General features: G+C 46.8%; 1 protein-coding gene across 7 annotated transcripts; it reads left to right on the top strand.

Moving 5' to 3' along the window:
* Positions 1–76,471: 76,471 nt before the first annotated feature.
* Positions 76,472–504,112, top strand: ANGEL2 (angel homolog 2). Of its 7 annotated transcripts, XM_078649764.1 has the most exons (10): positions 76,558–76,622; positions 132,668–132,788; positions 202,304–202,783; positions 217,011–217,273; positions 252,752–252,821; positions 302,593–303,011; positions 350,104–350,224; positions 411,637–411,766; positions 475,553–475,716; positions 503,200–504,112. In XM_078649764.1, exons 3-10 carry the CDS (start codon positions 202,312–202,314, stop codon positions 503,346–503,348), a joined length of 1,788 nt encoding a protein of 595 aa, XP_078505890.1. In that variant the 5' UTR covers positions 76,558–76,622; positions 132,668–132,788; positions 202,304–202,311; the 3' UTR covers positions 503,349–504,112. The 7 variants fall into 7 exon arrangements, with proteins under 7 accessions (XP_078505886.1, XP_078505885.1, XP_078505890.1 ...); XM_078649760.1 differs by lacking the exon at positions 132,668–132,788 and having other exon boundaries at positions 76,472–76,622; positions 217,014–217,273; XM_078649759.1 differs by lacking the exon at positions 132,668–132,788 and having other exon boundaries at positions 76,473–76,622.
* Positions 504,113–563,627: the final 59,515 nt, after the last annotated feature.

The raw sequence follows: 563,627 nt of genomic DNA, 5'->3' as shown, positions 1-563,627 counted from the left end.
AAGTGAAGGTCCAGGGTTGACTTCTGGTGGTGTGGAATGGATCGGGAGATTGAAAGGTTAGTGCAAAATTGTGTTGCTTGTACATGTAGTGATAAGGCCCACATATATGTGGATACTCCTTTAGTGCTGACTGAATTTCCTAAGAGAACCTAGGAAAAAGCAGAGATTGACACCTGTGGCCCATTTGGGTGTCCAGGTATGGAGGTCAAGTATGCTATAGTAAGGATCAATTACTACTCTACGCGGCAAAAAGAGGCATTGTTGGTGGAAAATGAAGGCATCCAACGTGAGGAGATGTTCAGGAGAGAAGGAAGTCCAGGAGTTGTTGTTACTGAAAACATCCCACAGTTTGTGGCAGATACATTCAAGTCTTTCCTTACAAAGGAGGGAATCAAGCACAGCAGAACTGCTGTTTACTATCCCAGGGACAATGGTCTGGTTCAATGCTTTAATCAAGTGCTTAGTGAATGTGTGCAGTTAGCTGTTTGCAATGGTTTGGATTGGAAGCGTGAAATTCTGAATATGCTGTGGAGCTAGAGGACTACTCCACATTCGGTAACTGGGGAAACACCTTTGTTTCTTATTGAAAGGAAGAGTACCTTGCACTATGATCACACCTGCTTGGATTAAAAGGGTGAACTACGGTAAGGTTGAAAAGAGTAAAATCAAGTACAGGGTACGTTGCCATCAAGTAACGTATGGCAATAGACATAATGATTAGTTGAGGTAAGAAAATCCCAGTTTGAACAAGCAGATTTTGTGAGAGTGTGTCATGAATCTGGGAGCACAACAAGGTTTTTCACTAACGGTTTGATCACAAGCAAGTTAGTGATGTGAAAAGGTATTTGTTAATACTGAAGGATGGATAAAATGGAATTCAGAAAAGTTACGAAATGCAGTGAATCGGAATGACAGGCGTTGTTTGAGGGGTAATGTGAGTCAACAACTGGAGAAGCGAGGGTCAGTAGAAAGGTCTTAAAACAAGCCAAAGAAGTTTGATGAGTATCTGAGTAAATTATAAAGGGGTACAGCTTATTCACTTTCATGCTTGCAGTGTTTCCTACTTTGTCAATTAATTTTTATATCATCCATGTCTTATGTTAATGTATTGTTACCTGAACATGTTTTGTTCTTATTGTTTAGATTGTTTCCTGATGCCAATGTGTTTCTTATTGTTTATTGATTATATGAAAGGGGATATGTTATGTTGTGTAAGCACTAATGCATGTTGGCACCCCTTATGTTGTGTATTCTTCCTCCCGAACTCCTGGGGCAACCTTCGATTGCTCTGTTTCGCAAAGCATTGAAAACGTGGCTTTTTTCTGAAGCGTATTTGTAGAATACCTCTTTGGTCACCACATATTATTGGACCTGCTTAGGCGCCTTGATGCCGGTGGGCTAAGTTGCGCGATATAAGATTCCCATCATTCATTCATTCATTCATATTCTGGAATGAGAATGTTGCATGCATGCCATTAGACCCGATTCAGGCATGAGACTCACAATACCTCCATAGCCCGATTGAGTTTCCGTCTGGCCTTTTCCACAGAAGAGTGACTCCTTGCCCCTCTCCAATGTTTCCTATATACAAATTCTGTCCAAATTAAACATGTGCCCGCCCAATTGTTCTTTAAAATGGCGAGATCCAGCTTCATTTGCTTAATGAGAGACAAACCTGACAAAGGAACTAAATCGTTCTCGCCTAGATGTATAATTAGCATGTCAGGAAACCCTTGTGCAGAAGACTGTGCAGATAGAGAAGGGATGCCTTTTGTCTAAACGCAGTCGAGGGAGTACTGCAGAAGCCCTGAACTTTCAATCTTGGTGGAGCTTCCGTTTTGACCCCTACCCACCTCTCGCGGCCCCCGCTCCGCGGGAGCCGCTCGTGCCTTCATTGCCAAGGGAGTGCTGTCTCCACCTTGGGGAACCGGACTAGTGCTGAACCTTGCACCTGAACATCCATAGGCTGACGGCGGGACTGCGAGGACCAGCGTGCAGTGCGGTGTTGATCGGCCGCAGCTGGTCCTCTTCCCGCCCCCTCCTCGCAGGATAAAATCTTTGCTGGAATCTCACATGTTGGATGCCTTTTGTCTAAACGCAGTCGAGGGAGTACTGCAGAAGCCCTGAACTTTCAATCTTGGTGGAGCTTCCTTTTTGACCCCTACCCAACTCTCGCGGCCCCCGCTCCACGGGAGCCGCTCGTGCCTTTATTGCCAAGGGAGTGCTGTCTCCACCTTGGGGAACCGGACTAGTGCTGAACCTTGCACCTGAACATCCATAGGCTGACGGCGGGACTGCGAGGACCAGCGTGCAGTGCGGCGTTGATCGGCCGCATCTGGTCCTCTTCCCGCCCCCTCCTCGCAGGATAAAATCTTTGCTGGAATCTCACATGTTGGATGCCTTTTGTCTAAACGCAGTCGAGGGAGTACTGCAGAAACCCTGAACTTTCAATCTTGGTGGAGCTTCCTTTTTGACCCCTCCCCACCTCTCGCGGCCCCCGCTCCGCGGGAGCCGCTCGTGCCTTCATTGCCAAGGGAGTGCTGTCTCCACCTTGGGGAATCGGACTAGTGCTGAACCTTGCACCTGAACATCCATAGGCTGACGGCGGGACTGCGAGGACCAGCATGCAGTGCGGCGTTGATCGGCGGCAGCTGGTCCTCTTCCCGCCCCCTCCTACATCTTTCCCTATTTTGCTGTTGGCCATCCCGCGCTCGCAGGACGCGCGCGGGTGAAGCGCGGGCGAAGCCAGGGCCAAGGGCGGGCCCGTTGTAGCCCGTTAGAGCCCGATAGAGACTGGACTGGGCTCCCCCCCAACTCTTGGCATTCTGGCCTTGGATAATCATCGGCTCCGTGACACGGAAGTAAGTGGGAGTATCTGCTGAATATCGGACACAGAAATGCCTGTTCAAAACACACGGAATAAGACCTCGGAGGGGTCATTGCTTTTGGGCACATTAGACAATTTTATCACCAGAACTAATACAGTGATAGATCAGGGGATCATTTTAATGGAAAGGCGGGTGTCGCAGGACTTGGCACTGGCAAAGAGATCCTCTTTGGGGAACCTAGCAAATGCACGTACACCCGAACCTACTTATAGATCTAATACTCCCAACATCGAGGGGCTTTTACATAGTCCCCCCAGTTCGCATGTTCCTTCTGCTCCCTTCCTGCGCCAAATGATCATACATCTTCAGATGTGGCAGGAGATTTAGAGGTGTTGAAGGAGGTTGTAGAGGTAAGAGAGGATAGCCCTCAAAAGACATATAACACCAGACAGCTACGAGGGAGAAAGGAAGGTGCTATCCCAAAAAAGAAACAGCCGGTGCCGGTTGCTAATAGCAACAAATCCAAATTCACTAAAGGTCTGGGAAAAAACTGTTTAATACCTAAATTACAGCTGTTGCCAAAGCGTAATGTTCACCATCCCAGCGCGGACAGCGCTTGTTCTGCTGCCCTAAGCCGGGACGTGATCCCAGGAAATATTGGTGATAACAACTCAAACACCAACACACCTGGCAGAACATTTCCTGTTGGTATAGAAGAGGCCTCCCTCCTAAATAATTTGGAATCTCTTTTAAAGTCACTACTTGCTCCATTAGAACTAAGACTCACGGGGATAGAAAAACAGTTACATAAGCTAGAGACTGAGGTGAAGAATAATAAGGGTGGTGGGAAGGTCAAGAACCAGTTAACGAGTACTGATAAAGCCTCTGTGGCCTCTATTGCACAGTTGACCGTGCAACACAAGAGACCAGCGGCTCAAACTGGTTTAAAACCCCTTAATTCTCAGGTTGCAAATGGTGCTATAACCCCGCATCACAACCTCAGTACTGGTGGCAAGGATGCTGTACCATCTATACCACAACCGAAAACCATTGGTAATGCTGATATTAAAGAAATGTCAAGGCGGGTGAAACCGGTACTTCTTCCTCCACAATCAAGCCCGTGTGTCATAGTTCTTACGGGAGTACCTGAACTGAATAAATCTGCCCATGAGCCATATATCTGTTTAAAAAATAAAGTAGCACATTGGCTCAATGCAAATAGACCACTTCCTCCGCACATGAGTAGTAACATCATGATGGTGCGCAGGGTACCATGGGTGGGATATACACCAAAGACAGTCAATGGAGGTTGCATCTTGGTAAACTTCAGAGAACCTCGCACGGTGGAATACATTTGCTCTTGGAATCAAAACAATTTTAATCTAAACCAAGGGTCAACGATAGAAACTAGACCACTATCGTTCTTTTTTCCTCCACCCATCCATCAGGATAACGAGGAAACATGGTCATATGTGGGTTATGGACAGGGAAGGGTGGGTGGCTACAGGCAGGGCCCTCAATATCCGGAGAACCATCTACCTTTACAGAACAGGTTTAGTCCATTAGAAATGGTAGACTGACTGAACAAATCCACATCCCGCACTAACCATTTACAGGGGGCTGGGGAAATGGTGCAATACCCGACCCCGTTGAAGCAAGTAACTCCAATCCACAGATCTTGCCATCTAAATGGAACCCTTGCTTGTGCACCTGACATTGGGGACCATCTTTGTACTAATCCATCAGGTATAGCGCTGGGGGGGGGGGGTACAGTAGATGATACCCCTCAGCTAAATTTTCCTGTATCCCCTATTATTCAGCACTTAGAACGAGATGGGATTTGTAACTTACCACATCCAGAAGTGGGGCAAGAGAGAGGAGATAAGGCGAATCCCATAACCTTTCTATCATGGAACCTCGCGGGTCTGTCACATAAGTTAAACGATCCCACTTTTCTGAATTATGTAAGGGATTTTTGCATCATTTGTCTTCAGGAGATGTGGGAGAAGGAGGCAGTATATATAAACGGGTACCGCACTTTTCATACCCCAGCTGAGCAATCAGTAAGGGGCAGATACAAAGGGGGCCTGTGTTGCCTAATCTCAACCACTTCTTGTGTTGTGTTAAGATAGGAAAATTCATCTCTATATCCAAGTACTACCAGATGTTGGAGGTCACAATAGTGGGATATGAGACAATTAACATTGTAAACTTGTATAATAATATCCCACTGTGTGATCTACCCACTGTGTTTGAGGGTCTTACTCAGACCATGCTGAATTCAAATAGGGATGGCCCCTCAGAAAATAGGGTTATATGGATGGGAGATTTTAATTGTACGTTGTGTCCCTACAGCCAAACTGATATATGTGGATTATTAAATATTAAAGGTGAACCCTGTACTCATTTTATTCATACATCAATGGGCAACTTTTTAAACAACTTGATGTTTGAAATGGATCTGGGCTTTTGTAATGAAATGTGCGACCCACGGGTTATTTTTAAACCTACTTATAATGGTAGAGGTTGCAATTCTCTAATAGATTTTGCCATGGCTTCTAGCAGTCTTATACAGAATCTGCTAGATTTTAATACTGGCGAAATTGCAATCAGCGATCACTATCCAGTTAGTTTCTCATTACTATCAATGAAACATAAGAACGATTGTACTGGATTAACAAACAATCTTTACTCTCACAAGCTAAATCTTGCAAAAAGAACTGGCTACGTCCTGAAATGGAGCAAAATTGAACCCGCCCTTTTTCTTCAGAAACTAATAAGAAATAGAGCAGATGACTTTACAACATGCCTTACAGAAACTAGTAAGCCGGAAGCCGTGTTGTCGCCTTTCTCAAAAATTTGTGAGGACATTAGCCGTTCTCTGGAAGAAAGGAAAAAATCAAACGATAAATTGAAGGGCTGGTTTAATTCTGAATGTTCTAAAGCCCATGCAGTTCTAAAAACAGCTTTAAAAAGAATACCTAAAAACGCGGAAAATATACGAACTGCTAGAAATGTATATTATGCAGCGGTAAAAGAAAGAAAAAAGGCTATAAAGCAAGAGGCCTGGGACGCATTACATAAAGCAAGCCTGCGGAAAGATAACACCAGTTTCTGGAAGGCAGTAAATGCTCCCTTTTTTCAGGAGAGGAAAGTTGATTGTATTGATATAGCAATAGAGGAGGCAACCTGGGTTAATCATTTCACTGGCCTCTATGAAAGAGATCTGTTAACGGGGGGATAATGATCACGAGAGGCTGGGTGTGGCTGACAATACCACCCCAGGACTGTTTCCACTGAATTTGAATTTCGAGCTTTCAGAGATCAAAGTGGCAATAGCTGAGAGCTCTGGGGGGGAAAGCCCCGGGGCCTGACGGGGTACCTGTAGACATCTATAAATCAAATGATATGCTATGGGCCCCGCTCTTGACAAATGTGCTAAATTTCTCCAACAAAATAGGATTTCTAACAACCTGGCCGGAAGCCATAGTGGTGCCTTTTTTTAAAAAGGGTGATCGCCAAGACCCAAAATGTTACAGGCCCATGTCACTGCTAGACTCGCTAATGAAAGTGGCTGGCAGGGCGATATTAAATAGATTACAGATGTGGGCAGAGGATACAGGTGCCCTTTCTATATTCCAATATGGCTTCAAAGAAGGGTTAGGTACAGTCGAGCAAGGTTTGAATTTAGAAATTGTCATTAGTAAATACGTGGTTGCAAAAGGGGACACGCTTTTCCTGACTTTCTTCGACTTAAGCTCTGCTTTCGACTGCGTTAGTCGTGAAATACTATGGGAAACTCTTTTACATTTAGAAATTGATCCCACCATTATAAATTTTATTAAGGAACTCTACCGGGGGGCTGGCGCAAAGGTCCGTTTTGGCTTAAAGGGTGAATGTACCTCGAAATTCCCAATTGAAAAGGGGGTCCGCCAGGGATGCATACTGGCCCCGTTTTTATTTAACCTATATGTCAATAGTGTGGCATCCCACCTGACAGAAAATCGACAAGATTATCCACAGGTTAAAGGGAGACCGGCCCCAATTCTGTTATACGCGGACGACGCGGTCATCATGGCGCGCACGCAATTGGGACTTCAGAGATCACTAACCTCCTTCTCTGAATTTATGAGTGCACGGGGTCTAAAAATTAACACCAGCAAAAATTTTAGCATGTCCTGTCCAAAGAAAAGCAAGGTCAATTGTAATATTTTTATGTCAGAGAAAAAGATTGCTGCAACTAAAACCTTTTCCTATCTAGGCATAGTTTTTGACAATAATGGGAAATGGGCTGCGGCCGCAAGCCCTAGGAAATTAGCATTTACTCGTGCAATTGGTGCCTTGCGAAATTTTGCTATTAAGCTAGGGGGCAGACCAGTTAAAATTCTTATAGATATTTATAAGGCAAAGTGTGTGTCCACAGCAATTTACGGGGCAGGTATATGGGGCATAACGGATACTAGTGTGAAAACGCATTCTTACGATATCTATTGGCAGTACCAAAGTCAACCTCCACACACGTGTGTCATAAAGAACTGGGCATTGTCTATGTGTCGGACCTCATAAAAATGAGCCCAATCCTATTGTGGCATAGGGTCTTGGTTTCCAAAGAGACAGGGTTGAATAGGGATATTTTAAGGGACTGTCTGGCCCTTCAAGGATGTATGAAAATCGAGTGGCTAAGATACGTGAGATGCTTTTTAATAGCCATAGGTCACCAGGAATACTTTGATAATCCGCCTACCATGGCACTTGTGACCAGAAAGAAACTAAAGGATTTATGCCTCATACATCTGGAGGACTCCAGGTGGCAGCTGGAGGGTAAGAAGCCATCAGTTATGTACAACCACCTGTTGCTAGGTGGTCCGGGTCTGCAGAAATATCTATCACTCACCTGGAGTTGTTTTACCCGGATGTTACTTACTCGTTTCAGGGGGGGTAGCTTTTTCAGACTTGTGACCTTTCCTGAGGTGAACACATGGACAGAACCCTTGTCCCTTTGTCCGTGTGATGATATGTCCCAACAAACAACTGTATCATGTTCTGTAAATTTTATTCCACAATTAGGAGAAGGTACTTACTCAACTTACTCAGAAAGTGGGGTATTAGACAGTGCAGACCGGCCTTGCTAAGACTGCAAATGTTGGAGGATGAGTTTACCCTTTTCAGTGTCTCAGTGTTTTGAAAATGTTTGTTAACCCCTTCGCTGCTAGGCCTTTTCCCCTCCTGTGCTAAGCCTTTTTTTGGCGATTTGGGGTAGTGCGCGCTTAGGCCCCTGTAACTGTTTGACCACATAAGGTATCCACGCCAAATTTGCGTCCTTTTCTTCCAACATCATGTGGATTCTAAAGGTGCCCAGGGTTTGTGGATTCCCTTGGAGGGGTCCCAGAAATTAAGCAAAATACAGTGAAATTTTAGGTTTTTTCAGAAAAATTGGAAAAACGGGCTGCAAATGAAAGCCTCTGGGTTTTTCCCTGCAAATGTTATCAAAAAAGGGTTTGTGGGGCTGAAATCTCCATTTTCTCAGCTTTTAGGGAATGACAGTCTTTAGTCAGAGAACCAACATTTTTCACACACTTTTGGCATTTTTCTGGCACATAGCCTATTTTTGCTATTTTTAGAGCTTCCAACCTTCTTCCAGTTAATGGTAGAAATGAGTTTGAAAGCAATAATGGATCCTGGAAAGCTATACATTTTCGAAAAGTAGACAAAATTCTGAATTCAGAAAGGGATAGTTTGTCTAAATCCATGAAGATTTCTTTATAGAAACTAACATTTAAATATTGGAATAATTGAAAATTAGTTAAAAAAACAGCCTTTTGTCTCAACGTTTTCACCTATAACTTCTTGTAATTCTGACAGCTCTTTGAAAGCAATATACCGTTACATCCGTGTGACCTTCCTGGTTGTGGGGATATATAGGACTTGTAGTTTCACCAAGAATCCGACGAACCCAGAGCCAAAAACTGAGCAGCAACTTTCAATGGTATTTTATTATTTACTGGGTATAGAGCACTTATTCTTGGAAAATGTATACATGGAAAAATCGGTATGAAAGACACCTATGTATTTCTGAATTGGGTACAAATTATAGAGTTTAGAAACAGTATATATTTGTACATTTTCAAAATTGGGAATACTCATACTAGCATGAGAATCATTAGTCATTTTTCAAAAAGATTTTTTTTTTTACACAATGTCTTTCATTGGGAAGGGAGAAATGCATGAAAACTCAATAGGTAATAACGATTGATTTACAAATCTGAATTACCCTAAGTCTCCAGATAAGAACGGTACCTCACTTGTGTGGGTCGGCCTTGTGCCTGCGACAGGAAATGCCGCAAAATGCAACATGGTCACACCTCAATTTTGCAGTTACAAATTGACCCTTTTTTGGCAAAGTGCCTAGCTGTAGTTTTTGCACCCTAGCTCTGCCGGCACCTAGGGAAACCAAGCAAACCTATACATTTTTGAAAAGTAGACACCCAGTGGAATTCAGGATGGGGTGACTCGACTGCCTCCCACCAGGTTCTTTTACCCAGAATCCCTTGTAAAGCAAAACAATTGACAAAAAAAGGCATTTTCCTCACATTTCTGTGGTGGAAAGTTCTGGAATCTGCGTGGATCAACAAATTTTCACCCACCCAGCGTTCCCCCAGGTCTCCCGAGAAAAATGGTACCTCACTTGCCTGGGTCTGCCTAGTGCCTGCGACAGGAAACAGCGCAAAATGCAACGTGGTCGAACCTCAATTTCGCAGTCAATAATGGCCCTTTTTTGGCTAAAGGCCTACCTGTAGTTTTTGAACCCTAGCTCTGCCGGCACCTAGGGAGACCTAGCAAACCTATACATTTTTGAAAAGTAGACACCCAGGGGAGTTCAGAATGGGGTGACTCAACTGCCTCCCACCAGGTTCTGTTACCCAGAATCCCTTGCAAAGCTAAATAATTGACAAAAAACGCATTTTCCTCACATTTCTGTGGTGTAAAGTTGTGGAATCTGTGTGGATCAACAAATTTTCACGCACCCAGCGTTCCCCCAGGTCTCCCGAGAAAAATGGTACCTCACTTGCCTGGGTCTGCCTAGTGCCTGCGACAGGAAACAGCGCAAAACGCAACGTGGTCAAACCTCAATTTCGCAGTCAATAATGGCCCTTTTTTGGCTAAAGGCCTACCTGTAGTTTTTGAACCCTAGCTCTGCCGGCACCTAGGGAGACGTAGCAAACCTATACATTTTTGAAAGGTAGACACCCAGGGGAGTTCAGGATGGGGTGACTCAACTGCCTCCCACCAGGTTCTGTTACCCAGAATCCCTTGCAAAGCTAAAAAATTGACAAAAAAACGCATTTCCTCACATTTCTGTGGTGTAAAGTTGTGGAATCTGCGTGGATCAACAAATTTTCACCCACCCAGCATTCCCCCAGGTCTCCCGAGAAAAATGGTTTCTCACTTGCCTGGGTCTGCCTAGTGCCTGCGACAGGAAACAGCACAAAACGCAACGTGGTCGAACCTCAATTTCGCAGTCAATAATGGCCCTTTTTTGGCTAAAGGCCTACCTGTAGTTTTTGAACCCTAGCTCTGCCGGCACCTAGGGAGACGTAGCAAACCTATACATTTTTGAAAGGTAGACACCCAGGGGAGTTCAGGATGGGGTGACTCAACTGCCTCCCACCAGGTTCTGTTACCCAGAATCCCTTGCAAAGCTAAAAAAGTGACAAACAAAACGCATCTTCCTCACATTTCTGTGGTGTAAAGTTGTGGAATCTGCGTGGATCAACACATTTTCACCCACCCAGCATTCCCCCAGGTCTCCCGAGAAAAATGGTTTCTCACTTGCCTGGGTCTGCCTAGTGCCTGCGACAGGAAACAGCGCAAAACGCAACGTGGTCGCACCCAAATTACGCAGTGTAAACTGGCCCTTTTTTGGCAAAGTGCCTACCTTTAGTTTTTGAACCCTAGCTCTGCCGGCACCTAGGGAAACCTAGCAAACCTATACATTTTTGAAAACTAGACACCCAGGAGAATTCAGGATGGGGTGACTCGACTGCCTCCCACCAGGTTCTGTTACCCAGAATCCCTTGCAAACCAAAACAATTGACAAAAAAAACACATTTTCATCACATTTCTGTGGTGGAAAGTTCTGGAATCTGCGTGGATCAACACATTTCCACCCACCCCGTGTTCCCCCAGGTCTCCCGAAAAAAATGGTACCTCACTTGCCTGGGTCTGCCTAGTGCCTGCGACAGGAAACAGCGCAAAACGCAACGTGTTCGCACTTCAATTTCGCAGTGTAAACGGGCCCTTTTTTGGCAAAGTGCCTACCTTTCGTTTTTTAACCCTAGCTCTGCCGGCACCTATGGAAACCTAGCAAACCTATACATTTTTGAAAACTAGACACCCAGGGGAATTCAGGATGGGGTGACTCAACTGCCTCCCACCAGGTTCTGTTACCCAGAATCCCTTGCAAAGCTAATAAAATGACAAATAAAACACATTTTCCTCACATTTCTGTGGTGGAACGTTCTGGAATCTGCGTGGATCAACAAATTTTCACCCACCCAGCGTTACCCCAGGTCTCCCGAGAAAAATGGAACCTCACTTGCCTGGGTCTGCCTAGTGCCTGCGACAGGAAACAGCGCAAAACGCAACGTGGTCGAACCTCAATTTCGCAGTCAATAATGGCCCTTTTTTGGCTTAGTGCCTACCTGTAGTTTTTGAACCCTAGCTCTGCCGGCACCTAGGGAAACCTAGCAAACCTATACATTTTTGAAAAGTAGACACCCAGGGGAGTTCAGGATGGGGTGACTCAACTGCCTCCCACCAGGTTCTGTTACCCAGAATCCCTTGCAAAGCTAAAAAATTGACAAACAAAACGCTTCTTCCTCACATTTCTGTGGTGTAAAGTTGTGGAATCTGCGTGGATCAACAAATTTTCACCCACCCAGCATTCCCCCAGGTCTCCCGAGAAAAATGGTTTCTCACTTGCCTGGGTCTGCCTAGTGCCTGCGACAGGAAACAGCGCAAAACGCAACGTGGTCGCACCCAAATTTCGCAGTGTAAACGGGCCCTTTTTTGGCAAAGTGCCTACCTTTCGTTTTTGAACCCTAGCTCTGCCGGCACCTAGGGAAACCTAACAAACCTATACATTTCTGAAAACTAGACACCCAGGGGAATTCAGGATGGGGTAACTCAACTGCCTCCCACCAGGTTCTGTTACCCAGAATCCCTTGCAAAGCTAAAAAAATGACAAATAAAACGCATTTTTCTCACATTTCTGTGGTGGAAAGTTCTGGAATCTGCGTGAATCAACAAATTTCCACCCACCCCGTGTTCCCCCAGGTCTCCCGAAAAGAATGGTACCTCACTTGCCTGGGTCTGCCTATGCCTGCGACAGGAAACAGAGCAAAACGCAACATGTTCGCACCGCAATTTCGCAGTGAAAACGGGCCCTTGTTTGGCAAAGTGCCTACCTTTTGTTTTTGAAGCCTAGCTCTGCCGGCACCTAGGGAAACCTAGCAAACCTATACATTTCTGACAACTAGACACCCGGGGGAATTCAGGATGGGGTTACTCAACTGCCTCCCACCATGTTCTGTTACCCAGAATCCCTTGCAAAGGTAAAACATTGTAAAAAAAACGCATTTTCCTCACATTTCTGTGGTGGAAAGTTCTGGAATCTGTGTGGATCAACAAATTTCCACCCACCCCGTGTTCGCCCAGGTCTCCCGAAAAAAATGGTACCTCACTTGCCTGCGTCTGCCTAGTGCCACCGACAGGAAACAGCGCAAAACGCAACGTGTTCGGACCGCAATTTCGCAGTGAAAACGGGCCCTTTTTTGGCAAAGTGCCTACCTTTTGTTTTTGAACCCTAGCTCTGCCAGCACCTAGGGAAACCTAGCAAACCTATACATTTCTGAAAACTAGACACCCAGGGGAATTCAGGATGGGGTGACTCAACTGCCTCCCACCAGGTGCTGTTACCTAGAATCCCTTGCAAACCTAAAGAATTGTCAAAAAAACGCATTTTCCTCACATTTCTGTGGTGGAAAGTTCTGGAATCTGCGTGGATCAACAAATTTCCACCCAGCCGCGTTCCCCCAGGTCTCCTGAAAAAAATGGTACCTCACTTGCCTGGGTCTGCCTAGTGCCTGCGACAGGAAACTGCGCAAAACGCAACGTGTTCGCACCGCAATTTTGCAGTGAAACCTGGCCCTTTTTTGGCAAAGTGCCTACCTTTCGTTTTTGAACCCTAGCTCGGCCGGCCCCTAGGGAAACCGAGCAGACCTTTACATTTTTGAAAACTAGACACCCAGGGGAATTCAGGATGGGGTGACTCAACTGCCTCCCACCAGGTTCTGTTACCCAGAATCCCTTGCAAACCAAAACAATTGACAAAAAAACGCATTTTCATCACATTTCTGTGGTGGAAAGTTCTGGAATCTGCGTGAATCAACAAATTTCCACCCACCCCGTGTTCCCCCAGGTCTCCCGAAAACAATGGTACCTCACTTGCCTGGGTCTGCCTATGCCTGCGACAGGAAACAGAGCAAAACGCAACATGTTCGCACCGCAATTTCGCAGTGAAAACGGGCCCTTGTTTGGCAAAGTGCCTACCTTTTGTTTTTGAAGCCTAGCTCTGCCGGCACCTAGGGAAACCTAGCAAACCTATACATTTCTGACAACTAGACACCCGGGGGAATTCAGGATGGAGTTACTCAACTGCCTCCCACCATGTTCTGTTACCCAGAATCCCTTGCAAAGGTAAAACATTGTAAAAAAACGCATTTTCCTCACATTTCTGTGGTGGAAAGTTCTGGAATCTGTGTGGATCAACAAATTTCCACCCACCCCGTGTTCGCCCAGGTCTCCCGAAAAAAATGGTACCTCACTTGCCTGCGTCTGCCTAGTGCCACCGACAGGAAACAGCGCAAAACGCAACGTGTTCGGACCGCAATTTCGCAGTGAAAACGGGCCCTTTTTTGGCAAAGTGCCTACCTTTTGTTTTTGAACCCTAGCTCTGCCAGCACCTAGGGAAACCTAGCAAACCTATACATTTCTGAAAACTAGACACCCAGGGGAATTCAGGATGGGGTGACTCAACTGCCTCCCACCAGGTGCTGTTACCTAGAATCCCTTGCAAACCTAAAGAATTGTCAAAAAAACGCATTTTCCTCACATTTCTGTGGTGGAAAGTTCTGGAATCTGCGTGGATCAACAAATTTCCACCCAGCCGCGTTCCCCCAGGTCTCCTGAAAAAAATGGTACCTCACTTGCCTGGGTCTGCCTAGTGCCTGCGACAGGAAACTGCGCAAAACGCAACGTGTTCGCACCGCAATTTTGCAGTGAAACCTGGCCCTTTTTTGGCAAAGTGCCTACCTTTCGTTTTTGAACCCTAGCTCGGCCGGCCCCTAGGGAAACCGAGCAGACCTTTACATTTTTGAAAACTAGACACCCAGGGGAATTCAGGATGGGGTGACTCAACTGCCTCCCACCAGGTTCTGTTACCCAGAATCCCTTGCAAACCAAAACAATTGACAAAAAAACGCATTTTCATCACATTTCTGTGGTGGAAAGTTCTGGAATCTGCGTGGATCAACAAATTTCCACCCACCCCGTGTTCCTCCAGGTCTCCCGAAAAAAATGGTACCTCACTTGCCTGGGTCTGCCTAGTGCTTGCGACAGGAAACAGCGCAAAAAGCAACGTGTTCGCACTTCAATTTCGCAGTGTAAACGGGCCCTTTTTTGGCAAAGTGCCTACCTTTCGTTTTTGAACCCTAGCTCTGCCGGCACCTATGGAAACCTAGCAAACCTATACATTTTTGAAAACTAGACACCCAGGGGAATTCAGGATGGGGTGACTCAACTGCCTCCCACCAGGTTCTGTTACCCAGAATCCCTTGCAAACCTAAAAAAATGACAAATAAAACACATTTTCCTCACATTTCTGTGGTGGAACGTTCTGGAATCTGCGTGGATCAACAAATTTTCACCCACCCAGCGTTACCCCAGGTCTCCCGAGAAAAATGGAACCTCACTTGCCTGGGTCTGCCTAGTGCCTGCGACAGGAAACAGCGCAAAACGCAACATGGTCGAACCTCAATTTCGCAGTCAATAATGGCCCTTTTTTGGCTAAGTGCCTACCTGTAGTTTTTGAACCCTAGCTCTGCCGGCACCTAGGGAAACCTAGCAAACCTATACATTTTTGAAAAGTAGACACCCAGGGGAGTTCAGGATGGGGTGACTCAACTGCCTCCCACCAGGTTCTGTTACCCAGAATCCCTTGCAAAGCTAAAAAATTGACAAACAAAACGCATCTTCCTCACATTTCTGTGGTGTAAAGTTGTGGAATCTGCGTGGATCAACAAATTTTCACCCACCCAGCATTCCCCCAGGTCTCCCGAGAAAAATGGTTTCTCACTTGCCTGGGTCTGCCTAGTGCCTGCGACAGGAAACAGTGCAAAACGCAACGTGGTCGCACCCAAATTTCGCAGTGTAAACGGGCCCTTTTTTGGCAAAGTGCCTACCTTTCGTTTTTGAACCCTAGCTCTGCCGGCACCTAGGGAAACCTAACAAACCTATACATTTCTGAAAACTAGACACCCAGGGGAATTCAGGATGGGGTAACTCAACTGCCTCCCACCAGGTTCTGTTACCCAGAATCCCTTGCAAAGCTAAAAAAATGACAAATAAAACGCATTTTTCTCACATTTCTGTGGTGGAAAGTTCTGGAATCTGCGTGAATCAACAAATTTCCACCCACCCCGTGTTCCCCCAGGTCTCCCGAAAAGAATGGTACCTCACTTGCCTGGGTCTGCCTAGTGCCTGCGACAGGAAACAGCGCAAAACGCAACATGTTCGCACCGCAATTTCGCAGTGAAAACGGGCCCTTTTTTGGCAAAGTGCCTACCTTTTGTTTTTGAAGCCTAGCTCTGCCGGCACCTAGGGAAACCTAGCAAACCTATACATTTCTGACAACTAGACACCCGGGGGAATTCAGGATGGGGTTACTCAACTGCCTCCCAACATGTTCTGTTACCCAGAATCCCTTGCAAAGGTAAAACATTGTAAAAAAAACGCATTTTCCTCACATTTCTGTGGTGGAAAGTTCTGGAATCTGTGTGGATCAACAAATTTCCACCCACCCCGTGTTCGCCCAGGTCTCCCGAAAAAAATGGTACCTCACTTGCCTGCGTCTGCCTAGTGCCACCGACAGGAAACAGCGCAAAATGCAACGTGTTCGCACCGCAATTTCGCAGTGAAAACGGGCCCTTTTTTGGCAAAGTGCCTACCTTTTGTTTTTGAACCCTAGCTCTGCCGACACCTAGGGAAACCTAGCAAACCTATACATTTCTGAAAACTAGACACCCAGGGGAATTCAGGATGGGGTGACTCAACTGCCTCCCACCAGGTGCTGTTACCTAGAATCCCTTGCAAACCTAAAGAATTGTCGAAAAAACGCATTTTCCTCACATTTCTGTGGTGGAAAGTCCTGGAATCTGCATGGATCAACAAATTTCCACCCACCCCGTGTTCGCCCAGGTCTCCCGAAAAAAATGGTACCTCACATGAGTGTAGTGTAAAGATAAGATAAGAACTGCGTAATGCTAGACACTAAGGGTCATATTTTCAATTAACGGCGCATCCCTGCAAAGTAGCAGGGATGCGGCAGTAATTGTGTGCCATGCCACCACCACCACCCATTGGCCCAAAACGTCACAGAAGCCTTACGCATCTGTGCCGTAAAGGCGGCGCATTGCTGGAGTTGCGTGCCAACGATGGCGCAGCTCCAGCAATGCTCTGGGGTACCCTATCTCCCCAATGCTGCATCAAGCCGTACGTCGGCTTCAAGCGCGCAGGGTTTGACTCATGCATCATTGTCTTAAAAGTGACTGATTGACATCTTGTAGATTTCCCTCAGCCACTTTTAGGATTCGTCCCTGCGCAGGTACGCCCTCCCTTGCGCCGGAACGCCCCCTGATGGCGCAGGGCTTTACAACGTGATGCATCGCCCATAATTTCTTTTTTTTAAATATATACGCCGCACCAACACCATGGCGAGTCTTTTGTTCTGCCGCAGCGTCACAAAAGTCACGCAACAATGGAGGAAAATGAGCCGCAAGGGACTTCTAAATCAGCCCCAACAGACTGGAGTCCACTCCTTCCTTTAAACACATGGCTATAAGAAGAAATAGTGGTGGTGGTGGGTGGATTGATAGTTTGAGTATTCACTGATCTGCAAGCAGGATGGACTTTGTCTGTCACTTCGCGTGCTGCGGACTGCTGCCTGCAGTGCCAGGCCTAGGCAAACCTCTTTAGTAGTCTGTTTATTGAGTTACATAGGAACTTTCTAAGTCAACGTTCTGCAAATCAGGCAATACGAATAACGTAGTATACCACATGAGATAGATCCCGTGGAATAGTTGTCTATCTATTTGCTATTTCTCCAAAAAATTTTGTTATTGTTCTTTTGAAATGGTTGATTTGGTTGACAAATCTCATCCATGTTTTCTGGTCTTTCTTTCTTTCATGTTGTACATCAGCTCCCCCCAAGGGCAAGAGGACACAGGAGGAGGAGGGTGCTCAGGATGCAGGCCAGGATCGGGCAGGCGAAGGCTCCTTTGCTGGCCCCAGTAAGTTTTAATTGTAATAAAGAGTACCTATTTTTTCCTAGCGTTCCTCATTCGATTTTTTCTAAATCGTCTTTGATCTTCTTGTACACTGGATATAAATTCTTATCCTGGCTCTAATATGACTCCCTGTGGTATTACTAGATTATTCTTATTAGTCTGTCTGTGTAGCTAACTAAGATTGGACATTTGGCAATTCCATTGGACTCCCATTCTATTCAGCAATAGCTCTATGCACTGTCTCCTTACTGACTAGATAGTGTGGCAGAGTCATTCAGCTCTGTAGTCACCGATTATTGATCCCCAATGATCTCTAGATTATCGTACGCAGGACAAGAGAGTACGGAGTCACAGCACAGTCAAGAAGTGTCAGAGGCACTCATGCTTGCAAAAATTCCAAAACCTTTAGCTCATCCACTCTAGTCTGGAGGACCAAAAACCACAGAGTCTATTTAAGTTTAAAAGCTTTATTAAAAGTAAACACATTTATTAAAATCTACTTTGTCATAAAACTATTTAACTGAAAACGGAAAAGTGGTTAGTGCTGACGATTAATTGGACACATTTCTTGTGGTCGAGCCGAGCTCTCACCTGGTTTGAACTTGATCCTGGTCGTGTTCTTAGGAGTCAAGCTTCTGTCTGTTAGGAGAAAAAGTGGTGTGTGTTAAAAATAAAAAGCAAGCATTCATCAGTTGTGCATAAAAGTGCAGCAAGACAACAGCCTTCCCTGGAAAAATGGACATTTTTACTTTGGAGTAGACAGTCACAAATTATTACATTGTATTCAGTTTTTTTAACATTTCTCCTAGACCAAATATTATATAGTAGTGAGTGGTGTATTCTAACATTCTTAAATGTACTTTGTAGGTGTAACATCTGGTGACGGGGCCAGCGCGGAGGTGGCTGTGTTGGGCGAGGACTCGGAGGACTCTGGGGAGGAGGCGGTGCAAGAGCCGGCGGACGGTCCTGTGGGGGTTCAAACGGTGGTGGCGGAAACAGGTAAGCTATATATTCCTTACTTATTGAGATTGAAGACTGCATAGTGTGCTTTCTGCACGGGTGTATTACAAATCAACCAGGTAGTAGCCTCCTCGAAATGTACTTCGACTTAGCTGTGAAGTTTTTGGTGAGAAGAATCCCAATAAGTTCTTAGACGAACGTGATGGATGGGATGAACGAAAAGCGAAAGAAGGGTGTAAGTAAGTGGGACACGAAATTGTATGATGGCTGGCAAAGAAGAACGATATGTGTTTGCTTGGCCCCCGAGGTGGCTTGGAAGGAAAGAATATGGTATGGTGCATGGCTGGGTCAATGATGAAGCAAGGATGGGTGGAAGGACAGCAGCCTGGGTGGGTGAAACAGAAACTGTATGTGTGCGTATACTTTGACTGAATGGATGCCTGGAGCATGGTATTCTCTGACTCTTAGATAGCACATGTGTATCTAGAGAGAGTAGATGGTCGCCAGATGTACTAAGTGTTACCTTGAAGAGCATGTACCACCGCACCCGCACGTCCGTTCCAGTGCAGGGAAGGAAAGGAAAAGGAATTGTAAATGTGTCCAATACTACCATGAATAGTAGCAGTACTTTGTATTGCGTCTGCAATCACAGCATATATCTGGTTATTACGGTGGACACTCCGTACCTCTCTTAATAACTTTAGTTTGCTTGTAGTACGTCATTCATGTGTGGGTGTATCACTGTTCACTCAATATTAAGCAAAGCACCTAAAGTCATCCCATATGTCATCAAATACGTCCCATGTGAAGTGATAGATAATCAAATTAGTTAGCTTCTTCATTGTCCTTTTCTAGTACTCATTTGCACTGTAGGGTGAAAGGTAAATTAATTAAGCAGTAGCCCTTGTAACAGAGTATTCTCAGTGCCACCCGTAATAGAAAAGTAATAGCTTCACCACCTGCATGTACTGGACCGGTACAGTAACGCAAGTCTGTCTCACTCATCATGGTGTGCAACTTTTTTTCTCGGGTGCAAGTTCACTGTGCTGTCCATGTCATTCTGCCGGCTTGCCTAAGATAAAGTACCAATTTTCCTAAACAAGAGAGAAGAAGAAGAATAAGACTGGTGTACTGTCATAGTCGACTGTAATGGAAGTCCATAGTGGTCGTAGAATTTGTTCATTAAAGTACCACTAATGTTAGAGCAAGGATGCAGGAGTGGGAGGTTACATAGATACTGTCCTCAATAGTTATGTACTGTGCTTTCAATTTGCTACTTGTACTGTGACCCAACTTTCGGCTCAATCACTTTGTGTTATTAATGCTAAGGAGCATTGGTTACAGACTATGTCTTTCTTTCTTCATATAGTTGCTCCTTCCAAATCAACAACACGGAGGGAGCAGGCTAGAATGGCCCGGCAACGGAGGCTGGAGGCCACTGTCGCCGAATATCGGCGGCTGGTGGCCCTGGAGGAGGAGGAGGACACGCAGTCGAGCGGTGCAACAACAACATCCTCGGCTGGGACCGCTGCATCCTCCTCCAGGTCCCGCAGTGCTCCAGCGGGACCGAGCCGGGCTAACAAAGCCAACCGCCACCGCCAAGCAACAGAAAAACCAGCTGCCCCCCACAGGAGCTGCAAGGAACGCCAACGCCGCCTACGAGTCCGAATGTCCAACCTGGAGCAGGAGGTCCAGAAGTATAAGAACTTGGTGAAGGGCCTCCGCTCCGAGCTTGCCACCCTCCGCAAGGAGTATGATGCCCATGCGGCAAAATGCACCAGCACCAGCACCCTCCAGTAGTGGAGTGTCCCTTGCCCTTTTTTTATAGACTTTTGGGGGGTGGGATTTGGGAGTTGGGATCGTTTTGTGACGTTTCAAAGACAATCGTTGGGGTTAGGGTGGGTCTTGAGGGAGATTATTTTGTTAGGGCTACATAAATATACATTTTTAAACTTTATCTGACCATACCTGTTTTTTACTGCTTTTCAGTCTGGTGGGTGGGGGACGGGGGTGTAACAGTAACTTTGTTTTCCTGAACAGTCGTAGGACTTTAGTAGTACAACCGTCAATCTCTTGTCTACTCCGAAATAATACTCCATTATACTACCTCCCACCAAACGCTTATCTTACCTGTAATTAGTGTTAGAAATTAGGGCTAGGCCCAGGGCTGGCTCCACGTGAAATGGGGATTAACGTTGTCAATCCTGGGGGGGTGACTATTCCTCATTGCGGTGGTACTAGTGGTGTGACACAGTGGCAGTTGCATGCCTATGGAAAAAAAGAAAACAAAACCTTGTTTGTCCTTACTGTAGCATTACAACGGTTACGGTACGATCGAGAATATAGCAGGTGACAGTACACTAGAACAGTGCCATAATGTAGCCTAACAAATGGTAAAGTATTTGCTTGCAAGTATAACTAGTACTTGCGTTGAATTTATTTGACATTGGCTACTACTACTAGAAGATATAGTACTGAAGCTGAGTAAGTCTAGAAGATATCCTCGTATTCCTTCACCAGCCTGTTGCTATGACCTTATCCTCCCCAGCAAGTGTGTGGAATTATTGATGTCATTTTAGTCAGACATCAAGCAAAACAACACAGCCCGGGGGAAGAGGGTTAGGGTTTGTAAAATGGATGGGAATGGGGGTTTCTTTTTGGGTAGGTTTTGTTGAGAGAAGAAAAAAAAAGCAGAGCATGGACAAACAATAATTGAAGATAAAGACAATCTTTGGTTACAAACTAAAGCTAAGCACATGCAGTCACACTCATAGAATAAAACAATGGATACTGTATCTGTATTGCGTATGTTGTTGGAGTTGTCCTGTTGAATTTGGTAAGTAAGTTGCATGCAGCAAACAATTCCTCTTATTGGCGGCACTCCTCCATTCCAGCTGACGCTCGGTCCATCAATGTTGGTGACCACTGACAGAAGACACCCTGTCCACTGCCTGCCTGGCGGATGTTGACTGAAACCCGGCCTGTAATTATTGAACGGAAAACAGGAAGTGCTATTACAATACCACTGATAAATAAATAAAAGGTATGTACGCTGTGTGGTTCAAAAAGTGACACTTTGATTTCCCTAATAGACAGTACAATATTTTTGAAATTGCGTGCTCTGTCTGAGTCAACTTTACAATATCTCTCGGCCTTCGGTCCAAACGCGGCGCTGTGCAGCTAGGTCATCATCATCAATCATCATAACTCCTGTTTTCCACCACGGATTTCCTGAAAAGCAAATGCAATCAAGATTAGATTGTCGCAGCAGTGCTTCGACAGAGACCCCGGCCGCAACCCACCCACGAACAGCAGGAAGCCCCCCAAAACGCTACATTGAGCAAGATGACAGAAGAAATAGCAAAAAAAAGGCTGTTCCTTAAGGATTTTGTCCAAAACACTTCTATCCGGTATTAGACCTTCCCAGGAATGCCCCAGGCAAGACCCGCCAACCCACCCGGAAAAAACCACCCGACAACACCCCCAAACAGCGAAAAAGCTAAATCTCATTCTTACAATATCTCTCGGCCTTCGGTCCAAACGCGGCGCTGTGCAGCTAGGTCATCATCATCAATCATCATAACTCCTGTTTTCCACCACGGATTTCCTGAAAAGCAAATGCAATCAAGATTAGATTGTCGCAGCAGTGCTTCGACAGAGACCCCGGCCGCAACCCACCCACGAACAGCAGGAAGCCCCCCAAAACGCTACATTGAGCAAGATGACAGAAGAAATAGCAAAAAAAAGGCTGTTCCTTAAGGATTTTGTCCAAAACACTTCTATCCGGTATTAGACCTTCCCAGGAATGCCCCAGGCAAGACCCGCCAACCCACCCGGAAAAAACCACCCGACAACACCCCCAAACAGCGAAAAAGCTAAATCTCATACTTACAATATCTCTCGGCCTTCGGTCCAAACGCGGCGCTGTGCAGCTAGGTCATCATCATCAATCATCATAACTCCTGTTTTCCACCACGGATTTCCTGAAAAGCAAATGCAATCAAGATTAGATTGTCGCAGCAGTGCTTCGACAGAGACCCCGGCCGCAACCCACCCACGAACAGCAGGAAGCCCCCCAAAACGCTACATTGAGCAAGATGACAGAAGAAATAGCAAAAAAAAGGCTGTTCCTTAAGGATTTTGTCCAAAACACTTCTATCCGGTATTAGACCTTCCCAGGAATGCCCCAGGCAAGACCCGCCAACCCACCCGGAAAAAACCACCCGACAACACCCTGTGATGCGGCGTCCTCTCATACCCGTCATGGTCCACGTCAGTTCGGTCCTTCGCGTAAAACAGAGATCCCGGCCAGAGCGTCCATAGCAACGACTCGCCCCACCAAATGTCCAACCCTCTGTCCTCTGTTCCAGGACCCAATCCGGAACGACGAACACCCGGAAGCAATACCTCCCGACCCCGGAAGTACCTCCCCCTCACGTTACCTGGACACTGGAAAAGCTGGAACCAGGAAACAGTCCGACGTCGGATTGAGCTTGTGGCAGGAGACCCCGACCGGAGAGGCGAAGGAGACGGCGACCGAAGAGGAAGAAGACTGGTCCGAAGATTGGTGGAGTCCACCGGAGGTTGCTGGGGAGCGGCCGCAACTCAACTTGGAGAGTTGCGGCGGACCGGGTGAGTGACTCGGAAACCCCTTGTGGCACATTAGGTGCAGTGTAAATAACTCCCTTTGTATAGATAATCTTCCCTCCTTTTTAGGCTCACAACGCCACCCGTAGCACTGTGTATATATTGTGAAGCACTTGTCCACTTTGTGAATAAACCCCGACCCTTCACGCCCCACCACCCTACACTCCTACCGTTTCTCGCTACCCTGCTTGCCTTTGATACCAACCCCGACCCTACCGTCCCCTCCTCACTTTCGCCTTCATACCCCTCACAGTCCCAGGTGTTGGTAACAGGGATAAGACAAGAAAGTCCGGCAGGACTAACGGCTCCTTTCTTTGTTTCTTTGTTTCCCCTCCCGGTACCTCCGAGGATATCCCCAAAACCGGAACCCCAGGAGAACCCACTGGATACCGAACCCCGACCCTTCGTCCATCCGAGGAGCTGTGACTTTGTTTTGTGGAACATTTAAGCCTGATAAGAACCCTATTGTGACCAGATGCATTGAAATAATTAAAACATTGCCCACTATATACGGCCTCCGCGCTTGATATTCCGGTCCGCCACATCCCCACGTGGACAGTTGGTGTCAGAAGTGGGATCCGGAAGCATGGAGGCCGTCGTACAGAAGATGGCCGAGTCCCAAGAGATGTTAGGAAAGCTGATGGAGCGTTTCTTGAAAACGGCTGAGGAGGACAGGGGACAACTGCACGACGTCCTCAAGGGTCAGGGGGATGCTCACGACCAGGCCATGGGTAAATTGACGGACGTCATCGGTCAACAACAACAACGACCCATAACCTCACTACCGTCAGTAGTATTACAGAAGTACGTCCCAGGGGAAGATCCGGACTACTTTTTTACAAACTTCGAAAGGCTAGCCCAGGCCGCCTCATGGCCAGTAGACCGATGGGGACAATATTTGGGACCCCTACTGACCGGGGACCTCCAAGCCGCGTATCAGCAGGCCAATATACAGGGCAACACGCCCTACGCGGACATCAAGAAGTGTATATTGGAGAGACTGGGTATCGACGATGAGACCTACAGGGTGAAACTGCGCCAAGCCAAGGAAGGGCCACAGGAAACCCCTAGGGCCCTGTCCTTCCGCATTAAGGACCTCGCTAATCGTTGGTTACGCCCGGATACCTCCACAAAAGAAGATATCCTTGCTAAAGTGTATTTGGAACAATTCCTGGCCTCCCTACATCCGGCCACTCAAAGATGGGTACGGCAACATGCCCGTCTCACCCTGGACAGCGCGGTGGAGATCGCGAGTGCCTACAGTCGAGCCCAAGAAACACCCCGGGGCAGAGAAGACCATTCCCACCGAGCACCTATAAGCGCAGTCCGACCCCACCGACCCCCCCCTCCACGGAAAGCGGATCCACCTCCCCTGTTGCCAGCCCCGCTATTATACAGACCACCCAATCCGGGTCCACAGTGTTACAATTGCGGTGGCTATGGACACATAGCACGTGTCTGTCCACAGAAAGACGAGCCTATGGAGGTAGGCCTGGTACAGAACTATGTATGTGCAACACCTGGAAAGACGCCCCCCACGTTCCATTGTCCCGTATATGTGGACGGACATCCCCTCCTGGCTTTGGCTGACACGGGCTGTCGCCAGAGTGTTCTACGTCCTCAGGATTTACCAACTCCACCGAGACCACCCACAGGCATGGTAGCCATACAGTGCGTACACGGGGACACCAAAAAGTACCCAACCACCCAGATACGTGTACGGCACCCAGCTGATCCCGGAACTGATCTCACTGTGGGCCTGATACCGAATCTTCCTGAGCAGGTGATCCTAGGGAGTGACTATGCTGGACTTCCTAGACTAGTACAAGACACTACAGACTCCCTGAACCAATGGTGGGAAGAGGCGCCCTTTTCTAAGGAACAACCGGTTGTTGAAGATCTGGTCAGAACCCGGAAAACCCGTAACCAGAAAAGAAAAGAGAAGCGTAATCACACCACCGCCTATCCTGTGGTTCCTGAGGTACATCCCTGGCAAACAGACAGGGAATTCCGGGCGTCACAACAGGAAGATCCTGTCCTGCAGGAGGCCTGGGGAAAGGCCTTAGATCAGGAAGACCCCCTTCACGTAGGTCCCTATTTTTTTAAAAAGAATGGTCTTCTATATAGAAAAGGGAATCCTAACCAACCACCCCAACTATTGATTCCCGGACCCTTTAGAGAGAAAGTACTCTTCCTTGCCCACAGCCATCTCCTAGGGGGACACTTCAGTGATGAAAAAACCAGTCTATCCATCCTAGAGAAGTTTTACTGGCCGGGGGTACATCAACAGGTCAAACAATACTGTAGGGAGTGCCCGGTGTGTCAGAGGAACAGCAGATACCGACCTCCCAGGGCTCCATTACTCCCCTTGCCCCTCATTGACGTCCCCTTCACCCGGGTGGGAATGGACATTATAGGCCCCTTACTCCCCTCTCGCAGTGGCTGCCGATACGCCCTGGTTCTGGTGGACTACGCCACTCGATTCCCTGAGGCAGTGCCCTTACGTCAACCCACGACACAAACCATAGCCAAAGCCCTCATCTCCATATTCTCGAGAGTAGGGTTTCCCAGGGAGATCCTTACGGATCAAGGCACCCCATTCGTTTCGGCCCTGATGAAACAAGTGTGCTCAAACCTAGGAATAAAGCAGATTCGTACCTCCGCCTACCACCCCCAGACGGATGGGCTGGTAGAGCGCTACAACGCTACTCTTAAATTGACTCTGAAGAAAATGTTGGCCTTGGAGGCAAAGAGGTGGGAGGAGATGTTGCCGTTGGCCTTGTTTGCCATACGCTGCAAAACCCAGAGTAGCACAGGATATTCTCCATACGAATTGCTTTATGGACGGCCACCACGCACCCTCCTTGACATGGCACAAGAAGCGTGGGAGGCAGAACCTGACAGAACTCGACCCCTGCCGGAATATGTCGAAAACCTAAAGACCCATCTCTCACAACTGCGCGACATAGTCCGCCAGAACATGGAGAACGCCCAAGCCAGCCAGAAACGGCAATATGATAAGGGCACCAAACCCCGTTCTTTTAGCGATGGAGATCTTGTTCTACTGATGAGACCATCATCTGACCATAAATTATTGGGACAGTGGCAAGGGCCCTATGTGATCCTTCGCCAAGTAACTCCTGTCACCTATGAGTTGGAACTCGACCCCACTCGGGGAACCACGCAGGTATATCATGTCAACCTTCTTAAAAAATGGGAGGGACCCCGACCCGTCCTATCCGCCACCGATCCGCCTCCCTCTCTCTCTTTTGAACCCTGTTTTGACTCCGAAATGACAAAAGGGCAGAGACAGAGTCTACGAGAGGCGTTACAACCCATACAGAGAGTGTTTTCATCATCACCAGGTCACACGACCATCACTGAACACAGCATACAAACAGAACCCGGTAAGATTGTACGGCTACGACCCTACAGGGTCCCTGAAGCCCGTAGGAACGTGATCAGGCAAGAGACCGAACAAATGCTGGGTATGGGGATCATTGAACCATCCATCAGTGAATGGAATTCCCCCATTGTTTTAGTGCCTAAACCGGACGGGTCAGTCAGGTTCTGCATAGATTTCCGAGAGGTAAACAAAATATCAACCTTCGACACCTACCCCCTTCCGCGTGTCGATGAAATGGTCGAAAGTATAGGGAAAGCCCGATACATTTCCACATTAGACCTCTGCAAAGGGTATTGGCAGATTCCACTGAGAGCCCAGGACCGAAAGAAAACTGCCTTTTCCACCCCAGATGGCTTATTCCAATTTACAGTGTTACCCTTCGGGTTACACGGTGCACCAGCCACCTTCCAAAGGGCGATGAACCATGTATTACGACCACATGCAGGGTATGCAGGGGCCTACCTCGACGACATTGTTATTTATAGCAATAGCTGGGAGGAACACCTCGATCATCTAAACAAAGTTGTAGCATCATTGGGTGTTTTTGGGTTCACCATCAATCCCGCAAAGACCACTCTAGGAGCACAATCGGTGAAGTATCTGGGTTATCTCCTAGGCGAGGGTATGATACGTCCCCAGGCCAAGAAAGTTGAGGCCATTCAGTCCATTCCATTCCCCCAGTCACGAAAGGACCTCCGGGCATTCTTAGGTCTCCTTGGTTACTACCGTAGGTTTATACCCAACTTTTCCCAGACAGCCGCTCCCCTCACTGATCTCTTAAAGAAGTCGGCCAAAACAGAAGCCATCCTAAAGAATCCCTCTCCCGTTTTGCTCCTAGCCTTTTCTCGGCTCAAGACAGCCTTAACCTCCAAACCTGTGTTGGTAAGTCCGGATTATTCACGGACCTTCCTCTTACAGACAGACGCCTCAGAACAGGGCCTAGGGGCGGTTCTGTCCCAGAAAGACGACAAGGGAAACGAGAACCCTATACTGTTCTTGAGTCGTAAATTGTATCCCCGTGAAACCGGTTATGCTGTCGTAGAAAAGGAAGCATTGGCCATTAAGTGGGCGGTTGAAAGTCTAAGGTATTACCTGGAGGGGAGGGAGTTCATCATCTATACTGACCATGCCCCTCTGGAATGGATGGCCCGTAATAAAGGACATAATGACCGGGTCCTCCGCTGGTTCTTAGCCCTACAACCATACAGATTCCGGACAGTTCACCGTAAAGGAACCGAACAGGGCAACGCTGATTTCCTCTCCCGATACCCCATGACTCCAACCCGTACTAGTAGGACAGCTAGGGGAAGGGGATGTGATGCGGCGTCCTCTCATACCCGTCATGGTCCACGTCAGTTCGGTCCTTCGCGTAAAACAGAGATCCCGGCCAGAGCGTCCATAGCAACGACTCGCCCCACCAAATGTCCAACCCTCTGTCCTCTGTTCCAGGACCCAATCCGGAACGACGAACACCCGGAAGCAATACCTCCCGACCCCGGAAGTACCTCCCCCTCACGTTACCCGGACACTGGAAAAGCCGGAACCAGGAAACAGTCCGACGTCGGATTGAGCTTGTGGCAGGAGACCCCGACCGGAGAGGCGAAGGAGACGGCGACCGAAGAGGAAGAAGACTGGTCCGAAGATTGGTGGAGTCCACCAGAGGTTGCTGGGGAGCGGCCGCAACTCAACTTGGAGAGTTGCGGCGGACCGGGTGAGTGACTCGGAAACCCCTTGTGGCACATTAGGTGCAGTGTAAATAACTCCCTTTGTATAGATAATCTTCCCTCCTTTTTAGGCTCACAACGCCACCCGTAGCACTGTGTATATATTGTGAAGCACTTGTCCACTTTGTGAATAAACCCCGACCCTTCACGCCCCACCACCCTACACTCCTACCGTTTCTCGCTACCCTGCTTGCCTTTGATACCAACCCCGACCCTACCGTCCCCTCCTCACTTTCGCCTTCATACCCCTCACAGTCCCAGGTGTTGGTAACAGGGATAAGACAAGAAAGTCCGGCAGGACTAACGGCTCCTTTCTTTGTTTTTTTGTTTCCCCTCCCGGTACCTCCGAGGATATCCCCAAGACCGGAACCCCAGGAGAACCCACTGGATACCGAACCCCGACCCTTCGTCCATCCGAGGAGCTGTGACTTTGTTTTGTGGAACATTTAAGCCTGATAAGAACCCTATTGTGACCAGATGCATTGAAATAATTAAAACATTGCCCACTATATACGGCCTCCGCGCTTGATATTCCGGTCCGCCACATCCCCACGTGGACACACCCCCAAACAGCGAAAAAGCTAAATCTCATACTTACAATATCTCTCGGCCTTCGGTCCAATCGCGGCGCTGTGCAGCTAGGTCATCATCATCAATCATCATAACTCCTGTTTTCCACCACGGATTTCCTGAAAAGCAAATGCAATCAAGATTAGACTGTCGCAGCAGTGCTCCCAGACACCAAAAATCACCCACAAACGCCGGAACCCCGCCAAAGAGCACCCCAAAGGCAAGCAAGTCAGCAAAAACGGCAAGAAATTTCCACCTCATATTTGGTCCAAAACACTTTTGTCCATTATTAGAGCTTCACAGCAATGGGCCCAAATCCGTCAACTCACCCGCAAAGAAGTACAACACCCCCACAAGTGCTGAGTCTTTCTTCATTGGGCGTAATCCAGCACTCTGCTTTGAGGGAAATCGCAGTCTGGAGGAGGAGGATAGAGGAGCATGTTCTTCAGAACTTGTGAACCTGAGGAATGTAGACTGCGGCACCTTCAAATCAATAAGCAAACAAGTGAAGACAGTTCTGCTGATGGTCTTGTTTTTGGGATTAGGTGATTAAAGTTTGAATTAAATTAACTGTGCAAACCAAAGAAAGAGAGACAAACAGGAATAAAAGTGAATAAGGACGAAAAAGAAAGTTCTTGATTCATTGTCTCATTTTCAGGGCTCGGTGTCAGGGAATAAGAAGAAGATTTCGTCATCATACTCTGCGAATTCAGGCAGGATGAGGTCAGTGCCACCGAACAGAGAACAAATCCCCTCATCTACGTTGCCGTCCTCCTCGTCTTCATGCGGCGTGCTTTCTCGTACTTTGTAATCTGGTGGTATGAGGTGCTGATTCATCTTGATCATTGTCAGCCGCTCCACATTTTTGGGCGAGAGGCGGCTCCGTTTGGGAGTTACAATGCCACCAGCAGCACTGAAAACACGTTCAGAAGACACACTTGCGAGTGGGCAAGACAAATAGTTTATAGCCAGGTTGGAGAGCTGTGGCCACAATTGTTTTTTGCCATGCCAATACTGCAATGGCTCATCATTAAGAAAGACCTCTGTTGAGTCATTCATATAGTCCTGCACCATCGACTCAAGGTCATCAACGGTTCCTCCACTTTGCTTACTTTTTGCTGTGCCTTTGACATTTTTTCGAGAACCATACCCAAGCAAACTTAGCCAATCCTCTACAACAGCCACTGATACTGTTGTGTGTGGTGCAGATGATCCAGTTGCCTTTAACGGCTGAGAGGTCACTTGTGCCCCAGCCACAGGTGCAGAAGTGGATTCTTGTGACTGGGGATGGCCTGCTGATGCTGATGCTGATGTACTGTCTTCTCCTTCAATAACCTGCCGTTCTTTTTCAAACCTCTTGGCTGACAAGGCTAACCAATTTTTGTACTTTTGAACATCTGCATCAGCAATAGGAAAGAATGCTTCGCCTGCCAGTGCCTTTTTGTAGCGTGGATCCAGAATAGTAGCACAAATGTAATGCTGTTCTGACTTGATGTTTTTAAGACGTTCATCACCACGTAGGCGCTCTAATAATTTCTCAGACAAAATAAAATGGTCTTTTTTTTTTTCATCTTTTTCAAACTCAGAAGACACCGCCATCAGTTGGTGCTCCAGCATGCACAACAATGGGATAGCTTTTCCCAAATTACAGTCCTCCTGGCTGACTGCACGCGTGAAGAACTCAAAAGGACGAAGCATGTCTGTCAGGCTTTTAACTATGTCCCATTGCGCCGCACCCAACCACATGTCCTCCTTCTGAGATGTACCCTCTGTGAAGAAATAGTGATCGAGTACCGTATACTGCTCATACAGACGCTCAAGCATGTAGAAGGTTGAGTTCCAACGTGTTGCCACCTCCTGGATGAGTGCTTTCACTGGCATTTGACGTTCAAGTAGCAGTCTCCTCAGATGCTTCCGGGCCTTAAAAGAATGGCTGAAATGGTTGCACATTTTGCGGCAGGTGGCCATTACCTCGAACGCTGGACTGTGTTTATCACTCAAGAATTTTTGAACTACCAGGTTGATACAGTGCGCCAAACACGGCACTCTAAAATAGTCACCCTGCCACATGGCCTTAACTACATTGGCGCCATTATCCGTGGAAACATAACCAATCATGCGTTTTTGGGGGGATAGCATTTTCAAGACCTTTTTGTTAAACTCTTCCAAAAGGTTTTCTGCTGTGTGACTTTTCTCCAAGCCAAACATGGCTAGTGTTGCATGTTTCCGAGCAGCTTTAAAAACTTGGTCCGGGTCAACACCTGCGTTTAGCTTTGCTTTAACACCTGAAAAAGAGACCCAGTGTGCAGTGATGCACATGTAATCAGCGCCTGCGCCACTGGTCCACATGTCTGTTGTCAGATGTATTGTGTGAACAGCACTCTTCTGCAAAGCTGCCCCAATCGCCTCCAGCACATCTTCATGTAGTGCTGGAACCGCAACTCTGGCAAAATAGAACCGGCTAGGAACCTTCCATTTAGGGCAGAGCGTTGCCACTAATTCTAGAAAACCTACCGCTTCTACAAAAGAAAAAGGGAGAAGGTCCACAGCTAGCATTTTAGCCAGCTTAGTGTTATACAGACGCGTCAGTGGGTGGTTGCGTTCATATGGCACGTCTGAAGTAAGCATTGTTCTAATGTTGCCCTGGACCAAGCATTTACGGGCTGATAATGACTTCGTTGACCCAATTTTGCTCGCTGGTGAACTTTTGTGCGTTGGTGTCTCAGTCGCTCCAACACTCTTAGTGTGCCTCACATTGGGTGTGCTGCTGACAGGGGTACTGGGTGTAAGGGAAGTGTTTGACACGTCTTCTTCCTCCTCGTCATCATCAGATGAAACATCAACGTTTCCTTGAATTCGGCCTTTCTTGATCGCATCTAGGTGCGCAAACCATTTGACAGTGTGCTGTCTCCTAAGATGACCTCTCTGGCCTCCGGTACCATAGTTGGTACCTGGCTTACCACGACTAACTGCTTGCTTACAAATGGTACAAATGGCAAACTTTGGATTTTTTGGACAAACAGTAAAGAAGTCCCAAACTGGGGACTTGAAGTGTCTGTGGGACATGGAGGAGGCGGCGATACTGGTGGTGGTGGTCATGAAGCTAATGCCAGATGAAGTGGAGGATCTGGATTGCCCAACTTTTGTACGTTTTGCACTTTCACCGCCACTAATTAAGGTCGAGGTTGACGGAGGTCTCTTCTTGCCAGAAAGAAATATGGAAGCGGGACGAGTTGGTGTACTACTTAACTCCAATGATTGTGGTGTTTCCACTGCCTCCTCATCGACAACATCATCATCATCATCACGCTCAGCAGCTCTTCGGGCTAGGGTCAAAATGTCTGTTTGCTGCATGCCCGCTGGGGCTGCAGTGACCTTTATGATGACTGGGTCGTCGTTGGCAGAGTCTTCATCAGCAGCAGTATCCGCCACTTCTTGTTGAGCCTCATCACACTCCATAACTCTGAGACTTTGGACGAGCTTCCTTTTACGCTTAACTACCTTTGTCGGATCATGGTGTGCCTCACTCTCAGACGGCTGTGGTGCTGGTTCCCAAGTTTGATCCGTATCATCAGAAGGAGGTGTGCTTGAAGAAGATGTAGACACCACCCTTGATCTCTTCCTTGCTAGGGGTGTGGAAGACAATGAAGGATCATCAGGAGGAGTGGCTTCCTCAAATGATACCTCGCCTTGATTGTCGATTTCCTGATGTGCCCCTACTTCGGGAGGAACAACTATTGTGGCCAATTGTGACCCTCCATGCACCTCTGCTTGCGCATCTCCTTGCGCTGCCTCTCCTTCCACATGTACTTGGGCTTGTACTTGCACATGTGATTGTTGTTGCGGCTGTGGTTGTTCAACACTCGTCAGATGAGCTACAACAACCTGTGTTGATTGAGGGACATTGCTGCTGCTTTCTTGCGATGAGCCAACATCACTGGTCGATGGTGATTGAAGAACTATACTGGCTGCCTCTGCAGCACTCAAGGGCTTGGACTTAAGTTGGAGTGGTGGTGGTGGTGGCACTGAGCCCAATGGAGCGGGGGTGCTGCTGCCAGCTTGGTCCCCAGCAGATCCCGCTGCTGCTGCAGGCATACTTTTTTTTTTACTCCCAAAAAAAGGGGCGGGCGGCACACCAGTGTCCTTGGTAACTTGCTTCTTCTGCTCCTTACTGGCACCTTTCTTGCTAGAGGAGCTACGGGTTACTTTTTTTGGGGCCATCTTCTTCAGAGCAGGTCAGCAGGCAGCAGTTGCACGAGTTGCAGAGGGTTCTGTGTCCAGACGTGACGTCGCGTGACGTTATGCTGCACACACACACCGCTGCAGAACTTCTTCCTGGCACTGGTGGTTCTCTTGAGTCTTCTTGTGCACCTAAAAGCAATGGAAGACAGAGGAACATCAGTTCAGTTATACACCCCAAAAAATGGACAAAACACAGAAAAATGAGCACAATCACATGCCATCCATGATGTTTACATTGAAGACACCCCACAGAAAGACTAGGGACATGCAAGTATGCAACACTCACTACCCCTGGGCATAATGGATGAAAAGTAGGCAAAATAAGTGCATGCCTCAGACACTGCCTCTCTTCAAAATGGCCCCTTACACCCCAAGCACATGTTGCCTGTACCAGCCAGCACTCAAGATGGCCACCACCACCACCCACATGGCCAGTCCACATCAACAGTACACCCCCAAAAAACAGAAAAACAGCCAGAAATCACCACAATCCAATGCCATCCATGATGTTTACATTAAAGAGAGTGAGACCAGACCACACCACAGGCACACTCAGTCCATGCACCACCACCCCTGGGCAAAAGGCCACACCAGCAGCCCCCAAAAAACGACAAAAAACAATAAAATAAGCACAATCCCAGCCCATCCATGGCCTCAATTATGTTTACATTCAAGAAGACACCCCTCAGAAACACTAGGCCCATGCAACACTCACTACCCCTGGGCATAATGGATGAAAAGTAGGCAAAATAAGTGCAGGCCTCAGACACTGCCTCTCCTCAAAATGGCCCCTTACACCCCAAGCACATGTTGCCTGTACCAGCCAGCACTCAAGATGGCCACCACCACCACCCACATGGCCAGTCCACATCAACAGTACACCCCCAAAAAACAGAAAAACAGCCAGAAATCACCACAATCCAATGCCATCCATGATGTTTACATTAAAGAGAGTGAGACCACACCACAGGCACACTCAATCCATGCACCACCACCCCTGGGCAAAAGGCCACACCAGCAGCCCCCAAAAAACGACAAAAAACAATAAAATAAGCACAATCCCAGCCCATCCATGGCCTCAATTATGTTTACATTCAAGAAGACACCCCACAGAAAGACTAGGCCCATGCAACACTCACCACCCCTGGGCAAAGGGCCCTAGCAGCAGGCCCAAAAAACGACAAAAAACAATAAACTAAGCACAAGCCCAGCCCATCCATGGCCTCAATTATGTTTAAATTCAAGAAGACACCCCACAGAAAGACTAGGCCCATGCAACACTCACCACCCCTGGGCAAAGGGCCCCACCAGCAGGCCCAAAAAAACGACAAAAAACAATCAAATCAGCACAATCCCAGCCCATCCATGGCCTCAATGGTGTTTAAATTCAAGAAGACACCCCTCAGAAACACTAGGCCCATGCAACACTCACTACCCCTGGGCATAAAGGATGAAAAGTAGGCAAAATAAGTGCAGGCCTCAGACACTGCCTCTCCTCAAAATGGCCCCTTACACCCCAAGCACATGTTGCCTGTACCAGCCAGCATTCAAGATGGCCACCACCACCACCCACATGGCCAGTCCACATCAACAGTACACCCCCAAAAAACAGAAAAACAGCCAGAAATCACCACAATCCAATGCCATCCATGATGTTTACATTAAAGAGAGTGAGACCACACCACAGGCACACTCAGTCCATGCACCACCACCCCTGGGCAAAAGGCCACACCAGCAGCCCCCAAAAAACGACAAAAAACAATAAAATAAGCACAATCCCAGCCCATCCATGGCCTCAATTATGTTTAAATTCAAGAAGACACCCCACAGAAAGACTAGGCCCATGCAACACTCACCACCCCTGGGCAAAGGGCCCCACCAGCAGGCCCAAAAAAACGACAAAAAACAATCAAATCAGCACAATCCCAGCCCATCCATGGCCTCAATGGTGTTTAAATTCAAGAAGACACCCCTCAGAAACACTAGGCCCATGCAACACTCACTACCCCTGGGCATAAAGGATGAAAAGTAGGCAAAATAAGTGCAGGCCTCAGACACTGCCTCTCCTCAAAATGGCCCCTTACACCCCAAGCACATGTTGCCTGTACCAGCCAGCACTCATGATGGCCACCACCACCACCCACATGGCCAGTCCACATCAACAGTACACCCCCAAAAAACAGAAAAACAGCCAGAAATCACCACAATCCAATGCCATCCATGATGTTTACATTAAAGAGAGTGAGACCACACCACAGGCACACTCAGTCCATGCACCACCACTCCTGGGCAAAAGGCCACACCAGCAGCCCCCAAAAAACGACAAAAAACAATAAAATAAGCACAATCCCAGCCCATCCATGGCCTCAATTATGTTTAAATTCAAGAAGACACCCCACAGAAAGACTAGGCCCATGCAACACTCACCACCCCTGGGCAAAGGGCCCCACCAGCAGGCCCAAAAAAACGACAAAAATCAGCACAATCCCAGCCCATCCATGGCCTCAATGGTGTTTAAATTCAACAAAACAGTTGTATCATGCACCCCTAACCAACCCTGGTCCTACTGGATACTGTGGCTACCCACAATATAATTTATTTAATGTTCTGAAAAAGTTCAAAAATTTTACTTGCAGCAACTGTAATGCCCCAAACAAACTTACTTGTGAAAGTTGATTTCTAATCCAAAAGTGATCCAAAGACAGTCAAAAAGGCCTCAAATCCAAATATCCAGCAGCACCCACAAAAAGTAATCCTTCCAGCTCCAGATCCAAATGAAAGTGACCAGGAGATGGACAAAGCACTGGGAGGAGCCTGCTGGACAGGAACAGGAAGTTGGAGACTGTGGGGCACTTCCTTCCTCCCCCCCCCCCAAAATGGACTCCTTGCAAAAAAAACTGGCCATGCAAATGTCAATCTGAGGAGTGATTCTGATAAAAATCATAATTTTCTGAAGGTTTATCCTGTTTGCTGGTGATTTTCTTGTGCAGAATAGCAAAAGCTCTATTTCGCGAGTGCGAGATTGTTCCTTTCCGCCGCAACTACGTGTTCGCAATTGCGAACTCTCGCGAGGTGTGCTGTGCAAGGTGGCAAGCCGCGATTACGTATTCGCGGGCGCCAAACTCCCGCGGGATCACGCAGCAAGATCCAAAATGGCGCGTCACTCGCAAAGAAAAACAACTCGGCAAACGCTAAATGACGGAAAGTGAACGCCGTGCACCACGCCGCGCGCCGCAACCAAGCAAAAAATCCGCCGCGAGCGGATTCACGGATTTTCGACAAATTCGCGAGAGTTCGCGGACTGCGAATTTGCCGAAAATCCGAAAAATCCGCGATCGGAGCGGATTTTACGCCCATGCTTAGGGGTGACTCAACTGCCTCCCACCAGGTTCTGTTACCCAGAATCCCTTGCAAAGCTAAAAAAATGACAAATAAAACACATTTTCCTCACATTTCTGTGGTGGAACGTTCTGGAATCTGCGTGGATCAACAAATTTTCACCCACCCAGCGTTACCCCAGGTCTCCCGAGAAAAATGGAACCTCACTTGCCTGGGTCTGCCTAGTGCCTGCGATAGGAAACAGCGCAAAACGCAACGTGGTCGAACCTCAATTTCGCAGTCAATAATGGCCCTTTTTTGGCTAAGTGCCTACCTGTAGTTTTTGAACCCTAGCTCTGCCGGCACCTAGGGAAACCTAGCAAACCTATACATTTTTTAAAAGTAGACACCTAGGGGAGTTCAGGATGGGGTGACTCAACTGCCTCCCACCAGGTTCTGTTACCCAGAATCCCTTGCAAAGCTAAAAAATTGACAAACAAAACGCATCTTCCTCACATTTCTGTGGTGTAAAGTTGTGGAATCTGCGTGGATCAACAAATGTTCACCCACCCAGCATTCCCCCAGGTCTCCCGAGAAAAATGGTTTCTTACTTGCCTGGGTCTGCCTAGTGCCTGCGACAGGAAACAGCGCAAAACGCAACGTGGTCGCACCCAAATTTCGCAGTGTAAACGGGCCCTTTTTTGGCAAAGTGCCTACCTTTCGTTTTTGAACCCTAGCTCTGCCAGCACCGAGGGAAACCTAACAAACCTATACCATTCTGAAAACTAGACACCCAGGGGAATTCAGGATGGGGTAACTCAACTGCCTCCCACCAGGTTCTGTTACCCAGAATCCCTTGCAAAGCTAAAAAATTGACAAAAAAACGCATTTCCTCACATTTCTGTGGTGTAAAGTTGTGGAATCTGCGTGGATCAACAAATTTTCACCACTCAGCATTCCCCCAGGTCTCCCGAGAAAAATGGTTTCTCACTTGCCTGGGTCTGCCTAGTGCCTGCGACAGGAAACAGCGCAAAACGCAACGTGGTCACACCCAAATTTCGCAGTGTAAACGGGCCCTTTTTTGGCAAAGTGCCTACCTTTCGTTTTTGAACCCAAGCTCTGCCGGCACCTATGGAAACCTAGCAAACCTATACATTTTTGAAAACTAGACACCCAGGGGAATTCAGGATGGGGTGACTCAACTGCCTCCCACCAGGTTCTGTTACCCAGAATCCCTTGCAAAGCTAAAAAAAAATGACAAATAAAACACATTTTCCTCAAATTTCTGTGGTGGAAAGTTCTGGAATCTGCGTGGATCAACAAATTTTCACCCACCCAGCGTTCCCCCAGGTCTCCCGAGAAAAATGGAACCTCACTTGCCTGGGTCTGCCTAGTGCCTGCGACAGGAAACAGCGCAAAACGCAACGTGGTCGAACCTCAATTTCGCAGTCAATAATGGCCCTTTTTTGGCTAAGTGCCTACCTGTAGTTTTTGAACCCTAGCTCTGCCGGCACCTAAGGAAACCTAGCAAACCTATACATTTTTGAAAAGTAGACACCCAGGGGAGTTCAGGATGGGGTGACTCAACTGCCTCCCACCAGGTTCTGTTACCCAGAATCCCTTGCAAAGCTAAAAAAGTGACAAACAAAACGCATCTTCCTCACATTTCTGTGGTGGAAAGTTCTGGAATCTGCGTGGACCAACAAATTTCCACCCACCCCGTGTTCCCCCAGGTCTCCCGAAAAAAATGGTACCTCACTTGCCTGGGTCTGCCTAGTGCCTGCGACAGGAAACAGCGCAAAACGCAACGTGGTCGCACCCAAATTTCGCAGTGTAAACGGGCCCTTTTTTGGCAAAGTGCCTACCTTTCGTTTTTTAACCCTAGCTCTGCCGGCACCTAGGGAAACCTAGCAAACCTATACATTTTTGAAAACTAGACACCCAGGAGAATTCAGGATGGGGTGACTCGACTGCCTCCCACCAGGTTCTGTTACCCAGAATCCCTTGCAAACCAAGACAATTGACAAAAAAAACGCATTTTCATCACATTTCTGTGGTGGAAAGTTCTGGAATCTGCGTGGACCAACAAATTTCCACCCACCCCGTGTTCCCCCAGGTCTCCCGAAAAAAATGGTACCTCACTTGCCTGGGTCTGCCTAGTGCCTGCGACAGGAAACAGCGCAAAACGCAACGTGTTCGCACTTCAATTTCGCAGTGTAAACGGGCCCTTTTTTGGCAAAGTGCCTACCTTTCGTTTTTTAACCCTAGCTCTGCCGGCACATATGGAAACCTAGCAAACCTATAAATTTTTGAAAACTAGACACCCAGGGGAATTCAGGATGGGGTGACTCAACTGCCTCCCACCAGGTTCTGTTACCCAGAATCCCTTGCAAAGCTAAAAAAATGACAAATAAAACACATTTTCCTCACATTTCTGTGGTGGAACGTTCTGGAATCTGCGTGGATCAACACATTTTCACCCACCCAGCGTTACCCCAGGTCTCCCGAGAAAAATGGAACCTCACTTGCCTGGGTCTGCCTAGTGCCTGCGACAGGAAACAGCGCAAAACGCAACGTGGTCGAACCTCAATTTCGCAGTCAATAATGGCCCATTTTTGGCTAAGTGCCTACCTGTAGTTTTTTAACCCTAGCTCTGCCGGCACCTAGGGAAACCTAGCAAACCTATACATTTTTGAAAAGTAGACACCCAGGGGAGTTCAGGATGGGATGACTCAACTGCCTCCCACCAGGTTCTGTTACCCAGAATCCCTTGCAAAGCTACAAAATTGACAAACAAAACGCATCTTCCTCACATTTCTGTGGTGTAAAGTTGTGGAATCTGCGTGGATCAACAAATTTTCACCCACCCAGCATTCCCCCAGGTCTCCCGAGAAAAATGGTTTCTCACTTGCCTGGGTCTGCCTAGTGCCTGCGACAGGAAACAGCGCAAAACGCAACGTGGTCGCACCCAAATTTCGCAGTGTAAACGGGCCCTTTTTTGGCAAAGTGCCTACCTTTCGTTTTTGAACCCTAGCTCTGCCGGCACCTAGGGAAACCTAACAAACCTATACATTTCTGAAAACTAGACACCCAGGGGAATTCAGGATGGGGTAACTCAACTGCCTCCCTCCAGGTTCTGTTACCCAGAATCCCTTGCAAAGCTAAAAAAATGACAAATAAAACGCATTTTTCTCACATTTCTGTGGTGGAAAGTTCTGGAATCTGCGTGAATCAACAAATTTCCACCCACCCCGTGTTCCCCCAGGTCTCCCGAAAAGAATGGTACCTCACTTGCCTGGGTCTGCCTAGTGCCTGCGACAGGAAACAGCGCAAAACGCAACATGTTCGCACCGCAATTTCGCAGTGAAAACGGGCCCTTTTTTGGCAAAGTGCCTACCTTTTGTTTTTGAAGCCTAGCTCTGCCGGCACCTAGGGAAACCTAGCAAACCTATACATTTCTGACAACTAGACACCCGGGGGAATTCAGGATGGGGTTACTCAACTGCCTCCCACCATGTTCTGTTACCCAGAATCCCTTGCAAAGGTAAAACATCGTAAAAAAAACGCATTTTCCTCACATTTCTGTGGTGGAAAGTTCTGGAATCTGTGTGGATCAACAAATTTCCACCCACCCCGTGTTCGCCCAGGTCTCCCGAAAAAAATGGTACCTCACTTGCCTGCGTCTGCCTAGTGCCACCGACAGGAAACAGCGCAAAACGCAACGTGTTCGCACCGCAATTTCGCAGTGAAAACTGACCCTTTTTTGGCAAAGTGCCTACCTTTCGTTTTTGAACCCTAGCTCTGCCGGCACCTAGGGAAACCTAGCAAACCTATACATTTCTGAAAACTAGACACCCAGGGGAATTCAGGATGGGGTGACTCAACTGCCTCCCACCAGGTGCTGTTACCTAGAATCCCTTGCAAACCTAAAGAATTGTCAAAAAAACGCATTTTCCTCACATTTCTGTGGTGGAAAGTTCTGGAATCTGCGTGGATCAATAAATTTCCACCCAGCCGCGTTCCCCCAGGTCTCCTGAAAAAAATGGTACCTCACTTGCCTGGGTCTGCCTAGTGCCTGCGACAGGAAACTGCGCAAAACGCAACGTGTTCGCACCGCAATTTTGCAGTGAAACCTGGCCCTTTTTTGGCAAAGTGCCTACCTTTCGTTTTTGAACCCTAGCTCGGCCGGCCCCTAGGGAAACCGAGCAGACCTATACATTTTTTAAAACTAGACACCCAGGGGAATTCAGGATGGGGTGACTCAACTGCCTCCCACCAGGTTCTGTTACCCAGAATCCCTTGCAAACCAAAACAATTGACAAAAAAAACGCATTTTCATCACATTTCTGTGGTGGAAAGTTCTGGAATCTGCGTGGATCAACAAATTTCCACCCACCCCGTGTTCCCCCAGGTCTCCCGAAAAAAATGGTACCTCACTTGCCTGGGTCTGCCTAGTGCCTGCGACAGGAAACAGCGCAAAACGCAACGTGTTCGCACTTCAATTTCGCAGTGTAAACGGGCCCTTTTTTGGCAAAGTGCCTACCTTTCGTTTTTGAACCCTAGCTCTGCCGGCACCTATGGAAACCTAGCAAACCTATACATTTTTGAAAACTAGACACCCAGGGGAATTCAGGATGGGGTGACTCAACTGCCTCCCACCAGGTTCTGTTACCCAGAATCCCTTGCAAAGCTAAAAAAATGACAAATAAAACACATTTTCCTCACATTTCTGTGGTGGAACGTTCTGGAATCTGCGTGGATCAACACATTTTCACCCACCCAGCGTTACCCCAGGTCTCCCGAGAAAAATGGAACCTCACTTGCCTGGGTCTGCCTAGTGCCTGCGACAGGAAACAGCGCAAAACGCAACGTGGTCGAACCTCAATTTCGCAGTCAATAATGGCCCTTTTTTGGCTAAGTGCCTACCTGTAGTTTTTGAACCCTAGCTCTGCCGGCACCTAGGGAAACCTAGCAAACCTATAAATTTTTGAAAAGTAGACACCTAGGGGAGTTCAGGATGGGGTGACTCAACTGCCTCCCACCAGGTTCTGTTACCCAGAATCCCTTGCAAAGCTAAAAAATTGACAAATAAAACGCATCTTCCTCACATTTCTGTGGTGTAAAGTTGTGGAATCTGCGTGGATCAACACATTTTCACCCACCCAGCATTCCCCCAGGTCTCCCGAGAAAAATGGTTTCTTACTTGCCTGGGTCTGCCTAGTGCCTGCGACAGGAAACAGCGCAAAACGCAACGTGGTCGCACCCAAATTTCGCAGTGTAAACGGGCCCTTTTTTGGCAAAGTGCCTACCTTTCGTTTTTGAACCCTAGCTCTGCCGGCACCTAGGGAAACCTAACAAACCTATACATTTCTGAAAACTAGACACCCAGGGGAATTCAGGATGGGGTAACTCAGCTGCCTCCCACCAGGTTCTGTTACCCAGAATCCCTTGCAAAGCTAAAAAAATGACAAATAAAACGCATTTTTCTCACATTTCTGTGGTGGAAAGTTCTGGAATCTGCGTGAATCAACAAATTTCCACCCATCCCGTGTTCCCCCAGGTCTCCCGAAAAGAATGGTACCTCACTTGCCTGGGTCTGCCTAGTGCCTGCGACAGGAAACAGCGCAAAAGGCAACATGTTCGCACCGCAATTTCGCAGTGAAAACGGGCCCTTTTTTGGCAAAGTGCCTACCTTTTGTTTTTGAAGCCTAGCTCTGCCGGCACCTAGGGAAACCTAGCAAACTATACATTTCTGACAACTAGACACCCGGGGGAATTCAGGATGGGGTTACTCAACTGCCTCCCACCATGTTCTGTTACCCAGAATCCCTTGCAAAGGTAAAACATTGTAAAAAAAACGCATTTTCCTCACATTTCTGTGGTGGAAAGTTCTGGAATCTGTGTAGATCAACAAATTTCCACCCACCCCGTGTTCGCCCAGGTCTCCCGAAAAAAATGGTACCTCACTTGCCTGCGTCTGCCTAGAGCCACCGACAGGAAACAGCGCAAAACGCAACGTGTTCGCACCGCAATTTCGCAGTGAAAACTGGCCCTTTTTTGGCAAAGTGCCTACCTTTCGTTTTTGAACCCTAGCTCTGCCGGCACCTAGGGAAACCTAGCAAACCTATACATTTCTGAAAACTAGACACCCAGGGGAATTCAGGATGGGGTGACTCAACTGCCTCCCACCAGGTGCTGTTACCTAGTATCCCTTGCAAACCTAAAGAATTGTCAAAAAAATGCATTTTCCTCACATTTCTGTGGTGGAAAGTTCTGGAATCTGCGTGGATCAACAAATTTCCATCCAGCCGCGTTCCCCCAGGTCTCCTGAAAAAAATGGTACCTCACTTGCCTGGGTCTGCCTAGTGCCTGCGACAGGAAACTGCGCAAAACGCAACGTGTTCGCACCGCAATTTTGCAGTGAAACCTGGCCCTTTTTTGGCAAAGTGCCTACCTTTCATTTTTGAACCCTAGCTCGGCCGGCCCCTAGGGAAACCGTGCAGACCTATACATTTTTTAAAACTAGACACCCAGGGGAATTCAGGATGAGGTGACTCAACTGCCTCCCACCAGGTTCTGTTACCCAGAATCCCTTGCAAACCAAAACAATTGACAAAAAAAACGCATTTTCATCACATTTCTGTGGTGGAAAGTTCTGGAATCTGCGTGGATCAACAAATTTCCACCCACCCCGTGTTCCCCCAGGTCTCCCGAAAAAAATGGTACCTCACTTGCCTGGGTCTGCCTAGTGCCTGCGACAGGAAACAGCGCAAAACGCAACGTGTTCGCACTTCAATTTCGCAGTGTAAACGGTCCCTTTTTTGGCAAAGTGCCTACCTTTCGTTTTTGAACCCTAGCTCTGCCGGCACCTATGGAAACCTAGCAAACCTATAAATTTTTGAAAACTAGACACCCAGGGGAATTCAGGATGGGGTGACTCAACTGCCTCCCACCAGGTTCTGTTACCCAGAATCCCTTGCAAAGCTAAAAAAATGACAAATAAAACACATTTTCCTCACATTTCTGTGGTGGAACGTTCTGGAATCTGCGTGGATCAACAAATTTTCACCCACCCAGCGTTACCCCAGGTCTCCCGAGAAAAATGGAACCTCATTTGCCTGGGTCTGCCTAGTGCCTGCGACAGGAAACAGCGCAAAACGCAACGTGGTCGAACCTCAATTTCGCAGTCAATAATGGCCCTTTTTTGGCTAAGTGCCTACCTGTAGTTTTTGAACCCTAGCTCTGCCGGCACCTAAGGAAACCTAGCAAACCTATACATTTTTGAAAAGTAGACACCCAGGGGAGTTCAGGATGGGGTGACTCAACTGCCTCCCACCAGGTTCTGTTACCCAGAATCCCTTGCAAAGCTAAAAAATTGACAAACAAAACGCATCTTCCTCACATTTCTGTGGTGTAAAGTTGTGGAATCTGCGTGGATCAACAAATTTTCACCCACCCAGCATTCCCCCAGGTCTCCCGAGAAAAATGGTTTCTCACTTGCCTGGGTCTGCCTAGTGCCTGCGACAGGAAACAGCCCAAAACGCAACGTGGTCGCACCCAAATTTCGCAGTGTAAACGGGCCCTTTTTTGGCAAAGTGCCTACCTTTCGTTTTTGAACCCTAGCTCTGCCGGCACCTAGGGAAACCTAACAAACCTATACATTTCTGAAAACTAGACACCCAGGGGAATTCAGGATGGGGTAACTCAACTGCCTCCCACCAGGTTCTGTTACCCAGAATCCCTTGCAAAGCTAAAAAAATGACAAATAAAACGCATTTTTCTCACATTTCTGTGGTGGAAAGTTCTGGAATCTGCGTGAATCAACAAATTTCCACCCACCCCGTGTTCCCCCAGGTCTCCCGAAAAGAATGGTACCTCACTTGCCTGGGTCTGCCTAGTGCCTGCGACAGGAAACAGCGCAAAACGCAACATGTTCGCACTTCAATTTCGCAGTGTAAACGGTCCCTTTTTTGGCAAAGTGCCTACCTTTCGTTTTTGAACCCTAGCTCTGCCGGCACCTATGGAAACCTAGCAAACCTATACATTTTTGAAAACTAGACACCCAGGGGAATTCAGGATGGGGTGACTCAACTGCCTCCCACCAGGTTCTGTTACCCAGAATCCCTTGCAAAGCTAAAAAAATGACAAATAAAACACATTTTCCTCACATTTCTGTGGTGGAACGTTCTGGAATCTGCGTGGATCAACAAATTTTCACCCACCCAGCGTTACCCCAGGTCTCCCGAGAAAAATGGAACCTCATTTGCCTGGGTCTGCCTAGTGCCTGCGACAGGAAACAGCGCAAAACGCAACGTGGTCGAACCTCAATTTCGCAGTCAATAATGGCCCTTTTTTGGCTAAGTGCCTACCTGTAGTTTTTGAACCCTAGCTCTGCCGGCACCTAGGGAAACCTAGCAAACCTATACATTTTTGAAAAGTAGACACCCAGGGCAGTTCAGGATGGGGTGACTCAACTGCCTCCCACCAGGTTCTGTTACCCAGAATCCCTTGCAAAGCTAAAAAATTGACAAACAAAACGCATCTTCCTCACATTTCTGTGGTGTAAAGTTGTGGAATCTGCGTGGATCAACAAATTTTCACCCACCCAGCATTCCCCCAGGTCTCCCGAGAAAAATGGTTTCTCACTTGCCTGGGTCTGCCTAGTGCCTGCGACAGGAAACAGCCCAAAACGCAACGTGGTCGCACCCAAATTTCGCAGTGTAAACGGGCCCTTTTTTGGCAAAGTGCCTACCTTTCGTTTTTGAACCCTAGCTCTGCCGGCACCTAGGGAAACCTAACAAACCTATACATTTCTGAAAACTAGACACCCAGGGGAATTCAGGATGGGATAACTCAACTGCCTCCCACCAGGTTCTGTTACCCAGAATCCCTTGCAAAGCTAAAAGAATGACAAATAAAACGCATTTTTCTCACATTTCTGTGGTGGAAAGTTCTGGAATCTGCGTGAATCAACAAATTTCCACCCACCCCGTGTTCCCCCAGGTCTCCCGAAAAGAATGGTACCTCACTTGCCTGGGTCTGCCTAGTGCCTGCGACAGGAAACAGCGCAAAACGCAACATGTTCGCACCGCAATTTCGCAGTGAAAACGGGCCCTTTTTTGGCAAAGTGCCTACCTTTTGTTTTTGAAGCCTAGCTCTGCCGGCACCTAGGGAAACCTAGCAAACCTATACATTTCTGACAACTAGACACCCGGGGGAATTCAGGATGGGGTTACTCAACTGCCTCCCACCATGTTCTGTTACCCAGAATCCCTTGCAAAGTTAAAACATCGTAAAAAAAACGCATTTTCCTCACATTTCTGTGGTGGAAAGTTCTGGAATCTGTGTGGATCAACAAATTTCCACCCACCCCGTGTTCGCCCAGGTCTCCCGAAAAAAATGGTACCTCACTTGCCTGCGTCTGCCTAGTGCCACCGACAGGAAACAGCGCAAAACGCAACGTGTTCGCACCGCAATTTCGCAGTGAAAACGGACCCTTTTTTGGCAAAGTGCCTACCTTTCGTTTTTGAAGCCTAGCTCTGCCGGCACCTAGGGAAACCTAGCAAACTATACATTTCTGACAACTAGACACCCGGGGGAATTCAGGATGGGGTTACTCAACTGCCTCCCACCATGTTCTGTTACCCAGAATCCCTTGCAAAGGTAAAACATTGTAAAAAAAAACGCATTTTCCTCACATTTCTGTGGTGGAAAGTTCTGGAATCTGTGTAGATCAACAAATTTCCACTCACCCCGTGTTCGCCCAGGTCTCCCGAAAAAAATGGTACCTCACTTGCCTGCGTCTGCCTAGAGCCACCGACAGGAAACAGCGCAAAACGCAACGTGTTCGCACCGCAATTTCGCAGTGAAAACTGGCCCTTTTTTGGCAAAGTGCCTACCTTTCGTTTTTGAACCCTAGCTCTGCCGGCACCTAGGGAAACCTAGCAAACCTATACATTTCTGAAAACTAGACACCCAGGGGAATTCAGGATGGGGTAACTCAACTGCCTCCCACCAGGTTCTGTTACCCAGAATCCCTTGCAAAGCTAAAAAAATGACAAATAAAACGCATTTTTCTCACATTTCTGTGGTGGAAAGTTCTGGAATCTGCGTGAATCAACAAATTTCCACCCACCCCGTGTTCCCCCAGGTCTCCCGAAAAGAATGGTACCTCACTTGCCTGGGTCTGCCTAGTGCCTGCGACAGGAAACAGCGCAAAACGCAACATGTTCGCACCGCAATTTCGCAGTGAAAACGGGCCCTTTTTTGGCAAAGTGCCTACCTTTTGTTTTTGAAGCCTAGCTCTGCCGGCACCTAGGGAAACCTAGCAAACCTATACATTTCTGACAACTAGACACCCGGGGGAATTCAGGATGGGGTTACTCAACTGCCTCCCACCATGTTCTGTTACCCAGAATCCCTTGCAAAGTTAAAACATCGTAAAAAAAACGCATTTTCCTCACATTTCTGTGGTGGAAAGTTCTGGAATCTGTGTGGATCAACAAATTTCCACCCACCCCGTGTTCGCCCAGGTCTCCCGAAAAAAATGGTACCTCACTTGCCTGCGTCTGCCTAGTGCCACCGACAGGAAACAGCGCAAAACGCAATGTGTTCGCACCGCAATTTCGCAGTGAAAACGGACCCTTTTTTGGCAAAGTGCCTACCTTTCGTTTTTGAACCCTAGCTCTGCCGGCACCTAGGGAAACCTAGCAAACCTATACATTTCTGAAAACTAGACACCCAGGGGAATTCAGGATGGGGTGACTCAACTTCCTCCCACCAGGTGCTGTTACCTAGAATCCCTTGCAAACCTAAAGAATTGTCAAAAAAATGCATTTTCCTCACATTTCTGTGGTGGAAAGTTCTGGAATCTGCGTGGATCAATAAATTTCCACCCAGCCGCGTTCCCCCAGGTCTCCTGAAAAAAATGGTACCTCACTTGCCTGGGTCTGCCTAGTGCCTGCGACAGGAAACTGCGCAAAACGCAACGTGTTCGCACCGCAATTTTGCAGTGAAACCTGGCCCTTTTTTGGCAAAGTGCCTACCTTTCGTTTTTGAACCCTAGCTCGGCCGGCCCCTAGGGAAACCGAGCAGACCTATACATTTGTTAAAACTAGACACCCAGGGGAATTCAGGATGGGGTGACTCAACTGCCTCCCACCAGGTTCTGTTACCCAGAATCCCTTGCAAACCAAAACAATTGACAAAAAAAACGCATTTTCATCACATTTCTGTGGTGGAAAGTTCTGGAATCTGCGTGGATCAACAAATTTCCACCCACCCCGTGTTCCCCCAGGTCTCCCGAAAAAAATGGTACCTCACTTGCCTGGGTCTGCCTAGTGCCTGCGACAGGAAACAGCGCAAAACGCAACGTGTTCGCACTTCAATTTCGCAGTGTAAACGGGCCCTTTTTTGGCAAAGTGCCTACCTTTCGTTTTTGAACCCTAGCTCTGCCGGCACCTATGGAAACCTAGCAAACCTATACATTTTTGAAAACTAGACACCCAGGGGAATTCAGGATGGGGTGACTCAACTGCCTCCCACCAGGTTCTGTTACCCAGAATCCCTTGCAAAGCTAAAAAAATGACAAATAAAACACATTTTCCTCACATTTCTGTGGTGGAACGTTCTGGAATCTGCGTGGATCAACACATTTTCACCCACCCAGCGTTACCCCAGGTCTCCCGAGAAAAATGGAACCTCACTTGCCTGGGTCTGCCTAGTGCCTGCGACAGGAAACAGCGCAAAACGCAACGTGGTCGAACCTCAATTTCGCAGTCAATAATGGCCCTTTTTTGGCTAAGTGCCTACCTGTAGTTTTTGAACCCTAGCTCTGCCGGCACCTAGGGAAACCTAGCAAACCTATACATTTTTGAAAAGTAGACACCTAGGGGAGTTCAGGATGGGGTGACTCAACTGCCTCCCACCAGGTTCTGTTACCCAGAATCCCTTGCAAAGCTAAAAAATTGACAAATAAAACGCATCTTCCTCACATTTCTGTGGTGTAAAGTTGTGGAATCTGCGTGGATCAACACATTTTCACCCACCCAGCATTCCCCCAGGTCTCCCGAGAAAAATGGTTTCTTACTTGCCTGGGTCTGCCTAGTGCCTGCGACAGGAAACAGCGCAAAACGCAACGTGGTCGCACCCAAATTTCGCAGTGTAAACGGGCCCTTTTTTGGCAAAGTGCCTACCTTTCGTTTTTGAACCCTAGCTCTGCCGGCACCTAGGGAAACCTAACAAACCTATACATTTCTGAAAACTAGACACCCAGGGGAATTCAGGATGGGGTAACTCAGCTGCCTCCCACCAGGTTCTGTTACCCAGAATCCCTTGCAAAGCTAAAAAAATGACAAATAAAACGCATTTTTCTCACATTTCTGTGTTGGAAAGTTCTGGAATCTGCGTGAATCAACAAATTTCCACCCATCCCCTGTTCCCCCAGGTCTCCCGAAAAGAATGGTACCTCACTTGCCTGGGTCTGCCTAGTGCCTGCGACAGGAAACAGCGCAAAAGGCAACATGTTCGCACCGCAATTTCGCAGTGAAAACGGGCCCTTTTTTGGCAAAGTGCCTACCTTTTGTTTTTGAAGCCTAGCTCTGCCGGCACCTAGGGAAACCTAGCAAACTATACATTTCTGACAACTAGACACCCGGGGGAATTCAGGATGGGGTTACTCAACTGCCTCCCACCATGTTCTGTTACCCAGAATCCCTTGCAAAGGTAAAACATTGTAAAAAAAACGCATTTTCCTCACATTTCTGTGGTGGAAAGTTCTGGAATCTGTGTAGATCAACAAATTTCCACTCACCCCGTGTTCGCCCAGGTCTCCCGAAAAAAATGGTACCTCACTTGCCTGCGTCTGCCTAGAGCCACCGACAGGAAACAGCGCAAAACGCAACGTGTTCGCACCGCAATTTCGCAGTGAAAACTGGCCCTTTTTTGGCAAAGTGCCTACCTTTCGTTTTTGAACCCTAGCTCTGCCGGCACCTAGGGAAACCTAGCAAACCTATACATTTCTGAAAACTAGACACCCAGGGGAATTCAGGATGGGGTGACTCAACTGCCTCCCACCAGGTGCTGTTACCTAGTATCCCTTGCAAACCTAAAGAATTGTCAAAAAAATGCATTTTCCTCACATTTCTGTGGTGGAAAGTTCTGGAATCTGCGTGGATCTCCAAATTTCCATCCAGCCGCGTTCCCCCAGGTCTCCTGAAAAAAATGGTACCTCACTTGCCTGGGTCTGCCTAGTGCCTGCGACAGGAAACTGCGCAAAACGCAACGTGTTCGCACCGCAATTTTGCAGTGAAACCTGGCCCTTTTTTGGCAAAGTGCCTACCTTTCATTTTTGAACCCTAGCTCGGCCGGCCCCTAGGGAAACCGTGCAGACCTATACATTTTTTAAAACTAGACACCCAGGGGAATTCAGGATGAGGTGACTCAACTGCCTCCCACCAGGTTCTGTTACCCAGAATCCCTTGCAAACCAAAACAATTGACAAAAAAAACGCATTTTCATCACATTTCTGTGGTGGAAAGTTCTGGAATCTGCGTGGATCAACAAATTTCCACCCACCCCGTGTTCCCCCAGGTCTCCCGAAAAAAATGGTACCTCACTTGCCTGGGTCTGCCTAGTGCCTGCGACAGGAAACAGCGCAAAACGCAACGTGTTCGCACTTCAATTTCGCAGTGTAAACGGTCCCTTTTTTGGCAAAGTGCCTACCTTTCGTTTTTGAACCCTAGCTCTGCCGGCACCTATGGAAACCTAGCAAACCTATAAATTTTTGAAAACTAGACACCCAGGGGAATTCAGGATGGGGTGACTCAACTGCCTCCCACCAGGTTCTGTTACCCAGAATCCCTTGCAAAGCTAAAAAAATGACAAATAAAACACATTTTCCTCACATTTCTGTGGTGGAACGTTCTGGAATCTGCGTGGATCAACAAATTTTCACCCACCCAGCGTTACCCCAGGTCTCCCGAGAAAAATGGAACCTCATTTGCCTGGGTCTGCCTAGTGCCTGCGACTGGAAACAGCGCAAAACGCAACGTGGTCGAACCTCAATTTCGCAGTCAATAATGGCCCTTTTTTGGCTAAGTGCCTACCTGTAGTTTTTGAACCCTAGCTCTGCCGGCACCTAAGGAAACCTAGCAAACCTATACATTTTTGAAAAGTAGACACCCAGGGGAGTTCAGGATGGGGTGACTCAACTGCCTCCCACCAGGTTCTGTTACCCAGAATCCCTTGCAAAGCTAAAAAATTGACAAACAAAATGCATCTTCCTCACATTTCTGTGGTGTAAAGTTGTGGAATCTGCGTGGATCAACAAATTTTCACCCACCCAGCATTCCCCCAGGTCTCCCGAGAAAAATGGTTTCTCACTTGCCTGGGTCTGCCTAGTGCCTGCGACAGGAAACAGCCCAAAACGCAACGTGGTCGCACCCAAATTTCGCAGTGTAAACGGGCCCTTTTTTGGCAAAGTGCCTACCTTTCGTTTTTGAACCCTAGCTCTGCCGGCACCTAGGGAAACCTAACAAACCTATACATTTCTGAAAACTAGACACCCAGGGGAATTCAGGATGGGGTAACTCAACTGCCTCCCACCAGGTTCTGTTACCCAGAATCCCTTGCAAAGCTAAAAAAATGACAAATAAAACGCATTTTTCTCACATTTCTGTGGTGGAAAGTTCTGGAATCTGCGTGAATCAACAAATTTCCACCCACCCCGTGTTCCCCCAGGTCTCCCGAAAAGAATGGTACCTCACTTGCCTGGGTCTGCCTAGTGCCTGCGACAGGAAACAGCGCAAAACGCAACATGTTCGCACTTCAATTTCGCAGTGTAAACGGTCCCTTTTTTGGCAAAGTGCCTACCTTTCGTTTTTGAACCCTAGCTCTGCCGGCACCTATGGAAACCTAGCAAACCTATACATTTTTGAAAACTAGACACCCAGGGGAATTCAGGATGGGGTGACTCAACTGCCTCCCACCAGGTTCTGTTACCCAGAATCCCTTGCAAAGCTAAAAAAATGACAAATAAAACACATTTTCCTCACATTTCTGTGGTGGAACGTTCTGGAATCTGCGTGGATCAACAAATTTTCACCCACCCAGCGTTACCCCAGGTCTCCCGAGAAAAATGGAACCTCATTTGCCTGGGTCTGCCTAGTGCCTGCGACAGGAAACAGCGCAAAACGCAACGTGGTCGAACCTCAATTTCGCAGTCAATAATGGCCCTTTTTTGGCTAAGTGCCTACCTGTAGTTTTTGAACCCTAGCTCTGCCGGCACCTAAGGAAACCTAGCAAACCTATACATTTTTGAAAAGTAGACACCCAGGGGAGTTCAGGATGGGGTGACTCAACTGCCTCCCACCAGGTTCTGTTACCCAGAATCCCTTGCAAAGCTAAAAAATTGACAAACAAAACGCATCTTCCTCACATTTCTGTGGTGTAAAGTTGTGGAATCTGCGTGGATCAACAAATTTTCACCCACCCAGCATTCCCCCAGGTCTCCCGAGAAAAATGGTTTCTCACTTGCCTGGGTCTGCCTAGTGCCTGCGACAGGAAACAGCCCAAAACGCAACGTGGTCGCACCCAAATTTCGCAGTGTAAACGGGCCCTTTTTTGGCAAAGTGCCTACCTTTCGTTTTTGAACCCTAGCTCTGCCGGCACCTAGGGAAACCTAACAAACCTATACATTTCTGAAAACTAGACACCCAGGGGAATTCAGGATGGGGTAACTCAACTGCCTCCCACCAGGTTCTGTTACCCAGAATCCCTTGCAAAGCTAAAAAAATGACAAATAAAACGCATTTTTCTCACATTTCTGTGGTGGAAAGTTCTGGAATCTGCGTGAATCAACAAATTTCCACCCACCCCGTGTTCCCCCAGGTCTCCCGAAAAGAATGGTACCTCACTTGCCTGGGTCTGCCTAGTGCCTGCGACAGGAAACAGCGCAAAACGCAACATGTTCGCACCGCAATTTCGCAGTGAAAACAGGCCCTTTTTTGGCAAAGTGCCTACCTTTCGTTTTTGAACCCTAGCTCGGCCGGCCCCTAGGGAAACCGAGCAGACCTATACATTTTTTAAAACTAGACACCCAGGGGAATTCAGGATGGGGTGACTCAACTGCCTCCCACCAGGTTCTGTTACCCAGAATCCCTTGCAAACCAAAACAATTGACAAAAAAAACGCATTTTCATCACATTTCTGTGGTGGAAAGTTCTGGAATCTGCGTGGATCAACAAATTTCCACCCACCCCGTGTTCCCCCAGGTCTCCCGAAAAAAATGGTACCTCACTTGCCTGGGTCTGCCTAGTGCCTGCGACAGGAAACAGCGCAAAACGCAACGTGTTCGCACTTCAATTTCGCAGTGTAAACGGGCCCTTTTTTGGCAAAGTGCCTACCTTTCGTTTTTGAACCCTAGCTCTGCCGGCACCTATGGAAACCTAGCAAACCTATACATTTTTGAAAACTAGACACCCAGGGGAATTCAGGATGGGGTGACTCAACTGCCTCCCACCAGGTTCTGTTACCCAGAATCCCTTGCAAAGCTAAAAAAATGACAAATAAAACACATTTTCCTCACATTTCTGTGGTGGAACGTTCTGGAATCTGCGTGGATCAACACATTTTCACCCACCCAGCGTTACCCCAGGTCTCCCGAGAAAAATGGAACCTCACTTGCCTGGGTCTGCCTAGTGCCTGCGACAGGAAACAGCGCAAAACGCAACGTGGTCGAACCTCAATTTCGCAGTCAATAATGGCCCTTTTTTGGCTAAGTGCCTACCTGTAGTTTTTGAACCCTAGCTCTGCAGGCACCTAGGGAAACCTAGCAAACCTATACATTTTTGAAAAGTAGACACCTAGGGGAGTTCAGGATGGGGTGACTCAACTGCCTCCCACCAGGTTCTGTTACCCAGAATCCCTTGCAAAGCTAAAAAATTGACAAATAAAACGCATCTTCCTCACATTTCTGTGGTGTAAAGTTGTGGAATCTGCGTGGATCAACACATTTTCACCCACCCAGCATTCCCCCAGGTCTCCCGAGAAAAATGGTTTCTTACTTGCCTGGGTCTGCCTAGTGCCTGCGACAGGAAACAGCGCAAAACGCAACGTGGTCGCACCCAAATTTCGCAGTGTAAACGGGCCCTTTTTTGGCAAAGTGCCTACCTTTCGTTTTTGAACCCTAGCTCTGCCGGCACCTAGGGAAACCTAACAAACCTATACATTTCTGAAAACTAGACACCCAGGGGAATTCAGGATGGGGTAACTCAGCTGCCTCCCACCAGGTTCTGTTACCCAGAATCCCTTGCAAAGCTAAAAAAATGACAAATAAAACGCATTTTTCTCACATTTCTGTGGTGGAAAGTTCTGGAATCTGCGTGAATCAACAAATTTCCACCCATCCCCTGTTCCCCCAGGTCTCCCGAAAAGAATGGTACCTCACTTGCCTGGGTCTGCCTAGTGCCTGCGACAGGAAACAGCGCAAAAGGCAACATGTTCGCACCGCAATTTCGCAGTGAAAACGGGCCCTTTTTTGGCAAAGTGCCTACCTTTTGTTTTTGAAGCCTAGCTCTGCCGGCACCTAGGGAAACCTAGCAAACTATACATTTCTGACAACTAGACACCCGGGGGAATTCAGGATGGGGTTACTCAACTGCCTCCCACCATGTTCTGTTACCCAGAATCCCTTGCAAAGGTAAAACATTGTAAAAAAAACGCATTTTCCTCACATTTCTGTGGTGGAAAGTTCTGGAATCTGTGTAGATCAACAAATTTCCACTCACCCCGTGTTCGCCCAGGTCTCCCGAAAAAAATGGTACCTCACTTGCCTGCGTCTGCCTAGAGCCACCGACAGGAAACAGCGCAAAACGCAACGTGTTTGCACCGCAATTTCGCAGTGAAAACTGGCCCTTTTTTGGCAAAGTGCCTACCTTTCGTTTTTGAACCCTAGCTCTGCCGGCACCTAGGGAAACCTAGCAAACCTATACATTTCTGAAAACTAGACACCCAGGGGAATTCAGGATGGGGTGACTCAACTGCCTCCCACCAGGTGCTGTTACCTAGTATCCCTTGCAAACCTAAAGAATTGTCAAAAAAATGCATTTTCCTCACATTTCTGTGGTGGAAAGTTCTGGAATCTGCGTGGATCTCCAAATTTCCATCCAGCCGCGTTCCCCCAGGTCTCCTGAAAAAAATGGTACCTCACTTGCCTGGGTCTGCCTAGTGCCTGCGACAGGAAACTGCGCAAAACGCAACGTGTTCGCACCGCAATTTTGCAGTGAAACCTGGCCCTTTTTTGGCAAAGTGCCTACCTTTCATTTTTGAACCCTAGCTCGGCCGGCCCCTAGGGAAACCGTGCAGACCTATACATTTTTTAAAACTAGACACCCAGGGGAATTCAGGATGAGGTGACTCAACTGCCTCCCACCAGGTTCTGTTACCCAGAATCCCTTGCAAACCAAAACAATTGACAAAAAAAACGCATTTTCATCACATTTCTGTGGTGGAAAGTTCTGGAATCTGCGTGGATCAACAAATTTCCACCCACCCCGTGTTCCCCCAGGTCTCCCGAAAAAAATGGTACCTCACTTGCCTGGGTCTGCCTAGTGCCTGCGACAGGAAACATCGCAAAACGCAACGTGTTCGCACTTCAATTTCGCAGTGTAAACGGTCCCTTTTTTGGCAAAGTGCCTACCTTTCGTTTTTGAACCCTAGCTCTGCCGGCACCTATGGAAACCTAGCAAACCTATAAATTTTTGAAAACTAGACACCCAGGGGAATTCAGGATGGGGTGACTCAACTGCCTCCCACCAGGTTCTGTTACCCAGAATCCCTTGCAAAGCTAAAAAAATGACAAATAAAACACATTTTCCTCACATTTCTGTGGTGGAACGTTCTGGAATCTGCGTGGATCAACAAATTTTCACCCACCCAGCGTTACCCCAGGTCTCCCGAGAAAAATGGAACCTCATTTGCCTGGGTCTGCCTAGTGCCTGCGACTGGAAACAGCGCAAAACGCAACGTGGTCGAACCTCAATTTCGCAGTCAATAATGGCCCTTTTTTGGCTAAGTGCCTACCTGTAGTTTTTGAACCCTAGCTCTGCCGGCACCTAAGGAAACCTAGCAAACCTATACATTTTTGAAAAGTAGACACCCAGGGGAGTTCAGGATGGGGTGACTCAACTGCCTCCCACCAGGTTCTGTTACCCAGAATCCCTTGCAAAGCTAAAAAATTGACAAACAAAACGCATCTTCCTCACATTTCTGTGGTGTAAAGTTGTGGAATCTGCGTGGATCAACAAATTTTCACCCACCCAGCATTCCCCCAGGTCTCCCGAGAAAAATGGTTTCTCACTTGCCTGGGTCTGCCTAGTGCCTGCGACAGGAAACAGCCCAAAACGCAACGTGGTCGCACCCAAATTTCGCAGTGTAAACGGGCCCTTTTTTGGCAAAGTGCCTACCTTTCGTTTTTGAACCCTAGCTCTGCCGGCACCTAGGGAAACCTAACAAACCTATACATTTCTGAAAACTAGACACCCAGGGGAATTCAGGATGGGGTAACTCAACTGCCTCCCACCAGGTTCTGTTACCCAGAATCCCTTGCAAAGCTAAAAAAATGACAAATAAAACGCATTTTTCTCACATTTCTGTGGTGGAAAGCTCTGGAATCTGCGTGAATCAACAAATTTCCACCCACCCCGTGTTCCCCCAGGTCTCCCGAAAAGAATGGTACCTCACTTGCCTGGGTCTGCCTAGTGCCTGCGACAGGAAACAGCGCAAAACGCAACATGTTCGCACTTCAATTTCGCAGTGTAAACGGTCCCTTTTTTGGCAAAGTGCCTACCTTTCGTTTTTGAACCCTAGCTCTGCCGGCACCTATGGAAACCTAGCAAACCTATACATTTTTGAAAACTAGACACCCAGGGGAATTCAGGATGGGGTGACTCAACTGCCTCCCACCAGGTTCTGTTACCCAGAATCCCTTGCAAAGCTAAAAAAATGACAAATAAAACACATTTTCCTCACATTTCTGTGGTGGAACGTTCTGGAATCTGCGTGGATCAACAAATTTTCACCCACCCAGCGTTACCCCAGGTCTCCCGAGAAAAATGGAACCTCATTTGCCTGGGTCTGCCTAGTGCCTGCGACAGGAAACAGCGCAAAACGCAACGTGGTCGAACCTCAATTTCGCAGTCAATAATGGCCCTTTTTTGGCTAAGTGCCTACCTGTAGTTTTTGAACCCTAGCTCTGCCGGCACCTAAGGAAACCTAGCAAACCTATACATTTTTGAAAAGTAGACACCCAGGGGAGTTCAGGATGGGGTGACTCAACTGCCTCCCACCAGGTTCTGTTACCCAGAATCCCTTGCAAAGCTAAAAAATTGACAAACAAAACGCATCTTCCTCACATTTCTGTGGTGTAAAGTTGTGGAATCTGCGTGGATCAACAAATTTTCACCCACCCAGCGTTACCCCAGGTCTCCCGAAAAGAATGGTACCTCACTTGCCTGGGTCTGCCTAGTGCCTGCGACAGGAAACAGCGCAAAACGCAACATGTTCGCACCGCAATTTCGCAGTGAAAACAGGCCCTTTTTTGGCAAAGTGCCTACCTTTTGTTTTTGAAGCCTAGCTCTGCCGGCACCTAGGGAAACCTAGCAAACCTATACATTTCTGACAACTAGACACCCGGGGGAATTCAGGATGGGGTTACTCAACTGCCTCCCACCATGTTCTGTTACCCAGAATCCCTTGCAAAGGTAAAACATTGTAAAAAAAACGCATTTTCCTCACATTTCTGTGGTGGAAAGTTCTGGAATCTGTGTGAATCAACAAATTCACCCACCCCGTGTTCGCCCAGGTCTCCCGAAAAAAATGGTACCTCACTTGCCTGCGTCTGCCTAGTGCCTGCGACAGGAAACAGCGCAAAACGCAACGTGTTCGCACCGCAATTTCGCAGTGAAAACGGGCCCTTTTTTGGCAAAGTGCCTACCTTTCGTTTTTGAACCCTAGCTCTGCCGGCACCTAGGGAAACCTAGCAAACCTATACATTTCTGAAAACTAGACACTCAGGGGAATTCAGGATGGGGTGACTCAACTGCCTCCCACCAGGTGCTGTTACCTAGAATCCCTTGCAAACCTAAAGAATTGTCAAAAAAACGCATTTTCCTCACATTTCTGTGGTGGAAAGTTCTGTAATCTGCATGGATCAACAAATTTCCACCCACCCCGTGTTCCCCCAGGTCTCCCGAAAAAAATGGTACCTCACTTGCCTGGGTCTGCCTAGTGCCTGCGACAGGAAACAGCGCAAAACGCAACGTGTTCGCACTTCAATTTCGCAGTGAAAACGGGCCCTTTTTTGGCAAAGTGCCTACCTTTCGTTTTTGAACCCTAGCTCTGCCGGCACCTAGGGAAACCTAGCAAACCTATACATTTCTGAAAACTAGACACCCAGGGAAATTCAGGATGGGGTGACTCAACTGCCTCCCACCAGGTTCTGTTACCCAGAATCCCTTGCAAAGCTTAAAAATTGTCAAAAAATACACATTTTCCTCACATTTCTGTGGTGGAAAGTTCTGGAATCAGCAAGGATCAACAAATTTCCACCCACCCCACGTTCCCCCAGGTCTCCTGAAAAAAATGGTACCTCACTTGCCTGGGTCTGCCTAGTGCCTTCGACAGGAAACAGCGCAAAACGCAACGTGTTCGCACCGCAATTTCGCAGTGAAAACGGGCCCTTTTTTGGCAAAGTGCCTACCTTTAGTTTTTGAACCCTAGCTCTGCCGGCACTTAGGGAAACCTAGCAAACCTATACATTTTTGAAAACTAGACACCCAGGGGAATTCAGGATAGGGTGACACGACTGCCTCCCACCAGGTTCTGTTACCCAGAATCCCTTGCAAACCTAAAAATTTGACAAAAAAACTAATTTTCCTCACATTTCTGTGGTGGAAAGTTCTGGAATCTGCGTGGATCAACAAATTTCCACCAACACCGTGTTCATCCAGGTCTCTCGAAAAAAATGGTACCTCACTTGCCTGGGTCTGCCTAGTGCCTGCGACAGGAAACAGTGCAAAAGGCAACGAGTTCGCACCGCTATTTTGCAGTGAAAACGGGCCCTTTTTTGGCAAAGTACCTACCTTTCGTTTTTGAACCCTAGCTCTGCCGGCAGCTAGGGAAACCTAGCAAACCTATACATTTTTAAAAACTAGACACCCAGGGGAATTCAGGATGGGGTGACACGTCTGCCTCCCACCAGGTTCTGTTACCCAGAATCCCTTGCAAACCTAAACAATTGACAAAAAAAAGCATTTTCCTCACATTTCTGTGGTGGAAAGTTCTGGAATCTGCGTGGATCAACAAATTTCCACCCACCCTGTGTTCCTCCAGGTCTCCTGAAAAAAATGGTACCTCACTTGCATGGGTAGGCATAGTGGCTGCAACAGGAAAAGGCCCAAATCGTACGGTGGAGAATTTAAAATAACCTGTAGCAAAATTACCTTCTTTTTGGGGGGGGGGCACCTGAGCTTTTGGCCCGGGGCTCGGCGGCAAACTTGTGAAACTACCAAACCCAAACAGTTCTGAAAACTAGACACCCGGGGGAGTCCAGGGAGGTATGGCATGCGTGGGTCCCCCAATGTTTTCCTACCCAGAATTCCTTGCAAACCTTAAATTTGCCCCAATTTGCCTATGTGAAAACCAGCAGCTTTTGCAAGGGGGGTTACCTGGATTTTTGGCCCCTTGCTAGACGGCCATCTAGGTAAACCTACCAAACCCACACATTTCTTAAAAAGCAGACACCCGGGGGCTTCCAAGGAGGTATGGCTTGCGTGGATCCTCCAACGTTCCTTTACCCAGAATCCCTTGCAAACCTCAATTTTAGCTGAAAAAAATCCGTTTTTTGGCATCACAGGGCTCACACAAATTTCCTCCCACCCAGCGTTCCCTCAGGTCTCCCGATAAAAATGGTACCTCACTTGCGTGGGTAGGCATAGCCAGCAAAGCACCAGTCCATGCACACCACCAGCCAAGCACCAGACCACACACACCGCCAGTCAAGCATCAGACGACACACACCGCCAGCCAAGTACCAGTCCACACACACACCGCCAGGAAAGCACCAGTCCACAGACACCACCAGCCAAGCACCAGTCCAGGCACACCACCAGCCAAGCACCAATCCAAACACAACACCAGGCAAGCGCAAGAGCACGCACACCGCCAACCAAACACCAGACCACGCACACCGCCAGGCAAGCACCAGTCCACACACACCGCCAGGACAGCACCACTCCACACACACAGCCAGCCAAGCACCAGTCCAGGCACACCACCAGCCAAGCACCAATCCAAACACACCAACAGGCAAGCGCAAGACCATGCACACCGCCAACCAAACACCAGACGACACACACCACCAGCCAAACACCAGTCCACACACACCACCAGGCAAGCGCCACTCCACACACACCGTCAGCCAAGCTGCAGCCCAGGCACACCACCAGCCAAGCACCAATCCCAACACACCACCAGGCAAGCGCAAGACCACGCACACCGCCAACCAAACAACAGACCACGCACACTGCCAGGCAAGCACCAGTCCACAGAGACCTCCAGACAAGCACCAGTCCACAGACACCACCAGCCAAGCGCCAAACCATGCACACCGTCAGACAATGGACACTACACGCAAACCAACATCATACTTTAGTTTTTTTTAAAAATAAAAAAATAAACAAATTGCAAATTGATACAAAACTACTAACACAACAACTAAATCTAAAAACACTACACAAATGCCAACATTGAAACTGAACAATAAGTTTTAAAGATTAAAGACCAACCAGTTCACTTTAACACTCATGGATGCTCCCAAAAATTATTTTGCGTGTGGTACAATCTAAAACAAGCAGGTACACACAGCCCAGGGTTTGAAGGGCAGTCGGGGCAGAACATACGAACCTCCTTCCGCAAACCTCTTCGCCAACAGACTCTACATCTCCGACTGGGAAAGTCTTTTGAGGTTGTAGGAGGAATTTGATCAGGAAAGTGGCGATCTTTCAATCTGGCAACATCCTCCACCACTCCAACTCTAGGAACACTTGCCTGTTCCACTAAAATAAGGCTGCCTATTACAGACTCCTGAAACTTTACAAAAGTCATCGTTGACTGGGGACAAGATTTCTGGAACACAACAAAAGCATTAAAGATTGCCAAGTGGAAAAGATGGATAGCCAACTTCTTGTACCAAATGTAAGCCTTACGAAGAGCAGCATACGGTTCCAACCTCTGATCTACTCTGTCAACACCACCCATGTGCCTATTATAGTCCATTATGCACACAGGTTTGCGCACTTCTGCAACCTGACCCCAAATAGTCACCGGTTCAGTGCTTTCATCATGTATGGAAGTCAACATGTAGACATCTCTCCTGTCTGAAAACTTCACAGCTAGAAGCTCCTCACAACGCAATGCACTGCACTGTCCCCGTGCAAGCTTTTGACAAACAAGTTCTTTTGGGAAACCTTTACGGTTTGAGCGGATTGTGCCACAAGCAACAGTGTCCACTTTGGCCAATTCCCTGAACAACCGCACACCAGTTTAGAAGTTATCTACATATAAAGGATGGCCTTTGTTAAAAAATCCACGACCAAGTTCCCACACAGTCACTCCAAACGTCGACGGACAACCAGGGGGGTTAATCCTGGATTCCTTACCGGTGTACACCCTGAAATTAGAGACATATCCAGTCAGACTGTCACACAGCATATAAAGCTTAATTCCATAGCATGCCCTCTTACTAGGAATGTATTGCTAAAATACCAAGCGGCCCTTGAACAACAGCAAAGACTCATCCACTGCAATTTCCTTCCCAGGATAAAAGATCTCAGGAAATCGATCAACGAAATGATCAATGACAGGTCGAATCTTGAAAAGACGGTCACAATCAGGGTGATCTCGTGCCAAAGCAGAACTATTGTCAACAAAATGCATCATCCAAAGCAGAAGCAAATACCTATCACGACTCATGACTGCCGGAAAAATAGCTGTTGCCATCAAGGGACTAGTAGACCAATATGAAGCCATTGATGGTTTCCTAAGCAAGCCCATCAAAAAAGTTAAACCCAAAAACTTTTTCATCTCCTCCAAATTTGTGGGAGTCCACCGGGTAGCTCTAGCATGGGGCTTAAGGCGGGCACTGGTCACCCTCAAAAATATTTCTGCATACAAATTAGTCTGCTCTACAATCTCAGCCAAAAACACATCATCCATAAACAACTTGAAAAAATCAATTGGCAAAAAGTTTTCAGTGTTCACCCTACACCCTGGAACACCAGTAAATTCAGGCAATGCCGGCTGCACCATGCCTGGTGCAACCCAGAGGTCAGAACTTTCAATGTCAAGTCTTGCAGCCGCAGGCTGCCGACCAGCTGCCTCTTGTCTCACTACACCAACTGGAAGTCTAGCAGCCCCAGGCTGCAGCCCAGATGCCTCTTGCCGCACTATTGGCACAGCAATGTCCTCCGCAACCACAGGCACTTCATCCACACCAAAAGTAGCTTCATTAGCACTCAGAGTATCTTCATCATCAGATGAAGCCATGTGTAGAGAAAACTCACTACCTGAATCTTCACCTCCCACCTCTGGCTCAGAATCAGAGTCAGTCTCTGGACCATGGTCAGAGGAAGAATCAAAAAGCATTCCAACAACTTTCTGAGCAGTAATCCGGCGGCTAGCCATTATCCTTACAAATAAAGGAGTCTGCACAAACAACTCAACAACCCCAACACTGGGCAAAGTAAGTAAAAAAATGTAAGCCTTTATCACAAATATCTATATATTGAAAAAATATACAATTCGCATACAAGAGACAGCTACACTCACCAGTACCTACTCTGCAAAGACACAGCAAATAGGCAACGATATCCCACTAGAAAGAAGAAAAAAAAAACTTACATCTACAGAAGTACACATCAAGAACAAATGCAAAACATGTTTTACAATCACAAAAAACAGAAACCAAACATACTCGTATTATTACACACTTTGCAAAAAAAAGAATTACATTACAATTGAACAAAAAAAGGTCTCTTACCAAACACATGCAACTACACAAACAGCAGAACAACAGAACCACCAGTAACGGAAACCGCACACTGCAACAATCTAAAGAGAAAATAAAACAATACACATTAGAAGAAACAAAAACAACACACATTACAACAGGCTATGTCACAGGGTATGTCACAAATGGGGTGTCTGTCCCCATGGGGGGCAGAATATAAATCATAATAAAAATGTGGGCCCCCTGGATGCAACCCTACGGAGGGCAGAGAGGCCAAATAAAGACACTAATCTGCCCCCAGAAGGGGGCAGAACATATTTTTGAAAACGAATGGGCCCAAGGAAGCGACCCTTGGCCAAGGGGTCACTTCCTAAAAAAAAAAAAAAAAAATCCCTGGTGTCTAGTGGGCTTTTCTACCCCCCCCCCCCCTTGGGTCTAGATTCGGACCAAAAAGCGGCCGATCTGCCCCCAGTGGGGGCAGAAAGGTCTAAAAAAAATATTTAGCCCCCTGGAAGCGACCCTTGCCAAGGAGTCGCTTCCTTTATAAAAAAAGAACAGTCCCTGGTGTCTAGTGGGCTTTTCTACCCCCCCCCGGGTCCAGATTAGGCCCAAAAAACGGCCAAACTGCCCCCAGGGGGGGGGGGGCAGAAAATGCTAAAAAAAATTGTTGGCCCCTAGGCAGCGACCCTTACCCAAGGGGTCGCTTCCTTCATAAATAAAATACTATCCCTGGTGTCTAGTGGGCTTTTCTGCCCCCACCCCTGGGTCCAGATTTGGCCCAAAAAACAGCCGTTCTGCCCCCAGGGGGGCGTGGGGGGGCAGACAAGTCTAAAGAAATTTGTGGGCCCCTAGGAAGCGACCCTTACCCAAGGGGTCGCTTCCTTTATAAATTAAATATAATCCCTGGTGTCTAGTGGGCTTTTCTGCCCCCCCCCCTGGGTGCAGATCGGCCAAAAAAACGGCCGATCTGCCCCCAGGGGGGGGCAGAAAAGTCTAAAAAAAAATTGTGGGCCCCTAGGAAGCTGGAGGTTAAGAACATGGTCAATGAAATTCTCACCCAAATATTTGATGGGGAAAAGCCTCACCTCGCCTGGCACTCGCTCAGGTTGAGAGGCCTGCTCTGTCCGTCGGTGCCTCGGGCTGTAAATGAGCCTCTCAACCTGAGCGAGTGCCAGACGAGGTGATGCTATTCCCCATCAAATATTTGGGTGAGAATTTCATTGACCATGTTTTTAACCTGCAGTGCTAAAAGTGGGTAGGCTATTTGGTTTTACATGGCACAAAATGTTTCTTTGTTTAACGGACAGATATCTCCTACTCTGTCCTCACAGTTTGCAGTAGTGTTTTTACATCAATAGGTCCTGAAGAAAGCCATTGTCTTGGCTGAAACATGTCGACCACCATTAGATAGTAGTATTTGTTGACACTATCAACACTCTGTTTCTTAACCTTACCAGTGTGGTGGCCCCCTTATTAAAGTAATTTTTTGGCACCACATTAGTCAATTTTAATCCTCACAAATTCTTTTTTGATCTTTACACACCTTTTGAGCACTGCAACTTTTTCCCAATTTCAGCACCTGTACTACATCTGTTTGGCTTCCATCACTGGTGGATTATATACTAGGATTTCTCACGATATCCCAAGTGAGTAACCTAGTAGATACCAGTTTCTCAACAAATCCCAGATGATGAGTCTCCGCCATTGGGTGGGCTGATTGGTATTTTCTTTCTTCTTTAAGACACCATTTTCTGTCTCACCTTTCAGCATTCCTCATGCATTACACTTTAAATTAGTAGGCTACAATTTTTGAGCCTATTTTTCCAAGCCACATTTAGACCTTTAGCCTCCCTTGCGTATTTGTTGTCACTTAGATTGGGGGATAGGATGTTATTAGGTCTTTAAATATTTCTCCCCTATAGACCCTCCTCCACATTGTTGTTTTTTATGCCTCTAGGAAGCGACCCTTACCCAAGGGGTCGCTTCCTTTATAAATTAAATACAATCCCTGGTGTCTAGTGGGCTTTTCTGCCCCCACTCCTGGGTGCAGATCGGCCAAAAAAAAGGCCGATCTGCCCCAGGTGGGGGGGCAGAAAAGTCTGTAAATATATATGCCACCCACAGGAAGCGACCCTTACCCAATGGGTCGCTTCCTACACACAATTTAGGTAAAAAAAACAATCCCTGGTGTCTAGTGGGGCATTCCTGGTGCACGATCGCGACGCTGTGCGCGATCGTGCACCAGGAATGCCCAGCATTGGGGCATCAGGGGAGAGGAAACACTGTTTCCTCCCCCCCGATGCCTCAAGGCACCAAGAAACGGGCCCCCCACCCCACCGGAGCAAAAAAACTCACCCTTCCCGCTGGACGCGCTGGAAACTAATGGCTTCCAGCGCTTCCTGAAGACGTCGGCGCGCGCTGTGCGCGCTGACGTCACCAGGACGCGTGGGGGGCCAGGGGGTGGCAGCGGAAAGTCTTCGCTGCCACCCCTGCTAAAATGAGGAAAATCGATGCCCATGTGGGGGAGCGCCAGCACTCCCCCCGAGGGCTGTGCAGATGACGGAGCGGTTCCGTCATCAGCACAGCCCAACCGATGCTGATGACGGAACCGCTCCGTCATCAGCGTCGAAGGGGTTAAGATCTAGATTATCAATGATCTAAAGTTTTTTATCTTAGTACTAAAATTGGCGTTATTTCGGTTCTTAACAAATGAATTGTGATATTTACATATGAATTTTTTATGATAGGGATGAAACGATGTATTTGTACTTTGTATGCGCTTTTATGGATTTCTGAAACTGAAACCGAATAAAGCTATCTTCTGATTCTGATTCTGAGAGGGGAACAAACCCGCCCACTGCATACCATCTTTACCCTTTCAATATACTTTATGCCAAACGCTTGGAAGTCTGAGGGATCTGCCATAAATCTGCTGCTGTGTAAAAATCACTGCCAATTTAATGACAGTATGTCCCACTATCCAGGTGTGCATTTTTGCTGACAATAGACCCTGCTGGCAACCTAGACAGAAAAACAAATATTAGGAAAGAAGCATACTGAAAAAAGACAACATCTCATTTTCTGACATAGCGAGTACAACATGACAATTTCCACCTCCCAATCCTCCTTATATCATCCCAGGCCCAACCCAACCTGGAGGCCTCAGTGGCTGCCCCAATACGAAAAGAATGTGTGCCAAACAGGAGAGGATCTTTGCCCAGCCTGACCAGGGCCTTTCTTTAAACAGCTAAGAAGTGGGCGCTATAAATCGTATTCCCTTTTATGTGACAAAATATCGAATCAGGCCTGGACAAAAGGGCTTTGGTGAAGGAATCCCACTCCATCAAAGAACAACATCCCACCACCCCGCTGCTGTTTAAGTGAACCCACATGCCTTTGCTTAGCTGATCTGTTTTTGACATTCTCAACCAGATCCTCAGCCTGCACCCTTGCAATTCAACCTCAGTGCTGTGAATGCCAGCCTCATCCCGCAGGCCCAATAATTCAGAAACCCTGAAAGCACCGAAAAATAACCAAATCATGCATAACCTGAAACAGGTAACCTCCCATTCATCATAACAACAAAACGGTAACTGTAGCAACAACTGCTGCAATATGTCAAAAGTCACTGGTTCACGTAAAGGCAATGTATGAGTCCTCTCTCTGCTGAGACCTTTCAACATTTTCCTTAACAAAACATCCTCAACCGGGTCGTGACCCCACCATAATTGGCCATAGAAGGAAATCCCTGCCAATTTCCCCGTAATTGTAGTGTGAGATAGGCCCTTGTTTATTAAATGCAACACAAACTGCAGAATTAATTGGTTGATACCATTTAACTTCCCAAAATAGCCTTGAGATTTTCCATAACTTAAAAAGTGTTTCCAAGCGTGCTGATAGCTTCTTCTGGTGGAGGGAGCTACAGATTTCTCAACTAGTTCAACGATCCTCAATCCCCCAACACCCAGATGCTATGTGGAATAGTAGTTTTGAAGACGTCCGCCGCTGGCGCCAAATCGTGAAATTTCTGCCAATGGAAGCGTGATAGAGCGTCTGCTATAGAGTTGTTGGTGCCAGGAATGTGCCTAGCTCTGAAAACAATGTTCAACTTTAGACTGTAACATGAAAATCCGCAAAAGGCGTAACACTCTTAAATCTTTCGCTCTCTGTTTATTAATTAAATCTACCACAGACATATTGTCAACGTGGAAAAGAACAGATCTATAACGAAATTCTTCCCCCAAACAAGCACAGCCACAATCGGAGGGAAAAGATCCAGGAAGGCAATGCTTAGCCCTTGTTGAAGCCAATGAGAAGGCCATCTTTCCACATACCAGCGACCTTCCCAGAACAAGCCAAAACCATGTGCCCCTAACGCATCTGAAAAAAGTTGGATCTGCCATATGGTATTGTCCTCAACAAAATATAAGGACACTCCATTAAAATCTTCAAGGAACTGTAGCCAAGTATACAGATCTTCCCTCATGGCTTTAGAAATCCTGATCCTATGATGGGGGAGATGAGCCCCAGACATTGCCATTCCCAAATGCCTGCAGAAAGTCCTGCCTGCCCTGAACACTCTAGACGCAAAATTTAAGTAACCCAACAAACGCTGGACTTGCCTGAGTTCAAGTTTTGACTGATCAATGACACTGAACAAAAAGGACCTGATTTCCAGAACTTTCTTGGGCGGCAATCGGGCTGTCATATCCAGTGTATTAATTTCAATTCCCAGAAAGGTTAGCTTGGTGCTGGAACATTCTGTCTTCTCTGGAGCCAACGGAACACCCAATTTGTGGGCCATATCCTGAAAATTGCACAAAGCCATCCTACACTGATCAGAATGAGCAGCTCCAATGAACATGAAGTCATCCAAATAATGGCAAACAGAAACATGACCGCTCCTCTTGGTAAAGCACCATTGCACAAAAGTGCTAAACGTCTCAAATAGGACACAGGAAACAGACCAACCCATGGGGATAACTTTGTCTACATAGAAAGTCCTGTTAAAAAACATGCCCAAGAGCTCAAAATCCGATGGATGTATCGGCAATAGGCGAAAAGCTGATTAAATATCACTCTTTGCCAATTCAGCCCTGGCCCCAACCGCCCTTACCAACTTTAAGGCGTTATCCACTGAAGCATAAGACACAATAGTATCAGAAGGGGAAATAAAATCATTGATGGACTGACCCTCCGGCCAAGATAAATGGTGGATCAATCGAAGTTCCCCTGCCGCTTTCTTGGGCACTAAACCCAGAGGTGACACAACCACGTTCTCAAAAGGACACTGTCAAAATCGGCCCGCTATTCTGCCGGCTTGTAATTCCGCATCTAATTTCCTTTGCACAATATGCAGAGATTCTTTTGCGGATTTGAGATTGTCTGCCCATCTATTCTGTCCTGGCCCTTGATATCCAATCCTGAAACCGTCTCTGAAACCCCAATACAGTTTATTGGCAGCCTCAACATCTGGATAATCACTCAACCATTGTTCCAAAACCGGCAGTCTAATTGGGGTATGCACCCTTTAGTATAGGCTGAAAAGCTGTATCCCTCCCTCTTTGAAATCTCCCTTGGTCACCGAACCTTCGACCAGCAAAACATTGGGTGATAGCATGTTTACCCCCACATTGCGAGCGTTCATGTTTGAATCTACAAAACTGCCTGTTACAAAAACCCTGGTTGAAGTTCCAACATGCTCCCGACACTGGTGACTGTCCTCTTCCAAACCAACCCATCCCTGTTTGGGAGGGGCGAGGCTGTAAGGGCTGATATGTAATTGGCAAACCACTTGCTGTATGTGTCGTTGCGAACGCTGAGTAGAGGACATCCATTAAAGATATAGCTCAGCGTCGACGTCACCCCATGGTGTGCCATGAAATATGCTAACCCTGGCACTCAATTCTTCGTCGTAGCTGAGCCACGCATAGCCACCGGAGTGCATTTGGGCCTTGCGAATTATATCCATGTATTTGAACATGGCTACCGCCCTGTCTTGGTGTCTTTCGCAATAGATAATCGCATATATCAAGAAGGCTGACATCCAATTTTCAATGGTTTTGGGAACCCTGGGGCGTTTTGCGAGCTCTCACTCTTCCTCTTTGGACCCCTCTTTAGCCTGTATGTCCCTGTGTATTAATTTAAAAACATCTACAAATTTGTGCTTCCAAATTCTATTATTTGTCTTATCAGAAATATGAGTCCCCAAAGGCATCGCTATACCCATATAAGGGAGCTTCTTGTGAATATTCTGGTCTTCATTCTCTTTCACAGTACCAGATATATTTGCCTCGTCAACCTTCTTAGCCTGACTACAAGAAGTCATGTCAACTAAACCACTGCCCACTGTTTTGTTCTGAGTATTCCTATTCCCCATGCCCTCCCCAAGATGGACACACAAATCAGAAGACAACGATTCTTCCCCAACACCAATAGAACGTTTGGTGCGCTTGTTATTAGATGATTGAGACCAAGAAACCCACCATTGTTGCTTACCTGTCGGCAACTGAGCGGAGCGTTTCTGAAATTCCTTAGGATCATCACGTTGACGATGACCGCGTCGCTGCTCTTGACCTGTTGCGTTGTCCGCTCCTGACTTCTGCAACACACTAAGAACATTTGTTGCCCCCAACAAAGCCCTTGAAACCACATTCTTGTGAATTTGAATCTGTGCAGTATCATCACAGGGCTCTTCCCTAATTTTCCCCTTTTCCAAATCATTATAATTTCCCCCATAATCCAATTGATCATCATACAGATCCAAACCAATGTTGCTTACTCCAGGCATTTCCCCATCACCCACACCCCCATCATACAACCTCCAATTGGACACAGACATTTGCTCCAGATGCCCGGCCGCCAGAGGAAAATCTGATCGCGATCCGCCTTGCTTGTCTCGCTTTTGACTCAAAACCGCAAAGTGCCCCACCATGCTGCCGACCAGGAAAGAAACCAACCACCTCAGTTGCATCCTTCTCAACACCAGCTCCGCCTGCAAACACGCTGTTGAACTCTGGGACCTACTCGACTCAACCTCCCCAGACAACGCCTTCCTGACGGAGAATTGGCTGAACCCTGCCTCGGCACCTGACAGAGCCATAGCCGTCCCGGAAGGCTACAAGATCACCCGCAGGGACCGCACCAATGGAGCAGGAAGAGGAATCGCCATCATCCATAGGAACACTCTCAGAGTCTCGACCAACACCGACGACACCCTCAGCACTGCCGAACACCTGCACTTCCAGATCCACACCGACCCCAACACCACCCTCAGAGGAACCCTCATCTATAAACCCCCCAGACCCTGACCACAGTTCAGCGACTCCATCGCCGGCTTCGTCAGCACACACGCCCTCGCCTCCACGGACTACATCCTACTCGGGGACCTGAACTTCCACCTCGAGAACAACAACAACACCAACTCCACCGCCCTGATCGACAACCTAGCTAACCTCGGACTAAGACGACTCGTCACAACACCCACCCACTCTGCCGGTCACATGCTTGACCCCATCTTCTCCGTAAGCCCCGACGTCTCCTTCAACCACACCACCGAACTCCACTGGGCCGACCATCGCTGTATCCACTTCCGCTTCAAGAAACCCACCACGCACCCCCGCACCGAACAGATGCCTTGCCGCTGCTGGAGCAAAGTCACCGAAGACCAGCTAACCACCACCCTTGCCCTGAGCCCACCCGCCGACCCCACCGACCCCGACACTGCCGCCCGCAACCTCAGACAGTGGATCAACGACTGCACCAACACCCTTGCCCCGATCACGAAACCCTCCAACAGTCACACCAACAAGAAAGCCAGCTGGTTCACTGAAGACCTCCGGGCCTCTGAGCAAACCTGCCGAAAGCTGGAGAAGATCTGGCTCCGTGAACGAACACCGGACAGCCACGCAGCCCACAAGAATGCCACCTGCAGACACCATCACCTCATCAGATCCGCCAAAAGGTCCTCGTTCAAAGACCGCCTAGACAACAACGTGCACAACAGCAAAGAGCTCTTCAACATCGTGAAGGAACTCTCCAACCCCAGCTTCAACACCAACGACGTCCCACCCTTGCAAGACCTGTGCAACTCGCTGGCCACCTTCTTCCACTGCAAGATCGCAGACATCCATGACTGCTTCAACGCCATGACCGCCCCGACAACCACTGAGACCTCCGCCCCCACGACCACCATCCGCACCAACCGCCTGCTCTCCTGGACCAACATCAACGATGACGACACCATGAAGATCATGAACACCATCCACTCCGGATCTCCCTGAGACCCATGCCCACACCACATCTTCAACAAAGCCAGCAAATCCATAGCACCCCATCTCCGGAAAGTCATCAACACCTCCTTCGAGACAGCAACCTTCCCGGAGAGCTGGAAGCATGCCGAGATCAACGCCTTACTCAAGAAACCCAAGGCGAACCCCAAGGACCTCAAGAACTTCTGGCCCATCTCCCTGCTCCTGTTCCCGGCAAAGGTCATCGAGAAGACCGTCAATGAACAACTGACCCACTACCTCGAGGAGAACAACATCCTGGACCCTTCCCAGTCTGGGTTCCGCAGCAACCACAGCACTGAGACTGCCCTCATCGCCGCCACCGATGACATCAAGTCCCTGCTGGACAACGGAGAAACAGCGGCCCTCATCCTCCTGGACCTGTCAGCCGTCTTCGACACGGTCTGCCACCACACACTACGAACACACCTCCACAACGCCAGGATCCAAGAGAAGGCCCTGGACTGGACCACCTCCTTCCTCTCCGGCAGACCACAGAGCGTCCGCCTTCCCACCTTCCGCTCCGAAGCCACCGAGATCATCCGCGGCGTACCCCAGGGCTCATCCCTCAGCCCACCTCTGTTTAACATCTACATGGCCCCTGTCGCCCGTCGGCACCACCTCAACATCATCTCCTACGCTGATGACACCCAGCTGATCCTCTCCCTCACCAAGGACCCCCCACACTGCCAAAACCAACCTTCACGAAGGAATGAAGGCCGTCGCTGAATGGATGAGGAACAGCCGACTGAAGCTGAACTCGGACAAGACGGAGGTCCTCATCCTCGGATCCACCCCTTTGGCCTGGGACAACTCCTGGTGGCCGACCACACTGGGAACCACTCCAACACCCACCGACCACGCACGCAACCTAGGGGTCATCCGCGACTAAACAGGTCAACGCCGTCTCCTCCTCCTGCTTCAACACCCTCCGCATGCTCGGCAGGATCTACAAGTGGATCCCCACTGAAACAAGAAGAACGGTCACCCAGGCCCTCGTCAGCAGCAGGTTGGACTACGGAAACGCTCTCTACGCAGGAGCCTCGGCCAAACTCCTGAGACGGCTCCAACGCATCCAGAACGCCTCTGCACGCCTGATCCTCGACATCCCTCGCCGCAGCCACATCACACCCCACCTGAGAGACCTGCACTGGCTCCCGGTCAACAAGAGGATAACCTACCCACGCACACAAGGGACTCCACAACACTGGACCAACGTACCTCAACAGACGACTCAGCTTCTATACCTCCACCCGTAAGTTCCGCTCTGCCGCCCTCGCCACAGTCCCCCACTTCTGAAGAGCGACTTCCGGCGGCAGATCGTTCTCCCACCTCACCACCAAGACCGGGAACACCCTCCCCATCCACCTACGGTAGACCCAAGACCTGCTGACCTTCAGAAAACTCCTCCAAACCTGACTTTTCGAGCAGTAGCAGCATTCTCCACCCCAGCGCCTTGAGACCACCACTGGTAAGTAGTGCTCTTTACAAATGATATGATTGATTGATTGATTGATTGATTGATTGTCTCTGCCTGATTCCGGCAAACAAGATGCAACTGCCTCTGCCACCCCCCGAGCCGCCTTACGACTAGGGCGCACAGTACCCGCCCCAGCTGCGGCAGACACACCGGGCCTCAACAGGTCCTCCCGCCCCGCCTCACAGAGAACGTGCAATGCGTCTCTCACCGCCGCATTCTCAGCCATGTCACAAAAAATTACACTATGAAAAAACCCCAGCCAACATACTCCCTGACCAGAGAAAATACCTCAACGAAGACTTGAAACACTACCCAAGCTCAAAAGCACTCCTACATATAACCTACCTAAGTCGCGCCCCTTCTACCTATCAAAACCTATCACGGCGCGTGGTTTGCTCCACTACGCGAACAACACCAGGGGGATACAGGCTCACGTCATGCTCCCCCTGGGTCCCCATTGAAATGTTGGCATATTTAATGTGGGAGGAGTGGTTGTACAATACTACTTATTAATTAAAACCTTCTTAATCACTTATTAATTAAAGTCTTCTTAATCACCTATTGTCATGTCAGCTCAATCAATCAATCACAGAACTTGTAAAGCGCACTACTCACCCGTGAGAGTCTCAAGGCGCTGAGTGGGTGGGGGGGGCTTGGCTGCTGCTACTGCTCGAAGAGCCAGGTCTTGAGGAGCTTCCTGAAGGTGAGCAGGTCTTGGGTCTGCCGCAGGTGGGTGGGGAGGGTGTTCCAGGTCTTGGCAGGGACGAAGGAGAAGGATCTGCCTCCGGAGGTGGTATGCTGGATTCGTGGGATGGCGGCGAGGGCGAGGCTGGCGGAGCGGAGCTGGCGGGCGGGGGTGTAGAAGTTGAGTCTGCTGTTCAGGTAGGCTGGTCCGGAGTTGTGGAGTGCTTTTGTGTGCGTGGGTGAGGAGCTTGAAGGTGATCCTCTTGTTGATGGGGAGCCAGTGAAGGTCTCTGAGGTGGGGGGTGATGTGGCTACGTCGGGGAAGGTGGAGGATCAGGCGGTCCGAGGCGTTCTGGATTCGTTGTAGTCGCTGTAGGTGTTTGGTTGGGATTCCTGCGTGGAGTACGTTGCCGTAGTCCAGCCGGCTGCTGACGAGGGCTTGGGTCACCGTTCTTCTGGTTTCGATTGGGATCCACTTGTAGATCCTGCGAAGCATGCGGAGGGTGTTGTAGCAGGAGGAGGAGAGGGCGCTGACCTGCTTAGACATGGAGATGGAGGAGTCGAGGATGAATCCCAAGTTGCGTGCGTGGTCCGCGGGCATCGGTGCTGTTCCTAGTGTTGTCGGCCACCAGGAGTCGTCCCAGGCAGACGGGGTAGGGCCGAGGATGAGGACTTCCATCTTGTCCGAGTTCAGCTTCAGGCGGCTGCTCCTCATCCACTCGGCGACGGCCTTTGTACCCTCGTGGAGGTTGGTTTTGGCAGTATGCGGGTCCTTGGTAAGGGAGAGGATGAGCTGGGTGTTGTCGGAGTAGGAGTTGATGTTCAGGTCGTGTTGGCGGGCCACTTGTGCGAGGGGGGCCATGTAGATGTTGAACAGCATCGGGCTGAGGGATGAACCCTGGGGGACGCCACAGATGAGGTTGGTTGCTTTGGATCGGTAGGGTGGGAGGCGGACACTCTGGGTTCTGCCAGAGAGGAAGGAAGTGGTCCAGTCCAGGGCTTTCTCCTGAATTCCGGCTTCTTGGAGGCGTGTTCTTAGTGTGTTCTGGCAGACCGTGTCGAAGGCGGCTGACAGGTCCAGGAGGATGAGGGCTGAGGTTTCGCCGTTGTCTAGCTGGCGTCGGATGTCGTCTGTGGCGGCAATGAGGGCTGTCTCGGTGCTGTGGTTTCGTCTGAATCCGGATTGAGATGGGTCTAGTATGTTGTTGTCCTCGAGGTGGCGGGTCAGCTGTATGTTGGCGATTTTCTCAATGACCTTCGCCGGGAAGGGGAGCAGGGAGATGGGGCGGAAGTTCTTGAGGTCCTTGGGGTCCGCCTTGGGCTTCTTTAGGAGGGCGTTGATTTCGGCGTGCTTCCAGCTTTCCGGGAATGTCACTGAGTCGAAGGAGATGTTGATGACCTTTCGTAGTTGGGGTGCGATGGTGGCGTCTGCTTTGTTGAACACGTGGTGTGGGCAGGGGTCTGCTGGCGATCCAGAGTGGATGGAGTTCATGATCTTTCGTGTCTCGTCGTCGTTGACGTGGGCCCAGGAGGTCAGCTGGTTGGTGCAGGTGGCGTTCGGGTGGGGTCTGTCGTGGTCGGGACTGGCGGTCCGTTGAAACTGTCATGGATGTCGATGATCTTGCGGTGGAAGAAGGTGGCCAGTGAGTCACACAGTCCTTGCGAGGGCGGGATGTCGTTGGTGTTGACGCTGGGGTTGGAGAGTTCCTTCACGATGCTGAAGAGCTCTTTGCAATCGTGTGCGTTGTTGTCCAGGCGGGCTTTGAAGGAGGATCTCTTGGTTGTTCTGATGAGTTGGTGGTGTCTGCGAATGGCGTCTCTGTGGGCAGCGTGGTTGTCTGACGTGCGGTCTTGGAGCCATTTCTTTTCTAGCATCCGGCATGTGTGTTTGGAGGTCTGGAGTTCTTCGGTGAACCTGGCGGCTTTCTTGCTGGAGTGGTTGATGGAGGGCTTCTTTAGCAGGGCGAGAGTGTTGGCGCAGTTTTCGATCCACTGTCTGAGGTTTCGGGCGGCAGTGTCTGGGCCGGTGGGGTCGGTTGGAGGGTCCAGGGCGAGGGCGGTGGTCAGTTGGTTCTCGGTGATTTTGCCCCAGCAGCGGCGAGGTAGCTGTTGGGTGTGGTGGTGCGTGGTTGCTTTCTTGAATGTGAAGTGGATGCAGCGGTGGTCGGTCCAGTGGAGTTCGGTGGTGTGATTGAAGGCGACGTGGGTGCTCGTGGAGAAGATGGGGTCGAGCATGTGGCCGGTGGCGTGGGTGGGTTCGGTGACGAGTTGTCTGAGGCCGAGGTTGGCGAGGTTGGCGATCAGGGTGGCGGAGTTGGTGTTGTTGTTGTTCTCGAGGTGGTAGTTCAGGTCCCCAAGGAGGATGTAGTCCATGGAGGCGAGTGCATGGGTGCTGGCGAGGTCGGCGATGGAGTCGCTGAACAGGGCCCGTGGTCCGGGAGGTCTGTAGACGAGTGTTCCTCTGAGAGTGGTGTTGGGGTCGGTGTGGATCCAGAAGTGACGGTGTTCGGCGGAGTTGAGTGATTCGTCTGCGAGGGTGTGGACCTGGAGTGTGGACTTGTGGACGATGGCTATTCCTTCTCCGATTCCATTGCCGCGATCCCTGTGGGTGATCTTGTAGCCGTCTGGGATGGCTATGGCGATGTCCGGTGCCAAGGATTCGTTCCACCAGGTCTCGGTCAGGAATGCTACGTCTGGGGCTGTTGTATAGAGTAGTTCCCAAAGCTCGACGGCGTGTTTGCGTACGGAGCGGGTGTTGAGGAGCATGCAGCGGAGGTGGTTGGGTCTGGTCCTTGGAGGCTTGGTGGTTCTGTCACAGCAGTAGCTGCAGGTGTGGCAGGAGAAGGGTCCGTGGGTGCGTTTCGGGGCAGCCTGGAAGCAGCGGCGGTCCCGGCCGGTGTTAAGAGCGAGGAGGGTGTTGGCGTCGTATTGGAGTCTGGCATTGTGGGGGCCGCGGGGTCCAGGGGATCTGGCGCTTGGCGCGGTCCTGGCGCGAACGGGCGCAGACGGGCTTGCCTTTGGCACGCCTTCGCCATGCGGTATCCTGTGTGTTTCCATCCTCTGCATGTCTGCCCTGGTGTCTGGAATGCTGAGTGTGAATGATGTAATAGAATGTTGGTTTGTTGTGGAAACTAGGAGACTGGGACAGATGAACTGAGGATGGGGCCCTGACAAGACCTACCAGCTGATGCTGCAGCCTACGGGCCTAACATGTAATAAAGAACTCATCTCCTGCTTGAGTGACTCAAGGCTAAGTTGTGTAAACTATGTATGCCCTTCAACCTCAGCATTGTCTCATGTTAGAAACGGAGTACTTCTTCCTACGTATAAAGGGTGGCTAGCGGAATGACAGCGGAGCGGGAGAGCCGGACAACGTGAACTGACATTTAGTGTGGTGCGGTGTTCTTCTACGATATATTTGCCCACGTTATATCTCTGCATACGACTTTCATTCCAACCAGGCTACACAAAATCCCACTCCAACATGGCCACCGTTAAACGTCCATGAAGGTGAAAAGAAAATAAATGCATTCGTTGATTGGGAAGACATTCTGGGATGAGATGGGCAGCAGGCCACGCCCCCAGCTCCAATCAGCGCTGGGTGCCGATTATTTTGCTGATTGGACGCTGAGCCACGCGTCTGACAGCCACAGCGCCCACCCCGCGCTGTGATTGGTGGAGATCACACATTGTCCATCCTGCAGCAGCTACCGAGTACGAGCTGCATGGCAGGCTCCAGGCAGCGTCCAGAGGGAGAAAGACATAGACATAAGCCACCGGATACAGGTCAGTTAGGAATGTACCTGTACCAAACAGTGTGATGCTGGGGGTGGCACGAGGCGGCATTAGAAGCATGATGTAATGTGTGCTAATTTTGTGCTCTACGATTTTATTTAAACTTGGATGCTCGCTGATTAATGACGTAACGAAATGTGACCCCGCCCCCTGCAGAGTACATGGAGGGGACCCCCATGCTCAGAACTAGTCGAGAGTCCATGAACAGTGCCATAGGGGGCCCAGGAGCTCGCCCCCCCCTCCCTCACAGCGAGGGCTATTGTTATGCAACTGACGCTGATCATAACGTTTCTAGTATGAAAAAAGTAGTTTGGGTCAGTGAGACCAGCCCCTGTCGGGGGACACGCTGGCATATGCTACAGATAGTGAAACAGCTTAGTACTAAAAGAATTGTGACCGGCCTCTGAACACAATCTCAGTACCTCCATTGCTAACCTTAATCACTCACAGATTATCTCCTCACACTACTGCCAAGTTGTTTTTGGTGAGGGGTTAATGGTGTGTGGCAGCATGGGGTGGGGGAGATGGGGTGTTAAAAGCGCGCTTGCAGCACTGGAGCCAGGTGACAGAGACTCGAGTACCAGCATAACCTTCATGCAGACCGTTCATTACACCCCTCTGACAATTGGGCCCAGGTCGCTCATTAAAGTAATTAACCTCGCCAATCATTTTGGAACTGTAAGGTGGTGGTGGGCCGGAAGTTTGCAATCATGTGAGCTCAAATGTGGGCTATTTCCTGAGACTTGTCGATCCTGTCAAAAGGAGTTGGCGTCAAGACTTTCCGCATAAAAAACTGGATGAGAGGTTTGAGATGAGAGTGAAGAGGTTGAAGTGTCAATCGTGCAGCCAGGAGCTGTCTTGGAATGGATACTTCGAGTCGCTGGTTAAGCTTCAAGCGCGCAAACTGAAGTACGACCGTTGGAGGTGTTTTATTATGAGTAGAAAATGTGATTATAAAGAACAAATGGAGAATGTTTGAAATGAGGCCACTTAAATCTGCATTGTATGCTTCTTTCCTGTTAGTATATCGTTTTGTAGACTCTACGGTTGACAATCCCTTGCACAGTGTCTGTGAAACAATCTGCAGCTCATTCTTAGTCCCAGGCAAATCCAATATTTTTGTCTTGGGCAAGAAACACATGCAGCATGTTTCTTGGTTAGATGATGCATATTTATGGTATGTTGTTTTAAAACCGAATACTAAACCTAGGTGGGTTGTATGGGAACCACCTTGTTACGTATTACTTTTAAAGATCAGTGCCTTTTGCTTCCATAACGGGCCTTTGACAGTACTAACTGCTAGTGGTTGCTGGCTTCAGACCTGTTTTGCTGAATCAGAGTGGGGGGTCAGGCTTCTGTATGTCCCTGGTAAAATCCACAGCTTACGTCATAAATAGGTCCCTTCATTTCCCTCATTCCTTATCAAATGTGTTCGAGAGTATTTGGGACATATGTGCTGTTGTATCCCAGTTGTAGTCCCTTTCCATAGGTAAGCGACTCCTAAAGACTGAGATTGTGTTCCATAGGGTTAGTGTATGCTGGAATATGCTTTCTCCCTTATCTCGGCTTGCTCCTCCCCATGTACTGCTATTCACTGTGCCTCTCTTCTTATACAATGTTTAGTAAAGATAGGTACAGTTGTCTGGCCTCAAATCCTCATCCTGAATGAGGGAGAGGCGAGAGGTTTTGTTGTTGCTTGACTAAGCTTAATCAGTTCTAACTAGCCTCTCACCTTGGTTAAGCTACACCTTTTTGTAATCTACTTTCTGATACAATGCGTACTCCCCCATTGTTCTCTGCCGTGCTGCTCAGCTAGTGGTGGGGTTATCAGAATACTGGGAGTGTTTGGCTTGGACAAGAGTCGGTAGGAGTGTATGGTCTGAGCAGGAAGGAGGCTACGCCCGGTGGGGCATTACATGGAACTTATCATATTCCTGTAACTGAAGATATAACTTGAAGTATAAACTTCTATCCTTTGCCTACATGACCTGACTTTATGGCATAGTTCTTTGTCATACACTGGCGACGAGCGCAGAAGACCGAAGCGTGAAGGGAAGTTTAGTGCTGGATCAGAAAAGATGAGCAGTATATAGAGGAATAACACAAGAAAAAATTAAATTTACAGAACAAAAGAGATTGAAGCCTGTAAAGAGGATTTGTGCCATGTAGCCCCCACCGGTGTCTATTTCATAAGAAAGCCTACAGTCCAGGGCAATTTTCTATTCTTTTTTCTCACAGGCCAGTGCAGTGTGCAGCAGAAGCAGTGGGCCACTGGTAGCCTGCAGACCGAGAGGGTAGTCTACTTAATCAACTGTTCATAGATTTGATGTACCAGCTTAAATAGACTATTAATACTGAGGAAATAGTCTGTTGAACAGTGTGTGCAGAGTTAAAAAATAATTAAAAAGTGCGGCGACAATGAACATTTGGCAACCCAAAGTAAAGTCAGTTTGATGAAGAACTGGTGTCGGCGTTTGAACTACAGCTTGTAGTGCGTCAAGGATCCAAAGTTACAGCACCATCAAGACATTTGATCTGCAGTGTGTTTGATTCGTGACACTACTGGATTTGACTTTTTATGTTTGAAACCTCTGAATCTGGAACCTGCTTTGAGCAAACAGCAGTGTGAGGCACGTACCGAGGAGGGTTAATTGCCGGCAATGAAGCACGGTGGTAAGTGTATTTTGCGCTGACTGTTGTTAGCGTGTGGTGCGGCATTTAAAACTAGGCCGCATGGGCTAGCGTGCGTTTTCCCCCAAGTGCATGGGGAGTGCATCTGAAGTTGGATGAGCGCATGCCCCCTTACCATCACTGGTAACGAGTTAGTGAGGCATTTGAATGACTGAGATGCGATGAGGTTTTAGAATTGCAGCGTGGACTGCTGTGCGTCATTAGAAGCCATACTCCCAAGTGAGCGTGAGTTGTTGCATGTGCATGTTAAGCACCACAGTGATATGTCACAGTCTCCCTTGTGACGTGTGGCTGAAGACTGAAATGCTGATCAATCAATTAATCAATACTTTTGTAAAGTGCACTACATACCTGTGAGGGTCTCAAGGTGCTGGGGGGGGGGGGGGAAGCTGCTACTGTTCGAAGAGCCAGGTCTTGAGGAGTCTTCTGAAGGTCAGTAGGTCTTAAGTCTGCCATAGGCGGATGGGGAGGGTGTTCCATGTCTTGGCGGTGAGGTGGGAGAATAATCCGCCGGTGGTCACTCTTCGGATGCGGGGGACAGTGGCGAGGGCGTGGTCTGCGGAGCGGAGCTGGCGGGTGGGGGTGTAGAAGCTGAGTCGGCTGATAGATCTATCTAAGTCAGGTTTCTGTTTTGGAATGCGCATCGTAGCCATGCAACTGTGCGATGAGCGAGGTGGTTAAGCATTCCAGGCACGAGAATGTACGTGTGCAGGCATTTTGCTGACGGAACAGCTTGGAGTCTGGAATATGCACTGCTGCAACTAAGGAAACCGGAAGCAGTTTCCAATGCGTGTCGAAAGCATGACCGGTTTGCAACGTGCATCGGAAATAAGAGGAAGAGTAAATCTTTCTTGTTCTGTGGCCTTCGTTTTATCTACAAGCGTGTGAATAATTTAAAACTTAAACATGTGCCTCTGTTCTCGACCCATTGAGAGGTACAAACTGAAGCAGGGAAGAGGAGAAAAGGTAACACTGACAGAACTATACACTACTGACGTGCTGCAACTGAAATTCGATATACAAAAGGGTGAATATTGCTTGGGTGAGATGTCGCTCACCAGAGAAGGGAATATTGTGTTACTTGCTTTGGTTATGTTTTATGCAGTGTCATGCTGTTTGGGCTGCCGGTGTATATTTTTATTGATACTATGATGAATTTGCTGCCTGGCTGTATGTTTGTATTGAATACTGAGTTTGTTACATGAGTGTATTTGCCATGCTAAATTAAAAAAAAGAATGGAATGAGAGGTGCATCATCCTTCGTGTACTAAGAGGAGGTTCGGGTGAGAGGTCGCTCACCGGTGATTTTGGGTGTTGCTGGGGGTTACTGTGTTATGTTATGCCATGCCACTGTATGTCTGTGTGCTAGTATTAATGTGATGTGTTAACCAAATTGGTCCATTAACCCCTTCTGCGCTCATGACGAGCTGAGCTCGTCATGAGTTGCACCGCTCTCACGCTCATGACGAGCTCAGCTCGTCATGTAACGCGGTATTTTAAAAAAGTCAGTGCACAGCGGGAAAACCGCTCGTGCTGATGCGGTTAAGGGTGGTTCTGTCCTGATGTGAGGATCCTGACGTCCTTAGGTGTGAGTGAGATTTTACCACCTTTAACTTTAGAGATGCATTTATGCCTTGAGTGTGAGGACAGAGACCCGTTAACCGCGGCCGTTTTTTTCACGGCAGTGCGGCCGTTTTAAAGAGCGGGCGGGGCTGCGTTGGCCGTTGAACGTGCGCAGCACCAGCCAGGTAGTGCTCCGAACGTTCAACGGCCGACGGCAGCACTTAAGGGGTTAAGGGTTGAAAGATACCCTTTCAACCCTTAACCCTGTGTGTGAGGTGAGGTGGGTTGCAAGATATTCATTGTGAAGATTACTAAAAGAATGTGCATTGCTCCCTATTGTTATTGTCCTTCCTGGTTGGTTATTGGCTTAAGGTATGGACGTGTTGCTCTCTTTGGGGGTTCCTGTTCAATCTTGTCTGTTTTCTGTTTGTGGTGGTACCCATACATTTGTTGGACGTGTTGTTCGGGTGCTTTATTGTCTTACGTCTGTAAGACTTCTTTTTGTCTCTATAAGGGGAAATATGTGTTGTAATCTACTTTCTTATATAATTCATCCTCCCCATTGTTGTTCTTGGCCTTTCCGCTCAGCCAGTGGTGAGGTCACCAGAATGCTGGGAGTGTTTGTGCTTGAACAAGGGTCCGTTGGAGTATATGGGCTGATCAGCAAGGAGGCTGCTCCTGATTGGGCATTACATGGAACTTATCATCTACCTGTAACTGAAGATATAACTTGAAGAATACTGAACTTGAAGGAATTTGTTTAGCGTACAAATTATACAAATTAGGAACCAACAAATGCTTGGACTTGGGAGTTCATGGAGAGGGAACTGTTGATTAAAAAGCCTGGATTTATAACCCTCGTTTGCGCTGAAAGGGGGGGGTAGATAACTCCTCCAGCCAACATAAACTCCAATAGCCAACTACAGGCTGGCCGAAAAAGAAAATATCAGATTTATCTGGATTGCATTTCAACGGTTTCACTTTGAGCCAGTTGAACACCTTTGAGAGGCAGGATCTAATGTAGTCTCCATCAAAGTCGTCTCCTTTTTCACAGCTGAAAATCAGTTGTGCATCATCTGCGTAGGAAATAATCTTGGTGCCGTATTCCTCTGCTAAGGGTGCAAGGGGGGACACATATAGATTGAAGAGGGTAGGGCTAAGAACGGAGCCCTGGGGTACTCCTACATCCATGCTCGGCATGGGTGCTGAAAAAGGGGGGGTATCCAAATGTCCTGGGAGTTCAGTAGACACAACAGATGACAAGTGCTTCCCGGGGATATGGATGCCATGACGTTCTGGCATATTAAATGTAATTAACTGAGTTAATTTATTTTCCCTCCGTCTCACACCATTTTGAGGCCATTTATTATTACAGAATAGAAAATAAGCTCACCCCTGCAACATAGCAAGGATTCATGTTTTTCACCTTGGAGCTCTGCACTATAGTATCTAACGAAGTGAGAATCCGAGAGAATCTTGGAAGTCTCCATCTAAGGATAAAGACCATACTTTAAGGACGAGGAAGAAACACTTAGTTGCTATTTCTACAGGATACAGGAGATGGACTGCCCAAATGAGGATAAGACCTGCCTTGATTATCAAGAGCCCATGCTCAGCAAATTGTTGTACGGAGGTCAGAAGTGCAAAGCATGCGAAGACCAGGAGCCTGCAACTGCTGCCTAAACCAACTGACACATCTCATCAGAAGGTTCTCTTGCTTCCCTGTTGCTGCTGTTGTGAAAGAACAAGTTTTTGTGGTGTGAATAATTACAGGTGTGGTATGTGCTTACTCCTTGCATTTGCTGCACAACTTTCTTGAGGCAAGTTAAGGACCTGATGAAGTCCTGGATTGTCAGCCTGCGTTGCCACACATCATTTCTTCAATCAATGTGAGGATCTTGAGCAACCATAGTGCCCCCATATTGCATCTACACTGCAGTCCATTGACTCCTGCTGCACCTTGAGATTGATTTTCCCGGTGAACAGACAGCTGTCCCCCGTGAACAGACAGCTGTCCCAGACAGCAGAACTTTTTTTGAACAGGAAACCTGGAGAAGTGAGGCCTACCTTCCTGGCTTATGTGTAGCAACAGTAAGGCTATCAACATTGAATGAACCCAGGTACTAAACTTGAATTGTAAGATTGCTCCCAGAGTAGAGTTTCGTGCTTTGCTATTTAAACACATTTCCACTGCTGATGTAACCATTTGATAATTGTACATAAAACATGGGCACAGAAAAGTAACAGTTTAACAGAGATACTGTTTCAGAAGATTGATTAATGTCATGGAACGTATTCACGCTTCTTAGCATATTTCCGGAATATTCTGAGTGATACATGTGATGCGCATACCAGATTTCTTTTACCCCACACCCTCCATCAAGAGTAATCCTTTACATTTTGACACTGCTGCCCACTGAAGGTCAATGCCTGAAAGTGAGCTCACAGGAGTATCTTATGTTTGCATTTCCAGGAGTAGCAGCAATATTGTTACAAAAAGGGCATATATGCAACAGGATTTGGAGGCCTTTGAGAACTGGCCGGACATATACTATTTATTACATGTACACTAGAGAGATGAAAAATGCAAGGGAGTCCTATATCGCACCCACTTCAGCCTTCTGTGTTCTTATGACTTGAATACATTTCATGATTATGTGATGTGGACAATGCAGCGTGTCAATAAAGTATTGGGGTATGTTTCATTTGTAGGTTGTGTATGTAGAGGCCAAACCCTTTATTGAAACTAAATCTTCTATTGATCTGCCAGTCCCCTTACCAGAACAAAGAACTGAGTCCGATGAAGGGGACATAACATTAGCAGACATAGGAAACCTTCTTAAATCAATTCTAAATCCCCTGGAAGCCCGCTTGATAAAAATGGAAGCGAGATTAATCAAAATAGAGAAAACTGCATTACAGTTCATGGACTCCTGTAAACCTGGGGTTCCTTGCCCCACAGCCCTCAACACCGACCCGAAACCCAAAAACAACTCTAACCCTTTGAGACCGGTCAATGGTATTGATGCCCTAACAACAACAATCGGCACCAAAAATTCTAAACCACTTAACAACCATCGACTAAACCAGAAAGCCAATCCAGTTATCCCAGCGACCCCTGCAGTAACTCACGATAATCAATCATCTAGTGCACAACAAACACACCCAGTCACTGATACTACAAATTCCCATTTACATCATAAAAGTCCACCTAAAACGTCACTAACTAATAAACAAAATTCTCAGGACTCTAATAAAACAAAGCAAAAGATAGTTACCGTTAATCTTCCACCTGAGGTAGCTCCATACACTGCTATTTTAGCTGGGGTGCCCGAATTAAAATCGGATACATACGAGACAGGAGTCTCTTTAAAAAACAAAGTGACAAACTGGTTATCTATACATAGACCACTTCCTAGAGGCATGACAAGCGAAATTCGCATGGTTAGAAGAGTCTCGTGGGTAGGAAAGAGTCCCAAAACAATTCGTGGTGACTGTATACTGGTGAGCTTTAAAGAACCAGGAACAGTCTCCTATATTTGTGGTTCCTTTCTGGAGGATGAGGGAAATAACATCCATCCACTCCCCCTATCTTTCTTCTATCCAGTAAATACCCACACAACTAACAACCAGAGACGAGGGTACCTAGAGAACCGACAGGGAAACTGGGGGGGTAATCAGGGAGGGAATAGAATCCCCTACAACCAAATGCGAACATCGCCTGAATACCCGCCAATTTATGATGATCCTCAAGGGTGGGAGACTGTAAATGCTAGAGGAGTGGGTAATGGAGGATTCAGAAGAGAAGCACCTTGGCCCCCCAGACAATTTCAGCAACCGCCTCTACCACTCTATAATCGATACGAATGTCTCGATATGGTTGACTGACAATTGACCCCCGAAAGGGGACACAGGCGATTATCAGGTTATGCTGAAGGCACCCACATAAATGCCAACTCCACCGATGGGGAGGAGATCTCTGCCGCTAGTACTTCGGGGCTAGGCTTACAGAGAGAAGAAAGGGGAACTAACCTGGAGGGCCCATTCACGGGCCATGAGCAGACACAGAGGCCGTCTCAATCAGTATACATAACACAAATGACTAACCAAATAATGCTGCGGGCTGGGCCCCAGGATTCTCGACCATTAAAATTGCTCTCTTGGAACTTGGCAGGCCTGGCCAATAAAATAGACTCGGATTCGTGGGGTGAGCTAATAAACCCAAAAAGCATCTGTCTCTTCCAAGAGACTTGGGCAAGGGAAGAGACTACGTATAGGGGTTTCAAGACCTTCTCGATACAAGCTAGTTGGGGTGGGAGAGGCCGACCGTCTGGAGGTCTGGCGACCTGGGTGGCAACTGACTTAGGTTGCTCAGCTTCACGATATACCGTGGACTCGGAGGACATACTGGCAGTTCTACTTGAATGGCCGGAACTCCATAAATTACTTGTAATAAACATCTACTCCAGGCCAGTTCCAATAGCCGCCACCTCTAAAACCATTGAGGCACTGTCCCGGCTCCTTGAAACTATTCAAGAGGGTGTACCATATCTAGTAGGGGGGGATTTTAATTCCCATTTTGAACCGTTACCTGGGCTACTTGATGGACCCTCCCTAGAGGAGGATTCAAGTTGGCAGGTTCCTCCAACAGAAGCCCCCCCTCCCAGAGCATGGACACCGCTGGCTGTTCAAATAAACACACTCAATCTAACCTACGGCTTAAGAGCCTGTAATGGCCGCACTAGGTCCGACATCCCGAGTAATTGCACGTTCAACAGGGCGGGTAGAGAATCCAGATTGGATTATTTCCTAGTTCAGTTGCACGCATGGAAAAGGGTCCTGGACTTTAGAGTATTGCCCAGACATGATAGCGACCATAATGCTTTAGAACTAGGTTTTGCTACCTCCTGTCTGGAAGAGAGTCCCTCAAGTGAGCAAAAGCATGGTGAGGGATATCTCCTGGACAATAATAGGAAGAGGATTAAATGGGAAAACCTTGCCTCTAGCGAAGACAAGATGGCCACCCTATATGCTGGAATCATTCCAATCTTGGAAGAGGCCTTTAAGTTATGGAACACAGGTTCTACAAGGGAGACTAGAGAGGACTTAGCACAGGTTCATGAACATTTAATTAGAGAGCTTGAAGCCGACCTCTTTAGTACCAGAGCACCTAGATCCCAGGGCCCGATTAAATGCACTTGGTTTAATAGAGCTTGCCGAGATGCAAAACGCAACCTACTATCTAGTATAAAAGCAGGAAGCCCGAGGGAAGAGATCACCGTCAGAAGGAAGGCCTACAAAACACTTATAGCTAACGCTAAGATGGAGTGGGATGTACTGCATTGGGAGAATCTATCGGAGTCTTTAGCAGCGGGAGACTCCCGTAGATTCTGGAGAATAATCAACCAAGGCTGTGGGGATTTACCTACCGCAATCGAACCCAACATTGCTGCAAATGTCTGGCAAAAACAGTTTCAGCAGCTATACTCCATAGAGAACAAGGACACAGAAGTAGAAATGCCAATCGCCCCTCTTAGACAGACTTCTGATCATTTTACCATAAATGACATCAAGAAGGCGATAGCAGGACTTACCGCTGGAAAGGCACCTGGTTTGGATGGGGTGCCGGGCGACTTATTTAAACAAGAACCTGGAATATGGGCACCCTACCTCATGGTCTTATCTAATGCAGTGCTGGGGGGAATGAAAATACCGGAAACTTGGCTGGGAGCAGAGGTGGTCCCGATATTTAAAAAGGGGTCGCCTCTGCTTCCAGCCAACTATCGCCCAATCAGCCTCATTGATGTGTCCCAAAAACTGTTTGGTAGACTGGTTCTTGATAGGTTGTTAGGCTGGATGGAGGAGACGGACATTTTGAGCCCTCTCCAGGCGGGTTTTAGAAAAGGAGTTTCAACAGTCGACCAAATATTAAGACTGAATATCATATATTGGAAGACAGTGTTCTCAGAAGGTGGGACTTTGTATGCGGTTTTTGTGGACCTTCGCGCCGCCTTCGATTTAGTTCCTAGGGCTAAATTGTGGGCGGTGCTGGCCGAACTGGGTATTCCAGGAGATATTCTCCATGTGTTAGTCAGGCTGCATACCGACAATTACGCCCGTGTGAGATATGGAAAGGGCGGCAGATTGACAGACAAATTCCCCGTTCGCAGGGGGGTAAGGCAGGGCTGCGTCTTGGCGCCGACCCTGTTTTGCTTATTTGTGAACGGGGTGATAGAGTATCTGAATGGGATCCCTAACATCGATGCGCCACAATTGAACAGCAGCAGGGTGCCAGCGATCATGTTCGCGGATGACACCCTGCTGCTGTCAAAAACACCAATGGGGCTGCAGAGGATTCTGAACGGGTTTCTGGGGTTTTGTAATGAAAGGGGCTTAGAAATAAACCCTTCGAAGACCAAGTTTATGATCCTTAATCCCAGACCCAAAAGCTGCCCAAATCCCCGTCTAGGATCCATAACCCTAGAAAGAGTACACGTAATAGAATATCTAGGCATAACCCTCAACCACAACCTGACTTGGTTGCCACACAAAATAAAAGCAACCACAAAACTAGCCCAGAGGGCAGGTGCCATCACAAGAATCGCCAAAAAATCACCTCTCCGTCCACTGGCACCCGCCATTCACATTTATAAAGCCCAAGCCCGGGGGGGGGGGGGGGGCTATCATTTACGGAGGCGAGCTATGGGGACACATACCATTGCACACTGTACAGGTTGCAGAAAACAATTTCATAAGACAATTGGCTGCACTTCCCCCGAGCACTCCATTATTCCCCCTAAGAATGGACCTGGCATTGCGACCAATTACAGAGGAATTGGGTCTAAAACCACTGACTTACTGGAGGCGTCTGTGGAGTAGTCAAGAACTAGTACACTACAGAAATGAACTCCAGGAATTATTGAGATCAACCTACGCCACCAAAATCCCGTGGATAAAGTACATTAGGGACATGTGTACGTTTCTTGGAGTTCCAGAGCTATGGTCCAACCCGGAAGTAGCGGCTGCAGGGCTTTCCAGAAAGGAACTTTCAAATCTGTTTTATAGCACTATGCTCCAGAAAACCATTAACTCTACACGGGATGGATCCCTAACGGACAAATTTACTAAAATGAAAGACTCCTACAGTCCCGAATATGTACTAGACACCATGATGCCTGTGTCTGTTCGGAAGATTTTCATGCAATGGAGATATGGTTCTCTCCCCCTGAGGTCTATTACTAAATCCTGGGCTGGTAATCTGGAAACAGGGGAGTGCCCAGCATGCAAGTATAAACTGGAAAGCGATCTCCACGTGGTCCTGTTCTGCAGAGCTTATAGCAGAATCAGAAGATACTGGTTGGTCCCTTATTTGAGGAATTTGGGCTTTCGCACCTATGCCCCGGCCTACAGGGTCCTAAAGTCAGACTTATCGGCACCAACTGTGTTCGCAATGGCGAAATTCCTGACGGCAATGTGGCGTTTACGTGCAATAATTCTCAGGAACTCTAAAGCTTTATGAATATCCCACCCTTTTATTTATTAATCAAAATGCATTTCCTAGTAATCTGATTGTAATTATGAGTCGGGGGTATCTTTCTTATAATATTTTTATAATGTTTTTAATGATGAAAATCGTTTGTATATCTTTTATGATCTTTTTACGATCGAAATAAAGATTATTTGAAATTGAAAAAAAAAAAAATTTAAATTGAAACTAAATCCCATGAAGGGATTAATTCCCGAAACCTGTTGTAAGGTGTAACAGCTAGTATGGTTGAGGTGTCCATTCCCTGTGAGAGGTTGTTTTTGTAAAACACTCTAAACAAGACCTTTTTGGAAGGTGCATTAAAGATAGTTTTCTGTCAAAAACTCCATTGATCGTTATATGCTCTGAATAGTGCCCAGGCATGTACCATTTTGATACAAAAAAATATCAATCTAATATTTGTCTTTAGAAAAGCCACATTTTAAAATTCAAAATATGTTCGTGAATGCCTGTCTTTGGGCTCTGTTGCCCAACTGTTGTGTATTTGAAAAAAGGCTGGTTTAAAAATGGTGCTAGTTTAATAAAAAGTACCATTAAAATGAAGCATAAAGGCATGGCAATGTAGCTAAATGGGCTGCAGCCTTACGAGGCTGAAAATGGACTCTGCCCCTTTAAGGAAATGTGCACCACCAATATCCCACTTTGCCCTGTTAGTGGCAGTAGTTCATTGAGGAACTTCTTGTAAGTAGTGCATACATAGTGTGGTTGTTTTTCTTTTTCTTTCCACCACTCTGTTAAGGGATGGATTTGCTACTCAGTTCAGTGCTTAAGACTAGACCATCAACGGAGTTCCATTAAAAAAGAGTGAGCATTTAGACCTGTAATCCTAGTTCTAGATCGGCGAATCAGCATTGATGTCTCCTTAAGAATGGAGAGGACTACATTTTGTATATCTTAAATGACAGTACAGTCTGATAAATGGAAATGACACGTTTCTCCTACAGAGTTCAGTAGGCAGGCAAAAGAGAATGTGCCTTGCTTTCCCTGTTTTGTGGGGTATGAAACATTACATTTATGTATTTTAATTAATTACTAGTGCTTACTTAGGAAGTTTGTGTATCCTGGACCTGTTTGTATCCCTTGATCTGTTACATTTTCCACTGCCTTTCTACCTACCTAGAACCTTCATTTCGTGAGAATGGTGTTCTAATCACTGGAATCACATGTAAATTCGTAGACGGTCGCTATAGTTCTGCCTCGTATATTCGTGAGGCAAGTATAATTTTGTGACCCTCTTTGAATGGCTGCGAACGCAGAGATGGAGGCCTGTGAGGGACCACAAACCTCAATCTCTGTGTTTGCACTTCCAGCATGTCAGCTTTTTCTTTTAATAGCAGCCCATGCACATTAAAGGGGCAGATGGTGTGAAAAAATGTTGAAATGCTGGGAAGTCGTCGGAGAAAGCATGCAGTGGCCACCTGACCATTCATTGTCTGATCACCCTGGAGCCTTCTGGCAGGATTTGCAAATAGAATGGGGCGTCCCTTTCATGCCTCTTCCTATTTGAAATTTGCAATCGGTTGCAAAACCCTTTCTGCGAATGAGAAATACTTTTATCTCTCATAAAAGTGGTTTTGTTTGTAGCAAAAACCTCTTTTGTGGTCACAAATCCTCTCTTTTTGTAACTCGGTTTCTTTGTGACTGAAAAAGTGTTTTGTGCATGTATCTTGCTTTTCCAGTAGAGGCACATCTTTTACTTCACCACACAGGAGCACTGTAAACTTGTAGGCCGGTACGACAGAAAAAAACTACCAGTCTATATGTATAGTGAACAAAATAGACGTGTAGATTGGTAGTCAGGAATTCCACACCCGTGACTGGCACGCTAAATTAACAGCCTCACTGCCGAATAGTTTAACCACTGCCACCTCAGTCTGTGTGTGTTCCCAAATGGTGCAGCTAATACTTTTTAGCATTCAGCGTGTCTTACGCCTGATCATGCCAAGCAAAAGCATCTTTTGATGACACCCCCTATCCCCGCCGCCCCCGGCATTAACGCTATTACATTCAGCAACAAGTTGCCCAGTGTCACTATTCATAATGCCTCTAAATTTCGAGTTCTCCTTAATCAGCCCTAGTTTTGGGTATTCACCTTACAGCTAGATTTTCATGCAAGTTATTGTCAATTGCTTGAACTGACTCGATTTTTGTTTTATAAACTTCTCCATGCTCCACTCCTGTTAAAATGGGAATAACATTGTTTTAAAAATATAGTCTTACTAATGTTTACATAGCAGAAGTAAAACCATGTTGAGAAAGTTATTGAAAAATCTTGTTGCTTTAATATATTACCTGAATAAATTTGTGTCCCTTTGCTTTTGGTTATTCCGGCCGTTAATAACAAAATGGATTAACAGCAATTTACAAGGATTGTTGCTGTGTAAATGGGATTTTTGGAGGCACCCCTTTACCCTCGTCCTTGCACTGACACCCTCTGAGCCTTGCTTTCAAAGTTTTTCCATCTTCCAACTAATTCTGTTAACAACCCCTACAATGTTTCATCACTTTTGTTTTTATTGTACTGTGTTTTGGTCTACTTTTATTTTTGTTGGTATTTTGTTTCCCACAATGTTATTTGTGCTTTTATTTTTAATGTATGTCTGGTCTTCCTACACTGACAGCCCGTGTTACGGCATCCTTTCCTGGTCTGGCACTCGTAGAAATGAAACATTTACTTTGTTATAGTCTACTGCATGCTGAACTGTGTCTTGTAGCTCTCAGTACTGACAAATGAGGGACCTATGAGAGTTAGTGAGCAGCTAAGCTGCGGCGGTTCCTCCACAATGGCAGAGGAGCGTCGCCCCTCTCACTGCAGAAGAAAAATAAAACGACAAGCGTTTGCAATGCAATAGGTATAAAATTTGCCAGAATTTAAGCTATTGGCATTGTAAATTGTAATTGCATTTGTATAGTGCTTACTACCCCAGACGAGGCGTTTGAGCGTTTTTTTCGGCGATTAGCACGCTACTCCGGGACCCATAGAGGATTAGTGTTGAATTAGTATAGTGGAACATGCAAGTACATTTTAAGCGGTGGATAGGTTAGTCAGTTATTTGGATTCGGAAGGATAGCAGAAGGACAGAGGAGGAAAAAAGGTTTGTATTTATATAGCGCTTGTTACCTCTGATGGGGTGTTGAAGCACGCTACTCCGGAAACCCATAAAGTATTAGTGGTGAATTAGTATGGTGAAATATGAAAGTAATTTGAGTGGTGGATATTAGTCCGTTCTTTGGAGTGAGAAGGATAGCGGAGGGATAGAAGGGGAAGAACGGTTTGCATTCATATAGCACCTGTTACCCCTGATTGGTGTTGAAGCGCTTTTCTGGTGAGTAGCACGCTACTCCGTAACCCATAAAGGATTAGTGTTTAAAATTAGTAAAGTGAAATATGAAGTAATTTGAATGGTGGATATGTTATTCAGTTATTTTGATACAGATGGGTAGGTTGGCAGGATAGAAGAGGGAAAGAGGTTTGTATTTATATAGCTGTTGCTACCCCTGATGAGGTTTTGAAGCGCTTTTTTGTTGAGTAGCACGCTACTCTGGAACCCATAAGGATCAGTTGTTGAATTAGTATCGTGAAATATGAAATTAATTTGAGTGGTGGATATGTTAGTCAGTTATTTGGATTGAGAAGGGTTGGGGAGGGGTAGAAAAGGGGAAACAAGGTTTGCATTTATATAGCGTTGTAACCCTGATGGGGTGTTGAAACGCTTTATTGGCGAGTGGCATGCTACTCTGGAACCCATAAAGGATTAGTGGTAAATTAGTATAGTGGAATATGGAATTTGAGAAGTAAACATGTTAGTCTGTTAGTTTGATTGAAAAGGATAGTGGAGGAATAGAAGAGTGAAGGACTTTTTTCCCTTACTTTTTTTTAGGTCGTAGCAGTAGGAATAGGCTTATGGATGAATAAAAAGGTTTTTTGGAGGGGAAGAGTCAGAGGGAAGAGCTTAGAGAGGTTTGTTTTGGGGGGTCGGTATAGTAAAAGAGGTGTCAGATGATGCAAGGAGGGGTAGTGTAGGAGAGCGTCTAGAAAGGGTTATTTTAGGGATCATAGTAGTGGTATGAGGTTTGGGATAAATGAGAGAGTGGATGTAGAGGATATATTGATAGATGTATAGTGTGAGAGATAGGGTAGTGCATTGGAAAGAGTAGTAGAAAGTAGTTTGAGATGAGTCTGAAAGGTGTGCTAAAAGATATATTGAGAGAAGTATAGGCAGTGAAATAGGGTAGTGCATTGGAAATGCCAAATTAGAAGAAAGTGATAAATATATAGATCCATAAGTACATTGAAAGTACATAGATGCATAAAGGAGGTAAGTATATGTAGATTAAAGATATTGATAGAGGTACAGGATGAGAAATAGGGTAGTGGATTGGATATGATTTTTTCAGAAGAAAAGTAACAGACAGACAGATCTAAGTACATGTAGGTCCATAGATGCATTTTTTTCTAAATTGAAAAATTTGCAACGCCTGTACAGATATGAACGAACATGAATTTGGTGGCTAAAATTTAAGTTGGTATCCTTAGCTTCATTAGTGGGAGCAGCACAAGTACAGCAAGCAAAGTCCTGCTCGTATGGGTGGTCTCAACTGAAGCATTGGGATGCATCAACAAAAAGGACAACATGCATTATGAGCAAGAAAACAGTGATATGTGGCAGGTATTGTCCCAACACACACTGCTCAACCTGTTTCTTTGGCAGCAGCTGCCCCCGCAGCTAATGTCACACTATATGGTTAAGTACGAAAGGTGGGCTTTAATAATAAGCCCAGATCTTCAGAATCATAATGACCAACTATCGCATTTCTTAGCCTTGTAATCATTCTGATTCATTTTAATGAACAGCTTTTCAAGTGTCTTTGTGCCTATGCTGTTTGGGAGTGGTGAGGATGTAGTCCTCTTCATTTTTTTGGTAGGATCAGCCATTTAGGCTATTTTTCTCTTCTTTCATCATTGTTGTGGTTTTCTCTCAGGACTCTCCCCACGCACCCATTATTTTTCATCAGGCATCATTGGTTATTCATTTGGTGGGGGCATCCATATCCTGTCACAGCTAGATGTAGACCCGGTGAATACTGACTGTGTTTGCACCTCTGCTTCTGTACTGTCTGCGGGTGCAGGATCAATATTTTATCCAGTTAATTGTTTTTAAAACAAAGGTGCTTGTGATGGGGGTCAGGATTGATGCCTGTGTTCCTGACTGCAGTCTCTAATTGCTAAGCTGTGCCTGATACCAGTACCCCACTTAGATATCTTGTGAGTATTCTTCAATTGCAATTTATCTTTGTGTGTTCAAGTGAATAAACTTTCTCAAGCTTGCATTTCAATCTTAAGATGCTATAAATAATCTTCTTACACTGATTTAACTGTTGTTACTGCTGCCCACATAGCGTCTCAAGATGTCTATTCCATTGTATGCATCTTGTATAGACCCACTATGTACTTGTCCATTCTGATATAGCCACAATGTGTTTGTTAGACTCTGGTCTATTGGAAGGTCACCAATCCCATTACCCTCTCTTTTTACTCCAGATCCATTGAGTCCTGATTGATGGGAGAGCTGAGTTCAAGACTCATACATCCACCCCAACAACTATGACAACATTTTTCTTCTTGTCAGACATAAGTTTCACTATGGTCTCTTCCACTTGCTTAAATTAAGTCCAGATAGACTTCTACTGGTCTCACAAGTAAAGAGAGCCTGTTTAAAGGATTTTTTTCTCTTTTGGCATAAGTGCAGCAAACATCTCCCAGTACTTGCACTTCAGCTGTTTCCATTGGGCTATACTACACATCACAATACAACTTGGCTGTTAAAACAGGGCATGACCCCAAGACTGCACTTGTTGGTCTTGGTGTGTTTACAAAATCCTAACCTATTTTCACCTGTAAAGCAGTCGTGTCTGTGGTTGGATTAACCAGAGGCTACAAATCAATCAGATGGTCTTAAAAAGCGCATAGCTGCTCTGAAGAGTATCTTGGCATTGAGGATTATTAGGATTGAAGAAACTATTATGGCTGCACAAAAAGCCAAGTATTAAGCTTTTTCCTGAAGGATGACTCTGAAACAAGTGATCGGCGCTCAAATGGAAGCTTTTTCCTTGCACAAGCCGCTAACCGGGAGAAGGAGCGACTGCCCCTTCTGACCTACCTTACACTTGGTACTACCGCAATTGAAGCCCGAGCAGAGTGCAGTGCTCTACGACAGGGGTCTGCAACCTTTTCTGTAGTGAGAGTTGCTTCTGATCAGTGAAAATCATTGTGAGATACTGAAGGCCAAGCCACACGTGCAATGTTAGCAGCCACCAGATTCCATAAAACTCCTCATTTAAATTTTCTCCGATTTCAAAGTGTTGCATTTGCAAACAGCAGGCATCTTGCACACTGTGCCTTGTAGACATGGTGTCATATTTATAACCGTAAAATACAGCCATTTGTTTAAATAGGCGGAATTTAAAGTGAAAGAATATGCTTCATAAAATATTAAGACGTTATTTGCTTAATTTAAAGTGGAGATAAACATTAACTCAATGTTTCAAAGAAGTATTTTTATACTCCTAATTTCTCCCATTTGAAAAAAATCACAGTATTTTTCTGTAATAAATATGGCACGGTGTCTACTGGCAATGGGGAGCAAGAGGTCTGCTGTTTGTAACTGTAACACTTTAGGATGGGCAAAAATTAAGATGAAGAGTTAACTTAATCATTTAGTTAACTTTTATTTTTTCCATTTAAAAGCATTTAGAAACATCATTTTCTTCTCATGCTCCAATACTGAGTTGACCACTTTTATTTAAGATTTAAATGCCTCAGTGCTTCAGTTCTTCACCTCTGTGCCCTGGACCATAAATCTAATTCCAGCACTGCTCATTATTAGGCCTTGCCATCTGCAGCCTGAAGATAATAATGCAAAATAACACAGCCTTCCCTTAATTGTTTTTTAAAAATGTGACCTGTGCTTATTTAAAAATGAACTCGTGGCTGTGAGCTACTGGTTGCTCGCAATCCACTTGTTGGAGACACCTGCTCTAGTAGGGACATTGTGTTGCACTCTGATCACCAATAATTGAGGCCCAGCCATGAAAAAGGCCCTATGGGCTAGCACCAGGGGTTTAACAGAATGCGCTTGTTCATTGGAAACTAGTGCAAAGAACGTTAAAATGTTGAAACCGATTTACCAAAAGGTGAGTTCAAGAATCAGCCGAGCCGCTACCTTATGAACTGACCGGACTCTATTCGTCACGTAATCTGCACGCCCAGATATAGAATATTAGTGTAGTCGGACACTTTGAGAAGGGCAATTTGGAAGAGGTGTGGCACAGCTGCCAGGGTACCTGACTCCGGACCACGGGGTTGACAGTTCGATCCCCGGTGCCAGCGGCAGATTAGCCTAGCACCATGTGACTCTGGACAATAGCTTGCTTAATCTTCCCGACGGCCCCCGGCGCCTTGACATCCTTGGGTAATTGTGTGCTTTACAAATACTGGTTTCATTTTTCATTGGTTTCAGTTCAATTTCTGAGCTAAATCTAGGACAAAAAAACAGACTATTTGGTGTTCAGCAACATAATGTTTTCCAGATACTTAAAAAACTGCTTGCTAATTAATTAACTTCTCCAGAATCTTAGTGTAAGCTTGAAGCAGAGATATGGGTTTAAAATTCACCTAGATACTAGGGGCTGCGGTGGCTCTCTTAAGGAGAGGGACCAGCATAGCATCCTTCCAATCTGCTGGAACTACAGCTGGAGCACGCATTTAGCAGGTTGTTCAAAATAGGATTCACTACCTTCAGCGCATTAGTATGTAGATTCATAGGACAGGGGGTCGCTAGGGGAACAGGACTTCAATTAACAAACAGCAGATCCGAATTCAGCAAAAGAAATAGGTCCAAACTCAAGTAGCAAGCCCTGCCTCAAGACAGTCAGGAGCAATAGGGGGCACATCTCCTAACACTAGGGCGAAGCCAAGTTTATTTGGATGTTGAAGATTTTATCTTAGAAAAAACACAGAAAGCATCTCTCACATGTTTGGGGAAGGGGGTGAGGGGTGATCGCACTACAAGCCACAGGAGCTCAAATATTCTTAACACTTTTAAAAATCTCACATGACCTGTTATCCACTGCAGCCGTTTTTGTCATTTTAGCTGCCTTGACTGCTGAGTGATATCTCCTCAAACCAACGCTGTAAGCCTCTTTATCCTCCAAACAAGAGTTTCTACACCATTTTCTTTTGTCCTTTTGCATACTTTTCTTTCAACTGTCACGTTCTTTGTGAACCAGAGCTCACAGGAACCCTATGATTGTGACTTATGACAGATAACGGGGGTGTTAACATCTTAACTGGATGTTGTTAGAAAGAGCAGGTAAATGAGAAAGTGAGTGAATTAAGCAACTCGTAAGATTTAATACGGGTATAAGCATGAGAGGAAATAGGGATATTCCTCTTAATGAGGCCAGTTTTAGAGCTCTTTTACAACCGACATTCAATAAGTGATCAGACCAGAGCATAAGGCAAGGATCCTCCATCTCAATAGGAGAGTTAGAAAAAACAAATTCAATAATATGCCCAGTGTTGGAAATGGCACGTTATGGTTGGCTGAAGCAAGGCCATAGCCAGGCAGAACCTATTCTCACCCTTGGGTAGCTTGGTACTGAGCAGTCCGGCTTATCACAGATGCCACGTGTAAAGCATTGGCACAGTACTCTCACACAATAAATACTCTGAGCTTCGCAAAGAGACTTCACATGTGGTGTATGTAAATAAAGTATGCATTCAACACACATTAACTAACACAACACGAACATCATGTATTTTTGGGCATAAAATCACATTCGGAAATATCACTAGTAGTACTAGGCCTAACCTTGTTAAAATGACATCCGTAATATGCACATTTGGGAAAGATCCTTTTTACCCTTCCAGCACCCTTATGTGGTGCGAAACATTGTCAGAAAGAGGCCCTCCGTGGCAATTCAATACCACACAGTTATAGGGTGCACCCAGATCACAATATCAGAAATGTGTACACACAGAAAATTACAACACTTTTAACCAGCACCCTGGGCCAAGGCCACATGGGTAAAACCTATGTCAAACGTAGTATTCTTTTGGCAAACGACTCACCGCCGTGCCGTGTAATTGATCACAGGCAGTCTCTCCCTTACATTCACTGAGCACTGATACGCGGTGCCACAAATATCAGGCAGGTCCATTTAGAGCGCACACACACAGCACCGTAATGCAGTGCAACTGGTATCCGGCAGATCAGTTGATATTGCATATGCAGACCCAGTGTCCCAAGCGCTCCTCCACCATTCAGCTAACCCAGATTACCCTACAACCACAAGCTAGAGCTAGAGAAAACCTTCCCCCTGATCCTAGGCCGCTTGCGGCCGGAATCGCTCTTAATCAGGGTCCCAGGGAAGAAGGTGTGTGGTAGGTAAAGAGCTAATTAGGTGGCAGTTGACAAATGAAGTTTTGGCCACTACCCTGGAAGTTCACCCACGGTATGCGGAGCAGAAAGGGCTGAGGGAGATAGTCGTTCAGTCGAAGGCTTCCACATTGTGCCTTCCGGAACCAGACCCGTTCTGCGAAGAACAAGGTGGGGGTGGGGGTCATGCAGTCTCTTGACCCGTTTCTAATCGCTCTAGGAAGCGTTCCTTAGCCCAGTTAATTACTCTCACCGCCCCGGCCAATACTACCTGGCAACTTGAAGTTGTCGGCTGGGTGAGGAGAGGAAATTTGGTATGCTGCACTGAGGCACAAAAAGAACAATGGATGAATGGGCGATGAAGCAGGGAAGCCACTCAGAAGAAGACAATCTGTCAAACACTTCGAGGAAAGCAGCACCCAGGCAATCCGGGCACCCTGGAATATGACTCCATTCCCCCGCACCTCCCCTGGAAATGAGGCACAGCGTCTGGTGCGGTTTGATACGAGCTGCACCAGACAGTTCCGGTCACACACAACAAAGAGTTGCAAATTCAGCACCTCCCTGGAAATGTGGCACAGTGTATGGTGCGCGTTGTTACGGGGTCACACCAGATCATTCCGGTCACACACATGGGCCCAAGTTCAGCAGTGCCGCACGAGGTAGAATGAGGCACTACTACAGGAACGCCCTCACTTCCGAGGGTTGCAACCTGTGAATCTGACACTGCATGCAACGAGTATGCTATCGGCATGTCGGATGAGAAAGATGCGGAACAATCTAAGTGGGCCACACGTTGTCCTGCAACCAGTGAACCTGCTCACCACCAGCAAGACGCTTTAAGCGTGTTGAGGCCCCATGATGCAGGGGCCACACTCCTTAGATGGGAGCAGTACATTTGGGGCTCCGCATAAGGCAATCCGGTCTCCAGGCATAATATATAGTTCCATGCTCACACTGCGCCACTAGTTGGGATCCAGCAGACGATGAGGGCACTGCTCTCCAGGTGTCACAAGTAGACGGTGTGGGTTCCTCGCGGGGGGTGTTTGATGGCCCTGAGACCTCTACAAGAGAACAGGGGGCAAGCCAACAATACCTTGGAGAGCACACTTCAGGTTTCCACACAGCCGCAGGTAGTCGGCCCTGGCCAGCCTTTTCAAGAAACGTGCACAGTCCATTCTAATGGCAGTAATCCACCTTGAAATTAACAGAATTTAAATGGTTGGATGCACAGCGATGAATTTCCCAATTTTTGGCAATATTTAATCGGTTCGACTCAGGTGGCGTCCTCACCTGGAATACGCCTTAATGTAACTCAAATACGTGGTACCAGTGGGTCACTGGGACCATCCCTGAGGGAACTCGCCTATCTCCCCTTGAAAAGGATTTCACACAAAGTTCATGAAAGTTCGGAATACAATTTATTCTTGTTCCGTCTTCAAATCAAATTCACTTTTCGTGTTTAAACATATCATTCATGTTTCAATGAAGCATCATATCTGCTTATTAAATCCAATGCATTTCGGGCTTGAAAAATAGCCCTTCATCAGGGAATAGCATAGCTGTAGAAATAAAGGTATAGCTGTTTTATACTTGTGGTCTCCAAAAGTTATCTACAATGTTAACATTTCAAACTGTTGTTATGGCCAAGGGTACTGTACTAGTAGACACCAAAGTTCAAACGTGCAAAAAGATAATCATTGTCACCAGACTATCTGTCATATAATACATATTTAAACATTTAAATGAGTAAAAAATCATAACTTACATGCCTGTCTTGATTCATGTGAGTTTTATATGCTGGAGGAAAAACGAGAGAAAATCGGCAATGTGACATCCTGCTATTTAGTGCCCTGCGTGTAGGCGCTCCGCATTATGACTTAAGCATAACTGACCTGATTCTTGTGCTGTGTGGGCTAATTCACTTCCATGGGTTAGTTAGCTCGAAAAAATGCCACTCTAGCTACTGCGCGCCATTACGGTGGTTTATTTATGTCCGAGTTGCGGTCATGTGATTCAATGGGCATTGAAGACAGACTATCGTCATCTTGCATAATTTACGGGGATCCACATCCATAATGCCCTGTAAGAGGCTGGTTATTAATATATTTCAAACGATGTGTGACTATGATGGTGGGGTAAAAAGGATTGGTAGCGGATTTACATTGAAAAATAAAAAAGAGAAAATAAGAATAAAAAGGGGGTTTAACAGAAAGAGGGTGGGTTCGAACTCTGTTGTTACTATACGGGATATCGGTGCATTAAACCCTTGCGCTATCATAGTGCTTGGCTAACACAGAGGTGTAAATAACTATGGGTGTGCTGTTCTCATTTGCAACTCGCACAGTGATGTCGTGTGGCACGTATAGGGCAATTTATAGGTAACATGCAAATTCGATACGGTCATTAAGTCCATTTGGCTTCTGTGTGCCGAGTCTGTATATCCAGAAGTTTTCCCTTTGTAGGAGATATTTGGAATTGTCTCTGCCTTCAATTTTCTTGACAGTTTCCAGGATAAGAAACTTGAGCTGGGCTATATTGTGTTTAGCTTCGTTGAAATGGACTGCTACCGATGACTTGGTGTTGTTCAGTCGAATATTAGACTTGTGTTCAGTTATTCTCACTTTTATTCGACGCTCGGTCTTACCAATATATACCTTCCCGCAGGGGCATTTTAAGGCATATATAACATTTGATGTGTCGCATGTCCCATTCACCTTAAGTTTGACGCTGTGGCCTTTCATCGGATGGTTAATTTGGTTTCCTTTCTGTATGTTATTGCAATGTCCGCAATTTAGACAGGGCTTTGTCCCTTTGTATATTTCCATGGTTTTGGCTTGAGGTTTGATAATTTCTCCCAGATTTCTCGCTCTGGTGTAAGCAAACAACGGAGGGTCTTTGAAGCAATTGTTAAAATCTGGTTCCAACGTCCGTATTCTCCAGTGTTTCCGTATGATCTTTTTGAATTTATCACTGACTGTTGAGTATTTTGATACTGCTACTATCCGAGTTTGTTCCTTTCTGGTGCTTGGTTCTAGTAGTTTGTCTCTGTTTATCTGATTGACTTTACTTTGTGCTTCCTCTATGATTTGTGTTGGATACCCTCTCTGTTTGAATTTCATACCCATTTCCACAGTCTTTTGTTCTGTTTTGTGTGGGGTAGATGTGATCCTTTTTATTCTAGCCATTTGGGAGAACGGTAGGTACATAAAGGACACCACGGTGAGGAAAATCGAATTTTGCCCTGTCGTGTGTCCCTACGTGTTCCCCATTATATGTTATATGTGCATGATCGATATGCATATTTACCCCCTTGACTGAATAAAGATGCAGTTATAGTTGTGTCCAACGTTAATATGTCAGTTATCCAGTTCCTCGTGAAAGCAACGAGTATTAGGCCTATGTTGCCAACGTTTTACATTATGCACGTTAATTCATCGAGTTGTCCCCGTTTCTAGGCCTCACATGGCCCGGACACCAGATTCGAGTCTCAAGTCTCCTGTAACCACTCCGAGGAGCGATGCAGCCCCTCCCGCATCCCTGACCCTTCATTTACTTTCTGCCAAGCAATGCAGTGCCCGGCCTGGCCTGCCTGCCTGTCTGCCAAGAATATGTTATGCCTCTAGTTATCAGTTCAGCTCCCCGGCTTCACATTCCTAAGCTAACGAACCGCATAAACATCTTCAGTTATAGTCCAGTCTTTCCGTCTCCATGCAAGAGAATTATTGAATTAATGTCCATAAGAAGATTCATAGCACACGCAACACATGTAGAATATAAGCATGCACTAGCCTTAGTGACAAGTAGCCTTTGCCCTGATGACTTTTAGATTCTATCAACATGTTCTCCAAACACGAGATATCAGATATGCTATAGGTACATGTCGTCCTGACATCCCAGACTTTAGTCTCCTCTTCTAGTGCCAGAAGTCAGAGCCCCCAGCTCTCCCCAGTTACACGTCATGGCCCGTTTGCGCGCACCAGTAGGTTAAAGGTTCCAGCTGCCCAGGTAGCCCCCTCCATGTATCCACCCATTTATGACACTTCTGTGACGTTCACATCACATGTCTCCGTGCACGCCCTGTTCACGCCCATGTGTTCTTATCTTTCGTTTGTCACTTGTTACGCCTACTGTATTCAATGCAATTGTACTGTTTTACTATATATACTGTATAATGTTAATATGGCTTTAGGTTTTACTTCCCTTCCCTTGTGTCTGTCCCTTCCTGAACCTTTGCAGGTGATGGAACCCGATGGTCCATTGGCTCGAGCCATCTGATTAAAGCCTGTTCGACTCAGATACCACGGATCCTGCCTCTTATTTATTGAGCTATCGGTTTCAGTTAATGCATAGAAAAATAGTACCGGTAATTAATTATTTATTTACCACATAATGGCGCCCGAACAGGCACTAGCCCCTTCCTCACGCGCCGGCGATGTAACGCAGGCCCCCTGACCCTTCTATAGCCGTGACGGAACCCTACGTGCACGTGCAGATATTTCTGCTTCAAGTCTCCCTCAGGCCCACGGAGGAGACGGAGACTGCGGTCCGGCATCCAGACGAGGCGGTGAGGAAGGCGGTTCGTCCCGACCAGAGCCCAAGCCGAGAGAGCAAGGTCCGAGGTATCCGGAGGCCCACCTGTAACCGAAGCCCGAAGCCCGAGGCGCATGCGTAGTGCGTAGCAGTAACCAGACGTCGTAGCAGTCCAGTCCAGTCCGAGGCCTTCAGTTTTGCTTCCCGGTGAGTACCGTTGCTGGGGGTATCTAGACGGGTTCCTTAATTTGTGCCCGGTCCGACGGGTTTGGGTACACAGATCCGGTCCGACGTGTTCACTTAGGTGGATACGGTATGACGTGTCTCTTTAGGAGACCGGTATGTTCTGTACTGTTTTAGCAGTGCATCCAGTAATTCTAGTAAGTCTGTTCCTCTCGAGAAATTCCAGTATTATGTTTTCGAAGATACTACCTATTCCGTTCGAACTGTTATTAATGTGTTCTTGATGTCGTGGTATGAATGATTGTTTTGCTATTCATTATTGTGATCATTGTGTATTGTGTGTTCGAGTTCAAGTACGGTTCAAATATGCCGCTGTTTTCGAAGTTACGTCAGATAAAAACCAGAAAAGGGTTACTCGAAGAATCAGTTCCTGTCCCTCCCAGGGACAGTCCTGGACATTTCATGTATCATAAGCATGGCTTAGATGCCATACTGTATCTAGATTTATGGGTTGATTACACGAAACATCTCGAAGAGAAATATAGATGGCCTGTTTCAGGAACATGGGATGCCGAGTGCATCATGAGAGTGGAAGAAGCATTATGGAAAAAGAAAGCCAGACAATCCCAGAAAGATGCCATAGAATTATGGCATAAAGAATCGCATAAAAGAACAGAGAAAGAATTCAGAAAAGCAGAATTAAGTAGGGAATCCGCCGAAAAAGCCCAAGAAAGGGAATTACTAGAAGAAGGTGAACGAGTTAGAGCAGAACAGTCAGACCGACAGAGAAATGCCCTTATTAAAGGTATGTATCCCCTTCTCGCCGAGGGTTTGCCTAAAGCGACCCCGGAAACACTCTGTAATTTACCGCCACCTTTGGTCCCGACTAAGCTACGTCATAAACCGACCGCAGCTGAAATTTTTCTTTCTTCCTATTTAGATGACACTGTCCCCGAATATGCTAATACGAATCCTACTCCGCCTGTTCAACTTCCACCTCCTGTTAATAACGTAATTACTGTGCCTCCAGCCGTTGGTCCCGGGAATCCTGTCCATGTGCCAGTACCCCAGGACCAACCCACATTACGTATTCCTACTTTACCAGTCACGTTACCAACAGCCGCACATTCAGTATTAATTGACGATTCTAGTTCCGGAGGAGCAGGGGGAGGTATTCCTATCACCCCGCCTCAAACAAAACGCCTGACGCTGAGAGATGCAGCGTTGCAGCATACGCCAAAAGTGGCTACGTACGAAGCCCTCAAAAGGTACCTTACTGATTGTAGATATGACCCAGTGCCAGGCGAAGATCACATGATAATATATTCCGTACGTTTACGACGAGTTGCAAACTTCTTGATCACCATATCAAATATGGAACAACATCTAGACAGAATATATCATTTCATCCGAACAGGGGAGAAACCAGAAAGTATTCACGAAGCCATGGCACATAGGAAAGTCGAGACTCAAGGCATGATTTTGCAATTTCTAATAAATTGTTTGATAAGAGAACAGGATCGTCCTGATAAAAATCCAGAAGAGATGAAAGTCCTGATAAGATAGAGTGACAATATAGCAGACGGAAAACACAAGACACAGAATAGTATAGAAACCATGTACAGAAAGATCCGTAAAGAAATTATAGGCATACACGAGAGGGAGAAAGCAAGAATAACAACAGAGAAAGAGAATGACTCTTCCGACGAAGAGACAGACAACGAGAATCCCACCAGAATAGCGTATGTAGGTAGGACGAGACCTTCTGATAGACACACACGCCTAGACTACAAGAAAGTTTTTCCTCCTCCCGTACCAGAACAGTGTTCTCTTGAACAATTATTCCAGGCCACCGATAAAGTTCTGAAATTACGAATAGGTTACAGTGAGCTTAGTACCATGCATGAACAAGAACTAGCCCGATCAGCAGTCCGATGGACTAGTGATTCTACCACGTTTTCAGACGAAGTAGTGGCTCCGATGTTTCTGAAACTGCCCCCGGCCGAGCAGCGACTGGTGGGTATGTACATGATCCAGCACCTCATTACACAGTACGAGAGTCAGCATTCTGATCCAGGTCCTTTATATAATGTACTGAACGAGTTACTCCTAAACAGATGGAAAGGTCTAGGTACCGATTTAATTAGCGTCATTTTAGAACAACGCCACAAATACAGAACGTTCCTGACTCCGCATTTTGTTCCTATTTCACCCCCATTCTACATAGACAGACAGAATCCGTTGAGAGAAGTGCATCCTGTTAAGGGAACGGGGGGTGAGCTCGAACGAGTATTTGTTTACACCCCTATAACGAAAATAGAACTACTAGAAATGAAAAAGTTAGTGCCCTGTCACGATAAAGATCCAGCAGGGTTCCACCGAGAGTTAAAAGACATGCTCCGTATGGGAGAATACACGTATCCTGATATCATCTAAATGTTAAAGGTCCTGTTGCCTGCGGGCATATATGAAAAACTTAAAGAAAAAGAATGGGAGGTGGGAGAGAAAAAGATAGATTGGACCGCATTAGAGAACGAAGATAACACACGAGTTCCAGGTACTGGTCTTGGGGATAAAGCCAAAGCATTGCCCGAGTTGTTAATACAAGTCTTGCCAAGATTACTAGCCACGAAAAAGGAAGATTGGGATGCCATCTCAGCCTGTAAACAGAAACAAGACGAAGACACTAGTGATTTTTATTCCAGATTTGAGAAATGTTTCATTATTAATAGCGGTTTGAAAACAAGTAGTGAGTCATATCCACATCTTTTTGTTACCAAACTAGTTGAGAATTCTATACCACAAGTTAAAAATAGAGTATTGAAAGTCGAGAGTACCTGGCAAGCTAACACCCCGTCCCAAATGCTCCAGATGTTACAGTATCACCAGAACCGAATCAGGGAAGAGCAAGAACACGAAAGGAGACGTATGAAAGATACGAAAATGAAAGTTCTAGTTGCACAGTCTGTTCTACCAGATAGTCAGAAGAGGGGTACGAATCAGACTACTCATTCTGCAGCTCCCGTTAAAGGGACATGCAATTACTGTAAACAGCCAGGTCACTACATAAACGAATGTGCAGTTCTGAAACACAACATAGCTACAGGTAAGACGAAAGAGAGACCGCGTCCTCCTAGACAAGAACTGTTCCGCAGAATTCACAGCAACCACCGCAGAACGCACAACAGACAGTTACAGTACCGCAGCCTATAGCTGCCACACAACAGGTTACACAACAGATGTACCAGTACGCACAGTCAGATTATCCAGAAGATCAGCAGTATTCATGAAACAGCCTAGAGAGGGAGGTTGGCTTGCCTCTCATCGAGGTTCCTGTAGATCAAGAGGGTCCCTATGTACACAGTCAAGTATTAGGGAAAGACAGAAAGTTTCTGATCGATACAGGGGCAAGTGGGACTACCATCAGTCATGACGAGGTTCCAGGGGCTCCACTCTCAGGCTCAAGAAATGTTTCCCTGGGATTTTCAGGAAAGCCTATTGTTAATGAAATATCGAAACCAGTTTCCCTATAAGTAGGTCCATTGTCCCGAACCACAGACTTGTTACTTACGAAATCATGTCCAGAAAATTTACTTGGTATTAAAACCTTGAAAGAATTAGGAGCAGTTATCTGCTGCTCTCCGGAAGGAGTGAGATTGTTTTTACGTGATTTTAAAGGTCATTATGTGTTACGTGATTTTGATCCAAGATTATTGAATGTACCACAGCATTTATGGGCGCAAGGTCCGACTGATGTAGGTTGTATGCATATTACACCATATCGTGTCACTCTGAAACAAGGTGTTGTATTACCACGAATCCGACAATACAAATTGCCACCTGAGGCTGTAGCAGCCTTATCGAAAATTATTGACGAGCTCATTGCTCAAGGAGTAGTTGTAGAAACTGACTCCAATGTATGTAATTCTCCTATCATTCCGATTCTTAAACGTACTGATCCAAATGCACCTCAATAGCAGTAGCAGTATCAAAATACTCAACAGTCAGTGATAAATTCAAAAAGATCATACGGAAACACTTGAGAATACTGACGTTGGAACCAGATTTTAACAATTGCTTCAAAGACCCTCCGTTATTTGCTTACACCAGAGCGAGAAATCTGGGAGAAATGATCAAACCTCAAGCCAAAACCATGGAAATATACAAAGGGACAAAGCCCTGTCTAAATTGCGGACATTGCAATAACATACAGAAAGGAAACCAAATTAACCATCCGATGAAAGGCCACAGCGTCAAACTTAAGGTGAATGGGACATGCGACACATCAAATGTTATATATGCCTTAAAATGCCCCTGCGGGAAGGTATATATTGGTAAGACCGAGCGTCGAATAAAAGTGAGAATAACTGAACACAAGTCTAATATTCGACTGAACAACACCAAGTCATCGGTAGCAGTCCATTTCAACGAAGCTAAACACAATATAGCCCAGCTCAAGTTTCTTATCCTGGAAACTGTCAAGAAAATTGAAGGCAGAGACAATTCCAAATATCTCCTACAAAGGGAAAACTTCTGGATATACAGACTCGGCACACAGAAGCCAAATGGACTTAATGACCGTATCGAATTTGCATGTTACCTATAAATTGCCCTATACGTGCCACACGACATCACTGTGCGAGTTGCAAATGAGAACAGCACACCCATAGTTATTTACACCTCTGTGTTAGCCAAGCACTATGATAGCGCAAGGGTTTAATGCACCGATATCCCGTATAGTAACAACAGAGTTCGAACCCACCCTCTTTCTGTTAAACCCCCTTTTTATTCTTATTTTCCCTTTTTTATTTTTCAATGTAAATCCGCTACCAATCCTTTTTACCCCACCATCATAGTCACACATCGTTTGAAATATATTAATAACCAGCCTCTTACAGGGCATTATGGATGTGGATCCCCGTAAATTATGCAAGATGACGATAGTCTGTCTTCAATGCCCATTGAATCACATGACCGCAACTTGGACATAATGCGGAGCGCCTACACGCAGGGCACTAAATAGCAGGATGTCACATTTCCGATTTTCTCTCGTTTTTCCTCTAGCATATAAAACTCACATGAATCAAGACAGGCATGTAAGTTATGATTTTTTACTCATTTAAATGTTTAAATATGTATTATATGACAGATAGTCTGGTGACAATGATTATCTTTTTGCACGTTTGAACTTTGGTGTCTACTAGTACAGTACCCTTGGCCATAACAACAGTTTGAAATGTTAACATTGTAGATAACTTTTGGAGACCACAAGTATAAAACAGCTATACCTTTATTACTACAGCTATGCTATTCCCTGATGAAGGGCTATTTTTCAAGCCCGAAATGCATTGGATTTAATAAGCAGATATGATGCTTCATTGAAACATGAATGATATGTTTAAACACGAAAAGTGAATTTGATTTGAAGACGGAACAAGAATAAATTGTATTCCGAACTTTCATGAACTTTGTGTGAAATCCTTTTCAAGGGGAGATAGGCGAGTTCCCTCAGGGATGGTCCCAGTGACCCACTGGTACCACGTATTTGAGTAATCCACCTAGTGCACAACAGATCCCTCTGGCAGTGTACACCACACAGTTCCAGGGTCTCCGGTCCCACGTCTCCACAAGTGTATCTCTACCCTGCTGAAGTATGGCACCAGTAGTTACACTGTAGTGTGCCTTTTAAAGTGTGGGTGGTTCAGAGGATTTCATTTTGGACCACAGATGTCTCCTCTAAATTTAAGTCCTGTCTGCCTTAGGGCTGTAAAATGCAGATCTTAATCTTTAGTGGGACCATGATCTGGCTCCCATAGGCCAAGTGTCAAAACCTCTTCCTCAAGTCTATCTAGCAAGGCCCTCAATGGCAGAGGTCTGTGTTTATAGCTGTCTCTGAGAAATGCACATATGTGCTCCCCCAGACTCCAATGTGGACTAGAGTCAAACTAAAAGTCACACAAAGTTTTAGAGCAGAGAAATTCCTTTTTTCTAGAAATTGTATTTCTAAGCTATTAATGACAAACCCCTCTTTACCAGAGGAGAGGGGTTGTCTTTGTGAATCCAATTACAAGAAACATTATGAGGCTGCTCGACTGTAAGCCACTATTACAGTTTGAAGTAACTTCAGACATTCTCCTATGCTAACCTATGGGAAGAGCAAACCTCATAGGTAGTGAAGCCACATGGGTATTCTTCAGAATACCCTGGGCAGGGAACACACATACATGTGTACCTGCCCTGCCTTTTACATACCACATGCTTCACCCCTTAAGACTTATCCCCAGGTGTGCCCCAGTGGGAGTGATAGGTCCCCTCAGGATTGGCCAGCCTGAGTTTAACTGCAATTGCGCACAGACAGGCCTAAAATGGCAGTCTTGAGTCAAAAATATCCGGTAAGCACCACTTCCTAATGTGTGTAGGAAGGGCGTGCACATTTACAGTGGGAAAGTGCCCAGAGCCCTAAGGCCACTAAACAAGAATTGGCAAAACCCTGGTGTAGTCCCATCGGTAGCGCCAACCTCATAGGTAGGGGAAACCCACATGGGGTTTCTTTTACTACCTGGGCAGGGTACACCCATGTGTATTTGCCCAGCATTTCGCCTACCACTTGCTACACCCCTAAGGGCTTACCCTAGGGGTGCTCTAGTGGTAGTTGAAGGTCCACTCAGGGTTGGCTAATGAGTTAGAAATGCCAACCTGAGCATAGGCGCAACTACACACCCACAGGCCTGAAATGGCAGGCTTGATACAGGTTTGAAAGGCTATTCTGGTGAGTGGCACAATCAGTGCTGCGCCCCACTATTAGACAGTGCAGTACCTGCCCTGGGTATGTGGTGTACCTTTTTACCAAGCACTCACAGGTAAAAAACCTAACCCAATCAAGTAGCACCACTTCCTAGCATGGGTTGGAAGGGTGCACGTGCTTTCACATTGCTTTACAGTAGGAAAGCTCCCAGAGTCCTAAGGCCATGAAAAGAGTCAGCCAAAACCAAGAGGAGAAAAAGCTAAATTTTTAAGGAAATCCCCTAAGAAGGGCCATGTCCAACACACAGCTTGATGGGTCGGGAACAGAATAGTTTAGAAAGGTTAAAAGAATAAAAAGCCATATCGTATTTAATCAATTTGTTGCTCTTGGCACAAGAGGTCTGTGGTGCAGGGCCACCAAATGTATTTTGTAACCTGCTGATGAATGTACACTCAGTATGGCTGTGCCTGTAAGTCAGAGAATTGGTATGTGATGAGTGTGTTGAAATGCTGGCAATAGCAATCTGGGGGTTGGGTAGAGTAGATCTAATGATCCCTGCTCTTTTGACTAGGCAATGGGTTTCGTTGTTTTAGGCTTTGGCCCAGGGTGGTATGCTATTTGGTTAAATGGCTATGGGTGAGGGGTCGGAGTAGGAATACTTTGTTAGTACAGCACATGGCCTTATGCCGGTGTGCCCTTCACTGGATGGTTTTGGATGGAGTCTGTAGCTGCCGCTGTTTATGCCATGCCAAGTAGTGACTTCCAGAACCATGTGGAGGCCGTGATGTCTCAATGGGTGCCAGCCTACATTGTGATCATATACCACGCCCAAAGATCTTTAGACAAAGTCTCTAAATGTGGTTAGAGGCAGATTCCAAGAGGCGTGGGTAAAAGTAGTTATGTCGGCTCCTGGCAAGACATTCCACCTGGAATACAGTACCAGGCCTGGCCTCCCACCAGTGGTTTTGGGAGTGGGGGGGGCGTGGGGGGTATATTTATGTAAAACTCAATAGTGATCCCCCTGAATGAAATACAGTCCGTTTCCAGAGGTTGTCCAGTTAAAGTCCATTGTTAATAAGTACATTGTTGATTTGTATCGCCTAAATGCCTAAACTCCAATATGTATTTACTTCTGCTACTTTGGACATTAAAGAAGATGGATAAGTAAGATTATAGACTTTACGGTTTAAATTAGAAAATGTCCTAAAATGGGTCTTTATTGATTTCTAGATATTAGCTTCGTCATGCTTTTATTTTGAATGGAAAATATTGGTGGAAGAGAGAGAGACATGGTTTTAGTGCTTTGCTCCCAGTATTTTTGAATTTAAACGCTTTAGTTAATAATAATAATTATTGGAATACAAGTGTACTGTAAAAGGTTACTTACCGGTTTGAGTGCTTTCAGATAGGGTGGTATACGGTTAGACTGCACAAGGTGTTCTGTTTGTGTTCTGGTCAAGCTAAGGCAAGCTGCCAAGAGACGAAAACACGACCCGGAAACCGTGCAATTTTAACCTTTCACCCTGGGGCCGCTGCTGGTGTAGATGTTTTAGATAATTATTAAGAGGTTGTTTGAGTCTGTCGGTGTCCGATGCCCGGACTGGGGGTGGGACAGAGCTGCGGGAGGATGTGCAGAGTGGACAGGACGCTGCCTCTGGAGAGGGAAGGCTCTGTCTCTGGAGAGGAGCTCTTGAAAGGCGCGCTCCCCGCCGGGGAATGCTGTGTAAGTGCTCTCCTTACTTGTTTCTTCTCAGAAAGAGGCTAATTGCTGCTGCTGTAGATCCTTGTGTTTCTGTTTTCTTTCTTTCGAATAATATGTGTTTGTTTTGTTTCTGATTCTGCTTGTTGTGGTGCGCCCACATGGGATTGGTTTAAAACTTTTACCTTGGTTTGATATTTCGCGGGCGGCTGTTGCTGCCACCCAGTATGGCGTACTCTGATTTTCAGCCTCTGCTGACTTCAGCTCCACAGAAGCGAAGCCGCAGGCGCAGAGGGCATTAAAGGTGGGGCTAAAAGTATTGAAATTAAAACGAAAAAAAAAAGGTGGATGGGGCCTTTTTCATACTGATAGATTATTAAGCCTGAGCTCGGCGCCTCGGCCGGCCAGTGTAGCGGTAACCGAGGTGGCATCTCTCACTGCAGGCCTGGTCCCTGAACCTCGTAGACATAATGTGTGCGTGCTTCAGAGGCGCAGAGATGTGCAGTAGGTGCAGTGTCACCTGGATTCAGGTGTGTGAGGGGCCACTGCACATCTACCATCACAACCATTAACAACACAGCCGTAGGCCGGGTCGTTCTCTTCCTTTTATCAGACACGTCAGTGCTTTAAAATGCAAAAAATAAGTGCAGGTACTCTCCCAGTAAGGCTGAGGTCTAGCCTGGGGGCGTGTGGCCTGGGGGCGGGGCTAGACGGAAAACATTTAACGGGATCCAGATTTTCTTGGTGCGCCTAATAGAGACATTTCTGTTATCTTTAGTGAATTTTTGTGGCCCTTGCATGTACAAAAGGATGTTCACAAAAAGAGGACAAAGTTCCTATACCAGGGTGCAAAAGTCACCCACGTATCTGAGTGCAAATAGTGACCCATACATTAAAAACAGGGAAGAATGGGGAAAAGTAATCCTAGGTAAAAAATACCCTGATGGGAGAGGGAAAGACATACTACATCCTCTGCTGCCCTCACACACCCCGGAGGATGTCATGCTTCATCATCGGGCAATTTTGCTCCTCGTAGGGCCGGCGCTGCAATTCCCTACGGGTCCCCGAAGGGTCACTTTATCGGAGATCTTTTAGAGGATTAGCCGGATGTTGCATGCAGGTGTGTGGGGAAGGGTAAGGGAGGGTAAATCAATTACGTGCAAACATGATAGTGTGATAAAATCAAGGGTATGGAAGCAGCGACAAGATTGTCTAGGTAACCCTTGGCAGCTAAAAGTACTGCTTAAAAATGACTGACCCCACAAGGCCCACTATGCCTGGGTGTCACTAGTCAAGGTCAACATGTTTCGCGCCTCTATCGCCCGTAGGTCATTGGCGCTTCGTCAGGACCAAAAACAAAGTGAAGTGCACATGAGTAAAATACATAAAAGTTAAAATGAGAACCCTCTTATCTCATCCAGGGCGGATCAGGAGACCTGTGTCCCCACTATGTGGTTGTAGCTGTTACATAGAAGCTGCTCCTGGATGATACCTAGAAAGAGAAAAAGCAAAGTAAGCCGCATGTGAGCGTCAGTAACAACTTGATGCATCACAAAGTGTCACTTATGTGTACACAGCGCTTCAAATAGAAAGATTACGCGGGCACACAAGACTGGTCCACAGTAGATCGGGGGCTGCTAGTTCAAGGAGCCCTTAGGCTCAAAATAACGCATATAATGGTGTTAAAAGGCAACTAACCTTGGCTGTATAAGGTTGATTAAACGTATAACAACTATAGGGCAGAAATCTGCCAATGTTGAAAAGTACCAAACCGTGAGGTGGGTAGTTCACATCACAGTGCTTACCAAATATTAATTAAAGCTCTCCTCCAGTGGTCAAGGGAATGGACGCCCGCGAAAAGTCGGGCTGTGGAAGCAATAGACACAAACCAGGTACATAAGCACAACGGAAAAAGTACCGGTGAAGTAAGATGGAATTAATTGAAATGGCACTTACTAAGTAATGCGGGTGTAGCCTCTAGTACACCTACCCCTGTCCAAACGCTCGCCGAGAATGAAATAAAGGCGGCGAAATGCAGAGTTTAAATAGATGGATCGGGTGGGGGGTGGAAAAAAGAGAGGCGGTAACTCTTTACGGTGAAGCCTCACAAGGAAGTGTTACACTGCGCATGTGCGAAACAACGCAGCAGCGGCACATGCGTATTAGCCGTGCACACTGCTCCCTCGCTTCTGCGCACTGGCTTCATAGTCAAGGAAAATAACAATGCCGGTAATGATTAAGAGTTCATGAAAATCTACAAAATTAATCCGGTTTAAGTTACTCCTCACTAGTTCAGGCCTTCCCGTATGGGACAGGTCCTAGTATCATGATTGGACCACACCTCGAAAAATAACTTAAATCTATGTAGGAATTTCCCGTTTGTGACATGTCCTGATGTCGTGACTGGACCACCCCTTGAAAATTAACTTAAATCTATATGGATGTTTCAAAAATTCACAACCATCAACATATAGTTGACGCTTAGGCCATAAAATGGGGACTAAGAGAATACAGCCAAATTGCCTAACACCAAGGACAGTAATGTAAGTCCTCACGTATTTTAATGCAAAGAATGAATCCCCCGGAATTATCCGAAGTTACCAATTCAAGGCTTAACATAAAGTCAGCACCCAACGACCCCATGGACCCGTCTCGTGTGCCCACTTGAAAAGGGAAGGAAATAGGGTAGGTCCCGCGGCCGTACAGCTGTGCATAATCAATTCAACAAAAGAGAGGGGGGACCAAGGAGCCAATAAAGGTCCAGTGTCCATGCTCCTAAACCAAATCTGTTCACAAAAAGAGGACAAAGTTCCTATACCAGGGTGCAAAAGTCACCCACGTATCTGAGTGCAAATAGTGACCCATGCATTAAAAACAGGGAAGAATGGGGAAAAGTAATCCTAGGTAAAAAATACCCTGATGGGAGAGGGAAAGACATACTACATCCTCTGCTGCCCTCACACACCCCGGAGGATGTCATGCTTCATCATCGGGCAATTTTGCTCCTCGTAGGGCCAGCGCTGCAATTCCCTACGGGTCCCCGAAGGGTCACTTTATCGGAGATCTTTTAGAGGATTAGCCGGATGTTGCATGCAGGTGTGTGGGGAAGGGTAAGGTACTCAGATACGTGGGTGACTTTTGCACCCTGGTATAGGAACTTTGTCCTCTTTTTGTGAACAGATTTGGTTTAGGAGCATGGACACTGGACCTTTATTGGCTCCTTGGTCCCCACTCTCTTTTGTTGAATTGATTATGCACGGCTGTACGCCGCGGGACCTACCCTATTTCCTTCCCTTTTCAAGTGGGCACACGAGACGGGTCCATGGGGTCGTTGGGTGCTGACTTTATGTTAAGCCTTGAATTGGTAACTTCAGATAATTCCGGGGGATTAATTCTTTGCATTAAAATACGTGAGGACTTGCATTACTGTCCTTGGTGTTAGGCAATTTGGCTGTATTCTCTTAGTCCCCATTTTATGGCCTAAGCGTCAACTATATGTTGATGGTTGTGAATTTGGAAACATCCATATAGATTTAAGTTAATTTTCAAGGGGTGGTCCAGTCACGACATCAGGACATGTCACAAACGGGAAATTCCTACATAGATTTAAGTTATTTTTCGAGGTGTGGTCCAATCATGATACTAGGACCTGTCCCATACGGGAAGGCCTGAACTAGTGAGGAGTAACTTAAACCGGATTAATTTTGTAGATTTTTGTGAACTCTTAATCATTACCGGCATTGTTATTTTCCTGGACTATGAAGCCAGTGCGCAGAAGCGAGGGAGCAGTGTGCACGGCTAATACGCATGTGCCGCTGCTGCGTTGTTTCGCACATGCGCAGTGTAACACTTCCTTGTGAGGCTTCACCGTAAAGAGTTACCGCCTCTCTTTTTTCCACCCCCCACCCGATCCATCTATTTAAACTCTGCATTTCGCCGCCTTTATTTCATTCTCGGCGAGCGTTTGGACAGGGGTAGGTGTACTAGAGGCTACACCCGCATTACTTAGTAAGTGCCATTTCAATTAATTCCATCTTACTTCACCGGTACTTTTTCCGTTGTGCTTATGTACCTGGTTTGTGTCTATTGCTTCCACAGCCCGACTTTTCGCGGGCGTCCATTCCCTTGACCACTGGAGGAGAGCTTTAATTAATATTTGGTAAGCACTGTGATGTGAACTACCCACCTCACGGTTTGGTACTTTTCACCAATTTTCAACATTGGCAGATTTCTGCCCTATAGTTGTTATACGTTTAATCAACCTTATACAGCCAAGGTTAGTTGCCTTTTAACACCATTATATGCGTTAATTTGAGCCTAAGGGCTCCTTGAACTAGCAGCCCCCGATCTACTGTGGACCAGTCTTGTGTGCCCACGTAATCTTTCTATTTGAAGCGCTGTGTACACATAAGTGACACTTTGTGATGCATCAAGTTGTTACTGACGCTCACATGCGGCTTACTTTGCTTTTTCTCTTTCTAGGTATCATCCAGGAGCAGCTTCTATGTAACAGCTACAACCACATAGTGGGGACACAGGTCTCCTGATCCGCCCTGGATGAGATAAGAGGGTTCTCATTTTAACTTTTATGTATTTTACTCATGTGCACTTCACTTTGTTTTTGGTCCTGACGAAGCGCCAATGACCTACGGGCGATAGAGGCGCGAAACATGTTGACCTTGACTAGTGACACCCAGGCATAGTGGGCCTTGTGGGGTCAGTCATTTTTAAGCAGTACTTTTAGCTGCCAAGGGTTACCTAGACAATCTTGTCGCTGCTTCCATACCCTTGATTTTATCACACTATCATGTTTGCACGTAATTGATTTACCCTCCCTTACCCTTCCCCACACACCTGCATGCAACATCCGGCTAATCCTCTAAAAGATCTCCGATAAAGTGACCCTTCGGGGACCCGTAGGGAATTGCAGCGCCGGCCCTACGAGGAGCAAAATTGCCCGATGATGAAGCATGACATCCTCCGGGGTGTGTGAGGGCAGCAGAGGATGTAGTATGTCTTTCCTTCTCCCATCAGGGTATTTTTTACCTAGGATTACTTTTCCCCATTCTTCCCTGTTTTTAATGTATGGGTCACTATTTGCACTCAGATACGTGGGTGACTTTTGCACCCTGGTATAGGAACTTTGTCCTCTTTTTTGTGAACAGATTTGGTTTAGGAGCATGGACACTGGACCTTTATTGGCTCCTTGGTCCCCCCTCTCTTTTGTTGAATTAAATGTACAAAAGGATACCTTTAACATTTGTGCAGATTAGTTCTGCACAAATGGTGCAAACAAATGTAAAATGTTGATGCTATATACAAGTTTGACTAATGTGGACAGTTCATTATTTTTTTTGTAGCGAATAATTAAAATTGAAAATATTTGAAATCTGAAAACGTGAGACTGAATTAGTAAGGTCTGGAAGGAGTAGTGGTCTTTGGAATGTCAATCAACCCCATTTTGCCATTTTTACGGGTAGACTTTTGCACCTTTTTTTTTTTCTTTCTAAAAATCCTCACAGCAGCTCTGTCTTCTCGAATGTTTTTACTCTGTTCTTTTGCATCCTTTCTTCGCGTCACCTTCACTGTGTTCTTTTACACCCACAAACGTGCTCATTCACTCTAGTTTCACCTCTAAACACACCATTTTCCTTTGTCAATATTTCATCAGCTGCCTACCTCCTTCGCACACTTACATAACTAAAATTGGCAAATATGGAACTATTGTTCTGTGCACTTTGCTGAGAAGACCAGGATTGGATGTGCACCTTTTGTGTCCCACTGGTAGGCACAACGAGAAGCTCACACTGACTTCATCCTAAAGTCCAAAGTTATTAAATTTCACCCCACCATGAACACTAATACACCCTCTCAACCCACCCAGATCACAAAGCCTCATTTGTAAGACTACATATATTACACCACCTACTGATGAAGACGGACCCTGGGCCAAGAAGCAATTAGAGGCAACTCCGACATATCTCAAGAGACCCAAATATGCTAGTAGAGGATATGGATGGGTAGGGACTGTCACACAGGGAATTAGCATAAATAGGGTGTTTACTGCCTAATAAACAATGCTTAATTGTGCATGTTATAGGGAGAGTATTTGTCAAACACAGAGTTCCCCTGGATACTTTAAAAAAGGCCCGAGGTACCATGATTACATACCATACAGTAGGTGCAGCAGACATTGCTACGTGTGGTGTAGTGTAATAGTGCGCTATGTAATGCATGTGAAATGCCAATGTTCTCTATCGTGAAGTTGTATGTTAAATGGGTTAGAACCTGGGACTCACGTTGGACCACTTTACCTATTGATCTTGGCAGAAACTTGACATGTTCCTGGACGGTGACAAATAGCTGAAAAAACATCAAAGCACATAGAGCAAAAAACAATACACAGGTGAATCTTTTTAGTTGGGGTATGAAATAATTGTTGTAAAGTCCATGGGAGCCCTTATGGACACTTCCTATCTGCAAAGTCTGTGGAAGCTCTACGGGCACGTCTGTCCCCAAATTGTTCATAGTTCATATTGGAAAAGTCTGTAATGGTGACTCCTTTGATGCTGGTGGTAATGATGGATTAGAGCGAATATCTGACAAATGGTACCATGAACCTTTTTCCTTCAACCTTGACAGCTGTAGGACTTGAAAGGACTACTTTGAAGGCCCTTCAAACGTGCTGTCTCTCCACTTCTTAGCATCCCTCAAATCTTAGGTCTGCTGTGCTAAAGAGAGTGGTACCACCTAAACTTTATCCAAAGTATTCCAACCTCCCCACTACACCACATGGCACACTCCTGCACAAGAAAATGCTGTCAATCAAGTTGATGAAGATCAAGCGATTTCATCATTTTAAGCAGTCTGGAATCTGCTCAGAAAGAAAATAAAACAAAAAAACCCACATACAAATGTGGGTCTACAGAGCAGGGCCGACTTTAGGCGTGGGCAAACTGGAGTAAGTCCCAAAAAAGCTTACTTCAGATGGGTGTACTGAGCTTACCTACCAAATAGCTTTTTAAAAAAAAATATTTCTTTTTATTAAACATTCATCGACATAAAATATGCCGTACAGAGGAAACAAATTACACCTTCTGGGTAGCAGAAACCTTGTCAAATAACATTGCATAATAGTACATTGTGAAGGTATTTTATGGGGTAGGGGGCTCGTCTAGATCAATACTATGCGGTGGGTTGCAAATATTCCCTCGGCAGATATTCCAGGAGCTCCATACCCGTAAACACTTTCTAGGGCAGCCTCGTGCCACATATACTCTCTTTTCTCTATACATACACCAATCTAGGTCTGCCTCCCATGCCTCTACTCTAGGTGGCTGCGGGGCTCCCCACAGTTGCGCAATATTCCTTTTTGCTAGTATTAACCCCAGTGTGACCCATTGTTTTGCATAGTTGTTAAGGTCTGTAGGTTCCCACACGTTGAGAAGGCACCTCCTGACGGAGGGCAGACGTGAGTACTTTGCTGCGAATTTGTGTATTTTACGCCAGTATTTGTATGTTATCGCATTCCCATATTATGTGCATGAATGTGCCCACTTGACCGCATTGTCGTCTAGAGTCGCCTGTGTCAGCTCTACCCATGCGCACCAAACAGGGTCCCATGATACATACTCTGGGGAGAATTTTGAGTTGTACTAATCTGAGTGTAACGGAGTTCGCCACCACCCTCGGGGAGGACACTGCCTCTTGCCACTCCTCATCATAAAGTTCGATGCCATCCTCCACCCATTTTTCCCGGAGTGGCCGGAGAGGGTCAGCCATATTGTTGATTAATTTCTTCTATGTTAAAGATATTTTTTTTCCGGGCAGGTGACCGTCTAGCAGTCGATCCTCAAGTGGAGAGGATTCCGGGGGGAGGAGCCTGTCGGGGAAATGTGATCGTAGGTGCTTATCTAAAGCATTCTGAGTCTGCTAGGTCACGTTGTTGCAAGGTGGCGAACGTTATCACATCACCTTTCACCCAGACATATTTGATCTGTGAAATCCCAATGAGGTCCCATTTATTGAACCCTTTTGTCCTCTACAAGTTGCCCAACTTCTCAGAGTCCCATAGAGGGGTTGCCAGCGTCAGCGTTTGATCCCATCCCAACAATTTGTTTGCAGTATGCCACACTTGGACCTAGTTTTTGGGCGGCCGGTTAGGGAGTTATGCTTGGGTATCTAGTAGCGGTAATTGCAAACACAACAGTGATGGACAGAATGTGGATCAATGTCACACATTCACCCCAGTCCAAAGATCTGGGCCCAAATCCATCGTTTTTCCACTCCACACCACCCTGGGTTAGACAATGGCGATATGCAAATCAGCGCTGACCCTGTGCCCCATGGGAACAGTCCAGTCCGAACTACAAAAGCCATGTCCTTCCCAGAACGGAAACAAGCATCCGAGGACCGGCCCGGTTTCGAGGTAACACCTCTCATCAGCCCGGCTAGCTTGATTCCAGTGGTGTGGAGTGCCTGGGACTCACGTCTGAGCATCCCCAGTACACTTAGAGCGGTAATTGCAAACACAACAGTGATGGACAGAATGTGGATCAATGTCACACATTCACCCCAGTCCAAAGATCTGGGCCCAAATCCATCGTTTTTCCACTCCACACCACCCTGGGTTAGACAATGGCGATATGCAAATCAGCGCTGACCCTGTGCCCCATGGGAACAGTCCAGTCCGAACTACAAAAGCCATGTCCTTCCCAGAACGGAAACAAGCATCCGAGGACCGGCCCGGTTTCGAGGTAACACCTCTCATCAGCCCGGCTAGCTTGATTCCAGTGGTGTGGAGTGCCTGGGACTCACGTCTGAGCATCCCCAGTACACTTAGAGCGGTAATTGCAAACACATTCTGTCCATCATTGTTGTGTTTGCAGGTACCGCTCTAAGTGTACTGGGGATGCTCAGACATGAGTCCCAGGCACTCCACACCACTGGAATCCAGCTAGCCGGGCTGATGAGAGGTGTTACCTCGAAACCGGGCCGGTCCTCGGATGCTTGTTTCCGTTCTGGGAAGGACATGGCTTTTGTAGTTCGGACTGGACTGTTCCCATGGGGCACAGGGTCCGCGCTGATTTGCATATCGCCATTGTCTAACCCAGGGTGGTGTGGAGTGGAAAAACGATGGATTTGGGCCCAGATCTTTGGACTGGGGTGAATGTGTGACATTGATCCACATTCTGTCCATCATTGTTGTGTTTGCAGGTACCGCTCTAAGTGTACTGGGGATGCTCAGACGTGAGTCCCAGGCACTCCACACCACTGGAATCAAGCTAGCCGGGCTGATGAGAGGTGTTACCTCGAAACCGGGCCGGTCCTCGGATGCTTGTTTCCGTTCTTAGAAGGACATGGCTTTTGTAGTTCGGACTGGACTGTTCCCATGGGGCACAGGGTCAGCGCTGATTTGCATATCGCCATTTTCTAATCCAGGGTGGTGTGGAGTGGAAAAACGATGGATTTGGGCCCAGATCTTTGGACTGGGGTGAATGTGTGACATTGATCCACATTCTGTCCATCATTGTTGTGTTTGTGGGTATCTAGTAGATCACCCTATTGTAGTACCCTCCCCGTAGGAGCCACCTATCCATGGCATATCCCGGATCGTCCGGGCGGCCATAAGTGCCGTGGTTAATAGCTGCAAGGTGAGCTGCCCAGAGGTATTTTTTTATGTCAAGGAGACTAATTCCCCCGTCGTACCAGTTCAGTGTGAGTTCGGCTAAAGCTATCCGGGACTTCCAGTCCCATAATAAGTCCAGTTGCAGTATGATGCTGGAACGGGGTCCAGGGAGTTCTGTAATGCATATGGAAAGCGTGGCAGGGGCATACTTTTAAAGAGGGCTGCTTTACCCAGAAGTGAGAGCTGGAGTGTTTTCCCAAATTGCTTTTTAAAAATAATTTTTGGAGAGGCCCAAGTACTGGGACACACATATTTTCCACAAACGCACAGAACATGCTTGCCTCTATGAGAATGTAAAACCTGAGATCCGAGGCCCCAGTCCCTGTTCATTTTTCCTGATTTGAAGGCAGTGCTTTTTACTATTTTTAATGTATATGTTTAAGATTTACACCCACCAAGATGAGATACCTTTACATCTATTTTTGGAACGTGGAGGCCTAGCAAATATTGCAGATATTCAGTAGATTCTAGCTATGTGCATGCTGTGCCATGTTAAGCAGGTAGCTGAGGGGTTGGCCAAAACAAGTGCCGAGCCCACACTCCCTGAATTTTTCACGGCATTCAACATTTTGGCTCTCTGCTTAAGCCACAGCACCTGTGTTACTCTGAAACAGTATTGTCAGCTAGGGAACTCTGTCACTGTACCACCTAAAATATCACCCATACAGAAATCGATTGCCCACCTCAAACGTCCATTAACCAGATGGTAATATACTAGACATTTTAGAACACAAAAGATGAGAGGCAATTGTAAGTTACGGAGTTTGTATCCACAATAATTTTTTGCTGAAATATGCAATAAGTCCATTTATTCTTGCAATTTCTTACAACTTCTTTTTCTTTTTTCTCGACAATAGAAAAACAGCCAACACGTTTCGCCCAACACCTGGGCTTCTTCAGGGCAATGTGAGTCTACTAACTATAGTTGTACATTTGAAGAAGGGTTGCATCTCACCAAAGATTGGATATTGTGTATTAAGCTATTCGCACACCCTTAGGGAACACCAGATATCAACAACAAATAAATAGTACAACAATTGTGATATCTTCACAAAGTTCTTTGTCCCATAATGTTACGGTGAATTTAAAATGGATATTCAGTGCTTGGCAACTAGACCGTCCCAGCAATGTCTGTGTTTCCAATTTGCCTCACTTCCAGTTTGAGGCAAAGGCTGGCCTTGCTGCAAAGTGGTGAACCAATGAAGGTAGTGGATCCTACAACTAACCAGCCCGGATCTCAACAATTGAAAGGCTGGCCTTGCTGCAAAGTGGCGGCCACCTGCAGGGGATATTATGGCCTCCTTGATAGTCCTATTCAGTATTCTTCCCCGGGTCTTGACTGGAAATTTCTGGTCCTCTCTGTGCTGGGAAAGTGGGCGCGAACATGTACAGTTGGCAAAGAAGGAAGGGAAAGCCTTTTCGAGCGGTTCCCTTTACAGTGATTCCACAGTGCAGCGCCATGGGTGACATCATGCGTCACATTTAAAGCAGTGGCTACTCACTGGAAAATGGGCATGAGTGTTTGTGTGCACGCTCGTGTGACTGTTTGGGCATGATAGCGTTTGGGTGCACACTCACATGACCGTTTTACTCCAAACCGGACAGGCCCAAGTGAGTATGGTACTCTTCCGAGACTTGGAGAAATTCCAGTACTCAGAAGGGAAAAAATCTAAAGTGCCGATACACAGTATCTGTGAGTACTGCCCCATTTAAAGCACTGAGGCACATGACAGATTTGCTATGCCTCTGGGTCTGCTGCTTCTCCTCAGTTTGCTCTGTTGCCATAACTCAGTCGAGATCTAACCTGCATTAGGAGATTCACCTTCCAGACTACTATTTACTTGCCAGTCCGTCTTTAACCCCTCTTTTTAGGTCTCGCGACCTGTCAATGCGCATTGAGTGGGAGCAAGACTATAGGGGCTTAAACAGACTTTAACTAACTGGCGATTTGATGCTGTGCCCGTGCGCTTTTAGGTCAATGCGCAAGCGCATTGACCTAAAATGCGCAGCCATCTGTTCCCCAGCAGCTCCCACACCTTTGAAGTGAAGCTTAGCTTCACTTCAAATGCCCCTGCTTTACACCCTCATGCCGCTCTCCCCGCTCCGCCCCCTCCCCTGCCCGCCGTGTCGCATTTCTCCTCCCCCCCCCCCCTCCCCACAGCAATGCCCCCGTCTTATTTCTCTTCTCTTTGGCATCTTGCATGATCATGTACTGCATCTATGGCTGTGCACGCTCAGCACTTCCCAGCCAGAGGTTTGTCTTTGTGATCTAGCTCATGATTATAGTTTTAGTTTAGTTGTATAGATCTTTAAGTATAAATGTTTAAGTTAAAGGAAGAAGGTTCTTTACTGGCGTACTGGAAAAAATTCTTCATTTGTTGTGTTGAATCGGGCTTGTTTCAGTAATGACTTTACATCTAAATCATACTTGCTCTGTGATAGTGAAGGGCTGTTTAAAAACGCGGTAAATGCGAATGGGTTTTGATGGTGCCATTTTCACCTCATTCCAGGGCTCATTGCAACATTGTTCACTCTCTCTGTAATGGTGAACTTCATCTTGATTGATCTGTGCTGTCCCTCCACCCCTGCCTGCGTCATTTTTCCTCCATTCCCACATTGTGTCCCCCTGCCACGTTGCTCCCAGTGCTACTTTGCTTCGTCCTTCCATGCCCTCTCTGAATATGCCCCAGGGGCCACAACCCTGTCTCCTATTCTTCTTTCCACTATGTCTTCCTTGTCACTCTGTATCTCCCTACTGCTGCCCTGCTGTTCCTTTTGACATGTTTCCTCTGTCTCCTTTACCCATCCATTCACCCCCTTACCAGAGATTCCTATGTCCCTCCCGAATCTGACTATGACCACTCGCCTTTATGACTCTCATCCACGCCTTTCTACCATGGGGGTGTTCGTTGTGCCCCCGCCTCAAATCCTCATCTCTGCTTCTTCCTGCTCACCCTGATCTTCCTCTTCTAATCACATGCGCCCTTTTAAACTTTGTCCTTCCTTCCCTCCCCCTCTCAACATGTCTTCCTTCCCTCGCCCGCCCCAACTTCCCCACCCCCTGCTCGTTAACCCTTCTAAAATACCACGGGCTGCCCTGACCAGCCAGGCAGGGCTCATTTGCCACGCTCATTTTCGGGTGACAGTTAGCAATTAGAATTTCACTTTTGAAAAGTGCTGGTCACGCAGGGAGCGTGCATATTTCCCACATAAAATTGAGATGAATGAGTTGCTCACAGGGTTTAACTCTATTACAGGGTTAGTTTTAAAGTTTATTTTATGTCAACAAATATTTCCGCACTAAACTACAAACTACGGTTAGTTTTGACCAATGGATGGAGGGTATTCATTTCTAAGGGGAGACCCAGAGCGATTGGTCACCAAGGACGCTGTGTTGCAATCCTGTGCATTCTGGGAGTAATAGTCCAAAGGCATTACGGTTAATATACCTGACCTAAAGCACAGGAAAACATGATTTATGAAAGAACATAGTTGTCAAGTTCTCAGTTTGCTTATGTGACATTTCCCTGTTCACAGGGCTGTAAGTGGGATAAAAAAAGTGGGTGGGGTCTCTCAAAGGGGCGTGGTCAATATTAAGGGCGTGGCTTAAAAACACCTAAGCTCAAAATCTGTGCTTAGCATAGTGTGCCGCCCCACTGGTATTTTGCTGCTTCTATCATTGCATCCAGATATATAATACAAGTAACATTACACCTACAGCAATCCAGGACTATTTGCTTTCTCAGTGGGTATTAGTTGCATAAGATAAACAAGCATTAACGATGCAATAGGTCTCGCCTTTCATTAAGTTAAAGCCATTTGCTTTGCTATACAATACCATCAGCAAAGCAAATGGATTTAATTTAATCAAAGGCGAGACCTATTGCATTTTCAATGCTTGTTTACCACACTTTCATAACACAACTGTATTGTTTTCTCGCTCTTATCCTGCACTCTAACGCTATCTAGTATTGAACTATTTTCCTCTTTAGCCACTATTTTGCCTTAAATATGGCCCCTGTTTCTTGAATTTTTTCCATAAAAAATAGTGCTCTATATTTGTACTTTCTGAGCATTATCGCAGAATCCATTTGGTATCTGCCACGTTTGTGCATCCTGTCATTTAAAACTGTGTGCCAATCTGAAGACTATTCAAGAAAGACTGTCCATTATTATGACCCACACTGCAGCCACTTTTCCTTCCAACACTTTGGCCGCTGCCCCATCTATTTTGACAATTTAACCTTATCTATTGTTTTTTGTCAATGGAAATGGACGTCTGCTGAGCCCATTTTTCTCACTGCATGCACCATGAGCTAGCTCATTTCCCAGTATTCCTATGTGGGATAGCTTATAGCAAGCTCAATGCATCCTTGAATCCTCTTTACTTTCACTTTTTTCCAGGCTTTCTATTGGCCGTCGACTTCCCTGTACATATACAAACTGACCAATTATATGATCTCTGGTCTATTCTGTACAATATCCCTGTCCCACACACTTTCCCTCTGTTTCTTCATGTCTGTGAGTCAATTAATATTCTGTCTCCCATCAACCCAGCCTAATAAATGAATGGCTAGTAGTCTATTTTTAGGGAAATTCTTTGAAAGTCCAGCCAAATATCGACAGTCCTAGAACAAAATTAATTCCTTTTTGGTTATTAACCTAAGGTCCGTCCTGTGTGCTGCTAACTGACATTTCAGGAGCTTTTGATATGGTCCCCCATTTTACAGTGCTACAGCCTTACCAACGTGACTCCAAGCATCTGTCCTCAATCGGATCGCCTACTACCTCTAGCTCATTGTGGGGAGAGGAATGTCCACTGTGTTCCACCCCTTCCTGGAGTGCCTGGCTGCTTATGAAACTGTTAGCTTGACCTTTTGTTTGGAGCTGGTATCACACTAATCTAGCATATGCACAGAGGTCTAGGTCTGTCCCTTGTAATGTGGGATCCAGAACTTGTTTTGTGACCTTAAGGCGCGTAACAAGAGTGCTCACATAGTGGGCAAAAAAGAACTGTTCATGCCTTGAGTAGTCTCATAAAGTAGTGCTGGCAGTGTGCCGAGTTTTTGTGAATCATTAGTGTGACCAGACCTTTTTCTCTGTGTCAAGGAAAGGTTGGTCTAAGGACCTCTTTCATCTAAAGTTCTGTTATGTGAACCCCAGACCCATGTGCTGACTTTCTGTGTGTATGTCGAGTGCATGTATGTGCCCTCACAGGTTGTCATCCTGTCTCTCTCACAGTGAGTGACTCCACTTTACAGATGTGCAGAGAGACATGGCAGAAAGACCATCCCCAATTAATTATGAATAAGGCTCCCTGTTTTCCGTTTTTACTGATTTTTACAGATAAATACAGACAGAAAACTATTTATTTTTCTGTCTGTATTTATTTTTAAATGTGGATAAAAATGGAAATTGGGTTGTTTTTGAGTGAATCTAAATGTTGTCAATCATGACTTCCAGGCGAATAGCTGTGCAGATTGACAGGCAAGGGGGCCCAAACAAATAGGGATTTTAGTTAAGAGCCTTAAACAGCTGTAAATGTGCACAACCTTGATACTAAAATTTACATATTTTCTTACAAGTACATAGTTTACCATCTCAGTGTGTATATATCATTAAAACCTGTCAGGCGTTCAGGGACGAGTGCACATTAACTGGTTAAATAAATGCAGAAATATACACATTTCAGCTTCATTTTTTTGCAAAACCTAAAATAAATATGGGTAAATACTGGTAAAACTAGCAAAAAATAAATATGGATAAATACAGACGGAAATGCCAAAAATATAAATACCATAAAACCGGGAGCCCTAATTATGAATTAGTGATGCATGAGTTCTGGGTGCCACTTGTACCTCCCGCAGAACTGGCTCTGAAACTTTGTTTTTCATGCGTCGTTGAATGCCGAACGCAGCCTAAGATGTAAACCTATCAGTTTTACACAAAGGGGTGTATACTGCAGCTAGTGTATTTCCTCAGCCTCAAGTGGGTGAGTGCTTTCACGCTGAGCGGGCAGATTGCTGCACACTCTCAAATCCAGCTCGTAGGGCTCTCGCCGTTCAGGACTAGGAGACCAAAAAAAACTTGCTATTAAATAAAACCCTCTCAACAATGCTGGTGCAAGAGTAGATTTTTGATGTTATGCCCATAAATAAATACATGGTGTAAAACCCTTGGGAAGTGTAACTGCGAATCAGTAAAGTTAACCACTTCTGTTGTAATTAGGGCTGAGTCTAAATAAAGCTAAACGATTAAGAAGCGTATCAGCATTACTTCTGCTGAAACAGTCATTCCTATGTATTTACAAGCATTGTCTTCAAAGGTGCTATAGGAGGTTCAAAGATCTGCTTCAAACGTGGCAAAGCATAGTTCTTGTGCATGAGCACACGGTGTTGCGAAGCGTGAAAATAGCTGTATTTCTCCATGCCTTCTTCCCATTCCCTATCCTTTTTATATATTTTTTCTTTTGTACTTTCACTATATAATCGGTCATCTGCGTCATGTGATTATGTGCTGGACGAGGCATGTTTTTAGTGTCCTTTGTAATTCCAAGTGATTGTCAATTCGTATTATTGTTGTGGAAATTGAGTTCCAGGGCTTGGCTGCTTGGACGGAATATAAACCTCTGGCATTTCAACAGTTTTTGAAGGGAGGCACGGTCACAAGTGACCCCATCCTAGACCTAATAGACTTGTTTATATACAAGAAAAAATTGGTATGAAGGAAATGATACAAGGGAATTATTATGAGAATAGCACATTTAATCACCCTATCCAAAGGTTTTTTAGGGCGAGGACCGTAGGCTGCGCTTGCGCAGTCTCGGTCGGAGATTTAATGTTTTCTAGTAGGGGCTTGAACCCACCTCTCTTTTCCATTGGCTGGCTTCCTAAACGGAGGAGAGGGGCGTCACTCGGTTCAAGCCCTGTCTTTTTCGGATTCGGGGGCGTGTTTTTTGCGTTCTTTCTATCTGTGACGTCATCCGTCACTCAGCAAAAAACACGCACCCGATTCCGAAAATTTCGGAGCTTTGCGGCAGCCATTTTTTTTTGTTTGTTGTTGTTGTCAGGAACAGCCCCGCTGTCACTCCAGGTAAGTTGATGCCCCCTCCGGTTTCAGTTTTGCTGCCTCCCGTTCTCTGGACACACGTCTGCGTTCCATGTACCCCCTCCCTTTTCTTTTTACTGTGTTACTCCTGATCGTCTGTCTTCCTTATTATGTTTTTTTTCATCGCCTCTTTCTTTCCTGCGTGTCTCTTTTTCTTTACTTGGTTCTCCTCTTCCCCTATGCTCTCGCCACGCCTCTGATCCCTCCTTCCCTCTCCAGTTTCAGTGGTTCTCCACTTACCCTCGAGTTCGTCCTTGGGGATGTCGACGGGCTGGTGGTCGGTGAACAGGTCGGGGATGGTGTATATTCCTCGCTACATCAAGGCGGCGGTCACCGGGTGGAACGGCATCTCTGCGGGTGTGGGGGTCCCAGTCTAGGCGCTCTGCTCTCATGAAGTGTGGACACCCAAGCAGGGGACGGAAACGGGACCAAACGAGGGGTCCGGGCCCTTCTGCTATGTGCCCGAGCCCCGCCACAGAAGCCCCTATTTCATGTGCTGGTCTTTGGAGACGGTAGTGTCACCCCCATAAAAAGTGGCTTCTGGTGGACCTTTGTAAAGAGGTGATTTCAACCTGCTCTCGAGCTGCAGACTTTGTGTACCTTCTCCTCTCCCAGCCTGGCAGTCAGTCACGTACCCAGTGGTGGTGACCTCTATGACCCGGTGTCTTGCAGATCCTTTTTACCGAGGGGCTTTCTACCTGATTTATATCTATTCACTTTATGTGGTGTTGACTCCCCCTCCAGTCTTGTGGTACATCGGTTCTTTGTTTTTTAGGGTTTCCTGGCGGTAAATCACTCCATGCTGACCAACCCTTTTATCTTGTTTCTCGCTGTGTTACCCGGCTGGTTCCACCTGATCTGTAACAGTTGAGTGTTGTGTTTTCCACCCTTTCACAGCCGTGTTCTCATCAAGTGCCAAAATATAGCCAATCCTTTGACCTGGCCTGATCTGCATCTGTTGTCTTAAGTATCTTCCACTATAACCCTGGTTTGGTACTCAAGCAAGCATTACAATTTGACACTACCTTTGACCTGATTGCTTCTGATTATTTTTACTGAGCTAATGGAGTCCTACAACTGACTGAATTGAATGGGAAAAGCTAGACTGGCTCAGTTATTCGTGGCTGTCTGTGTGTGTGCGTGGCTCTGTGTCTGTGTGTGTGGCTCTGTCTGTGTGTGTGCGTGGCCCTTGTGTGCGGGTGGCCCTTGTGTGCGGGTGGCCCTTGTGTGCGGGTGGCTCTGTGTGCGGGTGGCTCTGTGTGCGGGTGGCTCTGTGTGCGGGTGGCTCTGTGTGCGGGTGGCTCTGTCTGTGTGTGTGTCTCTGTCTGTGTGTGTGTGTGCGTGTCTCTGTGTGTGTGCGTGGCTGTGTGTGTGTGCGTGGCTCTGTGTGTGTGTGTGGCTCTGTGTGTGTGTGGCTCTGTGTGTATGTGGCTCTGTGTGTGTGCGTGGCTCTGTGTGTGCGTGCGTGGCTCTGTGTGTGCGTGCGTGGCTCTGTCTGTGTGTGTGTGTGTGTGGCTCTGTGTGTGTGTATGGCTCTGTGTGTGGCTCTGTGTGTGTATGTGTGTGGGTGGCTTTGTGTGTGTGGCTCTGTGTGGGTGTAAATGCAATAGGTCATGCATTTGCGAGCGATTAAGCTATTGGCATTGTAAATGACAATACCATGTATTTAACGATTAAGCTATTGGCAATTTAAATGAAAATGCCATTTATTTATGATTTTTTTTTAAAAACGTCATGAGCAATGCCAATAGCTCTACCTATAATAATGCCGAGACCATTGCATTGTAAATGCTTGTGTTATCCTTACTCTGTGAAGAATTTTGAGTTGTACTAATCGGAGTCTAGCCGAGATCGCCACCACCCTCGGGGAGGACACTGCCTCTTTCCACTCCTCATCATCAAGAGCACATTTAATTACCCTCTCCAAAGTTTTTTATTATCCTTAACGTATATATTACTATATATTTACAACACACATAAACAATGGCACCTAATCAATGAAGCAGACAAACAATGACATACACAAACAATTATATACATCAACATAAACACAGTTACACATTACAAAAACCCAGCTACAATTTTATTCTCACTAGTGTCCACTCAAAAATTCTGGGTGATCCGCTCAGAGGTAGTCAAAGTGAAACACCTTGGGTAATTAAATGTAATGCGCTCTTGTCATAAAAATGTTCTTGTATCATTTCCTTCATACTAATTTTTTCTTGTATATAAGTACGTCCCATACCCAGGTATAGACAGTTGATTTGGGTATACCCCTTTTTTTGTTTACATCTAGTAGCCTAGTTTGGCAATCGATGTGAAGTTCTGCTGAAGAAAGAGTGTTGCATTTGCAAGGACTGTTCATTCAGTAATGCATGTTGCTTTTAATCTGATGCGTCTAACCACAGTGTAAGGCAATGATGCTTGGTGTGATGTTCTCTCAAAGGGGAGGTTAACCGCATGGGCGCTGCGGCGATTTTCGCGCTACGCGGCTTTTTTCAAAAAGCCGCGTTAGATGACGAGCTCAGCGCGTCATCAGCGTGCGAGCGGCGCAACTGATGACGAGCTGAGCTCGTCATCAGCGCCGAAGGGGTTAAGGAGTTGCCTGGCAGCAGCAGTCTGAATCCTCTGTTATGTTATGTTATGTTATGTTATGTTAAAGGTTTGTTGAGCGCGTCAGCTGCCCCAGCAACGGGGCGTCCCGGCGCTAAGAACCATAGCGCAACCTACTGGGGTACGGGTAGAGGGAAAAAGAGACCTACAGACGTGCAAAGAGGTGAGTTTTAATTGATTTACGGAAAGTGAATAGGTTGTCGATGCAGCGGATGTGGAGGGGCAGAGAGTATTTATTACTGTACTAGGAGTGGCTCATGTTTGTCTGCATAAACCTTTGTTCGAGTCGGAGAGGTTACCTGACCCACAGGAGCTTCATGTCTGTTTCAGATGTAAAGAAAGTAGGTTCCCAGACCTTTTACTGGAACCCAGGGATTCCAGCTGAATCATTATTGGAATTTAGAGACCCCCACAATTCATTACTGGAAGCCAAGGACCACAGCCTAAGCATTGTCGATGATTTCAACCTCTAAACAATACCCAAAAAGTACAGAAAAGAGCATTCATCAAACAAATACACAAATGATGACATATTTTATTTAGTTTGCAAACACATATATAAAGCAAATCTACATTTTCATAGAAAGGTTGGAGCTTTTCTAAATTCAATTGAGGCCACTCATCGTCCATACTTATTCTGTTTCATGCACCTGCACTGCTCGCACAAATCAACCGGAGGATACTAATTTCATTTTTTAGCCTTCTGTTTAAAAATCCTTCACACTTGCAGTACGTTTTAAAATTTTCAATTGTACATTTAGCTTCTCTATTTATATACACTTTATGAATTTGTTAATATTATTTAATTTTCTAAGTATTCGCGGACCCCCAGGGGTCCCCGGACCACTGTTTGGAAACCACTGCAGTATAGCACTATTTGGGGTGACAGCCCCAGTGGACTGATACTTTTGCTTTCGTACATTATACGCGTATTTAGAAGCCTTGTACACTTCTAGATCACTGAAGTCTTTTATTGCAGGACTATTGCTCTTATATGGTGGATTTTTCCCAAAGCATGGGTTTCTTCAGAAGTCTTGCAACCTCACTTTTGTCACTAGTTAGATAAATGTGTGGTTTGTTAGAGGGGAAGAACGTATGGTAGAGGGTAACAAGGGAGTGTGTGTGTTTGTGCTCTCCTTCAAAGCGGTCAAAGTGGAATATGGTTATAAAGGGATGTGATATGGAAATATAAGTATGGAGATTCTTGATCTTAGCCGAAGCCAAAGACTGGGAATGCTGTTGCAGCTGGCGTGGTGCTGTAAACTGGATGTTTAGTTTATCTTGGCACCTGCATTTGTCTTGGGTCATTATAGGGGCAACGAGTCCCCAGTTGTGCCAATCGAATCTCCTCTGTCAATGTGGGTGATTCTTGCTACTCCTGTTTGTGTACTGATTCTTCCCGGTGGTGAGCTATTATTTGTGTTTTACTCCTGCAGTTATTTGGTGTTGGGTGCAAATGACTTCTGTTAAGGACACTTTTCTGTGTTTACTAGGTCGAGGCTTGTGGCACTGTCAAGTTACAGGGGTGGGCTATGTGGCATACGCATCTCTGCCTTGCACATTCGTAGAGACTTGTGTGCATTAGAGTATGTTGAGGAAATTGGTTGGTGCTGTGTGGTAGTGGCTTGCTGTTTTGTTGTAAAGATAAGGCTGTGAGGGTGTTACTGCACTCATGATTTGAACATCAGCCAATGTTGTATGTAACATACAATCTTCAGATGTGATTGTGAACCTGTGTAATACTGGGACCAGTGTGCAACATGTTTACAGCGATCTTCATGAGTCAGAAATCAAAGTCTTGTGACACAGCGGAGGACAAAAACTGGTAACCATGAGGAAACAATTGTTCACAGTGAGGATAAAAGGCATAAATAGGTGGAGTTCTCAGAAACAAGCAGGCAGGTCAGCGTTTTTATGATTTGTTTCTTTTTTTGTGTGTAAATTGATCCACTAAAACTGTTGTCATTTCTATCAGACTGTTGCCATGGACAGAGAAGGGCTCAGTGCGCAAAAGCACAAAGGTGAGGAAGTGGGGACCTCTGGTGCAGATTGAGTTAATGGGTTGAGTAGTTACAAGATTGTGCTTGAGGCTTGGGTGCACATTTTCTTTGCATGTTTTTCTGTGTGAATACTTACAAATTTGTGTCTGGTGCTGCATATTTGATGTGGTGGTTGCACACTTGAGATCACTTTGGACTTCTGTTTATGATGTGTGTGTTTTTATACAGTGAAGAAGATGCAAGTCTAGAGCAAGAACAAAGACCCCAGCGGCACCGCTGTCATAGTAGTTGTCAAAACGGAAGCATAAGAAAAGATTTCACGACTCTACGCAACATTACTCTTCTACAAGTAAGTCTCTGAGACCCGCTGCCTCTACGAAAGCATCCAGATCATAACTGGTACGAGTGGAGGACACCACAAAGGATCCGGTGCCTGTGGCACCCTCGAATCCGGCGCTGATGCTGAACACGCCTGCGGCTCTGAACCGGAGGCCCCGGTCCAGTCAACTTTACTCAAACTTCCCGGCTCCTGGAACAGACCTGGCACTGTTTCTGAATGCCATGTTTAGTGTATTTCTAAGATCCATGGTCCCATATGGAGCACCTGCCAGCCCCACTAGTCTAATGGGATATGCTTCTAGAGCACTCTTAATGCCGATACAGTTTGCTCCCTTCCTTCCATTGACGCCGGCTACCTGGGCCCCACCTCTGCCGAAGACTCCGGTTCCACCCGCACATTCAGTGACATGACAGATGCCTCCTCCACTTACTATTTCTGTTGGATGTTCTCCTTCTGTGCCAGACTCGCTTAACTCTCCGCTCCATCAGACCCGCAGTCTATGCTACCAGCATCCCTACCCACATATGTCTCCACAACTGACGTGACTAGCTCCACAGCCTGCTAGACCAGATCCCCTACAGTGTTCGTGTTCCGAGGCTGAACACCTCATAGTGAAGGTATGGAAGCCATCGCCAAATGAATGAAAAACAGCTACCTACAACTAAACACCAACAAAACGGAGTACTCATCATGGGCCCAAACCCCGATGTCTGGAACAACACCTGGTGGCCCCCACCCTCTGAAGCCCGCCCACCCCCACGGACAATGCACACAGCCTGGGAATCATCCTGGACTCAGAGCTCAAAATGGACCGCCAGATCAACTCCGGCTTATCCTTCTGCTTCCACACCGTCCGCCTCCTACGTAAGACCTTCAAATGGATCCCCCTGGAACACAGAAAGACCGTCACTCATGCCCTAGTCCCCAGCAGACTCCACTACGGCAACGCACTCTATGCAGGAATAAACAAAAACCTCACTAGCAAGCTACAGAACATCCAAAACACCATGGCAAGACTGGTCCTCAACCTACCAAGACACTGCCACATCTCCCAGCACATGCGCACACTCCACTGGCTCCCCATCGAGACTAGAGTCACCTTCAAGATGCTCACCCATGCTCACAAGGCCCTCCACGACACAGGACCAGCATACCTGAACAGCTGGTTCATATTCCACGCACCCCAAAGGACCCTACGATCAGCCCAGCTCTCCTATGCCGTGGTCCCCCACACCAGAAAGACCAGACCGGGAGGACGCTCCTGCTCCTTCCTCGCGGCCAAAGCCTGGAACGACCTTCCGCTCCAACTCAGACAACATTGCTCCCCATCTTCGCAAGAAACCTCAAAACCTGGCTCTTTGACAGACCCCCTCCTTGATGGACTGGAACCTGCGACACCCCCCCCCCCCCCCCCCCCCCAAATCGCCTTGAGACCCTTACGGGTGAGTAGTTGCGCTTAACAAACACCTGATTGATTGATTGATTGATAGAGGAGGGGAGATTCTATTTTGGGGACTCTGATTTTCACGACCACCCTCGTCAGGACACAGATGACAATGACGAGCAATCAATGACCCTGGACCCACATTTTGCAGGTCTAAACGATGCTAATGGCCTGGATGCCTCTCTGGAATGGGAGTTGTACTCCCAAACTGTGTTGCCTCTGCCTGAAAATCAAACTATCACTCTGTTCTAAAGAAGGCAACAGAAATGTTGGACCTCCACCTCCCAACTACTGAAACTAAGGCCAACATTCTCATAGACGTTATTCATGCTACATCGCATCCTACATAGAGCCCCTGCTTTCCTTTAAGGAGAACTCATTCTCACTGTGTGGGCGAAACGTAAATTCTCCATGGTGGTTAACAGAGATATAGAACTGCAATACAGACTAGCCCTGGGCTTTCCAACCTTAATGTCATCTCACCCATCGTCAAAAAGGCTTGTGGTCAAGCATCTTGCTTGTCAAAATTATCACCAGGAGTGCTACCTACCACCCCTTTGAAACGCCAGCAACTGTCTCTTTGTATCGTCGTACCCTAAGGTGTCCCAGGTTTCATCCAACTCATCCTTTAACCTGTGTCGCACTTCCCAAATTGCATTAGTGTGCCTGTCTATGTCCTCTATCTGTTATTCCAGGCGGGTAACCGTGTACCCTAGTGATCTCAGCTACCTATACGGGATTGTGCTCAGAGGTTCCATTTATAAGTTGAAGAGAATTGGGCAAATTAATGAATCTTTAAAGGAGCATTAGTTGCCTGTTAAATCATCGGCATGGAAATATTATAAGCCATGATGTTTTTGGGAGTGAGTCATCAAAGTAGCTTGAGAGGACAGACTCGTCTTTGACGAGCAAGGAGTTTTGATGTGTTTATCCGATTTATATATTTTTTTATTATTATTTTTTTTTATTTGTTTTTATTGGCATTTGTAACATAAAAACGTTAACATTTCCATTCAGGAAGACAATCTGCACGAAATATTCGGTCTATAGGCCATTGGTATCCTGGCCTACCATGTTACATACAGCTTATATCAGATAAGAACAACAGCAGTACATTACAGTATGACAGCAGTGGTTAATCAACATTGCCCCCCATCCAGACTATGCTTTAGTAATGTATTGTGGGATCTTGGACCCTAATTTCAGGGAGGGAATGAATATCTGGTATACACGTTAAAGGTCGTCTAAGATCAGTATTTAGCCAGTCTACGAATGGCTCCCAGAAACCCCGGGTGCGGGATCGCACTGGCAGCTGTTCCCAAAATGTCTTCAGTTGCGTTTTACCGTGTGTGATACTAATGATCCAATTTTTTGTGGTCGGCGACAGTGTCGCTCTCCAATGAATGGCGACTTGGCGGTTTTCCAAAATTAACAGCTTCGCAATTAAGCTTCTACGTTTGGGTGGAAAATCAGTGTTGTCACCCAGCGGCGTGCAGGGCAGTGTGTATCCAATAATGGTCTGTATGTGTTGCAATACGCGTATCCAAAAGTTAGCCACCGGCCAGCAATGCCATCCCACCTGCAGGAAGTTGGCCTGTATCTTCCCACATTTACAGCAGCGATCATCAGAGCGCAGGCCCATTTGGTGCAGTTGCGTCGGAGTGCGATATAGGTGGTGTATATATGTTTATCTGATTCTTGAGGCAACTGGTTTTCCGAATAACCTTACTAATTCACATATCAGAGCTGAGTAATCACTTGTGTCATCTAGAATTATGAGAAATGGCTTTAGCGCCTTGCTGGTGGTAGTGCATTTTATAAATACACATATCCCCATAACCAATGAGCACAGTATAAAAGAAAAACAAACGTTATGAAAAATGTGAGAGGCAACCTCTTGAAAAAATCAGAGGGACGACAGAGGTGTGTGTGTTTCGGGGAGACAACCTAGTGGTAAAATGAGAAGCAGATTATGGGTGTACATGTCTGCGGATTTACCCGGTGAAGAGATGTGACACTCCACGGTGACTGGTTCTCAAATCTGATCACCCTCTGACGATGTTTGCCATATTTCATGAAAATGTATGAAACTGATCCTGATACATTGTTGTCTTGGAAAAATATAAATAGCCTTGAGAAAGCCCTGGCAAAACACACGGCGAAACACGTGTCGGCTGTTCTCTTTTGCTCTTTTTAAACAATATCTTCAATTAATAAAATAAAAACTGATAAATGAGTGAAAATGGACGAAATAAAGTGAAAAATACAAATAAAAAGAACTACTTTCACTCCAACCAATTCGTACTGTGCTATCTTCACAAAGACAAAAAAGAAAAATATACCCATTGATGGGGGTGAACACAAACATTTGGAAAGGAGGATCACGTGCTCACAACTTTCTTTTTACTCGTTTCTCTTGAGGCTGGGGAGGTCCAGAGCCTTGAGCAATAATCCTCCAAGACGCTTAGGGATTCATATCCAGACTCCGGATTCCTGGATCCTTTCTCTTTTTCTCACTGATTAGATGCAAGACAGATATGCTAAAAGGTGAGGGCTAGGATCCTCCAGCATTGTAGCAGACTACGATGTGGGCTTAGGGAGCCCCCTCAGTTGAACACTTTCAGACTATGGGGCACCGTGCAGAAAATCTGAGTTGGCGGGTGTTGGAGAAAGTAATCGGCACCCCGAGAGGTGATGATATCGCATCCATTTTGACTTGGAGGGAATGGAAATGGATTCACACTTTAGACACAGTAACCCATGGTCTCGGCGAGTTTGAAGAAACCAACAGGCAGGCAGGGCTACTTGGCAATGGTTGATCTGAATAGGCAAATTATGATCTGCATTTTTTGTAACCTTCAGTGAAAATTGTACCTCTAGAGCCTGGGTAGCTGGGATGTGGCATATGAATAAATGGCACTCACTATAAAGAGCATTGTTTACATTTTTTATGTGTGTCAAAGATTCATAGTACCCACTGCGAAGAACAGTAACGCAATTATACCCTGTCAGCTTTGTATGCATTTTATATGAACCCCTTCGTACCTTCTTGTCCGCTTGCACCGCAATGGGATAGGCTCTGTTAGGATATGTTAAACGCACAGAATGTCAACTTCATATTGCACTTGTACTGGATATTTCCATGGCACCTGCGTGTCATACTGATGTTTCCTTGAGATGTTTCCCATTACCTACACTAAGGTTTGCTCACTTGTTAACTTTGTAACAACTTTGCTTATACCCGAGCCTCACCCTAATCCTTACTATTGTTTTTCGCTAACTAAATTCGGAGGTCTCTGAACATGACTTGTGTAACTTGCAGTAATTATCCAACCACCTGGCCAATTCGGACTTTTTACCAGGCTGAATGTGGCCTTTTAATATTTTTACGACTCAAGTTACATTTTCACACGCCATGGTATACGCATGCTACACGCTGGCAAGTGGGCATGTTTACCTTGCAACATCAGTGAATTCCCCCGACCTTCTAAACAGGGCTGGTTGTAGTATTTTTATTAATTGTTGCTTTGATTTAGACACATCATGGTATGCCTAATGCATGATCCACACTGTTGGTTTTTCGCTCGCATGTATCTGAATTCTCCGAACATGTCCTTTCTACTTTGCAGCAATTATTCAACCTTCTAGCCTACTTTGGACCTTTTATCAGGCTGAATGTGACCTTAAAGTGCCACTCGTATTACATTTTTACATGCCTCGGTATACTTATTACCTTTGAACATCGGTGATTTTTTGTGTACTTTTCAACGAGGCTGTATGTGTTATTTTACACATTAGACTTTTGTTGGCTTTCACTTAATGGATATCAAGGCATTCCTCGCATTCCTTTTTTCCTTCACATGATGAGGTTGACGGCCTCTGACCGTCACTTGACTACCAACGGAAGTTGTTGAGCAGGCTTGCACGCTTGCTCGGTGGCCGCCACACTCGCTCTATATATTTTCCACAGAGTATATTTGACGGGTTTCCCCGGTACCATTTGCTCTCCATGCGCCGCGGGAAGAAAATTGCAAAAATTAGCTGATCTAGTTGAGTCTAGGGCTGCCCTTTTAAAATAATTTTTCACCCAACTGATTTGAGGTAACTCTCTAAATAAATCACATTTTTGTACTTTCTAGAATCCTGTGGGGATTGGGAAGATATGTTGCACTTCTCGCACACTCTATACCTTATTCTGCACTTAACGCAGACTCTGTATTTAACCTAACCTTTTTGGCAACTGAAAACTGATGAGCTATTGAAGCCCCTTTGGCTTCTGTCTTATGTATATGTATTCAGACAGCCCATTTGTACAAATGAGTGCTGTTTTAACTATGGAATCATTCTCCCCTTTGGGAGTCCCCCCTCCCCCTTTTTTCAGATACTGGACATACATCCATGGATACGTTTTGATCCATTTTCTGGGCTCCATCCTGAGCTGGAGGGGCTTTTCTTTCCCTAATGACCAATTTAAGGCCACCTTACATCTAGGTGAGTCGCTTATGGCACCCTCCTTGATATTCCCTTTTTAACTTACACACAATTCTGATGTGAGCATCTGTTTCCCCACTCATGCTGTTAAAGTTTATTTAGTCCTGAGGAAGACCCGCCATGATGTCTAACCAAAAGCACATACCCACAGGGTCGACACGTCGACGATCACACTATTGATCCATGTTTTCAGTCAAGCAGCCTAGAAAAAGTGCCGCTGATAATATTGGTTGTATTTTGAACTGTTTTCAAATGCCAGAAAGGACATTTTGTTTATTAAATTATTCCTCTGTCTTATGTTTAGGCCATTTTGTATTGTCAGACTTCTTGTCCACATTGTGTCACTTTATCACAAAGTCACTTTATTGGTTGTACATTGTGTGTCTAACAGCCATATATGAAACAGAAAAGTATTTCTGCAACTTAGGTACATAATTTAAGAGTATACCAAGTAATTACAGGTATTGGTGTGTGTTTTCTAATTCATGAAGTGATTTTGGGCGTGCCTGATGTTGTTTGACACAAGCCCATACTTGCAAAAAACTTTCACTGATCTTTCATTGGCCTTTATACATAGGTGTATTATTTAAACACATGTTTTTACGCAAAGCAATAGCATCTCCCAACCAAACTCACCGAAGCTCTTTAACATAAAAAACTGTCTTAGGATGGAGGCTGCAAGGCCATGGATAAGTGGTCACTCACAGTTGAGGTTATCAATGGTGCAGCAAGTGCAGTGTCACCTGGGCCCTGAAGTGTTAGTGACCCATTGCACTCAAATTATTACTGTGTTGTAGTGTTCAGCCATTGTTTGCACCATGGTCAATGGCACCTTTGCTATGCCACTGGGCCATTTTCCATGGGCCTTGCTGCCAAGATCCAGTGTTAGGAGGCCCGGGGGGGGACGGGGACGTTCCCCTTGTTTTCACAGCCATGATATTGTACTGCAAAGGCTTGAGGGGGGGCTACTGTGGACCCCACAGTCATGGTTCAGTGTTGTGAGGTGCAGCAGAATAGGGTTGCAGGCTCAAGGATTGGCCCATATTTTAGATATTTCTCTGGCTTCTTGAAGTGAGCTGTTGTGGGATGCCAAAAGTCCCGCTTTTTTGCTCACGAAGGGGAATTCAGCGGGCTAATCAATAGGAGATGTAAAACAAACAGCCCAACCGGAAAGCATTAAGCTTCCCATCTCAGTTGGATGCCCCAGCACTCACACTGCGATCAGTCACTGTGCAGAAGTTGAGTGGCCAGCTTTTGTTTACATGGTACCTGGGAGGCTGAACTTGTAGCACCGTAGGTGGCCAGTAAGGACACTTTAGCAGACTGTTTACCTTGAGAGGCGACTAAAAAGGAGGAATGTAAAAAGTAAGAATAAAGCAGCCTTTTCTCATTCTTAAACCTTTACATTCAGATTTAGTTCTGTCAGCTTATGAGCTAAAGGTAGATCAGGGACAAAGGTCCAGCAAGACTATAATTTGCCCAATGTCAAACAATTTGGTCAAAGAGGAGAATAGAAAATGCAACACAGGACTGCGTGTTTCAACCACATAACTTTCCTACTATACCACATTTTTTTATCTCTTAAAGAAAATAGGGGCCTGATTTAGGTTAGGGTATTATGGAATGAAAACCTAAAAAATAACTCTTTGACTTTTGCTAACCGCCATAGAAGTGTCTTATTGTTGAGACCATAAACGCACAGTATCCTGTGAAGTGATAATGTCATGCTGGCTACCATACAGGGTAGAGGATTGTAAGGATGAGACTGATGAGGTGTGGATTCTGTTTTACACTTTTAGAACTCCATGACAGAAGGACCAGTGGTTGATTCTTGCCATTGAGGCCAAGCCAGAAGGGCTCATGTACGTGTTGAAGAGGGTGGAGCTGAATAGTGAACAGCAGAACTATCAATCTTCCAGTTTTCCACTTTCTTGATATTTTTATTATTTAATTTATAAATCTTATTTTGGGGTTTTCAAGAGTACCGTACAGCACTAGGCATCATCCTCAAGAAACAGTAGCATTTAAGACTTTCTTGATACCAAGCTGACATGCGCTTTAATGTTACCCTTGTTTCTCATTTTCATTGCACCCAGTTCTCTTTTTATATCCCAAAAAGTACTGTTGAGAATTTTGATCTGTTTAGAAAAAAATCGCAAAGGGAGGAGTTCTTGAAGTGATCTTAGACACTGGCCATTACTTAGGCAGAATTCCAGTCAGTTTTTTTTTATTCACTGTATCACAATTGTCAGGGACCAACCTTATGCAAACAGTCTTGGCTTTGCTTGGATAGGATTAATTGAATATACCCTTGCACACCAATGTTGGTAGCCGTTTTAGTATTTGTTGCGTGCTCCTGGGTGTGCACTCCGTTGTGCACAAATTTAGTATGAAAATGCGTGCCCCTAGAATTGAGGAACGTCCCCTGGTCACAGCCTACTTCCCGTCAGGGCTATGGATAGGAACAGTCCAACTATGTCAGGTCATAATGGAAACAAAAGGAATTCTAGATACGTTTCAGTATTGCCATGTCTCCTATGTGAGCTGCAGATTATCTTTTTTCACATTGAGCTTTTGGACCCACATGTGGCCATACCCATCACACTTAAGGGGTTTCACTGAGAAGAACAAGTTGAAAGGTGGAATGCTTGAATTAATGTCAGTCCCTTGTAATTCTTATTATAAGCATCCTGCCCATAGTGGTGTTATAGACTAGGAATAACCATATGCAAATATGCCATACTCCTCGGATAGAAAATGTAGAAAAATATTGGCTCTAGCTCCATTTTTCATTTGTTGTCCTGATTCAGATATATTCATACAAGGCGTACTTGGTAAATACTGGCCTGGTGGCAACCTTAGAGAGGTGGCCTTCGTTCTTTGGGCTTCACAGCTATGATCCAGCATTGTGACATCCATGGAAGAGTGATTGCTGTGAGACATGCCTACTGCATACTTTATTTGCCTATGGACATGCCCTTCCCAGGTGTGCTTCAACATTGAGAAAAATATAACAACGTCCCATCCTGATGGAAAACCACTGGCTGCCTGTTCTAGTTAGCACCATCTTCGAAACCAGCTGTTTCATTTACAAAGCTATCATGGCCAGCATCCCTGCCTTTTTAGATGACAAGCTCTCCATCTCCCCTGGCTCTCATTAACCCTTTGCGTGCTTGTGACGGAACCGTTCCGTCACGAGCCTTGGGTGGGCTTTGCTGGTGACGGAACGGGTCCGTCACGTGCCTGCTCGGCGCGAATCCCACGCCTGCGTGGGGCCGTGACGGAACCGTTCCGTCACAAGCACAGCTCACCCGAGGGCCGTGACGGACCGGTTCCGTCATGAGTATGAGAGCGCCGCGCGGCCCCGCCTCCCCCTTAGCGCTGCGGCGGAATAGCCGCCGCAGCTAAGGGGTTAAACCCGCAGGTAAGACACATTCAGAATGGATACGAAGTGCAAAAAAAAAGGAAAAACAATGTAACTGACTTTCTCCTTGTGAGCACTTGGGATATCTTACCATTTCCTATTATTCATCAGGACTGCCACACCCTGCTCCAAATTAGGAAAGAGCTGAAGGCTGCCTGTTTAAAGAACTCTACATCACAATGAATTACCCGTCCATGAACAACCTCATATCACGTTACCTTTGTTCCCATACAGTGCTAGGCTGCCATTCGGATATGTTTGCACTACATAAACGCCACATGCTTACATACGCAATATTACACTAATTTGAAAACGGTTTATAACACTTGAAGCAAAGATATCCGTTTTGAAGTCGCCTGAGCCAAGCTTTTCTACCCAGTGTATTTCCACCAAATTGACCTTTAAAATATATGTACATATTATACTAGCTCTAATGAAATGTGAGACAGCGGGTTGCAAATGAAGACCAAAGTAATTGGGTGGCTATAATTAGGGTGACCAGACGTCCGGGATTTCCCCGGACAGTCCCGGTTTTCATAGAACTGTCCCGGGGTTCCAACGCTTTTTAAAAGATTAAATACATATCCCGGAATTTGGGACAAAGGTCAAGTCATCCAGGAAAGCAGTACTCTGAAACGTATGTCTTGTTTCCACGAGCGCCTCTAAATTCATTTATCTGCTTCTTTCAAGCAACGCAGGAATCTGTTGGCTACAAATTTCCAGCACAGGGGAGATAGAGTGGGTAGGACATGGGGACTTAGGTTGGAGGTCCAGTCAGACTTAATGTTCTGAAACTGTAGCCAGGGCCGGTCCTAGGATTTTCGGGGCCTTGGGCAAAAGGGAATGTGGGAGGCCCCTGAAATCTACGTAAGTGACACCTTCTGATCTCGGGGAAGCTGCTTTGTGCAGACTCCACTTGGGCCACTGCTCCTCTTCCCAGCCACCCCAAGCAACTCTTGCACAGCCCATTTCGAACTGAAGGTGTGAGAATTGCTTGGGGGCTGAGTTAAACCTGTGTGGGCTGAAGTGCTTACAATGGGCGCCCTGCCGAGTCTCTGAACTGGCTGCCTGAGAGGTGTACCCTCCCCTAGGCCTTTCCACACCATCCCTTAGAGGCCCCAGGAGGGGGGGAGGGCCCTCCCATGAGCCTGTTTGTGAAGTGTTTCTTTCACTCTGATCGGCAGACATACACGAGGACTAGTGGGGTGTTAATGGCCATTGTGGGGGGCCCCATCCTGGCAGGCAGAGTGCCAGGCCCTGGGCAGCTGCCCACACTGCCCATGCATAGCGCCGGCCCTGACTGTAGCCTTGTATATGTGTCTATACAGAGACACGTTTAGGGGCTGCATGTATGTGCAACAAAACAGGCGGGCAACTAGAGCCAAAATTCGGGGGGGGGGGGCTAAAAAAGATTTCAGGGGGGGTTTATTCTTCAAGGGCAGAGTGGCTCTCAGAAGGGGTGTAAACACATGAGCCTCTTTAACAAGTAAATGGTCTTTTAAAGACCTGTCAAGTACTCGGTGCGGCTGCAATAAGACTGGAGGGTCGCCAGCCCGCGAAGCTGTCTCAGCCGGGCTGACAAACACGAGGGAGGGGGAGAGGGGGGACTGAATCCCGGTGAGCCCAATGGGTACTGTTGCGCGCCTGGGCCAGGCATAGATGTACAGACTAATGGCTTTAGTCCTACTCTTATGTCTGGCTGTCCCAGTTTTTCCCCCCAAAATCTGGTCACCCTAGATATAAAGCCGAAATATTTCAAACTGCTTTATTTATAAACAATCAGCAACACGGAGCTTATGTTTTGTTTTGCGTTCTGTTGAGGGATCTTTATGCAGATTGTTTTTATTTAGTGCAGCTTTATATAGCGTGGACTTTATTTACCCACGGGTCAGAGCGATTTACAATTATTATTATAATTTTTTTTTGCAGAGTTTTATATAGCGCGAACTAGACCCGAACCGAATCGGGTATCTGAGTGCTTTACATAGCACCAGTTACGTTACACGAGGACACACTTTTTAGGTTTTGCTGGCAATGCGTACGAAGTACGCATGCGCTAGCAAAATCCTTATGTTTCTCTGTTGGGTCGGGTATCCCGCCCCCTCCTCGCCCCCTCCTCCCATTGGCTAGCTCCATAAATGGAGGCTAGCCATTGGGAGCCGGATCTGTCCGTCAAAGGCCTTCCTTTTTTCACAGGATGTGCCAGGCACGCTCCTACCCCCCTCCCGAGACCCATGGTGCAAGTAGCGCCCTGTTTTAAAGTGAGATATTTTCGTATTACCATCATAAGGGGTCACAGTTTTGTCCATTGATCCCTCCCGTTCCTTTCCCGCTCCTCCCGCTGGCCGTTCCTTTCCCAACCCCCCCTCCCGCTGGCCGTTTATTTTCAAGGCAAACATAATTTTCCAGATCTGTTAAGGCAGTGTTTGTTTGACTTCGAGAGTGGAAGGTTGACCGCAACAACATGCGAGCGACATACATTGAGACGATAAAACACCGTGAATATGCAGCGTCCACTATATAAATGTGAATTATTCAATCAGAAGTCTCCGTCCAGGGGGAAGAGGCGGGGGCGAGGGGAGGACCCAGGCATGCGGACAATGCTGCACTCTGGGGGCTGCTCCCGCCCTCCAGGCCTATTATCAGATCTGCGGCGGAGCTGCTGCTTGACTGCCCTCCTCACACGTCCACACCCCGCCCCCCCGGCTGATGGATCACTTGGGACCCGCCCAATACTTAAACCCAGCTGGTGCATGCGGTCGGCTTGGAAGACTTTCCCAGACTCCAGAGTGGATTGTTCCGAGCTCCCTGCGCGTCGGACGAGGGCCCCCCGAGCTCAGAAGCAGGGCGTGCTGCTCCTCAACTGACCCCCAACCGAGGGCTGCCCTCCCATCTACAGCAGGCCTCACCAAGACCCACGGGCCCCCTAGACGTCTACTGCAGAGCCGGGACCCCTGCTCGACTCGAGGGCTGCTGCTTCTTAAGCCAGAGGCCACATCTGGCGTCACATCCGCCCTAGCCAGCTAGGGTCAACCCAACGGCCTTCCGCCAGTCCTAGCTGGGCTCACTATCCCAGCCAAGGCCCCGTCCATCGAGGCTGACTGCACCCATCTAAAGGCCGCCACCTCTGCAGCCAGGGCTCGCAGCCCACCCACCAGGGGTCACTGCGGTCGGACTGACCTCTGGCAGGCAGCTGCGCACCGGTCTGCGGAGTCAGGTTTCCCCAGATATCGAGCCGCGAAGCGTGACGATGATGATGAGGAGGCAGAGGAAGTTCAACCTCCAGAGACTGTGGAGCAAAGGTATGTTGCTGCCCCCCCCCCCCGACTCCCAAACAGATAAGCTAGGACCGGGGTCTCCCACCTGCAGCCCCTAGTTACACCAATGTATTTAACAGCTTTTGCTTAGTGTATGTGTATATGTGTATATATATGTGTGTGTGTATATATATATATATATATATATATATATATATATATATATATATATATATATATATATATATATATATATACATATATATGTATATGTGTGTGTGTGTGTGTGTATATATATATATATATATATATATATATATATATATATATATATATATATATACACACAAGTGCCAAGCATGTGTTCGAGACAAACTTATATTTTCAGAACTGCTTAAGCTGATGTTTAGAGAAAGGACTGAATTTCCAAAATTATATTACGGTTGATACTGGAGTGCTAAATCATGCAGCGTTGGGAATACTTCTTATTATTTCCTTGATGCTAGTGACATTGCTGCTATGACTTTTATAGATCACTCACATAGAGACATTGCACTTTTGAGAACTTTTTAACATCACTGCTGGCAGCCGTTCCGGAGGGGCTGGGCTGCTAATGTTGCATATGGTGGCCACTGAGGTAATGTCACCAGCTCAGTCTGCTTTTCGTTAAACATCAGTAGCTCTTTTTACAGAAAAGATTGGAGACACCGTTGGTCTGTTAGGTAGGTATCTTCCTTGGCTCCGGGCAACAATCGTCAGTTTTAAGAGTTTTCAACGAGTCTAAAAAGGGGGTACGTTGGAGAGCTTTCCGACACCTCAGATTTCCTGGTATCAAACATCCTGATGTCTGTAAAACTGATATCTGTATGCCCAGTTTGTCAGTGTTCATAATAGTTGCTATTGTTATTGCTGGCAAAGTTCTGTAAAACTTGCCCCAATCCCGCTTCCGTGTTTCCCCCCCCCCCCCCCCCCCCCCCGCTTTCGTGTCCCCCCCCCCCCCCCCGCTTTCGTGTCTTTGATCTTTGGGTGTCCCAGTAGAAGACTCTTCCCTCTGCTATTTACGGGTGCATGGTTTTTTACTTGCTTGCAAATTCTGATGTGGGTGTTTGTGTGTGTCATTTGCGAGAGATAAAGCTAGTGGCATTGTAAATGACAATGCCATTTATTTATGTTGAAAAACATAAATAAAAATGTCAAGAGCAATGCCAATAGCTCTAACTTTAACAAAAGCAAAACCATTGCATTGTAAATGCTTTTTTTTTTTTTTTGGGCACGGGGAGATTAAGTGATTTGCCCAGAATCACAGGATGTTTGGCGTCGTTACCGAGACTCGAACCCAGTTCCTCCAAGTCCGAGGTCGAGCGCCCAAGTACGTTATATAAGGATCGTTACATAGTTTCACGTTAGAAATAAAATCAAAAAATTAGGTTAGTACAGGTATATTGTCACCTTCATTTCTGCAGACATATATTTCAGGATATTTCCACTGATTTACAGCCCTGTACCATGTAGCCGCGACATGGAAACTGTTTTGATCTCGACGTTGTGTGACTTTTATATAGATCTTATCTAAAATAAAGGAGATACTAATACTCCGGTGTGAAGCTGGAGGCGACCTGGTTAGTCAGCTGTGATATGACACAAGGCGAAGTGGTTTCGGATAAGAGTGTGCGTAGTACTGATAGGTCGAACGTGTTATGACTGTTCAAGAACGGAACCAATCGAAAAGAAGAGTGGAAGGACCAATCGAAGGCACCGCAGTGTAGTCCCTCTTCCACAGGGTGCCAATCAGTGGGTAGGACACAACAACAGCAGCAATGGCGGACAGAGTGTAAAGTGTGCTCTATGGCAGTATTGGGTCGTTGCTGGTTGCCGGACTGATAGGTGCTGGAGGTAAGTGAGCAAAAAAAGCTGTATTTGCGCCGCGAAAGCCTGTTATGTTGCACAAGGTAATTGTATGCACGGGGCTCGCCTGTCCTATGAACGCCTGGAGGGAAGGGGCAGCGCAGCTTACTCTTGCGATGTGTGCTGGCGCTGAGCATTGACGTCAAAGTGCGCTTTTCACATGAATGAGCTTCGTGTTGTATTTCTCTCTAGGACCGATCTTGACAGCTGGGGAGCGCTTAAAAAACATAACTATCTTATATTTTAGCGCTCCGGTCGTATATTAAACCTTGATAGCTTTTTGATCAATAAAGAATACTGTTTAAAAGCCTATTTGCTGATTACATTTTACCAACATGTTTACTGATCTCGCGTGGCACCAAAGCTCTACGATTTCAAAGTTTTTACATATGATTTGTAAATCTGTTCAATTTTCTTTGCGTTTTGGAAATAAAGTTAAACGTTGGTCTATACTTCTCAGATTGCAAAGAAAAAAGTAGATGAACATGTATGTATTCACATATTGTCTTAGATAATAACTTGGAATACACGGAGTCTCTAGGTGGGCGTTCTGCCGATTACCGAACGCATTTTGCGACAAATTGTATTTTTCTTCACATGCCGAAGTGCCCGCTCTTCGGTATTCCAATTCTTTCCCCCAGAGCTGTGCCCTCGGGCAGCACTTATTACAATTCAAATAACTACTTTTCATCCCTTCCTAAAAATACGTAGGCAATTTATAACTTTCCCCAAAATAGATCAGCACTGGCGTCTTTTGCATGTGCCATCCACAATTTCCATCTTATACTTATTAATGTGTCCTCTGTTACAATATATTTTTGATAATGCAGTCCTGTGTTCTTTGTCATACAGTATGCAAGTGTCGCTTGTGATGGATTTTGCGGTAAATCGTAATGCATTTGTTTTTTAGGTCTCACCTGAGATGGCACATGCGATATCGCATGCAAGATCTTCTTCTTTTTTTTCTTTCTTTTTTTCTCAAAAAAAAAAAATAAAACGGTCATGCAGTCTGCCCATTACTCTTATTCCGTGTTTCTCAATGGTTATCGCAGTCCGGTTTCACTTTGTTTTTACCTTCAAAGGAGCATGGACCCAAGTACTGATTGACTTCTTTTTAGGTGTCCTCCCACTGGTAGTGCTCTGATTGAGCCTTTTTTTTCTGACTCCCACCACCCTCCCGCTCTGTTGCTTGTTCTTGCATGTAGTGCTATAGTTAAACAATGTGACCAACGCGCTGAATAATTATATAAACATCACATCTAGGTATGATCCTATTGCGGTGCCACCCTGCTCTCCCTTGCGTACAGAGAAAACAGCCATTGGCGAAGCAGAATGTGCAGTGACCCACCCAAGGTGTTCAAGGCTGCTTTTAAAGTTTTTTTTTTTTTAATTAGAAGTACGGGCCATAAAAAAAAACAAAAAAAAACCAACCTGTCACTCATACATGACTCTGGGCAGCACTCCAAACCCCAGGCGTGAAGGTCTACATAGCAGCAGGGCAATAGGCCTGACTATTAACATTGATCACATTTGTCTCCCGTGGTTCCTTCTTGGCACTTAGACGTGATGAGTGTCATTTCATGGGTGTCTTTGAAGTCAAACAGTTAAAGCAGCATTTTATAATACTTAGAGGGCCTGCTCAGGGGTCTTATTGATTGAAAACATGGCATTACATACTTTTGAAATGCTACTTATCCTTAATTGCTATCAGTCAGTCAATCGGGGATTTGAGAAACGTGCTACTCACCTGTGAGGGTCTCATGGTGCTGTGGGGGATAGGTGTGGTGGGCGGGACGTGAATCTATGATTCAGCCGAAGAGCCAGGTCTTGAGACTGTTCCTGAAGGTGTGCAGAGTGGGGGTACATCTGATGTTGAGTGGGAGCTCGTTCCAGGTCAATGACGCAATGTAGGAGTAGACTCTTCCACCCGCTCTGCGAATGCACAGTATTTCGGCGAGGTCAGCAGAGCGGAGGTTTCTCTTGGTTACGTGGAAGGAGACTCTTTCTTTGAGGTATTGGGGTCCGGTGTTGTGGAGGGATTAATAGGCGTGAGTGAGTAGCTTGAAGGTTACTCTTTTCTTGACGGGGAGCCAGTGGAGGTCTCGTAGGTGCTGAGTGATGTGTTCATGCTGTGGGATTCTGAGGACGAGTCTGGCCGCTGTGTTATGGATGGTCTGGAGGTTACGGAGCAGGGGATTGTTGATGCTATGCTATGCCATTTGCTATGCAGAGCGCTTTAGCTCTCTCGCATATTAAACAAAGACAATGAACCATAAAAGTATGTAAATCAAAGTATAGGAAATATTAAATAAGACCTTTTGAGGGTTAGAGTTGTAAGTTGTCTCATTCATACTGGTAGTCATTATATGTTGCGTTGTTGGTGGTGTGGAGCACAAGCTCATGATTTAAAACATAACATACTGGTTGGGTTTGACTCTACAATGAGATTTTATCATCATCCATATCAACCCTTTTTTAGGAACCTTAGAATTAGAAAAGATTGAGGTAAAAATAATATGGTTCTAAACCTATTCCATGCAGTTCTTTGATGCTCGTTCATATTTCAATTTGCTAAATTAGAAGGACTAAAATGTATAAGTGGCAAGTATCTAGCATTGGCAAAACCAGTAGATCTCGCCTGTGTGAGATCTATTGGCTTTGTCAATGCTTTTTTTTTGTTTTTTTGCCACATTGTACAGCAACACAGCTGCTGTGCAGCATAGCTAAAAATAAAAAAAGAAAGTGCTATAACTCGGTCAATGCTGGCCACTTCATAGCACTTTTTTGCCTTTACTTTCAACCATGTTGCATAGCAGGCGCGCTGCTGTACAACATGGCTAAAACATGAACAAAGTCAATAGATCTTGCATAGGTAAGTAAGACCTAGCCAATAGATTTCGCACAGACGAGACCTGTTGACTTTGCAAATGTTTGTTTTTTATAGGAACTTTTTTTTTGGGGGGCTGCATATTCTTCCTTATATGAGAGTAACAAAGTGACAGACATTGGTTTAAGATGAGAGATTAAAAACTGTTACAACTTTCTTTGTTACAATTCATTTTAGCACTTAATATGTGCCATTGTGATCTTGATAGCGGGGGGATGATGTATGTATGTATATATGTGTGTGCTTTTATCAATTCGATGTTAACTGAAATTGGACGCATCATTATATGTGGTTGGCAGTTTGTATCTGTAATCTGAATGCTAGGTATGCATGGGCATCTTAACTTTGCAGTGGAACATATTAACTACATGTTTTCTGAATGAGAAATCATTTGTTGGTCTTATTTGGAGATGGACTGAGATAGGGTGAACATCATTGCTGCTGGTGCAGAATGGAGAATTAGACATAAGAAGCAGTGAGTAGATGCAGTTGGTGCCCCTCGCCCCCCTTCCTTCAAACACGTCTACCTTTGCGGTAACCAGCCCTATTATGCTGGCGAGAATCCCATTGAGGAGGGTAGCCTTATTTCAGTGTCTGGTATAGTTTTAAATTCAGTGTCCTGATTCATATGCTGCTTCCTTTGTATATTTTGTGTTGAACGTGGTACTAATTATCAATTTCTGTCATGAGGAGTTGGGTGCAACCTGCAAATTGTTTTCCTGACATAGGGTTTCTTGTGAGCTGATTTCCATACTATTTACAGATGTCAGCACCCTGATACTAATGTTTACTTTTGGGAACCTCCTATAATCTACATCCTCTGCTTCTAAAGCCAGTGTAACTGCTACTTTTGTCACTCCTTTGGCCTATCAAAGTTATTATAAAGTTCTTAGCAGTTCAGTCTGCTGTGCCTGTTTGGCATAAAACCAGACTGGCCTGAGGCAACAAAAACCCTCAGTTAATCCAAATAATCTATTGGCCAGAATCATGGTACATTTACCACATTCACCCTAAAGGAGGCCCTGTTTGTGGATGAGGTTTATGATGGCTTCTTTTTCATGCCTTCTGCCACCTAATACATGCCAACTTTGTGAGGTCCACTTGTGCCTTTTTTATTTTAGAAAAATCCCCCCAGTAAATAGTTTGAACTCAGTTATGTACCTGTTTGTGTGATTGCAAGATATCAGGGACTTCTTTCTTCGTAATATTGGTGTCCTTTGCCAGCCTACTTTCACCATATAGTCTAGCTCTCCATTCACAAAGCTCCTCCCTCCTTGCATCAATCAGTCTCTTGGTCGCTTCTTTATGTATTTCGTTGTTTGATGAATCCATCAAAATAAGTGTGGGAACTAACAGGTCGGCCTTCTGAAGGGCACGGAGGGTGGCTTGTAGTTTAGCTATTTGTGCAGTGAAATCAACGTAATTTCTAGTGTGTGTATTTAGTGCTATGTAGTTACAATCTTAAAACACTCCCTACGGTACAGAATATTTTTGCTTAGTCCCAATTGCCAACCTGTTGCGCAGAGCCATCTGTAAAGTTCTTACTCTTACACTCGTGTATGGGAAATATATCTAGTTTGCACAATACATTTTTGATGCTGTGTAAATTTGTATGAAAGCTGTTACTTTGATTCAAGCACTATATATATTTTTTTTGAGTGTTTTTATTGTATACATTCAACTTATAGGTAATAATGACAGCATACAGAGAAGCACATAGTGAAGTTAGGTGACATACATCTGAATACTTTGCCGTTATGGAATCAATAGCAATCCGCATTTCCTGCGGTATCCCCTTCGGTAGTACAGTCCTTACCCGTCCCACCCTTCCACCCCTACTCATCGTCTGAGCTATCTTGCTCCGAGTCTGGTATTGGGTCACAGATTTCCCCCCTGTATGTATTCCAGGCTGCCCAGATTTTAGTCCATTTTCGGGGGCTCCCAGGATTGCCATATACTGTCCGTTCTGTTACCATAATCAGATCCATGTCTCTGCACCAGGTCGCCAATGAAGGTATTTCCACTGCACCCCATTTCTGCGCAATATTCCATTTTGCCACCACGAGTCCCAACGTGACCCATGTTTGTCCATGGCGTGTGAGGTCATTGGGCTCCCATATGTTGAGTAGGCAGCTACGCGGTTCTGGTAAAAATGACACCCCCATCGTCTGTGATATTGTACGCAGTACCTTTCGCCAGTAGTCTGCTATTGCTGCACAGTCCCACAGTGTGTGTATAAACAATCCCTCCTCCCCGCACCCTCTAAGGCAATATGGATGTTGTGCCCTTTGTATTTTATGTAATGTGGTCCTAGTGAAATATACTCTGTGCAGGATCTTAAGGTGTACTAACCGAAGCCTTGCAGAGATTCCCACCTCTCTAGGCGACGCCAGTGCTTCCTGCCACTCTGAGTCGTCTATGTCCCCCACCTCTGTCACCCATTTGCCCCGCAGTGAGACCGTTGGATCTGGCAGGTTGTTTATGAGTTTTCTGTATGTGAAGGACGTGGCACGTTCTTGTATGTGGTCAGTAAGCAGTCGTCTTCCAACGGGCCAGCCTCTGGGACATAGGTATCCTGCGGGATCACCGCTAGCAATGCGTGTCTTATTTGCGTGTATCTGTAAGTCTCGGTTGGGCCCAAGTCGTATTGTAACTGTCGTTGGTTAAATGGTATTACTGACCCTCCGTCCCACAGATCACCCACCGTGGAGATGTCGATATTATCCCACTGGTCAAATCCCTTGCTGTTGCGCAGCTGTCCCAGTTTTTTAGTGTCCCAAAGTGGGGTAAGTTTAGTGATAATCCCTCTCCATCCCAGCCGTGTCTGCGCTGTGTACCACAATGTGACCGTATGTTTTGCAGGGCCCTCTAGTTTCAGCGTTAGCCCTCTATTATACAAAACCGCCAGCATGTTATTTGTGCCCAGTTGGGCTCTATCTGCCCTATATGCTGGATCATCCGGAGGTGCATGGATCCACTGGTTGATGACCTTAAGGTGTGTTGCCCAATAATACGACTGTATGTCAGGGAGTGCTATCCCGCCTTCATACCAACTTTTATGCAGTTTTGCCTGTGCTATGCGCGCCGGTCGGTGGCCCCAAAGGAGTGCAGATACCTGTGCCGTCACCTGTTTAAAGTACCGGGGTGGTACTAGGAATGGCGTATTTTCTAGGCCATAAAGAAACCTGGGTAGGGCCATCATCTTGTATAATGCAGCTTTACCTGGTAGCCTGAGGGGTAGGGATGCCCAATGTGACGCATCACTTTGCAATCGCTCCAGAGGGGGCGCCAGATTTCTGTAGAAAAACTCCGCTGGATCTTTCGTGATATATATACCCAGGTATTTAAAGAAGTCACTTGTAACTACCAGCGGACAGTTTGGAGGGAGGCGTGGCGCGGGTTCCTTTAAGATATATATAGGCTGTCCGGAATTCGGTTAAAACCGACTCTCCCCGACAGTACACCTCCAGATGAAAATCAGGTGACCCGGTTTAAACCGAGTGTCACTGATTTTCATAGCTGACGTGGGGGGAGAGGAGCTGTTGTGGTCTGCGTCTCTTTTACTGCAGCCGCACCGAGTACTTCACACGTCTTTAAAAAGACCATTCTCTTAATGAGGCTTTGTTGTTCTGTCGCCCCTTCTCAGAGTCCCTGGGGGTGGGTCTGAGTGCAGAAACCATCTTTATTGCTTGAGGTTTTGTCACGTCTGGCAGCCGGCCCTGCACCAAGGAACTTGGAAGCAGAAACCTATTGGGCTCAAACAGGCTTCAGTCCCGTCCCCCCCTCCCACCTCCTCCCCCCGTAGTGTGTCAGCCCGGGCTGAGCAGCCTCCAGTCTTTACCCTCTCTGCATCCGTCACTGGCAGTCCAGAGCACCCTTCTGGTGTGGGGCGGCCTGGGGTCATGTCTGCGCAGGGTCACCGGTGCGCCATTGTATAGTCGGGTCAAATTTATAGACCAGAAAACAAAAAATGTTAAAATACTAGAAAAGCCAGTCTAAGAAAAGGGGGTAAAGAAGCGTCGCACATGACTTATCAAGTCCCCTGCGCGCGACCACAAATTCAATTTGGATGAAAATGTCTAAATTGCTGAAGAAATAGAAAACCAGGGCAAGACCTTGATACTGATTTACACGAACACTAAATTGGATCGTGGGAATTAAGAGAATTATCAGACTGAGGGTGGACGTTTTATAATTATCTAGGGATCTTAAAAAAAAGAAAGTTGTAGGGGAGAGGGGTTGGCCTAACGGCTAAGGCGCTCGACCTCGGACCTGGGGATCTGGGTTCGAGTCTCCGTAACGACGCCAAAAACCCCCTGTGATTCTGGGCAAATCACTTAATCTCCCCGTGCCTAATATGAGTGTGTCCTCATGTAACGTAACTGGTGCTATGTAAAGCGCTCTGATAACTGATTCGGTTCGGTTCTAGTTCGCGCTATATAAAACTCTGCAAAAAAAATAAAAAATCTGTATCTTCTACCCAAATTCAAGAAGCCCAGGGCAACTTGATGACGTCATTTGCATGGTCTATTTCTGAAAATGAATCCAGCACATCTGAATAGAGCTGGCTTTACGGGTGGTGCATTTTTCATTTCCATATACAAAAGTCTACACTCTTGGCCTTGTCAGTTCTTTTGCTGGTTGTCTGTACTCTATCCAGTATCTTTCACTTCTTCCATCTCCCTGGGGGTAGTTATTAGTGACCTGAGAACTCGTGTTTTCTCAAAGCTGATGTTACAGCGACTAAAAACATTAACATTGTGGTTTTAGGCACTGCAAAGAACAAGTTGCTTTAATTCCTATTATGCCGGCACAGGTGACTCTCTACAAACCCCCCACCCGGCCCACCGCACTGCAGTGCCACCCCATAGCAGGTGCCGCCTGTGCACTGACTGCCCCAGAGCGCTGGTCCTGTCCGAACACCGTACTTTCACCCCCCCCCCCCTCCCCAATCATCAGCCCCGCCCTTGTCAGCGGGCTCTCTCATGGCTGGCAGCGCGTGCCTCGGCTCTCGTAGACCGAGGTCTGTGCCCAGGTAATTAGAGAGGCGGGGACTCAACTGGATAGAGACACTGGCCCTGGGAACAGGGAGAGGGCCGGGGTGAGGGGTACAGGTCTTTCTGCGGCCGCACCTTGTGAAATCTAAGGTCGGGGACAATCGATATTTGCCCGGCGGTATTGCCTCTGTAACCCACGAATTATTAATCAATGAAGAGGCAGGCGCTGGAGACTGGAAAGCAGGAAACAAGGTTTTATTCTCTCCGGAGGAGAACACAACAAAACAGACAGCAGGTATCGTCATGAGGTGCTCTAACTAATTTATTACAGTTTACATACTCATGGCAATGCTTTGATGTACGGAAAGACATTCCCGGAATCCCCCCTTCGGGCCCGTTCCCACACACATTTACAGTAGAAGTCCCCACCCTGGTCACAACAGCTGGACATTCCGCCGATTCATGGAATGCGGGGTTCGATCGGATCTCATGGGGTGGGGGCTTTGATCAACTCGGGGGTCCTTTGATGAGGGAAGCTTTCTATTGTACGGGGAGGGGCAAGGAATAGTATCGGCAGAGCTGGGTGTCGGCCTGGGAACGAGGAAGACAAACGGGAACACGGGGAAAAAGGGGTTTGCATCAAAGGGCCGGGGACCATGAAAGGAAAGAAGGGAGGTGTTGCGCTGGGAACAGGATGAGGTTCTGAGGCAGAGCCGCGCTGAAGAGGGGTTTATGATTCAAGGCAGGTGCGAGCAGGGGGGTTGGTCAGCGTGCAGGCTTGGTGAGGGCGAAGGGCTATGTCGGGGGCCAGTGGCATGTAAAAAAGGCTGTTCTGATCAAGGCACCTAAAATGGCGGGCGCGCACGACAAAAAGTGTGGCATCAGGGGGAAAGGCAAGATGGCGCAGATAATGTTTACCAAACCGTACTAATTTTCCACAACCTGAGTACTTCACAGGTCTTTAAAAAGACCATTTACTTAACGAGGCTACTTTTGAAATCGCTTGGAAGCACAGGCTAATTGTTGTAGGCGCTGCATAGTGGTTAGATGGCCAGTCGTAGGTTTAAGGTAGCTGAATTCTAATCCTGGCTCCTCTGCAATGTGTGATCCTGACCTTTGCCTCCTTCGTGTACTGAAACAATAGTCGCCTAGGAGCACGCATGCACTCGACATCATAAGGCAGAGAAGTGCTGTACAAGTGATATCAAAACAGTTATTAATAGGGCGTATCTGAATGCGGGAGATGCAGGCTCCCCTTGCTGTCCCAGCAGAGAGGCCTCCTCCTGCCCCATACCGCCCACCATGCTTGTGTCCATCAGTACAATCCTCAGTGAGGGATGGCTTCGGGGAGCTCAGTGCACATTGGCAGCCCTGGGCATCTCCCACTGCTCCCAGCATTGCCCTCTCTGCACGCATCTCTGCTCCCCCTCCCACCAAGGACTGCCCCCAAAACACGGCGAGCAGCTGCTCGGTCTAGGGGGTGTCCCATTGTCGATGGAGTCACCCCAGGAGCGCGCGCAGGCGGGAGGTGTCAGCAAGCTCACAGAGGCCGAGTCTGGGAGTCAAAGATGCCTTCACCACCGCGAGGGTAATGGTGAAAAGTACAATAATGTGCTCTCCTTCCCCCCCACCCCGATCACGGGGGCCACGCACAAGCACGTGGCTATGAGTTAGTGAATGAATGAAGAATGAATGAATGAAGAACATGACAGACCAACGCTACAAACATGGTCTACCGTGCGCTACTAGGAGGAATGAGGGGCATCTGGGAGACAGAGGGACGTAACACCAGTAGGGAGGGAGCGTTACTAGAGGAAGGAAGACAGTGCACGTGTGGATGAGAGGGCTGTGGTGGAAACAGGAATGTCACGAGGAAACGGAGTGTCACTTAAAGCAGGGGGTGGGGGTATCACTAGGGGACCGAGTGACAAATGTTACCAGGGGAGTTTGTGACACAAGGGACAAGAGGGCGCTATTAGGGAGAGACTGATATCACTCAAGGAAAAAGGGAATGTCACAGAAGAGATTGTGTTATAAAGATGCAGGAAGGGAGGGAGGGAATGTCGCTAGAAAGAGGGATGTCACCCAAGGAGGTGATTGTACAGCAAACAATGTATGGAGCAGAAGGGGTTAACCCCTTCGCAGCGCCGAAGGGGTTAAACAAACTTTTGTTGGACAGACATTTCCGCCAGCTGTTGAAAGTTTGCAAAGTTTACAAAAGTAACACATTTTGCAAATATGTGAGATTTCAAAGTTTATCATTTTCATAAAACGCCTTTCAGTTTCAGGCTGTATTTACGTCCTAATGCCCTACGGATTGGATTTTAAAATACTCTCTGTATGTTGAGCACTTTGAAACAAAACACACTCACAACACGCCCCTTAGGCAGCAAATGTAGTAGTCTCGAACATTTTGCTGATATGTACGAATTTGAGTGTTTAAAATAACATTTTAATTTGTTTTTAGAATGCCAACTCTTCCTCGGATAACTGGTCTCATTAAAAAAGTTCAACGCTTTTTCAATGGCTTTTTTCATACAATTTGGGACGACCAGTCACAAACCATTGCATTTCAGCGGAAGTGCTCTCGCCGCTCATTTGGAATGCGGATTAGTTGACAAGGTCTTGAGCAAGGGTTGTTCCTTTTCTAGTAGTTCACAAAAGTCCAAGAGAAAAACTTTTGATGGCGCCCCCAGCCACTGGGGCAGCACCAAATAAACACAATGAGGGGCAGGCGGTCCTAAACAAAGGGCTTATATGTCCACTGAGTGTCCCGAGAGCTGTGGACCGGAGGGCCACAAATCGGAGCTTTTGGCCCTTCAATTTATGGCCTTTCTAGCATTACTCAGAAACCTGAAACCTATGGGGTAGGTTCAAGACACGAAAACAAATAAACAATCCGAATTTCTGGCTCGGTGAATCTGAGGCGGTAGCAAGAGGGCAAGGCAAAGTGCGCCCCAACCACGCCACTCTGTCTGACCCACCTCCCCAGTCCCAGTGGGCATAACAGGAAAATGGCATTCAGTTAAGAGTTGTGGGCATGTAATTAAATCGGAGAAAAAAAAGACCTTGTGTGTGGAATGTGTCTCCAGATTTCGGTTTGCGACAGTGATTAGAACGGCCCCTTGCCCGGCCCGAAAGTCGCACATGGGTGTCCATTATGAATGTATTTATGTTTAACAGGCCTACGACCCTCTCCCCACTTGTGCCAATAAACAGCAGCGTATCTGCCTTTTGTCCCAGCCACCCGCTATGCATGCACACATGCCATGTTCATACTTCTGCCACCTGCTTTCGGCGTTCAGGTGGTAAATGTAGCCAGGACACATCTCCTAGGCGTCACAATCAAGACTTTTGTTAAAAACTTATTTGAAGTTCGTTATCTCCGTCTTCTTCATTTTTGCAATTTATTTATATAAAAATAAAACACATGCTCAGGGCTCGCACTGCAACCAAAATGTCTGTCCACAGAGACGTTGCACACAACCTTTTCGCTAACTCGTCCATTATACAGCTGAAAATCTGCCTTCCTCAAAACTTGGGACATTTAAGTCCCCAGACTTCAAATTTATGCTCTGGCTTCCCACTCTGAACATTAGAACCATCCATCTGGATCCGGTGCTGAAGACTAATAGCGGGTGGCTGGGACAAAAGGCAGACACCAGCAAAAACCACCTTGGTTGTCTAGGGAACAACTTTTGCTATTTTTTTTATTGAGTGTCATCTATTAACTTTTATATTACTGAATTCCGTGATCTTCCACTTACGTTTTTTAATATTTTTTAAATACAACAAAATTCATTAAAAAATGTTTTCCTTATACAGGGTGCAAATCCAGTATAACTACTTTGTACAAAAATCAAATTGCAACTTTCAGTTCTAACTTTGAAAAGCCAAGACACTTCTGTTATTTATTTTATTGCAATGATTTTAAGTAATCATGCAAATAAAATTATCTTACATACTCAGGGGGACAATGCAGTGACAAACTTATGTACAGAAAATGTGTGTGTGTCTATATATAGGGAAAGGAGTTGGCCTAACGGCTAGAGCTGTTGACCTCGAATCTGGGAAATCGGGTTCGAGTCTCGGCAATGATGCTGAACATCCTGCGATTCTGGGCAAATGAATGTGTCGTCATGTAACGCAACTGGTGCTATGTAAAGCGCTCTGATACCCGATTCTGGGTCAAGTTTGTGCTATATAAAACTCTGTTTAAAAAAAAAAAAAAAAAAACACCCGCACCCAGTCCCATCACAAGACAAAGACCGGCTGCAAAGTGCCCCCATTACTAACGACGCCACTTTGATATTTTATTTGCAGGTGGCGCCAGGGTCTGGGTGGTGAAGCAAAGCGGAAACGCCAACACAAGCCGCTCACACCTTGACCAGTCTGCGCGATCCTTATCTCAGACCTCCACTGCTTCTGAGCTCAGGAAACAGAGGCTGAGGGAGGGGTCAGCAGGCTGATGATTTCTCTTTAAAAATACAAAAATGGACAAAGAACCTGCACAAAATTAACCGGTGCATCCTCAGATTTCAGACCGATAGCTTGTTGGCCTGGGTATGCAGGGAAAATGTTGACCGTAGAAATGACAGCGGCATTCATACCGACCAGCACTTGCACCAAACTACCACCCCACCTACTCTCATACCCGCAGCATTCCCGCACTCCAACACAGACCACCACATCCACCGCTTCACAAGCAACTCTGTGGCAGTCATTTATTTATACATGTCTAAGGGAGGAACGTGTGGCAGCACAGTAGGCATCATACCAATGCTTTTACCCTTAGAATTGGTAGTTAAGCACCTTCTGTAGGGCTTCTGTTGAGGGATTCCTTGACTAGGTGTAGCATAGATGGTTGCACTAAATGTCTTCCAGGCAATAATAAAAGCAAAGTGTTCCATAAACACCGGTAAAACACTGTTTCAGTTGTTTTTTTACGGCGCGAAAACGAGTAACCACTGAAAAGCACTGTTTTTTTGAGGTATTCAAATCACTGGAAAACACTGAAAAAACAACACCAGAGTTTACCAAAAATAGAAACTGAAAACAGGAAAGCCTAGATATATAGAACCGATTTAGACCAATTTATCTCATATCCTGACATCTTCCCGAAGTTATCGCATATGTTAAGGAGCCTGGTATAGAGCGTTCTGGGTCCGTGAGGTACACTAGAACGTCGTCTACATAAAGCTTCCTTCCACCGAATTCATTTTAGTAATGGAGTCTCTCTGACCAGCGCTGCCAGGGGTTCTAAGACCAACGCGAATAGGAGCGGCGACAGAGGGCATCCCTGGCGCGTCCCTCTCGCCAACGGTATCTCGCCTGATATGTGTCCATTCGCCGTCACTTGAGCCAGGGGTTCCGTATAGAGGAGCCGTATCCACGCACCAAATATAGGGTCAAACCCTAGACGTGGTAGGATCGCAAAGAGATACCTCCACTCTACCATATTGAAGGCAATCTTCGCATCTAGCGACAGTATCACTGCCGGTTCCGATAGTGCTGGAGCCTTCGCTAGCGCCCCATGCAGTCGTCGGAGGTTGAGTGCCTGTTCCTATTAGGCATAACGCCCGATTGGTCTGGGTGTATTAAGCGCGGTAGGTGCGTCATCAATCTGTTAGCCAACAGTTTAGCTAAAATCTTTGCTTCCGCATTCAGCAGAGATATAGGGCGGTAGGAGGTACATTCAGACGGGGGCTTGCCAGGTTTCGGGATTGCTACTATCGTTGCCATTCGCTGGACTAGCGGCAGTTTGCCCTTCTCCAACTTTCATTGTACATCGCCAATAAAGGCGAGCTCACAGTTTCCGCCATTTGTTTATACCATTCTATCGGGATCCCGTTGGTTCCCAGTGCTTTGCCCGTTGTATCGAGCTAATTGCAACTCTTCGATCGTAAAATCTGTGTCTTATTCCTGGGTTCCTCCTGCGTTAGCGCCGGCAGTTCTATGTTCCGTAAGAACTCTACTACCTCCGCCTCCGTCACCTCTAATGTCGGTGTGTAAACTTCCCTGAAATGGTCTGCCAGTGTGTTTACTATGTCTTCTGGGTTTGTCGTGAGGTGTCACTCTGTCTTCCTTTGTGTCATATTTCCTTAGTGCCAGTCTCTCGCTTGTCTAACCACGCCAGTAGTTTCCCCGCTTTGTCTCTTATGTCATATATTTTGTGTTTAGTCGCTGCTATGCCAGCTTCTGTCTTTTCTCGTAGGTGCGCTCTGTGTTGTTGTTGTTGTCTGAGGTGCAGGACATGGGCTGTATCTGGTGTGAGATCTGCCGACTGGTCCGTGTCTGCTGCCTTGTAGTGCTATTTCTAGCTCTGAGAGTTCCCTCTGTTGCTTTCGCTTATGCCCCGTGATAGAAGCTATTGCTTGCACCCTAAGGACGCCTTTATACGCTTCCCACACTATCGATGGCGAGCTAACTGATGCTACATTTTCCTCAAAGAAATGCTTGGTGGCTGCACGGAGTTTTTTTTTATTTGGGGAACGTGGAGGTAACCGAGGTAGATGGGGAATAACCTCCTGTGTGATTTCTGGCGATAGGAGAAAGTCAATACTACTGGGGAGTGGTCAGAGATGGGTTTAATGTCCACCTCTGTAACGTTTTGCAGGTTTGCGTCTGATAACAGAAAGTAGTCTATCCTGGACAGACTATTATGTACCGCTGAGTGATACGTGTATTTGTATGCCGTGGGGTGTGTGTACCTCCAAGCGTCTTTTAGTCCCATTGCCTCTGTGAAGCCCTGGAAGCGAGAGGTACCAAGCGGTGGGTTTTTGGGCAGGTATTTGTCAATGGTGGCGTCCATTGTCGCATTGAAGCCCCCCCCCCCCCCCCCATGATAAGGTCACCCTCCGGCAAAGCAAGAAGGACGTCACTGAATGCCGGAAGTGCCGCAGCGTGAAGCGCCGGTGGGATGTATACTGATACCACATTGAGTCTGCCTCCCCATTGACCCTGTATCGCTGCAAACCGCCCTGATCCTCTGTTTTAGTCTGGAGCACTAGGAAGGGAGATTTTTTCTTCACCAGGATGAAAACTCGGAGTGTACTGCCATTTTATACCCCCATCTGTCCAGTGCCTTACACGCCGTCCCTGTGAGGTGTGTCTCCTGCAGCAAGGCTAATGTGGGGCCTTGGCGTTTCAGAGCCTGCAGTACCAACCCCCTCTTTATTTTATCACCTAGGCTGCGGATGTTCCATGTCACTACCTTCAGTGTGGTTACCCGGGTGTCTTGAACTGTAATCTGGGTACCGTCCGGTTGTGAACCCCCTGCCATGAGTGTGGTGTGTAAATATCAGGAATTGCTGCCCAAACTTCACAATTAGAGATATGCCGACCATTCGATTCTCTGCCCTACTGTCAGTGTCATTACAACTCAAAACTAAACAAAGTCCAAAGGTGTCCCCCATTGTCCCTCCCCCCCCCCCCCCAACCTGCCTCCCTGCTTAACGGACTTAGAACCGCCCATCACCCCAACTCAGCAGAGCGCTTATTCCCAAACGCAACCATAGTACTTGCTTGACCGGGGTAAAGAGTCCAAGGGAAGCAACAGTCCTTCTTGCCCTCCATGGCCTGCTTCAGTCCAGTGTCCAAGGCGACAAGGCCACGGCTGTGCTGGAAAGAAATGTCATCTCTGGTCCAATCGGGAGATCTAGGTTATTCTTGAACTGCCTCTTCTGCATCCGACTGTGGTGAGTGATTTGGATCCGGACGTCGTATGTCTTGGCTGCTTGTATCTTTCCCTTCTTCACGGCGTTGTTGGTTTTTATTCGCGCTACTCTGCTTTTCCACTCGCCGCCAACCTTCCAACCAGTCATATGCCGCCTCCGGCGTCTCAAAGAACCACGTCTTGTTCTCCGCCACCACCCTGAGCCTTGCGGGGAATATCATGGAGTAGGGCAATTCTTGCGCGCGCAGAGATTTTTTTTACCTTCAGGAAACTTCGCCGGCGCCGGGAGACTGCCACCGTGTAATCTGGGAAGAAGGCCACAGTCGAGTTGTGGATCTGAATTGGTGGGGAGACTCTCGCTGTTTGTAGGATGGCGTCCCGATCCCGGAAGTTGAATAGTCTGGCGAGCACTGGCCTGGGGGAGCTCCCGGCTTAGGCCTTCCGCCCAGGACTCTATGGGCTCTTTCCACCGAGAAGAAACTGAAGAGACCCTTTGGTTGCAGTCTCGTTTTCACCAGGTCTTCCACATATAGGTCCATAGCTTGAGTTCCTTCGCTTTCCGGAATACCTAGAATGCGGACCTTGTTCTGGCGTGAGCGCCCTTCTTGGTCGTCGAGCTTCTCCGCTAGTTGCTTGTTTTCCGCTTCGAGCCGGGATAGGGCGGTCTGCAACTCCATTGTATCTGCCACCAGGGATTTTGTGACGATCTCCACCTCCTTGACTCAGTCCGCCATTTTCTGTAAGTCCGCTCGGAGTAGGGTGACATCCGTAGAAATAGTTCCCACTGTGGTTTGGACACTCGAGAGGGCTGCCATAATGTCCTCCAGCGTCACTTTTTTGCCCCCTCGCCATCTGACCCTTTGCCCGACGAGGCGCGCCCTACTGGGAGTGGCGGGAGTCCTTTGTCGTAGGCAAATTCATCCAACTTGGCCTGCGTGGTTTGATTCCGTGGGCCCCTGCTCGACATGGTGTCTTTGTTGGTGGGTTATGCGTTGCCCTGTGTGGTGGCCTTGCCTCCCCGGTGTATCGGCCCAGCCGGTCTCCAAGTGTGATGTCCTATACCGGCCGGATACGTTGAGCGATGTTTGAACGGGCTGGCGCGCCACTGCGGTCTAACACCTGGATCTCAGGGGTCTGCGTTCGCGTTCGGCCCCAATCTAGTCTCCGGGCCTGTGCCTACCGCCTCTTTGTTGTTGTGGTTTTAACCCGCCTTGCTGTAATTATGCCCTGGGGCTCCTGGGGTTATGTATGGGCCCCCGGCCTGCTGTGTCTTCTTAGCCCCCTTCCCCAGCCGTGGAGGGGGAGGAGGGGTGAGCCGGTATCAAATGAGCGCTACCTAATGCAAGGAGCGCCGTCACAGCTGCTGCCAGGTTTGAGCCCTCATTCCCCTCAGGCCGATCAGTCACTGCCTACCGCCACTCGAGCTCCCGGCAGCTGTGCAGATTACAGGCATCGCCGCGTACTCGCTGCTGCCTCCGTTACGTCTCCCGCGTAGCAGTGAACTGCTGGGTCCCCCGGGGGTGCCTTGGCCACAGCCCGTTGCGTTGTTGCTGGATGTGTCGTCCGCTGTTGGATATACTGCCGCCTCACTCTGCTGCGTCCCCGTCTCGCTCTCGGGCCCTCAGGATTCATCTAGGCCCTGGTCTCAGCACTGTTTGTAGGCCGCCTCCGGGCTCACACGATTTCCGCCGTTCCCCGATGTCGGAGTTGCCGCAGATTTACACCGATCGCTGCCGCCCGGTCCCGAACCTCCGCTCAGGCCCCTGGAGCACCGTAATGTGTCTGATATCTGTCCGCATTAATGTAAAGGACTACGCCGTCCTCGGAGCTCTTAGACTACGCACCCATCTTGCTCGGCTGGTAGCCACGCCCCGAAGCACTATATTTTGAAACCATTAGCAATGTCAAAGGTCCTTTTAAATTTTCCTGAGTAAATTTGTCCCTAGCCAAGTACTATGAGCATTTTTTAACTCTATATGTGTGTGTGTTATATTATGATCTAAAAGCAATTCTATGTGTATTATCTGGGTTTAACATTAGGAGCATTTATTACAGAGTTTAGATGTCCATCTAGTGTTTCTACCGGAATGTATTCTTGATTTGAAATCGTGATGTATACTCTTTGAGAGTCTGGTAAACTTCAGGTGCTTCCACTGCACTATCCAGAAGTGCTACGGCCCTAATCTTGTTCTACAGAAATGCTTGCATTTTCTGAGCATGTTTTTTTCTTTGTCAAACCTGCCACTTTCTTTCTTTTAAAATGAACTTTTGAATCTCAATTTTTCTCTTCCTTTCACATTTTTGTTCTTTACTCTTCGGTCTAATGTATTCATCCATCCAGCGATATTCAGTTTGTCCGCCTCTTTCTGTTCTCCTACAGAGACCTGCGAAGAACAAAATGAATAGCTATTGGTATATTGCTCGCAATCTGGCTTTCAGGGTTGTTTTTTTTTTCATGGTCCCTAAAATTGTAACCACCCCCTGTTGCATTCCTGCTGTGGAGGAGATGCCGTCTTTGTTTTCTGTTTTGCTTTCTGCTTCTCTTCACCTTTCAGAGATTTTTCCTTACCCGAACCCTCTGTGTCATTTTTAGGCCTAAGCAGCTGTTATGAAAAACTGGTACCTAGCATATCTCAGTTTACAGAGGTATATATTTCTGACATAACTTGAGGTAGTTCCCTATCTTGCATAGGAATAGCAGCGAAGTGCTGTCTCATAGCCCGTAGTGCCGCTTCCCTTAGATGTTACTAAGAACTATTCAAAGACCCTGTCAAAATTACCAATCAACCACCACAGCGGCTCAGTGTTGTGTGTGTTTTAATATGTCTGGTAATACTACCAAAGAGCCTGTGCCATTGATGGTAGAAAATACACTAGCAAATACTGTTCCCCATGCAGTACAGTCGCCTGCATATGGTACCATGCCAAAAGGAACACACACAGTTAATATCCTATGTTTATCTTGAGTGTTGTGCAGATATTGACCACTTTCAGTTGATAAGTTTGTGAGCAATCCAAAATGCAATGTCTTTGTACTTGATGGACATTTTACCCATTATTGCATTGATTATATTTGGAATAATTGCATTGACACGGGCACCTGCAGGAGCTAAAAACATACTACAGACGATAGGAGCTAGTGTAAGTTACCTACAGATGAATGCTTATTCTGTTAACAAACATCTTAATTCTGGAATCGCAAACAGCTGTGTGTCAGGATGTGGTGTATAACCAGCTAGCAGTGGCCATGTAGTGCCTTTGTAATGTGTTACACTGTATTTGGTAATTCCCCCTCAAACCATGCTTTATGTTCTTGGAAACCTGTGAGGACTTGTAATGTAGCATATGGTTCATAATTTGCAGATTTAGTAGCAATTCTCTATGTTGTGAAATGTCTAGTTGTAGGAAGTGCAGGAACAAAATCCACCCATGATTAAAATATTTCAGAGGGGTATTCAAAGTGTGCTAAGATTACAATCATTACTATGCCCCCTGCCTCACTACCTTTTTTTTGTATTTCGGAATACGATTCAAAATGATAAAAACGAAATGGGGGAGGGAACTTTTATTAGTTAAGCTCATAACAAGCTCTTCATCTCATAGGAAGACTCTAACCTGAGAGGAAGGTAACCAACATTTCAACAAACGTCTCTGTTAGAAGATTTGACCAATTATTACAGTGTGTTCCCCAACGGTACTCAAACTTTATTCCTACGTTGGGCACCAATGATACGTTTTTGAATCTCTAAGGCAAAGAGGGCCCAAACATGGCTAATGTAACCTTGCTAAAATGCAAGCTTTGCCAACATTATAGTTATGAGACTTCTGTTTGGGAAAGATATATGTTGTGAGCAGTGATCAGTCCTTTGAGACTACAGGATTGTTTATATGTGTGCTCGAGAGCCCTTTACCCACATGGATGAGAACACACAAATATTCCACATTGCATAATTTAAGTCTGTACTAACAATGTATGCCCCAGTCTAGTGCAGATTCTGTGGTTTCATGTTATCAGCAAAATAAGCAGAATTGTTAAGGCAATAACTGAAATAAATGATAAAATCAAATAGTTTGCCATTTTTTCTTGTTTTATTTGTTGAAATCGATGTTGAAAATCCCTCCCAGGTTTTTAGCACCAAGCTAAACCTGCATTGCACCAAGATTCTATGCTGAAAGTTTATTACAATGGAAAAACCTACCATATAAACCTTTTTGGTTTTCAATTCGCCTGTCCAGACAAAGCCTACCAGTGTCTTTGTTTTCCTTTCTGTGCTCAGAAAGAAGCAGGTAAAGAGACCTGCGGACTGCCAGCATAGGGCCTTGGATCTAGAGTGCAGCGTTTCAAAACTTGCTTCTCTCAAGCTGCTCGGAGATTCCTCTTGAATGTTATAACTGTGAATTCAGTTTAAATACATTTCCAGACACTATCATAAAGTATCAAATCTTGTGGTGAGTGATGCAGACTATTTGCAACCATTAGCATTTTCTGGCTTATTCTGTTAGACGCCTGTTTCAAACCTCCATTTAATAGTTTAGTTAATGTTAAACGGTAATGATAAAACACTGTAAATGAATATCTAATGTACCATGCCTGTAATATTTAATAAATGAAAACATGCGCTTACATATCCATGAATAAATGAATGCCATGAAAACAGTGGGGAGCGCACAAACGTCAGGCAAACATGAAATACATAACTGCTTCTTTAAGGAAACTAGAATCCTGTAACAATAACTTGTAGGCTTTATTATGTAACATTCCAGCACTCTGACTTGAGCCTTACTCTGTTCGTGCCACCCATGTGAGTTGATTTCATCCTGCCTCCAGAAGGATTTAATTCCACATAAAAAATAGCAAAGGGAATGCAGACGATCATCAAGCCTGGCGCTTCAAAACTGCAAGATTCCTCAACTCATCCCTGGGGATGATCTCCTAGTTGCAGAACTTGCCATAATATTAATACATGGGAACAACTGAAAGAAAAACAGACAGCGAGCAAAGTGTTGCAAAACAGGTAGAGGGTATAATAATCAATCTCGTATTGTTCCTGAATGGCATAAATTACCAAATAGACCATGTCAGAGACCAGGAAAATATTGCAATTTGATGTCACGACTGCAGTGTTCCTATTCGGCATGTTCTTACCAGATTTTCTCAAAGCAGTGTTGATTCCAGTAGTTTGAAGTACAATGTTTAAATATGTGTAAATATATCCATCAGTTTATCATCAAATTGTTCTGTTTGTAGCATTTGTGGTAGTATATCTCATACAACTCTTTAATGTCTTGCCGCCGAAAGACTTTCTAATCCTGTGCATGCGTTATTTTATGCGTTTCTAACCTTTTGCGATGTGATTACCCTTATTTTTATATCTGCATATATTGTCTGTTTTGACTGTGTCCTAACCTCTCGGCCAGAGTAGTAGCATATTGCTATTTAAATATTTCCAATACGTGTAGTTTTAATTTCTGTAATTATTTTTCATTGTGTGAGTCTGTTACTGGTGTATTTTTCTATTCCACTGTTATGCATGTGCCTAATTTTAAGGCTCTGTAATAGAATGTATCTAGTTCATGACAGCCTCCTTTCATTCCGAATATATCATTCTACTGCTCTTCGAACGTCTGTAAGGACTAACTGATATTACTGGTGCTTTGATCATTAAAATGAAGCAATATAAGCTCTTGGCCGAAAGGCATGGATTGGCTTGATAGTCATGCTCATGTCTGGGGGGATGAGGGCTGGGGAATAAGAAAATCATGGAGCGTGATGTACTTCCCCACCATTCCAGTTCATCAACTACACCTCTGTGTCCATCTATTTTTAGGGCTCGTGGCGTTAACCGCGCGAAAGCGCGGTCTCGCCAGAGACCTATTGTCACTAAGTCAGCTTTCCAGGAGACAGGACCTGGCCACGCGCATCTCCCAAAAGTCGATCGGAGCGGGTCGCGTGCGAGAACGCGCATGCTGTGGGCATCTCCTGTCTCCTGGGGAAGCTCTAACACACACGCAGCCACACCTCCTCCTGCACGCATGCGCTCACACAGAGACACACACGAGTGCACATACATGCACGCACACATAGACACCCCCTCCCCCTCCCCCCTGGCGTCGCACACACACAAGCGCACTGACACCCCCCCGGCCCACTTACCGCCACTCCGGACTTCTTCAGCCTCGGCGGGGCTCTGGGAGCCCCGCGTCACCACCGCTCCTCTGGCCAGGCACTCCGTGGGCGCGGGCTTCAAAAGACGGAAGTCCCGCCCCACAATAGGTTTCGTTTTCTCTGATGTTGAAGTTCCGCCCCACGATAGGTTTCGAATGCTGAAAGGCTGTTAATATGCAGATGGTGCAGAGGTGAAGGGGCTGATTGTTTCCGGTAAGGCTCTCCCATATCTGGAGTTAAAATTCATCTTAAATTCACTGGCAATTGTGGAACTTAAAATGAAGTATGGCATGCGGGATCACGTGTGTAGGCTGTGAAAGTACACAAAAAGCAAAGAACTTCACAGCGTACGGTAGGTGTGTTGTGTTAAAGAGAATTATATTTCATTTGAGTTTATGGGCAACCCATTGCAGCTGGATGTCTTCTCCCCGCATACACTTTGTGTTATACCGTAGAGTGCAGGTGCTGTAGGTGCAATGTGGAACCGCAGAAATACAATCAAAACAAGGTTTTCATTCATTATGTGGGATTTCCCACTCTTCAATCTCATTGTTACTTTTGGAGTCGAAGCTGCCTCAAACTTTTCATCACTCACTTTTGTCAAACTTTTGATGGTTCGATTTCCTTCAGCAAGTTTACCAAGCACCTGCTACACTTGAATATGCAGAGTAGTGAGTGCGCAGAGTAGTGAGTGCGCATCATCAGAGCTGTGTGAATAATAACTGCATCAGCCCCTTGCGTGAGGTGCATCATCCACATTGCTCAGGTCACCCAAATTCCTGCACTCTCTACCACACTGCTTTCAAGAACAGCATACTCTTGCACACACTCTCACTGCTCACCAATTCAAAGTTTGCTAAACATTTTATGCAACGCATTGTCCTACACAATGCCAATAACTCAAACTTAAATGCTGCAAGCCCTATTGCATTGTAAATGCTTGTTATAGTTACTGGCAGCTTCTTTGGGTGCAATCGTTACCTTTTCCCCACACAGCATCTGCCAGCATGTAATTTTGTTCATCAAATGGTCTGAAACAGTCTTGGGGAATATGAAAGAGTTTCTGGAAATTTGACCTTCCAAGATTTGCCCCATATTTCATATTTGCACTTCTAACCTGTCGAGCCGGGTTGCTTTCTACTTTCCTCTTTATTTAGGTGAATGGGAATCTGAGAGCCATTTTAGAACGCCTAAAAGAAGAGGCAGTCTTTCAGCCAGTTCTACTCTTCCTCTATTTCGGACTCCCTTTAAATAAGTGCACCCATGTCTTTGAGGGAAACAATGACCACATGCTATGTCCAGTTCTTTACTCTTGCAGTTTCGAAGTGAGAGAATTAAGATTGCCTTTTGTATTGTCTGCATACTGTTTTTATAGAGTTGCGGATGGTGTGATTGTATATGCAACAGGCAAAGGCATGATATAAAAAGTGGGATCTATTAAACCTTTGATTTTTATACACATTTTAGGTTGAGCCATCCAGACAGCGTAAGCTGTGTGGTTGTAAAGCATCTGTTGTGGGCTTATCAAGAACTTTATGACCCCCCTCTACATTGCCCACACTGGGTTGGCTTTATTCTCACTCATTTTCCTACTGCTTATTCGATGGCTTTCCTTGCCCCCAGCTTGTCTATTTTGTGTTTTCCCCTCTCCTGGACTATAGCTTCTTTAACATCGCAGAGATTGGCTGGCTTCTCTCCTTCTACTGCTTACTTTTAGGGAACGTCTTTTTTGTCAACACTCCATAAGAGTGCACGTTTTTCTTCTCTCTCTTTTGTGTGCGTCTCTTCCATGCCAAATTCCCCTGTGCTCCATTTTGCTGTCTTGTGTTGCAAGCTCTCTTGAGTGCTTCTCCCCACCAACCGTCTTGCTTCACCTGCGTTCCATGTTGCTCTCCCCTGTGTGCTGCTCTACTCATACCCCACCAAGATGTAATGACCAACATCAAATTGTTTCCTTCCCCTGCTTTAAAAAGCACATTTGTGCCGCTTCTTTTTATTTTGTATTTACTGCTTAATTTCAGATTGAGTAATTATAAAATGGATTCATTTATTTATTTATCTTTTGGCTGTACTGCACAGCAATGTGCTTATGCTGTGCATCATCACTAGAAGGCATTGGTAAAGTCAATGGGTCCACATTATCATGACCAATGTACTTTATGCCCTACCTTCTAATTTCGAAGATCAAGAAATTTGGATTTTCCACAGACTGGTAGGCAGAAAACCTGCATGTTATTTAACGATGGGTGCTAAGATTATGCAGTATCCTTTATTGCCACAGCAGCTCCTTTAACCCGTGGCGTGCCTAGGACGGAACCATGCCGTCATGAGACACGGGCGGCGTGTGCTCATGACGGCGTGGTTCCATCATGCGGCTGCAGCTTCGCCCATGCGCCATTAATTCCCCGCCTGTGCAATATAGGGTGGGAAACTCACAGGGTGAGATAATATCAGACTCCATTTCTTTAACAAAGTCATGATTTTCTACCCACCCTAGCTGTGGAAAATCTGAATTTTATGGCAAAACAGGGAGCCAACATTATGCATCTTTAAAGCCTTGTCATAATATTCCTCACTGCGCACTCTACAGGTTTAAAATAAAATCTCTTAAACACGGACTCTGTTGACCAATCTGCTGCTGCTAAAATACTAGTTAAACCACATCCTAACGAAAAAGCCTTGGCCGTTATGGGTGCCTTGGCTCCCGTATCAGAATGCGCCCAAAAATGTAGTCAGATCTGCTCCTGCTTTCTTCATGACCTTTCTTATCCAATAAGCTATTGGGTGTTGGCACTGCTTTATAAGAATTTTTGAAAGAAATTATTAATTGCGTATCTATGCTGCTTCTCAAATTTTCTATTCTTTCATACTCGCGCAAACTCTTTACTACCCATAACTTTCTAAATTTTTCCAGATTTGGATAAAAAATATTATGAGAGTCTTTGTTAAAAACAAAAAAAACCTTCTGGTATGTACCTGTGACCTGAAATCTCTAACGCCATAACATCTGAAACCCTCCTAAACGAAATCAGACTAAGTAACATCACTAACTTCAAAGAAAGATTTCTCAAATCCCAAAATTCATTCTCTGACCAACTTGTCAATTCTTGAAGGATAAAATCCACATGGGATGAATACCTAGGCTCTGGCGGTGCTTTTAACTGCACGCTTCTTAACAATCTTTTAACCACATCTTGTTGCCCCACTGGTAAACTATTTGTCAACTCATGTCCTGCAGAAATTGCAGATCTACTAATATTCACTAAACTGTAAGATTTCCCTTCGAAGAACACCTCTGTTAAGTAATTCACTACATCCACCAAAGGAGCTGATAAGAGATCCATACCCAGCCAAACAAACCAACAAACCCATTTTTTCCAAGCCAGCCTGTATACCTTTGAAGTCCCTGGAGCCCACGATTCCTTGATGCGCTTTGAAGCTTCCAACGATAACCTTGACACCTGCCATGCTTCCCAAAATCAACCAAGCCATCAAATGTAACTGTCCTTGCAGTACCAACTCGTGCCTGTCTCCCATTGTATTCAGTAACAGGTTGAGAAAGATTGGTAAAAGTACTTGATTGCTCCCAACATCTCCATGACGTCTCAATACCAAACCTGTGATGGCCAAAACTGTGCTATCAACACCAACTTTGCCTCTTCTCTTTTCACTTTAAACAACAACCTCTAAATCAAATCAAATGGTGGGAATGCATTCCCCAAACTGGACTCCAATCCTGCAGAAAAGCATGCACAACAATTACCTCTGAATGTGGTCTTCAACTGAAAAACCTGTCAACTTGAGCATTTGCCCTGTTCGCACAGAAGTCCACTAAAAAAGGACCCCACCTGTCGCTGATCAACCTGAACACCTCCCTGTTCAACTTCCAATTGCTGAAATCCTGTGACTCCCTTGAATTCCAACCTGCAGTAGAGTTCCTCATTCCTGGTATCTATTCTACCTGAACCATAATATCTTTTCTGAGGCAAAATGGTAACACTCCTTTGCTAAATCTTCTAACGCTTTGGACCAAAGGCCCTCCCAGCTTGTTGATGTAACGTACTGCAGAGACGTTGTCCATTTTCAATAGAGCACAACATTTCACTTGGTCCCTGACAAAACATTTTATTGCAAAGGAACCTGCCCCGGTCGATTTAAAGAACCACATCTTTCTCCCCAGCCCTGAAGACTGGCATCCATTTCTATCACTATATCCGGAACAGGTCTGAAAATGGCACTTCCATTCCACGCTTCCTGAATTTCCAGCTACCTTCTCAATTCTCCTCTCTCCTCTCGCCTCTGCATCTACCTCACCCCTTTGCGCAGATAGTCTACCTTTAACCTCAGAAGTAGTGTAAAGGAGCCATAAAAACCACCTGGATGGAAGCTGACAACTGGCCTCAAACCCTGGCTATTTGCCTCAACATTATCCACTCGCACATCAACATCCTCCGAATCTCCTTGCAAATATTTTTCACTTAATCCAACGTCCAAATCGGAAAACCCCAAAATACTGTCGCCTTTGCTGGAACCAAACACAACTTCTTCCCTACAGAACCTAGATCCTCAAACTCAAACAGCAAGCATTGTGTGCTTGTGAGCTAATTTCCCTGCTCTGTCACATAATCAGGATGTCGTTCAAATACACTATCAATCGTACTCCTCTTGTCCGTAACCATGCCACTATTGGCTTCATCATCTTTGTGAAACACTAAGGAACCAATGTCAAACCAAATGGTAGGCTTTTGAATCTCCACATTGTCCCTTATCACAGAAACATCAAATAATCTCTCTGCTCACAACACATCAGGACCATCAGATAGGCATCCTGTAGAGCTAATCTGGTCAACCAATCCCCTTTCCTTGAAAGATCTCTCAACATATGAATCCCTTCCAATTTGAAATGGTTGTATTTGATCCATTTGTTTAACTCTTTCATATTTATGACCGGCCTCATTCCCATGTCAGTTTTCTCTACAAGGAAAAAGATTGCTTATGAATTCGGCTGAAGTTTCTCTTGCCCTCGCTATTGCCCCCTTTCCGGCTAATTCCTGTACCGCCTGATCCACCAGTCTCTTCCTTTTTTGAAAAAAGCAAAGTTCTTGGATGCCTTTCCTGAACTGGTTCTTGCACAAAATCTATCCCCTAACTGTCTGTAACACCCAAGGGTCTGATGTTATCTCTTTCTGTCTAAAAGATGGGCAAGTCTGCCACCCATTTTTTCTGGAATACTCAAAAGGTCTTTTGCCAAACATACCTTTTGCCTTGCCCTTCTGTCTCCTCTAAATCTACCTCGTCCCCCCTGCCTTTGGGTAAAGAAGCCGGACATCTGGTAGCCAGATGATTGCAATCCACAGGGCCTATTGCCTCGTGCAATGGAACTTTGCATGATTCAAAACCATGGTCAGGGAATCGACCTTGTATTCTCCCGGCCCCACTAAAAAACTGCTAATGTCCTTTTGCACCTTTTTGAATATAATTGAATGCTCCGGCATACCGAGCCATCTCCTTCACAAACTCCCTTCCAAAAAGAAGACCCGTAGCCTCCTGACCCGACTCCTTGCCTGCTAGCTCTGCTAACTTCGGGTCTCTGATCAAGAGGCCTTCCCTGCGCTCTGCGCACAACACTGAGTTGGAATTTCCTTAGGGGATCCTTTACCTGAATCAACTCATTTTTCTCACCCTTTTCCTTTCCACTTCTTCCTCTTCAGAGGAATCAAAATCTGATGAGCATGAAATTACAATATTCCCACTTCTGGAGGACTCATCACAGATGATAGCTCTGTGATCTCCCACTGTGTCCTTTATAGCCTTGTGACTCAACTCTGTCCAAGTAGCCTTCTGTCCAATTTTCTGTGAAATGCCCCTTTTTCCTTACGACTATGCTTTAGTTTCTGATTTGCTTTCTGACCACTTCCTCCTGCGACCTCCTCAACCGACTAAAACTGATCATCCTCCATCCTATTTCCAACCCTTCCCTCCATTTAATCCATACAATCCTTTATTCTTTTTCCTAACTGTGTTGCCAACACAGATACTATGCCTTACTGCCTGCACCCTGTCCTCTGCATTTTTTTCTACCACATCAGAATTCTCCATGATGTCTCTGTTCGTTTCAATTCACTCAAAATAACCTCTCCAAAATACCTGCCAATTCCTAAATGTCAACTATCAAAACGATTCTCAATCCAAATCGCAGGACCATATTATATACCAGCACACTTTGTTTCACCTCAACGACAAACTGAAAGGAAAAAATAATCTTTTCCTTTCCTAAAAATGGCCGATATGACCTAAACCTCTAACTCCTTCTCAATTCAATATGGCCGCCTGTGTCCCCAACATCCCTACGCTGGCCTAAAAGATAGATTGCATCAACTCCGCTCTCAACAGAGTATTCCGTATAGCGCAGAGTCAACCTGACAGGACAGGTTATTAACCCTAATCCCAAAATTTTGAATTTAATGCTCTAAAATGAACTCCTCCCTCTCCGATCCGGCTCTGCAATGTCTGAATCGACAGCAGGAGAAGAATACTATGCTTGAAGCATCTCGCACCCGCACCGGACATCAGCCCGGCGCGAGCTCATCCGACTCACTACTCGTGCCTGCCTCGAGTTAAGTGGCACTTCAAATTGTCTCTCAGCTCCCGGTCGCCACAATGGAGAATGTCTCGTGCCTGCGCCGTTGAACAAGACGCGGCGCATCGAGCACTCCTTTCTTAGCAAAATACATAACCAATCAAACATCTGCCGGCCATCTCCAAAATGTATATAAATAAAACTAGTTCCCAGCTGTGAACACCAGAAAATACTTGCTCTGCGACATTATTCAAATTACACTTTCATGCATCTAACTGCTTTATTTGCCATACAATATTATTACTCAAACGTCAAACTTTTTTTTTTTGGTAACTTTTTTATTATAATAAAGAAACATAGAAAAAACAGACAAGGCAATATAACAGTAGTACATCAATCGGGCGAGTGCTCAAGGAGGACGGGAGATACACAATAGTATGACACAGGAGTTGTTGTGCACAGATGAGGGGGCTGGAAGCAGGAAACACAAAATCAAGAACAAGATACGCAATACTACATCAGGAATGTCTGGTCAGGGAGACGGGAGGACTAGAGATCTCCGTGAGAGGGGGCGTACATATATCTCCCCGGTACGAGTTCGATTGATTCCAAATTTTCCCCCATTTTCTGGGTCTGCCTCTCGCCACATATACAGTCTTCTCTCTAAACATGCACCACTTCATGTTCTCTTTCCAGGCCGTCACTGTGGGGGCCCTTTGGGACCCCCAAAGCTGTGCAATGTCTCTCTTAGCAATCATATTACCAAGGGTAGTCCATCGTAGCTGCAACACATCATAGTCATTTGGCCCCATACATTCAGCAAACATAGTCTGGCCTCTGGCAACATCACAACACCTGTTACTTCATTCATCACCTCATGTATACGGTTCCAGTAAAGCACCATCTCAGGACATTCCCAAATTATGTGGAGAAAGGTACCAAGCAGACCACAACCACGCCTACACAAGCCATCCGTCGAATAGCCCATACGGATCAGGTGGGGGCCGGTAACATAAATCGGATCAAGGATTTTAAGCTGGACCAGGCGGAGACGAGCCGGGATTGCGACCTCCTTGGGAGAGGAGATCGCAGATTGCCAGTCCTCGTCGTCTAATTCAATACCATCCGCAATCCAGGTTGCCCTAAGGTGCTCGAGCAAGCTCGAGCGATCATTGATCATCTTTTTGTAGATCAAGGAAATAGTGCTATCCGGCACATGACCATCTAATATACGATCTTCGAGGGGGGAGGATTCCGGAACGTCGCTACCCACGGGGAAAACCGAATTCAACGCGTGGTGAACTTGAGCATAGCGAAAGAATTCCCTATCGCCTAGCTCATATTCCGCCTGTAGTTTTGCGAAAGTCTTTATCCTGCCCTTAACCCAGAGATCACGTACTTTACTGATGCCAATCATATCCCACCTCTCGAATCCTTTCGTTTGCCACAGGCAACCCAGTCCCGCCGAAGCGTAAAGCAGAGTCGCGCGGGTCACTCGATCCCTCCAGCCCATAGCCGCAGTCGCACTATGCCACACTCGTACAGCTATCCCCGTAGGACCCGAAAGCTGTAAGCGAGAGGATCCAGAATAGAGCGCCCTGTTATAGTCTCCCCCGGTAACAGCGATCTATCCATTTCAAACGCTGGATTCAACGCCGGGCCATACATCCCGTGGTTAATTGCAGCAAGCTGGGAAGCCCAATAATACCGCCTGATATCCGGAAGTGCTATACCGCCGTCATACCAGGGAAGCTTTAACTTTGGAAGAGCGATACGCGACTGCCCGCCCCATATCAATTGCCTCTGTAAGGATTCTATCGCTCGGAAGTACCTCGACGGAATCACATCAAATGTATTCTGGAGTGCATATAAAAACCTCGGTAAGGACATCATTTTAAAAAGAGCCGCTCGCCCTAGTGGAGACAACAGTAATTTACGCCAACTCACCACGTCCAATCGTAAACGTTGAAGCGGGGGAAGTAGATTACGCTCGTAGCGTAATCCAATGATATAAACACTCCCAGATATTTAGGTTTAAAGCATTTTATTATCGTTTCCACAACAAAGAAAAACAATACATACAAGGAATACGGTAATCACGATAATGCAAAGCAAAGACTCTCATCAGAGACGCCATCAGCAATAAAATATGACCAACTATACCCCCCCAGAGCCCCATCAGGAGCAAAAGTGACATGATGTACCCATCCCAAACCTAAAGTAGAAAACACCCCCCCAACTCCCTTCCCCCCCTGCCCAAACTCCCCCCACCCTCCCCGTGCCTGTGCTAGTGTCCAATAGCCCTTCATATCCTCCAAGAAGCCCCGCCCTCATCCCATCCTCCCCCCCTCACCAATCACGGGATCGGGGCAGTCAATCGCATCAGCCTGAGATATCGTGGACAAGTGATCTCCTTGAACTCTGATTGTAACAGGACTCTAAAAGGTTGCCACAGGTCGTCAAATTTGTCCACCTCCCCCGCCACCGTGAGGGACATCTTTTCCATCCCCAAAACATGCCACAACCTGTGCAGCCAGCCCGTGATAGTGGGAAGAGTGGTGGTGCGCCAGAATATCAGTATGTTTTGGATCGCGGAGCCTAAAGCGATCGCAATGTGTCTCCCCCTTCTAGATCGCAGTGGGTACATCAAACCATTGGGTAACCCCAGTAGAACATAGGCAGGAAGGCGTGGCAGTTCGATGTCAAAGCACTGGTCCAGCTCATCTAGGACCTCCTGCCAGTACGGACCCAGCAACGGGCAATCCCATAAAATGTGCGTGAGTGTACCTGTTTGCCCACATTCGCGCCAGCACGTGTCTTGGATGTTATGGTTCATGTCATGCAATCTCTGAGGCGTGTAATACCAGTACGTGGATACCTTCGTAAAGGTCTCCGTGAGACCAGTGTGGTATGCCGAGTGCCGTGCTCTATAGGAGATGTCGTCCCATTCCTTGTGACTCAACGCCCTCCCCAGCTCACGTTCCCAGCGAGCCCTCCCGGGGTTATGAAAGTGGTGTGCGGGGGGTTGTAGGAGCCGATAAATGTCCGAGATGAGCTTGGCGTCCGAAGAACGTGTCGCAAGCCACATCTCATATGGAGTGAGTTTGCGATCGGCCAGCTCCCGCACCTGCGGCTGTAGCGCCCAATGGCGGACCTGCATGTAACGCATACGTTCCGTCTCGGGCAAATGGTATTCCCTGCGCAGATCATCAAACGGCACAGCGCCCTCCGAGCCATAAATATGAACCAATGCACAGCACCTGGCCGCTTGCCAGAGCGAAAACGCTCCAGGTTCCGTCCCGGGTCGGAAGTCGGGGTTCCCTGCCAACGGCGTGAGCGGCGACGGGAAGGTGGTGAGCTCATTCCTAACACTCACGACATCCCAAACCCGAAGCGTGGTCTGCGTGACTAAGGACGCATAGAGATTAGGGGGCCGATGAGTCTGGCGCAGGAAGGGTATCTCCTGTAGAGTCCTACCCGCCACCGCCTGATCTTGAAACAGCCAGTGTCTGTCCGATTCCCATTTACTCCACTCTACCAAGTATCTCAGCTGCGCCGCCTGGAAGTATTTGTGCAAGTCCGGGATGCCAAGGCCACCAGACTCAGGCGCCAGCGTGGAAAGGGCTCTCCGGAGTCTGGGCTTACGACCCTGCCAAACAAATCTTGCGATGTCGGCCTGGGTCTGCCGTATCCACCCTTTCGGCGGTTGCAGCGGTAAGGCCCGAAATAGGTACAGCACCTGCGGTAGGAGAGTCATTTTTACAGCAGCGATGCGCCCCAACAGCGAGAGCGTACCTTTGCTCCAACGGAGCAACTCCTCCTTTAGCTTCTTCCCTAGGGCCGCATAGTTAGCGGTGACCATGGCAGGTAGGGATGGCGCCAGCAGTACCCCCAGATACGGGATCAGGTCTCTAGACCACTGCATGGGGAATCTTTCTTGTAGTTCCAGCCTGGTAGCGGAGGCCAGCGAGACGTCAAGGGCCATAGACTTGCTCATGTTCATTTTAAACCCCGCCACTGCCGCAAAAACGTCCAGCTCAGTAAGACAAGCAGGGAGCGCGTCTTTCGGGTTGTCCAACATGAAGATCACGTCATCCGCATACAGGCTGATGGTGTGAGTGTAACCCCCCATCCGGACACCCGTCACTGCCAGGTTCCGCCTAATCCTCTGAGCAAACGGCTCCATGTACAGAGCAAAGAGCAGTGGGGATAGAGGGCACCCCTGTCTGGTTCCCCGTTCTATTGCGAATCGGGCGGAGTTGCAACCGTTGACCCTCACGGTCGCAGTAGGAGATTTGTAACAGTTGAAGATGAGGGTACGGAACTTCTCACCCATCCCCAGTTTGCCAAGCACCTTCTCAAGGTAGGGCCAGTGCACGCGGTCGAACGCCTTTTCCGCGTCCACCGAAAGCAGCATACGTTCCCCAGGGACCCGGGAGGCCTTCTCCAAAACGTGGATCACCCTCTTGGTGTTGTCCACCGTCTGCCGACCCGGGACAAACCCGGCCTGATCCGGGTCCACCAATCCCGGGAGATGAGGCGCTAAACGCGCCGCCAGAATTCCCGTGTAGAGCTTGAGGTCCACATTGAGCAGCGAGATCGGTCGATAGGACGCGCATTCAGTACGGTCCTTCCCCGGTTTAGGGATAACCGAAACCGTCGCCCCCAGTAGGTCCGGAGGGATAGCCCCGGGTTCTGCAAAGGAGTTAAAAAGGCGCGTCAGTAGAGGGGATAGTTCCTGGCAAAATGTTTTGTAGAAGAGTGGAGTATAACCGTCGGGTCCCGGGGCCTTCCCATGTTTGAGTCGGGAAATAGCCCCGATCACCTCCTCCGGGCGGATATCCCGTTCCAGGTGGTCCGCCTGTTCCGGCGTGAGTATAGGAAGGTCGACCGATGCGAGGTATTCGGTCTCGGCCTGGGCCGAGGGAGGCTCACCGGCGTATAGTTCCTCATAGTATCTGCGGAAGCCGTCTGCAATCTGGCTGTCCTCAGAGGCCAACCCTCCCCCGGGCACTGACAGTTCCTTGACCTTCTGGAGCTGGTGTCGCACTCGAAGTTTATTCGCCAGCAACCGGCCGCAGCGGTCTCCACCAGTATAATATGCGTGTTTCAGGCGTAGCGCAGCATATTCCGCCCTGTCCAAGTCCAGGGCAGAGAGAAGCTTCCGCGCCGCCTTGAGTTGCCTCCAGACTCTGGGGGCCCCCGTCCTCTGGTGCACCAGTTCTAGCTCCCGAACCGAGTTAGTAAGCTCGTCCCTCTTCCGCTGTCTGTCCCTATTCTCAGCCGAGGAGATAGAGATGAACTCACCCCGGAGCACCGCCTTCAGGGCTGCCCACTGCGTCGCCAGGGAGGTATCATCGTTCTCGTTGTGTTCCCGGTACCCAGTAATCGCAGTCCGAATCTTAGCCAGTACGTCTCGCCTATGTAACAGGGTATCTCGGAGGCGCCAGACCCCGCGCGAAGGAGCTACCGGCGGCAGCTGGAAGCAGCCCGACACCGGAGCATGGTCCGACAGCGTGAGAACCCCTATGTCAGAAGCAGTTGCCAGCGCAGCCAGCGGTCCCGACACTAGGAGGTAGTCCAGTCTGGCGTAAGTCCTATGTGCGTGAGAGTAGTAGGAGTAGGCTCTAGAAGTGGGGTGTAGGTGTCTCCATAAATCGTGCATGTCCAGGTCCCCCAAGTGTGAGGCGCTAAGCTGCGAGAATTCCCCAGTTTGGGGGTGACGCTGCGCGGACCTATCTAAAGATGAATTAAAGACCATATTCAAGTCGCCGCCAATAAGTATGTGCCTGTCTGGGGTAGTCGCGATGTCAGCTAAGGCAGACTGCAAAAACAAATCCTGGCGATCATTAGTGCTATATGCTGAGCCCACCGTGAAAAAGAAACCCCCTATCTTAACCCTATAAGCCAGGAGCCTCCCCTTCTGCTCCGCCACTTTGTGCAGTACCTCCCCTTTGAACTTCCCAGACACCAAGATGGCGACCCCCGCTGTTTTAGACGCCCCAGAGGAAAAAAGCTGAACCGGGAACTTCGGAGACCTCAACCTGGGACAGTCACGGGCCAAGAGGTGAGTCTCCTGCAAAAGGCAGATATCCGCCTGGGTGCTCTCAAGGAGGGACAGTATCGCCCTGCGTTTGACCGGGTTATTCAACCCCTTTACATTAAGGGTCACAATCCTCAGGGCCATGAACAAATAGTGGAGTCACAGCGGTAAATGGGCCCGAATGCATTATCACCTCACAAGGCGGGAAAGCAGGTCGAAACAAGCGCCCCAGAGGACCAATCAAGGGCAGCAACAGGTCGGTGACAGGTGGGCCAGAAGCAACAGAAGGTCCCAGCCAGCTAGGCAGCACGTGATGGAACCAAAGCCCTGCAGAGCCAGCCCGACAACTCCCCCATCGGCCCAGCGTGGAAAGGACAAGACAGTAACAGCTACATGGAACCTCAGCGGGCACCCAGCCTCCAAACCGAATCCCCACCCGAGTGGACCCCCCCCCACCCCTGTGAAGCGGCAGAAGAGCACAAGTAGCACAAAATGAGACAAATGAAGCACAACCCGAACCCCGAACCCCCCCCATCCCCACACCCCAAACCATCCCCAAACACCCCAACTCCCCACTTCTCACCCCCTCAGACCTACCCAGTTCCCCCCCCACTCCCCACAACAACAACCCCAACTTCACGGAAATCCCCAGTGTCCCAGTCCAGCCCCTAACGGGCAAGTCTGTGGTAAAGTGTCCGAGTGGACGTCCAGCCACCTTCAATGCTCCCCCGGAGCCCCCCCCCCCCCGGAACCCTCAAACCTGCAGCGCCGGTGACGCCAAGATGATCTCCCCCCGGATGATGCTCAGGCCGTCAAGGCCACCCCGCTAGGCGATGTGGAGCCGGATACCTCCCTGATGGCGCTGTCCATGTCCGCCCTGATCGTAGGAGAGTCCGGCCTAGATGGTTGAGGTGTGGTCCGGCGCCGACGAACTGTCTGCCAGCCCTCCCTAGAAGTGCGTCGGCGAGGCGCTGGTGTGTCTTCATCCGTAGCGGTGATACCCAGCACTCCACACGTGTCCTGGAGGGATCTCATTTGATGCAGCGCTCCGTTCCACCGGAAAATAAGCCTGAAGGGGTGCCCCCAGGAGTACTGCGTGCCATGCTCCCTCAGGAAATCCGTTGCGATTTTGAAGGATTTGCGTTTCTGCAACGTTATGGTGGACAGATCGTGATATAAAGCAATTTGGTGACCTCCGAAGCTCACTGGTTGTTTCTGACGTGCTTCACGGAGGATCCTCTCCTTCAGAGGAAAGTCCGGCAGAAAGGCCAAGATATCCGGAGGCGGCGCCGCAGCTCGGCGCGGCGGCCCAACCCTATGCGCTCTGTCAATCCTCACCGGAAAGTCCTCCGCTTCTCCAAGGATATCCCGAAACAGACCCCGCAGGTAGGCCGCGACGTCCTCCCCTTCTTCGTTGGACGGGACGCCTCTGACCCTGATGTTGTTGCGCCTGGACCGGTTCTCAAGATCCTCGGCATGGGCCTGCAGGTCGATCTGTTGATCCCTGAGCCGTAGTACTTCCTGTTGCAGCTGCGTGATCTCCTCGTCCCTGGCCTGATGAGCGTCTTCAATGGTGGCGACCCGTTCTCCAAGCGAATCGACTTCCCTCCGCACCTCTCGGACCTCGCCAGCAACCTCCTGTTTCAGCGCCTGAAAGTCCTCCCTGAGCGTGCTAAACAGTGACTCCAGAAAGGACCTGGTGACCGGGGGCTCTCCTCCCTCTGCTCCACGAGAGCCGGTCGAGGGGCTCGGTACTGGTTGGGATCTGTCCTGCCTCGGGGCGCCCCTGTTCAGCATCTCGGGCAAGGTGCGGTCTCCTTTCTTTCCCCCTCTGTTGCCCGCCATCGCGGAGGGGGGGTGCTTGCCGCAACAGGGAGGGCACCTATAGAATTCCGAACGGCTGGGCGCTGTATGGCCGAGAGTCACGCAAAGGCTCCTTCCGCTGCGGCTCGTGACGGTCAACTCCTAGTCAGAGAGCGACCTGTGTCTCAGGAGTGTCGTCTCTAGGATGGGCGCAGCAGTCCCTCTCCAGCCGCAGGGCACCCCCCCTTCTCCGTAAAGCAAAAGGAAAAGTCCACAGGGGAAGACTGTGTGATGTGCCCCTTCCTAGCAGAACCAATGCACCACGTTGTCAGGGCACCCTCCTCACCTCAGGGCCAGCGTCCGCCGCACAGCACGTCTGTAGGGGTCGAGATCGCCACCACCGTACCACAGTAAAAGGCGTCGCGGGCCTGATCCCCACGAGGTCAGCGGACCTCACCACCGTCTAAAGGCACACGATGCAGGGGCTAGGCGGGTCCTGCTTCTCCAAGGGTGCCACCCCTGGGGGCGCCCAGTGCAGCAGTCGGCCCCCGTGCCCGTGTAGAGAAGGACGAGGAGGCAGGGGCTCCCCCCCGGCCAGGTCCACAGGCCGCTCGTCACCTCCACGCTACAGGCCCAGCAAGGATCTCTTCGGAATTTTGCCAGGGGTGGGGGTCACTTGTCGCCTGCAGAAACAGCGAGGCTCTTCCGAGCGTCTCTCCACCTCCTCTCTTCACCCCCAGTCACGTGGGGCCCTGGGGGGAGGCACCGAGGTCGGCGCGTAGGTACAGGCCCTCCGGCCCAATCAATCCCCGGACTGGCGTAGGAGCTTCCCTCCGGCCCAGCCCCCTGGGTTGTCGGTCAGCGCGATGCTGTCCCGCCGGGTCTCTGGTCTCACAGCCGCGTTGGCAGCGTGTGCCGAGTGCACACCAAGTCTGTCTGCCCTCCTTAGCGTCGCCGGGGCCCCACCTCCGACCACCGGTGGGCCCCGGTCCGCGGCCGCCCTCGATCTCTGCTGGCTCGGCGGCCTACCCCAGCCCCAGGGGCCGCTCCTGTGCAACCTCGCTGCGCCCAGGGGGTCACCGGGGATTCCGCTGGACCGCCGGACTGCGGCTCGCCTACCTCCGATCTTGCGGGGCTCCAGAAAGAAGGCACTAAGGGCGGTGCACAGGCCCAGGCCTCCCGCTCCGCCCGGTCCCCAGGCTGTCGTAGCTGTTCCTCGCTGGACCCGCCTCCTCCGTCCGGGAGCCGGCGCGTCGCCGACCGGCTGGTGAACTCCGTCCGACCGTCTCACCGGCCGCTGGCAAAGGGTGCGTCTCCGATGCGCCTGGCCTCGTGTCGTCACCGAAGCTCCACGTCGGACCCCCGACTGGATCCGGACACCGACTCCACAGCCCTCCGCCGCGTGGTAGGCCAACCCAGCTCCGGGGGCCGCTCCGGCACAGCGCCGCTATGAACAAGGAGACACCGGGGCTCAAAGTTGGGCTGTCGCTCGTCTGTTTGCTCCGGCCGTGTTCGCCGCTCGATCTGGGGGAGATCAGCGGTGCCAGGCGGCACAGGGGCTCCGGGGTCCACTCCCAGATATTTAAAACCAGATTGCGACACCTGGATAGGACATCCACGCGGCAGGAGGGGGACGCCACCAGCGAGCACGTGTATATATGGGACTTGGTCCAGTTAATGACGAGGCCAGAATTTTCCCGGAACGAGTTAAGCACGTCGAACAATACATTTAGAGATTTTTGAGGCGACGTGAGGTACAGCAAAATATCGTCCGTATATAGCGATATGCGGTCCTCAAAGTTCGGAATCCAGTGTATACCTCTCATCGAGGGCTCCCACCGTAGCCAGGCAGCGAGAGGTTCCAAAGCGAGGGCAAAGAGAAGCGGAGACAGAGGGCAACCCTGCCGCGTGCCTCTCCCAAGAACAAAGGGCCCGGAGACCCGGCCATTTACCACAACCTGTGCCAGTGGTGTCTCATACAGAAGTTTTACCCAACTAATAAACCCAGCGCCAAAATCAAACTTTGCAAGTGTAGCCCAAAGATACGGCCATTCGATTGTATCAAAGGCCATCGTGACATCCAGGGACGCCAAGATGGCCGGTTCACGCAGTGACGTCGCCCTCGCGAGAACACCATGCAAGCGCTGCAAATTAAAGGCTGTGTTACGATTTGGGATGAAGCCCGACTGATCCGGATGGATCAGTTCACTGACTACTTTATCAGGCGGTTTGCGAGCAGCTTGGCAAGAATCTTAGGCTCAGCATTTAGGAGTGAGATAGGCCTGTAGGACGCACAGCGGTCCCGTGGCTTCCCCTCCTTATGGATCACCACAATGGTCGCAAGGCGCTGATCACGAGGAAGGGAGCCAGCTTCCTGCGCTGCCAAAAACATATCTCGGAGATATGGCGCTAGCGTGTCAGGGCGCAGCTTATACAGTTCGATGGTAAGACCATTCGGGCCCAGAGCCTTTCCGGAGCGAATAGAGCGCACTGCAAGAGCTACCTCGTCAATTGAGGGTGCAGCATCCAACCAGTCCCTATCGGACTCAGACAAACAAGGCAATGCGATATCCCTTAGCAAAAAATGAGAATCCTCCTCGGGCCTGTCAGATACCGGAAAATAAACTTCTCGGAAATAAGCAGCAAAGCATTCAACAATGTCAACCGAGTCGGTCACACGCATACCATCAGATCTCTCAATCACTGGAATCACACGGCTTGCTCTCTCCCTTCTATCCAACCAAGCAATCAATTTCCCTGCCTTATTGCCCACATCATACAATCGTCCCTGCTGTTCCCTACTCATCATCTTAGCTGCGTCGGTAACCAAATTCTTATATTCGAGTTGCTTGAGACTGAGGATGTGAAGCTTGTCTCTGGTAACATTCCGCTCCAAGGCACTCTCCAACTCAGTAACTTCAGTCTCAAGACGGACAACTGCCTCATTTCTACTTTTCTTAGCACACCCAATTAACGACAATGCTTGTCCCCGGATGACCGTCTTAAACGCTTCCCACAGAGTGACCGGCGAAGACACAGACCCCACATTTTCTGCGAAGTACAGATCCAATGACTTAATCAGTTCAGTACGGGTTTTGGGGTTGTGAAGATACCACAGATTAATCGGGGCCACTCTCCCTTCAGCGCCTATATTCATATTTATCTGAAACCATAGAGGGGAGTGGTCCGATATACCTCGAGCTAGATGTCTAATCTCCCCAATTGACGAAGACTGGGCAGCCAATATCAGGATATAATCCAATCTAGAAAGACTACCATGTGCGCCTGAGTGGAAAGTGTAATGCATCAACCTCCAACAATCCACGAGACCCAACGCTTCTAAAAATTCACCCAACCAAGATTGTGCACTGTTGAGGTCTCTGGGGGGATAGCGATCCTCCCTCCCGGAGACAACTGAATTAAAATCACCACCAAGTATCAGGACACCATCTGGGAGACCCAAAACAACTTGTCCCAAGTCTGCAAATGTAGTGGTTTGTAAGCCAGGTGGGACGTACACCGATATCAGTGAGATAGTTTTCCCCTCCCACCTGCCTGTGAGTGCAACATATCGCCTCCTAGCGTCCAGAACTATGTCATCGATTTCCAGGGGAAGAGAAGTCCTGACCAAGATACCCACCCCTCTAGAACTAGAGGTGAACCCAGAGTGAGCAGCGAGACAATATCCCCGCCTGTTCAGAGCGTAGCAAGCATTTCCAATGAAATGAGTCTCTTGCAGTAGCACAACATCAGGGGAAAGGCGTCGTAACATCTGCAAGACCACCCCCCTCTTTATCCGGTCTCCCAACCCATTCACATTCCAGCACAGCAGTTTCAACCCCCTACCCCCATCCGAACCCACGATTATCTCCCACCTCATAACGAGCTTCACACCAAAGTCCAAAGTCGTAACAGTTTGTTGCCTTGAAGAAGTAAGAAAATGAAACACTCCCAACATACTTACCCCCCTCCCCCCAACAATACCGCAGCGCAACTCCCCCCACCCTGCCCCCCTGCGTACCCCTCAAAAGCCACCCCAACTTGCAGTGTGCCTGTCGCCCTAGCAAAAAACGAATCTACACAAAGAAACCCAGAGGAGGAAAGGGTCCCTCATTCCCCGCCGCCTCCGGGGATGCACTTAAAGGCAGACGATCACAGAAGTCAGCAAGCCACAGCTGTCCATTGTCAAAATCCTCCAGTCGACTAGCAAAGGAATCATTGGCGGATCTCAAGTTGCGCACCTCCGTTTGCATGTCGGACATGTCCGTCGTGAGGCTGGAGGTCTTCAAATCTAGAGATTTGACCTTTTCATTTGTCTTCGCCAAACCTGTTGTGATAAGATTAACGTCGATGGCCACCGTGTCTAGCTTCAGGGCCAGGGCCTCGTATTGCTGGCCAATAGATGTCTTGATGCCAGCAATGGCGCTCATGACGTCTTGTAACGTTAGATCCGCCGACACAGTAGGGTCATCAGTCGCCTCCTCCCGGACCTTCGGTGTGCCACCGGGGGATCCTTTAGGATGAGTGTAACGGTCCATAACATTCGTTTGGGTTGCACCTCCTCGGAAGGTGGTCTTGACTTTCCGTTTGTCACCCTCGGGCCTGCCTGTCATGGCGGGCGGGGTGCCTCAGAGGGGCGCTTCAGATCTGGTCCAAATGGCTACTCAGAGTTCACCCACGGGATAACCAAAGGCAGATAAAAGCCAAAGTAATTCCACAGCCAAGCACTCGCCGGCCCCAGGCCCAGGTAATGAGCACGGGAGCCAGCTGCGCCCAGTGTCTGTCTCGGTGAGGAGGAACGCCGGGCAGCAAAAACGAAACCGAAAGTTAATTCGGGCCGTGATCTGGACCCCTTCAGCCGGTGTTGTTGAATTACGGCCCGGGTACAGCCGCGACTCAAGACCCAGGTAGCTCCACGGGGGTAGGCCTCAAAAGTGCAGGATGGTGTAGCTTAGGAACCTGAAGTCCAAATCAATTCCTGAAAGCAGCTAGTACATCAGCTGGGCTGCGCCTTCAGTAACCCATCTTCGGAATCAGGATATTATTCAGGATAGATGCAGGAGGCGGCGAGGGTCTCGGGAGCCCTGTGCTCACGCGGCCATCTCGGATGCGCGCGAAGCTCCTCCACCTCAAATGTCGAACTTAACAAACCGTACATTCAAATCATATCAATCTGTTCCCAAAAAGGTCTCTCCAATGAAGGAACTGAATACATGTACTTATCTTAGCAGTGAGCAGCAAAGAAGCAAGATGGCTACCAGACAATTGGTTATATGGAGAATGGAATGTTCTTGCATTCCTATTCAAAGTTCTTTTTAATTGTTCACTTTACAGAATCCTCTAACTTCAGTCCCAGAAAGAAAAATAAATGTAAGAAGACTAACTGACTTTTGACCTCTCCATAAAAACCAGCAAATGTGACAAGATAACAAGATTTAAAGGCATCTTTATTGCTCTTTCAATTTGTGAGCAAGCAGAACACCTGTTGTCAGCTCACCAGAACAGACTCGTAGTCCCTAAAAATAGCTGGTTCTGATTAAATCTTGCTCGACGTTGCAAGTGGATTTTTCGAGCCTTGTATAATCTTTCCTTATTCCTGGAGCCCAGGACTCTTCAATAAATCACAAAGCTTCCCTAGTTTTCTCACTAATTTCCTGAAAATGTCCTTGCCATTAGGCTTGAGTGCCCCAAACTGACAAGATCATGTACCTCTCCTAGAATCTCCTTAAACACTGGGAGTAACCCTGGAAGATCCGCAGTCCTGTCTAGCTTAATTGGACACCATGCTTGTTATCTCCAAAGAGGAGTCTCTATTATAAGTGTTTATTTCCATGTGTGTACCATCAGAGCCACTCTAGCAATCATTGCAAAGGGTGGGAATGCATATGGATGGGGTTCCCCCTCCAATCCTGAAGGGAAGCGCCCACCCATGACGAATCTAGGTCTGGGCGCAGACTGGAAAAACGTCCTTGCACGTGTTTTCTACCTGCTTGCGAAAAGATCCACTTTAAATGGACCACACATCCTTTCTAGCTCCGGAAACACTTCCCTCTGTAATCTCCAGTCGCTTGTGTCAACCAAGTTCCTTGAAATCCAAGCTACAACACACATTTGTTCCACTTCTATGTATACATCCATCTTAAGACAATACTCCCAAAATACCATGACCAAGTATGCAAGACATTCGATTCTGGAGCCCTGTCTCCCCATCCCTCCCCCGTCCCGAATTGTTCACATCTCACTACTGGGGCATTGTCCATCCTCAATAACACAGCACTTGGCTGTCATGTCTGTGAAACATTTTATGGCACAAGATAATGCGAACAGCTCAAAACAATTAATATGCAGCCTGCTTACCTGTTCTGTCCAATGCCCCACTGTTTTCATAAAGCAACATCTTGCACTTCAACCATCCAATTTTTATGTCTGATGCATTATAAAATCTCCATTTGCTCTAAAAATTGCATGCCTATACCAAGCCTCTAGAGATGCAAGAGAGGAATTATCGTGGTGATTAATATAAAGTCAGTGAAATATCCTGAGAGTATTTCAAACCATTTCTTAAACCCTGCTTTCAGTCTTTGTAAAGCAAAATAATGTAGGAAGCCTCTAAATATTGCTTGAATAGTTGAAGACTATAAACCCCCAATAAGTGCCAACATTCTTTAAAAATGTTTTTAATTGCATTCCCTCGTTTTCAGTAACCCTCCGGTATTCTCTTCAGTTTGTCCCTTGGAAGTTTAAAAATGTTGTCCGCCATGACCACCACAAAACCCTAAGAGCAGAGTCTCTTGAAGTGGAATCATACTTTACTTTTTCCTGTTCACTACAAAACCCAGACTCCCCAATAATTTCACTGCCATCTCCTGATCCATAGTCAGTATATCGTCCATGTTAATTATCAACCTTCTTCTCTTTCTGAGAGAAGCTACTACTGGATGAAGAATCTTTTTGAAGCACCAGTGTTCAGAAGAAATGCTGAAGGGAAGGCAAACGCATTTCTACAATTTCTCATCCCAATAAAAGCTAAAAATCTTTAATAATGTTCCCAAATTGGAATAGTTAGATGAGCCTTTCTGCAAGATCTTTCAACAAATGCATGTTTTCCATCTTGAAATGATGGTATACTACCCAATTGTTTAAGTCTCTTCAGTTTCTAAGACACATGGCTTTGTCGTTCTTTTCCACCAGAAAAATATTGCTCATGAAACCTCTTGACTGCCCCGCCTCCCCTCCCAACTCTGACCTATACAATAGCTCCCTTGTAATTAGCTCCTTGACCTCTCCCTCCTTTAGATTTGGTTGTTCTGTATTGAAACTTAACCTCTTTTGTAATTATACTTGAACTGGTTCTGCCACAAACTATATTTGAAATCCATGAACTGTTTCTAGTACCCAAGGATCTTTTGTTAGTTGAACCCAGTTCCAATAAAATTGAGCAATTGGACTAGTCTGCCACCCAACTTTAGGGGGAAAGCACAGGGGTCTACAAATATTTGTGGAACCTCTCTCCACTGGTGCCTCTACTCCATGCCCACTGCCTTTCAGAGAATATACTCCCACATTGGTATACTTGTTGTCCCTGATAGGGTCTGTATAAACTTGAAAATGAGCTTCTCGTGGTGCCTTGTCCATGGCTGGGGAACTGACCCCTTGTTCTACCAGCCATTCCAAAATTACTGACGTTTAAGACCTTTTAATATTTAGCTTAGTTTCTTGTAGAGAACAAAAGCCCTGCCCCAAACCTAGACCCAGCCTTTATACAAGAATCACCAAAAAGAATACCCTTTGTTGCCAGGCCCTCTTTCTAGCGTCATTTATCAGCTTAGTGTATATTTTTAATAGAATACTCTTACAGTGTTCAATGGACAAGACCTTGTTTGCCTTCCCTAAAAAGCACCCGCAGGTTGAGCCGATTGCCTTAATTCCTTGACATCCAGTTATTTATTATAAACATAGGCCTCCCGCCATCTAACATCTTGTCCTTTTGTTTATTTCTGGGCCTTTTTCTTGCACGTCTTGTGTGCCCTCTGCACTATCAATGTCTGTGAGGTCACAGTATTCTTGTTCTGCCCGTGCAAATTTCATTTTCTTAACCCGACAAAGACCATACTCAGTGTGATTTATTTTACGGGTAACTTTAGCCCCTTTTTATGTCTCGTGACCTATCAATGCGCGCAAGCGCATTGAGGGAGCGAGAATTCAAGTGCTGAAAACAATCGTGAAACCAAGGGTTTCGTTCGTGCGGTTTTCTTTAAGTCACGTGAGCAAACAAGCACGCGCATTCACGGCCGCACAGCACATCAAAGGGCTTCGCCCAGCGTGCGCTCTGCGGCTTCTCCTCCCCTAACACGCTATCTCAGCTCTCCTGCCCCCATCCGGCTGCCCTCCGGCCACTCTCTAATTACCAACAGCCACCCAATCGCCCTACTACAGCAAGAAGGATGCACTGCATTCTACGAGACCTACTGGCAACGCCAGTGCTTGTTAGGTTGGAGTCTGCCAGATAACACAGCTGTCTGGTTGCGAAAGACTTTATTGGGACATGCTAAAGCTGGCCCAGGAATACATTTCGCCCATTGCTTACTTTTGGCTTTGCATTTTGTCATTTACATTTCCTTCCATTCTATTGGCTAGATTCATTTGTATTAGCCTGTCTAGCTTGAATTTGTCCATCCCGTGGAGCATAGCCAGTTTACAGCTCTTTTGTATTCTTCCATGTGTGCTTCCTTTAACTATTTTTTTCTCTTTTCATGAAGCATTTCATTAGTGCATACTTCCAGCTATCTTTTATTCTTCCCTCCCCATCCCCACCCAGCGCTAACTCTCTTACACTGTGCTACTTTGCACCGCTGCTCTCCACATTGCTGTCTTGCCACCCCTATTCCTTTCATTCATGTGTGCGTATATACCTCTCCGCCCCACCTTTATTGCTCTCTTTCACATCTGTGTACTCTGCCTGCCTTCTTATTTATGTGTGCCAGCTTTGCTCACGCCTCATGCTTTCCACCCCTAAAGCAGCCGCCCTGCGAGGTAGGTACAGGTTTTGAGCGAGCTGCTGGTGCAGACATTTCATTACCAGATGGTGTGTTCCTGTGCCTGCGGTAGAACAATGTCCCTTATTCCCTGCACCCCGTGCTCCCAGTGAGCAGGGAGGCACACATGGTTTCATGCTTTGGAATGGACAATGTGGACGCTGCAGGCGAATGCCATACAGTGCCTGAGAAATGACAATCTGGCACAGCGTGTGGAGCCTGAGTGTATTGTATTTATTGAAAACCGCATATAGCTGTTACTGTGTTGTGTTCGCGCTGTCTTAAGTACTAGCAGAACCTTTGCGTGTCAGCAGGAAGGTTGCCGCGCTGATAGTAGTGATCATGGCTGCAATGGGTCCGGGTTGGTTATGGATGCCAAGTGTGTTTACTCCTGGCTATTATGTTAAAGACAGTGTGAGCGCATAATCTGGGTGTGCATTACTATACGCGCACAAGCATGACTGCAGTCTGGTTCTCCAGGGAGCAGGCCTGTGGCCCCAAGGTTAATGGGGACGTGCCTCTTCTCCATCGGAGGATCCTAGGGCTGGAGGTGATTCCTCTTCTCACCGCTGACTCCTGTGTCTCATAAGAGTATTCATCTTCTCCGGTGGTATTCGGGGCCCTCACTTGTTGATTAGATGAAAGCAGACATCATCCCCAGTGGTGTTCAGGGAGTGCATTCCTGTAATTTGTTTTGTTTATGACCCGAGGAGTGGCTGCTGTGAGGCCTGAGCCTATCATTGCTCTGTGATTCCAGGGTATAGTCCATATTATGACTTAATTAAAGGAAGTTTCTTCGATTCTGCGCCACCCTGTGCTCCAGCTCAAGTATCCACGAGAACTCGACCAAAATGTATGTAAAATCTGGTTTACCCAGTTAACATCTTTCTGTTATTTTCTGCCAGGTTTATTCCGCCTCGTCACCTGGCAGCATGTACTAACCTTTGTCTCCCTTCTTTAGATCCTAGATCGTTAATTCTTCAAAGGCATTGTGAAAGTGTAGAAGGTGACCGCTCAGTTGGTGTGGTAATCAAAAAATGGGGGTTGATTTATTGCCCCAACATCAGTCCTTTAGTGATCGGTCACTGGCCATAGGGGCAGTGTTTGGACTGGAAGCATCCATAGCTGCAACGTTTCCCAGGGCCTGCATAATATATTGGCCCAGTCCACATTTTTTTCCTCTCAATTTTGGGACTTGTAGTCCTATTTTCATAATGAAATAAATTCTAATGGTTAAAAAATGTGTTTTGGTGCTGCACATCACACATGGGCCTGGGAAGCTTGGCAGAGCTGAGCACCTTTTCTCCCCAGGGAACTGGGAAAATTGTTTGCTGGCAGGAGCTGTCTCTCTGGAATATGAACAGTTAAGGGGTTACATTCCATCTAAATCCTTTTCTCTTGCAAGAGTGAGCTGCTAAATTGGCAGATCCCATCAGTACCCCAGCCATCCCCTTGGCTTTATAGCAACACAAATGCTTACTTAATTTCTGGGTAAGGGATGCACGAACCCCAGACCCCTCCTCTGACCTGTTAGCCTTCATCAGAATACATTCTAAAACGTATTTTATCAATCTCGAGAAAGATAAGTCAGGCACATACATCCTGGGATTCATACCTCTGTATGACATAGTTATACTCCGATTTCTGCAGATGGGGCATTAACCCACTGAAATGACATAGAGCTATTAGAATCTGTGATTTGCTTGTTATATAAAGATAAATGCAATTTACTCTATATCCTATTGAGCTGCCTCAGTGAGATTAGAACATGCAACCTGCAGGTTGCGTACATGTTGCAGCAGCGGTTGTATTATGCCACTAAGAGAACTTACTGAGATATGAACCTGTGGCTCACGCTGTACAAAGGTCTCTGCAGCAGGTGCACTGCCCCGCAGAGATCTCCATGACACTGGAACTTGTGACTTTCAAATTACATGCAGCTGGTTACATATGCAGACCTCTTCAGAAAACCTTGAACTGTTGGCCTGTTCACCGTCACATTGGGATTCTCGTGAATGCACATTTTGAGGTAAAGTAATATAATGCAATAATATATTTATTATGTAAGTAAGTAAGAATCCTATCAAGTACTATGCAATGAGTAGAAGCAACTAAAACAGATAGTCCTAGGCTTGTATACACATTGAAAGGAGAAATATATATCAAATAGAAATTTGTTTAATTTTAAACAATATCAAACATTGAAATAGCTTTAATTCTCAAAACCTATATGGAGAACAGTTTAACAAGGTTAAACCAGCTATGTTTTACAGAATATATAAAAATAGTCACAATTACCATGTACAGCAGCGAGTGTCTCCATGGTACCAACATCCCTCTTTGGCCTCACCAAGATGATCTTTAAGGATGAGTTTCAGACCTCTTGCAATATTCTATTACCAGCCTACTGGTAACATATCTGGTCTTGCCTGAGATAGCACATGTGCTGTTGATTGCAAGACATTGTATTAGCTTACAGTGGGCCTAGAGCCCTCCCCCATTGCCTACCATTGATCGGTATCATTGTCACTCTTTTCCTTGTTTCTCTTTGGTCTGTGCATGCCAGCTTCACCCCCTCCTCATGTGTTTGTCCCTCACCTGGAGCTTAGCCCAAGTACTGGTACCTTGTTCCACTCCCCTCCTGTGTTGTGATGCTATTCCCATCACTTCTGCCCTCCTCCCGCTTTACTTGATATTGCCTTCCCTCTACCGCCGTCTGTCATGTTGCTTGCTCCCTCCTGCCTTTCATCTGCTGTACTTGTTGGCCGACCATAGCAGAAAAGTGCTACAATGGTGCAAGTGCTAACCGTGTCGTAGCACTTTTTTTCTATTACTTATTCTGCTGCATCCTGTTGCGTGGCTGTTTGCCCCCCTGTCCTGCCATTGAAAACACATTGACAAAGCCAAATAACTCTTGTACATGCAAGAGCTATTTGGCTTTGTCAGTGTTTTTTTTGTTTAGGCATCTTGTACAGCAGGGCAGTGGCTGTGCAGTATGGTTGAAAATATTAGAAGAATCATGCGACACCGACCGTGTTTCCTGCATCATATCTTTCAGCCATGCTGCACAGTAGTCGCGCTGCTGTACGACATAGTTAAAGACAAAAATAGATCTCACATACGCAAGCCCTATTGGCTTTGCCAATCCCTGTTTCCCATCTGTCTGCTTCAGCTGCAGACCAAAAGCTCTCTTCAGCATTAGTACTCTTATTTATTTGATCATCCCTGAAGAATTCTACTTGATCGCTTTATTAAATCTCACTTCTAAATCTACCTATTGTGACCTACCAGCTTCTGCCTCCATAGCTTATTTTCTCAAAGCACTAAATACTCAACTGTATTTAATTCATTATGTGAGAGATGAAGATCGCGTTCTGACTGGAAAGCGTCTAACCCAAAAGTCCAAACTGTCAAAATGCAGTTGTCAACAATAAAGCCTAAGCCTCCAAACTTCTTAAAATGGCTGCTGTTTGACATAGGGGAAAACACCTACAGTAAGGCAAGTGACCAAAAATTAAATATGCACCTCCATGCGCGCATGAAAATGATTTCCCACACTTGAAGTGACTGCTACTTGAAGTAAAAATATGTCTACGACAAGACCAATCAAGTCAAAAGCATTGTGTGTCTCCAAAGAAACAGCCACAAAGTCCACTAACTGTTCGCTGGCAAAAGCCTTTGTCAATCAGTGAGTGGAGCAGCAGTTGTTTGGACAAACCGACTCTCCAAATAATATTGTCAATGGTAAGCTGCCTGAGAAAGCACTATCCCCTTGATATTACTCCACAGTTCAACATGTTAAAAACAATCCATATATAATCAAATCTAGGAAATTGGTATTTTTTTATTCCAAGTATAAATTTATACAACAGTATTATAAAAACATGCAATAATGTGCATCCTATAATAAAACAATTTATGTGAAATGCACAAAAATCACTAATTAAAATAAAGTTAATACATACACAATTATGACCCGCATAATCTGAAAACAGACAGACATGTAAGACATGAAAATTGTTCAATACAAATTTTACATTCTATTTTCTATGGTATCACTCTGTCATATACATAGATATAATCTGTATTTCAACAAAAGTGTTGGAATCCTGAATTGTACTTGGAAAGTGCGTCGGCGCGTTTCGATGGATTTCATCAATTTACACCATCTTATCAATACTTTGTATATTATTTATGTCATGTGAGAGGGGTCAAAAATAAATTCTCTCCTTGCCACAAGTTAACTCCTACTAGGATAAGGGTAGTTCTTCAGATAGACTGCCGGCTGTAGTTTGCATATGAATATGGCCGTCAGACTGGTTCCTAATCACGGATGGGATGCTTCATGGGCAGACTTATAGTGGAATCACCAGTATTTAGTACTTCAGGTTTCAATAAAAACGAATTATGTCCCTTCTGTTATATTCTGATGTACGGATTTGTATGCATAAGGATCTCAAAGGCGTCAGTTCGTTAGTTGTGCCACCAATAATTTAAAACTAGAGTGGGGTCCTGTGCTTGACAACTCTCCGTAGGTTACTTCGTACTTCCCTCTCGTAGCGACTCTCATGGATTTCTGCGATACAACGCACTTCCAAGTACAATTCAGGATTCCAACACTTTTGTTGAAATACAGATTATATCTATGTATATGACAGAGTGATACCATAGGAAATAGAATGTACAATTTGTATTGAACAATTTTAATGTCTTACATGTTTCTGTCTGTTTTCAGATTATGCGGGTCATAATTGTGTATGTATCAACTTTATTTTAATTGGTGATTTTTGTGTATTTCACATAAATTGTTTTATTATAGGATGTACATTATTTCGTGTTTTTTATAATACTGTTGTATAAATTTATCCTTGGAATAAAAAAAATACCAATTCCCTAGATTTGGTTATATATGGATTGTTTTTAACATGTTGAACTGTTGAGTAATATCAAGGGGATAGTGCTTTCTCAGGTGGTTGAACCTCAATTCCCTTGATTAATTAAGGGCTACCTCTCTTTCTTTAATACAATGGTAAGCTGCTCCATGCTCGCTAATATCCTCCTTAAGAGGCGCATGTAAAACAAAATGCCACAAAATAAGAATGACAACAAATTTAATTTTTAAGTCTCGGCTAGACCGCTCATGCGATGTCTCGAAGAGACGTGTTTAATCTGTTGGCTTCAGTTCGCCCACAAGCGTCTCATTTATTCGCTGCCTCGTCTGTCTCATATTCTTTGTCTCTGGCATGCATGGTCAAGCCTCTTCACGTGTTGAGATCTCCCCCAGAGCATGGACCAAGTACTTGTAAACATCGACTGCACCCGTTTTTACAACCATTTTAGGACTTACTTTTTTCTTTTTTTTCTGCATTCTGCATTCTGTATAGTGCTAGTGCTTTTACCAGCTTTGTCTCCTTCAACCGGCCTTCATGCCCCGTCCACGTATCACCCCCTCCCCCGTCAGTGCTTTTCCTACCGTTGCTGCTTTTTGTTTCCCCCACCTACTCCCTTCTGTTGCTGATTGTTCCCTTGCACCTCCCGGTGCTTGCCCTGTCCACAGATCGCCTCTTTTGCCTCCCCACATCACTGCTTTTCCCTACATTGCTGCTTTCTGTTTCCCCCACTTCCTTCCTCCCATCTCTGCTTGACCTATTCACATATCATCACTGGTCCGTCACTGCTTTAAACCCCCATTGTGATCTATTTCGTTCTTCCTTTTAATGTCCCGTTAGGGTATGGCTGATGTGCTGATTGAAGCATGTGTGCACGGCTGCTATTACATGGCACAAGTGTGTGTGTTTCTTTGTTCGTTTTTGTTTGTGTGTGTGTGTGTTTACACCATGTGGTCGTTCAGCAATGGTGTTTATAGCTGGAAAATCAGACCTCAAGTGAATCATTTATGTGTTATGACTGGGCATGCTGGAGATTCTAAAGTACCTGTGTCTTCTGCTGTAATGGCATAGCCACGTTTCTCCCCTGCGAAATGATTGAACTGTTCATGTCACACCTTGTTGCTTCTCATTTCATAGGGTGGGACTCTATTTCTTCAAATTTCTCCCATCGGGACACTTTCTTACTTTTTCCACATTCACCAGTGAAGTTTCTGTGCACTATTGTTACATAACTTGAATTCTCTTCAAAGGAGTCAGGCTGAGTCTTGATGTTATCAAGGTCTGCCTGCCCTTCAGTGTCCATTTAATGTGGTTGCCGATGCAATGTATTTCCCCATGTTCAATACTGTAAACCAGCCTAACACTGTGATTCTTTCTGTTTCTTTTGTGTTATTTTATATAGCGCCAACACCACCCGAAGGTATTGGAGTGCTTTACAACAGCACCAGTTCCTTTACACAAGGACACATGAATTTTTGTACGCACGGGGAGATGAATTGATTTGCCAAGAATCAAGGATGTTAAGCAGACGCCGAAACTCAAACCTGGTTTCGTAGCTCCATAGTCGGAAGTTGTGGCCCTTACGCCACATCCTCTCCCTAACCTCACCCTCACTTCCACATTTTTCTAATTGCGGCCAAATCACTTAATATCCCTGTGGCAGCCCGCATTTGCTGTTGGTTGCTCATCAACCTCTCCGCCCGTCGCTGCTTGTCCCACTGAACTCTGTTGCACAGCTCCCCGTCTCCGACTCTGCTTTTCAGTTATTTTGTGTGCAGTTTTATATAGCGCCAACACCACCCGAAGTCGTTAGAGCGCTTTACATTAACACCAGGTACTTTTCACAAAGACACAGTAAACTTAGGCAAATCACTTCATCTTTCCGTGGCAGCCAACATTTGCTGTTGGTTGCTCATCAACCTTCCGCCCGTCGCTGCTTGCCCACGCTGAACTCCCGTTGCACGGATCACCTCTTCCTCCAAATCCCATCCTCCCCTGACTCTGCTTTTCAGATTTTTTGTGTGCAGTTTTATGCAGTGCCAACACCACCCAAAGGTGTTGGAGCACTTTGCATTAGTACCAGTTATTTTGCACAAGGACAAATTCATTTTTGTAGGCATGGGGAAATTAAATGATTTGTCCAGAATCAAGGATGTTGAGCCGGCGCCAAAATATAAACCCGGTTTCTCAGCTCCAAAGTCGGCAGCTCTGGCCCTTGCACCACATCCTCTTTAAAGAGGATGCCACATTGTCTCCCTAGTCTCGCCCTCCGTTCCACATTTAGTGATTACTGGCAAATCATGTAATCTCTCAGTGGTTGCCTGCATTTTCTTGTTGGTTGTCCGTCCATCTCCTGCCTGTCGCTGCTTGCTCCCGATGAACTCCGTTGCACAGCTCCCCTCCTCTGACTCTGTTTTTCACATTCTTTTTCTTCATTTTTATGTAGCGCTAACACCACCCAAAGCTATTTTGCTCCATTATTGCATAACTTGACTTCTCTTCAAAGGAGCTAGGCGGATTCTTGATGCCATCAAGGTCTGCCTGCCCCTCAGACTCCATGACAAAGGTAGTCCGTTTAATTTGGTTGCCAATGCGATGTATTTTCTCATGTTCACTACTGTAAACCAGCCCAACACGGTGATTCTTTCTGGATTTTTCTGTGCAGTTTTATATAGCGCCAATACCACCTGAAGGTATTGGGGCGCTTTACATATTTATATAGCTGTTAAAACACAAACAGAACTTATTTATTATTCTATATATATATTTTTTGCACAATCCAATGGTATTAGAGCTCTTGCTGCATCCTCAGTCTTGCCATAGCGTGCACAGGAGCCAGTGGTATTGCAGCTCTTTAACCACATTAGTGCTAAGGCAATTCCCCCTGAGCGCTGTTACTCCAGATTTCCCATTGTTCACGACGAGCTCAGCTCGTCATGAGCACACGAGCAGTGTACTGCATGACGAGCTGAGCTCGTCATGAGCATGAAAGGGGTTAAGAGCTCACCAGTTACATTCCACAATGACACATTCATTTTTGTCCCTGATCCTGCTGTGATGATTTTCTTTTGTATTGCCCCTTCATTTGTGCTCTCTCCCATTGTTGCTTGCTCATCTGCACATCCCCTCCTGCTTCCTTGCTTAACCCGTCCCTTCACTACGTCCCTCGTCGCTGCTGCTTTAATTTTATTTTGGTATGATCCGATGGTATTGGAGCGCTCGTTCCATCCTCCGTCTTACCATAGTCTCTCTTGTACACCTACCATTTAAATGCCTGCGTGTGTACATAAACTAATGCATTTCTTAAAAAGTTGTTAAAACATGAACCGCACTGGCTTCTTTTTTTTGTATGATCCGATGGTATTGGAGCACTTGTTCCGTCCTCCATCTTTCCATAGTGATAACACCTGCTGATGGCATTGGAGTGCTTTAAGTGCTCACCAGTTACAATACACAATGATACATTCATTATCGTAAGCAGGGCGGAGCATAATTGATTTACACAGAATCATAAACTGTTCTGCCAACCCGAGATTCAAACCTGGTTCCTCAATTCCCCTATCAGCAGCTCTGACTGTTAGCGTGGCATCTTCACTTAACTTCAAAGGTCATCAACTGTTTCTCACTATCACGTCCACATTTGTTCAGCAAGGTCCAGTCCACACCGTACAAGCATTGACAAAGCCAGTAGATCTCGGCAGTGCCTGAGCTATTGACCTTGTCAATATGAATATTTGTTTTTAGCCATGTTGTCCAGCATCACATCTGCTGTTCAGCATGGCTGAAAGGAACTGAACAATGTACTATGATGCGGCCAGCGCAGGCCACCTCTTAGAGCTTTTTGTGTTAGGAGGATCCAGACAATAAACTCAACATGGGGGAGAAGAGACTTGCTGCCGGCTCAACATCCTGTAAGTCTAGGCTTTCAGTGACATTTAGCCATACTGAACAGCAGATGTGCTGCTAGACAACATGCCTAAAAGCCATTCACATTGATTAGGCCAATAGCTCTGGCATTGCCGAGACCTATTTGCTTTGTCAGTGCCTGTTAAATTATGGTAGTCACAGCAGATAACACAAACTAAATCACCAGTGAAACCAGGCCTGACCAAAATGATTAATATGTTGTTTATACCTTGCAAATATATTCCAAACCCTCTATCCCTCAACACTCGTCAGATGACAACCAAGTTGCTAAAAAAAAGCCACACATTCAAATCGTAACCTAAAGCACAACTGCAGAAATAGAATAACGTGACTTATCTGTTTGAGCAGCAGCAATAAAAGAAGGTAGAGGTCTGGTTGTGGAGTTCTGTGTTCTTTAAAGGAGCTGCTGTGTGTTATGTCAGTAAAAGATATTGTCTGATATTGAACTCCGGGTCTTTTGTTTAATTGAGGGACTGCTCTTAAATGGAGAGAAGAGGAGACCACTTTAGTTTTACCACTGCCTCACCGTCTCAAGCTTTACTATATCTTTAGAACAGGCCATTTATACAGAGATGGCAAAATGTTGGAGAGGTTTTGGTGATTAGACAATACTCCAGTCAAGGGCCCTGCTGAGATTATTTCAAATACATTCATGGAGTAACAGCTGGCCAACATTGAAATTAAACCTTTAAGGGATACGTTTTTAATTTGTTTACCGTGATCGGGCAATGACTATTAAAATCCACTTTGAAAAACCTCTCATTTGCTGAGAGGAGTACTTAAAAATTTTTTGATGTAAATTGTATTTTTTTTTCTTCTGGTGAAAAACAAATTGAATCATTTAATGATTTTAGAGATCATTGGTGTGTTTTTATTGTATACTTTGAATAATCGTGTTGTTTGACGTACATAAAATACACAACTCTATTGGCAAATTACTTGAATTTCTCTGATTTTAAATGCATGCTTTGACACAGATTTTTTTTTTCTGTTAATTGAAGGTCACTCCATGCTACCTCGTCATTTGCAAAGTGTGGGCAGGAACTGGTTAGCCCACTTGGAGTTCCCTCAGACATCTTGTTGGAATTGGAACTTGTTTGCTTATCCATGGTGGGTGGGAAACCCCTTTTGGGCCCCATTTCCACATGTCAACAGTTGGCCTCTTCCAGTGGATTGGAAACCTAACGTTTTGGGACCTGTCGGGAGCAGATTTCCGTTCCAGAACTTTAGGCCTATTAACACAGTCCAGAACTCTTGGCTTCATCTCTCTCATTCCAACATGGATTCTCAAGGCGAAGAGCCTCAATATAAGCGGAGAAAGATCACAGATGAAGAAAATCTTAAAGGCAACAGCAGGTCTTCCTCACCAAATAGGGAAGACGCTAGGATGCCCTCTCCACTTGAAGCATCCAATTCTCAGGCCGCTGGGGAATTTGAAGAAGTGAATCAAGTTCAAGAGGGAGATCGTGCCCGTTCTAGAGGTGATGTGCCCTGTTATTTGCTGCCTGTATAAAATGTTCAATTTCCGAAACAACTTAAATGTCATAATGTGTATAGCTATCGCATGGTTTTCTTTGCCAGCCTTGTAATATGAAATATACATACATTTTGTTGTAGGGTCAATGAGTTTTTTATGTTCCAGACACTTTAGAATTTCAGTTGGAAAACCTATTTAAAGAAAATCTGCACTGCAGGAACAGTTGAATCTTGTTGTTTGATTAAGGTATGTTACATATGCTTGCTTTTCCTCTACATTGCTAGCAGACAGCAAACATGAATTCATCACTAAGTACCTCCCTGAGAAATGAGCCCTGTATATCGCTGAATACGTATGCTTGTGTGGATGGCTTTAAATAGTGGAGGTAGGCCAGCCAAACGAGGGTTGAGCCTGGTATGGTGGAAGGGACTGCTGAACAAAAATAGAAACTAACTAAGCATGTCAGACACTAAGGATTCTCTAACGTTTGCAATTTTAAAAGGAAAAAAATAGAATAACTTCGGCTTATCTCACAGAATTGAAGAGGCTTTGGGCTGAGCTGCCGTTGGTGTGCATATTACTGAGTACCTGCTGGAAGTCTGAGTCCTCTTTGTTGAGCTCATTCCATGTAATTGAGTTTCTAGTCCTTTCCCGCTTTACTGTGTATTAGCATAAGGCAGTGGTATTAACATAAAAATTAGTTTCCTACCTTCCCCTATGCTTTGTTAATTAGGAAAGAAATGTATTTTTATGCATACTTTGAGTGGGAATGAATTGATATGTGATACTTCTATTTATTGAACATATGATTCTTATTTAGGTCAAGAAATAACTGAACACAAGGCATTGTTCTTTAAAGCAAAGGGGTAGAGATCATTTTATTCGAGCAGCTGAACAGCCAGAGTATTGGAAACCTAAAGTATTGGAGCCTGTCAGGTGTAGACTTCTGTTTGAATCCCAGGCTTCCCACTTGACCCAACTCTGTGAGCATATGTAAATAACTAATTTTATTGGTCCTCATTTTAATTGAGCATCAAATCTGAGATCACCTTTAAGAAACTCTATTCAGGATATGTGTAAAACCTCATATATGGTTTAATAGGCAATGATGATGCTCCCTATATAAAATGATTTCATGTCACAAATTGACATACATGGACAGATAAGGACTTTATTCAGTTTGAAACTAACCATAAAAGCACAATTTAATACGGAGACAGTTTAATTTTTTTTAAATATAAACAATTACAAAGTCCTTCTGATAAACAAGATCAGGTAGGCAAACTACATATCATTAAAGTAAAATCCAAAGTGCATACATTTAAAAGACTAGCTAGCACAGTTCATTAATATCCAATTAGAGTAATTATACAAACAATGGAACCGGCGAGTTGGTTACCTCTATTTGCCGGTAATCCAAAATTTTACAGCAGAGGCAATACATCTATATACCATGACACATACTTCCCCCTGTTTGAAGCAACTCCAAATAGTCCTAGCTTCCTTACATCTTCTTACATGAAGATACCGCAATAGGGTTTTAAGTATTCAAAGTCGTTGGGTTTTAGACATATCACAAAATGCAATTGAGATTGAGGTACTGTTGAGTTGCAAGGACATGGTATTAAATATTTTTCAGTGTATACATTCAAAGAATAAGAGACCAAAAATTAAGCCAGACAAAGCCTTAATATTAAAAGATAGGAAGTTATGATACCACCAGCCTCTTCCTTGATTCATTCTCATGTCTTAATGCCACTATGATCCTTAGGAGCTCGTGTTTTGATGGTGAGATTACCATCATGCAGGATGAGTTCTCAAATAGTTCCAATATATTAATATCTTGCAGCTCATTTCTGATGTATAATAGCCATTTGATGTTATGTGCTCCTGCAAGTTTCATGAAGTCAGATACGATTTCTCTAGTCAGTCCCGCTTCAGACCTAGACCATACAGAAAGCCACAACAGGATGGGTGCTATCCTCATAGCATCTCCCAAATACCGCAATCCCAATTCCTCATGAGCTGTTATGGTTGGAACACTACATAGGAGTGATAATCTACGCAGAAAAATATTTTCACTGATTTAAAGTTAGGAGTAAACAGTATATCCACACACATCTGCGCCATAGGTGGCAATCGCAATAGATCTAGCTTTATAAATAGTAGTAGCTGCATCTAACGGCATGGAGCAGCCTACAGCTTGTTCAAACTGAGCCACCCTCACCGTCCTCAGGTGCTTCCATGTGCTCAAGCTATCTAATGGAACCCCCAGGTAGGAAAACGTAGATGCATAGTAAAGGCAGTACCACCAATATGGAATGGAGTTATCCTGCTCTGGACTCTGCCGCAGATCATAGCAAAAATTGTTGTTTTATTGGTGGAGAGATCTAAATCTCATACAAAAGCTAGAAATGCTTCTAAAAGCTTCTGAAGACCCATCCACGTTCTTGGCATGAGCACAGCGTCATCTGCGTAGATGAGAGAGTAGATAAACAATTTTTGGATTGGGACCTTTGGCTGTTAACATGTTCCATAACTTCCTCCCAGAGACATTATCAAAAGCTGCCAAAAAAAGGCATCCTTCTTTGGCAGCCACATATTTACTAATAATTTAATGCAAATTCAAGCACTGCTCAATGATCCCTAAGCCCCGTCTGAAGCCACACTGTGCAGTTAGAATGCACTTCTCGTTCGCCTATATTTCAAGCTGATTCACCAACACTACCCAATCCACCTTGGCTGTAGAGTCAATGAAAGATCTAGGGCATTGGGGGTCTCTCCTGTCCCACTTTTTAAATATTGGCACTATAATAGCCCTAGACCAGCATTTAAGGGGGACCAACCTGAAGCACACTATAAAGCACATTCACCAGTACTAGGACCTATAGTGCTAAGTTACCCTTAAAAAGATCAACTGGCGTCTGTCCGGTCCTGTAGCTCTGTTACTAGGGCAACCTTTTTAAAGCCGGGCTGACGTCCCCAAGGGAAATGATCAGTTCTTCAGTCTCTGGATTTAACACATCTCCTGTGGGATTATTCTCGGCGTATTCCTGTTCATTAGAATCCTGCAGTTTTTTAAAATGCTTAGCCCAAAGATACTCTGGAATAGTCCCATCTAGGCCCATCATTCATGCACAGGCAGCTGCTAGCTGTTTCTGAGCCTTCCCCCTGACCTCTACTTTCCTTGATTTGACGGTTTCTTTGTAGAAGTTCCTACACTTACTAAATTCAGCTGGGACCCTCTAGAGACTTTTAAGGGCTTGTTTGAGGGTACTAAGTGTCCTAGTGCATGTCTTGTCAAACCATCTGTTACATCTTGGTGCATATTGTTGCGTAAATGAAGATTATAATTGTGCCGAAAGCCCTTTTGCAAATTTCATCACGGGCCCCCAATACCCGTCGCGGATTCGGTTTGGCACTGAGCTAATGCTCTGGGTACTCCATCTGGTTCTCCACAAGCGAAGTTAGGAAAGCCTGTGGTTCTCTATTCCTCCACTTACAGCATATGCCCCTGTTTCTTGTGTATTCGATTGGGCAAGTCATCTTATTAGTTAAGACTGAAGAGAACCCCAGGGTGAAGCTTAGAACAAGTGGGTTATGATCGCTCCGGTGGGTCCCTAAGACCTGGACACCTTCCCCACCCATAATTTGGATAATGCAATAATATTAACCAGGAAACCCTTTCCTCTACTAGTAAATGATACCTGATTCTGAGTTTCCTCAGCAGCTAGGTCACAGCTGAGTATAGGGTTTTGGATTTTTAACAACCTATTCAGACTATCACAAAATAAATTGTTGTCAAAGTGTGAAGTTATAAGAATCCGCTAGTCCACAAGCCTTGGGGCACAACTGTAAATTAAAATTCCCTCCCCATAATATAATTTAGCCCCCCTGTATATCCGATAGCATTTTGTCAGCAACAGTGACAAGGGACCAATAATTTGGGTGTTACTAGGCACAAAGTTATTATGATAAAATTAATAAGTATCATCTGTCCAAGTCAAACAAATTATTTGAAAGGGGGGGGGGGTGGGAGTCCACATATGTCTTCATTATCTTGGTTGCTAGAGTAACACCTATAAGAGTTAAAAGACTTTGATACCCAGACAGTTATTTGGTTGCAGGTGTAAATATTGAATGCAATCTGTATACATGCAAAGTAGATGACAACCAAGTCTCCTGGAGACACAAAATCTGTTGCTTAGAGATTATAGATGTCACGCTGTTATCAGACAGTTTACTACTCAGTCCCGCAATGTTCCAACAATGGAAGGACATGTCACATACAGTACAGTCCATTGCAGTTGGGTCGTTCGAAGATGTGCCTTATTCTAAAGCTCGCTCAGTCTTGAGATTATGGTGCAGATAGGAACAGTGTCAGCTGGTGAAACGGTTGGGAAATAAATAGAAGTTGGCTCGATACGAATGCCTATAGCCTGTGATCTAGCATCCGTAACTGTGTGATTGGAAGAATTTCCATACATCTTATTACTAGAGTTGAAACAAAGAGTGTGGGTGACGTAAGTATCTTTAGTGGTTGACGTGTCCCTGGTACCAGCATTTGTCAAAGATAATCCTCCAGTAGCTGTGGCAATCGACCCACCAACCAGCCAATTGACTTCTTCAAGAGCAGCAAAATGAGTAAAAGTAGCAACAGTGAAGATCCTATTGTTTTCTGAGTTAGGAATTGAGTAAGTAGCGAGATCATGACATCCTGGTTTGTGGAAAAAGCCTAGCAGGACCGGGTATATCCTTAGAGATAGTCCCTGCAAGCCACCTAATTTGTATGAAATGAACCCAACCAATTTCATGTCCTGAAAATGAATTTAAAATAGTCTCCTGTTTCCATTTTAGGGGATTTTCCCACCCAGTGTACCTTTCGCACTCCAATAATTTCACTTGCAAATGTGTTCTCTCTAATACATTTAAGGGTGGTGCTAAGCCAATGGACCATCTAGTTCTTTAGCTGGTCAGTTGTTTCAGATTGGGCTGAGCATAAAGGGGGTACTTTGTTCAAGACTATAGCATACAGAGTACGCTCTGGAGAAAGCTGTAGAGTAGGAAGTTCACAGCTTCTGAACATGTCCACTGAGGTAGTAATGGGAACAGAAGACCGGGAGGTATTGCCCTTGTGGCATTGGGAAAGCTCTTCAGCAGTGGTCTGTGCCTGCGACAGCGGTGTTCGCCTGCATCAAGCCTCCCCCATAGTTTCTCGTCTCCTTGGCAGATTGGGTCATGATATCAGGCTCTAAAAGGCAGGAAAGAGATCACATCTCCACGGCGGACCAGATGGCTTAGTTTGTGTATGAACCAGCAGATCGTTCAATGTCTTATCGATGCTCTGTAGTGCTATCATTGTAGCCGTCAATCTTGTAAGGGCACTTGGTGACTTAAATTTAAGTCACTGTGTGACTTAAATTCCACCCCTCCCACTCCCCACCTGTAGAGCTTGTCTGCATCACACCCTCACCCCACATGCTCATGTGTTTGACCATTGTCAGCAGAAGGCCCACCCTTGCAGCCAGAGGAATCCAACGCAGAGCCTTTTTCCCATTAGGCTGGAGTGCCCTCGTTACACGCAAATTGCCCTTCTTCCTCTTAGTTGGCAGGGAATTTATGGTGTCTAGGGGAGTTGAGAGTGGCGGATATGTTTTCCCCATTGAGAGGTTGCTGTTCCTGTGAAATTAGTATGATTACCGAGTCCCCTGAAGGAACACAGCAATTGAGATTAGTGGTCTATGTAAACCCTCTGTTGGGAGGGTTTACATGAAAATTGAAAATTTGAGCGAAGCCTGCCTATTGTGGGCATAAGTATTTAGTGGAAGGATTAGGAAGATCCGGATATAAATATGCCATTTGCAGGCGGAGTTAAGGATGCCGAGACCTCTACCTTTGTTCTCAAGTAAGTTTAAATCTGGGTTAGGGACACAAGTGTGCAGCAATGGTTGAAGAAGTGTCCTGAGGATGACACTACACCATTGTTAGCACACTTCTGAAGGGGTCACCAGTACTTAACCCCTTCCGTGTGTATGTCGGCCAACGGCTGTTGTGAGCACTACCTCGGTAGTGCTGCGCACGTCCGATGGCCGTTGCGGGCCCCACCCACTCTGCTAAACTGCCGCACAGCAGTGGAATTGCCGCTGTGGTTAATAGAAAGGTTAGCTAGCTCAGACTCTGGGAGGTTACAACAGGGAGCCCCAGGGTAACTATGACCGGCCCAACGAGCCCCAGAGGAACAATGACCGGCCAATGAGCCCCAGAAGAGCAGTGACCAGCCCCAGAAGAACAGTGACCGGCCCTGTGAGCCCCAGAGGAACAGTGACCAGCCCAGCGAGCCCCAGAGGAACAGTGACCGGCCCAATGAGCCCAAGAGGAACAGTGACCGGCCCAATGAACCCCAGAGGAAAAATGGCCGGCCCAACGAGCCCCAGAGGAAAAACGACCATCCCAACGAGCCCCAGAGGACAATGACCGGTCCAACGAGCCCCGGAGGAACAATGACCGGCCAACGATCCTTTCACACTTGCCAGTTGCATCACCAGCACTGGACAGTGAACTGGCTCAATAAAATCCATACGAAGCAGTTTATTGACAACAGCGAAAAATAGTTTTTGGTCACAGGGACTGTTGCGTTTAGCTTGAAGATGTGTGATGTGCACATGCTAGTAATAGAAGCCTTTGGGGATTTACTGAGAAAATGTGTGCTTGGGGTGTGGTCCCTTGTGGCAGGGAATCCCACATAGGTGGTGGTGCCCAACTAATGAACTTAGTAGCGGTCTTTGCAGAGTGGTTGTGGTCTGTTTGTCAACTGGTAACACCAAAGAGTAGCTCATAGGTGGTAATGTAAGATCCACCCTAACTTAGAGGGCGGGCACCAGATCCAGATAAGGGAGTAATGGCTGCTTACCAGCATTGATACTCTCTGCATGACATTGGAGGCACTGTTATGTCTGCTGGGTCCAACAACTTAGCCCCACTATATGAAGCAAGACACACCTCCCAGGGACATACGCTTCGTAAATAACTTGGCTTATGCATTTCAAGCTACTAACCAGACAGAAACGCTAACTTCTCTCTAGCCGTAGTTCTGCAGTGGGACTTCAACAGGTTGAAGGTGTACAGTTTACATTTTACTACCGTTCGCTGGATTCCGCTGATCAATGCATGTTGCAAATGCATGATGCTGGGTTCCAAGTTCTCTGATGGTGGGGAGCCAAGAAACGCCAGTTTTTCATCTTACTGCATACGGGTAGCTGTTTGTGACATGTAACATTCAATAACCAGGAATATCTGATAATAATGCCATAAAATATTTAACAAGTCCCACTCTCGACACACCAAAGGAAACCCAATACAAAATTAAGTAAGTAGTCTGCATTGTGTGTGGGGCCCTGGCTACATTGGGCAAACCCTAACATATAGCGAAGGCTGCCAAAACAATCGCCACCTTAAGTTTTAGCTGCTCGCGAGGTTCCTGAAATTAATTATTAAACCAATTTTTTTTTTGTTGTTGTTGCAGAGTTTTATATAGCGCGAACTAGACCCTAACCGAATTGGGTATCAGAGCGTTTTACATAGCACCAGTTACGTTACATGAGGACACACATTCATTTTATTGTAACAACAATGGTCCCATGCATCACGGAATCAAGCATCAAGATAAACACAAGCAGAATCGGTTCTGTATTAAGTGACTTGTCCAGCCGGACAGAGGTCTGAATTTTTACTTTAAGCAGGAATACACAGGAAATTTCCTTCAACAATTTCACGTTGTGGGGCACAAGCCTGTACCCCAATTAAGCACAAACACCTTAGTACACTAAAAGTGAACAGGAAAGGGCTTTTAGGCAAAAAGCTTAAGTGTTCTCAAAATTGCAGTTGGAACAAGAATTACAAGATGCACCTTTACATCAAGATAGTGCATGATATAAACATAGTATAAGGCACATAAATTGGTTGACGGCGTTTCGATCCCACTTTTAAATCAAAGGGATCATCATCAGGACATTTGGTCAGTGCCTAATTGATTTCAAGCCTCTAAAACCATATTATTTACATGGCTAGGGGTCGGGCATAAGGCGTATGGGTGGTCATCAAAATCGTGAACCACCGCGTGGCGTCGGGAGTCCAATCGCATAAGTGGCTGGGAGTACCGGTTTAGTCAGTATCTGGTCCAGCTCGACAGTGCGATGGAGCGGGACCAGATAATATATTACTATAATGCTTATAATACACATGTTGTAAGCTACCCTGTGATTGACCGATTGTAGCATAGTCCCTGCAGCCCATTTGTGTACTGTAATTGACCAGTCGTAATACCTTTTATTCGCTGGCCCTGAAGCCATTTGCATACCAGTTCATTGCACCACCAGTGTGGGGATTTAGGTATCTCAGATTCCCTCACCAGACAGAGCCAGTAGGCTCAAACTCGTTTGCCCTGAAAAATATGACCAGCTTAATTTTTGAGGCCTGAATGTCCATATTCAATCAAACAAAGCAGGTTGGAGCATATGCAAAGGTAATTTTTCAGTAGTTACCAAAGTAGGCAAAAGTTTGCCCTCGGCTTGTCTTTTAAGTCCATTAACTGCATTTATTGTTCTTCCGAGGATGTCCCGATTATACAGATGTTGATAATGATGTTCTACATGTGAAAGTTGAACAGCCATGTAGAAAACAGCCAACACATCTTTCATCTTAATTGAACTTTATCACGGCTGAATAAACTTGTTTGTTTATTGTCAGCAGGAAAGTCCCGCAATGTTGTGTTTACAATTGGCAAAATAACGAATTATTGATGCTAGAATCAGATATAGCAAATATGCCTTGTATGTGCACTCTTGAAGTTGAGATACAAGTTCCATAGAGTGCATCTTAGCTCCTTTGAGTTGGTGTAGTGTAGGTGTAAAGCTTGATTATTTTTTACATGCAGGCTTGATGAGCTTTGGGTATATGTGAGTCCGTCATCTAATCTTGCTCCATCTTTTGTGAAAAGGGTTCACGAGGGATGCAGCACAATTTCTTTTTATTTTGACAGGTTGAAATGCAGTTTTTACACTACTACGGTTAAACCACAATGTTACGCCTTAAGCCATGTTTGTACTGCAACTATAGTTGATGGTACAATAGGTGCTGCAGCCTACTAGTAGCATTTAACTTCAAGTCCCTGGGTACATTTTGTACAATATACTAATGACTTTTAGGAAAGTTAAATATACTGTTTAAGAGTATGCCAAGTATGCAATGCCTCAATGTTTAAAGGTGGAGCGCAGGCACTTTACTACTGGTCAGCAGGGGTAGAGTACACCGATTTCTAAAGCCAGCACAAATATAGGGTCCTGCAACAGGTGGGGAAAATCAGAGGGGACCAAGCAGAAAAGGTGGTTTTCCTACAGTATAATTTTTACAAAATGCAGACATAATTTGCTGGCATACTCTTGATTCTGGTGGCCGAAAGATATGTCTCCTCCCACTAGCTCGTCTGTGAAAGCCAAAAATTTGGGAGTGGTGATTGACAACAAGCTATCTTTCGGCCCACATATCTCATCTCTCACTGGGAAATGTTTCGGCATCCTGCGGATGCTTCGCAAATTTCTCCTCCTAGTCTCTATCCAGCACAGAAAAATTATTGTCCAGGCACTGATCTGCTCCAGGTTGGATTATGCAAACATTTTGTTTCTGGGACTTCCCAAATACCTGGTCAGGCGTCTGCAAATCGCCCAGAATTCTGCAGCCCGAGCCATCTTTGGTCTTCCAAGGAAAGCCAGAGCCACGGATCTTCTCGCCACACTGCATTGGCTCCCAGTTGCAAAAAGGATTCTATTTAAAACATTGACCACGACTTTCAAGGCCTTGCATGGCATAGGCCCCAAATATATCTCCAAACGACTGTCTTGGTATACCCCTCCCAGATCTCTTAGATCCTCGTCCTTATCAAAAATGAGTGTTCCCATTATCAAACGGGCAAGAGCAGGAGGATGGTCTTTTCGCTACTTAGCTCCTCATGCCTGGAACGATCTTCCAATCTCTTTAAGACAGACCTCTAGTCTTTTGTCTTTCCGCAAGGCCCTTAAGACTTGGCTCTTCCCGTAAATCTTGATGCTGTTTTTGTGTTTGTACGCCCTTTTGGTGTTATGTTTTTCCCCATCTTCGGCTGGGAGTCTTCGTTAAAGCGCCGGGATACTCCAGTGGAGTGGCCGTGCGCTATAGAAGTGTACAAATAACATAACATAACATAACATTCTTCAATATGTGAGACGTCAAATTACAATTGTTGTAATCTACCCTGGAATGTAGTTTGTAGGTACCAATTAATGATAGCTTATAAGCAACTAGAGTAGCTACATCATCATTTTCTAAGCAGGTTGCATTAAGATTCTTGCCCTCTGTGATCAGCTTCTGAGGTATTCCTGTATTGGAAGAGTTTACCTCTTCTTCAGTAACACATACTACTATTAAGGTGGTTACAACAGCTTTTTCCCTCCACCCAGATGGTCGAAAATTGAGACAGTCAAGCTAACTAGTTGCGTTTGAATTCTATTAATGTTTCTATCTGGTTTATTTATGCTTCTGTTCTCATCTTTGCACTCTTGTGATGTCACCAGGGTACTACAGCAACATCTCATTTAGCCTGTATTGTATTGCATTCGCCGATACAAAAGTAAACGCATTTTGCCAACCTGTGAATCTGTCCAGCTGAGTATATCCACAAAACTTCATCTGGAATGAAAGTAAGGAAAACAAATAAGTGAATAAAATACAATATGTAGCAATCACCATAAAAACAGCAGTATACTCATGTCGTTCAAATACGTATCTCAGTCAGTTCAAAGGCATATTTTCAAATGAAAGTGTCAGCATGCATTTCAGCACAGAGAAAAGAGTGTAAGACCGAAAGAGAATTACTAACTGAAATTAAACTTCAAAATGACAAAAAGTCAAGGACCAAATGTCCAAAAGTTTAAAACACAATTTTTTTTTTTTAAACCTTTATTGATACTTCAACCAGTTACAAGTATGGGCCTACAGCCACCAGGGCTGGCCGCTAATCAAAATCAGTTCAATCAAGCAATTAGAGCCAGACTCGGCCCTACGGGAGGCGAATACAACACGACTTCAATTAAAACTGGCCGCATAGCATACTATACGAATAGCAGGATAATGAAGGTTCCATTTTATAATATAAAGATAGAAGGATCAGGTGCCATACAATATCACAAAGGTGCATAAAGGGCGGGCATAACGGTAGGAGGTCCACAGTAGGTCGATATCATTCAAAACAGTGGCGCCGAGGCATACGATTCAGGATCAACAAACATACAATTAATTGTCGCACCAATGGGGTGCCCGCCCGATGGTACTGAAGTACCGTGAAAGTATAGGCACAGATAAAAAGTTGACTATTGACAAAAGAATAGACCCACTACGCTGACCCGAAAAAGAGGAAACAAAAGAAAAAGCGAAGAAAGATAAGAAAAAAAGAAGAAAAAAGGCCATAGAAACAAATAGTAAAAACAAAATTCCCCCCCTCCAACCCCCCACCCTGCACCCCTGCAGATGACTACGGCCCACCCCCCTAGCAGCGTGCCTGTCGCCCCAAAAATGAACCCGAAATATAGAAGAACAGAGGGAAAAAAGAAAAGGGAAAGAAAGAAGGGACTAAAACCCTGCCCAAAAAGGAGAAATGGAGGAGGGTTATGACATACACATTCCCGGACTCTCCCCCCCGACTTAACGAAGAATCCCCCGCAATGTGAACACAATCAAGCAGAGCACAATAAAACAGTACATCAGAGGAAACCAGAAATCCCGCCCCGGACTCCGGTAACCAAATGAAGCAGTCCCGTTACCGATAAATCAATATTGTGAGACCTCAAACGAAAGTCTCAGCCTTGGCCCCGTCGATCAAATTTGCCGATCCCCTCCGATAAAGAGCGCCCCACCGTAAAATCGTCAAAGGTCAAACAGAAGTTGTCGAAACATAGTCTATTAGCCGAAGAGAGGATGGCAAGTCCCAAAGTAGACGCTCGAGTCCGACGATGCCCCTTCCCGACACTAAGACCAGCCACAATCCCATCCGCCATCTTGATGGACCAGCTGGGAAGGGGGTGCGACACAGTCCCACACAGATCACAATTACGAGCAAACGTCTCCAAATCGGGAAAAGCAGTAAAATGTTCCGCCAATTGCAGTTCCAAAGATTCCGACTTTATAGGTGGATCGCCAATCACCACATGTTCGAACTGCTCCACTTATGCAGGGGCATGGAAAGCTCCAGGCACCGGGTCAAATGGCATCGCTGGGGTAGCAATAGGGAAAGGAACAGGCCACCGGGTCTCGGGCAGCAAATCAGAGTCCGGTCCCGATCCTCTAATTCCGTCCGCTGCCAACATCAGATTCCAGGCCTGGGTCTTCATAGTCGCCCGAAGTGCCTCAAGGGCCGCCACCACTGACCGCAATGACGGGCCGCACTGGACCCGCTCCGCCGAGTTTCTCATAGCATCAAGCATATTGACCCCCACGGAGAGGCGCCGTCCCCGGGGTAAAATTAGGCGGAGCAGGAGTAAGCCGTGGGGGACCGATCGTTAGTAGGCGTTAGTGCGCACCAAGTCTCCGATCCAACGGCCCCGGCGCTACGAACGCCAGGCCCCCGGGTCTCGGACCCCCACACACACCACCTCGGGCATCGCTCGTCTCCGCACCTCCGGTACAGTTCCAGGCGACAGATCGGCAGCAAGTCAATCATGAAGATGTCGGAAGTTCCGTGGACCGGACCCTGCCGCTCTCCCCGGTCCGTTGATGTTCAACTAGGACCCGGCCAGACCAACACTTGAGACCCCGGCTTCCAGACTGGGCTAGGCCTCAAATTAAACCTCGACATAACCCCACTCCCCCATGTCGGAAAATCCTCGGGATTGCACCATCAGTTCGCAGAGTAGTTCATGCACCCGGATATGGGGCGAGAAATCAGGATATACGACAGGATCTTCGAGCGAGAGACGGGGGTCAGCGGAGCCGGGAAGCTATGCGGCCATCTTGTTTGCTATCGTAGCTCCTCCCACAATTTGTTTTTAATAGGTGATCAGTATGAAGTATGAAAACGTAATGGAATATCTTGTAAGAAAATTTCTCATTCACCATGTCTGTCTTCCCTGCGCCACATTGCTATATTGCACTGGTTTGATTTCCTACTAACCTAAACAGAGTATGGTACGCACGTCCAGTGTCCCCAAACCTTACAGAGTGGCCAAATCATGTCTGTAGGTCAGTTTTATCTCCTGACATAAGTCCTCTAAACCCCGAAAAAAGAGCGATGAATAACACAAGTGGGAAAAATCGAATATCTGTTAAGTCATGCATCCTTCTTATTAAATATCCATAGATGATGCTTCTTTTGCGCTCAATTTAGCGAGCGTTTTTTTTTAATATATGAATTTTTCTATTTATTTTAATATTCCTTGATACTTTTTCTGGTACTGTTTTTGCTGGGTGATGCAATAAATATTTCATGCATGATCATTGGTATGGTGTATCCATATGGCATATTTTTATACTGGCGAATATGCTGTGCTTGAACAAAGCTATACAATCTTGCGTATGAATTGGAAATGCCTTGAGTATAGGATGTGAAACTTATGTGCAGGAATTACTTTTATTTCAGGATTCAGGTGGAAAGTACTGACTTGTGGATATTGGAGTTAGTGTGCAGACTGACCAAACAGCTTCCCAGAATCTGCACTCGCTCAGTTCACAGAAGCTGCTGTGCATCAGGCTGCACTGAACTTAGGCAGCACAGACCTTTCCGCATGCAGCAACGGTGGCACATTCTATCCAGCTTATTGGCCCCCAAGTCCCCACATATTTGCCATCCACTGCACAAGATGTGGTGATTCGCGCTGTAGAAAGAGCAACACTCTAATGTCTTTCTAGATCCTGCCTGCGTCCCCAGCGATTTTTGCTATAGATGGTGGCTATCAATGTTGACAAAAGATCAGGGATAAAACCCTGCATGCTGCTCTTACATTCCATGAACACTGTGCTTGTTTGGTGTGGGTAGAAAAAAAGGTAATATAAATGCAGGTGTGCATAAGTTATTTATCTGCCATCTTTGGTCCTTCCTTTCTATGTGTGTTTAACATTCAGCTATGCAAATCTGTGGAGAATCGTAGTCTGTTTGGTCTGCCTTCCATAACAATGTGTTATCTAAATTTTTATGTTTTATTATTTTACAGCAGTGATTGTACAGCGGCATTGGGAAGACTTTTGCCACCATTATTACAAAGATAGCACAAATAATCTTGGAAGTAAATACCTGCACCAAGAACAGCCAGCGGATACTGAAAAGTTTGATTTTTCAGTAATGTCTTACAATATCCTTTCCCAAGATTTGTTGGAAGATAATTCTCATCTCTATAGACACTGCCGGCAACCAGTGCTGTTCTGGAGCTACAGATTACCAAATTTACTTCGGGAGTTCAGAGAATTCAATGCTGATGTAAGTGGCAACCAGTACAATTGATCAAAATGTGTTTTTGTTGTTGTTTTTTTAATTATTTACACTGCTCTAGCACCTTTAGTAGATTGCTCGGACACTTCTTTGTGGGTAACAATTGAGTAGCTATTTTATTAGGTCTCACCTACAGATAGTTTCTGGTGGTTTGTTTTTGAAAAACATCTTGTTGACAATGCCAACACTTGCGTTGTGCTTGGGCCCAATCCATTGTTTACCATTTGTTTTCTTTTTTTGTCACTCTCCTTTCTAGCCTCTTATTTGAAGCAATTTCTTCCTCTCCTTGTGTTTGCCCCTCGCCTGCAGCACAGCTTCTTCACCATCTGTTTGATTGGATGGGGTCCTGTGCCAAGAGGATACTTGAGCATACAAGCATTTTCCTCATTATGAATAACCTGGCTGGATATTTTTTATGGCCATGTCTGATCTGGGGTGGCGGAGTGAGCTAAAGAACGGTGATGGATTAAACCCAGATCAGTTGACTGGGGGTGAGTGTTTGTATTGTCAACGCTCCGTCCATCACCACCTTTGGTTTTTCTTTGTTCGCCCTAAGTTGGCAGGGTATGCTCAGACGTGAGTCCCTTGCTCACTTTGCCACTAGAGTCAAGCAAGCCCATCTGAAGACGGCTGTAATGCCAGAAACCGGTCCTGGGAAGCTTGATTCCGGTCCAGGGAAGACATGGCTTGGCAGTTCGGGCTGGACTGTTCCCATGAGGCACAGGGTCAGACTGATTTGCATATGGCCATGTCTGAACTGGGGCGGCGGAGTGAGCTAAAGAACGGTGATGGATTAAACCCAGATCAGTTGACTGGGGGTGAGTGTTTGTATTGTCAACGCTCCGTCCATCACCACCTTTGGATATTTTTAACGCCAGGGCGGAGGTACTCGGACAGTGGCACATGGTTATGCTCACAAATAACAGGAGGATTGCGAGGTGGCACAGGGCATGTTACAGCGATGGGGAGTATCCTGGCTATATTTGTAGGCCACTGTTAAATGCACAGTGACAAATCCTTTGCATGCTGGAGTTTTTAAGAAGGCTTCCTCGCGGAGTCTCATTCTTATGTAAATGTAATGTAAATGTAGTATACTTGTAAAGCGCACAGCTGCCCCAGTAACGGGGCGTCCCGGCGCTGTATAACTCTGGGGAACCCGTCCTGGCTTTCCCTGTGGGATGGTCCCTTGCTGGGAGTCCCCAAGGTGGAGCCAGGCATCCCCGGAATTGGTGGGGCCGTTGTGGAGATTAGGCAAGCTAATGCCCAGAGTTGCCGAGTGGAACCCCTGATTAGAGTAAGCACCGAAGCGAGAATTATCGAGTCCGCTGACCAAGGTCCACGACCCTGCCGCGTCGGGAATTGAACCCTGGTCCCGGGCTGACTTCTGATCTCAGGCCTGCCGCCTCTAACCAGTGAGCCACACTACTCCACTACTACTCTTAGAGTGTAGCAAAGGACTTCTGTGCATCTTTCAGCCGCGCTCTCTCTTGCCCTTAGTTCTGAAGAAGCTCAGGTATGACCAGGCCCGAGTTACATTGTGGCTCCGTATTTGGCAAGGAGAGTGAGAGGAAACATGGTTTTTGCAGGTTTCACCGCCACCTTTTACCACCAGTTTGACTACAATGACTCTGAAATGCCCTTAGCCCTGCTAATTAGGACTCATGCATGTTCTCTGAACCTTAAAAGAGTATACGTTTGATTGGCTTGCACCCATTTGGCATAGCTCAACTTATTTGTAAGTCCCTAGTATATGGTACCAGGAGTACCTAGGGTCTACAAGTTGCAGTCTCTCTTATAGACTGCAGCACTAGTTGTGCCACCACAAACGCCTAGTAGTCCCTTTTTAATATACATAGTCATTCCTTAGGCAGACCTGTCTAACCCTAAGGCAGGGTGCTGTATATTAAAAGGTTGAACATGTATTGTAACATGTTCTATCAGTAAAAACCCCAAATTGTCGTTTTTGCTGTGGAAAAGGCTAGAAGCCCCAATGGCAGGTACACAGTTACAGGCTGACACCTCTGCCCTGCTAACCTCTGACTAGGACTACTAAAGTTGGTACTGTAAGGTATAAAAAGACTCTGTGCATTACATCGATTTATTGGTTACTCTAATTTAATGTCACTGATAGGCTAAGTGTAACTTTAGAAGTTGCCACTTAAGTTGTCTAAGGTATCTAGTGCCAGTTTACGGTTGCACATAAGGACTGCCCTTACATACAGCCCTCTGCCCACATGTGAATGACTCCCAGGAAAGGCACAATAGAAGCCTGCATGAGGGTAGGTGTGTTACCTCTCCCAGTCAGGAAGATATATAGGTGTTAGCCCAAAAGGCGAGCTTTAAAGGAAATGCTGCCTTTCATGGGCAAATGGGAAACACTTGGGAGAGGGGCTTCTCTATTGTTTAGGCAGACAGGCTGGCTCTCGGGGTAGAGTGGGGAACCCAGTTTTCAAACCGGTTTTCCAGGAGCATGTAGCCCCCTTTGTAGCCTCATAATTCACAAGAAGTAGTCATCCGGAGGGAGAGACCCCCGTTTGCCGATTGCTTAGTAACAGCGACCTACCCTGAGAGATTTTTCTGGGCATAAAAAGGGCTGGCCCAGAACTCAGATATTGTTGAACTGGAGAAGAGGACTTAAGAACGACTGCCCTGCTGTACCAAGGACCTGGCAAAGGTAGGATGCACTGACATGGGCTGCACCTGCTGCACGGGATGGCTAGCAAAGGATCGGGACTGTGCCTTCTGTGTCCAGTGTGCCTGTTTGTGGTGAAGTAGACTCCCGAGCTCCCCCGAAGCAAGAGACTGCAAGGGTCAGTTGGCTGACCTGTTTGCAATGTAGGGTACCCAACAGCTAAATTTGCCTTCTGGAACAAGTTGGTAACACAGATAACTGGATCACCGCTCCTCATCGCCCGCAGGACCAGGGACCAAGACCCGATGCTCAAAAGATGCCCCTGAGTCTGCTAGACGTGGGAGAGTCATTGGAGTATAGCTCAGTCTACCAGAAGGAAAGTTGCCACCAAGAGAAAGGAATCGCTGAAATGTTGTACCGGGCGACTGATCGTCCAGTGGCGACTGGGCTTCTTCCAAGCTTGAGAGGACTTTGAGGGACATTGACTCCTGTGACCAGGTTCACCTCACTAAGCCCGTGGACCAAGGGGTAGCCAGAGGGAGGACCTCCATCGACTGTACAGCATCTTGAGCATCCTCGGCTTCTGTATCCCCTGCATCAGGATCACTCCATAGAAGGCAATGGCATTGAGACACTAAGACTGGAACTGGACTACACACTGCTTATTTCATTGCGTTAACTGTTTCTGTGAAATTTCTGCCCTCCCTGAATGGCTTCCTGCTGGAGCTGGTTGCCTAAAGTAACTGTAAGTACCCTCATTGATACTTACACACATTTTTCTAGGAACATTTTGTGTCACATTCATTGAATTTGCCAGTGCTTGTTTGCAGTTAAGTAAAAAGTGTTGTCTTACTATACCTTGTAACTCCTGTATCTCTGGAACCCTCCGGTGGATCTTTTTCGTTCTACTGTCCAAAATTATATAGAAATCTCAACTGTTTATATAAATTGGTGCCAGATTCTTGAGTGGCTTATGCATTTCTTTGTTTTGGTGCGGTTTAAATACTTTAAACTTGTTCCTTTGTGTTAGCCTGGCTGCTCAGGGCCACAGCTACCCAGGGTTGATCTAAAGTTTTAGCAAACTAAACCTACTCGCCCTAAAAGGTTGAGTGTATTACACTGTGAGGTTTCACAGCTGCACCATATAATACACCCCATTTCCTCACATGAGTGTCGCATCTGGAACTTCTGGGCATAAGCGTTTGTCCTGTGATCAGACTACGACTTCAGAAGGCTCGCCTATCACAGCAGCATGGCAGGGTCCAGCACTAGGGCTTTAGCAATCTGCACCTCCATGGGGTAAATTGATCGGGGGCGGCTGACTGCATTTGATTTTGCTATCAAAATTGTTGTTTCAAAATTGCAGTAGGAATCAGTAAAGGTTATTAGTCAGCCCTTTTGGCTTTTTTTCCGTTTGCCGGACAAACCATCCTTCTTCAAATAACCTCCTTCAAAGAACCTGTTGTGATGAGGTTTATTAAAGGTTAGACACGAGTCCCTCACTCCCCCAATCTCATTGTGATACCACAGTAGGATCTCCATTTAGTTCTAATTTTCCTCATGTGTACTCCCTACGAACTGATGCACAGCTGTCCAGTATATCTCTTGACTCTAACATCTGTGTTCCTGCTCGCTGTATTTTCTACTCGTCGCATGAGTGAACTCTTAAGTTCTCTCAGTGCAGCCTCCTTACACCACCTTATTCTCCCAGATAAAGTGATATTGAGGACCAAGATGGTAGTTGTGCCAAAGGTTATGATTCCTTTTCCTGTTCGGCAATCCAGCACTCTCCTAACGTTCTTTGCTCAGTATCATCCCTCAAAAGAGTTGGAGAGACTCCCATTATCTGGACCCTTTGAGAACCATGAGCTTTTACGTTGCTTGCACCAAAGACCATCAGGTGGGTGATCAGCTTTTTGTGGGGTTCTCTGGGGGCAAAGAAAGACCAGGCGGTGCAGCAAAATACTTTTTTAATATGGCTAGTACTTTGTATTAGGTCCTGTTAAAGAAGGAGCTTTCTCTAGGATGTGAGAAAGTGGGATTATTAATTGAGGTGGATGTTGGATCCAATAAAGGTTTCAGTCATTTAAACCGGAGCTAAACCCCTGGTAGCTTTGTCTCTGAGCATACAGGCTTAATTTAAGAGAAAGTGTAAAACATTTAGGAGTAGTAAAACAGTTAAGACGTCGAGAATACAACACAAACCCCCCCCCCCCCCACTGCAAATGATAAAAATAGAGAGTAATTTAATGAACAATATGACCTAAAATGAGACTGAATCCATTGAGCGGATCTTGGAGATATGCAAATAAAAATAGCCGCAAAAATTGTTAAAACGCCAACCGCTGTCATCTGCTTGCACTTGACCATTACAGAGATGTGATTTAAGGCTGACTGCGATGGAGCGCAGGTCGGATAAAAAAGAACAAGCACTGGCGTTGCCAATAGGTTTTGCATTAATGCGTTAATGCTTGTTTCAGTTGTTTCAGCTCTCTCCAAGAGTGCATGTTGTCTCCCTTCCTCCGCCTAGCGCCATGTTCCTCTCTCCCATATATGCCTTTACCGAGGGCAATGTACGCACGAAGGTCTGTAAATTTACAAAAATGAAACACTATCAGTTTTGAAAATTTCTCCCCTACTGTGATTGGTGTGCCAAGGATGTCTCCGTGTTACATAAACAGCCCCTCTCTGCTAACCCTTCACAGACTGCGGTGCCCCCTGGGCCCACCTCCATGTAATGAAGAAATACCCTCCCCCTCTTTCAAATGAGCCAGGGTGAGGCTGTAAGCCGGTCACTGTAGGCTGCAGAAGTGGCACTACCAGAAGCCCCCCGCCACACACGAGAGCACCCTGGTATTCTCACAGTGGGATGTTATTTGTCACAGAGAACACGGCTCCATGCTGGCGCCGCTCGGATAACAATCCGCAGTGACAGCACTAAAAGCGTTGTGTGTGTTTGTGCTGGGAGGCGGCGGGCTGGGGGCGGGGGGGAGTGTTTCACCAGTGGATGGCTGCGGAAGCTTTAGTAAGCACAGTAAATGGGAGGCATGTCGCAGAGAGCGCACACCAGCCATCTCAAAATGAAGTCACGACCAGGAGGAAGCAGCTTTAATGAAACTTTAAACTGGCAGCAGCAAATGCGTCTCAAAGCACACAAAACACGCTGCATTCTAAACAAATAATTAAATAAAAAAAACATATTGCCAACCGATGAAATAAAGGAAGCAAAAAAAAAGATGAAGCACTGTGTCCGGAGGAGTGTTTCACCAGTGTACGGCTGGGGAAGCTTCAGTAAGCGCGAAAGTGAAAGCATTTTGCTCGCGCTTGGAGATGAATGCCAAAGAAAAACAAGCCGAGCCACAGAAATGAAAGGAGCCTCAGCCATTGTTAAAGATAAACGCGTGGCAGGCGGATTAGGGAGATGCGCGGAGGGAAGCCGGATGGTGGCGGGAGAGCCTGGTGGGGGGGCGGGAATGCGAGCGAGGGGAGGAGAAGTGTGGCAGGCGGATTAGAGAGATGCGCGTGCTTGTGTGGTCACGTGACCCGCTTTTGTGGTCACGTGACTCACATGCACTGTGGAAAAACCGCGGTGGTTTGACGAGTCGATCGAGCACTTGAATTTTCGCCTATTACATTCGCAAGCGAATGATAATAGGCGAAACCTAAAAACTGGTGCAATCCGGTCGGAAATGTTAACTTTCTGAAATGGAAGCGACAAGTTCTTAGCAGGGCAATGCAGGAGCATGTAGTGGAGAAGGGCTCCATGAGGCCGTATAGCTGTCTGATAAGGTCCTAATGAAGCCATTAACTTTTAGCGGGAAAGGTCAGCTCAATAGAAATTCAAAATTCACATCCAAATAATGTACCACGCCGGCCAGATAATTTTGGCACCTTTGCCAGGGGAAGATATCTATTTTCGCACGTATTCATTTTTTAGGGATTGTATTCATCCAGCGGGTCAAGGCTGGAAGCTGTAGCTGAACAGGGTTCCGCGTGGCCCGATATCCTCTTGGTGGCATTCCACTGACATGGATTTATTGCTGCTTTGAAGCTCTGAGCGGGAAAAACCGGAGTCTTTTGGCCTGGAGCAATCCCGAGATTCACTTGGCAGGTTTGTACCAGTTCTCCAGAGGTCTTTGAAGCCAAAATGTTTCTACGTCCCAGGTTTTTCAGGATGTGAAGAGGAGTACACTTTGACACAGCCAACATTGTCTGAAGTACAGGAGGGGAGGGATCCAGCTTTTCAGAGCTCATCACAGGTCTCAATAGCTGAACAAGTAGTGTTTTGAATAGGGCACCCAAGGGTGCCACATTTATGCCTGGCACTAACCTGTAGGTAGAGGTTACTACTAGCACATCCCTAACCAATAAGGAAAAAGTTCCCAGGGGGTAACCCTACACTAATTTGCAACAGTACCTCTGTGCCCTACAGCAAGCCATCCCACAGTGCCCTGTTCTTCCCAAAACCAAGACGGCTGAACCTTTTTTCTCCCACGCATAGCTCCTGTGCCTACTGTAAAGGTGTGGCCATGGAAATGAGCAACTCCTCCTCTGTAGTCACTCCAAACCAGTTTTGGGGGAAGTTCCTCATCCACTGGGAAAGGGTAGGCCTCTTTGAAGTTAATAAAGTTCTGGGGCACAGTCCAGATGGGTATCCTGCCAGGGGAACAAAACACCTCCCCACACCCAAGGCCTTCTTTCACCTCTGGGAGCAAGTTCATGCCTCATCAAGGGGGATATTCAGCTGCCAGGCATCAGTTCAAGTTCATGCAATTTAGCTTTTAAAGGATTTAGGCCCGGAAAAGAAGTGTTTCTAAAAGTACCTTTTCCAGAATGTTAATTACAAATCCAACTTCACAAGTGAATTGAACTTGTAGTAAATATTCCAAAAGTCCCTAAATTACATTTGTAGCTGTTCCTAGCCAGAGATAACATTATGAACCATAATATTGTAACCCTGCTGGGATTGGTTTTAGTGCAAACACTTTAAAAAAAACAATGAACACCTTCTAGTGTTGTGCGCCTTATACTTTTCCCAAGTAAAACTGTTGCATTTGTTGGACAACATAACCATCAGAATTGTGCAAGACTAATTCCATGCACACCGTCCGTATATGTTGGCCGAAGTCCTGCTAGGCCACAGTGCACAATCTGTACCCCTAACCTTACAAGGTACCAAATGGATGTGCAACCTCAGAACATGACGACCATGACTTCCCAAGAAAATCGTGGTAACCGATCTAGAACCCTTTTGCTTAGTTCCTTATGCACACCCAATGAGAGATACACAAGAACTCTACACAGTGAAGCGATTGAATATTTATTGAAGCATTGTGATTCTTGAGTAAAGTACTTGCGCTGTAATAATCAATAGAAGGAAACCGAATAATGTGATTAGCATTACTAGAATGGTAAAGATAAACAGCTCATTTTTTGCAAACAAAAAGGGGTACCCCTGACTAAATTTTCTAAATCGGGGAAAAATTACAAGTGAAAAAATCATTTAGGAAATGCAATATAACATAGTGGACCTATAAGTTTACAGAACAAATATGTAATCAACCAGGTAAATATAAAAAATATGTTTATTTATAGAACAATGTTTTTTATAAAGATCTATTTTGTTCCCATGTAAGAAAAATAGAGAAAAAGAGAATATTATAAAAGCAAATAGCACAATGTAATTGATGAAACTGAGCAACTATTAATCAGAGTGCAAGTCCATTATTACTCGTAAACTTCGCAGGCACACTCATTCATTCATGTATATTGTGAATATTTATGCACAATTGATTTAGATGGTACAAGAATAAAGAACATGAGTGATATATACTTTTCAGATAGAACATGGACTGTATACAAAAGTAACTACGCCTCATTGTAGAAATACATTGTCATAATTAAAAACATTTGTAACTGTCATGGCTGGCGAAATTCGTATATATGCGCGTTATGCCTTCATTAGGTAGCCATGTAAATAAACAGACCTAGTGGACATTATGGAAAGAAAAAAAACTGAGTAAATTACTTAACCCTTTAAGTGCTGCCAACGGTCGTCACGGGCACTACCTCCCCAGTGCTGCGTGCGACCGCTGGACGTCCATTTCAGCACTGGATAATGGACAGCGCAGCACTGGGGAGGTCTATTTACGAAGCTCCCAAGGTGATATAGGAGGTCCTACTAAAAATATCTGCTCACATAAGAGTCAGGACTCATTTATTTAAAAGAACAAAAAATCTAATGCTGGAGAGTCTCGGGTGGGGCAAAATGAAGGATTGTCCAAGACTGGGCAGAAATGGTGACAATCACCGGATATGGTGCTTACGTAGAAAAAAATTAGAGGACCTCCTTTCAGATCAAGAAGGTAATTATGTTTATCATTACAATCTACACTTTTCTTGGCAGAAGACTCGGTGGACACCTTTTGATCTCAATTGCATGTCCTTATGGTCACTATTCCGTCCTCGAGTAGGACCCATCATTTGCACAATCTTTTCATTCACGGGTCTTTTCTCGTTTTTTTTTCTTCTCTTATCAGTCCGTTTTACCACATTTCTTTCTACGTAACTACAATAACAGATAACAGATTCTTGCTTGATGAACTTAGCCCTTGTACAGAATGTTCAAGGTGTTTTGATAGGGTGCCTACAAAGTGGCATTGTAAGCAAAGTGAGTTCGAAGAATATTATCCTGTACGTGCACACAAATGAATGTGTGTCGTATTTAGGAAGAGAAGGCAACTTAAGAACGTGAGCATGTAAAATGGTGTTTCTACCCAGGCCTAATGTAACCTTGTGACCCTAGTGCCTCTCGGTAAAAGATACTTGAATTGTAAACAAAGAGCAAATCTGGAAAGGCTCCAGTGCTCTCAATATGTTAGGAGCATTGGGGTCTTTCAGAAGCTCAAAGTTCATACAGATTTGTAAATGGAGGCTTTAGTCAACTAAGCCTTTTCTCTGGCACAAGGTATGTGCCAGCATTCAGCTTGTATGTCCCAGATGTCATAGTAATAAATGAATGGCTGCATGTGATATGGACTTGTCCCAGGCTTAACGACTTTAGGTTAGAAATGTTTGTTATGTTAGCCAAGCAGTCCACACAACAATTATCCTCCTGATCCAGTAATGAGACTACTAGGTTGTTTATGGCATACAGCGGACCTAATCAGTGTTCAAGCAAAGTTTATATTTATTACGATGTTAGTAGCTAGCTCAGCTATTACTGCACATTGGAAACCAGTCATCCCACCCATGTTTGAGTGGTACAAAAAAATGCTCAAATTAGATTTCCCTTATTTTTATTCTGCAGTAGGCACTGGAGAAACCACAATGTTCCCCATTTTTAGGATCGAGCCTGCGAGAGCATACGCTAGCTCATGCGTCTCTTTTGCGATAGACTATTTTATGCAAAAAGGGCTTGGAGCCCGCCCATTGATAATCATTTGGTAGGCTTCATGTCGCTCTTATCTGCAGCCTTCTCAATTGACCACTCCAGGTGAAATGTGATTTCTGGTCATTTCTGTGGAGCACGGAGGCCATATTGTGCAAATTCTCCTTTATTACCACTGCTCAGTAGCAACAATTGAAGAAAATGGAACTTCAATCAACATTCTAAATAGCTATAAAGTCCCTTGGAGACCATCCATCATCCTTCTTTGTTGCTGCTGCTCAGAAAGATAAGTATCTCTACAGCTCCTTATATAAACTTGAATGTGATGCCTGTATGTATGTCTTTCCTTTAATGGAAGCTTAGTGAGCTTGGTATAATAACTTAATTTTTACTTGGTAATGGGCTTATTATTAATATCTTATCGTGTTTTTTTGTTTAATAATACCTTTGGCTCTTACTGGCCTTTTTTCCTTTACACCTCGGATCTATTAATCGCCTTTCGCGTCCTCACCGCCTTTACCATTCACTTTCTCCACCCCTTAACCTCCGGTTCTATTCTGGACCGGTATTCCTGTTCTTTATGACTCTTTTAACCTGCACGCGAGCAGCATTATTTAAATTCAGCAGCACATTTAGTTTTTTCATCGATCACCAGCAGCGCATTTACCCGATGTGAACACTTGCCTCCAGATGAGTTTTTGATTCACTTCACGGAACCACCGTAATCGAGTCGGGGGGACTTCCCCGGCCCCCTCGACGCGTACAACAGCGTCAAAGGAGGGCCGGGTTAGAGAAATCGCCTCGGCAATGGCCGATGCACGTCGTCTACGTGCATGGCAGCCATTTTAGGTAGTTGGGAAATCCACATTCACTTAACATTGAACTGCCATTTTATAGCATTGGGATCGCGCTAATGCCACAAGAGAGATGACAGTTGGCTGATCTCTCCTCGGGAATAGCGCGAAACGGTAGCGTTTTGTGGTGACTTGATTCTGAGAGCATTTTAATAATTAAAAATCGATCTTGGCATTATCAAAAAAAACGATCCTGCCACTATACATAGTGCCTGTTGAAATTTCTCACCAAGCATCTTAACTGAGTGCTATTCACAAGGCAACCTTCTTCTACCCCTTAATATCTTTGGAATAAGCCTAAAATTTCCGAACCTCAAGCTAACATTGAGGGACATCTAGAAGAACTAGTCAGCAAGGCCTTTCAGAAAGTCATGGGATCAATCGATGACACTATTAATATAAAACTTGAATTATTGGTATCCCCGCGCCCTTCTACAAGCGGCTATCAATCAGGAGCAGCTAAGGCTCCAAAGAAACGGGCACATGGAGGTAAGGAACGACAGGATTTTAAGAAAAACAAACCTTCCTCCGCCCTTCACGCCCTTGTGGCGGTGATGGAAATGGTGCCTCGGGCACCCCATGTGGGCAAGAAAAGGGCACAGAGCTCCCTATTGACATTGCTAGTGATACTAGCTCGGAGCCAGAAATAGATCTGTCATGCTCCTCTGACTTTAATACCGACGAAGAGGCGCAAGAAAGGGGAACGGCGAGCTCGGAAGGGGCATCCAAGGCCCCAGATAAAGACATGCGCCTATTGGACCCATTTGGAAATCCTATGTTTGACCCCACAATGATTAAACAGCCTTTGTCCCCGGAATGGACTCCCTCCCAACATGTGGGAGACTACCTTTCTTTCTGGTTACGAAGGGAGATACCCCAAGAGGTCAGAGCTAGACTTCTCTCTGAATGTCCAAGACCTTCACTCCCTAACAAGATAGCGGCTACACCTGAACTAGATCCCAAAGTAGTGTCCTTTATATCCAAAACTTCACGTGACCCAAGAAAGGGCATAGACCAGGGCTTGAGGTCCTGTCCAGACCCCCTCCTTGACGTGGTGGGTCCTATAACAAAGATGTTTGAGATGGCGGAATCAGCCTATCTGGAGGACCGCCAGGTCGACCCAAAATAACTCAGGGAGTGGATACAAAGGGCTATATGCCTTATTGGAAATACTAACACAGCCTTGTCCATAGAAAGAAGGAAGGGGATGCTTTTTAAAATCGATCCAAAACTGATCGAACTGGCAAAAAATGATGGTGGTCAGAGCACTCAAGGCTTCCTCTTTGGCGAGGAATTTATTAAAGATATGGCCAGGTATGTCGGCGCGTTTAGCTCAATACAGAAATCCCAGAAGGATATTAAAAAGGTGTTTCAAGATCGTGTTTTTACACGGGCCGGGAGAATGCGGGGTCGTTTCCCCGGCCGTGGAAACTCAAATACAAGACTCTATATATCCTGTGGAGGTGGGAGATTCAACAGCAACTCGAGCGACTTCAGTCAATTCTACCCCGAGAGGCAAAGGACCCGTGGTTGTCCCTTCCGAGGCGAGTGGAGGCAGTGTTTCTTCTCTGCAGGTAAGAACCTCTCTAGACCTTTCAGATATCCCTCCAAGGGTGGGGGGGGAGATTGCTGCAATTCGCTGGAAACTGGAATCTGGTAACCAAAGACCCTTGGGTTCTCACCACAGTGAAGGGCTACCGGATAGACTTTATCGACACCCCAAACGACATTCCCTCGGGAGATCACCTTTTCCGCCAAAGACAGGGCACTGGTATCTGTGGAGGTTCAGGAACTTCTAAAAAAAAAAGGTGCGAATATAATAGAGAGTACTCATGTAGGCTTCTTAAGCAATATTTTCCTTGTAGAAAAGAAAAACAAGGAACAAAGACCAGTCATATACCTAAAAGCATTAAACCAATTGGTAGTCAACATTTCAAAATGGAGGGGATACATCTCTTAAGAGATCTTTTAAGGAAAGGGGACTGGTTGACGAGACTAGATCTAAAGGCACCTATCTAACTATACCAATCTGGGAACCCCATCAAAGATTCCTTCAATTCACATGATAAAACCATCTGTACCAATTTTGCAGTCTTCCTTTTGGTCTGTCCTCCGCCCCCTGGTGTTTCACCAAGGTACTCCGACCCGTTGTCACATGGCTAAGAGAGAGGGGAGTGAGACTGATCATTTACCTTGACGATATCCTCCTAATGGCTCAGTCGAGGGAGACTGTCTTACTTCATACGGACCTCACAGTACACCTCTTACAACATTTGGGCTTCATTATAAATATGAAAAAAATCATACATAGTTCCATCCCAACAAACAGTTTTTGGGTTTCCTAGTAGATACTGTGCAAACTGAACTATGTCTCCCCTCCGACAAAGTAAGGAAAGTGAGGAAAGAACTCGGGAAACTTTTGACCCTGAAGGTTTTTCCCCTGAGATCACTACCCAAAATTCTGGGCCTCCTTTCATCCACGATTCAAGCGATCTTTCCGGGCCCGTTACATTACCGGGCACTTCAAAGACTGAAAGGAAGATCCTTGAGATCCAACCTCTCCTATTCCCAATCGATTTCCCTAGACCAGGAGTCGAGAGTCGAAGTTCTTTGGTGGCTAAAGAACATAGAGGCATGGAATGGGAGAGCCATTTTTGGGGAGGAACCGGATCTGATAATAGAATCAGATGCGAGTTTAGAAGGATGGGGAGCGAGATGTGGGGACTCCTCAACCGGAGGACGTTGGACTCGTCAAGAGAAAGAATTGCATATCAACTGCTTGGAATTACTAGCAGGTTCGTTTGCAATTCGGTGTTTCACTCAGGATTCAATGAAATGCTGTGTGACTTTACAGATGGACAACGTCTCCGCAGTTTATGTCAGCAAACTGGGTGGTCCACATTCCAAAGATCTAACAGACTTAGCGAAGGGCCTCTGGGGCTATTGTTTGAACAAAGGTATTTCAGTTGTTGCGGAACACATTCCTGGGTTGAAGAACGAGGTAGCAGATTGGTACTCGAGGAATTTCAGAGACTCCAGCAACTGGAGACTGAACAGACATGTATTCCTAGCCATCCAGTCCAGATGGGGACCCTTCAAACAGACTTGTTTGCAGACCGTCTGAATACTCACCTGAAGCACTTCTTCAGTTGGAGACCAGATCCTCAAGCTCTGAAGGTAGATGCCTTTCTTCAAGACTGGAGGGGACTAGCGCCTTATGCGTTCCCTCCTTTTGCAATGCTACCTCGCCTTCTTCTCCATGCTCGACGATACAAACAGAGCATGGTCGTAATAACGCCACTTTAGAGATCTCAAGCTTGGCTCCCAACCATCTTGGAAATGAGCGTGGATTTCCCAATTTTGATCCCTTCTTTCGAGGAAATTCTTCTAGATCCAGAGGGTCACATACACCCCCTTGTAGAGCAGGGCCTTCTAACTCTGACGGCATGGAAGATTTCAGGGGACAATGGAGAATCCCTGGGCTTTCGTCAAATGCTTTCAAACTCATTTGTGAGTCCTGGGCATCTGGCACAATGAAAGCTTATAGACTGGAATGGAAAAAATGGGTTCGCTGGTGCATTCAACAATGTTACGATCCCATTTCAACTGATCTAGTCAATGTCATTAATTACCTTTCGGATCTTTTTACTTCAGGTTTGTCTTACAAAACTGTTAACGTTTACAGGTCTGTGATCTCTGCTGGCCATTCTTTAATTAACGGGATCTCAGTCGGACAGAGTCTTCTAACTAAAAAGATTATGAGAAGCATGAGGTTTTAAAATCCCCCTTGTCCCAAATATACCACCTTGTGGGATGTTACTCTCGTTCTTCGGACTTTAACATCTTTGGGAGATAATTCTTCTCTTTCTCTTAAACGCATTTCTTTTAAACTTACTGTGTTATTGTGTCTAATATCCTTTAGGAGAACTTCAGACGTTAGAGCTTTGGATATTTCGAGTAGGGCTTTTCAACCCGAAGGGGTTTGCTTTTATCTCAAAAAAAGAACGAAAACACTATCCTCCTCTATCTTTTACCCCTTCTTTCCTGGAAATGAAAGACTTTGTGTGGTTAAGTGTTTAAAAGAATACGAAAAAAGAACCAAATATTTAAGATCGAATGAGTCCCAACTTCTAATCTCTTATAGATCCCCTCACAGAGGATCTCTTCTCCAACTTTAGCTAGATGGGTAAGGTATGTCATGCACGATAGTGGTGTGGATGTATCTATTTTTGGTGCTCATTCCGTCAGAGGTGCTGCGGCATCAAAAGCATTCTGCATGGCAGGGGGAGTACAAGATATCCTTAAAGCTGCAGATTGGTCTAATGATAGTATGTTTAAATCTTGTTATTTCAGACCAATCCCTAATGTGATTGATAATGTTCTTAATGCACTTTAAACTTGCATAATATGGCCTCCGTGTCTTGCCATAAAAATTAGATTTTTCACAGCCTGCTGGGCAGAAAATCTGGATTTTATTAAGGACACGGAGGCTAATATTATCCCTCCTCTTTACCCTCCCTTTATAAGTATTGATTTTATGACATTTTATTCTTCTCTTTCAGAATAAAATAGATTTTTCTCCTTCGGAGTACTTTGGAGAGGTTTATCTTCAGTTTTTTCTCATACCTGACTTCTTTACGAGGATCTTTCTTCGCAGCTTAACAAGAAGGATGATGGATGGTCTCCAAGGGACTTTATAGCTATTTAGAATGTTGACTGAAGTTCCATGTTCTTCAATTGTTGCTACTGAGCAGTGGTAATAAAGGAGAATTTGCATAATATTAGCCTCCGTGTCCTTAATAAAATCCAGATTTTCTGCCCAGCAGGCTGTGAAAAATCAAAATTTCTGGTAATTTCTGTGGAGCAGGTACCAAGGATAGATTATTTAAAGTTAATCCATGCCTGTCCGCTACTCAAGATTTCTCTCCTACTGCTCCCTCCGTAGCGCTTGAATTGATTTGTTACTTCACCTGCTGAAGTTGTCCCTGCACCTCCTAAAAAGCAGAAAAAACATTTTGACAGCCCAGCGCTGGCTGCGTCATAACCCTTTTATATAGTGACCATTGAGTCTCAACACGTTTGGCATTAACATCAGGATATTGTCCTGTAAGAGCTTTAGTACAGTTTTATTTTTTCAAATTAATCTATTCCCCGTTATAGCTTACAACATGCCAGTAGCACAGTTTGAAGACACACACTGGCCTCCTTCCTGATCTATTGAACTCTCTCAAAAGCATTGTGTGGACCTGAGCACCGATGTCTGTGTCTTCCGTGATAATGTTTGCACATTAGAAGATAAGTGTGAGAGTCTGCCCTTTTCAGAAAACAGTTGCTCACTAACAATCTCCATTGAGTCCTGGGCCTCAGTGGACCATCTCATAAGTGGCTCAAGGCCTTTATTGTCTTAAGCCACAGTATTAGAGGATTGCCAGTGAAGACACAGTGCAGTCCTATAGGCCTCAATGTGCTTTCAAGGCAAATTGAGGAAACACCACTCTGCTGCTCCTGTTGGTGGCCAGTGAAAGTTTTACAATACAATGATGGTTCAAGTAAGGGAAACATATAGTCAGGGTTTTCATAAGCTTTCATAGTTATCAAGATAACTAAAAGATTCCTATGGCGTGCATAATGCCCTTCATTGTTGGCTTGCTGCCCCAGCCCTTTCCACCTGCCATCAGTTATCTGTGTTTACCCATGCCCTCCCACCTGCAGTTGTCTGTGCACTTCGCCATCCACTTACTTTCACCCTTGTTTGTCCGTGTGCTTCCTCAGTACCACACTCCATTGTCAGCTTGCTGCCTCAGCCCCTCACACTCACACCCCATTGTCAGCTTACTGCCACAGCCGCTCCTGGCCCCCTCCGTAGCTAGCTTGATGCCCCAGCCCCTCTAAATGCCAGCATTTGTAAAGCGCACAGCTACCTCCAATGGAGGTGTCCCGGCGCTGGGGGCCGTCTGGAATATTAAGCAAGCTATTGCCCAGAGTTACATGGTGCTGGGCTAACCTCCGCCAGAGCCGGGAAACGAACCGTGAACCCTGTGGTCCAGAGTCAGGCACCCTGGCCGCTGCACCACACCTCTTCTACTCACCCTCCATTGTCCTCTTACAGCCCCTTCCCGGCCACCCTCTGTTTGTGTCCCTCCCCAGCCACTAACACCCACCCTCTGTTGTCTGTGCTTTCCTATTGTCTCACATCTCCTCTCCCTTTGAGTCCTTCTCTCCCACTCTCCCTTACTCCATGTTGCTTCGCACTCTAGCCCACTCCCTTGTTTTTATTTAAAAAAAAAAGCAAATTTAAGCACATTGATGATGGCTGCGTCAGAGTTTTTTTGAAAATTATTCTTAGGCATACTGCACAGCAGACGCGCTAAGTTGTTTGTTGTTTCCACTGATGGCATTTTTCTTAAAAACAGAACGTTTCTGCCCGGTGATTCAATGTTCTTGTCTTGCAATTTCTTATGGCTGTCAAAGAAGATGGTGGAGGAAGAGCCTCTACTATGGGTTCATGAAGGCTCGAAACTAGAGTGATTGACATTCTTGCCGAGAGCTTCAGCTGAATGGGCTCAAATGCCAGCTCAGATGACATTGAATTATGTAGCTAATATTTCGGAACAAAACTATATCTGCTACCAGTGAGATCTTGATGGGACACATTGGTATGTAATCAGTGCCTTGTTCAGTTTGTTATTGCTTGGAACGTGAGTATCAGGACAGTATCTTCCTTTCCACTATCATGTTTGTGCCAGTGTCTGTCTCTAGAGGCAGTGCTTTTTTTCCGGAGCCCATTCTTATTGAGGCTGCTCCATTCTGAGATGTTTTTGAGGAAGAGAACAAGGCAGAGGTGGTTATTTTGGTGCTGGAGGCAGTAAAGACAGCAATGTTGAAAAGTACAATCTTGGATGTCCACAATGAGAGGCTCCTACAGGTCTGTAGCTCACTTGCGCAATCTCAATATTATGGCAGCTTTCAACACAAGGAATTGTTTTGAGTGTAATTGCCATTCGATATAAAAGTTCAAACTGCATCGAGACACTCTCCAGTTACATGTGTTCCCAGTTTAGACCTGCAGTAAACTCCATGTCTGTCTTTTACCCTCTTGAAAAACATCTCTTGACACATGACTCACTCCTCAATGATATGAGGATCTCATGGGCAGGCCACATAATCTGTATACAACTCATCCCGGAATTGTATTACATCACAGGAAATACATTTATCAGAATGATCTGGAATTCGGAGACTTTCTCCTTGGTAGAAAGGGAAAAAATATTGTTATGGAAAAAATGAAAATCACAAAAAATCCACATTTAATGGCTGATTGCCTACGGTGTTGTAAAGCTAACTTTATTTAAAGTAAGATGACCACACCCACACTTTTCGATACCGGTATGCACCCTCTGGGCCGGCTTCTGGAACAAGTGAACCTCCAAATGTATGCCGATGATGAAAAACACTTTCTGCTGTAAAACAGGCCAGTACACCACTTACTTGGGTCGCATGTTCAACTTTTTGATTAAAAAACTTCCTATCCTTGAATGTGGAATGGCTTTTCAGTTAAGGAGTACTGTTACCTGCCTCAATAAAAGTACAGAATTGTGGTTCATGCCAAGTAGTGAGCAACTGCGCTAGATTCAAGATTCCCTGCTTGGAAAAAAAATGCCTGCTCCTGTGAGTAGACTTGCAGCTGGAAATCATAAGTCTTGGAAATGGCACAATGTTTACATGAAGCTTCCAGATGTCTAGTTGTCACAGTTTAGAAATAAATAGATTTGTGCATTAGTTAGTCCTATGAGACCGCTAACAGGAATTCACCAAAAGGAATAATTGCACATTTCTCCCAGAGGGAGTGTGCCAACTTCTACAGTTTTAAGGATCCCCATTTGAAGAAGATATGCATCGTGGCCACTTACCTCCTTTCCTTGTTTTCACAAAATATCATTGCCTGACTCATCCTTTGAATGAAGCCTTTTCTGATGGCTACATCTGCATGTAGATTCCCCACTATTTGAATACCCCATGAGTCCGCGTTCCACTGAAGCTTTCTCAATAGCTCTCCCACGACAACAGGGGCATTAGTATCCACATGGCTCCGCATGCAGCACCGCGTGACGTCACTGGAGCCATAAGAATGCTGTGTTGGCGTGCTGACATCTGTTCCCTTTTTCTCACGTCGACGCGTAGCGGTTTTTAATAGGCTCTCTGTTAGGGAGTTTTTCGATTTTTTTACAAAATTGGTAAATCTCTTCACCTCAAAAATCAGGGTTCAAGCGCTGTTGGGACTGTGAGGGTCAGATGTTTAACACTGACCAGCAAGATGTTTGCCTTTGGTGTTTCGGGTTTGATCATGATGACCCCGGTTTCTTGTGTCAAAAGACTAATCCGAAGGCCCTGAAAGAAAGAGGCTAAGTTGTTCATGGCCAGAGTGAGGCATGAGAAGAGGGGTAGTCAAAAGTCTGGCCCCAGATCAAAGTCGTAGTATCCTCATTCATCGAAGTCAACGAGGAAGTAGCGTAAGAAGAAGCGGAGTCCTGGTTCTCTACACCACTCTTCGAAAGATGTGTCGTTGAGATCATGGTCTTGGCATCTGGCTTCGGAACAGGGCCAACTAGATGTCACATTGGTGCCATATCCGGTGGCTTTCTTCTCGTCTTCTTCAGCACCAGTGCCGCAGCCGACTTTACCTGGGCGTGCAGATACGACGCCGGCCTTGGATCCAGCTCCTCTGCAAAAGCCAATGTATCCAGCCTTCCCAGCATCAGGTGGGGACCCTTCCAACGTTTTGAGTGCTATGTTTAGCATCTTCAATAGAGTGATGACTCCATTTGGTGCACCTGTGGGCCCCCTGGGAGGCGTTCCAGCGCCTTACCAACAGACTCCTTTCATGCCGATAGGCCAGGTTTCCTGGCCGACTCCAGCGCTGGTTGATGTTCCAAGGAAAAAGACTCCCATATCCTTTACCCATCCCATTTGTTGAGGTATCACAGACGCCGCTGTGCTGTCTGCCTCCGTTCCGACCCTTTCCGCCCAAAATAATTTCCTTTCTACGGACAATCTTCAGCTCCTCTATCAGGAGGTCCAGTCATTACTTCAAAAGGGGCAGTGGATTTGGTCCCAGAGCAGGAACGGGGTCAGGGATGCTGTAATCCTGGTATTTCCTGATCTCCAGAAAGGACAGTCGTTTTTGGTCAGATCCTATACCTTTCGGTTTTTTAACTGGTTTCTCAAGTTGGAAAAGTTAAAGATGCTTACCCTAGCTCTGGCGCTTCTTGGCTGGCGAAAAAAGAATAGATGTTTTTAATCGACTTGCAGGATGCTTACTTTTACATTCCTACTCTGAAGTCGCCCAGGAAGTATCTCTGCTTTAGGGTAGGGTCTCAACACTATCCATTCACGCTCCTTCAGTTTGGTCTTACTTCTGCACCTTGAGTCTTCACGAATGTGGTGGCAATGGTCGCAGCTCATCTCAGAAGATTGGTAATATCCGTATTCCTTTACGTGGCCGATTGGCTCTGGAGTTGGTGTTGCATCACTTGCAGTTGACGACTCCGTGATCAACCTACGTTTTTCCAACAACCAGCCCTCTCAACGTATGCTGTTTATATGGGCTGTACTGAACACTACAGTGAGTTGAGCCTTTCCTCCTCTGAGGATTCTGGACATTCAGGCTATGATTCCAATGTGTCAGAATGGAGCAATGGTTCCAGTCCTGAACATCTTGCCTCTGTCAACCTCCTGAATCGTACTGGTCATCCATGCACCCTGGCACATGAGGGCCCTCCAGTGGTGCCTCCACAGGCAGTGGTTTCAACACAACAGTATCTTCAGGCATCTGTCAAGATCTCCTGAGACCCTGCAGTAGATCTTCAGTAGTGGGGTGCGCAAGGCAGTCTTTCTCGAGGGAAGCCACCTCACCCTCTTCCGGTGGCCACAGTTATAATGGATGACTCCACCCTAGTGTGGGGAGCCCCTATGAGGGATCTGAAGATCAGATGACTTTGGTCTTCAGAGGAACAGCTGTTTCATATCAGTCTGTTAGGAATGAAGGTGATACATCTGGCTTGCAAGGCTTTTCTCCCTTCCATTCGCGGTCAGTCAGTACAATTCTTGATAGACAATCCTACAGCGATGTGGTACATAAACAAGCAAGAAGAGTAGGATCATACCCTCTGCATAGAAGCTCTGCGACTCTGGCCCTGGGCTCAGAATCCTCAGATTTGTGTGATTGCAAATCACATGACCAGAGTTCTCAATGTGCATGCAGAAAGTTTTAGCTGGAATTTTTCAGCTGACCACGAGCTGCATCAACATCCGGAAGTGGTTCTGCACATTTTCCGGTTATGGGGTTCTCCTCATATAGACCTTTTTGCCACTCTATAGAACACACACGGCCCTTCATTCTGCCCCCTCTAGTGTCCAGTGCAGGCAGAACATGTTTGAATTAATCTGTAGCTCCCAGCAGTTTTACGCGTCCCATATCCCCCACCACCCACAATACTCATGATTTCTCTGGTTCTGAGGAAGAGTTGCTCCGACTGGGCCCAAGTTCTCTTAATAACCCTGGGTTGGCTGTGTAGGGTGAGATACACATTTCCCTGTGCCCCCTGCTCCGTCTCAGGGTAGCTCTCCTCTCGGAGTCGCTGGTTTTACACCGCCACCTCCAGAGCCTGCACCTACATGCCTGGAGATTCAGCTGGGAAACCAGAGTTCCTTTTCATCCACCCATCCCCCCTCCCGATGTGGTAGATGTTATTTTATCACCCAGAAGACACTCCTAAGTCTTTTTATGCTGGCAGATGTTCTAAATGTGTTAAGTGGTGTAGTGACAATTCTTTAGACCCTTTAAAGGTTTGTTAATCGGTTATTTTAAATTTTGCCATGTTTGTTTTGGTGCAGCAAGGCTTGCAGTTGCGACAGTAAAGGGTTATTTGTTTGTCCTTTCAGCTTTTCTGTGTTTACCAGATCAACCTTCTCTGTTTAAGTCTCCCATAGTTTTAAGGTTCATTAAAGGTCTTACAAATAAATACCCTCCCACTCCTGTCATCATGCTTCATTTAGTTCTAAATTATCGAATGTGTTTTCCATTTGAACTTTTACATAGTTGTCCCTTGAGATTTCTTAGGATTAAAATTTTTTTTTCTTGTTGCCGTAACATTTGCAAGACAGTTTATTGCGTTACAGGCTTTAAGTGGTAAGCTCTCTGTGGAAAAGTGAATTTTGCCTTGCCATATGTGCCTACGTGTTCCCCATCCTATGTTATATGTGCATGATCGATATGCATGTATCCCCCTCTGATCGATTAAAGATGCAATTATAGTTGTGTCCAACTCTAGTATGCCAGTATCCAGTTCTCGTGAAAGCAACGAGTATTGGGCCTATGTTGCCACGTTTTACAGTGTGCACGTTATTTCATTGAATTGTCCCCGTTTCTAGGCCTCAAAAGGGCCCGGACACCAGATTCAAGCTCCAGTCTCCTGAACCCACTCCGAGGAGCGATGCAGCCCCCACCTGCATCCCTGACCCTTCACTTACTTCCTGCCGCGCAGCGCGGTGCCCGGCCTGGCTCTGCCTGCCTGTCTGCCAAGAGTATGTTATGCTTCCAGTTATCAGTCCAGCTTTCCCTTGTTGCATTCCTAAGCTACTGAACCGCATAAACAGTTTCAGCCATGGTCTAGTCTTTCTGTCTCCATGTAAGAGAAATACTGTATTAATATTCATAGAATAATTCCTAGTTCACGCAATACATGTAGAATAGATGCATGCACCAGCCTTAGTGTCAAGTAGCCTTTGCCCTGATAACTTTTAGATTCTATCAACATGTACTCCAAACACCAGATACCCGATATGCTATAGGAACATGTCGTCCTGACACCGCAGACTTTTAGTCTCCTCTTCTAGTGCAGAAGTCATAGCCCCAGTTCTCCCTGGTAACACGTCATTGCCCGTTTGCGCGCACCACTAGGTTAAAGGTCCCAGCTACTCTCAGGTAGCCCCCTCCATGTTTCCGCCCACTCATGACACTTCTATGACGTTTCACATCACATGTCTCAGTGCACGCCCTGTGCACGCCGCCTTCTTCCACCCATGTGTTCTTATCTTACGTTTTGTCACAAGTTACGCCTACTGTATGTAATGTAATGTTGTACTATATATATGCTGCACTGTCGATGAAATGGTGCAGCTGCCTTCCTTTTAATTTTATTTCAGGCTGTCCCGTTCCAGTCCCTTCCCTTTTGCCTGAATAAATCCTTCTGACTCGGACACATCGGATCCTGCCTCTTATTTATTGAGCTATCTGTTATTGTTAATGTAATTCAAAAATAGTCCCGGTATTATTTATTTATATACCACATAATGGCGCCCGAATAGGGACGAGCCCCTTCCTCACGCGCTGGCGATGCTACGCAGGCCCCCTGACCCTCTGCAGCCGTGACGGAACTCTACTGCGCACCGGCAGATATTTCTGCTTCAAGTCTCCCTCAGGCCCACGGAGGAGACGGAGACTGCGGTCCGACATCCAGACGAAGCGGTGTGGAATGCGGTTCGTCCCGACCAGAGCCCAAGCCGAGAGAGCAAGGTCCGAAGTATCCGGAGGCCCACCTGTAACCGAAGTTTCCGAAGTTCGTAGTCCGACGTCGTAGCAGTCCAGTCCAGTCCGAGGCCTTCCAGTTTCTGCTTCCCGGTGAGTACCGTCGCGGGGGAAGTATCTAGACAGGATCATTAGTTTGTTCCTGGTCCGTTGGGTTTGGGTACACAGATCCAGTCCGAAGTATTCACCTAGGTGGATACGGGTCCGACGTGTCTCTTTATGGGACCGGTATGTTCTGTACTGTTTTAGCAGTGCATCCAGTAATTCTAGTAAGTTTCGTTCTCGAGAAATTCATGTGTTCTGTTTTCAGTGTATCAGGTAGTATTCTGTTCGAACTGTTATTTATGTATTTTTATGTCGTGGTATGAGTGCTTTGTTAGCTATTTTATTACTGTGATTATTGTGTATTGTGTTGCAAGTATATAACCGAAATGCCTCTGTTCTCGAAATTACGTCAGTTAAAGACCAGAAAAGGGTTACTCGAAGAAGCAGTTCCTGTCCCTCCTAGGGACAGTCCAGGACATTTTATGTATCACAAGCATGGCTTAGATGCCATAATATATCTAGACTTATGGGCGGACTATACTAAGGAACTAGAAGAGAAATATAGATGGCCCGTATCAGGTACATGGGATGCCGAGTGCATCATGCGAGTAGAAGAAGCATTATGGAAAAAGAAAGCCAGACAGTCCCAGAAAGATGCCATCGAGTTATGGCGCAAAGAATCTCATAAAAGAACCGAAAGAATTCAGAAAAACAGAATTAAATAGGGAATCTGCAGAAAAAGCCCAAGAAAGGGAATTAATTGAAGAAGGTGAACGAGTTAGAGCAGAGCAGAACAGTCAGACAGACAGAGAAATGCCCTTATTAAAGGTATGTATCCTCTTCTTGCCGGGGGCTTGCCAAAAGCAACCCCGGAAGCACCCTGTAATTTTCCGCCGCCATTGGTCCCGACTAAGCTACGTCATAAACCGACCGCAGCTGATATTTTTCTTTCGTCCTATCTGGACGACACAGTACCAGCCTATGCAAATCCTGTTCCGCCTGCTCCCGTTAATAATGTAATTCCTGTTCCTCCAGCCGCTGGTCCCGTGGGTCCAGTTAATATTACAGTACCTGTTACAGCACCCCCGGCCCAGCCCACAGTACATGTACCCGCTTTGCCAGTCACTCTACCAGCACGTACAGTATTCACCGACGATTCTAGTTTAGGAGCCGCGGGGGGAGGTTGTCCTCGTACCCCGCCTCAACCGAAACGTCTGACGCTGCATGAACTAGCGTTACAGCGTACGCCAAAAGTGTCTACATACGTAGATATCAAGCGAGCACTTACTGAATGTCGTTATGATCCAGTTCCAGGCGAGGATCACATGGTCATATATTCATTACGTTTAAGACGGGTTGTCGGCTATTTGGACACCCTGCCCGATATGGGAGAACATCTAGACAGAATATATCGTTTTATCCGTATAGGAGTGAATCCAGGAAGTATTCACGAAGCCATGGTTCAAAGAAAAGTCGAGACTCAGCTCATGATTTTAAAGTTCCTGATTAACTGTTTAATAAGAGAGCAAGATTGTCCAGAAAAAGATCAAGAAGAACTGAAAGTCCTGACTAGGTGGAGTGACAATATAGCCGATGGAAAACACAAGACACAAGGTTGTATAGAGTATGTACAAGAAAATTCGTAAGGAAATAATACGTATACACCAGAAAGAGGAAGAAAAAAGAGCAACCGAGAAAGAGAATGACTCTTCTAGTGAAGAGGTAGACAACGAGAATCCCGACAGAATAGCGTATGTAGGTAGAACTAGACTTTCCGACCGACATTCACGCCTAGATTACAAGAAAGCTTTTCCTCCTCCAGCACCAGAACCGTGTTCTCTTGAGCAAGTATTTCAAGCTACCGATCACATTCTGAAATCACGAATAGGGTATAGCGAGCTTAGTACAATGCATGAACAAGAACTAGCCCGATCAGCAGTCCGATGGACTAGTGATTCTACCACGTTTCCAGACGAAATAGTGGCTCAAACGTTTCTGAAACTGCCCCCAGCCGAGCAACGTCTGGTGGGTATGTATATGATCCAGCACCTCATTACACTGTATGAGGAACAGCATTCTGATCCAGGTCCTTTACATGATGTATTAAACGAGTTACTACAGTACAGACGGAAAGGTCTAGGTACCGATTTAATTAGTGTCATTCTAGAACAGCGCCACAAATACCGAACGTTTCTGAATCCACATTTTGTTCACGTCTCACCCCCAGGAAGTAAATCATTCTACATAGACAGACAGAATCCGTTACGAGAAGTACACCCAGTTAAGAGAGAGGGGGGTGGTCTAGAACGAGTATTTGTTTACACCCCTATCACAAAAATAGAACTCTTAGAGATGAAAAAGTTAATTCCCTGTCATGATAAAGATCCAGCATGGTTCCACCGTGAATTAAAGGACATGCTCCGTATGGGAGAATACACGTATCCTGATATCATTAAAATGCTAAAGGTCCTGTTGCCTGCGGGCATATATGAAAAACTCAAGGAAAAAGAATGGGAGGTGGGAGAGAAAAAGATAGATTGGACAGAATTAGAAGCTGAAGATAATACACGAGTACCAGGTACCGGTCTTGGGGATAAAGCTAAAGCTTTGCCCGAATTATTAATACAAGTTTTGCCAAGATTACTAGCCACGAAAAAGGAAGATTGGGATGCCATCTCAGCCTGTAAACAGAAACAAGACGAAGATACTAGTGATTTTTATTCTAGATTTGAGAAATATTTTATTATTAATAGTGGTCTGAAAACAAGTAGTGAGTCGTACCCTCATCTTTTTGTCACTAAACTAGTCGAGAATTCAAGTCCACAAGTTAAAAATCGAGTACTGAAAGTCGAAAGTACATGGCAAGCTAATACTCCGTCACAGATGCTCCAGATGCTCCAGTATCACCAGAACAGAATCGGGGAAGAGCAGGAACATGAAAGGAGACGTATGAAAGACACGAAAATGAAAGTATTAGTTGCACAGTCTGTTCCACAAGACAGTCAGAAGAGAAATCCGAATCAAGCCAGTCATCCAGCAGTTCCCGTTAAAGGGACATGCAATTACTGTAAACAGCCAGGTCATTTTATAAATGAATGTGCAGTTCTGAAACACAACATAGCTACTGGTAAGACTAAAGAAAGACCACGTCCGCCTAGACAAGAACAAGTTTCACAGATTTCCCAGCCACCACAGAATGCACAACAGACAGTTACAGCACCGCAGCCTATAGCTGCAACACAGCACGTTACACAGCAGATGTATCAGTATGCACAGTCAGAGTATCCAGATTATCAGCCATATTCATGAAACAGCCTAGAGAGGGAGGTAGGCTTGCCTCTCATCGAGATTCCTGTAGATCAAGAGGGTCCCTATGTACACAGTCAAGTATTAGGGAAAGACAGAAAGTTTCTGATTGATACAGGGGCAAGTAGGACTACCATCAGTCATGACGAGGTTCCAGGGGCTCCGCTCTCAGGCTCTAGAAATGTTTCCCTTGGATTTTCAGGAAAGCCTATTGTTAATGAAATATCGAAACCAGTTACTCTAGAAGTTGGTCCATTGTCCCGAACTACAGATTTGTTACTCACGAAATCTTGCCCAGAAAATTTGTTAGGCATTAAGACACTGAAAGAATTAGGAGCAGTCATATGCTGCTCCCCAGAAGGGGTCCGTTTGTTTCTCCGTGACTTTAAAGGTCATTATGTATTACGTGATTTTGATCCAAGATTATTGAATGTACCACCGCATTTATGGGCGCAAGGTCCAACTGATGTAGGTTGTATGCATATCACACCCCATCGTGTGACTCTAAAGCAAGGTGTTGTTTTACCACGAATCAGACAGTACAAATTGCCACCTGAGGCTGTAGCAGCCTTATCCAAAATTATTGACGAGCTTATTGTTCAAGGAGTGGTTGTAGAAACTGACTCCAATATATGTAATTCTCCTATCATTCCAGTCCTGAAACGTACTGATCCAAATGCACCTCCAGTTTATCGATTAGTGATTGACCTTCGAGAACTTAATAAATGTATTATACCACAGTACCCAGTGGTTCCTGATATTCCCTCACTCTTGACAGCCATTGATTCTGAAGCCACGTTCTTTACAGTTATCGATCTCAAGAACGCATTTTTCAGTGTCCCCATTCATCCAGACAGCCAGTTCCTTTTCGGATTCTGTTTAAATGGAAGAAGCTATAAATTCACACGAGCTCCTCAAGGTTTTACAGAAAGTCCTAGCATCTATAGTCAAGCGCTGAAAAGACAACTAGACAATATTCACATGCCAACTGACACTGCCCTGCTCCAGTATGTCGATGATCTACTGAACGTGACTGCGAGCGTGCGTCACTTACAGTTCTGTATTTTCTGGCCGAGATGGGGCACAAGGTGTCCCCTTCCAAATTGCAATTCTGTGTCCAGCAAGTGGTCTACTTAGGACACTTACTGTCCAAGAGGGGTAGGCAGTTGACACCTGACCGTATCCAGTTAATAGCACGTCTTCCACAGCCCAAGACACAGAAGGAGGTACGAGCTTTTATCGGCCTCACTTCTTACTGCAGACAATGGATTCCTCAGTATGCATTTCTAGCCAAGCCACTGATACAGTTAACGACACAGGAGGCAGCCGTATCGACTGTCCTCCCTTGGACCCAGGAACATACACTTGTTTTTAATGAGTTAAAGAAAGCTTTATGTAATGCACCTGTTCTAGCAACACCGAACTACAGTAAGCCTTTTACACTTTTTGTCACTGAACGTGATGGTATTGCATTATCTGTTCTTACACAAGACCAAGCAGGACAATACAAGCCCTGTGCTTATTTTTCTAGCACATTAGATCCAGTGGCCCAGGCTCTGCCTGCGTGCCTCAAGTCAGTTGCAGCCACAGCTCTAGCTATCAGACAAAGTGATTCCATAGTGTTAGGACACTCCCTGACAGTACAAGTTCCACACTCCGTGGAAGTTCTTTTAAACCGAACACAGACTCAGCACTTGACAATTGCACGTTTAACAGGTTATGAACTGACACTGTTTCAGCCACACATAGAAATCAGACGCTGCAACATTTTAAATCCAGCTACACTGTTACCGTCAGTTACTTCAAATCCTGCCACACATGACTGTGTGGAAGTTGTTAACACCATGACAAAGCCAAGACGAGACTTGACAGACATTGCATTACCTGATCCAGACCTGACACTTTATGTGGATGGTTCATGTATGAGAACAAGTACAGGAGAACTAGTAGCCGCGTATGCAGTGACTACTGAAACTGAAGTTATAGAAACACATCGTATTGACACCCTGTCTGCTCAAGCAGCAGAGCTAGTCGCTCTGACCCAAGCCTGCATACGTGCCAAGAACCTGAAAGTAAACATATACACAGATTCACGTTATGCATTCGGAGTCGTACACGACTTTGGAGTGCTCTGGCAGGAAAGAGGTTTTATGACTTCTCATGGAACCAAGATTCAGCATGGTCTCCTCATTCAAGCTCTGTTAGATGCAATACATTTACCGACCGCTATCGCTATCATGAAGTGCAAGGCACATACGAAAGTCACTGACATCATTTCCCAGGGTAACGATCTAGCAGATCGAACGGCCAAGCTCACAGCTCAGACTCCAGACATTCCAGTTAACACGACACAGACACTCACTCCAGATCAGAATACTTGTATGACAGTTAAGGACCCTACACAAGATGTCATAGACATACAGTTACATGCTACTCCCGATGAAATAAAGAAATGGTCCGAACAAGGAGGGGTCCAGACAGATCAAGGATGGTTGACGAAGGGAAAAGCCACATGGTTTCTCCCCGACTCTATGGTTCAAGTCATTATTAACACCGCACATAGTCCAGCACATCTAGGAGAAAAAGCCATGTTAGACAGTATCCAGAACTTTTGGTTCAACAAGCATTTACGAGCAGCAGCCAAGCAGAAAGTACGTACCTGTATGATATGTTGTCAGTTCAATCCAGGTAAAAGTGTCCCGGTGGATTCCATCCTCCTGACCACCCTTTTGAAGTCCTCCAGATGGATTATATTCAAATGGAGCGATGTCGAGGTTTCAAGTATGTCCTCGTAGTCGTATGCGCTTTGTCCAGGTGGACAGAGGCATATCCAGTTCCAGATTACACAGCTGCGACCACTGCCAGGCAGTTGGTTCGTGAGTATTTTCCCCGCTATGGATTACCTAGGGTCGTGTATTCGGATAACGGCCAGCCATTCTCATCCGAGCTCATGAAACAAGTTTCCCTTCTGTTAGGGTACCAGTGGAAGTTCCATTGTGTACGCCATCCTGAAGCAGCCGGTCTCGTAGAGAGACATAACCAGACTTTGAAAATCCGAATCGCAAAAGTGTGTGCAGAGAAAGGTGTAGATTGGATAATAGCACTGCCAGTTGCCCTTTTTTATATGAGAATGGTCGCTCACTCCCGTTCAGGTCTATCTCCCTATGAGATAGTGTTTGGTCGTCCCCCCAACATGTGGGGTACACCTAGACCCCGTACCATAACCGATGTTGACAGTAATATGCTGACAGATTACCTTGCCTCCTTGATGTCTGCACTACAATCTTGTCGTTCACAGGTTGCCGCTGCATTTCCAGACAACACCGAAGTGAAACCGCATGAGGTCGTTCCAGGTGACCTGGTTCTTATAAGGAACTTTGATCGTTCAAGTCCGCTGGAGCCTCGCTGGAAGGAGCCCCGTCTCGTCCTCCTCACCACCCGGACTGCGGTGAAGGTCGAGAACCGAAAAGGGTGGCTACACGCGAGCCACGTCAAGAAATTCCATGGACTTAAAACTAAAACTTTTCTCAAGGACTGCCCCGTTCTCAAGGACTACCCAGACAATGAATCTAAAATTCCCCTGTTAGAGAAAACTCCGCAGCAGGAGTATAAATCCAAGTTGAGGTCTAGTAAGTCAGCCAGTTTAATTGTCTAAGTCCCTCTCGGGTGAAACGGTTAGACAGGTTCCTGACATGTATGAGATAGACCCACACAGTGAGAGAGTTAGTCAAAACTCTAAGAGATGTATCGTTACTCTGTTCTTTTCATTGTTCCTAAGTTTTATGGTTACATGCATAAGTTATGCTTTACATTTATGTTTTCCTATTTCACATGTACATATGTTTTCTAATGTTACAGTAGAGCACACATTTAGTGATCTGCCTCCTCACGAGTTATCCTATCGTCTTGCTATGCGTAATAATACTTTTATCCGAATGCTGCATTATTCACACCAGACCAGCAATGCCACTAATTGTTGGGTGTGTGGTCGACTCCCCCCTTTCCAGACACCGAAGGGAGTTCTGCCACTCTTTCCTTATCCGTTTTCACATAATGGTTCGTGTGGAGCATGGTCCACGTTAACGTCATCCTCAACTGATATATCCCTTCTGAACCGAACATGTTTCCCAGACAAGGAAGGTCTGTCCCATAGAACAGGATTAGATCTAGAAAATGAAGTATATGATTTAGGTAATTATTCCTCGAATTTTATGGTTTTGAATGTTCAGTCCGATACTACTCCAGATTTGCCTGCTATTTCAGTTCTACCAGTCAAAGGCGAATTATGCGTCAGAAAGAATGGTTCCGCACATGTAGGTCATAGTGATTGTACTACTATGGTCGAGTATAGTGACAGTGGGAAATCTATTTTCAAAGCCTCGCGTCATTCTTATTTTGTTTGTGGTCAGACCGCATATGTTCGTCTGCCCCTCGATTGGGATGGAACATGTTACATTGCCTTCCTACTGCCACCAGTTTTTCTAGCCCCATCCGATTATCACAGAAACACACATCTAGTACACGTTAGACATAGAAGGGAGACTGAGTCCCCAATTGTCGATCAAACTGAAACTGCTCTAGAACAATATCAAGACTTCAATAAAGGTTTCTTTTCCTTTATAGGCCCTGTCCAGAATAGTAAGTTAATACGTAGGCTAACCAGAACTCTTGAAGCAGTAGTGAATGAGACTACTTCCGCTCTAGGTAACTTAACCGAAGAGCAATCTGCTATTAGATTTGTCGTGCTCCAAAATCGTCTCGTTCTTGACGTCATACTGGCCGATAGAGGAGGAGCATGTAGAGTCATCGGATCTAGTTGCTGCATTTTCATTCCTAATAACACGCCGTCTGTTTATTCAGCTATAACCAGACTTCATAAAATTGCCCATCAGTTACACCAGAATCCAGGCACCTGGACATGGTCCGGTTGGCTCTGGAGTATTATATCTGCCTGGGGATGGAAAGTATTGTCATTCCTAGGTATAGCAGTAATGATCATATTCAGTTGCTGCCTCTGTTTACAATGTGGCCCTGCGATTTGCGGCATGTGTGCTACCTCTTGTATTCCTAGTCCTAAATCCCGCTCCAAGACAATTCGAGACGAGCAAATGATGCTATATGAACAGATAGATGGTATCATGAATATTGATGTTTCCTGATGGAAACGTAGGGCACAAGGAGGGAATGTGGAAAAGTGAATTTTGCCTTGCCATATGTGCCTACGTGTTCCCCATCCTATGTTATATGTGCATGATCGATATGCATGTATCCCCCTCTGATCGATTAAAGATGCAATTATAGTTGTGTCCAACTCTAGTATGCCAGTATCCAGTTCTCGTGAAAGCAACGAGTATTGGGCCTATGTTGCCACGTTTTACAGTGTGCACGTTATTTCATTGAATTGTCCCCGTTTCTAGGCCTCAAAAGGGCCCGGACACCAGATTCAAGCTCCAGTCTCCTGAACCCACTCCGAGGAGCGATGCAGCCCCCACCTGCATCTCTGACCCTTCACTTACTTCCTGCCGCGCAGCGCGGTGCCCGGCCTGGCTCTGCCTGCCTGTCTGCCAAGAGTATGTTATGCTTCCAGTTATCAGTCCAGCTTTCCTTTGTTGCATTCCTAAGCTACTGAACCGCATAAACAGTTTCAGCCATGGTCTAGTCTTTCTGTCTCCATGTAAGAGAAATACTGTATTAATATTCATAGAATAATTCCTAGTTCACGCAATACATGTAGAATAGATGCATGCACCAGCCTTAGTGTCAAGTAGCCTTTGCCCTGATAACTTTTAGATTCTATCAACATGTACTCCAAACACCAGATACCCGATATGCTATAGGAACATGTCGTCCTGACACCGCAGACTTTTAGTCTCCTCTTCTAGTGCAGAAGTCATAGCCCCAGTTCTCCCTGGTAACACGTCATTGCCCGTTTGCGCGCACCACTAGGTTAAAGGTTCCAGCTACTCTCAGGTAGCCCCCTCCATGTTTCCGCCCACTCATGACACTTCTATGACGTTTCACATCACATGTCTCAGTGCACGCCCTGTGCACGCCTTCTTCTTCCACCCATGTGTTCTTATCTTACGTTTTGTCACAAGTTACGCCTACTGTATGTAATGTAATGTAATGTTGTACTATATATATGCTGCACTGTCGATGAAATGGTGCAGCTGCCTTCCTTTTCATTTTATTTCAGGCTGTCCCGTTCCAGTCCCTTCCCTTTTGCCTGAATAAATCCTTCTGACTCGGACACATCGGATCCTGCCTCTTATTTATTGAGCTATCTGTTATTGTTAATGTAATTCAAAAATAGTCCCGGTATTATTTATTTATATACCACATCTCCCTTCACAACCTTCTTTCCTGAGAAGTTGGTTCTGAGAATTCGGGTGGCTTTCCTGCCGAAAGTGGTTACTGCTTTCCATTTGGGTCAGTCCATCACCCTTCCTATTTTCTATCCTCCTCCAACTAAAGAAAAGGAGAGACTTTATCGATTGTACCCCAAAAGGGCTGTTATTTTCCACGTGGACAGGACACGTGAATTCAGACTGGATGATCCGCTTTTTGTGGGGTATGTTGGCAAAATGAAAGGGAAGGCGGTTCACAAAAGGACTCTGTCAAGATGGATTATCCTTTGTATTAAGATCATTTACGCCATAGCACACAAGGAACCTCCAGAAGGTATTCATGCTCAAATCTACCAGAGCTAAATCTTCTTTTTCTGCTTTAGCTTAAGGAGTCCCTGTGGCAGATATTTGTGAGGCAGCAATTTGGGCCTCCCGTCACTTTTTTGTGAATCATTTTTTAAAATTCTTTAGTGAGGACTGACAGTCACTTAGCTCGTTCTGTTTTGTAGGATTTGTGGGTATAGGTAGACATCCACCTTACTCTGAGTGTGAGACTGCTTTGGTACTCTATTCAAAATGTGAGGAATCTGCAGGTAGATGTATCTATTAGAAGAACAAGTCAATTACTTTTGGTATTACTTTTTCTGGTGGATATAGTGTCTACCTTGCGGATTCCTCACCGATCCTCCCCCCTTCCAGTTGCTTGTCTGCATATGCCAAAGAAGAGTGTGTATTTAGTATGTATATGGGTTTCATATACAGATCTTTGATTTAGAGTTTAGAAACTGTAATTGCATTTGCCATGTTAGTTCCATCCGCTCGCCTTGAAGGTACCTGAAACAAAATGGGTGGAAACTAATGTCAGCACGCTGACGGAGGCTTCTTATCGCTCCAGTGACAACCAGCAGTGCTGCATACGGAGCCATGTGGAGACAGACTCCCCTGTTGACGTGGGAGAGCTATCGAGAAATTGTCAGTGGAATGCTGGCACATGGGATATTAAAAAAAGGAGGAGTCTGCAGGTAGACACTGAATCCACCGAAGGTAAGTAATTTGTTTGTTTGGAAGATCAGTGATTAAATATGTTTTCTAGTAGTCTTGCTTCTGGTTTTCCATACCTCTGTCACCTTCATCCAAATTTGTTAGGTATTGAGGAGTATTCTTTAGAAGAACAGGTTACTTTCTAAAGTTATGCTTTGTATCAATAGCTATAGATGTAATATCTGTTAGAGGAATCATTACCAACAGTATGCAATTTATTCTCCTTTCAATCCAAAATCGAGATTGCACTCCCAGTTTTTCCTGTTGTTGCCTACCGGCTACAGCAAGGTGAGCATCCATGTGAAGATCTGAAGGTGAAGGGTCATATATTGGCATTTCTTTGCTGCTTGTGCTACAAAGTAGTCATTATTATTGGTATATTTTGCAAGTTCTTATACTTTCCTTCATTTGCACAGGGGGGCTTCAGACTTCCTGCTCCTTCCTTTATTTGTTGTAATGTGATCTAAGGGTCAACCGTCCAGCGGCTGCATGTGCTTGATTGAGCACAGCAAAATCCTTATTTGTGACATTCCAGAGGCCTGACTGACCCCCAACAAACAGATAATTAAGGCAGTCATATGGGCTTGTCTTATACTTTGCTCAAAAAGTACTCCGTGCCCATTCCAGAGATATTTATTTCATCAAACTTTTTACACAGCCTGTTTAATGCTTTACCCTGCTTTTCTTACTTAATTATCTGTTACAAGAATGTTAATATGAATTGCAGGGCAATTGTGATACTGTTTCCTGCCCTACAATTCAGACACTACTTCAGCTGTTAATATTTTCTGGTTACCTTATTGGTACTTGCTGCGTCCCGTTTTGATGTGCAGTGTTGGACATTTGGATAGGGATGCTGTGGGGCTTTGCCTCAGGAAAGGGGACATGAATGCTTCCTTCCCCTGATCTGGACACTTTAAATCGCAGGGCAAGATTTGTTATGTCGCCAAGTAGTAGCATTTTGTGAAAATGATTTAGTTGAGGAACTTGTGCTAGGGTTCTAATAATAGGGTTGAGTACATTTTTGTTTTTCCAGTCTTAGCTTCTTGTCATTTATCTTCATATTATTTTTATAGAAATAGTAATTTGTCTGAAAAGCATTTGTCTGTTAGTCTCCAAGTGCAAAATAAAATTCCATCAAAACTGTGTAAAATGTATTTCTGCTGTGGTCTTAGTTTTCAGTGTTAAGCTGCTTTAAACAAAAATAAAACAATCATTGTTTTTCAAGTTCAGTTGTTAATTTGCTAAACCTTCGTTATTTTTAGGTACTTTGTTTACAAGAAGTGCAAGAAGACCATTACCTAGCACAGATAAAGCCAAGTTTGGAAGCCCTGGGTAGGCATGATGCTTATTTCAACAGTTTTTAAATGTATTTCCCACAATGCTTAAAAGGTATTCTAAAGTGCACAAAATCTGATTGGAAATTCGTGAAAATCTGAATAATGGAAAAAGTATTTAAAGGTTGGAAAAAAATAGGTCCTTAAACGTAACAAGTAAAATGTACCATTTAACTAGCCCACAGGTAGACTGCTTATGTTTAGCCATTCCGGTTCTGGCCAGAGGTTTACAATTGCCTCTATCCAATGAGAAAAAAAACATTCTTTACTTGGACTCGCTATGCCAGTAACATTGCATAGGAAACCTGTTTATGGCGGTGACCCAAAGAGATGTTTCCCTCTTCCTTGCATCTTGTTCTGTGAAGCTTGCCCTTTTTGTGCCAAGTAGTTTTGCTATTGCCATGCAATGTATTGTTACACGGCATAATGATTAACTTAGTGACAATGAAGTGTCATGCTGGAACAGGATGCACTCTCCTCAGGTGCTTCTCAATCCTCATCAACATGAGGAAGGAGGAAAAGGGCTGTCTTGTTTTTGCCTGCAGTATATCTGCCCTGAATAATATGAACAATGTAAGGTACTGAAGGCTGGTAACAGATTTGGTCATCACCGTTCCACCATATTAGACAACTAAATTTCCCCACTGACCAGGGCTGAATCATGTTCTAATACGCCTACTAAAAAGACGTTGAACCCTCACCCACTAAGGTGGCATGTTTAATCAGTGGGCTCACCTCTTACCACAGTGCAGATATTTTTTTTACTGTGATGGGCCTTTCTTCTTCATGTAGTTATTACTGGGGTCTCCTCGATGTTGCCAGAATAGCTCTGTAATTTGAGTATGTATTGACTGGATAGTACTCCTCCCTGAAAAACACTTACTTTAAACCTCAGGCTTATGACGGGAGTAATCAATTACTTCACAGTAGACTAATGGATTTATATTGGTGTCTCTTTGTGCCACATCTAAAATCTGAAAGGTTTTTGCAGTCAACATGTTGTCTTTGGTATGTCCCTTTTCTATAAAGAGGCCTGTCGGCGTAGTGGTGAAATCCTTGGACCTAATATTGCTTCTGTATTCTAAAATGTGTCTTGTAACTACCCTTGTTATCTTCCCTATGTTTTGAAGATTACATGGGTAAGTATTACATTATACCAGATGGTCAATTTTACAGTTGGTATGTTTCCTTAATTCTCAAGGGGTTTGAAACCATGTCTTTTTTTTGCTAGATTTTGTGTTATTATATACCTTGTAACTGCTGAATAGGAAATGGACATCCTCTGTTGCCAAATCCCATAATGTAGGGTTTACAGTTTTCAGTCTTGTCCTTTTTGCCATTCTGGACCAGAACGTACCTGTTGCAGTTGCTTTTTTTTTTTATTAAACAGAACAAATGGGACAGTTATACGCAAATACAGAATTATGTTCATTGTGTGGATCAATCGAGTAAAGCAACCCTGGTCATCGTACATGTTACATATGCTTTTTTTTTAAGAGTAAATAAGATTTTCATATTGCATGTTTCTAGTTCTAAGAATAGACCACTGTTTATTCATTATTGTTTTTTTCCCCTACTTATTTAGGGATGAAAGTGAAGGAAGTTACATACTTAATTCGAGTAGATATTCCTTTATACTTGGTTTCCAGCAAAGGAACCTCTGTTGTTGTTCTGCCCTCTTAGCCTGGCAAAATCTTCTCTTGGAGTATGTTGTAGTAACTAATTGTTTGTTAGTACTCCGTCTCGTCCTCCTGCTTCCACACCCTCCGCCTCCTACGTTAGACCTTCAAATGGATCCCCCTCGAATACAGAAAGACCGCCACTCACGCCCTGGTCACCAACAGACTCGACTAAGGCAATGCACTCTACGCCAGAATAAACAAAAACCTCACCCGCAAGCTAGAGAACATCCAAAACGCCGCCGCAAGACTGGTCCTCAACCAGCCAAGACACTGCCACATCTCCCAGCACCTGCGCACACTCCACTGGCTCCCCAGTGAAGCTAGAGTCCCCTTCAAGATGCTCACCCACACGGCCCTCCACGACACCGAACCAGCATACCTGAACAGCTGACTCAAATTTCACGCACCCCAAAGGACCCCCCGATCTTCCCTGCTCTCCTACGCTGTGGTCCCCCGCACCAGAAAGACCGCTCCTTCTCCTTCCTCGCGGCCCGAGCCTGGAACGCCCTGCGGCTCCACCTCGGACAGACCACATTGCTTCCCATCTTCGCAATAAACCTCAAAACCTGGCTCTTCAATAGTATTGGTCGAAAACCAAGTTCTTTAGGTCTTGGAGATTCTTTTTTGTACCTTTCTTTGCTGCGTCTAACCACCATGATCTTGGCCTTCCTCTTCTCCCTTTTCCTTTGATTCCCAGCATAATGTTATTTTCCAAGGAGTCTTTTCTTCTCATTATGAGGCAAAATATTCTGCGCTTAATTTTGATCATAAACAATTCTAGTGAAAGTTCCAGCTTGACCTGGTCAATCATTGATTTATTTGTTCTTCTAGCAGTCCATAGACTACGCAAAAGCCTTCACCAGTACCAGAGTTCAAAGGAGTCCATTCTTCGACTGTCATTTTTATTGGTGGTCTAGCTTTCAAACCCATACATTATTACATGAAACAATATTAGCGGAGATTGTCATTTAGATATGGCAGCAGATGCAGACACTGCTGTTCTCTCAGATACGCTTAATGCACTTGGCTTCTCTCACCTTGTCAGTTTTTCTCACTCATTGTGCGGGGCACAAGTTGGGTGTGATCTACATTAATCATGATCTACTAAAACTAAATAATGCTTTTCTTTAACATGGTCTATCTGATTGCTTTAGTGTTTAAGGTTAAATTGAACATCCCACCAAATATGTATGAGAATTATTGACCAGGTGGTTGCTCTCACACACTTTATGCAAAGTAAAATGATGTCGTTTTACTGCAGTATTGGAAGCCAGCTTGCCCACAATACAGGATAATGTAGAAAGTGCTGCCACAGATTTCAATAAATAGATTACTACAGCAGTGATGGGGATCACTTCTCTCCATATGGTGAAGCAGAAAATGTCTTAACTGCCCCTTGGTACACTAATAGTCTACGATCACACAAGAAGAATTGTAGAAGGCTGGAACAGAGATGGAAGGAACACAACTAAGCTGACAAAAAAAGATCACTTACAGATCGCTGTAAGAGAATATAAAACAGTGGTTTGTATGGAAAAATCACGGCATTTTACTTAAAAATTAGAAAACAAAAAAATCCCATTAAGAACCTGTTTGCTGTGATCAATAAGTTGTCCTCTTCTAATAGCGAGTCTTCGAATCCCCAGTCACAAACTGTGTGTAATCAGCTGGCAGACTGCTTCCAGCGTAAATGGAAGATATTTATCAAGAGTTATTTCTTGGCACTTTGCCATAGCCTTAGGTTGGTTTTGAATAAATGTGCTGGTGACACCCAAATCACTGTACTTGAAGTTCTCTAATATGTCGGAATCGCAAATCAAGGATTTGCTATTGACCTCCAAATAAGGTGCCCAATCTGTCCCTTGTCTGATGCACGTCCTACACTTGTTTCTCAATATCATCGCCAAGTCTTGCGGCACTCTTTAACCAATTGGTAAAAAGTGTGATTTTCCCCTTAGTTTGAAAAGAAGCGAGAATAATTTCCTCAACTTAAAAAATATATTTGTATACTATTACAAATCCTATAGCATTGAAAATAATGTACGCCTGTTTAATTATTGTTGTTACCTAACAAAATGTTGCAGAGAGCCCTGAATCAAGAACTTAACAGTCCCAGAACGTCACAACTTGCTAGATAGTCCCAGTACGACTTTAGATCAGGCACAGCACAGATTCTGTACTGGTGTCAGTTGCTTATGACATCAGAGGCATTTTGGATCAAGGAAGGACAGTCGCTCTGATCCTGTTACACCTCTTTGCAGCATTCCACACAGTGGCACACTACTTGTTAATGGCCTAACTATTCCTGCTGGTGGAAATCAAAAGCAACACCCTTAAACACTCTCTTCAATCCTGACAGAGTGAACACAAACGGTACAGTGCAAACCTTTCAGGTCTGAATCCTTCATTCTACCCTATGGAGTCCCCATTAGCCGAGTTGGTGCAAACCATGGTTTTATGGTAGCAACATATGGACACTGTCCAACGCCGTTAAGTCCTTAGACATCACCCTGGACAGAAAAATGTAATTGAAAGACCACATCAACAACTCGGCCAAAGGAGCACTTTACACACTAAAACGCCTCAAGAAAATCCTACCTTTCATTCCCCCTGAAGATTTTAGGACGGTAGTGCAATCACTAGTACTTTCAAAACTGGATTATGGTAACACCATCATCACAGGAACTCAGAAATCTCACCTTGCCCCCTTAAGTTCAGTTCTCAACATGGCAGCCCGCCTAATAACAGGTTGCAAACGGTTTGAGCACATCACACCGGCCCTCTGTGAAAGCATATGAGAAAGAAAAGAGAAAAAGGAGGAAACCACAGTAAATGAAAAATAAACTGTGATGAGAAATTACATACTTTATCATGCATTAGACATGAATCCTGGGTCACACAACCACACATTTTGATAGAACCAAATTGGTATATTGTAATGCACACCAGTTTAAATAGACCGCAGTCATCTTTGTCGAGTATATTAAAAACACAGAAAGGTAAGTTAATAGAGTGATGGCTAAAGGACAGGGCAGTCCGATCCGGTTTTAGGGGAAGGGGTTGTGTGTGTTGTCTGGGCACTGTGACACATCAAGGAAGGTTGTCAGTGGTGATGAAGCATTAGTGTCCTTGGACATTAAATAAGCAAGCAAAGGTTCCCAAATATCTGTAGGACGCGCCCGTAGTGGCGTCAATTCGCACAAATGTGACAGTTGTTCGGAGCAATATGCAGTATTCCGCACCAGTCCTCCACCTTCGGTCCTGAGCATCTTCCCCAGTTCTTGGCTATCCTATGATTGACTAAAAGAAGCAACATAGCAGTGAGCCTGCGATTACCAGCCGGAACGTCCTTGACATAGACCAGTAACCCCACCAGTGGGGTGCGATCAATTTGCAAATCTGTTGCCAACTGTATGGTCAAGAGCACTTCCTTCCAAAAATTGGCTACCCTTGTGCATTCCCATGCTAGGTGGAGAAAAGGTGCCTGCAGTGCTGTACACCGAAGACGACTAGGATCACAGGCCAGACCCAGCTTATGCACCTGTGTTGGGGTATGATATATACAGTGTAAGAATTTGAAGTGTATCAGCTGTAATATATAATTACGTGATTGGAGCTCCAGTTGCCCGCAGCAGAATGTCTAGTGGGAGTCTATCAAGGCAAGCCGATGTCAATGTCCCATAGCGCCCTAGCGTGGGGGTGGTCACTGGAGAATATTGCTAAACAATGATGATTAGTTGCCTTATCAGTTTACGAGGAGAGGGCGTGGTGAGGATCTTTCTGAGTGCTTGAAGTGTCGGAGGCTGTGCTCAAAAGGTTTCGTGAGTGGTGAGACAGGTGGCCCTGATTTGATAATATAAGATGTCTAGCGTGATGAGTGGGATCAGTGGCCATTGACTGCTGGAACGTGTCCCTACGGTATAGAGCTTAAAAAGTAAGGATGTTGAGGCGGTAAGCCCTTTGCTTGGCACCCTTATCCTGTAGTGGTGGCATCAAGGGGTTATCACACAGGAGAATTGACAGAGCATATATCTGAGTGAGCCCTACCCTCTTCCTATGCCATCCCACGCCCAACAGACACTTTCTACTGTATCTATTTCCGCTCTGGGTGTCTTGTATGGAGCATACAATGCTGAGGTCAAAGACCAGGGATCCGCACAGTCTCTTTCCACTACAACGTGGGGTTAGGATTTGGGTGGATTCAGAAGTGTAGAAATTGCACCTTGGCTCATAATGCATAGAGGGTCCTGCCTGGTGCCCCATCCCTCCTTGAGCGAGAGGCAGTGCATTTCCCAAGAAATGCGTGGTTGGCTACTTGCCTGTGCCAAAGTGAATGTTAGATATAAGAAACCTCAGGAAGGTGCCCATGAGTGGTAAGGGGACGTTGAGAAATAAATATAGAAATGTAGGGAGTACCACCATCTTGGCAATGGGGATTCGACCGGCCAGCGAGAGAGGAGATTTAGAACCTATGGGAATCCCGGCTTCCGGCCATTCAGTCGTACAGGCAAAATTCTGTCCACAGTTCTGTGTGTCGCGGCTGAGCCAAATGCCCAGATATCGTTCTGGACCTTCTGCCCACTTCAAAGGGTAATAGGTGCTGAATGTATGTGTTTGATCTGTGAGTGGAAATAGTGTGGATTTTCCTCAGTTTATGTATTCCGGAGAGGCCCTCAAAGTGAATCACTTCCCATGATATTGGCACCAAGTTTGCACATGGATATCACACGCACACCTCCCCGTGTGAAACCAATATCGCAATACATATAATGTTGCCTGCGCCTGGCAGCTAAGGGCTCCATCGCTAAGCCGAATAGTAATGGCGAAAGTAGGCAACCCTGTTGAGCGTCTCTGGTGATCGGAATGGGAGTAGAGATTAGTCCATTCAGGCGCACTTGCGCTTTTGGATGTATGTATAAGAGTCTGATGCTACAGATAGAGGTAGGGTGGAGTCCTAATTGTTGGAGTAGAGGAAAGAGATAGTCCCATGCCAGCGAGTCGAACGTCTTAGTAGCGTCGAGTAGGGCTGCCATTGCCTGTATTTGTGGATCGAGGTGGTGCATGACCGCAAATAGGGTGCCCGAATTGTGCGAGGTTGAGCGACCAGGGATGAAGCTGGATTGATTTGGTCTCACAATGTTAGGCAATGGGGGCAGCAGTCGATTCACCAGCTTTTTGCAAATATATTTTGCAATAGTGGCCTATAAGAGTCGTACCTGGATGCAGGTTTGTCGGGTTTGAGGAGTGAAATAATTACGGCCTCTCTGCGGGATGGAAGTAGACTGCCTACCCTCAAGGAGTCCTCAAACATGGCCAAAAGATGCGGGGCTAAAAGGGCTGCATGTCCTTGATGAAAGTAGGTGGTGAAGCTAGCAAGTCCTTATCACCTGGGAGTAAACTTATGGTCTGAGTGATTTCTTCTATTGTAATGGGGGGATTGATATATTCTCTATGTGCACTTTCGAGCCAGAGGAGCTGAAACGTGTCAAAGTATGCAGTCAACTCAGTCCTGTCTTAGGTCAGGGTTGCAGTATACAATTGAGCATAGAAGGTGGACATTGTTTTTAGAATTCCTGAAGAAGTGTCTTGGAAGATTTCATAATCATTTAGTAGTTCAACTACATATGTGGAGGCATGTGGTTTACGGAGGAGGCTCAGTAGTGTTTTCCAGGGGCGGTCCCCTTCCCCCTAGCAGCTCCCATGGGCATCTCAAACTAAATACTTAACTTCCCGCTCAGCTTCAGTGGAGCGCTCCGATATTTTCTCCCATATAGCCACTAGTGTGTTTGGATCATTGTTATGGTGGTAGTCTAACTCTAGTTCTCGAATGTCTCGCTCAAGTCTAGCCAGTTGTGTGCATAGCGCCCTCAGCACGCTTGCCTGCATAGAGATGCACGCTCCCCGCAGCACCACCTTGGACCCCTCCCATAGCTTTGATGGAGATGCCACTATGCCTACATTATGTTCAAAATATGCAGCTAACTCCGCTCTGATTTCCTCCCGAAACGCTGCATTGACCAGTGCCCCCGGAGGGAGGCACCGTGAAAATGCACTGGGGGGGGCAGAGAGGGTCTGAGGAATCGACCACTCCAACAGCACTGGGCCGTGGTCTGACAACGTGTGGGCAAGGTGGGTTGTTTCGACATCCCTTAACGCCAGCCAATGGTCTATTCTCGACCAGGTATTATGATAGGAGGAAAAGCAGATACCCTCCTGCTGTTCCCCATTTGACCATTTCCATATGTCAAGTAAATGATGGTCTTTTATGAGGGCCGTGAGCACAGAAGCCGTACCAGGATGTGGGTGGCGCGACACACCGAATTGATCATATCTGTCATCCAGTATCGCATTGAAGCCTCCTTCCCAGAATATTGCCCCAGGGCCCACCCCCGCCACCAATCTCCACAGCTCAGAGAAAAACTGCACAGCATCTGTGTTAGGCCCATAGACTGCTACTAGGATTATTGGCTGTATGTGTAGCATACCTGTTACTATGATATATCGACCATCTCTGTCTATAATACTGTCTTTAGGGCGCCATGCTAATCCTTTGCGGATAAGAATGGCCACTCCTTTCGCATTATTGGAGAATAGCGATGTATATGTTTTGCCTCACCATCTAGCTTTCAACCCTGGAGCGGTGGGCGAGGTGAGCTGTAGCTCTTGGAGAAAACAAATGTCTACACAATGGCGTACAATGTATGCATGGGCGAGGTTTACGATGATCATTAAGGCCTCGAATATTCCAGGTGAGGCATTTTATTGTCATCTAGGGTGATTTTGTGTGGTGCATGTTGCGCTAGTTAGCAGTGGTTGTGTGGTGAGATGGGTGCATTGAGCAGCATGTATTTAAAAACATTTCCTGGGACTACAAGGGGATCTAAGGACTGAAAAAAGGTAAAAAAATAGTTAGGAAACCCTTACCCACCCACTCCAACCCCTGAACATGGTTCGAAATCAAAAAGCCTCCCCGATTACCCATTATATCAACAACCACTACAGTGGGAAACCTCCCTTGAGGCAGAACAAGAACGAACTTACTTCCATGCCATATAGGCTGGGTGACTGGATGGGATAAGAACCCAATTATACGACACACTAAAGTTAAAGGATCATCAGTTCAATAATCAGTTTGGGGCCTCAGCTAGTGGCGCGAGAACCATGGCACCACTCGCCTGGCGCAAGTCAGAGCTAGTAGTTTCAGTGACTAACTTGCGAGGTGATCCCTTCACCTAGGATAGATCAGTCATTTTTATTGAGAGGGTCTTCAGAGGAACGCGCGGCGATCTTGTTGGGGAATCCCATCGCTTTGAGATATGCTTTGCGAATTTGAGGACCAACTTGGCATCAGTAAAGAAGTTTGGTTTACTATCTTGCATGATGCATAGTTTAGCAGGGTATAGGAGCGCATATTGAATTTCAGCTTTCTGGAGGATTCTCTTTGCAGGGATGAATTCTCCTCTGCGTTTTGAACAGTGATTATGAAGTCCGGATAAGAGTAAATTGAGTTACCCTGATGGCTTATGGATTGATGCTCTGGGTAGGCGTAGGATTGTATCTCTATCTTTATAATTCCTTAGGCGCACCACTATGGCCCGCGCCGGAGTGCTTGGTGGGGTGTTGTGAGTGTGCAGGCTTAGGGCTCGGTGAACCTAGCGTGCATCTATTTGATCTGATAGTTGTCCCCTGAGGCTATTTGAAGTGCAGTGTTGTAGGCGGCTGGCTTAGTATATGGTGCACACCTAATTAAGTGAAGCACCTTGCACTAATCCAGACAACAGTAATGGTGACTTTAGTGGTCTTAGACAACCATAGAAAGCTCTCCAAGTGGTAGCTGTGCAGAGCAGGCTTCAGGCTTAGTCCAGATGGAGTGTTAAGCAGCTTGTTAATACTTCAATTGTAAACATATAAGTAAGCACATTACACAGTGGTCTCCAGGGAGAGACCAAACCATATACTAAGAAAGTGGAATGTGAACTGTGACCAAAGAAGGGACTTGGACCAAGAGACTCAGAAGAGCTAGAGGCTCAAGGGACTCCATGGAGGCTGTGTGCAGATTGGGAACACAGCTGAATACTCAATAGAAGTCAACAGGAAAGTCACTGTTGCAGTTTTGAAGAAGGACCTTGAAGAAACCCCTTGGAAGACAGAAGGTTGGCGAGTCACCCCATCGGTGGATACCCCAGGAACCAGGATACCTACTCCGGGGAAGCCAGGTGCATAGGTGCAAAATGACGTCAGAAACCACTGTAGACCACAATGGAGGACTTCAGTAAAGTTGCCGCTGGCGAAGACTGTGCAAGAATCCGGTGGAGTCCTAGGGTGGGCTCTTGAAGAGAAGAACCTGCAAGCAGAGGGGACAGAGTCTATGCCACTCTGAGGTGACCTGGAGGCACGGAAGAGCAATGACCACCCATGATGGAAGATGCAGGAGTGTAGACAGTGACCTAGTTGCTGTGGTTGTGAATACCAGACAATGCTGAGGAAGACCAGGAGCCATTCACAAGCTATCCCACGTCAGAAGTCGAGAACCAGGGGTCGGTGTCTGGCGGGAGCAACAACAAATCTTGGCAGCTGCTCCTGACCGAAACCTGGTATTGTGATTCTTCCCTCCCTGTTCTCCTGGCCACCCTACCCTCTTCTTATGTGGCCCTGCGGGCCGATCGGCCGACAGGCAAGGCTGGTGGTGGGGTCGCCCTAATTGCTCGGTCGGAGCTGAACTTTCAACAACTTCCTTTTCCCCTTATTCCCCCTGCTGATTTCCTGGTAGTTCGCTCTCTTTCATTTTCTCCCCCCATCACTTGTCTCCTTATGTACCGCCCACCTCAGTCCTCACTCTCATTTTTGCCGGCATTTCAAGATCTGTTGGCTAACCTGGTGGTCAACTTTGCCTCGGTCTTGGTCCTAGGGGACTTCAATTACTGGCCCTCAGACCCACATGAGTGCTTAGCCTCTAAAGAATTCACGGACTATCTTTCATCCCTCAACTTTGTGTCACACATATCCGTTCCCACTCACTCCCATGGGCACACACTGGACCAGGTCTGGTCCCTTAACCTCCCTGTGGCCTCGGCTGCGGTTTCGCTGTGCCCATGGTCCGACCACACCCTCATTTCCTTTTCCATTCTCCGAAACCTGATGCCTAAAACTCCGCATGCCAAAAACACCTGGGCGCGGAACTGGAACAGACTGGATTATCCCTCCTTGACCTCCTCACTTCGCAACTCCATTCCCATTCTTGAGGGCTTATCATCTGCCTCTCAAGCTAAGGCCATTAACGTCTGGCTGGCTGGAGGTTGCGACTCAGTGGCGCCTTTACGCCGCATCTCCATCCGCCGTCCCAAGGACTCCAATAGATGGTTTAATGACCACCTAAAGGATCTCAAACTGAGTGCCCGACGGGCGGAGAGGCAATGGAGGATAAATTACAGCCCCTCATTAAAAATCCATTTTCTATCAGCATTGGCCAAATATAAATCTGCAATCCTGGATGCAAAAACTTCCTATTTTTCTTTAAAAATAACCTCTGCAGAAAATAAAACCAGGGAAATCTTCAGCATAGTGAATGACCTGGCATTCTCAGACCGAACCTCGTCCCAAATTCCTCCTTCCCAGCTCCTCTGTGACCAACTGAACACCTATTTCGTAGAGAAAATTGTTACCATTAAGACCAACATTCCACCACCCTCGTCTGCCTTCGTCGATTCCTCCCCTCCGTCCGTTCTAGTCCCATTTACATCCTTTCCCCCTCTCACCCAGGACTCCTTTCTGGAGATACTTCCCAAAGTGAAGTCAGGGTCTCCTGTGGACGTTTGCCCGGCGCGAGTCCTGCAGCAAATTTACTCCAGCTGCCCTGACCTCCCCATCGCTTTCCTCAACAGCTCCTTGGCACAGGGTGTTGTGCCCTCTGCGCTAAAGGCTGCAACAATAGTGCCCATATTGAAAAAACCTGGTGCGGAACCTTCCATCTCGGCCAACTATCGCCCCATCTCCTTGTTACCCTTTCTGGGCAAGGTGATGGAACGCCACGTCACTGCGGCACTTAGCGCCCATGTTGAGGCAAGCGGAGGATTGGCATCCCGCCAAGCCGGGTTCCGTCCTAGGCACTCGACCGAATCAGTCGTGGTCGCAGTCTTAGACAATCTCAGAAAGGGCATGGATGAGCACAAGCACCAGGCACTGGTCCTCCTCGATCTCTCCGCCGCCTTTGACACGGTGGACCACACCATCTTACTTACCCGTGTCAAGGCGGCCGGTATCGGGGGATCAGCCCTCGTCTGGCTCTCCTCCTTTCTGAGGGACCGCACTCAGGCGGTTCGGTTAGGTAACTTCACGGCCACTCCTCTCCCCGTCACGTGCGGTGTTCCCCAGGGCTCCTCTCTTTCCCCCTTGCTTTTCAATCTCTATATCTTTCCTCTCATTTTCGCACTTCAGCAGCTGGAGGTCACCGTCTATAACTACGCGGATGACCTCCAGCTCATCTTTGATCTATCCTCTTCTCCTCTCTCTGTCTCTAATTTCCAGTCAACTATGACTTTCATCAGGGACTGGATGAACCACAACCACCTTAAGTTGAACCCGGATAAAACCGAGCTGGTTCTCACGGGTGGTTCATCCAGCCCCTGGAACTCTTTTTTTCTGGCCCCCCTCTTTCGGTCCCTCACCCACTCCTTCCACCACAGTCAAAACTCTTGGTGTAAAAATAAATAATCAGCTCACTCTCCATTCACATATCAGTTCTGTGGTTTCCTCTTGCTTTCTCACTCTTCGTACTATCCGCTCTATTTCCTGTTTCTTTTCCCCCCAGGCACTTAAGATCATCGTGGCTGCACTTGTGATATCGCGACTGGACTACGCAAACGCCCTCTATCATGGTATTCCCGCATACAGCTTGCGTAGACTCCAGACTATCCAAAACCAGGCTGCGCGACTGGTGTACGGCCTTCCTCGTTATCACCATTCCACCCCCTTCTCAGGGAGCTTCACTGGCTCCCTGTAAAAGAACGTTCCCTTTTTAAGATCGGCTGCATGGCCTATCAGGCCCGCCAGGGCACTGCCCCCGCGTTTATCACTTCACTTATCCATCCCTATGTACCTGCAAGAGAACTCCGGTCTTCCTCCATGTCCCTTCTTCAGACTCCTCGCTTCACACGTAAAAAGTGGGGCGGGGCCAGCTTTTCCACCCTGGCTCCAACCTTTTGGAACTCACTCCCTGATCACCTCCGCTCTGCTACTCAGTACCTCCCTTTTCGTAGAGATCTCAAAACATTCCTCTTCAGCCAGGCTTTTTCCTCTTAAATTCTTCTAATACCTCCTTTATCCTTCCTTTTGGTCTTTTTTTCTGCAGTAGTCAATCCCCCCAGCGCCAAGAAACCGCAAGGTGTAGGTTGCGCTCTAGAAATATTTTAAATTAGAAATTAGAATTATGTGTAAAGGTTGCAAACCACCCAGCAGTAATCCAATGCAATATCACTCAAAAATGACGCTACACCAATGTTTGGGAAAAATACGAGCTTGTTTATAAAAATATTCTTTGCTCTCTTGTCCTCAGAAATCACAGTTCAGTCTATTACATTTATCCATGAAACTATTATGATTTTCAAAGTTGCCAAATCATGTCATTAAGCAGTTTTTCAACTTAACAGCACATTACATTTAGTCATGAGTTTAGTAAATTCCTCAGAATTGCCAAAACAATCACACTACTTGGCTTTCTAACATTGCATCACATTACAGTAGTTCACAAGAAGCAGTGTCTGCACTTCCCTAGAAAAGGTTTGCACATTTACTCCCTCTCCACCACTAACATCCAGAAGAATTGGTGAGCCTTACTCACTTTAGTTGCCCTATAAAAGCTCCTCACCAGATCTAACAAAAGTAAGGGGGAGGGATTGGTATAAAGTAGTCTAATCACACAGGAGGAACATCCTGCATTGAAAATTATGTCTCAGTAGTTTCTTACAAGAAGCTTGATGGCATTCCCCAGTACCAGCCCAATCCTTGTTTGGCCAACTGGAAGTCTTTGTTCCTTTGAAGGAGACTCTATGGCCTCCAACGTTCCCCTCAAAACCTCCTTACTTCATTTGTGTTGGGCCCCCCGTGGGCCTGTGTCTCTGTCTGGCAGGGGTGGACGGAACCAATCTTCCCCGGCACTCGATGCGGTCCTTTGCCCCTCCTCCCCTGCTCAAGTCCGCTCCTTCTCGTTGGAGCTTAGGCAGAGAAAGGGGTTTCACAAGCGGAGAAGCGCCAGTGCTCGCTTCCTGCCCGCTTCCTCGGGGATCTCCCGTCAGCCGATCCGCGACGTATCCCCCGCAGCGGTACTACCGCGCATGTGCGGGAGACTAGCGGACCAAGACCGGAGTCTACCCCGGCCGCCTGCCGCTGGTAGTGGCTCTCCCGCGGGCCTGCTCGCTCCTAGGCCCCTCCTGACAGGGAGAACTGAATCCGCCTGGGGCATGCGCAAAGGCGACTGACTTCCGCACAGCCAGTCCCCTTTTCCCCAGGTCAGTGGCGCCGCCTCACCAACGCGGCCGGTGCCCCAGGGGTCCTGATCACGGCTGAATCGGCGCTGCCACTAGGAATCCGACACCCCTCTCCTTCTTCTGACTCATGAGTGGAAAAGGTGATTCGCCGGCTGCACGACCGGTAAGGGACCTCAGGGTCACAAGGGCAGTAACCTACTTTAACCCCCAAGGAGATGGGTAATAGAGATGGATCTCCTCACGTATAAGCTCCCAGTTCTCTATCCTTATCAGGGACCTACTATCTCTCTGTACTGGACAGGGGCTGGTGAAAGGGGGGCACTCAGTTCCGTTCTCACAGCAGGGACCTTCGCAGTTCCACAGTCCACTGGCATTAACCCCTTCACCTAACTGTCCAGGGTCAGCAGGACGAAACTAACTCGGCTAGGACAACAGGAATGGGGGGTTGGTGAACCCAGACAGAGCGCAACCCTTGTAGAGCAGTCCACCCTTCAGGACCCTACCCCTTCCAGACCTCAGCCTTCACTCTAGCTGTTCCTCACTAGCAAGACAAAATGGCTGTCCAACATTCCGCCTTATATAGGCTGACCCTCAGAGTTCCAGAAGGGACCAGAAGGTTCTGGAATGCCCTATTCTATCCTATGGGACAGGTTCCAGGTATGTCAGTTATGACAGTTGGAAGCCACCATTTTGTGACTCCCAGGAAATTCCTGTCAGGAAAGGCCTCTAGGCCTGAGGTGAAAAATTATGAGGGCAAAAGAGCACCTATCCCCTAGACCCACACCTTGAAAAATCTAGTGGACACAAAAATAAATAAAGGCATGAAGGGCAAAAAGGGGACAAAATAAATAATAAATTGGAGGGACTACGCAAAAGGTCAGACAGGTCTAACACGCGTCCCCCCCAGCTGAAAGTGGGGAGAGCTACCCAACCCCTTGGGAGTCCTCATCACTAAGGCGGAAATACCTAGAGAGACCGTCTGCATTGGCGTGGTCCACTCCAGGTCGGTGTTCCACCCGGAAGTCCATTCCCTGTAGGGAGATGGACCATCTCAGCAACTTGGGATTCTCCCCCTTCATCTGCATCAGCCAACGAAGGGGTCGGTGGTCAGTCTGAACCAGGAAGTGCGAGCCACACAAGTATGGCCGCAGCTTCTTCAGTGCCCACACCACCGCGAAAGCTTCCCTCTCGATTGCACTCCACTTCTGTTCCCAGGGAAGCAGTCTCCTGGATAGGAAGACTACAGGCTGATCCAGGCCCTCTTCATTCAGTTGTGATAACACTGCCCCAATGCCATGTTCTGATGCATCTGTCTGGACAATGAACTCCTTGGAGAAGTCTGGGGCCCTCAGGACCGGTGCTGCACACATTGCCTGCTTCAGTTTTTCAAACGCTTGCTGACAAGCTTTCGTCCAAACTACCCGTCGAGGTTGTTTCTTTGAGGTGAGCTCTGTGAGGGGCGCTACAATAGTGCCATACCCCTTCACCAAGCGACGGTAGTAGCCTGTGAGGCCCAGGAAAGCTCGGACCTCAGTCTGTGTCTTGGGGGGTTCCCAGGCCATGATTGCCTCAATCTTGGGCTGCACTGTCCCCCCTACCCACCAAGTGTCCAAGGTACACAACCGACCCCTGCCCAATCTGGCATTTGCTGGCCTTGATTGTCAATCCAGCCTGTTTCAGGGCCTGGGGAACTGCTTGCAAATGTTGCAAATGGTCCTCCCAACTGCTACTGAAGACAGCAATGTCATCCAGGTAAGCAGCGGAGAAAGCCTCCATTCCGGAGATGACCTGATTCACCAGCCGCTGAAAAGTGGCAGGGGCATTTTTGAGCCCAAAGGGCATCACGCAAAATTGGAAGTGTCCCTCAGGCGTGGAGAAGGCTGACCTTTCCTTTGCAGCATCTGTCAAGGAGATCTGCCAGTACCCTGAAGTGAGGTCAAAGGTACTTAGGTATTGGGCAGCTCCTAGCCGGTCAATTAACTCATCCGCCCTAGGGATCGGATGGGCATCAGTTTTTGTAACTGAGTTCAGTCCCCGGTAATCCACACAGAACCTCAGTTCTGGCGTGGTGCCCGGTGGAGCGGCTTTTGGCACTAGCACCACCGGACTAGACCAAGGGCTGTTGGAAGGTTCTATAACTCCTAGCTCTAGCATCTTGGCAACCTCTCCATGGATGCTAGCCTTCACCTTGTCGGACAGCCGGTAGGTCTTTGACTTCACTGGTGGGCTGTCCCCTGTGTCCACATCATGGGTACACAGGTGAGTCCTTCCCGGGACAAGGGAGAACAACGTAGAGTACTGCTCCAGTATCTGGCGGCAGTCCTCCCGCTGTTCAGGAGTTAGAGTGGGAGAGAGAATCACTCCCTCCACTGATCCATCCTTTTCCTGAGACGAGAACAAGTCCGGGAGAGGTTCGCTTTCCGCTTCCTCTCCCCCATCAGTCACCATCATTAAGATGACCTCGGGCCTCTCATGGTGGGGTTTGAGCCGGTTGGCATGCAGCACCCGTAGGGGCTGTCGAGGGGTCTTAAGGTCCACCAGGTATGTGGCCTTACCCTTCTTTCCCAACACTTCAAATGGGCCTGTCCAGCGATCCTGGAGGGCACTAAGCTCTCCAGGCTCCATCACCCACACTTTCTGGCCAGGCTCCAGTTCCACCTGGTGAGCATTGTGGTCATACCACTCTTTCATGACTGCCTGGCTGGCCTCCAAGTTGTCAGAAGCTTGCTTCCACAACTTCGCCATTTGGCTCCTGAAGGCCAGCATGTAGCTCACCACATCCTGGGGGGGGTTTCCTGGGAGACTTTTCCCAACCATCCTTCACCAGGCTGAGAGGACTGCGTACAGGGTGCCCATACAGAAGTTCAAAGGGGCTGAAGCCCACTCCCTTCTGTGGCACTTCCCTGTAGGAGAATAGCAAACAGGGTAGGAGGACGTCCCATTTCCTCCGCAGGCTTTCAGGCAGACTTCTGATCATGCCCTTCAAGGTCTTGTTGAACCTCTCGACCAGTCCATTTGACTGGGGGTGATAAGGAGTGGTGAACCGGTAAGTCACTCCACACTCCTTCCACATTGCCCGCATGTAAGCTGACATAAAGTTGGTCCCCCTGTCAGACACAACTTCTTTGGGGAAACCCACTCGGGTAAAGATCCCCATTAGGGCCCTAGCCACCACAGGTGCAGTGACAGTCCTCAGAGGGATTGCCTCTGGGTACCGTGTGGCATGATCCACCAGAACCAGGATAAACCTGTGACCAGCTGTTGTCGGTGGATCCAATGGCCCTACAATGTCGATGCACACCCTTTCAAAGGGGGTGCTAACGACTGGAAGTGGTTCCAGGGGAGCTTTCAGCTTCACCCCTGTTTTCCCACTGGCCTGGCAGGATACACATGTCCGACAGTAGGTGTTGGACGCCACTTTCATCAGAGGCCAGTAAAAGTGGAGGACAAGCCGAGCAAAGGTCTTGTCCTGCCCTAAGTGTCCTGTCAAGGGTATAGCATGAGCCAATTCCAGCAGAAAGGCTCGGTATTGTTGCGGGACTACCAAGGCCCTTGATGAACCAGGTAAGGGTACCTTGGGTTCACTGTAGAGGAGTCTACCCTCCCAGTAAATATGGTAGTGTCCCGTAACATCACCTGCTGCCTGGGCTTCAGCCTGTCGCCTCAGTCCCTCAAGGGTAGGGCACTCCCTCTGCCCCTTACAGAATTCCTCTCTGGTAGGCCCTCCCTCCACATGCCACTCAGCAGGGATGGGTAGGTCCTCTAGAGAGACTACTTCCCCCTCCACGGACTCCTGGTCCACCACCGCAGGTGGCCGATCTGTCACATGGGGTGTGGAAGCCGAAGCAGGCTCTTCCTGTCTTCGGGTCTGTCCCTTTTTGGCAGCGGGTTGGGCCATTGTTCCAGGCTCCAACCCAGGCGAACTCCCTCTCCGGGCAGTCGCAGACCTTGTGCTCACACAGGCCCAGTCAGGTGTACCCAGCATCGCAGAGTGCGTCCGGTATTCCACCTCCCTCCAAGCGTTGTGCTCCATATCATTCCCCAGCAGACAATCAACTGGCACGGCAGGGCTTACGGCAACTCGAAGTGAACCTGCAACCCCTTCCCACTCAAAGGGAACCTCAGCCACGGGATAGTGGCCCATTCTGCCGTCAGCCATCGCGGCGGGGTGGAGTACATTGGGAACCACCTGCTCTGGAGACACCAGTTGACTTCTCACCGTAGTCATACTGGCTCCTGTATCTCTCAGAGCCTCCCCTCTCTGGCCATTGATGGTGATCCATTGCCCATACTTAACAGTATTTGGGGGCACCTGGATCTTAGGAACCATCTCCCGTTCTCCCAGGGACCCTAAGGCGACACCCGCCCACTCACCCCCCTTATCTAAGGGCAACTCCTCCCCGAGCGCTACACTAGCTACTCCCGGTGGTTTTCCTCCGGTGGGAGGGGGTGGTCTCTCTGGGCATCTGACATCTCCCTTATAATGTCCAACACCACCACACTCAAAGCAGTGGAGAACCCTTGGCTGCTGGCTTTGGCCAGGATGAGGGTTTCTGGGCGGGTTAGCCTTAGGGGAGGAACCTGTTCCCTTTCCCTGGAAACTGTTTTGGGGACCTTTTGAGAACTCCCTCTTTTTATCTCCCCCCTCCTTCTTCTGAGGGGCGCCCTGTCCGGCCTTTTGGGAATCCCCTCCAGTCCCCTTTGAGGACACCCGGGTACTTGCCCAGATGTCCGCCTCCTCTGCAAGCTTCCGGGGATTGGTCAGCTTGCTGTCCACCAGGTGTTGGCGCAGCTCGGGAAAGCATTTCTTGAGGAGGTGCTCTTTCAAAAATAGATCATACAACCCCTCATAATCCTTCACCTCACTGCCCTTTACCCAGCCCTCTAATGCCTTTCTTGCATAATCAAGGAAGTCCACCCAGTTCTGGGTGCTTAATTTGTGGCTCCCCCTGAACTTCTGGCGATACCTTTCTGGGGTTAGCCCAAACTTCCTGATCAATGCTAGCTTCATTGTGGGGTAGTTGGTCTGCTCCTCTGGCTCTAAAGCTAACAATGTGTCCCGACCAGTAGGAGGCATGTACTTGTACAACCCCCCCCCCCCCCCAGTGCTTCTCCTGCACCCCATGGGCTCTTAAGGAGACCTCATAGGCACCCAACCACTTGGCTATATCATCCCCTTGACTATAGCTAGCAATTAGGTCCTTAGGCAAATAAGGTCTGGACTCCCTGGCTGGTTCTCTAGATTCGCTGCCACCATTTGGAGTTGGAAAGGGTCCCCGTTGCAGGGCCTGGAGTTCTAACTCTTTTAGTTTGAATTCATGAGCCATTCTCCGCTCTTCCTTCTCCTGTTCTAATCTGGCTAACTCCCACTTCAGCTTCCTTTTTTCCCTCCTGTCTGTGAGCTCTGCTTCGGTCAAGCTTCCCCCGGAGACACTACTGCCCCTCCTAGAAGAGGTCATTGGTTCGGGGAGTAGATTTCCCACCTCTGGTTGGAACAATCCCTCTACCCCTATGACCGTGACCCGGTCGGTTTCCTCATCCTCCTCCTTCTCTTCTCTGCGCGCTTCCACCCAAGCCCTCAAACTGGTCTGGAGTTCCCCCTTCTTGGCACCACGCTTAAAAAAAAAAAAACCTTTTGTTGGCAGAAATCTTTTTGCTGGGCCACAGAGTAAGTGTCCAGTTCTTCCAGCGCAAATTCCATTTTTGCAAAAGGCAGTTCAAGGTTACACACACAAGAAGAATAGAATTACAAGGGCGACCTGAAGCTACCTCCACCCCACCACCAGGAATAAATTTGGAAAAAGCAAAAGTAAAAATTAAGAAGGCTGCCAGGAGAAAACTCCTGGTGTAGGTTAGTGGATTACACTTAGTTACTGCAGAGTAGTCGCAACCACAGTCAATATCCCACCGCTGGACACCAATTTGTTGGAACCTAATGATGTCAGGTCACCTAGGGTAGCCTGGCCTAGGGTGAGGCAAAAATCAAAGGAGGCACATGTTTAAAGGTTGCAAACCACCCAGCAGTAATCCAATGCAATATCATTAAAAAATGACGCTACACCAATGTTTGGAAAAATACGAGCTTGTTTATAAAAATATTCTTTGTTCTCTTGTCCTCAGAAATCACAGTTCAGTCTATTACATTTATCCATGAAACTATTATGATTTTCAAAGTTGCCAAATCATGTCATTAAGCAGTTTTTCAACTTAACAGCACATTACATTTAGTCATGAGTTTAGTAAATTCCTCAGAATTGCCAAAACAATCACACTACTTGGCTTTCTAACATTGCATCACATTACAGTAGTTCACAAGAAGCAGTGTCTGCACTTCCCTAGAAAAGGTTTGCACATTTACTCCCTCTCCACCACTAACATCCAGAAGAATTGGTGAGCCTTACTCACTTTAGTTGCCCTATAAAAGCTCCTCACCAGATCTAACAAAAGTAAGGGGGAGGGATTGGTATAAAGTAGTCTAATCACAGAGGAGGAACATCCTGCATTGAAAATTATGTCTCAGTAGTTTCTTACAAGAAGCTTGATGGCATTCCCCAGTACCAGCCCAATCCTTGTTTGGCCAACTGGAAGTCTTTGTTCCTTGGAAGGAGACTCTATGGCCTCGACGTTCCCCTCAAAACCTCCTTACTTAATTTGTGTTGGCCCCCCCCCCGTGGGCCTGTGTCTGTCTGGCAGGGGTGGAAGGAACCAATCTTCCCCGGCACTCGATGCGGTCCTTCGCCCCTCCTCCCCTGCTCAAGTCCGCTCCTTCTCGTTGGAGCTTAGGCAGAGAAAGGGGTTTCACAAGCGGAGAAGCGCCAGTGCTCGCTTCCCGCCCGCTTCCTTGGGGATCTCCCGTCAGCCGATCCGCGACGTATCCCCCGCAGCGGTACTACCGCGCATGTGCGGGAGACTAGCGGACCAAGACCGGAGTCTGCCCCGGCCGCCTGCCGCTGGTAGTGGCTCTCGCGCGGGCCTGCTCGCTCCTAGGCCCCTCCTGACAGGGAGAACTGAATCGGCCTGGGGCATGCGCAAAGGCGCCCGACTTCCGCACAGCCAGTCCCCTTTTCCCCAGGTCAGTGGCGCCGCCTCACCAACGCGGCCGGTGCCCCAGGGGTCCTGATCACGGCTGAATCTGCGCTGCCACTAGGAATCCGACACCCCTCTCCTTCCTCTGACTCACGAGTGGAAAAGGTGATTCGCCGGCTGCACGACCGGTAAGGGACCTCAGGGTCACAAGGGCAGTAACCTACTTTAACCCCCAAGGAGATGGGTAATAGAGATGGATCTCCTCACGTATAAGCTCCCAGTTCTCTATCCTTATCAGGGACCTACTATCTCTCTGTACTGGACAGGGGCTGGTGAAAGGGGGGCACTCAGTTCCCTTCGCAGTTCCACAGTCCACTGGCATTAACCCCTTCACCTAACTGTCCAGGGTCAGCAGGACGAAACTAACTCGGCTAGGACAACAGGAATGGGGGGTTGGTGAACCCAGACAGAGGGCAACCCTTGTAGAGCAGTCCACCCTTCAGGACCCTACCCCTTCCAGACCTCAGCCTTCACTCTAGCTGTTCCTCACTAGCAAGACAAAATGGCTGTCCAGCATTCCGCCTTATATAGGCTGACCCTCAGAGTTCCAGAAGGGACCAGAAGGTTCTGGAATGCCCTATTCTATCCTATGGGACAGGTTCCAGGTATGTCAGTTATGACAGTTGGTAGCCACCATTTTGTGACTCCCAGGAAATTCCTGTCAGGAAAGGCCTCTAGGCCTGAGGTGAAAAATTATGAGGGCAAAAGAGCACCCATTCCCTAGACCAACACCTTGAAAAATCTAGTGGACACAAAAATAAATAAAGGCATGAGCGGCAAAAAGTGAACAAAATAAATAATAAATTGGAGGGACTACGCAAAAGGTCAGGTCTAACAGGAGCTATATGTAGCTAGAAGATGTCTGGAGTGCAGAGCCAACAAGCCGTGGCAACGGCTAGTCCACGCGGTGCTCAGGGGTTCGGTCCCAGCGTTTCCAATGAGGGATACTGGCCTCGCATTTGCAGAGAGGACAGGTTAGGCTTCGACGGAGTTGCATAACCACCACCTGTGTTGCTGAACTTTTCGAATTCCATGGGACGTCAGGAGCAGCAGACCAGTCAGCTTTCTTGCGGTGCCTGCAAATGCAGGAGAGTGACTCCTTCACTCTAAGGGAGATTGCTTTGGGTGTCCTGGTTGCCCACAGGTATGTTGAAGATCCTGGATGAAGCACCGAAGGCACAAACGACAAAGAAAACTTGCAGAACAGTGAGACCAGGAGCAGCAGGAGTCTTTCCGTGATGCAATCTCGGTTCCAGGCGAAGTCCAAGTGTCCAGACGGTTGAAGAGCGGCACGATTTCAGGCTTGAGTCTTGTCCCACGACGAATCTGAGGACCCACCCACAAGTAAGCCCTTTTATACCTCAAGAAAGGGGTTAGGACTATTCGGGGGTCGCTCCCAGAGGAGGGGCTGGACAGAGGGGAGGATACTCCCATGCCCTTTGTCCAGTTTTGCACCAGAGCGGGAACATAGGGCTCCCAGAACTGCTTTTACTAGAGTATGCAAGGAGGGCACCAAACGTGCCCTCCAAAGCAGTCTGGTCACGCTGGCAAGCACCCCCTACCCCAGTCCAATACACTGTGTCCTGTCTGGTAGCTGATCACACTTCCCTGTTACAGGAAACCTATTGTTCTACCATCCCCTACTCGAGCTGAGCTGAGCTCCGCAGCAGGAGGGCAGAATCATGTCTGGGGTCGGCAGCAGCACTAGCTTCATGGCAAACCCTGGAAGACTGTAACTGGAAGTACTGGGGACTTCCCGGAGAAGCCCCCCAGTGCATGGAATCATACCTTCGACACCGATTGGAAATCTGGTTCTTGCAGCAAGACTTGTTTTGTCTAGCAAATGTTAATTTCCGTATTGTCATAAGCCACCCTCTCTTCTTCCTGGTGGAATGGACAGAGGCATTCATATAAGCTATATCTGTTCACACATCTTCAAAATGAGCTAAAGCAACTTCCACCTGCTGTGCATGATGGGATACTGGTGGTCTCTGGGTTCCTAAAGGCACGGTCTCTTTTTTTAACCATATAATGACAGCCTAGGAGACTACTCTGTCCTGTTGTCCTTCATCTCTATCATAACAAGCATTTGCAATGCAATAGTCTCGCAGTTACGCAAGTTTAAGCTATTGGCATTTTAAGTACAACGCCTTTTATTTATGTTTTTAAAAAGAAAACAAAAATAAAAGGCATTGTTATTTGCAATGCCAATAGCTCAAACTCGCGTCAATGCGAGACCTTTTGCATTGTAAATGCTTGTTTCCTTTTGTTTACAGACGCAACTTGGATCACTAAACAAAGCGAAAAAAGCACTTGCTTCATTTAGTTGGCGCGTACATGCAAAATGACCCTTTAATCCTCAGTGAAATATAAAAATGTAGTTCTACTATCACAGTTGTCTTTTCTTGCCGATTAATTTAGTCAACCATGCCACATAATTTAGTTGTCTCCTACTGCAAAATTCTAGTGGCCCTACTCCTATTTAATCAAACCGCCAAAACAACATTTTTAGTGGTACTTGAAATGCAGTACACTACACAAAGCGAGTACCTATCTGGCCAAAGCCAACAGAGTAAAACATAACTCGAGACGAACCCAAACGTGTTGTTCCATGAAGTGTTTGCCTCTGTAACTAACAGATGTTTGTCTAAACTGCAGCATCATTAGTATCCACATTATATTACCTGTACGCAAGTTATCCTACCACTCCTGACATGCTGATAAATTAAAGTTCTCCCCAACAGCCAAAACGGAGAACATGAGTGCCATCGCCATGGTCAGTCCTTCTCCTAGACCATGTGGCCGCCACGTCTCATCCATTCTCTCATGGTTTTTAGGCTGCCAGTGCACCGACCCCGCGATTCTTTCACAGGTTGTAATTGCCTGTTAACTCTGCTGACCATGTGTTTTATATGGGATATGGCTCCAGTTAAGGGGCTGCCAAGAGCTAATCGCAACCGGGGGAGGAAAATAAGCACAGTGGGCGGAGTTTATGATCCTTGCGTCCTCGAGTGAAAACATCGCTCTGGGGCACTCGATCCAGCCACGCCCCAGTAGGCCGCAGAGACGCCGGGGTCTTGCGTGCTGCCATGTCCACCCAGGTGTTACAGGGGGGGCGGGCAAGTGAGGAAGCTTCTGCTGATGTCTGGTGGTGCACTGGATGTGCGGGAGCTGCGCTGCCTGCTGCAGTAGGACTCACGGGTGCTGACCGGCGTGCAGGAGCAGGGACAGCAGCGGGGCCAGGTGCTGCTGGTCACCCGCGAACTCTCCGGGCCTCGACTCTTGGAGGGCCTTGGAAAGCAGCCGGCACCCGCCGGGGAGCAAGTGGCACTGGCCCGGAGTGCTGTCCGTCTGTGGCGGGAGAGGCCCGGAAGTTGTGATGGAGTGTGTGGAAACCGTCATTTTTGTAGGTTTTTCGTCTTCGGCAACTGCAGGAACACTGTGAGCAGGTATGTTACTGATGGGGATATACTGACGGAAAATGGTGCTACGTCGCATGGGTTGCGGTGGTGTACGTGGCAAGGGTGGAACAAGTGGAGAGCAGGCGGCTAGCCGTAAGTGATCTCTCTGGGAATATGCACGGCCAAAGATGGTAGTGATACAAAGCTCTGATTGGGAATAATGCATTGGGGGGACTGTCTTGCGGATATTAAAGTCCGGTATCGAGTACTTGATTGTCCAGTTGATTCAGTTGCAATTAATATGGATCATAACTGTCCTGGCGTAGTCCGCTCTGATGCACGTCTCTAGCTTTGCCCCCTTCCCCAAGCTCCTTAAAAAAAAAAAAAGCATTGATCTCTTGTGTTTGTGGGGTTTTTTGTTTCTAATTATAAACACATGGCAGTGATGGCACCATAAAGATAATCCAGTATTTGTAAAGCGCACAGCTACCCGAAGGCATCCCGGTGCTGGGGACCGTCGGGAAGATTAAGCGCGTTATTGCCCCGAGTCGCATGGCGCTGGGCTGAACTGCCGGTGTCTGGGATCGAACCGTGCGCCTCAGTCGCACTGGCCGCAGCGCCACACCTCTTCCAGGGCAGGTAGCACTGGAATGACTCCAGTTTGAAATACCCACAACATAGGCACAGTGAAGTGTGAGATCCTACATCTGGCTGCCATTCAGCCTTCCTGTAGCAGTATTCGGACACACAAAAGGATAGGCCCTTCCTAGAAAAGGGCTCACCTAAACAGTAGCAACTGCAACCTTGTCCCTTATACTTCCCATCTCCCAAACCTGCAGTGCTCCGGAAGAACAAGTAATTGGCAATTCCACCCCAACGAGACCCTCTCTGAATGTCAAAGGGGCGCACAGTCACTACTTCTTCTGAACCCACCGTCTGGTAGGCCACAGGAATGGAGGCAAATGCTACATTTACACTTGTGTTTTAGCTTTGTTCAGGGCTCCCTCAGCAGTTGGCTAGGATTGCGCTTTATAAATGTAAAAATGAAAATGCGCTTTGAGTCCTCACCTTTAAAGCCTTAGAGATGTGTTTATTTGTTGTTCAGCAAACTATTGCAAAGCATTGTATGTGGAACCAGGCCTAAGTTACATGAGCATAAAAGGCCACAGTCGAAAGAAGGTTGTTGAAAGTCTACGCGTGCCATTAAAAATATAGGCACTAGTTAAAAAGGGAATCTAAAAAAAAAAAAAAAAGATTTTACTTAACGCAAAACAAGAAAGGTATCTGCACTTTAAACCTGCACTACATTAAAATACTTCTATAATATCAGTAGCTCTGCATAGATGCATTGAAAATACACTGTTTTATATTTGTCATGTATTTATAAATTCTGTTGTAAGTAACCTTTAAACATTTAGGGAAACACACATGTGTGCGTCAGTAGACTTTTTCAGTTTTATGCTGCAACTCCCGTAGATGAAGTTGTTGTAATGCATGCCGGTGTGCAACTTATGACACTGACCACAGTGGGGTGGACAGTACATCTGTGGTGCATATTCAGCTACCGGAAAGGCATATCTCCTGAGATGGGAGGGGATACATCCGTTTAATACCGCCTGAAATTCCCCACAGTGCCCTAGGTTCCTTTTAAAGGCAAAGCTCACCTCCATTGAGTCAAGCATGTCATCCTTTCATAATACCAGGTGTGCTGTCACTCGAACTGTACTTGGTAAGCATTCCCCTTGTGTGAACACCATCCATACAAACCATATACCCTCCTGAGATACCACATATGTACAGCATACTCCCTCAAGGACACCATATACACATTGCATGTACTGCAACAGCCCTCTTGAGACATGTCATGTACACCATGCACCCCTGTGAAGTGACTAAAAAACACAACTCCAGGGCATACGGTCTCTTAACTCTTGCATCTAAACACCAGCAGCAAAACATGTCCCCAAAACTGAACTTAAATATCAGCCCTTCAACTAAACATGCATCTGCATGTCTCAGTTCGCTCTCCTAAGTGCTCCCCCTGACTTCCGCATCAGTTTTTTTTCATTTTTGAATTTTAAAACCACCTATCACAGCTACTTAGTTGCTTCTCATCCTCCCGCCCCGCTGCTGCCACTGCTCACTCCATCACCTCTCAGTAGTCTTAGATTTAGCAGAAAAGTGCTATATAAAGGTTAAATACTACTATGCAATCGTTCAGCATGACATTGTGGTTTTTCAGCAGTCAGTACCTTTTCTAGTGTGTGCCTTAGTTCAACCAAGTGACGGTTAAAAGGTTTGTAATGTAAGTATGGTTAAAAAATATCTATTTTTCTCCATAAACAAAACTACATAATCTGACGGATGCTTCTACCCGCAGATTCCACCTGTAGATTCCTCACCTGCAGAACGACCCCAGGCGTCCGGCTGGATGCGGAAACTTCAAAGTTTGGAAGTAGTCAGTACAGGGTGCTGGATTTGGTAGGTACTGGAAGTGACGTCAGATAATGTCCCGGAGCCCATATAGAGTCCGCCCTGGCTTACTGATGAATATTCTCTTTGGTGCATCTTTCCTGAGGGAAATTTTTCCTCCATACTTTTTCTGTCAAAAGTAACACAGTACCTTTTTAGGATGTCTTCCCCCGAAGAAGTCGGAGTTTAAACCTTCAGGGACTGTGAAGGGCAAATGTCTATCACAGATCCCCATGCCATTCATTTATGATGTCTCGATCTGACCGCAATACCAAGACGTGTTCATTATGCCTTAGCATGAATCCTAAGGCGATTAAAGAACACAAAGCCAAACTCTTTATTGCTCGAGCCAGGGACGATTGCCGGCACAAAAAACTGTCTCACTGATCCCGATCTCTATCGACGTTGTCCAGGAGGAGGCTGTACAAACACAAGGTGAAGGACAAGAAGCAACTTAGAGGTAGGTCTCCTCGCCGTTGTCTAGCTTCAACAGGACCTGCGTCCTCTGACCCAGAGCTTGTCTCTATTCTTTCAGAGGATCCTCCGTGCATCCCTGCTTCCACCGCGGAATAGGCTCCCGACGCCAGCAACTCATTCAGTGCTGGTGCTGACCCCTGGCACTCCCCGACTTCCCAGTGCCGAGTGTGGACCACGCAGCTTTCCTAAAGGCTATGTATACCATATGTGCCAAGGCATCAGTGCCCTCCGGTGCCTCTTTGGGACCAACGGATCCACAACGTTTACCACTCGTCGTGCACTTCCTGCCATCCCTGCAGAGCTGGCTTTGGCACCATACTGCTTCAATCCAGCACTTCGTTTCATGATGCTGCAACTGGCACTATGGAGGGCACCGATTCCACCCCCACTGCTGCCACCTCCTCTGGCCGTGACGTCAAAGCACAACTCCACTCACATTGGGAGGCCCAGAGGATTCTGGAAGAGGAGGGCTCAAGGCCCACCTCCATGAATATTTTGGCCCAGACTCCGACCCATTGGAGCAGTATCCTGAAGATCCTACTTTTCAAGAACCCCTGGAATTTCAAGGACTGTCCTCTGCCAGTAGGCTGGACACCGCCCCAGAGCATGCTATGGAGTACCCATTAGGTCTCCTAAGCCATAAGTGGTCTCACTCCTCAAAGTAATGTTAAAGGCTGATGAGGTGCTGGACCTGAAACTGCCTACCACAGAGGCGCAATCTACTGTCCTTGCAGAGGTTATACCGGCGGAACCACTTCTCCCATTCACTGAGGCTCTGCTAGACCCTGTGCTGTCTGCCTGGGAGAAAACTTCCCGTACTCCAGCAGTGAATCCCCTGGTGGCCCGCAGGTATCGTTCCGCTTTTGGCATCGCACCCTTTTTTGACATCCCACCCTTATTGGACGTCTCACCCTTCCAACGCAAAGCATAGTTTTTCAGGCTACTTGTTTAGGGACACAATCTGGAGGACTTTCCTGACGTTCGCCTCTGAGAGGGTACCGCAGCAGGGTATAAAAACGAGCATTAAAAATGCAATAGGTCTTGCCTTTCATTAAGTTAAAGCCATTTGCTTGCTATACAATACCATTAGCAAAGTAAATGGCTTTAACTTAATCAAAGGCGAGACCTATTGCATTTTTAATGCTTGTTTTTCGTGCTCCTGCAACATGCTCTCACACACAGCCCACCTGCCAACAGCAAAGAGCGTCATGCAGGAACACATGGCGGGGGTGCTATGCATTGAAAGACGGATACCGTGTTGCCTTTTTTAATTAATTACCATGGCTTCACGGGCTGCCATGGACATAACATTTACGTGCCCCGGTGATGTGCTTTATATTTCAGCATGGTGGCTGATTTTCTATTAACAAAGCCAATAGCTGTAAGTCTTGCAATTGCGAGACTTATTGAAATGAAATGAAAATAAATTTGTATAGCGCTACTAAGCCCAATGGGCGTCAAGGCGCCTAACCAAAAAGAAGTCTTAACTCCAGCAGATATGCTCTTATTGTGGGTAGGCCTTGCTAAAGTACCAGGTTTTGAGCGCTTTTTTAAAAAGGGACAGGGAAGGTTGAGCCTTGATTTCAAGTGGAAGCAAGTTCCAGAGCCTGGGAGCAATGATGGAAAATGCTCTACTGCCCCAGCGGACCTTCTTCACACGGGGAACCACCAACAGGTTCTTCTCCGCTGATCTAAGGGTTCTAATGGGCACATGGCGGGTTAGCGGGGCACCCAGAGGGTCGAGAAGACCGTCTGTAAGGGCTCTGTAGGCCAGACACAGGATCTTAAAAGAGATCCTCAGATGTATAGGGAGCCAGTGCAGGCTCTTTCTGGCCATAGTGGCAGAGGATGCATAGGGAAGGACCAAAACAAATCGAGCAGCCGCGTTCTGCACGACCTGTTGTCGTTGAATGAGTCCCTTGTTGGAGTCTGCATAGAGTGCATTACAGTAGTCCAACCTGGAACCCACTAATGCAACCATTGTCTGCTGACGTGCTAGGGGAGAAAGATAATGCACGATTCTTTTAAGAATTTTAATGACCCCCCCAACAAGTGGCCACTGTTCGGTTAACCTGAAGAGTCATGGAAAGTGAGGTGTCAAATATTACGCCGAGGTTTCTGGCTGATTGGGAGGGAGAAGGACAGGTTCCCAAAGATGAAGGCCACCACTCACTGGACCAGACATCATGGTCCTTGCCAAAGACCAGAATTTCCGTTTTTTTCGCCGTTCAACTTTAGGGAATTCTGAATCATCCAGTCAGAGACAGTCTGCATACAGGTCCTAAAGTTGGCGGCGGAGGTGGTACCAGAGTGGGCCAGAGACACCATGATTTGAGTGTCATCGGCGTATGACACAACCTCCATCCCCTGAGATTTTACTAACCTAGCGAGGGGCGCCACATAAATGTTAAACAGGGTCGGACTCAAGGCCGACCCTTGTGGCACCCCATACTGCAAGGATTTAGCAGGGGAGAGGAACTCTCCAAGCATTACTCTCTGCTCTCTTAGGTGTAAAAAAGAGTGCAGAAGGTTCAGGGCCGGACCCGCAATCCCTGCCTCCCTCAAACGTGATGTTAAAGTAGAGGGAGACAGGGTATCAAACGCAGCTGTGAGGTCAAGTAAGACCAACACAGTGGTTTGACCCGCATCTACCTTAAGGCGGATATTATTTACCACCATAGTAAGTGCTGACTCAGTACTATGGGCCTTTCTAAATCCATGTTGGGAGCTATCCAAGAACCCAGAGGATTCCAGAAAGGTAGAAAGATGTAAGTTAAGGTAAGATTCAAGCATTTTTGCGGGAGCCGGTAACAGGGATATAGGTCTAAAATTCTTAAGCTGTTCAGGGTCCAAGGTGGACTTCTTCAGAAGAGGCTTCACTATCGCCCTTTTCCAAGCTGAAGGGAAGGTGCCTTGAATTATGGCACCATTCATTACCTCAAGGAGGGGCGGAAGAAGCGTAAGCCTACACTCCTTCAGAATCTTCAGAGGACAAGGGTCCCCAGGCGACGACGATTTAGTCCTGTCCAACAAGAGCTCAAGCCCATTTAAAGAAAGGGGTGGAAAGTGGGTAAGACTCTTGGTGGGGTCTCTTAGCCAAAATTCTAGCTTAGATGTAGTTTGGAAGGAGAGATCTCCCAGGGTATTCCTCTGAGTTTCCAAAGAAAGATATATATATCGTCAATTTTGTTATGAAAAAACTCAGATAGATTGTTACAGAGCTCCTGTGAACCCACAAAAGGATCCGGCATTTGTAGGGAACAGAGGGAATCCACGATCTTGAAAAGTTCCCTATAAGAGGTAAGTGAGGAAGTGAGATTTGAGAAGAACTCCTGCTTTTCTCTGATAACACTCGCTTTGTAATCTCTTAACAAACCCTTATGTGCCTCTCTTTCAATAGGGTCCCAGGACTTCCTCCATCTTCTCTCCTGTCTTCGACAGCCATGTCTCAGGAGTCTTAATGATTCGGTAAACCAAGGAGCAGAGGGTTTAAGGCGTGCCGAGTAACGATAGGATATGGGGGCTAACTCATCAACAGCCTTGGTGATAGTCAGCCAGCCCATCAGCTGCCTCGTCAATGTCTTTTAAAGACGTGGAGCTACAGGTCTCTATATAAGGAGCGAGGGTTTCATTCGTGATATTCCTATAGCTCCTCTTCGGACCTCTAGTACTAATGGTCACAACAGGTATCTCTGCCAGGCCAGATTCAAATTGAATCGGTATGGCCAAATGATCGGACCAAACTAAGGGGACAGGTGTGCCGATTGAGAGTCTGGAGTCATTGGTGAATACGCCATCTAAAATGTGCCCCGCCCGATGAGTCGGGCTATTCACTAATTGGATACATTCACAGGCTCTAAGTGAGTCCACCAACGTAACAGTATCAGTATCTCTCAGGTTGTCCAAGTGGAAATTAAAATCCCCCAATATAGAGAGATGGGGCTTTCCAAAATAGGGTTCAAGAATTCTCAGAAGATCTCCACTAAAGGCAGCTCTAGGGCCCGGAGGTCTGTAAACAAGAATGCCAGTAAATGAGACCGAGGGGGCAGCTAGAATAGAAAAATACAGTGCCTCAAACGAATCCGAGGCCACGGACAGAGATTTTATCGAGCAGGGCAGAGAGGATTTACAGAGGACAGCAATCCCCCCCCCCCTCTACGTTTAAGTCTATCCTGTCTGAGCAATTTAAAGCCATCAGGAATAGCCAGTAATAGGTCATGACCCGAGGCCTCAGACGCCCACGTTTCAGTCACAAACATCCAGTCAGGTTGTCTGACCGACACGAACTCATGAAACGCTATATTATTTTTAATAAGGGACCTAGCGTTAACGAGGAAACCATTGTTAGTCAGGGTTGCCCCGGATGGTATTAAGGAATCCAAATAGCTAGTCTCAGAGGGGGCAAGTGGCAAAAATGTAGATTTGCAGGTATGACAGAGAGGGGAGTGTGTTAGACCCTCCGGAGAGAATCTATGTGTGCAAGGCAGATGCGACGGTTTAAAAGCTAATATCTCCTGGAAGGAGTAGGAATAGCTTACCTGCGGGACCGTACGAGAGAGTCCAGCGTCCAGCCCGTCCTCATCGCGGACGGGCGCAGACGGGCTGAACTCTGGCGTAACTCCGGCGGAAATCCGGCGACCCCGCTGCGCGGACCCGCTGCGCGTCAGCATGACCTCCTTAAGTGCAGGTCAAACCTCCTGCAGGCGAGCAACTAGCCCGACAACAAAGATGGCGCCGCCAGGCGTCCTACCTTTCCCCCAAGAGGTCCGCCGAGATAAGGGCGAAGGGACCGGACCCGCCAAAGCAGCGGTGAGTTAAATAGTTTTACAGTGCAAGTGTGGGGCGATTAAAACAGGGGAAACAGTATGCCAAATTAATTTAAAGGAAAACCAAAAAACAGGATATATTTAAAAATGCGCCACTAAAACGCGCCACTCCGTGCACAACTGCTCCACCAAGCGCTGCGCGCTTAACACTATGATGCGGGAGTCGAAATAGAGGGCGCCGCCTAGTATACCCTCCTTAAGTGCAGGTCAAACCTCCTGCACGCGAGCAACTAGCCCGACAACAAAGATGGCGCCGCCAGGCGTCCTACCTTTCCCCCAAGAGGTCCGCCGAGATACGGGTGAAGGGACCGGACCCGCCAAAGCAGCGGTGAGTTAAATAATTTTACAGTGCAAGTGTGGGGCGATTAAAACAGGGGAAACAGTATGCCAAATTAATTTAAAGGAAAACCAAAAAACAGGATATATTTAAAAATGCGCCGCTAAAACGCGCCACTCCGTGCACAACTGCTCCACCAAGCGCTGCGCTGCATTGTAAATGCTTGTTTGTTTTTCCTTCTATTGACGCTGTATTCCTTCAGTGTTATTTATTTATGCGAGTTACGATCAGAAGAGGCCCCACCCTCACTGTAACTACCAAAGCAAGGGGGTTCACCACAACAGTGGTATGACCGGAGGTTCCCTGGTTTGTATGCTTGGCCTGTTGCAAGAGGTAATCATGGCAGCAGGGTGTCATCTGGTCCATCTCTGGAGAGATAGATCAGGGGCGGCCATGGTCTATAATGTCTGAGGCAGTGATCAGGTGCAGCGGGGTAGAGGAAAAAGACTTGCGTACTCTTCTTTTGTCTGTTTCAAGAGACTCCCCCTACATTTTTTAAAGGGTGGCAATTTGAGTTACACAATCCCCCCCCAAAAACAAATTTAAGTATTTCACACCTCCCTTTCCAGAGGAGGGGGTGGGCTTGGTGAGGCAGAGTGAGAGCAGGCTGGTGTTAATTTTATTGTGCAAAGGCTGGTTGTAGAACATTTCCTATCCCCATTGTCTGTGTTTATAACCACTGCCCTTGCCAACGGGGTCCCTAAGTGACGAACAAGCCCCACCAACATTCTGAGCTGCAATGGCAGCTGTCAAGCGAAGCCAATGTAAATACATGTCTACTGACGCAGCCATCTTGGGGAGTCTGCATCAGCACATGCAAAATCTACTCCAAACACTACAGGATAAACAACTGCTGATGCACAAAAGAGGTCATAAATAAAATATTTATTGGCAATAGAAAAATAACCCATTCCCCCTTAAAATATACATACATGATTCTAAGAGTGGAAGAAAGACAAGCCCTGAGTAAACATATGCACATTTTATGTTTCATACTTAAAACCACAAATTGAACATCCGCATTAATTGGTCACAGCTTAAGGTAGAAGGCCAGAGCTTTGTGAATCAGCCCCGCAGCAGGGAAGAGTAGTAGGGTCCTTACCAGTCCAGCCGGGGCATGGCGTAGTGGATCTGGGAATGCTGGAAGCCGTGGAAGGTGGGGACGGCTGCTACCGTGTAGGTGTCCATGTTGTCGAAGATGAGCCAGTCTCCGACCTGCAGCTCCAGGCGCTCTGCGATCAGATCCAGGCCGTCGCAGGTGGGGCCCCAGAGGCTGCTGCTGTGCAGGGGATGGTCCGGGATGGGCTTCTGCAGGGAGGGAAACAGGATCAGAGCCAGGCCAGACCAACAAGCATTGGAACAGGATATGGAAGCAGGCAGTAGAGTGGCTCCATCATTACACACACTATTGTAGGTTACGTCACAAAATGTCACTCGCCAGAGCGGAGGCATTGGGATCAACTCCCACGTCTGAATATCTAGCATCTTGAATGACGAAGGGGTGGGGGACATAGGGCACGGGGGAGGGCATGAACATGAAAGACTGGATATGACACTAATATTGCCGTTGGCTGTCCAATCTACACGTATGCAGCGCCCACTGCAACAAGCGCTCGCCAGGCAGCCGCAGCACCCGCGCTTTACTTACAACATATTAAAAGTAAAGCGTGGTCTAATCGCGGCACCCGCGCTGTCCAAGTGGGCCGTCAAAAAAAGAGAAAAGTGTACGTCAGAGAATGCTCTTTCCCAATGGCTGGCCACCGTTTAGCATAAACTGTGACGCCGGCCAATGGGAAAGAGGGACGCGGCTTAAAGCCCGCTAGTGTAAGCTGCCAAACAACATAAAATCTCGCGAGTCCACGCCAGCAAGACCTAAAAAAGGAGGCTTGGGGGAAGAAAACCTTCACTGCAGGAATCCTGGCACGTAATCCCTTAATACCAGTTTCCTGCTTGCATTATATAATATTTTCCGGGATATGGTGCAAATGCTTTTACCTCCTGTTCCACCCGACATGAGCTAACACTTTCAAGAGGTCGTAGAAGATGGACAGAATGCTTTGCGGCACATCATCAAATCCTGCTTGGATACCACAGATTCAGTTGCCAGGGCGTTGGACACCTCCATCTCAGTCAGGCATCATTGTCTTCGTTCCAATTTTTCGTCTGATGTCTAAGCCAATCTCATGGACCTCCCTTGTGACGGTGTGTGCCTTTTTGGAGATAATGATTCAGAAAAGGGGGTGGTGATGAACAGAGTGTCTGAATTAAGCAGAGCACTCTTACCCAGTCCAAAGATCAGGGCTTGATCCATCACCGTTTTTTAGCTCACTGCACCATCCCAGCTCAGAACCTGGCTACATGCAAATTAGTCTGTTCCTGTCCCAGTGCATGATGGGAACAGGGCAAACCAAACTACCAAGCCAATTCTTATACTGGGAAGGAAACAAGCTACCGGGGACCGGTTTCTGGCATTTCAGCCGTCGTTGGCCCGGCTTGCTTGAATCCTGATGGTGCAATGAGCAAGGGACTCACATCTGAGTATACCCTTCCACGCTTATGGTGGACAAAATGATTCAGAAAAGGGGGTGGTGATGAACAGAGTGTCTGAATTAAGCAGAGCACTCTTACCCAGTCCAAAGATCAGGGCTTGATCCATCACCGTTTTTTAGCTCACTGCACCATCCCAGCTCAGAACCTGGCTACATGCAAATTAGTCTGTTCCTGTCCCAGTGCATGATGGGAACAGGGCAAACCAAACTACCAAGCCAATTCTTATACTGGGAAGGAAACCAGCTACCGGGGACCGGTTTCTGGCATTTCAGCCGTCGTCGGCCCGGCTTGCTTGAATCCTGATGGTGCAATGAGCAAGGGACTCACATCTGAGTATACCCTTCCACGCTTATGGTGGACAAAATGATTCAGAAAAGGGGGTGGTGATGAACAGAGTGTCTGAATTAAGCAGAGCACTCTTACCCAGTCCAAAGATCAGGGCTTGATCCATCACCGTTTTTTAGCTCACTGCACCATCCCAGCTCAGAACCTGGCTACATGCAAATTAGTCTGTTCCTGTCCCAGTGCATGATGGGAACAGGGCAAACCAAACTACCAAGCCAATTCTTATACTGGGAAGGAAACAAGCTACCGGGGACCGGTTTCTGGCATTTCAGCCGTCGTCGGCCCGGCTTGCTTGAATCCTGATGGTGCAATGAGCAAGGGACTCACATCAGAGTATACCCTTCCACGCTTATGGTGGACAAAATGATTCAGAAAAGGGGGTGGTGATGAACAGAGTGTCTGAATTAAGCAGAGCACTCTTACCCAGTCCAAAGATCAGGGCTTGATCCATCACCGTTTTTTAGCTCACTGCACCATCCCAGCTCAGAACCTGGCTACATGCAAATTAGTCTGTTCCTGTCCCAGTGCATGATGGGAACAGGGCAAACCAAACTACCAAGCCAATTCTTATACTGGGAAGGAAACAAGCTACCGTGGACCGGTTTCTGGCATTTCAGCCGTCGTCGGCCCGGCTTGCTTGAATCCTGATGGTGCAATGAGCAAGGGACTCACATCTGAGTATACCCTTCCACGCTTATGGTGGACAAAATGATTCAGAAAAGGGGGTGGAGATAAGGCAGACTGCATTGGAAAGGTTAACAACCTGTAAACCCACTCTGCGTTCATTAGGCTAACAACCTCCGCCGACTATGATCTATAGGAGTTTTAATTTCTTACGGGGTTTCGGTCGAAGTTTCTCCTTCCGCCAGTACCCATCGTCACTCCTGCAACAACAGCAGCAAAACCCGCTTGTCAAGCAGTACAGAGGCCGCAGCAGCTCCAGGGGTCGAGCATCTACTGTAAAACCCTCATCACCTTCCCCAGCTGCCCCAGGAAAGCAGGCCTAGTTCTCTTCCTCAATCCTACACGAGGCCTGTTGGTGGAAGGGTGTTCTATAAGAGCTACTCCTTCCCCTTCCCACAGGTGCTGCCTCCCATCCTGCCTCTCCCTTCTTGTCCCCCTCCCAGCTATCTGTCCATTCTGCAGCATGAGGTTGCAGCTCTCCTCCTCAAACGGGCAGTGGATTTAGTGCCCGACAAGGAAAGGGGCCAAGGTTGCTATGCATGTTACTTCCTGGTGCCCAAGAAGGTCCTTTCCTGGATCTTAGGGGCCTGAACTTCTTCCTCAAACAGGATAGTTCGAGATGCTGACCCTAGCTCAAATTCTACTGGTGTTGGAGCTTGGAGACTGGATGGAGTCCCTGATTTTGCAGGATGCGTACTTCCACATTCCTATCTTGCACTCTCATCAGAAGTACTTGCTGTTTTTGGTGGGCTCTGTACATTACCAATTTGTGGTACTTCACTTTAGATTGACTTCAACAACTCGAGTCTTCACAAAGGTGATGGCAGTGGTGGAGGCCCATCTCAGACTGTCTAGAATACCCATCTTTCTGTACCTGAACAACTGGCTCTTCACAGCTAGTTTGACAAAGCGCTTGTCATGCCAACTGAAGTCGACGGCAGCACTGCTGTTCGACCTGAGTTTTTCGATCAACAAGCCCAAATCTCGCCTGTGGGTCCCCCCGCTACGAATCCAGTTCAAAGGATCGGTTTTAGACACTAATCTTCTGCACGTTTTCCAGACCTCACAGAGAGTCCAAGACATCCTGGATATTACTTCCTTCTTCCAACCAGGTGTCAAAATTCTAGTTCTCAGAGTCCTGCAGTTCCTAGGTCTTCCTGCCTTCTCCTAGTCACGCATGCACTTGAGGACCCTGCAGTGGTGCCTTCGCAGGCAGTGGTTACAGTACGGTGGAGATCTGGCAGATTCCATCATGATCTCCTCCAGCAATGCGTCAGAAGTGGCTTGATGGGGAAACCAGGCAAACCTGACGTTCGGGATTTCCTTTGCTCCTGTAAAAGCGGTGGCCATGGTAGCGATGGAGGCCTTCACCTTGTGGTGGGATGAGGATCTGGAGATCAAAGGCCCCAGATCTTCGAAAGAGAAGATGCTGAATTCAATCTCCTGGAATTTCAGGCGATTCCGTCAGCGCTCAGGGCTTTCCTCCCCTCTGATTCCGGTCGGTCTGCCCAGATCTTAACAGACAATACAACGACAAAGTGGTATATCGACAAGCAACGAGGAGTACGGTCTCCCCTTTGTCTGGAAGCGTTGCAAGACTGGACTTGGGCACACTGTCAAGGGATCTGGCTCACAGCCAACCACCTAGCGAGGTCTATGATTGTCAGAATCGACGTAGTGAGCTGGCATCATCTTGCCGATCACAAGTGGTGTCTTCTGCTGGAGATAATCCAGGACATCTTCGCCCAGTGGGGCACCCCTCTGGTGGACTTTTTTGTTTACTCAGAAACTGCTCAATGCTTGCAGTTCTTTGCCCTCCAATATCAGTTGAGGGGAGTCATGGGGGTTGATTTTCAGTTGAACTATGCATGGATTCCTAGGGTTCTTTGGAAGATTTGCCAAGACCTGGCATGAGTCATTCTTATTGCCCCGGATTGGCCCAGAAGGCTGTGGTATGTAGACCTCCTGCTCTACCATTGAGGCCGCAATTTCTCTCCCTTACATGTATGGAGATTGAGCGGGGACAACTGAGCTCCTTTCAGCTGCAACCGAAATATCATCTTATCTGTGCGTCGCCCCTCCACTAAGATGGTCTGTGCAGATGGTGCAACTTTGTTGCATGGTGTGGACACAACGGCGTGGATCCCTTGCAGGCCAAGTTATCCATTGTGTTGCAGTTGCACTTTCCTTGGCTCGGAGGGGATATGCCATTGGCACTGTGAAGAGTTATGTGGCTGCCTTGTTTGCCTGCCTCTGCCTGCTAGATCAGCCATCCCAGTTTAAGTCCCCAGTGGTAATGAATTTTCTCTGACTAACCTTTTTCCTCCCACTACTTTTGTGGTTCATCAATGGGACTTGAACCTGGTTCTTACTTTTTTGATGGGAGCACCATTTGAGCCCCTTCACAGTTGTACCATTCGGTTGTTAACTATCAAAACTGTATTTTGTTACAATAATTTCTTCTAGGAGAGTCTGAGTTACAAGCCCTTAGTTGTCGTTCAGACCAGTTGGTGTGGAGAATCAGTGCTGCTTTCTTTCCCAAAGTGGTCACCCCTTTTCATCTTGCCCAATCCATCACTCTTCCCAATTTTTACCCTCCTTGTCACCCCACAAAGGAGGAGGAACGGTTGCATCAGCTAAATCCCAGGAGAGCAGGCAATTACTACCATGATCGCACCAAGGGGCACAGTTGAATGATCAACTATTCATCTGCTACTGTGGTGCAAAAAGTGAAAGGCGGTCCAGAAGAGAACGCTACCTTATGGATAATTCTGTGCATTAAGGCATGCTATGCCAAAAAAGAACCACCTGACTGGATCCGTGCTCATTCCACCAGAGCCAAATCTACCACTTCTTCTCGTGCTCGAGGAGTTTTGATCATATTTGCAAAGCAGGTACCTCTGCCTCCCTGCACATATTTGCTAAACACTATTGTCTCGACTCTGAAGTGAAAAAGGGATGGTCATTTCAGCAGATCGGTCCTATTGGACTACCTGGTGTAATCAACCCTCCTCCTAGGCGGGGTATTGCTATGGAATATGTTCTGCAGGTAGATGTATCCATCAGAAGAAAGTTACCTACTGTAATGGTCTTTCTGGTGGATACTCTGTTTGTACATTCCTCACTGCCCCACCCACTACCCTGTTTGTTGCATGATTTCTTCACACTTAATAAGATTCCCTTATGGATTCTTCTGGTATTATGAAGACTTTTTTGTTATCATTCTACCCCCTCACCTTGGAAGCTTAAAGGAAAAAAAAAAAGAATAGGGTAACTGACGTTGGTATGCAGGGCAGGTGCTATATGGGCTCGGTGGCGTCATCTGACCTCAGTTCCAGCGCCCTCTTCTGGCGACCTCAACTTTGAAGCTTGAAAAATCGTGAAGCATCAAACAGCATGTGGATCTGCTGCACTGTCTTAAAAAAAAAATACTGAACTGCTTTCTAGCACACAAGAAACTAAACACTTTGTGTAGGCCTGCTTTTATGTTATGTGCGCCAGACTTTTTTTCTATAGCTCATCCAAAAGCTTTCTATGGGACTTAAACATTTCACATAACTTGGCTAACTAGGATTTTTTTTCATGTTAAGGACTGAATAATAGTGAGTTGCATATTTTGAGTAATGCAAATTTGCGAAGTGGTGCTGTCGATATTGGTTAGGGAAATGTTCTTGTTCGAGGCATGTGGGCTGCTGATTTTATATCTATGCATAGATCGCCGCCTAGTGTTGGGTCCGGATGATTGCACATTGTTGTCCTGGAAGAGTCTTCGAAGTATCACGAGATAGGTGGCTCCTCCCCTGGACTACAGTGCGCATGGGCATCCCCTCCATGCTCGATTGTTTTTTTCCGCCATTGGGTTCGGATGTACTACTCACGTTCGGAATTTATATTTAAAGTTACTCTTTTCGAGGCCAAAAGGCCTTAGGGTCGTCGGTATGGTCTTTCGTTCGGTGCCTTTTACCTTTCCAGTTCTTTGAACTCGACTTCGGAAGGCTTTTTGCCTTTCGAAGCCAAAGGCCCCTCGACGATCGACCGGAGTCCGTTCAAGCGCTGCCCCGTCTGCAACTCAAAATATCCCCACATCGACGTGCACCCGGTGTGCAACAAATGTCTCTCACCGGACCACGACGAGGCCAGCTGCATGGCCTGTTCGAAATTCAGGTCGAAGAAAACTCTCCGTCTTCGACGTGCTGCATGACAGTCGGCGCGAGAATTGGCACCAGACCCAGAAAACATCTTCGGGGGTGACGACGAAGAACATGTACAAGAAGAGGATCCGGAGCACTCGGATCCTGCATCGGAGCCAGACGCCACCTACAACGAGGACGGGGGAGAACTCTACGTCCATGATGAAGACATCGTCGAGGTAGGAGACGACGTACAACCTATCTGAGCCGTCGACGACGACTCCAGCGAGGAGCTAGGCCTAACCGCAGTAGCGGGGCCCAATAAAGACTCTCCCGTGGCTCAGGTCGAGGCATCGCCAGAAGGCCTTAGCCAAGATCTTCAACACCGTTCTATAGTCCCGCTTCAAGGCCCGACTACGAACATTTCCAAAGAGCCCTCGGTCGATCGCCCACGCTGAGTGGAGAAATCGAAACCGAAAGCAACAGACACGAAATCGAAACCGACACTGGTTAAGACAACCATCGGCTCGACGACTTCGGAAACTTCCAAGTCCAAACATGCGATCGACCCCTCGGGGTCGAAAGGGGGCGTCGAACCGAAGATCGGATCGACTACGCCTGTGTCTACAGTAAAGCACGTCACGCTCCCGTCGGCGTCGACTTCCGGCTCCAAAGATGGCGGCTCTTCCGAAGGACTCGAAGCCCGGAAAACCATCGATCCGACGTTGAAGAAGCCGCTGCTGGTCAAGGCCTTCGACCCGAAGCCAAAACTCTGATCGAAAGACCCTACCACGTCGAAGCACAAGGGCATTCCTGCAGCGCAACAACAGCTCAACTCGACGCAAGGCCTCAAACGCACTAAACCATCGAAGTCGGTCGAGTCGAAGGCAGTCAGTCCGTCGCCAATGCTTACGGCGCCGATGTTCGGACTGCCCCCGACAGCACGGCCTAAACCTGTTCAACATGCACAGGCTACCGGATCTGCCAAGTCGACGTCAGTTGCTGCATCCGCTCAGCCTCGGACGGAAGACGTTGTGTTACAGCCACCGTCCCACGTCAACCAGTCGAAATTATACATCGACTCAGAATCAGGTCGACTCACAGTTTACAAGCGTAAGATCTGGCCTGAAGCACCTATGGAACATTATAGGATACCGCTGAAGAAAAAGAGACTCTACCACCTCTCCTATACTTTTTGAGCCCGTGCAATCATATGGTCAGGACTATGCCTACTCTCCCACATATGAGAAGAAAGGAGGGGTTTGGCCCTGTGGGAAAGAGGGTAGGTAGGGCCTATTGTAATGCCAAGAAAAAGGGGATTTACCTATGCCTCTTGTGAGCACAATTGTGCAAACGTTAATGTACAACAAAGAGAAAATTAGTTAACTCTGACATTTAATTTATGTAATTTGCTTTTTGAACTTTTGTAAATTTTGATTTTTTTAGAAAACAAAGAAAGATACATAGTCAACTAAACATTGAGCAAACATAAGTTTTGCCAGGGAAAAGCAAGAAAAACAATGTATACAATCAATGAATTGAAACAAGTGAAATAGTGCAAACAAATTACCAGTGATAAGCAGCTATTTACAAAGCAGTGAGGGTAACAGTATCATCAAGTCATATCAAACAATCAAGTCGGCACACTGTACCAGTTTTGCCTTCCATCTTGACGCTGCACACACCGCACCGAGGGTCCAAAACAATGGACTCTTGACGGAAATTATTCCTTCCCAAATCGCGCACAAAGTAAGCAATTCCAATTTTTTACCATGGCCATCCTAAATTGAGACATAAGTAGTCTTTTGCTAAGAACAGACATCTATTTTTGTTTGTAGAATATGTAAAGGGACAGAATATTGGAACCAAAACCATTCCCCTTTCACCTCGAGTCCTGAACGCATCAGATTCGAAGGTAATTACTGTTTAAATACAATCCATGTTCTTGGAGTTGTGCAAGCCCTCAGCTACATGTCATTTACTGATTACAGCTACGTTGCTCCCTTGCAGGTTGACATCCACGGTGCTTGATGACTATTTTTTATAAAATGATTGAGTGACCAAAAACCACTGGTCGCATGAGGTATGTTGCACCCTCGGGTGCATTCATTGGGATAAAGCTTTTTACACTATTTATGTAAGGCTCAGCCTCCTAAACTCGCTCCCCCTTTCTTTTCTCTAAACAGTCTCGGCGGATACATTTCCACGCCCTGATGAGAATCCGATGATTTGTACATTGGGATTCGAAACGCGTCGGCAAAAAGTCATTTTTGGCAACAAGTCATTGTATTTGTCCAAATTGAGTTTTGGGTTCCCACTCCTGCGCTCACATAAAATGTTCTCTTGGTGACCACATAGCGACAGGAATCTGGGTTGTTAATGAATAAGACTTAACCTCTTCACGTATATTGTTTGATATGACATGATGATACTGTTACCCTCACTGCTTTGTAAATAGCTGCTTATCACTGGTAATTTGTTTGCACTATTTCACTTGTTTCAATTCATTGATTGTATACATTGTTTTTCTTGCTTTTCCCTGGCAAAACTTATGTTTGCTCAATGTTTAGTTGACTATGTATCTTTCTTTGTTTTCTAAAAAATCAAAATTTACAAAAGTTCAAAAGCAAATGACATAAATTAAATGTCAGAGTTAACTAATTGATGTGGTTTTCTCTTTGTTGTACATTAACGTTTGCACAATTGTGCTCACAAGAGGCATAGGTAAATCCCCTTTTTCTTGGCATTACTCTCCCACATATATCACTGAGGATGTGGAAGGAGGGGACAATGAGGACCAGTTCAACTATCCCATTGATACTGATCAGGATGAGTACCAGCCGTGGGCTGACAACGTGGACCCTGCTGACCCTCACACCACCCCTGATACTCTTTCATATGCTATCAAGCCTTCGCCTACTGAAGACACTGCTGCGTTCAACGCACTGATTGAGAGGGCGGCACAAAACCATGACGTGGATATGCACGCTGACCCCGTGGAAGAAGACTTTCTTTTTGATACATTCTCCACATCAGAAAGATCTATCAAAACTTTGCCTATGCTTAGGCTGTCCTGTTTTCAGTTTCTATTTTTGGTAAATTCTGGTGGGGTTTTTTCAGTGTTTTCAATATCTTAAAAAACAGTTGTTATCAGTGGTTACACATTTTCACGCCACTAAAAACAACAGAAAAAGTGTTTTTTCGGTGTTTATAGAACATCATTGTTCGCTTTCTGCACTGAAAGAACATGGTATAGAGACAGTGTACGTATAGTGTATATGAGGTCCAAAGAGATTTTTGCAAATTAATCTTATATTACTACAGCATACAAATAAAATACTTCTTCAGTGAGTCTTTGGTCATGTGCACTTTCCTTCCCATGTAAACTTTTGTGAAAAGGCCCTCTCAGCATTCATAGCCCCTTGGGCTGAGAATCGTCAGCTAAGGGACACAGTTGGGATGACTCTTTCTTTGATGCCACATAAAGCACGAAATGATAAATATTTGCGTTTTAGTTCCTGGGCATTAGAAAACAGTGCACCAGAATGAACTAAAAAGTCAATTGCATCCCTCATTAACTCTGAAGATTGTAAAGATGCTTCCAGCATACCATCTAACAAGTGGCAATGATCTCCTACAAGGAATCACTTCAGCTCGGGTATCAATTTTGACAGGTCATCACACACATTTTTTATATACGTAGCTGAATCACTACAAATACAAACAATATCACTCCAATCTTTGTTGAACTTGGAAAGAACCAGAGCATAACAAGTGACACTGCGTTCCGTGTTTTCCAAAAGTCTGGTGTCACGTTTTCACCACTATCCCAGATGCTTGGCGAAATATATACTTGTCACTATACCTTGCATTTAATGTTTAAAGCCTGAGGCGTTGGCCATTCACCTACTATCAATACTGACCCACTAGAAACTATGGTCTGATGTATTAATGGTTTTTACCCATTCTCTGTGGGTAAATGTGATGACACATATTAGGAAAGATTTTTTTGAAACTAGCCATTTTACCTATCAGTGAAAGAATCAAATGCAGCCAAAATATCAAATGTGAGTTTGATATGTCCTGATTCTCTACAGTTTATAAAATAATTAAACTAAACTTAAAACGTGAAACTAAACCCTGCATCTTTAGACCAAAGGCCATAAAACTGAAAAAAGTAAAAGGAAGAAGAAACAATATATTAGTGGCATCCCTAAAGAACAAAGCTCAAGCAGAATAATGTTAGCCAGTCTTTCTTACTGCTAGCTTGTATAACAAAGTTACATTTTATTGACCCCTTCAGTAAGAACAAAATTACTCTTTCACTTTCTTTTTCCTTTCTTTGCATGGCATTTAGTTTGTGGTTGTGCAGGTGTTTTTTCAGTGTTTATATGTTTTCACCGGTGAGGGCTATTTTTCTTTCAGTTGGGTTTTATCAGTTATTATAGGTTTAAACCTAAAACCCCACAGCCTACCTATGCTCAAAGGTGTGCTCAAACATGCAAGTGACATTTTTAAAGAGCCCACTAAAGCACGGGTGGTGAACCCAAGAATTGAGAGGAAGTACCGGCCTGCGCCCGTAGACCCTACCTACATCAAGGGCCAACTTCCACTGGACTCCTTAGTGGTGGCTAATGCTCGCAAGAGAGCGAACTCTCAGACAACGGGTGATGCTCCTCCTCCGGACAAAGAATCCAAGATCTTAGAGGCCTCTGGAAAATGTGTAGCAGCTCAAGCTGCTAATATTTGGAGAATCTCCAATACCCAAGCCCTGTTAGCAAGATATGACAGGGCACACTATGACACGTTAGAGCAGTTACTGCAACACCTGCCAGACACTTATAAGGAGGGAGCAGAAATGCTTATACAAGAAGGGAAGTTAATCTCCAACGCGTCCATTAAGTGCGCGTTGGATGCAGCCGACACAGCAGCTAGGGCCATAAACACTAGCGTTATGCTCAGAAGGCATGCCTGGCTCCGCATCTCTGGATTTAAGTCGGAGATCCAAACTACCCTGCTCAATCAACCAGTAAACCCGGACTTCCTGTTTGGTCCGGAGGTAGACACCACTCTTGAGAAGATTAAGGAGACAAACTGCGAAATCCATGGGAGGTCTGCAGTCTCAGCAGTTCAGGGGCGGTTCCTTTCGTCGCTCCGGTAACAGGGGAGCTTCAAAAGGGACAAGCGTCGCAACAAGCTCAATACACCAAGGGAGGCACACAAACCACCTATAACAAGAACAATAGGGGTGGATACCATGGGAACAGCAGCAAGGGCAGAGGACGTGGAAATAATAATACCAGATCCTCCGCCACTAACAAACAGTGACGCCTTGTCACTGCCCCCGACCATATAACACCGGTCGGGGGGAGACTCAAGGCAGTTCCTGCCAGTCTGGGAAAGCATTACCACGGACAGGTGGGTGAGACAACTTATACAACACGGTTATTGTCTAGAACTGACCTCCACTCCACCCAACATACCCCCAAGGCACCGTCCTATGTCCGCCGAGCATATGCAGTTATTGCAGCAAGAAGTCATCTCCATGCTGCAAAAAGGCGCCATAGAACTCGTGCCTTTGGACAACAGGGTACAGGGGTGTACTCACTGTACTTCTTAATCCCAAAGAAGGACGGGTCTCTCCGGCCCAATCTAGACCTCAGACCTCTAAACCAATACATCCTCTCAGAACACTTTCACATGCTCACGCTGCAGCAAGTTCTGCCGTTGCTCAGTCAAGTGTGTCCTCATGTAACGTAACTGGAAAAATATGTAAAGCGCTCTGATACCTGATTCGGTTTGGGTCTAGTTCGCGCTATATAAAACTCTGCAAAAAAAAAAGAGATTTTCTAGCAACATTGGATCTAAAGGATGCCTATTTCCACATTCCCATTCACCCCAGTCACAGGAAATATCTCAGGTTCACCATCAACAACCAGCATGACCAGTTCAAGGTCCTGCCTTTCGGGGTCACTACAGCCCCCAGAGTGTTTACGAAGTGCTTAGCAACAGTAGCCGCGCATCTTCGGAGACAACACGTCCATGTCTATCCGTATCTGGACGACTGGCTGGTACAGGCAAAGTCAGCCCAGCAGTGTGCCGACCACATGTCCCGCACAATTCACCTCCTACACAGTCTGGGTTTTTCGCTCAATTACCAGAAATCCCATCTTCACCCCCCACACGTACAGCAGTACCTCGGGGTGGAAATCAACACGCTCGCTGCCACAGCGCAACCAAGACGCAGCAAGAGTCAACAGCATGCATGTTTTGATTAAAAAATTCAGGCCACAACACTCACTCCCAGCGCCGGTGTTCATGCAACTCATAGGCATGTGGGCCTCCTGCATCTTCATAGTCCCCCACGCGAGGCTACACATGCGTCCGCTTCAGGAATGCCTGGCGCGCCAGTGGAACCAGGCTCAAGGACAGCTAAAAGACCTAGTGTTGGTGACCGGTCGTGCATACAACTCTCTGCATTGGTTGAACACACACAACCTTTGTAGGGGACGACCGTTCCAAGAGCCTGTGCCACAGATCGTGCTGACAACGGACGCATCTCTCCAGGGCTGGGGAGCGTATGTCCTCCACTATACAGTGCAGGGACTATGGACACCGCAGCAGCGGAAGATGCACATCAACCTACTGGAACTGATGGCAATCTTCATGGCGATGAAGGCATTCAAGTTGCATCTCTGCAACAAAGTCGTGCTGATCCGGACGGACAACAGGACTGCAATGTATTACATCCAAAAGCAGGGAGGGACACACTCTCCACAGCTGTCCCATCTAGCCCAGAGCATGTGGAAGTGGGCCATTCAAAGGAACATGTTCCTCATGGCGGAACATCTCCCAGGCAAGGACAACCAGATGGCGGACCTGCTCAGCAGGCACAGCCATCAGATGCACGAGTGAGAGATACACCCCTCAGTGCTCCAACCATATTTCCACCAGTGGGGTCATCCAGAGATAGACCTCTTCGCCACCCACGAAAACGCAAAATGCAGCACCTCCGCTGCCAGGATCCCACACCCGCAGCCTCAGGGCAATGCGATATGGATGAACTGGTCGAACAAATTTGCGTACGCCTTTCCTCCAGCACCACTCATACCGCTGGTAGCACGCAAACTGAGGCAACACTCCGTGACGCTCATCCTGGTTGCTCCAACGTGGGCAAGGCAGGCGTGGTACACCACGTTCCTAGAACTTTCCGTGGTTCCCCACCAGCGCCTAAAACTCACGCCCAGTCTCCTCACTCAGAGCCATAGAGACATTCAGCCCCCAGATCCGCAGCAGTTGAGCCTAGCAATATGGCTCCTGAGGTCATAGAGTTTGGCTACCTGGACCTGCCTCCTGACTGTATGGACATCATTAAGGAGGCTAGGCGACCTACCACCAGGGCCTGCTACGCAGCAAAGTGGAAGCGTTTTGTTATCTATTGCTCCCATAATAACATAAATCCGCTTGATGCTTCCACGCAAAACATCATATGTTACTTGCTGCACCTATACAGGTGTAATCTAGCGTATAGTTCCATCAGGATACATTTAGCTGCAATAGCGGCTTATCTTCAAAATAGACAGCACCTATCCCTTTTCAGAGTTCCAGCCATTAAAGCTTTCATGGAGAGCCTGAAAAGGGTCATTCCTCCAAGACACCCGCCTTCGCTGGTCTGGAACCTCAACATAGTCCTCACCAGGCTCATGGGCCCGCCATTTGAACCTCTTCACTCTTGTGAGATACAATTTCTCACATGGAAAGTGGCTTTTCTGGTCGCAATTACGTCGCTACGACGAGTTAGCGAGCTGCAAGCCCTCACTATTCAGGAGCCTTTCATTCAAATTAATGCTAATAGGGTTGTGCTCCGCACCAACCCCAAGTTTATGCCCAAGGTAGTGTCACAGTTCCACATTAACCAAACTATCGAACTACCTGTATTCTTCCCCAATCCTGATTCAGTGGCAGACAGAGCACTACACACACTTGATGTTAAAAGGGCTCTCCTGTATTACATAGACAGGACTAAAGACTTCAGGAAAACTAAACAACTGTTCGTTGCCTTCTCTCCACAGCACAAAGGCAACCCAATTTCTAAATCAGGTACAGCCAGATGGATTGTTAAGTGCATCCAGATCGGTTATCAAAAGGCTAAACGCACGTTAACAGTTCCCCCAAGAGCGCATTCCACACGCAAATTAGGGGCATCCATGGCTTTCCTAGGTAACATTCCTCTAGAGGACATATGTAGAGCAGCTACATGGACCTCCATACACACATTCACCAAACACTACTGCGTGGATGTACACTCAAAACAGCAAGCTGCTGTAGGTCAGGCTGTTCTTAGAACTCTCTTTCAGACTGCTGCAGCTGGCACGGGCAACCGCCAATAAGGAGGGTACTACTATTTATTCTATGCATAGATATAAAATCAGCAGCCCACATGCCTCGAACGGAATATGCTACTTACCAGTATGCATCTGTTCTTGGCATGTAGGGCTGCTGATATTTATATCGGCCGCCCTCCTCCCCGGTGCCTGTCGCAGCTGTAGCACTCACACTTATTCTAACGCATGGTCATCACTTACTATATCACACTCCATCTCTGCCACAATGGCGAAAAACAATCTGAGCATGGAGGGGATGCCCATGCGCACTGTAGTCCAGGGGAGGAGCCACCTATCTCGTGATACTTCGAAGACTCTTCCAGGACAACAATGTGCAATCATCCGGACCCAACACTAGGCAGCGATCTATGCATAGATATAAATATCAGCAGCCCTACATGCCAAGAACAGATGCATACTGGTAAGTACCATATTCCTTTCTATTGACTAATCAATCTATCGTGTTTCTGTACAAGATATATAGATTTAATTCTCCTGGGTACGCTTGTAGTACTAGATAAACACTGTGTGAGGCACTGTTTGGAACCCTCGGATTAGTCTATCACTGCATTGTACCCCGCATTTCTGTTGTAGGAAAGCTACCTTTGTGTGTATAAATGTGTTTCCTTTATATGCCAATTAGGAGCTTGGGCTATGCTGAGGCCTTTAAAAGAGTACAGTGTACTGCCTTGTGATATAAAGCTTTGAACGGAGAACCTTGTTTTTGGTGAAAAAAACGGAAACTAGATTTTGTCCCGCCTTTTAATATTGTTTGGCTTATTTAGCACTATAAAGAAATTACCTTCTCTTAAAAATTTTATGTACTACTTGTTTTTCATAAATTCTCTTTCATGTCTACTGTAAATATGATGCCTCTCTGTTGTCACATTATTTAGCTGAATATGTTTTGCAGGCTATCACTGCGAGTACAAGATGCGAACTGGAAGCAAACCGGATGGCTGTGCGATCTGCTTTAAAACATCCAAATTTGTCCTCGTCTCATCAAACCCTGTGGAGTTTTACCGCTCTGATATCCCCCTGCTGGACAGAGACAATGTCGGACTTGTACTGCTTCTGCAACCAAATTTGGAGCCTAACACTCCTGTGATTTGCGTTGCGAACACACATCTTTTATATAATCCACGGAGAGGGGACATAAAACTGACTCAGCTTGCAATTCTGCTGGCAGAGATTGCAGGTGTGGCCCTCCAGGCAGACGGTGACTTCTGTCCGATCGTCCTTTGTGGTGACTTCAACTCTGTGCCCGGCTCTCCATTGCATAGCTTTATAAAAGAAGGCAAATTGAACTATGAGGGGCTTACCATTGGAAAGGTAGGATTATTTAATCCTCTAAAGAAAGAAACCACTGTTTACAGGGAATATATAAAAGTCTACTATGTTGACTGGATGACAAAAGTTTCACTTACTCTTATTTAAGAGCTTGTATTTTGTCCTTCATTTAAACACTTAATGACATTTTTTTTACATATAATTGTCTTAACTGTACACTTAGAACCTGTGTCTCATTTTGTATAGAGGAAAACTTGTAACCAGTTTCTGAATTGTGCATAGCTGTTGACTTTGAAAAACATAGTGAGTAATGCAGGCGAAGTACCTAATACATAATGGTGCTTTTTTTTAATTAAAACATTTCATAAATGAAGGTCAATTAATAGCATGCCAATAACGCAAAGAAAGAGAATCGAATCATCAACTGAAACCGAACGTGTACAACTAACTATATTCATTTTGTAAGAAAAAGTTCCGAAACTCACATGTAGAAACTGCTATTCTGTGAATCTCTGTGCCCCAGCAGGGGAGCCAATATGGGGGAAAGTGGAGTTAGGGAAACTTAAGACACCTCAAAGTCAAATGAAACTCATCAACATAAGCCTCTGTCCCACCTGTCCGGTTTTCCAGGCAAGGCATCTTTCACATAAATCCAAGAACTCCTCTTGAACTCCTTTACTCCAGTTCAACCACTGGCATTCTGCTATATTTTCTTCAGGAATGTCTGAGCAGCTGCCAACAGTGTGAAGATGCTTTCTGCTCGCAAACTATTTTAAGCCTTGTTGAGAATCATTTTTTCAGACTTAAGACTAATATCCCACATTCCTTCATAAAGTTCTGCTAGTTAGACCATTTGTCTTGACTCTCCCAACTAATGCCTGGGTTTATCTGGCTGGTTCTGCACAAGATGTTCCTCCTAATAACTGCTTTGACAACATTTTCAGCCTTGTATCCACCGCTCTAGATCGATGTCTTGCTGTGATCATCTTCGAGCGCTTTCGGATTCTCCATTCCATCAGTGAAAACAATCATTGCTTGCAGTACCTTTCGGCGTCATCACTACCTTTGTCTTACTCTGTGCCTGGGTTAAATGCACCCTTTGGGGCCCTTGCCCATCTCAGGGCCTACTCCATCTTTGGTTCCCTGAAAATCATGACTGCGTGATGGAAAGGACTCCATTCCAAAATTGTCCACAGTGTCGTGCAAAGTATCCCTGGAATGACCTCCACCAGGTTTGCAACCTCTGTCCGTCCCCAGAGGGTGGCAAGGTCTCCTACCACGCCTTCCGCAGCAAAAAGACGTTGCAGTACCAATGTGAGCCTCGCTTGATGACCCATGGTGCAGCAGCAGGGAGAAGACACCCTGGACCTCATCAGGGACCGTGACATTGTGGAGTCCATAGGGCTGAGATCCTCCGGCAGACAGCCTCTTCATTTCAGCCTGAGCCATGTTCTCATTCTGAGTTTGAGCGAAGAATCAGTGGTATTTCAGGCTAAAACTACGGAAGACATTGACCATCTGTGTGCCATGCTTCCTTCCGCCATCGAACCGAGGCCAAGCACCGTCCTCGAGGGGGTTGGGCGTCAAGCCCTAAAGCCCAGCATCATGCCCCCAGTCAGCCACTTCCTGAGGGCACCAAAACATAACTTGGATCCTACTCCGAGCCAGCCTCTGGCACCGAAACATCCTCCGAAGACTCGACTCCTGGCGCCGAGAACTCCCTCAGAGACCTGGTAGACTCCCGCGGATCCAAGAACTTCATCGACGCCTAAACATCCCTCGGCACCAGCGAGTCTGAAACCAGCCTCGACTCTGAAACGCTCTTTTTCCAATGCACTGTCCTCCACTGCATCGGAGTTCCAGGAGCAGCCCATCCTGTAGCGTTTACATGAGGAACTCAGTGCCAAGCAGAAAAGTATTGTCATCCACCCACAAACCAGCAGGATCTTCGCCCATCCTCCTCCTAATGCTCAGGTACCTACCCCTCACAAGAGGTAATTGACTTTTCAGGGGGCTCTTGCACCAAATCCTGAACCACCGTCCAAGATCAGAAAACACTAGGCTCGGGGCACTAATACTCTACCTCCTGGACACTGTCCTCCTCCCACTTCTTCCCCCTCTATCTCTCCAGTCCTTTCTGCCCTCTCCTATCCCTACTTCAATTCAAAAACTTGGAGCACCTCCTCCTGAATCCCCAAATGGCTCCCAACACTCATACATGAGGGGGTCATCCAATTTATCCACTAGATCCTTATGTGACCCATTTGACCCTCAGCCCCATGATTATCCATGGGACGACTATGATGTCGACCCACCTGCTAACCACGACCCAAACCTTTACCCTACCAAACTGTCCCCGCCAGAGGATGCGGCCTCTTACCATGCGTTTCTGCATCGGGCACCACTTTTCTTAAGGTGGAGATGCATAAGGTCCAGTCTGATTAGGATTTCCTCGTTGAGGCGCTTTCCTCTGTCCAGCATTATCTACAATCCCTCCCTATGCTCAAGGGAATGCTATAAACTACTGCTAAAGTATTCTAGGAGTCTGTTAATGCCAGGGTGGTCATCCCCAGGGTGTATAAAAACTGCAAGCCCTCCCCCTCAGGCTCCCCATACATTAGAAGACAACTCCCTCCAGACTTCTTCGTTGTCCATACGCCCCTTAAGCATGTCAGCGCCCAGTGATATGCCTCCACCAGACCAGGAGAGCAGGGAGATCGATGCGGTTGCTTAACTTGGTTGCCGCTCAATGAGCGACCCATTAGCGCATCGCCAATTCTATCAGCTTGCTCTCCATGTTTTGAAAGGGCACACTGGGCCAAAATAGACGAGCTCCTCCAACACCTCCCAGAACAGTATAGGAAATGGGCCAAGGGGTAGTTTCTGAGGGAAAGATCATCTCCAATACAACCATTCAGTGTGTCCTGGAAACTACTGACATAGCAGTGCAGTTTATCAACTCAAGCGTCCATATTCACCGACATGTAAACTGCGTCTCTGGCTTCACCCCAGATGTACAGCAGCATCTGCTTAACCTGCCCTTTAATGGGGAGCACCTTTTCAAACCCCAGGTTGACCATAAGCTCGAGAAGATAAAGGAGGGCACCAATATCTGAAGGCTATGGGAGCTCTCTAGAAGTCTTTGCCCCAGGGATCCTTTCAGAGATTCTAGAACAGAGGGGGTGTCATGACCACCTCACCTTAAGCCACTACCTCCTTTCAAACGCCGCAGAACCAGTAGACCTTTTCACATGGCTATTCAAACGGAGGCTACACTTTGTTACAACTCCTGGTGCAGAGGAAAAGGTGGCGAGGATAAAGAAGCCACCTCTGCCTAACTGTGACTCACTGTCCCTTCCCTTCGATTGCACTACACCTGTTGGATTTCTGTCATGGTGGCAAGAGATCACCTCAAATTATTGGGTTCGCCCCATCATAGGGCAGGGTTACTGCTTAGAACTCACTGCAACCCCACCAAACATCCATCCCTCCATGCAGACACACCCTTGCCACAGAACATCAGCGCCTCCGTCATGAGAAATTTGAAGCACTCATTTGGAAAGGGGCCGAGCTGCCACACCAACACAACAAAGGAGTGTACTTTCTGTTCTTCCTTATCCCAAAGGAGCACAGGTCACTCCGGCCTATACTCTACCTCAGGCCCCTCAGCGCATATATCCTCTCAGAGCACTTCCTCCCAGGTGTCACCCCTCTACTACAGCAAGATGACTTCAGGACCGCACTTGACCTGAGGCGGCTTACTTGCTCATCCTGATCCACCCTGCACATTGCCTTTGCCTCCGGTTTGTGGTGAGCGGCCAGCATTTTCAGTTCAAAGTATTGACTGTTGAGGTCACCACAGCCCCCTTCTGTTTAAAAAGTGTCTTGCCATAGTCTTCGATCATCTCGGGAGAACTTGCATCCACGTGTTCCCTTACCTGAATGACTGGCTAATCAAGAGCTCAAACGAACAGTGCTTAGCTCATATCTAGACCTCCATAGACGTCTTGCACAACCTAAGGTGCACCGTGAATACACTAAAGTCCCACCTCCAGCCCCTTAAGGTTCAGCCCTTCTTAGGGGCAGTCCTCAACTCTGTCTCCGGGAAAACTTAACCCGACCAAACACAAATCAAAGCTTTCCATTTGCTACTGGCCCCTATTCAGCGAGATAGCCAAATAACCGTCAGGACGATCATGATCCTCCGCATGGCGGCTACCTGTAATGTCGTAGGTTCCCATGCTAGGTTACACATGTATCTGTTGCCAGAGTCCACTGGCAAAGCACTATGGATGAACTGGTCAGGGATATTCGCCTACGCTTTTCCGCCTCTCCCACCTCTCCCATCCCCGGTTTGGAGGCTTCGGCAAACATTTCACTCTCATCCTGGTGGCTCTCGGGTGGGCCAGAAAACCCTGGTTCACCAGCCTGCTGGACCTATACCTAGTGCCCCAAGAGAAGCAGCTCAACCGGCCTGACCTTCTTACCTAGAAACGGGGAAGTTGGGTACCCGAACCTCAGACAGCTCAGTCTTGCAATGTGACTCCTGATGTCCTAGAATCTGGTTACCTCAATCTGCCTCCTGAGTGTATAAACATCTTCAAGGATGCCTGCATACTGACACGCGGTCCTGCTGTGCAGCCAAATGAGAAAGATTTCCATTACTGCTGTCCCTTACTGTCTCCCCAAACACTTCGACCCTCTCAAGCCAACTGTCCACAACATAGTCGGCTACCTGCTTCATTTGAAACATCAGGTTTCGCCTACTTGTCTATGCAACTGCACTTAGCTGCAATTGCAGCCAACCGTCAGGATAGGGAATTTCCCTCACTCTTTGGGATCCCTGTCATTAATGCCTTTTACAGAAGGACATAAATGGGTCATTAACATTGTTCTCACACAACTCTGGCCCTCGTTTTGTTCCCCTTCATGCATGTCCATTAAAGTTTCTATCTTGCAAGGAGGACTTCCTAGTGACCATAACCTCTCTCAGGCATGTCAGTGAGCTTCAAGCTGTCACCCTAGAGAAAACCTTTTTTCAAGTACACAGTGATAGTTATCCTTAGGACAAATCCAAAATTAGTCCCTAAGCTAGTATCTCCCACCTTAATCAAACTATTGACCTTGCAGGTTTCTTTCCTCATCCAAATTCTGTAGTGGAGAGGGCGCTTCACATGCTAGACATTAAGAGAGCCCTTATGGATTAGATAAACACGACAAAACCCTTCCACAAAGCACAACAGCCTTTTGTCTTTTTCAAAACCATTCAAAGGACATTTTGTCTCCAAATCAGAGATAGCCTGTTGGTTAGTGAAACGCATTCAAACCTGTTACTCTAAAGCTAGAAAGCAATTGCTTGCCCCACCTAGACCTCGCTCTACACGCATAAAGGGGCATCCATGTCATTCCTAGTTAACCCTAAAGTTGACATTTGTGAGGCATCTACTTGGTCCACCCCACACGCTTTCAATAGGCATTACTGTGTGGATATGTTGGCTTGCCAACAAGCTAATGTTGGTTAAGCAGGTCTAACTACACTTTTCCTGTCCTCTGCAATTTTCCCTGGCTAGCCACCGCTTTCAGGAGAACTACTTTACAGTTTATGCACAGCATGTTCATCTGCAGCTACACATGCCACAATCTGAAAATATTACACACTCTGTAAGCACCTGTTTGTGACATGTAGTGTTGTAGATTCACATGCACCTACCCTGTCTCCCCAAAAGTCTCATGTTGTTGAAGATGCCTTTCCGTTTTACTTTTTTGCAGGCTTCATTTCTTCCTTTTCTCTCTGCTTCATTTCTACCTCATCCACTGTGTGGAACAAACAATCTAACAATGGAGCCAGCGCCCATGTGCATTACCATTATAACTCTGACTCAAACAACTTCTTCGAAGAAAAACAAGTTGCACATGTCCGAGACCAACACTAGATGGCAGGAATATGCACAGCATGTGAATCTATAGCACTGCATGTCACTGACAGATGCTTACAGGGTAAGTAACATTTTACTTTCATCATATTAGAATCTTGCCCTGACAATCCTCTCTATAGAAGCATCTGGATCAGGTCAACCAATTTTTCACTTTTTTTAGGTGGCGGAAATCCCTGGATATATAGATGTTCAGAACATGCATTATTCTCCAGTGTTTTGCCATCGCCTTGAGCTACATAATGGAGAGCACTGCATACTCGCAGTACACTTCCATCATCTCATATGTCCTAGTTTGACCAGCCACGTCTGCTTCATTCTCCCCTGTCTTCCTTGAATTATTACCTGGGCTCTACTTCCTCCTGACTGTATCTACTGAGGGGGTGCCTAAATTTACTTTGTCACCATCATCAACCGTGCTTCCCCTGGAGAAAGTCCACCATCATACATACCTAGTTCCATCCTCCAGATCTATCATTATTCTTCTCTGAGAGTAGACGACAGGAGATGAAGAAATATTTTTTCTTCTCCTACCATTGTTCTCGTTGTGCACTTTGATGACTTAAACAAACAAAAATAGTGGCACACCAAAACTTTGTTGCGTACACTTCATTCTTCAAGTTTCACTCTTTAAGCATGAGGGACCGTCAGCCATCAAGGTGAAATCTGTTTCCAAGTTATATAATGTGCCACCTCATCTGCAAGAGTGCTGTTCATTGATGCCCCCTCCTTCCATGCATTTCCACTACAACCACGACATCAAGTGTAGCTTGGGATGAGGTTTGAAGTACACACCAGCAGACAGAAGTACATGGTGCTTCCAGTTCCTGAGCAGCCCCCCACAGTGCAACACCATTTCTTCCCTGGCCACCCTCAGTTCTAGCTATTAGGGTCTGGAGAGACGGGGCAGAAATCTACCCCACCAGGTCACAAAAAAGCCAGGAATGCATCTAAAGGGCTAAAGAATAAGGCATCAGGAGTGCTATTGTTCCAGTTCTGCAACACAGGCCCCAGATTTTAGAAACCGATTATTCATGGCCATGTAATGTTTCCCCTTAGAATGGTTCTTCCAAGATAAATTTGTTTAGGCTTTTCTCCATCATCTGTTTGGGGATGACTGCTACAGCTACATGCATATCTGGTACATTGTTTAGGTCTTTAACATCATTCATGTGTGGTCCCTATATCAATGCAAAGTTGAGTTTCCATGTGTCTGTGACAGAGAGAGAGAGAGATACGGATGTCCCATGGTGGGAGGTGTTGTAATCCAGTGTGTTTTGATCAGTCCCATTAGGTATTAGTATTTTCACCTTGCTTGATGCTTTAACCTTTCCCAAGGTGTGTTTTGCTGCTGTTGTCCCAGTGTGTGTGTCCTGTACTATACTAGCTTAAAAGATACCAATAATTGTTTTCCAAACCTGATGAACTCCAGCTATTATATATATTAGGACCATCTACCCATGTTGGTACCACAGCTGTAGTGTCCTACTTTTGAGTAAATTCATATTTCTGATAGATCCTTCTAACCACAGATGCCTTACCATGTGAATTTCCCCAGGGGCCAGACTGGATACGGAAACTTTGGTAACAATTCCCTCGTGCATGGCAACATGTCCTGCTCTGGGGCTACAATACCTCCTCCACCTCTGTACCCTGACATTAGTTCCTTTCTTTCTGTGCCTTCCGACACAGGTCTGGAGGTTTACGAATCCTGTCACTTCTGACAGATATTTTTCCCTTAAATTCTCTACTAGTGTGCAGACAATACCGCCATAAAATGAAAGGTTTAAACAGTGTTGTGACTATAATTAGGCATATGACGGTTACGGACCCCCGCAACGTCTGTTTTTAGTGCCTCCGCTCCAATCACAACTCTGCTGTATGTCTGTGTTGCACCAAGACGAACAAGAAGTCCATCCACAACCTTGAGGCAAAACTCAGTCGCTAAACACTGTAGGTCGAAAAAGCTCTCATAGTCTAAGTCGAAGGCACGGCTGTCCCAGTTGAAGTCTAGGGTACAGATGCGCTCCCTTAACCCATTATCAAGGTCACGGGGCTCGGGTACATCAAAGAAGTCCCCAGAGAAATATAAGACCCGATTCCAGCACAAGTGCAGTTTCTGCTCCACCCTGAACAGAGACAATGCAACAGCTCCAGCAGCTGAAGATATCCATGAATCGGATTTTCTGTGCTACAACGGATACCTCTGGAGTGCGTTTGGGCCCCATTGATCTGAAAGGGACTCCAGTGTCAGATTTCTGTAGGTGAAACAGTCTTTGATGGCAACTGTGCCCCTCAAACTCTCTCTGAGGCTGACCGCTTCCCTGGTTTGTCCTCTGACTAAACCTCCGGTGCCATCCACGACTTCACACCACTGGCTCCAGTATTGATACCAATACTGATGTGACTGACTCCAGAAATGGAGCCGATAATTTTCTCAGACTCTGAGATACGCGCCCAACCAGCTAGCCCTAGACATTATGCCCAATCTGAACCAGACTGTGCCCCACAGTATAATTCTTGGGAAAATGACAGACTGTGATGAAAAATATGGTGCTCCATATGATGATGGCTATATCTTTGCTTTAATACTACCAAAAGAATCCCGCTTGAGGTTACAGGGGACGTAGTATCAACTACGTAAGACACGGGTGGGTGAACTATCTGTTACACCACTAGTGGGTAAGCTTGTCCGCATGACTAGTGCAGAGAAGGAAACCATTCCTTTTTTATATATAACCCTCACAAACACTATAATAGTGTCATGCTTCATCATCGGGTTCACCCTGACTACGAAAGGTGAGGGTGCGCTCGACCTGTATTTCAGGGAGCACTTAAGAAAAAGGGTGACCAGGGGGCTTAACTAGAGATTAAAAAACCCTCACCTTCTCCTAGGTATCCCTTTTATTAGTGGAGATGGTGGGGAAAGCTAAAACATTTGAAAGGGATAATTTGGACGTTTATGGTCCTAGGACCCTATGTTTTGTTGACCGACGTGTTTCAGCCCTACTCTAAGGCCTAACAAAGTCCGGGGCTTTCATCAGGGTTTTAAGACGCCTCCCTGATGAGTTTAATGCAGAACAGGTCTAACAACGGAGTTTACACAATCTGTACCTTAGTATGTAGAGATTAAACAGCAACAGCTGCTAGCTTTCGATCTTCCTATTGAAGGAATCTGTGTCATTCTAGCAGCCAGGTGTCCATCCACCAAATCAGTTTAAACTGGATGATTGGAGAAGTTTCTTCTGGTGTTCCTCTTGAAATATCAAAGCCCTGAAGGCACAATTGCCAAATGTTATTTTGTTCTGTTTGTAATGGGCCCTGAAAAGCCTTGCTGTGGCAATGGTCAAAGGTTACATTTCAACCTTGCGTTACCTCATCAGCCATCCTTTTTTAAGTGACCTGTTGTGATGCATTTTGTGAAGTGTCTAGTCGGCATGTTTATCCAATACAGTTTATGATGCGGCAGTCTGACCTTAATTTGGTACTCGCTTACCTAGTGTAGACTCCCTTCAAAGAAATGCGCAGTTGTCCTGTTCGCCAGCTAACCATTAAGGCTGTATTCCTCATCGCCAGAACATCGGCCAATTGAGCAGGCTCTAGGCATTGTCTGTGATACCACAATAATCCTCTCTTCTTTAACAAATTAGTTCTGCAGACAAAAGCAGCATTCCTACCCAAGATAGTCATGCCCTTCCACATAGGGCAATCCTTGATGACTTTCTATGTACCTCATCATTCCTTGAAAGAGAGACCGATCCTGTTGTCTCGAAGAGGACCCTCGTTTCTGTATTGAACAAAAAAACGATTACTGACAAGATGACCAACTTTTCGTATGTTTCTCTGAGGCTAAGAAAGCTAAAGTGGTGCAAAAGAGAACCCTCTCATTATGGATTGTGTTATCCTGGATAGCCAGGTCTGGAAAGATGAGCATTTTGCCCAATCTGTCCTGCTGGATATTCTGGTCTGATCATTCCACTGACACCACTAGAGGTGAGTTACTGCTTTGAGATCCATTCACAGGTGAGGAACTGTGGTTAGAAGTCCTAATCAGAAGAACAGTGTATTTAACGTCGGTAATCTCTTTTCTGGTAGAGACTACCTTCAAATTCCCCACTGACCCACCCTCCTCCCCTTTGTATGGATTCACACAGTCCATTAATAAGATCCCAGTCTGGAAGGCTCTACACTGCAATATTCTGATTTCTAGTGGCTCTGCATCCATTGACTGGGACAGGGATCAGAAAGAAACAGATGTCAGTGCACGCAGGTGGTGCAGATATGATGGCCTCAACTTTACATCAGGGACTGACGCAAAGCCACATGGCACCACCTACCAATGCACAAGGTTATTTCGATTAACGTTTTCAGATCCAGTCTGGCGCCTGGGGAAAGTCATAAGGTGTGGAATCTGCAGTTAGATTATCTCTCCCAGAAAAAGTGTTATAGAAGATAAGTAATATGGGGCTAGATGTGCTAAGCATTTTTGAGGTCGCAAATGACCTGATGAGCAGAGTTTTACCAACTGCAAAATGCTTTTTTAAAGTTAATGTTAAAACACAAAAGAGCGATTCAACAGAATTGCTATTTGGAAGAAGCGTCTTTAAAGAGTCCCGTCCAAAAGCAGAATCGTAGTGATATGTTTTGCGACTGAAATGCGGTCTCAAAACATTAATATTTTACTGACACCTCAAAGGAGGCGGTAACCCATTTTCAAACGTGACGGGACAATGAGGGACCTCTTTCCCTTTACGAATATTTAAAAAATGTAAGTTAAATGTTATATTTAATTTTTTTTTAATGCATCCCGTTTTTCTTTAGGAAAAAATAAGATTGCTTTTAAATAAACCAATCACATACGTGGTGGTCTGCTGACCCCAGCATGCCACCATCCCTGTGATTGCAAACACAACAGTGATGGACAGAATGTGGATCAATGTCACACATTCACCCCAGTCCAAAGATCTGGGCCCAAATCCATCGTTTTTCCACTCCAAGCATCCGAGGACCGGCCCGGTTTCGAGGTAACACCTCTCATCAGCCCGGCTAGCTTGACTCCAGTGGGCTGATGAGAGGTGTTACCTCGAAACCGGGCCGGTCCTCTGATGCTTGATTCCGTTCTGGGAAGGACATGGCTTTTGTAGTTCGGACTGGACTGTTCCCATGGGGCACAGGGTCAGCGCTGATTTGCATATCGCCATTGTCTAACCCAGGGTGGTGTGGAGTGGAAAAACGATGGATTTGGGCCCACATCTTTGGACTGGGGTGAATGTGTGACATTGATCCACATTCTGTCCATCACTGTTGTGTTTGCAATTACCGCTCTAAGTGTACTGGGGATGCTCAGACGTGAGTCCCAGGCACTCCACACCACTGGAGTCAAGCTAGCCGGGCTGATGAGAGGTGTTACCTCGAAACCGGGCCGGTCCTCGGATGCTTGATTCCGTTCTGGGAAGGACATGGTTTTTGTAGTTCGGACTGGACTGTTCCCATGGGGCACAGGGTCAGCGCTGATTTGCATATCGCCATTGTCTAACCCAGGGTGGTGTGGAGTGGAAAAACGATGGATTTGGGCCCAGATCTTTGGACTGGGGTGAATGTGTGACATTGATCCACATTCTGTCCATCACTGTTGTGTTTGCAATTACCATCCCTGTGATGGCATTCCTAATAGGTCTCAAACTGCAACCTACCTCATTAATATTTAAAAAATAAGCTGACTTTTGATGCACTATGTATGAATCACCACTTTAAAACAAAAACTTTAATACTTTAGGAATAGTGATTTCCTTATTGTGATTTGCAGAAAATTGCAACCTGGAAATCACTATTCCCAATGTTAGTACATAGGGCCCTTGTTCTTTTCGCCCACGAAATGCAGTTAAGAAAGTCCCAAAAAGGTCAATATTCAATATCTTTAGTGGGACAAAAGTGAAGTTAACGTTTTCCGCTATTGAAGCATGCATTGTACGACAGGTTTGCCTCAGTGGTAAAAAAAAGTCTTGTCGCACTTAGCTGTAAGAAAGCTTAATAAACAGCACGCTTTTTTGCACAGTGGAAGTGCCCAATGCTCCATTCTTTTGGGGTTTTTGTCATGTATACCCACACCTTAGCGCTTCTGTCTTAACTAGTAAAACAGATAGCAAAAAACATAAATAAGACAACTGATCTGGAGCCTGGCTAAAGTATGCCAACCTAGGTTTGTAGATATCATAAACCTCCCTGCTTATCTGTGCACTGCAAAGTTCTTATGCCATGTGGCCCAATAGTGCCTATATATCTCGAAGCTTTCAGAATAGGGTCATTTACTGGACCTTTGGTGTGCTAAAATGTATGTATATTGTCACTGGTCCCTTTGCTTACTAACTTTGTACCGTTTAATATGCTTGTGCTTTTAATAAATAGTTATAGTTCTATTTGATTAAAGTGGGGTGGGGGGTTTCTTCTTTATTTTTTAAAGTCCTAGAGCTAGTCTTGGTCACTGATATGGTGAAGTACCTACAGCAAGAACATTTTTGCCACAAGTCTGTTTGAATCAAATCAATATTTTTCTTTGGTTTCTCACTTTAGGCTGATCAGATGGCTATGTATTTTTCTCCCGCACAGCTATTTCTGATGCTTGAATCATTCCCTGTTGTGTAGGTGGGAGTTCCGTGGCAACTTTACAATAGCAGTGTGAAATCATAATAGGCCTGAAACTCCTTAATCAGTGCCACTTTATTAGCATAGTCATCAATGAAGAATACCCGAAGTCCAGCAAATGAGATGATGGCACTGAACTCCACTCCTTCTGAAACTCATCTCACATCTGATGTTATATTGAATGTCATGTGGCAAAGGAATCCCACAGCCTTGCTCTTTTCAGTCAGGGAAATCAATACTTTACTTCATAAATCTTTCTTCAATCTTTGTGTGGGTATTGAGTCCTCTACCGCTGCCCCTGGATTAGGTGGGGAATTTGTTTTTTTCGATGAGGAAGGCTCTTCAATAAGAAGTGTCCTGAAAGCACACGAAGCATGTGGCAAAGTGAAGGTCTGTACTGATGAACTTAACCAGAAATGCATGTTTTGCCTTTACCATGGTCACAAACTGGAAGACTAATATATGCAGAGAGCTTTCTGCCAAAACCCATAATAATTTTGAGGCTCTGGCAACGTGGCGTTAAAAACGAATTTTGTTGATGCTACCTTTTCAGAGTGTAGGATTCACTCAAAAGGATCTAGGATGAGGTACCGCACTTATCTATTTACTGGGAAATATGTTTACATTTGGTGCGTCCACCAACAGAGAACCAGACCCTTTTGATTCTCTTTGTTGTGAAAGAACCTTCCCCAACAGACAATTAACAAAATATATATGTGGTCCGCACCCACATATTCAATAATCATTTAATGATGAATCAGACTGATGTATATTCTTTCAAGCTTTATTTTCGCAGTAGCCAATGTGTTTCGTCCTTTTAAAGGACTTCTTCAGGGCTCATCACTCCATGTATCTGTTCCACTGAGTGTCCTTTCCTCTTACGACAACAGTGAAATCAAATCACCCTTCTGTAATACTATGTATGTGGATCTATTTCTGTATTCTATGAAGGAAGTTCTCGCTGGGGGTTGCGTAACGTTTTCCGAGTATGTCTGTGTAAAGTGCTCCACCTGATCACGAGAAAAAAGCTCACAAGCATCAGCTGGAGATTTCTCAAACTCCATAAAAAGTTATCTTTGATGTATGAGTTAGCCTCCACCTCTTACAAGTCAAAGGAAATGATCCTCAGCGAGAATCTCCAACAAATCACATAGACTTGCTTTTCCTACATCTGAGCGCCATTTGAAGAAAAAAAACACCTTCTCTTCAACAGTGCCACCACCAACCTCTCTTCTTGCAAAAAAGATAGTTATTGTTGTGGATTCCCTTGTTAACTATCTCACAGTAGATAGTTTAAAAACAAGTTCTCGTCGGCCAGCCTGGCACTTCCATTAAACAATGCAGTTTGTTTACTGGACTGCTAATCGCATGTCTTTTGGCACATTGCTTGCAAGATCTTGCCAGCAGTTCCACCTTAGGGCCTCTCCGGCCCAAACAATACAGTATGGCAGGACACAGCTAAGTACGTGATTCGTGCTGGCCTAGACACCACTGCCATTGAGTGTGTTCCAGACTCGGAAAGAGGAGGGGATTTTACTCATGTTAATGGCTCTCACAGAGTGACAACTAGGCCTCTGGCCTATGTAGGACCTTTGAATGCCTTCCTGTGGAAGGACAAATTCAAAATGCTCATGTTGTGGCAGATCCTGGCTGCCTTGGACATAACAGATGAATGGTGTCCGTGACCTGTAGGACACAAATCTTTTTTTAAAACACCCTGCGGTACCATTAGTATTACCTGTGACTCAAGGTCAGCCAGGAGCATTTCCAGTTTGCAGTGCTACCCCCTTGTCCTCAACAGTGTCCCTCAAGTAGTCACGAAGCGTTAGCCGTGGCACTCCTCCGGAGATTAAGGATACAAGTCATCCCCTAATTCAACGACTGGCTGATCATGGAACTTGTGGCATGAGGCTCTGCACCTTTTGGAGCTGGCTGGAGCATCCGGGCATGTTCATGATCCCAAACCATCTGGCAGTATCCTTAAATGCCATAGCAGACAAGCTCTATAAGCGGTGTCTGGCAGATCACGAATGGCAGCTACCTCTTGAGGTGGTTCAAGGACTTTTGGAACAATAGAGAGAACCCTGGCTAGACCTTTTCACCATTGTCAAGAATGCCTAGTGTCAAGGGTTTTGCGCATTGGAGTTTCCACAAAAACACGCATTAGGAGATGCATTCGGCTGGAATGGAACACAGAAGCCCAGTACTCCTTCCTGCCCTTCCTGAGTTATGAAAATGTACAGGATTGACCGGGCCCGAGTCATCCTAGTTTCCCTTGGGCCAGGAGTGTGGTAAGCAGAACTTCTGGGCATGAGCATCTGTCCGATTAGGCTCCCACTCAAGAGCATCTCCTGTCATAGCAGCATGGCAGGTCTTTCACTTGTATCTGCGCCTCCCTGCGTGGAGATTGAGCTGTGGCAGTTAACTGCATTTGATCTGCTGCCTGTAGTGGTGGATGTCATTCTTGATGTCAGGAAGTGCATTTATGCCGGGTGCTGGTACAACTTTGTTGCCTGTTGAGTCGGCAAGTCGGACCCCTTGCAAGCAGCAATTGGATATATTGTTGGTTTAATTTTTAGTCCAGCAAGCCCTTGCATTGGGCACTGCTAAAGATTCTTTGTCAGCCCTTTTGACCTTTTTATATTTACCAGACCAACCGTCCTAGTTTAAATCACCTGTAGTCATGCAGTTGATTATAGGTTTGACTCGTATGTTTCTTCCCAAACGGTTTGTGATGCCACTTAACTTGGTCTTGACGTTTCTCACGTATAAGCCCTTGGAGCCAACGCATAGCTGCTTGGTGCGGCTTCTGGCCTTAAAGACTGTCTTTCTCATTGCAATCACTTCAATTTGTTGTATAAGTAAACTTTAAGTGCTATCAGTGCAACAGCAGTACACCACCTTTTTTTTGGACAAACTGGTGACGAAGACCCTGGCAGCTTTTTTTCACTCTTTTCCTCAGTGGGCAATCCAACACTCGCGTGCGTTCTTTGCCCGTCCTTGCCTCTCGAAATAGGAGTAGAAGCTTCATCGATAGATCCTGAAAGAGCTTGAATCTTTTACATTGATGTTACCAAAGGTCATCAGGTGCACAGTCAACATTTTGTGGGGTTCTTCAGGGTAAAGAAAGAGAAGGCTATGCAGAAGAGGACCCTATTGAGGTAAAAAGTAGTCTGCATTAAGATCGCCTACCCACTTGCCAAAAAAGCAGGCTCAGCAAGGACAGATCCCATTCCACCAGGGCTAAGGCTGCTACAATGTGTTGGCACTTGGCGTACTGGCCCTTGACAGCTGCCTGGCTGTATTATGGGTGTGTGTATGCGTGTTCATGAAGCATTACTGCCCTAACCAGGTCTAGCGACCATGACATTTCCCCCATTACAGGGGTTTTTGTTCTGAGCCCTCTACACAGACCCTCCACCTGGGGAGGTACAGCTTTAGTGTCTATTCTAGAGGTGTCGTTATTCAAATAGAAGTATCCATCAGAAGAACAAGTTTTTGCCTTCGGTAATGGTCTTTCTGATGAATACTCTTATCTAACTGGAGATTCCTCACGACCCTCCTACCTCCTCATTCTGTGGAGTGGCGTCTTTTTAATGCTTAAAAAAGGTCCCAAGTTACAGATCTTTCAACCAGTGCCAACAGTTGGTTAATTCTCTGCGTCTTAGTGCACCAGAAAGAGTTGAGCAAGAAATTGACGTCAACATGTAGGGGTGATATTTACATGCGGCTCTGTTATTTCTAGTGCAAAAGAAACAATTGATGGACGGAATGCTGGGCAATGAAAACATTCACCCCCAGTCACAAGGATCTGTGTTAAATCCATCATTCTTTTGCTCACCACTGGGTCCAAACTGGGGTGGTGTGGTGAGCAAAAGAACAATGGATAAAACCCAGATCCTTGTGACTGGGGGGTGAATCCATCAATTGTTTCTTTTGCATATACCACCCTAAGTGCTCACTACACCACTGAATTCAAGCTAGCCTGGCTGATGAAGGGTGATGCTCTGAAACCGGTCCCAGGATACTTGTGTCCGGTACAGGGAGGACCTGGCTTGGCTGGACTGTTCCCACAAGGAACAGGGTGAAGACTGATTTGCATATGGCTGGATCTAAACTGGGGTAATGTGGTGAGGAAAAGAAGTTTGGATTTAACCCAGATCCTTGTGACTGTGGGTGAATGTTTGCATTGTCCAGCATTCCATCCACCAGTTGTTTGTTTTGCATCTGTTATTTCTAGGGCGGCACAGAGCCAGCACAGGGACACCGAGTGGAGTGTAGGAGCATTGCTGAAAAGTTTTCAGATCCATTCTGATGCCTGGGAAATATTGTAAAGTTCAGGAATCTGCGATTAGAAAAAATATCTGCCAAAAAGTGTTAAGTAAGGTAAGTAACTTGTTCATTTGTTGTGATGGGCACACCCTATTATGTTTTTAAGCCAATTCAAGGGTCTGTGATTTTGGTGATACAGTCTAGTTCATGTAGCAAGGGTCTATTATGCAGTAGCAGGCCTATAATGCTCTCCGCAGTGCATTCTAAGCCTTTCCGGACTACACTAGAATGACTTCCAGTCCTGTGATGGCTCAACAACATTATGGTAGTACTGCAAAGAGGCCTCTGCTGGCACCACCGCCACACCATCCTAGTTTAAGTTGCAGGTTGCTTCAGCTGGGTCTTCGGAAGGGTTCAGGAGAGCATTGTATATGGGCTGGAGTTTTTTGTAATCATTTTCTTCCTCATTATGCCAGGAGAGTACAGAAGTAGAAGATCGCAACACGGAAAATATATGCCATCTAACCATCATTACCTATTACTTGTAATTACAATCCAAACTGGCATTGGCACAACCAGTAGATCTGGCTAAGGCAAGCATTGTGATTGTGAAATGGAAAAAAACATTGCAAGTATATGCCACAAAAATAGGAGGACAGGAAGAATTTTCTGTCAACTAAACATATTCATTTTCTGCTTGCAATAAATTACATTTACGAAACCTTCACCGATGAGCAGTTTTTGCTAGTAACAAGCCTTTTGGTTGTGCCCTGCATTTTATTGTTTATGAAGTAGTCCAGAATATTTTGCCACCTAGCAAAGGACTCCATGCAAGCAGATGCAATGTTAAAATTTCACTGGACCACTTTAAAATAAACTTTATAACGGAGTGCAGGCCCAATAAATAGCTGATATTTAAAGTTAATATAAAAGCAAATAAAAAGCACACTTTGTGCCAGCTTTGCAACTGATGAAAAGTAAACTATATGTTCGAGGCATATGAGCTGCAGATCTTACACTGTGCATTAGATCGCCACCTGGTGTTGGGCTCGGAAGATTACATGTTGTTTTCGTCATGGAAGTCTTTTGTAGGCACGAGATAGGTGACTCCTCCCTTTGACGATAGTGCGCATGGGCATCGGCTCCATCCTTCGATTGTTTTTTTCCGCCACTGGGTTCGGATGAAACTTTTCCGCTCCGGTTCGAAATCTACTTTTCAAGTACTTCGACGCATAAAAACTTATTCAAACTTCACCAAACTTCTTTCGATATCGACAAACATCGTCTTGACTCCATCAGCTCGATTCCGGTAGTCGACACGGGCCGTTGGGCCTATCCACGCCGTGAGGCCTACACCTCATGGAAAGGACGCCATTTAAAAGATGCCCCAACTGAGGAGCAAAGTTCCCACACAGTGACCATCACTAGGTGTGTAACCTGTGCTTCTCGCCAGAACACGACGAATCCAGATGCACAGCCTGTGCGTCCTTTCGATCCAAGAAAACCATTCGAGATCGGAGGGCCCGTCGACACGACATGCAGAGATCGGAACTGGTGGATATCTTCGACGAAGAAGTTCCGCTTGTTCCCGAAGAAGATTCAGACGATCTCCAAATCGTATCAGAGGCAGACGACTCCATACCATCGGGTCAGCGCGTGAGTACTACTGCTCCGGTCCCATACCCACCTCCCAAATCGAAAGCAAAGGTCAACACTCCGCCTCCGGGACCCAGTCGCGACCGGAAACACACTTCGAAAGCCCCGCCATCGAGCCCGGCTCCGAAGAAAATACTCAAGCCTTCCGGGAGCTCCTTACTGAGCAAGCCGAACGTACAGAAACCTACAAGGCCCGATTCCGATGCGCTCAAGCCCTCGAAACAGCCTACGCCTCCGAAAACAACACCTTCGGTGCCGAAATCTATGTCAAAGGACACAGTTACAACTCCTAAGGCTAAAGACAAGCAGCAACCACGCCCGGAACCAAAAAAAATCGGCACAGGTTCCGCAAGGAGAAGAACTTTTCCAACCTGATCCTCTACAAAAGAAGATCTACATTGACCAAAAGACAGGTCATGTATCCACTACACCACACAGGAAGAGGAAGTCAGACACAGCACCTACACCTGCAGTGCTTGTCAAGAAGAAGGACTCTGCCACATCTCCTATGCACCCTTCTTCTCCTATACTTCCTTCTTTCATCTCCTGTTCCTCCTAACAATTCACCTCAGAAGTCTCCTGAACACTCCTCCTCATTCTTCACCACACACACCTCAAAATGATGATGATTATAGCATAGGGGGAGGGGTAGACCCACATGAGCCTTTTCCCTACCCTGTTGATGATCGAGATTGGGAGCACCCAAACCCACAAGATGTGCCAGATATTCCTGACCCACAGTCATATCCATCAAAACCTTCTCCCCCAGAAGACAATATTGGTTTTGGGCACTTACTGAATAGGGCTGCCATTTATCATGGCGTCACCATGCATTCAGATGAGGCAGAGGAAGATTTTTTATTAGATACGTTTGAACAATCACAAAGGTCTGTTCAAATTTTTCCTATGATTAAAGGGCTCATCAAACATGCTCCAGAGGTATTTAAAGATCCTGTACGTGCTAGGATCCTAAACCCTAGAATTGAGAAAAAGTACAGGCCTGCTCCTGGTGATTCAGCCTACATTAAAGGACAGGTACCCTTTGATTCCCTAGTTGTCTCAAATGCTAGAAAAAGAGCAAACTCGCAGACATCAGGTGAAGCACCACCCCCTGATAAAGAATCTAAGGTGATAGATGCTTCAGGCAAAAGAATAGCTGCACAAGCTACTAATACAAGGCGTATAGCTAACACGCAAGCCCTCCTTGCAAGATAGGACAGGGCTCATTATGATCAGTTAGAAAAATTAATGCAACAACTACCTGACCAATATAAGGCACAGTTAACGACCTTATACAAGATGGCAAGTTAATTTCAAATGCCTCAATCAAGTGTGCACTTGATGTAGCAGAAACTGCATCTAGAGCTGTAAACACTAGTGTCCTACTTAGACGTCCTGCTTGGCTATGCATTTCAGGATTTGAGCAGGAAGTGCAAACTACCATCTTAAATCAGCCATTCAACCAACATCAATTGTTTGGATCAGAGGTAGACACAGTACTTGAGAAATGAAAAAAGATACAGATACAGCCAAATCTATGGGAGCTTTGCAATCCACACAGGCTAGAGGCTCCTTTCGTCGCTCCTTCTATAGAGGAAGCTCCAAACAAACTGGAGCAGACAATACAGCTTCCTTCAAATCCAATACACAAACATCCTCCAGTAAAGGATATTTTAGAGGAGGCTATAGAGGCAACAACAATAAAGAAAGAGGTCGAGGTATCCACAATAATCAAACCTCTTCCACCACAAAACAGTGACTTCCCTCTGCTCCCCCAACAGCACTCCACTCCTGTGGGGTGCAGACTAACACAGTTCCTACCTGTCTGGAATTCCATCACAACAGGCAGGTAGATAAGGCAAATTATCCAGTATGGCTACTGCCTCGAACTTACAGATACCCCTCCACACATACCACCCAGGCAGCGTCCAATGTCTGCAGAACATCTTATGCTGCTCACACATGAAGTTCTATCACTTCTTCAAAAGAACGCAATAGAAATAGTTCCTTTACAACATCAAGGAACAGGGGTTTACTCGCTGTATTTTCTAATACCCAAAAAGGACAGGACACTAAGACCAATTCTCGTTCTCAGGCCCCGCAATCACTATATACACTCAGATCATTTTCATATGATCACTTTACAACAAGTGCTTCCATTGCTGCAACAAGGCGAGATCTAACAGACGCCTACTTCCACATTCCTATACATCCTTCTCACAGGAAGTATCTAAGGTTTGTACTGGAAGGACAGCATTATCAATTCAAAATCATTCCATTCGGGGTAACAACTGCACCAAGAGTGTTCAGAAAGTGCCTAGCAGTAGTAGCAGCACATCTCAGAAGACAACAGATGCATGTCTTCACTTATCTAGACGATTGGCTCATAAAAGCCAAGTCATTCAATTAGTGTGTCCAACACACAAATCAAACAATTCAAACATTGCACGACTTAGGGTTCACAATCAACTACATCAAGTCGCACCTACAACCCTCACATGTACATCAATATTTAGGGGCTACAATAAACACGTCTACAGCTCTAGCGTATCCCAGTCCAGCAAGGATACAGAGCATTCAAGCCTTAGTCACAAAGTTCCAACATCAACACTCTCTCCCTGCCAGAGTGTTCATGAGACTAATAGGCATGATGGCATCTTGCATCTTCATTGTACCATATGCAAGACTGCAAATGCGTCCGTTACAGGAATGTCTAGCACAACAGTGGAATCAGGCTCAAGGACAACTAACAGACCCGGTGTTGGTAGACCGCTGCACACATCGCTCACTTCAACAAGGAACCATCCCAGACTCCCTCAAAGTTGGACAAGTCACACCTTTACTAAAGAAACCAACAGCCGACCCCACTGATCTAAACAATTACCGTCCTATTACCAACATTCCCACTCTCGCCAAACTGTTGGAAAAATGCGTTCAACTGCAATTGACAAAGCACATAGAACAGTTTGATCTCCTCAACCCTCATCAATCAGGCTTCCGAGCAGGGCACAGTACCGAAACTGCTATGACTCACATTATTGACGACGCCCTCCAAATTTTAGATCAAAACGATACCTGCCTCCTCATCCTTCTTGATCTCTCTTCAGCATTCGACACTGTTAAACATGAAAACTTACTCGAACTCTTAAACACAAGAATGGGTCTTCCTGGGACTGTGCTACAGTGGTTCACTTCCTTTCTACACAACCGGTCTCAGAAATTCAAGAGCAACAACTTGATGTCCTCTCCAGTACCTGTATCGTTGGGTGTCCCCCAAGGATCCTCCCTATCCCCTACTTTGTTCAACCTAGTTATGGAACCTCTCACCACCTTGCTACAAGCATCCAATGTACACTTTCACATGTACGCCAATGACACCCAACTATATCTCAAACTTCAATCCCCCAAAGACATTATGCTTCTTAACTCTACAATCAGAAGCACCCAATCCTGGCTTGCCAATAACCACCTCAAACTCAATGCTCTGAAAACTGAGTTCCTCCTGATCTCACCTCCCGCGAAAATCTCTACCACTCAAACTTGGCTTAAGCACCTAACTGCACTCAATGTCCAACCGACCATCGTGGATTCAGCAAAATCTTTAGGGATAACACTTGACGCCAATCTCAGCATGCAGCAGCATATCAGCAAGGCAACTAAGGGAGCGAACTTCCAAATAAATACCTTGAGGAAAATTAAACCCTTCCTCCCTGCCAAAGACTTCCAAACTGCAGTACAAGCACTAGTCATTCCTCACGTAGACTACGGCAGCATCGCCCTCTGCGGTCTCCCCCTAACTACAACTGCACCCCTAAGAGCTTCGCTAAACGCGGCAGCGAGACTCATCACTGGATCTAAAAAACACTCACATATTTCCCCTGACTTTAAATCCCTAAACTGGCTGCCGTTTGAAGCCAGAATACATCTGAAAATTGCCTGCATGACGCACAAGGCTGTACACCTGAACGCACCCGGCTACCTCACTCAGAAGCTGACTATTTCTGGCGGCTCCAGAACCACCAGAAGCACAAACAATCTTCTGCTGAAGCCTCGAAGATTCCGGAAGGAAAAAACTTACAAACGCTCCTTCTCAGGAATGGCGCCTAGGATCTGGAACTCACTCCCTCCTGAAACCAGGCTCATCTCCTCCACTTCTCTTTTTAAGAAAGAAGTTAAAGCTATCCTCATGGCTAAATACACTTGAACTACTACTTTGGACCTTTTAAGACCCTGCGTCGATCTGTACTACTTGTTTGATCTTTTTGCCCATTTGTATTACTTGTATTATCGACTTACCTGATTGTCCATGCTCCCTCTTATTTGCACTATTTGTATTAATGACTTACCTACCTAACTATGCTCCCTCGTGTACCTACCCTACCACTCACTTATTACCTACAATTACGTTATACCCAAATGTTTGATCTCTTTGCCCATTTGTATTACTTGTATTATCGACTTACCTGATTGTTCATGCTCCCTCTTATTTGTACTATTTGTATTACACCCTGACTTACCGACCTAACTATGCTCCCTCGTGTACCTACCCTACCACTCACTTATTACCTACAATTACGTTCTGACCGAATGCCTGTAGGCACTCTCCTGTTTTTAACCCTTGCCTTTGTAAAGCGCTCTGATATCTGCAAAGATCTTGTTCGCGCTATATAAAACTTTCAAAATAAAATAAATCGCTCTCTGCAGTTCCACAAATAGTACTTACAGCAGACTCATCTCTCACAGGATGGGGAGCCCATCTCCTACATCATACAACTCAAGGGCAATGGACCAATCAACAAAAAACGTTCCATATCAATAACCTAGAGCTGCAAGCAATATTCTTCGCACTCATAACATTTCAAGTACAAAACAAAGCTGTGTTAAACCGGACGGACAACATGACCGCTATGTACTGTATACAAAAACAGGGGGGGGGGGCACTCTACAGCTGTCCCAGCTTGCACAGAACATTTGGAGATGGGCCATTCCACAAAACCTATATCTGTTAGCAGAACACCTTCCAGGAGTTCACAATCAGATAGCAGATCTGTGAAGTCGACAGACACAACAAATTCACGAATGGGAACTACATCCGCAAGTTCTTGAACCATTCTTTCACAAGTGGGGTCATCCAGACATAGATCTGTTCGCCACACACGAAAACGCAAAATGCCAAACCTTCGCCGCCAGGTTTCCACACCCGCTGTCCAAGGGCAATGCGATATGGATAAACTGGTCAGGCAGATTTGCGTACGCTTTTCCGCCACTTCCACTAATAGTGCACAAGCTACGACAACAGTCGCTCAAACTGATTTTAGTAGCTCCCACATGGGCACGCCAACCGTGGTATACAACTCTGCTAGAACTATCCCTAGTTCCACACCAAAAGCTACGTCTGACACCATCCCTGCTAACGCAGAACCATGGAGATATCAGACATCCAGACCCAAATCAACTGAATCTGACGATCTGGCTCCTGAGGTCTTAGAGTTTGGTTATCTTAACCTACCACCAGACTGTATGAATATCATTAAAGAAGCCAGGAGACCTACTACTAGAGCTTGCTATGCTGCTAGATGGAAAAGATTTGCCATTTACTGCAACAATAACCAAATATATTCCCTAGATGCTTCCATCCAAAATATCATTTGTTACCTTCTACATTTACAAAGATGTAATTTGGCATATTCATCTATACGCCTACTTCTGGCAGCAATTGCAGCATATTTACAAAATAGACATCTGTCTCTATTTAGAGTGCCTGCTAATAAGAAATTTATGGAAGGATTAAAAAGAATCATTTCTCCCAGGTTACCACCCTCTCCCTTGTGCAACCTAAACATTGTTCTTACAAGTCTCATGGAACCACCTTTTGAACCTCTACACAAGTGAACTGCAATTCCTCACATGAAAAACATCTTTTCTAGTAGCTATAACCTCTTACGAGAGTAAGTGAGTCAAGCTTTCACTATACAAGAACCATTTTTACAATTACACTGTGTTAGACCTGTCAGCCCTAGGGTGGTCTTTCCCTATTTTTTTCGCCCTTGCCTCATTTTTCCCACCTTCTTTTTTGTTGGCCCTTAGGTCTCCGGGCACCTTTCCATGGCCAATCCATGTTAAGGTGCAGGTGCTCTCTACTCCAAACATGGCTGCCACTGGCCCCTGCTACTGCAGCGTGGTCTTTTTCTAGTAGCACCCTAGTTGCAAGGAGCTGCCTGGGACCCCAAACATTGTTTCAATGCCAGCCTTCCATCGCCTGCTCATAGAGTGGGGAAGCTCTTGGAACCTTCCAGAAGAAAGGCGGGGCCTATTTTTGCCGCCTTAGAGAGTGGTCATCCGACCTGGGCATATATAAGGAAGGGAGGGAAACTTTTTATTCAGTTGGGGCATCACTGACCTGGGAGACCCACTCAGGAGATTTAGGCGGTAGGGCCTAGTCAGGGACTTATGCCACCGGGAGTGACAGGGCTTAGGTGCTGCCTTCCAAGTAGGGTGAGGTACCCTGAACTAGCCCACTGATCTGGCCCGGCGGGAGGGGAACCCAGGGACCATCTTCAGTGACCTTTTGAGGAAACCTGACAAGCCTTCAACTCAAACCCCCCCCCCCCTTCTTAAGAAACAACCCATCAAGGGCGCAGGACCCATCTAGCGCCGAGAAGACTACTTGCCTGTACTACAAAGGACTGCTGAAAAACCCACCAGGTACAGAACTGTGTTCACTTTCCCCCAACCTGGGCTCCTGTGCTGTCCTCCCTGTCCTGCTGACTGAGCTGCCTGAATTGGGAACCTGCCTGCTAAGCGCTCCCCTTTCTCTGCGCCAGTATCCCGAACTGCTGCACTACTGGTGTGAATGCCCTACCTACCCAGCGCCATCCTACTGTGCCCCTGAGTAGCGCTGGAGACTGCCGATAAAGCGCTGTGGTAATTGCCCCCTCAAGCGCTCACCTGCCACGTTCTGTGAAGCGCTGTGTTTTGCCCCCAGGCGGCCCCCGGTGCCAGGAGAGGACCGCTGCTACGTCCGGAGGAGTGGGCGGAGAAGACGCCGTTTTTCGGCGTACCCAGGGGCCGCTATCACCGCCGCAGCCCGGCCAGAGAGTGAAGAATTCCCGCCCCCGGAGCCTGAGGTAGGCCACCGCGTCTGGAAGAAGGCTGCGCTAGGTCCTGAAGCTGCAGTCTTGCCTCACGTGACGGGGGCTGCCCGGCCGCGTCATAGGCCACGCCCCCCCCGCCATCAGTGCCCCGTGAGTGGAGGAGAGGCTGCCTCGCCTCGCAGGCCGCGCTGTCATTGGCGGCCGCAGGTGCTCCTCCCCTCCGCCTGCTGCGATTGGACCGGGGAAGCCTGAGAGAAGCCCGGGCCCGTCCTGCTGCCGCCGCGATCGCTGCTGATCCCCGACTGGCTCCGAGGCCCGGGACTGGTCCTACAAGCAGCCAGGAGACCACGGGGGGGCCACAACCTCCCCACCAGCCTCTGGAACCACCGCAAGGGGCCCGGAGGAGGCCCGAAGAGTCCAGGTAAAGCCCGAGGGAGGGCGGAAGATCCTGGTAAATGCGGGGCCTCCCAGGAGTTTGCAGGAGGCCCCGGAACCGCCCCTCCCCTCGGGGAAAGCTGTTGCTAGGCCTGGTGGCCTTAATTAACTGCCGCAGATTAAGGAGAATTGGTGACTGGGCCCCGTTGGCCCTAATCTAGCCAAGGAAGGCCTCTGAACTGGGCCAAGACGTTAGTTAACCCCTGCCTGGGAACTAGTGGAATGCTAGCTAGTGTAGTCCCTGATGCTTGGATTATTGTGGCATAAAGAAGTGTTTTTGCCGAATACAGGGTTTATAAGTGCCTTAATGGAAGGCCCAGTTCTCTTGCCTAATGAGTGAAAGCCCAATCTTCCCTGAGACGTCCTACATTACCGAATGAAATGTTTTACATGTCATGACCTGTTTTATTTTCATTTAATGCACAGTTTATTCCTGCTTGAGAAAATGCTTTATTCTTGCAGAAAAAGTTCTATTCCTGCCTAGTGGGAGGTGGCCTGCTTCCTAATGAAAAAGTGGTACTGCCAGGTTTCCTAAATACCCCCAGTTATCTACTAGGCTGTGCCTTTGAAGAAAGCTTTATAGAGAAATACTATATTGATTGTTGACTTACCCCCTTTACTACGGCAATGAAATGGTTCCTGAAATGTGCTGCAGTGATGATGAAATGTTCCCTTTGCCCTCATGGTGAAATGCAGTATTGAAGTCTTGATGCCTTGATTATTGAGTACCCTGCATTTTATTCTAGATAAAAGCTAATGTTTTAATTCAATGCAACTGGTGTGGTCTAAGTCCTTGTGTGCATTTATTGTCTCAGTGGATGCGTGTGTTGTGTAGTCACTTAACACCTAAGCTTTCAGGTGCCTACCTGCTCGTGCCAGGCTACCCCCGGGGAACTGGTGACCCCAGTTCTTACATTGGTGCCGAGCGGTGGGATCCAGGACCTGTGACTATACAGCACACGCCAGTGTGACAGAGTGCGCTGCAATTAGACTGGACACCTATCGTGCCTACAAGCTTGCTCAATTGACCCCCCACTTTCTAGCCTGCAGAGTGTGTAGGGACCTGTGTTGACTCAGTATTGTACCTACGTCCTAGGATCTTTCCTTGATTTTTACCTGGGTCACCACCTGGCAAAATGGAGTTCCAGCTAGCCGATCTGGAGGAGTACACAGTGGTGCAGCTTAGGGAATTTTGTCAGGGGATGGGGGTGCCGGTTGGGCGGAGAGCCGCAAAGAAAGAACTCCGTACCGCCTTGAGGGCATGGGTAAGGGCCCACCCAGAGGAGAGAGGGGATGGGGAACAGGAGGGACAGGTCACACAAGGGGAGGCGGGCACTACAGAAGACCCAGGCCTGCTCAACATTGATATGTCCGACAATGTGTTGCCAGGAAGACGTTCCGGGGCAGGGAGTAGTGTATCTAGGGGGAGTGCGTCGTCGCAGGAGTATGAGAACAGGAGGGAGGAGAGGCGATTGAAGTGGGAGCTTGCCAAGCTAGAGCACGAGATGGAGAGAGAAAGGGAAGATAAGAAGCTTGCTTTGGAGAGAGAAAGATTAGCTATGGAGGAAAGGAAACTGGCGCACGAGCTCCAGCTGAAAGAAATAAAGCTGCGAGCATTGCAGTTGGGTGCGCCAGGAAGTCCTAATGGTGGCAGCGTACCAGGGGCTCAGCAGGAGCCCAGATTCTGGTTACCCAAGGAGGTGATAGCGAGCTACACCCAGGGGGATGACATTGCTAGGTGGTTGGAGGCGTATGAAGTGGCCTTGACCGCCCATGGGGTGCCCGAGAAACATTGGGGAGGTGGCTTTTACCGTTATATACCTCCGAACGTCAGGGACACCCTCCTGTATTTGGATAAGGCAGACCAGTTCAGTTATTCCCCCATGAAGGAGGCGCTCATTAAAAAGTTTGGCCTCAACCCCGAAAGGTATCGCCAGAAGTTCCGTGGCAGCCATAAGCTGTCCACGCAGAATTGGGTGGATTTTTTTGACTATGCCCTTAAGGCTCTGGATGGTTGGGTGCGTGGCAGCGAGTTGCATGATTACGAGGGCCTGTACAATCTTTTTTTGAGAGAGCACCTCTTGGATAAGTGTTTTCCGGAGCTGCGCCAACATCTGGTGGACCGCAAGCTGACTGATCCCCGTGAGCTTGCGGAGGAGGCGGATACCTGGGTTAGCACCCGGGTGTCACACAAGGGCCCCGGGGGAGATGGCCCGAAAGGCGGACAGGGCGTCCCCCAGAAGAAAGAGGGGGGAGATAAAAAGGAGTTCTCACGAGGCCCACAAACTAGACAGTTTGTGAGAGGAGTAGGTACCCCACCTCAGTCCTGTTCCCCGAAAGCCACTTACCTTGACGAGTCAGCAGCCAAAAGTGGTCCGGTGCTATGAGTGCAGAGAGGTCGGACACTACAAGGGAGATACCCAGTGTCGCAAACCACCCCCAGCCCCCACTGGTGGCAAGAGTCCCGGGGTGGCTAGTGTAGCGCTTGGGATGGAGCTGCCCCTAGATAGGCCTGACCCTGGTTTCACTTGGGGTTAGAGAGATGGTCTCAGTGACGCCCTTACCATCGAATACTGCTAAGTACGAGCAGAGGGTGAAGGTCAATGGGGAGGAGGTGGACACTCTGAGGGACACAGGTGCCAGCATGACCACCGTAGTGAGGCAGCTGGTGTCCCCTGAGCAGGTAGTACCTGATGTGTTCCATCCGGCCGTGTTGGCTCACGGCAGTATGAGCTACTATCCCGTGGCTCAGGTTCCCTTTGAGTGGGGAGGAGTTCGAGGCCAGTTGAGAGTTGCGATAAGCCCTGCCTTGCCTGTGGACTGTCTGCTATGTAATGACCTGGAACATACCGCCTGGAAGGAAGTGGAGTTTAAGGCCCACACTGAGATGCTGGGGTTACCAGGGTGGACTTGCGTGGTTTGGTGAGGTGACCAAAATGCTGGAGCTGGGGGTGATCGAACCCTCCAGCAGCCCGTGGGCTAGTCCGGTCGTGTTGGTACCAAAAGCGGCCCCACCGGGCACCACACCAGAACTTCGGTTCTGTGTGGACTATCAGGGATTGAACTCTGTCACCAAGACAGATGCTCACCCGATCCCACGGGCAGATGAGCTGATTGACCGGCTGGGAGCAGCCAAGTACCTCAGCACCATCCACTTGACATCAGGGTACTGGCAGATTGCCATGGCCGATGGAGCAAAGGAGAAGACAGCGTTTTCCACCCCCGAGGGCCACTTCCAATTCAGAGTGATGCCCTTCGGGCTCAAGAATGCTCCGGCCACTTTCCAGCGGTTGGTGAACCAGGTGCTATCTGGCCTGGAGTCCTTCTCAGCGGCGTACCTGGATGACACAGCTGTCTTCAGTAGCACCTGGGAGGACCATCTGCAGCATCTCCAGGAGGTGCTGCAGGCTTTGCAACGTGCTGGCCTGACCATCAAGGCTATCAAGTGCCAGATTGGACAGGGATCTGTCGTCTACCTGGGACACCTGGTGGGCGGGGGTAAGATGCAACCCCTCCAGGCCAAAATTGAGACCATCATGGCCTGGTAGCCCCCCAAGACCCAAACTGAGGTCCGAGCCTTCCTCGGCCTCACTGGATACTACCGCAGGTTCGTCAAGGGATATGGCACCATCGTAGCCCCCTTGACCGAGTTGACGTCCAAAAAGCAGCCACGCAAGGTGATCTGGACGGCTGCTTGCCAAGAGGCATTTGAAACACTGAAGTGCGCGATGTGCACCGCCCTGGTGCTGGCCACTCCGGACTTCCAGAAAGAATTCATCGTGCAGACGGATGCCGTGCTATCGCAACTTAACGACGACGGCCAAGACCAACCTGTGGCCTTCATCTCCAGAAGACTCCTCCCTCGGGAACGGCGATGGAGTACCATCGAGCGAGAAGCCTTCGCTGTGGTCTGGGCCTTGAAGAAGTTGAGGCCATACCTGTTTGGCTCTCACTTCCTGATTCAAACCGACCACCGACCCCTTCGCTGGCTCATGCAGATGAGAGGCGAAAATCCCAAGTTACTAAGGTGGTCCATTTCCCTACAGGGAATGGACTTTAGGGTGGAACATCGGCCCGGAGTTGACCACGCCAATGCTGACGGTCTCTCCCGGTTTTTCCGCCTTAGTGACGAGAACTCCCTAGAGGTTGGGTAGCTCTCCCCTCTTTCGGCTGGGGGGACCCAGCCGAGACCTGTCAGCCCTAGGGTGGTCTTTCCCTATTTTTTTCGCCCTTGCCTCATTTTTCCCACCTTCTTTTTTGTTGGCCCTTAGCTCTCCGGGCACCTTTCCATGGCCAATCCATGTTACGGTGCAGGTGCTCGCTACTCCAAACATGGCTGCCACTGGCCCCTGCTACTGCAGCGTGGTCTTTTTCTAGTAGCACCCTAGTTGCCAGGAGCTCGCTGGGACCCCAAACATTGTTGCAATGCCAGCCTTCCATCGCCTGCCCATAGATAGAGTGGGGAAGCTCCTGGGACCTTCCAGAAAAAAGGCGGAACCTATTTTTGCCGCCTTAGAGAGTGGTCACCTGACCTGGGCATATATAAGGAAGGGAGGGAAACTTTTTAGTCAGTTGGGGCATCACTGACCTGGGGGACCCACGCAGGAGATTTAGGCGGTAGGGCCTAGTCGGGGACTTATGCCACTGGGAGTGACAGGGCTTACGTGCTGCCTTCAAAGTAGGGTGAGGTACCCTCAACTAGCCCACTGATCTACATCTTCAGTGACCTTTTGAGGAAACTTGACAAGCCTTCAACTCAAGCCCCCCCCCCCCCGCTTCTTAAGAAACAACCCATCAAGGGCGCAGGACCCATCTAGTGCCGAGAAGACTACTTGCCTGTACTACAAAAGACTGCTGAAGGACCCACCAGGTACAGAACTGTGTTCACTTTCCCCCAACCTGGGCTCCTGTGCTGTCCTCCCTGTCCTGCTGACTGAGCTGCCTGAATTGGGAACCTGCCTGCTAAGCGCTCCCCTTTCTCTGCGCCAGTATCCCGAACTGCTGCACTACTGGTGTGAATGCCCTACCTACCCAGCGCTATCCTACTGTGCCCCTGAGTAGCGCTGGAGACTGCCGATAAAGCGCTGTGGTAATTGCCCCCTCAAGCGCTCACCTGCCACGTTCTGTGACGCGCTGTGTTTTGCTCCCAGGCGGCCCCCGGTGCCAGGAGAGGGCCGCCGCTACGTCCGGAGGAGTGGGCAGAGAAGACGCCGTTTTTCGGCGTACCCAGGGGCCGCTATCACTGCCGCAGCCCGGCCAGAGAGTGAAGAATTCCCGCGGCGGCCCCCGGAGCCTGAGGTAGGCCGCCGCGTCTGGGAGAAGGCCGCGCTAGGCCCTGAGGCTGCAGTCTTGCGTGACGGGGGGCTGCCCGGCCGCGTCATCTGCCACGCCCCCCGCCATCAGTGCCCCGTGAGTGGAGGAAAGGCTGCCTCGCCTCGCAGGCCGCGCTGTCATTGGCGGCCGCGGGCACGCCTCTCCTCCGCCTGCTGCGATTGGACCGCGGGCCCGGTGAAGCCTGAGTGAAGCCCAGGCCCGTCCTGCTGCCGCCGCGATCGCTGCTGATCCCTGACTGGCTCCGAGGCCCGGGACCGGTCCTACAAGCAGCCAGGAGACCGCGGGGGGGGGGGCGCAACCTCCCCGCCAGCCTCTGGAACCACCGCAAGGGGCCCGGAGGAGGCCCAAAGAGTCCAGGTAAAGACCGAGGGAGGGCGTAGGATCCTGGTAGATGCGGGGCCTCCCAGGAGTGAGCATGAGGCCCCGGAACCGCCCCTCCCCTCGGGGAAAGCTGTTGCTAGGCCCGGTGGCCTTAATTAACTGCCCCAGATTAAGGCGAATTGGTGACTGGGCCCCGTTGGCCCTAATCTAGCCAAGGAAGGCCTCTGAACTGGGCCAAGACGTTAGTTAACCCCTGCCTGGGGTCTAGTGGAATGCCAGCTAGTGTAGGCCTGATGCTTGGATTATTGTGGCATAAAGAAGTGTTTTTGCCGAATACAGGGTTTATAAGTGCCTTAATGGAAGGCCCAGTTCTCTTGCCTAATGATGGAAGCCCAATCTTCCCTGAGACGTCCTACATTACCGAATGAAATGTTTTACATGTCATGATCTGTTTTATCTTCATTTAATGCACAGTTTATTCCTGCTTGAGAAAATGCTTTATTCTCGCAGAAAAAGTTCTATTCCTGCCTAGTGGGAGGTGGCCTGCTTCCTAATGAAAAAGTGGTACTGCCAGGTTTCCTAAATACCCCCAGTTATCTACTAGGCTGTGCCTTTGATGAAAAGTTTATAGAGAAGTGCTATATTGATTGTTGACTTACCCCCTTTACTACTGCAATGAAATGGTTCCTGAAATGTGCTGCAGTGATGATGAAATGTTCCCTTTGCCCTCATGGTGAAATGCACTATTGAAGTCTTGATGCCTTGATTATTGAGTACCCTGCATTTTATTCTAGATAAAAGCTAATGTTTTAATTCAATGCAACTGATGTGGTCTAAGTCTTTGCGTGCACTTATTGTCTCAGTGGATGCGTGTGTTGTGTAGTCACTTAACACCTAAGCTTTCGGGTGCCTACCTGCTCGTGACCGGCTACTCCCGGGGAACTGGTGACCCCAGTTCTTACACACCGTAATAACGTGGTTCTCAGAACAAATCCCAAATTCCTTTCTAAAGTCATTACTCTGTTTTATTTAAACCAATCTGTAGAGTTACCCGTGTTTTTCCAAAGCCCAGACTCTGTAGCAGAAAGAACCAAATCCTTTCGCAAAACAAAACAATTGTTTGTAGCTTTCTCTCCACCACATAAAGGCAACCCCATCTCTAAAGCTGGAATTACAAGATGGATTGTAAAATGTATACAAATATGCTATCAAAAAGCAAAACGTACATTAACAGTTCCTCCTAGGGCGCACTCCACACACAAACTAGGAGTCTCCATGGCTTTCTTAGGGAAAATTCCCCTAGAGGACATTTGCAAGGCAGCAACATGGTCTACAACACACACCTTCACTAAACACTATTGTGTTGATGTGCAAGCTAAGCAGAAAGCTGCAGTAGGCCAAGCTGTCCTCAAAACCCTCTTTCAAACTACTGCAACAGATACAGGTGACCACCGCTAAGAGGAGACACTGCTGTACAATCTATGCACAGTGTAAGATCTGCAGCTCGTATGCCTCGAACGGAAAATGCTACTTACCAGTATGTATCTGTTCTTGGCATGTAGAGTTGCAGATTCCTAGCCGCCCACCCGCCTCCCCAAGGCCTGTATCGGTCCCAGTTCTATCTTAATTAGATATACAGGCATGGACATCCTTTCTTCTTTCTACAAACTCCATAATTTCCCATCATGACGAAAAACAATCTAAGGATGGAGCCGATGCCCATGCGCACTATCGTCCAAGGGAGGAGTCACCTATCTCGTGACTACAAAGACTTCTTCCAAGACCACAAGAACATGCAATCATCCGAGCCCAACACCAGGTGGCGATCTAATGCACAGTGTAAGAATCTGCAGCTCTACATGCCAAGAACAGATGCATACTGGTAAGTAGTATTTTCATTTTTCAAATGTGTACTTTGTGCAGTCACTCATGGTGAAGGGAGACAATGGGTAAACTGGCCTGACACATTGGCCCATGCTGTGTGCTAACGAGGCAGAGCCAACATGTTTAACTTACCAGTGGATGAAGACAGTTGATCAAAAACCCCTTTCAATGTTTTTTTTCTTTTTAGAGAAACAGTAGTCCTTCAAAACATGTAAAACTGTCTTAAAGGCAAGGCACATTCTAGTAGTTATTCCCCATGTTTTTTTTCTGTTGCTCAAGCGTGTCAGCTGTAAAAACCCATCCCTCCTCTTGAAGCATGGCAGTTCACTAAACCCTTTGAGGAGCATTGAAATCTGAAAATATGTACAGAGTCTGCCACGATCATTTAGGGGTGAAACTTTGATCTGTTAATGGATACTAATGGACCACTTCTTTAACACCTTTCTATCTAGCTTAAATTTGGCTTTAGTGAGTACAGTGAATAGCTCAGAATTCGTGTCCCAAGCCAGTCGACACTAAAAATACAAAACTCTTTCAAGAGTGCTCATTTGTTTCTTAGATGAAGTCCCTGATTAAGCAGTGCCTTAGGCCTAATCTGTAATAGTACCCTAGAATATTCTGGGTAGCAAATGTATTACGTGCTAGAATACCTAACTTTAGTTGAGTGACTTTAAGTGTGATTGTTTGTTTAAAAAGAATAGTACAGCTGTAGATGGTGGCCTGTGTGCAATCAACATTTTTTTAATTCTAATAATGAGACTGCTTTGGATTGTTATCCCATACATTTGCTAAACCTTTATGGCAAGACTCCGTGCTAAAGCGAAAACATTGTTTTGAATTTCAGTGGTGCAACATATATTTTGATATTCAGCAGATTAAGGAACAGATACAGTATCAGTGTTTTCACGTTGAAGGCAGGTATTATTGTTTTGCTGTTCTAACAGTCGCTTCCCGTCTTCACCTTAGTTGTTCATGAAGGTGTAGATGGCTGTTCCTATGTAGTAGATTTGAGCGCCGTTATTCCCATGCGTGTATGATGGGCTCCTGAACAATTCCTTCAAAGAAGGGATGTAATTAGCACTTCAAATGATCATGGAACTGCTACAATGTTGGGATTTGTCCCGTAACCTCCCAAAATCAAAACTCAAGCCTCCGTTTTGTTTTGCTTCTTTTTGCAGCAGTGTTGGGCACTTTTCTGAGAGCACTTTATCCCTTTGTTCATAAGGGATGTGTGATCAAACACCTTGTTTTTTTTAGGTTTAGGTTGTCTTCTTGCATTCTTATAGTATCGAAGTTGTAGCTGAGGTTCAGTTTGCTAGAAAGTGCATTTAAGGACTGTGGTCACTGAATCCGGGGCGACTAACAGATCTTTTTTTAGTAAAGCAGAATGATTGCCAGGTTTTTGTGTAGTGAATGCAGCATGACAGTTAAGAGGCTGGGAATTGGCTTTTCCAGAAATTCCGGCTCAAATGGTGAAAGCTGTCTTTCGTGTGATTGTGAACTGCCTGTGGTCAAAAACAGATTATCCCCTCCATTTTAAACTGTGGGTACTAAGCACCATGAGATTAATCTCTCACTGCTGGTCTTACCCAGTTGCAATTCAGAAATGTGCTGTACAAGCTTCTTACTTGTCATTGGTAACTGGGTTTTAGGCTGGCGGAGATCATTAGGTGGATATCCTTGTAAATCACCACAATAAAATGACTGCTGCTTTGCTTTAAGCCAGTAACGTAGGAACGTTGTGGGACATGTGATCCCATTCCTTTGGAAATTCAGTCTGGTTTATGCCTATACTGATTATTGAATACATTTGTATGGTTTAGGTTGTCCTCACAACAAAGTTACTGTTGGATCTAGACTTCCAAAGAGGATCAGGTGCATGGGTGTACAGAATTCTAGTAGGGAGAGGTAACTCAGGCATGTAAAGTCTGTTGGAGCATGAACATTCTCTTGTCACACGATGTTAGGATTGTCGTAAAAAGGAAGAATACAAGACCTCTCAGTAAAAAGAGGTAATTGATGTTTTGTTGACCAAAGATGTCTGTCTGGTCACAATTTCATTCTGTTGAACTGAAGGTGCTCTTTACCTTTGTTAAATCTTTCCATTTGCTAGCTGTTTGGGATTTGTATGTGGCTTGCCATTAGTTGGAGGAAGCATGATGATTTTTCTCTGTCTGAAGCCCCCAGTTCTCAACTTTGTAAGTTTGTTAAACGAGACTTTTGCCTCCTGCCTGCAACTCCTGCCCTCGTCATTCTCACATTGTTACTCGGAGGGAACTCAGCTTGGTATTGTTTACATTGATGGTTCCACCTTTTTAGTCCATACATAGTTCTAATGTGTAGTACCTTACCATTAAGTGTTCTGCTGTTGACTGTAACTTCAGCTGTAATGGTGAGCTAGTTAATGGCCTTGTTGATGTATTTGTCATGTACAGTCCTTTCAGAGACCAAGTGAGACTATTACCCCTCCAAAGGTGGTGCCTGAAGTACATTTCAAAGCGATTATTCATTTGCCACATTTTGTTCTGCTGCTGTATCCTAAAGTGAAAGATAAGTTTCCCAAGTTGAGGCCAATAAAGACTCTCCCACAATATTACCAGATTTGATGAGTGCAGTGTAGACCTACAGCATTTAGCTTTCTGTGGGAGTGGTACCAAGGATGTTCTTTTAACTAAACCGTTAGATAGTGCTTAGTGATATTCCTCAGAGTGCTCATGTATGTTGCTAGAACCAGCAGACACCAGCAGGCTACATATTGTTTCTTTGTTGTTGTATTTCATTATTTGCATTTTCAAGTGCAATTTACTATCAACAGAAACCAGGCTCTGCCTTTGCTGTATGTACATAGGTGACATTAATAAATATATTTAGTACACCGCTTATTGCAGCCTGATTATAGGCCCACCTCAACAACCAATCAAGGTGGTGCATCCCCCACCTACCCGCTCCTCCACCCTCCAACTTGTCTCCACAGATACAACTCTCAGAGCCTGAAATCGGTCCACACCTCCTAAGAGTTATGCGTCATATACAGTTTTTTGTTATTTTGGAGACGGGTACATACAGCCTTTGTATGGTCTTTCAGTATATGTTTAGGGCTCTTCTATTTAGGTAAAATGCTGTTTATTGTTCACCATATGTACAATTTATAAATATGTTTTTTAGAACAAACTTTGATAAAAACAAATTAAAAACAAAAAAGAATATTATATTTTCTGATAATAAATGATTGAAAATTAAAAGTGAAGGGCTTATAAATTTGTCTGGATATATTACCAAATGTAAAAATATCTAGTGGGGGAAGTTGTTTACGTTGATTAATCCTAGTTGATGGACCCCATGACTGCCTGCCAGAAGTGATTGTACTGTGTGTTGCAATTGAGCTGAAAAATAACAGAGCACTAAATCGGGAAACCTCTACCCCTCCCTTGTCCCCAGTCACGACTCAGAGCAGACAACCCCACTCTATATCGTGTGCCCTGTCACAGAAGCCCCAGTAGTAATTTATTGAGCTTTGCAAGGACCCTCCTCACTATTTCACAGAAGGAGTTTTGCTTTGTATATAGACGCCATGACAGCACCACAATTTTCATAAGGGCGCTCACGGCCATCAGGGAGATGTGCAACGAGCCCCAGGTCTTAATAGTAGGCCGTAGATTGTCCAGCACTCTACCCATCTTACTATCATAGAACTAGGATTGATCAGGGGTGAGATAAATGTCCAGATATTTCACACCCTCCACTGTCTAGGGGATGTCGACTTTAGCCAAGTTAGTCAGAGGGCAGTCTCCCAGCAAACCCAGCAGCAACAGTATTGACTTAGTAATGTTTAGTTTCAATCCTGACATTTCACTGAACTCTGACATCACTGCTAGGAGAATCGGGACCATGGGTTGCTGTAAATAAATCATAGAATCATCGCATGCAATGAAACTGTGTTCTGACGGCGCCACAATGATACGCCCACCCTTAAGAGCATAGCGAAGTCTCCAAGCCAGAGGTTCCATTGCCATGACGAAAAGCAACGGGACAGGAGGCTTCCCTGTTGTGTGCCCCTCTTTAAAAGGATCCCCATCGAGACGTATCATCTGATTTGTACCCTCGCCACTGGGTTGGTGTAAAGTATTTGAACCCATCTAATAAACCAGGGACCCAGCCCCATTCGTGCCAGCACTTGCCATTGATAGCCCCAAAATACTGAGTCATGAGCCTGCTCGATATCCAAAAAGTCAAGTGCAAACAGAAGGCCTTGCAGTTCTGGTCAGTGTAAAACATGCGCCCAGCCGGCGCAAATTACATTGGGTGTTCCTGTGAGGAATAAAGCTGGACTGAACCTCGTGGATCAGCTGGGACAAACATGGAAGCAGACGGCGGGCCAGAATATGACTCAGAATCTTGAGGTTGACATTTAGCATAGAAATGGGTCTATTCGACCCATTGTTTGAGTATGTTACTGTAAGTAAGTAATGTGCTTATCAAGGTTTTCTACCTTTTCCTGTACGTGTTGATAAGTATTTTTTTTACATAAAACAACACTTCAGGATCACCTGACTCGGCTGGTCTAGCTCTTTACCTGAATGTTTCAACATTGACTCTACTTAGTCTATAACTTTGGGGAAACAACCTTTACAACGCAGTCATTACATCGCATGTCCTTTACATAGTATGTCATTACAACTTAGCCATTACATTGCATGTCACTACAACGCAGGCATTACATCGCAAGTCATTACAATGCATACCATTACAACGCATAGTACCCTTACACTATCCAAAACTTACCCTACTGTTGCACTCACTGGAGTTAGAATAGTAATTTATACCCCTACACTATCCAACACTTACCGTTCTGTTGCACTCATAGGAGTTAGACTAGTAATTATTATCCCTATACTATCCAACACTTACCTTTAATGCGATGTAATGGTATGCATTGTAATGGTATGCATTGTGAAGGTATAATGCGATGTAATGGAATGCGTTGTAAAGGTAGTTTCTGAAAATGCGATGTAATGGCATGCAATGTAAAAGAATGCGTTGTAAAGGATGTTGCGATGTAAAAACTGTGTTGTAATGGCATGCATTGTAAATGTATGCGTTGTAACGTCATACATTCATAGCTCTGATGTTGTAATCATTATTATTTATTTTCCTGTGCTTTTTTGTCTTGTGTATTGAGTATGACTCCCACTATCCCTTCTGGAGGATGCCTCTGCCCAGTCACACCGTTTCAGAAGTTATTTATTTTGTTATTCTTTAAACTTTCGAGAGTGAGTATTATTCAAGAGCACCTTGCACTATGCACAACACTTCTGTTCTTTTCCCATTAAAACATTTAATTGTCTCATAAGAAATCCTCTTCCCTCCTCTTTAAAAGAAGAACTTAAACCACACTTCACAAGATTTGCATTCACACCATCTTGGAAGTTCTTTTTTTACACTGTCAGTAAATCATTGGATATTCGGACTTGAGCACAGTTCTCTAAGGCAGGGTCTCTGTCCTGGAGTGCCAGATCCATGCCAGATTTTAAGATAACTACATTTATCTAAATTAGGATATGCTATAAAGCTGGCAAGGATCCAACCCTACAGGACCAACTTTGGAGATCCCTACTCTAAGTTGAAAGGTCAAGGAACACTCACAACACTAACTTTCCTTTTTTAAAGTTTCTGTCTCCCACCCCAGTCCCTTCATACATGCACCTCAGCATTGTCTTGGCATGTTAGGCTGCACTTTCACTCTTTTCGGAAATTGTGATGATTATAACACTTTTGGATTGGATAATCTAATTCTGATGGTTACCTCTAATTGCAAAGCATGCTTCTAACTTGTAGAGCAATTCCGGGCTCCAGATTGGATCAGAGATTTAAAAAAAATCTTAACTTGAGCCAGTCTTATACATAACAAATCCATACGACACCACATTTCAGCAATACACAGTTCTGCACGTAGCACATATACATTCTTCTGCCATTTGTTCACAGTTGTTGTCAAGCCCTGTCCCACCATCCACCACCCCTCACTCCTCATCCAGCCCTGAGTCATCACTTTCATTATCTGCTGGTGGGTCACAAATACCTCCCCTGTATTCATTCCATGTCCCCCAGATTTTAGTCCATTTTCTGGGGCATCCTCTATTACCAAACACTGCCCTTTCAGTTATCATAGCCTCATCCATGTCTCTGCTCCACGCTGTTAGAGAAGGCACCGCCACCCCTCCCCACCTTTGTGCTATATTCCTCTTAGCTATCATTATTCCGAATGTGACCCAGTTCTGCCCTTGGCGTGTGAGATCATTTGGCTCCCATATATTTAGTAGACATCTGCGTGGTTCTGGTGTGAGCGACACCCCCTGCGCTTGTGACATAGTACGTAACACTTGTGTCCAGTACGCTGCTATTCTGGGACATTCCCATATAGTATGAAAAAAGGTTCCCTCTTCTCAGCAGCCCTGTAGACAAAAGGGGTGGTTTATTCTTCTCATCTTGTGTAATACAAGTCTGGTATAATAGGATCAGTGCAAGATTCGGAGTTGTACAAGTCTAAGGCGCGAGGGTATTCCCACGTCCCTCGGGGAAGCCAATGCTTCCTGCCATTCCGAGTCATCCATCTCCCCTATGTCCTGTGACCACTTAAGTTTCAGGGGGCCTGTAGGATCTGGCAAGTTGTTTACTAATTTACGATAGGTAAAAGAGGTAGCCTTCTACTGCATGTAATCAGTCAGTAACCTATCCTCCATAGGGGACGCCTCTGGGACATCAGAGCCAGGTGGTATCTCAGTCATCAGGGCATGTCTAATTTGTGTATATCTAAACATTTCGGAGGGTGCCATTTCATATAGATGCTGAAGACGCTCGAACTGCACCATTCCCCCTCCTTGCCACAAATCCCCCACTGTTGATTTTCCTATGTCATCCCATTGATCGAAGCCCTTGCTGTTTCGAAGTCTTCCTGGTTTTTTGTTGTCCCATAGTGGTGTAAGTTGTGTCAGTACCCCCCGCCATCCCAGTTTTGTCTGTGCAGTGTGCCATAACATCAGAGTATGTCGCAGTGGGCCAAACATTGCCAAAGCCAATTTCTTATCATATAGGGGAGAGAGCATACCTCTCGTGCCAAGTTGTGTTCTATCTGCCTTATATGCCGGGTCGGATTGCGGGACATAGAGCCGTTGATTAATCACCTTGAGCTGTGCTGCCCAGTAATAGAGCTGCACAGCAGGTAGCACTATTCCTCCGTCGTACCACCCTCTCACCAGTTTGGCCTGAGCGATGCGCTGTGGCTTATTACCCCATACGAGGCTGGAGACCTGCGCCGCGATGGCTTTAAAGTAAGTGGGCATTACTTGGTATGGTGTATTCTCTAGGACATATAAGAAGCAGGGTAAGGCCATCATTTTAAAAAGTGCTGCCTTTCTTAGTAACGTTAGTGGCAGTGTCTCCCAGTGACGCACATCCCTCCTAAGACGCTCCAGTGGGGGCGGCAGGTTTTTATTAAATAATTCTCTGGAGTCAGCGGTGGCGTAGATCCCTAAGTATTTAAACGTACTTCCCGCTATTGTAAGCGGGCGGCTATCAGGAAGGAGTGGCGGAGGGCCATGAAGCACGTAAACTATTGATTTTGACCAATTAATGGTATATCCTGAAGCCACACCATAGGCTGTACACACGTCCAGGAGGGTCATTATAGAGTGTCTTGGTTTGGACAAATATAGCAGTATATCGTCGGCATAGAGGGACACACGGTCTTCCCAATTGTCCGTCCCTTTGAGGCCTCGTATTATTGGCTCCCATCGTATCCACTCTGCCAAGGGTTCAAGGACCAGTGCGAAAAGTAACTGCGACAGTGGGCAACCCTGGCGCGTGCCCCGTCGCCAGGGAAAAATCATTCGATATATGACCATGGATCAGAGATTTTTAAGCAATAGCTCTCTATTACTGTCAGGTCATGCCACATAGCTGCATGGTGACCTTGTATCGCCCCAGGAATGACACAGTGGAAGTGCATGTAGGAGCCACCCTCTGTCATGTTCAAAGTCCCTGGGAAAGTCACATTTCAGAGCACATACCGAGCGCAAGAAGGCCAAATGGGATTCGACTCCCACCACTCAGCCTTCGCAGTTCGCGAGAAGAAGTTCAGCAGCACTCCAGAGGCTCTTCGCCTGCAAAATCTACAGACTCCAACCGTATGCTGCTGTTGATTCTGGTGTGCCCTGGCACTTGTCGACTCCCGCAGCAGAGGCATTCAAGGAGGAAACATTGCAGATTTTCAAGATACTACCAGCTCCTTCACAAGCCCTTTCTTGGAGCTTCATGGGCCTCCAGTCACACCTCTGCTATGGACCCTTCCCCAGCCCCAACCATCTTCATGGGACCAGTTACCGCATCCATGGCATCCCCTCTTGACAGTGTAGGCCCAACCTACCATACCAGTGCCGACCCAGCGTGACTTTACCTCAAATCAGACCTATGTCACACTAAGAAATCACTAAGGGACAACCAACCATGGTTGAGCCGGATTACCAGTCTTTTCAATGCCATCAGTATTACCAGAGACTAGAAGCCCTGTTGGGGTCCAATTTAGATGGCAATCCAAGAGTTACTGATTGTCAGTGTTGAGTATTGTTTTAGAAGGAAACATTTGTGCTAAATTTAAGGGTTTGACTACAACCCAGTGAACAGTCCTCACAAGTTACCATACTTGTAATAGTACTTATTTTGATTAGACACTTGGACTGACAGCAAGTGTATTGCTGTAGCACCACAAAGTAATCAGTTTGCGTTTAAATATTTTGAGAAAGCAAGTATAAATAGGAGTGCTCCTCCAACCCCTTATCTCTAATCCAAGACTTACAACAGGTTATCCACAATGGCGAGAACAAGGCAAATTTCTCACTCCTCACTATACTGATGAAGGGCTTTATTTCAACCTGCAGACATTGAGCTTGACTCTCCACTTGTCTTCCATGGTGGTTGTGGTGTGTAGAGAAGTAGATTTTCTCAGCCTACTGTTGAAACTAAATCAGATTTACTGATGGAAACCTTCCAAACAGGGTTGACCTCCAGTGAGGCCCTGTTGCCCTTTAACAAGGCATTCTCAGGCACTCCTATGACCACCTGGATGAAACCATGCTTAGCTCCACCAGTGAGCTGGCCTGTCTCCAGACTACACAGACCAATCCCTGGTGACCCAACATTCCTCAACACGATGCCGGATAGTCTAGAGGTGCAGATTTCAACCAGTAAAGTGAATTCCTGTGCCTTTCCTACCAGCCCAGTCACAGAGAAATCTATATGCATTAAGCAGTCAGAAAAAAAATGTATTCTTCAACCAACCTAACTTTACATTCACTAATTGCAATCTTTCTGCTGGGAAGGTACACCCATGCTTTGTGGGACTTGGTAAATGAAACCTTACCAGCTGTGTTAGAGGACCGCAAAGTTAATTTTGCCTAAACTATTAGGCAAAGTACATGCTGTATGCTGGCTTTGATACTATCTCCTGTGTGTCACACCATTGGCATCAACTTAGTGCTTAGGCCCCACTCTTGGATGGATGCAATTGGATGTTTGGTGAGTTTTCTATGCTCCCTTGATGGACATGCCCTTTGATGGCTCTGGACTTTCCGGGGACAAGGCCAACTTCATTATTGAGATTAAAGGAGGGCCATATTACAGCCAATTTCACCACCAATGGCAGAAATTCAGGGGTTACTCAAGAGGTCTGGTATAGAGGTAGCAACAACATTCCCAGCCCTACAGCAACCAAGCCAGAGGTTTTGCCGTTCCAGAGACCTCACACAACCACAGGTACAGCAATCCTCTTCCTCCTCCTCTGCTGCAGCTGCCACCAAACCACTCTAATATGCCCATCCAGAATATCAACCAGACTGTAGGGGATGAGGATTAGATGTTTCCTTCTTGATAGGTCAATCATGTTGGGTCAAAGGGTATTGCGAATCCTTCTAAGGGACCACACTCTACATTTTATTTTTTCCCTGTGCTCTATTCGCTGCCATGTACGTATCACACCGCCTGACCATGCCACAGTTTTGCTTCAGGAAGTCCACTTTCTGGCCAAGGCTGCCATTAAAAGAGTGCCAGAAGGAGAGAGAGAGGTGAGGGGTGTTATTCTTGCTACTTCCCCATGCCCAAGAGGCATGCAGGTACCATTTCTAGATCATAGGCCTTTGAATGCCTTCTTGAAGGAGAATTTTAAAATGCTCACTCTGGCTTTGCTTCTTTCCTCTCTAGACCCAGGACCCTGGATGGTGTCCTGCGTCTTGCAGGATACTACATGCGTTTCATAGTGGCGTCCGAACACTTCCCGTGTAAAATTGTAAAGTTTGACCTCATTGCGGCCCCTCAAGGGGTTCACTAAAGGGATGACGGTGGTCACAGCCCATATTTGGAGTTGCAGGGATACATATATTTCTGTTCCTCTGACTGGCTGCTCAAGTCATCAGTTAAGTTGAGGACCACCTATGGATGTTGGTCGTCCTTCTGGCCTTTCTGGGGCCTTCCATCAGTGAACCGAAGTCCCAAATGATGCCTCTGCAAAGGATTGCCATTATAGGGACTATTCTGGACACTGTGACATTCAAGACCTTTCCACCACCACAGCAAGTCCAGCACATTCAGTATATGAGCCTGATGTGTCGTATGTGGGGGTCACATGGAGGATGAGGAAATCGGAGATATATGGCCTCAAACGGATTGCTGAGTCTACATCAATATGTTGGAGCTTTGGGCCATCTGCCTGATGCTCAAAGCATTCCTACTGACTAGCAAAGTAAGGATGGTGCAGGTTCTCATAGACAACTCAACCCCAATATGGTATTGAGGCCGGCAGATCATGTTGGGGTCCTTGGTCCCGTGTCTGGGAACTCTGTACGTTTGGAGATGACGAGCCAGCAGGGAATCTTCCTGGTGACCAATTACCTGGCATGATACCTGAACGCCAGAGCAGACAAATTGAGTATACGTCAGCTACCAGCCCACAAGGGGAGTCTCCAGCTGGCTCAATACACCTTTAACCTTTGGGGTGGGTGGGTGTGCTTTGGTTGGAACTTTTCACCACTTCTGAAAGTGCACTGTCAGGATTACTGTGCACTGGAATTTCCACTGGGCGATGCTTTCCTGCGATTACTTCTTTTGCCTTGCATTCTGAAGAAAGTCAGGACAAACTGTACCCAAGTCATTTTGATTGCCCCCGAATTGGGCTAGAATAGTGATATTTATTTGATATTTGAGTCTGAGATTTGCTATCTGATTGCGTCTACCCCTTCGCAAGTGACAGGGGAGGGTCCTGCACCAGAATCTCCACAACCTACACCTCCATGCATGGAGATTGAATGGCTGCCTTGATATGCTGTTTTGATTTGCTGTCGGAGATAGTGGAAGTAATACTTGCAGGCAAAAATTGTTATACCAAGTCTCGCTATTCAGGATGCTGGGAAACGTTTGTGATCTGGTATATGGCCCGTAATCTTGATACTCCTTGGGAATAATTTTCAGTTTTTATATTTGGCCCAGCAAGGCTGTACAGTGGGCATATTTAATGGTTACATGTCGGTCCTTTTTGCTTTTTGTTTTTTCAAATCCCCTATTTTAATGAAATGCCACACACATCTCCCCTTGAAACACATAATATCTCAGTAGGACCTTAATTTGTTTCTCACTTTCATCATCTGCATGCTATTTGAGGAAATGCACATATTTTCTTGTAGCTGTTGACTATTAATACAGTTTTCCTCATTGCTCTAACCTCTGCATGTCGTATTTTTGAGCTGCAAGAACTGTCATTTCAGCCTTTGTGCACCTGTTTCTTTCCAAACAAGTTGCTGCTGATTACCCAGGGTATCTCTCTACCTAAAGTGGTATCGCCCTTTCATGCAGCATAATCTATCACTCGTCTGTCTGTTTTTTTCGTTGTCTCATCCCCTCATTGTCATAACCCAAAGAAAGTCCTCAGTTTTTAATTTGAACACACGAGAGCTTGTTGTGCCAATAATCAACTTGTCTGTAGGTTTTGCTGGTGCTTAAAATGGGAGGCAGAAGAGGACTCTGTCAAGTTGGATCGTCCTGTGCATAAATGTATCTCTCTGCTCAAGAAGGAAACCCTGAAAGCATATCGTCTCATTCCACCAAGGCTAAGGCCGCACAACAGCTTTAGTGAGGACGTGTTCCTATATTAGGCATCTGCCAGACTGCAACATGGGCATCAGTGCATACATTCACCAAGCTGTACTGTCTGATCCTCAGAGCGGGCTATTTTGCATGCTTGGTCCTGCAGGATGTTTTTGTTTAAATCCACTACTCATATTTTCTACCTGTTGGAATGTATGACTTGGATGTCTGTTCTATTGGTGTGGCATTTGTAATTAAAAGCATCCACCAGAAAAACAAGTTACTTGCCACTACAGTGTTTCTGGTGGATACTTTTTCTAACCACAGATTCATGCCCTCCTGACTTACCTTTCTGTTAATTGAATATTTCCATTAGAAAAAAAAGGTACTCCGCCAGAATTCAGCCCACTGTCACCTGCAGTTTGTCCCTGCTGATCCATGTCTCAGGGTGTGGAAATAGAACAATGCAAACACTGACATTAACATGGAGGGGTGCCTATAAGCAGCATCAATCAATTTACAGGGTGGTGCGAGGTTGCCGCAGAGATATGTAGCACCATCTGGCAGTGCTCGGGAGCTATTGTATGAAAATCTTGATCTAGTCTGGTGCTGGGAAATATTATACAGGTGAGGAGTCTGTTTATTGTATACACCAGAAAAAGTACTACTGAAGGTAAGTAACATGTTCAATTGGTAGCCCTTTGTGAAGGCTTGTAGCACCCGCTCTCCATTTATTTCTCGCTAACTATAGTAGTTTACCCCTAAAATATGACTGTTCACTTAGCTGACATGATTCATGTTTGATTTCTCTGTGGTTACTTCTATTATCTTTTCCAAAATGTATTCACATGTTTTCCTCACTTATATTGTTTTTAATAAGTTACAGGTTATGGTTATTATCTGCAAAGATGCGTTTTCCCCATTCTAATCTTGCCCCAGTGCTTGCTACTTTGAAATGGATAGGTCCTAATTTGGACATTGTAGTAGTCTACTGATTTTTCCTTCGCTTCTTGTAACAGCATGCCTTGTCCCAGGGTCAATAGTAAATAATACAGATCAGAAATCCTATTATTACTCTAAGATTATTTTCTTGCTTGCCTACGAGTCATCTGTGTGGTTCGGGTCAGCATCATGTACCTGTGTAAATAGCGTTTTCCTATTTGAGATCATTATAAATGGTTTCATGCAGTATGTCCTCCGGCTTTAAATGTCCACTTTGTTTTATTGCATTGTTTGCACTGTATGGAATTGCTGAAGGTATTGACATTGAATTTGCTTTATTGGAACAACGCAGTTGAAACGTAGTGTGTTTCAAAATTACTTCATATTGTGTTACTGCTTTTTTCAATCTTTTTGTGCTCTCCTTCAGTTAAGGGGTATTTGGATTTGTTGATCAAAAATACTTATGTTCAAATAAAAATATGCTTTTGTTTTTAGGTATCTGGACAAGAAAATTCCCCAAGAGGACAGAGAACTTTATCAGTGCCGATTTGGCCTGAAAGTTTGGGCATCTCAGACAGCTGTGTATATGAGCAACTACAGAAAAGTGAAAGTCCAGGTGAGATGACTTTTAATAGGTATTATGTAAAATTATGGGAGTGAAAGAAAAGGTAGTACAATAAATATAATTGGTAGACTGTTTAAGCATTCAGAGAGTAACGTCAATTTTTCACTCCAAATCTAGTTTTAGAATATGTAAAACCATAAACTTAATAACACAAGATATTGGAGTGGACAGCCAAGAAAGAAACTGATGTCGGCTGTGCAGGGGTGGTGGCTATTTTCGGCTCCGACCAGACCAGGTAGACCTGTAGAAGCAGAAAACCACCTAGGTAATTGTAGAAAATCTCCGGATTCGATCTGGCACCTGAAGATTTTCACAAGATGAGTAATCTGCAGTTAGAAAGAATATTCACCCGAAATGGCGTTACCAGCCTGTGCAGTAGTTTAATCCGCTTTTGCAGCTGTACTTGGGTTGAGGCAAAGAAAAAGGCAGACCGGTCCAGCACCCCTCCTCCTCCCTGTCTTTCCCTGCATCACCTGGAAAGCTGTTTAGTTTCCCCCTTACTGGAACACATGCAACAGTTCGCTGGAGTGTCTTTCTTTCTGCAGGCCTGGTATGTATAACATCAGACCAGTGGGTCTTGCAGATTTTAGAAAGAGGGTATGCCTTTCCATTCCTACAAGCACCTATTCACATTGCCCCTCTGCCCTGATTCCCATGTGTTGGAGGATCACCTTTGGATCCTGCTGCAGGAGGTAGCAGTCCTGTTGCAGAATGGAGTGGAGGATTTGGTTTCAGAGCAGAAATGTGGGCAGTGACTCTACTTCCAGTATTTCCTGTTTCCCAAGGCAGATGCCCGTCTGCATCAAATCCTAGATTTTAGGCTCTTGCGCCTTGAACGTTTACCTGTATAGGTAAAGGCCCAAGATCGTGTCCCTCATTCAGGTACTTGTTGTGATGGGAGTGGGACACTGGCTTGAGTCCTTAGTCTTGTAGTATTCACATTTTCTCATACCAAACAGTGTGTTTACTAGAGGTACATGTAAATCGTAGTGGGTTCTACCCATTACTACTTCGTAGTCTGGACTGACATCAGTACCTTGAAACTTCAAGAAGGTGATCTTGTTAGTTGCAGCACATCTGTGCAGGTTGAGGATTACTATGTTCCTGGGCCTCAATGATTGAATGCTCAAAGAGGGCTTGCCCCAACTGGTGTCTCATCATCTACAGGTAACACCACGACTTGGTATTTTTCATCAACCTGCCCAAATCTTACCTAGTGCCCTCATGATGCCTCCTGTTCATAGAGGCACCAGTAAACACCCCATCTTTGAGAGTCTTCCCTGCTCATTCTTAGGGTTCAGGATAAGATTCTAATGTTGCTGGAGGGGACTCAAGTTCCAGTCATGACGGTTCTTCACCTTCCAAGTCTGTTGGCTTTCTACTTTTGAGTGGTCAAAGGCAGACACTTGCAAATTATGGCTCTCCAGTGGTGCCTTAATCAGCAGTGGTTCCAGCATGGGTGTGGTTTATTGGATACCATCAGAATCACTCTAGACACTGCAGATGACTTTGTCTGGTGGTTTGTGAGAATCTGGACTAGGGGATGGCCTTCTGTCCTCCAGTAGTAGTGGCAATAGTAGTGAAGGATATATCCACCATTGAATGGGGTGTGCAATTGGAGTAACTGGCGATCGCAGGCCTCTGCTCTCCAGAGGAGCAGGTTTTGCACATCAACCTGCTCGTGCTGTTGGCACGTCGCTTGGCCCTGGAGGCATTCCTGCCCACTCTTCTCAGCCGATCTATTCAGTTCCTGGCTGGCAAAACAACTTTGATGTAATATGTAAGCATCATGCCTCTGCTAAGAAGCTCTGCAGCTTTGCACCTGGGTGCAGGGAAATTTGGTTGGTTGCCAACCTTCTGGTAGGCACTCTGAACAACAAATGACAGCTTGAGTTGCTATCATCTTGCCAAACCACAAGTAGTATTACCATTCAGAGGTGGTTAAATATCTGTTTTCCTGTGGGGCACACCTCAGGTAAACATCTTTGCAACTTATAGGAATGTGCACTTTCCACAGTTCTTTGTCCTTCAGTTTCCATAGGAGATGCGTTTTAGTTGATGTTGGATTTTCTGCATCACTAAATTTCCCCCCCCTCCATACCCTTAATACCTCGGGTAATGAGGAAACGGGTCGAGGTATGGCCCCAAGCCATTCGAATCACCCAACTCTGGTCAAGGATTGTGTTATGCAGACGTCCTCTCCCATTATCGCCACTTCATCTGCGTCTAAAGTCTGATCACCACTCCCAGTTGGTGGTACGGATGCTACACTGCAACCTCCAGAGCCTGCACCTTCATCCCTGAAGATTGAGCTCCTTTCACTTGTTGCCGAAGGTGACAGGCAAGTTTCAGCTCATCGCCTCTCCACAAAATATGTCTATTCAAGAAGTTGGAATTGATTTGTCCGATGGTGTACAGAAGATGTCGACCTGCTGAAGACACATCCATCAGTTTTTTTGCATTTTATCCTGTTTCCCAGCAGTACTCTGAAGTGGACGCTGTCAAAGGCTACATTGCAGCCCTTTGTCTTCTTGACCAGTCTTTTTTGTCCCCAATTGTCCTCAGATTTTATAAGGGGCTCCATATATATTTTCTCCTACACAATTTGAGATGTACAGTGGGACTTGTATCTAATTTAAAAAAAAAATAATTTGTTGTCAGTTGAGGTTGCTGACTCTTTTTTTTTTTTTTAACTTTGTATTATTTGAAACACAAAGAAACAAAACATCAAACAAACAAGCAAGGCATTACAGTAATACTACAGCCATTAGGTCCGCGCTCAAGGAGGACGGGAGATACTTAATAGCAGGAGAAAAGAGTCTTTGAATACAGATGAGGGGAGGGAGGCAGAGGCAGAATTGCATATGAACAGCACAATATACCACAGCTAGAAGGAATGTAGGTCAGGGCGACTGGGAAGGACTCGGAATAGCGGTGAGCGGGGGCATACAAATATCTTCACGGTATGAGTTCCAAGGGTTCCAAATCTTCCCCCATTTTTTGGGCCTGCCTCTTGCAATATACACTGTTTTCTCTCGAAACATGCACCAGTCCAGACTCTCTTTCCAAGCAGTCACTGTAGGCGGCCTTGGGGATCCCCACAACTGAGCAATATCCCTCTTCGCAACCATATTGGCCAGAGTCACCCACCGAAGCTGCGACACGTCAGTCATTCGGACCCCATACATTCAAAAAACATTGTCGGGCTTCCGGCATCATCACAACACCCGTAACTTCATCCATAATGTCATGTATACGTTTCCAAAATCGCACCACCTCAGGGCATTCCCATATGATATGGAGATAGGTGCCAAGAAGACCACACCCACGCCGACACATGCCATCCGTGGAGTAGCCCATATGAATCAGACGAGGACCGGTGACATAGATTCTGTGGAGGATCTTGAGTTGGACCAGACGGAGGCGGGCCGGAATGGCCACCTCCTTGGGAGAGGAGATCGCGGACTGCCAGTCCTCGTCATCCAGTTCAATACCATCAGCAATCCAGGCCTCACGGAGGCGATCGAGCAGACTCGATCGGTCATTAATCATTTTCTTATAGAACAGTGAGATAGTACTATCTGGCACATAACCATCTAGTATACGATCTTCGAGGGGGGAGGAATCCGGAATATCACTACCCACTGGCAACACAGAGTTCAGAGCATGACGTACCTGGATATAACGAAATCTTTCCCTGTCACTCAGCTTATACTCTGTTTGCAGATCCGAGAAGGCCTTAACCCTTCCTTTAACCCAGAGATCACGCACTTTTCCAATACCGATCATGTCCCACTTATCAAATCCCTTCGTCCTCCATAGGCCACCCAGCTTCGCAGAGGCATAGAGCGGTGTCGCACCAGTTAATTTATCACTCCAGCCCATAGCCGTCGTTGCGCTATGCCATACCCGCACGGCTATAGCGGTAGGTCCCGTGAGTTGTGAACGGGAGGATCCCGAATAAAGTGCCCTGTAGTAATCACCACCCGGGAGCAGCCACTTATCCATTTCAAATGCTGGATTCAACGCCGGGCCATACATCCCGTGGTTGATGGCAGCAAGGTGGGAAGCCCAATAATACCTGCGAATATCCGGGAGCGCTATACCGCCATCATACCAGGGAAGTGTCAATTTCGGAAGAGCTATGCGTGAACGTCCGTCCCATATCAGTTGCCTCTGCAACGATTCTACTTCCCGAAAATATTTTGACGGGATGACATCAAAACTATTCTGGAGGGCATATAGGAACCGCGGTAAGGACATCATCTTAAAAAGGGCCGCACGCCCTAGGGGAGATAACGGTAATTTACGCCAACGCGCTACATCGGAGCGTAACCGTTGGAGCGGGGGGAGCAAATTACGTTCATAGCGAACCACGGGATCCATCGAGATAAACACACCCAAGTACTTAAAGCCGGACTGCGACAACTGGATGGGACAGCCCCGTGGCAAACGAGGGACATCACCCGCAAGTACATAAACGTAGGATTTCGACCAATTAATGATAAGACCCGAGTTCTTCCCAAAGGAGTTAAGTACGTCAAACAATACGTTGAGCAATTTGTGGGGAGATGTAAGGTACAATAAAATATCATCCGCGTATAAGGAAATGCGATCCTCAAATTCCACCGTAGCCAAGAGGCTCCAACGCCAAAGCACAGAGGAGCGGGGACAACGGACAACCCCTCCCAAGAGTAAAAGGCACGGAGACGCGACCATTAACCACCACCTGTGCCAGTGCTGTTTCATACAGGGGTTTGACCCAACCAATAAAACCCGCGCCGAATCCAAACTTGGCGAGTACCGCCCAGAGAGAAGACCACTCGATTGTATCAAAGGCCATCGTGGCGTCCAAGGACGCCAAGATGGCCGGTTCACGCAGCGTCGGGGCCCTCGCGAGAACACCATGCAGACGTCGTAAATTTAATGCCGTGTTACGGTGCGGGATAAAACCCGATTGATCCGGATGAATCAGGTCGCTAACAACCGTAATCAGACGATTAGCAAGCAGTTTGGCGAGGATCTTGGGCTCCGCATTTAAGAGCGAAATGGGTCTATAAGACGAGCAGCGATCTCGTGGTTTACCCTCCTTATGGATCACCACAATGGTCGCAAGACTCTGATCTCTAGGGAGGGAGCCACCATCTCGCGCAGCCAAAAAACATATCACGGAGATAGAGAGCTAAAGTATCAGGGCGTAACTTATACAGTTCCACAGGAAGGCCATTGGGACCCAGAGCCTTGCTGGAACGAAGGGAGCGTAGCGCGAGAGCCACCTCATCCACCGAGGGCGTGGCATCCAAACAGTCACGATCCGATTCCGACAAACATGGAAGTGCTATATCCCGAAGCAACAACTGCGAATCCTCCTCGGGCCTGTCGGACAGCGAGGTATAGACCTCTCGAAAATAATCAGCAAAGCATTCAACAATTTCAACAGGATCAGTTGCACTCACACCACTGCATGTCTCAATCACCGGAACTACTCCATTCGCTCTCTCCCTTCTGTCCAGCCAGGCAATCAATTTTCCTGCTTTATCACCCACATCATAGAGCCGTCCCTGCTGTTCCCTACTCATCGTCTTTGCCGCATCAGTAACCAAAGTTTTATATTCTAATTGTTTAAGGCGGAGGACATGTAATGCTTCTCGAGACACCTCCCGCTCCAATGCAGTCTCCAGGTCTGTGATTTCAGTCTCGAGCTGAACAATTGCCTCATTCTTACATTTCTTGGCACACCCCACCAAAGACAATGCCTGTCCCCTGATCACAGTTGTTAAACCTGGGACGGGTCGGGGACAATCGGTATTTGCCCGGCGGTATTGCCTCTGTGACCCTCTAGTTATTTAATCAATGAAGAGGCAGGCGCTGGAGACTGGAAGGCAGGAAACAAGGTTTTTTTATTCTCTCCGGAGGAGAACACAACAAAACGGGCAGAAGGTATCGTTCTGAGGTGCTCTAGCTACATTTCTGAGGCCTGGCCTCTTATACACTGTTTTATGACTTTATTGCAGATTACATATTCATGTTAAAGCTTTGATGTATGGAAAAGACATTCCCGGAACTCCCCTTTGGGCCCGTTCCCACACACATTTACAGTTGAAGTCCCCACCCTAGTCACAACAGGTGATGAGTATCGCGCAGCTGGATATTCCGCCGATTCACGGAATGTGGGGGGTTTGATCGGATCTCATGGAGTGGGGGCTTTGATCAACCCGGGGATCCTTTGGTGGGGGAAGCTTTCTATTGTACGGGGAGGGGCAAAGAATGGTATCGGCAGTGCTGGGTGTCGGCCTGGGAACGGGGAAGACAAACGGGCACACGGGGAAAAAAGGGGGTTTGCATCTAAGGGCCGGGGATCGTGAAAGGGAAGAAGGGAGGTGTCGCGCTGGGAACAGGATGAGGGCCTGGGGCAGAGCAGCGCCGAAGAGGGGTTTATGATTCAAGGCAGGTGCAAGCAGGGGGTTGGTCAGCGTGCAGGCTTAGTGAGGGCGAAGGGCTATATCAGGGGCCAGCGGCATGCAAAAAGGGTTCGCTCTGGTCAAGGCATCTTAAAATGGCGGGTGCGCACGACAAAAGTGTGGCATCAGGGGAAGAGGCAAGATGGCGCAGATAATGTTCACCAAACCGTACTAATTTTCAACAGTCCTCCCTTTAACATATTCAAGACATCTTGCTGGTTCATTTTCTACTCGGTTCTATTGTGGTGGGCATGAGAAAGAAAACGGTAGGAACCCTAGATGAAAAGAGTTGTAAACAATACATTTTAACATTTCTAGTTTTTAGGAGGTGGACCTATTTGATAAACTTTGATCAATTTGTTTTAGCAGGAAAGTCATAAAAATGTAATACAAAAAACGGTTCTGTAGCGAGAGCAGCAAGTACATTTCATAACGTGAGCTGGTAGGTTATTACATATATCAGATTCGGATTGGAGCATGATCAATACAATGGCGGCTGGGAGAGAAATGAGGCATAGCAGAAACGGTGATTGAGGATGTCAAATGTTCGAAGTTAACGAGTTCTCATTATTCTTTGTTGTCTTTCGTTGGCGCTGTGGAGCACCGGCGGTGGAGCTACAAGTCCAGCTCTATTCTAAGTTCTGCGTTGCAGGGCACGACCCTTTCCTCGCGTTTCTGGTCGGAAAGGTCCTTTTCGCCCTGTGTCCTTTGAGGTGATTGTCAGAAAGTTCAGATGGAAGAAGAGCGTACAAAACAGTCCATAGGGTAGGTCGGAGAAAAAGAGGGATGGAGCAAGGCCAAATTAGGAACAAACTAGGGGAACGAGAGACTTCAGATGGGCGGGCTCATGACCGAGTCTGGAGAGCGGGGACCTTTCGGCACACATTCGAACATAGAGCGGGGGCATCAGTTTAGCCCTTTCTTCTCACTTTGCTGGAGGTAGTGCCTCGTCCTGTAGCTCTGTTCTGTCGCGGTCTCGCCTTGGCCCATGTCGTAGGTGTTCCATAGTCTGCAGTCAGGCCTCGTGCTCCCACATCCGGTCCTTCTCTCTCCTGACAGCTGTACCCTTAAACGAGTTTGAAAAGACAGTCTTTAGAGAATTTGTAGAGGAAGGAAATCACAAAAGTCTATTTCTCTCCCAGCTTCAGATAGAAATGAAAACGTCCGTTATATTAGGGTTCACAACTAACATATAAATGACCGATGACGGGCCTGTTGGAGGTGTTATGGCTTTCCTTCATAATTATTTATTACAGTTTCGACAGTTTATCTGATGGAGACCCACCTTCGTAAGACGGGCTTGACAAAGTTATGCCGTTCTCTAGGGCTTTATATTTACCAAGGGTACTGTGTGCTATCGACATGGTACTAAACAGATATTTTGCTGTGGGACGAACATAGGCTAAACAGTTCTTTTTATCAATGCGTCCTGTTTTTCAACTAAACAGGGTTCATTTCAACGACTTCTTCACTTTGGTCTAGTCTTTTAACCTTGTAAAACATCATTCTGGTTCCTACGTAGCTTCCTACGGCCTGAATACTTAATCAGAAAAGACAGGGGTTTTATGGGAGACAACTAGGGACATATTAACTTGTGGTAAGGGCGTAAATCGACCCATTCCTCCCAACCGGGAATGAGGGGTAGTTTCATAACTCCAGTTTGGAGCGGCTGATACAGGGGATGTAACAGGGGTGCTCATTTTTCCTGTTTGGGTATTGCGACAATTCGGGGCGGGGAGGGTCGCGTATTCTGAGGTCCTTGTTTTATACCATAGGAGCCGTTGACATGTAGTTCCCTTATTACGGGCCAGATTAGGGAACCTCTGTCGTCTTACCTGTCCTTTCCCTTACGGTCCAACCTCGGTTCATTGACTTCTAGCGGAAAAGGAGAGGTAATGACACGGTCTCAGGGTGATTGTATTAAAGACAAGTTTTTGTGCAAATACTGACGGTATTTGAAGCCAATTAGGTGGTGCGCTAGGGGTGGCAGTCTGCCAATTTCGGGGCTAATCGCTCGGAAGAGTGGGAGTGCAAAAAAAATAGAAGGAGAGAGAGAGAGAGAGAGAGAGAGAGAGAGAGAGAGAGAGAGAGAGAGAGTGCAACGGCAGGCTAAATAGTACACGTGCAACAGAGAGGGTGGCAATGTAGTCAGAAAAGGCTATTTAGTGCATTACACAGTAAAGGACATTCACGGGTCTGCGTTAGGATCTTGTAATCATGCAGTTTGAGTATTAGACAGGGTAGAGGGGACGTGCCTTGAGAAAAGGAAAGAAGAGAGGAGGTACCATTTTGTCGCATTTTCTCGCATTCTCGGTCCTTCGACCAGTTGGGTCAGCGCCTCGGTCACACACACACATTCTCTCAGTTTCGCGTCATACGTGACATGGGTTCATTCGTCCGGTCTGGTTTAAGGGTGATCACTTTTTATCAGGTCGTGCTAATTTTTCGGGTTTGTTCGATACGTGAGTAGTTTGCAGGCGTGCTTAGGCACCACCTTGCGGCGCTAGTCTGCTTCGTGTATTAGACATGGCAAGGCTTCAGATCTTCGCCACACCTCGGCTGTAATTTCTGATGTAACCTGCAGAGGGAGGAAAAAAGGGGGGGGGGAGGGGAGGGAACAGCATTCGCGCATATTTAAATACATGTATTCAAGAGTCCTTTACTCACCTCTTACTCGTCTTCCCTCCTCGGGGCAGAGTCCCCGGGGATATGGTTTCTGGAGTCGGGGGGGGGGGGGGGGGGGCGGCAGTGTGTCCATATAGGTCGTGTGCGGGGAACGTGAAAAGGAAACCAGAGGTGCCTAGTGCGAGGTATCTAGTCAAAGGACGTATCTCACTATCGGGATCCTTAAACCTCCTTCAACGCTGTGGCGTTCTAAGGTTCTTCGGTTCTTGGGTCAGCTCCGTTCCCTGATACCTTGGAACGTTGTACTTTATAACGTTTACATCATTTCATTTCACCCTCCTTTTACATTCCCTCATTTACACCGTTCGTTTTACCCATCCTTGGAAGTCAAGGTCTTCCTCCACGCGAGAGTTCATGAGTCAGTCGCGTACTTTGAAGGCAGAGTGTCGTGTTGTCGATCCGATCCGTCCTCCAGGGCTGGGCAACCATCTTCTTTCAACCTTAAAGAGAGAGCAGAGTAGGGTGCACAGAAAAGAACTTTCCCACCGATCCCACATTTTTTTTTTTTTAAATAAAGCATGCAATACCCGTCCATAGTTTCGAAAACCTTTATTTCTCGGAATCATTTCAATACGTGGATGATGAGGGTACAGTCGTATTTGGTCGGACATGGCAATGGTTAAAGCGCGTACAGTGGGAGTGTCGTCTTGCGGAAACAAATACATTGGAAAGTTTTATTCATTCATTTGCAGGAAACTAAAACGTCTATTAATTGGCTGGTGGTTCGGGGGCATTTATTTCGTAATTTAGAAGCATAATCATAATAGTTGCAATCAGATTTCCTATATGCATACTGTATGTGTGCGTCGTAGATGAGGTTATACATCAGCTATAAAAATATAATACATTGTACATTTGTAATCAACATTTTTAACGGGATCCTTTCATACTGTTCGTCGAGTGAGCTCTCCTTGTCTTTTCTAGCCAAGTGTACAAAGGATCATATAAAGTCTCAGAACATCAAGTTTATATTAGTGCGAAGGAACACCACGAGGTGTTCGCAAGTCCCTCTTGATACCGGCGCCATTTTGGGCGGGGCCGGCTCAGTCCGGAAGTAGCATCAGGGGGAAATGTTTCCCATTACTGGCAGTTTGGACCAGAGTCCTTTTCGGCAGTTCTAGAATTCATGCTAACAGAAGGAGTGGCAATGTCATGTTTATTTCGTTGGCGGTCAAGGCAGCCGTCCCTTACCGGAAACCTGCAGAGGCCGAAGGTTCCGCCGGGGACTTTTGTAGGATCTTCAAGGCTGCGGAGATGCTGTCGGAGATGGGGGCTCGTGCCCCAGTGGGCAAATGTCCGAGTTATATTGCTGGTCAAAGTTACTCTAGTGGCCGGGGCCCGCCTTCCAGCGGACCCAGACGCCATTTTGAGGCCCTACAGGGGCCACTCTCGTCGAGTTTGCAAGAGTGGAAGAGATCCTTCGGAGTGAAAGGAAGAGGTCCCTGTTGTGTGAAAGCGGGACGTTCAGCTGGGGTGCAGCTGTGATGCCCCCACCTGGGGGGGGCGAGGGAGACTCGTTCGCGCCGTCTCCTTCTCCCGGTGCACTCCATGCTGCTCTTTTTCATCGCCCCGCATGAAGGTCTCTCCACATCCGGTGTTCCCCAAGTCTTGTGCTCAGTGCTGTAGGAGTATGGCCACCTGTGGCGCGCATTCGGCGCGGCACGAGTATCGGTGCAGTCATTGCAGGTTCGGTGTTCCGAAAATATGGCCACCATTGCACGTTCGGTGCTGCGCAAATACTGGGGTGCCACCATGGTGTGTTCGGTGCTGTGCAAGTATGGGCACCATCGCCTGACTGGGGGTGTTCGGCGTTGGGCCGGGGGCTGGGAGACCTCCTATCGGTGGAGGTGGGAGAGGCTCGTCCGCGTCGCCTCTCCCTCCCGGCCCGACCTGGACGCATTCCTGCAGGGGTATGGACAGGGCATCCGCCGCCCAGGGCTGCTGCGGCTGTTGCGGAGGAGAAAAGGAAGAGGTGCCTCGCTCTTCTCTGGACATGTGGCGGGACTACTCAAGTCTATCCAGGCCCGTTGCGGCTGGGCCGAGGAGGCATGTGGCGGGACTACCGGAAACTACCTAGGGCCGTTGCGGCTGGACTCCGCTGGCCCCTGCCTCTCCTCCGGCTTCCCCATATGTTAAGATTTCCTGACCAAGAGTTGGCAGCGGGGCCCGCCTTATATGGGTTGCCGCTGGTTGGGCGTAGCCGTAACCCTGCCCTACTTTGGAAGGTTCCAGAATGGGGGGGGGGGCGAATGTTCTGTTTGACTTTCATTTTCTACAGTTTACCGTTATTATTTCTTGTTTGCTGTGTTAAATTAAAAGTTCAAGTTCATCAATGGTCTACGGATTTTGTTGTACCATTTCTTTCTTTCCAGGTTGCTTTTATGCTAAGTTTCTGCTTAACAGAGGTTGAGTAACACGGAAACACGTGTAGAGGGATGACGCAGATTCGTACATTATATACACACAAACTCAGACGGGGGCAGTACAAGTACGACATACAAAGACCCAAGACGAATATAAAACAGTTATTGGTCATAATTATCTCTTTCCGTTTGTGAATCTTAAAGCGTGGCTGGGTTCCCGTCTTGACGTTGCCCGACCTAGGAGAACTTGAGCATGCCGCTGAAATTGTCCTGGCGAAATCTGTGCCATCGGGCATAATCAAACGTGGTGGTTCTATCTGGTCTGTCTATGTAAGTCGGGTTCTTCTTTGTCTCGCGCTTTTTCTCATACTGCCGATCTGTCGTTCCTGTCGGCCCTTTGCCTTTACTCACGCTCAGTAGAGTCGGGCATTGTGCTTTCCAGTGTCCGACATATCTACAAAAAGCGCATTGGTCTGGCCCTAAGTCTGGTCGTCTTTTGCGTAGTGTCGGGGAATAACTTGTGGGTAGCGGTGTCCTGGGGTTGTCCTGTCGGTATATTTCTCTACTTGGTTTGTCCTCGTCTTTTCTCTGTCGTTGCATAGCCTCTCTGCGCCACATACCGAGACTGTCGAGCATAATAGGCGTTGTCTTATTATTTCGAAGGGCTATTTCTAACGTTTCTATTTTATCAAGGTCAAAGGATCCTGCCAGTGGCCACTGTTTGTCTTGACTTTCTTTGGTATACCTGTGCCACAATTTATTATAGGCTATGGTAACTAATCCATAGTTTATGAACATGTCCTTATTAGGGGTGCCTTCTAGTGGAGCTATATGGTCCACCTCTAATACACGGTCCGGGCTGAACCAATTATCAATCAATGGGGAGAAGAAAGACATGACGGCTCGTAACGAGGGACTAATAAGTCAGCAGTGCCTATCTTATCACTAGGTGCAAAGACTAGACAGAATATTCCTATTCTACGTTGTTTGCAGGCAGTGAATACCTCATGAACAAAAAATAAAAAGAGTAACCAAGAGCGCGGAACAATCAAGCAATTAATAAATAAATAAATAGGATAGAAAAAGGACAATGGGGAGAGTAAGTAGGGCGCAAAAGTCTGCGTCCTCTACCCTTTCACTAACCGCAAAGAGGAAGCTGTTGTTTCCGGTTTGCAGACAGAGAATCTCCAGAAGACAATCTGTGAACAGTAGTTCGGGGTTAAAGAACCCAGTTTAATCAGTGAGGGAGAGGGGAGTCTCCCAAAAACCGTTAAGAAATAATAGAGTCAGTGGGGGAGAAAGATAGGCGCGACGGTTACGTTACCTATCCTTCACCGTTTGCAAAAGAGAAGGAGCCTACTGTTTCTCCGTGTGCAGACAGTGAATCTCCAAATAGGTCAAACAAAGAGTAATACTAGTATTTTATGAATAATCAAGCAATCAAACAATCAAGCAATCATTTCGCAACTTGTCGTGATTACACGACCTTACCCGGACCATGTGGACAGTTTCTTGTCTTCCGAATCCAGCGCCCGTTCGTCCTCTTTTTCTCGTATTTCTCACGGCACTCCTAATGGTTCCCAGTCAGGACCGTAGATCACTCGAGAGAGGTCTGTTCGGAACTAGTGAAGTTCGGATGATCGGCTGCCAGACGAGGGTCTATTGGGCAAGAGCTCTCCCGATCGTTGCAGTCGTTCACTCTGTCGTCGGGACCTCTCCCACTGGATCCACGAGTCGCTGATAGGCCCGACGCTTGGGACGCCAATTGTTAAACCTGGGACGGGTCGGGGACAATCGGTATTTGCCCGGCGGTATTGCCTCTGTGACCCTCTAGTTATTTAATCAATGAAGAGGCAGGCGCTGGAGACTGGAAGGCAGGAAACAAGGTTTTTTTATTCTCTCCGGAGGAGAACACAACAAAACGGGCAGAAGGTATCGTTCTGAGGTGCTCTAGCTACATTTCTGAGGCCTGGCCTCTTATACACTGTTTTATGACTTTATTGCAGATTACATATTCATGTTAAAGCTTTGATGTATGGAAAGACATTCCCGGAACTCCCCTTTGGGCCCGTTCCCACACACATTTACAGTTGAAGTCCCCACCCTAGTCACAACAGGTGATGAGTATCGCGCAGCTGGATATTCCGCCGATTCACGGAATGTGGGGGGTTTGATCGGATCTCATGGAGTGGGGGCTTTGATCAACCCGGGGATCCTTTGGTGGGGGAAGCTTTCTATTGTACGGGGAGGGGCAAGGAATGGTATCGGCAGTGCTGGGTGTCGGCCTGGGAACGGGGAAGACAAACGGGCACACGGGGAAAAAAGGGGGTTTGCATCTAAGGGCCGGGGATCGTGAAAGGGAAGAAGGGAGGTGTCGCGCTGGGAACAGGATGAGGGCCTGGGGCAGAGCAGCGCCGAAGAGGGGTTTATGATTCAAGGCAGGTGCAAGCAGGGGGTTGGTCAGCGTGCAGGCTTAGTGAGGGCGAAGGGCTATATCAGGGGCCAGCGGCATGCAAAAAGGGTTCGCTCTGGTCAAGGCATCTTAAAATGGCGGGTGCGCACGATAAAAGTGTGGCATCAGGGGAAGAGGCAAGATGGCGCAGATAATGTTCACCAAACCGTACTAATTTTCAACACAGTCTTAAAAGCTTCCCACAACGAGACCGGCGAGGATACAGAACCAGCATTCTCAGTAAAATACAGATCAAATGATTTAATCAATTCAGTGCGAGTCTTAGGGTTGAGGAGATACCAGGGGTTAATCGGAGCCACCCTGCCTTCGGCCCCGATACTAAGATTAAAATGAAACCAAATAGGGCAATGGTCCGATATACCCCGGGCCAAGTGTCTAATCTCTCCAACCGAGGGGGACAGTGCCGCTGGTATCAGGATATAATCCAACCTAGAGAGACTACCATGAGCTCCCGAATGGAAAGTAAACTGTGTTTGTTCTGGATGCATTAGTCTCCAACAGTCTACGAGTCCCAATGTTTCCAAGAAGTCACCCAACCAGGATTGCGCAGCAGGAAGATCTCGTGGGGGGGGGGGGGGGGGGAGGGGGTTGGGATAGCGGTCCATCCTGCCAGATATGACGGAGTTGAAATCACCACCCAGTATCAAAACATCCTCCGGGAGGCCCAGAACCATCCGCCCCAAGTCCGTAAATGTCGTGGATTGTAAGCCCGGGGGGACATAAACCGACACCAACGAGACTGGTTTTCCCTCCCACAGCCCGACAAGTGCAACATATCGACCCCTGGCATCAAGGATCACATCATCACCTCGAGGGGGAGGGAAACCCTAAGCAGAATACCCACTCCTCTAGAACTAGATGTGAATCCAGAATGGGCAGTGTTAGAACCTGAGATACCAGGTCACCTAGGGTAGCCTGGCCTAGGGGTAAGACATGCAATTTCTAGAGGCACAGTGTGAAGGTTGCAGACCACCCAAGAGTAAATCCACGCAATAGCACACAAAAACAACACTACACCAACTTGTTAGGAAAATATGAGCTGTTTTATAAAAATAATGTCTTTGTACTTTTACCTTCAGAATTCACTATTAGATTTACATTTCAGTTTCTTTGGAATTTAGCAAGAATACTTTTTAGTTCTAAATCATATTAACATCTAGCATTTATAATATAGACAGTTCACTTAACCAAAACTGGCAGGTAGCTCTTACACTTTCTTTTACTCAGTTAAGCATTTACTGTACTCTGCTTACTTTATATCATCTCTAAACACAGCATTACTTTAAAATTTGGCAAGAACAGCTCCTAAATCAGATCAGAGCAACACTTTCATTTACCTGGAAAACATTACAGTTCTTCTACTACCTATTTGAATGCAATTGGGTTAAAACCACTTAAATCAGCATTTAATTAAGCCCCAGAAGTAGTTGAATGTGGTTACTATGCAGTGCACTATACTTGTCTCCCACAGTACCAGTAACCTCCTCTTTCTAGCACACAGTCACTGAGGGTTTCCTCAAGTTCCTCCCCACTGTATGCTGCACAACTGTGGAAATGTCCAGTGACTGAGTTATTCTCTTGTTAAGCTCTAACGTCACTCTCCCCCTGCAGAACACCTCCTTACTTGTTTTATACCAGGCAGTGGTATTCTTGCTGCGCCAGAGGGTGAGGGAAAAACAGTGAGCAGGACAAAAAGGGAGCCACGCGCTGGCGAGATACACCAGCCTCTGGGGCCCCCCAGCTCTCCTCTGTGTGTCACCAGCGACCAAAGGGGCAGATTTCACCAGATCTCCTTAGCCGCTTTTAGGCTTCCCCAGACCTCCCCTCCCGCTCACGCCAGCCTCACTGTGTGGCGCTTGAGCAGTGGAGAGAAGCTCTTGTTTGCCGCTGCCGCCGTGGGACTCCCGGCGCTCCTCTTCCGCTCTTCCTCGCACTGGAAGGGGACGCGCTAATCCCCTGGACATGCGCGAAGCGATCCTCCTATTACCGCCCCTCTCCTCAGCTTCCAGACCCGCCTGCCAGCTTCCGCCTCCTCGGATCCGGCTCCGCCTCACGGAGCCCGGCGGCTCAACGGGGCATGCGCGGAGAGCGAGTGTCTCCCTGTCAGAGACCGCGCTGATCGCGCTGCGCTGCCCTTCTTCTCCGCTCCTCACCTCAGGCTTGCAGTTGCAGGTCCAAATCGGCGCCGCCTCGCCTCACACCAATCCGGGGTAGAACGGCACGTTGCCCACCAGCCTCCGCTTCCTCAGCACTATCACGCCGGTCCAGAGCCAGGACAGCGCGTTTTCTTGCTGCCTCCGCTCTCTCAGCCCTCAATGCATCAGGTAGGAAGGGGGTCACGGTAGGGTTGATACAACAGCAGTCAGGCAGGACGTTTTTAACGATCTGAGAACAGGGGGGCTCAAGGATTAGCCCCACTCTGCTTGGGATTCTTACAGCAACAGTCTCTCTGGAATCTTTATGCTGGGCAGAGGACTGCACGCCGCAGCACTGCAGTCTCCTTCTCCTGAAGACTTCCCCTGTACAATTTAGACAAGGGGCAAGCTAGGCGCCCAGGGTCTCCAGTAACCTTCAACAGCGGGGCCAGGACAAGTAACCAAAAGGGGAGTAGTGGGGTGGATCAATAAGGCAGCTTCCCAGTCCAGGAGGTCAACCCTAAGTCTAACCTTTTCCCACCCTTAGCTACAGCCTGTCCTCCAGCTGACTTCCACAGGTAGACCAAATGGCTGCCCCGCATTCCGCCTTTTATAGGCTGCCCTTCAGTGGTCCAGAATGGACCAGAAGGTTCTGGAATGCCCTATGCTGGTCTATGGGTAAGTTCTGGACTTGGCAGTTAGGGCAGTTGGTAGCCACCATTTTGTGGTTCCAACTTTCCCTGTCAGAACAGGCCTCTGGGCCTGAGGTAAAAGATTATGAGGGGAAAAAGAACACCTATCCCCTTGACCAATACCTATAAAAAGTAGTAGACACAAAAATATTAAGGGGATGAGGGGCAAAAAGGGGACAAAATAAATAATAATGAGGAGGGACTACGCAAAAAATCCAGACAGGTCTAACAGGCAGCAAGACGATAACCCCGTCTATTAAGAGCGTGACAAGTGTTTCCTACCAAGTGTGTCTCTTGTAGCAGAACGACATCAGGCGAAAGGCGCCGCAACAGCTGCATAACCACCTCTCTCTTTATGCGATTCCCCCAACCCATTCACATTCCAGCATAATACCCTCAACCCTCTACCCCCCCATCCAGATCCACAATGAACTCCCATCGCAAAATGAGCATCACACCAATGTCAAAAATAATGAAAGTACCTTGCCTTGAAAGAAAAAAAAAAAACAATCCCAGAACTTCTCCCTCCCTCCCCCCAAGGTTCCCAACACAACTCCCCCCCCACCCTGCACCCCTGCACCGACTCAAAAGCCACCCCAATTTGCAGTGTGCCTGTCGCCCTAACAATCACAAACAAAGAACTAATCTACACAAAGAAAACCCCAGAGGAGGAAAGGGTCCCGCCATCCCCGCAACCTCCCAAGATACGAAAGGAATGATCAAAAAAGTCAGTGAGCCTCAGCTGGTCACGTTGAGTAGTGTTCCGGACACAGGCACCATAATCATTCTTGGTCCATCAGTCCCCCTTCAGCACCACCAGCATGTTCCTGGCCAGCACGGCGAGTCGGCAAAGTTTCCAACCAATCACTCGCTTCCTCAGGCCTGACAAAGAAGAATGTTCGATTGACATATTCAACACGCAGTCGGGCCGGGAATAACATAGCATATTTTAGTTCCATGTCTCTTAGTCGCCGTTTCACACCTTGAAATCCCATACGTTGTTTCTGGACCGATTGAGAAAAGTCCGGATAAAAGTTCACAGCAGCGTTCTCGAACTGCGTAGGGCCGCTTGTCTGTGCCGCCTGCAAAATGGCGTCGTGATCTCTAAAGTTGAAGATCCGTGCAATAATCGGACGGGGGGGAAAACCGGGCTTCGCCTGTCCCCTTGGCACTCTGTGCGCACGTTCGATGGCAAAGAATTTGCTTAGGCCCTCGGGTGCAAGATGATTAAGAATGAGGTCCTTCACTCGAAGATCAGTGGCGAGGGAACTGGAATCTTCCGGGACCCCAATAATACGCACGTTATTGCGCCGTGCACGGCCTTCAAAATCCTCAAAGCGACGAGCAAAAAAGTCATTAGCAGATCGAAGGTTGCGCACTTCTGTTTGCAAGTCGGACACATCCGTGGTAAGGCTGGATGTCTTTAGGTCCAATGACTTAACCTTTTCATTCGTCTTGGCCAGGTCAGTTCGAATGAGGTTAACATCAATAGCCACCGTGTCCAACTTCAGAGCCAAGGCTTCATACTGTTGGCCAATAGAAGACTGAATACCAGCAATGGCGCCCATCACGTCCTGTAGCGTTAAGTCCGCCAATACAGTAGGATCGTCGACAGCCTCCTCCCGAGTCGTAGGTGCCCCACCAGGGGATCCTTTAGAGAGTGTATGGCGATCCATGACATTCGTCTGGGTTGAACCTCCACGGATAGTGGTCTTGACTTTCCGTTTCTCACCCTCAGGCTTGCCCGTCATGGCGAGTCGGGTGCCCCGGAGGGAGGCTTGGGATCTGGTCCAAATGGCTCCTTAAAATTCACACACGAGAATACAGGAGGCAAAGTTGAGCCAACGGAGTCCACAGCTAAACAGTCGCCAGCTCGAAGCTCAATGAGCTGGCGTCGGAGCTCGTCCGATCAACAGACACACCGCGGATATGGGGCAGCGCGCCGGAGAAACGAAACCGAAAGTGAAGTGAGGCTGTGATCTGATCCCCTCAAGCCGTTGTTGTTAAATTACGACATGGGCACTGCTACAACTCAAGGTCCAGGATGTTCCATGGAGAAGGCCGCAAATTTCAAGACGGCAAAACTCTGGGACCCTGCGTCCGATTCCGACCCAAAAACCTGCTAGTACATCAGCCGGGTTATGTCTTCAGTGATCTTCCATCAAATCAGGATATTGTCCAGGATAAATGCGGGAGGCAGCGAGGGTCCTCGGGAGCCCTGTGCTCACGCGGCCATCTCGGATGCGCGTGAAGCTCCTCCTCCTCGAGGTTGCTGACTCTTAAAATAGTTCTTCTTGTGGGCCATCACTTGAGTAAGTCGCAAGTGCTGTGTCTGCCTTTCAAGGTGAAATTGTAACCCCTTCTAATTGGGCAATCCATTACTCTTTCCACTTTATTCCCACAGCACCATCTCACTAAGGAGGAGGAGAGACCATATCAGCTGGATCCTCTTAGTGTGGTCTTTTATTACATCAAACATACTAAGAAAATTAGGTCTGCCAACCAACTCTTCATTCGGTATGAAGGGAATAAACAGTGCAGGGCAGCCTAGAAGAAAAGGATGTTATCACATTGGGCTGCCCTGTGCATTAAAATGTGCTACACTCGAGCCAAAAAGGAACCCCTGAAAGGAATCAGTCCTTATTCCAGGAGAGCGAAGTTCTGAACGTCACATGCCAAGGGTGTTCCATTGGCTGAGATTTAAAAATGCAGCGCTATGGGCTTCCCTTCACACTTTTGTAAAACCCTTTGCTTGGGCTCTGAAGTTGGAGGATGAGCATTTCACTTGTACCCTGTTTCAGGATTTTCTTGTCTGACTATGTCGTCAGACCCACCACCCTGAAGATGAGAACTCATGTTGTATCTATTCAAAAAAGTCAGGAATCTGCATTTAAAATCATCTGTAACAAGAAAAAGTTACTTACACTCAGTAATAATCTTTCTGGTGGATACTGTGTCTACCTGCACATTCCCCCAATCTAAAGGATGGTCTTACGGTACTGCAGTTACTAGGGTAGGAAGAATATCCACCAGAGAGATAATTTCCAAACGTAAATAACATTTTATTTTCTCATATTAATTTTGTAACTAGCCGCCTTCTCAAACCTTTCCAGTTAGTTAGCTAAAGCAGCGCTGGATATTGATGGAGACTTCAAGGCACGTGGGACATCATCTGCAAACAGATTAAGCTAGAGCAAAACCATACACCTTTGACATCTTCTTTTTACTATTATGTCAGGCAAGAAGGTCTGTACTGAGAATGAACAATAAGGATAGAGGGCACCTCTACCTAGTGTCAAGATGTCTGACGTATGGCCATTGAGCATAATGTGCCCACAGGCATCTTATTATTACCATTATCATAGAAATACATTTCCGTCCAAAACCTACATTTTCTATCACTAGTTGGAGGAATGGCCAGTCAACATGGTGAAAGGGTTTTTCGGCATCCAGGGGAATCCGTACTGCTGGGATTTGTTTTCTTCTTACTTTCTGTGTTAAATGAAGTTTTCTAATTGTATTGTTGTAGGTTTCCGTACACTGCTCATAATCTAAATGTTCCAGCTGGATAAGGGTTGATAACAGTTTTTTGCAGTGGGTATCTTAAATCTTACTGTAATTGTGTATCCATATTGAGTAAGGCCATTGGCCTCTATGAGGCATAGAGTTTTTTTCCCTGTTTGAGAATGACAGAGATATCCGTCTTGTTCGTAGAGACTGTGATAATACCCATGTTGAGTATTTATGATACTGTCTAGACCTCTCCACTGTTTGTGAGGGGTTCTTTCAAGGCAGTATTTAAAGGAAAAATTATATCCGCTCTAGCTGAGCGGTGCAAAATATGGAGATTAGAGTACCAAAGACTTTAAGAGCTTCAAGACATATACATGATATTCTGACTCCCTCCCTTACTCAGCTGTGACTTGTAACAAGAGCGTAGAGGCCAACTGAAAATAATAATTACAAATAGGGCGAAGAATACTCTTTCTTAAACCCTTAGCTGTAACCACTTTTACTACTGCAGTGCACACTTTTATTAGGTCTCGACTATTCTATCCCGCAGGGATAGATAGGCGAGATTATAGTAGGCAGTTCAAAAACTCTACCAAACTTGCAGATCACGTACAGTTCATGTGAGTATGCGCGTGCGCGCCATCGCCAGCCACGTCACACCACCATTTGTCTGCGCCTCGCATCAGACTTCAAAGGCTGCCGCTCCCCCGCCCACCACCCGCCACAGCAATGCCGAGAGCTTGTTTTCCGCTGTCCCTTTGTCCCCCACCTCTGCCGTTCTTCTCTTCCTAGTTCTTTCTTACAACCATCTACCTCCCCCTCTGTCTTCATCCTTCTTTAATTTCCGTATTTCTTGCCTTTTCTTAGCCTCTTCTTCTCAAATATTCTTTCTTAATTATGTGCAACGCATTTCCCATGTTCTAGTCTTCAAGGTCCCCTCCCAATCGCTCTTAAGATTGCCTCCTCTCTTCAAGTCTTCTCACTCATTCCCCTTCTTTCTTCTCTCCTCAATTTTGTTTTTATTATCTCTGAACGCGCACATTCACATCCCACCATCTGACTTTTTTATTGCTCGCCCCTCCCCCTCCACAGTGCGCGTCTCGCGGCAGCGCTTTCACTTTCATGGCCGCGCGGCCCTGTGCCTTCCTCGACTACTTCCTGGAACGTCGCGGATCGTGAACCTAGATATCCGCTGGTCTTCTCCCCCTCATATTAGTTTCCTTTTCTCCTTCTACTTTCCTGTTTTCCTTTGGCACTTTCTCTCCTCAACCCCTGCGGCGCTTTACAGGGCAGTCTCTTTGCACCCTGTCTTAAGTGTTTCCTTCTGGAATAACAGGCTCAATACACAACCGCAGACAGGGAGTCTCGAGACAGCCTGTTGAGCATCCCTGCCTTCCGATCACGACTCACGCCACCAAGGAGGGAAAGGATTCCACAAAAATAAAGACGTTCTGGTTCTTGTTGAACTCTGTTTAATAATACTATCTGGCCAATATGCCATTGTAATTGATAAGGAGAGCGATGTCTGTGTCCGTGGAATCAAGACAATGGCCCTTCTACTCCCTCCTTGCTTTAGATACAGGGCTATCGGCTGCCTTCCGCCAATGCAGGATTGTAGTGTTATACGCATGGCATCAGCGTCTTTGATGTTTCCCGTTCCGCATCTTTATTTGTTGTAATAGCCTTCCTCACTAACGTCCTCTTCTTTGATTTCTCCCCTCTACCCTCCTATAAACGCTTCTCCCGCCCATCTGCTCCTTTCCAGGCGCATCTCTTCTTCGTCTCTCCCGATCCCTGACAGAAACTCCTCACGCGACTCTCTGAACCTCGCTTAGTGCACTAGTGCTTCTTTCTCTCCTGGCTCCCCATCTTCACCTTTTATTTCTATAATCCTTATCCGCCTTTCGTCTCCCCCTCGCCCCCTCACACCAGTCTCCTCACACCCCACACTGTCCGGTCAGCCGGCTGCTCTTCATTCTCTCCCTCTCCCTCTCCCTTCTTCCCGGCCCTCCCCAGAGCTCTCATGCTCCTGTATTCACTCACACCTCCCCCTGTTCCCAAGCCCTCTTCTCCTCAACTATTTCTTGCCCTCACTCTGGATTCCTCAATCTCCCCATTGCACCCCCAGACACCCCTCCGTTCACCTCATCTGTTTGCCCCCCCTCACTCCCTATGATGTTTCTCATTCCCTGGAATCGTACTGCTCTATAAACTGTTCTTTAGCAATATTTAAATTAAGCATTCTGGCTCTGAGCTGTTGACGCACTATGATTAAAAGCAGGCAGTAATTATGCAAGTGTGGTGGGGCATCGATGGGGGGCGTGGGGGGTAAGGAGCGAACGCAAGAAGGCAACGCTAGGGGTTTGTATTGCGCATGGGTTTTGTCTCTTCAAGTGGGCAGTCGCCATTTTCCAGCTTTCTTTGCAGGCCGTGTCCTTTGACACATGTACTGTTACAAGCAGGAGGCAAGTTTTAATGTATTTTTTACTAATTTCCCCTTTCCTATATATTTATCTTCCTTTCGCACTTCCTCTGTCACCCTTTCTCTTCTTCTTTATCTGCTCCTCTGTTTATCTCTTTCCACTCTTCCTCTCACCATTTCCCCTTGTCTCTTTGCTGCTCTTTTTTTATCTTTGTATCTATTCTTCTTATTGCTACACCTTGTCAAACAACTTTCGATCTCACAATGAAGAGCAGCGAATTTATATGCAATTAATTTAACTACACAGTACTTTCTATTCTATACCACTGTACTTAAGGAGGAGGAGCAAAATGGCTTGCAGACTCTGTTGCCACGCTTTTTAAGTTAGTGGGCTCAATCAGGGTGGATAATATGGGAAGTTGAAATGAAGTTGTGCCTAGAGCACTGTCAACAAGGCGACCACCCATAAATATTATGCACACCTTGAGCAAGGTAAGGTAGCGTATATAGTGGTAGTGGCAGCTTCAAAATGTTACCCTACATAGGACAGGAAAGTACTGCTACTTCACGCGGGGGCACCACCACATCACTCGGGGGCACCACCACATCACTCGGGGGCACCACCACATCACTCGGGGGCACCACCACATCACTCGGGGGCACCACCACATCACTCGGGGGCACCACCACATCGCTCAGCCCAACCACATCATCACTCCGCACCACAACAGCACTGTCCTTGCTTGCTACCAACAAGCATTGCCATAGCCAATATGACTCGCATTAGGAAAGTGTAAGCTATTGGCTTTGTGAATAACAATGCTATTAATTTATATATTTTCAAAGCCAACACATGTTTTAAAAAAATTGTCCTGTACAATGCCAATAGCTCACACTTTCCTAATGCGAGACCTATTGCAAATGCTTGTTTTTTTAATGTTTAGGCCACTGCACATTTAAGCCTTCATAACTTTTATTCTACTAATTGAGATTTTAAAGATACCCAGGGTTGTAGATTCCCCTGAATGGGACTGAGATGATAGCCAAAATACAGCAAAATTATTATTTAAAAAAAATAAAAATGTTGAAAAGGGCAGTGCAAATAAGTGGGTTTTTTCCCCCAAGTTTTTTAAAACTCATCAACAAAGGTTTGCTGTGCTAAGATCACTATTTCCCATCTTTCAGAATAAGCAGTTTTGAAAGAAAACCCATTTTGTTATTATTACCACAGTTTTGGCATTTTTCTAAATGGTAGTCCAGTTAGTTCTGTGGCTAAGCAATGTGCTGCTGATTTCTATGCTGCTTTCCTTGTATGGATTCCAACTTAAAAATCAGCGACTCAGGACATCTGACCTGCTTCCAATGCTCTTCCATGAGCACAATGTATGTACTTTTACCAAAACTGGAGAAGTTCCCTCTTGATGCACTAGCTCTTCTGGCATAAGGGATCCTTTCTATTCTTATGTCGCATTTATGTGTATTTCGTGAACCTGCCACATTAAACCCCTTTGGTGCTAAGGCTATTTTAGATCTTTAATGTAATTTCCATTGAAATGAATGGGCACTTCATGACGAGCTGACCTTGTCATTAGCATGGAAGTGGTTAACAACCAAAGTTACAGCTAACTTACTGGAAATAACCCTATAATTTGCTCACCTGACTGCCCTTGCAGTGTTGTCAAATTACCTGTTCTGTGTGGAGGCTTTGATGCATGATCGTACATGTGTCTGCCATAGCGGCGTACTTCTTTAAAAAGCATGTGTTTGCTTCTATAGTGCTGTTTAGAAGAAGTGGAAATGCTATGTAAACATACTCCATGCATTCATAATCCCCAAAGAACACTTGCTTTGGTACCTTTTGCTCAATTAGTGAGAAGGAATAGGATATTGTGTAAAAAGTTTGAAGGAAACTTTGAACAACATTAGGACAGTGTCTTCAATCCATTCTTTGCATGTCCTTATTGACGACTGGCATGGTGAGCAAAACAACGATGGATTTAGGCCCAGATCTCTGTACTGGGGTGAATGTATGACACTGTTCTGCATTCTGTCCATCAATTGTTCTTTTTGTTATTGACAACGGTGACGGAATCTTTAAGATGGCATATTCTTACTCCTAATTTACTTAGTTGTCCCGTGAACACTGTGGTGCCATAATTACAGTTTCATTCTAATAAGAACACATATGCAGTCCCATTCTATTGAGGTTTAAGAAAGGCATGGTGCACAAAGAGGAAGTGCTATTTGTGGGTTCCCCATTACCAATACACTGCCAGTAATATTTTTGGTTTAAGACCTGTTTCACTGTAGTGGATGCCTTTATCTGGACATTGGCATTCTTTTTAGGTTGATACGTTAAAGAGGAGGCTCTGTTCCAAAAGTGGAATGCAAACAGTGCCATGTTGAAACAGAGTATTTATTTTATATGAAATGAGTCGGCACATTTCTTTGAAATATTTGCCTGTCAGCGATGACCTGAAAACATGAGCTTTAGTTCCAATAAAAAAATTAAGCTGCAGAGCAGTATTTGGATAATTTACCAGAATGCATTTTGGAATAGTAGACCTAATTTAAAGTGAACAAACAACCCTGAGCAGCCCAATATCACAAATGTCAGTACAAATTAGAGTAATCAGTGTGTTCGAGGCATGTGGGCTGCTGAATTCATATCTGTTCATAGATCACCGCCTAGTGTTGGGTCCGGATGATTGCACATTGTTGTCTTGGAAGAGTCTTCGAAGTATCACGAGATAGGTGGCTCCTCTACAGTGCGCATGGGCATCCTCTCCATCCCCAGATTGTTTTTTTCCGCCATTGAGTTCGGATGTACTTTCCAGCACTCCAGGTTCGGAATCGAAAGAAACTTTTCGAAAAGGCCAAAAGGCCTTCGGAATCCTCGGTATTGTTTGCGATCGGTACCGATAGCTTTTCTTCAACATTTGCTTGCACTCCGGTCGTCGAATCGGGTCGTTAGGCCTTCTCGACGCCACGTGGACCGACGGTCGATGGAACGAAGTCCATTCAAATATTGCCCGCAGTGCAACTCCAAGTTCCCGCACACAGATAAGCATCCCGTGTGCAACAAATGTTTATCACCAGATCATAATGAAGATAATTGCCTAGCTTGTGCCCAATTCCGGTCCAAAAAGACGATCCGGAATCGGCGGGCGGCAAGGCAAGAAATGCAGAGCTCGGCACCGGAGCCCGAGAATATCTTCGACGATGAAAAAGAACTATCTGACGCCGAAGACTCGGATCAAGAGGAAGATCAATACTACGAGCACGACTCTGATAATTATATCGACGAGGAAGAACAAATCGTCGATGTCGAAGAATACGATCAAGACATCGTAGCTGTCGAAGACAACTCCGATGACAACGGGGGGCGAACCGTGAGTACACCGCCCCATACAGACACTACACCCATATCAGAGACTCAGGTCGAGGCATCGCCAGCATGCCTTAGCCAAGATCTAAATACTGGTTCTATAGCCCCGCCATACCGCCCGGCTATGAACATACAAAAAGAGCCTTCTGAGACACGTAATCCGAGGCCGGTTCATTCGAAACCGAAACTCATCGACACGACAGTCTTCGGACCGAACGTCGTCGAAACGAAGGTGATAAAACCAAAGGGCGCCAAGCCGAAGGTCACCGTTCCATATAAACCTTCGAAGCCAAAAGCCGTCGAATCGACCAAATCGAATTCGACTGCAGAAAAAGTAAAGAAGGCCGTCGACGAAGGCAAAAGGGATACGCCCAAGGCGGACGACAAACCGAAACCTAAGGTAGACTATCCGAAAGCGGTCGAGCCGAAGCCCATCGATCCGAAGAAGGGCATCGAGCCAAAGCCGCAGGCTCTGAGGACACCTCATCAGCCAAAACAAGTTGCCGAACTGACGAAACCGATCGGTCCGAAAAACGTGGTACAACCTGTGAAAGACGTCGAACCGACAAAACCTGTCGGGAAGCCTCAAAAACCGATTCAGCCACCAAAAGCTGTCGATCCCATTAAAGGCATCAAACCGAAAAAGGTCAAACCTAAAACTACGGCGCCAAAGACTGTGGAAGAGGAGATCATCCATCCAGACCCCTCCACAGAAGATCAGTCCAAACTATATATTGACCCGAATACTGGGAAAGTGACTGTTTATACAAAAAAGATAAGACCAGTGCCTGCTGAAGACTTTTCTAGAATTCCACTAAAAAAGAAAAGAGACTGTGCAACCTCTCCTATTCTTTTCCAACCTATCTCTCCAGCTATGCCTACTACTCCATATGCACCATACTCACCTGCACGCTCTGACTACAACCCAGATGAAGATCAGGACGCAGATGTGGGTTTTGGCTATCCACAAAACCCATATGTAGACCCCAATTCACAGCCATGGGGGGGGGGGGGGGGGTGAGCCAGACACTGAGGGGGCTCTACCCATTACAGACCCAGCTGTATACCCAGCTAAGCCATCACCCACAGAAGACGCAGTGGCTTTTAACTCTTTGATAGAGCAGCACTCTACCATAATGTAGACATGCACTCAGATGCTATAGAAGAAGATTTTCTATTTGATACGCTAGCAACATCAGAAAGAAGTGTCAAAACACTCTCCATGCTAAAGGGCGTCGTAAAGCACACAAAGTGACATATTCAAAGACACTGCTAGGTCACGTGTCATCAAACCTAGGATAGAGAAGAAGTATAGGGCTGCACCGGTAGATCCTACTTACATCAGGGGACAACTGCCCTTAGACTCATTGGTGGTATCCAACGCACGAAAGCGTGCTAATTCACAGACTACTGGAGAGGCTCCTCCTCCTGACAAGGAGTCAAAGATTTTAGAGGCATCAGGCAAGAGCAAACTCATGGAGAATAGCCAATACTCAGGCCTTGCTGGCCAGATATGACAGGGCGCACTATGACAGTTTTTAGACGGACTTCTCCAACACTTACTTGAGCCCTTCAAAGAGCAGGCGGATGAACTTATACAAGAAGGAAAGCTCATCACCAATGCCTCCATTAAGTGTGCTCTAGACGCGGCAGATACAGCTGCCAGATCTATCAACACAAGCGTACTGCTTAGGAGGCACGCATGGCTTTGCATACCTTGATTTAAGAATGAAGTACAGGCCACATTTCTTAACCAGCCTATAAATCCTGATTTTTTGTTTGGTCCAGCAGTTGACTCAATTCTGGACAAAATGAAAAAGGACACGGAGACTGCAAAGTCCATGGGAGCTCTTTAGTCCCAACAACACAGAGGCTCCTTTCGTCGCTCCAACTATAGAGGAGGAGCGCGAGGTAACACATCGCAGCAATCCTCCACATACAAAAGTAATACGCAGACCACATACAATAAAAACACAAACAGGGGTGGATACAGAGGAAATAATAACAAGGGCAGAGGTCGTGGAGGCAATGCCAATAGATCCTCCACTAACACCAAACAGTGACTTCTTGGCACTACCCCCAGATCATATAACCCCGGTCGGGGGAAGACTACAAAAGTTCCTGCCAGTCTGGTTAAACATCACTACAGACAAGTGGGTCAGGCAAATTATCCAACATGGCTATTGCCTAGAACTCACATCAACACCACCCAACATACCACCCGTACACCGTGCAATGTCAAAGGAACATATAACATTACTGCAGCAAGAGGTCATCAGTATGCTGCAAAAGGGGGCCATAGAACCAGTCCCACTCAAACATCAAGGAACAGGAGTATACTCACCATACTTCCTCATTCCAAAAAAGGATGGTTCTCTCAGACCAATATTAGACCTCAGGCCCCTCAACCTGTACATTTTATCAGAGCATTTTCACATGCTCACTCTGCAACAAGTCTTACCACTGCTACGCCAGGGAGACTTCCTAGCAACTCTAGACCTCAAAGACGCATACTTTCATATACCAATACACCCTGCTCACAGAAAGTATCTGAGGTTTACTATTCAAGGACAGCACTACCAGTTCAAAGTCCTACCATTCGGAGTAACAACAGCTCCACGGGTGTTCACCAAATGCCTAGCAACAGTGGCGGCACATCTCAGGAGACAACACATTCATGTGTACCCATATCTGGACGATTGGCTAATAAACGCGCCATCGGCCCAGCAATGTGCCAGTCACATGTCAGAAACCATTCATCTCCTGCACAGTCTAGGCTTCTCGCTAAACTACCCAAAGTCACACCTACAACCCTCCCACGTCCAACAGTACCTGGGAGCAACAATAGATACACTAGCAGCAAAAGCATACCCAAACGCAGCACGGATCAATGCAATGCAAATGTTAATCCAAAGGTTCAAACCACAACACTCATTGCCAGCTCGAGTGTTTATGCAACTAATAGGCATGATGGCCTCATGCATATTCATAGTCCCTCATGCCAGACTACACATGCGTCTACTACAGGAGTGCCTAGCACGGCAGTGGAACCAGGCTCAGGGACAATTAAAAGACCTAGTGTTGGTGACCAGTCGGGCATACAGCTCTCTACATTGGTGGAATCCACAAAACCATTGCAAAGGACGACTGTTCCAGGAGCCTATCCCACAAATCGTAATGACGGCGGACACATCCCTGCTAGGATGGGGAGCCCATGTCCTGCATTACACAGTCCAGGGTCTATGGACAATTCAACAAAAGCAGATGCACATCAATCTACTAGAGCTGATGGCGATCTTTCTAGCACTAAAGGCGTTCAAAAAACACTTATGCAACAAGACTGTGTTGATCCGGACAGACAACATGACAGCTATGTATTACATTCAGAAACAGGGAGTAACACATTCCCCACAGCTATCGCATCTAGCTCAAAGTGTGTGGAAATGGGCCATTCAAAGGAACATGTTCCTCATGGCGGAACACCTCCCAGGCAAAAACAATCAAATAGCCGACCTGCTCAGCAGGCACAGTCAACAGATGCACGAATGGGAGATTCACCCCAATGTGCTCCAACCATTCTTCCGGAAGTGGGGACACCTGGAGATAGACTTATTTGCCACAAGCGAAAACGCAAAATGCCAGTACTTTGCCGCCAGGTTCCCACATCCGCAGACGCAGGGCAATGCGATATGGATGAACTGGTCAGGCAGATTTGCGTACGCTTTTCCCCCAGCTCCATTAATACCGCTAGTGGCACGAAAAATGCGCCAACATTCACTGACGCTAATCCTAGTTGCTCCCACATGGGCAAGGCAACCATGGTACACAACGTTCCTAGAACTGTCAGTGGTACCTCATCAAAGACTGCGACTCACACCCAGTCTTCTAACTCAGAGCCATGGAGAAATCCAACACCCAGATCCACAACAGATGAACCTGGCGATCTGGCTCCTGAAATCCTAGAGTTTGGATACCTAAACTTGCCTCCAGACTGCATGAATATTATCAAAGAGGCAAGAAAACCCGCTACAAGAGCATGTTATGCAGCAAAGTGGAAACGTTTCGTCATTTACTGCAGAAACAATGACATAAACCCATTGGATTCATCAACACAAAACATAATTTGCTATCTCTTGTACCTACAACGCTGCAATTTAGCCTACTCATCCATCAGGATACATTTAGCGGCACTAGCAGATTATCTCCAAAAACAGGCAACACCTCTCACTGTTTAGAGTGCCAGCAATTAAAGCATTCATGGAGGGACTTAAGCGAGTAATTCCTCCAACGCACCCACCTTCACCAGTCTGGAATCTAAACATCGTTTTAACCAGACTTATGGGACCACCTTTTGAGCCACTACACTCATGCGAAATACAGTTTCTTACTTGGAAGGTGGCTTTCCTTATTGCCATTACTTCACTTAGAAGAGTTAGTGAGCTGCAAGCCCTAACTATTCAAGAACCATACATTCAAGTACATGCAAATAGAGTAGTTCTCAAAACTAACCCTAAATTCATGCCAAAAGTGGTATCCCATTTTCATATAAATCAGACAATAGAATTGCCAGTGTTCTTTCAAAATCCACAAACAGTAGCAGAAAGGGCCTTGCATACGCTTGATGTCAAAAGAGCTCTGCTATACTATATAGATAGAACCAAGGCATTTCGAAAACAAAACAGTTGTTTGTTGCTTTCTCACCGCAACACAAGGGTAACCCTATTTCAAAATCAGGTATAGCCAGATGGATCGTTAAGTGCATTCAGATATGTTATTTAAAAGCAAAGCGCACATTAACAGTTCCCCCTAGGGCGCATTCTACACGCAAACTAGGGGCATCCATGGCTTTCCTAGGAAATATTCCTTTACATGAAATTTGTAGAGCAGCCACATGGTCAACCATACATACATTTACCAAACACTATTGTGTAGATGTTCATTCCAAACAGCAAGCTGCTGTAGGACAGGCTGTTCTCAACTCTTTTTCAGACTGCTGCAGCTGGCACAGGCAACCACCGCTAGGGGAGATACTGCTATACATTCTATGCACAGATATGAATTCAGCAGCCCAAATGCCTCGAACGGAATATGCTACTTACCAGTATGCTTTTGTTCTTGGCATGTAGGGCTGCTGACATTCATATCGCCCACCCACCTTCCCGGTGCCTGTCGCAGCTGTAGCATTCACTCTTTGCATGGACATCTCTTACTGTACTATACTCCATCTCTGCCACAATGGCGAAAAACAATCTGGGGATGGAGAGGATGCCCATGCGCACTGTAGTCCAAGGGAGGAGCCACCTATCTCGTGATACTTCGAAGACTCTTCCAAGACAACAATGTGCAATCATCCGGACCCAACACTAGGTGGCGATCTATGCACAGATATGAATGTCAGCAGCCCTACATGCCAAGAACAGATGCATACTGGTAAGTAGCATATTCCTTGTCTTGTATTCTTTCTTCTTTAGATGTTTCCAAAATTCCAGGAACCTCTTCAATCAATCTTGTAGCCAACACGTGTTTCATCATTTAGTGTATAAACCATGACTTAGTCAGGGCTACAAAAGTAAACCATACATCACAACTACGTATAGTATAAATCACACATTACACAAAAGTAAATATTCATCACATCCAACATGTCATTAGTCCATACAATCATTGACCCTAAACAACTTGGATCATCTCACAGTATAGCCCTGCTTAATGTGACACCTACTTTGAGTCCCTGCTCAAAGATGGAGCCCACAAAATAAAATTGTGTCCCTAAGTGTGTCCACACGGCTAAGAAGTTGGGCTCTGTTTCTAGCTTTGTTATTAACATCCTTGTTGTAATCCTGAGTCAAGTACTATAAGAATAATAATATTAAAAGGCATTTGTAGAGCGCGCAGCTACACCAGATGGGGTGTCCCGGCGCTACAGCAGACAGAGAGCAAGGTAGAGGACTGTGCAAAACTTGTCATTCCGACTAAAGAGGCAGGTTTTCAAGGCCTTTCTGAATTCCTATTCGGACTGCACCATGCGTAAGTGGAGAGGGAGGTCATTCCAACATTTGGTGGTACCCACCACAAATGTTCTGCCTCCCATTCTTGCTTTCGCAAAGCGCGGTATGGAGAAAAGGCGTTTGTGGTTGGACCTTAAAGGTCTGTCTTGTTGATATGGGCGGAGTCTCATCCTCAGATAGGTAGGCCCTCTCCTCTCCCTTTGTCTGCTCGAAAGGCAAACCTCAGGGCCTTAAATTCAAGCCGTTTGGCTATCGGCAGCCAGTGCAGTTGCCTGAGGTAAGGAGAAATGTGGTGTTGAAGCGGGACCCCGCAGCCCAGGCGGGCTGCCGCATTTTAAATGATCTATAGATCAGGCCAAGCGGCAGAGTCATGTACAGGCATAATCAAGATGGTAGGTCATAAGAGCATGGATCACGGTTTTGCGGGTTGAATCAGGCAGAAAATGTATACATTTCCTGATAGTTTTAAATTTGCCAAAACAAGCCGCCAAAACAGATTGTACATGGATCCTGAGGGGACAAATCTTTGTCCCATATCACACCCAGATTTTTGACGGAGTCCTTCGGAGTGGGCGCATCACCCAATTCCAATGGCCACCATACATTGGAAGGGGGAGCGGGGGGTGGTTAAAAAACAGGACCTCTGTCTTGTCCGCATAAAGTTTTAAGAAATTACAGTTCATCCAGTCTGCGATGTTTTTGAGGCATTCTTTTAGCAGGTCAAAGGTGGAGTCTGACACTCCGCTAAAAGTAAACAGCAGCTGAGTATCATCAGCGTAGGATGTCACCTTATCCCCATTTTGGTGATGAGCTCTGACACAGGTGTTAAGTAGGCATTAAAGGGAAGCGGGCTCAAGGCCAAACCCTGGGGTACCCCCATTTCAGAGGTTTAGCGGGTGAGGTGAAGGGGTGGGTCCGGACCTGTTGGTTACGGCCATGCAAAAAGGAAGTCATCCAGTTCAGTGCTGTTCCCTGAATGCCTATGTCCTTCAGGTGATCTAATAGGATGGGATGAGACACCTTGTTGAATGCTGCAGATAAATCTAACAGCACCAACATGGCCTTAGAGCCTCTATCCACTGCCCAGCGTATGGAATCAGCCATTTCAATCAGAACAGATTCTGTACTAAGTCCTGGGCGAAGGCCCGAATGGGACTCATGTAAAAGGCCATTAGACTCAATAAACGCTACCAATTGCTGGTGTACTAATTTCGCCGGGGCGGGGAGCAGTGGCTGGTGACTTCAGGGTCAGCATTGGCTTTCTTCAGTATTGGGAGAAGAAAGGCGTGCCTCCAAGCTGAGGGATAGACACCCGGTCTGATTGAAGTATTCCAGATGACTTTTAAGTGGGGGTTAAGGCACTCAGCGAGGGCACTGTAAAGTTTAGCTGGCCAGGGGTTCCAGATTTGCATTTCTGAAGCTGTCAGCAATGTTTCCATAGAGATAGAAGCACATTTTGAAAATACTGGCCTAGAAGTCTACTCCAGTTTATGAACATTTGTCATCTCAGAAAGAGAGGGTAATACTCCAAAGTACGCCTAAATCAGGGCGATTTTTTTTTTTTCTTCGAAGAAATGTGAGATTTTGTTACATAGTTTTTGCGAGGGGGGGCGAACCTGAGTGAGGGCAAGGGGGTTTGTAAAAGACTGGACTATTTTAAAATTTCCCTAGATGTGTTATTTGCGCTTGTAATATGTTCGGCAAAGAAGTCTCTTTTTTACAATAAGAAGCTTACGGTAATCTTTAAGCGCTGCACGATAGCACATTTTACTTTCGTGAGAGTAGGTTAATCTCCAAATGCGTTCCAATCTTTTACAATCAGATTTTTTTACTCTGATCTCCTCAGAAAACCAGGGCGCGGAGGGGGAAGTTCTTACCGAGTTAACAGGGCTCAAGGGGGTCATAAAATCGACAGCCTCACTAGCCAATTAATTTAGATTTGTGATGCTAGTCTCCAAGTTGTTTGATAAAGAGAGCATGGAGTTCTGCAGGTGTTGTGCTAGTGACTCTGGGGTAACTCTACTCCAATTCCTTCTGAAATCTTTTGTGATGGAGTTGACTCTCCTTTCACTTTTCAAATGTAGCCGGAAAGGGATCAGAAAGTGGTCTGACCAGGTTCAGGAGGATGGACTGTAATGTTGGGTAGGTTTGAACAAATAAGGTCCAGTGTGTGATCTGCCTTGTATAGGAAATAACACGCGTTGCATTAGATTGCAGCCGGCCAGTGTGGAGATGAAGTTAGTACTATGTGGACAAGTAGAATCTTCCACATGGAAGTTAAGATCGCCTAGCAGCGTAAAGTCAGAGTACCGCGTGCTGGCCTGGGCGATCTAATCCAGGGTGGGGTGGATCTAGGGCTGCAGTCAGGCGGTCTATAAAGCAAAAGTACTGCTGTCTTATATCTGTTGGATTCCGTTTATACTCGTGATCCTCACTGAAATTTCTGTGTGCTATCATCATCTCACCAAAAGGTATCAGGTTTGACTTCTGGGTTGTGCGCTCTTGGCATGTAATAAGGAATTGCAAGAGGTGGGTTTCCTATGCATCCTACTTTATATTTCACCTTCATGGATGTATGATTCCACACCCAGAAAAACCAGACTCTCCTTACTGTATTCAATCGTGAATGACCTGTTGTACATGTCATTCAGAAAATCAAAGAACTCCATAAGCTCAGGTTGACTCCCCGTCCATATCATTAAGCAATCATCAATGTATCGCCCCAGTAGTAAGTATTGCCATTCCATTTCAGGCCTCCTTGGCTCCAGACGTTTGTAGTACCGTTTGTAGTACTGAGTTGATATTATCACTATAACTGATGGAGGCTAGCGGCTGATTGAGTGTGATTCAGAATTCATTTGCGTACTGTTAGGATTACAGAGTGATGATACTTTACACTACCTGAGCGTGAATTTATAATAGAAGGGGAACGTCACAACTATATGGAAAATGGTGCAATACCGAGTTTAGTAGCCACTCTGGTGTGAGGTGTGCCAATGTGCGGATTCTGACGGTGTTGGTTATTGTCGGTTTATAAACCGATTTGAGGAGAATTGATGGATTGAATTGGGAATATGACAACAGAACGGTATGGTGTGAAGACTATATCTTAGGTGAGCTAATAGTAAGATATCAAGGCATGACAGCAGGCACGGGGATTGTAAGGTGACATAGGGTGTAGCACTCTTTATATATAATTTAGCATGTTTGTGCCTCACAGTGGGGTTTATTCACCTCCGTTTATTCAGGAATTTACTTTGAAGTTAGAATTACACATGATATTGACAAGCAAGTTTAAAAAAAAATATATATATTTCTTTATTGAGATTTAGTAGCATGTGCAAACAGAGAGCACTATATCAAGAACAATCTGATACATGCCTTTAGCAGAACGTAAAAAAACAAGAACAGAAAAAAGAGCAATACATGCACTGGTTGACAGCTGTGAGTATATCGTACATGATCTTTAGGTAGATTGATGCCCAGAGCAACAGCCTGCGCCCTGGCCTTTTCTACAATTGTTCACATTACACATATACAAACAGCGATACGATGCCGACTCATGGTGATGTATCGAGACTGAGTCTGGTGCAATAGGTACTGTCTCAGTGGCTCCCATATGTCCTTAGGGCGAGAAGTTGTGGGCAGTTCTTCAGCATATAGTGCTAAAGTTTCCTGACAGTAGACCAGATGTTTGACCCAACTTTCATTTTTAGGAGTACGTTTACTATCCCAAGCAATCGCCACACGTCTCTTGGCAAGTAGCAAGGCTATTCGTACAAATCTAGCCTGTAGGCCCCTCAATGTGGGTACATGATGGAGTAGACATGTCATAGGTGTACACTGGAGTAGGGCCCCCGTCATGGTGTGTATCCTGCTGATCACCTCATCCCAAAATTGTAGAACTGAACCACAGCTCCAAGTGAGATGGAGAAAGTCAGCCTCCCCATGTCCACATCTCCTGCATTGAGCCGAGTCCCTCAGCCCCAGTTTGTGTAATTTGACAGGTGTATGATACGTTTGGTGGAGAAACTTGAAATGTAGAATCCGCAAGTTACCATTCGGCGATAATTTGCCTGTCAGCATGCATATATGTTCCCAAACATCCAGCTTGATGTGGGGGCTTAATATGGAGTTCCATCGGTCTAGGCTTTTATCCCCCCCCTTCCACACCAGCTCCTCCTGTATCGACCTGTACAATTTAGTGATGAGCTTTTTCTTTGAGGGAGCTACTATCAGTGATTGTAGAGCTTTAAGGGTCGGAGGTTCGGCAGGGAAGGATGGGTAATGGCTTTTGATAGCCCTTTTTAATCTATTTCCAGTGTAAAGGAAGAGTGGGGTAGGATTAACAACAAATTCCATGTCGGCATCATCCAAGTATGTGCCTGCATGTGTGTTATCCCCACCTCGCGCAGCGCCTTCAGTCACATGTGACAGACCGCGCCGCGTGCCCTGCCAGCGGTAAAGCCGGCGCATTTAGAGGGAGTTTATCTACCAATTTACTGATCGCCTGCCACGCTGCAACTGTTGTCAATGGTGTTTATTTCGATATGCGGAGTCCCCCTATGTGTGTGCGTGATAATTCCTGTCAGCGGTGTCGGATGAGCATCCCAGTCTTCCACCGCGACATGCGGGGTGAATGTGTGCGGCTTAAACCAGTAAAAGGTGTGTTGAGCCTGTGCGCACAGGTAATAGATGTATAAATCAGGTGACCCAAATCCCCCCCCCCCCACGCAAAGGGGAGAGTGAGCGTGGCCCAACCAACCCTTGCCTGCTTGCCACCCCATACTAATGAGAGAAGTTGTGATCTAAGCATAGAAAAGAAATGTTTGGTCAGCTTAATAGGAATGTTGCAGAATAGGTACAAAAAACGTGGAAGAATGACCTTCTTTATCACAGCAATGCGGTCAGCCAATGACAGGGGAAGCTGAGACCATCCCTCCACCAGAGCTGTCAGAGCAGTGTATGCAGTGCCATAGTTTTCTTTTATGACCGTTGCTGGATCCCGATGCACCCAGATCCCTAGGTATTTAACAAGGTCAGTAGTTCAGACGAGGGGATATTCCAGTGAGGGAGGGGAAGTACACAGTGTGAGTGGGATTATCACCGATTTATCCCAATTCATGGTCAGACTGGAATACAGGCCAAACCGAATATATGCACGTAGCACCGAAGAGAGATGGACCTGTGGATTGCGAATGAAAAGGACCATGTCATCTGCGTACATGGATATGCCGACGGGTCTGTGGTTAAAATTAAGTGCAGTGTGTATATGCCTCTGGCGAATTATGCAGGCGAGCGGCTCCATCATTATAGCGAATAGCAGGGGAGATAAGGAGCACCATTCAATGGAATCAAATGCCTTGGCAGCGTCAAGCATGACCGCTGCCGCTGGGAGATCAGGATTCAAGACATGGAACATGGCAAATATTGTACGTAAGTTATTGATAGTAGACTGGTCTGGGATAAAACCTGATTGGTCCGGCAGCACTATAGTGGGTAGCAGGGGTTGTAGTTTAAAAGCAATGATTTTCGCCAGTATCTTGGCGTCTAAATTAATAAGTGATAAGGGGCAATATGATTTGCAGAAGACAGGAGATTTATCCTTTTTTAGTAATGTAATGATAAGAGCCTGTCGCAGGGAGGGAGGAAGAACGCCCGAATCGTGGGCCTCTGCGTACATTTCAAGGAGATGAGGGGTATTAAGATGAGAATATCATTTATAAAATTTTGCCGTGAGCCCATCTGGCCCAGGAGCCTTATTGTTGGGTAGGGACATAATCGTCTCTTTAACATCTGCTTCGTCAATAGGTTGACTGAGGTATTCCCTATGCCCATTAGGGAGCCAGACACAAGCGATGTCCGCAAGGTAATCATTCAGGGCATCATCCTTTCCCCCTCCACGTGTTTCATAGAAGTCACCATAAAAAGCACGGAATTGTTCCACTATGTCTTGTGGTCTATAGTGTTCCTTCCTTTGAGTGTCAACTATTTTGGTAATGTGGTGATGATCAGATCGAAAACGCAGTGTAGTGGCTAGATTTCTGCCGGGACGCCCAACCTCACCGTAAGCCCTAGCTACACGTCAGCTGGACAAATAGCGAGGCTCAGACTCCGCCAGTGTATCCTATTCTTTCAGTAAAGTCTGTATTTCAGCTAGGCATACCGGTGTCAAATAGATATTGGCTTTCACACTCCTTGAGCTTCGTCTCTATTCTATCAGTCTGATATTATAGGCCGGCGTGACATGTGTACCAGCCTTCTCAGCAACATTACGGACTCGCCAGACATCTATAAGGCCCCTCTCCAACATGGCGCCCGCACACACTGCGCGTTCTTAACAGTGCACACCCCATGCGGGTTAGATTTTACAAGATATGGATCAAGATGTGTATTAAAATCCATCCCCCCACCACGACCCCCCCCCCGCCAAATGATAGCGGTCTCCGGCCAAGTGCGTAACAATTCAAGGAGTTGGACGAAGGCTTTAGGGTCATCTACCACAGGGCTGTACACATTGATAATGGTTACCATAGTGATCCCCAACTTGCCTTGCACCATGGCCCAGCGTCCCTCAGTGTCTGTATGGGATAGAATCGGGAGGAAGGAGATGCCTCTCTTAATCAAAATCCCCCCTGGCATAGTTTGAAAAGAAGGACGCCAATCTATATCCCGCCCACCTGGTTGCAATAGTACCTTCCTTTTGCTTGCTTAAGTGTGATTCTTGCAGGAGGGCAATTTGTACCTTTTGTCGTTCTAGATAAGCTAGCACTTGGCAAATTATTTTGGGAGTGTTTAGCCCACGAGTATTCCATGTTGTACAATTATAGTTTTCACCTGTTTACATTTAGGAAACCTAAATACCAGTCACGGGCACAGAGTAGCCTGTCTACTTTGGAATAAGCACCAAAACCTGCGATCATGAATTTGCCCGTCGCCTCTGCATGTGAAACAGTGTCATACTTAGAAAAAAAACACACCCCCCACCCACTTTGGCAGACCAAATTCGCCAAAGCCATGTCTCCCAATGTTCAACAACCCCAATAACGAACCCAAAGTAACAATGTCTTGATGGGGTATACCCATGGTGGGGACGTAGTGGCACCTACCACTCTCCGCTATATTTGGAGAGGGGGCCGTCACGTCAAATACATAAAGCACTCCGACAAAAATGTCATCTGCTAGAAAAAGAGGGATGCAACAGTGTTCTGCAGTAATCATAGCATTACAATACTCAAGAACAACTACCACTGCAGTTTGGGGAGGAGGTGTCCGCACAGTGAGTCATCAAGCATCACCGAATTTTAACGTTAATACTGCGCGATAGTAACATACAAAAAATTGTTTTTCTCTTTTTTTTTACACAGCTGGGGTATATCGGAGCCTTGTGCATTCCAGCAGATGTTGCTTGTGCTAAAATTGACCGCCAGCTGCGAAGGAGAAATAACCTGCAATACATTACCAACATAAAAACAGTGGTCATCCATTACCCAAACCAGAATAAAGCAATCCACTTGGGCATCAATATTATTAATCAACGTCTGAAGTGGCGCTTGCATCTTATTTTTGGCGCCGGAGGGTCTTGGCGTACTCCATGGCCTGCTTCGGGTTAGCAAAGATCTTATCCTTGTCGGTAGCCCCTATCCGCAGGGCGGGCGGGATACAGCATCGCATATGGATCCTGTTCTTTCGCCTACATCTTCTTGACTCCTTGAAATACCTTTCTGGCTGCCTGCACCGCAGCCGTGAAATCTGGGTAAAACGGTAGTGTAATGCCTTGGTGCGAGATGGTACCCTTCTGCCGTGCAATGCAGAGGACAGTATCCTGATCATGAAAGTGAAAACAATCCAGCAATTATGGGCCTCGGAGGGACGTCTGGGAGGGGGGGGGGGGGTCGAGGAGCCAGTGACCTGTGGGCCCTTTCCACCACCAGCATGTTGGAGAGATTTTCCACACCACATACCTCTCGCAGCAGAGCTTCAACGAAGTCCTCCAGCCTACCAACGTTGGTTGACTCAGGCAGGCCCAAAATGTGCATGTTGTTGCGCCGGGAGCGCGCTTCAATGTCCTCTTTCTTTTTTTTTTTTTTTTTTTTTTTTTTTTTTAATGACCGCCATGATCTTGTCAATGTCAGTGGTTTTGCTGCGAGCTGTTGTAGACCGTCCTCCGTGTCAGATACTCTCTGCTCTGCTTCACCAAGGCTTAGTGCATGCTTATCCAACAACAGCAAATTGGTAACGGTTTATAGGAGCGCACAGCAAAGTATAGGTATAAAGTCCGTATCAATGATAATCAGTACGGTTGGTGCTCAGGAAGAGATTTGAGATTGGTTACCACAACCTCTGAAGAAACCAAAGGTCAATGTTAAGATATTCCTCCGAGCACTCTGCAAATTAATGTCTTTATCAGTAGTAATCATCAATCATCAATATCATCCAATCTTCAATCCAAAACAGATAAAGTGTCTTGAGAAGTTCCAATTTATTCAAATGCGCAGCCAACACGTGTTTCGTCTGTCTGTAAGACAATGACTTCTTCAGGGTGCAACCCAAAACAATTACAATCAATTCTAAGTACAGTAACATATAAGTTGTCAACATTTGCTTCCACATGCGTCTGAAAAAGAAGCAATCCAATTAAGTAAAGGGGAAACACCCTCAAACCAAAATCTAATTCACAACTGTATCAGTGTGAGTATGAAAGAAGAAACAATCGCCAAATTCGTGATTCTGTACTCATGAGAAAGTATACATTAACTATTTATATTAATTACATCAAATAAGTGGTTTGTGATCACCATATGATGCATGGTTAGCTAGATCAGGCATTGCATAATATCTATAATTTGAGATAATTCACTCACCCTTAACTCTATGAAATCCCAAGTGATCTGGTCAATAACTGTAGCACTTATCCAATATTTCGTCTGCATTTAACAGTAATTTTCAATGCAGGTATATATATATATCTAACCCTACAAAAAAGTCCATAATAGTAAGATAACTGTTCAACTTCAGATAGTAATCTATAGTGCCTCATACATAAGTCACTAAGAATCAATAACTACTCACCAAATAAGTATTGGTGTTATCTGTCAAGTCAAACCAACATCTGGATCATGTTTATTTCGTTTAATCCGGGTTCAGAAATAATTATATTCTCCTCAAACGATTATGAAGTGAAAAATATATCTACAAAAGTTAATTAGATATATGTCACATATCGAAATCGGAAAGACCAACTTTCATAAATATGTTGGTATATAGCACCTTATATCCCTTATTTGAATCATAATCTCACCTAATGTACGTTGTAAAGCCTTGTGAATATCTCTGTATTCCTAATTCTCAATATCCAAGGTTCTCAATCCAGGTTCAAAAATAATTATATTCTCCTCAAACGGTTGTGAGGTGAAAGCATCTCTACAAAAGTTAATTAAATATATCAGTCACATATCGAAGTCTGAAAGACCAGCTTACATGAATAAGTTGGTAAATGGCACCTTATAGCCCGTAAATTAATCATCTCACCTAATGTACGTTGTAAAGCCTTGTGAATATCTCTGTATTCCTAATTCTCAATCTCCAAATGTTATTTCCATACGGGTACGTTTCTGAAAGTCAAGCCATACAGTCATAAATATGTCTATTGAAACTGACTCTCATAGTAATCCCACCAGTCTAAAACTCACCATGCAGTATATCCCGAGTCGCGTATACCGTGGCGTTCTGCGTCAGCGCCATCTTGTAATGGCTTAATATAGGTAACTGTTCCTCGCATAAGGCATCATTTTCACGGGCGCCATTTTGTAATGGTGTTGTCTGCCCTAGTAATAGTCACATATCGACTTCACGTTAACTGAATATACGTGATCCCCTATTAAGAGGTTCACTAAGTTGTATCTACCCTCGCTAAAAAATATATATAGTAATGTGTAATACTCGTAAGAGAGTATCTTTAAACTTTAGCGATTGGATAAACGAATTCGCGCCATCTTGTTATGGCTTAATGTAGGTAACCATTAGCGCGTAAACGCACCAATTCTAAGGGCGCCATTTCAGAATGGTGAGGTCCACATAAGAAGCAATCATATATCTACATGACATTGGCTAAAGAAGCGTAACCAATAATTAAAGGTGCTCTAAATTATATTCAACACTTATATATGTTATCATGCCATATTATACCTGTAAAGATATTGATTATGAATTATTTCAAATAAATTTGCTCGCAGCGCCAACTTCGAATAATTACATTCAAATTATCACCCAATCCTACCTATTAGTCTAAGTATCTAGAGCAGTGATTGTGAACTAACAGTGCAAAATTAATAATATGTCTATATCCCAATAGTGTACTATTGAGCAAGTACTTACTGCAATGCGTTAACCAAGCAGTCCACGATACATATGGGTTACACAAATCCTAATGTATCGTTTCAAAGTCACAAATTACCAACACAAGATGAGAGGTAGCTGAAAGGTAGGTGTCCTTAGCGCTAACATCTTAAGTCTAATTGCACAAGAGCATTATTAACGTCTGTTTTACATAGAATCATCCCAGTCTCAACAATTCCATGTGGTATAATGTACACATCGGATATTGTGTATGTCATTGAGGCGACAAAACAACAACATAACATGTCAATAGGACATGCTCCAGCTCTTCATTCATAGTGTCAAATGTACATAATACTTCAAATTCAATTACCCAGGTAAAATTCAAATTCATGATCCACATTGAGACCGCACTCCACGGCCTTCAATTTGATCAGCCATTGAACTTCACGTCTTCTCAACAACAAAAGTCTATTCCCACCACGGGGGTCTGCTTTAATATGGTCTATACCATGATACGTAAAGCAATGCTGATCTTTATTTGCAAAATTTTGTACTAGATGGGATGCAATCGGATAACGTGTATCACCATTTTTTAAAGCTCTAAAATGTTCTGCAATTCTGTCCCTAAGCCTTCTAATGGTGCTCCCCACATAAATCTTTCCACAGGAGCACGATATCACGTAAACCACAAATGTGGTGTCACAGTTCATAAACATTCCAATTGTATATGTTCCAGAATTATTATATTCAAAGGTTAGTACCTTCTTTTTGGCCCATCTACAGGACACACAACGACCACATTTATAAAACCCCTTAAAACTATTGAGCCAATCAGTTTTGTTCAATTTGTTTGGGTAGCGTGGACTTAATAAATTCCTCAAGGTAGTTTTGGATTGAAGATTGCATGCTTATCCAGTTTGGATGACCTATGGTCCATTCTGCCATAAAGCGCCTTAATTTTGCCATTGATTGATTGTAAAATGGCCTGAATTGCTGCAAGCGTTGTTTCTAACGCCGTTGGTGGTTGCGCCGCGGACTCCAGCTCTGAGTCAGATGCAGCATTTTGCGTTGATTTGCCGCCCTTGCGGAGCTTAAACGTGAGCCTGGGTTGATTTTTCTCCGGTTTACCCATTATGTCCTCTGTATGACCACGAGAGGGGGATACGCAGCGTGTTCCACAAATTATAAGCAGCCCGCCATGCCTTCACAGAGGCGCAGTGATTATGGGGTCCCCAGAGTGTGGATGTAAGGGCGCAATATTACTCACGCTCCGACAATGCAGTGCAGGAGCTCCCAACCTTACCAGTCACCTGTAGGCCAGAGCCACCAAATTCAATGTTACCTAAGATGCACCTTGTGGTAGTTAGAAGCCACAGTCTCAGGGCCGCTGGTGGCCGGGCAATTCAACCAAGGTGTGCACCCCCCGCACCTCACCCAGGCTGTTATGGTACAGTTAGAGCTACTTGCCCTGCCATGCCGCCTCCATGATCGGTGATCTGCAATTGCGGGCCAGGATATAACTCACGAGGACCCGGGGCAGTCAGCCTCCAGCAACGATTACAGGGCCCAGCTCGCAGTGCAGAGCAGAGTCGGGCACTCTAGCCCCGGCGCTGGCACCAGTCATGTCTCGTGCTCGAGGGGTAGACGTCCGGCAGTCTCCAGCCTCTACAAGGGGCGCACCCGCTGTCCCGCCTTCACTCACTAGGTGCCGATTCCGTCCAGTGTCTCCAGTCGCAATTTCGCACTTGCCTGTCCTGAAAAGCGATCTGCAGCACGAACGGGCCGCGCTAGAGCCTCGCGGCCTCCATTTCAGCGTCCTGTTATGTTATGTTATATATAGATTTATAACGCGCTCCGTTAGTCAAGACTGTCCTGGCTGGGGGATGAAACTGAATCAGAATAATTAGGGAATCGGCTATTCATGATCTATAAAAAGGTGAGTTTTTAGCAGTTTTTTTTTAAATTGATCAGGTTGGGAGCATGTCTAAGAGCATCAGGCAGGGGGTTCCACATCTGAGCTCCCTTTACCGTCAGAGATTGTCCCCCCAGGCGAACTCTTTTGAATCTGGGGACGACCACCTGCTTTCTAGAGGTAGATCGCAGCTGTCGGGTCGGAAGGTAGATGGTAAATCTTTTGGCAAGGTAGGGGAGGGCATGGTCCATGCAGGGCTTTATAGACGAGGACCAGAGTTTTAAAGCGCACTCTTTGGGCCACTGGAAGCCAGTGAAGCTCCTTCAGTTGTTTGCGAACGCTGAGTCTCCTCGGGATGTTATAGATGAGTCTCACCGTTGCATTCTGGACTACCTGTAGTTTTCTAATCGGGAAGTCGGGTGCCCCGATGTAAAGGGCGTTCGAGTAGTCCAGACGTGAGAGCACCAATGCTCTGGCTACCGTTTCTTTGGCCGTTAGGGGGAGAAGGGGAAAGAATCTGCGAAGAGTGGTCAGGGTTCCAAAGCAAGTCCCCGCGAGTCTCGATCTGGTCACGAAAACACAAGTCGGCTCCAAACCAGATACCCAGATTCTTGGCAATCCCACTCTCTCCCGTGGGGCATGTTGATTCGCTGGGCCAAATAGACTCCTTAAAGTCAGTGGGAAATTGGCCGTAGAGCAGGATTTCTGATTTGTCCTCGTTGTATTTGAGGCATGCTCTAGCTAGCCAAGCAAATACAGAGGATAGGCATTGGCGGACACCTGAAGTACATATGTTCTCCTTATTCCAGGTGAAGAGAAGTTGGGTGTCGTCGGCATATGCCATAATCTTTGCTCCCAAGTTCTCTGCCAGCCGGATCAGAGGTGTTAAATAAACATTGAATAGAAGGGGACTCAAGTGAGGTGCCGGGTTTTTAAGAACCCGGTGGTGCCAGGGGATAACACCCGAAGACCTCTGAGTTCTCCCTTGTTCCGGACCACAGAAACACGGAGTCTTCTAGTCGCAGTCAGAGATCAAGTTTTATTGGCAGCTACCAAGTAACATGTGTCCTAGAAGCACGACAACGCGGATCGTGTGTTCTCAGGAGACTGTTCGTTTTTACAGAACAAGCCTTCTCCTTATATACAGAAATAATAGCTGCAAGCAAGAATTCTTGAGTTTATGATATGGCTGTACACATATTTCTACAATAATACAAAGAGCGAAGTCATGTAGGCAAGCCCATATTTTAGACGTCCAGTTCGTGATAGATTACCCGGTCAGGCCCGGAACTCCCATCAGATATCGACGAAACCCCAATAAAGAAGGGCACCTCCTAGTCATAAAACTGGCCATAAACAGGGTGCGTGGACAGGTGTGTGTGTGTAGAAAACATGATCTGTACGTGGTGAATGGTTTGTGGTATGTTATGCATTGATGCTATCGTATTCGGCCACTGGGCGAAGAGCTGCCCAAACAGGTTTGGCTGGAGGCAAGGGAGTCAGTTGGGACAGGTCAGGGGAAGTCAGGGAGAGGTGGACGTGTCCTTTTAGATCAAGCTCGACCTTACTCAATTGACTTATCATGAGGGCAAGACACAAGATGGATGCCGTTTACAAAATGGAGTCTGAGGGGTCGGAACGGAAACTACGATTTAGGGGTGTTGGCATTCCTCGATCATGACGCAAATGCATAGGAATGATGTCCTAATGATTACCGGTCTGTTGGTACCAAATTAGTCATGGGATATTGATATTTTGTGGCACGGGTATTGGATCTCGATATCGTGATAACAGTAGGGTCCAGAATTTCAGAACCACAGACCCTCCTTTTGCCCTTATGTAAGGCAATAACTCATGTTAATCTGAGTCTAAATCTGTATGAATAAATTCATGGAGATGCTGCTGTAGCATCATTCTGTTGCTCAGTTCGTCCCTTGACAGGCTTCCTTACACATGGGGTAGCACAGAGGCCACATAGTGCAGGAGCGCACTGTACACACAGGCAGAACATAAACAGAAGCGCTAAGATCATCCCAACGAAGATCAGTGTTTTCCATCCCCAGGCAGTGATCAGGCCCCAGAACCACCCTAGAAGGGACCAATCTCCTTTTTCCACGTGAAGGGAACCAGATATTTCGTGTCGTTTGGAGATGGCCTGGTACGCTGTCGGTGCATTATCAGGGATGAAAATACAGCAACTAGATTGGATCACTCTGCATACACCACCACGATCGGCGAGTATGATATCTAGGGCAACTCGGTTCTGAAGGGTCATAAGTCGATCCGACTGAAGCTCGGTTGTCAAGTTGTCAAGGGCTCCGGCCGTTGTAATCACGGCGGATTCAACTATCCTCGATAACTGGCGAATATTCCTGCTGTTCACCATAGGCCTCCAAAATGGCAGAAAACCCTTTGCGAAGTCTGCAAATTCCTGACTCGCGGTGTCGTCTTTACTCACGACACCTCTAGCTGTCCTTGTCCAATGGTAATCTGCTATGGCCGTGTAGGTGGGAGGCAGCAGAAATGAGATGAAGCATGTACCTGAGAAGTCAGGGGGCAACCATGTGTAGGCTTGGTCGTGGCAGACGAAATACGTGCCTTTGGCTGCTAAGAGTATAGGGGAAGTTCGGTAAGCGAACACATATGTTTCCGTGCATATGCTCTTTCCTAATTGTGCTTTGGGATCCCTACCGATACCTTGTAAACATAAGTGACCTCGGTGGGGTACTATCCAAACTGGGCGGGATTTCTTTGCTGCCTGGCTCATACTCGGGTAAATCCCATTCTTAGTTATGTTCCAACGACTGTATGGAGTGAGTTCATCTTTGGGGATCGTTTGATATGTGTCGAACTCCCTACTCATATTTCTTATCCCTGCTACTAGTGCCTTGTTACTGGAATCGCTCTCAGTGGAACGGGTCGGGTATGGTTCTAGGGCGAATAGGAACATGGTCTGGAAAGCCCACAGAGAACCATAATAACTGAATGGCAGGATGAAGTATGGGATACCCATATCCGTTGTGTGTGGCATGAGTCCACATATCCAACAGTTCGATGTGTTCATTATGGACTGGTGTTGGTGTAGAAGTTGAATGAATGAGTTATTTACAAATTCGAGTCTTCTGGCAGACTCGTGTTCAGGTAGAGGGTGAAAGGAGTGCGGAGAGAGAGTGGGAGGAGGCGTTGGCCGAGTGTCATTTGAAAACAAGGAAACTTGAAATACGAATAGAGCATAACCAGTCAAAAACATCGTTATGCTACACAACATTAAAATACATGTTATCAAAAACCTTCTTTTGGCCAGTACAGTGCATAGTTGTCTTTCAATGTTCGTGAATCTGGTAGGTCTCTTTACCCTAGGAAACTCCATCCTCTAGTTGCTGCACGCGGTGGTAGTTTGATTCTGCCAGGGAGTGCGCTCTGTTCAGTCCGGGGTAACTCCCTTGGACCAACCAGAACCGTTGACCTAAACGTCCCCAGTTGCACTCCCCAGACTTCAACCGCGACCCTAGCAGCAGAACCGGATGGCGGTTCGAAAATCAAAAATGAGCAAGTTCCCTGGGCGAGAGAGCTGAAAAATCAAAAATAGTTCTTAGGGGAAAGGAAATTCACATTAGTTTGCCTTTTATTAGTCTCTTTGTCTAGACCTTAGATTGTATCGTCGTTTCCCAGGTACGGTGTGGTCTTCAAACAATGTCTCAGGTTCGGTAGTGTCCAACTGCATTGACGGTGGCACAAGTCCTTGTAAAATATGATCACTCTCCTTTTCGGTACCAGTTTCTTTTAAACGTGCATCGCTGAAAGGGATGAAGCGAGGTATGGATTCTGTCTCAGAGTCGGCAAGTCCTTCATTGACCCACCGGTCGTATGGGAGGGGTAGAGGGACCCGTTTACAATGGGTCCCGTGCACCCAGTTCTTTTTGCCTTCCACCCGAACGGCTGATCTCGTGGAAAGAAGTACCAGGTACGGTCCGGTCCACCTCGGCTGTCCGTTGTTTGTGCGCTGGAAATTCCGCACCAAGACCCACGTGCCGGGTTCGATGGAGTGACCTGGATCGTCAGAGGCTGGCGGAGAGGAACTGTGAACCTGTTGGTGTAAAACACGCAATTTAGTTGTCAATTCGCACAAATAGTCAAGCAGTACGGGGTGTTCTATTTCGCTGAGTTTCTTTGGCCTTGGCACGCCCCAGACGTTGGCTGGGCGGCCAAACACTATCTCATGGGGGCTAAGTCCTAATCTGGAATGGACGGTCATTCTGGTTGACAAGAGTGCTAGAGGCAAGGCGTCAGGCCATTTAAGACCTGTACAGGCTTGGATCTTGGCTAATTTGAGCTTTAACGTGCCATTGTAGCACTCTACTAATCCAGCTGATTGGGGGTGATTTGCAGCGTGGAACTTTTGGTGTATGCCTAGACACTCACACACTCTCTTCATCACGCGTCCTACGAATTCACTTCCATTATCACTCCAGACGATTCTAGGCATACCGAATCTAGGGAAGAACTCTTTGACAAGGGCTTTGGCAGTTGACAAGGCGACATTGTCCTTAAGGGGGTACGCTTCCACCCACCTTGAAAAAGCGCAAACAACAACGAGCACATACTTCAGATTGTTGCACCTCTCCATGTGGATGAAATCGAGCTGCAAAACCTCGAACGGATACGTTGGAGGCGCAAAATGACCAGCTGGAGTTGAGGGTTCCCTTACCGGGATTATGCTTCAAACACACCATACATTTTCTGACCACATTCTCTGCATATTTTGGGATATTACTATTCTGCCATACTGGGGCCAATAGCTTACATATTCCTTTCGAACTGATGTGCGCAAATCCATGAGCCATTATTACTACTGCAAGTACATAGGCGTTAGGTAATAGCCATCGCTGGTGTTCTGACAATTCGACCCAACAACCATTCGCATCTAACCTACCCTTACTTTCTCTCCATTCATTCACCTCTTTCTCAGTTGCCTCGGCTTGTATAGATTTCACGCTTTCGATGGTGTCCTCACACATTCCCACATCAGTAATCCATCTAGCGGGACCTACAACATACATCCGACTCATTGTGTTCCTTGCAGTCTCTTTCGCAACCTCGTCTGCAAATGCATTCCCGCGGCCAACATCGTCTTGAATCTTTTTGTGTGCACTGCATTTCACAATGGCAACTTGTAGTGGCAAGGTCAGTGACTCGAGGAGCTCATTAACTAGCTGACCATGCTGTATCTTTGCACCATGTGACGTCAGGAATCCACGTTCACGCCACAATCTCCCAAAACTGTGAGCCACACCAAAGGCGTATTGGCTGTCAGTGTACACATTCACTCGCTTTCCTTTCGCCAACACACATGCTCTTGTAAGTGCAATTAGCTCTGCAGCTTGTGCAGAATTGTGGGAAATGCGCGCGGTCTCTATAATGGTGTGTAATGTTGTTACGGCATAGGCTGCAGTCGTATCACCATTTGGCAACTTGAAACATGAACCATCCACCCATAAAGTATCATTGCATTCAGGAAGGGTAGTGTCCTGTAAGTCTACTCTCCCTTTTGTCTCTTCTTCTGTCCTAAAGCAGCAGTCATTTTTATTTATTTTTATTTTAGCGATTTGTATAGCGCCTGGTGACCCAAGGGCATCCCCGCGCTGTAAGGAGATTGTTTATCCTGTAAGGAGAGGGAGGGAGGAGGAATGATTATTTCGGGAATAGGTGCGTTTTCAGTTTTTTGCGAAAGGTCAGGTACCTGGCTTCCAGTCTGAGGGTGCGTGGGAGGGAATTCCATCTCACGGCCGCTTGCACCGAGAATCGTCGGCCTGTTTGCACCTTGCACCGAGAATCGTCGGTCATGTTTATCAATCTCGTCTGTTTCTGTCAGGATGGGTAGTAGCGTAGCGGGGTTGAGTGTATCACACCTCTTTATGTGGATGTGACTTGCTAACAGTGTAAGTTCGTAACTGGATAGTCGAGCGCTAGTGAGATGTTGTGTCTTCGTCCTGTTTAGCAAAATGTCTACTGCATGCGGGACCATAACGATCAGAGTATTATTCATGACTAATCCAGCAGACTGTCGAATGCAGACAGCTGCTGCGGCGGTAGCCCTCAGACAACTTGGTAGGGCTTTAGCCACAGGGTCTAGAGTTGCCGAAAAATACGCGCATGGGCGCTGCTTGTCCCCAAAGTGTTGTGTTAGGACTGATAATGCACAACCTTCCTTCTCATGGACGTATAATGTAAAAGGCTTACTGTAGTTGGGGTTTCCCAACACAGGAGCCGAACACAATGCATCACGCAACTCGTGGAAACTCGTCTGACAATCTTCAGAGCAGGGCATAGGATTGGGCGTGTCTTTACAGAGTAGTGCCAGCAAGGGTTTGGCTAGTAGTGAGAAATTCGGTATCCATTGTCTACAGTACGATGTAATGCCCAAGAAGGCTCGAACCTCTCTCTGTGTCCTTGGGGCACTCAGCTCTGCAATTGCCTGTATTCTTTCTGGTGTCAGTCTCCTTCCCTCCTTCGATAAGATGTGACCTAGGTAGGTTACTTCTTGTCGACAAAATTGTAGTTTGGAAAGAGAGACTTTGTGCTTCATGTCACATAAGTGACGCAATAATGACAACGTGGCTTGTTTGCAAATTTCTTCAGTGTCTGCAGCGATCAGCAGATAGTCTACATACTGAATCAGAGTTGACCCATCTGGCAGAACATTAGTGTCCAGTTGTGTTTTCAGGGCCTGACTGAATATTGATGGGCTTTCGCAGTAGCCTTGAGGAGCGCACTTGAAGCGGAAGCTTCGTCCTCCTAAATTGAATCCAAAAATATCTCTACTCTCCTCAGCAATCGGGATGCTGAAGAAAGCGTTCTTCAGGTCGATCACCGAGAACCAATTTGCTGAAGCTGGAACCATCGTCAACAAGGCAGTAATGTCGGGGACAACTGGAAACTGTGGGATAACTACCTTGTTCACTTCTCTGAGGTCAATCACAAACCTGTACACAGGGGGCTGTGAAGGATCAGTACGCTTTAAGACTGGTAAAACTGGACTGTTACAAACATTTCCTGTTGTTTCTTCGATGACATCTTTGTCAATCAGATCATAAACAATCGTCAACAACGCTTTTTCGCATTCGCTCGATATTTTGTATTGGGGAATACGTGGCAACCTAACGTTGGCTTTCAATGTTATGACATACGGTGCTATCTCCAAACGACCTATATCATTAGAACCATTAGCCCAAAGTATATCAGGAAGACACGACAATTCAGTTGCAATATTTTCTTTGGACACATACATTGGAGAAACGACTTTCTTACCTAAAGTAAGCTGTACTCCCAAGGGAGAACAGTACAAAGTCGCATACAACCTCTTTAGTAAATCCAAACCTAACAAATTTTCCCGCAACCTGTTGTCAAAATGAGGGGTGCTTCTAATTCGCATGGGCCAACAGAAAGGGACATGGGACTAGAGATCGGGTTTCTAACAGGGGCGCCAGAGAAACCTACTGAGACATTCATTTCGCCAGACAAAGGTGCGCCAGGAAGTTTTGAGTGCATAATAGAACTTTTTGTAGCACCAGTATCCATCAGAAATGGCTCTGACACTCCTGAGGTAATTACCTTGACATAAGGTCCATTCTGATCTACTGGAACTGAAACGACTCCCTCTCTTTGTCCATGGCTGTCCTAGCAATCATTACCCTCATTTTCGTGTTCGGTGTAATAGTCGTCAGCATAGTACTGAGCTGACCTAGACGATGCATTATTCTGTTGGTCAAAGCTGTTCATGGAATTCTGAGGCGGAAAAGAAGCTGTGTTCTGGGTGAAATTTCCACGGCCCCTACCTCTAGGGGCATGTTGAACACCTCTTCCCCTTACACCTGAAACGCCGTTTAAACGTCGCGCAAGAGCCGGACAATTACCTTTAAAGTGACCCTCTTCCTTGCAATACGCACATTGATTCGGGCCATACGGAAGACGCTGATGGGAAAACTCGTTTCCTTGCGCGTTTCTCGAATACTGCTGTTGTGGTTGATAATTGGGCTGACTAGCCATACGAGGCGGATAGGCCTGCTGGAGAAGAACTTTAGTTTTTAAATCTTTCGTCTTTTTGTCTGCCTTATCTAGCTTGTCTTTGCGCCTATTTTCATAGTACTGGGCTGTAGCTAAAATCTGCGCTGACGTAGACAGCCCAAGCACTCTCTGAATCTTTTAGTTTAGTACACAGTTCAGGAAGCAAATTATGTACGAATTTGTCTACAAACAATCTTTGACCACCCTCGGTAGCCATATCTTGACCACTATGATCGGTGAAAGTCTCCTCAAATCTCGTGAAAAAGTCAGACACATTCTCATCTTTCTTCTGCTTGCACGCAGATAGCTTGTCCCAGTTTACCCGTAACTCAGGCATTAATGTTTTCATGTACGTGATAATTCTACCGGGAAGTTCGGCTATTAACGGCTCAGGTTTAGAACCACCAATTTGTCTAGCATCTATAGCGGTAATATTAGCCCATGAATCACCTAGTTCTTGGTCATGGTCCGTATGACGAATTTTACTCCATAAAGGATGTGGGACAACATTCCCAAACAACATGTCTACATCCGCTAAATTCATTATACATGAGCTTGCAGTTTGCGATAACTCCTTATAATACCCAGTCGGGTTTTTACGGGGATCAGGTAGTGTCTGCTTGAGCGCTAAAACTTCTGATCTTTTCCAGGGGACATGTACCCATACACGCTGGAAATGTGGCAGAATTGGCGGTACTACATTCGCATCGCCTTCCCTCCAAACCGGAGGAACCTCTCTCATGGGGTACTGTCTCGCTCTTTTCCTACCTGATACGTCGTCTTCGTGCAATGATCTAGAGACGTTTCCCTTACTCCTATAAGAGAGCAATAACTCTATCGCTTTCTCAACATCTGCACCTACAATCATACCTTCATGGAACTTAAAGCGTGTACGCCATAGTTCGTCCATTGTGCATTTGGGATCATTTGTCTTCAAATCTTCGCACAGATATACACACATCTCTTCGAATACGTATCTCTGAGTGGGTGCATTCCATTGACGGAAAACTTCCATAACAGACTGAACATCATATCTAACAGTATCCGCAATCCATTGGCGTGCTAGTTCATTCAGCACTTTTCTTTCCTCGTAATCAGGCAGTTGACTACGTAACTGTCTATCTTCTGTTTTAGGGGTCGTTTTAGGCGACCCGAAGAAAGGTGAAAGCAGACCAGTGACGGTACCTGTCACTCTTTGTCTAATAGAAGGAGAACCTTGCGGAGGGGCAAGTGCATCGGAAAAGACAGGCTGAGGCAAAGAAGAAATCGAGGCCATAGCAGAGGAAGTTGAAACAGTGACAGACGTAGTATCATAGGGAACAGTTGGAGCTGTAGGCAAAGTGGTAGAAGTAGATGGAGTATGTAGCAAAGATGGCAGCCCTTGAGAAGGCTGCGCCGGAGAAGTAGAAACCAGCTGAAGAGGAGCTGGCGTTCGTGCAAGAGCTGGGTTACGTGCGCCGGGGTGCGGTATAGTAAAATGCTTTGGTGGTGCGGTAGCGTCTAACGCATACGGCGGTGGCGAGTGTACTAAGTGGGACATTAACGGATCTTTCTCGGATCTTTCCTCTTGACCTTGTCCCTTATTTGGTAACATCGGGTAACATTTATCTACTGCTAGTTTCTTGCTCCTAAGTATTTGTTCGCTTTCCTGCTCTTCCTCGTTATCCCTGTATGCAACGGCAGCTTGCACCATTGACATACCTCTTTTATTCCTTTTTGCTAATTTTATTTCTTTCTGTTTGGCTTCTTTGCGCCATAAGCGAAAAGAGTCAAACATCGCCGGCCGGGCTTTTTTCTTGAACAATTTGACCTCTAGGTTGTCTAATATTTCGGAGTCAAAACTACCATATTGGGGCCATTTTAAAACACCATCCTTGCGGGTGTATTTTATCCACACTTCATTATATGTGATGGGACCTACGCCATGCTTCACATAGAACTCATACGTTGGAGTTCCAATCGGAGGAACCGGACAAGAATCCTCTAATCGGGAGTCCTTACTACAACCAAGACAAAACAAGTTTCCAAGTTTGCTAAAACCAGGCATCTTCGCTCACTAGTCTAGCTTCAAACTTCAAAGGATTATCTGTTACGATATTTCTTGTGAAAACACGAGTCCTTCGGCTTTGGGGCTTGCAAGTACCAAATCAAAGCGTATCTCAAGGATACCAAAAACTAAGGATCAAACTAAGGACTGGGAGATGCTCCACTTATACTTAACTGAAGTATTTGAAGATTGATGACGTCGCTAGAAGACTCGTCTATCGTTTCGCTCTACCAAGGATCACTGGGTCCAAAACAAGGCGATAGTCAGGGCAGCAGTCCTTCGTAGCCGTCGGGACGCGGGGAACCTTGCAGCAAAGACCTTGGGAACCACGTCGACATACAGGGGTCGCTGAAGTGGCTGGCCGTCCTCTGGAATTTTCACACGAAGCTCCTCACGAACATCTGGCTTGGACCGTCGCCGCTTGATACCGCCCCACGTTGGGCGCCAACTGAGGTGCCGGGTTTTTAAGAACCCGGTGGTGCCAGGGGATAACACCCGAAGACCTCTGAGTTCTCCCTTGTTCTGGACCACAGAAACACGGAGTCTTCTAGTCGCAGTCAGAGATCAAGTTTTATTGGCAGCTACCAAGTAACATGTGTCCTAGAAGCACGACAAGGCGGATCGTGTGTTCAGGAGACTGTTCGTTTTTACAGAACAAGCCTTCTCCTTATATACAGAAATAATAGCTGCAAGCAAGAATTCTTGAGTTTATGATATGGCTGTACACATATTTCTACAATAATACAAAGAGCGAAGTCATGTAGGCACACCCATATTTTAGACGTCCAGTTCGTGATAGATTACCCGGTCAGGCCCGGAACTCCCATCAGATATCGACGAAACCCCAATAAAGAAGGGCACCTCCTAGTCATAAAACTGGCCATAAACAGGGTGCGTGGACAGGTGTGTGTGTGTAGAAAACATGATCTGTACGTGGTGAATGGTCTGTGGTATGTTATGCATTGATGCTATCGTATTCGGCCACTGGGCGAAGAGCTGCCCAACCAGGTTTGGCTGGAGGCAAGGGAGTCAGTTGGGACAGGTCAGGGGAAGTCAGGGAGAGGTGGACGTGTCCTTTTAGATCAAGCTCGACCTTACTCAATTGACTTATCATGAGGGCAAGACACAAGATGGATGCCGTTTACAAAATGGAGTCTGAGGGGTCGGAACGGAAACTACGATTTAGGGGTGTTGGCATTCCTCGATCATGACGCAAATGCATAGGAATGATGTCCTAATCATTACCGGTCTGTTGATACCAAATTCGTCATGGGATATTGATATTTTGTGGCACGGGTATTGGATCTCGATATCGTGATAACAGTAGGGTCCAGAATTTCAGAACCACACAAGGTCGACCCTTGTGGTACTCCAGTCTCTACCCTTCGGTTAGAAGAGTGATAGGGAGGTAGCCAGATCTGTTGGGACCGTTCAGATAGAAAAGACCTGATCCATCCTAGTGCCGTGCCAGAGATGCCGATATCCTCCAGCCTAGATAGAAGCTGGAGGTGGGGCACCATATCGAACGCGGCAGAGAGTTCCAATAAAATTAGGGCCGCTCTGCCGCCTCCGTCTAGGCATTCCCTGATGGCCTCTGCCATCTCCACAAGTGCAGTCTCTGTACTAAAAGAGGTACGGAACCCTGATTGGGCTGGGTGAAGTGCCTCTGAGGATCCCACGAACCTTTCCAGTTGCCGGAATGCAGCCTTCTCGCAAACTTTGGCAAGGGCTGGGAGAAGGGATATGGGCCTGTAGTTAGATGTAATCAATGGATCTGCTGTGGGTTTTTTTTATCAAAGGGAGGAGTTTGGCTTGTTTCCACTTGGAGGGCACCGTTCCTGAAGCTAGGGACTCAATAACCAGGGCAGTGACCATAGGGGTAATAACTTCAGCTACTCCACTCAAGACCCTTGCGGAGCAAGGATCTGCAGGGGACCCCGACTTCAGAGTTTTTAATATGGTCATCACATCCCTCTCTTCAACGTAAGTAAATTTGGTCAGCTCAGCTTTGACCTTTGTTACTTGGTTTAGTGAAGGTGAGGGTGGTTGATTAATTAAAAATTGATCGATTTGCGGGGAAGGTGGCTGATCGTAGGTATTCAAACTATCTTGAATTTTTTGTATTTTCTCAATGAAAAAAGTGGATAGTTGTTCACACCAGCCTGTGGAGATCGGGGCTGGTATCTTCTCTGCTACCGGGGCTGTGAAGCTTTTAACTATGGAGAAAATTTCTCGGCTGTTGTTCTTAGCTTTAAGAATTCTAGCCGCGTAGAATTCCCCCTTAGCTGTTTTAACCGCTGTGTAGTAGCTTTTTTGGGCTGCACGGAGTTCCGATTTAGCAGTGGGACAATAACTTTCTCCAAACTCGCTCTCGCGCCTTACATCCTACTTTTAAAATCTTTAATTGTTCAGTATACCAGGGGGATGAGGGGGTGGCCCTAAGGTTGTTTTTTCCTTTGCTCTCTGGTAGTGACCTAATGGAAGAGTCTATCCAGGATGAAAAATTGTCTACGGCTTCATCCAAGTTTTGTGCTTTCATTGGGGTGGAGTGGGTGAGGGCCTCCACCAAATCCGGAATATTAATTCTTCTAGGGAGTTCCCCAGGCTTGGGTGTGGGTAACACACGGGTGTTGTTAATATCCCAAGAAAAGTGAACTGGATAGTGGTCTGACCATGTGATAGGGTAGGGTGGATCTACCGAGATGTTAAAGTTAGAGTATACCAGATATAAACAATGACCCCCTACATGAGTATTTACAACAAGGGGTGGTGAGGGACAGAGTCTCTGAATTAAGCAGAATACTCTCACCCAGTCAAGAGATCAGGGCTAGATCCAACACCGTTTTTTAGCTCATTGCACCATCCCAGTTTCAGAACCTGGCTGTATGCAAATTAGTCTGTCCCTGGCCCAGTGCATCATGGGAACAGGGCAGACCAGACTACAAAAGCCAATTCTTACACTGGGAAGGAAACAAGCTTCCGGGGACCGGTTTCTGGCATTACAGCCGTCTTCGGCCCGGCTTGCTTGAATCCTGATGGTGCAATGAGCAAGGGACTCATGTCTGAGTATACCCTTCCACGCTTAGGGTGGACAAAAATATTTACAACAAGGGGTGGTGAGGGACAGAGTCTCTGAATTAAGCAGAATACTCTCACCCAGTCAAGAGATCAGGGCTAGATCCAACACCGTTTTTTAGCTCATTGCACCATCCCAGTTTCAGAACCTGGCTGTATGCAAATTAGTCTGTCCCTGGCCCCGTGCATCATGGGAACAGGGCAGACCAGACTACAAAAGCCAATTCTTACACTGGGAAGGAAACAAGCTTCCGGGGACCGGTTTCTGGCATTACAGCCGTCTTCGGCCCGGCTTGCTTGAATCCTGATGGTGCAATGAGCAAGGGACTCATGTCTGAGTATACCCTTCCACGCTTAGGGTGGACAAAAATATTTACAACAAGGGGTGGTGAGGGACAGAGTCTCTGAATTAAGCAGAATACTCTCACCCAGTCAAGAGATCAGGGCTAGATCCAACACCGTTTTTTAGCTCATTGCACCATCCCAGTTTCAGAACCTGGCTGTATGCAAATTAGTCTGTCCCTGGCCCAGTGCATCATGGGAACAGGGCAGACCAGACTACAAAAGCCAATTCTTACACTGGGAAGGAAACAAGCTTCCGGGGACTGGTTTCTGGCATTACAGCCGTCTTCGGCCCGGCTGGCTTGAATCCTGATGGTGCAATGAGCAAGGGACTCATGTCTGAGTATACCCTTCCACGCTTAGGGTGGACAAAAATATTTACAACAAGGGGTGGTGAGGGACAGAGTCTCTGAATTAAGCAGAATACTCTCACCCAGTCAAGAGATCAGGGCTAGATCCAACACCGTTTTTGAGCTCATTGCACCATCCCAGTTTCAGAACCTGGCTGTATGCAAATTAGTCTGTCCCTGGCCCAGTGCATCATGGGAACAGGGCAGACCAGACTACAAAAGCCAATTCTTACACTGGGAAGGAAACAAGCTTCCGGGGACCGGTTTCTGGCATTACAGCCGTCTTCGGCCCGGCTTGCTTGAATCCTGATGGTGCAATGAGCAAGGGACTCATGTCTGAGTATACCCTTCCACGCTTAGGGTGGACAAAAATATTTACAACAAGGGGTGGTGAGGGACAGAGTCTCTGAATTAAGCAGAATACTCTCACCCAGTCAAGAGATCAGGGCTAGATCCAACACCGTTTTTTAGCTCATTGCACCATCCCAGTTTCAGAACCTGGCTGTATGCAAATTAGTCTGTCCCTGGCCCAGTGCATCATGGGAACAGTGCAGACCAGACTACAAAAGCCAATTCTTACACTGGGAAGGAAACAAGCTTCCGGGGACCGGTTTCTGGCATTACAGCCGTCTTCGGCCCGGCTTGCTTGAATCCTGATGGTGCAATGAGCAAGGGACTCATGTCTGAGTATACCCTTCCACGCTTAGGGTGGACAAAAATATTTACAACAAGGGGTGGTGAGGGACAGAGTCTCTGAATTAAGCAGAATACTCTCACCCAGTCAAGAGATCAGGGCTAGATCCAACACCGTTTTTTAGCTCATTGCACCATCCCAGTTTCAGAACCTGGCTGTATGCAAATTAGTCTGTCCCTGGCCCAGTGCATCATGGGAACAGGGCAGACCAGACTACAAAAGCCAATTCTTACACTGGGAAGGAAACAAGCTTCCGGGGACCGGTTTCTGGCATTACAGCCGTCTTCGGCCCGGCTTGCTTGAATCCTGATGGTGCAATGAGCGAGGGCTACATGAGTGGCAGATCGCACCTGTGGAACCATCTGGGCCAGGCTACAAATCTCTTTCAGCTCTTTTACTCCGGGAGCAAGGCTCGTATCCATATGTAAGTTAAAGCTAGTGAAACACACAATTTTAAAATACAATCGTAGCGTACCGCCAGCTCCCGGCTTCCGCCTCAGGACTGGGAGTCTAGTTTCTAAGGACGCTTGTAGTTCAGCGCCTTTTAACAGGGCGGGGGGCGTGGCCTCAAGGGGGCGTGGTCAGCGAGCACGCCGGCGATGGCGGCCGCTAAACAAACAATTACCGCTGCTGCGTTCAAGTCGGCTGAGTGGTATGCGGGCAGTGGGTTTCCACCCTAAATGAGGTCAGGTAGGCTTGGTTTGTTAAAATAAACAAAAAAAATAACAATAAAGCTAGTGAAACACACAATTTTAAAATACAATCGTAGCGTACCGCCAGCTCCCGGCTTCCGCCTCAGGACTGGGATTCTAGTTTCTCTAGTGTCTTCTGTCTTCTCTGTGACGACTTCAAGCAGTTGCAGCCCACATCAGTGCCCAAAATCGCAACGAAGGGTAGCGCTTGGTGTCACCTTTCACCTCCGAGTACAGGATTGCGCAGATGGCCACTTAGGAGCAGGATATGAAGAAAGATTATAGTGACGGCCGGCAGAGCAGCACAACTATGCGGCCATTTTGCCGAGCACCAAGCCACGCCCGCCAATTGACAAGCATGGTTATTGACACCAGGTGAACTTACCATTTTATATTGTGGACTCCATTTATGAGCAATGACGCATGAAGTACACATGTCAAATTAAGCAGGGTTATACTGTGAGATGATCCAAGTTGTTTAGGGTCTTGGATCTGGAGAAACATTTCACGGTTCTATGGATTAAGCACACATATGTTGGATGTGGTGAATATTTACTTTTGTGTAATGTGTAATTTATACTATACGTAATTGTGGTGTATGGTTTACTTTTGAAGCCCTGACAAAGTCAATGGTTCATACAACAAATGATGCAACAAGTATTGTCTACAAGATTGATTGAAGAGGTTCCTGGAATTTTGGAAGCATCTAAAGAAGAAAGAATAAAAGACAAAAAAAGATTACTCATTTGTACAGACATTTTTGATATTGGGCTGCTCAGGGTTATTTTTCTGTTCAAAGTTGAAGATTTGTCCTCAGCATCAATTGTGGATGTAAGTGGCAACCCTTTTTTCCCCTTTGAGCTCCACAAGATATCTTGCAATTTACGTGAGGGTATTTTAAAGTTTGTACAATTTTGTAACCTTGCCATATGATTAATAGAATGCTTTAATAGTGTACTGTTTTTAATACAGCAGTAAAACAACAATGACAAAATCAGTCCAATTCAAATGAACTAAAGATGCTACCCATGTTTCTGAAAATGAAGTATTCAGCCCACTAACTAAGTGACTCGGTAGGAATTGGAAAAAAGTGGGAGATTTGATAAGCTACTTCGTATCCAACAAAGTACAGTGCCTAGTGCAGGTCAGAGTCAGACCCACACAACTTTTGTCAATTTGTCCTTGGATATTATTAAATGTTTCTTACTGAACCCCTCATGTTGAATGATCTATATCGATGCTGCATCAATTTGAAAGAATTATGTTTTACTGATGTGACCGGCTATGTGAATTATACAAACTCGAATTTTTCAGAACAATGTGGCATAGTGATGGGCTTGTATCATTTTTTGAGCTTCTGTTAATGTTAGATCACATGCCCATGGCTTACATGAACTAAAATGTGCACATTTATTGAAGTGCTGCCTTATGCTTCTGGTAATGTTGTGTGCATCAATCATAATACATAAATTGTACATACATTTTGTATTATGTTCTAAATGATTTATAAGAGCGCTTCTGATGGGATCACTGATCACATTCCTGATGTAATGTAATTACAGAATACTAAGATAAGGATTTATGCTGGCGGAATTTCCAGTTTTGTTTTTCTTAACTTTTGTTAAAGTACGTAAATATCTGACATGCAAGACAAACTAATATCAGACTTCACATTTTGCATTTATGTTTTCAAAGAATGTCTGCATTTGGTTGCTGTGGTTCACGTTTAGTCATGATTGATTTTAGGGGAGGAGGAATTGGTTGACGAGACAACAAGGAAAGCAGACGAGACAAAGGAAGAGGAGACATTAGAGAAGTCTGAGGAGACCACAGAGAAGGCTGAGGAGGAATTTTCTAGTGTGGAATCTACACAAATGTAAGACTTTTTCTTTATCTGTCATTAAGTTTGGTAAGTAGACTGTTTGCAGTTCTACAAGGCAAGTGCTCACACCTACACACCGGTCCATTCACTAAATGGAGCTAAAACAAAAGGTGAGCACCTGACAAACAAATCATACATTTGGGTTAATATAGTTGACCCTGTAGATCACTTTGTTAGACTTTTAAGTAGTGACGGTGTTGATACTCACGCCAATAAAAGCCTTTGATAAATGATTAACCATTTTACTGAGAGAGCTAGTCTGAGACAATCACCAGATCATTGATCTTAAAGGTCACTCTCATCTCCATTTTATTTCTAACTAAAGTTGCTTCCCTTAAGCTTCAAAATGCACATCTTCACACAAATGGCAAAATGCAGGGAAGCAAATCAAAGTAAAGATTTAAATGCTCAATTGGAATTTTACTATCAGTGAAATCATAATCTTGTTGTGGCTATATTATCAAAATCTCCTAATGTGACCGTATTTAGTCTCTCTTCAATTGCTCATTCCCTCCTTTTAGGTATCAGAACCTCCTTGATGAAACGTGAAACTGCCTCCATGTGTCTCATAATAGGGAAAATGTTCCTTTTTAGGTTTCGCCTGGAGAACGGAGCGTAAGCTCCGCCTCCAGAGAAATCTCTTGATTTCAGTAAGGACTCTGGAATACGCCCCCCTGTCCCATTGGCTAGCTCCATAAATGGAGGCTAGCCATTGGAACAGAGATCTGTCCGTCATTCACGGACCAGATTCGGGGGCGTTCCCGACATTTTTTCCCTCTCCACCCACTTCTGTTCGTCATCACGGTGGTGGGTGTGTGTTATTTTTTTTTGGGAGTCCGCCTGTTTTCTTCTTTTGCTAAGTGTCTGTTGTTGGAGTTGGCTGCAAGATTCGAGTTCCCACGAGGCGATCAGGTAAGGAGCATTTTGTTTAGAAATGTGCGTGAGCCGTGATCCTTCCCCCCCTCCCGCCGTCCGTGTCCTCTCCCGCCGTCCGTGTCCTCTCCCGCCATTCGTGTCCTCTCCCGCCCCCTCCCGCCGTCCATGTCCTCTCCCGCCGTTCGTGTCCTCTCCCGCCCCCCTCCCGCCGTCCGTGTCCTCTCCCGCCCCCCTCCCGCCGTCCGTGTCCTCTCCCGCCGTTCGTGTCCTCTCCCGCCCCCCTCCTGCCGTCCGTGTCCTCTCCCGCCGTCCGTGTCCTCTCCCGCCGTCCGTGTTCTCTCCCACCCCCCTCCCGCCGTCCGTGTTCTCTCCCGCCCCCCTCCCGCCGTCCGTGTCCTCTCCCGCCCCCCTCCCGCCGTCCGTGTCCTCTCCCGCCCCCCTCCCGCCGTCCGTGTCCTCTCCCGCCCCCCCGTGTCCTCGTAGGTGCTTGTTTAATTTATTTGAGGACCAGTTGCCCAGAATAACAGGCTGCTGAGCCAACGCCGAGGCTCGAACCCGGTTCACCACTCTAAAGTCTGCAGCTCTGCCCCCAGGGCAGCCATACTAGGACACGAGGCGTCTTCCCGGGCAGGGGGCTGGTGACCAGTGTGAAGAATGAGGATCTATGAATCGCTAGACTCGAAGGGAGGGGTGTACATGTCCGGGACAGAACAAATGTAGAATGAGGATTAAGAGATCAAGGGCGGTCGAAAGCCCCCACAATTAAACGTAACAAAGTGAGGGAAGAAGGAGGAATAAATATTGGTATGGGGGAGGGAGGGCAGATGGAAAGCAGACGGAAAGCGGACTCGAGAAAACAATGTAAAATAGGGTATAATAAAAACAATATGAGAGACGACATCCAGCTATACCATTAAATTAATACATATTCGCACTTTAAAGACAGGTCCTGTCACCGGCTTCCGCCTTACAACATGTCCCGCTGTCCGAGGGCAGTCCGCCGGTTAACCGAGGGGGTCTGTCGGGCGATGACCGGGAAAATGGAACATAATCGGGGAAACCGGTTCACAGCTAAACTGTTATCGTGATTTAGCAGCCTCTACAGGGTACTGCCCGTACACGCACCTTAGCTGTGTGTGCACTGTTGCAGCCTTTGCGCTTTGATCGCTGTACACCTTAGCTGCAAGAACACTTTAGCAGTCTGTGCACTTAGATCGCTGTACACCTTGAGCTCCATGAACACTTTAGCAGTCTGTGCACTTAGATCGCTGTACACCTTTAGATGCCTGAACACTTTAGCAGTCTGTGCACTTAGATCGCTGTACACCGTTAGCTGCACGAACACTTTAGCAGTCTGTGCACTTAGATCGCTGTACACCTTTAGCTGCACGAACACTTTAGCAGTCTGTGCACTTAGATCGCTGTACACCTTAGCTGCATAGGACCTTTGTCTGTGCCCCTAACTCGCCTGCACTTTTCTCATGTATGTACACTTGAGCAGCCTGTACGCTTAGGTGCCTGTACACTTTAGCAGCCTGTGCACTTACACAACAGTGCACCTCCGCTGAACGCTTAGCTGCCTGCCCTAGGCGCCCTGGCCGGCCCTACGTCTTGGATCCTGTTCACTCTAGCGCCACGTGCGCCTTGGTTAGTTTCGTATTGCGCCCCTCCCAGCCCCACCCTCCTTTACATTCCAATTAAGACTCGTGTTAGCTTTCAACTGTTATATTTTAAGTTAAATTCAGTAGTCTATTGGAAAACTTCCATAACGACGCGTACGTTTTTGCATTTACCCCGCCCCATTGTTCTGCCAATATTCGAAGTCCTCGGCTTTGTCCCCGAGGCCCTTGAATCACAGCCCTGACGGACATCCGATCCACGAGGAATGACTGCTGACGTGAACCCAGTAGCTACAATGTAACCGCACTGTTACCGTTTGCAAGTACCGTGCTGAGTTGCAGGACCTCTCTCTGTCCTTCCACGCGTCCACAAGACAGAGAATATCCCGCGGGCTTGTGCAAGCAAAATGCACTAATCCCACGGTGTAACGAGAACACGAGAACCCCCAACGTGTGATAGCGTGGCCCGCTCTGCTTGTAACTGATATTCAGCCAGCCACGTATAAAGAATTCTCAGAGCCAACTACATGCGTTCAAAACTGTGATCGTCAACTTTAAAATGAAGCACACTTAAGCCCCCATATGTAAACATACATAATAATATGCAGCTTCCCTACATTTAAACAAAGTCTACAACTCACTCTACGTATATACCTATCCCTCCACATATGCTTATAGAGTACAAAAAATCCACATGTATCTGCTGTGATCTTCAGTTGCACACACGATGTACACACCCATCATACCACATGTACATAAAATATATTATATACAGAAACACTCACATTCCCACATACATGTCTCCCTGCATTCATTCTCAATATATAGATTTCTCCAGGTTTAGGCACAATGCACAGAGATGTCTCCAGACCACAAGTAAACACAATATACAGAACTCAACACATGCAGACACATTTTGCAGATCGTATGCAAATCTAGTATACAAAAACCTCCACGATATGTACACACACAGAAAGCTTAACAAGTGCACACAATATAATATACAGATCCCTTAAATGTGTGTACGTGAGACAGAAACCTACATGCATAGACACCCAGACCACATGTAACCTACATGCAGAGGCACCCAGACCACATGTAAACATAATATACAGTAACTTTCACATGTGCACACAGTGATCGCAGGACATGTAATCATAATGTGCAAATTCCGTCACTTGCAGACACAATATACAGATCTCTCAGACCACAAGTAAAATAAATGCACAGAAAACAACACTTGCAGACGCAGAATACTAATCCCTCCAGACCACATGTAAACGTAATATGCAGAAAACTCCACGTGCACACACGTACAGAAACCTTCACAATGTCTCAGAAATAAATACAGAGCCCTCCACGTTTACACATAAGACACAGAAACCGACAGCCACAGAGCCGTCTACACTACACAGTATACAGGCAACTCTTTGAGTAAACGTAAAAAAAAGATCTCACCGAAATACGCGACCTATTGCATTGCAAATGCTATAGATCTCGCATTTGCGAGAGATTAAGCTATTGGCATTGTAAATGACAACGCCATTTATTTATTTATTTTCAAAACCAACACATAAATAAAATTGTCATTTACAATGCCAATAGCTCAAACTTTTCAAAAGGCGAAACCATTGCATTGTAAATGCTTGTTCATTCTTCTTTCCAAGAATGAATTTACTTTTTTTGCCGGAGTTTAACAAAACCTGAAATTTTATAGTTTTTGGAATGTAGCGTCATGTTTTTGATGTAAGAGAAAAACAATATATGAGACGAAACCCAGGCGATTTCCTAGTAAAGGGTCGAACTGACAGTTATGACTGAACATTGTATTAGAAAGGACACTTTACAACAAAGGACCCAAGTAGTTACATAAAGATTATATCGATGCGCAACAGATCTTAGGAAATAGTTATTAGAGCAGGCATTCAAAGTGAAATGTGCAGTTTAAAATAAAATCTTATTGCTTAATGAGGTAGCTCTCCAAGCAGCAAGCATTTTTCTCTTCAGGCGATGTACCTGATTCAGACATTGTAGGCAGGCATACTTATCTGAATTAAAAGTGTATTCCTGTTTTCCATTTTCCCACTGTATAAAAAGAAGTCTTGGAGCATGATCGCCACAGAGGAATGTGTGTTCCAAATCCTCCCTGGGGGTAGCCCTTTGGAGACCGGAAATCTGCTTTAACAGTGAAAAAATGTTTTTCGGTGTTAACATTTTATAGATTCTCATGCTGTCCGTTATTCCTCCATCTACTGGTTGAATTCATAATTATCTTGTTAGTCCCCCCTTCATAACCACCCCCTCTCAATTCTGGGTGGTGTTGACCAGTTGATGGCTCGTCCTTCCCTTTGTGACGTCAGACACCTGCCCCCGGAATTCCCATTGCGTGGTGATTATCTTCAGATTCCCCCACCCACCCTTTTCTTGGTGACTTTTTTCTTATTTTTTCCACTCCTCTGTATTCCTTCCAGTTTATCAGCTTCCCCATTGCTAGGGAGATGGGAGGATCAAATATGAATCCAAAAATTCTTTAAGGTGGAGAACTTCAACAGATAAATAACCATTTCGTTTTGCAGCGTGAATAGTTTCTAGATTTACATGATGATCATTGATTATTATATTTTTTTCTGAGCTTTGTATAGCGCGAACTTGACCCGATGGTAACAGAGCGGTGTACATGAGCACCAGTTGCGTTGCACAAGGACACATTCCCTATTTTGTTAGGCACGGGGAAATTAAGTGATTTGCCCAGAATCACAGGATGTTGAGCGTTGTTGCCGAGACACGAACCCGGTTCCCCAGAATTGTGTTTGACCGACCTAGCTGTTGGGCCACAAACTCCCTTTTGTATCTGTATGGTCACCACAGTAGGTTGGATTGAAATGAGTTTGAGGAGATAGAGATTTCTCGCTGCATATTCCTCACCTTTTGAATATTCCCCAAGCATGAGACTGGATCCCAAAACTTTACCTTGGGGAGATGTCCGGTGGCGCCCTGTGGCTCTACACGGACTACGTTGTGCTCCTGAAATGACGTGTCGACCCTATGCGGACACCACTCCTGTATTCTTACATGGTTATGTTATGTTATAGGGGGTGCTTCTATAGCGCACGGCTACTCCGAAGAGTGTCCCGGCGCTGTCAGAGCCTCACAGGTCCAGAGTGGAAAGAGACAGGACGAATGAAGGGGGCATAGCACAGCAGGGCGGTGTTATTGCAGGAAAAGCAGGGTCTTCAGGTCTTTCCTGAAAGCCAACAGATTGGAGCTGGATCTGAGAGAGAGAGGAAGATCGTTCCACAGCCGAGGGGCGAGATGTTTGAAAGAACGCCCCCCACAGCGGGCACGCCGGATCATGGGAGTGACTGCCTTGGCCTGGGTTGAAGAGTGCAAGGATCTGGATGGTGAGTAAAAACTGATCCATTTCTGAAGATAGCGGGCGCCTGTGCCATGCAGAGCTTTAAACGCGATGGTCAGGGCCTTGAAAGTGATCCGCTTCTTCATGGGTAGCCAGTGAAGAGTTCTAAGAAGCTCACTGGCCCTTGCTCTCCTAGAGAGGCCGAAGATGGCGCGGGCCGCCGAGTTCTGCACCACCTGGAGACATGATAGGAGGTAGTCTGGCAGTCCAAGGACGTTAGAGTAGTCCAGCCTTGAACCAATTAGGGCCTGGCCAGTGGTCTTTCTGTGTTCCAAGGATAGAAGCGGCAGGAACTTTCTCAGCATCTTCAGGATGGCAAAGCATTTGCCGGCTAGGCCCGACACCTGAGCCCCAAAGGAGAGACAGTTGTCGACCTGAATGCCCAGATTTTTTGCAGCCCCTGATTCACCGGTGGGAGGGAACATGGCTGCCGGCCACCACTCTTTCCATTTGGGGTCAGCAGGGCAGCCGAAGAAGAGCACCTCGGATTTGTCGGAGTTACACTTGAGGCTGTGCCGACTAAACCAGTCGAACACAGCCCCAAGGCAGCCCCGAATAGATGCCCGTCGAAGTCATGACCCCTGTCACAGGTGAACAGGAGCTGAGTGTCGTCAGCGTACGACACGATCTGGGCCCCAAAGTCCTCCGCAAGTGCCGCCACAGGGGTCATATAAATGTTTAAGAGTGAGGGGCTCAAAATTGAGCCCTGCGGCACTCCGACCTCCAGGGGCGGCATTGCGGCAGAGAAAGGTGGAGCCCAGATAGTTTGCTGGCGGCCGGTGAGGAATGACCTGAACCATCTAAACACCGTCCCCCTTAGACCTACCTCCCAGAGTCTAAATAGGAGGCGATCATGGGGGACGGTATCGAAAGCTGCGGAGAGGTCAAGCATCACCAGTATAGCTTTTCCTCCCCTGTCCAGGGTTTCATTAATCACTTCGGTGACCTCAAGCAGAGCTGTTTCGGTGCTCAAATTAGAGCGGAAGCCAGATTGGGAATTGTGTAAAATATCATTAGATTCTAGAAAGTGGGACAAAGTGGTGTGGACATGTTTTTCAACCACTTTCACCAGAGCTGGCAGAAGGGAAATGGGTCTGTAGTTGACATGTGATTCAGGATTCAGGTTGGCTTTCTTCAGAAGAGGCAAAATGAGGGCCTGCTTCCAAGATTGTGGTACTTCACCTGTGTTGAGCGAAAGGTTGAGTATGGGATTAATGAGGTGATTAAGGGTAGGGGCCATTTGTGCAAGAAATTTAGCAGGGCAAGGGTCGAGAGGAGAGCCAGATTTTAATTTGGAGAGGAGGTCTAGGGAGGACTGGAGAGACAATGGAGGAAAGTTCCAGAGGGAGGGAGTGGTCAAGGTCTGGGGGGGATCGAGAGATCCAGAGAGGAGAGGGGGACTCAAAATGGCGGTCCCGAAAGAGGTCTGGATAGTCCTGATTTTGCTGGTAAAGAAGTCTGCCAGTTCGGAGATCCAGGACTCAGAATGAGTCAGTTTGGGGGGTGGACCAGGGGGGGGGGAGATGAAATCTTTGACTATCCTGAAGATTTCTTTGCAGGAGTTGGCGGCGCCATCAATTCTGCTAGCCAGATAAGATTTTTTGCTGGCCGCGATGTCGTGATGATAGTCTCTGGTCATTGCCCTGTAGGTTTCCTTAGCACTGGCGTCATAAAATTTGCGCCAAGTCCGTTCGGCTTGTTTGCAAGTCCGTTCGGCTTGTTTGCATTGTCGTGGTTCCTTTCTTTAAGCGCTGTCCGATGCGGATCGGCAGGTCCACCCCCGGTCTCTGAAACATTAACTCAAACTTTTTCTTTCCTCAGTTTGCAAAGGAAGTAACCCACCCCAGCCCAGTTTTAACCTCATGTAGGGACTGTTGCAAACAGTTGTTTGTGACGGATCCCCTCCAGGTCTGCCTGTGATGTCTGGGATCGAACCACGACTGCAAGGCCTGCAACAACCGCGTGTCGATGATCCTGAAAGCCATCAGGGACCAAGAGGTGAAGCTTTACATTGCTAACCATGAAAGGACTACTTTCTGGGACTTTGCCAAATGACAGTTCCTCAACTCAAAGTCTGATCCCATTCCTGAAGTCAATGTAACCGTTCTAGAGGGTGGTCTTTACCATGTTCCTTATCCGTGGTACTCAAAGTATGGCCCGCAGGCCTCCAGCAAGCTCAAATCCAATTATCTTATTAACATGCTCCACTTCTCGCTTACGGTCTCCTAGGCCAGATTTACTGTTGATTTGCCTGATATTAAAATAAACATTTCCTAGACCAAGCTCAAATCCATGAAGTATTCCATACCTTGCAAAAAGCTTTTACATCAGGTCTTTACAGCTTACGACAGTTTTTATCTTGTAAACATGTCCCACTTTTTCTTCACAGTCTACTGGGCCAGTTTTTACTGTTGATTTGCCCGATATTCAAACTAACATTGCCAGCAGCAAGCTCATTTCCATTAACTTGTAAACATGGCCCCCTTTTTTTACGGTCCCCTAACCCAGTGTGTACTGTTGATTTGCCTGATATTCAAACTAACATTGCCTGGAACAAGCTCAAATTCATGCAGTGATCCATACCTTGCAAAAAACGTTTACAGCAGGTCTTAGCGGATTACAACAGTTTTTTATCTTATAAACGTGGCCCACATTTTTACGGTTTCCAGGGCCAGCCTTTCCTGTTGATTTCACTGTATTTTCACCTATTTATTGCACAAATGGATGCCACTTTTATTTTGGTGCCCAGTCTATTTAATGTCCCAGTTTAATACTACTAATAAATTAACGCTGATAATAATGAGGTTAACTTAATTACCATGCTTGGGCCTCTGTGGAGCCTTAAAACTAGTGGCGTCTCCTTGGGGATGGCGGCGTCCCTGTGGAGCACCCCCAGTAATTGCCTTCAACCCTGCCTCACCACAAGCTGCAGTCAGTAAAAAATGGACATTGGCCTCACAGCCTGGGAAAAGCCATGTTTTTTTTTGTGTGCATTTATTTACTCTTGAATTCCTGGTTTTATTTTTTTTTCTAGAATGTTGCATTTCTTTTTTTTTTTTTTTAAATAAATTTTTATTGTTTCATTAGAAGGATCACAAAGTTAACGAATCTGCACACGGTAGAGCGTCAACATTCCGCTCTGGCCGTCAATCACGCAACTTTTCTGATGTCGTGAGACATAGTACTCCTCAATAGCACTCTTGCTTTCGAACCATCAACATAAAAAGAAACAAAAACCATATACGTCTAGTAAACAGCAGGCCTCTACCCCCTCCCTCCCATCACCCACCTCCTGGTCTCCCCCGTCCCCGCTCAAGTGGTCCCACAGTACCCTGAAAGGGAACCGGGCAGTAAAGTACATATCTACAAACATGGCATCCCTGCGTTCAGCCTATCTCGAACAGGGTCCCAGAGGCCTCACGGCACAATGTCTCATTCTAGTCCGTGGTAGTGTCTCCATTTAGCCCACACCCTCCGAAACTTTTTGGGACATCCCCTGGCTTTGTAGGTCACCCTCTCTGCCGCCATGTACAGGTCTAATCCCCGTCTCCATTCCTCTAAGTCTGGTTTTTCAGGCGCCCCCCAGCGCCGTGCGATGTCTCGTTTTGCCACTACTAGCGCTAACACCAGAAAGATACACAGGGGACGGGGTAAGTCTACTTCCGTGGTCGTGCCCAGCAGCGCCAATCTTGGGTCTCGTGGTATGTCCGCCCCCAGCACCTCCCCCAGTTCCAGGAGCACATCCCCCCAGTATTCCTGAATGACTGCACAGCCCCAGATTATGTGGTAGAAATCTGCGTTCTGGTGGTGGCATCTGAGGCATGTTGTGTCCGGTATTCTGCCCATCCTACAAAGTCTCACCCTGTCAAAGTACGATCTGTGTAATACCTTAAATTGAATAAGACGTAGCCTCGACTTGACGGCCACCTCCCGTGGGTGCATGAGGGCAAGCTCCCAGTCCAGATCCTCCATGGTACCCACGTCTGCCTCCCATTTGACCCGTAAGCACTGCAGATCCCCTAGCATGTTGTTAGTCAGGGTTTTATATGTGAGGGATACCGCCCCCCTCCCTATCTGCTCCTGGAGCAGTCTACCCTCAAGTGGAGCATATTCTGGAAGGTCTGAGAGTATAATGTGTTGTGCCCTCCATGCGTGTTGCAGTTGGACGTATTTGTAGAATTGGGTGTTGAATAGGCCAAATTCGTCTTGGAGCGCCTGGAAGGTTTTTAGGTTCCCCCTTGCTATCACGTCCCCCACTGTGGAGATTCCGATGTCGTCCCATCTTCTGAAGCCTTTCAGCTTATGCAACTCTCCCAGCCATTTGCTGCACCACAGTGGCGTCTGTTTAGTGGGCCTTTTGTCCCACCCCATTCTTTTGGACGCTCTATACCAAGCTGTTAACGTAATCCTGGTGGCCGGGAGGAAGTGTCGTCCCATCTTTTCCCCATAGAGATAGTGTAATATGGACTTACTTGACCATTTAGACCTCTCCAAGGCGTACGTGGGGTGTCCAGCTGCAGCATGTAGCCACTCGTTGATCGGGGAGAGATGTTCCGCCCAGTAGTACGCCTCGAGATTGGGGAGTGAAATCCCCCCACTATACTGATGCCTCTGTAGGGTGGACAGCGCCACCCTCGGCTGCTTCCCCAGCCACAGGAAGGCACGCAGGTCAGCGTGGATTTTATTCATGGTCTTATTCGGCAAAGGATAGTAATCGTTCTGGAGTGCATACAGAAACTTAGGGAGGAGGACCATTTTATATAAGGCCGCACGGCCCAGTATGGTGAGGGGGAGCTGTCTCCATCTATCCATCTCCGTCGTTGCTTCCTGCATTACACGGGCTAGGTTAGCCGCGAAGGAAAGCTCCCTGTCTAATGTTATAAAGACTCCTAGATATTTGAAGCCTTCTGTAGTGTGGATCAATAGCTCTGGCAGGCAGGCTCCCCGTTCCTTGCCCTGTGGATCGTAAAGGATCGACTTGTGCCAATTGATCGTGTGTCTTGCTCGAGCCCCAAAGTCGTCGAGCTCCCTAAACAGCGCTGGGATAGGCGTGTCTGGGTCAGTTACGAACAGCAGTACGTCGTCGGCATATAGGGAAATTTTTTCCTGTGTGGCGGCCGAGTCACCCCAAGTGAAGCCACTGATCGCCTGATTCCGCCTGATCCTTATCGCTAAAATCTCGATGGTGAGGGTGAACAGGAGGGGGGACAGTGGGCAGCCCTGCCGCGTGCCACGCCCGATGGGGAATTCGCAGGATATCCTCCCATTGACCCGCACCTTCGCTCTCGGGTCCGAGTATAGGAGTCGAACCCATTGCAGGTATTTAGGTCCAAATCCGAACCGTCTGAGGGTCTCCATCAGGAAGGGCCAGTGGACCGCGTCGAATGCCTTCTCCGCGTCTAGAGAGAGGAACCAGTGGGGTTCACTTCTCCCAGAGACCTCTTGCAGCCAGTTGTGGGTGCGACGGAGATTAAGCTTGGTCGCCCTGTCAGGGAGGAAGCCGGATTGGTCCATATGTACAAGCTCTGTGATGACCTGTCTCAGGCGCCGAGCCAGGACTGTGGCCAGAATTTTCGTCTCTATATTCAGCAAGGAGATTGGGCGGTAGGAGGAGCAGTCATCCCTAGGTTTCCCCTCTTTGTAAATAGGTACAATGATGGCCAGGTCCAGGTCGGGAGGGAGACTCCCCGTCTGGAGTGATTCAGTAAAGAGGGCCCTCATGTGCCGCTGCAATAAGTCAGTCGTTCGCTTAAAAAATTCCGCCGGGAAGCCATTGGGACCCGGCGTTTTCCCCGGTTTCAGGGCCGCCATGGCTTCCGAGAGCTCCTCCAGCGTTAAGTCCGCCTCTAGGGCCACACTAGCATCGGTGGACAGAGTAGGCACCTCCGTGTCACCCAAGTAGTATTGGGCGTCCTCACCGTCACCCAGTTCCCTCACCCTATAAAAGTCCTCATAGTAGGTCGCGAAAGCCTCCGCTATGTCACCATCCGTGTTCGCCCTCCTGCCCCCCGCGCACCTGATCTGACCCACCCATCTCGAGGCACGTTCCTTCCTGCCCAGCCAAGCTAAAAGTTTACCGGACTTGTCGCCGCTATCATATAGCCTATGTAGTGTCGCCAATGCCTGGGTGCGTGCCTCATCTGTGGCCAGTTCCCAATAGTGTCTCTGCGTGTCTAGTAGTTTTCTAAGGCGCGCCTCCTCTTTCTGCTGGAGGTAGTGTGCTTCTAAGGTTAGGACAGTCGCCGCAGCGTTCTCTATCTCGCCCTGCTGCGCCCGCCTGGCTCTTCTCCCAGCCTACTCTGGATGCGGTCCCGTAGGACCGGTTTCATCGCCTCCCAGAGGGTGACTCCGGATTTCACTGATCCCTCATTTTCAGCCAGGTAGACCCGTATGTCCGCCCGCACGCCCCTAAGTATTTCCGGCTTTTGGATGTCCCATGCTGTTAGTCTCCACTGCGCCCGCCTGACTCCCGTCGCCCGCCCCAGGTGTACATATAACGGGGAGTGGTCAGAAAGTCCCCTCGCCTTGTATTCCGCCAGGTCGTCCACCGCAACCTCCTGCCGGGACACAAAGACATAATCTAGCCTGGAGAAGACCCTATGTGCCCCTGAGTAAAATGAATATGTTTCTTGTGTGGGATGGAGCCATCTCCAGACGTCCGTGAGGCCCATGGTATTCACGAGGCGTGCTAGGGCAGTTGTGTGTTCCCCTGAGCGTTGTGACCCGGACCTATCTTGTTCGATGCACATCACATCGTTAAAATCCCCTCCCACCACTTGTGTTGTGTCCGCCGTATCTAGCAGGATGGCAGTGACTGCCTTAAGTGTGCGTGGTTGTAACTTGGGGGGGGGGGGCGTATACCGACAGAATTGTGTATCTCCGTCTTCTCCACAGCCCCTGAACTCCCACATACGTGCCCTGTGGATCCAACCATGTGCGTGTAACTGTGAAGGGCAGCGCTTTGTGTACAAGAATCGCAACTCCCCTGGAGTCCGTAGTATAGCCTGCATGTGCTAGAACAGTGTATCGCCCTCTCGCTAGGAAAGCGCAGTGATTCCCTCTTAGGTGAGTTTCCTGGAGGAGGAAAATGTCAGGCGCCAGTCTCTTGAGGTAGGCGGTAACCAGACCTCTCTTAATTTTGGACCCCAGGCCGTTCACATTCCACGTGAGCACAGTGACCCCTGTATCAGTCCTGCGTGGATTATCTAGTGGGCTTGCCATATCTCTACATAGCGTCTCCCCCGTGCGGGAGCTCGGCGTGGGACAGACCCCCGGTGTGGGCTGGTATAGCTCTGCTGTTGTGTGACAAACTCCCCCCCCCCCCCTTCCCTGCCCTCTCAACAACCCCAACATGGGGAAACTCGGAAACCAAACCCCATCCCGCACCCCCCTCCCCACCTCCCTCCCCATCCAGTTGCATCCCATTCCGGGACTTAACTATCCACGGGAGAAGGCCTGTCGCCCTCCCACACATCCCCCCCTCAGTAAACAACAACCAGTGCTAAAAACACAAAGAACAGTAGTGGGGGTGTGCCAACTTGCTTGCTCCGTATCGCCGAGCCGCCATCTCTTCCCGATCCCAGTCCACCCTTGTTCACGAATGCGAGTCTTGTGTGTCCACTTGCCCCTCTTGACCTGTAGAGTCTTGCTCCAGTTGCCGGATTTCTTTGGCCAGAGGGTGCAACGAATCACTCCTTGTATCTTCCTCCTCTCCTCCGGACGCGCGGCCTTCCGACTCCTCCATATCTTCGTCTTCAGAGCGGATTCCATTTCTCAGACTGCTAAATCTCGAGCCTGGCACGGAGTCAGTGCCCGGCGAGGCCGACCTGCCTCGTCTCCTGTCCTGCTGGTTGCGTGTCCTGTATGGAGTCGCCGGCGCCTTCTTCTGCGTCCTCCGTACACGTCTTTGCTGGGGCTCCGGCCTCTCCCACAACGGTCGTTCTCGTAGTGACTGAGCAAGTGCCTCTCTGCCTGCAGCCTCCCTACTATTCAGGATGGGGCGCTCCTCGAGCCACTGCCATGCGTCATCCGGGTGCGCAAAAAAGATGGATTTGCCCTGATATATGACCTTGAGCTTGGCCGGGAAGAGGAGCATATACTGAATGCTGAGGGACCTCAGCTTTGCCTTTACGGTGTCAAAGGAGCGGCGCTGTTTTGAGACTTCCTGACTGTAGTCCGGGAAAATCATTATGGTAGCATTTTCAAAGCGGATCTCTCCCATATTCCTGGCTTCTCGTAGGATCAAATCTCGATCAGCAAAGTTCAAGAAGCGCGCTATGACCGGTCTCGGCCTTGCCCCCTCCGGTGGTTTGGCCAGGAGCGCCCTGTGCGCCCTCTCTATGATAAAGCACGGGGAGAACCGCGCCGTTGGGAAGGTCTTTTTGAGCCAGTCGAGGAGGAAGGCGGACATACTCCTTTCTTCAATCCCTTCTCTAAAGCCCACAAAGCGTAGGTTGTTCCGCCTTGACCTATTTTCGGCATCGTCCACCTTCCACAGAAGTTGACGGTGGGAGGCCTGGAGCTCTGCCATGTCCTTCTTAAATGTAGAGATCGATCCCACAGTGTCTGCCAGTCTCGACTCGGCCACTGTGACTCTTTCGGTCAAGTTTCGAAAGTCCTGGCGCAACAGCGTCACCTCGGACCCTACCTCTCCAATTTTTGTTTCCAGGGCCGCTCGTGAAGCTTGGATGTCCGTTCTAGATGCCTGTATGGCCGCCAGTAGCATGTCCGTATCATTTCGTGCGCCAGACTGCACGGGCTGTTCCATCAGAGGTCTCGGAGCAGCGAAATTGTCCATCGGGCCCTGTCTCGTGGCCTTGGGTATCGCATCCTTCTTGCCCATGATTGCGTTGCCCAGAGACCGGGAGCTCCCGGGGAAAATCCTCTTCCTCGACCGTGTGTCGGGGAGAGAGGCAGAGGAGTATATCTTCCCGTCCACTCAAGTCCCTTAGATGGCCTCTAAGCGTGATTCCGAGAGTCTCTGGGCCCGGGCCCGTGAACAGGCGCCGTCCTGGGTGGGGGGGCCGTGGGGTATTCATCCACTCGTGCCTCGCGGGGGCCTCCCCCGATGGTCCCACCTCCACTGGCCCGAGTCTCAGGGTGCAGGCACAGGTGGCGGAGCGTCGTGGGTGCAAGGTTCGAGGCGTCAGCCCGCCCCTCTCGCTTCAGTGCGGGCTGCAGGGTTACTCGCACGGCAGGGCCGGGTCTTCTCACTACCGGCAGGCCCCGGCAGTCCGCTACGGTTCAATCGCCGTGCCCTGGGCCCCTCTGCAGCGCGGCCACCCTGTTGGTGAGAGGCAGACCCCCGCTCCTGTTGCCGGGCTGGTTCGGATCCCGCCCCCTCAATGCCGGTATCACTGTCTCTTTGCCTCAGGGGCAGGGCCCCGGTCACAGACCCTCTCCGGCGGTGTCCACAGCGGGGGGCCCACCGTCGCCGATCTCTGGGCAGGGGGATCCGGGGGGGATATTGCTCCACTCGTGCCTCGTGGGGGGCGCCCCCGAGAGTCTTACCGCCTCAGGCCCGGATCTTCAGGCGCAGGTGCCGGCAGTGCGGCGCTGTAGGTGGAGGGTTTGCAGTGCGGGCCTCAGGACGTCCAGGACAGTAGGGCCGGGATCCCTCTCTCCCAGCAGGCCTCCGTGAACCTCTGCGATTCAACCACCGTCTCCCGGTGGTCCTCTATTGTACAGCCGCCATATTGGTTAAGGCAGGCGTCGCCTCAGAGGCTGGCCCTCACTCCCGGTGCCAGGTTCGGAGCGCACCACCTAGCTGCAGGCACCACCGCCACCTCTCTCCTGGGACCGGGTCCGGTCACTGCCACTCTCCGGCAGCGGCAGCAGTGCGAGATCTCGCCTTTACCGGTCTCCAGCCCTGGCGCCGGCCGCCATCTTGGGAAAGGCGGTCGGCGATCGTCGCTGTCCAGCTCCCACTGTCCGGCGGAGACGGTATGCGTCCGTCCGCCCGGCGGCCAATCACCTCGCGGAGCCTCCGTGAGCTGTCGACAGCGCTAGGTGGGATCGCCGGCTCCCGCGGCGTGCCTTACTCCCCGGGTGCCTAGGCTGCCATGATGGTCGCCGAGACTTAGCGGGCAGCCGATTTACACGGCGCCCAGGCGGGATCAGCTCCGGTTCAGCGCTGAAGCAGCCCGTAGCAGGTACCCGGGCGTCAGCTCCTTGCTTCGGTGGCGTTTCTGGGACTCAGGGGAATAAGTAATGCCGGATATTTAGTGGGCTCGGCCGGAGCTCTGTGCAGGCACGTCTAGTCGGCCATGCTGCTGGCCACGCCCCCCCTAGAATGTAGCATTTCTGTTACTTGCATGTAATAAATTACTTGTTTGCTGCACTGTGAAAAGGTTGAGCATAGGTTTGTGAAAGTTCATTTTCCACAATGGGACTGTTGAAGAGTAAACTCAGAAAAAAAGCTTACAGACTTATATCTAGATCAATTCCGAAGGCTTTCAGTTTCAGACATAGCACCAGATTACAGGACACTTATAGGAGACCTGAAGTGTAAAATAAGTTCATAGTACAGCTGTATTTAAATTACCTATTTTTCAGACTCATTAAACCTGTGCTGCATTGCGCTTGTGCTGACAATCCAGTTAATGAGAATTACCATGCAATGCTGCTTGCCATTGTTTGATTATAAAAATGGTTTATCAAAATGTCCCCCTTGTAGCTTTGTAGTTTCTTCTGCTTTCGAAATACGGCATTGTTTAGTAAGGTTTTGAAAAGGTGGTGATTTTCTTTTTTTTACCGACATCATTGTGGCCCTTGGCCACAAACCAATCTGTGGTTTTGACCCCGATGGAAAGTTTGTGAGTGCCCATGATCTAAATCCTCCAGTAAGTCAGAAAGAAGCACACTAACGTTAAAGCAGGATTTCGCCCTGTTGCACCTGTGGTAAATAAATAAATAATACCCTATTTTTGACTAGACATATATCATAACAGATAGCTCAATAAATAAGAGTCAAGATTCGAGGTAGTAGGAGTTTTGCAGGTTTAATACAGCATAAGGACAGGAACAGGACAACCTGCATAGGAATAGGATGACAGGGCCCAGCAGCTGCTGGGGCTGGATCTGGGATGAGCGCGCTGACTTTTAATAACAATACATGAGCATATATACATAACGCAAACACATAGCATTACATTGCAGTAGGCGTAGCAGTGGGTGGAACAGAAGGCGTGACGCGTAGCAGTCGCGAAAGATAAGGACAAAAGTAGGTGTAACTGGGCGTACACATAGACATGTGATGCAAATGTAACAGAATATGTCATGAATGGGCGGAAACATTGGAGGGGGCTACCTAAGGAGCCGGGACCTCTAACCTGATGGTGCGCGCAAACTGGCAATGACGTGTTACTAGGAGAAGCTGGGGGCTATGAACTCTGTGCTAGGAGCAGAGACTAAAGTCTGGAGGGTCGGAGCGACATGTACCTAAACCCTATCTGGTATCTAATGTTTAGGGAACATGTTGATATGAACTAGAAGTCATGAGGGGAAAAGCTAACAGACTCTAAGGCTAGAGCATGCATTTATTCTACATGTAGTGCGTGATGAAGAATATTAAATGACCATTAAATGCAGTATTTCTCTAACGTGGAGACGAATAGGCTAGACAATGACGGAAACTATTGATGCAGTTCAGTAGCTGGGGAATGCAGAGAAGGAGGACTAAACTGATAACTGGAATCATAACATATTCTTGGCAGACTCAGAGACTGAGCCAAGCTGCACCGGGCACTGCGAGGCAGGAAGTAAGTGAAAGGTCGAGGATACAGGTGGGGGCTGGATCGCTCCTCAGCGAGGCTTCAGGAGACAGGAGCTGAATCTGGTGTCCGGGCCCTGTTGAGGCCTAGAAACGGGGACTTTCAATGAATTAACGTGCACACTGAGAAACGTGGCAACATAACTTTACATAGGCCTGACACTCATATTACTCACGAGAACTGGGAAATGACATACCAGAGGTGGACACAACTATAATTGCGTCTTGAATCGGACATGGGGAATACATATGCATATTTAATCATGCACACATAACATATGATGGATGACACGTAGGGACATAGAACATGACAAAATTTACTTTTCCACATTCCCTCCTTGTCACTACGTTTCCATCAGGAAACATCAATATTCATGATACCATCTATCATTTCATACAGTACCATTTGTTCATTTCGAATTGTCTTGGAACGCGATTTAGAACGGGGCTTGGGACTAGGAATACAAGAGGTAGCACACATGCCGCAAATCGCAGGGCCACATTGTATACAGAGGCAGCAGCTGAATATGATCGCTACTGCGATACCTAGAAAGGACAGGACTTTCCATCCCCAGGCGGAAATTATATTCCAGAACCAACCGGACCATGTCCAGGTGCCTGGATCTTGGTGTAACAGATGGGCAATTTTATGAAGTCTGGTTATAGCTGAATAAACAGACGGCGCGTTATTTGGAATGAAAATGCAGCAACTGGATCCGATGAGTCTACAGGCCCCGCCCCTATCGGCCAGTATGACGTCAAGGACGAGACGATTCTGGAGCACAACAATTCTCATAAAGGATTGCTCTTCGGTTAAGTTACCTAGAGCGGAGGCAGTCTCATCTACTACAGCTTCAAGGGTTCTTGTTAACCTACGGATTAGCTTACTATTTACAACTGTACCTAAATAAGGGAAAACACCTTTATCAATATCAATGAATTGCTCTGCAGCAGTTTCAGTATAGTCGACAATCGGGAGATTTCTCTTGTGTCTAGTATGTACTAGGTAGGAATTCCTATGGTAGTCAGGTGGGGCTAGAAAAACAGGTGGCAGTAGGAAGGCAATGTAACAGGTTCCCTCCCAATCGAGGGGCAGACGAACATATGCAGTTTGACCACAAACAAAATAAGAATGACGTGAAGCTTTAAAAATAGATTTCCCACTGTCACTATACTTGACAATAGTAGTACAATCACTATGTCCTACATGTACAGAACCATAATTTCGGACACATAATTCGCCTTTGACTGGTAACACTGAAATAGCAGGTGAGTCTGGAGTAGTATCAGACTGAACATTCAGGACCATAAAATTCGACGAATAGTTACCTAAATTGTACACTTCATTTTCTAGATCTAAACCTGTTCTGTGGGGGGGACCATGCTTGTCTGGGAAACATGTGCTGTTAAGAAAAGACATATCTGTTGAGGATGACGTTAACGTGGACCATGCTCCACACGAACCATTATGGGAAAAAGGATAAGGAAAGAGTGGCAGAACTCCCTTTGACGCCTGGAAAGGGGGGAGTCGACCACACACCCAACAATTAGTGGCATTGCTGGTCTGGTGTGAATAATGCAACATGCGGATAAAAGTATTGTTACGCATAGCGAGGCGGTATGAATATTCATGAGGAGGCAGATCACTAAACGTGTGCTCTACTGTAATATTAAAATGCTTATTTACATGAGGAACTGGAAAACACAGATAAAATGCGTAACTAGTGCAGGAAGTCAAAAGGCTGAGAAATAATATGAAACTTAGAAAAACGATACATCGGATTGAGTTTTGACTGACTCTCTCACTATGGGGGTCTATTTTATACATGTCAGAAACAGTCTAACCGTTTCACCTAGGGGAGGACTTAGACAATCAAACTGGCTGACTTATTTTACTAGACCGTAGCTTTTGCTTATACTCCTGCTGCGGAGTTTTCTCTAACAGGGGAGGGGTTGTGTCAATGTCATTTGCGGGACAGTCCTTAGGAACAATGTTTTGACAAGTTTTTAAATCCTGGGAAATGTTCTTGGAGACCGGCTTTAATCCGTAGAATTTCTTGACGTGCGAAAGGTGTACCCAGCCGCGGCGTCCTTCCAATTTCACGGCTGTACGGGTGGTGAGGAGGACCTGACGGGGCTCCTTCCAACGTGGCTCCAGCGGACTTGATCTGTCGAAGTTACGTACGAGGACCATTGAACCTGGAACGATTTCATGCGGGGCCACCTCGGTATTGTCTGGAAATGCGGCGGCAACCTGTGAACGACATGAGTTGAGGGCAGACATCAAGGAAGCTAGGTAATCTGTCAGCATATTACATGAAACATCAGTAATACTTCGGGGTCTAGGAGTACCCCACATGTTAGGGGGGCGGCCGAAAACGACCTCATACGTGGACAGACCTGATCTGGAATGTGCGACCATGCGCATATAAAACAAAGCAACTGGCAGAGCTACTAGCCAGTCCACACCTTTCTCTTTACATATTTTGGCAATTCGGATTTTCAGAGTCTGATTATGTCTCTCGACCAGACCAGCTGCTTCAGGATGGCGTACACAATGGAACTTCCACTGGTACCCTAACAACAGGGAAACGTGCTTCATGAGTTCAGATGAGAATGGCTGACCGTTATCAGAATATACGACTCTAGGGAGTCCATATCGAGGGAAAAACTCGCGAACCAACTGCTTGGCAGTGGTCGCGGCTGTGTAATCTGGGACTGGATATGCTTCTGTCCATCTGGACAAAGCGCATACAACTACAAGAACATACTTGAAACCTCGACATCGCTCCATCTGAATATAATCCATCTGGAGGACCTCAAAAGGGTGGTCAGGAGGCTGGAATCCCCCTTGTTCCACCGGGACACTTTTACCTGGATTAAACTGACAACATATCATACAGGTACGGACTTTCTGCTTGGCTGCAGCTCGTAAATGCTTGTTGAACCAAATGTTCTGGATACTGTCTAACATTGCTTTTTCTCCTAAATGTGCTGGACTATGTGCGGTATTAATGATGGCTTGAACCATAGAGTCGGGGAGAAACCATGTGGCTCTACCCTTCGTTACCCATCCTTGATCTGTCTGGACCCCTCCTTGTTCGGACCATTTCTTGATTTCTTCAGGAGTAGCATGTAACTGGATATCTATGACATCTTGTGTAGGGTCCTTAACTGTCATGCATGTAGTCGGATCTGGAGTATGTGTCATATTAACTGGAATGTCTGGAGTCTGTGCTGTAAGCTTGGCTGTGCGATCTGCTAGATCATTACCTTGGGAAATAATGTCAGTAACTTTCGTATGTGCTTTGCACTTCATGATAGCGATAGATGTCGGTAAGTGTATGGCATCTAACAGAGCTTGAATAAGGAGACCATGCTGAATCTTGGTTCCATGAGAAGTCATGAAACCTCTCTCCTGCCAGAGCACTCCGAAGTCGTGTACGACTCCAAATGCGTAGCGTGAATCTGTGTAAACATTAACTTTCAGGTTCTTGGCGTGTATGCAGGCTTGTGTCAGAGCAACTAGCTCTGCTGCTTGAGCGGACAGAGTGTCAATACGGTGTGTCTTAATAACTTCAGTGTCAGTAGTCACTGCATACGCGGCAACTAAATCTCCTGTACTAGTTCTCATACATGACCCATCCACATAAAGTGTCAGGTCGGGATCTAGTAACGGAATGTCTGTCAGGTCTTGTCTTGGCTTTGTCGTAATGTTAACTACTTCCACACAGTCATGTGGGTCAGGATTCGAAGTAACTGATGGTAACAGTGTAGCAGGATTCAGGACGTTGCAGCGTCTGATTTCTATGTGTGGCTGGAACAGTGTCAATTCATAACCCGTTAAACGTGCAATTGTCAAGTGCTGTGTTTGTGTTCTATTTAAAAGAACTTCCACGGAGTGTGGAACTTGTACTGTCAGGGAGTGTCCTAAAACTATGGAATCACTTTGTCTGATAGCTAGTGCCGTGGCTGCAACTGACTTGAGGCACGCAGGCAAAGCCTGGGCGACTGGATCTAATGTGCTAGAAAAATAAGCACACGGCTTGTATTGTCCTGCTTGATCTTGTGTGAGAACAGATAATGCTGTACCTTCGCGTTCAGTGACGAAAAGTGTAAAAGGCTTACTGTAGTTCGGTGTCGCTAGAACTGGAGCTTGGCATAGGGCTTTCTTTAACTCATTGAAACTAAGTGTATGTTCAGAGTTCCAAGGGAGAACAGTCGATACGGCTGCCTCCTGTGTCGTTAACTGTATCAGTGGCTTGGCTAGAAATGCATACTGAGGAATCCATTGTCTACAGTAAGAAGTAAGGCCAATAAAGGCACGTACCTCCTTCTGGGTCCTGGGCTGAGGGAGACTCGCTATCAACTGGATGCGATCGGGTGTCAACTGCCTACCCCTCTTGGACAGCAAGTGTCCTAAGTAAACCACTTGCTGGACACAGAATTGAAGCTTCGAAGGGGACACCTTGTGCCCCATCTCGGCTAGGAAATACAGAACCGTCAGTGACGCTCGCTCGCAGTCACGTTCAGAACGGGCTGTGATCAATAGATCATCGACATACTGGAGCAGGGCAGTGTCAGTTGGCATGTGAATATTGTCTAGTTGTCTCTTAAGTGCTTGACTGTAAATACTAGGGCTTTCTGTGAAACCTTGAGGAGCTCGTGTAAACATAAAGCTCCTTCCATTTAAACAAAATCCGAAAAGAAACTGGCTCTCTGGATGGATGGGAACACTAAAAAATGCATTCTTAAGATCGATTACTGTAAAGAACATGGCTTCGGAATCAATGGCTGTCAATAGGGAAGAGATATCTGGGACAACTGGGTACTGCGGAATAATACATTTGTTAAGTTCTCGTAAATCAATCACTAATCGATATACTGGGGGTGCATTTGGATCAGTACGTTTCATGACTGGAATGATCGGAGAGTTACATACATTGGAGTCAGTTTCTACAACTACTCCTTGAGCCATGAGCTCGTCTATAATTTTGGATAAGGCTGCTACAGCCTCAGGTGGCAATCTATACTGCCTGATTCGTGGTAACACTACACCTGGTTTGAGAGTCACACGATGGGGTGTGATTTGCATGTAACCTACATCAGTTGGACCTTGCGCCCATAAATGCTGCGGGACATAAGACAATCTCGGATCAAAATCTCGTAATACATAGTGACCCTTAAAGTCACGTAGGAACAATCGTATTCCCTCGGGGGAACAACATATAACTGCACCTAACTCTTTCAATGTCTTAATGCCTAACAGATTTTCTGGACATGACCTAGTAAGTAACAGATCAGTAGTGCGGGACAATGGACCTACTTCTAGAGTGACTGGCTTTGAAATCTCATTTACGATAGGCTTTCCTGAAAATCCAAGGGAAACATTTCTAGAGCCTGAGAGCGGAGCCCCTGGAACTTCGACGTGACTAATTGTGGTCCTACTTGCCCCTGTATCAATCAAAAACTTTCTGTCTTTCCCTAATACTTGACTGTGAACATAGGGACCTTCTTGATCTACAGGTATCTCGATGAGAGGCAAGCCTACCTCCCTCTCTAGGCTGTTTCATGAATACTGCTGATACTCTGGATACTCTGTCTGGGCATACTGGTACATCTGCTGTGTAACATGCTGTGTTGCAGCGATAGGCTGCGGTGCTGTAACTGTCTGTGGTGCATTCTGTGACTGAGGAGTCTGTGAAACTTGCTCTTGTCTAGGCGGACGTGGTCTTTCTTTAGTCTTACCAGTAGCTATGTTATGTTTCAGAACTGTACACTCGTTTATGAAATGACCTGGCTGTTTACAATAATTGCAGTTCCCTTTAACGGGTGCTGCAGGATGACTGGCTTGATTCGGACCCCTCTTCTGACTGTCGTGAGGAACAGATTGTGCAACTAGCACTTTCATTTTCGTGTCTTTCATACGTTTTCTTTCGTGTTCTTGTTCTTCTCTGATTCTATTCTGGTGATACTGGAGCATCTGGAGCATCTGGGACGGAGTATTAGCTTGCCAGGTACTTTCGACTTTCAGAACTCGGTTTTTAATTGGTGGACTTGAATTCTCGACTAATTTAGTAACGAAAAGGTGAGGGTATGACTCACTACTTGTCTTGAGGCCACTATTGATACTAAAGCACTTTTCAAACCTAGAATAAAAATCACTAATATCTTCATCTTGCTTTTGTTTACAGGCTGAGATTGCATCCCAGTCTTCTTTTCTAGTTGTCAATAATCTGGGTAAAACTTGTATCAATAATTCTGGTAATTCTTTACATTTCTCTCCTAGACCAGTACCTGGTACACGTATCTTATCTTCTGCTTCTAGGACTGCCCAATCTATCTTTTTCTCTCCCACCTCCCATTCTTTCTCTTTGAGCTTTTCATACACCCCTGCGGGCAACAGAACCTTTAACATTTTAATGATATCTGGGTAAGTGTATTCTCCCATACGGAGCATGTCTTTTAATTCTCTATGGTACCCTGCTGGATCTTTGTCATGACAGGGAATTAATGTCTTCATCTCTAGAAGTTCCATCTTTGTGATTGGAGTGTATACAAACACTCGCTGCATTTCGCCACCCGCTCCTCTGACTGGGTGGACTTCTCGTAACGGATTCTGTCTGTCTATGTAGAATGATTTACTTTCTGGGGGTGAGACATGAACGAAATGCGGGTTCAAGAACATTTTATATTTATGGCGTTGTTCAAAAATGACACTAATTAAATCGGTACCTAGACCTCTCCATCTGTACTGGAGTAACTCGTTCAGGATATCATGTAACGGGCCTGGATCAGAGTGCTGACCCTCATACAAAGTAATGAGGTGCTGGATCATATACATACCCACCAGTCGCTGCTCGGCTGGGGGCAATTTCAGAAACATTTGTGCCACTATTTCGTCTGGAAAAGTGGTAGAATCAGTAATCCATCGGACTGCTGATCGGGCTAGTTCCTGTTCATGCATGGTACTTAATTCACTGTAACCGATTCGTGATTTCAGAATGTGATCGGTAGCTTGGAATACTTGTTCTAGGGAACCTTGTTCTGGTGCTGAATGATGGGAAATTGGCTTGTGTTCTAGACGTAAATGGCGATCTGGAAATCTAGGTTTTCCTACATACGCTATTCTGGCGGTATTCTCATCGTCTTCTTCTTCAGGATCAGAGGTACTTTCTTTCTCGCTTACTTGTGCTGCTTTACGTTGTTCGTGTATCTTTATTATTTCTCTACGGATTTTCTTGTACATACTTTCCATGGCACCAATGGTATTGTGCTTTCCTTCGGCTATATTATCACTCCACTTTGTCAGAGTTTTCATTTCTTCCGGGTCTTTAGACGGATGATCCTGTTCTCTTATTAGACAGTTAATTAAGAACTTTAATATCATGCGCTGAATCTCGGCTTTCCTTTGAGACATGGCATCACTAATACTTTGTGGGTCATCCCCTGTACGGATGAAACGATATATCCTGTCTAGATCTTCTTTCATATTCGGCAGGGTGACTAGATACTCGGTCACTCTCCTTACGCGTACGGAATATAAAACCATATTAAACTCGCCTGGAACTGGGTCATAGACACATTCGCCAAGGGTTTGCCTGATCTCTGCAACAGACTTATTATTTTTAGGAGTCCGCTGTGATGCTTGAGCATGTAATTCGAGTGCTGATAAACGCTTGTATGGCGGCGGGGTTTGAGGAAGACCTCCTCCTGCAGCCCCTAAACTAGAATCATCAACTGATGCTTTTCGTCCTGGCAGGGTGGGTAATTGTAACGTGGGCTGGACTTGTATGGCGGGCTGACCCGGGGGGGGCTGTTAAGGGCACCCCGGTGTCTGGGGGAGTAGGAATTACCTGATTTACAGGGACTGGCGGAGCGCGGACAGGATTTACATATTCAGGGATTGTGTCGTCCAAATAGGACGAGATGAAAATATCAGCTGCGGTCGGTTTGTGACGTAGCTTGGTCGGAACTAACGGTGGCGGGAAATTACTGGATGCCTCCGGGGTCGCTTTTGGCAAGCCCTCGGCAAGAAGAGGATACATACCCTTAATGAGGGCGTTCCTCTGTCTGTCTTTCTGTTCAGTTTTGACTTGTTCACCTATCTCGATTAATTCTTTTTCTTGGGCTCGCTCTTGGGATTCTCTACTTAGTTCTGACTTTCTGATTTCTTTTTCGGTTCTTTTATGAGCTTCTTTGCGCCATAGCTCGATGGCATCTTTCTGTGATTGTCTGGCTTTCTTTTTCCATAATGCTTCTTCTACTCGCATGATGCATTCGGCATCCCATGTACCCGATACGGGCCATCTATACTTTTCTTCTAACTCCTTTGTATACTCTACCCATAAATCTAAATATAATATGGCGCTTATGCCATGTTTCTGATACATAAAGTGACCTGGACTGTCCCTGGGCGGGACGGGAACTGCTGCTTCCAGCAGACCCTTTCTAGTTTTTAACTGACGTAACTTGGAAAATATGGGCATGACTGAACTGTAATCTAGACCCAATACAATACACAATAAACACGATACTTAATCCCCATTCATACCACGACATTGAAATACATGAAAAACATTTAATAATAACAGTTCGAACAGAATACTACCTGGAAATACTGAGAACAGAACACATAAATTTTCTCGAGAACAGAAACTGACTAGAACAGAGACTAGATGCACTGCTGGAACAGTACGAAACTTACCGGTCTCTTAAAGAGACACGTCAGGACCCGCATCCACCGAAGTGGACACTTCGTTTGTGGGACTGTGTACCACCAACCCACAGACCAGAGTCAATTTAATTGACCCTGTCTAGATACCACCCCAGTAACGGTACTCACCGGGCAGCAAGAACGGAAGGCCTCAGACTGGACTGTACTGCTACGACGACGGACGACGAACTTCGGACTTCGGACTTCAGTTACGGGTGGACCTCCGGATACCTCGGACCTTGGACTCTTGGCTTGGGCTCTGGTCGGGACTCGCCGCGTTCCTCCACCGTCTCGTCTGGATGCTGGACCGCCTCCTCCGTCTCCTCCGTGGGCCTGAGGGATACTTGAGCAAAAATATCTGCCACTGCGCAGAAGAGTTCCGTCACGACTGCAGAGGGTCAGGGGGTCGGCGTGGCTTCACCGACGCGTGGGGAAAGGGCAAGTCCCTATTCGGGCGCCATTATGTGGTAAATAAATAAATAATACCCTATTTTTGACTAGACATATATCATAACAGATAGCTCAATAAATAAGAGTCAAGATTCGAGGTAGTAGGAGTTTTGCAGGTTTAATACAGCATAAGGACAGGAACAGGACAACCTGCATAGGAATAGGATGACCGGGGCCAGCAGCTGCTGGGGCTGGATCTGGGATGAGCGCGCTGACTTTTAATAACAATACATGAGCATATATACATAACGCAAACACATAGCATTACATTGCAGTAGGCGTAGCAGTGGGTGGAACAGAAGGCGTGACGCGTAGCAGTCGCGAAAGATAAGGACAAAAGTAGGTGTAACTGGGCGTACACATAGACATGTGATGCAAATGTAACAGAATATGTCATGAATGGGCGGAAACATTGGAGGGGGCTACCTAAGGAGCCGGGACCTCTAACCTGATGGTGCGCGCAAACTGGCAATGACGTGTTACTAGGAGAAGCTGGGGGCTATGAACTCTGTGCTAGGAGCAGAGACTAAAGTCTGGAGGGTCGGAGCGACATGTACCTAAACCCTATCTGGTATCTAATGTTTAGGGAACATGTTGATATGAACTAGAAGTCATGAGGGGAAAAGCTAACAGACTCTAAGGCTAGAGCATGCATTTATTCTACATGTAGTGCGTGATGAAGAATATTAAATGACCATTAAATGCAGTATTTCTCTAACGTGGAGACGAATAGGCTAGACAATGACGGAAACTATTGATGCAGTTCAGTAGCTGGGGAATGCAGAGAAGGAGGACTAAACTGATAACTGGAATCATAACATATTCTTGGCAGACTCAGAGACTGAGCCAAGCTGCACCGGGCACTGCGAGGCAGGAAGTAAGTGAAAGGTCGAGGATACAGGTGGGGGCTGGATCGCTCCTCAGCGAGGCTTCAGGAGACAGGAGCTGAATCTGGTGTCCGGGCCCTGTTGAGGCCTAGAAACGGGGACTTTCAATGAATTAACGTGCACACTGAGAAACGTGGCAACATAACTTTACATAGGCCTGACACTCATATTACTCACGAGAACTGGGAAATGACATACCAGAGGTGGACACAACTATAATTGCGTCTTGAATCGGACATGGGGAATACATATGCATATTTAATCATGCACACATAACATATGATGGATGACACGTAGGGACATAGAACATGACAAAATTTACTTTTCCACACACCGCTCGCCTTCGACGTAATATGTTAACGGCGGCACCACAACTCCTAATATCTCTTCCGAAGTAGGTAGACTTTGGAGCCGATTCCACAGCCGGTCAAGCACAATCTGAGATTCTGGGGTCAACCGCCACGCCACATCAGACAGTCAATAGTTCCGCACAGCTGTTCTCTGACTTTTAGGATCCCTATTAACACCCTCTGCCGCCCCTTCGGGCCTCAAGCAGGCGAGAGGCCCTCCATCTGGAATACCACTGGCTGTTTCACCCTTGGCACCAGTTGTACCCTCTGAGCCTGTCTTCCCTCCAGCTCCAAGCTTGACTCTCCTGCCACTTCCAGCACCATGGACTACTCTGGCCTCAGGCACTTCGACCGCCGATGTCTACTCCATCGATGCTGGAGAGCGAAGTCTCAATAGTTCTCTCCTACGTCGGTCTGACCTTGATCAAAGTCGCACCTGACACCATTCGAGTCCAACCAGGCCAAACATCTTCTGAGCCACTTCTTTCCATTTAATGGGGCACTGGCATATACCTTAATGGGGTCTTGAGACAAAAATTGTCTTGACCTATCACCCTGTTCCAGGTGTCCCTCCTTTTCTGTCAGACCATCCTTCACCCAACAGCCTAGTGGTGTAAGCCATTATGTACAGGTCGAACTCCAACACCTTCCCTACTACTTTGGGGCTCAGTGGCTCAAGTCCTTCCTGGTGTGCCTAAAGATCTCCAACCTGTTCTCGCCCAGGCGATTCAGTACATTTGTGATGCGACTAATTTCATGATTCGTTGTGGCTTGGACACCATTGATTCCATCAGGTGGGCCATAGGCACCAGCGTGGCCATTCTCCACAATGCTTGGCTGCAGTCGGCTGTGTGTTCTCAAGTGATGTCCAATCCTCCCTGATGGACATGCCCTTAGATAGGACTCCCCTGTTTAGAGACTAAGCTGATTCTGCTCTAAAACATTATAAAGAGAACAGGGCTAAGGCACGTGCTCTGGGCCGGTCTGACCCACATCGCCAACAGCACCAGTTGAGCTTCTTTTGCATCTTTGGTATTGGTACCGCATACCACCAATATGTCCAGCCTCCATAAGGAACCAAGCAGTTTCACAGTCAAGGAAGAGATGCCCACTTGCCAAACCTCTTTAGCATGCCCTTACAGCTGCCTCAGTGGCAGAACTAGCCGATATTAACAACAAGGAGGAACAAATTGAGGACAATCTTTAAAGGGGTCCAATGTACGTGTCCTACGAGACTGCAATCAACAAAATTGTACAAGGTTCCCCAAGGGATGGGAAGGGTAAGAAGAATAATAACTCTCTCACTGGGAATGGTGTGAAACCATGACAGGGAATAAGGTAATCCCTTATCGGAACTGAGGATGCCTCACACAACTAAAAAGCTGGACGACCGTTGTCATCCTACCTGATGGTTGTATTGTGTCATCATTGGCCTCCTGCTCCAGCGACAGGCTGGCGGTGCAATGCCTGACGGGTAGCACAAAGTGCTACTCTTTGGTGGAGTTCTTTTGTTCCTGGCCAATGGGTGCATGTGTGTGAGGGACCTGGGAGGTGAAGGAGTGAGCGTGAAAGAAAAAGTTAAAAAAGGTCAGAGAAGTCCACTTCAATTGCTTTATTCATGTGGCTTACTGCCTTATTAAAATAATGAAGGGAGGGGTACCGATGCCGAAAAGTTAGGTGGTTCGGCTTCGTTCAACCCTCACTTGTAGTGTGGTCGACATGTTTCATGCCTCAACGGCAATTCATCAGGACCTAGGAGTGCTCATCAACTTGGAAAGGAATTTTTCAAGTTTGAAGGAAGTTTTCAAATACAACCTGCGTGGTGAATGTACCAGTGCAGTGGGGTGTCTGTGTCCTACGTGGGTTCCCGCCCTATGTGAAAAAAGAGAAAGGAGGGACTCAGTATTTCCCTGCAACCCAAAAATAATGATATATACTATAATATTGCAGGACAACAATTGGAGCGGTATGTATCCAATATTTCATATAGCTAAAAAGCCCACATTAAGGCACAGTGAGAGAGAAGAGGAATAAAGGGGAGGTACACCGCGAAGGTCACGGAGGGGCATACATTTAATAAAACCAAATTAATGCTTGTCACACGTTGTGTGTCAAAGCCAACCGGTAGGTGAGCCATCAGCACTTCAAAGGAAAAAGAAGAAAGGAGGAAGTTGAAAAGACACGGGGTGTCAGAATATACAGTGTTAATTTCTTACCCCTTGGCCTTGGTGGATGGTCCCCACGGACTGTCCTTGTGGGGCCTGAGCTGTAAGGTCAATACCTGTAAGAGAAAGGTAGGGTAGAAAGGGAAAATGGGAAATGGGCCATATACCCAAGGTTAACTAGTCCTCTAGGAAGTAGGACCTCACATAGTGTCACCGTGGTGAGTCGGATTGGCCGACGAGCCTCATGGGGTCCAACCAAGGGTCCCCGGAGCCTCAAGGAACGTTGTCCGGGCCAAACCAGCCACGGATGCAACAGCCCCACAAGCCCACGCCAGACAACTGATAGAAACAGCCTTCTTCTGTATAAAAGCCATCACACCAAGGCCCTGAGGGACAATCTACCTTTCGGCCAATTTTTGAGGCTGCGTAGAAACTGTACCACGATAACAGACTATAAACAAGAAGCCACCATCCTACAACATAAACTCCAGGACAGGGGATACCCGACAAGACTCCTCACCAAATCAGTAAAGAGGGCGCTCAATAACAACAGAGACTCCCTCCTGGAAATCCACACCAAAGACAAAGAGGACACCATTACCTGTGTGACTTCTTACACAAAAAACTCTGCGTTCATTAAAAAGACTGTGAAGCTCCCATTGGGGGATTCTGAACTCGGCAGGCTTGGACTTTCCTCGGCCCCTCTTTGCCTTTAAAAGAACATCTAATCTTAAGGATACTTTGATCCACACTCGACCGAAGAAAACGAACATCCGCCCACAGAACACCCTCTGGGGCCTGCCACCGGTCACGGGCCACTACTGGTGCGGATCCTGTGTGATATGCCCTCAGACCACCCAAGGGAAATCTATAATGCTGTCCAAAGACTTCACTTGGCATCTGAACAAACACACGAACTGTAACAGCTCCAAATGCGTCTACATGCTTACTTGCCCATTCAAGCTAAACTACATCGGCATGACGATGCGCGTTGTAAAACTACGCATTATGGAACACAACAGTAACATTCGCTGCAAGAAGTCACATACTCGGTTATATGAACATTGCAGAGAACTTTGCCACTCTGCTGAGAGCATACAATGGACTGTCCTTGAATGTCATCCATCCATTACTCAACAAGCACTGTTTAGAATGGAACAACGTTGGGTACATCGTCTACAGACAGACACACAAGGACTCAATGATTCTGTACCATGGAATATGCTGGCCAGATAGATCAGGCTCGGATTGCCATTGCAGCCACTTATGCAACATGGGATCCCTCCATAGTCGATAGATGGGACATATAGCCCCTTGCTCTATGCTTCCCTCGATCCCTGATGCCCCTGCATACTACATTGACATTTTCTCCCTTTGGATTACACTTTGGGCACCCCATCTCCACGCCCCAGGGACCTGCTCTCTTGTCCCTGGGACAAACTGTAATCATACATTCACAGCCATGCTGTAATTACAATTATGGAGGTTTCTCCGTATTGACCAGGCTGTAACCTTCCCCTCAGTCATTTGGGGCAACAGTATAATACCGGCTCTTCCTCATTGACCTACACAACGGGTCTCTCCCCTGCATCCTCTACCCTTCTCCACATCCCCTGGTAAAACCCACTCCACACGGACTCTGGTAGCACAACTTGATATTGTAAATGAACTGACTGATCACTACTTAACCTCAATTGGAAATATAGTCAATGAAACTATGCCACTAAAATTGAAAAGGACTACAGATAAGCCAAAGAATCCGTGGTTCAGTGGGTCTCTGAATGAAGACAGGCGCAAGTTGAGAACTGCCGAAAGAAAATGGAGACAACACCCTTCATCACCAGAGCTGAAAGCCCTCAGAAAAATCAGAAAGGATTATAATAAAAAGGTAATCAATTCCAAAAAAGAATTTATAAGAGCAGAACTTGACAATGCCAAAAACAGGCCAAGAAAACTCTTCGAGATCCTAAAGCAGCAATCCGATAAACAAGCCAAATCGACTCAAGAAAACGCAAAATCTCCACTAAGCTGCGAGGAATTCTCTACATTTTTCTTAGAGAAGTCCAAAGCGCTAGAGGTAGAGCTCGCAATGGCCGCAAGTATCCTCCCGACCCAACCTCGACTGACGAGCGAGACCGGCATGATAACAGAGAATAAGGCAAAAAGTGAGTCAAAAAATAAAGCAAACTGGGACACATTTGAACTATATGAACACGACAAGATCGCCAAAACGCTGTCCGAAATCAGACCGAATAACCACTATCATGACCCTTTGCCTGCAAAATGTGTAAGAGAAATAAGTCAAATTGTGGTTCCAATCTGGACCAAAATAATAAACGCTTCACTTACACAAGGGATCCTCCCTGATTGCCTAAAAACAGGACAAGTAGTTCCAATAATCAAAAAACCGACAGCGAATGCATCAGATCCCAATAACTATAGACCAGTAACTAACATCCCTCTACTGGCCAAACTAATTGAGAAATGCGTGCAGAACCAATTGAAGCAACACATCACTAAGTTCTCCCTACTAGACGAATGCCAATCAGGATTCAGAACAGGACACAGCACAGAAACAGCGATCCTGCACATTGCTGATGACGCACTACAAGCCCTAGACAAAAATCAAGCTTGCCTATTGATTCTCCTTGACCTGTCTTCTGCGTTCGACACGGTAAATCATGAGGCACTTCTGATCAGGCTACAGGACAGGATGGGATTATCCGGAAACGTCCTGAGCTGGTTCAACTCCTTCCTAAGTAACAGATCTCAACGATTCATGGTTAACCAAGCAATCTCTGCCCCATGTCCCAACGCAATTGGGGTCCCGCAAGGCTCAACACTATCCCCAGATCTATTCAACCTATATGTCGAACCCCTCACAGACATTCTTCGGAATTCAAAGATATCCTACCACATGTATGCAGATGACACGCAAATATACCTAAAGATCGCCTCCCTTGAAGACATAGATCTACTCAATGAAACACTAAGGATGACGGTACAATGGTTAACTTCCAATCATCTGAAATTAAATGCCCAGAAAACCGAATTCTTGCTAATCTCACCTCCAAGGATCCACCCAGAAATAAAGGAATGGACCAAATTGGTGACTGCGCTAAACTGCACACCTACCATAGTCAACTCTGCCAAATCACTAGGAATCACATTAGATGAGAAACTCGACATGAAAGCCCACATTAATTCAATGGCAAAAAGTGCCCGCTTCCATTTGAACTACCTAAGAAAACTAAAACCTTTCATCTCAGAAGCAGATCTAAAACTAGCTGTACAATCCCTAGTAATATCCAGGATAGAATATGGATGCTCTACCTTAACTGGCCTACCCAAAACTTCCACAGCACCTCTAAAAGCCTGTCTCAACGCTGCGGCAAGACTCATCACTGGATCTAGGAAATTTGATCATATATCGCCTCACCTGAAAGCACTAAACTGGCTACCTTTTGAGGCTAGAGTTCAAATGAAGATAGCTTGTATTACTCACAAAGCGGTGCACCATAACACCCCAGGATACCTAGCCAAGAAAATTAAGCTATCGGGAGGAAACAGACCAGGGAGAAGCGCCAAGGAGCTGCTGCTGAGACCAGCCTTCTTCCGAAAGAAAAAGACTTATGACCGAGCATTCTCTGGAGCTGCCCCCAGAGTCTGGAACTCACTCCCCCCTAGCATTAGGAAGATTCAAAATATTGTACAATTTAAACGTGAAATGAAAAGCCTAATGATGAGTAAATACCTTGCATAGGGAAGCCGATTGATCGCTGGTATGAACTATTTCATTAACGGAAGGGTGGCCTCCACATGAACACTATCGCTGACATAAGACTGACGCCACACACAAGCCTCGGCGGTATCCGCCAAACTATATAATCTATATAACCTCTACCTCAACTTATCGACTGATCATTGTCTCTATCACTTCTTTTTACCATTTGCACATGTGTTTGGAAGATATATAGTTAGACACTCTATATAGCCATAGTCTCTGTTATCTCTTATTTATCTGTTGTATATCGATACCGAATTGGAAATGTATAACCTGCCTCGATGTTAAGCGCTCTGATACCCACGGGTCTTGTTCGCGCTATACAAAACTCTAAATAAATAAATAAATAAATAAGTATACCAATTGTCCATGAATCTAATGAGGTTCTCCATTTAGCAGCACCCCCACTTCACCTGACTCGTTAAGATCAGTTATTGAAATTTGGCCAGCAGTGTCATAATGGCCCTCTGTGAATTTTCTTCTCTGTCCCGAATGACTCGATCATGCCACTCTCCCCATTGGGAGTTCTCACTCCAATATGGCGCTCCCACTGGACGCTATGTTTCAGCCCTACCCACAACAAGTGTCCATTATTTTAATGAGGTTCTTCGTTATGTGGCACCCCCATCTCACTCTGACCCGATCAGATCAGATATTGTAAATTGGCCAGCAGTGTCATAATGGCCCTCTGTGCATTGTCACATCCGTCCCCATTGACTCGATCATGCCACTCTCCCCATTGGGAGTTTTCCCACTCCAATATGGCGCTCCCACTGGACGCTATGTTTCAGTCCTACCTCGCCCTTCCCTCCGCTCCTTGCTGGATCTCCTAGCAACGCTCCCCTGACCACGCCCATGCATGGCGCCTGCGGTGCCGTGTACTTAAACACCACCGAGACCTCTACCTGACGAGCGGCTGTCCTGCGAACCGACATCGCCGATGTGGGAGGGGTAAGGTGCATTCCGGCATTTGCCTCGAGCATACCAGGTAAGGTGGGGAGCAGAGTATCCCGGGGATTTCCCCCGCTACCTCTGATGACCTGATTTCCGGCGCAGCTCCTTGCCGTCCGGTCCCGGTGCCTCGGTGAGCACTCACACGGACGGGTCTGGTCTCGGCCGCTGTAGGGGTGCTGCACCCGCTGGTTCCCTCCGGACTGGGGGCAGACTCGCCCCCGACTTTGGGACACTTACGGCGATCTCCTTCGGGGAGCCCCTCCCCCTGGGTAGACTGACCGTGACCGGCCCCGGGTGGCGGGGCTGTCCGTTGTCTGGCGTGGGCTTGTGGGGCTGTTGCATCCGTGGCTGGTTTGGCCCGGACAACGTTCCTTGAGGCTCCGGGGACCCTTGGTTGGACCCCATGAGGCTCGTCGGCCAATCCGACTCACCACGGTGACACTATGTGAGGTCCTACTTCCTAGAGGACTAGTTAACCTTGGGTATATGGCCCATTTCCCATTTTCCCTTTCTACCCTACCTTTCTCTTACAGGTATTGACCTTAAAGCTCAGGCCCCACAAGGACAGTCCGTGGGGACCATCCACCAAGGCCAAGGGGTAAGAAATTAACACTGTATATTCTGACACCCCGTGTCTTTTCAACTTCCTCCTTTCTTCTTTTTCCTTTGAAGTGCTGATGGCTCACCTACCGGTTGGCTTTGACACACAACGTGTGACAAGCATTAATTTGGTTTTATTAAATGTATGCCCCTCCGTGACCTTCGCGGTGTACCTCCCCTTTATTCCTCTTCTCTCTCACGGTGCCTTAATGTGGGCTTTTTAGCTATATGAAATATTGGATACATACCGCTCCAATTGTTGTCCTGCAATATTATAGTATATATAATTATTTTTGGGTTGCTGGGAAATACTGAGTCCCTCCTTTCTCTTTTTTCACATAGGGCGGGAACCCACGTAGGACACAGACACCCCACTGCACTGGTACATTCACCACGCAGGTTGTATTTGAAAACTTCCTTCAAACTTGAAAAATTCCTTTGCAAGTTGATGAGCACTCCTAGGTCCTGATGAATTGCCGTTGAGGCATGAAACATGTCGACCACACTACAAGTGAGGGTTGAACGAAGCCAAACCACCTAACTTTTCGGCATCGGTACCCCTCCCTTCATTATTTTAATAAGGCAGTAAGCCACATGAATAAAGCAATTGAAGTGGACTTCTCTGACCTTTTTTAACTTTTTCTTTCACGCTCACTCCTTCACCTCCCAGGTCCCTCACACACATGCACCCATTGGCCAGGAACAAAAGAACTCCACCAAAGAGTAGCACTTTGTGCTACCCGTCAGGCATTGCACCGCCAGCCTGTCGCTGGAGCAGGAGGCCAATGAAGGTCTCTGGGTGCTGGGGGGGTTTATCAGCTCCATTCAGTCGAAGAGCCAGGTCTTGGATGTCTTCCTGAAGATGTTCAGGGAAGGAGCACGTGGGAGCTTCACCCAGTCTTGGCCGCAATGTAAGAGACGGCTCTTCCACCTGTCCTGGCTTTGCGGATGCGCGGGGTTTCGGCGAGGTCAGCGGATCAGAGGTTTCTATTGGGTATGTGGAAGGAGAGTCTCTCATTGAGGTATTGGGGTCCGGTGTTGTGGAGGAATTTGTAGGCATGTGTGAGTATCTTGAACGTGACTCTTCTCTACGGGGAGCCAGTGGAGGTAGCACAGGTGTTGGGTGAGGTGTTCCTGTCGAAGGATGCAGGGGACGAGTCTGGCTGCGGTGTTCTGTATGGTCTGTAGTTTGTGGATGAGAGACTTGTTGATCCAGGCGTTGAAGGCATTTCCGTAGTCCAGTCTGCTAGTTACGAGTGCATGGGTGATGGTCTCACTTGATTCGTGGGGGATCCATTTGAAGATCTTTCGGAGGATGCTGAGGGTGTTTAAGCAGCTGGAGGCGACGGCGTTGACCTGTCACGTCATGGAGAGGGAGGAGTCAAGTACGAGGCCAAGGTTTCGGGTGTGGTCCGTGGGTGCGGAAGGGCTGCCGAGGGCAGTGGGCCACCAGGTGTTGTCCCACCAGGTGTTGTCCCATGCAGAGGGGGAGGGTCCGAGGATGAGGATTTCTGTCTGCTCCGAGTTGAGCTTCAGGCAGCTGTTGCTCATCCAGGATGTGATGTCCTTCATTGCTTCCTGGAAGTTGAGTCTTGTGGTGACCGGGTCCTTGGTGAGAGAGAGGATTAGCTGGGAGTCGTCGGCGTAGGATACTATGCTGAGTCCGTGGTATCGGACTATGGTGGCGAGGGGGGCCGTTTAGATGTTGAAGAGTGTGGGGCTGAGTGACGATCTTTAGAGGCGCACCGCAGTTGATTTCCATGGGTTCGGAGAGGAATGGTGGCAGTCTGATTCTTTGGGTTCTGCCGGTGAGGAAGGAGCGGATTCATTTGAGGGCGGTTCCCTGTATGCCAGTGTCCTGGAGTCTGGCAGTGGGTGTGCTGTGGGAGACGGTGTAGAACGCTGCAGAGAGGTCGAGTAGACTCGAGGCTGCTTTGTGTCCTTGGTCGAGGAGGGTGTGGATGTCTTTGGCAGTGAGTAGAGCGGTCTCTACGCTGTGGTTGCTTTGGAATCTGGATTAGGAGGGGTCGAGGATGGAGTTTTCTTTGATGAATATTAGCTGGGCATTGACTGTCTTCTCTGTGACTTTGGCGGCGAAAGGGAGGAGCAGGAAGGGTTGGTAGTTCTTGAGGTCTGTTGATGATTTCTTGAGCAGGGTTCTTACTTCTGCGCGTTTCCAGTCGTCGGGGACAATGCCTTTCTTGAAAGTGGTGTTGATGGTGCGTCTTAGTTCGGGAGCGATGGCGGTGGTGTCTCTGTGGTAGATGTGTGGTAGGCAGGGGTCCATGGGAGGTCCTGAGTGGATGCCTTTCATGGTCGAGGTGGTGTCATCGGTGGTGGCTGGGGTCCAGGAGATGGTAGGCCCTTTGGCATTGCTGGAGAGGGCGGTGGCTTCAATGTCAGGTGTTTGGTCATTGAAGTGGTTGTAGAGGCCCTTGATTTTCAGATGGAAGTAGGATCCGAGCTTGTCGCAGAGATCCTGGGAAGGGGTGATGTCTGTGGGTTCGCTGGGGTGCTTAGTGAATTCCTGGATGACGCTGAAGAGTTCCTTGGAGTTGGCGATGATCTTGTATCGGATAAATGTCATTTTGGTGGATCAGATGCGTTGGTGGTATTCTATCATGGCTGTCTTATAGGTAGTGTGATCTTCTGGTGTTTTGCTGTTTCTCCAGTTCTTCTCGAGACATCTGCAAGTGCGTCTGGATTCTTGGAGGTCAGTGGTGAACCAGGTGGCCTTTCTGGGGCGCTGTCTGTTGGAGTTGCGTAGGGGAGCAAGTCTGTCTGCACAGTTAGAGATCCATGTGTGGAGTTCTTTGGCTGCAAGGTTGCCTTTGGTCGAGGTGTTGGGGTGTGTCGCGGTTGAGAGTGTGGTTGAGCTACTCATCTGTGATTTTGCTACAGTTCCTTCGTGGAGGCCGCGTTGCCGATTTGGGGCGGTGGGTTTGTCGGCGTTGAAGTGAACGCAGCTGCGGTCCTTCCAGGGGGGTTGCGTGGTGTGGCTGAAGTGAATGTTGTTACCTACTGCGCAGATGGGGTTGAGGGTGTGTCCTGCCTTGTGGGTGGGCATGGTGATGAGCTGTTTCAGTGACTGGCTGTTGCCCAATGGGGCTTGCCCCAGGCAGTCGTCAACCCCCTTCAGACGATGGCGAACCTCCTGTTATCCTTGGGGTTCACTATGAAAGTACCGAAGTCACACCTGACTCCTGTCTCAGTTGCTACCTTCATTGGAGCTATTCTGAGCATGGTCTGGTTGACTGCCTTCCGCCAGTCAAGGGTAGGCTGGTTCAGGTGTAACGCCATGTGGTTTTGCAACAAATCGGGTAGGGCGATGTCTCTGAACCTGTTGAAATTGGTGGACTGACAGGGATTTTTTTCCTAGTGGCAGAAACACCCGAGGGGCACCTTCCCTACAGGTAAGTAACTTTTTGCAATGTGAATCTTTTTTGGATTCACTTGCTGTGCATTATTCTGCCATTTAGTGGTTGGGTCCGAAATTATCCACTTTTTTTTTGTAGGCCTTTTTCAGTTTTTGTTGTTGGGCGTCAATGGATGCCCATTTGGTGCTTCCCGTGAAGCCGTACGCCCTCCCTCGGAAGCTCCCACCATTGGTCGCCATCTTCAGATTCTTTTTTTTGTCCCTTTGGGACTGGATACTTGGCTGAGGGTCTCCAACACGAGGAAGAAAACTTTTAAAAAGAAATTTGTGAGAAGTTTGTCAAAAGATAACACCAAATTCTGAGTAGAAAATCGACTAAGAGGTACCACTGGGAATCCTAGAGGGATGGAAACAATATCCTCAATGATTTAAAAAATGGCAGACAGGGGATTCCCTGGGGGGCCTAATGGGGAAGGCTCCATTCCAGTTCTGCCCGAATTGAAAACACAGATTCTTAAAGAAAGACCATCACACAGTCTGCAACCTCTGCCTGTCTGCCCATAGACCATCGAAGCGATGGCTGCAAGCCTATGCCGAGTTAAGTTCAAAGATGCTGAGGGCGAGGGAGAAGCAGACAGGCACATTAGCCTGTCAGGGACAAAAGCCAACTTCATCCCTTAGATACCCGGTCTGTTGATCGACGAGGAGGTAAACTTCGCAGAGGTAGCAGAGGGATGAACATCTGATGTTGTCCAGAGGATTGTTGAGGTTGAAGCCCAGGCAACCATGAAGGACAAGAGACCAGAGATCAGAGAGGCATCGACACTGAAAAAATTGCCCGGGTCTCGAAGATCAGACTCAAAGGCACCGAAGGGAGCCTAGTCTTCGAAACATTCGCAGACTGAAGGCAGGCCCTAAGAAAGAGCCCCTCGAATCCCTAGAAAGGGATACTGCAGGGGGGAAATCTCCAGATAAGACTGTTGAGAGATGAACGAGGGAGAGATGTTTCAGTGTAAAAAAGGAGAGGTCTCGAGACGAGCATAGTAGCGCAATGACCGATACGTCGTCGAAAAGAAAAACGCTGTTGACCGTCTATGTCGAAAAACACTCCATCGAGATTGCGAGGAAAAAAAGCCCCCTCGAGGCTGAAATGGCCACATTGCTTCAAAAGAAGAAAGTTTTCGACTATTCCTTAAATTTGTATCGAATTCTACAAAATATGTAGACGCCAAAAGACCAGGCAAGAAGGACATCGAAGATATTGAACCTCCTTTTACACCTGAACCACAGGAGGAAGCAGAAGAAATATTCTACAAGAAGAAGAGCAAGAAGGTCTGGTCATGTTTCAAGGCTCTGAAGAATCTTAGTACGCAGGATCTTCAATCAATCACGCCATTTGTAAAGCTCACTACATACATGTAAGGGTCTCAAGGCGCTGGGGGGGGGGGGCGGAAGCTGCTTCTGATTAAAGAGCCAAGTTTTGAGGAGTCTTCTGAAGGTCAGAAGGTCTGCCGCTGGCTAATGGGGAGGGTGTTTCATGCCTTGGTGGCGGGGTGGGAGAATGATCTGCTGCCGGCGGGCACTCTTCGGATGCGGGGGACGGTGGCGATTGCGCTGTCTGCGGAGTGGATCTGGCGGGTGGGGGTGTAGAGGCTGAGTCGGCTGTTGAGGTACGTTGGTCCTGTGTTCTGGAGTGCCTTGTGGGTGAGGAGTTTGAAGGTTATCCTCTTGTTGACAGGGAGCCAGTGCAGGTTTCTCAGGTGGGGTGTGATGTAGCTGTGGCGAGGGATGTCTAGGATCAGCCGTGCGGAGGCGTTCTGGATGAATTGAAGCCGTTTCAGGAGTTTGGCCGGGGCTCCTGCATAGAGTGCATTTCCGTAGTCCAGTCTACTGCTGACTAGGGCCTGGGTGACTGTCCTTCTTGTTTCGGTGGGGATCCATTTGAAGATCCTGTGAAGCATGCGGAGGGTGTTGGAGGAGGAGACGGCGTTGACCTGCTTCATCATGGAGAGGGTGGAATCGCGGATGACTCCTAGGTTGCGTGCGTGGTCGGTGGGTGTTGGGGGTGTTCCTAGTGCAGTCGGCCACCAGGATTCGTCCCAGGCCGAGGGGGTGGATCCGAGGAAGAGGACCTCCGTCTTGTCAGAATTCAGCTTCAGTCGGCTGTTCCTCATCCAGTCGGCGACTGCCTTCATTCCTTCGTGGAGATTGGTTTTGGCGATCTTAGTAACTGGAGCTGGAGACCGACTTCCCGGAGGAAGGGGTAGACTGCTGTACGTGGAAGCTTTTGCCTCCGGATGACATTGTATGTATAACCAAGTTATCAAAATGGCTGCAGGCTTATATGGACTGAAGTTGGAGGAGAAAAGATCACAGTCTTGTTTCCAGTTGGAAGCCCTCTTGCTATCCCAAGCCAGAAACTAATTACTTCCAATGTTACCTACTGTCCTGGGCCAGGGAAGGGAGACATTTAAGGAACCTGCCACTTGTCGAGCAGGGACTCAAGGACAGAGAAAAATATAAATATTCCTCTAAAGACCTTGCTTACATCAAGGGAACAATTCCAACACCTGACAAAGCAAAAGGATGTACCTCATGGGAAGGAAATTCGCACGAAGCGCAGCCAATCAATGACATATCGCAAATTCCAACGCTCCCTGGATCGACACTCCAAAAAGTAGGGGGAAATGGCAGAACTTATGAAGCACCTACTAGAATAGCATTAAAAGAAAGATGCACACCTGGCAGAAGAGAGTAAAAATATTGCAGCACATGCCTTAAAGTGACATTTGATGCAATGGACACAGCATGTTGCCAAATGAAGACGGGGATCACACTATGCTGGCATTTATGGCTGGGAATATCAGGGTTCAAGCCAGAGGTACAGGCAAATATCTTAAATACCCCATCCAATGGAGAAGAGTTGTTTGAGAGTTGAGAGTATGATTGATGATACCTTGAACCAGCTCAAAAAGGACAATGAGACTGCAAAGTTCATGGGGGTGTTACAATTTTGAGGAAGTATTCGAAGAGGGACAGTACAATCATGCAGGCCTTCTGGGGAGGCAGCTTCCAAAAGGGCAGTCAAACGTTGGCACCCCAACAGCACTGTAGTTTCAGCTGCAAGTACGGCAGTCCTTTCAAGGAAAAACATGAGGAAGGGTACAGCCTCACCGGGGAGGTACTACCCCCTCAAACAAGTGACTTCCAAAAAAGACACAGCCTCTTTCACAGAACACCTGTGGAAGACAGAATAAGAAGCTTCCTCCAGGAGTGGCGGAAGATAATGTCTGACAAATGGATCCTAAACATTATACAGTTTCGATATTGCATAGAAGTGGACATTATACCTCCATCAAGGGGACCAAAAAAAGAACGTCCATACAAAAGACGAAACATCACGTCTACTCAAGTAGGTAGATGAATTGCTGGAGAAAAGAGCATTCGAAAAAGTGCCCACAGCAGAGATCAGCCAAGAAAACTACTCAACAGGATTCCTAATACCAAAGGTACATGGGTCTCTACTCCCAATTTTAGACCTCAAATTCAAATCAAAACACAAAGATTCCAGATGACTACCTCACAGGAGGTCATCCCACCATTGCAAAAAGGGGATTATATGGCAACTATAAATCTAAACGATGCCAAAGTACACATCCCAATGAATGTAAAACACAAACAATACCCGAGATTTATTGTGAACAAGACTCAATTTCAATTCACAGTACTGGCCTTTGGGATAAAACCAGCGGCAAGAGTCTTATAAAGTAGCTAGCAGCAATAGCAGCTGACTTAAGAAGAAAAGGCGTACATGTCTATCCCTACCTGGACGACTGGTTAGGAAGAGCAAACTCCCACAACAAGTGCAAAGAACATATACGGCTAGGGCGCTTGACCTCGGACCTGGGGATCTGGGTTCGAGTCTCGGTAACGACGCCAAAACCTCCTGTGATTCTGGGAAAATCGCATCTCCCCGTGCCTAAAATGAAAGTAACTGGAAACGTAAAATGTAACGTAACTGGAAAAATATGTAAAGCGCTCTGATACCTGATTCGGTTTGGGTCTAGTTCGCGCTATATAAAACTCTGCAAAAAAAAAATATATACAGGAAATAATGAAAACATTAGCCACATTGGGTTTCTCAATAAACAAAGCGATGTCCTCGCCAACAACAGGGCAAGAAAAAATGCTTTTAGGAGCAAGGATCAACTCCATCAAAGGGAAAGTATTTCCCAGCGAAAAGAAGAAACAGTCACTATTGCTGGAATATTACATTTACCATAGGGGGCAAGCTCGGACATAGAGGACAGTGGGGACATTTTTAGAGAAGATGGTATCATGCCTCCCTTTGATTCCATATGTGACCAAATCTAATGGTCACAAGCAACAGGGAGCTGGGAAGAGCTAGTGGTTGTCACACAAAAATGACAGGAGGAGATGGCGTGGGGGAACAGATCACATGGAACAAAAGGAAGACAATTTGCACAAGCAACTCTAACAGCGACCATCACAACAGATGCCTCTCATATGGGGTTGGAGAGCGCACCGAGCTCGCTCAAAGTACGAGCGGTCTGGAAGGAACAAGATGCAGTACAGCAAATCAATATCTTGGAACTGAAGACAGTGTTTTTAGCCTTAAAAGCCTTTCAGAAAGAGCAATTTGGAAAGACCATATTGCTTCAGACAAAACAGACAATACAACAGCAATGTTTTTCATCAACAAACAAGTGGGAACTCAGTCCCTTGCCTTATCAGACTAGCCCAAGGACTCTGGAAGTGGGCAATACAAAGGAGTATGGAAATAACAGCAGTTCATCTTCTAGGGAAGGACAATGTGGAAGTGGACAGATTGAGCAGACAAGCATCATGCTCTCAGGAATGGGAACTAAATCAAAAGATATTGTGGACTTGGGGAAAACCAACAATAGCTCTATTAGCAACCCCAGTGAACACCAAATGTCAGCACTTTTCCTCCAGACGACCATCAATCCCTAGGGAATGCACTGTCCATATGATCAGGGACATTTGCATGCGCACCCCTCCGAATTCGCCCCTTTCCCGCACACTTCGCTGATACTGCTGTTACACAGAGTGATCAGCAAATACAGGAGAAGCAAGATGACTAATACTAATTACCCTACAGGCGTCGAGGCAGACATGGTTTTCAGAGCTAATAGAAATAGCGCAAGGGAACATTCTCAAATTACCAACACAACATGACTTGTCAATGGAAAAAGGAAGGGTATTACACAGAGATCATGAATGTGAGTCTGGCAGCCTGGATCCTGAAGAGTTAGAATTTGATCATCTTAAACTACCAAAGAATATAATGGCTGTTTTTAAAGAGGCAAGAAAGCCATCCGCATCTCAGTGCTACATTGCTGAAATGGAAGAGAAACTCTTTAAGGTGTCTTAAAGAGGGCTTATGAAGGAGGAACACAAAAGACACATCAGTGTTAAAATACCTAACATACCTAATAGACTGCAAGTGAACATGTTTATCTTTAAAAGTATTCTTAATTGTAATAGTAGCCTACACAAGAGGTTACATGGGAAGGTTCTTCACAGCTCCAGTAATAAGGAGGTTCTTGGAAGGGGCAGAAATAATTGCACCACCAAAAAAGGTACCTGCACCCACATTGAATCTAACTGTGGTACTCGCACAATTAATGCCTTTTGAGCCATTGTACAAGGCCATTTTGAAAATGCTCACGCTGAGAACGGCTTTCTTGGTGGTAATATCTGCGCACGGTGAGTGAAACAGACACTCACATATCAAGAACCATACTTACAGGTTCATACGGACAGAATCGTCATGAGAACATATAAACAGGTCTCAACCAAGAAAGTTTCACACTTCCACATTAATCAGTCAATCCAAATACCAAGTTTTTTCCAAAAGCCATGAGATTGTTACCCACACTACATTCAATAATGTACTATATTGAAAAGACAAGCCGGAAAACAAAGCAACTATTTGTCTTCTTTGCAGACAACAATTTGGTAAAACCTGTTACTAAGGGTACAATTGCCAGATGGATCTCACAAACTATTCACCTGTGTCACATTAAGTGCAAGGCTGAAAATAATCTCCACCCCAAGGACTCCCTCAACAAGGAAGAAAGGGGCAGCCATTTTCTTTCTAGTAAATACACCTTTACAGGAGATCGTTATGACCGCAACCATGTCATCTGTGCATACGTTCACAAAACAGTACTGCATAGACAGTCGAAGGAACAAGGAAGCTCAAGTGGGACAAAAAGTCTTGCAACATCCGTTTACAAATATAAGCTAATCTTCAACCCAACCACTGCAAAACTAGCAAAACCACTCCAAAATGTATGCACAGCATGTGAATCCAGAAAAGATTCACGCTGCAGAACATATTGTTTCTTACCTGTAGGTGTTATGTTATGTTATATTTAATTTATAAAGCGCACGGCTACTTGGAAGTGTCCCGGCGCTCGCTTCAGAAAGAAAGAAATGCACACTCAGCTGATTAAAAGAGCGTTTTGAGTTTCCTCTTGAACAGCAATGAGTCTTGAGTGTTCCGCAAGGCTAGGGGCAACAGATTCCAGGCCAAACCGGCCCTGCGCACAAAGGAATTACCGCCAAGCCGCTGGGGCTTGAACTTCGGGGTCTGCATCAGCAATTGAGCAGAGGAACGAAGTGGTCTCCCTGGCGCATAGAAGGCGAATCTCTTTTGCAGATAGATGGGGCCTGTGGCATACAGGGCCCGTTGAGCAATTGTCAGCATTTTAAATTTAATGCGCGATTCAACTGGGAGCCAGTGCAGGGCACGCAAATGTGTCCACACGCTGTCCCTGGAAGACAAACCCACAAGAAGTCTGACCGCTGAGTTTTGCACCACTTGCAGGTGTAGTTTTGCAGCTTGAATTTTCTGGATTCACAAGCGACCCACCCCCTCCACCAAGATGGAAGGAGATAACAGACAAGAGGAAAAAAAAAAATTCTTTAGATGGCGACTAAAGGTGGGTGGACGTATAATGTCGCAGCAAGCACCACATGAGGGATCCGTTGATGCCCAACAACAACAAAAAATAGGACTACAGAAAGTGGAGAATACCGGACACAACCACTAGATGGCTGAATAATGCACAGCATTTGAATCCAGAAAATTCTTCAACCTGCAAAACTACACCTACAAATAAGAAACTTTGGTGTTTCATTTCCCCCAATGTCTGCGATTGACTGCTCAGCATGTCGTATTTTAATGCAGAATTCACTTGTAATAATTCCCTCATCAAATGTCAACATCATCCTATTTTCACATTTTACTGCTGTAAACAGAATCACCAATAATCCTACAATGATGCAATCTGTCATTTGTCATGTAAAGGGGAATTCCTGAATTTCTGAATTGACCCTTGTCCATTCTAGCTGCCAAATTTCTATCTCGAGCCTTGTTTATAAGGCAAGAAATATTTGAATAGACTTGAACATTCTTTTGTTCCAAAACCCGAAATGGAAAACGGGACTCCCCTGTAAAAGTCTTGTTCAGAAGTAATGTTTTCATCCGTGTACTCCTGGCTACTTTTAGAAGTTATAGGTTATGACTTGACAAGTATGAATAGAACTTTTCAGACTTGTATCAAAGTAATGCTAATTTTCTTTTCATTCTACCTTTTGTAATTTAGCAAGGAATGGTGGCCTTACCCCCAAGGTTCTAACTGGACTGATTCAAGACTTTGGCTTTATTTTGTTTTCCATCTAATGGACTAATGCATACAGCAAGAAAAGTCTGTTACTTGATATTTCCTGGCCTCTTTCCCTTTCCGCAGTACCAAAGCAGTATACTGGGTTTCCACAAGACTTGTCAGAATAGTGGAAATTGACAGGGCAGTTTGCCCCAGTATTGGAACTTTCATGGATTCCCATGCTTTGTATCATTCCCCGTCGTCGGAATGGGAGCCTCGGTAGTATCACAACCATAGAAACAAAAGAGAAAAAAAGGCCTAGGCCTCATCTCATTTTGTATCCTATCACCCTCTTTTTGTAAAAGAGACCAAACTTTTGTAAGGACCAATCAGAGCAGCCTCACCCCATAGAACCTTCCTGAGAGAGCTCAGAGCCTCAGATTTTTCTACCGCACGTTGTGCTAGGGAGTCTCCACTGAGCTCTGCTCAGTTTTCTCAATCTTACTGGTTATTTCTTCTATTTTTCTACTGAAATCAAGTCATGTCTGACAAGGAGAAGAAGGCCTTATTCAGGTCCTGTGCCTCTTGTGGGAAAAAACTACTTTTTGTGGAAGATATTATTGCTTATACCCTGACCACAAGGCCACAGACTGCAACATTTGTAGAACCTTCTCTACCAAGACACTTCGTGACAGAGAGGGTCGGCTTTTGACCTGGCTTCAAAAGATGAAGACTCGGAAGGAGGTGCTCTCATCAGATGAAGAGGATTCAACATCTTTAGCGTCCTCTCACAGATCCAGGAAGAGGGGTAGGTCTCCCCCTGGTTCTTCTTCAGCTGAGCCCCCTCTTAAGGCCCCTCATAAGATCTCTGACAGGTCTGAGAGGGCTGATCCCCTTCAATCTTCTCACGGAAGTGAAAAGGAGAGGCAGGGACAGGCTGCTGGATTGGTTACAGCCTCAAAGGACAAAAAGGAGGTTACTATCACTTCTCCTCCGTCCAAAAAGGAAAAAAACGGTGACAAATACTCTTCTGTCACTCCAGGAACCGGGCCGGAGAAAAAACAGCGTCCGTCGACGACGAAAATATCAGGTGCGTCGACGACGATTGCTTCTGTGAAAATTCCCGCTGTTCCCTTGGCTCCGTCGACGGGCTCGTCGACGATAGCTTCCTCCACGTCGACGACGATGAGCTCCGGTAAGGTGCTGTCGACGGCCTCGTCGACGACAAAAACTACGTCGACGACAACTTCGACGTCGACGCTGATGGTGATGACGACGAGTTCGTCTACGAAACCGTCTACGATCATTCCGTCGACGACCAAGATTTCGTCGACGACTGCTGCACCGTCGACGACGGCTCCGTCGACGAGTCCGTCGACTAGTCAAAAAATGCATTTTCCACTGCAGAAGATGAAAATTAGACCGGAAATGGCGTTCTCCGCGACGAGTTTAGTCGCATCCACCGACAATGCTTCTGGAGGATGAGGATGAGAGTGGCCATTATGGTGATGCCTACAGTCCCTCAGACTTGAATGTAAAATTGCAGGAGACGGACACGGAGGAATATTACGAGCATACAGGTAGCCAACAGTTTCATCACTATGTTCCACAAGAGCGACGTACGCCTGGTTTAGGGCAGGACATGGTGGCCATGCCCGCCTCTCTCATCTCTGATCTACAGATGATGCTGCAGGATTATCGAAACAGGTTTCCTTCGGAACCTTCAATGCAGTCTGCGCAACCTCCACCTCAGGTGTTGTCACAAGCACAGCCAGTTATCGGTCTGCCTCCTTTGCCAGTGGTGCCCCTCACGCCACCACCGGTAATACCTATGGTCCGTTCCCGGACACCGGATCCCGAACCAGCCAATACTGTCCAGCAGGATACCTCTTCGGACGATGAGGCTGTACAGGTGGATCCCTTGACTGATCCATTGCAGGACCCAGACTTGGATCAGGGTGACAGTGGGCTACAAGATCCAGACGCCTCTGGTCGTTATACTTCTATCTCCCCTCCAGTTGATATAGGGGGGTTCCATAACCTGATGGAGAGAGCGTCAAAGAGGTTTGGACTGCCGGTTACGAGAGAAGAGTCTGAATGTTTCCTCTATGACTTCAAGGAACAATACAGAAGATCTGTCAAGTCCATTCCCATAATTGAACATGTGTGGGAGGAAGGTATGAAGATCATGCAAAATCCAGCCACTGTTCCGGTTTTTCCCAGACTGGAAAAGAAGTATAAGGCCCCAGAAGGCAGTCCAGCTTGTCTTCTTGGACAGCCGAAGCCTGATTCGGTGATCTCACAGGCCGCCCAAAGCAAGTCCAAAAACCCGTCAACACCTTTGACTACGCCTCCGGACAAGGACGGTAGGCGCCTGGATAACGTGGGGAAGAGGTTTTCTTCCATGGCCAGTTTGCTTGTTAGAGCAGCAAATGCTCTTGCCATTCTAGGCAGATACGATCGCCAGATGTGGTGTGACATGGAACCGTTTGTGGACCAACTACCAGACTCCACAAGGGATGAGGCCAAGAGAGTGCTGATGGAGGGAGAGAAATCCTCCTCTGAAGTTATCGACTGTGCTATGGATATAGCTTCCACGGCTTTTCGGGCCTTAGCAGGGTCAGCGGTGCTACGTCGCCAGGGCTGGTTGAGAGCCACCTGGTTTCGTCAGGAGGTCCAAAATAAGATCCTGGATCTCCCATTTGATGGAGAGATGCTTTTCGGTAAGCATGTTGATGATGCCCTGCAAAATATAAAAAAGAATACAGACACGGCGAAGTCCTTGGGATCACTCAACTACCGTGAGGTCCCATTTAAAGGCGCTCGTGGCAGAGGTTTCTCTTCGTATAGAGGCAACACCCAACAGAGATATTCCTCGCAATCTTCGCAGTCTTATAAGACCCAATACTCAAATCAACGGCAGGGACAATCTGCGTCTTACTCTCGCCAACCTCCGCGAGGCCGTCGGAACCGTCAGGGACGTGACAACGCCAAGCGGCAATAGCGGCCTCCTGGCTCTACCTACTGTTCCTACCCTCAGTCACATCAGTGGGGGGCAGCATATCATTTTGTCTGAACAGCTGGAAGTCTATAACATCGGACCAGTGGGTCCTGAATACTGTAGAGAGTGGCCATACATTGGAATTCCAAGATCTTCCTCCAACAAGAGCTCCGGGCGCCGTCCGCACAAAACATCTGGGACTGCTCCATCTCGAAGCCCATCAATTGTTCCTCAAGGGGGCAATAGAACCGGTTCCTCTCTCTCAGAGGGGCAGAGGTTTTTATTCCAGGTTCTTCCTGGTGCGGAAGACGGCAGAGACTTGGCGCCCCACACTAGACCTACGAGAGCTCAACACTTATCTCATCAAACTCTCTTTCAGGATGGTCACTCTCCAAGAAATTCTTCCTCTTTTGAACCCAGGCGACTATTTGGCGTCTCTGGATTTAGAAGATGCGTATTTCCACATACCGATACACCCAGCTCACAGACAAGAGCCATTTCCAATTCAAGGTGCTTCCGTTTGGCCTTCGGTCTGCACCACGGGTATTCACCAAAGTGTTAGCACCAGTAGCGGCTTTTCTACGAAAACAATCCCTTGAAGTTTTCCCTTACTTGGACGACTGGCTCGTCAAGGCTCCATCTTTCAAGGAAACTTCTTAAGCCGTTTCAACTTGCATCCAGTTGTTCAGTCACCTGGGCCTTCAGCTAAACAAACACAAGTCAGTTCTGCAACCCTCCAGATCCGCAAGATTCCTGGGGGCCATTTTGGACACAAAGCAATGCACGGCTCGTCCTTCGGAGGAGCGTCAACCAAAGTTGATCGTATCAGCTCGCCAACTGTTCCACAAGAAATGCCTTTCAGTCCGTCAATACAAGTCCCTTCACGGGTCGATGTCATCCTGCATACCATTAATACCGCATTGCAGGCTGCGAATGCGTCCTCTGCAGTAAGAACTAGACAAACAATGGTGCCAATCAGAGGGATCATTCAACGACAAGGTGTTGGTGACATCAGCAATGAGAAGGGCATGCGAATGGTGGCTAGTACAAGACAATATCGCACAAGGTCTGACGTTCAGAATTTCACCATCCCCCTGATCATGACCACGGATGCCTCTTTGGAAGGCTGGGGAGCAGTGCTCCGAGAGCTTCAAGTCAGCGGGCACTGGAGTCCAGAGCAGTGCCAGTGCCATATCAATTTTTTGGAGCTGACGGCCATTTGGTTGGCCTTGCAGGCTTTCCTTCCCAGAGTTCGCAACCATACAGTGCTGGTGCGGACGGACAATACGACGGCCATGCAATACGTCAACAAGCAAGGGGGAACGAGGTCGCAAACTCTGTCCACAGAAGCTCAGAAGATCTGGGATTATGCGATTCTTCACAACATCAGTCTGAGAGCCGAACACCTGGCAGGCTCGCTCAATGTCAAGGCGGATGCCCTGCGCCGCCAGACAGAGGTGACTCACGAATGGGAATTGAATCAGTCCATTCTGGAGAGTGTGTTCTCGGTTTGGGGGACACCAACCATCGACCTTTTTGCCTCTCCGGTGAACGCCAAATGCCGGTTTTACGCAAGCAAAGTTCACCATCAGGGATCCCTGGGGAACGCCCTTTCGATGGCCTGGTACAGCGCATTCTTTTACGCTTTTCCTCCAATTCCCCTCATTCCTCGAGTACTCAGGAAACTGAAGGCGGAACCATGCAAGATGATTCTCATTGCACCAGCGTGGCCTCGCCAATTTTGGTACACAGAACTCCTGCGGCTCCCCAGGCTCCTCCAATTCGCTTACAACCAATTCCGTCCCTGTTGTCAAGGAATCAGGGACAGGTTTACCATCTGGATCCGAAATCGCTACACCTGACAGCGTGGCTCCTGAACACAGAGAGTTCCGTCATCTGAATCTCTCCCAGGAATGTAGAGAAGTTTTGTCACAGGCTCGAGCACCGAGCACTAATAAAACTTACAAGGCAAAATGGAAGAGGTTCTGCCTATGGTGTCAAAGACAAGGTCTCCATCCTTACAAGTCGCTGCCTCTTCAACTATTGCCATATATACTATCATTGGCTAAGTCTGGGTTGGCGCATTCGTCTGTAAAGGTACATCTTGCAGCCATATCAAGGTTTCGGCGTAGTTCTTCAGGCCCTTCCTTATGGTCCTCTAGGATTGTTAAACAATTCTTAAAAGGCTTGTTCCGGATGTATCCTCCAGTTCGACCTCCTCCACCAGTTTGGCAGCTCAATCTTGTCCTGGCTCAACTCATGAAAGCTCCGTTTGAGCCTGTGCACAAGGCGGACTTGAAGTTCCTGTCTTGGAAACTTGCCCTCCTCTTAGCTCTGACATCAGCGAGAAGAGTTAGTGAGCTTCAAGCCCTCTCCATAGTGCATCCATTCCTTCAATTCAAAAAGGATGTTCTTATTCTTCGCACCAATCCGAAGTTTATTCCGAAGGTGCCGTCTGAGTTCCACTTGAATGAGCCTTTGATTTTAAAGTCTTTCTTTCCGCGCCCTTCTACGCCTGCGGAACGCACATTGCATTCTTTGGACGTTCAGAGATGCTTGAAATTCTACTTAGAGCACACACGACCCTTTCGGAAATCATCCCAGTTGTTTTTGTCCTACAGCGCACCACGGAAGGGGTTTCCTTTGGCAAAGAGTGGCATTTCCCGCTGGATCTCCAGTGCGATTCAATTCTGCCATCAGGAGGCGGGCAAGCCACTGGACAGAAAAGTCCGTGAACATTCCACAAGGTCTGTGGTATAGTCGGTGGCTCTCTTCTCTGGAGTCGCCATTAAGGACATATGCAGGGCAGCAACGTGGAGCAGTACTCATACCTTCACGAAACACTACTGCCTGGAGTCTGCAGGACGAGACGACTCGGCTGTTGGTAAAGCAGTTCTACGAAATCTTTTTCATTGAGAGGTGAGCTTTCCCTACAATCCCTCCATCCTGGTGAGCCCATTTTGTTTGTTTTGCTATGCTATAAGTATTGCTAATATGGTTATGTGATGCCATGTATCTACAAAATGTGTCTTTGTGATTTACTGCTAGCTACTCTGATACAAAGCATGGGAATCTATGAAAGTTCCAATACTGGGGCAAGAAAACAAGTTACTTACCTGTAACTTTGGTTCCCCAGTATTGGTAACTTTCATAGATTCCCATGCGCCCACCCTCCTCCCCTGGGAAAGTTCAGTCTTTTGACGAGAGATAGTGGCGGTTTGCACAACGGCTACGAAAATCTGAGGCTCTGAGCTCTCTCAGGAAGGTTCTATGGGGTGAGGCGGCTCTGATTGGTCCTTACAAAAGTTTGGTCTCTTTTACAAAAAGAGGGTGATAGGATACAAAATGAGATGAGGCCTAGGTCTTTTTAGGGCTCGGCTGAAACGCGCGGAAGCGCGTCTCCGCCGAAGCTCTTTTGTCGGCGTGTGTGCTTCCCAGGAGACAATTCTGGCCGCGCGCATCGCCTTTGAGGCGATTTCAAAGTGGCACGCGCACGCGAACGAGCGCTGTGGCCAGGCGCTGTCTCCTGAGAAGCACACACGCATGCGCATACACACACAAGCGCCCACACACGCACGCACATACATACAGAGACACACCCCACCCAGCTCACATACACACACGAGTGCACCCTCCCTCTCCCCCCCGCCGTCGCACACATGCATACACACACACGTGCACGCGCACACAACGAGGGAACCGAGTCCCGTCCCCACCCCCCAGCCCTTTTCAACTTACCTGGTGAAGTCTGAGGGACTCCGCTCTCCTTCTGGCGTCGCAAGACGCTTTCACTCCGCCTTCTCTTCCGGTCCGGATGCAGCCCCGCAGCCCCGCCCCCGTCACAGGCGACTTTGCCTGACTTCCGGCGAGGCTGCGGGGCTCGTTTTGTTCTTCTCGCTCGGGGCGCGCGCCATCTGTCCCGGTGGAGGGGAAAGCAGGTAAAATACAATTTTGGTGCATGCGGTGCAATTAACAAAGCCAGCTGAGCCACCGGCACTCCAGGGGAAAAGCTGTGGTAACATCTGAGAGCAAGAAAAAATATTTCCGAACCAGAGAAGAAAAAAAAACTGCGTATGCAACCCAACAGCCCCATACCGAGCTGATTGTTAGCACTCTGCTCGTTTCAATAGGACACGTGTTCCTGGATGTTATGCCTTTAGCTTTAGAAGCATACATAATGCAGACAAGTAAGCCCATATTTTATTAGAAGTGACACAGCGGCTGGCCTGAGGGGCATGTTGCAGCATGATGCATGTCTAGTTGTTCCCGAAAACTCCATCACTCACTCTATATTCCACAAAACACCGCTGAAAATATTCGTCATATTTCGTGGCTCTCTATAACTGAAATCTTTGTGTGGGGTGAGTCCTCAAGATGCTTGTATGATATTACGCACCACCTGTACCTCAGTTAAGTAATCTTCAATGTGCTTGTATGACGCAGTAGCTGGTGTGCTACTGGTTGCCGGGTCTAAGATTTATGGGCCTGAATTTAAAAAGATGTGATGATAATGTCTGAAATGATTACCTATGGCGTGACGTCTACGTTTGATGGTAATTCGAACATTTTTGTATTAATTCTCAAAGAATTCGGGGAGTACTTTTGGAATTCTGAGACTCGTACATTTTGAAAAGTACTCACGCATAAACATGGACGTATATAAATGCAGCAGGGGCTACATTTATAAACTTGCTTTTCTCTCCATTCGAAAAATATGGACTATTCCTTTTCTCCTGTCCTTAACACGACCAAACATATCAGGGTCCGTATTCCAAAAGTGCCATACTGTTGGTCAGCGTGGTGCAGGGGTATCTGAATCCATTTATTGGGGGTTTGGCACTTTGGTTCCGAGTCACGGTCGGGATTCGTAGAGTTTAATTATATGCCGCTAGGGTTTTAACATTCTGCAAAGACCCGGACATGATTCAGAAGTAGAACTTTGTGGCATGGTCTGTAATCATTTTTAACATTTAATTATCCATTTTGGTCATTAAGGAACACATTTTAAAGTGGTTTAATTTTTACATTTACTGTTTAGATTATGTACCGATAAGTGGAAAAAATACTGGATTTAGGTAATTATGCACATTTTTGTACCGGCAGGACATAACCGATATTTTTATGATGGTATAATACATACCAGGTGGTGACAATACATACTACCCTCCTTTAATTTAGCACTAGCATCTCTTTTAAAGAACTGACCCTGTGTGTAGCTTATTTAGTCTGTTACTGTTTGACATTTTATCTGTGATCTCTTCACTATACCATATGCTGGAGTTGGACTTCAATGCTCTGTTTCGCTAGCCTGGCAGAGTCGAGAGTATGAAGGGGGTAACTGCATTACCTTATTGCAGTTGGGCTAAACTCCGGTGAGTCACGCAGTCAGCGAAGGTCGCTGGCTGTGAAAATAAATATATAAATATATATTTCGGTCGAATATAATGGAATGGATCGAATGCATTGCATGCAATACATGTAGTAATAATGTTGTTCACTCATAAAAGCACCATTTCCTGGTATATATATTTCAAATATAATTATTAAATGTGCCAAAATGTCTCTCTTATTGAAGCTGTGTATGCATCTTTTGTCAAACTAATGGCTCTGTAATAAGTACACGAAGAGTAGATGGGGTTTGCAGAACATGTCTGGCTGAGACATATTTCGACAAATCCCAAGCCAGGAATTCTTTTAGAAATGCTTAACATTACCAAGCCCGTTATTTACGCTCTGCTACTCTTAATCAATTGTCAGTTCCACGCACCAAAACAGTGTCCTGGGGAGACCGTCGCTTTCTTGTGGCTGCCCCCAGACTTTGGAACACCTTGCCTCTCAACATCAGACGGAGTGCTACACTGTTTCAGTTTCGTAAACTCCTGAAAACCTGGCTGTTCTCCCATTAATCATGCTTAATTGTTCTCTGTTCATTCTTTCATCCTCTCGTGTCTATTTTTTTCTCTCCCACCCTTTCAATAATGGTTTTAGCGCCTTGACGCCTAAGGGTATAAGCAGCGCTTTACAAGTGTCAAAAATAAATAAATAAATAAATTTCAGGAAACGCGCTGCCATAAAAGTCTTCGCGAGCGTGATTCGGAGGTGGCCAGGATAGCCTGCACTTCTCAGAGTGAGCTCGCAGGCTTCCCATAGATACACAACGGGCCTTCTGCAGATTAAATAAACGGTTCCTTTCAAGGGAAACTTGGTAAAGGTATCTTAACTGAGTAGCTGATGTGCTAATACAAGGTTGTCGCCATCAACACCAATCCAACAATAATCAGGAACTGCACCCTATTAACCGGCATTCCTGAAAACAGCGCCTCTGCTAATATCAAAACTCAACGTTGGCTCTGATCTCGTTTACGGCTGACATCAACAAAGTTTTGGCACCACACACACACACACACACACAACCACACTGTCAGTGCACACTTACACCAGGCACACGGACCATCAGTCGTCAGTGCACGCTTTCACTGGGCACAAACACCACCAGCCATCAGTTCACGCTTTTACCGGGCCCAAACACCACCAGCTGTAAGTGCACGCTTTCATCAGACACACAGCACCAGCCGTCAGTGCACACTTTAACCAGGTACACACACCACCAACCGTCAGTACACGCTTCCACCAGGCACACACATTACCAGCCGGCAGTGCACACTTCCACCAGGCACACACACCACCAGCCATCAGTGCACAATTTCTACAGGCACACACACCACCAGCCATCAGTGCACACATCAATTGTTAACGCATCCACAAATAACTATTGTAGCAATCGCAGTATGGCGCACTTTACTTTCAAACATATTCATCTAAAGCGCAGCATGCCACCACTGCTACAAAAATACATGCACATTTTTTTGGCCTACAATTTATAGACTTTTGGTGCAATTAGTGTTGCAATATTAAGCAATGCCAATAGCTCAAACTTAATTAACCCGAGACCTATTGCATTGTAAATGCTTGTTTTCTCTTTTGTTTCTATGGTTGTGATACTACCGAGGCTCCCATTCCGACGACGGGGCATTATAAAAAAGCTTGGGAATCTATGAAAGTTACCAATACTGGGGAACCAAAGTTACAGGTAAGTAACTTGTTTTCAACCCGTTGGGTATTCCTCATTTGTTCCGAAAGTATTACTTTGCTTGCCACTTCTGATTCTGATATATAGTTTGTCCGCCCTTTTCTTTGCCATCTGTTTGCTTGACTCCTAAATTGATCTTTTGTGGTGCCCACTTTCAGATACTGCTGAAGGAAACATTACTTAGACCTTAATTGTTTTATCCTCTCACACTAGTACTTTGCTGTAGGTCTACAGACCTGCACAGCAGATATTTTGGCGTGATGCTTTTAGTATAGGAAATTCTCATTGTTTTAGAGAAATAGAATGCGTTGACCCCGTTGTAGGGACATGCATGTGCTGAATATTTTTGTTTGAACGAAATGATGTGTTCGAGGCATTTGAGCTGTAGATCACATGCTTTGCATACTCCTGCCATCTAGTGTTGGGTCCGGATGTTTAAAAGTTGTTTTTCTTCGAAGAAGTCTTTCCAGTCACAAGGTAGGTGACTCCTCCTTATGGTGATAGTGCCCATGGACATCGACTCCATTGTCAGATAGTTTTTTTTCTGCCTTCCGGTTCGGACGTGAATTGATGCGCTCCGGCTTGACACCATTTCTTTGGTTTCCCTCGTTGCGTAAGACACTCACCCCTGACTGTATTGTTTTCGGTCGAGTAATCCCATTCGCCACGTATTGTATTTACTGGAAGAAAACATTTTTCGATCAGGTAGCTCGTGGCAGGCCGTCGGGCCTACCCGCGTCTGTCCATCTCGCAGTCGATGGAACGGATTCCATTTAAATTCTGCCCTCAGTGCCACGCGAAGTTTCCGTGCACCGACTCACCTGGGCTTGTCTCCAGAGCACAGAGAATACGAATATGACGCGTGTAAGGCTTTCCGATCAATGAAAACGCTTCGCGACCGTCTGGCTCGACATCGCGAACTGCAGAACCAACACACAAGTTCCATTCCAGACCTCTTTGGAGAAGATTCAGAACAAGATGCCTGAGACGCCTTGGGGAGCAGAGGAGGAACAAGACCCGATCTCCATCTCCGACTACGGCTCAGAGGAAGATGAAGACATCCCGCAAGGGCAGCGTACCCGGAGTACAGATCCTCCCTTGCCACAAAGTCCACCTCAGCCCAAGCAGGCTCCGGTCCAGCCCCCGGCTCTGGACCACTGTTGACACCGAGAACCGGTTTCTGTCGCCCCACCCTCCGGCTTGGCACTGAAACATACCCAAAAGTCTTCCGGCTTCAAACAGAGCCGTTTGAAAACGGGCACAAAGCCGAAACCTTTGGGATCGAGGTCAAAGACAGGCTCCGTCCCATCCCCTTCAATGCCGAAAACATCTTCGGATACGAAATCCTTGGCACCCAAAACACCGGCACGAAGCTTTGGCACGGAAAGAAACTGATTTGCCGATTCCATCCAAAGAGCAACATTTCGATGCGCCACCCTTCAAACAGGATCCGAAACAGCGGGAGCTATATATCCACCCAACTACTGGACATATTACCACAAAGGTGAAAAATGCAAACCTGAGACAGAAGAGGTCTACCACATTTCTTTAAAAAGGAAAAATGTCAGTACTAATCCTTCTCCTTCTCCTCCTCCTCTTCTCATCACCTCCTTCTCCTTAGTTTCAACTATTACTAATTTCACCTGTTCACTCACCAACACATAAACCTGAAGATCACAATGATGGGGATGGCTATGGGGCTGGGGACCATGAGCCAATTCCCATAGACCCCTGGACAGATTACAACACCAATTCCCCCACAGGGAATGATCCTACCAAGCCTTCTCCACCGTACGACTGTTTAAGATACATAGAACTGTTGGGTAGAGCTGCTATCTACCATGGGGTTCAGCAGCATAGGAATCCCTGGAAAAGTATTTCCTTTTCGAGAGTCTTAGTACTACACAAAAGTCCTCGCACACACACTCCCCATGCTCCAGGCATAGGACGTCACCGCACACGAACGTGCCGCCCGGGAATGATCCCTGCACATCCAGCATGCCTGGATTTGTTTTCCGCATCACCACATCTGAATTAACCGATTCCGGTTTCCCTCGTGGTTCCGAATTGGCACTGAACACCACGTGCCCCAACGCTGGATTCACTCTGCGCCGAATGATAGGTTTCTTCCTTCCATAGTTGAATCCCCCACCCCCCGGGCGGACTCGCCCTACAGTGGATCGGGGCTCCGACCACTCAACCTGCCTACCGCTTCCTCGCTCCGGTTGATAAACAGCACCCGCCAATTGGCAACCCGGTCCTGAAGATGATCCTGACTCCATAGGATCGAAACGCTGCTGACCAAAACTTTCAGCGCAATTTGCGGTGCACATATCTCTATGGTTCACTAAAACCTCTTGAACAAAACAAATTAATGCCTTAAACTTTTGAAGCTGAACCATAACTCTGTAAATATCTTTTTTCACCTTGTCACCTTACGATGTTCTTCTTCACGTGTCACTTGCGCCGTAATTTTTCATGTCAAGAGCACAAGGTGCACCTATTGTTTTTGGGTTGCCTTTGCAATTTATGCCCACAGTGCTGATATAACTGTATTGTATAAATTGCCATACCAAATACATGATGCCATGAGCACTTCCATATCAAATAATATGAGTCTCCCTTCTTCCTTCGTGTAATGTTTTGTACATATATGTATATTTGCCTTTTTTCCATTAATACCAGTTGAGACACTGTTGCTAATTTTCACTTTTTATGATCAGGCACGTAGACAATATTTTTAATGATCCTGTTAGGGCACGTATCCTCACCCCTAGGGTAGACCGTAAATATAAGCCGGCACCATCAGATTCAGCATACATAAAGGGGCAGTTACCATTGGATTCCTTAATAGTTTCCTATGCACACAAACTGGCCAATTCACAAATAGGATATGCTCCATCCCCAGACAAAGAATCTAAGCTCAGAGACACTTCGGGGGAAAAGAGCAGTCCCCAGGCTGCAAACTTTTGGCGAATCTCCAATACACAAACACTGTTGGCTAGGTACGACAGGGCCCATTGGGATGAAATGGAGCAGTTGCTCCAATTTCTATCTGATGAGCACAAGTCTAAAGCGCAAGTCCAAGGCGCAAGCCCTAGTGCAGGAGGGACAGCTCATATCCAATAATTCTACCCGGTGCGCCCTAGATGCGGCAGACACTGCAGCTAGAGCGGTCAACACCAGCGTCCTATTAATAAGGCATGCCTGGTTACGGATATCTGGATTCAAACCAGAGGTTTAAACTTCCATCCTGAACACACCATTTGACAAGGAACACCTTTTTGGCCCTGTAGTAGATTCCTCATTAGAAAAGATGAAGGACACCTAAGTGGCCAAATCTGTGGGAGCCGTTCAATTAGCCCCAGGATGTGGTTACTTTCAGCGCTCCTTCTACCGAGGAGGGTCCAAGAATACCTCTTCAAATACGGCCACCACCACCACCTAAAAAAGGTAACAATCAACCCTCTGCCTCTAAGGGTTACTTCCGAGGGGGTTACAGAGGCAATATTGGCAAAGGTAGAGGCTCCAACACACGCGCCTCCCCCTCCATTACCAAACCGTGACTTCCTTACACTCCCCCCCCCCCCCCCCCCTGTCTGGGGGTACCTTTCACATGTCCTACCTGTCTGGCAGTCTATAACCACAGACAAATGGGTACTGGAAATTATCTGTTCTGGTTATTGCCTTAAGTTCACCAACAATCCTCCAAACATTCCTCCATGTTCACACAAACTGTCACCTGATCACTTACACCTCCTGAAACAAGAGGTTCAGTCTCTCCTCTTAAAAGAAGCTATAGATCCCGTACCACTACAATACCACGAGTCGGGCATATACTCCTTTTACTTTCTCATACTAAAAAAAGTACTGTTCTCTCCTCAGACCAGTCTTGGACCTCAAACAATTAAATCTTTATATACAGTCAGACCATTTTCACATGGTAACACTTCAACAAGTGCTTCCACTCCTGCAACAGGGTGACTTTCTGTCTACTATAGACTTAAAGGACGCCTATTTTCCAATACATCCCTTTCATCGCAAATTTCCCAGATTTGTGGTAGCAGGCCAACATTACTGGTTCAACGTACTCCCCTTCGGAGTCACCACTGCTCCCAGAGTCTTTACAACATGTCTGTCAGTAGTCGCTGCTCATCTAAGAAGACAACACATTCATGTCTTCCCCTACTTGGACGACTGGCTCATCAAAGCCAGTACGTATCCAAAGTGTCACCAACATACTCACAGGACACTACAGTTACTGCACCAACTGGGGTTCACGGTCAATGTTTTGAAATTGCATCTCCAACCTTCCAACACTCAAAATTACCTAGAGCCACTTTAGATAATCAAAAGGCTCTGGCCTTTCCCAATGCAGCCAGAATTTGCAACATTCAGGCGCTAGTTCTCCAGTTTCAGACCAATCACTCGCTTCCAGCTCAAGTGTATATGCAACTACTGAGAATGATTGCATCATGATTGTTCCCCATGCCAGAATGCTTAGCGAGTCACTGGAACCAATCGCAATGTCTGTTAACCGATCTAGTGTTGGTAAGCTGCCGTACTCCTCGCTCTCTGCTGTGGTGGAACACACAAGATTTATCGAAAGGACGGCCCTTCATAGAGTCAGTTCCACAGACAATGCTAACAGTGGATGCGTCACTCACTTGGCAGGGGGCTCATCTTCAGCACCACATAGTGCAAGGCCTGTGTCAACAGCTAACATTTCTCCACATAAATCATCTAGCAGTCTTTCTAGCACTGAAAGCATTTCAGACTCACCTGGTCAACAAAGCTGTCCTAGTTTGTACTGACATGACAGCTATGTATTACATACAAAAACAGGGGGGACATACTCTCTCCAATGGTCACACTTGGCCTGAGACATTTGGAGGAGGGCCATTCACCACAAAATCTTATCTCCTAGTTGAGCACCTCCCAGGAGTGAACAATCAGATTGCCGATCTCCTCAGCAGACAGAGACAGCAAAAACACGAATGGGAACTTCACCCTCAAGTTCTCCTCCCATTCTTTCAAAGTTGGGGAGTGCTCAAATAGACCTTTTTGCCACACGCCTAAACCCAAAATCCCCAAACTTTGCCTCCATGTACCCACACCCTACTCTCCAAAAGCAATGCACTCTGGATGAACTGGTCAGGGATATTTGCCTACGCTTTTCCGCCTCTCCCACTTATTCCATTAGTGGTTTGGAAACTCAGGCAAACATCCCTCACACTCATCCCAGTAGCTCCCACATGGGCCCGCCAACTGTGGTTCACAACCCTGTTGGAGCTGTCACTAGTTCCACATCAAAAGCTGCACCTCACAATCCGTCTCCTCACACAGAGCCATGGAGAAATCAGACACCCAGGTCCCAAACAACTGAACCTCGCAATCTGGCTCCTGAAGTCATACTTTGGTTATCTAAATCTCCCATCAGACTGTATGAGCATCATCAGAGAGGCCAGAATGCTTACCACAAGCCTGTTATACAGCCAAATGGAAACGTTTTGTTATCTGTTGCAATAACAACAACATCCATTTGCTTGATGCTTCTGTGCAAAATATCATTTGTTACCTGCAGCAGTCAGGATTAGCGTACACTTCTATCTGACTGCATCTCGCTGCAATAGCTGCGTAGCTACAAAATAGGCAACATTTATTGCTTTTCAGAGTGCCAGTAATCAAAGCTTTCATGGAAGGACTCGAGTTATAACACCAAGACTTCCACTTGCTTCAGTGTGGAATTTAACATAGTCCTCACAAGATTAATGGGCCCACCTTTTTAACCCTATGCATAAATGTGAGAGACCGCTTCTCTCCTGGAAAACTACTTTCCTCATTGCAATCACTTCACTGAGGAGAGTGGGTGAACTACAGGCACGAACTATAGAAGAATCCTTTTTCCAACTTCACAAAGAAAGTGGTTTTTCGTACTAACCCCAAATTTCTACCTAAGGTAGCATCTGCCTTTCACATCTATTAGTCAGTTAAATTTACCGGTATTCTTCCCTCAACTTGATTCTGTGGCGGAACGAGCTCTACACACCTTGGATGGAGAGCCATTTTATATTGCATTGAAAGAACAAAATCATTTGGTAAGACCAAAAAACTTTTTGTTGCTTCTGCACCACCACACAAGGGCAATCCTATATCCAAGTACGGTATTGCCAGATGGATTGTTAAATGCATTCAAACTTTTATGCAAAAGCAAAGAGAAAGTTAACAATACCCCCTAGAGCGCATTCCACTCGCAAAATAGGGGCTACTACGGCTTTCTTAGGAAACATCCCCATAGTGGACATTTGTAAAGCTGCACCATGGTCTACACCGAACACATTCACCAAACACTATATTGTCTAGATGTGTTAGCGAGACAAAAAGCTAATGTGGGCCAGGCTGTACTTTCAACAATCTTCCAGACAACTCCAACAGCTACATGTTAGCCACAGCTTTGGGAGAATACTGCTGTATAATCTATGCAAAGCATGTGATCTACAACTCAAATGCCTCGAACGTATAATGTTACTTACCCAATAAGCATCTGTTCTTGGCATGTAGGGCTGTAGGTTCACATACGCACGCCCACCCGCCTCCCCGGGTACCTCTAGCTGTTGCAGTTCTCTATCTTATTCTACATACATGCGCATGGACATCTCTTTTCCTTACTTACTAACTCCATTCTCACCCTCTGCGGGGAAAACAATCTACAATGGAGTCAATGTCCATGTGCACTAGAACCGAAAGGAGGAGTCACTTCGCTTGTGACTGGAAAGACGTCTTAGACACTAGATGGCAGGAGTATGCTAAGCATGTGAATCTACAGCTCTACATGCCAAGAACAGATGCTTACTGGGTAAGTAAGATGATCCTTTATATCTTTAATTAGTTGTTGTATGGAACAGTCACCTGTCTGTGCGTGAGAGGATGGCCGTTCCCATTGGTTTCTTATTGGGCAACCACCAAGAGTTAAACGTTGAAGTGATTAGTGAACTGTTTTCTGAAAATCAAGTGACAACTTTTTTAACAGTGTTAAACCAATATTCTATGTTTCTGGTTACATCCCTAGACCAAAATCAAGCTTGCAGCATGGATTCAGTTTGTCTTCTGTGTACTCTCATTTTATCCCTGGAACTGGAATCCCAGAGGTAACCACTTGCCACTCTAGGACCGCTGTTACAGTGGACTACATTTTCTATTCTGCAGCAAATAACGACGTATCATTACCTCCAGGTAAATAAATATAGTACTTGCCCTCTGTTTTCCTAGAGTTTTTATGGAGTGAGATTTAACATGGTATTTATTTTATCATACTTGATTGTACAAGAAGATGCAAAATACAGCACCTTATCTGATGAACAAAGTGATTGAAGTCTCTCCATCCTTGGATTCCAATCACCTCTGCAGATAAGCTCTGTTGTCTAGTGCGGAGAGCTACACGTCTGTGATGCTCAGACCAGGGTTTGTTAATAGAGATAATGTCCCACTTGGGTATTAGGAATTAAGTTCCTCGTGTAATTCAGTTTTGTTTTTTATTTGTGAGTGCATAAGTAAATAAAACCATTCTACCAATAAAAGTACAAGACTGGAAAGTGAGGAGCAGGTCCTATTCTGTGTAAAACAAACTAAAATAAATGAATCAGTGTGCCTCTTGTGCTCAAACATTGCAGGTGTTACAATAGAACCACTTTATAAACTAAACCATTAATTCTACCATACACACTTCTCTTAAATTGAGACCACCAGGCCTGTTCGAACAATTGAAATCTTTTTTTTTTTTAAAGTGTCCATTTCCTTTCAAAATTTCGGTATCCATGATCACAGTAACAAGTAAGAGTTTGAGTGCAGACTGACAACCTTAAAACTGACGCTTTCCTTTGCTGAAGTAATGGAGCCAGTGCACTTTAACACTAATAGCCTTGATAAGCCTGCCAGTGGAAATGTGAAACAAGTTGACTAGCTAAACTAAAACATTTGTAATTGTTGTATTGTAGTATCAAGCGATAATGAGATCCAAGTGCCTGTGTATCTTTGTTTTAATTGTATTTCTACTCTGTGGGATAAACACAATGATTATTTTTTTTAATCTGTTTTATTGGTTTTCTTCACAACAAGAGAATAAAGCAGATATCTGCAATGCTGTATAGCTTGCCTGCACATTGTTGCTATTACATTTGCGTTACTTACATATGCCAAATTCACTGTATTAATAAATGTCTCTGTGCACATTCATGTGTCTCTTAGTTTGTGATTCATACAAGTCTCTGATATACTGTAAGTGAGTGTCTGTTTAACCGCATGGTCTGTCAGATAAATGGTAGTAAATGTACCGTAGTGAGAGCTGCTAACTCAGGAGGCGGATAATAGTGTTGGGGACAACTAAAACATAACTGGGATTCTAGGTTCTATCTAACATGGCGCCGCCCGCAGATCAGGTCCAACCCTCCCTTGCACCGCACAAAAAAGTGATCGGTGCACTTCCATATCTCAGCAAGCATGGTCTATCGAAGGGTATGCCTAGCCAACCACAACCAGGCTTATTATTTCTGCTCTTGTAGAGTGGTATAAACACAATGATGAGGTGTTTTTTTTATCCAGGTAATGTACCTACTCGAGCAATAATAAATATGTATGGAAAATACAAAATAATCGATATTTGTATAAAGCTAATTCAAAACAATTTATTCAAATTCTGCAGTAAACTACAAAAAAAATCATTTTCTATTTGTCTTGATTAGATGCCTTTACATTTAGTTTCTGAAGCGAAATTTGTTCAAGGTCCTTGTCAAAAAGTCTGGTAGTTAATTTTGCTTAAATACTCTTTTAAAATAAAAATATCAGAATGCAATATTGTTGTCATCCCTAACTCATTCCGAGGCCGATTTACTAATATTTCATGCAATACAACACAGCACAAGTTATGACCCCCTAACATCTAAAAGTAGCCATGAGTACATGAACTGGAGAGAGCAGAAATACGGCATTAATACTAAAATATTGAAATTATATAGCGCTTACCCTCCCTGACGAGGTGTTGATGTGCTTTACGGGGAGTAATACGCTACTGTTGGTTATTGAGATTAGTCTTGTGCTCTCAAACCCTTCCATGCATTTAGTTCAGTTTCTTTGTGATCTATTAATGACATTACTGTTATCATTAGAGGGGTTTATGTGAGAAGCAAATGGTTGATGGAATTAATATTTCTAGCTTGCAGGGACATGGTTTCAAAGAAAGAGATTATGATAGGCTTGTAATTTATAGTAGTCTATATATACAGGATGCATGCGGAAAATAGAAGGGGAAGGAGAGGGGAATTCAAAATACATGGGTAAGGGAAAACTTAAAAGTTAAGTCAAGATAAATGTTTCATGCAGTGTTTTAGGAATATAGCAGGGAGATTTTTTATAATAGCAAGCAAGAATGTAAATGTAAACCTATAGAAAGGAATGTAGCTGCTACAATCTTTCCAGATTCACTTTAACTTTCAAGAGGTGGAAGATACTTTCCTCGCAGCAAAATGCAAAAATGCAACCCCATTGCTTGAGACCCCTTTACTAGTGACAGTCGAGCAGTGACATTTACGCACATTCTAGTACCCATAATTACCATTTGACTTTGACAACACCATTGAGAAAGCCCCTGTCCACATCATCCCACTGTAGGTGTGATATAATTACTTTCTAAGTACTGTGAAATATTGTTAACCACTTGGATGCTAATGACAAGGGTAACTCGTCATGGAGTTTCCATTGATTTCAATGGAAATTACATGGAAGAATATCAGGGACCGTAGCATCCAAGTTTTATGCATGCAAATCATTTTACAACATTCAAACTACTCATATAATTGTTATATAAACACTTACCAACTTGATAGATAACAAGGCAGTTGATAAATGTTGCAGCAATCATCATTAGTAAATTCAGTGCATAACTTACATGACTCATTCATTACCTGGTTCAGAAGTGCATAGGAAAGTGCTGCCCCTACCCAAAATCCTGAAGCGCACTGGACACCAGGCACCACGGTCCGCAAAATAAATTTGTGTTGTGGTCACACCATGACTCTCCAGCTTTCACCTTGCCTTGTAGTGGAGCATAAGTGGCCCTAATCATATGACGCCCTTCTGCTCTCCGCTAGTGCACTGATTGAGGCACCCTTACGCCATGCTGCAAGTTTCCTACGTTACAGGTAGGATTGTTTTTTGCAGGAAGGGGTGTCTTCCTGCACAAAACCAATCCTAAAAAGCCTCTCTCTATATATGACCTAGATTGCATCATGCATAGAAAGAGGAAGTAACTAGGAAAATAAAAATAGTTCTACTTGTAATGATGCTCTGTGGTAGCTGCACCATTTGGGTGCAATTCTACGATTACTGCTTTAAGTGAATCTGAGATTTCATGAGTGGATGCATAGGAATGCCCATGCCTCACTTGTGCAATGCCTACCACAAGGAAGTGTCACTCAAAGTAGCACAAATCTTTGTTTTGCGTACATTTCTTTACAAAGTCATGCAACTTTGTAACTCCCATTTAAAGACTTGCGTCACTTAAGGGCAACATAAGTCCTTAGAAAATCAGGTCTTCGGTGTCCAAATACATCCATAAAAGATTAGCTGATGAGGACACAATCATTTCTAACGAAATAATGTCTTTAGAGATCCTCTGTAAATACTCACTGTAAACAAAAACTTCAAAAAGTGATCCCCCAGCTCGAAATCTGGTTGAGTTAGGTCAGATTTAATTGCCCATAGTGAAACAGGTGTTCTACCACACTCTCCACTTTAGGAAGTAACTAAAAGAAGTGTGCAGCAAAACACCTACACATTAATTCATTCACTAATGGAACTTTAAACAAAAATGGATAAACCATAAGTTACAGCAGGAAAAATGTTACTCTGCTTCAGCCAAAATCTGTCCGCTGTATCAATAGCTGATGTGAAATCTGTAAAACATAGTCCACCTTCTGCAAATCAATTGCTTTTGGAGGAATTAAGAAAAGAGCAGTGATGTTATTCCAGGTTTCACAAGTTGGTCTAAAGCCTGTCTGATAGAAGGGCAAAAAAAAAAAACTTTAAACCCCAATCAGACAAAGCCCTCAAGCTATTTTACGTACACTTTGGCGTCCGCATTGAGGAACTTGATCACTCCGTAGGTTGAGAGCAGACCAGATTTGCCCTTATAATTGGTGTGCCTTACCAACCCTTTAGTGACATTATCCAAAGACTGACTAGAAAACGGGGAAAAATAATGAGGCCTAAGATCATATTAATCACACTTGTTGGTATTTGGGACTGAATTAATGGCGTTAGTAACCCTGCCCTCAGAAAAAGTAGAATATAAAGACAGAAGTAAAGCTTGAGAAATACTCATCTTGAAGCCCCATTGATGCTCATAGAGAGAATCCTATCCCATCCAGTGGACCTAATTGTATTCAATCTTCTAGGAGTGTCTTGTTATACAAAAGCCATTTATCCATGCTGACATTTTTTTAATTACAACTTCAAAAACCTTACTTTTGTACGATCACTTATTGGCTTCCTGAATCATCCAGCACTGCCAGCACAGCTTTCAGATTGTTAAAGGGCATGAAGTCCTTTGTCTTGCATTTGTGTTTTTAATGTCGAGGTATATCGGTTTACACCACTCACCATGAGTATCACAGAAAATTGAGTTGTAAGCCTTAAAGAATTCCACTTCTTTTAAAACAATGCTCCTCAAGCGCCCATAAGCAATGAAATGCAGTTATTACTTGGGGAATGTGGATACTCTTAAGTCTCGGTCTAATGCAATAGTTGTGGCCCCAGAAGAATTACTTGCCTGAAAGTATAATCCATGGGAGGGATGTTTTTTTATTAGATTAAAGTGTTGTCTGCCAGTCTCCCATTCCTTACCCATGAAGGTTTGTCAGTTCACCTGCTACCCCACCCCATGCTATGTTCCTTTTACAGTACCCCGTATAAACAGTGGCAGAATCAACAGATTAGTGCTCAAGTTGGATAATAGTCTTAAGTAGAAGTGAGGTTCCACTCCATGCTCCAGCAGAGGAATATAGAGAGCTATTAAACAAGTTCGTTATTCCTTTTTTTTAATCCACACTGCTTATCTTCAGATGTTGTGCAATCGGACAGTTGGATCATATCCAAGTTCAGTGCATCATATATATGACCATAGCCAATCTGAATCTTTTTTTCTGCCATTTTGAGGGCAAAATAGAAGTCCGGCCGGTCTACAGCTAGTCATGGGGCGCTGACCCATCAGCCATGGTTCCTTTTAAGGAAAAGATTTGCAGGACCACTGCTTCTACTCCTTTGCAGTTAAATTCAGTTTGTATACCCTTCTGTAGGGTGCACTTCACTTTCCTACTGCTGTGTGATTAAGATTGGATATGGATGCCTCCCTTTCAGACAATATAACAAAGCTTTTACTACTAGAAACAATAGGCAGGTGATATTCAACCCACCATAGAGGTTCCAACATTCCCCCCTTGTTTGAAAGCTGCATTGGCTACCTTTGGAGTCTCATATACATTTTAAACCTTGGCTCTAAGTAATCGGGCTCTACACAAGAATGCTCCAACTTATTTGGACTGTAAAGGTATTCCTTACATTTCATTTTTATATGCTGAGAAAACAAAACTGATTCCACAAAGTCTTGAAAGAAAGTCTGTAAAATGAGCATTCTCACAACCTTACCCTGTACAGGTTGGAAATCACTGAGAACCTTAAAAACACCATGAACTTCAAGTTTGAGGGCTGTAAACACTCTTGTTCTAATCAATACTACTAGTATGTTTGCACTTGGATACCATGCTGTTGGTTGTTGATACTTTTCAAACCTACTCAATTGATCAGATTATATTGAGTTTTATGTAGCACTCCTGTACTCTTGAGTAGGAGGATGCTTAACAGAGAAACGGATGCATGGATTTGTAACCGCAGAGATCTATAATAGAGCCACATCTTTTTACTTAGAGGTAAACATAAACATTCTTTACTGATGAACCTGAAAAATGTGAGCTTTTCAGTGTTGATGAAAAGATAGGAGAGAAGATTTGTTCCTTAGATCAGCTGGATTAGAGTACCAAATAGTTGTTTCAGCTCCTAAAAAAATAAACTACAGTTGATTCGGAATTTCCTCACTTCTTAGTAAAGAGAGTCTCTTTCTTAAAATTCTCCTTCGACCTGAGAAGAAGAGAGGGTTAGCCAAACACGACGGTTGATTCAGATGGAAGGTGATAGGCATCCAGTTTTAAATGTTACTGCTTCTGTTTGCAGCCACTATAGGCTAGATATGTTTGAGCAATATGGTTAAACTTCCTTGTGGAAAACATGCTGTGCCATAAAAGTCCGTGTTAAGTGGGTTAAGTGAGATTTTAGGTTCCCTAGAAGAACGCCTAAGCTAGTGTCTAGACAGGCTGGTATTTTTTTAGATGGGAAGGCTTCTAAAGAGCCCCCCCCCCCCCCCACTCCCCTCAAAGGGTGGCAGTGCACATTGGCGGCTTTAGACATTTCTTGCGTGTAGGAGGTGTTCGATTTTACTGTAAAGGGACAGGAGCGGAGAAGTCAGGTACTTTGGTTTCACTAAGTAACACCTGGTCGTTTTCTTTTGTGTTTTAAAGAAGCAGAACAAAAATGTGTTTTAAGTTGAGCTTCAGAATACTGTCAGCCACCCAAGACTGAATTCGAGAGAGTAGCGCATAGATTCAGGAGAGTGCTAGAACAATGTTAAGCGGGTTTTGGATTTACAAGGATAGCTTGTTCATTTTTTCAGCCCCGTTTTTCTTTTCTTTTTTTTTTTTTTTTTACTTAAAGATGCGTTTTCTCCTCTTTTTCTTACTCAGAGTAGGAATAAAAGGCAGGCCCAGTCTACAGTCATTCCTTGAATGTTACTTATCTTTCTTTTCTACGAGGCGCCCTCACCCTTCTTCGACTGTTTTACAAAGAAAATACTGTTTTGGTTTGTTTTTTGTTTTTCCACCAACCTAATCCCAACGACTTCATGCTTGTTTGAGACCAGTAAATGTGTTTGTGCTACATTACCTTCTGTTCATTTCAAGCCTGCTCTCCCTTAATCAAGTTCATTAAAATACAAAAATGTCCACAGGCCTTCGAAAAGCACTTAAAATGCATCAGGTGAATTGTCTTCTGCATTGGTATTCAGTTCAGGTGATAATGTGAAAAACAATAGATAAGTGCACAGTGGTTGGTGAATAGACATCCGCCCCCACTTTAGGTTCTCTGTTCTTTTCTCTGTCTGCATCATGGCAGTTACACTTTGTTCACTTAGCACTCTACCACTATATGATTTCTGTTCCAGATATTACTGGGCACGTACCAATCCTACTGGTGAGCTCTTTTGTACGTGCTGGAGCTTATTGCTCAGTGAAATATCTGTGTGCCCCTTTTTAGGCTTCGCCACTGTGGGCGTGTACTATTTTTAATTTTTTTTTACATGGCTGTTTTTCATCATTTGTTCGATCGTCCTGGTCCCGCATGGTTGTATCCCGCTGTCCGTTCGCCCCCCCCCCCCCCCTCGTGACTCCCGCTGTGCGTGTGCCCGCCCCAGCTGTCACACGGGGCACCTCTAGCCGTATCTCATTTACAGACGGTCTTCATGACATCATCTGTGTATATATCGATGTATTTTCTCCATGGATCTAATTACCTAGCTCATCAGTTCGCTCGCGGCTGGAGGTGTGAGTTCACCCCATCAAGTAGCATCTTCGGGTTCTTTTAGAGTTCCGCTATCGGTAAGTGTGTTTTTGCAATTCTACTGAGTCCTGACATACCATCATAGTCTTGATAACAGCATAATGGCGAAGTTCTGAGCCCTTATTGTGGCTGTGCATTAAGTCGCCCCTTGCAATTGTATGAGACCTCACTACTCCACATATAGAGGTCTCTGCTTTGTTTTTCTTTCGAGTTGGATACATACATCGAGCATGTTATTTTCTTTAAAAAGGTAACTTTTCCCATTGTCTGACAGATCGACACTTCTATTATGTTGCTTCCCTATATCTGACTGCTTAAACATTAGTAGGCATCAGAACTTTATATAATAGATTGAAAGTACTAAGCGTAGTTTCCACATATCATTAATTGAAGCATTTAATATATTCGGGAATCATAGTTACCTTCAACGACGCCATCAACCTGCCCACTACGGCTTTTTAATTGGACACTTCTCGGATTCGAGAAAGGAGCATTGCCTTACAGGTAATTAGTTTGTTGCCTGCATTCTATGCCATTGTGGACGCAAATACGAATCCACTTTTATAGTCTCCCGTTACCTGCTTTCTTTCACTGTTTAGATCTGGCATTTCAGCTCGCAGGTAGTGAATCATCCTTTCACCATTACATCGTCTTTCAACATCTCAAGACCACTTATGTCGCAGCGTTTCTTTATTTGGAATACCTTTGAAATATCATTAGGCAATTATCCATTGAAATCTTGAACCTTGTGACTAGTTACTAGCATCTTTTCAACCAACAGAGATTATCAGGGTTATTATTGAGTGGCACCCTTTTAGCTTTGTCCATCATTGATATTTTCAGAAATACTAATCGAGCGGCAGCATTTTTAAATCGTTGAGACTCCTAGCCGTTGAGACTCCTAGCCTTGAGGACTTCAGATTACAGGCACACGATGAGTCTTTTCCCCCTGCACTCGTATCCTTGCCCCCTCACTACTTAAACAAAATATAAATACACCAACCCCCCCCTCTTGCCCCCCCCTCTCCTCCCCTCTCCTCACCTTCCCGCCCCCTCTGTCCCTTTTCATCACCTTTAATTTGTCCTTTCCCCTTTCTTGTTCCCGCCCTCGGCATGGCACGATCGGCTGGCCGTCCCGCATGCCGGAGTGTACACGCTGAGATATAGTATGGTGATCAGCTGTTTAGTACGATCGGCACACAGATCAGATGTGTGCACTGCAGCGAAGGGATGTCTCTCCCTGGACCGATCGGGAGTTTGTCTTTATCTATGTCTGGCCATCCCGCAATTTTTTGATTTATGCACGTTGCAGCAGAGGGGGGCATGAGCTGAGGTACAGTGGTGTGGGTCTTTGGGGAGGTGATCTGCTGTTTTTGGGGGCGATCGTACCAAGTCGAGCTGCAGCTGAGTGGCGTATCCCTCCTTTGGGTAATCAGTTGTTTTTTTGTGTCGGCTACGGCTGACTGTCCCGCAGTTTGGCTTTGCACGCAATTACGCCATCGATTCATTTGCAGTTTGCCACCCAGGGTAATCTCGACCATATAGATTTCATGTCCCTGGCAGCAGGATGGGGGAGGCAGACAATACATTTTCCCTGTGATAGTTTGTATTCCTCTGGACTGCTTTCTTTGGTATTTCGCTGGACCTGGCTTTCTACTTGTCCTACCTAATCCTCTGAGAAGGACTGCCTAGAGCCTGCACAACCTTTACATCGCATTGGAACAGTTTTACTCTGTAGCAGAAGTTTTTGCTGTTTCTTGTCCCTCATCGTGAGTGACTCTTGATGAAGCTACCTGAAAAAGATGGGAGGGCACACAGGTCTATAGGAGGCCTCTGGCTGAGTTGAAGATTGGGAGGGATGAACTTTTAAATAGGGATCCATTTACTTACTACACCGCTTGCGTTTTAGCATGTCTTTATGGAGTGCTTCAGCCACGATGAGTCGCGCGTCTGCCTATCTTTTAATGCTTATGTGAGTTCGATTGTAGAATTATTTGCAGATTATATTTTGGTTCTGAGGCTTTTTGTGGAGCTCTGCGTGTTTGTTGATTGATTTCTTCGGAGGGTCAGTCACTGTTACATAGGTGTAGAGCGCCTGCAAAGGTGCGATTCAGCGTGGGCAGTGCACATCTAGAAGGGAGGCTCCTCTGATTCACACGAGGCAGGTCCTCTCCTCTGCCACTTCCCCTGACATTTTTTACCAGTTTTGATTCCATAATCTGTGGTGGTGATGTTTTTTTAGAGTGTTTCCTATGGTGGGACAGCTGACTGTGCCCAGTTTCACAAGAGGCGGTCCTCTTCTCTGCTACTTCCCCAGACTCTTTGTTCAGTTTTATTTCCATAATTTGTAATGGTGATGTGTTTTAGAATGTTTCCTCTAGTGGGACAGCTGACCGTACCTGGAGCACCGCCGGTTGGTATAGGCACTGCTCGTTGGTACCAGGTGTATAGGGCAGAGACACAGAGGTAACCTAGGCACAGACAGTTGGAAATACACTAAGCTCTGCCCCCCTTCTATCACTCGTCGATTATAGGTATGCACACAAAACAACCATCATTTATTATTAATTCCTATTTGTAGAGCACAGACATAGCATCTTAGTGTTTCAAGGTACCAGGGCCAGCAAGGAGATTGGGTGGGTTGATGCCTGGAGTCACATGGTGCAGGGGAGCTAACTTAACGCCCACCTTATCGGCCGCTGGAAATATAGATGAGGATGGTTGCCGATTGGGAATCCACCAATGGTTTGTTCAGAATAGCCAAGCACTGGAAACATGGCTGTGCTTGCTTCCCTGCCCCCTGGCTGTGCTTGCTTCCCTGCCCCCTGGCTGTGCTTGCTTCCCTGCCCCCTGGCTGTTCTTGCTTCCCTGCCCCCTGGCTATGCTTGCTCCCCCGCCCCCTGGTTCCCCTTCCCCTGGCTGTGCTTGCTCTCCTGCAACCTGGCTGTGCTTGCTCCCCTGCAACCTGGCTGTGCTTGCTCCCCTGCAACCTGGCTGTGCTTGCTTCCCTGCCACCTGGCTGTGCTTGCTTCCCTGCCCCCTGAGTGTGGGTGTGTGTGGCTCTGGGTGGGTGTGTGTGTGGCTCTGGGTGGGTGGGTGTGTGTGGCTCTGGGTGGGTGGGTGTGTGTGGCTCTGGGTGGGTGTGTGTGGCTCTGGGTGGGTGGGTGTGGCTCTGGGGGTGTGTGTGTGTGTGGCTCTGGGGGTGTGTGTGTGTGTGGCTCTGGGTGTGTGTGTGTGTGTGGCTCTGGGTGTGTGTGTGTGTGGCTCTGGGTGTGTGTGTGTGTGTGTGTGTGGCTCTGGGTGTGTGTGTGGCTCTGGGTGTGTGTGTGGCTCTGGGTGTGTGTGTGTGTGGCTCTGTGTGTGTGTGTGTGTGGCTCTGGGTGTGTGTGTGGCTCTGGGTGTGTGTGTGTGTGTGTGTGTGTGTGTGTGGCTCTGGGTGGCTCTGGGTGGGTGTGTGGGTGTGTGTGTGTGTGTGTGTGGCTCTGGGTGTGTGTGGCTCTGGCTCTGGGTGTGTGTGGCTCTGGCTCTGGGTGTGTGGGTGTGTGTGTGGCTCTGGCTCTGGGTGTGTGTGTGGCTCTGGCTCTGGGTGTGTGTGGCTCTGGCTCTGGGTGTGTGTGGCTCTGGCTCTGTGTGTGTGTGTATGTGTGTGTGTGTGTGGCTGGGTGTGTGTGTGTGTCTCTCTGGGTGTGTGTGTGGCTCTGGGTGTGTGTGTGTGTGGCTCTGGGTGTGTGTGTGTGGCTCTGGGTGTGTGGGTGTGTGTGTGTGGCTCTGGGTGGGTGTGTGTGTGTGTGGCGCTATGGGTGGGTGTGTGTGGCTCTGGGTGTGTGTGTGTGTGTGTGGCTCTGGGTGTGTGTGTGTGTGTGGCTGGCTCTGGGTGTATGTGGCTGGCTCTGGGTGTGTGTGTGTGTGGCTCTGGGTGTGTGGGTGTGGTAGTAACTGCTGTCTGCTGAGCTTGTCCGTAGGGTACAATAGGTCTCACATTTGCGAGAGATTAAGCTAATGGCAATGTAAATGACAATGCCATTTATTTATGTTTTCAAAACCAACACATAAATACAAATGTTGTCATTTACAATGCCAATAGCTCTAACTTTTCCAAAGGCGAAACCATTGCATTGTAAATGCTTGTTAATCATTACAGTGCTTTGGTGCCTAAATCAGCTTAGAAACAGTTCCTGGCACACATACTGTAGCAGTAGATCTGAGTCTTAATAAGCAGTGCCTGAAGAAAACTGGACTACGGCAACACACTCTATGCAGGCACCACCACTGAACTCATTTAAAGACTCCAGTCGTTCTGTAACGCAGCCGCCAGACTGAGCCTCAACCTCCCCAAGAGACCCCACATGACCCAACACCTCCGCTGGCTCCCTGTCCAGAAGAGATGCCATTTCAAGCTCCTGACTCATGCCTACAAAGCCCTCCATGACCAAGGACTCACCTATTTGAACCAATGTCAGCACTTCCACTATTCCCCCCCCAGAACCACGCACACACCGATGCCGCGCCGGAGGACGCTCCTTACCCCTACTCGCTGCCAAAGCCTGGAACATACTCCTCCCCCCCCCCCCCCCCCCCTCCCCTCCACCTCCGCACATCACTTGCTGACTGACTTCAGGAAGGGGCTCAAGACCTGGCTCTTCTAATCCAAATGCCACCTCATTACTATGGCTGTTGCAAAGTATCTTTGAAATGTGTCCTGGATGTCCGTTGTTTTATTGTACTTGTATCTAGGAAGATCCCTCTATTCAAACTCCAATTGACAATGAACAATTATTTAGTTAACTAAGATAAGGTGTATATTTGAGTTTTGCTTCGAAGCAACCTGAACAAACGGTGCCGTTACTGTAGATAAAAGTGGAGCCCTAAGCAAGCACATGAGAATCTGGGTGTAACTTTGCCTGTAAACATTTTTATGTGTCATTGTTTAGTAGTGTATTGAGTTAAATCCCTGGAATGGGGAATTATCATGTAGGGCCGATTTTTAACTTCCTAAAACCCACCTAGGCTTGCCAATTACTTGGTGTTTAACACAGACATCCAAAAAAACTGGTTCACGACAAAAGGTGGTCCTTTCAAATGTTGACACTTATTTAATACAACTTTTTGAATTAAGTTTTGGGGTTCGGAGTGTGGTGTACTAGAATTCTAAAACTATCTTTCATGTTATAGGTTTTGCATAGTGTATAACATCCACAGTTGATGGGTAACTTAGTGTCAGTTATTACTTGTGCCCCCTCTGCACCTGGTCGTTACGAATTCTTGCTTCACAGATCAGTTACTTTTTGGCAAATAATTGACTGTTACTTTGTAAACACAAGTGTCCTGGTGATCTAAGCACAAAATAGGAACTCCTCCTGTGTGTTCAGCCTACTTTTATTTTGCAAAATGAAAGGATGGAGAGTGTTGTACAATTAACATTTTGTTAGCATTCTTTGAGAAAAATTAATCATGCAGGCTTGTCACACTTAAGTCCATTAGAAAATGAGTATTTTATATGAATACCTTGTAGCGAACATCAAATGCACAGTAAGGCCAACCTGCCTGATGTATCTAGGCAGGTGGGAAATTGGTTAAAATGGCTGTGGATTTAAATGCTGAGATTTATCGGACGAGTGGGAAGGAGTATTTGGGGATTCTAAGGAGATGTTATGGCAGATGTGCAATTTGCTGAGGACAAATGTACCTTGGACAGGTTGAGATGATGAGCCCTGTTTTATTGTGGTGTGTTTGAGAGCAGTGAATGATGAGGGACTAAATGGTATTGGTGTTACCAGGATTGACCATAACATTGAGTTTAGATATCCAGTATCGAATGGCAGTTGTTCATATGTTTGGACAAAATCTTTAATGGTGGAGGAGAAAATGTTGAGAAGATAAATCAATCCATTCATCATGAATTCTAACGTGCGGCTAATCACCAGATAGGGTATCCATGCGCTCGCAGGTCTTGAGGGCCATTCGGAATTCCGGAAGTGAGGTGATGGTCCAGAGGTGTGTGAGGGGAGGCTATTCAGGTCTTTGCTGCAATGTGGGAGAAGGCTTGTCCTCCTCTTCTGCATCAGTAGATGAGGGGAGTATGTGGAAGTGACAGGGAGGTAGCATGTAGTGTTCTCAATGGTTGGTGGAAAGTTCAGGCTGTGCTTAATGTAGGTGGGTCCTGGTTGTGTGAAGCCTTGTGTGCATGGGTCAGCAACATGAATTGGCATCTCTTCTGTACGCGGAGCTAGTGGAGTATCCTGAGGCGGGGTGTGATGAGGGTTCGTTGAGGAGGAGCCTGGCTGCTGCGTTCTTTATGGTCTGAAGTCTCTGTAGACGGTGTGCAGCAATTCCAACGTAGAAGGCTTTACCCGTGGTCCAGTCGGCTGGTGATGAGGGCTTGTGTCACAGTGCATCTCGTGTGTAGCCGTAGCCACTTGAAGATCTTACATAACATGCGCAGAGTGAGGAACCAGGCGGATGAGACTTTGTTGCTCTGTGATTTCATGGTGAGCTTGTCGTCAATCCGCCTTAAAGCAGGTCCTGATGTCGGGGGGCATCTGTTGAAAAATGGTAAGTGGGAAAACCTGGTCAGGAAAACCCCGGCGGGCAAACCAGGGCAGCTGCAGTGTCACTGGATCAGTCTGGGACAAGCAGGAACTGGAAGCCACAGGCAAGTGGCTAGCTAGGAACTGGAGGCAACAGTTTAGTGGCAAGCTAGATTTCCAGGTGCCTAAACGGGACAAGGAATTTCAAAATTAGATGGTGTAGATATATGTGCATAGGGAATAATAAGGTGGGCTTACTACAGAACCATTAGATGGGTGTGGAGCTGGAGGACTACCAAGTAAGAACAACTAGGGGTGGAGCTGGAGGACTACCAAGTAAGAACTACGGGTGGAAGGATAAACATGAGCTCTGGCAATTCCAGTTGGTTTCGTCGTTTTGGCTTTGCAAATTCATACCTATTGGCTTTGCCAGTGCTGTTTAGCAACTGCTTTAAGTTAAAAAAATTTTTTATTCAAAATGGGTTGCATCCAAATTATATATGGTTATAACATGAATTTTTCTCACATCCAGACAGTAAAAAAGCATATGCCTCAGTGCCAGGATTTCCTTCCCTGCAATGGGACTACTGGATAAACTTAAGTAGTATGTGAAATTCTTCCTTTAATAAAGGGGCATCCCTTCAGATACTTGGAGAAACATGGTTCAATTCAGCTACGTACAATGATAACATTCACCCAAGCCTGACCTTGTGCCACATCCCCTATAGGGTGCAGTGTCCTACTCGGTGCCATGGCACACCCTTAACTTGGTGGTCCATGCACAAACTGGGACAGTGAATTCTATTCAGAGTGCAGGTTTGAACTTGCGCTAGTACTTAGAATTGTGGATTAATGAAAGGTAGCCCTGTTGTTGGTACATTTAAGGGGGTCATAACACAACAGGAGCCAAGAGGGGAAAAGGGACACAGGTTACCCTCCACTCACCGTACTATCATCAAAAAAACCTGTCCCATCTGTAATAGGCTCACTCAAAACAACACCTGCCTCCTAATTAGTGAGGATATTTATAGTACACGGTATTTCTGTGTTACTAACAGGGTGTGCCTATCTCATTTCTAAAATCATTGTTGTGTCTGTCTTCACGTATTCCAAACACTCTTCCAATTCTGAAGGTGTACTAAAACAGTGTGTGCAAGGTGGGAAGGGACCTCAAGGAAACAACCACCAAGGAACTGCTGACAAGTATTTGCCAGTGTGTTCCACTTATCATCATCGGCTCCTTCCCACCACAATTTTTTTTGTAAATGAACGTGTAAGTAATGTGTAAAACTTAACAGTGAAACTAACTGATCAAACCTACTGCAACCCAACCCCCTGCGCTAGAGCACCTACACTCACTGTTCTAACCCGCTAAAACTGAGCTAGATATCACTAGCACTGTGATAAACTTTATTCGCTGCTGGGTATCTTCTCACATTAAAAACAGAAAGCTACTGTTGAGCTTGGTTTTAACATATATGAAGCCAACATGTTTTGTTGGAACACAGACACAAAGACAACATATAAAGACACACAAAGTGACACTGATTAATGGTTGCCCAAAGTAATTGTTATTCGATTGTAATGTAATTGGTCAGTGAACATCAAATTTTACCTGGTGTTTGCCACTCGCTGGCATACCTGCAGCCAACAATGTAGCGGACGTGTATATATATCAACGTTTAGTGGTCCCAATCACGTTCCGTCAACCTGTAACGGCATACACATACACACTGCCAATACAGGGCCACAAGGTTTCTACTGGTTCACCCGTTGTATATGATTTTCATCGCTCTGTCATTCACCCCACATCATTCTTCAGCCACACCAAACCTATGTGGTCCATCTCAGCGCACCATCTCCTCGTGGCACTTGTATATTCTGCCCGCCACCTCTATTTTCATGGACCGCAACGCTAGTATCACTCCCTTCTCTGTACACGGACCCAACCATCGCATCCATTCAATCGGCATGACTGGCGAATAGAGTATTGCGCCCGCTTGGTTTTTTAGTAGCCAATGCCAAGCATGCCTCGTAGCGTTTAATGAGTCCACTATACCAGTCCTGCGGTCTACCTGCTCCATGATTACCGCGGCAGGGTTACTGGGGCAGCAAATAGTAGGTAGGGTACCCCCTCTCCACCATGGATCCACGCATGCAGGTGCGCTCCCTGCGACACCCTATAATATAGTTCAAAATCTGGTGCACCCAGGCCGCCCAGATGATATGGAAGCGTGAGTACCCCCCACTGCACCCGGGCTTGCTTACCGGCCAAGGCTAACTTGAGCATTAATTGTCTCAATCTATGGAAGAAGGTGCGTGACAAAACCAAGGCAATATTAGTGAAGAGAAAAAGGAGTCGGGGCAAGACCACCATTTTCATAAGATATACGTCCCATTAGTGATAACTGGAGCCGAATCCACAATTCCACGTCATCCTCTAGCTTAGATATGGCTGTGCCGTAATTTTCCCGGAATATGATATCCGCCTCCGTATGTAAACGAATGCCCAAATACCTCACTGAGTCTACCGTCCAACGGAGGGGGTAGTCCATCTCGAATTCTACGGTAGCAGGCGTGAGCGGAAAAACCAGAGACTTCTCCCAATTGACTTTGAGACTAGACAGAGCGCCAAATCGAACAACTTCCCTAATAACTGCCGTCAAGTTCTCTTCAGGTTCTCTAACATAAAGGAGTGTGTCGTCTGCGTATGTAGAACCTACAATCCTTTAGGTGGGAAATCCAATACCCTCATTCCCATGATATTCCCTCAAAGCACAAGCTAGTGGTTCCGCCACCAGGGCGTATAGGAGCGGGGAGAGGGGGCCTCTAGTGATATTGAACGTGGCAGTGACCAAATCTCCGATACACACTCGGGCCGTAGGCTCATGATACAGAATACCCAGCATGTGCAGGAATAATAACAAAGGTGAGTGGTCGGAGAGTGTACGTGGCAACACAGTACATTGCCGCACCTGGCTAAACATTGAGGTAGATGCGAACCAATAGTCAATTCGCGTGTGTATATCATGGAACGCCGAGTAGTGTGTATAGCCCCCCCCTCCCCGCAGTCCGCGCACGCCACACATCACACATATCCAGGCTCACCATCATTTCCTCTATTTTCCTCGCAGCTGCAGCAGGTTGTCTTGGGCGGTCCCGCTGAACGGTCTAGCTCTGGGTTCCTGACTACATTAAAGTCCCCTCCCCACAGTATCCGAGTATCGCCATACTGGGATACAATCCTAGCTAAGTCACCCAAAAACTCAGGACAGTCATAATTAGGCCCATAGACATTTACTAGCAAAAAATCCACTCCCCACCCACTACACCTTGACATAACATACCTTCCATCCGAATCCTCTCAGAGCATTTAAAGAGCAATCGACGACCTAGGGTTGGCCCAACTCAACACCTCCCTTGCATGAGTGGTAAACCCCGCCGCATTTATGCTACCCTCGAGCGCCCTCAGCTTGAGCATAGGACTGGTGTTGGGGAGGTGTGTCTCCTGTAGAATAGCCAGGTCCACCTTATGTCTATAGAAATAATTCAGGACCTTACACATTTTTCGATGGTCATTCAACCCCCTAACATTCCAGGACAGTTACCCGCAACCTGCCCTCACACTCATAGGAGTCAGTCGTGTCACGTGTCATCGACTATGCCATACGACACAATCTCACAGCCACAATATGAAAGTGCCATCCAAGCATGCATTAACTGCGTACAAAACAACCCACTTCGAACAAGACCCACCCATGTACCGCTTCCCCTGTAACACCCCCCCCCACCCACAGCAGACATCCCCCCCAACATGGCCGCATGAGTCCCCAGTCCAGTCCCCCATCCCTCATACCCCCCTTACCCTCCACCAACATGAAGAAGGTAAATAGAGCAGTGCCAGGGACTCGCAAGCGGAGGTGGCTCTCTGATGATAACGAAAACCAACTGGTTACAACTAAGATACCCAGTGCCAGCCCACCCCAGACATCATAACCATATATATGCAGCTTATCGCTCTGCAAACCGTACCTCAAAAACTCAGCATAACTGTTCCCCGCACGCTATGTAACAAAACGAAGAATAATATCACGGTTATGCAAACTTTGTACCCTCGCCTAGGTCAGGCATGTCCTCCACCACATCGTGCCCGTGCAGCTTCAACTTTACCAAAGTATCTATCACCCCGGCTCACAGGGTCAATAGAAGCAAGACTAATCCCCGGTGCCCCCATCTTCCCCACTGCACCATTCATAAGTCATCTTATTTGCAACAATTTCCGATGTATTTGTGCAGTCTTACACATGGACATTCTCCCTGAAGATGCCAGCTATCCCGCCCTGCCACCCCCTATGGCACTCAGCACTCTTATAGCTACCAGCCATAGCCACTTAGTCCTGCTTATCCAGCGCTGACTCCTCCGTGTCCTCCCGTCTGTTCTGCTCCAGGCCGGGCCCCCGCTCTTTTGCCCAGTTCTTTATGGCAGAGTGGGCTAAAGAACGGTGATGGGTCAAACCCAGATCTTTTGACTGGGTGTGAGTGTTTGATTGGTTCAGATGCTCCGTCCATCACCACCCCCTTTTGTACCGCAGTTCTTTATGGCTTTTTGCAAAAACTGAAGGATCAGTGAAAATGTGCAATCTGCCCTGTCGATTGACTCGGAGTTTTGCCGGGTACAGCATTGCATAATCCACTCCCATGTCACGCAACTGTCGCTTGAGCGGTACAAAGTGTCTGCGTGCTTCTTGGACTCTAGCAGTAAAGTCAGGATACAGAGCCAACTCCGAACCTTCTTCTCCCTAGCAACCCTCAGAGCAGCATCCCGGTCCCGATAGTTGAGTAATTTTGCGATGATCGGGCGCGGCGCAGCGCCGGCCTAGGACCCAGGGCTCTGTGAGCTCTCTCTACCACAAACATAGCCGAGAAGACATTATCGCCCAGCAATGTCACCAGCAACTTTTCCATGAACTGTTCCATATTTCCCGTAGCCGTCGTCTCCGGTAGGCCTACCCAGACGCAGGTTACAGCGCCGAGAACGCGCCTCGATGTCTTCAGTCTTATCTTGTAATACTCTCAGGAACTTTCCCAGCTGTTTGTGGTCGGCATCCTAAGTAGTGTGCGCCTCTTCCACCTCCGTTAGGCGCCTCTCCGACATGTCCAGTCGTTCCGCTTGTTTATCCAGGCGCTCCCCCATCCTATCCATACGGTAGGTCAAGGCATCCATTTTCGCGCCTAGAGACGTGATTCCGCCCTGCAGGGACTTCTCCATGGTTCTCAGCATGCTCCGAATATCAGGCTCCTCCTCATCTTGGGACTGTGATGCCCCCCTGGACACCCTGTCTGTGGCGGGGTCCTGAGATTTCGCCCGCTTTTGTTCAAAGGTCAATTTCGTCTGAGTCCTGTCACCCTTACCCAGGCTGCCAGTCCAGACCCGCTGCGGCTCAGTCTTCGCCTCCCAATTGCTTCTCCTACACGTCCAATAAGAAGGCCACAATCCCAAGGCTCCAGGCACAGACCCCCTTAAGCGTAGCACCCCCTTTCTCACCAGCCGGTCAGGGCGTGGGCAGCCAAGCAGATAGTAAGCCTGTCCTATATGTGCTAAGTAGGGCCCAGTACGGCCTCCGCGTAATCAATCCCCTTGGGAGGTCCAGCGCAGCTGTCCTGTCAGCTTGGACTGTAAACTGCTCTCACAGAATCATGTTTCATGTGGAACACCCTTCTTCACGCCGGGCTATGTCGATCCCGACCCCTCTATTCCTCGTGGAGCTGATATTTCCTTGCAGGCAGCCAGACCCCAATCCACATGGGGCACACCAGGGCCAAGACAGGGTATCTGCATGCGCCTCTGTCCCAACAAGGTCTGAAGGGCAGCACCACACTCACCGCCTCTCACCAAGCTACCTCGCAGTCCGCCATATTCCCTCCACGTGTGGGTCCTCAGGCCTCACCGCTTTGCCCCGCTCACCATTGCACCATCAGAGGTCCATACAGCCCTCCAGGGAGGAGCAGCGTAGTCCTGTCCCGTCCTCACGCCTCGTACTTTCACTCGTCTGGGCACTCACTATTTGCGCCACTGCGCTCCCGACCTCCAGTTCCCGACCGCCACCTCCAAGAGCCGCCAGGCCGCAAATCCAGAGACGTTGCTCGGCCGTTTCGCTACTGTGGGCTGGGGATCCGCAGCCTAGCCGCCACGAGTCTAGCCGCAATCCGAGCTGAGCCGCCAGCACTCCGATCGTCAGCTAGATCCTGCCAGACTGCTCCGGACTCCAACTCGCTGCCCAGAAGCTATATACGGGGAAACAGCAGCCTCGTTAGCTGCAGGATATTTGATGAATAGAGTGATGCCTCGGGAGAGCTCAGAGCTCAGGCGGCCATTTCGTCTCCGAGCAAGCTCCGCCCCCACTTGACACCCATTCTTACCAGTCTTCTTTGTAGCAGCTTTGTGGGTACACTGTGCCACTTGTAGGTAGTGCAGTTAGTATGCCTCATGACATCTATGTCATTGTACGTGGCTGTAATATGATGTGGTGAAAGCAGCACAAGATTCCTGCATTTGCTTAGGGCCACACTCCCAAAAGGGATTCCCTCCTTGTGCCTATTTTGCACATACCTAATCTATTTTACAGAAGTGGCAGCTCTGGTGTCTGCAACCCATTCTGTAATCCCAAAGTGTCCCATTGGCGCAAGCAAATGGCACACCTGCCCTTACTGTCCCCGGACGCTTCTTTTTATACGGCTTCTGGTGACCAGAGACGCTTAGATTGACACATTCCTTGATGATTGCAAACGTCAGCCCTTTGGGTTCCTCGGAATACAATCTGTGATTGCATGGATTGGAGTGGCTGAAATGAGGCTTTGATGTGAAGTGGGAGGCCATGCTTAGGCTCCCCCTCCTAGAGTTTAATTTAACCCCAGGGACCACCGCCCCCCCTGGGCTTCCACCTCCCTGGGACTTTAACTTTTATTAATGGGTAGGGAGCACAGGGACCCATCAGCCCCAGGGACTGCACCGCCATGGGGCTAAATAAGAAATGAATGCGGGGGGCACGCCACATTCCCCATTAAAAATGCTCTCGCTTGTTCAAAGCGGAGCAGAATTTCTTTTGGACGGAGAGAGCTGCATGTTAGCAGCTCCCTCTGTCCAAAAGCAATGCTGGCTCCCGCATGATACGGGGAGCCAGCAGGGACCGCGGCGGCCTTCATGCTCCCCCGTGGTCCCCACCGTGAGCAACTGGGTGCCCTAGGCACCCAGTAGTGTGGCCAGGCCCTGGGTGTTGGGTCCTTGGGGACAAAATCAGCCCTGAAGGGGGCGGCGTGGTTCCCTTCCGTGTTTAATAAAAAATAAAGGACAGGCCTCGGGGATGGAGTCCCCAGGGTTAAAATCATCCCAGAGTAGAGGGGCTACGCTGCACCTCTTCCTCTTTAAGAAACGGCAGGCCCCGGGGGGATGGGGTCCTGGGGCTGTAATCTGCCATGGGAGGGTGTCCGCGTGCCCCCCCCCCCTTTCTAAAAATGCCTGGCTCTGAGGGATGGGGTCCCCAGGACCAAATATGGCCCAGGGAAGGGAGGGCCCACATGCCCTCTCTTCCTTTAGAATGTAAAAATAAAAAGTAAAAAGGCTACTGGCACGATGCTGGAGTCCCCTGCCCCCTTTCTGCAGCACTGCAATTGCTCCTCCTAATGTGCTGCTGGTTAGGGGGATGAAGTCCCTTTGGCTGCTGAGGGACCTTAGAAGCCAACAAGACCTCCTGTACAGCAAGTCCCACATAGCAGTACTTCCTATGTATTGCAAGTCTTTACCCACAATACAGTGTGTGACCAAGCTTGCTGTGCAAGCGAAACGCGTTACCTGGATTAAAACCAACTTCTAGTGAAATGCAAAACCTCTGAGTGATCGCTTTATTGAATTTGTAAATGTAAAAATTGTATTGGCCCTGCTTCGGGTAGGTGGTGGTCCCCGGAGCTGTGAACGGCCTACAGAGGGGGGGCGGCACGGCCCTCCCTCCTTTACATTTTATGTTTGCCCTTGTCCAAGGGAGGTGGTGGTCCCCTGGGCCCATATCGGCAATGGGGAGAGGCTCCGCTTGTGCCCCCCATATTATCTATATAAATAAGCCGACCCGAGGGCCGATGCTTAAACAAGCGCGAGATTGCACTTTTTAAAATTTACATTTTCACAGGAATTTGCAAATCTTTGCATTTAAAAAAAAAAAAAAGTCTTTTGACCCTGGCGGGGTCCCTAAGAGACGCCACCACCAGGCCTAGGGGGTCAAGGTATTTCTACCCAGCCGCCTTCTCTGTTTTTTTATGTGTTTGTTTGGGACTCTGCTGAGTTCGAGGCCCAAGATGGCTGGCAACACTTTCTGGTTGCAGCGTTGGCAGCCAATCAGATCTTTGCACGAGATCGGTATGATTCTAGTAGGGCATGCGCTTCAATATATAAAAATGTGTGTGTGTATATGTATGTATGTGTATATATGTGTGTATATATATATATATATATATGTATATATATATATATATATATAATTTTAGTTAGGACTCAGTTTCCATAGGAAATGCTTTTTTTATCTTGCTTATATCTTTGGCGCTGTTTGATGAATCTTCAACAGATTTTGCTACAAAAGTGTCCTTTTCAGTCTAGTTGTGCATGGACAGTTTTATTAGGGTGATCCATCAAGTGGGGGCCGAGAAAAGGGGGGGGGGGGGCAGTTAAAAAAAAAAGTGGGTTTCCTATGTTAATTCCCATAGAGATTTTTGACATGACTACGGCCTGAACCCCTGATTAGAATTACACCAAATTTGGCAGAAAGCTAGCTCTGGGCCAGAAAGAGCCTTTTTAGGTCTCGGCCTGCGAAAGACCGCACATGCGCATTCGAGCTGGCGATATTTAATGATGTAGGGAGAGTTTCACTAGCGGGGTTAAACCCCTCCTCTCTTTTCCATTGGCTGGCGTCACCGTTCATGCAAAACGGTGGCCAGCCATTGGAGAAGAGGTCCTAGTGACGTTCTTCTGTCTCTTTTAGCCCCGTCCTTTTCAGATTGGGTTCCTTGACTTCCTGCTGGCGTAAAAGGTTTCTTATCTTCTTTATGGGTCCAGATTGTCCCATAAAGAAGATAAGGAACCTTTTACCACAGCAGGAAGTCTGGGCACCCAGTCTGAAAGGGACAGGGCTAAAAGACAAAAGTCAGCGCTTGTTATGTATAAGACTGCAATGTTGCATTTAAAAACATGTTACATTTGCCAATGCCTCTTTTGTTTGTGTCTGTGATTGTTTCTAACTAAAGAATCCTGTTGTAATGTGCTTCTTTTTGCTCCGCTGCAGCTCGAGTGTTTACACTTTTTACAACATCGCGAGTGACTGGGTGCCGGCTTTGCGCCCAGTCGTCTCCTGTGCATGTGCTGTTTCTGTTTTGGTGTGCGCCGGAGGCGGCACCAGATCCCCGTGGCAGGATCCAGGCCTGGTTTTTGCTGCCGCCTCCGGACGAGGAGCGCCGGGGTCCGGCCTCCTCCTGTCTGTGACACGGCTGGGCCGCTGCCTCCCCTTCTCGGCTCAACCCGCCCAGGGGACCCGTCAGCAACAGCAGTTCCGCCGCCGCTTCCCCAGCACCGACCATGGCCAAGGCCGGGGAGGACACTTTAGCCCGTCGGGTTGTGAGAGGGCCCGACCCTGGCCCGCCTGGAGGGTCGCGGACTGAAATTTCTCATGTGGCAGCCGGCCGTCACTGTAGGCCGCAACTTTTTGCAGGGCTCGGTGGACGTGAACATGGGCCACTCGAGCTTCATCTCTGGCCGCCACCTGCAGCTCTTCTTCCAGGAGCCAAACTTCTACCTTCGCTGCCTCGGCAAGAACAGCGTGTTCGTGGCCGGTGCCTTTCAGAGGTGGGGGGTGCCCGCCCTGCAGCTGCCCCGGCAGTGAGTGACACGAGAGAGTGGTGGAGGGTGGCCTGCGCGCCGGGTGCTGCTGGCCTGTCAGGCGGTGGACCGAGAATCTGTCAGTCGTGGTTTGCAGGTGCAGGGGCCCAAGCAGTCTGTGACTTGTAGGTGAAGGGGCCCCTGTAATCTTAACTTGTGGGTGCAGGGTCCCAGGCAGTTGTGACTTGTGGGTGCCGGCTCCCAGGCAGTTGTGACTTGTGGGTGCAGGGGCCCAGGCATTCATGACTTGTGGGTAAAAGGGTCCTTGCAATCGTGACTTGTGGGTAAAAGGGGCCCTGGCAGTCTTGTGGGTGCAGGTGCCCTCGTAGTCTTGTGGGTGCAGGTGCCCTCGTAGTCTTGACCTGTGGGTGCAGGGGACCTTGCAGTTTTGAGGTCACAAATGTGCATGCAGCCTAGCTAGAATATGTTATGTGCAAGTGTTTGTTGATTTAGGCTTTAAGGGCAATTGCAGCGAGTGTCAGATGGGTATGTTACTTAGTAATAGATGGTTAACGTGAAGAACATTGGCATAAGATACCGGAAGTTGGCACTGACAAATCTGCTTAGAAGTCTACTTAAGTGATGGTGATTGGACTGTTAGCATATGGTTGGTGATAAGTGTAGGTGCAGTGCGTGGTAGGTGGCAATGTGTGGGCTTGGTGCCGATTGAGAGGTGGGGTTGTTGAGGACTGACAAAGCATTAAGTGTGAAGTGATGAATGTTGGTAGTTAAAAGTGGACAGGCGCTCACTGTTAATAATTAATGTAAGTTATGCATAGACTGGACCAGGTGAGACATCTCAGTTGTTTTGGAAAACATAGCTGAATCTTATTTATTAAACAAAGTGTATATATGTGCTGTTGTATGGCCCAAACTTAGACTAAAGGCAACCCTCATGAAATAATCTCATAAGATCAGGATCTGCTCAACTGGTGGGGTTTTTGAAGTTTGTTGTTTATTTAAATCGGATTTGCAAGTCTCTGAATTAAATGTATGCTGTCTAAAAAGCCACGAGTAGCATGGTGTAGGCTGTTTATTTGATGGTAATGCAAGTTTAACCTACGTTACCTACCCCGAATAACTTACGTTCCCGCACATTTCATGTCAATGAACGGGACGCGTTTTTTCTCATATGTAGAATTATCCTGTAAGTACTACTTTCGCTATAGGTTTGTATTTCCTTGTAGTCTGCAATCCCTAGCTATGTCATTCTCCAGAGCAGATACGTACTGGCGTGGGTGTGTGTGTATGTGTGTGTGGCTTTCTGTGTGTGTGTGCGTGCGTGTGTGTGTGTGTGTGTGTGCGTGTGTGTGCGTGGCTCTGTGTGTGTGTGTGGCTCTGTGTGTGTGTGTGGCTCTGTGTGTGTGTGTGGCTCTGTGTGTGTGAGTGTGGCTCTGTGCGTGTGTGTGGCTCTGTGTGTGACTGTGTGTGTGTGGCTCTCTGTGTGTGTGTGTGTGTGTGTGTGTGTGTGTGTGTGTGTGTGCAAATACAATAGGTCTCGCATTTGCGAGAGATTAAGCTATTGTCATTGTAAATGACAATGCCATGAATGTATCTGTTTTCAAAACCAACACATAAATAAAAATGTTGTCATTTACAATGCCAATAGCTCTAACTTTTGCAAAGGCGAGAACGTTGCATTGTAAATGCTTGTTTGTTATTTGGTATAAATCAATTCAGTATTTTTGCAGATATTAAAGGAAAACCACATTTTTATATATATATATAAGCATGAGCCCTCCTAGAATTATACCGATCTCGTGCAAAGATCTGATTGGCTGCCAACACTGCAACCAGAAAGTGTTGGCAGCCATCTTGGGCCTCGGACTCAGCCGAATCCCAAACAAAAACATTAAAAAAAGAGAAGGAGGCTGGGTAGGAATACCTTGATCCCCTAGGCCTGGTGGTGACATCCCAGTTTCCAAAGGGAGCGCACATCAGAAAAGTGAGAACAAGGTTCAAGTCCCACTGAGGCATCATGAAAGGAACTGGAGGAAACATATGAGTGATGCCCTTCAAAAACCTATGTACAACCGGGGACTTGAACCAAGAGGGCTGATCAGGTAGCCTTAAGAAAGCGGAAATGGCCGGGAGGTAGCCCTTCAGAGTGCCCAAAGCAGAGCCCTGCTGGGCAAGAGAAAGAAGAAAGAGGAGAGCCTCTGAAAGAGGGGCAGAAAGGGGATCCACAGCCTTTGCTGTGCACCATGCCACAAATTTGTTCCACCTGCAGGCGTTTACCGATTTTGTGGAGGGATGTTTGGCTGCCAGAATGACGCACACTTGTTGACTGGTAAATGTTATAATGCAAACACAAGGAGATGATGGACGGAATGCTGGAGCTTTTCAGACACTCACACCAGTCACAGATCTGGGTTGAATCCATCATTCTTTAGCTCACTTTGCCACCTCAGTTTAGATTCAACTATATGCAAATCAGTCTTGACCCTGTGCCTCATGGGAACAGTCCAGCCCGAACTGCCAAGCCAGGTCTTCCCTGAAACGGGAACAAGCATCCTGGGACCGGTTTCGGGGTAACACCACTCACAGGCCAGGCTAGCTTGATTCCAGTGGGGCAAATGTTATAATGCCTAAAAGAGGAGTAGCACGCAAACTTGTACACTGAGCCAAATGTAATGTAAATGTAATGTAAATTGATACTTGTATAGCGCACTACTCACCCGCAAGGGTCTCAAGGCGCTTGTACGAATACCGCTGTGGAACCCATCCTGGCTTTCCCTGTGAGGTGTCCACTCCTGGGCACCCCCAAGGTGGAGGCCAGGCATCCTTAGCGTTGTGGGGGCTGTTGTGGAGATTAAGCAAGCTATTGCCCAGATTTGCAGAGTGGGACTCCATGATTGGAATAGGCACCGACGCGAGAATTATCAGGTCCGTGGAATTTTGAGCCCAAGACCCGCCGAGGCGGGAAATTGAACCCTGGTCCCGGGCTAGACCTCTGCATCAGGGTCTGCCGCTCTAACCATTGAGCCACACTTCTCCACTGAATACTAAATGTAGATTGCTCCACTTTAAAAACGCTGTTATGTGTTTTTTTTTAAATTTTTATCTAATATAGATGTTAATGTTATGTGTATATTGGTGGTACTTGAAGGGTACGTTTGTTGAACCAGGACTCCTGCATTCTACACTCAATGACCGATAATCATCTGGCATTGCCCCCTTTAAAAAGAACACGGTGTGGTGGCCGAGCTTTCAGTCGGCTCACTGTCAAGCTTTGGAATGACATTCCATGTTCTCTTAAAGTGATTGAACAGTATCTTCTTTTTAGAAAACAGTCAGAAACCTTCCTCTTTGAATGAAGCTGCATTCCCACCTTTTCCCGTTTACTGTAGTAATTTTGACTTCAGCGCCAGAATGCTTTTTTTGGTAACCATTTTCTAAGAATTAATACAACATTGGTATAAATAACATGGTATCCGTTGTGGAACCCTTTGATGAGCGTTCTAATATTTGTTAAAGTTGTTTTGTTTTTATTTGTTATTATATATACATATATAGATCGGTTTTGTTGTAACTTTGTTTTACAATCTTACTTCATAGGAACTACAGTGCAACGCAGGGGCTTGAAACTTCTTGGCAGACTGTCACTTCTAACAGAACATGATCTTTGGACTGTTAATGGACTTCCCAATGAAACCATTTCTTCGGATCACTTATCATTAGTCGCCAGGTTCCGCCTTGAACTCTAATATTAAGAGTTATGTGACAAGTGGGACTTCAGACAAACCCAATATCTCCGTTTTGCCACTGCTACTAAAACCCGTTTTCATTACAGGCACCAAACTACTAAGCCACTCAAAATAAAAACTGGTAATATTCAGGAATTTCTAGTTTACATTTGTTGAAAAACGAATTTTTAAGAGATTTTATTTTTTTCATAAAAGACCGCTTGCAGGATTCTTGTAAAAATGAAATGAAAAATTGAATTTGAAACTTATTTCTGATAAAGGATTGTGCCATATCGAAAAAATGTGATTTCTTTTTTCACCGAGATACTGTAAATATTTGTTGCCAGTATATTTTCTAAGGAAAAATACTGTTTAATTACGAGGTGAGTTTTTCTATGTTTGTAAGCCAATTTTAACTTTGTAGTTGTAATTGTAGCTGTGTTTCATCATTCTTTCCTACAGGTTTTTGTTTGTAATTGAAGCAAATGTAAACTGCTCTCTCTGGTAGGAGTCCTGTCCTTGTTACATTTGTGCTCATACTCTTCAATGTAAGCATTTTATTTAAGCTTAGTCTTACTGATTTGTTTTAAGATTCTTTATTGTACTATTGCTTTCCAAGTATATCTTTGACATTGTGTTGGAAATTAAACCTAATTTGAAATTCATCCTGTTCTGTAGAATCAGCTGCAGTGAGTGACAACACAAAAAATGACCTTCAAGTTCATTGTGTATATCTAGAGGAAGTGTTGACGTCCAGCACCCTCATAAAAATACTACTACATGAATAGACTGTGCATACTTGTTTTCCTTCTTCAATAACGTTGCTTAAAACATGACAACTTTTGTTCATATCCTCCTTATTTCAGGGTAATTGACAGTTATGTTGCAAACATCCACTGCCTGTATCTTTCTATCTGACATTACCGATTTTAGGTCATTTGCCGTAATTTAAGGCCTCAGCCAGACGTCAGCGATGAGCATTTGGTGAACCCCTGAATTATCTAAAGAAATGTTTAATATTGCTCATAGAATTAACCAACCCAAAAAGGACAACAAACAAACCTATGATTTTCTTGTACCAAAAATAGTGAAAAACTAGAGAATATATACTTCCCAAACTAGTATCTGCTGCCTTTATCACCACACCCCGCCCCCACCAAGAGAAAACCAAGGTTACCGGTTTCCAATCGGTGGAAGTAGAGGACCGTTTGAGCTCTGTTTAAAAAAACTTTCAAAACAGAAAGACTCCTTGCAAAACCTTGTACTTCACTGAAAGCATTGCATTGTAAGCAGTTTATCCTAAGGATAGTTAAACCCCCAACTGCATGTTGTGTGGCATGCAGTGCTTATTTATAATGGCATAACCATTATATAATTCTTAACTATGATATGTCCAAACTCTTGAACATACAATAATCACCCCTTTCATTACGAAGGCAGGGGCAAGTCAACTCTAGGCACACCAGGAACTAGTCCTCAACATTTTAACTACAAAATATAGAACATAGACTCTAATGTCAGAACCAAATCTCCTTACGTCTATTACAGGTTTCCAGTGACCACACATACATTGAAACATATATTCAATTACCAAACTGACTGGTTGGTAAGCCATTGTTCTCATATTTTGTATGCTTAGCTTTGTATCCCCTCCATGCACATATTGTGCATTCAGCAGCTGCACAGTAGTTCATGCGTCCATTCTAATCTTCCAATTTAGGGGGGCTTTAGCTTTACCAACAGCAGGCTGTGTCTCGTTTGCACCCACGAAGCCCACCCCAGGCAGTGCTGTCGGCACCCTCGTATTCAACGAACCTTCCGTACTTCCCAGAATCACCACCTTAGGGTCTGGACTGGGCAGCATACCTATGCTTTCTGCCAGGATATCCTATATCCCCACCAGATCACAGGATAGAAGGACATTCCCAGATAGCTTGAAAGAAGGTTCCTGTTGCTTCTTTACAATGAACACAGACCGGGCTGTACCCTCTGTCCATCTTTCAGATCCTTTCTGGGATTGAGATAGGTTCTATGGAAATAATTAAACTGGATAAATCTCAGATTTGAAAGGTATCGGCAGTATCCTAGATGCCATCTTGGCCTTCTGCCACGCGTCATATCCCGGCTCGTCCATCTGTTGCTCCCAAGCAACTCTTATTCCCACAAGTTGGTCACGGGTGTTTAGTATTGGGGACCTGTAAAGTTGCAATATATCCTTTCAACCGAAGGGTTCCATCACTAGCTTGACTATAGTCTGAGACCTCACCTAGCTCCTCTCTGTATTTGGATAAGGCATTTCTTAGATGTAGGTACCTGTAGAATTGGGACCTGTGTGGCCCAAACTCTACAGTGTGCTGTTAAAAAGACATGATATGTTTTTGCTCCCAGACTTCTCTCAGGGAGGATATCCCATGAAGATCCCACTACCTAAACCTGGAAAGCTGTGTTACATGTTTCAGTCAAGTACCAGTCCAGAGCAGTGATGTTTAGCCAGTTTAGTTCGCCATTTTGTGGGCATCTTGCCGACCAGAGAACTAGGACACGGGTAACCTAATCGGAGGGGGCCCACTGTACAGAAGATGCTGAATCAACCCACGGACTCAAACTCTCCACCAAGAACAGGATGCTATCTGGGTCCAAAAAGCCAGTCCGTAGTTGGCATCAACTGGGCTGTCCATTAATAAAGCCTCGGATCTGGCCCTCCCAGTCCCTGGTTGTATACTAGCATGATGCATTTCCGAAATGAAACCCTGGGTAGTCTCCCTCCATAGGAATTTTGTCTCTAGCGCCTGGAGTGCTGCAAAGAATGCTCGTGGGAGAACAAAGGGGTAGTTCTGCTATATGTAGAGGAAATGTGGAAGTGTTAACATTTTGTGACTGTGCTACTTGTTTCTTCAATGAAATAGGTAAGGTGGACCATCTCTCCAACTCCTCTCAAGGATGCCTCATGAGAGGAGCAATGTTCAAATCCCATGCCAATTGATGGTAGCAGGCGTTCTTAATCCTTGGGCATTGAAAGTAATCCTCTACTGCCCTATCTAGCATTTTAGCAGGCAACTGCGGTATAGGACCCTCAAGCTGGATATGAACCAATTTGTCCAATTCACCACTAACCTGGATGCTTCCCCAAATACATCAAAGACTTAATTAGTTGCTGAAATGAGACTGGGTTGTGGTGCCAGAATAGAAGAAAGGTGTCCGTACAAAGGAACACTCTATGCGTCCTCTCACTTGGCTGTCTGAAACCATGAATGTGGGCATTTCACCTGATCCATTCCACAAAGGACTCTATGGCCAGGGCGAAAAGGAGTGCTGATAGAGGACACCCCTACTGGGTTTGTCATTCTATGGGAAATAATGAGGAAAAGACCCAATTGACTCCAACTGTTCAGTCAGTCTAGTATAGAACCTGCATGTATCGCAAGAATCTTGTGCAAATATTCGTTTTTTGAGCACTGCAGGCAGAAAAAGGGCAGTGGACCGAGTTGACGGCCTTCTTGTAGTCGAACAGTAATATAGCTGCCCACAAAGGCTAAAAAGAGATCTTGGCTAATGTCACTTGCACCCGGTGCAGGCTGTGCCTAGTGCTTCTGGCAGGAATAAAACCGTTTTGGTCCTTGTGTAATAATTTCCGGATCACCATGGCCAATATAATGGCCAAGTTTTGGGAATCAACTTTTTTGTTATATCCATTTTCATTGGTTTTCTGAAAAGCATAGAATGCATTTATAAATGGCAGTCGATTTACAAAGCACCAATGTAGGAAGAAAAAAGCATTTTTGACATAATCAACATCTCTATGTGACACGTGTCCTGAGACTATCACTTGGTACATGTCAGTTAGTATGCTAGAATATATGCACCATAGGTTAGGTGAAATCCACTGGGGACAAAATCATAAGTGATAATAACTACAAAACAAGTAAACTGTTGCAGGCCTGGTCTATACGAGTTAGGAGCATGTACAAGGAGGAGCCTATGGCGGGGCATGCTCATTTGTACATTGTAGTTCGTGCACTATGCATTATACATAGGTCAAGATCAGGAATTATATTTCGGAGAACAGTGTATACCTTGTTAGCGATTAGGTGGTTTGGTCATGTCTTAGGTGGTTGAGTGGCGCCTTTGACGGTTTCTTTGCAGGAGAAAAGCAACTCGTCCCTCTCTGTTGCGATTGGGTGTTTGTGGAGGCCCATGGCCTCTTCTTGTCTGAGTGCCACCACCTTAGAGTCAGCTCAGTGGATCACAGCGGTATGCCAGTGGATCAGCCCAGGGACACAATTTGCCTTCCACCGCATTGTAATAGATCTTTTTGAACGGAGGAGGGCTAGATCAAAAAACCTGTTTCGCTACTCTGCTGGTTTTCGGGCGTTTGTATAGGCCCAAGATGCAACCTTCCAACCTCTGCAGTGTGTTGTGAATGTTATCGTCCGAGAGTCTTCTACATATTGCGTTCCAGAAGTGTTTACAGCAGGGCACTCCCATAACGTGTTTAATAGCCGCTCGTGGGGTGTCGCATCCAGACAGTCTGACAAGGCTGTCGTGTAAATCCTTTGTATGGTATGCAGGCCAGTGTTACATAGGCTTGGTGTAGTATGTTGTATTGTATATATTGCATGTATTCTGAGAGATTTTGTGTGTAAGGGAAATGGCTTGTTCCCACTCCTTGGCTGTGAAAGGTTCCTGACATCCTCCTCCCATATAGTGGGAAGTGTTGCCAGTTGGGGCGATGTGGTGTCCAGTAGAGCTCAGACCAACTAGGAAATCAATTTCTTACATGCCCCTATCGTGTATGTGGTATGTATTAATAGATGTGTGGGGGGTTCTATGGTGGGAATGCCCCAGGCTTGTTCTAGTTGAGCCGGAGATGTTTGTGGGTTAAGAATTGTCCTGTCAGGACACCAGTCTCCATCAGCTTTTCAAATGGGTTCCGAACCCCATCCTGAAACAGATCACTCGCAACGGTATTTCCGACGTCAGCCCATACTGTTGCTGTGACTTCCAAGACAGCCCTCCTGTACCTACACAGTCCTCCTAAAAGGATCCCTGGTGCATATGTTTTAATTTGGGTGTGACTTTTAGGGCTGTGCGGTTGTTGTCGTAAGCAATCTTCACCAGTTTGTTGGAGGCTTCAGGTAGGGGCAAGTGAGGTATAAAGAGCCCTCGAACTGCAGTGTGAGAGAACCCCGCCTCTAGTAGGCTACGTCCCTATAGCCAGCGTGCAGGCCATTAGAGTTGCACCACTAGGTAGTGGTGTTCAAAGTCTGGGGGGCCTAATTGCCCTTTCTGTGGGGAGTTTCAGCCTGGCTAGCACGACTTAGCGGTATCCATTGCTCTAGATTCGGTTGCTTAGCATTGTGTCAAGGGTGTGGAAAAGACTCCTCTACACTGCCATCAGTAAATTAGAAAAATGGTAAAGCAGTATTGGCAGCAGCACCATTTTAGCCAGCACCACTCGATCCTGTACCGATAGTGGTAGGGAGCGCCGGAATGTGATTTGGGCTTGCTAAAAGATGACCATCTTCGTTAGGTTCCCATCGAGTAAGTCTTTGCTGGCATGGTAGATATTGATGCAGAGGTAACCAAAAGTAGTGGTGTTTCACCAGATGATCGTTCACTGACAGGCTCTGTTGGAAACATTCAGAGCATAGGGGAAGCAGGCTCGACTAGTTCCACATGACCCACTGTACCGATAGTGGCTTAAATATGTGAGGGGTATAGGATAGGCATTAATGTGCACTCTAACCGCGTGTGAATGGAGAAGGGTTCAGATGTGAGCTTGCCAATCATGACCATAGCTGTGGGCTTCACGTACAGCAGACTAATCAGCCCGCAGCACCTTGCGAGCCACACCCACCTTACGTAGTACTGCAAACATATAGTTCCAGTCTAGCGTATCAAGGCCTTCTCTAGGTCAAGTACTAGGCAAGTAGCATATGGCCATATAGGCGGCACCTCCACAGAAGCCAGTGTAGTTGGCGTATATGGAGTAAATTGGGTCTGCCCGGTATGAACCTGTTTTGGTCGGGGTGAATCCGCTCCAGCTTGGCGTTAATCAGTTGCTTTGCAAGGATCTTACTTAATATCTTGTAATCGCTGCAGAGCATAGACTGCCAATGTCCGATATGACATAATGTCCATGGGGTCGCAGCCTGGCTTAGTGAGGGAAGCCAGCAGGGACTCCCACATAGGTGGAAGCTCACCATCCTTGAGCGCTACTTTACATACCTCAACCAGCCTCAATGCCAAGAGACCGATGTAAGTTTTGTAAAACTCTATTGGTAGGCTGTCGAGCCCAGGGAATTTCCCTGTGGCAAAGTCCTGCCCAGCATCTCAAATTTCCTTCTCTGTGATTGCACACACCAGAACAGTTGCTAGGGCCGCCAACAACCGCTGCATTTCAACTCCATCCAGGAAATCAGCTATCTGGGAATGAGAAGTGATGCACACAGGTCCATATATCGCCACATAGTGTGTCTGGATGGTCTCTTGGATCTTGGTTTGTGAGTAGGCTTTCATGCGAATCACTGTGATTGGAGCATAAGCATTATCATGTTTAATCAGCCACGCCAGAAGTCTCCCTGACTTGTCTCCTTCAGCATGAGTCTTAGCCAGGTGTGCCTTATAATCTATGCAGTGAAGAGTCTCAATCCACTGTGCATGTTTTTCCCTGACTGTAAGAGCTTTCCATTTGGCAGGGTCACTTGTGATTACTACTTGCTGAAGGTCCGCTGGAGGACGTTCAGGAGCAGCCAATGCTTGATTCACTGTGCTATGCTCCCCATCACATGCAAATACATTGACCTCTCTCCATTGGTTTGAAGGCATCCCATTCGATAAGGTGGTTGCTAGCACTGCCTCTGATCACAGCAAAATATTGTACTATAGTTTACCGATAGTCGTCCTGAAGTCCTGGTCCTCCATTGTAGAGGGTCGGAAGTGCCAGGTCGAGCCGGGGATGTATCCTGTCTAGTTTCAAGCTCTGCAACAGGGGGTTATGGTTCAAGATAGTCTTGCCAAGGTATTCTGCTAGCCTTGTTATAAATGAATGGATTATGAGCCCAGGAAACGGTCAAGGCATGCATGTAGGTCATGTTGGGAGGAGGAGTAGTGTGGTAAATAAATAAATATTACCGGATCTATTTTTGACTATAATCAATAAACGGGTAGCTCAATAAATAAGAGTCAAGATACGAGGTAGCTGAAGTTGACAGGCTTTAATCAAGCATAAAGGACAGGAACAGGACAGCCTGTACAGGAATAGGATGGCAGGGCCCGACAGCTGTCGGGCAGGATCTGGGAATTGGCTAGCGAACTTTAATATCGGTGCACAATATATATATCAAAACAATTGCATTGCATTCAATACAGTAGGCGTAGCAGTAGGCGGAGTTTGTAGCAGTCGCGAAAGATAAGGGCAAAATGAGGTAACAAGAAGGCGTGTACAGGGCGTATACATAGACATGTGATGCAAACGTAACAGAATATGTCATAAACGGGGCGGAAACATGGAGGGGGCTACCTGAGCAGCTGGGACCTCTAACCTAGTGGTGCGCGCAAACTGACAATGACGTGTTACCAGGGAGAACTGGGGGGCTATGACTTCTGCGCTAGAAGAGGAGACTAAAGTCTGGAGTGTCAGAGCGACATGTACCCAGGCATATCTAGTATCTGGTGTTTAGAGTACATGTTGATAGAAATCCAAAAGTTATCAGAGTAAAGGCTAACAGACATTAAGACTGGTGCATGCATTATTCTACATGTAGTGCGTGTGCGGGGAATATTCTATGAATATTAATACAGTATTTCTCTTACATGGAGACATAAAGGCTAGACCATGACGGAAACTATTGATGCGATTCAGTAGCTTAGGAATGCAGAGAAGGAGGGCTGGACTGATAACTAGAAACATAACATACTCTCGGCAGACTGGGAGGCAGAGCCAGGCCGAGCCGGGCACTGGGAGGCATGAAGTAAGCTAAGGGTCAGGGATACAGGTGGGGGCTGTATCGCTCCTCGGAGAGGGTTCAGGAAACAGGAGCTGAATCTGAGTCCGGGCCCTTTTGAGGCCTAGAAACGGGGATAATTCAATGAATTAACGTGCACACTGTAAAACGTGGCAACGTAGCTTTACATAGGCCTGATATTCGTTGTATTCACGAAAACTGGAAACTGGCATACTAGAGATGGACACAACTGTAATTGCGTCTTTAATCGATCATAGGGGAATACATGCATATCGATCATGCACATATGGCATAACATGGGGAACACGTAGGCACATATAACATGGCAAAATTTACTTTTCCACATTCCCTCCTTGTGCCCTACGTTTCCATCAGGAAACATCTATATTCATGATACCATCTATCATTTCATACAGCATCATTTGCTCGTCTCGAATTGTCTTGGAACGGGACTTAGGACTAGGAATACAAGAGGTAGCACAAATGCCGCAAATCGCAGGGCCACATTGTATACAGAGGCAGCAACTGAATATGACCATTACTGCAATACCTAGGAATGACAATACTTTCCATCCCCAGGCAGATATAATATCCCAGAGCCAACCGGACCATGTCCAGGTGCCTGGATTCTGGTGTAACTGATGGGCAATTTTGTGAAGTCTGGTTATAGCTGAATAAACAGACGGCGCGTTATTAGGAATGAAAATGCAGCAACTAGATCCGATGACTCTACATGCTCCTCCTCTATCGGCCAATATGACGTCAAGAACGAGACGATTTTGGAGCACGACAAATCTCATAGCAGATTGCGCTTCGGTTAAGTTACCTAGAGCAGAAGTAGTTTCATTCACTACTGCTTCAAGGGTTCTGGTTAGTCTACGTATTAACTTACTATTCTGGACAGGTCCTATAAAGAAAAAGAAACCTCTATTGAAATCTGTATACTGTTCTAGAGCAGTTTCAGTTTGATCGACAATTGGGGACTCAATCTCCCTTCTATGTCTGACGTGTACTAGATGTGTGTTTCTGTGATAATCAGATGGGGCTAGAAAAACTGGTGGCAGTAGGAAGGCAATGTAACATGTTCCATCCCAATCGAGGGGCAGACGAACATATGCGGTCTGACCACAAACAAAATAAGAATGACGTGAAGCTTTGAAAATAGATTTCCCACTGTCACTATACTCGACAGTAGTAGTACAATCACTATGTCCTACATGTGCGGAACCATTCTTTCGGACACATAATTCGCCTTTGACTGGTAGTACTGAAATAGCAGGTACGTCTGGAGTAGTATCAGACTGAACATTCAGGACCATAAAATTCGAAGAATAATTACCTAAATTGTAAACTTCATTTTCTAGATCTAACCCTGTTCTATGGGGGAGACCTTGCTTGTCTGGAAAACATGTTCTATTCAGAAGGGACATATCATTTGAAGATGACGTTAACGTGGACCATGCTCCACACGAACCATTATGTGAAAACGGATAAGGAAAGAGTGGCAGAACTCCCTTCGGTGTCTGGAAAGGGGGGAGTCGACCACACACCCAACAATTAGTAGCATTGCTGGTCTGGTGTGAATAATGTAACATTCTTACAAATGTGTTATTTCTCATAGCAAGACGATAGGATAACTCGTGAGGAGGCAGATCACTAAATGTGTGCTCTACTGTAGCATTAGAAAACTTATTTACATGAGAAATTGGAAAACATAAATGTAATGCATAACTTGTGCAGGTAACCATCAAACTTAGAAATAATAAGAAACTTAGAAAAACGATACATCGGATAGAGTTTTGACTAACTCTCTCACTATGGGGGTCTATCTCATACATGTCAGATACCTGTCTAACCGTTTCACCCGAGAGGGACTTAGACAATTAAACTGGCTGACTTATTTTACTAGACCGGAGCTTTAACTTATACTCCTGTTGCGGAGTTTTCTCTAACAGAGGAACTTTCAGTTCAGGATTCAGATCAGTGTCTGGTTTCAGGCAGTCTTTCAGGCAGTCTTTAGAAATGTCCTTTAAAAATGTTTTTTCTCGGACTCCATGGAATTTCTTTAGATGAGACAGATGGACCCACCCCTTGCGGCCTTCCAACTTCACGGCCGTACGGGTGGTCAGGAGGACAAGTCGCGGCTCCTTCCAACGAGGCTCCAGCGGACTTGAACGATCAAAGTTCCTTACAAGGACGAGGTCGCCTGGAATGACCTCATGCGGTTTCACTTCGGTATTGTCTGGAAATGCAGCGGCAACCTGTGAACGACAAGAGTGTAGGGCAGACATCAAGGAAGCTAGGTAATCTGTCAACATATTACTGGAAACATCTGTAATACTGCGGGGTCTAGGTGTACCCCACATATTTGGGGGGCGGCCGAATACGACCTCATAAGGGGACAGACCTGATCTGGAGTGTGCGACCATTCGCATAAAGAATAAAGCAACTGGCAGGGCAACTAGCCAGTCTACACCTTTCTCTTTACATATCTTGGCAATACGGATTTTCAGGGTCTGATTATGTCTCTCTACGAGACCGGCTGCTTCAGGATGGCGCACACAATGGAACTTCCACTGGTACCCTAACAAGAGGGAAACATGTTTCATTAACTCGGATGAGAATGGCTGGCCGTTATCAGAATACACGACCCTAGGGAGTCCATAGCGGGGAAAGAATTCACGAACCAACTGCTTGGCAGTGGTCGCTGCTGTATAATCTGGAACTGGATATGCTCCTGTCCACCTGGACAAAGCGCATACAACTACAAGGACATACTTGAAACCTCGACATCGCTCCATCTGAATGTAATCCATCTGGAGGACTTCGAAAGGGTGGTCAAGGGGTTGGAATCCACCTTGTTCCACCGAGACACTTTTACCTGGATTGAATTGACAACATATCATACAAGTACGGACTTTCTGCTTGGCTGCAGCGCGTAAGTGCTTGTTGAACCAAAGGTTCTGTATACTGTCTAACATGGCTTTTTCTCCTAGATGTGCTGGACTATGTGCGGTATTGATAATGACTTGAACCATAGAGTCGGGGAGAAACCATGTGGCTTTTCCCTTCGTCACCCATCCCTGATCTGTCTGGACCCCTCCTTGTTCGGACCATTTCTTGATTTCTTCAGGAGTAGCATGTAACTGTATGTCTATGATATCTTGTGTAGGGTCCTTAACTGTCATACAAGTAGTCTGTTCTGGAATGGATGTCTGTGTCGTGTTAACTGGAATGTCTGGTGTCTGAGCTGTAAGCTTGGCTGTTCGATCTGCTAGATCGTTACCTTGGGAAATGATGTCAGTAACTTTCGTATGTGCCTTGCACTTCATGATAGCGATAGCTGTCGGTAAATGTATTGCATCTAACAGAGCTTGAATGAGGAGACCATGCTGAATCTTAGTTCCATGAGAAGTCATGAAACCTCTCTCCTGCCAGAGCACTCCGAAGTCGTGTACAACTCCGAATGCGTAACGTGAATCTGTATATATGTTTACTTTCAGGTTCTTGGCACGTATGCAGGCTTGGGTCAGAGCAACTAGCTCTGCTGCTTGAGCAGACAGGGTGTCAATACGGTGTGTTTCAATAACTTCAGTGTCAGTAGTCACTGCATACGCGGCTACTAGTTCTCCTGTACTAGTTCTCATACATGAACCATCCACATAAAGTGTCAGGTCGGGATTAGGTAATGCAATGTCTGTCAGGTCTTGTCTCGGCTTAGTCATAGTGTTAACTACTTCCACACAGTCATGTGTGGCAGGATTTGAAGTAACTGACGGTAACAGTGTAGCAGGATTTAGAACGTTGCAGCGTCTGATTTCTATGTGTGGCTGGAACAATGTCAGTTCATAACCTGTTAAACGTGCAATGGTCAAATGCTGGGTCTGTGTTCGGTTTAAAAGAACTTCCATGGAGTGTGGAACTTGTACTGTCAGGGAATGTCCTAATACTATGGAATCACTTTGTCTGATTGCTAGAGCTGTGGCTGCAACTGACTTGAGGCACGCAGGCAAAGCCTGGGCTACTGGATCTAATGTGCTCGAAAAATAAGCACAAGGCTTGTATTGTCCTGCTTGATCTTGTGTGAGAACAGATAATGCAGTACCATCACGTTCTGTGATAAAAAGTGTAAAAGGCTTACTGTAGTTCGGTGTAGCTAGAACAGGTGCTTGGCATAAAGCTTTCTTTAACTCATTAAAACTAAGTGTATGTTCAGATGTCCAAGGGAGAACAGTCGATACGGCTGCCTCCTGTGTTGTTAACTGTATCAGTGGCTTTGCTAGAAATGCATACTGAGGAATCCATTGTCTGCAATAAGAAGTAAGGCCAATAAAAGCACGTACCTCCTTCTGTGTCTTGGGCTGTGGAAGACTCGCTATTAACTGGATACGGTCTGGTGTCAACTGCCTACCCCACTTGGACAGTAAGTGGCCTAAGTAGATCACTTGCTGGACACAGAACTGGAGCTTCGAAGGGGACACCTTGTGCCCCATCTCGGCTAGGAAATACAGAACTGTAAGTGACGCACGTTCGCAATCACGCTCAGAACGGGCTGTGATCAGTAGATCATCTACATACTGGAGCAGGGCAGTGTCAGTTGGCATGTGAATATTGTCTAGTTGTCGTTTAAGTGCTTGACTGTAAATGCTAGGACTTTCTGTGAAACCTTGAGGAGCTCGTGTGAATTTATAGCTCCTTCCATTTAAACAAAAACCGAAAAGGTATTGGCTGTCTGGATGAATCGGGACACTGAAAAATGCATTCTTGAGGTCTATAACAGTGAAAAATGTAGCTTCAGAATCAATAGCTGTCAATAGAGATGAAATATCTGGAACTACTGGATACTGTGGTATGATACATTTATTAAGTTCTCGAAGGTCAATCACTAATCGATATACTGGAGGTGCATTTGGATCAGTACGTTTCATGACTGGAATGATAGGAGAATTACATACATTGGAGTCAGTTTCTACAACCACTCCTTGAGCAATGAGCTCGTCAATAATTTTGGATAAGGCTGCTACAGCCTCAGGTGGCAATCTGTACTGTCTGATTCGTGGCAAGACTATACCTTGCTTGAGGGTCACACGATGGGGTGTGATTCGCATAAAACCTACATCAGTTGGACCTTGCGCCCATAAATGCTGTGGAACATCTAGTAACCTTGGATCAAAATCGCGTAATACATAGTGACCTTTAAAGTCACGCAAAAACAATCGTATTCCTTCTGGAGAGCAGCAAATAACTGCACCTAATTCTTTTAATGTTTTAATGGCTAACAAATTTTCTGGACACGATTTCGTAAGTAATAAATCAGTAGTTCGGGACAATGGACCAACTTCTAGAGTAACTGGCTTTGAAATCTCGTTAACAATAGGCTTTCCTGAAAATCCAAGGGAAACATTTCTAGAGCCTGAGAGCGGAGCCCCTGGAACCTCGTCATGACTGATAGTAGTCCTACTTGCCCCTGTATCAATCAAAAACTTTCTGTCTTTCCCCAATACTTGACTGTGTACATAGGGACCCTCTTGATCTACAGGTATCTCGATGAGAGGCAAGCCTACCTCCCTCTCTAGGCTGTTTCATGAATACTGTTGATACTCTGGATACTCTGTCTGGGCATACTGGTACATCTGCTGTGTAACATGCTGTGTTGCAGCGATAGGCTGCGGTGCTGGAACTGTCTGTTGTGCATTCTGTGGTGACTGAGAAGTCTGGGAAACTTGCTCTTGTCTAGACGGACGTGGTCTTTCTTTAGTCTTACCAGTTGCTATGTTGTGTTTCAGAACTGCACACTCGTTTATAAAATGACCTGGCTGTTTACAATAATTGCATGTCCCTTTAACGGGAGCTGCAGGATGACTGACTTGATTCGGACCCCTCTTCTGACTGTCTTGTGGAACAGATTGTGCAACTAGTACTTTCATTTTCGTGTCTTTCATACGTCTCCTTTCGTGTTCTTGCTCTTCCCTGATTCTATTCTGGTGATACTGGAGCATTTGGAGCATCTGTGACGGGGTACTAGCTTGCCAGGTACTTTCGACTTTCAAAACTCGATTTTTAACTTGTGGGCTTGAATTCTCGACTAATTTAGTAACAAAAAGATGAGGGTATGACTCGCTACCTGTCTTCAAACCACTGTTAATAATGAAACATTTTTCAAATCTAGAATAAAAATCACTAGTGTCTTCATCCTGTTTCTGTTTACATGCTGAGATTGCATCCCAATCTTCCTTTTTCGTGGCTAGTAACCTTGGCAGAACTTGTATCAATAACTCGGGCAATTCTTTACATTTGTCCCCAAGACCGGTACCTGGTACTCGTATTTTATCTTCAGCTTCTAGAGCTGTCCAATCAATCTTTTTCTCTCCCACCTCCCATTCCTTTTCCTTGAGTTTTTCATATACCCCTGCGGGCAACAGGACCTTTAACATTTTAATGATATCTGGATACGTGTATTCTCCCATACGGAGCATGTCTTTTAATTCTCGATGGAACCCTGCTGGATCTTTGTCGTGACAGGGAATTAATTTCTTCATCTCTAAGAGTTCCATCTTGGTGACAGGGGTGTAAACAAATACTCGTTGCATTTCACCACCCGTTGTCCTAACTGGGTGTACTTCTCGTAACGGGTGCTGTCTATCTATGTAAAATGGTTTACTTTCTGGAGGTGAGACGTGAACAAAATGCGGGTTCAGAAACGTTCTATATTTGTGGCGCTGTTCTAGAATGACACTAATTAAATCTGTACCTAAACCTTTCCATTTATACTGGAGTAACTCGTTCAGAACATCATGTAACGGGCCTGGATCAGAATGTTGTCCCTCATACAATGTAATGAGGTGCTGGATCATGTACATACCCACCAGTCGCTGCTCGGCTGGGGGCAGTTTCAGAAACATTTGTGCCACTATTTCGTCTGGAAAAGTGGTAGAATCAGTAATCCATCGGACTGCTGATCGGGCTAGTTCTTGTTCATGCATGGTGCGAAGTTCACTATAACCGATACGTGATTTCAGAATGTGATCGGTAGCTTGAAATACTTGTTCTAGAGAATCTTGTTCTGGTGCTGGAAGATGAAAGACTTTCTTGTGTTCTAGGCGTGAATGTCGGTCTGGAAGTCTAGATTTACCTACATACGCTATTCTGGCGGTATTCTCGTCTTCTACTTCTTCAGTATCAGTGTTATCTTCTTTCTCGCTTACTTGTGCTGCTTTGCGTTTCTCGTGTAACCTTATTATTTCCTTACGAATTTTCTTGTACATACTTTCTATACTACTGAGTGTCTTGTGTCTTCCCTCGGCTATGTGATCACTCCACTTTGTCAGGACTTTTATTTCGATCGGATCTTTAGTCGGATAATCTTGTTCCCTTATTAAACAATTGATTAGAAACTTTAATAGCATGAGCTGAGTCTCAGCTTTCCTTAGAGACATGATTTCGCCAATACTTTCTGGATCTTCTCCTGTACGGATGAAACGATATATTCTGTCTAGATCTTCTTTCATATTCGGTAAGGTGTCCAAATACTCGGTCACCCGTCTTACACGCAATGAATATATAACCATATTATCATCGCCTGGGACTGGATCATAACGGCATTCAGTAAGAGCTCGTTTGATATCTGCAACGGACTGATGTTTGGGCGTACGCTGTAACGCACGTTCATGTAACTCGACTAACGTTACACGTTTGTGTGGCGGCGGGGTACCAGGAGGACCTCCCCCCGCGGCCCCTAAACTGGAATCGTCGACTGATACTCTTCGTGCTGGCAGAGTAACTGATGTAGCGGGAACTTGTACTACGGGCTGGACCGGGGGTACCGTAACAGGTGCTGTAACAGGTGCCCCGGTGGCTGGAGGAACAGGAATTACATTATTTACAGGAGCTGGCGGAGCAGGATTCGCATATTCTGGGACTGTGTCGTCCAAATAGGACGAGAGAAAAATATCAGCTGCGGTCGGTTTGTGACGTAGCTTAATCGGAACTAATGGCGGCGGAAAATTACATGGTGCTTCCGGGGTTGCTTTTGGCAAGCCCTCGTCAAGAAGAGGATACATACCCTTAATAAGGGCATTTCTCTGTCTGTCTGACTGTTCGGCTTTAACTCGTTCACCTACTTCAATTAATTCCCTTTCTTGGGCTCTTTCAGAGGATTCTCTACTTAACTCTAACTTTCTGACTTCTTTTTCGGTTCTTTTATGAGATTCTTTGCGCCATAACTCGATGGCATCTCTCTGGGACTGTCTGGCCTTCTTTTTCCATAATGCTTCTTCTACTCGCATGATGCACTCGGCATCCCACGTACCTGATACGGGCCATCTATATTTTTCCTCTAATTCTTTGGTGTACTCCACCCATAAGTCTAGATATAATATGGCACTTATGCCATGCTTTTGATACATAAAATGACCTGGACTGTCCCTAGGCGGGACAGGAACTGCTTCCTCGAGCAGACCTTTTCTAGTTTTTAACTGACGTAACTTTGAGAACAGGGGCATAACCTAGGCTGGAGTCTGGACACAATACAATACACGATAAACACAATAATAACTGAAAAACGAATCATTCATACCACGACATTGAAAACACATGGAATAACATTTAAAATGACAGTTCGGACAGAATACTACCTGAAATACTGAAAACAGAATACATGAATTTCTCGAGAACAGAAACTTACTAGAACAGAAACTTTACTAGAATGACTGGATGCACTGCTAAAACAGCACGAAACTTACCGGTCCCATAAAGAGACACGTCAGGACCCGCATCCACCTAAGTGGACACTTCGTGTTGGATCTGCGTACCCAAACCCACGGACCAGAGACAAATCAATTGACCCTGTCTAGATACTACCCCAGCAACGGTACTCACCGGGCAGCAAGAACGGAAGGCCTCGGACTGGACTGGACTGCTACAACGACGGACGGACGAACTTCGGACTTCAGTTACAGGTGGGCCTCCGGATACCTCGGACCTTGGACTCTCGGCTTGGGCTCTGGTCGGGACTCGCCGCGTTCCTCCACCGCCTCGTCTGGACGCTGGACCGCAACCTCCGTCTCCTCCGTGGGCCTGAGGGATACTTGAAGCAGAAATATCTGCACGTGCACGGTATGGTTCCGTCACGGCTGCAGAGGATCAGGGGGCCTGCGTGGCTTCTCCGGCGCGTGGGGAAAGGGCAAGTCCCTATTCGGGCGCCATTATGTGGTAAATAAATAAATATTACCGGATCTATTTTTGACTATAATCAATAAACGGGTAGCTCAATAAATAAGAGTCAAGATACGAGGTAGCTGAAGTTGACAGGCTTTAATCAAGCATAAAGGACAGGAACAGGACAGCCTGTACAGGAATAGGATGGCAGGGCCCGACAGCTGTCGGGCAGGATCTGGGAATTGGCTAGCGAACTTTAATATCGGTGCACAATATATATATCAAAACAATTGCATTGCATTCAATACAGTAGGCGGAGTTTGTAGCAGTCGCGAAAGATAAGGGCAAAATGAGGTAACAAGAAGGCGTGTACAGGGCGTATACATAGACATGTGATGCAAACGTAACAGAATATGTCATAAACGGGGCGGAAACATGGAGGGGGCTACCTGAGCAGCTGGGACCTCTAACCTAGTGGTGCGCGCAAACTGACAATGACGTGTTACCAGGGAGAACTGGGGGGCTATGACTTCTGCGCTAGAAGAGGAGACTAAAGTCTGGAGTGTCAGAGCGACATGTACCCAGGCATATCTAGTATCTGGTGTTTAGAGTACATGTTGATAGAAATCCAAAAGTTATCAGAGTAAAGGCTAACAGACATTAAGACTGGTGCATGCATTATTCTACATGTAGTGCGTGTGCGGGGAATATTCTATGAATATTAATACAGTATTTCTCTTACATGGAGACATAAAGGCTAGACCATGACGGAAACTATTGATGCGATTCAGTAGCTTAGGAATGCAGAGAAGGAGGGCTGGACTGATAACTAGAAACATAACATACTCTCGGCAGACTGGGAGGCAGAGCCAGGCCGAGCCGGGCACTGCGAGGCATGAAGTAAGCTAAGGGTCAGGGATACAGGTGGGGGCTGTATCGCTCCTCGGAGAGGGTTCAGGAAACAGGAGCTGAATCTGAGTCCGGGCCCTTTTGAGGCCTAGAAACGGGGATAATTCAATGAATTAACGTGCACACTGTAAAACGTGGCAACGTAGCTTTACATAGGCCTGATATTCGTTGTATTCACGAAAACTGGAAACTGGCATACTAGAGATGGACACAACTGTAATTGCGTCTTTAATCGATCATAGGGGAATACATGCATATCGATCATGCACATATGGCATAACATGGGGAACACATAGGCACATATAACATGGCAAAATTTACTTTTCCACAGTAGAAGAAGAATTCTTTCATATTTTGGAAATAATCACATTAAGGAATAAACTGGGTGCTCATCGTTGGCACACGTAGGCCCCTCGTTTGTGAGGTTGTATGCCAGGTCTTCTCCAACAGTTTTAAAGATGTGGGGACAGTATGGAGGAGACATTTTTTTAAAGTTCTGTTGAGAGACAATTTGGACCAGGGTTCTCCCAGAGGGAGTCTATTATATCCCTCTGAAACTCTTCTAGTAAAATCAGTTAATCTAGCTCTATATCTTCCTCCTCTGCAAGTGCTCCAATTTTCAAATCATTTATTATGAGGTGTAGTGTCTCTGATTGCAGGGGTAATCATCTACGGTATAATTATTGTAATCCGCATATACTTCTGAAGTCCCCAGGGAGTTAGCAACTCTTCGACCTTCTGCATTGTGCAATATTCAAATAATGATTATCACCACTCAGGCTCACAGGGATAGCACATAAAGCGGCTTGAAGGCCTTGTTCCTAGCTTAGCTTAATTCAATTACTAAACAATCATTAAAGGCCAACAGTAAGATATTGAGAAATAAAATTGACTAAAAACAATGTATAACAGTGCACAATCATAACATGTCTTAATCATCAAGTACTTATGCTGGTTACTCCATAACCTAAGCGGAATGAGTTTTACATGTTCTTCCACGTATGGTAAGCTCGGTGCGTCGTGGAGAAAAAAATTAGAGCTACTTGCGCCGAGGCCTAGTTGTCTTCTGCAAAAATGGTCCACCTCCTTTTGGAGCTTCGAGCAGTCCTGGTAACCCCAAAAAGCTGTCCCGTAAGTCAGAACTGGTAGGCACTTTTGTCTATAAACCTCCAACAGGGGCAACCCAAACAAAACCCTGACTGATTGGTTAAATCGTCGGCAACTGTTTTCCAAATATTGTAACAAGTTACTTCTTGAGTCAAAGGTAACCCTCATGATATATTTCCCCTTAATGGAGATTGGCTGGATTTTGCTGCCCTAGAACCATATAATGGGTCTAAGCAATGTTAATTTGTAAATCTAGATTGTCCACAAGTCAACAAATGCATCATTCTGATAGAGACTACTAGTCGCAGATTCCTTAACGTAGAATTATCCCCAGGCATGAGACTGGATCCGCAAAATTTTCTTTGCCCCAGCATCTGACCACGCCCTGACGTCCGCTGGCGTGACATTTGCAAAATCACATAAGCCCCACCCCGGCGCGCTGACGTCAGTTTTTCTCTTTTCCGCGTGCAACGCAGATCCGGATCGTGCCCTGACCTGTTTTCAGGCCTCCTTTTCACGTTTTGTTTCGTGGAACAGTGTGCGAATGTCTTCGGCTTCAAGTCGTGTACGGATTGTGCACGTCAGATGTCGGCAACGGACCCTCACCCGATATGTATGTGGTGCTTGGGTGAGCACCATGACTCTACAGACCTTAAACCGAAGTCCCGGCGGAAGGGCTGTATGAAATTGCTGTCTACAGAAACAAGCAAAAGTCCCTACTTGGTGGGGATATACCCTGGGGCGTAGAATAACCTGGCCAAAAGGCTATGAGGGTTATCTATGCTCACACAACTAGAAATATATCAACATACCATCATTTTATCATACTAATAGCGGCCAATAGTCAGTGTAGGGACCCTATCTATATAAACACACAACAGTTAGGAGACTGTAATCATTACCAGTAAAAAATCAACAATTTATTAAAAAGTCATACATAATCATTTGCATCACAAAAACATTGCACTATAAAATACACAATTAAAAAAACCAAAGGTCGACGCGGCGTTTCGGTGTCTTTTGTTGATGACGACACCTTCTTCAGGACAGGGTTTTTTGTTAAAAATATCTAAAAGGTAAAGTTACAGAAAACAAATAATCAATAGGGGCCTATTATACACTGACTGTTAGGCTTATGCTAGGTGTCACATCTGCTTTATACGCCAATCCATTGTTTAGCATTGTAAGATTATTACATAGCAATTCACTATCTACTATCAATTCAAACATTTTTAACCTTATACTTTGTAATTAGCTAATACATAACTAAAATCGTCATTCCTCTATATCAACTATCTTTTACAGATATACAGAAATTCTTTTCTATACATTGGTTACTTGTCAACGCAACATAACAGTACATAACAGTTGCTGCAGCATTTGGAGACATTAATTGTAGCTTTTTTTATATATAAGAAAAGACCTATGCTGACTTCCAACAAATGTTCGAGCACTCTCCAGATTTAAGATGTATTTACATTGCATAAAAGGCCTTGTTCCTTTTCTTTTCTTAACGAGGATGTAGTCATTCTGTCAAATCACGATCTGTGTTTATAAATAACCACCTTTTGGATATATGACCTACCTCAACATTTAAGGGAGATACGAAGCATATGTGCTCTCTTAAGGATGCAGATTTATTCTATCTTTATTCTGCCATCTGCGAACTTTTCTTCATTGGCGGAATTATGTCAATAGTTAATCCACCTGGAGAGTAAATAGCAAGATTCAAATGTACCCCGCTTTATTTTAAGAATAATCCTGCTTTAATTATAGATTAGTCTTCTCATCAAAAAGCTCATTACCTGAATATAAAATTTCATATATATGGTCTTTGCTGTATCTGGGGCGACCACCGTCTATCTTTTAGGCTTTAACCACACGTAACTGAAAAGGGACAGAAATACATAGCAGTCTTGGTAAACAATACAAAACGATAGAGAACCTCAGCCTTTAATTGTAAGGATCAATAAATTTATTGAAGAACCACCGACTCTACCTTTTCTAGTGGCATCTATACAGCGCTCCAATTTTTCATTTGTAGGTATAGGTGTACGTTTTCTACTTTCCGTTTCCGTCTACCAGCTTGTTATTTCCTTCATTTGGAGGTGTCTTAAGTTGCACTTTTTGTTTTATCTACACCTAAAAAACAACGGGTCATAGGTATAATGTTGTCTTCCCTCGTGTATCTGGCATCATTCACGACAGTCATAGATGTGGAGCATATTATTCGCAAAAACTCTCCTCACTGTTATAAGCATGCAATTATTCTCATAATTGGGGCGGGTGTCTTGTCGATAGGTTTTTTTCTAGCACATTATCCTCACTTATTTTGTGGGCTATTTTGGAGCTGATTTTAGCACTCCGTTTCTTCAGCGACCCCACCCTCTAGCACATTATCCTCACTTATTTTGTGGGCTATTTTTGGAGACAAGCTAACAGGTCCTCACCGGGTCTGTAAAAGACAGCATGGAAACCTTAAAACAAACGTTGTTAATCATCAGAACTTTTCTCTGTTATTATCCGTTTCCTAGTCCCTTCATTATATTTATCGTTTATTGTAAGTCTAGACAGGTTATTAGTTCGAGCCCTCGGTGAGTATAACCCATTGTGTCCCAACCATTACGCATATGACATTATTTGTCTAAGTCCAACTTCTCCACATAGATTCGAGAAGAATTGCGTTATCTCCCCCCTCCACCAAGCAGGAGTTAGTTCTAGGGGCAACGAACTGACTGGAAACCCCAATTTTTAACTATCTTAACCCTCTAACACGCAGTCACGATTTCTCGTTGCGGGGCATTTCTTACCTTTTTGGTGAATGTCGGCCTCCCTGTCGCCTTGTTCCGGATACAGCTTCCTCATGGACTGTGACCCGTTACTGACTGGCCTCTTTTATGGGTCCTTTTGGCGCGGTGTTAGTGCTAATTGAAAACAGGTGATTATACCTATTGCACAATCCTATGGGGAAACGTGGCCGCCATATTTGAATGTGCAGATCGTTCGTCTAGTATAGCGGCTACCCATATGCTATGTTAAAACGGCCCTCCTCATATCATTCAAATCATGATATATTCATGATAATTTATTCTTTTGGCACCGGTTTCGTGCATTTGAGTCTCGAACAATGTGAATATTTGATCGATTGTACGCATATGTTAAAATATACGGGGAAATGCGTCCGCCATCTTTGACTGGTCATTTAGACCATTATAAGACCGCAATTGGCGGGTAATACCCTGTCCCAGTCAGTACTCTTGGGCTCAATGCCCTAAAGCTTCTCCATATTTTAAGCCTCCACTTAACTTTATTTTAAGGGGATATTGTGTTGCTTAAGTAAAACCAAAGACAAAAGTCACGTGCTATCTCAAGTTGGATGTCACGTGTTTATCAATTTACTATTTGTCCTTGCAATTCATTTGATGATGCCTTGCCCTCATATTTTTGAATTATACACTCACGTACTCAATTTGCATATTATATACATTGGTTTTTTCAATCTTCCATGTAGGGCTGTTTATACAATTAGCTATTTGACGCTTGTATCGTGGGTAGTCATGTGTTAGTTCACATAAGACCGTGCATCTTTAATGTACAAAAACCTATTTGTGCCCCCACGGTTTATTTTGGGCAGTTGCATATATTAAAAAGTATATAGTGAAAGCTACATTAGGACGACAATTCTAAAGTGCGATTATATATGATTTTCCGAGGACCATAGATGTTAGTAATGTGTCCAATTGCCTACAATAATCCATATATTGCCTCTCCCAACTATCTACTATGCATAGAGGGGCATCTTGATTCCACTGTTTTCTTCGGGGTTCTACAGAGCGGAGATTTTTCGGGTAGGATACTAGAGTATCCTCTCCCAGTCTTCCTTACTGTTCAGTCCTTGTCGTACAGTGTTAAATTTCGACATATAGAACTGCTCACGTTTCTTGCGCTTGGGCTTGGTATTTACATCTCTTTGAAATTGCTGTCTGCCCGCTTGTCCAGGTCGGTGTTGTCCAAACGTCCGTCCCCTACCTCTGAGACCAGGAACCACCGATTCAGTCTGCGACATCGCCCCACGCCATGGCCCCAAGGGCGTCGCTCGCCAGCTGATAGGTGCAGTAGTTTGTCTCAGAGGTCTTGTCCTCGTTCGGCGGAGTGCGCGGGTTCCCCTCAGGGCGTGCGCCCCCGCCAGTCGCCACACTATCTGCCGTTTGCCGGCGTCGGGGCGACCAGGGCCCAAATGACAGCCTACGCTGCGGCTCCAGCAGGCTTCTTTGGCCCCTCCTCCACCTCCTGAGTCATCCGTGGATCCCTTGCCTCGCGCCGGGCCTTCCGCGGAGTCGCCGGCAGCTTCCGGCCCCGGCACCGAAGGTTTTGGCTTCAGGTTGTAGGAGGGTGGTGTCGTCGATGGGTAGCCCTTCGGGGCTCCGCTCTTCAGCCCGTGGTGTCCCTTCCTCGCTGCAAAGCCCTACGGGGTTCCCTGTGGTGTCGCAGGAGGTTTCCGGGACTCAGGGCTTGTCCCCGAGTCCCACTCGGCCCTCGGGGCAGGTGGGTGCCTCTCCAGAGGCCGAGCTGGTGTTGTTTCAGCGTCGAAGGCTTTCCTCCCCAGCCCTGGCGGTGCTGCAGGTGGAGGCCAGGGCCTGGGGTGCTTTCCCAAATCCCTCTCGGTCCTTCCCACGGGCGGCTACCCCGAGTGAGGTTGAGCCTGCGCCTTTTCAGTGCCTTTCCTTAGCCGCACCGGCTCCGACCCCGCTCCCGCCCCATTCTCCTAGGGAGCATGTGGTGGAGGAGTTCGACTCGGCGCCGTCAATACCCACTCAGACGTTGAGCCGGCACCTGTGGCAGATTCCACGGCACCAGGTCCATGATTCGGCTTCTGAGGGGGTTCCCTCCTCTCCAGAGGTTTGTCATCTGCTGGTTTCTTCCTCTCCAGAGACAGGGCGCCGCATTGTTGCCTTTTCACCGGCATCTTCCAGGGAGGGCTCTTCACCATTCCCGCGGCCTAAGTCCTCAGGCCCTCCTTTCCGCAGTCCGCGGTTGGACACTCCACGAGCTTCTCCACCCTCCCAGGGGGGCCCCTCATGTTCCCCACTCATCCGTGGATCCCCACCATTCCGGGCTGGCCGCTCCCTCCTATAGCTGCACTTGGGGACGGACGGCTCAGTTTGCAGCCATCGCCCACAGAGGAATTGCTTTCTCCCCCTCTGTGCCCTACGGAGGCCAGTGTCGCCTTCGTTCTGGCTATTTCCACGTCTGCTGGTATTTTGCGGATGGGTGAGCCTGTCACCCCTTTCCCTACAGATAATCTCTTGGAGGTTCTCCACCAGGGCTCTGGTGGATGGAAGCTGTTCCTTCCTTTTGAAGTGTCGCTCCACAATTCTCTTCTGGGGGATTGGGGGTGTCCTGCCTCAGGTGATCTGGTGCCTCAGCCGCTCCTGCATCGCTAGCGTCCTGCTCTGCTCTGCACGACCCAGTCTGCCTTTCCTTCCACCCTTCTACTCAAGGCTTTCTTCTGCGGACAGCCTTTCCGTCCTTGCCTGTGGTGGTGTTGTCTCCATCTCGGGAGGCCCGGTGGCGGGGAGTTATGGGGGCGGAACATCTTCACTTCATCCAGTGCTGCCTTGTGGGCGCTCAACACTTTAGTGTATTGACCAGAGCTACCTCCAGCCTGTGGGATTCTGTGGAGTCCCTTCTTTCTCAGGTTTCCCATGAGGGTGCTCGCGCTAATCTGTGGCCCCATGTGTTGGATGGTCGCGAATTGGCCGCATTTATTCTCGGTGCGCCTTTGATGTGGCCGATGCTCTCGGCTGTGCTTTTACCACTTCTGTGGCTCCGGCGCCATGCCTGGCTGCGGGATGCTGTTTTTCCTCCGAATATTAGGGAGCATCTGGTTGACCTGCCCTTCGATGGGATCCTCTTGTTCAATACTCATGTGGACTCCACCATTCAGCCTCTCCTTGCGGGGCTCTGTCCTCCTCCCCCTTAGTAGGCTGGCTTGTTGATCCTCCGGGGCTTGATGGGAGGCGTTATCCCACCTGCTTCTAGAATCTGGTGTTTTTGAGTGGGCCGTTTATATATTCTAAGTGGTTTGACGTGCCTTCGGGGTCCCTTGGTTGGCCTCGTTATCTCTCTCTTCTGTTGACTGCTGGTTCAGCCCTTTTGGCAAGTATTTTTTGGCTGATTGCTACCGCAGGTCTTATGTTCTTGTTCTCTGAAGAGGGAGTTTTTCCCTAAGAGTGGTTCCCATGTTTTCTGTGGGACGTGTCGTACCCTAAGTGGGGTACTTGTAGCTATTGTATAGCTCTGTCCTACACTGGGTGGGTGTGGACTCCCTTTTGCGGGTTCCTCACCACTCCTGGCGTCACTGTATTCCGCTGGTGCGGTTTCTTTGGTCTTGTCTGGGCGTAGCTTGCGCTGCTCCAAGTTCTGTCATTGTCAGTATCCACTGCATCGCTAGACCAGCTTTGGCATGCCGTCTGCGGCGTTGTGCTATGGTGTTTTCACCCCTTTTTTTGTCCGGCATTTCGGCCTGGTCCTCTGTCTGGTGTTTCTGGGTGGGTATTTACCTGTGTTCTGGTTGACGGCTTAGTTCTTCCTCCGTCTTTTTCTTCTAGCTGGTCCCGCTTCTTTCGTGGTCTGTTTCTGTCCAGAACGGTCTCCTTGGGGCCTTGCTTTCGTCTGAGCTTGGCTTGGTCTGGGTGCTCGGCTTCGTGGTGCTTGCCAACTGCCGGCTGCGCCCGCCTACTCGTTCTGATCCACAGCTGGGGGTCCTGGCGTGGGTCCTTATGCTCCTACCTCTTTTTCTGTTGGAGCCTTGTGCAACAGCATCTTTCTTCTCCTACCTGCCTTTCTGGGCTGTGGGGCCGTTCATCTTTGTCCGTTGTCTCAAGGCAGAGAGAGCGAGAAAAAAAATTCCAGTGGAGGTTTCTGCCTCTTCTCCTTGGGGTGAGAGGGAGAAAGGGAGAGAAACAAAAAAAAAATCTCTTCCAGTGGAGGTTTCTGCCTCTTCTCCTTGGGGTGAGAGGGAGAAAGGGAGAGAAACAAAAAAAAATCTCTTCCAGTGGAGCTTTCTGCCTCTTCTCCTTGGGACGATTATGTCTTCCTCGGTATTCCTCTGCCGTTGTTTGTCCCTTTAGGGCTCTCTGGCAGATGTCCCGGGTATCTTGGCTGAGCTTGGGGTGTCCGGGCCTCCTTCGCCTCGTCCTTGCTTCCTTCTGTTTGGATGGGGCTGGGCCGCCCTTACTCTCCCCTTCCTACGTCTCCTGCTGGGGCTCTGTGTTCTTCCTACTGAGGGGTTCTCTCGCAGGCCCGCCTCCTCTCTTCTGGGTATGGCTAGGGTATCTATTCTACGTTGAGGAATCTGCAGCTCGTAGTCTCTATCAGATGTACGAGATACTTATCTTCGGCAACAATGTATCTGGTAGACACGATTCTAGCTGCAGATTCCTTCACGACCTGCCCTTCCTCACCGTTCTGCGAGAACCTTTAGCTTGGTCTTCTGCGCTCGCCTGCCTCTGGGTGGTTTGTCTTTTGCGAGTGCCCTCTTTCACTTCCTCCCTAGCGGGATGTTTTGTTCTGTTTATTTGCGTCCACTCCTTCCTTTCTGGTAATTGATTGGTAGGTTCAGGTGTACTTCTGCATCCCTACACCCTGGTGTTTCCAGTGTGGGGCCTACTCCTAATTTGCTCCCTTTTTCACTGCTTGAATTTTCTGACTCATTTACAGTCCTTTGAGTTGGGGTCTCATGGCTGGGCCTCGGCCTTAGCTCTTTTCAGGGGATGCGACTTTCCTTGATGGTGTTGTCTTAGGGTAATTTGTCGTTACTCTTCTGTTCTGAACTTCTGGTCCTTCATTGTTAATGGACTGTGGTTGCAGGCTTCTTTCATCTGCTGCAACGTTTTTTCACATGTTGTTTCTGTCTCCAGGTAGAACGTCGTATTTCACTGCAAGGTTGCCTTGCAGTAACTGTGCTCTGCTCTTCCTTCTATGAGTTTAGGTGCCACATTGCCTGGCACTTCCCCAAATGGTGCTGTTCCTCACTATTTGCTTCTTTCCTTTCTGTTTCTCTGATTTTTCGCACACTGTTCCCATATCCTAACAGATTTATCTGAAAGAAACACGCTAATGTTAGCTTCCTTACCTTAGAATATCACCAGGTGGCAGACTGGATCCGGAAAGTTTTCCTCAGCAGTACCCCTGCCCGTCGCTAGGTGTCGTCTGCGGCTCCGCGTCCGTCGTCAGCGTCGGGATGTCATCGTGTGAGTACTTAGACGCCGCCCTCGCGCCCTGACGTCCGTTCTTTTTTCCGCACCAGCAAGCGCAGATCCGGGAAGAGCAGTACTCTTAGTCATTTTTTTACTAACTTTTTTGATCTATTTTGATCACTTCTCGAGTGGACCTTCGACTCGCGGTGCCGGTAGGGATGCCTGGGTTTAAATCTTGCGAGGACTGTCACCTTTTGATGTTGGTGACCGACCCCCATTGTCGGTGCCTTTACTGTCTCGGGGCCGACCACGATGACAAGTCCTGCCCTGACTGCCAGGCCTTGACCTCGAAGGCTAGGCGGGAGCGGTCCCGTAAGCAGCTCGAGCTCTGGCAGTAGGCTCCGCGCCGCTCGAGGTCCCGGTCTAGGAGGAAGTCGAGGGACCAGTCGCGGGCCGCAGTCATCGCCGCTCGACTAGTCACCACCACTCGTCTGGTTCCAAGTCCTCCGGTAAGTCGAGGCACTCGAAAAAGAAGTCAAAGAGGCGTCCTCGCTCTTCCGACTCCCCTCCCGCCCCCCTTGCGCTCACGCGACGTGGTCAGGGGTCCGGGCGACACCGCCCAGGCGGCTCCGCCTGAGCCGCAAGCACCGCGTCCAGCTTCACACCCGCCGGTCCCTGGGCTGCACGCGACGCCGGAGGAGATACGTGACTTCCTCTTTGCCATGAGGACTCACTTCCCTCCGTCGGACCCTGTCTAGGCTCCTTCAGGCCCCGCGGGTCCGGCCCCAGCGCTGTCGGGACCGAGTTGACGCCGGGGCCGAAGCACCCGCCGGGGCCGGACCCGCGGGCCTGAAGGCGCCTCGACAGGGTCCGACGGAGGGAAGTGAGTCCTCATGGCAAAGAGGAAGTCGCACGACCTTACGACTCCTACGCTGGTGTCGACGCCGAGGGTGTCGCCCACTACACCGTCCCCAGACGACGACGTCCCCAGCCCCGGTCCGGCGTCGGACCGGCGCCGATGGGTGAGCAATTCACCTACGACCCGGCTCCATCATTTTTCCATGACTATCAGGAGATGGATGACGAGGGGGACTGGAAGGGGTCTGAGGACCCTCTGGCACAGCAGTGCCAGTTGAGCCAGGACTGGGCAGATGAGCTGGGGAGGCCAGTGGTCTGGACACTTCGCCCGACACTGGATTTGTCTCTCCTCCTACCGTGGCTACGGAGAAGGGGGCTGCCTATAGCGTGGTGTTGACTAGGGCAGCCAAGGCCTTGGCTCTTGAGCTCCCTGTCGCGGCCGTGAGGACTTACCTCCTCACTTAGGTGCTCAAACCGCAGGCAAGCTCCTCTGAGCCTCTCCTTCGTTTAACGAAGCCCTCACCGACGTTCTGGTGGGCACCTCGTCCAAGCCCTCTACAGGCCTACCTGTAGATCGTAACGTGGCCCGACGCCACCGCCCGGCTACGGGCGACCCCAGCTTCCTGTCAGTTCACCCCACCCCCAAGAGCCTTGTGATCCAGGCCTCTACATCCCAGGCTGCATTCCTGACCGCTCCTCCGGATCGGGAATCCAAAAGGTACGATCAGTTTGGAAAGAAACTGTTCTCCTCCCTGAGCTTGGGGCTGCGGTCTGTCAACACCGCCTGCCCTTTGTGCCGTTACACCCACTCTCTGTGGGGTACAGTTGCGGAGGTGCTGCCACAGTGCCGGAGGGAGGCCCGGGCAAAGCACACCCAAGCCCCGGCGGAAGGGTGGGAAGCAGCACTCTACTCGATACGGTGTGGACTCGATACCACGGACTCGCTGGGTAGGGCGATTACAACGACAGTGGCGGTTCACCGCCACGCCTGGCTGAGGTCCGCCAACTTTTCGGGGGATGTCCAAGCCACCCTCATGGACATGCCCTTTGATGGCCGTTGCCTCTTTTGCGACAAGGCGGACAGTGTGCTGGAGCGTTTCAAGGACTCCAGGGCTAAGACCAAGTCCTTGGGCCTAGGCCAACGCCAGCAAACTTCTGCTTTTCTTTCCTTTCGTCGCCAGGGAAGGGGCGCCCCCACTCATCCAGCCAGCCACAGGCCGCAGACCCAGGCTCAACGCGGTCGCGGACGTTGTTACCGCCGTGGCGGTACCGGAGAACACCGGCAGGATCAGTCCACACCCGCCCCTGCAGCATCTGCCTCTAGGCCTTCCCAGTCAGGCATTTCAGGCCCATTCGTCGCCATTGAGGGGCAGGGTCCGCCATCACCTCCCCCACTGGCGTACCATCACATCGGACAGGTGGGTGCTGCAAATTGTCCGAAGGGGCTACTCCTTCCCCTTTAAGGCGACCCCTCCAGCCATGCCACCGCAGTACCACCGCATGTCGGGGGAATCACTTGCAACTTCTGCAGGAGGAAGTTAGGGCCCTCTTGGCCAAGGGGGCCATCGAGCTCGTTCCATAGCCAGAAGTAGGATGTGGTTGCTATTCCCACTACTTTCTGGTACCCAAGAAGGGTAAAGGAGGCCTACGCCCTATCTTGGACCGACTGAGCGTCCACGGCTTCCTCCGGAAGGACTTTGGCTCAGGTCCTAGCTGCCCTGGACCCAGAAGACTGGATAGTAGCGTTGGACTTGCAGGACGAATATTTCCACATCCCCGTCCTGCCGGCCCACCAGCATTACCTGCGGTTCACGGTAGGCCACAAGCACTTTCAGTTTACCGTGCTCCCCTTCGGCCTTACAAGTGCCCCATGGGTGTTCACGAAAGTGATGGCGGTGGTCACAGCTCATCTGCGCAGATTAGGGGTTTCAATCTTCCCTTATCTTGACGATTGGTTGTTGAAGGCGGGCTCGCCCCAAACAGTTGTCTCTCACCTCCAGACTACGGCGGACCTCCTGCACTCGCTGGGGTTCTCTATCAATGTGCTGAAGTCACACCTGTGCCCCTCTCAGAAGCTCCTTTTCATTGGAGCGGTTCTGGACTCGGCACGGTTTTGGGTTTATCCCCTCCCCCCCTGAACAGCGGGTTTGAGATATTCAGGCTCTGATTCCGATCTTTCAGCCATTATCCTGAGTCTTGGTCAGGTTGATGCTGCGGCTCCTGAGGCTGATGGCCTCCTGCCGCCTTCTGGTGCATCAATCCAGGTGGCGGATGCAGGCTCTGCAGTGGGACCTGAAGTTTAAGTGGGCACAGCATCAGGCCAACCAGTCCAACCACGTCCTGATCTCGGAGGGCACTGCGAGCCAGTTGCAGTGGTGGCTCTCGAACCGCGATTGAGTCAGCGGCAGATCTCTCCCTTCTCCAACCGGAGCATGTAGTGGTGACAGATGCATCCCTCCTGGCATGGAGGGCCACATGGGAGAGAGGGAGATCAGAGGCCTCTGGTCTCAGGCGGAGTCCCGGCTCCATATCAACTTTCTGGAGCTGCGGGCGATCCGCCTTGCACTAAAGGCATTCCTTCCCTCTATCCGGGGAAGTGTAGTGCAGGTGTTCACGGACAACATCACTGCCATGTGGTACTGCAACAAACAGGGTGGGTGGGGTCGTGGATCCTCTGTCAGGAGGCTCTGCGCCTCTGGACATGGCTGGAACACCAGGGCATCACCCTGGTGGTTCAATACCTGGCAGGTTCCCTGAACGACAGGGCGGACCAACTCAGCCGCAGGTGCATGATGGATCACGAATGGCGTCTGAACTCGGGCGTGGCGCAATGTCTCTTTTAGCAGTGGGGAGAGCCTTGGTTAGATCTATTCGCCAGTCATCAGTTCTGCGCGTTGGAATTTCCAAGGCGGCACTCGCTCGGAGACTCTTTTCGTCGCGAGTGGAGCTGCGGTCTGTTGTATGCCTTTCCGCCTATACCACTTCTGCCCTGAGTGCTGAAGAAGATCACGCGAGACCGTGCCCAAGTCATCCTTGTGGCTCAGGACTGGGCACGAAGATACTGTCCAGTCTCCACCTACATGCGTGGAGATTGAGCGGCGACAGTTGAGGCCATTTGACTTGCCTCCTGAAGTCTGTGATGTGATTCTGGCAGCCAGGCGTCCCTCCACAAAAACGGTATACGCCTCCAGGTGGAACAAATTTGTGGCATGGTGCACAGCAAAGGCTGTGGATCCACTCTCTGCCCCCCTTTCAGAGGTTCTCCTCTTCCTTCTGTCTCTTGCCCAGCAGGGCTCTGCTCTGGGCACCCTCAAGGGCTACCTCTCAGCCATTTTAGCCTTCTTAAGGCTTCCTGATCATCCTTCTCTTCTCAAGTCCCCTGTTGTAAATAGATTCTTGAAAGGCATCACACTTGTTTCCTCCTGTTCCCTTCATGATGCCTCAGTGGGACTTGAATCTTGTTCTGACATACCTGATGTGCGCTCCCTTTGAGCCACTTCATAACTGTCCTCTTCGTCTTCTGACTCTTAAAACTGCATTCCTGGTTGCCATCACCTCTGCCAGGTGAGTGAGTGAGCTCCAGGCTCTATCTTCAAAACCTTCTCTCCTCTCTGTCCATCCGGACAAAGTTGTTCTGAGAACTCGTCCTTCTTTCCTGCCCAAGGTAGTCACAGCCTTTCACTTCGGGCAGTCCATCACCTTGCCCACCTTCTTTCCGCATCCTTAGAAGGAGCAGGAGAGGCTCCACCTTCTGGACCCAAAACGTGCGCTCTCCTTCTATTTGGATCGTACACGCCAGTTCCGGGTGGACGACCAGCTCTTTGTTGGTTACGTAGGCGCTAAGAAGGGGCGGGCGGTGCACAAGCGGACCATCTCTTGGTGGGTCGTCTTGTGCATCAAGGTTTGCTACTCCTTGGTGAAAAAGGAGCCTCCTGTTGGGCTGCGCGCCCATTCAACTCGGGCCACGGCGGCTACTACTGCCCTGGATCGGGGAGTCCCCTTGCAGGACATCTGTCAGGCAGCTACGTGGGCCTCACTGCACACGTTTGCTAGGCACTACTGCCTGGACAGCCAAGTCCGGAGAGATTGCTTTTTCGGCCGTTCTGTTCTCCAGGACTTTCTGGTGTGATCTTGGTTCGCAGACCCACCACCGGGGTTGGTATTGCTGGGTTATCTATTCTACGGTAAGGAATTTAACACTAACGTGTTTCTTTCAGATGCACAAGTTACTTACCTTCTGCAACGATATATCTGTAAGAAACATTAGGTTTGTGGCATATGAGCTGCAGATCTTACATTGTGCATTAGATCGCCACCTGGTGTTGGGCTCGGAAGATTGCATGTTGTCGTCGAAGTCTTTTGTAGGCACGAGATAGGTGACTCCTCCCTTTGACAATAGTGCGCATGGGCATTGGCTCCATCCTTACATTGTTTTTTTCCGCCACTGGGTTCGGATGAAACTTTTCCGCTCCGGTTCGAAATCTACTTTTCGAGTACTTCGACGCGTAAAAACTTAATCAAACTTCACCAAACTACTTTCGATATCGAGAAACGTCTCGACAACATCAGCTCGATTCCGATCGTCGACGCGGGCCGTTGGGCCTATCCTCACTGGGAGGCCTTCACCTCATGGAAAGGACGCCATTCAAAAGATGCCCCGAGTGTGGAGCAATGTTTCCACACAGTGACCATTACGAGGTCTGTAACCTGTGCTTATAGCCAGAACACGACGAATCCAGCTGTACAGCCTGTGCGTCCTTTCGATCCAAAAAGACCATTCGAGATCAGAGGGCCCGTCGACACGACATGGAGAGATCAGCTCTGGAACCGGTGGATATCTTCGACGAAGAAGTTCTGCTCGTTCCCGAAGAAGATTCAGACGATCTCCAAATCGTATCCGAGGCAGACAACTCCGATGACTCCATACCATCGGGTCAGCGCGTGAGTACTACTGCCCCTGTCCCATACCCACTACCCAAATCGAAGGCAATGGTCAACACTCCGCCTCCGGGGCCCAGTCGTGACTGAAAAAAACACTTTGAAAGCCCCGCCAACGAGCCCGGCTCCGAAGAAAATACTTAAGCCTACCGGTAGCTCTTTACCGAGCAAGCCGCACGTGCCAATCGCACAAGCTCCCTCGGCACCGAAACTGAAAGAAGTCCGGGCTCCAAAACCGTCGACTTCTAAAGACAAAACTATGAAGCCGCGTCTGACGCGTCGAGGCCGACGAGACAAGCTTCCACTCCGAAGCCAATATCTTCGGTACCGAAACCTACAAGGCCTGATTCCGATGCGCTCAAGCCTTCGAAACAGCCTACGACTCCAAAAACAATACCTTCGGTGCCGAAATCTACGCCAAAGGACAAAGTAATAACTCCTAAGGCTAAAGACAAGCAGCAACCACGCCCTGAACCGAAAAAATCGCCGCCGGCAAAGGTTCCGCAAGCAGAAGTCCTTTTCCAACCTGATCCTCTACAAAAGAAGATCTACATTGACCCAAAGACAGGTCATGTATCCACTACACCACACAGGAAGAAGAAATCAGACACAGCACCTACACCTGCAGTGCCTGTGAAGAAGAAGGACTCTGCCACATCTCCTATGCACCCTTCTTCTCCTATACTTCCTTCTCCTTCATCTCCTGATCCTCTTAACATTTCACCTCAAAATGTTCCCGAAAACTCTCCTCCTCATTCTTTACCACATACACCTCCAAATGATGATGAGTATAGCATAGGGGGAGGGGTAGACCCAGATGAGCCTTTTCCCTACCCTGTTGATGATCCAGATTGGGAGTACCTAAACCCACAAGATGTGCCAGATATTCCTTACACACATTCATATCCATCAAAACCTTCTCCCCAAGAAGACCATATTGGTTTTGGGCACTTACTGAATAGGGCTGCCATTTATCATGAGGTCACCATGCATTCAGATGAGGCCGAGGAAGTTTTTTTATTAAATACATTTGAATAATCACAAAGGTCTGTTCAAATTTTTCCTATGATTAAAGGGGTCATCAAACATGCTCCAGAAGTATTTAAAGATCCTGTACGTGCTAGGATTCTAAACCCTAGAATTGAGAAAAAGTACAGGCCTGCTCCTGGGGATCCTGCCTACATTAAAGGACAGGTACCCTTAGATTCCCTAGTCGTGTCAAATGCTAGAAAAAGAGCAAACTCACAGACATCAAGTGAAGCACCAACCCCTGATAAAAAATCTATGGTGATAGATGCTTTAGGCAAAAGGATAGCTGCACAAGCTACAAATACATGGCGTATAGCTAACGCACAAGCCCTCTTTGCAAGATATGACAGGGCTCACTATGATCAGTTAGAGACATTACTACATCTACCTGACCAATATAAGGCGCAGGCAAACAACCTTATACAAGAAGGCAAGTTAATTTCAAATGCCTCAATCAAGTGCGCACTTGATGGAGCAGACACTGCATCTAGAGCTGTAAACACTAGTTTCCTACTTAGACGTCATGCGTGGCTACGCATTTCAGAATTTAAGCAGGAAGTACAAACTACCATCTTAAATCAGCCATTCAACCAACATCAATTGTTTGGACCAGAGGTAGACACAGCACTTGAGAAAATGAAGAAAGATACCGATACAGCCAAATCTATGGGAGCTTTGCAATCCACACAAGCTAGAGGCTCTTTTCGTCGCTCCTTCTATAGAGGAGGCTCCAAACAGACTGGAGCAGACAAAACATCTTCCTTCAAATCCAATACACAAACATCCTCCAGTAAAGGATATTTTAGAGGAGGCTATAGAAGCAACAACAATAAAGGAAGATGTCGAGGTATCCACAATAATCAAACCTCTTCCACAACAAAACAGTGACTTCCCTCTGCTCCCCCAACAGCACTCGACTCCTGTGGGGGGCAGACTAACACAGTTCCTACCTGTCTGGAATTCCATCACAACAGACTGGTGGGTAAGACAAATTATCCAGTATGGCTTCTGCCTCAAACTTACAGCTACCCCTCCACACATACTGTCGTAGCAGACCTCAGCCAGGCCCGCTAGTGCAAGGGGTTGCCCTTCTGTGCACAAAAGTCCGCAGACTCCAAAGGAAAAAGTTAGCACGGAAACTGGAAATACAAAACATAACGTTTATTACACCTCATGAGGTGGTGCTAGAATTCAACCAGTACCCTTCGGCACTGCGAGAAGTAGCACAAAGGGCTACTGAACACATGGTTTATTTATACCTACACAGGGGCTCAAAAGAAGGCGGTACAAAGCATAAGAGCACATTTTATGTCCATACAAGGTAATATCGAGAGGCACAATCCATCAGTGGGTGGAGCTATCAGTCTTAGGGGTCTCGGCTAACACATTCCAATCTAAGGCTAACCATTAACAGATGTAGACCCTAACAGTCAGCGGAGAACACAAACGAGCTATTGATAGCTTGTTGCTGGGCAGTTTAGAGGCCATGAGCAGAAAGGTAGGACAACGCACATGGTCGACACGAGGTAGCATGCGGCAGACAAAATGGCTGCCGTGAATTCAAAATGGATGCCATAACCAATGTCAAGCTAACGGAAAACCTGGATGTCTTTTGCTAACGCTCAACCTAATCGCCGTTTTATATACAACAATACCACCCAGGCAGCGTGCAATGTCTGCAGAACATCTTATACTGCTCAAACAAGAAGTCCTATCACTTCTTCAAAAGGACGCAATAGAAATAGTTCCTTTACAACATCAAGAAACAGGGGTTTACTCGCTGTATTTTCTAATACCCAAAAAGGATGGGACACTAAGACCAATTCTCGACCTCAGGCCCCATTGCTGCAACAACGCGACTTCCTTACAACACTAGATCTAAAGGACGCCTACTTCCACATTCCCTATATATCCTTCTCACAGGAAGTATCTGAGGTTTGTACTGGAAGGACAGCATTATCAATTCAAAGTCCTTCCATTCGGAGTAAAAACTGCACCAAGAGTGCTCAACAAGTGCCAGTCAGTAGTAGCAGCACATCTCAGAAGACAACAGATACATGTCTTCCCATATCTAGACGATTGGCTCATAAAAGCCAAGTCATTCAATCAGTGTGTCCAACACACACATCAAACAATTCAAACATTGCACGACTTAGGGTTCACAATCAACTACGCCAAGTCGCACCTACAGCCCTCTCGTGTGCATCAATATTTAGGGGCTACAATAAACACGTCTACAGCTCTAGCGTATCCCAGTCCAGCAAGGATACAGAGCATTCAAGCCTTAGTCACAAAGTTTCAACATCAACACTAATAGGCATGATGGCATCTTGCATCTTTATTGTACCATATGCAAGACTGCAAATACGTCTGTTACAGGAATGTCTAGCACAACAGTGGAATCAGGCTCAAGGACAACTAACAGACCTGGTGTTGGTAGACAGCCGCACCTATCGCTCTCTGCAGTGGTGGAACACCAAAAACTTGACAAAAGGGCAGCCGTTCCTCGAACCTGTTCCACAAATAGTACTTACAGCAGACGCATCTCTCACAGGATGGGGAGCCCATCTCCTACATCATACAACTCAAAGGCAATGGACCATTCCATATCAATCACCTAGAGCTGCTAGCAATATTCTTAGCACTCAAAACATTCCAAGTACAAAACAAAGCGGTCTTAATCCGGACGGACAACATGACAGCTATATACTATATACAAAAACAGGGGGGACACACTCTCTACAGCCGTCCCAGCTTGCACAGAACATTTGGAGATGAGCCATTCACATACCACCCAGGCAGCGTGCAATGTCTGCACAACATCTTATACTGCTCATACAAGAAGTCCTATCACTTCTTCAAAAGGACGCAATAGAAATAGTTCCTTTACAACATCAAGGAACAGGGGTTTACTCGCTGTATTTTCTAATACCCAAAAAGGATGGGACACTAAGACCAATTCTCGACCTCAAGCCCCATTGCTGCAACAAACGCGACTGCCTTACAACACTAGATCTAAAGGACGCCTACTTCCACATTCCCATATATCCTTCTCACAGGAAGTATCTGAGGTTTGTACTGGAAGAACAGCATGATCAATTCAAAGTCCTTCCATTCTGGGTAACCACTGCACCAAGAGTGCTCACAAAGTGCCTAGGAGTAGTAGCAGCACATCTCGGAAGGCAACAGATACATGTCTTCCCATGTCTAGACGATTGGCTCATAAAAGCCAAGTCATTCAATCAGTGTGTCCAACACACACATCAAACAATTCAAACATTGCACGACTTAGGGTTCACAATCAACTACGCCAAGTCGTACCTACAGCCCTCTCATGTGCATCAATATTTAGGGGCTACAATAAACACGTCTACAGCTCTAGCGTATCCCAGTCCAGCAAGGATACAGAGCATTCAAGCCTTAGTCACAAAGTTTCAACATCAACACTAATAGGCATGATGACATCTTGCATCTTTACTGTACCATATGTAAGACTGCAAATACGTCTGTTACAGGAATGTCTAGCACAACATTGGAATCAGGCTCAAGGACAACTAGCAGACCTGGTGTTGGTAGACAGCCGCACATATCGCTCTCTGCAGTGGTGGAACACCAAAAACTTGACAAAAGGGCAGCCGTTCCTCGAACCTGTTCCACAAATAGTACTTACAGCAGACGCATCTCTCACAGGATGGGGAGCCCTTCTCCTACATCATACAACTCAAAGGCAATGGACCATTCCATATCAATCACCTAGAGCTGCTAGCAATATTCTTAGCGCTCAAAGCATTCCAAGTACAAGTACAAAACAAAGCTGTCTTAATCCGGACAACATGACAGCCATATACTATATACTAAAACAGGGGGGTACACACTCTCTACAGCCGTCCCAGCTTGCACAGAACATTTGGAGATGGGCCATTCCACAAAACATATCTGTTAGCGGAACACCTTCCAGGAGTTCACAATCAGATAGCAGATCTGTTAAGTCGACAAGCACAACAAATTCCCAAATGGGAACTACATCCGCAAGTTCTTCTACCATTCTTTCACAAGTGGGGTCATCCAGACCTAGATCTGTTGGCCACACACGAAAACGCAAAATGCCCAACATTCGCCACCAGGTTTCCACACCCGCGGTCCAAGGGGCAATGTGATATGGATGAACTGGTCAAGCAGATTTGCGTACCCTTTCCGCCACTACCACTAATACCACTAATAGTGTGCAAACTACGACAACAGTCGCTCAAAATGATTTTAGTGCCTCCCACATGGGCACGCCAACCGTGGTATTCAACTCTGCTAGAACTATCCCTAGTTCCACACCAAAAGCTATGTCTGACACCATCCCTGCTAACGCAGAACCATGGAGACATCAGACATCCAGACCCAAGCCAACTGAATCTGGCGATCTGGCTCCTTAGGTCTTAGAGTTTGGTTATCTTAACCTACCACCAGACTGTATGAATATCATTAATGAAGTCAGGAGACCTACTACCTAGAGCTTGCTATGCTGCTAAATGGAAAAGATTTGCCATTTACTGCAACAATAACCAAATTGACCCCCTGGATGCTTCCATCCAAAATACCATTTGCTACCTTCTACATTTACAAAGATGTAACTTGGCATATTCAGCTATACACCTACATCTGGCAGCAATTGCAGCATATTTACAAAATAGACAACATCTGTCTTTATTTAGAGTGCCTGCTATTAAAGCATTTATGGAAGGATTAAAAAGAATCATTCGTCCCAGGTTAACACCCTCTCCAGTGTGGAACCTAAACCTTGTTCTTACAAGGCTCATGGGACCACCTTTTGAACCTATACACACATGTGAACTGCAATTCCTCACATGGATAACTACTAGTACCAAAAACGGGTGTGGCTCTAATCAGTAAGGCTGAGCCCTATACACTATACAACGAGGACAAGTGCCAATACTGATACATTAATCAAAGCTATTTCATCATCAATGCATAGACCACCAGACAATGCATTAGAAAGCTCATTAGTAGCTTTTTATTCAAATCTAAAAATAAATTCTCTTCAAAAAGTTAAATACTTTAAAAATCACAAGACTGACACTGGGATGAATTATGAAAACAAGGGGTAGTGAAAAATCTCACAAACTTTCATACACTCTCACAAATTCATTCTTTCCACGACAATCTAACACATTCAACCTTCTAGGTGCAAACACAACAAGGGAAATTAAATAAACCACTTGAGGAGCACCTGAACTGCCAATACAAGCTTTTTACACCATTCATTTTTTCTATATACATCCTGCACAAATCAGTTCGAATGTACAATTTGATAAAAAAATAATCAAAATCCTTTGGTGTAACACCACCACAACTAATTGGCACAAAAGCAATATGGCAGAACCGATGGTCACATGGATAACAGCTTTTCTTGTAGCTATTACCTCTTAGGAGAGTTAGTGAGATTCAAGCTTTCACTATACAAGAACCATTTTTACAATTACACAGTAATAAAGTGGTTCTCAGAACAAATCCTAAATTCCTTCCAAAAGTCATTACTCCGTTTCATTTAACCCCTTGGCCGCGGCGGTAATTCCGCCGCGGCGCCAGGGGGAGGGAGGGCCGCGTGGCGCCGCCATGCTCGTGACGGAACGACTCCGTCACGAGCCGCGGTGGCGCTGTGCTTGTGACGGAATGGTTCCGTCACGGCCCCGTCCGCTTAATAGAACGTGCCGCGTAGGCGCGAAATTAGCGCCGCGCCGGCCGGGCCGTGACGGAACCATTCTATCACCAGCACAACACCACCGTGGCTCGTGATGGAATGGTTCCGTCACGAGCATGCAAGGTGTAGAACCAATCTGTAGAGTTACTAATGTTTTTTTTAAACCCAGACTCTGTAGCAGAAAGAGCTCTAGACACACTAGACATTAAGAGCTCTCCTCTATTATATAGATGGGACCAAATCCTTTCGCAAAACAAAGCAATTGTTTGTAGCTTTCTCTCCACCACATAAGGGCAACTCCATCTCTAAAGCTGGAATTGCAAGGTGGATTATAAAATGTATACAAATATGCTATCAAAAAGCAAAACGTACATTAACAGTTCCTCCTAGAGCGCACTCCACACGCAAACTAGGAGCCTTCATGGCTTTCTTAGGGAACATTCCCCTAGAAGACATCTGCATGGCAGCAACATGGTCTACAACACATCCCTTCACTAAACACTATTGTGTTGATGTGCAAGCTGCAGTAGGCCAAGCTGTCCTCAAAACCATCTTTCAAACTACTGCAACATATACATGTGACCACCGCTAGGGGAGACACTGCTGTACAATCGATGCACAGTGTAAGATCTGCAGCTCATATGCCTCGAATGGAAAATGCTACTTACCAGTATGCATCTGTTCTTGGCTGTAGAGCTGCAGATTTTTGCACGCCCTCCCGCCTCCCTGGGGCCTATATCTGTTCCAGTTATATCATAATTAGATATACATTCATGGACATCCTTTCTTCTTTCTACAAACTCCATCATTTCCCATCATGGCGAAAAACAATCTAAGTATGGAGCCGATGCTCATGCGCAGTATCGTCCAAGGGAGGAGCCACCTATCTTGTGACTACAAAAGACTTCTTCCAAGACGACAACAACATGCAATCATCCGAGCCCAACACAAGGTGGTGATCTAATGCACAGTGTAAGAATCGGCAGCTCTACATGCCAAGAACAGATGCATACTGGTAAGTATCATTTTCCTTAGTGTTAGATTCCTTACCGCCCAACCCATCCTCTCCGTTCTGCGAACCGATATCTTGGGTTTAGGACATCCCTTTCAGTGCCCTAGTTTTATGGCACTAGTGTTGGTTTCTATCATGGCTCTGCGTTACTGGCACTAAAAGCTATGTACAGAACTGACGTCAGCTCGCGAGGGCGGCGTCTTAAGTACTCCGACGTCATCACGACGCTGATGGACGCGGAGCCACAGACGACGCCTAGTGACGCGTAGGGGTACTGCTGACGAAAACTTTCCGGATCCAGTCTGACACCTGGGGATATTCTAAAGTAAGGAATCTAACACTAACTAATGTTTCTTACAGATATATCGTTACCGAAGGTAAGTAACTTGTGCGTTTGTGATAGCTCTGCGTTGTGGTGCGGAAAAGTTCTCAGAAGAAAACGGACGTCAGCGCGCCGAGGTGGGGCTTATGTGACCTCGCTGACGTCACACCTGTGACCGACGTGAGGGCGGAGTCACACGATACCGCCCCCGGCGTGCAGAGATGCTGGGACTAAGAAAATTTTCTAGATCCAGTCTCATGTTTGGGGATAATTCTGAGTTAAGGAATCTGCGGCTAGAATTGTCTCTACCAGATACATCATTACTGAAGGTAAGTAACTCGTACATTAGACCCCTAAAAACCATTTGGCGTTGAGGAAAGTAAGTCCGCATCATCAGCGTAAAGTAAGTTTGGACTAAAAGCTGATTTCACCTTGGGCATGTCCTTCCCCCTTGATACTAAAAACTAGGTTAAACCATTAATATATAAAAGAAATACAATAGGGGCCAGTTCACAGCCCTGGTGGACTCCCTGTGACAGGCTAAAGGGATCTGTACATTCCCTTTCATTCCCTATCTTACAGCAACACTGACCCTGTAGTGCAAGGTGTTAAGGAAATCCACCAACGATAAAGGTAGACCGATTTTAATTAAAATGTTCCAAATCTTGAATCAATTAATGCGATCAAAAGCGCTGCTGACGTCCATGAACGCTAAATAAAGCGGACCCCCCTTAGCAACCACATATTTCCCTATGGTAAGGTGCAAATGTAAACACTGCTCAAAAGTCCCCAGGCCAACCCTAAGCCATATTGAATGGCACATAAGGAACCCGTTCTGCTCTACCCAATTCTCAGTTCTGTACAAGATGATGCCCCACAATCTTAACCACAGAATCTAAGAGTGAAATTGGCCTGTAGCACCAAGGGTCCTGACGCTTACCTTTCTTGAATATGGGCACAATTGTAGAAGTCTGCCTGGAGTTATGGATACCAAAAGAAGCTGCTATGTTGAAAACATTAGTAATTAGGGGGGCTCACAGTTGGATTTTCTCCTTATAAAGGTCCATAGGCAATCCCGTCTGGGCCCGGTGTATTTGAAGGGCTTGCCAATATTGCAGCAGAAACGTCATCCAACCCAAACCTAATCTTCAGTGGAAACTGTGGTGCACTATCCACATTACCTGCCAAGAGGTTCCCCCCATAAGAATAGATCAATTTAAAATGAGCTACCTACCTATCTATCAGGGTTGATGTTGGATCCGAGCCCTTCTGACATGGCCCACAATCCCTTTGTGTCCTTAGGTTTACATGTATAAAGTAAACGTTCCCATGTTTCCTCTAAATGCTTATTTCCTATTTTTAATTGATTGTTTATTAAGTAATCTTGCCTCTGCAATACGCTGATCATTCCTGGGATTAGCAATAAGGGCTTCGTGTAATCTTAGGTTGATGTCTCTAATGTAATTGTCAAACCATCCTGAATTAGGGACCCTTTTCGCCCTTGAATGACCTGCAATGATGTTTCTAGTGGCTAAGTTCAAGTCCCTAAATGCGTCTAGAAGATTAGAATGCAAAGTGTTAAAGGCTATCAAACAATTGATAAATCCTGATTGGACCCAACACGTAAAACTAGAAAAAGTGGGATTATCTACAGCTTTTCAACTTAGCCTGCTATCCTTCTGGAAGAGACCAGTCACACCAGGAGGATAGAGGGTGGATGACAGTCTGGAATTTTAAGGGCAAGTTCAAGAGGGTTCTGCTCACTGAAGCAATTCTCAGTCACTCCTTCCAAAATAGCAAATGGTGCCATGTTCTTAGAAATAAATATGTAATCTATAACTTAACCTTAGCTCTAACAAACAAAGGTATTGGGCTGTTCATGGAGGTCTCCCAAAGTTCCACAGTGTTAATTACGCCAGTTACATAGGGTGTTAAAACAGCTTCAGACCCCTACTCTCAGAGGCTTGGGTACATAGAAGGTTATCAGCTTTCAAAAAAGGGTCATGGAATGTAGAATTAAAACCAAGCTTAGCATTAAAATCGCCCCCCCTACCACCACCACATAGAAATGATGTGTAAGGCTTAATGAACACGATTTGAGAAGTGTTACTACCTTAAACAGATTATCTATTTGGTACCCTACATCAGACTGCTTCATAGAAATTGACAAGAAAAAAATTGAACTTATTAAACAACGCAACCCACAAAACCTGAATACCATCATGGTTACAATGGTTACAAACAATTGGTTTATAAAGTTATAAATGTTATGAACTTTGAGGTTCTAATCAAGGTAACTAAGCCTCCCTACCGTTTCTGACCAGGTGAAATGATAGCAGGAATTAAGAAACTTTATAAGCCATCCCACACAATTTTCTCTGACGTCCGGGTCTCTTGTAGCAATTTAATGTCGAAATAGGTGATGAAGTCCAGCCATAGCAAGTCCTGCTGCTTTGATCAAATACCAGCGCTGTTCCATCTAATAAACTTTGTGGCAGGCCCATTTTTGGAAACCAAGTCTGTAAAAGAGGGTCCAGCAGGGGTGGGATAGGCCTTTAATACCTTAGTTATGGTCTTAAATGAAACCGGAGTCGATGCAAGTCAATCATTAGATTCAAAGTCCGACAAAGGGTAAAATCGGTTAGAAGTTTGGATCTGGCAATCCCACCCAGTGTAGAAGATAGGGGCAAGAGGCTGGGTTGCATTCTGGGTTTCAGTTATCTGTAGGACAACCTGAAAAACGATGATGCAGCCTTTCAAAGGATTTTCCATCTCATTGCTTGAGATTATAGTGGTGAGCCAGATTGGGATGCTTACAACACAGTCTCCTTACAGATTTTGGGGCTTAGGGCCTATCCACCCTAGTGTATTATACTCCTTGATATTAAAATTCGAATTTTTGGTTAACCAATGGCACACCTTGTTAAGTTGGGTAAATGATTCCTCTGTATGAAAGGTGGGGACGGTACCCCTGTGATTACAGATACATATGGGCAAAAAAAGAATCAGAAGGGAAGTTAATACGAGATTGGTCACCCATATCAGGCCAAACGGTACCATCCATGTCACAAGCGGAACAGATACTCAAGCTCCCAGCCCTCTCACCTCCTAGCAGTGGATCTTGCCACCTATTCATAACTTCTGGCATGCCCTCCTCAGTATGGGTTGATGGTTTGTAGATTACAGGCAAATTTCACATGGAGGATGAGGGCCTGGCTACCCTGATCACGCTGGTGGCACAAGAGGCAGCAATTACAACCTCCGCTAATCTCACCGGCCCTGCAGGGCCTGCTGAACTAACAAGTTCAGCTCATCTAGCAGCAGATGTTACCACATCCCTTTCATGTGACTCTGGTAGTTCCAAAATCTTATTCTCTAATATCCCTATCTTTTCTACTAAGGGAGTTATACAGGCTGTTACAATGGCTTTAAATTTGTCTAGCACCTCATCCTAGGTGAGGTTGGAATCTCCCAAGGCAGGCAGCTGAGAAGGGCCAGCCTGGCGCACAGCAGCTGTAGGGTTCTTAATGGTACAGCTCAATACATGACTTAGAACTACAGGTGCACTGATGCAGTCGCTTCCTTTTGACAGGGGGCCTCACTATCGCTCACATAAGATACGGCTGACACACTTGAATCACCTCTGGATGTAGAGAGGGCCTGGAGCAACCTCCGGTGTGGATCCCTTTGAAGGCAAATTATTTAAAACCAGGGGATCCTTGGACCCAGCACAGTGTTGTTGATCTAGGTGTCCCAATGAGGAATTATTTGTTTTCCTCCCACACAAGTCCAAGGATAAGCTCCTCTCTTCAAGGTCAGTCTCGGAGATGACCTCCGCTGTCCTCTGCAGACAGGAATCCAGCGTAGTACAATGGAGAGGGGTGTTTCTCAATATCTTTACCCCCTGGTAACTTTCTCTTCCCCATAGCCCCAGGTGGCTTATTGTAAGCCGGTTCGGGAAGACTGATAAGTGTGTTCATTCAATCGGGCAGAGAGACGTTCATTCAAATAAGTAGCACTGGAAGGGTTTACCAAAATGTGTGGGGAGGGTCAAACAGTAGATAAACAGCACCTCACCGCTGAGATGACTTCACCAAGTGCCAGAAGTTGTGGCCCAGCACGGCCGATGATGGGATTTCCAAGGAGTAGTGGGAGGACGATACCAAGGGCTCATTTATATCAAAGTACTCCTCATCCACTTCTCAGAGTCTGTCGCTCAAGACCTTATTCGTAAGCCACCATGCATTAAACCACCACACTCCCCGCTGGCCTACCTGCAACACTTTAGGCCAGATTTATCCCAGTGCGTGATCGAATAGTCACTTAGGTTGTATGCTGGAACCAGATACTGCATTTAGTTTGATCTCTGGCAATAATTAAAATTCTAGTCTGGAATTACATTTATGAGGGGATGAGTAGTGCGTGGATTGTCTCTTATCTGGATGAGAGTGTGGCCATACACCTCTCAGTCCAAATGAGATCGCCCATTTGAACAAGACCAGCAACCCTGAGGCTACAACCATGGTTTCTACATCAAAGGTTGCATTCATAATGCCATTGAACTCTCCCCCTATAACTATAATGGCCATTGATTTGTGAAGCAGGGCCTCCGAGAGTGCCCTCCATGTACTACTACCAGGTATAGGTATATAGACACTACCAATAGCTCATGGGGCTTGCAATAGACTACCTTGAATTATAGCAAATCTACCCAAACCATCAGTGCGGACTTCAGAAACCAACAAAGAAAATTACTTGTGTAATAAATTGGTGGTCCCCCTGGAACCTCAAGCGAATCCCAGACGGAACACTCTGGTATAATCATGTCCGCCTAGGAAAGAACACCTGTTTCACAGCAAATGTCTCTGTAGTAATAGAATCTCCTGGGGGAGGGGCACTTGGCATAAGATAAGACCGCTCCTCACTTAATTTTATCAACTAGGCAATTCACATTTCAAGTCAGTATTTTATACCTTCTGTGGGTTCCGCTCTTTAACCTTATCAAATGTGTGAGAGTGAATTACTGGCTCAACTTAAACCCCGACTACTTCAAATAATATTACTACTCTTTTTCCAGCAACCCCAGTTGCTTCCTACATTTCCTGTTGCCCAAAAAAAAATCTCCTAGCTGAAAGTCTAAGGACTGAAAGAGCTACAATCCTACATAGTTCTGCCACCAACCTTTATCTAAACTTTGGGCACCCTTAACCGAAATAGTTATGATGCTGGTGATCGAATAAGTGGAACGCACAGCCCCCTGGGCCATATCCTTTTGCTGGGAATCTGCTGTGTCCTCACGGATATCGGTATCTGTGGAGTTTGCGTCTAGGTGCATCACGTCTTCTCCGAGGGTCGGTCTTCAAGTGTGATCTCAACATGGTCGCTCATTCTCCTACATCGAACCCAAGACATGAACGACCTCCCTGAACACATCAGAGGCACCTCCTCATTTCTCGAGGTCCACAAGAGGCTGAATACCTATCTCTTTGTATTAACACCTTGGGGACCTCACACCTGCCCAATTGCCTGGATACCCTGTTGGGTGATTAGTGTCCTACAAATCAATACAAAAGACAATTGATGGACGGAATGCAGAACAAATCAAAACATTAACCCCCAGTCAAGGGATCTGGGTTAAATTCATCATTCCTTTTCTCACCATGCCACCCTGGTTTAGACCTGGCCATATGCAAATCAGTCTTGACCCTGTGCCTCATGGGAACAGTCCAGTCCGACCTGCCAAGGCAATCAAATCAATACATCTTAACATCTGCCTCCGATCCTGGCAGGTTAGACACCGTCTCCTAATTTGATCCTTTCTTGTCCAATCGTCTTGATGGGGCCCCCTAGGCCACACAAATCCAGGAAAGGTACTGGTTCCTCCATCCACTTCCATAATCTGTCCGGGTAAACGAATACCAGTGGCTTGTCCTGATATATTATTCGCAGTTTGACAGGATACAACAACATATATTTTATGTCCATTGCCCGCAATTTTGTTTTACTTGCTCATAAGACTTAAATTGCTTCTGAACTGTGAGTGGACCTAACTCGGGCACGTTGCACTGAACATTATGATTGACATGAATTTTAAGTCTCTGCAGTTAACCTTGAATGTGTAGAACTACTGGGGAAACTGCTGTTTTAATACTATCTTTTTAAACTGTATATGTTTTTAATTGTATGCGAATTGAATCTGTGGTAACCAGACTCCGATATATGCTGTTAGCCTCTTGCCGTTCTTAGGGGGACAACAATCCCCGTATCACCATTAGCCTTACCCAGTTTTTAGGAGCTTTCTCTCTCCCCTCATGCTCTGTGTTTCTCTCTCGTGCTGGGTGTTGATTGCTGGCTGCCTGCCGGATTCGTGTCCAGGCCGAGGCGTGGGGGCTGCTCCTTCCCGGAAGTGTGGCCAATATTTCACCCCTAGCAGTTTAGTCGTTGGCGGTGCACATATTATTTAATGTACCCACCAACGCGGACGCGTAGCGGACCCAAATTGGAGCACGCTGCACTGAACCTTACGAGAGACATGAATTTTAACTCTGCTTTTAACTTTGAATGTGTAGAACTACTGGGGAACCTGCTATTTTAAACTATCTTTTAAAACTGTATATGTTTTTTAATTGTATACTAATTGAATCTAAATTTGAATCTGTGGTGTCCGGACTCCGATCTATACTGTTACTCTCTTGCCGTTCTTAGGGAGACAACAATCCCTGTATCACCATTAGCCTTACCCGGTTTTTAGGAGCTTTCTGTCACTCCTCACGCTCTGCGTTTCCCTCTTGTGTTGGGTGTTGGTTGCTGACTGTCCACCGCCTTTTTGTCCGCTCCCTCTCAGAAGTGCGGCCATCTTTTTGCCCCTAGCGGTCTAGTCGTTGGCAATGCACATAATATTTAATGTGCCTGCCAAAGCCGGTGCGCCGAAGGCAAGTCCGTCTGCGCCCGGAACGCGACCAGCGCCAGAAACGCTGCCCAATTTTCCCCATGGTTGTGTATTACTTGAGATTCCCTTCTGGCCCTTAACAACAGTCCTAACAACTGCTTATATTTTTAGTAGCTGAGAGCTTTTCTAGGTGTTATATATATTAAGTAGATCATCCCTTCAATGGGCTGAGACAGTATTTTAACTTTTAATCTGTTATTACTTTTAGGGTATTCAAGATATGAAATTCATGTCCTGAGGATGGTCTCCTACACGAAAGAATAGAGACCGAAACGTCGACTGTGGCTTTATCTACCGTTAAATATTCAATTAATTTTGTGATAGGTGGAAAAGCTTGAGCAATTGATGTAGTAAGGATTGTGTAGATTAATGTATTCACCCTTCTGCGTCTTTGCCTTTTCTTGTACCCAACATTTTAATTTGATCTGAAAAGAGAAAAAGATTAAACATTTTTTGTCTATATACACCTGCTTTTAATTCCTTTTTGCTCTCTCCTCCCACTGATTACCAATAAGTGACAGTTTCTGAATACATATAATTTCTGTTGTTGCATAAACTGCATTAGTGGGTTCAAATTACTAAGCCCACATGATTTGATTCTCTAAGTGTTTTCCAAAAGTTTTTTTTGCTCATTAAAATCCCTTGAAGGTACTCTCACCCTACCATATCTTTTGCCCAAACCCTCAAGGGTATACTGGGTTGCCCACTATCAACTCTCATACCACCCACCAGGCTCTTAGTTTCCTGGAAATTGTTGAAACACTAGTTCTCGATCAGTGGATATCTAACCTCCCCCCCGCCCCCCCATAATGCAGGTCACTGCAGCATTTGCTCAAGTCTCACGACCCTTATAGTTAATTCTCCAGTTTGCTTAAATTTAGTCTGATCATAAGTTTATACCTTTAGAAATTAGACACCAGCACACAAATTTCCCCAATGGCCACACTTGCACTATCCAAAATACCAGATGCAGGTGGAATGATATGGCAGTCTCTTCAGGCCTCAGTTTAGAGGCTTCACCCTGCTGGCCAAGGCTGTCGGGGGATCCATCAGTGGATAACCAGAGTTTCCACAAATGGATGTACACACTTCGTGATAGCTTTGCCTCTCCTGCCTCACTGAAAATCGATCATTTAAGAAACCCTCTGCCCCATGGTACAACCAAAACCTGAGAGAACTACACAACCACTGGAGAAAATTAGAACCTTTTTGGCGGCAAAGCTACAACCAGGTTTAAAGCAGCTCTTAAAAACTACCACCAACTAATCAAAGCTGAAAAGAAATCCTATTTCACCAACATGCTTACACTGGTCAACTCAGATTAAAAAACTATCTTTAAGATAGTAAACTCTTTTACCAACCCCTTAATCCTCCAACAAGAGATTTCTCCATCAGTCTCTCTGCGATCGCATTGTCGACTTCTTCGAACAGAAGGTTTAGTTGTTACAAAAAGACTTCAGTACCCCTCGCCTCACCTGTAATGACGACCACTGATTTTGGAGAAAATAGACTGTCCTTTTGAACCTTTCAAGCCATTAGCCTACAACAATCCCGTCAGGCTATCCTTGCAGTGAAATCAGGATCTCCTTCCGACCCACGTCCCCCTTTGATCTTTCATGCTATCATTGACATTGTCAACCCAGTCATCAATAACGTAATAAACACCTCTTTCACTAGCAGAAGTTGCCAACGAATGGAAAATTGCAGTAGTCAAACCGCACTAAAAAAACAAACTCGCTGATCCCACCAACCTCACTAATCTGTGATCCATCTCTTTGCTTCCATGTCTTAGTAAAATTACCGAAAAACTACTTAATCTTCAACTTATGACCTATTTAGAAGAAGCGAACGTCTAACAACCTAACCAATCAGGCTTCTGGCCTCAGCACTTTACGGATCAGCCCTCTTGTATACTGCTGAATCCCTCAAAGCTGCTTTAGACCAGGGAAGAAATGTGGTGCTGGTCTTATTAGACCTATCAGCTGCTTGTGACACGGTCTCACATGATCTCCTGGACCAGTTATTGTGTTCTTTAGGGATCCGCACAGCGCCATGATGCTCCTTGGAGTGAAAGCATGTGATCTACAAAAACTCTATAACATAACTAATTTAGTATAATTTGGAAAGGTTAGGATTTTCCAAGAGTCGTGAGACATTTCTCCTAACTCGCTATCTGCCAGGAAACGAGAGCCCTGGGATGGGACATTAGAGCCTGGTGAGCTCGCTCTATCAAAATAATTAGAGAGCTCGTCCGCTGGCAGGAAGGTTTAAACGGAGGTTGTTATGCTGGGAGCGGCCTTCCACATCTGTGATCCTCACCCCCATCTCTCCAGCAGATCATCTCTCAACTTCTGGGCAGTTTTGTGGAGCGTCAACACTGTCCTCCAGCATCACCATAGTAGTTTTAACTACGGTCATACTGCTTGTAGTCTTGCATAAGTCTGGGCTAAGAAGTGTCGCATCAGTCCCCAGCTCTCCTATTTTTGGTTTCTAGGGCCAAGTGGGCTGTTTGGATTCCTTTCAAAATAGCTTCAGTACCTGGCTGGATACACTTAGCTACCTCTGGGCATGTTAACCTGTCAGTATCCGTCCATGAGATCGCCACATTTATCATGGGGAACAGTTTGGCAAACTTGTCCATTTTGCCTTGCTTAGGCGGGGCTTTGTTTTCAACAATTAGTGCAGGTCTATTTTTGTAGGTGTAAGCACCTTGCCACTTGTGTCCTGGCTTCAAATATCAGAATTTAGGACTACATTTTCAATTCCACTATTTAATTCCATAATATCACTGGTGTTCCCTTTGTTGTAAAGGTCTCCCCACTGTGGGGTCGTGCAAGGGACCGCATCAATCCACCGTAGGATCTGGCAGTTTAGCGCACATCTATCAACAATGCCTCAATACCGCGCCCAATGATCAAGGTGGATACTCTGATCCATTCACCAGCTCAGTGAGGGGCATTATAATCCTCACCTCTGACCCTGTTTACCAGGCAGGTCGCTCCCCTCACCGCCACGCAGCCCCCTGTGTGACCACTGACCACTGCTGCATTGTGTCTGCCTGCGTTAAGAGTGACTGTGCCCTCCTTCTCTTCTGTACCCACGAGTGAGTGATTCTCCCCCACTGTACCTGTGTATGTTGCTGCCTTGATTGTTCCCCTTTCCTTTGGTGCCCAGATTGTGTCCCTTTTTTTTCTTCTGTCATTCCCCGCGTCTCCCCATTGCCGCCCGTTTCCCGCCGCCGCCTCCCGTAGCTCCGCCCCCCTCGCACCCTATTGGCCGCCGCGTCCTGTAGCTCTGCCCCCTCACACCCTATTGGCCGCCCCGCTCCCACCTCCCAGCTGCTCCTCCCTCCCTCTCCCACTCATATGGAGGCCGCGCAGCGGTAGAGAGAGCGACCTCTGACCCTGTTTACCAGGCAGGTCGCTCCCCTCACCGCCACGCAGCCCCCTGTGTGACCACTGACCACTGCTGCATTGTGTCTGCCTGCGTTAAGAGTGACTGTGCCCTCCTTCTCTTCTGTACCCACGAGTGAGTGATTCCCCCCCACTGTACCTGTGTATGTTGCTGCCTTGATTGTTCCCCTTTCCTTTGGTGCCCAGATTGTGTCCCTTTTTTTTCTTCTGTCATTCCCCGCGTCTCCCCATTGCCGCCCGTTTCCCGCCGCCGCCTCCCGTAGCTCCGCCCCCCTCGCACCCTATTGGCCGCCGCGTCCTGTAGCTCTGCCCCCTCACACCCTATTGGCCGCCCCGCTCCCACCTCCCAGCTGCTCCTCCCTCCCTCTCCCACTCATATGGAGGCCGCGCAGCGGTAGAGAGAGCGACCTCTGACCCTGTTTACCAGGCAGGTCGCTCCCCTCACCGCCACGCAGCCCCCTGTGTGACCACTGACCGCTGCTGCATTGTGTCTGCCTGCGTTAAGAGTGACTGTGCCCTCCTTCTCTTCTGTACCCACGAGTGAGTGATTCTCCCCCACTGTACCCGTGTATGTTGCTGCCTTGATTGTTCCCCTTTCCTTTGGTGCCCAGACTGTGTCCCTTTTTTAGGTCGAGCTGGTAATGCATCCGAAGGATGCATGTGTCCAGCTGGAGACCTAATGTTGTCTGTTACGGGGGAAGGAGGGACAAGAGGGTGGTACGAGCTTTTGCCTGGATTTGGGTGCGCGAACGCGCACGTCCCGTCCCGCGCCGTGCACATGCGCGCGCATACAGACAGACACTCGCTCACACACACCCCCTCCCCCACAGTCACACACACGCACTCCAAGACACATACACACATACACAGCCGCCCCCCCGCCCCCCACGCGCGCGTGCGCGCGCACACACACGCCCCCCCGCCCTCGCAGCTCAGCAACCCACTCACCGGCTTCCTTGGTGCGGCGGCTCTCCTCAGCTGCAGGGCCCGGCAGCAGGACTCTTCCTCCCTCCTTCGGCACCGGGGCGCAGGGTAGGCTCCTGCCTGCTCCGGTGCTCCAAACAATCGCGGCTCTTCCGTGGGAGGCGGGGTAGGCTCCCGCCCTCCTACTTCCTGTTTCCGGTTGTCGCGCAGGCCTGCCTGACTTCCTGGTCGCAGGCCGGCGGTACTCGAAAGGGGGAAAAACGACTCCGGCATCCTATAAATTTGGCAGCAGAAAGGCGGCTGAAGGAGCGCAGACATCACAGTAGGCCTTAAACTACTTTTAAAACAAGGAATGCGAGTTTGATTAAATAAATAAGAACACAAAGATATGCACGTGGAAAGCGTGATGGGTGACTGGGGGGCTAGGTAGACAGTACAACTGTTCACGGCCACTGGAATTGTGTGGCAGGAGAGGACCAAATTGTGTGGCACAATTGAATAAAGTATGCAGCAAGACAATGCAAATTACGCTGCATAATGCAGCACATTTTGTGACAGTATTTCGTGATGTTGTCATTTTCACACAGATCGAAGACAGGCCGATAAATAGGCCATCTTCCCAGAGTTATCAGTGGATGAATCTGTACACATGTCACAGCAATTCTCAACATATCTGCTGATATTGGTAATTATTGGTCCATACGAATGATATGATGTGTGTGCGCGTGCATGCAGGGGGACCAGGCCGGGTCAAATAGCTAAAAACGCTGATGTATTCCCTGTGACCTGCTGTGTAACCTAGCGTGGAATTAAAGTAGTGAATACACGCGTCATTGGCTGCTCCGCGGTGTACGGGCGTGACGTGCCTTATGCACGTACGTGCACGTTTAACATATACTGTGGGGACCGGACCTGCTCGAATAACTAAAAGCGCTGATATATTCACTTCGACCCGCTATATGACCTAAAGCCAGTATCTAGGAACGCCTGGAGTTAGAATAGTAAACACATGCTCCGTGACGGTCAAAGGCCGGTCCTCCTGTATACAAGTATCTACATGTATGACGTGTTGTGTATGTGTTTTGAGGGATTGTAGTCGTCATGGTTCAGTACAAGGGCTGTACATCCTGCCCGGCCCTCTCCTCGCTCCATCATTAATATTGCACAGAGGGTACAGGGTGCTGGGGGGCCTGCTGCGGGCTCTGGGGTCTAATTAAGAAGGACGCATGTAGCTGCGACCCCCAGGCAGCGCGTGCATTGTCTGGGGAAATCTAGTGCGCACATGCCAGGCCTGGCAGCCGTCGAGGCCAGAAGCGCTAATCAGAAATCGATAGACTGCTAAACCGCTTCACGGGAGGGAGGGGGGGGCGCCCCCGGCTCCGTCTGTCGGTAGGGGGCTGGCCGGCCTTTTTATTCAGGATACTAAACACCCACGGGCTGTGGATGCCGGGCTCGGCCGTCGTCCGATACAGGCCCCCTTTTAATTAACCTGCTGATGCATAGGGCATTTTATTGTAACAGTGGTACCACCGAGGCAGGACAAAAGGTTCCTGCAATTACACATTTTGTGTTATAGAAAAAACAGTTCCTATGCTGAGCCCCATTTACAATACTAAAAGCTCAAACTTTCCTAATGCGAGACCTATTGCATTGCAAATGCTTGTTTTCTTCTGTCATTCCCCGCGTCTCCCCCTTGCCGCCCGTTTCCCGCCGCCGCATGCCGTAGCTCCGCCCCCCTCGCACCCTATTGGCCGCCGCGTCCCGTAGCTCCGCCCCCCTCGCACCCTATTGGCCGCCCCGCTCCCACCTCCCAGCTGCTCCTCCCTCCCTCTCCCACTCATATGGAGGCCGTGCAGCGGACGCGCGCAGCGGGCGTGCTGCTGGCGCACCGAAGGCGCACCTAAGGCAAGCCCGTCTGCGCCCGTCCGCGCCTGGCCCGCGCCCAGCGCCAGAACCCCTGTCTCCCGCAGACACCAGCCCACCCGCCGGACCTACGACGCCACCGAACTCTACGCACTCAACGCCGGCCGAATCCCGGGCTGCTATCGAGCCACCCCGAGACGCACCCACGGACCCTTCTGCTGCCACTCCTGCAAGTTCACCTGCATCCGGACCTGCACTACACCAGCACCGACCAAGCCGAGCACCAGCAGCAACCACCTCAAGTGCATCCTGCTCAACACCCGCTCCATCCACAGACACGCCGTCGAGCTCTGGAACCTGCTCGACACCACAGCCCCAGACGTCGCCTTCCTCACGGAAACCTGGATGAATGCCTCCTCAGCGCCCGCCATCGCCATCCCGGACGGCTACAAGATCATCCGGAGGGACCGCGTCAACCAGACAGGAGGAGGCATCGCCATCATCCACAGGAACACCATCCGCATCACGACCAACACCGACGACACCCTCGCACCCGCCGAACACCTGCACTTCCAGATCCACATCAACCCCAAGACCACCCTCAGAGGCACCCTCATCTACAGACCCCCAGGACCACGCACACAATTCAGCGAAGACATCTCCGACTTCATCAGTCCGCACGCCCTCCTCTACACTGACTACATCCTCCTCGGGGACCTCAACTTCCACCTGGAGAACAAGAACGACCGCAACACCACCACCCTGCTAGACAACCTCGCCAACCTCGGTCTCAAGCAGCTGGTGACCATCCCCACCCACTACGCCGGACACACACTCGACCCCGTGTTCTCATCCAGCAAGGACATCACCTTCAGCCACGCCACCGGACTCCACTGGACGGACCACAGCTGCATCCACTTCAGCTTCAGAAGGACCACGATCCACCACCACCAACAACAGGTGGCACGCAGAAGCTGGAACAAGATTACAGCCGACCAGCTCGCGAACTCCCTGAGCATGAACCCTCCCACCAGCGCAACTAACCCAAGCCAGGCGGCCACCAACCTCACGAAGTGGATCAGCAACTGCGCAGACAACCTCGCCCCTCTGAAGACCCCGCCTAGCAGACCCGGCAGCAAGAAAGCCCCATGGTTCACCGACGAACTCAAGAGCTCCAAGAAGAACTGCCGAGCACTCGAGAAAGCCTGGCGCAGAGACCCAACACCGAACAACATGACTGCCCTCAAGCTCGCCACCCGAAAACACCACCAACTGATCCACGCCACCAAGAAAACTGCATTCAAGGAACGACTGGACAACAACGCACACAACAGCAAGGAACTCTTCAACATCGTTAAAGAGCTCTCCAACCCCAACGCCGGAAACAACATCACCCCTTCGCAAGACCTCTGCAACTCCCTCGCCTCCTACTTCCACAACAAGATCGCGGACATACACAACAGCTTCAGCACTCAACCGACGCACGCCACGACTGAACCACCGCCCCCCCACCACCACCCTCCGCGCCTGGACCCCGATCAGCACCGAAGACACCATCCGCACGATGAACTCCATCCACTCCGGATCTCCGACCGACCCCTGCCCTCACCACGTCTTCAACAAGGCCGACGCTGTCATCGCACCCCACCTGCGGGACATCATCAACACCTCCTTCAACACCGCTACCTTCCCGGAGAGCTGGAAGCACGCCGAACTCCGCGCTCTACTAAAGAAGCCATCAGCCGACCCCAACGACCTCAAGAACTACCGCCCCATCTCGCTGCTCCCGTTTTCTGCAAAAGTCATCGAGAAGACCGTCAACAAGCAGCTGGCCGCCTTCCTCGAGACGAACGGATCCCTCGACCTCTCGCAGTCTGGCTTCCGGGCCAACCACAGCACCGAGACCGCGCTGATCGCAGCCACCGATGACATCCGAGCCCTGCTCGACAACGGAGAAACAGCGGCCCTCCTAGACCTCTCCGCGGCCTTCGTCACTGTCTGCCACCGTACCCTAGTGCGGCGCCTCAGCAACGTCGGAATCCAGGAGAAGGCACTGGAATGGATCATCTCGTTCCTCGCCGGAAGGACACAGAGAGTCCACCTCCCCCCGTTCAGATCAGAAGCCACCGAAGTCATCTGCGGCGTTCCCCAAGGCTCCTCGCTCAGCCCAACACTCTTCAACGTCTACATGAGCCCCCTCGCAGCCATCGCACGCCAACACAACCTCAACATCATCTCCTACGCCGACGACACCCAGCTGATCCTCTCCCTCACCAACGACCCCGCCACCGCCAGAGCCAACCTACACGAAGGGATGACAGACGTAGCCAAGTGGATGATGAACAGCCGCCTGAAACTGAATTCGGACAAGACGGAAGTCCTCATCCTGGGATCTTCACCCTCTGCCTGGGACGACTCCTGGTGGCCCGCCGCCCTGGGCAATGCACCCAAACCAACAGACCACGCACGCAACCTGGGCTTCATCCTGGACTCCTCCCTCTCCACCACCAGACAAGTCAACGCCGTCTCCTCGTCGTGCTTCAACATCCTGCGCATGCTACGTAAGATCTTCCGGTGGATCCCCACCGAGACCAGGAAGACGGTCACCCAGGCCCTCGTCACCAGCCGTCTGGATTACGGCAACTCCCTCTACGCCGGAACCACCGCCAAACTCCAGAAGAGACTCCAGCGGATTCAGAACGCCTCTGCACGACTCATCCTGGACATCCCCCGACGCAACCACATCTCCGGACACCTGAGAGATCTGCACTGGCTCCCGGTCAACAAGAGAATCACCTTCCGTCTCCTCACCCACGCACACAAAGCCCTACACAACCAAGGCCCGGATACCTCAACAGCCGCCTCAACTTCTACACCCCCACACGCCAGCTTCGATCGACCGGCCACGCCCTCGCCTCCGTCCCCCGCATCCGAAGAGCCACCACAGGAGGAAGGCCCTTCTCCTACCTGGCCGCCAAGACTTGGAACTCCCTCCCGACTCACCTCCGCCTGACCCAGGACCACCTTGCCTTCAGGAAGCAGCTCAAGACCTGGCTGTTCGAGCAGTAGCGGACCCCCCTCCCCTAGCGCCTTGAGACCCTCCGGGTGAGTAGTGCGCTATATAAATGCTTGATTGATTGATTGATTGATTGATTGACTCCATCGTCTAGGGACAAACCCTAGATGCTTCAGCGCAGGTGGCCTGCCACATTCTTTAATATCACCTACATCATCAGGATTACTGCTTCTCCTATGGGGACAAAAGCAAAAAAGATAAGGGAGCATGAAGCAGCACCAGGGGCCGGTTGCATTTACTTTACTCCAGAATTTGCTGCAGGGGGTGCTCTCTCGCTTCTCGTCTCGCACCAACTCGAGGTTGCTGTTGGCCAGCAGGGTCCGTGAAGTCTCGGTTGAAAGGAGGACAAGAGCCTTTAACACATATAGAAGGTAAGTTTATTACCAATAAATTAAAGTACAGTCAGCAGGGCAGCTGGGAAGAAAGCAACAGCCTGCACATTCAAACACTCTGCATTCCACATTCAGTGAAGACATCACTGAATTCCACATTCCAACCAGGTTGAACCCAACACATCTTTCCCTTATATAAAATACAATACTATCATTGTTCACTAAACTAAAGACAATATATGCGAAGTTAGATACATAAAAATGTCATGATACATGATCATATAGATAGTTTTCTCTCCTTAAAGCTTGTTGTGCATGGCTTTCGTAAAGTAGGAACTCTTGCAATGTGGGCATCCTTTGATGCTGTTCCAGTGTCACAGCTAAATGTTTCTGTACAGACAATCTCTTTGTTCCACCACATACCAACCTCCAGCATGATTCCACACACCTCTTAACACGTAGCACTTTTTTAGAGTCAGAAAACTCAAATGGCCTTTTGAGATTACTCCCAGCAATTTAACCTATTCTTTGATCAGTAGTCATTCTTCACCTTTCTTACACTCCTCAGCCACGTAGTTTCTCTGAGCATCTTTGTGCCTCTCATTAACTTGTGCCCTTCTCACTTCTGACACCTCCGAACCATTCATCCATGGATGCACCAACTTAGTTGCAGCCAACCTGTCCTTAAGCAACGCAAAGGGTAACATTCCTGTAACTGCATGGGAGTGGTGCGTATTGCCCACAATAAATCATCCAATTCTTTACTCCAATCCAAACTGTTAGCCAAAGACAATTGTACACTATCCTTAATCAGTCTATTGCACCTTTCCTGGGATGGTACAAGGACGAAGTTCTCCACAATCAGGATCTAGAGGGATCTGTAAAGCCAAGAGTGTACCGATCCCCAAAACAATAACAATTTCACACTTTTTACAACTTGCTATAGGTGAAACAGATAAGAACTGTATAGTGGAAATTAACTATGTTGTGAATCTGTCAGAACAGAAAAAGAGAGAGGGAGAAATCCTTTCAGGACGAAAACCCTCACTCACCATTTGGTGACATTCTTCATCAAATGGGTTCCCTCTTCACACCTGGATCGGAAGGTCCAAAGTCTGGGCTACAACTCCCCAACGGGGAGGAGCTGAGGTGTTTTCTCAGAGATGAGCTGTGAAAGAAGGTGAATGAGGGGCAGAGTTCTAAGAAAAGGTGATTGGGGTGAAACAATCTCCAGGGGTCCACTTCAACTTTATTGGGTGGCCTCTGGGATAGAGTCTAAAAGAGTACTAGGGATTATTCAAATATATCCTTCACAAAGACGTCACATGCGTAACACCCCAGTGGCTCATAAATGTGCCACAATCGTAAATTGCTCTCTGTTGTCTGTCTCCAATTCAGAAGGGGCTTCCTCAATCAAAAACATGTGCAAAACCCTTACAACAGTATTGGCTGTTCTTATAAATTCCACCTCCGGCCATTAGGAAAAATAATTGACCAACACAATGCCATACCTCCAACTCTCCTTGAACATGTTCAAGGGTCCAATGATGTCCATGCCTAACTTAATCCGAGGTTTTTCTGGCACAAGAACTACAATTGGACTTGATACTGTTACTTGGGAAGGAGGAGCTTCGCGCGCAACCAAGATGGCCGCGTGAGCAAAGGGCTCCCGAGACCCTCGTAACCTCCCGAATATATCCTGTCATTTATCCTGTTGGCAGTTGACGTCTAGATGCGGATGAACCACTGGTGATCCTGGAACCGTTGCCGCCGTTCAGATCGGACCCCGGTGACCGGAGTTGTGGCTCTGAGACATTTGCGGCCTTCGTCTTCTGAATGCCCGGTGCCCGAGTCGAAAGGGTGCCGGGGGCATAATTGAACAACAGCGGCTAGCTATTGCGTGAGGCCCCGGTCCCGCCTAGTTTCACTTTCGTTTTTGGTGGTCGCTGGGATTTCGGAACTTGGGCGTCGCTTTGCCGTTAGCCCTCTCGGCTGCCTTCCACATTGAGTCCCTGGTTGACAGTCCCTCTGGACGGAGTGTGTTCTCTTCTACTGGGCTGGACTGTCTGTCTCCTCTTCCCTCGCTGTTGCCTAGAGGGGAAAGAACTATTGGACAATATCAGGAAATGGCAGGAAAGCCTGATGGAGACAAGCAGAGGGTTAAGAATACCAGACGGGGCAGCTACACGCAAACCAACGTTATGGATCGATATGCTCTGACCCGAGGGTCGCCTGGCGGGGCCGGCGGATCGCAAGAGAGCGCGAAGGTTTCGTCGACCCCGAAAGCGGAGCCGATGCTACAAGACGTTACGGCCGCCATTGATGGTATCCAATCTTCCCTCGGGAAGCAGATGGACACTCTTGCTCACAAGTTGGACACTGTGACGATCGAAGTGAATCTGATCCGGACGGATCTTACCAAAACCAATGAGAAGGTTAAATCGTTGGATATTAAAACATCGAGCCTTACGGATGACGTTGTTGAGTTGCAAACCACAGTCCGTAAGCTTGGAGCTTCCAATGACATAGTGGTT

Source organism: Lissotriton helveticus, chromosome 6 (genome assembly GCF_964261635.1).
Source record: "Lissotriton helveticus chromosome 6, aLisHel1.1, whole genome shotgun sequence".
In the NCBI taxonomy this organism is placed as follows: domain Eukaryota; kingdom Metazoa; phylum Chordata; class Amphibia; order Caudata; family Salamandridae; genus Lissotriton; species Lissotriton helveticus.
This window is presented reverse-complemented; position numbering and strand designations above follow the sequence as displayed.

Excerpts from the sequence above, each read along its gene's own strand:
- ANGEL2 (XM_078649759.1), top strand. The coding sequence starts at position 76,562 with ATGGCAGGCTCCAGGCAGCGTCCAGAGGGAGAAAGACATAGACATAAG. Across the intron at positions 217,274-252,751 it reads TCAGAGAATTCAATGCTGAT|GTACTTTGTTTACAAGAAGT; the intron begins GTAAGTGGCAAC and ends CGTTATTTTTAG. Across the intron at positions 475,717-503,199 it reads CGACGTATCATTACCTCCAG|GAACTACAGTGCAACGCAGG; the intron begins GTAAATAAATAT and ends CTTACTTCATAG.